The 576,716-nt window shown below is 24.5% G+C and overlaps 47 protein-coding genes and 2 long non-coding RNA genes across 81 annotated transcripts in view; 27 read left to right on the plus strand and 22 right to left on the minus strand.

The window, feature by feature from the left end:
• The first annotated feature begins 3,433 nt into the window (after positions 1-3,433).
• On the plus strand, positions 3,434-5,253 carry LOC122851391 (odorant receptor 13a-like). The gene is made up of 6 exons (XM_044150575.1): positions 3,434-3,531; positions 3,599-3,953; positions 4,023-4,122; positions 4,179-4,289; positions 4,358-4,513; positions 4,626-5,253. The coding sequence occupies exons 1-6, from the start codon at positions 3,459-3,461 to the stop codon at positions 4,689-4,691; spliced, it is 861 nt and encodes a 286-aa protein (XP_044006510.1). The 5' UTR covers positions 3,434-3,458; the 3' UTR covers positions 4,692-5,253.
• A 22,243-nt stretch (positions 5,254-27,496) lies between these two features.
• Positions 27,497-128,784, minus strand: LOC122851387 (neuroligin-1-like). Of its 2 annotated transcripts, none has more exons than XM_044150568.1 (13): positions 128,614-128,784; positions 123,612-124,270; positions 123,366-123,541; positions 72,851-73,204; positions 69,712-70,021; positions 68,962-69,169; positions 67,895-68,158; positions 54,424-54,575; positions 45,883-46,007; positions 30,939-31,284; positions 30,585-30,848; positions 30,307-30,499; positions 27,497-30,170 (listed from the first exon to the last, which is right to left on the minus strand). In XM_044150568.1, the coding sequence occupies exons 2-13, from the start codon at positions 123,857-123,859 to the stop codon at positions 30,021-30,023; spliced, it is 2,790 nt and encodes a 929-aa protein (XP_044006503.1). In that variant the 5' UTR covers positions 123,860-124,270; positions 128,614-128,784; the 3' UTR covers positions 27,497-30,020. The 2 variants fall into 2 exon arrangements, with proteins under 2 accessions (XP_044006503.1, XP_044006504.1); XM_044150569.1 differs by having other exon boundaries at positions 27,497-30,186.
• Positions 128,785-128,927: 143 nt separating this feature from the next.
• On the plus strand, positions 128,928-180,344 carry LOC122851393. The gene is made up of 4 exons (XR_006373686.1): positions 128,928-129,001; positions 129,073-129,294; positions 172,692-172,864; positions 180,213-180,344. It is a non-coding gene; the product is annotated as an uncharacterized LOC122851393 (long non-coding RNA).
• On the minus strand, positions 157,202-192,408 carry LOC122851385. Of its 2 annotated transcripts, XM_044150566.1 has the most exons (13): positions 191,931-192,158; positions 190,486-191,739; positions 188,907-189,149; positions 168,265-168,414; positions 166,409-166,603; positions 165,547-165,632; positions 164,812-165,008; positions 164,621-164,738; positions 164,177-164,413; positions 163,933-164,090; positions 161,801-161,916; positions 160,841-161,585; positions 157,202-160,168 (listed from the first exon to the last, which is right to left on the minus strand). In XM_044150566.1, exons 2-13 carry the CDS (start codon positions 190,724-190,726, stop codon positions 158,098-158,100), a joined length of 4,557 nt encoding a protein of 1,518 aa, XP_044006501.1. In that variant the 5' UTR covers positions 190,727-191,739; positions 191,931-192,158; the 3' UTR covers positions 157,202-158,097. The 2 variants fall into 2 exon arrangements, with proteins under 2 accessions (XP_044006501.1, XP_044006502.1); XM_044150567.1 differs by having other exon boundaries at positions 157,203-160,168; positions 160,841-161,570; positions 190,486-192,408.
• Positions 189,178-190,228, plus strand: LOC122851394. The gene is made up of 3 exons (XR_006373687.1): positions 189,178-189,272; positions 189,765-190,052; positions 190,139-190,228. It is a non-coding gene; the product is annotated as an uncharacterized LOC122851394 (long non-coding RNA).
• A 12,388-nt stretch (positions 192,409-204,796) lies between the features above and the next one.
• LOC122851388 (neuroligin-4, X-linked) lies at positions 204,797-305,475 on the plus strand. The gene is made up of 11 exons (XM_044150570.1): positions 204,797-205,945; positions 287,565-287,723; positions 290,144-290,341; positions 293,788-293,903; positions 295,314-295,546; positions 298,916-299,128; positions 299,654-299,792; positions 301,787-301,938; positions 302,097-302,209; positions 302,795-302,925; positions 303,010-305,475. The coding sequence occupies exons 1-11, from the start codon at positions 205,549-205,551 to the stop codon at positions 303,592-303,594; spliced, it is 2,436 nt and encodes an 811-aa protein (XP_044006505.1). The 5' UTR covers positions 204,797-205,548; the 3' UTR covers positions 303,595-305,475.
• Positions 305,476-306,499: 1,024 nt separating this feature from the next.
• Positions 306,500-310,847, minus strand: LOC122851395 (ras-related protein Rab6). Of its 2 annotated transcripts, none has more exons than XM_044150576.1 (7): positions 310,576-310,847; positions 309,781-309,839; positions 309,596-309,687; positions 309,451-309,518; positions 309,165-309,370; positions 309,016-309,082; positions 306,500-307,381 (listed from the first exon to the last, which is right to left on the minus strand). In XM_044150576.1, exons 1-7 carry the CDS (start codon positions 310,643-310,645, stop codon positions 307,311-307,313), a joined length of 633 nt encoding a protein of 210 aa, XP_044006511.1. In that variant the 5' UTR covers positions 310,646-310,847; the 3' UTR covers positions 306,500-307,310. The 2 variants fall into 2 exon arrangements, with proteins under 2 accessions (XP_044006511.1, XP_044006512.1); XM_044150577.1 differs by lacking the exon at positions 306,500-307,381 and adding an exon at positions 307,962-308,699.
• Positions 310,848-311,059: 212 nt separating this feature from the next.
• Positions 311,060-312,967, minus strand: LOC122851398 (protein FAM8A1). Of its 2 annotated transcripts, none has more exons than XM_044150582.1 (6): positions 312,584-312,966; positions 312,246-312,426; positions 312,106-312,183; positions 311,846-311,966; positions 311,646-311,778; positions 311,060-311,558 (listed from the first exon to the last, which is right to left on the minus strand). In XM_044150582.1, the coding sequence occupies exons 2-6, from the start codon at positions 312,424-312,426 to the stop codon at positions 311,193-311,195; spliced, it is 879 nt and encodes a 292-aa protein (XP_044006517.1). In that variant the 5' UTR covers positions 312,584-312,966; the 3' UTR covers positions 311,060-311,192. The 2 variants fall into 2 exon arrangements, with proteins under 2 accessions (XP_044006517.1, XP_044006518.1); XM_044150583.1 differs by having other exon boundaries at positions 311,061-311,558; positions 312,588-312,967.
• Positions 312,968-318,080: 5,113 nt separating this feature from the next.
• Positions 318,081-325,029, plus strand: LOC122851397 (beta-arrestin-1). Of its 3 annotated transcripts, none has more exons than XM_044150578.1 (8): positions 318,081-318,313; positions 318,960-319,176; positions 319,279-319,654; positions 319,736-320,029; positions 320,831-321,004; positions 323,967-324,053; positions 324,225-324,368; positions 324,447-325,029. In XM_044150578.1, exons 1-8 carry the CDS (start codon positions 318,293-318,295, stop codon positions 324,523-324,525), a joined length of 1,392 nt encoding a protein of 463 aa, XP_044006513.1. In that variant the 5' UTR covers positions 318,081-318,292; the 3' UTR covers positions 324,526-325,029. The 3 variants fall into 3 exon arrangements, with proteins under 3 accessions (XP_044006513.1, XP_044006515.1, XP_044006514.1); XM_044150580.1 differs by having other exon boundaries at positions 320,867-321,004; XM_044150579.1 differs by lacking the exon at positions 320,831-321,004 and adding an exon at positions 322,500-322,643.
• A 2,165-nt stretch (positions 325,030-327,194) lies between these two features.
• Positions 327,195-330,355, plus strand: LOC122851399 (thiamine transporter 1-like). The gene is made up of 8 exons (XM_044150584.1): positions 327,195-327,228; positions 327,300-327,409; positions 327,612-327,771; positions 327,835-328,219; positions 328,349-328,738; positions 329,029-329,221; positions 329,296-329,437; positions 329,510-330,355. Exons 3-8 carry the CDS (start codon positions 327,628-327,630, stop codon positions 329,687-329,689), a joined length of 1,434 nt encoding a protein of 477 aa, XP_044006519.1. The 5' UTR covers positions 327,195-327,228; positions 327,300-327,409; positions 327,612-327,627; the 3' UTR covers positions 329,690-330,355.
• A 133-nt stretch (positions 330,356-330,488) lies between these two features.
• LOC122851410 (serine protease inhibitor 88Ea-like) lies at positions 330,489-336,978 on the plus strand. Of its 2 annotated transcripts, none has more exons than XM_044150612.1 (4): positions 330,489-330,855; positions 333,518-333,880; positions 333,964-334,336; positions 334,412-336,978. In XM_044150612.1, the coding sequence occupies exons 1-4, from the start codon at positions 330,841-330,843 to the stop codon at positions 335,008-335,010; spliced, it is 1,350 nt and encodes a 449-aa protein (XP_044006547.1). In that variant the 5' UTR covers positions 330,489-330,840; the 3' UTR covers positions 335,011-336,978. The 2 variants fall into 2 exon arrangements, with proteins under 2 accessions (XP_044006547.1, XP_044006548.1); XM_044150613.1 differs by lacking the exon at positions 330,489-330,855 and adding an exon at positions 332,051-332,275 and having other exon boundaries at positions 334,412-335,093.
• A 24,239-nt stretch (positions 336,979-361,217) lies between these two features.
• Positions 361,218-388,233, plus strand: LOC122851404 (myb-like protein I). The gene is made up of 2 exons (XM_044150604.1): positions 361,218-363,238; positions 382,312-388,233. Exon 2 carries the CDS (start codon positions 382,599-382,601, stop codon positions 384,903-384,905), a length of 2,307 nt encoding a protein of 768 aa, XP_044006539.1. The 5' UTR covers positions 361,218-363,238; positions 382,312-382,598; the 3' UTR covers positions 384,906-388,233.
• Positions 388,234-389,553: 1,320 nt separating this feature from the next.
• On the minus strand, positions 389,554-393,841 carry LOC122851415 (tumor protein D54). 2 transcript variants are annotated; one of them, XM_044150619.1, is made up of 6 exons: positions 392,983-393,582; positions 392,744-392,868; positions 392,515-392,663; positions 392,126-392,185; positions 391,760-391,922; positions 389,554-391,690 (listed from the first exon to the last, which is right to left on the minus strand). In XM_044150619.1, the coding sequence occupies exons 1-6, from the start codon at positions 393,407-393,409 to the stop codon at positions 391,559-391,561; spliced, it is 1,056 nt and encodes a 351-aa protein (XP_044006554.1). In that variant the 5' UTR covers positions 393,410-393,582; the 3' UTR covers positions 389,554-391,558. The 2 variants fall into 2 exon arrangements, with proteins under 2 accessions (XP_044006554.1, XP_044006555.1); XM_044150620.1 differs by lacking the exon at positions 392,126-392,185 and having other exon boundaries at positions 392,983-393,841.
• Positions 393,842-397,363: 3,522 nt separating this feature from the next.
• LOC122851412 (oxysterol-binding protein-related protein 2) lies at positions 397,364-400,332 on the minus strand. The gene is made up of 9 exons (XM_044150617.1): positions 399,779-400,332; positions 399,486-399,609; positions 399,305-399,414; positions 399,072-399,230; positions 398,780-398,980; positions 398,458-398,650; positions 398,262-398,372; positions 397,981-398,195; positions 397,364-397,908 (listed from the first exon to the last, which is right to left on the minus strand). Exons 1-9 carry the CDS (start codon positions 399,802-399,804, stop codon positions 397,806-397,808), a joined length of 1,242 nt encoding a protein of 413 aa, XP_044006552.1. The 5' UTR covers positions 399,805-400,332; the 3' UTR covers positions 397,364-397,805.
• Positions 400,333-400,502: 170 nt separating this feature from the next.
• Positions 400,503-401,685, plus strand: LOC122851422. The gene is made up of 2 exons (XM_044150632.1): positions 400,503-401,230; positions 401,303-401,685. Exons 1-2 carry the CDS (start codon positions 401,007-401,009, stop codon positions 401,523-401,525), a joined length of 447 nt encoding a protein of 148 aa, XP_044006567.1. The 5' UTR covers positions 400,503-401,006; the 3' UTR covers positions 401,526-401,685.
• LOC122851413 (cilia- and flagella-associated protein 20-like) lies at positions 401,575-403,005 on the plus strand. Its single transcript, XM_044150618.1, has 3 exons — positions 401,575-401,774; positions 401,849-402,036; positions 402,110-403,005. Exons 1-3 carry the CDS (start codon positions 401,687-401,689, stop codon positions 402,953-402,955), a joined length of 1,122 nt encoding a protein of 373 aa, XP_044006553.1. The 5' UTR covers positions 401,575-401,686; the 3' UTR covers positions 402,956-403,005.
• On the minus strand, positions 402,778-404,480 carry LOC122851418 (transcription initiation factor TFIID subunit 9). The gene is made up of 3 exons (XM_044150624.1): positions 403,880-404,480; positions 403,358-403,786; positions 402,778-403,244 (listed from the first exon to the last, which is right to left on the minus strand). Exons 1-3 carry the CDS (start codon positions 404,013-404,015, stop codon positions 403,081-403,083), a joined length of 729 nt encoding a protein of 242 aa, XP_044006559.1. The 5' UTR covers positions 404,016-404,480; the 3' UTR covers positions 402,778-403,080.
• LOC122851408 (DNA repair protein XRCC1) lies at positions 404,456-406,723 on the plus strand. Its single transcript, XM_044150609.1, has 3 exons — positions 404,456-404,629; positions 404,707-406,135; positions 406,211-406,723. Exons 2-3 carry the CDS (start codon positions 404,724-404,726, stop codon positions 406,350-406,352), a joined length of 1,554 nt encoding a protein of 517 aa, XP_044006544.1. The 5' UTR covers positions 404,456-404,629; positions 404,707-404,723; the 3' UTR covers positions 406,353-406,723.
• Positions 406,724-406,969: 246 nt separating this feature from the next.
• LOC122851416 (proteasome inhibitor PI31 subunit) lies at positions 406,970-408,560 on the plus strand. Its single transcript, XM_044150621.1, has 5 exons — positions 406,970-407,256; positions 407,379-407,528; positions 407,596-407,852; positions 407,965-408,132; positions 408,206-408,560. Exons 1-5 carry the CDS (start codon positions 407,107-407,109, stop codon positions 408,327-408,329), a joined length of 849 nt encoding a protein of 282 aa, XP_044006556.1. The 5' UTR covers positions 406,970-407,106; the 3' UTR covers positions 408,330-408,560.
• Positions 408,561-410,713: 2,153 nt separating this feature from the next.
• LOC122851403 (protein tyrosine phosphatase type IVA 1-like) lies at positions 410,714-430,354 on the minus strand. Of its 2 annotated transcripts, XM_044150602.1 has the most exons (9): positions 429,959-430,354; positions 426,815-427,151; positions 426,523-426,723; positions 426,387-426,440; positions 424,726-426,305; positions 424,281-424,659; positions 421,015-424,210; positions 412,504-413,000; positions 411,981-412,424 (listed from the first exon to the last, which is right to left on the minus strand). In XM_044150602.1, exons 2-7 carry the CDS (start codon positions 427,012-427,014, stop codon positions 423,802-423,804), a joined length of 2,823 nt encoding a protein of 940 aa, XP_044006537.1. In that variant the 5' UTR covers positions 427,015-427,151; positions 429,959-430,354; the 3' UTR covers positions 411,981-412,424; positions 412,504-413,000; positions 421,015-423,801. The 2 variants fall into 2 exon arrangements, with proteins under 2 accessions (XP_044006538.1, XP_044006537.1); XM_044150603.1 differs by lacking the exons at positions 424,281-424,659; positions 424,726-426,305; positions 426,387-426,440; ... (1 more) ...; positions 426,815-427,151; positions 429,959-430,354 and adding exons at positions 410,714-411,331; positions 411,403-411,569; positions 411,667-411,798 and having other exon boundaries at positions 411,879-412,424; positions 421,015-423,555.
• Positions 430,355-431,277: 923 nt separating this feature from the next.
• LOC122851421 lies at positions 431,278-433,401 on the plus strand. 3 transcript variants are annotated; one of them, XM_044150630.1, is made up of 6 exons: positions 431,278-431,551; positions 431,641-431,748; positions 431,838-431,964; positions 432,039-432,197; positions 432,292-432,502; positions 432,590-433,401. In XM_044150630.1, the coding sequence occupies exons 1-5, from the start codon at positions 431,522-431,524 to the stop codon at positions 432,294-432,296; spliced, it is 429 nt and encodes a 142-aa protein (XP_044006565.1). In that variant the 5' UTR covers positions 431,278-431,521; the 3' UTR covers positions 432,297-432,502; positions 432,590-433,401. The 3 variants fall into 3 exon arrangements, with proteins under 3 accessions (XP_044006565.1, XP_044006563.1, XP_044006564.1); XM_044150628.1 differs by lacking the exon at positions 432,292-432,502; XM_044150629.1 differs by lacking the exon at positions 432,292-432,502 and having other exon boundaries at positions 432,039-432,188.
• Positions 433,402-433,405: 4 nt separating this feature from the next.
• LOC122851405 (solute carrier organic anion transporter family member 4A1) lies at positions 433,406-438,450 on the minus strand. Its single transcript, XM_044150606.1, has 12 exons — positions 438,178-438,450; positions 437,857-438,079; positions 437,356-437,524; positions 436,633-436,774; positions 436,398-436,554; positions 436,215-436,317; positions 435,332-435,453; positions 435,009-435,263; positions 434,743-434,944; positions 434,520-434,667; positions 434,066-434,445; positions 433,406-433,998 (listed from the first exon to the last, which is right to left on the minus strand). The coding sequence occupies exons 1-12, from the start codon at positions 438,199-438,201 to the stop codon at positions 433,821-433,823; spliced, it is 2,103 nt and encodes a 700-aa protein (XP_044006541.1). The 5' UTR covers positions 438,202-438,450; the 3' UTR covers positions 433,406-433,820.
• A 2,667-nt stretch (positions 438,451-441,117) lies between these two features.
• On the plus strand, positions 441,118-443,338 carry LOC122851409 (beta-1,3-glucan-binding protein 1-like). The gene is made up of 8 exons (XM_044150611.1): positions 441,118-441,343; positions 441,507-441,734; positions 441,815-442,023; positions 442,096-442,232; positions 442,301-442,467; positions 442,539-442,849; positions 442,930-443,031; positions 443,090-443,338. The coding sequence occupies exons 1-8, from the start codon at positions 441,190-441,192 to the stop codon at positions 443,192-443,194; spliced, it is 1,413 nt and encodes a 470-aa protein (XP_044006546.1). The 5' UTR covers positions 441,118-441,189; the 3' UTR covers positions 443,195-443,338.
• A 21-nt stretch (positions 443,339-443,359) lies between these two features.
• On the plus strand, positions 443,360-443,956 carry LOC122851424. The gene is made up of 3 exons (XM_044150634.1): positions 443,360-443,471; positions 443,555-443,665; positions 443,761-443,956. The coding sequence occupies exons 1-3, from the start codon at positions 443,451-443,453 to the stop codon at positions 443,935-443,937; spliced, it is 309 nt and encodes a 102-aa protein (XP_044006569.1). The 5' UTR covers positions 443,360-443,450; the 3' UTR covers positions 443,938-443,956.
• Positions 443,957-444,045: 89 nt separating this feature from the next.
• On the plus strand, positions 444,046-444,929 carry LOC122851425. The gene is made up of 3 exons (XM_044150635.1): positions 444,046-444,309; positions 444,630-444,727; positions 444,810-444,929. The coding sequence occupies exons 1-3, from the start codon at positions 444,292-444,294 to the stop codon at positions 444,925-444,927; spliced, it is 234 nt and encodes a 77-aa protein (XP_044006570.1). The 5' UTR covers positions 444,046-444,291; the 3' UTR covers positions 444,928-444,929.
• Positions 444,768-451,703, minus strand: LOC122851402 (calcium-transporting ATPase type 2C member 1). 11 transcript variants are annotated; one of them, XM_044150594.1, is made up of 7 exons: positions 450,062-450,222; positions 447,616-449,970; positions 447,437-447,532; positions 447,211-447,352; positions 447,043-447,150; positions 445,019-445,057; positions 444,824-444,928 (listed from the first exon to the last, which is right to left on the minus strand). In XM_044150594.1, exons 1-7 carry the CDS (start codon positions 450,098-450,100, stop codon positions 444,921-444,923), a joined length of 2,787 nt encoding a protein of 928 aa, XP_044006529.1. In that variant the 5' UTR covers positions 450,101-450,222; the 3' UTR covers positions 444,824-444,920. The 11 variants fall into 11 exon arrangements, 10 of the variants coding, with proteins under 10 accessions (XP_044006535.1, XP_044006529.1, XP_044006533.1 ...); XR_006373688.1 differs by lacking the exon at positions 445,019-445,057 and adding an exon at positions 446,278-446,551 and having other exon boundaries at positions 444,855-444,928; XM_044150600.1 differs by lacking the exons at positions 445,019-445,057; positions 450,062-450,222 and adding an exon at positions 451,377-451,699 and having other exon boundaries at positions 444,768-444,928.
• A 467-nt stretch (positions 451,704-452,170) lies between these two features.
• LOC122853524 (putative sodium-coupled neutral amino acid transporter 10) lies at positions 452,171-455,191 on the minus strand. Its single transcript, XM_044154025.1, has 5 exons — positions 454,362-455,191; positions 454,012-454,282; positions 453,139-453,942; positions 452,939-453,075; positions 452,171-452,212 (listed from the first exon to the last, which is right to left on the minus strand). The coding sequence occupies exons 1-5, from the start codon at positions 454,842-454,844 to the stop codon at positions 452,171-452,173; spliced, it is 1,737 nt and encodes a 578-aa protein (XP_044009960.1). The 5' UTR covers positions 454,845-455,191.
• Positions 455,192-455,309: 118 nt separating this feature from the next.
• On the plus strand, positions 455,310-459,306 carry LOC122851401. The gene is made up of 4 exons (XM_044150589.1): positions 455,310-455,490; positions 455,648-458,878; positions 458,944-459,058; positions 459,125-459,306. The coding sequence occupies exons 2-4, from the start codon at positions 455,834-455,836 to the stop codon at positions 459,304-459,306; spliced, it is 3,342 nt and encodes a 1,113-aa protein (XP_044006524.1). The 5' UTR covers positions 455,310-455,490; positions 455,648-455,833.
• Positions 459,307-459,738: 432 nt separating this feature from the next.
• LOC122851417 lies at positions 459,739-461,261 on the minus strand. The gene is made up of 5 exons (XM_044150623.1): positions 461,143-461,261; positions 460,683-460,890; positions 460,477-460,606; positions 460,073-460,404; positions 459,739-460,011 (listed from the first exon to the last, which is right to left on the minus strand). Exons 2-5 carry the CDS (start codon positions 460,881-460,883, stop codon positions 459,910-459,912), a joined length of 765 nt encoding a protein of 254 aa, XP_044006558.1. The 5' UTR covers positions 460,884-460,890; positions 461,143-461,261; the 3' UTR covers positions 459,739-459,909.
• Positions 461,262-461,554: 293 nt separating this feature from the next.
• Positions 461,555-465,079, minus strand: LOC122851423. The gene is made up of 3 exons (XM_044150633.1): positions 464,460-465,079; positions 463,810-464,019; positions 461,555-463,745 (listed from the first exon to the last, which is right to left on the minus strand). Exons 1-3 carry the CDS (start codon positions 464,577-464,579, stop codon positions 463,659-463,661), a joined length of 417 nt encoding a protein of 138 aa, XP_044006568.1. The 5' UTR covers positions 464,580-465,079; the 3' UTR covers positions 461,555-463,658.
• A 1,922-nt stretch (positions 465,080-467,001) lies between these two features.
• LOC122851406 (myb-like protein I) lies at positions 467,002-470,233 on the minus strand. Its single transcript, XM_044150607.1, has 7 exons — positions 470,061-470,233; positions 468,857-469,999; positions 468,686-468,754; positions 468,325-468,584; positions 468,109-468,231; positions 467,774-468,044; positions 467,002-467,209 (listed from the first exon to the last, which is right to left on the minus strand). Exons 1-7 carry the CDS (start codon positions 470,133-470,135, stop codon positions 467,129-467,131), a joined length of 2,022 nt encoding a protein of 673 aa, XP_044006542.1. The 5' UTR covers positions 470,136-470,233; the 3' UTR covers positions 467,002-467,128.
• A 616-nt stretch (positions 470,234-470,849) lies between these two features.
• LOC122851419 (junctophilin-2-like) lies at positions 470,850-476,885 on the minus strand. 2 transcript variants are annotated; one of them, XM_044150625.1, is made up of 3 exons: positions 476,271-476,885; positions 472,634-473,182; positions 470,850-471,495 (listed from the first exon to the last, which is right to left on the minus strand). In XM_044150625.1, the coding sequence occupies exons 2-3, from the start codon at positions 472,966-472,968 to the stop codon at positions 471,270-471,272; spliced, it is 561 nt and encodes a 186-aa protein (XP_044006560.1). In that variant the 5' UTR covers positions 472,969-473,182; positions 476,271-476,885; the 3' UTR covers positions 470,850-471,269. The 2 variants fall into 2 exon arrangements, with proteins under 2 accessions (XP_044006560.1, XP_044006561.1); XM_044150626.1 differs by lacking the exon at positions 476,271-476,885 and adding an exon at positions 473,820-474,061.
• On the plus strand, positions 476,013-478,814 carry LOC122853525 (cytochrome b5). Its single transcript, XM_044154026.1, has 2 exons — positions 476,013-476,020; positions 478,367-478,814. Exons 1-2 carry the CDS (start codon positions 476,013-476,015, stop codon positions 478,812-478,814), a joined length of 456 nt encoding a protein of 151 aa, XP_044009961.1.
• A 294-nt stretch (positions 478,815-479,108) lies between these two features.
• Positions 479,109-480,004, plus strand: LOC122851420 (28S ribosomal protein S28, mitochondrial). Its single transcript, XM_044150627.1, has 3 exons — positions 479,109-479,519; positions 479,590-479,711; positions 479,789-480,004. Exons 1-3 carry the CDS (start codon positions 479,250-479,252, stop codon positions 479,943-479,945), a joined length of 549 nt encoding a protein of 182 aa, XP_044006562.1. The 5' UTR covers positions 479,109-479,249; the 3' UTR covers positions 479,946-480,004.
• A 455-nt stretch (positions 480,005-480,459) lies between these two features.
• LOC122851407 (RAC serine/threonine-protein kinase) lies at positions 480,460-483,568 on the plus strand. The gene is made up of 5 exons (XM_044150608.1): positions 480,460-481,024; positions 481,262-481,529; positions 481,612-481,870; positions 481,968-482,165; positions 482,237-483,568. The coding sequence occupies exons 1-5, from the start codon at positions 480,961-480,963 to the stop codon at positions 483,089-483,091; spliced, it is 1,644 nt and encodes a 547-aa protein (XP_044006543.1). The 5' UTR covers positions 480,460-480,960; the 3' UTR covers positions 483,092-483,568.
• A 144-nt stretch (positions 483,569-483,712) lies between these two features.
• On the minus strand, positions 483,713-486,270 carry LOC122851411 (acid phosphatase type 7). 3 transcript variants are annotated; one of them, XM_044150616.1, is made up of 7 exons: positions 485,947-486,270; positions 485,678-485,818; positions 485,427-485,584; positions 485,158-485,352; positions 484,762-485,086; positions 484,494-484,670; positions 483,713-484,308 (listed from the first exon to the last, which is right to left on the minus strand). In XM_044150616.1, exons 3-7 carry the CDS (start codon positions 485,527-485,529, stop codon positions 483,807-483,809), a joined length of 1,302 nt encoding a protein of 433 aa, XP_044006551.1. In that variant the 5' UTR covers positions 485,530-485,584; positions 485,678-485,818; positions 485,947-486,270; the 3' UTR covers positions 483,713-483,806. The 3 variants fall into 3 exon arrangements, with proteins under 3 accessions (XP_044006551.1, XP_044006550.1, XP_044006549.1); XM_044150615.1 differs by lacking the exon at positions 485,678-485,818 and having other exon boundaries at positions 485,947-486,058; XM_044150614.1 differs by lacking the exon at positions 485,947-486,270 and having other exon boundaries at positions 485,678-485,844.
• Positions 486,102-503,880, plus strand: LOC122851400 (probable cyclin-dependent serine/threonine-protein kinase DDB_G0292550). 4 transcript variants are annotated; one of them, XM_044150585.1, is made up of 18 exons: positions 486,102-486,216; positions 486,773-487,789; positions 487,912-488,024; positions 488,099-488,156; positions 490,542-490,599; positions 490,663-490,744; positions 490,987-491,075; positions 491,157-491,292; positions 491,367-491,557; positions 495,510-497,862; positions 498,407-498,601; positions 499,288-499,522; positions 499,620-499,855; positions 499,985-500,524; positions 500,617-500,819; positions 500,906-501,081; positions 501,156-501,320; positions 501,399-503,880. In XM_044150585.1, exons 2-18 carry the CDS (start codon positions 487,726-487,728, stop codon positions 501,887-501,889), a joined length of 5,385 nt encoding a protein of 1,794 aa, XP_044006520.1. In that variant the 5' UTR covers positions 486,102-486,216; positions 486,773-487,725; the 3' UTR covers positions 501,890-503,880. The 4 variants fall into 4 exon arrangements, with proteins under 4 accessions (XP_044006520.1, XP_044006522.1, XP_044006521.1 ...); XM_044150587.1 differs by having other exon boundaries at positions 495,510-497,199; XM_044150586.1 differs by lacking the exons at positions 486,102-486,216; positions 486,773-487,789; positions 487,912-488,024; positions 488,099-488,156 and adding an exon at positions 490,191-490,459.
• An 827-nt stretch (positions 503,881-504,707) lies between these two features.
• Positions 504,708-508,152, plus strand: LOC122851426 (cap-specific mRNA (nucleoside-2'-O-)-methyltransferase 1). Its single transcript, XM_044150636.1, has 3 exons — positions 504,708-504,980; positions 505,073-505,132; positions 505,212-508,152. The coding sequence occupies exons 2-3, from the start codon at positions 505,108-505,110 to the stop codon at positions 507,830-507,832; spliced, it is 2,646 nt and encodes an 881-aa protein (XP_044006571.1). The 5' UTR covers positions 504,708-504,980; positions 505,073-505,107; the 3' UTR covers positions 507,833-508,152.
• A 6-nt stretch (positions 508,153-508,158) lies between these two features.
• On the minus strand, positions 508,159-510,406 carry LOC122851429 (nudC domain-containing protein 1-like). Its single transcript, XM_044150638.1, has 2 exons — positions 509,815-510,406; positions 508,159-509,743 (listed from the first exon to the last, which is right to left on the minus strand). The coding sequence occupies exons 1-2, from the start codon at positions 509,927-509,929 to the stop codon at positions 508,179-508,181; spliced, it is 1,680 nt and encodes a 559-aa protein (XP_044006573.1). The 5' UTR covers positions 509,930-510,406; the 3' UTR covers positions 508,159-508,178.
• Positions 510,106-512,594, minus strand: LOC122851431 (N-alpha-acetyltransferase 60). The gene is made up of 2 exons (XM_044150642.1): positions 511,547-512,594; positions 510,106-511,476 (listed from the first exon to the last, which is right to left on the minus strand). The coding sequence occupies exons 1-2, from the start codon at positions 511,974-511,976 to the stop codon at positions 510,899-510,901; spliced, it is 1,008 nt and encodes a 335-aa protein (XP_044006577.1). The 5' UTR covers positions 511,977-512,594; the 3' UTR covers positions 510,106-510,898.
• LOC122851430 (tether containing UBX domain for GLUT4) lies at positions 512,533-514,834 on the plus strand. Of its 2 annotated transcripts, none has more exons than XM_044150639.1 (7): positions 512,533-512,649; positions 512,749-512,879; positions 513,015-513,070; positions 513,148-513,397; positions 513,465-514,314; positions 514,382-514,547; positions 514,617-514,834. In XM_044150639.1, exons 2-7 carry the CDS (start codon positions 512,793-512,795, stop codon positions 514,807-514,809), a joined length of 1,602 nt encoding a protein of 533 aa, XP_044006574.1. In that variant the 5' UTR covers positions 512,533-512,649; positions 512,749-512,792; the 3' UTR covers positions 514,810-514,834. The 2 variants fall into 2 exon arrangements, with proteins under 2 accessions (XP_044006574.1, XP_044006575.1); XM_044150640.1 differs by having other exon boundaries at positions 512,553-512,653.
• A 203-nt stretch (positions 514,835-515,037) lies between these two features.
• On the minus strand, positions 515,038-517,309 carry LOC122851427 (protein ecdysoneless). Its single transcript, XM_044150637.1, has one exon. It carries the CDS (start codon positions 517,108-517,110, stop codon positions 515,281-515,283), a length of 1,830 nt encoding a protein of 609 aa, XP_044006572.1. The 5' UTR covers positions 517,111-517,309; the 3' UTR covers positions 515,038-515,280.
• A 341-nt stretch (positions 517,310-517,650) lies between these two features.
• LOC122851432 (xylosyltransferase oxt) lies at positions 517,651-521,126 on the plus strand. Its single transcript, XM_044150643.1, has 4 exons — positions 517,651-517,915; positions 517,996-518,611; positions 518,703-518,869; positions 518,945-521,126. The coding sequence occupies exons 1-4, from the start codon at positions 517,757-517,759 to the stop codon at positions 520,793-520,795; spliced, it is 2,793 nt and encodes a 930-aa protein (XP_044006578.1). The 5' UTR covers positions 517,651-517,756; the 3' UTR covers positions 520,796-521,126.
• Positions 521,107-523,059, minus strand: LOC122851433 (tRNA-dihydrouridine(20) synthase [NAD(P)+]-like). Its single transcript, XM_044150644.1, has 4 exons — positions 522,801-523,059; positions 521,980-522,739; positions 521,581-521,919; positions 521,107-521,496 (listed from the first exon to the last, which is right to left on the minus strand). The coding sequence occupies exons 1-4, from the start codon at positions 522,961-522,963 to the stop codon at positions 521,388-521,390; spliced, it is 1,371 nt and encodes a 456-aa protein (XP_044006579.1). The 5' UTR covers positions 522,964-523,059; the 3' UTR covers positions 521,107-521,387.
• A 121-nt stretch (positions 523,060-523,180) lies between these two features.
• Positions 523,181-531,146, plus strand: LOC122851434 (mothers against decapentaplegic homolog 3-like). 2 transcript variants are annotated; one of them, XM_044150646.1, is made up of 5 exons: positions 523,181-523,925; positions 528,421-528,668; positions 528,846-529,048; positions 529,128-529,665; positions 529,772-531,146. In XM_044150646.1, the coding sequence occupies exons 1-5, from the start codon at positions 523,723-523,725 to the stop codon at positions 530,038-530,040; spliced, it is 1,461 nt and encodes a 486-aa protein (XP_044006581.1). In that variant the 5' UTR covers positions 523,181-523,722; the 3' UTR covers positions 530,041-531,146. The 2 variants fall into 2 exon arrangements, with proteins under 2 accessions (XP_044006581.1, XP_044006580.1); XM_044150645.1 differs by having other exon boundaries at positions 523,200-523,925; positions 528,843-529,048.
• A 5,442-nt stretch (positions 531,147-536,588) lies between these two features.
• Positions 536,589-539,718, plus strand: LOC122851435. Of its 2 annotated transcripts, none has more exons than XM_044150648.1 (3): positions 536,589-536,873; positions 538,978-539,174; positions 539,266-539,718. In XM_044150648.1, exons 1-3 carry the CDS (start codon positions 536,693-536,695, stop codon positions 539,701-539,703), a joined length of 816 nt encoding a protein of 271 aa, XP_044006583.1. In that variant the 5' UTR covers positions 536,589-536,692; the 3' UTR covers positions 539,704-539,718. The 2 variants fall into 2 exon arrangements, with proteins under 2 accessions (XP_044006583.1, XP_044006582.1); XM_044150647.1 differs by lacking the exon at positions 539,266-539,718 and adding an exon at positions 537,870-538,902 and having other exon boundaries at positions 538,978-539,091.
• Positions 539,719-540,631: 913 nt separating this feature from the next.
• Positions 540,632-544,643, plus strand: LOC122851439 (flightin). Its single transcript, XM_044150654.1, has 3 exons — positions 540,632-540,814; positions 541,038-541,357; positions 541,423-544,643. The coding sequence occupies exons 2-3, from the start codon at positions 541,083-541,085 to the stop codon at positions 541,664-541,666; spliced, it is 519 nt and encodes a 172-aa protein (XP_044006589.1). The 5' UTR covers positions 540,632-540,814; positions 541,038-541,082; the 3' UTR covers positions 541,667-544,643.
• LOC122851436 (neurocalcin homolog) overlaps positions 544,631-576,716 on the minus strand; it is a 45,150-nt gene continuing 13,064 nt past the window's right edge. The window contains exons 2-5 of the mRNA XM_044150649.1: positions 546,923-547,210; positions 546,710-546,828; positions 546,452-546,640; positions 544,631-546,380 (exon numbers count right to left, since the gene is read on the minus strand). Of these exons, the coding sequence (XP_044006584.1) occupies positions 546,180-546,380; positions 546,452-546,640; positions 546,710-546,828; positions 546,923-546,992 (579 nt within the window). The 5' untranslated portion in view covers positions 546,993-547,210 and the 3' untranslated portion in view covers positions 544,631-546,179. The remainder of the gene's footprint in view (positions 546,381-546,451; positions 546,641-546,709; positions 546,829-546,922; positions 547,211-576,716) is intronic.
• LOC122851438 (neuronal calcium sensor 2) overlaps positions 548,126-576,716 on the minus strand; it is a 41,595-nt gene continuing 13,004 nt past the window's right edge. The window contains exons 1-5 of one of the 3 annotated variants that reach the window (XM_044150650.1): positions 567,576-568,071; positions 562,796-562,914; positions 558,944-559,087; positions 553,964-554,092; positions 548,126-553,164 (exon numbers count right to left, since the gene is read on the minus strand). In XM_044150650.1, the coding sequence (XP_044006585.1) occupies positions 552,988-553,164; positions 553,964-554,092; positions 558,944-559,087; positions 562,796-562,906 (561 nt within the window). In that variant the 5' untranslated portion in view covers positions 562,907-562,914; positions 567,576-568,071 and the 3' untranslated portion in view covers positions 548,126-552,987. Of the gene's footprint in view, positions 553,165-553,963; positions 554,093-558,943; positions 559,088-562,795; positions 562,915-563,165; positions 563,268-567,575; positions 568,072-576,716 lie in introns of those variants that run through there. The other 2 variants (XM_044150652.1, XM_044150651.1) reach the window with 2 other exon arrangements.

Genomic DNA, 576,716 nt, shown 5'->3' on the forward strand with positions numbered 1-576,716 from the left:
TTACACTTATATGCGTAAGAAAATTGTGAAAGTTTATTGGGTTAAAAAGTAATTAATAGAATGTTTATAAAAAAAAAAAAACAAAACATTATATAGCCTGCAACTAGGCAACTATAAAAAATTTAAATTACAACATTAGTTTAAAAAGAGGTAATTCAAAATTAAAATAATTACCTCATCATTATCATCACAATCATCATCATCATTATCCAATGTATATATAAAGCCCTTTGTAAATACAAGAAGTTGAGTGTGACTTTAGTACACACGATATATATAAAAATAAAAAAATATCACCTCTTAATATTCACGGCATGATCTTGCGCGTCGACTTAATTAATTTGACTCAAAGATGCGCAATGCAATAGTAATAAAAAAATAAAAAATATAAATAAAATAAAAGTCAGAATAATACTGACAAATAAATAAATAATAAAAAAACAAGAAATTATATACAGAATGAGACTTGGACACGTGCTAATTGGCAATTTTTATTTTTGTTCTATTTAATTTTATTTTATGAATTGAGATTTACTGTGCACATACATGCGGATGGTCAGTAGCAAGTTGACATATATATAGGCATATACAATATTCACATTATCACGCTAAATTATTTAAGTATTTATATGTGAATATGATGTGCAAAAAAAAAAAAGAAAGGAAAGAGTAAGGAATTAATAAATAAAAAAAAAAAAGTATGCATATAAAATGCAGCCGTTTTATAATTATTTTACACATTTTTATTTTTAAATTTTAATAATTATTTCTTGGTTTTTTTTTTTTTTTGCGTGCCCCTGTTCCCCACTCGAGAGTCCATCAAGACAATGTTTTTTTTTTTTTTTTTATTTCGGTAATTATTCAAGTTTGTCGTGTGGACGTGGATGTGTGCATCGTCTTGAAATTTTTTTAGGTCCTTACTCATATAATAATTAAAACTAAATCAATCACGTGAAATCTATTATTAGTCTAATTGAGTCCATCTCTGTCAGCATTTTATTGATACATTATTTTTTATAAAAATATTTCGAGCAAAATGTAAGAAAGAAAATTTTCATTAAGTTACAAAGCTTTTTTTTTTAAATTGATATTTTTATTATGAGTCATTCAATACAAAAAAGTAAAAAAAACAAATACAATAGCAACAAAAACAAAAAGTGTGATTATAGTGCCCTGGTGAAAATATTTCTCCGTAATAAAAGCGCGTGGAGAAACGTGTAAAAAAAAAATTTACCCAAGTTGATTTGGAGAAACGACGGAAAAATTTCTTTATATATAAATAAGCATATAAATAATAATAATTAAATTAAATTAATGATAATAATAAAATTTTTAAATAAATAAAAAATATATATTGTATGTTACTTTCATCATCCGGTATGAATGTGGGCGCACCTCACGGGTTATTTCCGGGCAGAGTTACGATATACCTGCTTGATCTATACGTACAACAATTAAGCTCATCATAATAAATATCAAAAAAAACCATATATATTTAAAAATAAAGAAAAAAGATATCTACTGGTAAATCATTCTTGTCTTTCTTTATGATGCACAATTTCTCAATGAAAAAATAATATAAAAATAAACCCTTTTCTCAACGTTGTTTTAACGCGCGTGCCTAAAGGCTATCGCGGCGCCTAAATGGTGTGCGTGACTGTAATTTTTTTTTATATAAATGTTATGTCTCACATCTCAAGGGATTTTACCTACGCGTTTTTGCGACAGAATCGTGACGATGCACGTTTTAAATATATCGCGTAAATGTTAATTATCCATTAAAATTTGAATTGATTGTATCAACTTTATTTATTTATTTTTTTTTATTTATTTAAAATAAAATTACATATATTATTTTTTAATGTAAATGAATGAATGAATGAAAAAACAATAATAATAATAATAGTAATCTCAACACTTTTACTTCCTTGTGTTTATTAAATGAATTAATATTTTTATTTATTATTTTTTAAATGAATAATAATTAAATAAAATGACAAAGATTTTTTTTTCTTTCTCTAGAAACAATCATCAACGTATAATATCTGCATAAGAAAAAATGTTGAGTAGTGCTAAATTAAAATGACTCTATTTTTAAATTGACATTAAAAATAAATTCCATGTTTTGAAAATTATTTAACATGTTTAAAGAGTAAAGTGCAAGGTGTTGATGCAGGTCCGGGTGGATCGTTGGACAGAGCTAATGATTATGGCGTGGGTGAAAATAACATATATAGCTGTATATATGAGTTGGAAAACGACGCCGACGTCAGATTGTCTGGGGGACAGACAATTTTACGAGTTTCATCGTCAATGGTTAACTTAGCCTCTAGTCCAACTAACATTTCGATCGTCTAATTACGATCAAGGAAGAGAAGGAGAGTATATTACAGTAGGATTCTTATCCTCATTAATGATTTTAACAGATCCCCTCGAGTATCTTACCAACTCTTTGCTTCTTTTTTTTTTTATCTCTCTCTCTTTCTCTCGTTTGATTGCACAAAATGAATTTATGTTTTATGAGATCAAATATACGTATGTATATATTTTTTTAAAATTTATTTCACAATAATTTTATACAACTGTAAGCATAAAGTAACTTTTTTATATTCGCTAAATTTTTATTTAGTTGTTTTTAATATTTAATTTTTTTTTTCTTATTACATTTATGCTAGCTGTATTTAAAATTTTATACATATATATACTTTTTTTTTATGGTATTGTTATTATTATTGAGATACATAATAATAAATAAACTCATAATTTTTTAATGATTCACAATGGCATGTCACTAATATTATGTCACTTTTTATCTTTTTAAATTAAACAAAAAATTTTAAAACATGCTTGTGAGTTATTTTTCATTGTGATCTAGACAAAAGATTAAAATACCATATAAAGTGTTTTACTGGTAGCACGACAATATCAACTGAATAATAAGAAAGCTTGATAATTTATTAATTAGCTAAATTTTTGGTCGCTTTGACAACAGAATATTTGCGACTAAATTTTCATTCAAACGCTGTCTCTTGTCTGATACTAAGCTCGTACTTAAATTTAACGTGAATACAATTGTTTAAAATTAAACGTATTAATATTATAAAAACATGAAATATATAACAAAACAATCGTGGGGTTTCAATTGGCAGCTTGGAATACTACAGTGGTTATTTAAGTTATCATCATTGTGGCCATATTATGTGAAATTTAGATTAATAAAATTTACAATATTTTTTACATTATTATTATCTTTTATGGGATCATCTACAATGCATCTATTTCATCTGCATTATAATGAAGATCCATCATACACAATTTTTGTAGTAATTTATCTTTTTTATTATGTTTATGCATTGTGTTTTTTATATATCAAAAGATTTTTTTTACATGAAATATTTGATATGATTAATAATAATTGGATTGAATCAAATGATTTGCCAATTTTTTATCGTGGAATTATGTACTCGTATGGTTTCAAAATAAGACGTATAGTATTAACGATGTTTGTTGTGTTGGGAATAATCACAACAGGTAAAAAATTAAGGAACAAAAAATAGATATTTTCTTTAAAAATAATAAATAAATTATATGTTTTTAGCTTGTATATTGCAACCTTTTATAATGGGTGCAATTAAAAAAAATGGAATGCCAAAAGTATTAAAATTCGAAGCTTGGTTTCCATTTGCTTTCAATGAAACACCAATTTTTCAAATGATGTATTTCATTCAAACTCTATCATCATTTCAGTGTTTGATGATGCAAGTTTTACTTGATGGAACAACAGTATTTATTGTTTTTCATTGTTGTGGTCAATTGACAATACTTTGTAAAGTTGTCAGTAATTACAAAGGTGTTTTAAAGCATAATAATACTGAAGAAGTATCAGTAGAATATTTTCAACAAAGTTGTTCATGTACAAGATGTATCACAAATCACTATATTTATCAGGCAATGTAAGTTTTCAATTTATTAATTTCACATAATTCAATATAAAATAATAATAAATTTTTATTTCATCACAGATTTGTTAAAAAAGTTTCAGATTTTTTTAGCTCTTATAATATGTTACGAATAATGATGAGTACTACTAATTTTTGTTTGATGGGTTACATATCTGTTCAGGTATTATTAAAATAATAATTTTTTTTCAATTTTTATATTAATTATTTTCATTTTAGTCACGTGAAAAAAATGAAGCATCAAATTTTATACTTGAAGGATCATTTTTATTGGCAAATATGTCAAGTTTTTTCGGCTGTTGTTGGGTTGGACAACAATTATTAAACAAGGTTAATTTATAAATTAATAAAATAACAATAATAATTGATGTTTATTAATTTAATTCAATTTAATTTAGAATGAAGAACTTGTTAATGCAGTTCATGAAATTTCATGGTACAAATATGATCATAAATGTATCTATCCAATGATGATGTTATTGAAGAGGACAAAGCGACCATTACGATTAACATGTGGAATCTTTTTTACATTGAGTCATGAACTTTATTCTGGGGTAAATAAAAATTGAAGAAAAAGACATTAATTAATAAAAAGAATATCTTTTTAATTACAATCTCTAAATTAAATAACTAATTTGGGCTTTTTTTATTTTTCATTTACAATAGTGGGTATCAACAGCTTGCTCTTACCTCTCAGTCTACAATGCCATGAAGACATCGTCACAACAATAAAATAAAAAATAAAAAAAATTCATTATATATATTTAATAATAATAATAATAATAATAATGATAAAATGATATAAGCGAAAGTAGACAGGTTTGTATATCTGGTATCATTTATGCGAGAATTCCTCCTCTATCAAAGCATTCAATAAATGTTAATAAAATATTGACAAATCCCATAAATAAAATTCTCTTGTAACAAATTTAACTTTAGCATATCAGTCTCAATCTAAATGTTAATATTAATTATATTAATATAAATAATACAATCATGTTAATAATAAAAAACTTTCTCGACAGATATACAAAACTGTGCTAGCGATAGTAACCAGATATGTTATTTCTATATTGAAATAAATGAAAAAAAATAAATATGAAAAAATAAAAAAAAATAAAAAAACACTTGACACAATGTAAATTATATACACAAGCAGCCAAAGAAATTGACATGCAGCATTCATTTGGCTACGTGACACTGATAAATTATCTCGAGACAGAAAAGCTGTTTTGATTTTTATGATACGTATTTAAAGTTGATATGGGTCGATCTTTTTATCGATGTAAATCTGCAAATATGGTGTTTTTTTTTTTTCTTATTAATATATAAATGTATTTGTTATTCTCATTTTTTTTTTTTACCGTTATCAAAAACCAACGAATTCAATTTGACTGTATGTCCTAAATTTAATTTAATAAATCACAGACAAATTATGAAAAAAAAATAAATAAATAAATAAGATAAATAAATGTCGTCAACATTGTGTCAGTTAAAAAACAACATTGGAATTTTTAATTTAATTTTTATTTTGTTTTGAACAGTTAGGTAGCTAAATGTCATGTAACAATTTTTGAATACCAATGATCAATGATTTTTTATTGTACTTAATATTGTTGACAGCAAAAATATTTTTATTTAAATAACATATATTATAAAATAAATAAAATATAATTAATTATATTTATTATATAAGTTTTAAAATTATTAAGCAATTGATAGCCATGATGGAATCACAAAAAAAGAAGCAGGTGATTTCCAAGTAGTTTTTATTTGCTGCCTATAAATTTAGAAAATAAAAATCAATAAAAAAAAGTAAATAGAAATAGATAATAAATCATATAAGCAAGGTGCATTCCGTTTATATTTTTATTTCACATTGTCCTTTTCACACCTTAACAGTGACTGAATCGAAATATATCTTGCTTTTACTAAGGTAACATTTGAATTGGGTAGAGGTATACCTAATTGAGTGTCTTCTCCCTGGGTGTCCCATGTTGTCCAGGCGTTGTCGCCAGCTACCTGAGGTGAAGTTGATTTTAAAATGAACAAAAAAGAAAAAAAAAAATATATAATAAAAGTAAGCGTGGGCGTAGTATCCTGATATGAGTTACGAGTCCATCGTATTACACAAACAGAAAACTAACTTAACCACTTTGGTGGTCCTATGGTACATGTCAACTAAACATAATTTCAAATATAAATATATATTAAAATTCAGGTAATTAATAAACAGACATGTGCTGTATCAGTGGCATTTTATCTACTTCAACCTGTCCAATTTTGTCCAAGATTAATCCTCATAAGATGATTTTACTTTTTAGATATTATACCAAGTATGTTTTTCAACATTTATATACTGTATTATTATGTATATATATTGTCTAACTTGTTTTATTTTATTATTATTTGACATTTTTCTAATTCTTTTTCTTTTATTTTCATTGAGAATATTAGGTGGGTTGCTTATCGCCAATGGATTAACATCAATTTCATGGTATTTTCATGCTGGATTTCACAACTTGTTGAAAACTATGATTCAACTTTGCCGACTTGTTATTCCAGTTTTAACATTCAATTTTTCGTCTAGTTTAAATGTCTTACATTTCGTTCAGGACTATCAAGAATATTTTTTTTTTTTATCATTTTATAAATTGAAAATTATTGTTTATCACAATATAGCTTCAGGTGTAGAGAATGAAAATTTAAATAGCTATGCAGACTTAATAAATGATAATTTATTGTATATATAAAAAAAAATAAAAAAAAATTTTAAACATTTGTAAGTAAATCAATATGGTTTACAGCATGCATTCATTACCAACTTCAACCTTACACTTGCTCGTATATCTTGGCTCTGTTGGAGGACAGATGTATAGCTTAGCTATATATAAAAACATCTGATGAAACTAAAAAATAAATAAATAAATAAAAGTAGAGAGTATCTTGGAATGTTGGTGATTTAAATAAAAATTTTTATCTACAATATTTTTAGTCAACTTTTTCATTAGTATTCAATTTCTTGTTTCCATTTAATAGTTCAAGTACTTGCTCCAAATCAACAACACCCCCAGTGTTCACATTGTTAGCTGTTTTTACGATCCACGAAGTATATGGTTTACGCCTATCTCAAGTTTCAAACCAAGGCATTTACGATCATACCCAGAAGAGATAGCTCTCTAGATGCGACAACGAAACATCATGCGCTTTTAGTATATATATTTTTATGTGATAATCTTTTTTTTTATCTTTATAAGTTTGCATATTTTTTATTTTTTTAATTTTTATTTAAACGTCATGTCTAGCAACCCCCTGAGAGATGTGAATGTAACATTGTATGATGTTCGTCGTTATACTCACCAGACATATAAAATTCTGACTTATATTTATCGTTTCAACTAGGTTTCACTCATTGTATATAAATGGAAAATACATATAATTTTTTTTTTATTATCTACATATAGTATTATTAATATTGTTGTTCAACTGGAGTTCCAAGTTCAACTTGATGCTTCATAATATCCTTGATAATATTGCCATTTTTCATCCAAGAAAATACTTTTGGTATTTAGTAGACGCATTTTATCGAGACAGGTTCATAAATATATGCATGAATATAGATACAAAAATAAATATATTTATTTATAAAAAAAAAAAAAAAAAAAAATTAAAAATATATATACATAATAATATTTAAAGGATAAAAGAATTAATTTATATTTAAGGCCAAAAAGTCAAGTCAATGACTTGCTTATAGTTCTTGTTGTTGTTGTTGTTGTTATTTTTTTATTATTTTTATATTTATTTTTTAAAGAAAATAAAAAATATAAAAGTGAATTTGAAGTGATGTTACGACGAGAGAAGACTGGACTTAATTAAAAAGGTTGATGGACATGGGCATTGTGTATATACCGCACCCTTATACTTGCTATTTTATCCCTTTATATATGTCTTGGTATTATTTAAACTTGCACATCTATGTTTAATGTCAACTCAATACCATTTAAGGGTGACTGTTACAACACACTCTTTTGTATATCACTTTGATATTTCAATAACAATGTGAACATTTTTTTTTTTTTTTATTTTTTTAAATACAAGATAAAAAATAAATTTAAAAAAAAATTACAACAAAGATTTATGTTTTCATATATGAACTTGATAGAATGAAATTAAAAAATTGAAAATTTTTTTTATTACCAGTTTAAAGTAGGTTGTTTAAAAAGAAATTTAAGTATATTTTTTTTTTGAAAAATCTGTGCATTTATATCGCACACACACACTGAGATTACTATGCTAATTCCGTTAATGTCACATGATTTATGACACCATCAAGATACATATTATTTTATATTTTATTCTTGTGTGTAAAAATGATCACTTAAAGCAAGATGTCGTCTTAAATGTACACTCTCTCTACTCGTTTATATATATGCGAAATATTTTAAAAATAAAAATATAATTTTTAATCAACTTTTAAGCTTTTGATGCTTTTTTTTTTTTTTTTTTAAATTTATTTGTTTTATTTATATATTTATATTTATCAGTATTTTTGATAAGTCAAATACAGCCGCGTTCAAGCATAAGCAAATGCATTCATTTATCGATGCAGCAAGTATCAACGTATACACTTAAAATTCATCCAATTATATTTAAAATGTTGTTAATCTCATGTAATTTAGATTTGATAATAATTAACTGTATGATTGTGGCTCGTGGTAAGAGTTATTTAGATAATTACATTTGATATTATTGGCTTAATGTTTATGTCTGAGTTTAAAGGGAGCACCTTTTTTATTTTATTTTTTTTATTTTAATTATACAGAATACGATGCGCGTAGCATGTGAAAATAACTTGAATTTTACAGAGACACGTGTCTGAGATAGCCAATTAGTATTTTGATATGTGTGATATGAACCATATCTAATTACAAAAATTTAAACAATACTTGTTTCGCCTGATGAATCCAATCAAATCATTCCCATATCATAATAAATACATCCAATATCATCAAAATAATTTGATAAATCATCCAAGCGAAAATATAAAATATCATTACATTAAAAATGTCATATAAATAATTATTAAATAATCTATGTAAAATATAATAATTATTCATTGAAATGAATTTGTTTTTATCCAATTTTTAATAAACACTTTAACTATGAAAAAATTGATCTAGATTAAATTAAATACTTCCTTGTTTGAAATTATAAAATTTAAAAATATCTTGATTGTAAATATGTATATAAATATCAAGATTTAAAAATGTATGTGCAGAACACATATATATCAACAAAATTAAATGTTTAATATCATAAATTAAATAGAAAATCAAAAAAAAATAAGTAACTGCATCATGATGGTAATGTTCTGGCAATGTATTAACACAGAAATGGTAAATCATCAAGTGTGTGTTATACTGCTTGATAATAAATGATGTTAAAAATTTTATTTCAATTGCAGTGTGGTAAATGTGTTTAATCAGTACCATACTACTGTTTAATTGCATATAAGTATGTACAAGACATACTTGTAATTATTGAATATGTCATTGCTGTAGAAAAATACTACATTGTAAAAAAAAAAAAAATTAATTTTAAATGTAATATGTTTACTATATACAGTTGTGTATCAATATGTAATTTGTTTTTTTTTTTTTTTTATAAATTATGTGAGAAATAATTTTTGCGGTAATATAAAATCTTCAAACATTCAGGAATTAAAATTAGAACCAGTTTATCAAGCGCGGTATATATACCATGGTTTTTACCGACACCATGTTGCTATTATAAATCCTTAGATTCGTCGTAAATCCGGCTAATTATTATACGATATTCATATAACCTGTTTTATAAACCAGACAAGATGCACTATAACTTGGTGTTGGAAAATAAATTTTATCTCACTGATTTTTCATATTTACATTAATCTTTTTTGGTTATTATCATTGTTGCTTTTATTTGTTTTCTTTTTTTTTTTTTTCTTTATTAATTGTATAAAAAATCATCATTATTTGAATTTTTGACGATTGAATTTTATGATTTTATTGTAAAATCATATGTGGAATTTTTCGTTAATAATTATTTACAATATGGATGAGCATGATGTGAAATTAGTCCGGTTATCCACAACAGGGTGCATAAAATAAATGCGTTAACATTATGTGTACGCAAAAGTCGTTCAATAAAAATTTGTGCACCTCCTGGGTGGTAAACATTCACGCGACTTTTCACTATCGCAATGTTAGTTATATTAATTTATAGTTAGTTTATTTTTTCATTTATAGATAATCATAAATAATTATTATAATTATAGATTCTTAAAAAAATTTAATGATCTATGATTCAGGAAAACATTATCTTAATTTTTTTTTTTTTGATTATAAAAATTATATATATTTTAAATTTATCAAATTATGTTGATGAAGTAGACAAAGCAATTTTTATTTCCGCCAGAATTTTTTAAATTCAGTTTCTATGAATAGAATTGTACATATTTTTTTTTTTCTCTTTTATTTTTTTGCTTTTTTTTTATAAATATGTAAGAAATGAAAAAACCGGATGCGTTTTATATATAATCCAGTTAACATGAGTCTGATGTTGGCATTGCACCAGAGATCTGAAAGTACCTAAAATGGACAGGAAGTCGTTGGCCCAACAATTCAATGCTAAATTGGATTGTAGGGTCACAAGTATTTTTTTTTTCCAACAAACTTATATATAAAAATTTTTTTCTCCTTTTTTTTTCGTCATGGATTCTCGCCCACTGATCGATTTTACCTACCTGTTTATGTGAAGATCAATTTTCATCTCAGTATTACACATTATCCATATAAATATCTATTTAATCCCTTCCTGTTCTCAAAAATTATTGATATAAATTCATATTTATATAAAATTTCCACAAAAATGAATACATAAAATAACAAAATTATTTACATTAAAAAGTAAATAACATTAATCAAATATTCGAAACAAAAAAAAATTATAATATCGATAAAATTTAAAAGAAAAAAAACAATTTCTTTTATTCTTGTTTCTTTAATATTAATAAAAAAAATATTAAAACAACTCAACTTTGCTTTCGTTCGTTGTACATTCAAGATAATAACTTTGGAATAATTATAACTATTTAACATGATAAGAAAATTATCGTAGTTGTTACCATTTTTTTTCCTCAAAATTTGTAAAACATTGTTGAACTGACGTGCATTATTTATTGATGATAGTCAACATTTTTTTCATAAATCATATAGAGTTTAAGATGTTCTCGAGTTGAAAAATAACAAGAAAAATTTAAAGAAATAGTTACTTAATATTTTTGGATTAATTGCAACGTTGTGTCCAATAAAATATTTCATTTATTTATTTTTTTTTTTTCAATCATAATTAATTGATGAAATTAAATGACAAATTTTCAATAAAAAAAAACAACAACAATAAAGTTGAATAAGAAAAAAATGATAATAAATAAATAACAAATTCTAATTGAACAACTGTGCAAACGAAAGCTTCTAGTTTCAGCAAGATACACTGCAGTATCATGATTATGGATGAAGAAGGAAGGCCCTGAAGAGTCAACACAGCATCGAGTCATATATAAATAGGGGCCTTCATTACCAAGTCTTGTTAATTAGTCGATGATAAGAAATCAACTGGTAAGCGTCGGAGTGTGTTGATGCAAATAAAAAAAAACATTTTCAAACATTTAATACAAATAACTGATGAATCATAGCAAGTAAAATGACTGGTGTTAATTAGAAGATATTAATATCTTGATTAAATTTCATTTCATAAATCATCTTATCAATATTTATTTAATCATAAAAAAAATTTATACATATTTATGAATATATTCAATAGACAAATAATAATAAAAAAATAAATAAAAATAGAATAAAGATTACACAAGTAAATAAAATATATTGAACATATTCAGTATGGATTTTCACATGATACAAACGAAGTGAGAAAGGATGTGGCATTATAAAAGACGTCCTGTCATGTTATACCAACCTGTCTGATGGTGCAGCTTTGTTGTATCATAGACTACCATATTATGTATGTTGTAGCACGAAGACGTCTTAGTCCTGAAGACGATCACAATGCCAGGTATCAAAGGTATACATTTTTTTTTTTTTTTTTTTTCATCAATCTATCCTTCTTTTTTTTCATTTCTATCATTTTCTCTCTTCTTCAACTACCTACGTAAATGACCTACCATTCACTATGGGTGTATCGCCCACCAGTTATTTCATTCAGTGTATGCAATTTGAAACCGGGTGGCCAACACCTCTTTCAATTTCATATACAACGTATTTCTACTTCAGGAGCATTCACATTATTCAATTGTTAAACTGGACAGGACAACTGAATTTAATCATAATGCCTCATTTTATATATCAAGTAAAAAATATACATATTTTTTATTTCAAATTATTTCATTATGTAAATATAACTGTGTATATAAATTAATTTTTTTATAAATAATAATAATTAAAATGTATTAATAATTTAACGTATTTATTAAATGATATTTATATTAATAAAAAAAATAAATTTATATCTTTGCTCGTTAGATATTCATCGTAAAATTAGTTGAACAAAAAAAAAGCATTATAAAAAATTAAATTAAATTAAAATCAATGAATATATAAAAGACACTGAATCAACACAGTAGTTGTTTGTATTTAGAGTACGAAAGGCGCCGCCGTGGTCTCTCGATACTTTTAATTCTCGTTAAACGTCTCACGTTTCATCGTTGATTGCTGTCTCATTTCACTTGGCAGTAGTTCAGCGTTTGCAAGATTTACGTATTGTTAATTAACGTTGAACTAAACTCGTTCGCCAATGTTAATTGCCAAGAATTAAACTGGGGTTGGTCAACTCATGGGGGCAGGTTGTGGGTAGGCGTGTCTTCTACGTGCTGTTATTATATGTACTTTTAAACTTGTGTTCATGTTCTTTATTCATCTCAACTTGAAATCATTCTAATGTTTTTTTTTTTTTCTTATTTATTTACTGGCTGGTGTTACCTGGCTTTGCCAACATATTTGTACACTAATTACTAATTAGTAATTTTATTTTAAAATTGTTTAATTGAAAAAAACCATAAACTCATGAAATTTCTATTTTTATTATATTATTTTTTATTTTTTTTCATAACTCAAATGTCATTGATTTCAAAAATAAAATCACTATTATACAAACACCTGTTTTATGATGAAAAGAAAAAATAAAATTCATTAATTTAAAAACGGAAATTAGGTTGACATGTGGAAGGCATATTGTGATGAGAAATCTTATGAACAAAACTTTGCTTCCTTAGTAAAAAAAAAACAAAAATTGCTGCTTCATGATCCATGAATTTCAAGAACTCCTGGGGTTTCTTATCTCTGTCTGGTCTCTTTTTTATTTATTTAAATTTTTTTAATAACAAAAAAAAAATCTCCGGAAACAAATTAATATAAATTTGAGTTTAAATTTTTTAAAAATAAAAAAAAAAAACAATCATTCATTTGGATAACTAATTATAATAATAATTATCTTTATTTTTTTGATGAACAAAAAAATTGACATGTCATCGTTAGCATAGAAACAGTAATGGTTATTAAAAAATATTGAAAAAAAAAAAAATAATAATACCTAGATATTAAATAGCTCTTTAAACATGAAACTAGTAATTTTAGTAGATTTTAGAAAAAAAAAAACACACCCTCAAAATTTTTATAAAGCAGTGACCGATGTTTACAAATAACAGGTGGGGTACAGATAGTGAATTTTAATATTAGGAGCGCCTGATGGTTAGAAAATAGAAATGATCCCAAGGGGGCAGAACTGATGACGTGTACCCAACAGATCCAGACATTCAATTTATTTGAAGCAAGGTGGCGGATATGGGCATCATTTTATTTATTAAAAATTTAGGATCTTGTGGGGGTCCCTCACACCAAACCATGTGCTAGCCGATCACTCTCACTGATTAATCGTATTCATTTTAAAATAAAACACATCATTTATTACTTAACATAAATATATTTTGTCTATATGTTAAAACTATATTATCATGAGACGTCTAATTTTTTTTTATTATCTATTTTCATTATGCAATATATTTATTAATATTTAATTTTTTTAAAAAAAGTAAATAGCTGTTGGTATGGAAATTAAAGCTGTGACGACAAATTGAGTTGACATGTTGCATTGATATAATAAATTTAAAAATTATATTGGTGCAGACCACATGGCGCAATTAAAAAAAAAAACAGAAAAAAAAAATAGGCACCGGTCTCTTTGTGCCACGCGTCTACACTCTTAAACCACAAGCATATGGCAAGATGAGGATGAGTTTGTTAATTCCATTTTCATTTGATTCGAGGACCTTTTTTTTTTTTTTATTTTTTAATTTTCTTTCTCTTTGAAGATGTTCTTCAACCAAGTTTGAACACTTGCCTAATCTAAAGTGGCACCTTTGGAAATCTAATCACAAAATACGACATTTAATTTATTTTTCTAGTGATGATCTAGACAATCTTATCTTTAATTAAAAGACAAAAATAAAAAAATTTGTAGAGACTTTAATATAGATAAATAAATTTAAAATACACAGAAGTTTTACATAGTAGCTGGCGTCACGATCTAAGTGCCCACGCGTAGACACTCGGATTAAAGTGTCTGATCAAGTACTTTCGCCTGAAAAAAAAAAAATATTTCAACTGAAAAAGAATAGTTGAAAAAAAATTATAATTTCATTTACAATTGAACAGATTTATATAATACATAAAAATAAATATAATTACTAGATTTTTTAAATCGATAAGCATCATTCTAGATGAAAGGTGAGAATATTTTCTAACTTCAAGAGATTTTGTTTTTTTTTTTTCTACAAAAATCTCATAATAAAAATAGAACATAATACAAAATTTTTATAGCCAAGTAAAAAGAAAAATAAAACCTTTCCCAGGTATTACTAGTGGAATGTTTTCTGGACAATGAGAAGTTATGTCACTGCTTATATATTTTTTTTTTCTATTTTTTTTTATACCCAATATTGGAGACAATCTCCACATGCAAAGGAGATCCTTCTGGAGCATTTAACCGTAAGGAAACAGCAAGGTAGAATAAAAAGAATAAAAAAAAAAAAAAAAAAAAACACTCAATGAATGAGAACGAAAATAGGTGCGGGAAAAAAGGTTTCCAAAATTCGGGAAAATTCTGTGGGAAAGGTATGAATAAGCGACGGAATCCTGTGGTGCTTGAGTATTATATCGAGCTGGACAATAGACAAAACTCTTGAGAACTCGAGCAAATATAAAGAAAATAAAAAACAGTGATGCACTGAGAATGAAAAAGAGAAGAAATAAAATATAACACCCTTTTTATGACATCAACAGGCCATCATCCAATTTTATTGAGAATTAAAGGAAAAAAAAAAGGTAAAAAAGGTAAAAACATATTTTTTATATACCACGGATTACAAGCAAAGTAAATAACATTATAAACAGTATATTGAAACTGAGTTTGTTTGTTTATGGAGGATAATTTTCAAGTGTTTTTAAAAGATCGATGGATCGTTATCATTACGATAAATCGCTTTGCAATGTTATTTATTTTTGAACCACAATTTATACTAGCACGTTTGTTTCCTGAAACAAATTTAAAAAAAAAAGAAATTACTCTTTCGACAAATGCAGTAATCGATTTTATTCGTGAAACCTTAAATTCCAAGGGTATTTTATTGTATCAAAAAAGGAGATCAAACACAAAACACAAAGTGATGGCGAGTCAGGTGTGTACACGTCTGCTTTAAACTTAAAACTTCTATATATATTTTATATATTTTTTATTTAGTCTTTTTTCAAGTGAACAAAGGACCCGAATCCGCGTAAAAGCGAATCTTGTCGCTTTGCTCGATAGATGACACATCGACCAAGTCGGTAAAACTTCAGAGAAAAGGTGAGCCATGAACGATCCAATGAATCAACGAAAAAAAAAACATAAAATCAAATAAGAGTATAAGCAAGTAAAAATAAAAAAAAACAACATTGAATGTGGTAAAAAATAAAAATATAAAATTTTCAAATAAAACTGGACATCTTGACCTCAAGTTGTTCTTCACCGTAGACAATTTGGCTGATGACTGATCAATGTCAAACATTAACTGGAAACCAAGTTCATAAATCACATAAAAATTCCGTAAATTTTTTAGCATTATATTGGTCTATACACTTGTTCCATCGGAAATATCCCATTTCATTCATTCATGGGACAACAACGACAGTACCACCTTACATTTTTTTCTTTTTTTTTTTTTTCATTATTGAATTGATATAATAGATTTATTTTTTATATTTTTTTATATTGTTCATTTTCTTTTATTCTGTATTTTAGACGACACGAGGTTTTGTATAGCCAGCTTGTGGTCGAATTCACTTTTCGACCGTTCGATCCATTGATCGATTCATGCTTCAGCTCAATATAAGAATGAAGGAATATAGATTTTTTTATTTTTTTTTCTTTTTCTATCGCTAAAATGGTCGTGTCGTCACGGCTAGTATAGAATTATTATATTGAACCTTTTTTTCCAATTTTTATTTCAAAAGAAAATAATGAAAAAAAAAAAAAAAAAAACTTGTTGATTTTATCGTGTTTACATTTAAAATATATATAAAGATATTCATTTTCTTTAAGGTTTATTCCATCGTTTGGATCTTTTATTCCAAGACGTTTTACTGTATAATAAAAGACTAGAAAAAAAATATTTTAAAAAATAATAAAAAAGTTGCTCTGATTTTTGTCGGTATTTTATTTTAATATTTTTTTAAAAAATTATTTTTCATGTGTATAAAAAAAAATTTAATGTGATTAGTTTTTTTTTTTTTATTATATGGATAACTTTTATTTACTATTTTGTGAATATTTATTTTTTCATTTTATCGTTAAAATTTAAATTAAATATAAAAATAATTTTAAAGCTCATATTTTTTTTCTTAATATTCATTTTAAAAATTCAAATTAAAAAAAAATAATTATTATTTAATATTCTTGTAAATATGAGATGTTTTTTCTACTTTTTTTTTTTCTTCAAAATTTTAGTGGTTTTGATGATCATTCTTAAGATATGTCGTAAATGTCCGCTACATTTCGAGTGGCCATAGAAAATTTTGAACAAAACATTTTTTTATTGTCACTCAGTTGTCGTTTGATGGCAGTATTCTCAGTTATTCTTAGATTCTGATTTTGTGTGTTACCTTCGTATATGAATGAGACCATTATTTGCTTCTTGCGCCTCTCTCAAGTACCTGTGAACACTTTTTTTTTTTTTTTTCTTTTCTTTTCATCTTGCTATTATAAAATATATTTTTTTCTTCTTTCTCAGTATTTTTATTCTTGAAAAAGCACCAAAAATCCAGTAAAAAGTCTCATAACCTTTGCAGATGTAAAGAATAATATAAAAATTTTATTTTTTGATGGTGAATAAATAAATAAAAAAAGAATTATAATAAAATTTGATCAAATGCATGTTTTGATGAAGGTCACAAAGTGGGTGGCTAAGACAGGTATTTTTTTAGTGGAGTTGGCTAGACAACAAGATTGTACAAAACAGGATCAAAAGCGATAATGGATGGGAGACCGAATCTAAAGTGGGTGTGGAGGACACCAACAAGATATAATGGATATTCCAGTTTTTTATAAATTTATTTTTATTTTTTCCATATATAACATGTGTATGTTTTTTTTTTTTCCTTTAAACTTTTGATGTGAACAAAGACGACAAGAATTCGCCACGTGCGTTGTATATATACAACAAGTCGTATACATTTATGATGTGTTATACATCTTTATATACACTGTATATAATATTTATGTAGACTTTTCAAATATATATATTCGTTTTTCATATCCCTAATAAATCTTCAGTGATTTTACCCTGTTCGTACAAGAAACCTTCTAAATCTTTATTTTACAATGAAATTTATATACATTTTTTTTTCATAAATATAAACTTGATAAAAATGAAAGAAAAAAAAGCTTATAAAGTGATATTTTTTACGAGGATACATCCCTCTTAAATATTTTTTATATATTTAGCTCTTTTATGATAGATTTTTCGCTTTTCTGTCAACTTTTACTTTGTTGTATATAAATGAAATTATCTATATCGTTACAGTTCATACACTTTAAATAGACTGGGTCAATATAAATTTTTTCTTACGCCTACAATTTAACTGCTACATAGTATATATTTATTTATTTATTTATTTTCTCACGTCTAGTTGTAATTTTTATATTTTTTTGTCGTGTGAAAATTACTACTGGACTATTTAAAAGACATTAAAAATGACTAAATGTATTCATTAAATGATAAATGCCCATCGGGCAACTAATCATCACCAGGCAAGCATGATCAATCGATTCAAAGATCAAAAAATAATATTCATATTGAAGTTGTAATTCTGTTTCGAACAACAATACATGTATACACTATTATATTTAACTAGTACATATTGTCATTGAACTTTGGTAAAGCCAAGTTTAATATTGATCCTCATCGATAATTATATTTCATGAATCACGATTGTATGATAAAAATGGACCTCCACCTGTGTCTTCATTTCTTTTATTGTTTAACTCTTTCTTTTTCATAAAGTTTCTTTTGTTTTGATTCTCACGATATGGCTGTACAACGAAGATCATCAAATTACATATATATCCATTAATGAATCATGTGCAAAGTCATTGAAATTTTAATTTGATATATATTAACTTATAAACCAATCATTCAGTTGATTTCACTCGTCAACAATCAAAAGAAAAAAAAAAAGAAATAATAATATCATTGTCAAAATGAAAATATTAAAAAGAAAGAAGCAAATAAGAAAAGAAAAAAAATTTAAACTACATATAAGAATAATAAAGAGTCTACAATTACGGAACGGTTTTAAAATAAATTCCAGACGATGACCGATGTTGGAGATAAACAGTCAGAAACAGTTTCTTTGCTCTTGGAGGCAATGATAATGACACCTGATACTTGGTGCAACGCGTGACCCGGAAACTGAGACATTTTTAAGTTGTACAAACTACGGGAGGAGCAGTTGCAGATCTAGATTGCTATTGGAGACTCTTTTGCTTCGTTCTTTCGCGTATTTTTTTATTTTGTATCATTTTACTTTTTTTTTCATAGTTTATTTTATTCAAGTCTACCTTAATGCTTTTTCTTCTTCATTCCATCCAACAACACCACTCAAATGGCACTTGTACACCTTTTTATATATGTGTGTGTATGTTAGTTTGAATAAACTGCTGGCAAGATTGGAGACTACGATGTGTACTTTCTTGGTTGTCTTTTGATGCGGGGATTTCTTGAGGCCAACTTGCTTTAGGCATCGTGTTCATCGTGCCAACTGATGCAAACTTCAAGTGCGACTTGAATATATATATATTTTTATTTTTCTCTTATTGTCAACTTGTATATAATACAATCTCATTTAAATATATTCCAATACTTTTTTTAAAAAAGTATTTATTCCAACAAATTTTTCATTAAAAATAAATGAAATTTTTTTAAGACTATTTTATATATTTAAATAAAAAATTAATAAGAAAATAAAAAAACCACACCTCAATCATGATGAGGACATTGTCTTGGTAGACTTATCGTATTTATTATTATATATTATAATCGACATGCGATATATGCCCGTCCACACCCTCATTGCTCATTCTCGCGGATATTCGCTCCATCGATCGAACAATTTTAAGTCTCGAGTGAAGTTAAAAAAATTTTTGAAATGAAAAATAAATCAAAGAAAGATCTTTGAATATATGAACATTTATTTCGTGACCCTTACGCGTGACCATCAGGCCAACAAAATTTTAATTTTTTATTTTTAAACTACCTTCATCGAAGAGTGTAACCTCATTAGTCCAATGATGTCTTTCTTAATTGTTCATCCTTTCCCCTCAATAAAATCTGCAATACATATCGACTTGCTCACTTGTGCACAGCTCCTCTTGGTTTTTTTTATTTTTATTTTTTACTTGGCACCCACTTAATACATATAGATTCAATTCTGATCATCAACAATTCCATGTTGAATTAATTATTTATACCTTTTTTTTTTTCATTCTCATTTGTTAAAAAAGATACAATACAAACATATAAATTACTTGCAATATTTGAATACTATATAATTTTTATTTGATTGTATTAATTTTACTTTCTTCATTAACTAACAAATTGTATTTATATATGTACTTAAGCGTGATTAATTAAATTGTTTCCCACGTTTAGGGTCATGCGACATACATCGATCAATGATTTAATTTCTCACGGATTATTGATGAATTTAAAATGCAAATGTATAATTTAAAAATTTTAATAAATGACAAAATTAATTTAATGATTAATTGTTAATTTAACGATTGATTTTTCTATTTATATACAAATTTATATTAATGTCTTCCGGTTGATGAGATGTATTGTTAATAAATCGATCGATCGATAACTTTTTACGATGATGGGTTGTGTACAAAAGATCATCTCACTATCATCATCAACAACTTGCCAATATATATAAATATAAAATAAAAATTATACATACACATTACTTGTGTACAAGGAGGCATTGTTATATACCATCGATGATTTAAATGCTCAAACATTAACATGAGACTCCCGCTGTCAAACTAAACAACGACATTTCCATTTTTGCTTGTACACAATATTGTTTCCTTATTTATTTTTAACTTATTTTTAAAAAAATAATATATTTATATTTTTTAAATATATTTTAAATCATTTTAGATTAATATAATGATAATTTTATATAAAAACAAATGGCAAAGATAATATAAAAAGTAAAAAAAAAATTATTATAACAAAAAATATACTGATTGTATTACATATTTTATCACACTGAATGGTTTATCCAAACAACTTGTTGAATATCGTCCAACTAATAAATAAATTTTATATCAAAACATCGATCGAAACTAATCCCCAGGGTGCATTTATACAGTATGTATATAATATTTTTAGTTACATATATAGAATTCTATATAAAATGCATTAAAACATTTATATATATACTAACACAAATATTTATAAATCTTTTGTATGAGAGCACGCGTTTGCACAAATAAAATTCAAGCTTCTGCACTACATTATTATTTTGTTATATATATTTATTTTTATTTATTACTATGTTTTATCTCGCTTGGATGCGTAAATATATAAATGATATTGTAATCGATAGCTATAAGGAAAAGATTAATAAAACTCGAGTAATGTATATAGAAATAATTTTAAAAACATAAAGATAAAAAGAAGAAAGACAAAGAAAGAATTGTCGACACAGTCTATATGTTGATGCTGTCATTGAGATAAGGAAAAAAATATTTTTTTAAGTGTCTTTTTTTTCGTATTGAATTGGGTTATATGATAGTAAAATTAATTCTATTTATTTCTAAATTAAAAAGACAATACTTACACATGTAAATGTTTTTTGAATTTAGTTTCAAATATTAACAGACAGAAAAAAAATAGCACAAGTGCACTTGTATATATACGAGTAATGAAAATAAATAAACTTTCATGTTTACAAAATAATTATTAGGAACAAAAAAAAGCCTTTTTATTTTTTTATAATTTGATTTTTTGATAAAGATTAAAGTTCAAAATCAATTAAAATCCTTGTTGGTTTTTTTTTGATATTATGTAATTATTGATCCTTTTTTGTTGTGAAATATTGAATTCAAAATCTTAAATGTAACACTAAAATTCAATGCATGTATGCGTTTTTTATTTAAAAAGGACAACATATGAAATTATTGTTGATAAATCGATTGTAATTATAGATTATGTCTTTTATTATATTCGACCCCTTTGGCACCAAAGTTTCACAACTTATCCAATCTTTAATATGAAATAATAAAATATAAAAAATACATAGAATAATAAGTTTTTTTTTTTTTTATAAAAAATAAATATATTTGATTGTAATTATTGTAACATCTATAACAGAATGAACCAGCAACCGCAGACGTCCGCCCCCGGCACGATCGATTCTTATAGAGCAATCGATCGATGAATTTTCACTGATGGTATACTTTGTGCGAAGAACTTTGATTTGAGATAGCACAATGAATCTAGAAACCACAGTTGATACTATAAAGAAATCGATGAAGATAGGAAATGATCGAAGAGGTAAGAGTAAGACACGCCGATATGTATTTGAAAAAGAATTAAACCAAGCATAACTAAGTTTTATATATATAAAATAAACCGCAGGGCTAAAATTATGATCTATTTTACATTTGATAATCTTGTTTATGTTGATCTTATATTAAAAAACATAAATAATAGCAAAATTGAAAAAAAATATATATATATTTATATTTAAAGCGATATTTATCAAAATAAATTGCATTTAAATATTTTTTTTATTAATGTTAAATTGCAAAGGAGAGTAATATTAAAAATACATATAATAATCAATTTATTACAACAAAATCTATCGAAGAAAAAACAAAATAATTTAATAATTTATTTACTGCAAATTTTCTCTCTTCAATTTTTTCTTTTTTATCCAAATTAACTGTATTCAAAAATATAAATATACATTGAAAATTATCAGAGATTAAATTCATTAATAATGAATAAATAATAAATGAATAAATAAATTTCTATTATCTCGCACAATGAAATGCTTTATAAATTAATAATAATATACTTTCTTTTAGTAGGAGTACACAATGTGGGTGGTCATAAATTTTGACAGGTTGACTAACCACCAACAAGAAAACTTGCCATAACATATTGCACACAAAATAGGTTAACAAGTTGATTTTATTTGAGTCATGGATACATTGTAAAAAAAAAAACAATTCAATTTATTTTAATTTCAAGAATATTCAAAACATTTCTAACAAAAAAAAAAACAAAATAAATGTCTTTTATATAATCTTGTATATATCATTGTAAAACCGAAATTTATTTGAATGTGTATCTCATAATGTTCAAGGCACAGTCACTGTTGAAAAAAAGGAATTGATAAGAAAAAAAAAAATTAAAAAAAATAGCAGTAGCTTGAGATACTACCCCGACGGGAGGGTTAGCTGTAGAGATGCGTGTTTGGATGGAACCAAGATCAGGAGAGTAATGCAGACAGGATGACTTTTTTGCAACCAGCTAAGCAGGTAGTCTACCAGCATATCTGTACAGACTGGTTGTATTTGCAAACAGGGACGTAGCCAGAAGTTGATCCACGGTTATGGCCACACCGCGCTCTTGTTCCTTCGATCCTCCATCCGATAAAAATTATTTTTTATTTTTTTTTTTTTACTTTTATCTTTATATTTAACACTGAAATTCTTTTTCAACATTTCCTCCGTTCTTTTTTTCTTTTTATTTAAGAGAAAAAAAATTAAATATATACATCTACTTTTTACCACTAAATTTTTGTAAATTCAAGGGACAACAAATAAATAAATAAATAAAAAATTTCATGGTCAAGTTATACGATATATTTTTTTATTTTTTTTTGCAAATAAAAAATGTATAGAGATATATACTTGGCATTCTGTATTTTTATAGTTTCAATAGAGATACTATAAAATGTCTTCATGGATCAGAGAGATAATAAAAACCATCTAACTTGAAAATATAATAAAAAAAAAATATATATATTTTAATATATGGACAAGTAATAAAAATATATATATTCAAGTATTGTAATAATAATAAAACTATAGATTGATGATTTTTAAAAACTCATAGAAATGTCAATAGTTAATGGCGCCTGAAATATATTAATATATATTAACATTTATATATCAGTTGTTGTATTTACAAATCAAAGTGAGAGTTTAAGCGTTGGCGTATTACAGCAAGTTACAGGTTGCTGACTAGGAAGGTGCCTTGTAGAATCCTCATATATATTTATTAAAAATAATAAATAAAAAAAAATGGAGGGCGTATATATTTGATATCATGAAAAAACACCTACACAATAATACAGGTGTGTCCTTCAATTTGTCTCGTTTTTATATTTATAAAAAAAAAAATAAAATGATACTTTTCTTTTTTATCACATTTTATTAGTTTTATTTATATGTATTTTATATTTTGTGTCCAAATGGAATATCAATGCAACTTTTTTCGACAGTTTATTGAGAGCGTGAATATTCTGATGGTACAAGGTGAAAATGAAACACGTAAAAATGATAGTTCACGAGTCTATCGCACCTGCATATTTACATTTACACATATACAACTTGAAATAATACAATTTAATACACAATTATATTTTATATTATTACATATATATTTTTATTTTAAACAAATACAAACGCACCTGACTGGATTTGCAAAAAGGTAACAATGTTTATTTTTTTTATTTTTATATATTCAATGGAATTTTATTTAATTTATTTTTATAAACACAATTATTTGACATTAAATAAATAAAAATGTTAATTTATTACTAAAGTATCTTGTTTCATCTACTATTATTACTTTTTTTTTTTTTGAATTTTTCATTTAATTTATACAGAAAAAAAAAAAAAATTACGATTGAAAATAAATAAATATATGTTTTTAAAAAAAATATATGTGTATGTATAGTTTGATGATGGCAACACATGACAATAACAATTCTGTCATACTGATATTGTTGAAAGACGTAACTTGTTTTATTGTAAATGTATATTTTTAAATTTCAAGCTGTAAAGTCGATTGAATGTTGAGTCAAAGCATTTCGATGGTCATGTCGATGGTGGGCGTCATCAAAGTGAGCATAAATACTGTGAGGTCCGACACTTAAATAAAATAAAAAAAATAAATAAATAAACAATTTAAATAAATGGAAAATATAAATACAAAAAATATATATAAATTTTGCAAATGTTTAACATGTAGTTTTCTTCATTTTTTTTTTAATTCTGTATAGTAATTTAACAAATATTGAGATGTTCATTTCTTTTTAATATACCTAGACTTGTACTGTAAAAAAATTTTACACTGTCTGGATCATTTGGTAAAAATGAATCGAGTAATTGAATGAGTGTTAAAAATATAAAAAATTCAAGTACCGAGTGATGTGTAGGATCAAACAAAACAGATATCATATTATAGATCGAACAATTGTTAAGGACAACAAGCTCATTGCTAGTAAAGGGTCACAAAAAAATGGTGACAACAGCAATGATTTAAAATTTATGATCAGTCGCAGGTCATGGAACAGGTCAAATCGTGAAAACGCAATATCTTCTCTGCTTGTTTCAAATATAAATATTAAAATTAAATATAAAAGTCAAATAAAATTTTCATTTATATTTTTTAACTGTAATATGCGATCACTTTTTGTATACTTAAGTGCGTTTATATATATATTTTACAAAATGATATATGATTATACAGTTGAAATAATTTTTATTTACTATGTTATTATTATTGTTTTATTTTTTTTTTGTTTTTTCACTTTGACAGTATATAGTTGTATATAATAGCCTAGTATTAAATCAGATTTATACTCTGTACACATTAATGTTGATCTATATTGTGTATAAAAATAAAAACTTAAGAAGTTTATTATTATCAGTTTAAAAAACTTGTTACCATCGTGGGTAATATTGTATGATTTTTTAAATGTGGGTTGTGTTTTTTCTAAGTCGTATGACAGTTGTGGCGCCATGTTGTCGCGACATTTTCTCGTTGTTATTACACACTACTCAAGTCACAGGACATTCACAAATCTTCTTTGTGCAAATAATCAGATTAAATTCAATCTAATTCCATTATTATTGTATGAAAAAGTTTTTATTTAAAATTTAATTTTAACATGTTAAAAAAAAATCAAAAAAAACCTTTTTTTTTTTCACTAAATTTCTATACATCTAAAGCCTAATTCAATTTATAAATAAATATTAATTATATCAATTTTTAAGATTTTAATTTTAAGTTAAAATTAGAAATATAATGTTAAACAAATTTTTATCAAAGATAATAAAATAAATAAATAAAAAAAAAAAATGATTCACAATTTATTTATAAATCTTGATGGTCTTGGATGAGGATAAAATAAGGTGACGCGATCGTGATCGATGCAGATCATTACACCGATCTATTGACGATCCATGGCCAATGCGATACCACCAAGTCATAGCAGTGTGTTCATCACCGTTACGTTATAGGATCGTATTTCCGGGTCACGCTATGGCAGGTTGAAAGCATCCATGGATAATATATTTATACATATAGATCCACAGTACAGTATCGATTGGCAATCTCGATTCACCTGAATCGATTAACATTGATTTGTGATCGATCGTGATTTTTGCAAAGTGGGATCTATTTTAAAACCTTTTTTATTTTTTTATTAGTCATCAAATTTTATGTTTTGATATACTATATAACTGATGATCTTTTAAAATATATATAAGAATATATCAAATACAACAGGTCAGAGTTTATAAAAAGAATAAAAAAAAAGGATATATAAATATTTATATATAAAAATAAAAATAACAAAAAGAAAAGGTTGTTCATCTTACTGGGCTAAATCCTTTTTTAATATTCAATCTTTGTTGAGAATTAGGATACAAGAGGTGCGTCGCTTTTATAAATGATGGTTTGTATATGTGTTGGAATAATTTTTATCGAATCACGTCATCATTTATCTGTCTGATGATGATTATTCAGAGACTCTCATCACTGAAACCATCGTTTGATATTGACATTTGACGATAATCTGCATAAAACCATGGTGCATCAGTAAATCATGATCAATGTCAGATTAAAAATTAAATTTTTCTTGATGATATTTAAAAAAATAATTGCATATATTGCAAAAATAATAAAGAAATTAATAATTAATTTGTTATTGATAATTATAAATATTTATCTAATATAAATTATTTAAAATTTGATCATTAAGTGCAAATTAATTCTCAAGGAATTGAATTTTTTTTAAAATAAATAAATGAACATTTATTTAAGATTTTTGATGTTATCTTGGTGATCATCTGCAGATATTTTTATTTTTTATTTTAACAAAGTATGATACTCACAGTTTATTTTCTGTCTTATTGACATTCTCGTTGTAGCATCAGTGGATCAAATCCCTGAAGTTGGTACTGTTGTTTTCTGTTTGAACAACTGCTGCAATCCCCAGACTATCCTAGATGTTATTGATCGCAGGTTTTTGAACTATATGATCTGGAATTTTCAATTAGTATATTAGTCTATCATCCATGCATTCAAATTTTATTGTTACGTACAAGTTCTAATTGCTCACCTCAGGGGTTCATCATGATAACTAATTTAGGTCTCATACTGGCAACAATTACCAATTAATTAATCCACTAAAAATACGAAAGATATAGTAATTATTATCAAGAATTTGGATCCAACAAATGAACAAATTAATTAGAAAATAATTTACAAAATTATATACAATTAATAGTTCCATATATATTTCGTTATGTATTTACATTTTGACAACAAAATTGTGAAACGTAACACGCAGCCCTCGTTTTCAATTGGAAAGCGTACAACGATAGATTCGAGATTTATATGGGCTTATCTAAAAATTTTTTATTTTGCTTCTTTATTCTCATTTATTTAATTTTCTTTCATTTGAATAAATACTCGTAGTAAACTCGTCGGTATTCATATTATCTATTTATATATATATATTTTTTTTTATTTTTCATTCATCAATGTCAAAAGGCGGAGTTAAAATTTCTAAAATTTTCTAAGCCTGGTTATCTTCAAGATCCATGCTTTTGTTTTTTAAATTAAATTAGTCAATTTATTAATAAATTGATTTTTTGATTCATTCAACAACTTTGGTATTTAAACTTTAACACTAAACTTCATTCATAATATTCAGATTGTCTATATTTATAATGATATCGTACCAAAAAAAATCATAGAAATTAAAATATATATTACATTGATTCTCATTTTTTCATATCTTTTTACTTTATATATTATTCAATTTTTTATTTCACTTAAATTAATTTCTCTCAACAAAAAAATTTTTAAAAAAAAGCGAATAGAAAAAGTTTTCAATACGTCCAGTTACAAGTTTTTTTTTCTATTATGTACAGAAATACATTTAAATTCATACATATTTTAAATTTTCACAAGTTTTTTAAATATTTTTTCCAACAGCCAATGTTTATTTATTTAATTTCTTTTTTTATTGATTGAGTGGTTTTTCTTTAGTATTAGTAATTATTTTCTAATGAAAATTTGATGTGAAAAATGTGACTCAGAAGTTGTCAACGTGTCTACATCACAAGATTAAATGTCAATGAATTTGAGCTCTCGTCATCTCAGCACACAGTAGCATACACACAAACATACATTTAACGACTCACTCAGTATGTACAAAATTGATTTTCATACACTTTCCGCCTTTTGACCTCAATTTTATCTATATTTTATTTCCTTCATTTGAATATTCTTTTTTTTTTTTTTCTATTCCATTGATGGGGAATAAAATTTATTTGATTTTAAAAAAATTACAAGAGCAACAACATAGTCTTTGGTATATCGTATTTTTTTTTACGAATAATGTTGGCACAGTACAGGCTTTTTTTTGTTTCTTTGCAGACGGTTTAAATTGTGTCAATGTTTGAAATTTAATTTTTATATATGTAAATTTTGTATATTACACAGATGACTATTTAAAAAAGAATAAAAAACAGTAAGATTATTTAAAAATGAAAATAGATAAGATAAAATGAATTAATGTAAATTTGTTTGAGCTTAATTAGTCATTATTTGCTTGAGTATAAAATTAAAATGACACAGTTACCATCTGAAAATTGTAACTGTTTACCAACGAATCTTCACAGCTATGACAAACAAATGTCAATTTAATAGCATGCTTATTTTTTATATTTTTATTTAATTGTTATGAAAACACTTAAAATTTTATGTTTATGATAATTTACTCATTTTGATTTGCATTTATTAACTTGAAATTTAAAATTCAATGTATTTGACTTTTAGATAAAAATAATAATTATTATTGTTTCTTTGTTTTTTTTTTTTAAATTTAATGAGTTTTTTAATTTTCAAAGTAGCAAAGTGATCTGGTGCCTCTTATTGTATTAAGTCTTTATTTTTATTATTTATTATAATTATTATTTACAAGCAACATCTAACATCTTAATTAAATGTTTTTTTTTTTTAATTTAATTAATTTACACACGGATCTTGATCATCATTTTTTATCTTGAGCCATGTCATATAACATCTATAAAAATGTTTTTTTTTTTCTTTTCAATTTATTTAATATTATATTTCTCGTTTTTAAATGTTTTATATAACTTTTTCATTTTTTTTTTTTTCTTCAATTAATTTTCTTATTGAATTATAGTACCTATAATTATAATAATAATAATTTTCTTTACCTTTGTTTTATAGAGTTGATTAATTCTCCTTTGATTCAAATTTTTTTAATTTTCTTAACTTTTGTTTTTTAGATTAAAAATAAAATAGTACGATGATAAAATAAATTTAAAAAAAAAAAAAAAAATCAAATCTCCATTTATCCTGTTCTTTGATTTTTGTATAAATGATTTTTCATCATTCATATATCCAATGATCTACTGAGTAATTTAAAAAGTTTCAGTCTACTCACAGATAGTCTTATCAAGATGAAATATATTTTAATTAGAAAAAAAAAAAAAAAAAAAAACAATGAACAAAATTATTATTATTATTCTTAATTTTTTTCATAATTCAATCTTGATTGATATCTTGATGTGAGAATGAATATTGATAACTCGTATACCATGCTTTAATACTTAATCCCCCCTCCATTGTCGAAAATTTAATCCTTTATTGAGTAAAACAATCCAATATACATAATAAATAATGTAAAAATAATAATAATAAATTTTAAAAAAGAATTTAACAATTATATTTGGATTGATTTACTCATTGATTATTGACGTTTTAAAATTTTAATAATTTTAGAGTAACGTCGATGCTGTTAGGACATCAGGTACGACTGGTCTTGGAGGGGAGTCTATACATCACACACGCATTTCTGTCATACCACTTTGTGTAACACGATTAATGATGCTGCCACCTTGCAAAAGTGACTGATTTTCTGGTGGGCTTTTGGTCCTTGGTGGTGGTGGTGCTCTTGGCACCGTCAGATGAATTGATCCGTTTGGTGGACACTAAAAAATAACGATTCTTTATTTTAATGAATAATGATTATCACGCAATAATTGATGATTATTTTTTATTTAATTATTATTATAAATATTTATATTTATTTTAAATAATATTATTATAAAAATTATATTGTTATACCTGGGATTGCATTCCCATATCTTGAATAACAGATGGTGTTTGATGTCTAGGCAATGTGGCATGTTGAGTATGTTGTTGTTGATGTTGTTGTTGTTGTTGTTTTTGATAATGATGTTGATGTTGATGAGGCAGTGTATGTGTACTCTGAGCCTGTAGTATACTTGATTCATTTGTAACTTTCATATGTACATTTCTGTAATGATAATGATAAATAATAATAATAATTAGTTTTACTTTTTTTAAAAAAAATAATTATATAATATATAAATTAAACTGACCTTCTGAGCATTTCATTTTCAACATCCACAATAACTTGACCACCACCAGTATAATGAGAATGTGGTGGTGGTGGTTGTTTAAGCTCAGTAAAATTTCTTGGACCACATTGTTGATTCATCATTTGTTGTTGTTGTAAACTTTTAACTTCTAATCTTGTTTTATCACGTTGATAATAAACACCAGCAAATATTAAAACATTTAATATTAATAAACTACAACCAATTGCAATTGTAACACTCAATGCAGTTGAATAAGCAGCATATCTATTAAAAAAAAATTAATTAAACATTTATTAATTATCACAAATTAACCAAATAAAATTGTGTCGTTTAAATGATTAATTTTAAATTTACCCAGCTGCATCCAAACTAGCAAGTGTATCAGCACTTCCATTACTATGTTGTGTTTGTAAATTTGTACTTTGAATTAAACTGACACATGTTGTAATGCTATAATCTGTTGTTGTTGTTGATGTTGGTAATTCAGTTGTTATATTTCTTCTTCTATATTCTTCACCAATTCTACTTAATGGATCTGGTCGTACATAGCCATCATACAAACTTGGATCACCATGTCCACGAAAAAGATTGTGTCGTGGTTCAACATCTTCCATTCCAGCTCTGTGAAGTTCAGGAATAAGTCTAAGCCATACAGACAGTTGATGAGCACGGTAATGATTCTTCATTGATGGTTTTTTTGCTAGAAATATATAATAAAAAATACCATGAGACTGGTTTTGAGCTTAAGCACGATTATCATCAATCATGATTACGATCGTATATTAAGTTGGATAATCAGTTTTGAGAGCAAATGCATAAAAGGGGCGGAAGAGAGAGAGAGAAGAAAAGTGAGGGTAAAGTGAGCTTAAACGATACCATAATCTCCACCACATATATTTACACAAGTCTATGTATGAAAGCCCTGGGCAAGCTTTGTACCAATTCGCTGCTGACCAATAAATCATCAATGTCGTACCAATCATGCCCAACATGTGGGTAAAGGATTCAAGTGCTTGGCTATAAGCACTATTTCATTGATGAAACACCATACATGACAACCTTCACAAACTAAAATTTAGTCGTTATTTTAACATGCCAAATACGTATACGTATTCTGACAAATAATTATATAAGTTGAGGATTAGCAACACGTAGGCATACTACATTGACCCGTCAACCTTTATCCATTCTCTTTTGATCCCTTACGTCTTTGCATGGACCCAGTATGGGAAATTGAATTTGTCAACTAAGGTTTGGCTTTATTACTATCAGCAAAAAAAAAAAAAAACTATTAATCCAGTTTCCTGTACATTTTTTTTTTCAACATTATTTATTTTTTTTGTCTTTCATTTTATCCTTCGTCTTTAATTTGAAAAAATAAAATAAAAAAAATCTCATTTCTCAGCTTCTTTTATCCATTAGTTTTACTTTTGTAAAATAAAAAAAATAAAAAGTTAATAAAATTTATTTCAAACGATAAAAGAAAAATTGTAATTTTTTATATTGTAATTTTTATAAAAAATTTTATTTCTTAGTATTTTTTTTTTTTTTTTCTTTAAAAAGGTAAATTTAAATAATTAAATCATTAAAATTTTATATTGGCTGTTAATGAAGTGGATCAATGACGTATTTTGTGTAATGATAGTTTGAAGCTATTGAAATGAAACACGTCTTGTTGAAGCAGGAGATGATACTCAGTGAATTGCTCGAGATGGTATGGTGGTAATGTGTAAACGATTGGAAGGTAATTACTTTCTCTACGTGCTTTGTACATCAACTGATACGATTGATGTTCTGAGTAAGCACAGAATTACTAGCAATGTCTTTTGATCACATCAGAAACTTGATAGTTAATGATTATATAATGTTGGCTATTATTTATGTTTGTATGTCTGTCTAAAACTACCAATTACTCTGATGATTTATTGGCTTCAGTGAAATGTATATAAACTAAATTTAGATAATTTATTTAAAATTAATGATGATCTATCTCAGTGTATGATAAATATTCAATTTTTTAAAAAATTAGCTTATCTAAATTATCGATTGCAAAAAAAGAAATAAAAATTTATTTTAACACGAAGTAATTGTAAAAATAAAAATTAAATAGCCAATCTGAAGAACAATGGAGAAAAAAAATTGTAAAAAAAAAAAATATATATATATTTGTAGAAAGACAAAGGTGAAATGCTGTTATCGTCAAGCTGGGTCGATGATGAACGATATGGTGAGAACACAAGACAACTAAATGTTTTAGTTTGATTAAAAGTTTTCCCACTCTTTTATCTAACACCATCTAGATGTGGTTCATGCTCCGTTGCTCGACAAAATCCATAGACTATTATTTTATTTTTCTATTCATATTATTTTTCTTTTGTTTTCTTTTTTATTTATACTTTTTTATCTATTTTTTACTCGTATATATAAGAGTATGAATTTTCACGAATGTTTCTTTGACCATACTTCACTTAGTATTGTAGACTATTATACTGATGTTGTCCACTTTTTTTTTAAGCTTTTCTTTATTTTTTTTTTCCCGTTGCATAAACGTAAAGCTAGGGGTTTATTCTTTTTTTAGTTTTACATGCATGCTATTCTGTGTTATAAAGAACGAATAAAGACTGACGAATACCTGGCTGATGCAAGAATTATTTACTTGTGGATAAAGCTTGGACTTTGAACATTTTAACCTTTTATGTTTGTAAATAATTCAAGCTTGAATCATTTTTTTTTTTATTCTCTATACTCATAACTTATCTTCTAGGATTATTTATATATTTTTGAATATTTATTTAAATTTTTATTTCATTTAAAAAGGTGTTTTATAAATTTTATAAATCAATTGATTTTTAGAATTATTTTAAATTGAAATTGAAATTGAAATGCATTATTTCTATACTGATGTTGGATCGTTTATTTTTTTATCAAGCTTTTTTTTTGCCAATTTTGGAATAGAGAAGAAGAAGCTACTCTAAGCACACGTGTGTCCGATATTGTGAATTGGCCAATTCGTCGATTTTCCTTTAGCCAGATGGTGGCACTTTTATTTTCAAGAATTTTTTATGTTCACTCATACAATTGTACGACATACGTATATCAAGAAAAACAAAAAAAAAAAAAAAACTATCAACAAATTACCAGGGATTTTTTTTTCTTTAGGACACTATTAATTTTGTCAAAGGAAGTACATGAATAAGACTTTTTTAATGATAAAATATAACTTACATTAAACTAACTAGTGTGTTATATGATAAATAAACATACTGCTAAAAAAGTTTTTCATTTTTTTACATTTATAAATATAAAAATAAAATAATAAAAAAAGTATCATTATTTTTAAATTAAACTTGTCGGAAAATTTTATTAACAGTTTAAACAAAAAAAAATGTGTTTTTCCCTGAAAGTTGTGACTACGAATATCCACAAATAAAAATGGAGAATAAAAAAAGCAAAAAAACTACCATTTTTTACTTCAAACTAAATAAGAAATTTTTTTATTGAATAATAATAATAATAATAATAATATCAGCTGTATAATAATAGTTAAAATTGAAAAACTATTTTGTTTTATTATAAAAAAACATGCATAATTAGATAACTTTTAATAAATCAACAAATTGATGGATGAAAAATAAATTATCATTATAAATAAATCAAATAATTTATTATTATAAATAAATAAAATATTTATGAGCTTTTTTTGTTTTCTCCAAGTATTATTGACTTTTAGAATTGAAAATTTTACATATTACTATATAGTTAGTGAAAGAACTCAGCTGTAGAATTCAGATAGGATAATCCTTGTAGCCAATGCATGTTTGTTTAATGAGGTGCACGAGACGACGACCAGACGAAACGGTAAAAAAAAAAAAAAAGTGTCGGGAGAGAAAAGAGGTTGCAGCATCGTTGTTGCGAGACCGATAAGCGACGCTTAGTCGACGAGGAAATAGGTAGCCAAAGAAGCGAAAGAAGAAATAAAAAATAAATGAAAAGTTGTAGAGATAGAAAATTAAAGTTTCATGTACAATAGAAAAAGACATGATGTACATGGTGAAAAAATAATTTTTGAATAGGCCTCTTTGATCGAACCTAGCATTTTTTATTTTTTTAAAGTTACTATTACGTGGCTCGTGTGGACTGTCACAACTAAATATTTCGAGGATAGTTTCCAGCACGCAATGGAGGCTACCACCGAGTAACGAGATTGTCATCCACTCGACCAAATTGCCTGAGGGTATACATATATATTGCTCTACCCATATAAATACTCAGCATGTATTCGCAAATATAAATACACACATTCAAACTATATACACTGTAAAATAACTAGTACTATACTGTAGCCTCACGTCAAAATTACGTTCGACCTCGTCGACCTTCAGTCCCGTATACTCGTTAACGACTTTTCATATAAAAGCCGCTTGATGTGACATCCAATCCCCCATAACAAAAATTTTAAACAAAATTTTTTTAATTTTGTTTAGGTATTTGAAATTTGTTTTGGTATTTTTTTGCTTTTGATTATTTGTTTTGTAAATTCATACGTATTGTTTTTTTAAGTATTTTTGGTACATAAAATTGTTAGCTTATTTTAATTAAAATAAATAGTTATATTTGTAAAATTAATATTTCATTAGATAAATGTATTTACACAAAGTTAATTTAGCAAAAAAGTTTAACAAATTGAAACGTATATCTGTGAAATATTTCAGTGAGTTTGGCCAAAGGTCAATGGGCCCTTAATGGTTCAAGATTATTTATTTTTCTTTTAAAACTTTTCAAGTTGTACAAATTTAACGAAATTCAGCAAACAATAATTAATTAATTAATGAAAAACTTGAAAATTAAAATTACTATGGGTTAATATCGTTAATATTCATTATTTTCAAAGACAAAATTTTTAACACAATTAAGATGCATTTAGTATAATTGCCAGTGTTCACAAAAGTGTCTTGCAAATTATTGCAAGATTAAATTTTACTAATTTACTTTTTGGCCTTGGTAAATTAAAGAATACATACACAATAATATTAATGTCATCATGCAACGATATAATATCGAATATTAAAGAAAATAATTTACCTAAGTGAAAATACATATGAAGCAATAAATAATTTAACAAATGGACTGAAAATTATTGTAATATTTAGATTTATTTATCCAGGGGTTAAGTAATTAGCCTAATTATTAATTAGCTTTATATGAAGAATTATTTTTAGTATTTATTAATATTATTATTAATATGAGTATTAAAAAATTATTATCAATTGCGTTGGAATTTTATTTTTAAATTAATTAATTAATATTTTTGCAAGTAATAATAATTCATTAATAATCATTTAAGTATTTAATAAATTAAAAACATTTATATTTTTAATTTATACAAGTAATTATTGTTATAATTGTTTATCTACTCATTTTTTCTATTAAAAACTTTAGACAGAAAAAAAAAGAAGGCAATTTTTTTTTGACAACAATTTCTTGAGACTGAATTAATTTGATATTACTGAATCAAGTTATAATATCCTGACAAAATTTGCCTGTGGCAACGGAAGGAGGCTTCATAGACGGTAGACCGTTTAGACTTTCACATAAATATGTTATTACAATTCTCCCTTTATATCCGTTTTTCCAAGCAACGCAAAAAATACGACAATCTCATTTTTTCTTTGACGTGAGAATAAGTATTTGATTTGAACACTCAAGGTGTAATTCTAACATTGAATGAAATTGAAATTGATTTTTTATTGGTCGTTTATATATTTTCTATTTTATTTTTTCTTATTATTATTTTTTATTATATTTGGCATTTATTACCTCAGTGACTTTTTGATATTTATTATTTAGAATGACGAGGTTTAACAAATCAAAAATATTATTATGATTCGTGGTTTACACCATGCTCTATCATCAGGGAAGCATTAAAATTGTGGATGGTAAGTGTTGACTGATAAATTCGCCTAGTGGCTATGACAGCGATTAGATTTGACTCAATTAGTATCTAATTATACGAGATTACAACGTTTTGATGGAAACTGTAAAACTCAGATTCTCTCATGCTATACGAAAATATTTTTATATAATAAATGAGCTTGCAACAGACGTTCTTTGAAATTAAAATTTAATCTATCATTAATTTTACAATTTGTTGTATTTTTTTATATTATTTTTAAGACTTTTTAAAGTTAGTTGTTTTTCAATGAGATTATACTGGCTATATATATTTTTTTTAATTTTATTTTCATAAAAATAAATGAAAAAAAAAGCTTTCAAGTTTGAAATTTAAGTCAGCTCATTAAGAACACAGTAAAAAAGAGAATATTTTAATTTTTTTTTTTATCTCGAGAATGTAATGTAAACTCAAATGATTTTAGAAGGCATGAAAATGACAAAGTAAAAACTGGCAAAAATAAAGTAATAAAAAAAAAATAATAAAAAGGATCAAAATAAAGAGCAAAATAAAATAAATATCATCACAAGCTATATATAAAAAAAATAAATTGACGAGGAAAAGAAAAAAATTTTATCCGATCAAGTACAATTCAACGATAATATACAGAGTATATGGACTATACGTGCCAGTTGGAAAGAATTTTTTCTAGAGATAATCCTTCTCTTTGCTTAAATTCATTTTAGCTAAAATGCGTATAGAATTTCACATGAATACCAAGAGAAGAGTCAAATGGTTAAAACGAAAAAATAAAAAATAAAAAACTCCAAGAAACTATACTGTTGAAAAAAATTAAATCCGATTAATTTGCCAGTTTTTTTTTAGTTTTATTATAAAGCAAAAGATAAAGAAAAAATTATGAAATAAAATTAAAAATTTTAAAGATAAAAAAAAAACTGATAATTAAGTTGACGAGAGTTTTTTATTTATATTTATTTTTTTTGGCTGGTTGAATACAATTTTCTCAATGTCAAAATGAAGGAACGAAAAAAAAAAAAACACAATAAGAAAATAATCAACATCTCTTGGGGTACATTCAGGGTGAGATAATGGTGGCATATCGAGGCCACGACGCATCTAGATATCTCAAATGGTAGACGTTGGAAAGTTTGCTGAACAAATGAGAAGGTGGCATCAAGGGAGATGAGATTGCGCATTTTCAAGACATTGTAAAAGTCGTTTTAAAAAGAACAAAAATTTACTAGTGATATTGTGATATAGCATGATAAAAAAGATAGGTTTGTTAAATGTATTAGGTTTTTTTTTTTTTTTTCAATTTCTTTATTTGGTGGTAGCACACAGTGGTATATGAAACAAGTGTGTCATTGAAATTGTCGTGAATGTCAAGAGACATTCAGTCGGTATACAAGTATACATCCTTTTTTATTTGGCTCTTCTTGAGCCTTGAAAAATAGTCGCGAAAGAATTTCTTATATTAGTTTCGGAAATTGAAATTTGGTATACGTCTCTGACATTCGTAATCTAAAACTGCTATTCATTGTAAAAGAAAAAATCAAATAAAAAAAAAGAGAAAGAGACAAATACTTTGGAGCAAAGATTTTCTTTTTTTTTTTTTCTTTATTTTATATACTCTGGTTCTCACATTTTTCGAATAATCTCATGTAAATGTATTAACAACTTTAACCAAAAAATATAAATAATAATAAAAATAAAAAAAAATTACTTTTATTGTTAAAATTTAGTTGAAAAAGTACTACAGTTTATTTAGATTCAAAAATACTTGTAATAAATTTTTATATTTATTTTTCAATTTTAAGATTAAAAAAATAGCAGAAATAAAATATAAAAAAAATAAAATATATATATTAAAAGTTTCGAAATTTATTCATTAATATTTCAATTGAAATTCAGTCTTGCATAAATTGAAGAATTTTATTTTTATATAAATTTTTTTTTTTAATATAAATAACTTAATCAGAAAAAAAAAAAAAAAATAGTAGATTTACGTTTTTTATTTTTTTATACTAACAATATCAATTTTCTTATATTTCATATTTTTTTAACATATTATTTTCATTGATATACATAATATCTGTACATAACTAGAATTTTGATTACAGATAATACGATCTACAATTCCATTATTTTTTTTACTCTCCATTTGCGATACCAATATCATATTCTTTTCGCGTTGCCTCATTTATTTCTTTTAACCCAACTTATCTTATAAAGGTATATAGTATACTTTTTTTCCCTCTATTCTTATACAAGAAAAAAATAAAGAATTTTTCTTTATACTGTGGCAAAAAGAAAAGAGTATATGTGATATTATCGTAACATCTTTCACGTTCTGGACGATAAAAGAGGGCTAATGGCGTTAAGAAATAAAAAAAAAAAGGAAAAAAAAAAGTTCCAAAACTAAAGCAGACACAAAGTAAATGTATTTCATAAATATCAATTTGTAAAATGATGCATTATACATTTAGAAAGAGGTTGGTTATATGTCGAGAACAGCAGACACATTGTAAAGTTATAGACAAGTACACACAGGGGTACATGTTTGGTATATTTACTAGAGTCATCATCATGACTCTTCAATGCAGCTTTTACCACAAAGTATGTTACAACATCTCTGCTTCAACTGTCAGTTAATTTGCATTTATACAAAATATTTTAATTCAAAACTTTGTTACATTTATAATAAAACATATAAAAATAAAAATAATACAAATTGTTTTTATAATTTTAAAAACAATTTTAAATATATAAACGATAATTCATTTGAATTATCTATTTATATTTTTTAGACTTGAAAACTATTATATTTATTTAAAAATAAATTATCCACTGTATAATAATATATTTATAGTTGTAATAGTCATAGAGTTTTAATTGTAATTTATATTTTAACCTGTAACACATTAACTTAGTAACAAAACACAAATTTTGTATGCAGATAAAGTTTGTAGATAGTTTTAAAATATATTCCTTTGACTTGGAAAATTTAACTTTCTCATAGTTTACTATTTACTCTATTGCCATTATTTTTCTTTTTTTCTTTGTTAAATAATTCTTAAAAGACGCTGTTTTGCTCTTGGCAATACAGTATTTTCTCGTTTGACGTTTAACTTTATTATGCATCAAATATTTACTCGTTATATCGACTATCATCGTCATCTTGATGTTAAAAAATATCCTCTGTATACACAGACTCTAACTACAACAATTTAACTAATCATATTGCATTATAAATTTTCTTCATTAACTTGTCATTTAAGGTGTCAAAATACTTGCGTCAAGTTTATTGAGCAATATTTAAACCAATATCTTGCATAAAATATATATTAATAGTTTTTTTTTTTATTTCGTCACATTTTTTTTTACCTCTATTCCTTTCTACACGTAATTGCATTTTATTATTATTATTTTCTCGTTTTTTTTTTTTTCCTTTTAAATAAAACACTTCGTAATTACTTGACCTTTTTTTTATTATTTTTATTTTATAAATTTTAACCTTAATATATTTTTTTATTTTTAAATTTTTAAGTTAGATGGAAAAAAAATTTTGAAATAAAAAAATTCGTCATTGTTTAGTTAATTAAAGTGAATAATTAACTGAACTGAATTTATTTTGAGGTAATTTTAGTGATGATAATGATTATGATGATGATGATTTATGATAAAAATCAAACGTCAATTGTATTGCATGGATAAATGATGGTACTGTGTGTGTTGTATCGTGTGATTTTCAAATGTACTAGATTTGGTTTAACCAAGAGAAGTGTGTGTATGTGAGTGAGAGAGAGAGTAGACCAGTTTAAACTATCGATGGTTATGGCTGGTGCTGATGAGCATGCTTCCATCACCCTTTGCGAAGCCAATGTACTGCTGTGGTGTATTTTGAATTTATGTAATGTCCGGTAATTTTGTATTTCATTATAGTTATAATTTATATGTACGTAAACGTAGTCTAAAACATAAATTAACTAAAAATATATTAAATCTCTTAAATCGATGCTTCAATCTTCATGGTAATATTTTAATGTCTAACAAAAATTTTGATCCATTAATTTTCTTAAAATTTATTATAAATTACATCATAAATTAAATTTTAATATATAATTTTATAAAAATTATATAAGATTAATAATAAAACTAATATTAACTTTTGTTTAAAAAAAATATTAATTAAAAAAAAACAAAACATTACATGGATTTTTGTATAAGCTATTTTGATTGTGTGTACTTGCAACAAAAGTGCAAACTTAAAAGACAAGATTTGTAGGTAACTATCTTGGGTCTTAGCATTGTCACTTGATAGTAAAGCTCTTGATATATACAGACTAACAAGTAACTTTAAAATAGTTACGATATATATTTTCTAAGTATTGGAGAAAATTCAAAGTGCCAATAGAATGACTAAGACCAACTTGAACTATATAAATGTACTTTAGATAACTTTGACTAGTACGAAAAACGAAACAAGATTAATTTACTATATATTAAGTATTATTACAGTAACTTATTTAATTTATTAAATGTATATTATTGAAAAATTTAATGTTTATAATAAAAACAAAGAAAATATATTTTCAATATTCATTAAGTTAAAAATGCAGCTAGCTGATTGTCATTAAATACATCATATTTATAATTAAATATGATTTTTAATTGGCGTATATTATATAAGTGTAACGTCTTGCATGAATTCATTTAATTACAAACAATTATCATGCTTGACAATAGCAGTGTGTACACGACAGAGAGAGAAAGGACAATAAACAAAAACTCTTAGCCAATGAAAAGACGTTATACATGTTTCCTCTGCAGAGAGAAAGAGAATAATATAATTATAATCATGCAGTATCATTATACTAGTAAATATGTCTGACTATACATTTATTAATCTACTTGTATACATTTTGATGTACAAGATAACATTTCCCACGGGTATTAATTTTCAGTGGGATTGTTCAACAAAGATCTTGAGACATGTAGGTAAAATAGACTGAATCTAAAAGCTTAGAAACAGTGCTTTTGATAATGTTAACCAAGATCATTTGTGAAACAATGTATATACCATATACTCAACATTGTGGACCATGTTTTAAATACACTTTATACTTTGTATATGACAACACAAAGTACACATGTACATTTACATATTGATATGAAAATTTTCATGTGCATTTACTTAGTGATATTACGTGACAATTTATGAACTTATTGATATTTACAAATCGATATACACTTAATAATCTTCTCGCTATTAAATATATATGAAGAAAATTTTTTTATAAATATTTTTATTATAATATCAATTTGATTACATGAAAAATTTACTGTAAGAATAATTTATCAGTGACTATAAATTTTTTTTTTTTTATAAAATTTAATTTATTTTATATATTCCATTTTATATTTTAAATCCATGTAGATTGCTACAACTTTAACTGCATAAAATTACTTTTCTTTTCTTATTTAATTCATCTTGTGAATTTTATTATATAATATTTCATAAATTTTATATAAATGAATAAATGTACCATTGAATTTTTATTGTAATTATTATTATGTAAAATGTCACTTGGCTTTGTCAGAGTATTTTTGTTGTTGAGTATATATATTTTAAGTTTTACATGGAGATCAGTTTAGACTATTTACAGTGCACTTGTAAAATTCGTATTCTCGTAGTTTACATTAACCACAATTCTAATAGTAAACATTCTTGGTTGAAGCTAGTTTCTGTGACTTTCTTCAGTGATGGTCGTCTTTGTGTATTCATATATAACTGATTAAAAGTCTTTGAAATTATATCAACCATTTATTTATGTATATATATAGTTTACTCTTTGATGTTTTTTTTTTTTTTTCTTGTTGTCTTATCTAAGAATTTTACTTGACATGATCGAGTGACGTAGTGGTTTTAAGGAGAGTTAAACTTTGAGCAAACTTTTCTATTGAAAAAAAAAAAGAAAAAAGGCGACTTTCAAGATGATGATAAAAATAATGATGCATCGAGTGTCTTTTCTTTTTATTATGATAGATTCAACGACTCATCTGGCTCAAATGGTCTTTGACATAAAATATCAATGAAATATCATTTTTTTTTTTTCTTTTTAATATATAATTTTTTATCTACAATTTTTCATTTTTATAATTGAATTTTTTTTTTTATTTATCCTTTTCCAAAAACTTTTAAATATTTTATCTTCAAGTTTTTTTTTTTTCAACTTTTATTTGTTCTTTTTTAATTTTATTGATAAACTGGTTTTTATTTTTTTTATTTTTCTTATGCTCTAGTTTTTGATTGATTATATTTTATTTATTTTTTTTTTTCAATGTGTGTGTGTGTGTTAGCACTTTTGTAGTTGAAAATCTTGTATTTTAATGATCCAAGTTTAGTGTAAATGGTGTTTGGCTTGAAAGTAATACTGTTCTAATGTAATCGTCAAGTGAAATTTTCATCGCTCGTTATAACCCCATTAGGAAGCCTTGGTTGTAGTCAAGCTTTAATCGGTGCTTTTGCAACTGGCAATAAAATCCAAGCAACCTTTGAAAATGAAAATCAAGTTCTTTTGCATTTTTTATTTTTATTCTTTTTTTTTTTAAGCCACTGGTACTCAAAATTTGTTGAACTCTCAACATAATCTAACAACCATCTGAATCGATAATAAAATAAAAATGAGTATCTTTAAATTTTTCTCAATAAATTTACCAATTTTTTTTTATCATTTATATTTCAGAAAAAAAAGAAAAACAACCTCTAAAATATAATAATAATAAAAGTATATCTAGACAATTACTTTGTAAGAAAAAATAATGTCTTTATTTTATTTACTCTTGGTCGTTATTTTTACACTTTGTTCACTATGTACATTATTCAGAATTTAACGTGTCTTTTTATTTTACACTTTTATATAAATGTCGACGTAAGAAAAAGTTTTTCTATCTATGAATTTAGGGTTGTACATGAGCCACAATGTACATTAGACGCACTTGTCTTGTGGTAAAAGGTTGTACAATACTATATATTCTATTTGAATTAAAAAAAAAAATAAATAAAATCTTTAAATAAAATCTATGGCTTGTCTGCAACTTACGACGAATAAAGCTTTTCTTTTTTTATTTCTCAAAAAAAAGTTTATCCTCTTTATTTTTATTTTTTCCGAATGAATTTTTTTCTGCTTTTTTTTCAGACTAGATTGGAAAATTTTTAGACGTAGGTTAGTGGAAATTCCAATTTTAAATTGCTTTTTATGAATTTTTTTTATTATTTTTTTTGTTTGTGTTTGTTTGAATCTAATTAAAAAATAAAATTAAAAAAAATAAAATAACACTCAATCCTGCTCTCAGCAAATCTTTACTTGAATTTTTTTTTCAACTGAAAACGAGAAAAAAATATTCTACAAATTATATACCTTCATATATATACTCTATTACATATGTACACAGAATTTGGAGGAGAATCTGCACGCATATATGACTTGGTCCTGGGGGTTGGCTACTAATCTCGGTAAAAGCTAAAGTACCGTGAAAGTAGCTGAACGAGAAAGAAAATAAATAGTAGAAAAAAAAAAAAAAAGTAATTCAAGTCAAAAGTTGGTGGAAAATCTTTCCCTTGCTTAGTGTATAATATCCTTCGGCAATATCTTGGGTAAACATCGAGCTACCAACAGTCATCTTCTCTTAATTTCATAATAAAATTAATCTACATTTTATATTTTATTTCTACCACTTTATTTACGTCTATCCTCAATCTGACTGACAATTTAATCTTGAATTGCATTTGTGTTAAAATTGCAAACGTAACAAATTATTATTATTATTTTTTTTTCAATGAAGAAATAAATGTCTTGAAGCTATTTAATGATCTTGCAATCTTTTTTTCCTTCTATTATTTTTTTGTTTTTATTTTTTCATTGTTTATATATTTTTTTGTCATCTTGTTTTTACGTTGGCCTTTTAAATTGTTTGTTCGATATTCGAGCAATACACATGTTATTTATCACGACCTAAATTGAATATTTGATTACCCATTTATCTATTTTCCTATACCCTCCAACTTGTCATTAAATATTTTTAAAGATATATTTTTTTTAATGCATCAATATTATTCACAAATGCTCAGCAATCTCACTATATTTTTTTCGAGTATTACACATTTTTATTTCTTCACGACACCATCAACACTCATAAAAAAATTTATTTCCCTACATTGCAAGTTATTTTTTTTATTTTCATAATTTTATTTCATCGTATATACGACTACTTTTGCAATTTTCATATTTTCAAATAAAAACTATTTTCTATTTTTCATTGCCATGAATTTTATATTTACAAAAATTAAAAATTTACATGCTATTAAATTTTATTTAACAATCCAAGTTTATTATTAATTACACTGTAATTTAATAAAAAAACATTGTAATTATTGTAAATAAAAATTAAGTTAAATTTAACTTTATAAATTTTTTTACTGAATATTATTTAATTTAAAAAATAATACACTGCATACCAACAAAAAAAAGAATTAAATTAAATTCAAAAAAAAAATACAAAAAAAGATTTATTCTCTTGCAATGAAATTGAGTAATAAATTCCACGACTATTTTGCATATTCCAGTTGGTGAATGAGAATTTTTTTTTTATCCAACTCGTCAACTTGCTAATGTGAAAGCGTACTTGTTTTTTTTGTCCGACAAAAAATAATAATAAAAAATCAAATCAAAAGTATAAAAAATAAAAAATATTAAAAAAAAAAAAATTAAATTGTATAAAAAATTGAGTTGAATAGAAAAGAAAGGAAAAAATTGTATTTAAAACATTAGAGTTAACATGCAACTGGTTGTCGTTATACACTGACGTTGTTAAAATCAAAATATCCAGGTTACGTTGACTTAACAGTGCAACGAGCAATACGATGAAAGTAAATTGTAGATCGTTTATGTATGTACACATATATAACAGATAAATGTAATACAATTGTGTCATAGTTAAAATGCTAAAAGCTTCAAATACAGTTAGCCACAGAGTTGAGTAAAAAGCATGGTTAGTTAGTGCTAGAAAAGGCAACACAGAAAAAGGGGGTAGCTTTTTGAGTTTATTATAGCAATTTGTTATTTTGCTTGGATGGGGCGGTATTGTTCTACCATTGCAGTATAGCAATACGGTACTTAATCGATGCGACAAGCATGACTTTGTTTTTTATCTATATATATTTACACCAGGTGTTTGCTCAGTTAAAAAAGTGAATGACTGTATTGCAAAACATACACTGTCAGATACATAAAGGTACATTATTTTTTAAAAAAAATTTAATTTAACTTTGCGTCATTAAATTTTTTGTTTATATTTTGAAAATAGAAAAAAAAAAAATGTACTCACTTATTTCTAAATATTTTTGATGAACTGGATTATATTGTTCCCATGTTAACATACGAATTTTATTTTTCTCTTTGCTAATTGGCATTGGTGATTCACTTCTGTTATTGTAATATATATTTGGATTTCTGTAACAAATAAAAAAAATTAAATGTTAATTTACTTTTATAGAGTTGATATAATATATTGATTGTTTTTATAGAATAATAGAAACGGTAAATAGAATTAATATATTATCAATATATAAAAGTGTATTTATTCAGTTACATTTGAGTATAAATTTACCAGGCTATTTTCAACATGGAGGAAGTAAAAGGTTTGTCTATCGTGTTTACATTGACCACAGGACATTTTCAACATCCTTTGAGTACATGTCTAACAACGTATCTACTTACTGTCTGTAAATTTTATAACAATAACTTTTTCATGTTTACTCAGACTTTGAAATACTCTAGATACATATACATTATACATAGATATCATGTTTAATTATTTGTCAACAAAACACATACACAAAGAAAGGAACAAAAAAAAAAAAACTAAACTTTAAATTCATATTAATTAAATTATTATTGAAATATTAATTATTTGTTTGTTTGTCTAACCAATTATTTATGTTCCTAATTTAATATTATAAATATTAAATCAATGATCAAAATATAACAAAGTTTGAAATTAATTTTATATTACTAATAATTTGTTTGTCTTGTAAAGTTTATATACCCTGTAGTAATAACAACTGAGTGAGTTAAACATATATATATCTCAACGTGTCTAACGTCAGATTTAGCATGAATTTGATTTCCCTTATCGAGCTTTGAACACGACAAGTAATTATGTGACTGGGTTACAGGACATGCTGGCGTCAATAATCCTTTGAATGTTATACAGATGACACGGGTTAATGCTTGAAACCGTGGAGAGATTGTTACGTATATATCAAGTAAATTAAATAGACTTGAACAACGCCCTCTGCTAGTTACTATCTAGACATGTATATATATCTATATCAAGAGTATACACATTCATGTTGAACTCGATATAACTCGTTGGAATCCCAGGGCCAATTTCATATTATTGCACCACGTATATATTTCGAGTAGTAGTTCGTATCACTTGAGAATAGACCCAATCAGTGGATTCGTATCGTCCCTCAAAATTCATTTCAATTGCATAAATTTTTCAACGATATAACTAGCTCAATTTATTTTTTATTTTTTATCATGGTTTTTTATTTTTTAATAAAGTTTTTTATTTTTTTTTATTTTTTTGCATTGATTATTAGTGTGATAAGCTGTGACTTGCTCTTGACAATCTGGAAAACTTGATGACATGACATTTCAAGTGTTGTTCAATCAGTCATATCATCTATCATTCTTATCTGTAAATTTTCATCCAATTTGTCTTATCGTTGAGCAATTTTGCTTGACGACATAAATTAATCAAAAGATCATGTCAATTAAGCTGAGTTAATTTTAAATATGATTGAAATTTTATTATATTTTTTTCTCCTTTCATTATTATTAGATTATTTTAAATTCAATGATAAATTCCTTTTTGAATATTCATTTGTCAAATTTTAAATTAATATTTTCATTTGAAAACAAATATATATTATTTGATTTTTTTTTTTACAAAATAAATTTTTATTTTGTCACAATAAATTCAAATTTAATATGTTTTTTTGATGAAAAAAAATTCAATGTTTTGATATCAATGCATATAATTGAAAAAATGTGTGTTTATTTGTTTGTAAACAGGACAAAAAGGCACTCTCAATATTTCTCATCAATATTTCAACTAATTGAAGTAGACTGTACGTGAAAACAAAAACAAAAAAAAAAACGTAAAACATAATTAAAAATTCTTCAATATCTGACTTGAATAAAATAATAATTCACCAACTGATTTTAATATAATTTAAATTGAAACAAATAATTGATTGTTAGGTCAAATAATAAAACTGATTTAGTTGTGTTAATATAAAATAATTTTGGTTTATATTAATATCAATAATGTATAAAATTCATTTGTAAAATAATAATTAAACCGTCCACATGCCAATCAACATAATTATAACTGAACAATATGTTTATTTTGAATTGATCAATATTAACAGTAAATATGAGTCAAAACAAGGAAATACAAATTGAAATCACTCGGTGCAAAATAATATATTAGCTAACTATACTATTGAAATAAATTGGCACTAATCAATACAGTTTTAGAGAAGAAAAACTATATAATAAAACGAATAATAAACATCAATATCACCAACCCAAGAGAGGAGTTTTATCTATTTGTTATTTTTATTTATTTTTTTTGTTTTTTACAGATAAAAACACGATGCACTTGTTAAGTGTATACTTTGTACAAATCCGGATTACATGAGCTTAGTATTTGAAGTTTGTTAATGTAAGAGGAAAAGGGATTTGACCATTAGTTGCCAAATAATTTACCAGTTGCTGAATCGTATATACAGAAAGCGAATAAACAAAAAGCTAATGATTTTTGTTTCTTTTTTTTTAATAGTAATAAAATTTTATAATGATTATTGAATTTGATATTAATAATATTAGTTGAATATATTATTTTATTTCAAATTAACAAAAGTATTCATTCAGTTATTTTAAAAAATTGTCAAATTATTTTTAAAGAAGAAAAGCTTTCATCGATTTTTTATCGAAACGAATAATTCTTTCATGCTTGAGTAGTAATCTCTGATATGTGAATCAAGAACTTACTAATTTCTAGCTGTCATATATATTTTTTTTATTACTTTTCCATCAGCAGTTTGGTGAAAAAAAAAAATTCCCAATTTTCTCAATTACCAGGTAATTTATCATGACGATATTCATGAATCTCGCAATCTTATCGACAAGATTTCGATTTATTATCATCAATAGAAATAGAATTTACGTGACTAAAATAATGATGTAATTGTAGCATTCGATGTATATATCCAAAAAAATATTATTAGAAAATCCAGAACCAAGAATCAAATTACCAATCAAAATTGACTTAAATAGAATAGAGAAAATATAAAAAAATCTTGAATATCTCTAGAGACTATTGCATAACAACAATGTGAAATGAACTTTTTTAAATGAAATAATTCAATTAACAATATTCATAGTTTTTATATTTAATATATCTTTTATTCTCATTTTAATTATTAATTGAATATCATAGGTCAAGTTGAATATCCCCAAGCAATTTGAGTTGATACTTTTGCAACAGGTTAATGTGAAAACGAGAGATTGCAGATTCCCTGAGCGTTGTCTTAAATACATAATATCATTGAAGAAGAAAAAAAATTAAATTGACCTCAATCTCTGCTAGAGTGAATTCAGAAAAAAAAAAAAGTCTGTATATTAATTGAATTAAACGAAGTCAGAACTTTAGTAAAATAATGAATAAAAAATAATTGCAAAAAGTAATAAATGAAAAAATTAAACTATCAATATATAATTAAATAAAAAAAAAAAAAAGAGAAATAAATAAATGAAAAATTTAAATACATTTAAATTGTTATAATCAACAGAGTGCAAATGAAATTGTTCTAACAGAAATTGAAATGTTTATCAAATAGTGTAACTGGATGACAAAGTGGTCAACTGAAGATACAGTTGAACAGTGAATGTGTATATCAAACAGTAACCCATAGATAAATAGTATACGACAGTTGTAAACAATAATTTAGCATAATCGTTTTGTTATATATATAATAGAGGTGGGTTTTGATGATTGTGTATATGTATACTGTACTAAATACAACGTCGCGCCCTCCAATAACCACAAAACGGGCAATCGTAAACAGTGAAGCAAGCAATAGAGGTCATACACGCCTGTCGTATTTTAGCATCGTAATCCTTTAGCAAACATGCCCATAATACAGACATATTATACCTTTTATTTGTACAATAGAACTGTTTTTGTTATTTTTATTTTTAAAAATACGTTCGTTGTCTGTTTTTTATTTTTTTGTATTACTTGTATTTACAATTATAAAAATTATTGCACGTATTGTTATCGATTAAAATTTAATCCATGACAATATTATGAGATTATAAATAAATTATTGGAATATTTTTCTTTGTCAATTGGGATTAATATTGTTGACAGATTTGTTTTTTTTTTTTAATTTCTTCCTAGTGGAATTAAGACAAGCATCTATCAAAATATTGATGAAATTGTCATGTGCTTATATTCAAACCATCCCAATATTTCGTAACTCATGTTGACGGATACTAACTCTATTGGATTATTCCCACCATTTCTCTTTTGGTCACCTCAATTGTCCAATTACTGAAACTATATACGTCGATTTCATCATGATGTGACGTGACATTGTCTGACTCTCTTTCTCACTCAAATTTATATTCTATCTCATTGGCAATTTATCTATCTATCTCTTTTATCAACCACAAAGTCTCTTACTTTTAGTGGGTATTGTGGTCAAGTATTAATCTAGCTTGTTTAAATATACCTATCCAATTATGAAATTTAAATTTTCTTTTTTAATTAATTTTTTTTATTTTTCAATAAAATTTTAAATAATCGATATTTTTAAAAAATATGTGAGTACAATACAAATTATTGAAATAATTATCAATATTATCATATTACCAGCAAAAATTTATTAATTAAAATTTTTTTACACTACATGACGATAAAATAATTAACAAATTAATTGAAATATGGAAAATAACAACTAACACCATGATTAATAAAATTGAATATAAATTTAATTAACTTAATTTTAAAAAATTAAAAATTTCCTCGTTTATTTTTTATAATTTTAAAATAAAAAAAAAATCAAGATCGTCAATAAATAATTGTTTAATTATTTTTATATTATCATTAATTTTCATAACATGAAAAATAAGTTCAACAAGTAACAAATTATGAGTATTAAATATATATATGTATATATATATTTTTTTTTGTTTTTTTGAAAAATATAACTGCAGTGGTTATTTCAAAAGTTTTTAAATGAGTTCTAGAGTACAAAACTTTACTGCAGTAAATAAAGCCGCCCATTTCTCGTCCTCATTTCTCGTAATTCTCGTACAATTTTATTTGCTTTAGTGTTTTAGAGGATGAGGCACGTGGATGAAGTTACCACAGTAACACATCACTGATTCCAAGAGAGTTGAAATGTCTGGCTTTCTCATGGGCGCCATTTCGTCTTTTTTACCACTATTTATATTTATTTATTTATTTATTGATCTTTGTTGATTTTTTTTTATTTAGTTATACAGTGAACTTTATCTTACAGGTGTAATAAATTTACTAAACTTTTGATGTTTATGTTTGCAACATTTATCAAGATTATTTAATTTACTTTAAATGTATTTTTATTAATTTTTTACTAAATACTTAAGAAGTCACTCAACGTCAACTACTTAATCTTTTTTTTACTGATAGTAATTTTATTTAGACAGTAAATGGTTATATAGAAACGGTACATGTGCATGCAAGTAATGGAAAATTGTTAGTATGGTGTAGCACGAGGTTCGTTAAATTTAACCATGATTTTCGTCGACCTGTCGTGTAAGCGTGTAAAGCAATTTAATTTATCGTGTGCCGAGCAGGACGATATATGAAGATTAGTTTGTATAAAAGAGATTCTTTGTAAGTGTAATTTTTCACAAAAGCACTGACTTTGAAAAACATAAATTATTTAATAGATAGTGATATTAATTTTTTAAATTTTATATAAGTTAAATTCTCAAGAAAAATTCAAATGAGAATTTTTAATTTTTTTTATTATTACATTGAGAAAATTAAAAGTTATATATTAAAAATATTGATAAGGGATGATTGATAGTGTGATGAAATGAAAGTTAAAAAATTTTCATCTCAATGGATATAAAAATGTACTAGGCCTTTTTTTTTATTTATTATTTTTCAGTGGTTTTTGTTTTTCATTATTTTTTTTTTTTTGTTGGGTAAAGTTTTAAAATTGGTTTAATAAAATCCAGGGATGGAATGAACAAGTGACGGCATATCTCTCAGTGTGTGGTGTATATATATAGATAGAATATTGTACGTTTGGTTGACAAGGACAAAACGAGAGGCGTGACATTTGTGGACCCCTCGGGGTTTTCAAATTTTCACAAACTAAATTGGACAAATGTGGATCTGATTGATTCGATGATGGACGCGTTGTGTATGTGTGTTGACGACTAAACGATGTCATAGTTTTTTTTCTTTTTTTTTTTTTTATTACCATAATAATTGACAAAGCAAATATTGAATTTTTTAAATTTTAGTAAAATAAATTATTCTATAATATATATTTATAAAAATGACTTTATATATTTTTTATATTACATATTTTTTTACGGTATGAATTTAAGGGTATGTTATATTTAAAAAAAGGTTAAAAATCGATACATATCAAATCGTTATACATAGATTCTCTTAAATTCAACTTGACGACATTTTTCCGACAAATCTATCTCGTTAAATGTGCATTTTCTCTCTTGAGAATATCAAGTGTATTTTTTTATATTTTTTATAATGTCTTGTCTTGACTTTTTTTTCTATAAAGTATGTCTTATTTGTACGTGACGACGAGCGATCTTGGTAACTGATCTAGCAAGATGACAGGCACTTCAATTTTCCTTTAATCCCAAACAGCTGTCCGCGATACCTCGAGGGACATTGAAGTCCCAGTACGAAGCGTAACCTTTTGCCATCAATGTTCTACAGCTATGGATGGATTTTCTTTCTTTAAAATTCTTTATTTTTATTTCTCTACTATACTACTCATCTCAAAAGTCTCTATACAACTTTATGTAGTCTCGTGTATCGACGAAGCAAATTTCACATCTACTTTGCCCGAGGTGAATTCACTGGAATATTGTTGCTTCATTTTATACAGTTGCTTTTGCATATTCATACAAGAGAAATGAAAATACAGATAGATGAAAGAAGAAGAAATAGATACAAAAAGAGATAGATAGATAAATAGATAAAGAAAGAAAGAGATAGAGTAAAGAGTCTGCATATGTCACCAATAACTTTGTCACAGTGAATACAGTGCTTCTGTATGTAATGCAACCACTCCTACCGTAACGAGTATAACATCTCAAACTACTTTACTCGTGCATATATATTTCGTGACGCCTTATTGTGTTCAGATATATCATATATATATCAATGTGGTGGTAAAATTCTGAATATATATATATGTATTAATTCTAAATAGATATATATAAATATAATATATACTGAACTGCAGTACGATGTAGTTTCGATACGACACACATTTAAACATTGTAAAAAGTCAATTATTGCCAATTGCTGAACTTAGATAAGGTGTCTAGGAGAAGGGATGAGCAAGGCTTAGTATTTGTATTTGTATTTGTGTATAAATATATAGAAGATACAGTCTGTGGTGTGCAGATAAGAGATTATCCTCTATTTCCACCCCACAACCCTCCACCCCGACAAACATGATTTTATTTCTCTTTGTCATACTCACTAATTCTCAACAATTTCTATATATATCTTCTCTCACTCTCAATCGACTTTTCTCTCATAACCCCTCCCAGTTGTTTGGTACGAAATGATTTAGGTTTTGTTTCACTGAAATTTAACGAGCGGCTTTCCTATATATACATATGCATTATTTGATTTCTGTTCAACTATACCCCAGTGTATAGTTTGTCGTTTGTGTATATATGATTTTTTTTTTATTATTATTATTGCCATTTGATTTTTTTTATTTTTTTACTTTTACAATTGTTCATATATGACTTTTGTTCTCATTTATGACACCGAGTAATATGAAATTGTTTTGCAATTCTTTGTTATTTTATTTTTCATTTGTTTTTCAAAAGAACGATATTTATTTTTTCATATGAAAATAGTTTATGTGAATAATGTTACATTATGTCTCAACAAATGTAAACTATTTAATGTATATATATATATTTTGGGTATGTGTATGTGAACACATATGAAAATAGGGGTGAATGGAATTTAATCAATCAGTGTCATGAAATGAAGGGATGTAGTACCGTTGTTAAGCAGAGAGATGATGGTCTTGAAATTATTATTACTATTATTTTTTTTATTTTTTTTTCTTTTGAATTCAAACGAGTCGCAAGGGGTATTCATGAATATGGAACATCATCTGCAGTCTACCTCTTTTGTTTATCATATACACCGAGTTCACCTACTTTTTTTAAAAAAAATTTTTTTCATACTCTATATATTCATTTTTATTTACAATTTTCACATCTAAAATTTTTTCTTTTTTTTTTTTTTCATATATATTTTTTTTTATATTTTTTAACTTCCCTTCATCAACTTGTTTACTAACCTGCTTGAATATTTTTCTGCCTAAAAAAAAATTCTTTTCTTTATACCGTAAGAAAAAAAAAAAATAAAATGAAAAATCTCTTAATGAGCTTTCTTGAGATCACTTACATCTTGAAATTGAATAAAACTACCTAATTAATATTTCCTTTTCACGTTAAGAGAATAAAAGAAAGAAAAAAAATTAAAATGAATAAAAGCGTTACTTACCCAGTTTTAACGAAATTGGCAAATGCTTGAATCAGAGCTTCTGAAAGGGTCAATTCAGATTTTGTATAATTTTTTCGAAAATGTCCAAGTCCATCAACCAATGGTGCTCCAAATATATATGGTAATTCTTCACCGTGAACTGTGCCCATTTTCTGTAACATAAATTAAAACAAAAATCCTAATATAAAAAGGACAAACATCATCGGTCTTCCGGACATTTGATTGGTCATTGTTTTTTTCTCACTTACTCTCATACAAATTTCTTTCTGTTTGCCTTTTTCTATTATTTTTTTATTTATTTCGTTAGCAACGAAAAAACAACAAAAAAAAGCGAGTAAACAAAATTTTTTTTGATATTTTTTATTTTTTTTTTTTAAAAATTGACATATTAAGCTAGCACAACTTTTTAATAATCATCGGATCTCGATGCAATTGGGCTTAAAATTTTTGTGCGAATTATGTGTTTTATGTGTGAAGAAATAAATTTGAAAGAAAATTTTTTTATTTTTACATTTTTAAAAATTCAAATATTAAGCTAGCACAACTTTTCAATAATCATCGGATCTCGATGCAATTGGGCTTTAAATTTTTTGCGAATTATGTGTTTTATGTGTGAAGAAATAAATTTGAAAGAAAATTTTTAAATATTTTTATATTTTTAAAAATTGACATATTAAGCTAGCACAACTTTTTCAATAATCATCGGATCTTAATGCAATTGGGCTCAAAATTTTGCGAATTATGTGTTTTATGTGTGAAGAAATAAATTAAAACAAAATTTTTTAAATATTTTTATATTTTTAAAATTGAAATATTAATAGCTAACTTTAATAATCATCGGATCTCGATGCAATGAAAAATTTTGTGCGAATTATGGCAATTGGGCTTAAAATTTTTGCGAATTATGTTTTTATGTGTGAAGAAATAAATTTTGAAAGAAAATTTTTAAATATTTTTATATTTTTTCAAAATTCATATATTAAGCTAGCACAACTTTTTCAATAATCATCGGATCTTAATGCAATTGGCTTGAAAATTTTGTAAAGAATTATGTCTTTTATGTGTGAAGAAATAATTCAAAAACAAAATTTTTTAAATATTTTATTTTTTTTTTAAATTGACATATTAAGGTAGCACAACTTTTTCAGTAACCATTCAATCTTGATGTTATTAGACTAAAAATTACGTGTGAATTATGTGTGATTTATGTGTAAATAAATAAATTAAAAAAATTTTTCGTCAATTTATTCATTCTTTTTTTTTTTTATGACAATACTTGTGTTTATAAAATCAATGAACAATGAACCTTTTAGAAGGTATAGATACAGGCGCGCGTAGCGCGCCAATGTGCTCGTAAAATAAAAAATAAAACAAAAAAATAATAAAGTAAACTGTAAAAGTTAATCTACTTAAAATCTATAAATTGGAAAACAAATAAAGCCAAGATAATATATAAACTGATGCAACATTGTTCCCACTGGATTTCAATGAGTCTACACGAAGGACCAGGCTTGCCAGATTGGCTGGAGTTTAAGTCCCAAGATAGCTGTGCACCAAGCTTTTCTCTTGTAAAAAAAAAAATAGAATATAAAAAAAAGCACTGCACTAACACAAATTTTTAAAAATAACTTATACATACACGTATCTACATGATACATATACATGTTGACAAGAAACATTGAAATATGCTTTTTTAAAATTCCCTGATGATAATTTTCTCTCTATAGACTCAGTCCAATTCGTTAGTAATTTTTTTTCAAACATTTATAAGTGCAACGACACAAATAAAAATACAAAATGAAACATGTGTTTTCTTTTTTTTTTTTCAAGTTTGTTTAGAGTGACATTTTTGTTTGTGCAAATTCTGAAATAATTGGATATATCGAAGTTTGATTTGTAACAAAAAGCAATACAATTTCTATCTATTTTCGTCAACCCTCTCTTTCTCTCTGTCGCTTTCTCTCTTGACTGTATACGAAACATAGTGGTACATATACGAAGATACACATTGTTATCAGAAGTTGTGTTATAGTCAATCTTGTGTGCTTGCTTCCAGTCAGAGTTCGAGACAATGATGAAATTTAGTTTACCAAGCAAGCCGAGAAATACTTGAATCTTTGAAGACAGTGATGAATACACCACTTGAATATAGCACCTACAACTTTTTATACGCAAGCATGTAAATGCTTGAGATACTCTGTTATTCGATAAAATTATACATCTGCGTGCTCTTTATAATTTATATATATATATATTGCTGATTTAACTGTTGGAAAATAGAAGAGAACATTTAGTTGTAAATGCTCAAAAATCGTTCATCCGTACATTTCATATCTCATTATAAAAAAAAATTATAAAAAAATTTTAATTTCAATTTTATATATAAATTATAACAAGTTTGTTAAATTTTTTTTTTCTTTTTTTAGACAATTAGAGATGATGTTTTTTTTTTTCAAGTAGAACAAATTTATTTATTTTTAATATATAAAAAATATATATAATTGAATAAAATTAAAATTTGAATAGAATCAAATAGAAAAAAAAAAAATACGGAGATTAAAATTTTTCTATTTTTTTAATAAAGATGACAAGAGTTCATAAACATTTACAAGTATATTTAAGCCTGTATGAGCTTTTGTAAGCCTGTACTAACCCCTGTGGACAAGCTTGAAGCATATAGCGATTTAAAAACATTTAAAGCTTTTGTTTTATATTTTGAAAATGACGTTTAAAATTCAACTACAGAGTTGTATTAATAATTTACAAAATTGATGGAAAAATATAACGAAAAAAAAAAAAAATGATTGATAAATGATAATCAATCATTTAAGAATATATATCAGAAAATCAATGCAATGTCATATTGTGGATATCAATTTTATAAAATTGAAATGGAAAAAATAAAAATAAAAAATAAAAAAACAACGAAAAACATGAAGTGTACTGTCGACACAAGAAAAATCTTCAGTAGATTTAAAAAAAAAAATTCTCAAAAGTATAGTTGCATTATTATTATTTTATCCATGTATGGTTGTAAAGAAAGAATTTTTACTTTTATTTGTATTGAAGATGTTTTTAAGACATGAAAAATCACGTTTTTCTATTGATTTAAAAAAATATATTTTCCGGGTGTTCTTGACTTGTCTGTGATTAAATATTGATTGGAATAAAAAAAAAAAATAAAAACCCTTACAAATTTATTTATTATTAAAACCAGTCTCAAGTATGAAAAAAAAAATATTTATATTATATTTAAAATGGTTTTATTTATTCATTATATTTATTTAATATGAATATTTTATTTTGTAAATTTAATTTAGTTATTTACGATGTTGAATTCAATGGAGATCGTGACCAATGCTTTATTGAATCCATGAAGACATTGCTGGCTGACTACACATTGACCATAACTCCTTTGTCTGTCTGTTTGCATACAGATCAAGCCATTGATGCCGTCTGACTTCATAAAGGAATATTATGATTTAAACCACAATTTCTATCTGATTCCATGTTCCATTATATTATGTAATATTTAATTCATATCAGATTACTTGGAATTATAAATTAATTTCCAGAAATAATTTACATCATATTCATGAATATATCTATAATTCTCAGAACTTTCTAATCAATCATAAAATAATATTTAAATAGATAAATATTATTTTAAAAATGACAATAAAAGTTGACACTTTATTTTTAAGTCATTTGTCAGTTAGTTGATAGTTGTAGAATAATATTTAGGGGACAGGGTTATCATCATAGTTGAGATAAACATAAAGATACTTAGTATATTTATCCAATCGTATGGAAATATATATATTTTTTTATTTCGTTTTATGATCAGTTTGGTTGGGCTCAGCAGCAACGAGAGGCATATATTAATGGTTGTCCGACACTTGATTTATGAATCGAGAAAAAGATATTTATATATGTCAGATGTGGTGTTAACAAATTGCCAGTGTCACATTGTTGGACGACATTTACGACAAATTATTCTGAATAATTGTTGAATACTAAAAAATCATCATTTTTCAAATATTTTATATTATCTTATGATCAACTACTGTATACATTTTGTTCGTTTATTTTAATTTTTGTGTATATGATAAAGTATTCAATAAAATATTTAATATTTTTCATTGAAGAATTTTAATTCATGGTGTCATATTATGATTATCATGTTTTGAATCTAGCATATATTTTTTTTTTTTCAGTTTGAATGTTTTTTTTTCTTTTTGTTTTGTTACGTGAGATTATTTTGTAGCTTTATTAGTGTCGTATTAAAAATACTTTATGAGTACTACAATCAATCGTGTAATTGGTAGAATTACACGGGTATAAAATTGAACTTATACCACACTCTATGTGGAATTATTAATAACTAATCTCCAAGTATTGTAGAGATAAAAATAGATAAATAATTATATTTTAAATTGTAATTAAATGAAAATTAAATTTGCTTCACTCGTGTCGTGTTAGTAATTTTTTAACTATATCATAAATAAGTAAAATTTCCTAAAAAACTATCAACTATATTGACTGTGGTTTAATATTGATTATAATATTTATGACTCTTATATTGTCAAGAATAATATAAAATGATTAATGCCATTTCAAGATTAACGACCGAATTAATGTACTTTAAGAAATTAATAATAAATGCCAACTTTTTCGAGCTTTTGGGAAATATTCAATTCTTCTCTTGATAAATTAAAGTAAATAATTAAAAAAATAATAAATCTTGTACAAAATATGTCATAATAATGTTATATTTTTGTAAAAGTAAATCATGTTTTTTTTTAATTTACTCTTAGATGATATATATATTTATTTTTTTCATCATCTGTATCAAAATTATTAAGCAAATATTATATTTCTATTTCAATAAAATATATATATTTTATTCTCGTATTACTTGAAGCGCGAAATATGTGTTCATACAATATATATTCCCAAAACGTAAAAGTCCCTTGACTGTCTGTATATATACATGAGACGAAGCAACGAGTAAACGACCTACAAAAATCACTTTTATTTTCCATTATTTTTGTGGCAAGATTGCCAGATGCCATCCAAACTTCAATTCTCTGTGTTAGATCGGTAAACATTGTACAGTCGAAGCAAAAAAAAAAAACCTCACTTCACTCTATGAACTCAACTACTCTCCTTTCAATTTTGCCACTGTGCAAACATAAATTTTTCTAAAAAAAAACCTTAAAAAGATCACCTCGTTCAGCTCCAAAATGTATTATATATTCCCAGGCTAGAAATACCAAATAAAATAGAAAAAAATTGTAATAATAAAATGAAAATAATGATAAAGAAAAAATAGAATAAAATAAATATATCTCTGATGATTCCCTGGTTATTGTGAACATCGTTTGCTTTATATACGTATTGAGCCTCGAGAAAAATCTTGGATAATAAAAATAAATATATATATATATATAAAAATTCAAACACATTGACATAAATTTAAATCTAAATGTACATCGTTAAATTCTCTTTTCATTTTATTACGTAAATGTTGTCATTTATTTTCATTTTTACACCAAGGATATATACTGTACATTTTTAAGGATTATTATATTTTATATAATAATTCAGTTCACAATATGACTGTCAATTTTAAGTTTAAAAAAAATATATATATACAAAATGTCTAGAGCTTAATAAAGTCAATCTGTTTATTTTACTGAAAAGATATATATATTTTTTTTTTATTGGATATTATCTCATGTTTTGTTGTCTCGTGTTATTATTGGAAAAAGTTGAGGTTACTTTAGTTTACAATACGTGCTTTTGGACATCAACCTATTCACTCGGTATTCATCTATATATTCTGTATATCTATTATATTATATGTATTTTATAATATGGTTTATTTTGAGTGTTAATCTTGTCATGTATTGCGCTAGAGAGTTTGTTCTACATATGACTTACTATGAGACTCAGCACTGCCATCTATACTGCTATAATAACAATCTTTGATTTATTCTCTTTTGTTGTCTCGTTATTATTTGAACAATAATTGTTACTTTGTTTATATTATTTATTATTATTGATTTTATATTATTATTTTTTTATTATTCATCTTTATCTCTTATATTTACTACATGCATCTTATTGTATTTATCTTGTTTTGCTCGCTACTATTTTGTTCTTCTATTGATATTATATGTATTTTGTAAATGGAAAATTTTGAAAAGGTAATCTTGTCACGGCTGCGCTACAGAGTTTGTCTACATATGACCTTTAGGTGAAAGGTCGAGACCACTTTGCACTATCTTAACAACGAAATCTTTCTCTCGTTTTGCCCAATATACATTTCACTTGTTTTTTACAATCTTTATTGTTTTTTTTTTTCAGTGTTATTATTATTATTATTTTATTTTTGTCATTTTTATTTTTAGTTGAAAAACTCGTTCACTATATTTTCCGTCTTTTTTATATTATTTTACATTTTTTTTCCTCTGTTGTTTATATTTTTTTGAAATTTTCTATGCTTTTTTTATTTCAGCAGTGCTACACACGTCTGTGACAATTGTCTTTCATTTTCAAGATTTTTTTCTGCCTTTTGCCATGTCCCTAATGTACATATTTACTGTAGAACTATTTTCTTCGTACACCAATCACATACAAAAAAATAAAATAAAAATAAAAATGCCAGAAAATTTTTTTACATTAGCCGGTAGAGTGTCACTGAATAATAATTTTAAAAACAATATTTACTATGTTAGAATATAATAGTGGCAGAAATTTTAATATTATTTTTGAGAATAACAATTGAAATTTTGTAGTTAATCTACTTAATGTAAGAAGAAAAACAAAGTACAATAAGAAGTTTGTAAAATAGTTTAATATCAAGAAGTTGAAAATTTTGTAAAATTTATAGATGTATATAATGTTGTGCGAATGTTCTCGGCTAATTAATTCAAGAAAGAACGACACCAAAGCGTATTGAAATACGCCTGTGTACAATTAAAAGCAGACTACGTGAGATGGGTCACTGAGTTTTTCTGAACCTGACATAATTTTGGCTTTAATTAAAAACCTTTTTTTGTTTTATTTAACTTTTTTCAAAATATAAAAAAAAATAAACCAAATAGAAAAAAAACATTTAAAATTTTTTTTTTTTTTCTCATCTACTAACTATATTTGTAACCCATCTAAAAATATTTTACTTCATGATGAAGTTGCAATGAATTAAAACGAATGAATAAATTCATATCGTTATAATAATGAAATTTTTGAATTAAAATTAATAACAATTATTATTGATTGTAATAAAATAATTTTAATAATTTAAATTCAATGAAATTTAAAACCATTCATAACATCAATTATGCAAATTAATAATTTTATACAATTTGATAAAATAAATATATAAACTCAACAAATTTATCATTCATTTTATAAAATTAATTAATCTTCATATTTGCACTGTTTATAATTATTTTTGTATTAAATAATACATTGTATATATTTTTATTTTTTAATAATTATATTTTATAATTCAATTTTTCAATTATTCTATTATCAAAACAAAAAAACAATATAAGCATTTTTTTTTTTAATAAATTTCAATCGATAATAATTTTATAAAGCAGAAAAGATTATGTCATTCAATTTGTGGGTGTAAAACAAAGAAAAAAAGTCAATGATATACAAAATGAGATAATTTTGATAATATTGTTTGTCTAAAAATTCAATAAAGAACCAAAGCAATTATTTCAAGTGATGATTTAATTACGAAGAAACACTCTACTCATCAACAGTATATATAAAAGACTACAAAATTATTTGAAAATATATATAAAATTATATATATGTATTTGCATGAATAAATTCAAATCGATTCAACGACGTGTACCGTGTATGACTAAGAATTTGCCTTTAGCAAAATATATTTAGAGATATATAATTGTGGTGAGTGATCATCCAAGCATTGCTGAGATGGTATGTCTTTAAAAGCATTTGTTAAAGCACTCATATGAGCTTTTCGTGTTGAATAACATCAAAGTGTTGTTTAAGGTAAATAAGCGTGATTAGTTTTGTCAAAGAAATTATATACAAAATAAATAAATACACACACTGTTGAATAATCCACATGTGTCTCTAAATTAATTTAATCATATATAAATACGTAAAACAAGATGAAATTAATTTTATTTTATATAAATAATTATTAATATATATTTATTTTTATTTTCATTTCTATATATGTATTATTTTTATTTAGATATAAATAATGGTCCAGAGAAGCAATGATTGTTTAGGGATTATCAACACAATATAGCCGAGATCCAGATGTACCGATTGTTAGGTTTGTCGCGACGTATTATTATACAAATTCTCGTACATGCATTATCACACTAAAGTATATAAACTGGCATGTATATAGACATGCTCTATATACAATTCATCCAATGGCCATTGTCTTGGCTTTAGGGCAAATGGGGCCTTGGGCACCTTGAGTTTACTACTCTATTCTATCTCTATTCTATCGATATACATATATATTATCGTAGATACGTGATAACGCAGTGTTCAGATTATAATCTTGAAGAGCCTCCAGAGATGCTACACTACAGATGGGGCTATGTATATATAATTATGTTCCACAGACTGAAAATGTTTGTGATTAACTTGAAAATCAATACTTCAAATAAACAATGTATGTTTGATACACGTGAAGTTTTTTTTTTTCATAAATATAAAATCAAAATAAAAAACAATTATCGTTAAAATATAAATTAATTTTATTTTTCATTTATATTTACTTGTTATTTTTAACTTGATATGTATACGTCAGTTTTTTGTTTTTTTTTTTTATATAACAACTTTTATGATAGCTCCAGGGTAAATTTATTTTGAAATGAGTCAGTTTTGAAAATTCACTGGTTTTTAGTTGACTTTGTTATACACAGGTACATTAAAGCTGGATGTTTTTTTCTACTTTTTGCTCTTACTTTATATACACTCCCGATGTTGTGTCCCTTCAATTGAACAACTGGTTGTTCAATTGATTCGCATAAACAGACAACTCATGTAACAAAATATACTATGCAACACTATGACTGTCTATATATAGACTTGAACACGTACATGTGTGTAAATATTTATGTGTGTTGTCAGTTCAATTCAATTCTAACGATTCGTTTCAATGAATTCCAATAAATACCACGATAGTACAATAATTTTCAAACGGCACATAGAAAAGCCAATAAATTCTTTCGTATACCAAAGGGTGCTGTGGGACACGCTCTTCAAACGAGCGAAATCTACAACGGTGGCTTTAATAGCTTGATTCTGTTATATTGCGTTTTATATGGTCACTCATGTTGCACAGAGGTTTCGCTCATATCTTTTTTCCAATTTTTTTTTTTTTTCGGTTTTCAAATCTATTTTACTATTTTAACGAGTCTACAATAGCTATCTCGGTCAACTTGATCGTTCAATTTTTATTTATTATCATTTTTTTTTTCTTTTGAAATATCAATAAATTTTTTTTTTTATACATTTCATGTCAGTGGATGTATATTGAATCAATCCTCTTCTACTGAGTATTCAATATTTAATGAAAAAAAAAAAAACACATTTATATATATTTTGATTAATTGATCAATCAAAAGCACGTCGTCATCATCGTTGTGTTATTAAATATTTTGATAGCCAACAACAGCATTGAAGCCGAAAGTGAATTTTTCTATTTCATGTCGACTTTATAAAAAATTATTGAATAATAAATTTAATGTTTTATTTTAGTTTGGTAATTATATTTAATAATTTCATTAGGGAAAATTTTGCACATGTCGGATATTTTTTGGAGTACGAGTCAAGCAGTGTTGAGTTAATTTTTCATTTTTTTATTTCATGTGTATATGAATAGTAAAAAACTATCAAGTAACAAAAAAGTTTTCTGTTCATTTTTTATAATTATATTCAATTATTTTACTTGTGAAAAAATTAAAAATTTTAAACATGAAGTTACATATTTCAGTAGTACAAGTCAAGCAGTGTCAGACGTAAAATTATATTTTTTAATTTAACATATAGAATGAACATTTGATTTTGATAATTACAATAAATTTAATTTAGATAACAAATTTAACAATGTTGATGAAAAAAATTGTAAATTGAATAATTTAATATAGATATTGAACTTTTGAAAATTGACTTTTAGGAATATTGATACTATCACGATATTCTATTTCGAGAGACATGTAAAGTATATCAATGAAAAATTGACTTTAGTAGGACAACGTTGTAAGATATTGATACACGTCGTCCAACCAATTTTTTTCATATCACAGGTACGTTATATATATGTACTTTTGGTATATGCAGCACATGCAAGGATAGACTGCATTATTCATAGGCAAAGATAGAGAGAGAAAAAAAAGTCACATAGCAAAGCAATGAAACGATAAAAACCTCTATACTAAAATACTCTTTTATACATATACATAGATAGAATACAAAATTTAAATTCAAATTCAATGCTCGCTCGACAGGATTCTTAGCATCAGACATGGCCTCATATCGCGTACTGAATCCATATAGCACTATTTCTACCAACGGATTACCAATTTTACGCTCGATATTTTCTATACAGTACAACATTACTGTACAAACCACAGAGTCACTGTATCCATTTATTCAACAAGAATAATTTTTTTTTTTTTTAATATTTCATATCTAAAATGAAATATTTACAAACTATAATAAATATTTTTAATATAACTTATATTGATATTTTTTTTCTTCAAGTACAATAAAAAATTTTTATATTTCACTCGTTCTTTTTGAATGAAAAAGAAAGCTTTTTTAAAATTGAAAAAGTGATATTTAAATTCAAGTAAATTTTTCATTTTATTTCTCGTCATCGACATTGACATTTCTTTTATTTAAAAATCAAAATTTTATTTTCTTTTTCTATATTAATCATTTATTTATAGAATCTAGATAAAAAAAAAGTACCTCGTAAAAAGTGATTTATTTTAATTTAATAATTTACTTTTTAAATGTGAAATAATTTATCTGTATTTTACAATTTTTCAAAAACGAAAATTCAATGAAAATATCATTTTTTTTTTTGTCTCAATTCAAAAAAAATTGAAGATTAATTGGTTCAGTCATGAGTAAAAAAAAACATATTATTTACCTAGATGAATAGAGAAAAATGTGAGAGTAGTAAGAATAAAGGAAAAAGGAAAAAAAAAAAAAAAATAATAAAATGAAAAAAAAAACCGAGGAAGTTGAGTAAAAGTGGGATGAACGTGTAAAGTGAATCGATAACTCAACACGGTATATATGTGTGATTCACAATAAAACCAAGTTGGCTCAATGTATTGAAAGTTTTCAAATGTGATTATAATATAGATGTATTTTATGAAATAGTTGGCTACGTGTAGAGTATTCATATATACTATTTTAAAATGTTGAAAATATATATCAATGTATATAACACTTGTTCGTAACAATGTATCAACATCATACCCTCTTCTTTTTCATTCACATGTTTTACAAGTGAAGACACACATAATATGTGCCAGTGTTTGTTTAAGTACGTGCCAAGACTCAACTTTAAAAAGCTCCACTTTTACTATTGCACACAAAAAAAAAAAGAAATAAAAGTAAAAAATAATTTATAAATTATATTTTCAACGTATAATACACAATAATGAAACTCAATAAACCGACAAAGGTGTTTTTGCTCGCTTTGTTTGCTTCAAGAGTTCGTATTACCATTGTTATTATTTTTTATTCATATTTGTTTTATTTTTTTTTTCATTATTGTGTTCTTTTTGATATTTTTCTTTCTTCATTTATACACACTTTGTTTATTCATGGTTCGAAAAAATGAGAAATAAAATACGAGTATAAGACGATCATCTGAAGAGATATTTTTTAAAGTGTGTTGATATAAAATTGTATACAGTAATCTCGACTATAAGACATTATAAAAATTCGTAAAAAACGGTTTTATAAAAATATACGAAAAAAAAAAAATTAAATGTATTTTTTGTGTTTGTTTAAGCTTTATGTGTTTTTTTTTACTTGTATTATATTTGTGTTGATTTTCAGCGTAAAAAATAAAACATCCTGCTTGATACTTTTTTTTATTTTTAGTTATAAAAACTTGATTTGAATTTAGTATTGATTATTATAATGGAAAGAGAAATACGTATGTTTTCCGAAAAATCCAATGTACTTGTTTCCATTTTCATGGATTCAACTTTATATCCTATCAAATCTTTCTTTACTCGACTCACCACAAGACTTTATCTATCCAAGAATAACAAGAATTTTAATAGATTGTCAAGTATGTTTGTGCCTGGATAGATCTATAAAACAAATAAAATTGTCTTTTGAACAATTTTTTTTTTAATCACAACTAGATATATATAAAATTCTTTGTCAAATAAAATAAAAGATTTTGATTGAATGCTTTGTGTTTTAAAATTGTGTGAAATTTAAAAATAGTTAAAAAGTAATTGTCGTCATCGCTCAACTGAATATCTCGATAAATAAACTAAAATTTATATCTATTAAATCAAATATATTTTCAAATATAAAATTAAAACAAAATTGAATGAGTAATTTAAAAATATAAAATAAAATAAAACGAAAAAACAAATAATTTAAAACCGGCTATGAAAGTGACACAATGGAATGTGTGATTTTTTTGTTTTTTTTTTTTTGTCTATCAGATAACCAATATTCATTCAATGCATGAGTAATTTTAATAAAACTCAATTGAGTGAAAATATATTTTATTCTAAATTGTCTAAAATTAAAAAATCCATTTTTGATTTTTATATAAAAATAATTTGGATTATATAAAATTGGAAATACATAGTTCAAAAATGTAAATTTATAAAAAAATAAAAATGATAATTTTTTATGGATGTCAATATACGGAATAAATACATAACCATGTCGAGCATAGTTCTAGCATGAATATGCAAGTGTTCTGCGACCTCTTCGGTGCCAATTATCGTTGTGTTTACGTTCAATTATGTACAAATTACGATGAAACGATGGTATAGAATAGGCAATGATGATTCGGGTAGGAAAGGCTTTATGTAGGTGGCTATGTTGCCGTTGTTCTCGTGAGTTGAATGTTCCGGACAGTGGCGATGTGGTATTGAAATCAATATCCGCTACACGCAAACCAAATCTAGTATATATCATTGATTAATCGACCTCAATAATGATTCCCAGTAAAATTGTTTTTATTTAATTATTTTTTTCTTTTGTAATTATTCAAGCGTTAAATGTTTTTTTTTTTTTCATTCATTCATTTTATTTCCCTTGTTTTTCGCAATTATTCATTGTATTTTCGATGATCAGTCAAATGTAAAGACCATGATATTTATTATTAAAAAAATAATGTGGATTTTTATTTATCATTCACTTTTTTTAAAACTATTTTTCAGTTATTTATAGATTAAAAACTTACCTCACGATGATCTCGATGATCACTGTCTTTAATTTGAAAGTCAAAAACATAAAAATATGTATTTGGCATTGGTTCTGTTTCACTGTCAGGTACTGGTTGTACATGAGGATTATTTGATTTTCTTGTATGACGAAGAGTAAAGAGGTCACCAGTTTGTACCAATGGTGCAACAAATTGAGCGTCACTCAGAGCTTGCACACAACCATCTCTTGTATTTGCTGGATGTTGCATTGTACGCTCCCATTCTGTATACTCGTTTACTATCTATAATAACAATAGAAATAAAAAATATATATTTTACTTTATTAAACACATAAAATAACTAACAAAATTTTATTATTTATTTTCCATATGACTAATAGCATCCTGATGCCAATGTATTTTTTTTTTTTTTTCATTTATTATTTACCAGTTTTTTTTTTTTTTGAATTTGATAAAAAAAAAAAAAGTTAAAGGTAATTATTTATTCATTTGTTTCATTTTTTTATTTATTTATATATTTTTTTTTTTTCTGATAAGATTATCATATGTAGTATTTGATAACGTGTGACTGCATGTGATTATCCAACACTTTTAAAATAGATATGAGGTTTTAATAACTCACTTTTTTTGTTGTAAAATTTTATTTATATTTGTATTGTTGTTTTTTAATTTTTTTCATAGTTACAGACTATTTGTTTTAGCAAATGTCCAAATATATACCATTTAACGGATGTTCAAAGATAACAAACATGTGAATATTTATTATATCCAGAGAGACCCTGGTGCATATCAGTCCAGCTAAACGTTTGTGATACGTGATCGAGAGTTTTATGTTTAGATTTTTTTTTTTTTTTTAAACAAATAAATATAATATATTTTGATATGTATAATTTACAGGATTCATTTTTTTTTTTTTCATCTCTCGAATAAATTTTTATCATTTTTATTTATTTATTTATTTTTGTTATTTATTAATTTATGTATTTTAAATTTTTATCAATAACAAAATAAAAATTTATAATACATAAGCTTTTATGAATTGCAAATTTAATTTTAATTTTTATCTTTTAAATATTATTACTCACTGTATAAAATATTTCAGTTAGATGATAGGTGTAAGCATTTCTGACATAGGTTCGTATTATTCTGTCTCTTCTTACACCTTCAAATCCAGATTGTACATCGTTTTCAGCAAAACTCCAAAGCGCTTCACTTGTTGTAACACCGAATAACAAATCATATTTATTGTTGCTGGTAATTGGCATACCTGGGTCATGTCTCTTGGGCAAAGGTCTGTAAAATATTAACAGTATGTTATTATTCAAATGTTAAATACCATTCAATTACAATGTGAATGTGAATGTGAATATAAAATAATATATGAATATATAAAAAGCTGTATATTTATAAAAGTTAAAAAATGAAAAAAAAATAAAATGAATTTAAATTAAATATAAAAAAGAATAAGTATAAAGCTACAGTGTATATTATAAAAGGGATGAATATATTGTAGTTATGGTTGAGAATGCTAATGACGTTGTGAGATAATGAGCGTGAGTTGCTAACGAATGACCCGTACAGCTCGTTAACGAGTAAAGCACCAAGCGCCAGAGGCTTTGTAATACGTATCTCGTCATATTGCATTTATATACGACAATACATTTTTTTTTTTTTTTTCATTATTTACTTGATATTTTTTTTATATTATTTTACTTTCAATATTATACCAGACACATGTATGAATAAATTATTTTAGGTAATTTTTTTTGTTTAATTTGGTTATATAAATAAAATAATAATTTTCATTGAAAAATATATAAAAAAATTAATCTTACGTTGATCCTTGAAATTCTGGACCAAGATATGACAATAAATCTTTTTGAAAATCTGGCATAATGACAATACCATCAACACTTGGACCAAATCCACTGAGAAATGTCGGTGGTTGAACATCAACTGACATGAGATCTTCAAGTTTTGATTCACGTAAACAATCAACCATAATTTCATGTTCTTTAAATAAATCATTTGGCACTGTACAATTTAATGTTTGTGCCAATTTAACAGCATATGTCACTGGATCTTCAACAATTGCCCAAGATGATAATGCACTTCCTGACAATAATATTGCTCTTTTAAAAAGACCTGAAAATATACAAAAACAAAAAAAAATTAATTTTAAAAAATAATACAAGTTAAGTAGTAAAATTTATAAAAAAATAAAATAAAACTTTTAGAGAAGAGTAAAAAAAATTAGAAAAAAAAAAAATTTACAAGTGACATAAAAGTAATTGAAAAGTAAGGTTAAAAACAATTTACGTAATTACAATTATACTCAGCGGTAACGTTAATCTCTTTAAAAACGTTTAAATTAGAAAGACCAAGTTGAATGGTTTTAAAATTGTGGTATGTAAAAGTTGACTATACATACATATAACATGCATGCACACACACACAGACATTTAAATTTCAACGTAAATGTAGCTTCCAGTGTATATGGTATGACAGAAAATTTATTTCACCTATTAAATAGCACTTTTAGTCACCTCGCGTATAACCAACTGGATTCTTCACGGCTTCCACATATTCATCCTTTTTCTACTTGATATTTTATACTTCATATATGTATATACAAATTTGTTACTTATTTTTATTTCTACATATACATATATATCAACTAGAGGTTGTCCAAAAATTGCACCACGTTTTCTCTTTTGCGGTATAGTGTGTGCACCAGTCTCAGCCACAAGCCATGAGATTTTTTTGCTCGTTTATATTCCCACAACGTCATTGGTGAAACAACGTTATCAAAGGATAATTTTATATATCCTATAACGTTATAATATATTCACATCTAGTCTCAACCATTCCATGCATACATATATGTATATTTTTATCGTTTATACTCAAATTTTAATTAAATTCTTGACTAAATTAATTTGTTTTTTTTTTTTTTTCTTCTTTATATTTATAGATGTATTATTTTTATATATATATTTCATTTTTTTTTTTGTTATTTGACGTAAAACGATGGCTTTAGCCTGAGGCATGTATTTATTTATTTATTTTATACTCATTGTTGTTGATGCACGTAAAGCGTCATTACAGTCAAGGAGTACGTGAGAGATACCACAGTAAAAGCTATTTCCCACACCACCATCAACACCATCAACTATTCATGTGTATATGTGCAGTGTATGTGTATTGAAGGAATCTTCATTACATGATACGCTGACACTTTATGCAGTTGTGTTGGTATTTCGAAGAGTCCAGTGTACACAACTGGATCCTTCATGCATACATACACATACAATACGACGGATGTTTTCTCAACGGGAAATCCGGACAAAATTCTCAACAATCTCCGGGACACACCGGTGGACTCTCAGTACCGGAATTCATCCTAATTAGAGAAAGCTTCAACAACCACGAGGTAAACTCTTATCCTCAACATTTCTCAACCTTTTATTATTATTATTATTATTTTTTCTTTATATTAACATTTTATATAAGCTAGTTTGTGGTTTTTTTTTCTTTCAACATTCATTCATGTTGATTATTTCATGAAAATATTTACATCTAAAATTTCATGTATCAATTTCTCATAATTACATTGTATATTTATGATAAATTTTTTTCTTGATGATAACATGTTGCTTTATATATGCATGACTCGTATTACTTTTGTAATTTAATATTTTGAAATTAAATTTGTACATTTATTTTATGTAATGTAGATTATTTTTTTTTATTTTTTTTCAAGTGACGAAAAAGGTTGGAGCTTAATGTTGGCATATATAGAAAGCAGTGATGTGAAGGCGCCAAAACGATAGAAGAAGATCAGAAACGATTTTGGCCAACATCCAGGTACAAGACTAGCTGATAAGGCAGTTGAGCCTTCAAGCGAATCGTATATAGCTTACACAAAGAAGGTACATATGCGTGTGGGTGAATGATAAATCCTTTTATTTTTTATTTCAACAAAACAAAATAAAAATAAAAAAAAAAAAAAAACAAACGTATGATAAAAAAAGAACAAAAAAAAAATATCTTATTTATTGTTGATTATTGAAGAGTAAAAAAGTTTGTTTGCTCAACGAAATAGTCTGTATGTATATATCTGTAGTTGAATTTTTGAAATAAATTGTAAGCTCTAATAAACTGGCTACATAAAAGAGAAAAGTGTTTTCCAATAGCATCGACAATCATAACATTATAAAGTATCAATAACTCACAAATACACATGAGAACCCCACAATTGACGATATCAAAGTATGATTTTATATATTGGTGAACATGATGACAAAAAAAAAAAAAACAAATAATAAAAAAAAAAAAACAACTCAACTTCAATGGAAAGCGTTAAACAGTATATATACAAGGGATTTTGTAGAATTTTGATACGATTCAGTACACACACACACACACACTATAAAATTTATATCAAGAATCAGAGGATAATATTACAAAGGAAAACACAGACAATATCATTAGTATAGTCTCTTATATGCCCAGCTGATTTAAAATATATATATAGATAATTTGTTTTGTAACATTTGTTACATTTAAATATATATTATACTGAGATTTGTGTTGATCTTGGCTTAGTATTTACCCAAAATTTTGGACAAATATGTTTAACACTTAAGTGCATGATTTAATTTAATTTATCGTATATATACTGTGTAATCCTCAAGATGTTTGTCACATTTCATAGACATAAGGTTTCTGCAAATGTTTGTTTCCCACATCAGTGAACCAAACATACGCATTTGAACGTTATAATATGACGAGTCAAGTGTATATCATTTGCTTAAACTTTAACAAATTAAACTATATCTTGCAACTTTGTTGTATAATTATATTGAATTTATGAATATTTTTGATGTCATAATAATTATTTAATTTTAATATAATAGAGTTTAAAATATTATAATTTATGTATTAAATATTTTTTTATTTATATATACATACCAGGTATAACTGTTGGACTAATTGCCAAAAAATTAACACAAGCTGCACCAGTACCATGACCCATGAGTGTTACGTTTGTTGGATCACCACCAAATTGTGCAATATTCTCTTGGACCCAATGTAATGCAGCAAGTTGATCCATAAGACCATAATTTGCCATGTGAGCTTTTGTTTGTGGTGATATATTTGAATTTAAAAAACCAAGTACACCCAAACGATAATTTATTGTTACAACTACTAGTTCAGTGTAACTTGCTAAGACACTTCCGTCATACGGATTTCCGCTGCCCCAGTCATAGCTCTCACCATGGATAAACAGAAGAACCGGATGCTTACCACTACTTTCTGAAGTTACTGCAAAAATAAAATAAAATTATATTAAATTTATTGTCAGTCATAAAGTTTAAATAATAATAACAAACTTTTATATACATTATGTTTAATTGAAAATTGTCAGAACTAGCTTTATTTGTTTTTACATTTTACATTTTTTTTTTTACATTAACCTATATATTTTATTTTGACTAGTTAATGTGCTGAACAAGTGATTAAAAATAAAAAATGATTTAATGAAATCAAACTTATGAGAAAAAAAATATTAATCAAATTTTACGATTATTATTTTTTTTTTTTCTTGTTTTTTGTTTGTCTGATTTATGAATTTCAATTTCCAGAGGTTTTTTTTATTCAAATCCAGGTGCTCAGTTTGATAAACCTCTCTCCTTATATATGTGATTATATTTTATTTTTTTCTTTTCCTATTTTTCGTAGTTTTTGTTTTTTTTTTTGGTTTTAGAGTTTTGGACTCTAGTATGAGCGTCAGCTGGTATTTCCGTAGACCTTTATCGTGAATATGAAAGAACACCAGATGGTATACCAGTTTTACGTAATGCAGCTTGAATGTGGCTATGTTTTTAAAAAGAATTATTTTTTAAAAAAGAAAAAAAAAGCACATGTCCAATGTATATGAAGGAAAATGTGAAAAGTACAGTGGCAAGTGTCGTTCGTATTTTATCAAAAAGTGATGGAAAAAATTACTGTATATTGGTTTTTGTTAGTTCAAAAATTGGAAAAAAAAAATATCCATATAATCGGCAACTTTGACATAATAAAATTTGAGTAAAGTCCTATGATGTATAGAAAAAAAAAATATAAATAAAAAAGATTGTCTATCTTTTATCAAAAATAAAGAGTCTCAATTTTGACTCTATGTCTAGTCTTGTACAAAAAAGTTGCATTTAAATGAATTGACATATCCAAAGTGGCATCGACTTTAGCCAAAAGCTATAAAATTCTCTCTCAATACTTATATAAATATTTTGAAATATAGGTATATATTATATATAAATAAAAAAATACTATATTTATTGATAAAGTTATATTTTTTTTTCTCATATATATCTTTTATCAATTTTATAAGCATAACAATTGTATGAAATTTCACAAAGCTTCTGCAATTTAAAGTTTATAAATTTGGAAAAATAAGTTTTATAAAAGTGATAGGTGATTTTATATATACATATATTTATTATATTTATATTTTATTTATAGTGTTCCTTTATGGTTTTAAATTGAAGATGAATTTGATGAATATGTTTGATGATATTTAAAACTGATCTGAAATATGATCCAGTGAAAGCATGATTGGAGAAGCTTGAAATGTAGAAATGTAAAAAAAGAAATAAATAAATATAAATTTAAAAATGAAAATAACAGACTGATATTTGAGCTTGATTGACGGACACTACTCAATTCTGAATATAACGCTAAAGAATTGGACTTCAACGTTTAAAAAAAAATAAAATGGATAGCATGATAAATATGCGATGGTAAAAGCTGTTGGCTAACAGAGACCATCTATAGCAGCTTATTAAATCTAGATGATGAATGAACGATGGATTATCAAATCGATCAAAGGTTTTAAGCCGAAGTTGGTATCTTTTCAAAATACCATGGGTACATCATCGTATTGATAAGTAAATATTTTAATTATTTTCAATTGTTTATTTGTAGATCTATTCAGGTATTTTATTTCAGAATAACGATGCTTGTAATAAAATAAAAAAAATATACTTGAACATCCATTAAAAAAATTTAATAATGAATCATAAAATCTATATCGTTTGGATTTCCGGTTATTATTTATTTGTAAATGAAAAATATTCAGAAAAATTGTATTTTAAAATTTAATTAATACGATTCAATATTCAATTTCCAATTATTATTTTTAACTAATTTTTTTTTTTTTTTTTGTTTGGGAAAAAAACTTTTTTTGTACGATTCTTGACGTATAACAAACTGACTTTTCGATTTTTATTTTATTTTTTTATATTGAATGAAAGTGTAATGTAAAGACTCATCCACTATTCGGAAAAACATTTTCTTCCAATTACCACTTTGAGGCTATTTTTATTTACCTTTTCATTCAACTTTTTTTTTTTATTTCATCTTTTTTCCTTCAACCTTTATTTTTTTTAGCCTGACCAACATCGTGTCGAGTATTCCTCAACATTTTTTTATTGTATTATTATTTTGCTTTTTCATTTGACTGTATATTTTTCATGTATTTCTTTTGTTTCTTCTATTTTTTATCTTTTCCTTTTTCCGCATGATGCTTTGATATGTCTCGTAGGATCAGTGCCTGGAAAAATTCAGGAAAATCTTTCTTCTTGTAAAAAGAAATAGAAGAAACGCCGGGTTACATTATGACTCACTGTCACTTTGCTTTTTAATTTTTTTTTTTTAATTTTTTTACTTTTCATACTTTGTACTTCACTTTCTGTTCTTTTTTTTTTCACTAATTTCTGTTGGATTGTAAAATGTTAAAATCCAGAGATGAAAGTTTATGAAGAATAAAAAAAAGATAAAAAAAACTGAACACTTTTAAATACAATAGTCATTAGCAGAAAATTTATTTTTACATTTTTAATATTCCATTTTTTAAAATAAAAAATATGAAAAAAAACAATTGATAGAATATAATATATTTTTTTTTCAAAATATATACGGTTCAAAGTAACAATATAAATTGTATCGATTTTTAAAAATCTTTTATTCTATTTTTTATTTTTAAACTTAGAACCTTTACACCAAAGTTTCTCCGTGTAATCGTATAAGTATAAACACGTGTGGTAAAACTTGAATTCTACAACACCAAAGCTTTTTGTATTCTGGTTTTGCATTTGCGCATTAAAAGTTTAACCTTATTTATTTTATTTATTTGTTTTTTTTTTTTCCCACCCATGAAAGTTTTCTGTTGTTCTTAACATGTGTGTTCTAAATAACATGAACCAAGAAATAATTACAAATAGCTATGGGGATTATTGAAAAATAATAAGAAAAAGTTATTTCTTCTATAAAATAATCATCAATGATTTATCAAGATTATGTTCAAGGTAATTATAGATTTCCGACAAAGGATTAAATTTATGAAAAACAATTGTTCGCATGTAATGTTACCCAGTGTGCATATGAAATCAGGTTATGTTTTAATTAAAATTCAAAACAATAGAGAACACAATACCGTGAATATGAATTTATAATATTTATGTAAATCTTGAAAAATCTAATATTACAAAAATAAGAATATTAATAACATTATAAAAAAAAAAAAAGAAAACCAGAATAAAAAAAAAAACAATGAAATAATGTATAAGAAGTTTTCGTGAAACTTCACGAAGTTTATAGGTCAATGAACGCATTACAATGAAAAAATTAAATTAAAAAAAAAAAAGCATTTTATCAACATTGAAGTTAAGTATGTGGAAAAAGTGTGTCGTAAGAGAAAAATGAGTGGTTTACTTTTTTTTTTTCTAACAAACTTCAAGCTTCTCTATATAACAAGCATTAATCAACTGATTTCTATAAATAAAATTATTATACCAATACAAATCGCGTCATTAAATGTATTAATTAATGAAATTTTACTTGATGATATATGTAAATCAAATAATTTAGTCATCAGTTTAAATATTATTCGGTGCAATTTATTGAGATTCATTTTAAAAGTGAGATACGGTTGGTTTTTAATTTATGCATGTATAAATTTTATGAAGAGTAATTATGCACATGCGCAATTCAAATAATTATTGAATGCTTTTGGTAACATTGACGTTTATGCATACACATATACGAATGCCTGAATATCATATCGAGTTCAACTCAGCTATTGATTTGCGTTGGAACACTGTATTCAACGTGCATATGAAGCCATACAAAAAATGAAAAAGGATGAAAAAACGCATTTACAAGGATAAAGAGAACGAAGAAAAGTGGAAAAAAATTTTTAAAGTAAAAAAAAAATAAAAAATAAGAAAAATAAATACTATAGTATAAAGAAAACAAAAAAAAAATATATAAAAATATATATCCTTAGGTGCTTCATTGACTATAAAGTCAGATGGATTTTTTTGTTTTTTTTTTTTTGTTGTTGTATCTGTAACAAAGCACTACCTTTATCTTATAAACTTCGAATGTGGTAAACCTTCCTGATTACACTTTTTCCGTAAAATCTTGTACCAAAAAGAAAAAATAAAAGACAAAGTATGAGTATTTTCAAATAAAAGTACGAAGAGTTGCACTTGAAGGGACTGAAAAAGCATTGCTAGATGTAACCCATGATTTGAAAATGAAAAAACAAAAAAAAAACAATAAAGAGTACACAAAATAACTATGATAAAAATGAAAGACACGTCAGACATGTACCATGTGAAATGAAAAAAGAAAAAAAAAAAAGTTAAAAGAACCAAAGAAAAAGTAATATGAAGAATGTATAGTGAATGTTGATGGGAAAAATATATAAAAGGCAGGTAAAAGGAGGTCGTAGAGAATGAGGTGTTAGTGAAAAGGAAAGATCACCAGATGATTAGCTGGTAATTTTTCGTTGCTTTATTTTTTCAAATATAAAAAATAAGAAACACGCAAGTGATGAATGCAAGTAGTCAGTATACATGAATAGTCAGACTATGATACGGATGTTACTCACTGGCCTTATTTAAACCACACCAACTTTAAAAAACTATCTTTTGAATTTTTTAATATTAAATAATTTTCCTCGTATTCTCTAAAGTACCAAATTTCTTATTTTTTTTCTTTTTTTTTTTTTTTTCTGGTATTATCATAGTAAACGGGGATTTACTCAATGTTATATTCATTTTCACTTGAAATCATACTTTTTCCAGCTGACAGGCACTTTAGCGAAAGGTTATGCTATCTTTAAATTCATATCCAATGGCAATGCATTTTTGATTTAAAAAAACATTATTTACAAGACATCAATATTATTATTATTAACATTATAATTATCTATTTAAAAAATTCACTAAAAAAACATTCACGTAAAAAATAAATTTTAAATTGATTTTTAATAAATAAATTGCTAATAATATTTCACATTTATAACTCGTTGTTTAAACAAACAAACTACAAATCTTATTGGCTTTAAAAAAAAAATTGAATAGATATATAAAAAAATTAATAAAAAATGAAATAAAGTAAAAAAAAAAAAAAAAAGAAATAAATAAGCTATACATAACAATGAGAATGGTGTTTGTAATGTTAAAAAAAGATAATAATAAAAAAAAAAAAAATTGTAAGAAAAAACTTGAACAATCAAAGGCAACGGCCCCATGAGCGTATTTATTTTTGATTGGATGCTCCAGTGAGGAGGAAAACGAAATCGATATGGCCCATAGCCACCTCTGAGCCAATATCTTTTATATCGTTCTCTCAGCTGATGGTACAAACCTCACACAAATATATATAGCTATAACATGTATATATAGCTATAAGGAGATGAAGAAGATCTCTTGGCCTAATGGCATCGCTATTTGCCCATCTGCTCCAACAACGTCTCACAGAGCATTGAGCCTTAACCCTCTACACACAAATATATATATATATATACCAAGATAACCCCATCATCCAATCACCAAACTGACTCAAGAGCTCATCACCAAAATAACATACGTCTGTTTGATCTTAGTTTCTCATTGCAATTTGTGGAATAACGTTATATAAGAAATTAATAATAATAATAATAATAATAATAATAGTTATGTTTTGAAAATTATATAGACTCAGATAAGATAATATGGAATCAAGTCTTGTTTAATGTTTGTAGATTAAATTATGCATACAGTATTATACGTATTTTATCAGAAATATAAATTTATTTTCATTAATTTTTTCTTATGTGAATTAAAGTCAAGATTTGATAGTATAAAAAGAAATATAATATTATCAAGTTTTGTTGAGTCAAGATTGAATGTTAATTTAAATAAAAGTGCATGAACTGTAAAGCTGACGGTTTTTTTTACAAGTGCTACTTAAATTTACTTATAGATTTTTTTTTTTTTTTTTTTTTTGTACTTTGATAGTTGAACTTTTTAAAAGCTATATCATGTTAAAAATTTCATTACAATTATTTCAAATCAATCTTAATGGATTTTAATAAAATTAAAAAAGAATTTTGTATAAAAAAAAATATTTATAAATACATGTACATTAATTAATTAATGTATAAAGAAATTTTTATAACTAATTTTTTTCATTAAAATATGTGACACGAGTGTAATTAAAATTACCAAAAAAAAGGAAAAAATTCAATTGTAATTAATGTAATTGAGTTTGATGGACAAATACAATTATAATTGTAATGAAATAATGTGGAAATTATTTAGTAATAATTAAAATGAGTAGAATATATGATGAAAATAAACTTTTCATTATAAAACCGAGTAGATGAAAATTAAATTAAATTACAAGAGAAAAATAATGAGTCAATAATACCCAAGCTTTATATGAAAATAGAGTTAAAACACAAATTGAGTACTTAAATTCATAAATGGCATGTCGACAGTCATGCTTGTTAAATAAAAAAAGCAGCCACGTTTATTTTTTATTTTTTTTAACGCCTCAATTGAATTTACAATTGGCAAAGAAATCATGTGGGTGTATTAATTTTTTTTTTATCTTATAATTTTCTTCTTTTTTTTTTTTTGTAGAGTAGAATTTTTTTGCTTGTGATTAAATTCTATTGACCCAGCTAATTGGCGTTTTTTTTTTTTTTTATTTCAGATTGTCCTTGCTAGCAAATGTATCCCTAGTTTGTACGCTTCACTTGATAAACGAGTCGTGTGTCGTTTTTGGTTCGAATTTATCCAGAATTTTTTATCACAAATAATGTTTTTATCCAGTCTTTTTTATTTTTACGAGAATTGTATCAAAATATCAATTACAAATTCTTCATTAGACATGAAATTAAGTATATATATTAGTTAATAACTATAATTTGATGAATAAAATTTATAAAGTTTAATAATGATTTGTGATATATTTAGTTTCTTTACTATGCAAGGTGGGTGTTTACATAAACGTGAATCGGAACTTTGGTGATGAATTACCATAATATACATATATATATATAAATACAATAATATGTGAGAGGGTGTGTACACACTGGACTTTCTATATGAAGGCCAGTGGTGATAAGAGCGGACGTGTTGTGAAGTAAAGAGAACACAAACAAAGGATCTTCCGTTTTGTCGACTACTACGGTTTGGTTATGACACACAGGTTATTTACACAGTGAGCATACATACAATAAATAATTTGTAATAGAAAAAATAATAATAACAAACTATTTATTTTATTGAAAAATTATCTGTCATAGTAATTGTCAATCAATGTCATTATTTCATTATAATAATTACAAGTGTCTTACAATGCTTATATAAATTATTTCTTTTTGTTTTTTTTTTCCCCGAGATAAACAAATTTTTTTTTTTATATCATAAAGAATAAAATAAAAAATAATAAAAAACAAAGAATAAAATATTAAATTACAAACAAAAGATAAAATTGAAAAAAATAATAGTAAGGTTTTTATCAAAATAAAGGTAGAAAAATAAAACAATAGAAAGTATAACTCTTTTTACGGACACCATTGATTGTAGTTGGACGATGTTTTGGGAACACAAAAGTTGTCGTGAAACACGCTTTTGTTTTAATCCCGAGTTTTCATTCTCTTTTATCTTTTTTATATATATAATTTTTTTATTTTGTTTTTTGCAGCCATTCGTGAGGGTCGCGTATGTACCTAGAATTGTTCCGTAGGAGTGGCTTGAAGCTCTGGGCCATGTAGAAAATAATGCATCACAAAGTATATGACGTAAAGTATACAGCTATGTATATGTGTATATACGTACACGTTAACTCGGTAAGACTCGTAATTCACTTTCAAACTATGGTCAAAATTTAGGGATAAATCAGTTTGAGTCTGAGGGTGAAACGACACGTTACTCTGGTGTTGAAACACTGTTGATGCACATAAATGTATACATGTATGATAAAATGCACACATAAACATGGAACGTATTTTAGTATTTTATATACATCAGGTACTTTGTGATCATCATTATATTATGACATACAGAGATTATAATTTACTGGGTTGTTGAAATATTTTCTCTCAATCGTTATCACAACTCATTGTTATTTAATGGAAAATTAAAAATTCATTGAAAATATAAATTGTTTTTTTGATTATTCTATTTATACGACTTGAATATATTTTAATTTAGTTGAAATTTAATCAGCTTTTCATTTCAATGATATTATTAAAATTTAAATTTAAAACAAAAAATATATAAAGTCATTTATTGGGCGAAAAAAAATACATTATTGTAAAATAACAAATGCACAAACGTATATTATGATTTATGAGTAACAAAAATTTTTAAAAATTTATATACATTGTGTATGATAATAGATTTTTAAATGGTTAAATTTTTTTTGTGCCAATGGTAATTTTGTAAAAATGTAAAATAATGTTTAAAATATTTTTACATATAAAAGGTTTTATGAATACTTTTTTTATTTTGCTGTATTTTTTTTTTTTTTATATATAGAAAAAGTAAATGTCTGTCTTTATTTGATATTAGGTTTCAGAATATTTTTTCAGTTAATTTATTTTGTAAATTTACAAAATCGAGTGTAAGAAGAGCTCTATCATTCAGGTTGAAATTTTTTTATTAACGCCTGAAAAATAGCTATCGTTGGGTGTTAGACGTTTGAAAAATTTAAAGCACGCGTGAGTGGACAGTCTCCCTCATGTTGTCAACTTTTTTTTTTAATTTTAGGTATTTATGTGCATCAAGCCAAGCTTTTTTTTCGCGACAAAGTGTAAACTTTCAAAGGCCAAAAAGAAAAAAAAAAAAAAAAACAGATCAGTTTTACGCTAAATGAGCTTGACATTTTCACAAATCAATATTTCATACTGTAACTTGTCAGTTCAAGGCTCATTTTTATGCTAAAAAAAATATTTATAAATATAAAAACAAATAATGAAAATAAAAATAGAAGCTTTAATAAATTTAACACAAAGCTATTACAGCTAAATATAAAATCATCATACTTTTTACGATGCTTTTGACGTTGCAAAATAATTATTGATCTAAAACATCATACGACCTTGTTTGTTGGTTTTTTTTTTTTTTTTTTTTTCAATTTTAAAAACCAATTTATTTAGATTTAAAATAATTGAGTAACGTTGTTAAAAGCCAGCGAACCAAGTCTTCATTACAAAGAGAAAAAAGTTTATTTTTTAAATTACTTATTCTCTATATGAAGAAACCACAAAATAATCCTGTGTATAATAAAATTGAAGGAGCCAATTCAAATAAAAGGTTTCAATGATATATTCAAGAATAATAATAAATAAAAGCCATACTAATGCATCACCTCATTTTAACTGAGGATTTCACTAAACGAATTCTTTATATTTAGAACAAATTACATCAAATTACTTTTTTTTTTTTTTTTTCGTTTTTCAATATATATCAATGAGCCTTGATAAAGACAGAGTGTATACAATTCAGAAAATAAAAATAAGATACTATTTTATACTGTAGCTTTGTAGCCTAGTTTTAGACAGAAATCAATTTGTATCTTGTAAATGAGACAAGAGGAATGTTGGTGAATCCAGAGAATAATAGTATGGAAAGATTCAGATATAGGTGGTGGTGGTAACTTCTACGAGCATTTGGTATCCCAACGGAGCTATACCAAAGACTGTACATGGTAGGAAAATTTAATTAAGCTAAACGAAAATTAATTGTTGAAAAAGAAAAAAAAAATGGGGTTAGTTGCGTGACGTTGGTTTTATTCGTGGCAATATGTATAGATTTTTTTATCAAAAAGTTATTTGATGCGTGTATTTGTTTTTTGTTAACATAAATATTTATACAACAAACAAGAGAAATAAATTACAAAATAACCACAATTGTTTTGATTTTTTTTTTTTTTTGTTAATTATTTTAAATTTTATCACTTTGTATTATTTCTCTGTTATATTATATATATATTGTTTTTTATCCTCATAAATATACATAACTTTGAGTTTTGATTAATTTAATTGTTGTGACTTGTTAATGGGTGTTAAATACTTGTCATATACATTTAACTAAATGCTGTTTTTATTTCATTTTTTATTTATATTTAAATTGAAAAAAAAAAAAAAAATGAGTAAATTGTGAGGATAGCTACAATGAGATGGTATGAGGTGCAATGCTCCAGGGAACAGTGACAAAAAGTTTTGTCAGCCGACCGAGGAACAACTTTGAACTCGTTTTTTGTTGAATAAAAAATAAAAAAAAAAAAAAAAAATATGATGGAAATATTGAGGTGGGAGAGGAATGAAAAAAAATGAAAAAAAAAGTGAAATAAAAATTGTTCCTGCAATCAAAACGGAGGGTGAGGGGATATTTGTAGATGAGAAAAAATGGATGATGGTTGCGAGTATATGTAGACGTGATGGTGATGGTGTTAGGTCGGTGAAATAAAATCAAAGCTACTCAAGGGACTTTCCCGCATGCCAATGGAAATAGTTCAGGACTACCTTGCAAAAGTTGTATAAATTGATTACTGAATTATTTATTAGCTCAACCAGCGACCGTACATACTCTACATCTTGTATAGAATTATGTATATTTTACGTATTTTTTTGTCAACCCTATTTCGGTCGTATATATTTTATGAAATTTAACAAATATCGTTTATCTGAATATTTTTTTGTTTAAATATTATAACTGAGAAAAAGAAAAAAAATATAACATGGAAAACATTATTCAAATAAAATTATAAAACAGCGAGTTCAGCTATGCGATTATTATTGCTCTTGTGTATTTTTTATTGTCTGTGGTTATTACTCGTGGCATTATAAGTTGATTGAAAAAAGTTTTGTATGCATCACAGAGATATGTGTTTGTGAAATATAGTAAATATAGCATTTTCAAAATACAATTTTATATTGCTAAAGAGAATTTTGAAATCGATATGTGCATTCATGCGTTAATGGATAGTAATAATGAGCACTAGACAAAATGAAATTGGTCATTGGTAGAATATGAAAATACGCCTGCAGCTATATAGAAATACCGATTATCGTGGATCATTAAAGCACCAAAAGTGTTGAAAAAATAATTTAAAATACCTGTATTTATTTCATAAATTCAAGTAATTAATTCACCAATTAATTTAATAATTAATTCTTTTTAACGCTTACCCGTTTCAACAATGTTAGTTTCAAATTAAAAAACAATTTTTTAATGATGTTACAAAAATGTTTATCAACATTTGTCATTTTTTAAACTTTTTCATTGTTTTAATTTACGTAAATTTCAATACTTTTTATTATATACACCAAAAAGAAAATTACAGTAGTAATAAATCGATGAATAATATTCATAGTTTGTCATTACTAACTCTGAATTTTATTTATCATATCATTTTAAAAATTTTTTTATTCATATATTAAAAATAATGATACATAAAATTATAAAATTTTCATCAACACTTGTTTCAAGTTTTTTCATATCAATTTAATTAAAATTCAAAGTTAAATTATCGTCAACATTTATTTTAAACTGTCATGTTGAATTTTCAAGATATTAAAATGTCTTCCAATTTATCTGTGTTAGAAAATATATATATGAATTGTGCTTTGCTGCTGACATATTTATATTAAAATTCTCATGAGAAAGCGTCAATACAATAAACTCGATGAAGCTTCTTTACATGTTGGACGCTCCCTTGAGACTGTGACAGTAGATATGAGAGATGAAATTTTTTTCTTTATTGTTTTTGTATACATTTTTTGTTTTGTTTGTTTTTTGTTTTTTTTTTATTTTTTTCATTTCGTCTACGATGAAACGTATCTGTATTTTATATTTGTGGTATAAAATTTCCTGCGAGACAAGTGGCAATTTAATAGCATTTCATTTTGGAAAAAAAAAAAAAACTGTCACAGTTCATCACATGCCATCAAGAATATTAAACTAAAGCTCTTTCAAAAATCACTATACAGATAGGCTAATAAAAATGTTTCATATAATTTTTTTCTTATTGAATAATGTTATTTTTTTCATTTTATTCTTTCCATGTGATTAATTATTTTTTTTTAAATTGTTGTGACTTATTTATTTCCAAAGAACGTTAGCAAATTGTATGTCACCAGGATAAATTATTTTTTGAGCTTTTTAAAAATAAAAAATACGTGATGTTGGTGGTCAACCAAGCTTGACGATATTGCATGTTCCAACTTTTTTTTTTTTTCAATTAAACATGACTTTAATTGAAAATAATGATGAGATAAAAAATAATTAAAACAAAACAACAATAGTTTACAATTAAATTGACAGAATAAATCAAAATATATATCCATTTATTGTTGGAATAATTTGATTGTTTAGTTGAACAATAATAAATAAAATTTACAGTCGACTATGTTATTTAAACAAATATATCAAGACAACTTTGTATTCGTTCAAAAATAAATAACCATTGGGCATTGAGAGACTTTGCATCAAGATTGATCGGACATATTCAGTCACCGATGTAAATTGAAATTAAAAAAAAATATGACAAGAATATAAATTTTATAAAATAACCATTAATCATTGTATATGAAAGATAACTTAATCTTTCTTTGTAAAACATATTTTTGGCAAGTTCAATTTTGTAATAAGTAAGTCATATATATGCAGCAATATTGGAACAATTATTCGACCCTTTTGACAGTAAATTTTGACAGGCAAACACCTGATATTAAAAGCGTAATACTGTTGGCAAAATAACAAGGGGTTGTGATAACACCCCTGAGTATTTAACTAAAAACAAAATAATAACTAACAAACTCATTTTTGAGACTATAACATAAAAATTTAATCCTTTTTTTTTTTTGAAAAAATGCGTTAATATAAATTGTGTGAGTCTATTTTTTCACACTATTAAAATCTCATCAAAGCTTTTAACTTGAATTATATGAAATTTTATGTAAATTGTTAATATTAAAAAGGAAATTTGATTTCTGTAATAAACTTGTTTGAAGGAAAAACAAAACAATTCACAAAGCATAATTAATATTATTTTGCTATATTCAACAAAGATTATGTTCATGTATTTATTGTAAATAAATTATTAGAATATTATTAATTCAAAGCTCATAAAATATCACTAAAGCTGGCAGATAATGACATGAAAATTTAAAAGACATATGATAGTATAAACTTGTCTCATTTATACTGTCTTGTATATTTATTAAAATATATTAAAATGATAAATTATTCTTGGAGCTCAGAGTCCCAATACAATTTTCCATCTAACAACTTTTAATTTAACAATACAGAAACTATTTTTTTTACAAATATATAATTTTTTTAAAAAATTACGGGTTTATTTTATACAAAAGTTTGGCTATGGAGATGCATATAAATATATCTTACAAAATGAACGTATTCAAATTTTGTATTTTATCTAGCTTCTGGTAGAATATTAAAACTTTGTTATTCTAAATTTTGCTCATTTATTTATTTATTTTTTTTGTTTTTGCTTTGACTTAACAATACAATGCACAAGTGTCTTAATTTAATGAAAAAAAAAATAAAAAACTTTTATCAAAAATGCTAAAGCTTTAAAATGGTTTAAGCTGGCTTAGGAAAAACAATTAAGTGTCAAGGAGGAAAAAAAAATGGAATGAAAATTCAAACTGTTCAGAATATACATAGGTATATTAGGAATAATAATTTTAAAGGAAAAGAAGAAAGGAAAAAAAGGTATGATGCACGATCCACACGAACATTTGCTGTGGTTTGTTCAATAGACTTGGGTTTTCGCTAACCTTTAACTCTAATAGTTAAGGTAATTTTTTTAAATATCAACCTACCAAACTAAAAAAGGCAAACTAACTTCATTCCCCTTTTACAAACAAAACTTCTGACTTGAGATTTTTTTTTATTTTGCTAAACCCACGAAAACACCACAAAGCTACTTTTTGAATTTTTTTTTTTTTTTCTTTCTTTTTCACGAAAACAAAAAATAAAAATATTTCCTAAAAGGCTCTTTTCACTTAACATATTTACATATATATACATAGAATCACATTGCTCTTCATATGCATAGAAGAAGTTGCTTTTTAATTAAAAACCACGGTGATTGGAGGGCGGTTGATATGAAACTTTTTCGTAAACTTTTCCACATCTCTTCATTTTGTCTAATTTATTTTTTTTTTTCTTCTTTTTTTCTTTTCATTAGCATATTTTTCTTAATTTTTGAAAGTTTTTATCGTTCCTTTTTATCTTTATCGAGAAAAAAAAAATAATTATATATATCTCGAGTTCTTTTCATTAATAAATATCTCAATACGAAAAACAAAGCTTGTAAGAAAAAAAATCAGGTAAGACAAAAATCTACGCACCATAATTCTTGTGATATTAAATTTAATTAACGATAAAAAATAAGCTCATTACATAATTCAGTAGAACAAGTCAAGTATGCTGAATTTTTAACGTTCATTTTTTATAATTATATTTAATAATTTGACTTGAGAAAAATTTAATATGAAATTATATATTTCAGTAGTACAAGTCAAGCAGTGTCAGACGTAAAATTATCATCTTTTTTTTTTCACTTCTATTTGTATAATAAATATTTACTTTTCATAATAAAAAATATTTAATAATTTGGCTTCGTTAAGATGTTTATAAATTAAATATAAATTTATTTATTTGAAAGAATAAAGAAAAAGATTAGAAATTATGTTTTCATGTGGTCAAGTAAAATCGACGTATATTTCACGATAACAGACAATACCAAAGTGCTGAAAGATATATAAGTTATATATACTGGCATGAATTGTAGTTTTGCTTGCTCGACACACTTAGCTGTTGGAAAAAAATAAAATAAAAAAAACTTTCTCTTACGTGTATGGGGTTGTGGTAAAAAAACGAAAGTTAAGATTAAACTTGTCAGGTCGTCACACAGATATACGGTGCGTATATTGGTAGTTGGTGGATTTTAACCTTACAAAATACAAAGTATATTTTTTTTCTCTATTATCTCAATGTTTATATGTATATATATATGGTTTGACCCAAGACGTTGTTGCTTTGCTTAGCAGCTATCTCAGAGTTAAGTCTGAATCAGTGTTTAGTGCTTTTAAATCAAGCTGCTATTCTAAGATTCAACCTGACTCCCGACACACCCGAGCACTTTTCCACTAACATTTTTTCCTTTAACTCACCAGCTATCTCTCTTTTATTTTTCTCTTAACTCTCTCTCTCTCTCTTTCTCTCTTTACATTTCTCAAATATATATAAATGTATATGTGTATGAAGATACGAGCAAGATGTAAAAGCACAACGAGACCACATTCAACCGTCTATATCTTGCACTCGCTGCTTCCATTTTCACTGAAACCTAAGGTACACACTAACATACATACAATCACTGCCATTTTCACCACCGTCATATACACTCCTCTCTCTCTCTCTCTCTCTCTCTCTTCCTCTCTATCTATTTACCAAAACTCCAAAAGCTTTTATACTTATACAACTTAAATATATCTCAATATTTTTTATTTATCATAAATTATTTTGTTTTTTTTTTTTAAACCATTATACAAATAGATAATTTAAAAAATACTTATTCAAAAACTCGATCAAATATGTATATGGCAATTAAAATAAAAAATAATAATGAAAAAGTAGTTTGCATCTCGACAAATATTCAAATAAACCCCATATTTCTTTTGAATCGATATTTACTACAACTCTGTCGATTTTTTTCTTCTGCTTCATTATTTTTTCATATTTTTTTTTTGTTCGTTTTTAGGTTGGCATAATAATAGTGCGGACAAAATGTATCGAAGCGAATGCGTCGATCGTTTCAGAATTTATACGAGGCAGTCACAGCCCTCTCGTGCATATATCCTACTGTTTTGAGCATGAGGTATATAAATTTTGTTACGACCACAACGAGCGTGTGTTGATATATATTATTTTAAAGTAATTTATTTATATTTTTTCAAAACTTCATTTGACATACCTACTCGAATTTAAAAAACAAAATTAGATATTATAAACATTAATAGCAAATTGCCAGTGATAGCCCAAATAATTTTATGAACTTTAAAAAATTAAGTGTATGGTTATGACAGATGTTGTTGGTTAATAACAACAAGTTTTATTTAATAATAATTTTATTATTATTATAAAATAAGAAATAATAATTTGGCTTTACTGTAGTTGGTCATAAACATTATATCATCATTGTATGATGATCATTGTTATCGCCATCATCATCAGATTGTAGATACATGTTTTAGCAAGATATTAGATATATGAATATGACACTGTAACCAATGTAGGCTGTTCTTGGCGAGACCAACGTTAGTGCTATTCAACGTTTGATTAGCATATATAAAGCTATCACGACAAGTTTTCCATTAACCTTACACCGAGAGAGAAATATATACCCTTAAAAAAAAAGGGCGTAGACTTTTGAAAGTTACTCTTACAATTTCATGCTTGTGTATATACAACGACCGACCTTGCTTCACCTTTCTTTTACAATATACGCCCTCTTTATTGACAGTGTCTCTTGAGATGAATATCAAAAGTATTTATGGAATTCATTAATATATATATATATTTTTTTTTTCGTGAAAAAATGTTTATAGTAAGCTGGGAAATTTAATAATATTATATTTTAATATTTTTTTATTTAATATTCAAAAATCTGATGAAAAAAATTAAATGTAATTTCATCAACGAGATGCTCTTCTTTTCATTCGATAAGCTTGACAAGAAGCTGTAAAATAAATTAATTACCAGTACACGAAGATTCAGAAAATTTCAAGTATGCGTTATTATTATTATTTATTTTTTTCGTTTTCAAACAATTTCTTTTTTTTTTTTTGTTTTGGAAAATTCTGTGACTTTTTTTTTCACGTAAGCACTGTGAGCATATATATACACACTTTGTTGTTACTTGAACGATAGTGAGTGTCGTTGCACTTTAATTACTCGGGGTGAGTTTCAAGTGGAGAAGGAGAGAGAGAGAGAAGATCAAAGTGACATTCTCATACAGCACATGATGGAAGCCGCTCGTTGTAGTCGTCCGGCGTTTTGCTTCAAAACTTTTTTATTTCTATTTTTTTTTTTTTTTTTTGAACAACCTTTAGGTCACACAACACGTCAGCTTGATCCTTGGTTACAATGTAAAAGTAGCCTTTGTCGTATTCGCGGTTCAACGGTCACTAGATTAATTTCCGGATAATCGTATAGGACGAAGGAAGACATGAGATTTCTTGATCCTGTTCACTCAACTGTGATACAAAATATCTGATAACGATTCTATTTATTTATTTTTTCTTTTTTATTACTCTTTATTCGTTGATTTTATTAATTTTCTTATTTTTATTTTACTTTTTTCGATATAAAAAATTTCCAATTACATTTGCGAGTAATAACATTAAATTGAAATATAGTTGTAGTGGTTAATCTTATTAGTTTTTACACCTAGCTATATATTTTTCAATTTTTATATTATTTAATTTTAACAAGATTAGATTTTATATTTCAAGAAAAATTAAATAAATAGCATTGTGAGATATATGTCTGAGACAGAATAATTGTTTAAATCGAAATTTCTCTACAATAAACTTTCAACAGTTAAAAGTCAAACGAGTATTTTACAAAACTCATCTGTACGTGCATATACAATCAAAAAGTTTTTAGCTGTTGAGTTTTGATAAACTCAAAATTACTCTATACAAAACTAAAAGTAGAAATGAATGTATGGTCATCTAATTTTGACAGTTATCGTTGAACAGTAATGCATAACGTTTTCCTTTAGTTTCCGAAATATTTATTGCAATGTACATTGACATGTTGAAAGTAAGTTTCATACAAAATTGGTTTATACACATGATGTATACAAAACCGACAGAAATATATCCTAAAGCTCGACACAATCTAAATTTGAAAGTTTATTCAAGCAGCAATCAAAACTACTACTTTGTATATAATTTTGAATATTTTGTTTATTCCTATTGTCCATATTATATCCAATGAAATTCAATATTACGCATTTGAATACATCACAGTATATTATATGAAATTTTATAATAAAGAAAACCTTATAAATTGTTTTAATTAAATACAACATGTAAAATAATAGTTTATTTTTATTTATATTATTATAGATTTTAGATTATTTCAGTAACTGGTGAACCAAGTTTTTAATTACAACTTAATAATGTAACACATTGTGGTGTCACCATCTACACGTATAATGGGTTACGCTTACGTAGTTTAACGTCAAGTTTTTCCAACCCCTATACAACTACCACGATATAGCAATATATATTCACCCTAGTATATTTGCTTTTACATTTACCACTGACTCCTTATTCACCAGCCGTTACGCGAGTATATATATAACGCATGTAAAATATCATCTTGGTTACCCAGGTAAATTTAAAATTTTTATCTCAATATTTTTTTCTCACCAGATTTATATAAATTTCATTTTATATATAATAATTCTATTCTGATATAAATAGATGTGACAATTTTATGAGTGCTCTCAAATGCAACATCATCTTTTACTTTTAAAAATTGAAATGTGAGAATAAGGGTTTTTTTTTTTTTTTTTGCCCTTTGTTTCTTTTATTTTTGTGTATAATAAAAAAAAAATCAAGTCTATCAATTGGTGAGTAAATTTAAAAAAGTTGCTACAAGAAATAATAATATTTTTAAAAAATGTATATTCATGCTCATCCAGTGTGAAAAGCAGTCCAAAAGAAAATAATAGAAAAGAGAGTTGTGAAGCATGAAAATGAAATGAAAAAAAAAATATATATATATATATAATAAATCGAGCTTCACAGAGTATTCTTTCAAATGCAGATTCTGGACTTAACAAAAAGTATTCACCTTCTTTTATATATAATTCAATTTTTTTTGTATTTTTATTTTTATTGTTTTTTTTTTTTTTTAAATGTATTTCAGCCTCTTTCTTTCAAGTTTTTCATTCGTGTTAGTACTTCCATCGTTGAAAATATATAAAGTGTTATAGTTTTATAGCTCTTGGATTTTTTTTTATTTTTTTTATTATACCGTTGACTCGTTTTCTTGGGTATCTGAGTTTTTGCATGGGTGTTGTATCAAGTTAAAAGTATATGAGTTGAAGGTTGACTCCCTGGACTACAAAGTTATCCTATCGTTGGTTGTAGAAACCGCCACCGGGCACCCGGTTGTTCGCGTTTCCTACGGGTACCTTTTATTTCCACTTAAAAGGCATTCATATTTAAAGCATCCGGGACTATTTCACCCTCTTGTTCCGTCAGTATTCTCTATACTTTTATGTATATATAAAAATTTATACTGTGCGAGTTTATCTAAAGTAATGTAAAATAGTAACTAAAGCACGACAAAGAAACATGCTATACTAAGTATATAGTGTGTGTATGTGTGTGTGTTGCTTTTTGAATTATAAAATGACCATGTATAAACTGAGTGTATTGTTGAATATCTATTTTTTTTTTTTTTTTTTTTTTAAATAAATAATAAAGTCGAATTATATCTATGTAAATAGTAATTTTTCATGTGGTTTCATGAAAATTATTTTAGTCTGTATACATAATTTTTAATATGAAGAATAATTTACTGATGATGACGTTTTATTTAATATTTTACAAAGGCAAGAGGTTTGAAAGCTTTATAGTAAAATTGCTTTGTCTTTATAAAAATTATAAATGCTCTTGTTCTTAAATAAATTGAATAGAAGACTTTAAATTAATATGAAAATAATAAGCTTTTTTTCTATTACGAAGAAATTGTTATACGTACTATAAAAACTATAATATGTCGACTCAATGAAATATTTAAATGACTTGAAAAATTCAACAGAGATTACTTTGAGCCATCACGGAGACAGCTGATGAATTGCTGAAGTGACAAGCCTTCAGACTTTCAGCAAATTTTGATAAATAAATTACGGTTTCTTACTGGTTTAAAAGACAGTTTCGAAACGGTCACAATTTCAGCTTTTATTACTAAGATCTACGACAAATTGTGAATCTTTTTTTTCGGATTTAATTTCATCATAGTAAAACATCTCAATGCTTCATATAATAATTGTAATAATGATAATAAAATTTGATGTATATGTAAATAATTAAATTGATGAATTTTGACAATAGATTTTTATTATGAAAATTTGCATTAAAAAATATTTGATGATCAATAAAATGTATTTGTTGTTATTTTGTAAGTATCTTGGCATTATTCCAAAAAATTCAAGCTTCAGAGTTAAGGAGGTCATGCAATCCCATTATCTCGACATAGTTCGGTTTGTATATTGTGGTAAATTACAAATTTTGATTAACAACAAGTCGAAACAAGAGTACCAAATGCAAGTGAGTTGTTGGAATGGGAATGATGCCAGATTTTAACTTTGTCAATTTTACTCTCGACTAGTAACTTGAATATGTACTGAACAAGACGTATTTTCAATAAATAAACTACAAATTATTCTATACCAATCTGTAATGTATATAATTAATTGGGAAATTCATACTTTCAGAATTAAAAAAAATTTAATTTTACTTGTATACGCAATAATTTTTTATAACAAAATAAATAAACGATGGCATTACGTTTCACCCTTTTTTTTTTTTTTTTGTAATAAATATTTAAAATACTTATCTACTCATTGCAGTATTGTATTTTTTTTTTTATTATTCCAAAATAATTGAATAACATTCAAAAACTATCACTCGTATGTAAACTTTTTTAAAAATATTTTACAATCTCGTCATTCAACAAAAAAATAAAATTATAAAAATTGTAAATTATTCAATTTTTTTTTCATTGCTAAATGCCTCTGCTGGTTATTTACTGATAAATTTTCAATTAAACGATTATACTAGCAAAAAAATATTTTTTATCAATTTAAATTATATATTTGTGCAATTTTACTGATATAAAACATTTCACGTGTCCTTTCATGAAAAAAAATTAAATAAATCAATCAATTTATTTATTTTCATGATTTTATCAACAGAAAAAAAAAACGAAAATAATAATGATAGTGAATCGTAAAAATAATGAAAATGGTAAAAGCGATATTGGTGTTTAAATTCAAGGTTGCAAACTGTCAACCGGCGTTAGTCGTTAACCCAACATTCGCATCCTGCTCTATTTTCGATTTTATATGCTGAGGCCATTTACAGTAAGGATCTTCTAAATAATCTAGCCACCGGTAATGTTTTGTCCAAATGCATTGTATTTGTCTACAAAGTTTTTCTTGCAGATAAACTATTGGTTTCTATATCCACCGTGTAAATACATTTTACGGTATGTTTTTTACTTTATTTATTTTATTTATTTATTTATTTATTTATAAAACTTATATACATAATCCTCCTGCAGTTTTAAAATAAGATATTATAATAGAATTGTCATAATATTTTTATCGTTTGATTTATTGTGAATTTAAAAGCTTTTTATATGAATTTTCATGGCTTATCTAAGCACGTCGGACACATATATACATATGATATCATTTTAAAATATACATACATGCCTTATGATTAGCTAGCAAAAGGAAGCTTGCTATCTTCAGTGCATATATCTTTAGAAATACACACTATAGAGTCAGGTGACTGAGGAAACACGTAGATTTCTATGTCAAGCGTAAAGTACCTACAATAGAGTGTATATAAAAAATTGAAAAAAATATTTTAAAAAAAGAATATGAAAAGACTGGCATTACTGAACTATCTTTCTCGAGAAGATAGTCAAACGAGGATATTTGAGACTTGAATCACACTTGACTTGCTGCAGAAATAGAGCCAACGTTTTGGTCGACACACGCCAGGATATCCTATTTTTTTTTCATTTTTTTTTTTTTTTAATCTATTCATTTTACTTATCGAGATACAAGTCTTGGTAATTTTTTTTTTATTTTGAATTTTATCTTTTCATTTTTTTTTTTTTTGGCTTGCAATGAATTTTTTATAAAATGTCTTAAATAAAAAATTATATTTTACTTTTCGCACGATGAAGTCGAAACGATATATAATATATGTGCTCAATCAAAATAAAATTGTAGTTATGAAAAAAAATCATTAAATAGAGACATTTTTTCAATGTAATAATATTAAAATGTAAAAAAATTAAAAATTCAAGTTTTTAAAAGAATTTTAAAAATATAAAGTTGGATAAAAGAGAATTTTAAGTGGTAAAATTTATTAAGTTTACTTTTTTAAAAAGTAGTTTAAAATTTTATAACATTTGTTTTTATTGTTTTTTTTTTTTTCTATTTAAACAAAGTTTGAAAAAAAAAAAAAACTGAATAGTGAATTTTTTCAAGTTTTCGAGACACGGTGACGATGCTATTCATCCAAATTTTCTGATAACTATTGTGATTTAAAAAAATATATATTATTTGTATATATATTTTTTTAGAAAATAGTTAAATGTTTTTGCCCTTTCCAATTGACACTTTATTTACTATAAACTTTTTTTTTTTTCTTTTTATATTTATTTATTTTCCATCTTTCAAGACTGACGTAAAAGTTTCTTGAGAATTTCGAGTTTCTCAAGAACGAAGCATACTCCATTGTCTAGGCTATGGCAAAAAAAAAAAAAAGCGATTCACGAAGAAGATAAATTGTCCAGATACTTTTGTAGACACAAGTGTACTTTGTGAACATTTATATATATACGCGTTTTAGAATGACAGGATATACTCAGTCTTGACTACCTCCTGTAATGTTAGTTTTGTACAAAAGTTTCATGACATACTCTCAAAAAAGCCACAGCGGTATTTTGTCCAAGTTAAATTCCCATTTGACCATTGAAAGATTCTACAATTTTTTATATATCTTTTTTATAGTATAAAAAATAGTGATATATAAAATGTTAGTTGTTTTTGAAAAAAAATAAATGGGCCATAAAAAATACCAGTCATAAACAAAAAAAACAGGCAGATGATAAATATCATTATTGTTTTAATTTAATTTTACTAGTAGTCCTTTAAATATTTTTCATCAAAGTTGAAATGTTTTCCAAGTAAATAAATATTTAACAAACATTAAATACTATTAATTGTTTTATTTTGTTATTACTACTGTTTTTATATTGTTTTTTTTTCTATTTTTTTCTGACATATGACTCTTATTTATGAATAATCAAGAGCACATATCGAGTAACTATTTAAAAAAATTATGTCTGCAAAAAAGAAAATCTATTTGCAAAAAAATATAGAGCAACAGTAAAAATAAAGAAAAAAAACTCAAAAGAAACAAAAAATACAATAGTATGCAGAAGAAGAAAAAAAAAAGGAATAAATAAAAAACAGCAGAAAATATTCTTTTGACTTAGTTTTGTTTTTTTCTTTTCTTTTACTTCATATTTCTTTTATTTTATTCTGAGAATTGACTCTTATTTTTTTTGTTTGCTTTTTTTTTTATCATTTTTTCCTCTTACTAAGATGGAACCTTGCCTGAGGTTTTCTGGGGTCAACTATATATCCCCAAGGCCGCTTTACGATATGACAATGGACTATGAACTAGCTTGATACCCTCCGGAAAATCGACTCACCAAATGAATAGAAAATACAATGGAAAATTGTACAGTAAAAAAAATAATACCAACAAATAAAAATTCTATATTCGAAAATTGCATTCTTTGTATAGATTTTTTTTTATTTTAAATATTATTTCATATGTATGTATCTCCAATTTGTGTATGAGTCCGAATTTTTTACGGATATGAATAATATTACAATGAATTGATGTACAATAAAATGGGATAAAATATAAAAAATTATTATAGAATTTCAATAAATATACCTGTCAAGAATTATTATCATATCATAAAGAAAAAAAATTTGTTTCGATAAATTTTGATAGGTGAAACACGATATATTGTATGTAAAAAATATAAGAAGAAATCAAGTTTTACCAAAAAAAAAAAGTAGGTGAAAAAAAATAATAAGAAAATGTAAAAGTAAAACACAATGGGGTAAAAAAGGGTTCGTGTGGCTCGTTCGTTTCATAGTCGGTATAGGATAAGTGTCCAATTATATGTTGAAGAGTCTTACTACACAACGCCAGTAGCAATGTATATAAATGTGTTGAAAAACATAGATATTTATACGATATACCACATGTACAAGTATATAAGAGAGAGATAGCATAAACTCCTTGACAAGATAATTTTGAGACGCCTGAAGTTACGATGATCTTACACAGGGCAATAGACTTTCTATTACCTAACAATACTTGATAGTTATTTATAATTTGCAAACTTCCAATCTTAACACATATAACACCTTATTTTTGAAAAAGTAATTAATAATTTAATTTTTAAAATTACTATTAATAATTTAATTTAAAAAAATCATTCATTTCTAAAAGTTTTACGAAAATACTCTCTCTGTGCTTTTATTTTTTCATTGCGAATGTTTTGGTTTTAAACTTACTATGAAAAGAAACATTTTCACATAAACTTTTGAATATTAAATTTGACTTGAAACTTAGTCTTCATATATATAGAAGTATTTTGAATCGACGAAGATTGATGGCGAACTTTGAAGTTATAAAAAACTTGTACTATTATTAAATGACAGAGTTATAAGTTAAGGAAGAAAAAAAAAATATTTATAAAAAGGATAAAAGTAAATTGATAAAAAATAAAAAAATAAGTCAAGTAATATTGTATATTGTTAATAATGGGTAATAGTAAATGACCATGTAATTCTTGAATTTCCAAATACTTGGTCGTTTGTGTCATGTAGTTAAGTGCAATATATCTTGAACAATTAGTATACCAGAACGAGGCTTGATATTAACTTGTAAGGTCTATATCGTAACCTGATACAAGACAATTTCAGTGTGATGTAAGGTGTAACTGTAAACGAAATAGTATAACCACCACTTATTCCATAATGTTACTAGGTAATTGGTAACAAGATAGTCAAGCTTGATGTAAAATTGAGTTTATCTTGGAAATAATTTACAAGTAAAAATAATTTTGATTATGTACTTCTAATAAATGTCACTTCAATAATCTCAATATGATAAATTAATTATAAATAATATACAATTTTATATATATTTATCCATATATTAATGAAATGAAAATATAGGTCGAAGCAAAAATATTTATTTGCTTATTCTGCTCAATATATTTTCCAACACATTGAGAATTAATTTAAAATTTACATTCTATTTTTATATGCAAATATAAAGTTTTATATATTTTAATATTTATAAACAATGCTTAAAATATCGTACATTGAAATATCGATGAAAAATAATAATAAAACAAAATATACAGCATACTGAATTTCATTGTTTTTTTTTAGTTAAACTTTACATGTTTAATTAACAACAAAAAAAAAATGGTAACAATGATGATTATTATTATTATTTATACTATTGTTTATTTTTGAACAAGCACCAAAATATATTTTATGAATTGAAATGATAAAAAAAAAAAAAAAAACAAAAATAAACTAACAAAAGGTAAATTTAGATATTGGCAATTTGCCAGATGAGTCTAACTAATTTTCTACCTCAAAATTAAATGGCACAATGTGTGTAGTAAGTTTCTTTTGAGTACCTCTTAAATATAACTTGAGAAAATTTTTAAGGCTTTAAATTTCTATGAATTATTAAATTTTATAAAACAATTATAAATTTAATACATTTTATAAATTATTCTATGAATCTATTATCGTATAATAATAGTAAATAATTATTAAAAATTCTCATTAATATTTTTCTATAATTAAAAATAACAAACATGTATTTTTTTTAGTTTTTTTGTGTTTTGCTTTTTTAATTCATAAAAGATGAAAGCTAGACTTGATCAAAGGCTATTCAATATTTTCTTTTCAGGTATGCATATTTGCCCTTTTACAATGTATAATGCAATGTGTGTGAAAAAAAAATAGAACGCCAACTATACATATGAAGGATAAAGGATACTCCCTGGATAATACTTGGAAATTATATTCTCGTATGAACCAGCTCGTAAATTCTATATCTTATGTAAACTCTAAATGAATAGAAGTTCCGGGTGTCCATGAACGACAAAGATAAAGTCAAAATTTAACTCAAGCATATCACCTATGTTACAAAAAAAAAATAAATAAATTAAAAAGCTCTGTCGATAATATTATACTTTGTGTTGATTATAAAAAAAATTATTAATTATCGTCACAATTTTTCACTCATCTTGATTTATCACGAAATATTTAAATTTTAAAATTTTATAAATTTCATATTTGTTATTCTGATAATTAAATCAATAACTTTTTTTTTTAAATTTATTCATTATAACTACGTGACAAACTGTCATAAATAAACAAATAAATAATAATAAAATTTTTCTCTCTATTTGTTATTCTAGTTTTTCAAATGGCCTGTCTCTTGGGTAGGCAAAGAGCCATGTTATTTATCTAGAGCCATGCCAGACTGAGGTGAATTTGCGTCAGACAAAAATAGGACACATTTGGTAAAGCTGAAAGCTCACACATGTAAACAAACAACACACCAACACATTTAGCTTTTTCTATTTTATCTTTCTCATTTTTTTTTCTGTTATTTTTTTTATTTTATCCAGGACACATTTAAGTGTCCCCATCTAAACTGTGTCCAAGATAAACGGCTACGGAAATTTTTCGAAAGGTTATAAGATAAAATAACATAGATGATATCATGAGATAAAAATGTCTTTCAGCCATGATACAAATGACTCATAAAAATTATAAATAAAAAAAAAAAGAAACAAATTAAATAAATATAAATTGAATTCACGATAGTAACAGTATGACAGTTGCAAGATGAATTTTTTTTTTTTTTGCTTTTATTTTTCTTTTTACGACATTGATGTGTTTCAAGATGTGAAATTACAAACACACGACATTGCTCACTTTTGTGTCCTCTGAAGCATCCCTCATTGCATACTCATATTTCTCGACTGTCTTATCTTTGTTATCACTACGCTGTGAATTCAACAATCCTTATTTATGACATCCGTCTTTATTATGAACATTTTACATTGTATAAAATATCAACGACTGTTATTATGGGATTAAAACAATACTTTATACCACTGTCTCTTATTTTTTATTAATAATTACAGCACAGTAATCATAATTAAATTGTGCATACATTAATAATATTTATCAATGCATAAATTTTCTATTTCTTTTGATAAAACAGTGGAGAAAAAAATAAATATATAATCTTGGAAATGAAATTTTGCAACTTGATTACTCAAAAGACTAAATGCACACACAAAATGAGGCTAATGTTTTTTAGAAAATCACGAAGCATTGTAAAACAAGTGGATATATTTAAAAGCGACATTCAAAGTGCTAAGGGTATAAGCACATGAAATGTACAGTAATAAAATTTAGAGGTGTATATATACTAATACTAAACCATAGATTCACGCCACGTCAGCCTAACCGCAATTATACTGTACGGGGTTTCTAATTAAAATCAGAGGTCTAGCCATCACAGTACATACACGCTGTGAATTATAAAGAAGTCGTACATATATTTGTTAGTATACATATACTAAATACAAAAAAAAAAGTCATAGAAATTTTTATAATGACTAACAATCAAGTATAAGTGTTTGTTATTTTTATATTTTACAGTATACGTATATCAAAGTTTGTGTAGGTGTTTTTCTTGGAAATACAATATATATTTTGCTGTGAGAGTATGGAGAGAAAAGGCTAATGGAACAGAATTGAGGATGCCTAAGACTGATTGATTAATGAACGTTGCTTAAAACAAGCAACATTGTGTTATCGACAACCACACTATACACACTTGTATTGCTTGGGTTTTAATCGATTCTTGGAACTTATAGCAGTTTGATATAATTAAACCTGTTTATCTTGAATTTTTTTTTTGTTTTTATATTTTATTTTTAACTTTATTGATTGGTTTGGACATGAAAAAACAAAAAAGTCAATCAAGTATTTTCTACCACTAGTTAAACAATACATCCGATTAATAGAATGTTTTGAAAGTTATAATTATTATTTATTGTTTTTTTTTTTCTATTGATTTCTATTGAGATGGAAAAAAAAATATAAAATTCATAGTTTTACGATGTAACGTGAAATTAAATCAACGTGTGGGGAAATACATTTTCTATAATCCAAAACTACCCTCTGAATAAATTCACCCTTGGTGATTTTGAGGGAATGAATTTCCGTTAAAGTTGATTTTTTTTTTTACGTGTGTAAAAGCTGCATGTATAGCAAAAATCTCAGACTGGTTGTGTGTTGTTAAGAATATTTTTTCTGGTAACAATGATGACGAAAATAAGGAAATAAATAATGAATTATATATACAAAGTAAAAATAAATAAAGAAAAACAAATTTTTTCTTTTTTTTTCTTGTTAGGGGAAGTGCTTCGTGAAGTCACTCAGCACAAACGATAACGAAGGGTATATTTCACTGATATTATCAGATTATCAAGTACAACATGAAACGTTGAATTAGAGAAAGAAAAAAAGGCATTATGATAAGGATTATTATAGGTAATAAGTACTGCAAATTTTTGTACAGACATGCACATGGCTTGTTAAGCATTGGACGTGATATTACTGCCTACTTGAAATTCAATATTGCCCGATAACTCAGGCCACTTCTAAGCAGTCTCTTATCGTGAAGCCACTGCGATATATACCAGAACATATAAAGGATCCAAAAAAAGAAAAAAAAAATGATATCCCATCGAGCTTTTTTAAATCCCGCTGATACAACTGGGAAGCACGTAGATCTACGTTTCCAAGATATTTTTTTCGGCAGTAAAATTGTGAGGAAAAAATATATATATATATATGTGCCATTATTTCAAAAATATATATACGAGCCATAAAAGTTTTATGCTGTTTGAAGAAAAAAAAAAAAACATAAGGTTTAAGAAAATTTTCAGGTTCAAGACAGAAGACTCTCGTAATGTCACTCGCACGAATGCTCCAAAAAAAAAAAAACATAAAAGATGGCACGTTATGTTTGTGTTTGTACAACACTGCATGAACACTCGTTGGTTCCACACAGCGAGTTGTAAAAAATAAAAACTTTTTGTATAATGGTGAGAAGACGATGGGAGTTCAAGTGGGCTCTTGAGACTAGGACAAGACTCTGTGGGTCTAACTGGAGTGGCTACCACACGATGACCAATCTTGTAAATTGACTCAGCAGTTAGCTTCTTATTTTTTATTATTGCCAATGTCAACAATGGTATTTTTAGTCGAGGACATATATCCATTAAAATAATCTGTAATTTTCTTTTCTTTTTTTTTCTGTTTCAATATTTCATGATTCGATTTGATTCAAACTGACAAATTCATCGTGTACACAATTGGGGTGTGAAAAAATAAAAAAAAAAAATAAGATAAAATTATAAATCAAAAGATTTTTCTTGGGATCGTGTTTCTTTCTTTTTTGTTTTTTTTTTTGGAGGGGTTTTCATAGTAATTCTTTGTAGACCTTTCGAAAACTATACCAGAGAGACAATTGTTGATGGAGATTTACCGCTGGCACGCGAATAGAATGATCAGGCGAGGAAGACTTATGAGTAAAGGGGCTCTAGTGGTATACAATAAGAGGACATGAAGAAAAAAGGTTTTTTGTGTTTAATTTTTTTTCTTTTTTCGTGCCATTGTTGTTGTTTATTTCATTTTTTTTCCCGTTTTATTCGTTCCCACCTGCCCAGTCGTTCAATGTATACTCATTTTCTGCCTCGTATATCACACATCAACGCTTGATTGTTCTTAATTTTCTTTAGCTACGTGGTTCGAAAGTATAACCAACATCGAAACTATATATTTGATGGTACTTGTTTTTTGTAGTGTAAAAAAGTCGAAGCTAGCATCTGTCAAATCGACATGACTCATACATCTCACATCCAATTTTTATGAATATCACTCTACGTCATTTAAAATTATTTTTGATGTACATATTTTTTTTTTTTCTTCTTATAAATAAAATCTTTTCTTCATCAGTATTGCTATAAGTAAATTTAATATTCTTTTTTTTTTTATTTTAGAGTTCACGATTATAATCTCTACCCTCATTCTTCATAACTAAAACCATTAATCCTAGTATAAATTTTCGTATCTTGTTTCTGAAATTGGAGAAGAGCATAATGTGTCAGTGAAGAACATCTCATTCATCAACGATATTGTTTCGAACGTTGAAATGTATAAGTATTTATTATGTGACATAATTTCAATCTTTATCATCATCTTTGTATCTTAATGAGAGTACTTTTGAATAAAGTTTGTGATTATTATTTTTCCATAATTATAAGAATCGAGGTATATTAATGAAGGGTGGCAGTACTTGTAATTTATAATTTAAAAAAAAAAAAAAAAAGCTTAATAATTTTGGAGCTGGCTAAGAGAAGATAATTATTATGAAGAATATATTTAATTATTTGAGAAGATTAGAAACAACCCTGTCTTTTTTGGAATATTATTTAAAACATACGTATCTTTGTAGAAGAAAAAGGTACAGAAGATTGACTTTAATTATACAATCTTGGTCAATTTTGAATAAAACGATGGCAGCCGTTGTACAGAAGACTAGTAGTACGACTCAGTGTAAAGTCAGACGAACATTATTATTCTTAAACTTCAAAGAATTTTGAAAACTTTTCAAAGATATCGTGGAATAAATATACAGCAAAAAAGTTTAAAAAAAATAAAATGAAAATTATATAATCAAAAGAGATAAAGTATAAAATACGTTGACAAAATTCACAACACGTCTCACTGGTTTCCCAGACCAGCAGGTTAACCAAAACTAATTTTTTTTCAGCCAATTTTGATCTTTAGTAAAAGCTCTAACCCACAGAAAAAATAAAAATAAAATAAAGTGAGAAAAGTAATGTTAGAAAGAGTAAAAGCTTTATATGATGAGAAAAATGCAGCTTGTGAATAGAATAAAAAAAAAAAAAAAAGTATGATGAGAATGTGGTAGAAAATGTAGAGATATGCCTGGAAGGAGTAAAAAAGCTTAGTATGAAAAATGTCGGGATGATCTCTCACTTACGGTAGTGCACAGTGAAACGTTTTCATGACGTGACCAACGCGTGCACTACCAACGAACGAAAGTATAAGAAAAATTATGTTTTGAGCCGCCTATACGTGGCAAACACTTTTCATCCGTCGACCTTTTTCAGTAACCCCACATACCCCTTCCAGCTATATAAATTTATATTCACTATATGCTTTGCTCATATTATTACTAGCTTTTATTGTTCGTTTATTATTTCTATCGTTTATTCGTTTTACTAAAGTTTTAAACTTTTAATGTTGTTTTGTATTTTTTCAAACAAATAAAAAGTCAGTTATTGTTATATATGTATGAGTGCATTTACACTTGAAATTAATACGTAGAAAAAATATGGCAATGCCAAGCATGTACATCCTTCACCAATTCTCAGACAACGGAATTAACGGACGTGCACTTGCATTTGATCAGAAGTTGTTGGTTCTCTTCAAGTTTGCCAAATTCAACTCAACTTTCACAAGCTTGTATACATGTAGGCAATATATTTTTATAATCGTTCATTTCGATTCAAAGGCTTACTGCTAATTGACAAGGTTTTCTTAACTTTGTTCAACATATAATTAAACATAAACTTTAAAAGTCCATCCATTAAGAAATAGAGAAACCAGAATTTCATGTAAATAATCGTTTTGAGGGTTAAGAGTAATTGAGAAATTTGTTTCATTTAATTTGTTCTGTTTTTTTAAATTATTTTTTTTTTTTGTTTGTATATCGATGTAAATGAAACTTGAATCATTTAATTTTTTTAATTTAATTTAAAAAAATTTTTTTATGATGTAAAATTTAATTTTAAAATCTGTTTTACGCACAGAAAAATAGCATAAAAGTTCATAACTAAATTTTAACTAGCAAAATAAAAACTTCAGAAACGATTAATATCTAACTTTTTAAAAGTTATCTCAGTTTTTTATACTTAAAGTTTTTCAAAGTTCATTATAGTTTGGTTTCATCAAAAGAAATGTATTATATATTATTAGTCATACTCAAATCAAATATACTTTTATTTTAACAATATTTCATGAAGATCAAATAATTGAAACTAACTTTTAGGAAGTATAAAAAATTAAATAAAGCAAAAAAAAATAAAATGAAATAATTTGTCATGAGAGTTGTTGATTATCGAATAGTTTTATAAGTTATCAATTATGTAGCTGAAGTTATTACTTTTATGGGACAATAGACAGTCAATATTTCAGTCATTCAATCACATTTTAAGCTTTCCAACTACGCAGCCATTACTTGCAATTACATTCTCTGCTCAACTAATAAATTTAATTGTATATTTGATTTAAATTGCCAATCGTGTAAATAAGATATCAAACAATCGTCATTTTTTCTTTAGAAAAACCCAAAGTACGTATATCAATGCGCAATATATATTTTTTACTAGCGATAAACTTGTGTTTATGACTTGAGCCAATTTTTTAAAATTTCATTTCTTAAATTCTTAAATTCTATCTTTACAATAGCTCGAGCTAATACTTAGTGACAAATATAACAACGTGTCTGACATTTTTGGATAACAAAAACATGAAAAAAAAAAGCTCCCTGATTTCAAATCAGAATGATTTATTACAAAACGTCACGAATGATTCTTTTTTTTTTCTCTTAAACCTTTTTTTTTCTTTTTATATATTTTTTTTTGTTCTAGATGGTCCAACAGAGAGTAAAAAACGAAAATCGTTTTTTTCCGTAACATTGAACAAACGGAATTTAAAAAACTTGAAGTAGAATTCTTCGGGAAATAAAAAATCGATTGTTTTACTCATCAATACTTGTATATAAAAAATGTTAAAAAATGTGGCAATTACATCAACTATCGATTACCAGAATATCTAATTTGATTTACGCTTGATAAAAAAAGAAAATATCATTTTTGATAAATCGATACAATCCAAGTTTAGCATAATAAAATGTTTGCAACAAAAAATAAAAAAAAGCTCTCACTCGGAATTGGGAAAATAAATTCAAAACATTCGTACCAGTTGAGATGCGTTTATTTATACGAACGTCGTCATGAAGCTAGATTGATGGAAAAAGAGCTAGACGTGTACCCTGAGGCACTCCTTTGCTCACTCAACGATAAGCGCCTTATCCGGAATTCTGCTAAGATTGTAAATTGCAGTATAGCGATACTTTATGCCATTGCAGTTTTGCTTCGTCAAACAAGAAACGTGTGAGAGAACGTCCGCACAAAAATATACCTGCATGTGTTTGCAAGAGCATCTTTTTACATAACTTTTTAATTTTTTTAGAAACAAGTAATTCAAATTAACTTCATTAAAATATCGAGGACGAAAAAAAATAAATATAGGTTAATAACAAATCACTGAATACAAACACATTAAATTTTGGATAATAAGCTTTCGAAAAATATATTTAAATTTAATTGCAGAATCATGACAACGCAAATCTATATAGAACAGTAACTTTCAAAGGTCCTGGACCTTGACAGTATTATATTCTTATGATTATCCAACAAGCACCCATCCATGTCATGACACATTCGACCATATCAATATTTAACTTGACGAACAATTAAAAGATTTTTCATGGTAAGATGTCTGGTATATATTTTGCTATTATTTAGAGGTTGAAGAGTGCAATTTCTCTGATCGGATTTTCCAGACAGATAATACCAGATGGTAGTTGTGATAAAAGCGCAACCGCAAAAAGGCAAATGAGGATGAGGTTATTGTATAGGTAAGAATAAGTGAGACAGAAAATGAAGTGGAGAAATAGAAGGGTCAGCACGATGGATGGTGAAAGAAAATAGTAAATATATATATATATTTTCGAGACAGAGAAAACTGGTCTCATTTATGCATCCCATCTGCACAAAGGGTGGAGTGTTCATCGGGTGTTACGGTAGTTGCACCGGTGACCTCGACGATCCGGAGAGTGAGGGCTGCTTGGAGATGGACGCTAGGGACACATTGTATACATAGTAGATATATATAGATATATATACAGCAAAGCGGTAGTAGAACGTTACAGCTAGTGCCAAGATGTGATATATAGCATCATCAGGCCTCAGGGATATAACCTTGTTATCTTACACAGGAAGTCACTCCCGGACAGCAAAACTGACTTGAACCGGTAACACGTTATTTATTTTTTATTTTTTTTTGTTTCTAGTCTTTTAAAAGTTTTTGTAAGCAAATGACTCGACGTTAACTCTTTACAATTCTAAGCTTATTTTATTTTAAAGTTCGATCGTTTAAAAATCATTCATACCGGCAAATAATATGTTGATTGTTTTCCAAGACATTGGTCTTTTAATAGAATTAGTAAATATAAAAAAAAAATTGTAAAGTTTTTTCATTTATTGTCTGAATGGAATGTCTGTTCATTGTATTTACAGTTGGCTTAATTGATAATTGTTAAACTTTAAAATAAGATGAATAAAAAAAAAAAAAAATCGATTAATTTGAGAGGATTATTGATGTTCATCAAATAACATAAAAACCGTATTTAGAGTAAAGCAATTTTCATGTTAATCATGGCTTGTTTTGGATAATTAATCGAAAGAAAATTATGTCATCGAAATTTTTTAAATTCAAAACACATACATAAGTGCAGGTTTTTTTTGGTCACTAGTTTTACTTGAAAAGTGATTAATGCATTTTCTTTGGAACTTGCCTTTACACTTTCTATTCATTTTTTTTTTACTACAACATAAAATGTAAATAAAAAAAAGCTCACTGCCAACGAATCAGGACCAGCAAAACAACAGCTAATGTACATGTGTATTGTATATGTGCATCAAAATATATATCTACTGACCTTTTCATACTAGCCTCATTACTCAGTATTGTCTGAATGCATAACTTTCCTACAGTATAATTTTTTTTTTTTTTCATATTTTATTCTGATTTCTTTGAAAATAATATTTCTTTCTTGATTCTGAATGCCAACAATATGCAACTTGGGTAAAAATTTTTTTAACCTAAATCTTTTCATCTTTCTATTTTTAATTATCCATTTTTTTCTACTTCAATAATATTAAATTGTAATTTTTATAGAAGAATGAAAAAAAATGATAATTATAAATTTAAATAATAAATTTTTCACTTCATTTTGAACAGAAAAATTTTAATTATTTTTTTAAATGAACATTGTTATTTTGTATTTACAATTTAAATGTTAAATTGACGTTTTATTATTTTTTTTTATTTATATAATTATTTTGTAAAATGAGAAAATATATGGATTGTATTATAAACAATGTAAAATACGTGTAATATCTTATAATACATTTTAACTTCTTACTGGACGCCTAAACGACCAACGCCTCGATTACTTTAAAGTTTGAAAATTATGCGGCGAAAAGCAATCTCAAGTTTTGATGAGACCAGTACTGGTCTAGCTGGTGAGATGTACCGGTTGTTCTTGGCAAGACATTTATATGTAGTTGCGTTGATGCGACAGTTTTCAATTTAATTATCGGTTACAGTTGCCTCTATTTTCTAGTGCTACACACTACTTAGAAAACTACGATATTTCAACTAAAGTCTAGAATATTTACTTATGCATAAAGTAATAAACCTTTTTATAAAACTATATCATCAATGTCTCAATTTATCTATATATAATAACTCCAGATCTTCAGTTGGAATATCATAATAATTATTCATTAACTTTTTATTAACTTTGATTCGATTAACATATACACGTTTGCAATTAGTTTATAACTTTGTAGCTTTCATTTACAGCTCAATTTGTACATTCAAGTTCGAGGTAATTATACTGCAAATGATTTTTGATTTTGACATTAGAATTACATTTGTGTGACTGTGGTAGAACTGTGTGATATTCAAGAAATCCAATCTTGTTTACAGAGGTAAAATGAATTCTCTAGTGAGATGAACAAGTAAATGAAGAATGTAAAATTGCATAGGGAATTTTGAAACCATGGGAAATGTTTAAAAATTATATCGATCTGAAATGTTGATTGCTTGAATATTCATTTCATGAATCATAAACAATATTTTTACATATATTTCCAACAATAATATACATCATGGAAAATTATATTACTTCCGAGGAATTATTATTATCATCTAGAAAATTGTCAGAACGCAATATGGAATATTGTCTGAAACAATATACCGAACAAAATTCTCAGAAATGATTTTTAATAATTCCAGGTAAAATTACCACAAGATATAAAAACAATTATATTAAAAAAATTCAAAATAAAAACAAAATTTTAATATGAAATTGTGAAGAGAATAATTTTTTTTTTCTTTATGCTTGTGGTTTTTTTAAAAAACAGTTTATGATTATAATGAGAAGACGTGGTGTTTGATAATAGCGAGAGGCTGGGATATGTCAAGTAACTTGACTACTACTTGTTCTAGACGCTTTTCTGTGTTTGACTTAAAATATGGGCGTCGAGCCACACCTACTTACAGTAGTGGAACTATTGTCCAAAGTGACTACAAATTTGTTCAACTTTTAACTCAAGAATTTCTAAGCTATTAAATTAAAGATATTTTGCAAAAAAATATCTCAATTATTTTAATTTGATTTTATTTATTTATTTTAGTTATTTGTCATGTATAGAAAAACAATGATTGTAAGTGGAAAGAAGTAAAATAAAAAAAAATAACTCAATCTGTAGTCAACTCGTATTCTCACTATTGGCCATTGAATTCACGTAGGACACAGTAGTATACCAAAACTTTTTCACCAGTCAGTTAAGTGCTTGAAACAGTTGCCAACACGAAGCCAAATCTACGACTCGTTTCAACAGTACGGATGTTGAGTTGTGAACAGAGATAAAGTGAGAAAAAAAGGCAAGATAAAAAAAAAAATAAATAAAAAATAAAACAAAAATTGAGGAAGACAAAGAAACCGTCGATTTCATGCCGAGGGAGAAATGTATTAGGGTGGCAACAAGATGGTGAAAAGTCAAGTGAGTGTAATAAAACAATCGTTTGCAAGAATTCTATTGTACTGGCATTCAAGAGTAGATACTGTTTTTTGTTTTTTTTTCATTTTTATATTATATTTTTTTCAATGTTAAAATGTTAGTTGTTATGGACGCTTTAATATCTATGACAATGGAGATATCCATTGAAGGATGAGGTAGTTGAAGAATAGGGTGTTGATTGTAATTTATTTTGGGGTCGTGATAAGTAGCCATGTCCGGTGGCACTTTGGCCACTTGAGGGTTGCCCTCGTCGATCATGGTCATTACTACACACTGCTAATTGATAATTTCCTATTCGTATCTTTTATAGTGGAACAAAATATAAAATAATAATAATTTTTTTATTATTTTTATTATTCAATTACTCAACATAATAATAATGATAAAAAAGTTGCTACTTTTTTAATTTGAATTCATCTTATAATTTTTTATTTTTTGTTTTCTTATGTTTGCAGAAAAAATAAGCTAGAAAATTAAATTTATGCCACTTTTTGATAGTTTATTTCAAGCACGCGAGCAATAATGGTCTGCAAATATACGAAGAGTAAAAAAAATAAATAAAAAAATAAATTTTTATGTCAATCAAAATCATCTACAACTTCAAAATTTATAAATTTTAAATTTAGACATTTATATGATTTATATTTTTTTTAGGATCATGGCAATTTTAGCATATTTCAAATTCACAACATTAATTTTTGTGATGTATTTGTAGGATTGTCTTTTTTTTTCTTTTTGCTTTTTTTTGTTTTTTTTTCATACAATTTATCTTACAAATGTAGAGGTTATACGTATGACAAAGTTACATATATAAACTCATAAATTCAAAAAAATGCAACACTGTAAGATGCAACTTGAAATGAGGACAAACGAAAAATAAAAAAATGAATGAATCAACAAAATAAAAACTTGTAAATTATTTCATTAATGAATGAATTGGGAATATATATTTAAAAAATATTTATTGTCATATACGTATTTATTTTTCAATGTTTATTATTGTTTTGAAACGTATGCATGTATTGTTTTTTTTTTATTATTTTTATGCATATATTTTTTTTGCGTTAGATAAACAAGGTGAAGAAGAACCGACCCAACATACGATATCCAATAAACTACTAGAAAATACAAAAGCAACTATCAATGCTTGAGGCAAATATTTTTATGTTTTTAGTTTAAAATAGAATGAAAAATATAGTGGAATATTGAACAACCCGTTTACATTTCCGGGGCATGCATGAACACTCACGTACTCAAGCCAACCCTTTCAGCTAACATTTGAGAGAATATATTGTCGTCTTTCTCAATAATTCTATCTCTTATTCTCTATACATGTATCTATTTTTTTATATAATTCTTATTGTGAATATAAGTGTACATTCATGTGGGAATACAAGTTTACCTTATGATGTATAAAAAACGTGGTCTTTTTTTGAGCTTGTCACCAAAGGATCATCTTATTCTTACCCTACAATTCTCAGTTGAAAGTGCTACTTTACTATGGGTACTCGTCTTATATCTTTTACTTTTTTCTTTATATTTTATTTATTTATATATGACAGTTGCTGACAAAGTGAACCTATCAATTTTTATTGCATACTCTTAAAATCATTGTAATTCAAAAATTGATACATTAATTTTTTGTTTTTTCTAATTGAAAACAATTTCAATTGTAATAAAAAGTTTTTAAAAATAATAATAATTGTGTATTTGAATCGACAGTAAAAATATAAGTCGTTGTGATAAATTTATACTCGTAAATTTTTCATACATTTATAAAAGAAAAAAAAAAATATAAACATAATGGCAAGATGAAAGTATCTGCAACAGTTCTTTAAATATTATTGTCATTTTTATAGACCACATATGAGACCACTATCAAACATTTTTTATTTATTTCGTCATATTCAGTTTTTTTTTTTTTTTTTCTTTCATTTTTATATTTTACTTTTGTTATTAGAGCCTTTTCTGGAATCTGCTCATATAAAAACAGAATATTCTTCAAAAAAAATTTTTATCATCATACTTTACGCATTTTATAATTCTCATTAAATATTGTATAATATACTATTACAAATTTTACTATTATGACAAGAAATTTTTTTGTAGAATTATAACTCTGGTAAGGTTATTAAAAAAATAAAAAAATAAAAAAAATAATAATCATAATAACATGATAATAATTTAATTATAAATAAATTTTAGTTTTGAAATGTACTTTTTTATCAATTTATATAATTTTTTTTAAATATCAAATACTTTAATAAAAATTTTTTAACAAGTTATTCAATTAAAAATTGAGTTTTTTGTTGATAAAAAAAAAAAACGAGTTATTATAAGAATATGAAAAATATTAATATAATGATAAAAATTTATTTAATTTAATGCCTAATGAAAAATATTCTTTTAAAAAACATAAAATTAAAATTACAATAGAATTAAAAGATAATATAATTTAAGTATATATATATATATGTAATTTTTATAGTAATAATAACTTGAATTTAAAAAAACAAAAAACGAATAAGGTGTACGCATTATACTATTATACAATAAAAGAAATAAATAAATGAATAAATATAAAATAAAATAATATAAAATGACTAAAAGCATTTTTTATCAAGCAGCTTATCCTGAAATATGTGTTTCATTCTCTTTCAAAGCCGACAGACGTATATTCAACATGCTCGTATACCATATCTTCAACGTGTGTACAGTGTTATATGTAATTGCGTGGCTTTTTCATATATATATTCATAAAATGCATGTATATAATACTATACAGTAGACATATATGTACGCCTATTCAACTGAAAATCCCAAGGCATTACAGGCGACAGAGCAATTCGCCATCTCTTTGGACTAGTATTCCCCTATCTGGTGTACATATATACTTGTCTATCCCCAAAAAAGAAGAAAAAAAAAAAAAAACTACTTTAACCCTCTTTTCAGCGAGGTAGACTTCCGACCGGTTGCACACAGAAAGAAGGTACCGGAAACTTTCCTATCCTTTTTCTCTTCCTCTACAATTGGACAGGACATTGAGTCACTCGCTGCGATTGCGTACACTTCAACTCCTCTCTTATTTTTTTCTCTTTGTTTTTACATTTTTATTTTTGCCTAATTTTTGTATTTATTTTTCACGCCTTCCCGTCTGTGCACTCTTTTTATTTTATATTTTTGCATGAAAATATCTGGTTCATATATATATATATTTTAATTTTTTTTTTTTCAAAACTATAGTATATTTTTCGGACACCTATTTTTTGTGTATATTTTTTCACACTTTTTTCCTATTTATCATGCACTTGTTTTATAACTTCAACATGAATTTTTATTCACAATGCCTTATGTATATAATTTTTGTATAAAAGTTTATTTATTTATATTATTTTTTTGTTTTAGCTCTTGATCATTGCTTGCTTGCAGACTATTGTTTATTATATAGCCACTCGTTTGAACTGTAGCTACAAACCACGACGACCCCCCGAAAAGATACTTTATTCTATCAACCATTTTTTTATTTCCCACCCTGTTAATGTTTTTTTTTTTAACTTTTACTTTTTCTAATTTTCTATATCTCTTCCTGAAAATATCACGTCAACCGAGATTACAACGACTGGTCGTCATGTAGGAAGTAAAAAGTGAGGTGACAATTTCATTGTTTCAACTGATGTTCGTGCTCATCAAAATGGAAAGTACTTGACTGAAGCATGAGCTAAAGTTTTTTTTTTTCTTTTCTTTTGTTATGTACGCTTTTATTTTATTTTGCTTTATAACATTGTATTGTTTTTTTTTTTTCTTTCTCTTTTTTTATTTACAACCTTTGAGTAAAATTTTTATTAATACTAAAAAAGTATATTTTTTATAGACCATTTATTTGTATCTACGTAGTTAGAGAAGAATAAGTGTAATGATATAGTTTAGAACGATAATGAAAGTGGAAAATGTGATAAATGAAGGTTAGATTTTGATGAAGGAAATGAATGAAAAAGAGATAGTTGTAATTGTAAGAGAAAAGTGATAGAATCAGCTTGACTTTTCGAATTATTCGACCTGTCGCATATGTCGATAAGGCTAACGGTTGTACTGCAATGGTCTCATTGAGTCTGACTCAATACTGAGCATAACCCCTTAATTTGGCGTTGAGAACAACCATTAGTACGAATCATGGTACTTAGCGTCGATAACAGCGTCTCGTGTTATCTTCTATACCAATGCCATCTGAATACTCTCTATGGTAAAAGTAGTGGTATACTAGTGCTTTTGCTTAAACCGTTAATATCCTAATTGAATATAAGCATCATGTCATTCGTGTCGAAGAGTCCAATGAATTGACTAATTCAACATTCCATTTTATTCAATTATTTGATAATTAAAATTAACTACAAGCATCATCCATCGATCAAACAAAATCAATTCATTCAATCAATTTTTTTTTCATTCGTTTTCATTGTAATTATATGTATATATAAATAAAATTAAATGTCGCTTTTTAATTATTAGTATATTTAAATACTTTGAGAGTTGACTCGTTTTTTATTTTTTTTTAATTTCTAAAAATTATTTCTTTCAGTTTTATTTATTTGACAATTTTATAACGACTTGCTATAGTGTTATATTTATAATAAGAGATTGAAAAAAAAATAAATAAATAATAACAGTCCTTGTTTTTCAGAGTATTTAATAAAAATATCGAGATTTATGATATACTAATTAAATTTGCAACGTAAAAATTACTGAGAAATGTAAATTAAATTTTTTTTTTAATTAAAAAAATAATTTCACATAGAAATTTTAAAAGTTGATAAGCGAGATATTTATTTATTTATTTATTTAACTTTTGTAAATGGAAAATGATAAAAATAAAACTCTTCATGGTTCAGCAAATAACGTGCTCATCAACGAAAGCCTCCATGTGTAAATGCTCTTAATTTTGAGTCGTTTTTACTTATTAATTATTTATTTATTTATTATGATTTTTACGTAAATCACAGCAGAACATGAATAACCCTTGATAAATTAATTACAAAAAATAAATTACATGAGTATGCATGCACACTTGCGTTTTTGATATTATTTTTAGTAGCAAGTTACCCGTTCTTCATTTTTTTTTCTAGATATTAGTACTAATACATAAAGTGCAATAATAAAAGCACTAAACATAAATTGTATATAAATAATTTTTTTTTAGTATTTTTGTTTTTTGTTATAAGAGAGTAGAAAGAGGGAGAGAAAGACTATTAATGAATTTTCAGCTTTAAGCTCATAGCAGGGTTTTCCTTAGTACCGTGCTTTCTCGAGACCTTTCGCAACACTTTGCACACTCACAGAGAAGCTGACTCGGCCTGGCATTTACCTACAAACGTGAAAAACTTTTCTCCTGCCGGAAGGCTGCATTTCATTGAAAATTACTTTTACCTTGGCGTTCAAAAACGCTCTATTTACCGCGTTACCGCTAGTTAAATTATATATATATATTTTTTTTTCTCTTATTTTTTTACTAAACTTTCAGGCGAGTTACATTTTTTTATACAATTTTGAAAAAAAAAGGAAAAAAAAAAAACTAATTTTACTCTTTTATATTAAACAAAAAATTAAATTTTATAATTTTAATTTAATTTTGTCATTATTATCAATTTGAGATCTTGAAGAAATATTTAAAAAAAAAGACAAAAAAAAAAATTTATATGCATGTGTATGAATATTATTTGAGACTGAAATGGGATAAGTTACTTTGGAAAACTTTATTTGAGCTTATTGCAAACTGGACCAGACAAAAAGCCAATAGTAAATAGCAGAGGCCTTACGTCTACACACATACGAAGCAAGACCTTATACCCCGAGTGACATTTATTTCCCTTGGCTTCCATAAATTTACTGAATTTCTCGTTGAAACTTCTCAAACTTAGATTAGCGATTCAATTTGGGTCGATGATAAATCATATCTTTCAAATTGTTTTTTAATCGAATACCCCAGAGTCAATATGTATAGCTTTATTGTAAAATTGAAAAAAAATAAAAAAAATAAATAAATAAAAAATAGCTATCATGTATAAATTGATGGATGAGACCAGCGGCACTCAACTGGCCAACAAGTCAATTTTATGCATTTTCAAAAAAGGTTAATATATTGAAAGTATACTATTACTTTACCTTGCAATTGTAAAAGCTTTACTATATTATGATCATTAAAAAATAATGTATAGATATTTTTAGTACTTAAAAAATTTACTACGTTAAAAAACTTTGTTACATACACTCATGGTACAAAGGGCTCATATTATCAATAAAAATTAATGAATAATGGATTTTTTTTTTCTTTTTTTTTTTTTTTTTTGTAAAATAATATGTTCATCTTACACAGTCGCCTGGTTGAGTTTACAAGTTTGCTTATACTTTTAAATTTTTTTTCACTTTTTTACTATAAAATTTTATGTGTATGATGTTTTTTTTTTAAATAAAATAATTCAAACGTAAAAAGTAAAATATATCTAGTTTAATATTTTCATATAGTTTATTCGACAGATGGATAATAAATAATTCTGAAAAATCGATAAAATTCATTATTTGTTTTACGGAAGTATCAATTTTTTTTTTTCATCATTTTCTTTCATTTGAAATTTTAAATTTCTTTTGGAATATTTTATAATAGTCATATATCTGTCAAAAATAGGGTATGATAGTCACACAGTTTTTTTTTTCCCTCAACCTCATACCACCAAACAAAAGTCGAGGTTTTCTCTGGAGAAAACTAATAATCGAATTCCCAACTCTAGTTGGTAGTTTGCAACGGGTCACAGAATACTTCGTTGAAAGCATCCTTTATCCACAAAATTCGCGTCCACATGACGCCATAGTATTGTCAGTATTTCTCCTCTAACTTCTAACCCTTAATATTATGAAAAAAATATATATATATTTTCAAGCACCAATATATTTTCCATAAAAGACTCTACGACAGTCAAATGATGTCAGTAGAAAGTTTGATGGCTTTTTCTACATTCATTCACGAAATATTTTATTACACATATCAAAATTACAATATTAGGCCACAACTTTAGCGCACCATTTACTTTCCAAGAATATATATACTTACGCGAATAATTTACACCAAAGTATATATACTATTCAATTCTACAAATGCTTGAACCGTTAAAATATATATAATAATCTTCAACTGAATTTTAAATTTTCTAAAGTACAAACTGTTATAAATTTATACCTATATATTTTTATGTTGAAAATAAATATTTTTAATGCATAAATCTTATGTAATCCTGCATGCTGAGCAAGAGGCAATTTTGTGGCTTTATATATTGTCGATAGTATAAAATGTGGCAATATCGTATGTTTGTATATAGACATATCTATAATCCAACAAGTATGAAAAATTGCAAATAGAAACTTGAATATAGCAAAAAAAAAAATAAAAAATAAAAATCAGTAAAGTTATATTCTTATTGCTATGAAGCATTTTACAGTATATTTTTTATTTTACTTTATATAAAACTATTTTGAATTATTTTATTTTTCATTTTGTAGCTTCACATCCCGGTTGCTCGCACACAACACACGGTTAAATGATGATTTACAATCTAGTAGCACTGGTGAGCTTTTTCCTCCGTAATTAATAAAATGATTAAATGAAGCTACTGTTACCAACCATTAATTACACTGTGAGCAGAAACAGATGAAGAGAAAGAAGGAAAAATAGAAGAACAAGTGCCAAAGAAGAACAGAATAAAGAATAAAAAGCCGTTGAAAAAAAAAAAAAAAGTATAATAAAAGTGATAAAAAAATATAGGTAACATTGAAAAAGTAGTTGGTCGTAATGGAAGAATAAGACATTAGTAATGTAGGCATGAGACAACGATGAAATTCAGTATAAATTATATATACCTGCTTAAATAATAAAAATAGATAGATAACATGTTATTGTACTTTATACTACATATTATAAATATATACATATGTGTACTCATAGTTTCACTATTTCTATTGAATTGGGTCAAAGTTATAAACTGGACATGTAACATTATACTTTTGATGCAAAAACAAAGTCTCAAAATTCTCATGAGACCACGTGTGTGTAGTCAAAAGTGTGATGTAAAATATTCAAACTACTTTTTTCCATTTTGTATCTTTACATTTCAAGATTTCTATTTCTAACTTGTATATTTTATTATTTTATCTTTGTCATTTTTTCTATTTTCTCTATATGGATTATTGCATCTACATAAGGTTCGTGTTATCTTATTCAGCCTGAACGACTTTTCGACCTATTTTTCGATTTTTTCCACTCACTTTGCCCAGGATTTCAACGACTTATATTATTTAAATATTTCAGCCACCAAGTGAAAGAGCTTTTTTTTAAAAAAACTTTTTATTTATTTTTACTACTTTGTTGACTAAATGAAAAAACAAATGCATTTGTTTAAATATGTATTGAACTTTTTATGTGTCCGATGTTAATACACAAGACTTTATTTTTTTATTATCAATAAAATTTATTATCTAAAAAATAAAAAAGTATATAAAACTATTGATTTTTTTTCTTTTTTAAAGATATGTTGAAAATTTAAAATACTAGGATGATCAAAATACTTGGATTACGTATATTGAACTGGACATTTTACGAAGCTTTCCGGTAAACCGAGATTGAATTTGAACGATATACATCACGAGTACCAGACATCTCTTGAAATGATGACATGATCACAGAGAGACGAGATCAAGTCACAACGTGAAATAGGAGACTGTAGAGAAGATGGAAAGGAAAAAATAAAATAAAAAAATAATGTAGATAGGTGAGAAAATCAATCGTTAAAGCTCGGATGTGGGTTGAACCCAGTTTTTTTCGGACAGTCATGAAAAATCCCAGGGATTCATCTCGTGAATCAAGAACTATAGAGTAGTAAAATAAAAGAAAAGAAAAAAAAAAATAAATAATTCTTTGAAGCGAGCACAAATCCGGATGATATGCTTTTTAGTCTATCAGTTAATTTTTTATCTGATTTTTTATTTACTAATCCTCTAATTAGACTCACATAAAAAAATAGCATGTAAAAAATTGAGAATGTAAAAAAATTTAATGATCTATTTAATATTTAACAAACCATTCATAATTCCTATAAAGATATCATTAACAATTATATTGATTATAAAGAATATTTTCCAATAAAAATAGAATAAACAAAACAAAGAAAATAATAAATAAAAAAAAGTTAATTGAGTATTTGAATCTTTGGAGAATAAAATTGCCGATGAGAAAAGGCATTGAAAATCGATTTACAGGCGTGGTCAAATAATTGATACAAATATCAAATTGGTTGATGTGAAATGGTCAGCCACGAGGACACCCACGGGTATATCGGTTGGCTCGTTAAAAATGCAATTGAAATGACACGACTCGTACTTTGAGAGAACATTGAGCTTCGAGTTAGTTGTTCATCGTTTTACCACTTTTGTGTTTGTCTCTTTCAACGATTCAACCAACTCAAACCTCTATACACACATCACGCTATTACACAAATATATACTATGATATGATTCTATCACGATATTAACCACGAACCACGAACAAACGTCGTTGTATATTTTGGATCACTGAGTATAGCCAAGAAACTTACACAAATATATATATATATACCTATACATACAGAACGAGAATATTTTTGTTTCGATATTTTCTTATCTTTCATTACGATATTCGACAATAAAGATATATATAATCCATGATATAATCACATCGAATACAAATTTCAGAATTATCGTAGATATATTGATATGAATTTACATTTCTTCAGAATATGTATCAACAGAGTATAATGATACACAGAACAAACAGAGGAGATATTGCAAAAGATTATTAAGAAATACAAATGATATATATAAAATAAAACATGCATAGATGCATTTTATATAAAATAAAAACATGACGCTAGACATTTTATACATATATATATATATTTATATTCACGTTAACATTTTGTAGATACATATACATGTGTGTGTGTGTGTGTGTATGAAACGTTCGAGTTTCCGTTTCCGGTTAACATTTTACGTCTGGACATTTCATTGTCGAAAAAAGGGAATCCAATGGTATACATGAAGGGAAAAAAGGTGTGTATATGTATATTATATGTAAACTATATTTATGTGGAGAAAAAAAAGAAAATTAAAAAATGAAAGATAAATATATATAGTTGACCTAAATACATCGTGGAAGCAAGTGGAATTTCAAGAGGAAGAAAATGAAAATAAAATGAATGCAAATGATGAGAAGTAAAAGAGGTTGTGAGATAGACATCATTTTGAGCATCGACGAGATAACAGTGTATATACAAACACAAACAAATATCATTTTATATATTGAGCCTTTCAACTTTTGGGGCATCGTTAAAAGACTCAACGCCAAGATATCTTTCCTGCCTTTCTATATATGATTAAAATGTTTTTTTTTTTTTTTTGTTGTTTATTTTCTTTTTATCCTTTTATCAATTCATGAATTTTATATATATATTTGCTGACCTTTTTTTTTTTCTACTCTTTTTCATTTTTTTTATTTTTTGTCAAGTACAGTTTAAAAGAGTATACCATTTAGAATAAACTATATAGCATTTATAAGTTTAAATATATATACCATCTTTTAGTCGCTTCCATTTACAGAGTTGGGATCAAGGATAATTTGCCTGCACATTGTGCTCAATGAATTTGGGTTTAATCAATGGGAAAGTTAAGTTTCCAATGATGAATAAATTATTATAGCATAAGAGAGATAGTTGAGAAAGAGTTGAGTGAGAACATAAGATGTTGACAATGAGAATAATAAAAGATTAAATTTATTTTATATATTATTCAAAAAGTTTGGTATATCCTGAGTCTAATGTTATATATATCAAGATTATAGATGCAATTTTAACTTTAAATATAAAAATATCTATATTATTTCAGATTATAATTCGTGAAGAAAAAAAAAAAAAACATATTTTAAAATTAAAATAATGTGTTTTATATTTAATTATCAATCTATTGTTTGCTTATAATATTTTTAAAAGTTTTTTCAGTGACCTCTTTTATACGCAATCATTGTTTTCACAACTATATCAAGCAAACTTGTACTTGCATACAACACACTAACTAAATAAGCCTTTATATAACAAGGAAAATTTACATTTTCAGATATTCAATAGAGAAACTCCATTTGTCCTATGTTTCCTTTGCCAGACACTTCACCAGATGAGGGGGTAAGAAGGAGGAAGAAAAGGGTTATATCTGCTACTGCCAAGAACATCACTTTGTATATATAAGCACTTATACTGTCTACTGCATTAGACGTAGTCATATTATAGACAGTATTGTGCATTTCCTTCATCCTATTTTTTTCCTCAACAAATTTTACCTTCGTCACACAGTCTTTCTCTTTCAGTCGGTTCAATTTCCGACTTTGGAAAAGCGGATTGACCCAACACACACACACACACACACGCACGCAATCTTACTGTACATGGACATATATACATTTTTATTTTATGTACACATATATACTCACAAACCACAAAAACATATTGCCGACGAGGAAGAAGAAAAATTTTCTTTTCCGGTTTGAAATACGAAAAAGAAAAGAAACTAGCATGATGTACGATTATTAAAACCATTTTATTTTCAAACTGCCACCCCTTCAATAGCAAACACATATGTACCTCATGAAGTGGAAGTAGAATGAAAATGGAAAATAAAAAAAAGAATAAAACAAATGAAAAATTTTTATCGTAAAAACATTGGCCAAACGAATATATAGATGATATTTGAACGAAAAAAAAAATTCTGATTTCAAGAGGTAATTTTTTTTAATACGAAATTCCAGAAAAAAAAAAAAAAAAAAAATTTTTTTATTACGTATGACATTTTGGTTTAATAATATATTTTCATTGTTCAATATTTTTTTTTTTTTTTGCGAATGTATTATTAAATTTCAGATGTTCATTTGATTAATTGTTTTTTGGCAAAAAAAAAAAAAAATATAAAATGTCAACTGATAATTGATTTTAGAGAAAAAAAAAATTTCAATTGTTTTTGTGGAATAATTTTATATTGAAAAAAAATTATTTTCCTTTTTGGTTTGAATTTTTCTAAATTCTTGTCACGTTATATATATTTATAATTTTGTAGCGTACAAAATTTCTTCTGAAAATTTAAAAATAAATATTGAGAGGCAACATGACAATATTTTTAAGTGTATAAAAATCTATCAACCTCTGCAGTATACATTGAATAACACATACACATGAGTGTCAATTAACGCAAGAAAAAAATAAAAACCAATTACAAGCCAATGACAATCTCGAGTGCTTCTAAATTATATTGAATATATATATATCTATAGAGATCTATAGAGACTTGTGAAGCCACTACAACTAAGAGTAACTTTGACATGAAATTGGAAACTTAATAATAATAATAATTTTCTACTACTAAGAAAGCTCGTCAAGTATATATATATATACATCAAAAACTTCTATATAAATTAGATAATTTTATTTTAAAAAAGTTTAAAATTTAAAGTAAACAAGAAAAATATTTTTAAATAAAGTTTGAAAAATAAATTCTAATAGTTTCATTCAAATATAAGACCAGTATAGAATTTATTTGATCAGTTTTTTTTTTTTTTTTATTTCTTTCTTTTGATATAGGGAAAAAAGCATTGTTCGGTTTTGACTGTATATATTATAAAAAAATTTAATCAACATATTGGATACTTTCATGCGATACACTCTTCGAAAAGATGAATTCTTTTGAAAAAATTCAAGTTCGAATATAGAACGTAACAGTGAGTTGACTAGGATCGAAACACGTACGCAATAGCTTAAGAAATCTTGGCAAAAGGCCTGTGTCGCATCGACGATTGAAAACGTGTTTGGTTTACGTGCACCGTTGGTTTACTCACGACCAAAAGTATCGTTTTTTTTTTTTTTTTTCTATCTTATTTACTATTTTTTTTTTTTGATTTTTATTACTTAAAAAATAAAATGAAAAATCTTGCTCGAAGAAATTGTAAAATGTTTACAATAAAAATAAAAAACTTTGTCAAATAAAAGATTATTTGTACTCACTCATTACTGGAGCATATACATTCAAGTATAGACAGTCTTCACTCTGATTTTGTAAATGTGGCAACAGTCTTTTGAGATATTCAAGACGAGCTTTGGGCATTCGCTCGAGAGCCTCTGCTTCATTGGCAATATTTGGCAACTTTTGTGGACAAACTGGACCAACTGAGTTTGCCAATCTGCAAAGATATTAAAATTTTCAATTAATAATAATTAAAATATTAAAAAAAATAAAAAATCAATACTTACTTGGTACCCTCCCAAGGACTTTGTGTTCTTGTTGGTGAAAATCTATCACCTCCAATCGGTGGAGCAGCATACGGTATTCCAAGATAAACATGAACTGGTTTTAATGATTTTAATTCAAATGTCCTTACGAGACCCTGTATTTTACCATTTCTAAGATCAACTATTCTATCATTACGTTTTGTTTTAACTGTTAATGACATTACAGTTGTTGATGTTGATAAAAAAATCAATAAAACAATGAGTTTCATTTTTATAATTAATCTAATAAATATATGAAACTATGGATTATTTTTTTTTTCCAACTAATCGCACAATGGCGAGTATTGATATATTTTTAATATTTTGCATTTGGTGCGTGGACGTAATAATACGTTTGATTTATACTCCACTTCCCATATTAATTTATTTTTATTTTTATAAGTTATTTTCATCGCTTAATTTATAATTTTATCCACTTGAACATTTTAAAATAATAATTTTTTATTATAAATATAACACTGATTATTAATAGCCAAGCTTTTTCATTGAATTTAATTTGTCGTTTATTATTTTAAAAATAGTTAATGAATGAAGAAAAAAAATTCCACACAACACAAATAATCACATATCGATGTTTTTTTTTTCATTATTATTTTCCGACATTTGAGTAGCAGTTCAATCTGAAACAGAAAATAAATTTATTTATTAAATGTTAAATCATACACAGAAGAAAGAAAACTGATCAAATATAAATTGTAATAAAATAAAAATAATGGAATGAAAAAGTTGTTCATGCATTTGAATGAATATCAAAAATGGCTGAGACAAATATATATCTGATACACAAAAAAGGAATATAGTAGCCAAGTAACATTGATCAACTGTGGAATCTTGTTACATTTTGATACCACTCTTGGATATTGGATAGCATACATGACATTTATTTATTTTTTTCTTGTCTTTCATGTAGTACTCTACTGTGTGGAGACTTTATGCTCTCCAATCATTTTTCCCTCAAACTCAATACTTGCTGTCGGGCTACGTTCCAACATATTAGTTTTTCTTTCTTTGACATTATTTTGACCCACAGCTTCTTGCAAAAGGAAATCTGTTTTCTAACAAATGCAAGATGCAAAAGGACTGCATGCAAATCATAATCTTGTGGTTGTTTGATGATGAATATTATATATATTATATAGTCACAAAGCTATCGCAATTTTCAGTCAATTAAATACGGGTTAGCTTTGAAGGATATAACTTTTTTGTCAACTTATTATCCTTAGTCTTGTATTTTAATAAATGTATATATCAAATAACTTTTATAATTTATTTACTTCAATTACAGAGTTGTTTAAGAAGCAAAAATAATAAATAAAATTTATGAAATATGATTAAAGAACAAGTTTATAAACGTGAATTTTCTTTTTGCTACTTTTATTTACGTAAAAATGCAGGGAATCAAACGGTCTTTGTTAAAAAATTTTAATGATTTTTTTTTTTTTTTTTCAATGTTAATTTGATTTCTAATGAAAATTAAATTTTATAAAAAATATAAATAATTGAATGATTTAATTTAACAAAAAAAAAAAAAAAAACAAAAATGTCAAGAGCTTATTTGAATATTTTTATTATTCGAATCAGCTTTATTTTTTAGATGTATAAAAAAATAGAAAAAAATATATATTTTTTGTATTTTATATTTGATATTTTGTATTTTATTCTTGAAAAAGAAAAACGCGTTGTCAAAAGCGAAAATTGTAGGTTTCTCGTATCGTTTCATGCTGACTGTTTTCCTATCATTCTCTCTGTGTGCATATCAAAAAGTACGAACAGCATTATAGATACAGTTTGGTCAGCAAAATTTTCATTTGATCCAACATGCTACATGTCAATACCAATCGCATTAAATGATCGACATTTTTTATTTATTTATTTTTTTTTTTTCTCATTCGCTATGTTTCATCTGTCAGTATAGATATCATTTTTTATTTCTCGGTACACATACATACAAACATCATAAACGAGTGCGTGTCTGTTACCATGAAATTGAACAGAAGATGTGAATTTCACTTTACTAATAGAAAAAAAAAAATATGCTGACATTTCATCTAGTCGTTAAAGCTTAAAAGTTTAATTTGAAAAAAAAATTAATCGATAAAAAATAAATTTATTATTTGATATGTTTAATGAAAAAAGTATTTTATTAAAAAAGATTTGTTTTTTTTTTTCGCTTAAAATTCAATTTAATAAATTTTAATTCGATAAATTTAATTTATTTTCCGATAGTTTAAGAGGTGTGATACTTTGAAAAAATAAAAAAAAAACTTTTATATATATAATGATTATCAAATTGATAATGTCTCTAATACCGCGAAAATTTATTTCGACAATGTGTCGAGTTGTAATGAACTGAAACGATGAATAATATAGTCAATGAATACAATATCTCTAAACTTGTACAATTGAAAAGTCAATTTACGCTAGACTTGATTTTACGATTTTAAAATCTCACATATGTATATATATTAAAGTCCCTAGTTGAATTGAGGATGGTACTTTTACATGTTGTCTGCCACAGTCTGACATGCAATTTACTGGTTTGATGGATACTGCATCTGTCTAAACCAGATTGAAATTCACTCGACAATTTGACTTTCATCCTTATATATAATATAAACTATTTGCAATGTTGATGAGTCAATGCGATAATCATGATTCATCAATATAATATATAATAATTTCAATCAACTAATTGGGATGTATATATATTTTTTAAATTTATCTGTATATAAATAAATAAATAAATTTTACATATTAATGTCAATATAAATATTATCAAGTGAATATTATTATTTCAGTCACATATAAATAACGATAACATCAAGCTGTGACACCTATCAAGATACCACGATATGCAAAACTGAATCAAGCTTAATATTTCAATGTATATAGATATTGCGGTATAAAATTCAAACCAACTCAATCCTTCTACGCTTGAGCTAATATACCTGAGTTAAACTTTGCTGTTTAACTTGGTCCATATCTTATTTTGCCCAACGGCTATCAACCCTCGCTCAATTCCCTGTCCATACCCTCAAAACTAACGCCATGTCGTTCATGAATAATCGTTCGACTTGTGGATATGTATATGCATCGTTGTGCGTGATAGTGCACTAATCTGATAATCGATAATAGAGATGGCCAATGCGATTATACGCTCAAGAGAATATGAAATTTCATAAATTCTATGTGTATATTTCGTCATGTACTTTTGCTAGACAAGTTTTCCCACCACTAAACAAGCCAAAATTATTGACTTTATTATATTAAAATAAATATATATCATATTCATTATTTTTACTTCAATTAAATATTAATTATTTCATAATGTAATAAATAATATTATTTATAAAAAATTTACGGAATAAATAGCAATGTTTTGGTATTTTTAAATGTCGTGTATATTATTTCTGGATGAAATTGTTTTTCATTTTTTTATTGCATACTTTATGGCTTTATTAACCTGGGGCAAGGTTTTATTAATTCATTGAAACCTTTTTTTTTAATTTTGCTTCAATTAAAAATTTTTTTTTTTTAAATGTAATTGAATTTAAATAAAAATAACGTTTTACAGAAACATTTTACGCTTTTTGTTTTAATTAATTTTTTTTTTTTCGTTTTGCATGAAAATTGATTCACTGTAAAATTTGTTACTTTTCATTAAATTCAATTGGTTGGTTAAAAGCAAACGTGGTTTGCAAGCATTCACACAAAATTCGTAACGTAACATATAATCCATAAGCTGATGATTTATTGTATGGCAAGTCATTGTCTCTGAGAATAGTATAGCAAAACGATGCGTATTTATACAAAGAGGATATTCACATAAATAAATGTTATGTATATATGTACATACATATCTATATTTAAATTTATTTGCTGACATAATGTTGCTTTGTTATTGTGAGTTCATTTGTGTGCTCCCATCAAATCAGTCGGGAAAGCTTTTATATAGATATTTCAATTTTTTACATTTTTATTTATTTTTATTTTGGCTAAGAAACTAAAATAAAAAAAATTCAACTAAAGTGGGTACCAAAAGAAAAAATATAAATAAATAAATAAAATATCATAATTCATTTTTATTTTTTTTTTCTCATTTTGGTGGCGTCCACTCGTCTCATTCGTGACTCTTCAACGGCTAGACTAGGTACGTGACTCGGTAGTGACACCAGTGCTCGTTGGCACTTCACTGAATACTCTTTTTTTTTTTTTTTTTATTTAAAAAAAAAAAAAACGAAAAAGGTAAATGAAACAGTGTGACAGCTGTATGGACAACATTTTACTAATAAATAAATATATATGTATTTATGTTTTTATTAGGACAAATACTCCAATATAATTTCGCATAATATTTATATTTGATGGTCATTGTTTTTTTTTATTTTTTTTTTACTCGCAATTCACACAGTTTTGGCCTAAGGAGTTGTTTACGTAAACATATATTATTATATGTGCATGTGTGCGTGTGTGTGAGAGCACGTCGTTGACCGACTAAATATAAGATGGCGGAACGAGTTGGTGAAGCCTATTTGCGAGCTACTTTTTTTTTCCCTCGCGTTTTTTTTTTTTTTTTTCCTCACAAATAAAAGTTTTATTTATTTCCAGCTACTTTGTTGGTATAATATAATATTTAGGTATAGCATTTAAACACGAAAATATTAATCGACAGTTAAAAAAAAAAATAAAATAAGTAGGGAAATTAAATTAGATTATTTTTTTCGGATAAAAAAAAAAAAAAAAAATTAGACGCTCGAGCAACAGGGCATTAATTTTTATCATAAATATATCGGAGTTAATTATTTTACTATTTATTTGTTGTTGTAAAACACTAATGTCACATAATAATTTATAAAAATATCATTCACGTATATTAAATTTATAAAAATTAAATAAAAAAAAAAAAAAACTGCGCAATTGGTTTAATTGTTTAATGAAAAAAATATATTTAATAAATTCTTACGTTTGAAGAAATAACAAGCAGCTAATATTTATCTTCAATCGAAATTTATTACAGGACACAGATATATTTATTTATTTCTTCAAAGTTTACACACAAAATAAATAAGTTGAGTCACCGATTATACTTGGAAGACAAATGACGCGTTATTTTATTGAGAGTACAATACGCATAATGGCCGCCAAGGGCAAATATCCTTGTTTGCCGATTAAAAAGAAGAAGGGAGAAAAAAAAAGTTGAAGTGGCTAAAACATGCATCAATTATTGTCAGCTGACCATAAAAAACAGAGAGGGGATAAAACAGATCAAGCTGTCCAGTTCAACGCCACTCATTCCTGCGTCTAAAAACTTAACAATTTTTTTTCTCTCAAAATATTAAGTGGTAAAATATGTCAGTGTTTAATTATTATTAACAATTTAATTATTATTAGTTATTTATATTTTTTAATTTATTTTTTTTAGGTATTAAAAGTGAGAACATCATCATGTCCCGTGGATATTTGTCAATGTTTGTCAAATACAGTTTGATCTTGTTAACAAGCCTTGAAAATGACGCCATTTCAAGGCCAAATGCAGTACATTTATTTATATTGAAAATATAAACCATCATCATCATCATACTATCCATCAAATCATCAAGATAAATAAACATTAAATATGATTGCCAGTGCTCCAGTATTTATGGTGAGTTTATCAAAAAAATATATTTTATTTTTTTTATATCAATCAGTAATGCAACATGGCGGTTATATAAAAAAAAAAAAAAAAACAAATCGTTGTGGTTAAAGTGTTTTTCGCTCAAATGATGATTTTATATAGATTCAAAATTTGGTTTTGTGTTGTATAAATATAAATATATCAATAAAACATTTATCCATGTGCATGTTCTGGCACAATGAACGATCAACAAAATTCATTAAATGGCTGTATGAATAAATGCATCGGTGCATGGTGTCAGTATGTCATCACTTTTTTATAATGAATTTTATAAATAAATCGCACTTGGTGAATACATATTTATATATTTTTAAACACTTCATATAACGTTATTCATGAGAAGTTATTTTTTATATGGGAAAGATAAATTTTTATTCAAACAAATTATTTAAAGAGAGCATATTAAATATAGATTCTTCAATAAGATTTTACCAACACTTTTTTTTTTTTTTTGGTATATTGATTATTTATTTTTTTTATTATTTTCGTGGTATATATATATATTTTATTTAATGCTGGTATTTATGTTGCCCAAACTCGTTGTTTTCTATTATCATAAATTTTACTTTACCAAGATGTTTTCGGTGTGCAACAGCACAAGTTGAAAGGGAATATATTTCAATTGAGTATTCCACGAAAATATAATGCATCACTACAACCTTATCGACACCAAGATACATGCTTGTTTGTAAAACTGGCTCATAAATTTTATTTTCAATTTGCAGTGCACTTGTTGTTCGTTTCTTTACCTAATACTTTTAACTTTGTCTTTATTAACAAAAAAAAAATAAAAAAATAAATGATGCTTTCTCTATAATTGTTGATATTTAAAAAAATATTTTACATTTATCGTTAAACGTACATACAAAAATTAATTAACAAATGCAAATATAAACAAAAATTCTTTTCTTCTTTTTTTTTTTGTTGTGCTTTTAATTATGACGCTGTTGTTTCTTTCATTCATCTTTTTTTTTTTTTTTCATTTGGTTACATTTTATTTTCATTCAAAATTTTTATGAAACTTGAATCTTGATAACGTAAAATAAATAAAATGTTTAATGTGCGGTACAGTGTGGTGATGAGAGAGTGATAAGTTCAAACCATGATTTTTTCTATTTCTTTTTTCTCTTTTATTTATCTGCTTTTATAGTCTCTTTTTAACTTGCCAGCTCTCCCAGACTCGGTCTAGCCGCAATGCTAGTGAGTGAATTGGTATAGCAAAAGAGCTTTTGCATAAAGCAACGTCTATTTTGCATATCTACTCTCTAGTGTGCATTGGTCTCACAGTTCAGTGATACCTACATCCCAACCGATTTCGTGATTTTTTTTTTTTTTCACTTTTTTTATTCTCTTACTGGCATAGCACTTTTAACCGCTCTTCGCTCTATTTACTTGACGAATATTGACCTCTCTCTCTTCTCTAAAAATACGCTTTTTTGATTCTCAACCACCAAGTCACTTTCAACTGTATATATTTCTATCCACATATTATAATTATCTCAACCACTAAAATTTGCTGCAAGATTTAACAATTTTTTATTATTAACCTATCAAAAGTTTTATTATTTTTTATTTTTTTATAATTTGTATATCACTTGAAATATTATTCTGGATGAAAAACAAATTAAACTTGAACATTTTACCGACAATAGTAAAATTAATTATCGACAGCACAATATATAAAAATAAAATTCAATGACGCTTTGAAAGTGCATACACTTGTACGTTTCAAATTGAATTTTTCCTTTTTTCATTTCTACAAAATCAGTCGTTTAAAAAAATGGTTGAAATAATTTCCATTGTAGTTGCTATATTTAACATTAATCTTTGGTAAAAATACCAATAAAAATAGTAAAGTTAAATTAGACAAAAAAAAAAATTAAATAAATCAACAAAAACAACAGTCATAAAGTTTTTACAAAAAAATAACATAACTTTGAAATAACTAATTATTAACATTTGTCAATCGTTCTTTAAAATTTCATGATTGTTTTGAAAATATTTGATAATTAAATAACTTTTCATAACAATTGTGATGTGTGTAAAATAACAAGAGCAATATTTTCTACTCACACCGAATAAAATTGAAAATAAACATATAAATTGTTAGGTAATATTATTTATTATTAATCTCTGCAACTCAAAAAGTACAAATACATAAATTATATCATCAGTTAAAAATATTTATAATTATATTTGATATTTGTTAACGTATTTAATATGCGTACAATTAAACAAATAACATATTGAACAATAATAATTTTTCGTATTATTATGAAAATTATTTTATATTCAAAATTATCATCATTCATAAAATATTATAAATCAGACAAAAGTTATTAATTTATTGAAATGATGGATTAAATGAATGATTTACCGGAGTTTTTAATTAATAACTGATTAATTTTTCAAGCTGTCATTAAGTTTTAAATTTATACACGTTTTAAAATTAAAATAATAATGAATTTAAAATATTACAACACAAAAATTAATCAATTATTAATTAAAAAATTTCAATTAATTATTTATTCATTAACAATGACTTGAGAATTTGTTGAATAATGATAATAATAATAATAATTTTTCTATTAAACCAATAATACATATGAGTGAATAAAAATTCGTTTAAAATAAAATTCATAAAAAAAATAAAAACAGAGAGAATTTTGAGGGTTGCATAAACGCGATGAACTGTATAAATGAAATTGATGATTTGCTGAAGAGCGAGGGGTTGATCCTTGTAGTGAGTTTTCGTCGTGTATCAACGATAAACTGTCGGACAAGCGTCATGTCGTGGAAATCGACACGTTGATCCCTTCGACCTCTATGGACTTGCCTACTCGTGGTTCAGCATGAGTTTATGATGGCGTCGAACGCATTTTATTCATTTGTTTAAATGAGTCTAGTATAACGAAATTGGACTGCAATGTTTGTTATTTTGTTTCCACAAACATTTATTTTTATTCATTTTTTTTTTTTTATTTATTATTATTTTTTTTATTTGGAAATTTGTTTTTTTGAAATTGCTTTTCAGGAATGATTAACAACAAAATGGTAAAAATTTTAAGCACTATTGATTCTTTTTAACATATAAAAAATAAAAAAAAAATTATTATTATTATTTCAAGTCGAACTGTGCTCGTATAATAGTTTGGCTAAATTTAGAATAGTAAAAAAATAACGAATAAAAAATTGAAAAAATGAAAAAAAAACATAATGTAAAATCGCAATGAGAAATGAGGGTGAATGATCGATCAGCCTAGTTTTTACCACACATAAAAAAAATATATAAAAATGACTAGTATATCCGAATGGTTGGCTTTTCAGTAGAAGTATAAAAAATTTGTCACGTTCTGTTTTTTTTTTTTCATCGTGCATGATGTGCATTCGTTTTTTTTTTTTTTTTTGTGAAATTTAAAATTTAAAGTTTTACATTGACGATAATATTTTCTATTTTTTTATTATTATGATTTATGTTTCAATGAAGAAAATAAATAAAAAATTAAATTTAAACGCCAATTATTGACATAAATTATACAATTGATTTAATTTATTTTTATATATCAAAAAATAAAATATATAGTCTTTGGTATTACGTGAAGTAAAAAACGAAAATATATTCTCTTCTTCTAATTCACATGATACCATTGTGGCTATAAAACGCAAAATGAAGAAAATAAAAATAATAATAATAGAAAGGATTATATAAAAGTCAAAAAAAAAAAAAAAAAGGATGAACAATAAACTGATTTTTCGAAGCGCGGTAAAGGACACCCGGGACGCAATCCATCGATACTCCCATTTCAACGTAATTAATCCGATAAATCGTAGACGGTTGAAGAAGCAGAATGAAAAGAATTGAGAATTGAATTAGATTTTCAGAAAGTCTCCAATATTCTCTCAGCACATTCACCAGGTTCAAAATGACATTGAAACTAAAAAAAAAAGAACTAACATTAAGGAACAAAAAAAAAAAATTTACAGCTTATACACCACATAAGAAATAATTTCGTTTGACTGAACACAGCTCTATTCTTTAAGAAATAAAAATAAAAAAAAATCATAATAATAAGCACTAATATTATTATTATTTTTTTTAATTACAAAAAATTTATATATATAACTATGAAAGAGGGTATATAATGACAATATCCGGTGTATATTTACAATCCTCCCTGGTCTCTTGGTCATCTGTTTATATTTGCATCAACTGCTGGTCATTTTATGCCTCGTTCAATCTACTGATCATTCAACGCACTATTGCACATCACTTTATATAAACAAGCGTAAAATTTATTTTATATATACAACACGTACATATGGACTTTTTATAAAGTACATACATATTCTTATGTGTACACATAAAATTACCAAAGCTTTTCCGGTGTGCAATATCATGTTGATAGTTTGTATGCGGTCTCTCGTACATTGCACAATTGGTAAAGGAAGCTAGTTCAAAGGCAAATATTCGATGCAGAGACAATATGATAAAAATAAAACTGCAAAAAAAAACATCTCTGTCTAGACAATATAAAAAAAATATAAATGTGTTTCTTCATTAAGATTTTGAGCAACGATTGGTTCACTGGAAAATTTTCAATGACACGAATTTTCCTTATGTTTTTTTTTTTGTAAATATCCATATCTGGTTTATTCACAATAGAGCTAATAAAACTTTATCAGAATCCAGAAAATTACTGAAATTTTATTGAAATTTTTAAGTTAAGAAAAAAAACGAAGGAAAAAAAATAATGTAATTACTATATTGGTGTAATTTTATAAATATCGTGTCATTTAAAATTTATGCTGAGAAATTCTGAGAGAAAAAATGAAAAAGAAGTCTTTTTTTCTTCTCTGAGTTCTTATTATTCTAAATAAACTCTAACGTTCTTAATCTAAATGGAAATCTTATCGTTGTTTCAGAGATTCATGAAATGTCTTTTGAAACAATCATGCTTTTCTGGGTGTTACGATATCTGATTCCATTAGGAATATAATTATTAATCATGTATTGTTATTGATTTTTTTACTTGTTCCAACAAATTGAGGAAATGAAAATTATTTCAGAGTACTTTCTATTATAGAGTTATACAATTTTTATTTATCTAAATATCCAATTTTGTCGTTTGTTTTTTTTTATCTTATTTTTCAAAGCTTTCATAATAATTTACAAACAGAAAACAAGTATAGAATACAACTGGTCATGTCTGGTTTTTTTAAACATTTATTTTTTTTTTTCATCTCTTCATTTTATTTTGCAAACAATTGCACGGATTAGAACGTAATAGAACCCACTGTAGCAATTTAAGTCAACGAATTATTTTTTTTTACAATATATTCTATTTTTTTTTTTTTAACAAAAGTATTTACGGATTTTCGTTTTCTTCTATTCTTCTTCACTCTCTTATCCTGAATTTTCTATCGGATTTATAATGGAGAGTTTGAGAATTTGTGTATGAAAAATAAAAATAAAAAAACTGAAAAATAAAAACTAAAACAGGAAAGAAATAAAATCTAAAAAAGTGGATAGGGGCGGTAGCTTAGGGGTTTATCCCAGGCGTTTGTATCCAAGAGCCATCACAGACACCCGGAAAACTAACGAAAAAATATAAAAAGAAAAAAAAAATATATAAAAATCATTAACCCCGAGGGGTCATTAGTGTATGTTTTTACTGAGTGAGAATATACGTAAAAAAAAAAAAAGAAAGAAAATTGTAAGTCGTGTCGGAAGCCCGGGAGAGATAGGAAAGAGTCATGAGACGTGAAAAGTAGAAATAGAAGTTGAAAAGCCAATGCAAGAGATTGAAAATCATGAGATATATGTATAAACATTTTTTTACATTTGTGACCAGGTGACATGAGCTTTTTTTCATTTTGCTAGAAACAATTTTAAAAAAAAGAAAAATAAATTGTCTATTTTATTCGACCAATTATAATATTTAATATATAAATTATATATTTGAATTAAAAAAAAAAGGAGAGTCATTATAGGAAAAAAAAGTTTCAACGAAGCTATGAAAATATAAATAAATAAAACAATTAAAATTTTTCTGTAATAAAATCTCTTTAAAAAATAAAAAAAATAAATTAATATTTAGCATTTATATTTATGTACACAAGTCCAGAACGAAAAAATAAAAACTAAATAAAAGAAAAAGAATTTATTAGATGATTGAAGCGAAAAATAAAAAAAAACTATAAAGTAGAGGTAAATCATTTTGAAAGAAGTGGATACTGGTAAAGATGACGTATATACGAGTGCCAAGGGATGAAAAGAAGTGGGTGGCTTGTCAGTGGGATAGCAAAGGGGGGTGGTGTATAAGGTATAAGGTATATAGCTCTTCCATGATTCGACTTTGGGGTAGGTAAAACGTGCCTCGAGTACCAACAGGCAGATGAAAAATGTTTTCAAGAGTCTCTTCTTTCATCCCCCTGTCACCCTGTCTTGCAAGTCCACACATTCAGAATCATCTTTTGCTGTGTCCTTTCCGGTCTTTCACTTTACTATCTCGTGCAATCACATATATTTTAATATTTTTTTTACTGTTTAGTTGTCCCTTTTACTTTTCATTTATTATTTTATTTTTATTTATTCATTTGTCTTGAGCTTAATATTTTAAACAATGTTGAAATATTTTTTTTATTCTTTTAAATTTTATTTAAAATGTTACCTTTATTGTTATCATCATTGACACATAATAATAATTGTTATTTTATCGTTATTATTATTTTCTATTGTTTTTTATAATTATTATTAGTATTATAATAATTATTATCATACTTATAATAATTTTATAACTATACTTATCGTCCTGTGTTGTCAAACTTTGTAATTATGAAAGTTTAAGTAAATTTTTAAAGACGAGAAAACTTGAGGCTTTTTTGGATTAAGAAGAAAAGTAAAATTACCATCATCTATAGTATCCATTTTTTTTTCCTTGATATTTTTTAACTATATATCAAAAAAAAAAAAAAAATTGGTTTCTTTTGAAAACTACCCTAAACCACTTTGAATAGAATTTTCATTTATATCTCTGATTCTCATTCAATTTTTCATAATAATCTTTTTTATTTTATTTCAAAAATTATAAAAGTATATTTGTAAATACAAAAATATGGCTTCGTTTGAGCCCATGTCAGATTACCAATCAGCACTCAGCTGTATTATTATAAACGAGATTTTGTTCCCTTTTTATTCATCTGTACCACAGATACTTTCAGTGTCCACAATTCAAGAAGGCTTATGAATATATATATGTATATTCAAACAGTTTAGTTCCCTGACATCTTTGCCATTGCTTATTACCATTTCAACATTCCTGTGAAACGAGCTCAGGGTTTGTCTTTAAAAAGTTTTTATTTTTTTTTCTTTCTCAAAGCTGACATGATATTTCTGAGAAAATTTTGTAACCCATCTGAAACTTTTTAAAAAGTTTGAAAATTTGTCTTTCTTGTGAGAGAATAAAATTATATGTGTATTGCTAAAATTTATTATATATTAAAGACGATGAATCATTCTTCTGGAAATAAAAGTTTTTTATGAAGAAAAAATACAATATTTTTGTAGCTTTCAATAAAGTTTCATTTAAAAAAAAAAATATTAACACCATTATCAATTGAAAGACGTATTGAATTTATTATTCACAATAAGTTTGATTGAACGAGAAAAATTTTTTTTTATTATTCTTGTCTTACTGAATGCGGTTATTTTAATTAAAATAAAGTTGTAAATTTTTTTTATCTCTGATTTCTTTATTTTCGCTTTTTTCTTTATTTCGAGAATCTAGAAATTCAGTGTGACACACGTTGGCCATTTTAAAAATAGTGTAAAAAATTTTGTGTTCACTCTTGAGACACCTTGGGGATGAAAAGTTACATTTTCTCAAGAGTAACAACTAAAGAAGCAGCAACGAACACGTGCGATTCGATGCTTCGTCAGTCAGTCAGTTTTTTTTTTTTGTAACTCGTTAAACTCGATCGAATTTGTGGAGAATTCGATAACGAAAACTTTCCGACCAATTCCAGACATCTATGTTGATGGCGTAGAAAAAACAGAAACGAAAATAAGATAAAAAAAATAAAAACATTGAGAAAAAATTTTTGCTGGAAAAGCTTCTAGCAGGAAATCCAGCAAAGATAAAATGTGTTCACTTTTATTAATTGGAATAAAAGTAACAAATGAAAAATGACAAACATAAGATAAAATTTAAATTAAAATAAAAAATACTCAGTATGAATTTTTTGTTTTTTCTCTTCAATTTAAATATACATTAAAATTTGAGATAATAAAAATAATTAAAAATTAAAAAAAATATTCATAACAGTAAATTTCACAATTAAAAAGAGAATTAAATCGTCTTCAATTAAATTTAATTTGTCTGATTTTTGTAAATCTAATTGTAAGATCTCTTATTCCCCCTGGCAAAATAAACAGCCATGTTTATCCACAGAGTTTTTTTTTTCCTCGCAACGCCCTTTAATAATCTTCAAGCCACCCCAACACAAATGTGTTTTTTTTTCTTTTTTTTTTACTCTATTTATTTGATGATTTTACTGGCAAAAAAAAATTTATTCATGTCGATTTTCAAGCCAATATAAATTACAATATTTAAAACCATTTATCAAATTTGAATTATTAAAATACAAATAAATTATCTCTATCTTATTTCGATAAATAAATATTTTATTTAAATATTCCGTTTAAATAAGTTTTATAATTTTATTTATTTATTTTGATATAATATCTTTGTCAATCAATCATAATATTTATTATCAGTATAATATTTTTTATTGTATTTCAAATATGGTAAAATTAAAATTCAAAGTGTATTACAAATGACATGACGTGATATTTGCCAAGTGGAATTGCAGAAATTGCCTTAAAATATCAAGTTGTATGTGCAGTGAATTGTAGATTTGATAAACCATTTATCCTCTAGTTGATATCAATTATATCAAGGCTTGATGCAGATGACCGAATCGAATTTTTTTTAGACATCTATTTATTAGTGAAATGTGTATGTATATATCAAGTTGGTATTGTCGATTGAACTCAGTTTTAATCAATCAATGTTAAATAGCTGATTTATCTCAAGCACTGTGAATATAATTTATTGTTATCGATATAATTATAATCAATGAGTTTAACAATCATTTAATATTAATTGTGTAATATTAATTAATTTGTTGTTTGATTATTTAAACAGTATTTATTTTATTTTTACGTTAACAAAATCTTTTAAGCTGCTTTGTCTTTCATTTTATTCACAATTTTAAGTAGCTACAGTAGTTGTAATAGCATCAAGCGACCTCAATAACTTGCTGATAAGAAGAATGGGCAAAATTAAAGGCAACTAAAGCCGAGTATCGATTTAAAAGTTGTTCATAAAAGAGGTTCACTCGCAAAACGTGACGTGAATATCATAGTTTCACAGCCCCAAGTATGTCTTCAGGTTTTTTTTTTTTCCTAAAAAGGGTAATACTTTGACCTCGTGTTATACTCATAAAACAATGTCTATTTTTGATGACAAAATGTCATCATTTCATTCTCTTTTACTTTTTTTCGTTGGAACAATCATCTATTAACACTCGTCAGCAATAAACTCGTCAGCTATTTTTACTTTTATTCATAGTTTTTTTTTTTTTTTTCTTTTCAATTTGCAAACATCCAATGAATTTGTAGAATCTATTGATAAATTTTATTATTTTTGTAAACAGACATTTTTCATTTTCACATACTATTTACATCAAAGTTTTTATTATTTTGTGATAATCGTAAAAAATTTTATTATTATCTGTACAATTTTATATATTATAAAATTAATGCACTTTCAGCATCTTTTATATCAGACTCAGATAACAATCCTTCAAATTGATTTTAACTCATTTGTTTTGAACTTTGAAATACATTCGATGTACAATTGTATACATCGAGTAATTTTATAGCTTTCCAATGACAATGCAATTTCATAATATATATTATTTTTTGTTTTTCACAAATATATAAATTAATTTTTCTGCGAAGAAGAAAATATTTATTTGCTAGATTAAGTTTGAAAAGAAAAGAATTTAGTCATTGGGGTATATTATTACTGACTCATGATAGACAATAGTGATTTTAAAAATAGCAAAGACGAACGCACATGATGAATGTTAAATGAATTTTCAATAAGAAAATAGTGAATGTGAAAGAAGATGAAACTAAAGAGCGTACGCCTTCAAACATGATAGGAAAAATGGAAATCAAATTGCGCGTTGAATGTTGAAAGATATAAAATAAAAAAAATAAAATAAAAAACGATTCAGTTAGGTAAAAAATAAAAGGAAGGATGAAATGTGATGAAAGAACGGAGAGTGACAGGCTGGGAAATTGGAAAATTGAACTCGAACTCACAAAGATGGTTTTTCTGTCATGGGCCAACTCCTTTACACCATCTTATACGTTTTCCTTCATTCTATATTCCTCAACGGAATATCGCACAAGCTTTTTCATACACACATATATTCAATCCATCTACCATCCACCCTCATTCAACTCACTGGAATTCAATGCGACGATTGCTTTCCATCGCGAGTTATTTGCACTTGGAAATGCGGTCGATGCTTCTCTGAGCTTTTCTTTTTTTTTTTATATTTAATTACACGCAAACTATCCTAGATAGTTTAAGAAAATATGAATGTACATAAAGTCCAAGAAAAAAAAAATGAAAAAATCTTTTTTTAAATAACTAAATATAGAAATTATCAGTGCCAAGAGATTTTCATTACTAATGGGTGTTATTTGGCTTTCAGTTAGAATATGCAAGTGGCATGACTTTTAAATGTCAATAAATAAGTACCTTGGTAATATTTAAATTTTATATTTTATAAAACTCATTAATAATTTATTTTAATTTTACAAGCTTTCAACTTTGATATTTTTCTCAGTCATTTTAAAACACATAATTATCAAGATTATATATTTAAAGTTTGCACAAAACTAATCCATAATAAAAATAAAAAAATTAAGCAAAAAAAAAATCGCGATGTAAAAAGCTAAAATAAACAAATCAAGATTTAATTATTATAATATATAACTGAGTGAAATACTTAGTGAAATAATGAATAAATAAATATAATAAAATATGTAAATATAAGAAAATAAGTCTGTAGTTAAGAAAAACAAATAAATTTTAATTATTCACAAGTTAATTTAAAACATAGATATACTGCAGTTGGTATTTGTTTAAATTTGTAACGATAATATGAGAAATTCGATATTACAACTAGGTTATTCCATTAGTACGTTCAAAACGAATAAGTTGATATATATTCTTAAATTGCATGTATACTCATGTATATGTGTAGGAATTAATTTGATTGTAAATTTGTAACGTGAATATACTTCTTGAGGCACATTTCAATCCATTTGTTTTGCCAAGTAGCACTGTTCGTTTCATGCTTATTTCTATATAAGTTTTAGCAAATCCATTACGATTCGTGTTTAAATAGATGAAATTTTCAAGCACTTGCATATCAAAATATATTAAGTATACTATATAAGAGTTAAAATAAATTGAATCAATTGAATTATAATAAAAATTTAATTCAATTCAATAGTACAATCTATTTTTAATAATCAACTTTATTATTGATTTATAATTATCCTTCGTATCTTTGATATTTCAATGTGTTTAATACTTGATATGTAATTTTGCAATAATCGAAAATTGATTATAACGAGCAGCCTTTGATTCTCGAGTCGTTAGTTTCAAGTATCTCGGTCGTTTCAATCATCAGCACTATATATCGACTTTGATAAAGCCCCACAAAAGTATACAGATTGTTAGGATATGCAGTCAATTTTCTGGCCTCTTGAAACTACCATTATATCTACTGAGGAAGAGAAAATTCAGAATTTTATATGTCAGGTCAAATAGTCAAGCTTCAAATTTTCAAACGATTATTATTGATTTTGCCCCGAGAAAAATAAATAAATAAAATAATAAATACGGTCAATTCAATACCACTAACAAACACATATGCATTATAGGATAAAAGAATTTTTTTTCAATTATTTTGACGTGAATTAATATTTGTTTGATAAAATATAATTTTACTCTTTTAAATAAATATTGAGTTTTTTTTTATAAAAAGATAATTGTTTTTATTATTTTATTTGTAACATTGAAAAAGAATTTTTTTTGTTTCAAAAAAATGTTACGTTTATAAAATTAAATGCAATTTTTTTTTTTGTCGAATTGAATATGAAAATTTTAACGTTATTAAATTGAGATAAAGAAGTAATTTTATTTTTATTTTGTCTAATTAAAAAAAAATAAAATAAAAAGCTGTAAATTATATTTTTATATAAAAATGTAATAATGCGACTAATAATAAAAGCTTGCTGTAATATATTTTACAGTTAGTGTAGTATATTATTTATTTTCGAGGACAAAAGAATTAAGATAAAGAAAATTGCAATGAACATCTCATTGTTATCATGATTATACTTTTGTACTTATTCTTCCTTTTTTCAATGCGGATTTTTATTTTTTATGTATATACTATTATCCATTATTTTTGAATCTCAGAATCAGTGTACCACTGAGGATAACCAACAATTACTTTCATCACCGGTGTTTCCCTCATCACCCACTTGCGTTGCACAAACTAAATAATTTCCTGTTGCGGTGGAAATAAACGATAATAAATCTACAAACTTGATTTTTCTTTTATTTCCTTTTTCATTTATTTCTATATACATTTTTTTTCATTATCATCTGTTCACGGAAGAAGCTTTTTAAAATACTCATATATTGCAAATTATTTTTTGCAAAACTATAAAAAATAAATATTCACGTGATTTAGTTGGTCTTTTGATTTATGAAACATTTTCAGTAAAAACATATTACGTATTTAGTTGTTGATCCATTCACTTGTAAGAAAAACATCAAAATATATTTGATGCAATATTAAAAACTTGTTTTTCTTCATATATACAGGATATTTGTATATTGATAAATATGTACATTGACGATTTTATTAAATTTAAAAGCTTTGAGAAAATGTTTAAAGTTAAAAAAATATTTATATTAATATTCCAATAAATGTAAAATGCAGTAGAATGTTCCTCGGTTTTTTTTAATTAAAAATCCCCATTTGTGATCAGAAATAATGAAAAAAAAAAGATGATACCAATAACGATTTCGCATGTAAAAACATGGTGTAATAAGGAATATCTTTGTTGGAATAATGGTTTTGCACGCTACATCCTTCTTTATGTGTGATAGGAAGCTTGTGACGAGATACTGATTTTAATTTGTAAAATCTTGACTTTTGAGAAAAACCACTATCTTCACCTTCTGTCTTTTCAACATAGGATACTCGTAATTCAGAAAATTCATTGCAGCTGTTCATTGTTCACCATTTCGATGTAGATAGTCAGTAAATAATCTTCAATTGTTCTCTTACTGTTCAAAGGCACTCAGAGTTATCGAATGAATTTTTAAAATAAAAAAGAAAAAAATATAAACCAAAAAAAAAACAGACAATTCATCTACTGAAAGACATTGTGGACTGCCAATTTATATTAAACTTTTGTCCCCTATGATTGAGAATTTTTTGGATGAGCTGAATATAGTTTATAGATTTTTGGATGCTCCGTGGTCTAGCAGCTGTCGTGGCCAAGAAAAAATTGGTCTAGTATAAATCGCCAATAAAAAAGACAAATCCGAGTTTGCAATTTCTTTCTTTATTTTATTTTTTTTTTTGCATTGTGATTATAATTAAAATTAAGGAAAAAAAATCCATAACTCATGTGATGGAAAATTTTATTAAATTTAATAAATAAAAAAAACGAAAATGAATTTATTAAAAAAATAATGAAGCAAGCAACGTAAAATGACCATCTAAGAAACACACTCGATAATAAAGTTCAAAGTAAGTGTTTATCGTTAATGCTTGAGGGAAGAAATTTCCATTAACGAGCCACAGTCAATGTACTTTATACATAATGTAAAAGAAATGAAAAAAAATAAAAAATAGAACAAGAAAATTTAGCAAATTGTACCAATTTGATTTAAATGAAAGAGCCATTAAAATAAAGATAAAATGATAATAATCATAATACAATAAAAAAGTATGTTCTCAAGAGTTGTTAAAATTTCTCAATGACCGTTCGTTGCGTTGAGAAAGCCCAGTGGAACAAAGAAATTAATCCAAGTGTAAATGTGCTTTTGAAAATAAAAAAATAGTCCATTATCGTTTTTCAGTATTATTATCCCTCAAACAAATTTTTATTCTCAAAGAAAAATAATTTTTTTTTATTTATTTCTCTATTTTTAAAATAGTATATTATTTATTTTCATTTTTTTTGTTGGCAAGGTCAAAAGTTTTTGTGATTAAATTTACTACTGTCTTTTTTATTCATGATATTATGAAATTTTCAAAACATTGATATAAAGAGGAATTGTTTATTTTCTAGACAAATGAAAAATAAAAAAAAAAATAGCCTAGATGATATGTGTACAGTGATTCGACTGGAAAAGCAAAAGCACGATGGGGAGCCACTGATTTTCTCAACGAGATTTATTTCTCTTTACCACACCAACAGTACTGTAACCATGAAAAGGTTAAGCCCCAAGGCATAGATGTTTTCTCAGTAGTAGTCTGTTGTCCTAGTCACTATACATAGATCGGCATTACTATAAATCTTTTGTAGTCTAAAAAAAAATAAAAATAAACCAAATAGATAAATAATAAAATACATCAACTTAATTTTTTTTATTTTATTTTGTAAATGTGTGATTCGGTAACATTAAAGTCACGAGGGTTGAACAAGTCAAGTGACAAAATTTATCATACAATAAATTTGAAAAATAATTTGATTGTTGATATAAAGATTAGAAAATTAATATAATTTAACACGTTTACTGAGTTATACAAGTAGAAAAATAATAAATAAATTTATATATCTCATGAATTTGTATCGTCTTGTATTGACGTTGTTGTCAAAAGTTTATCTTTGTTCAACAAAACCATCAGTGTCTGATAGCAAACTTTCATCGATACTATAGCAAATTTAGAAACATATATATATATATATTCTTAATGGCACGTACATTGCCTCGGTATTCGATGTTACCAGTGCAGGCATACAGCAAATTGCCAATTTACTACGGTAATATTATCTATCTCACTTTTCATGACTACTCGCTGACTGTAATTTCACTCAGACAACATTCACCTGTCATGACAAATATTGTCTGTACAAGTGTATAAAGTGTATCCCTTCAAACATAACATTAAACTTAATACAAAAGAAATTTTATAATTAATACTTTTGATTAGTTAGTAGCTTCAACTGATCGATATATTTAAACTGAAATTATAAATCCAATTAACTATACATGCTCTAATGTATCACTAATATATTTTCCAGCACTGAATAATTTTAATTACTAAAAATGAATAAATAAATTTTAAATATATATATTGAATAAAATAATTCAATTTATTTCATTGCACATTACATAAATTAGTTGAATTTAAATTTTTAATAAAGTTCCAGTGAATGATTAATATATGATTATACATAGAATTTGAATTGATAAAAATTATAATTTTATCAAATTTATGATTAAATATAAATAAAGTAAAATTTTATAATTTATGTAATTCTGTATTTCCTAAAAAAAAAAAAAACAAAATTATATGTTCTATGTATGTCATAGATAAATGTATTTTTGGACTTTGGTGTGCATTAAAAGTTTTTATTATATTAGTTTAGTCTGTTTATAGAAGACGCGAATTGCAAACAAATTCATAATTTTCTATACAGACTATAGACCAACTATATGGTGCATATACTGGGTATATATTTGAAACAGTGAAGATAGAAGCTCTATAGCTAGGGATTTCATAACTTTGGAAAGCTTCGGGTATAGAATTGTAAGGAGTTCGTTCCTCTAAGCTTTTTTTATATATTTATTTATTTTTCTTTATTATATTATACTCCTATAACTATGCCCAGTCACAAAGATACTGTACAACAAAGAGGGTAATAAGTTCGTCTTCCAAAACATCTTGTTCTGTGTGCGCATCGTCAATTTTCTTTCTGGTTAGTATGCGGAAAACTAAAATATACCAAAGATATTCTCTTTTTTTTTTAAGTATTTTTTTATCTACTTATTCTTGGATACTAGAGTACGAAAAAAACCTTACAATAAATGTAGAAAAGAATTTTTTTTTTTTTCATTTTATCATTACAAATAGCAAGTCATCTATATTAGAGTTTTACCAGATTTTTATTTTTTTTTTATAATGATATAGAAAATAAAAAATTCTTGATAGAACTTTAAATTTCTGATGCATGAGATGAACATATTTTTATTATAAAAAATAAAATAAAAAACTTTAGATGATTGAAAAAAATTTAAAAAGCTATTATTTGTAAAGTACAATTATTTATTAAATATTTGAAATAATATACGGCATTAAATTGATGATTAAACACGTGGCATTATTTTGAGTTATTTAGAATATTTAAACCTTTCAATATAATTTTCTTGTTATATATAAATTCATTATTAGCAAAATAATATTACCGTGAAATTCAAATATTATTATTGAATTAACATGCTACAAAAGTCAAATAGATAGCTAGAAAATTGTACAAATTAAATGTCCTTAAAAAAAAAAAAAAAAAGGATAAAGTTTCATTGAACCTCGACAGTTTGAGATATATATTTTCAACAATATCATGGGATAAGAAGTTTTTCGATTTTATACTTCAACGTCGTTGCTGTGGCAACATTTTTTTTTTTCATTCAAGCTACATGCTGGTGGATATACACACTGAGAATCATCAATCTTCTCTTGATACGTCAGCGCCTTGGGCATTATCCGCAACGATTAATACTTGATCGGAACACTCTCGCCTATGGCAAAACCACTCCTCTTACTCACACGATATACGAATTTAACCAATCATTCTTGGATGATATGGTGGATAAAAATAATAGTTATTTAAATAACATTATGATACAAAATAATATGAAATATATATAAATTTATAAAGCATGATATGCATATAAATATTTAAAATTAAAAAACTTATTTCATACAGTTTTTTTTTTTTTTTTTCTTTAGAATAATAATTATTTTAATAATAAAATGCGAAACTATGATGAAAAGTCTAATGGAATTCTTGAAAAACTATAATTTCGTAAAGGTAGAAAAAAATTCTTTTGCGACTTCATACCTTTATCCAGCTCACTGTCTAAATTCCTGGGAAGTAATTCACTTCGCAAAGAGAATGATGAATGAATTTGCATTTTCCTATAATATATATATATCTATAAAGAATAAGGGCCGCTGGGAGGGAGTTAAAAAAAGAAAGACAGAAAAAAATAGAGACCAAGTAAATTGACTGTCAAGTAAAAAGCAAAGAAACGTTTGAAGTGTTTGTCGAATTTTTTTCAATTTTTTCTTTTATCTCTCTTTTTTAGTATTTTTTTTTTTTTTTCTCCCCTGAAATTTTTGTCAAGATTTTACGTAATCATTTTTCATTTAGACTTGGTTGTTGTCTTTTTTTTTAATCTACTTTTTATTCTTTCATTGTCGAGATAAAAAATGGAATGTAATTCAAAAAGTTTTAGTTAGTTGAAAAATATTAATTAATGTCTGAATCAAGGTGTAAGCAACCATAGGTTTCCTAGAGTTTGATTAATTTTATTTATTTTTTTTTCAACACTTGTTTGTTTACACATTTGTATAAATACATGCAATTAAATTCACGGTAAAGAAATTTCTTTTTTTTTTTTTCTTTTCATTCATATAAAACAAATAAATGTAAACTAAATTGATACAAGTTAATTAAATTTGTAATTAAAAAAATAATAATTATGAAAAGTAAAATTAATTGTAAAATTTTCAATTCAAAGTAAATAAATAATTATAACTAATAACAAAGAGATATTATTTACATTTATTTTATGAATTGAAATAATAATTTTAGTAAAAAACCAATAAATGACATGAAACAGAGTTTTAACTTTTAGTCTCAGAAATAGACTTATATATCAACCAACTTTTGATGAAATACATTTTGCTCCTGAGGCAATGATGTCTCAGTAGAAATCTAGAAACCCAAAAGCATTATCTTTGTTCAACGAACAGTAACCCAACAAAGAGCAAAAAAAAAATATAATAAAGAAAAAAAAAAATAATAAAGATAGATGCATAAAAGTGGAACTCACTCACGGTAACTCTTTAAGGTTGTTCTTGTGTCTTTCTTACTTATCTGAACCTTTTATTCCAGTGTAACTGTGAGTGTAGCCATATTTTTGTCAACTTAATTCTTCTCTAGTTTTCCATCAAGATATTACAAAATGCATTTGTTTAAATTTTATTTTCTTAAATCGTTGATGCATGAATTTTTGTTTTTATTTATATGTAAAAGTATGACCTTCTTATTGTAAAATTTAAGCATAAATGAATTTATTTTCTTTTCTCTTTTTCCATCACAATATCATGTGCGAAAATTCGATAATTAAAATTAAAGCATATTAATTATTTCAAGGTAATTTTGAGGTAAAACTTTTTATGGTATTCAGATGAAGTTTGTCGAAGACACACATTAAACTAAATCTTGTGTTTCAAATATTCAAACTATACTATCTTTGGTCTACCTATCTTATTCCAAGGTTTCTTCATCCACTCTGTAATCTTGGTTTAACCCAGCTTTCAACTTGTACATTCAAGAGTTTAAAACTCAAACGATGCGAGTATATATTCAAATTTTTACCCTGCCAAGATATAAAATTCAAAAGATATAATTAAACTTAATTTTTATATCAAGGAAAAAAAAAAAAAAAAGACAGTCACAGTAATAACCAAATATATATTATACATAATTGTATGCATATATAAACTTTATGAATTTACTTATGAAATTTGTTTCTTGAAAGAATTTTATAATATTTACTTAGACCATGAATATTGCTCATGTATATGTACGTAGATTAAATACGATAGAATCTTTTCATTTTTATTATGAAGTTTAAACAAGATCAAGAATTTTCATAATATCAAATTTTGTAACATCATCTCTAAAGTCAATACTCGTGGAATTTATAACAAATTTACAAACTTCGTTAATGAGATATGAGATTAAATATGATGTACAATATACGAATAATTGGATATTACAAATTATCCTCGTTATTTTTGGAAAATAAAAACATTGTAAGTAATTAAAATCTGATAGTTTGAAAATTGAATTTATCAAAGTTCTATAAAATGACAATGAATTTGTTTGATTTATTATTTTTTGTTTTTGTTACACATAATATCATTTTACATATTTGTAAAATTAATTTCATTATTTCATTATTATTATTTTATGACTTGTGATAGCATAATTTATCAAAACATGTATTCACATATATATTTTAAATTGATGTCACACTAATGGAGGTGCTAAAAAAACTTGAGCTTAATACTACAGAAGCCAAAAAAAAAAAAAAAAACTATGTTCACGCGCTTTGAAAAGTTTCAAATCGCAATGCCAAACGAAACTGGAATAATTGGTTGTACTTTGGCATAGTCAGTATTCGTTTTCTTATTTTTTTTTTTTAATCATAATATTTTCTTAAAAGTCATCAACCCTGCAATATAACAACGCGAGAAAAAAATTTCTAGTAAAAAAAAAAAAATAAATAAATAAAAGAGAGTACACATTGATTATTGCGAAAGATTTTGTTATCAATATAAAAATATATTATTAAAAATATGTAAATCTAAATAGAGACTGAGTAATAGTAAAAAAAAAACATATATTTTCACTAAAAGAGATGCTTAGGGAAAAAACTACGCTTGAATTTTATTTTCTTTTAAACATTTTCCATGGTAAAAAATATGTAAATAAGTTACACCTCAAAGGTAAAAAAAAAAATGAAATTATGAATAAGTATATAAAATGGATAAATAAAAATGAAAAGTGGAAATCTTATAGCTTTATTTTTTTTTATTTTAACATTTTTGCTTGATGAAAAACCACTTTTGTATGCATCAGAGTTTGCCTGTCGAGTTAAGTATAATACGATGCGATAAATCTGACTCATGCGTATATGTTTTTTTTTTTTTTACAACTTTATATAAGATATGCATATGAGTTTGGATGTTATCATCTAGATCGTATATATACAATCTGCATTGGACTAAAATGCCAAGCTGAAAAAAAAAAATAAATAAAAACCTACTCCGATGTATACTGAATATAAAATGTTAGTATAGAATTGCATGTCATGAAAATAGAAGCAAATAGTTCATATAAAACATGAAAAAAGGCAAAAAAAAAAAAAAGGGTAAATTGAAATTTTTTAAATTCAGAAAAATGTAAAAGATAAATTTTTATATAAAAACTAAACGATAAAAGAGTAAATTTTTTTCTTTATTTTAAAATTTTTAAACTTACTTTTAGTTTATAAAAATCACCAAATAGATTCCATGTATGATTTTTTTTTAAATAATTTTTTCCTTTTTTTTTATAATAATTTTGAAAAATTAACCACTGAAGCGTTATTAATGGCAATATTCACTTTGAATTGACTCGGTGCACTTTTTAAACTATGAACACGAGTGCTCCAATTGATTGCAATTTCATGCGAGCAACTTTCATCCAACCCCGTATCAAGTTTAATTAATTGGCGTGTTCAACGTGCCTTTTTGAAGAAAAAAAAAATAATTTTTAACTGATAAAATCTCAAGTAGCGATAAAACTTACAATCGCATCATTAAAATAAATAATTAAATCAAAAAGTCAATATGTTGAAAATACGTTGAAAAGGGATAATATTTTCAAAAAAAAAAATATTTAAATTATTTCAATCTATAAAACAACAATCACATTACGTTTTTCGAATGCCATAAATATCATTGGATTACGCAGTTATATTAATTTAATTTTAAACAATTTTTGGTCAAATAGTTTACCAAATTAGTGGATATAATTATGTTCATAAAAATTGGCTAAATATAATTAATTAAATTTTAAAATTTTACCTCAACAATTAAACTGAACAATGTTAAATTGTAATATCATTATCAATTAATTTTATAAAAAGCAACAAGTTATAAAAAATTGATTAAATAAAAAAAAGTTATATTAAATATTTGGATGAAAAAAAAAAAAAATATTTGTAACGTTTTAAACTGCACAACACTTGATTTTCAATGAAAGTACATACTTGATTAACATTGTTAAAAAATTGAAAAAAAAAAAAAAATAATTATAAAATTTCCATTCGGCAATTTGATTATTAAACTTTAATCATTTCGCTGATTAAAAGAAAGAAAAAAAAATTAATAATAAATAAATTAATTGTTTTCAATATATTTAATTGCACATAACAATGTATAACGATATCGCTTAAAAACCGGCACAACAAACGAACATGACAAACACTCACGCGAGATAACCGAGTACAGAGCTCGTTGAGCTCTCGAGGTCGACTACATGGGTAGAAAACTGGAGGCCTAGACTAGCGACGGCGCACTAAACATTGAGATACTCCACTCGCTATCCTGCTACCGGCTGATTTTGTGGATTACACTGTAGTGAATGGAAGCCCCTGTGTTACCAAAAAATATAAAATACAGTGTAATCCTGCTGGAACGTATGGAGCATCTCGAGAACTAAAGATTTTCATGAGATGCGCAGGTCCATCGTTGGGCGCGGGAAAAACAAGGACAACAACTATTGATTCAGTCATGCCAATTTTAGAAAGTTCAATTTACAGTTAAATTTGGTAGACTCTAGGGATTTTATTATTTTTTTTTTCAAAAATACAGAGAATATATACCTTTTTTTTTTTTAATTAATTTATTTTTTGTTTGAGTATTTTATTAATTTCATGACAAATAAGGGTAATTTCACTAAATATATTCAAATTAAATTTGAAATACAATTTAATTATTGTTTGAATGTTTGATTTTAATTTTGCTTTTATTTTCATGGAATTTAATATATAACAATTAAAAATTAATAAACTTATATTAATTTTATAAAACAGAATATTCATTTGAAAATTAAAAAAAAAATTTGTTAATCAAAATTTATGTTCTACGTATTTTTTTCTGAAAAAAAGTACAATGGGTTAATATTTGTTATTTGATTTTTAAAAATATTAAATTAATCGTAAACAAAGAACAGAGTAAATAAGAAAATATACATAAAGCAAAGTAGATGGTTGGTTTTATATTTTTATTTTATTTTTTTTTTCATGTCCAAGCTTTTAGGGGTTATCCAGGGTGAAAAGCAAAATTTACTCATTAAATTAATATATGTACACTTTAGAATTTACACGTATATCTATGGATAAAGTGAAAATTTTCAGTGAAGCTTTTCACAAAGTGCACAAGAGCACGATTCAGCTGAATGTAACTTTCAGTTGAACATCTGGTGCACCACAGATTTATCCTTTCGTCGTGAGTCACAGCAAGATTCAATTACCGTTTCATCGAAAACTATGAGATATCTTGTAGCGTTGTTCTACATACACATTATTCTCTACAATCAATTATATATTATTTACACTCAAAGTTATACCTTCAAAGTTTCATTTTATAAAACAAATTATACTAATTACTAATTACTAATTACTAATAATAATAATATATCTTTTTATTATCATTTAATTTAAAAAATAGATAAATATTAAGTAAAAATTAAACAATTCAAAGAAAATTAAGTAATAGCTATTGAATGTACATTGCTTATAAATATTTAAAAGACTTACTTAGCCGCAAGTGAAAACCACAGTCGAAAATAATTAGAAGACTCATGATTATCTTCTGAGAGAAGTACGTTGAGTTAGCTAAAATGGATCTTGTCAGAGATCAAAACCACTATGACCATGAGCAAGGGATCAATTAGACCAACTCCCTAATCATGATAATATCTATACCAAAGATTTTATACTTCAAAACACAACCATTGTTCTACATAGCTGTATAACGATTATTTAATCTTGATATTTTACTCATAGATTAATATGTCTTACAGTATTTGGCTATACAATTTTTATAAAAAAAAAACATCAAATTAATTTGTATCACACAAAATAAAATATTGAGTTACAAAAAAAAATAACATTGATCCCGATTATATTTTTACAAAGTGAATTAAGTAGATGAGACAAGATTCACTAGTCCCTAGACCACAATAACTCACTAGGGAGAGATAGATCATCACTGCTGTTTTTTTTCTGTTGCTATCGAAAAAGAAAAAATAAAAAAAAAAACTTTGCACGTGCTTTTACCTCTTTTCTCATATTTCTTCACTACTGTAGACAACTCAACCACGTCATTGGATAACCCAAGACATGCTACAATGCATCACTTCAATCATCAACTTAAAAAAAAAATATAAAAGTAATTGTTTTAAAATAATAATAACAAAATAAAGACACGCGATGAAATTCAATTTACGTTATAAAAGTCATGTGTCATAAGCATATAAATATATATAAGTATGACGAAATGTGTAAATAAAAAATAGGGTGTGGAACAATAAATATATATTGTCTATATATGGTTTATATTTTTTGGTTGACTGAAGAAAAAAAACACAGCATGTACACTGGTCACATCTCACCGGAAATCGTGGTATATATATGGTCGAAAAAATAAGCCACACTGAAACGATGAAACGTCTGGGCAGCGATGAAAATATTGCGCAAGATTTCATTATAGATAAGCGTTAAACTACCACCAACGGCGTTTCAACTGTATATACATTTATATACTAGTTTTTCGTTGATGTCTTCTTTTCGTTTTTTTGGAATTGTCATTTACCTTTTTCTTTTTTTTTTGTCACTTTCGGAATATTGTTTTTTTTTTTAATCTTAGTTTTTTATTTTTCAAGATGACAGATCTTATTGAGTTATTGGTATACTATTTGATCTTTTCTGTATTTTTGTACAGTTAAATTATAAGATGAAAATTATGAATAAATTAATAACCAATGTGTTTGCTTGAAAAAAATTGACAGAAAAAAATTTAGATCATATGATTACTGAAAGAGAAAGAAAGGGAGAGTAATACACTCGCATGATAAATTAAAAAATATGACTGGCTAAAAAGTGTACATACAGTGAGTGTATACATATAAATAAAATAGATGGAATATAATATTTTTCAGGTCATATATCGACAAACAAAATTGAATGTAAAATCGAATAGTTGAAAATTGAATTATCAGTTATTGGCATAACGAAAATAGTTCGTCCAGTTTGAAATAATTTCTCTTGCCAATTTTATCAAAATACTTTACATAAACTCGTCTCTATATATATATACAAAAAAATTATTTTTAATACATATTTTTTTAAATGAATTTTTAATGTTAAAAAAAATCAAATTTTTACGAATAAATTCCAATCAACTAAATTATTATTAAAAATTTTTTATTCATCAATATTTATTCAAAAAGAATATGAATGTCGTCTATTTTAAAAATATTATTCAATTCATTGAGTTATTCATATGTTATAACAAAATTAAATTACAAAATTCAACGAAAAAATTAAATACAGACTAGTTAAATGTAAATCCTCACTTTGTAAATTATATATGATGATAAATCTGAATCAAAATTAGTAATATCCTACAAATAATTTTCACCTAATTACAGTGAATTTTCCCATCTGTATGTAATTATTAATTTGCCTTTATGGTATTTATCGACGCATAAATGTATCTGTCATACCCAGTAAATTTGATAAGTTAAATTCAGACTATTCATATTGCAGTATAAATTTATACGATAAAACTTTAAATTGGAAATATAAAAAAATAAAAAGTTTATAATTAAATAAAAAATAGATAAAATTGAAACTAATTTTTTCCTTTTTTTTTTAATTTTAATTGTTGATTTTTTTCAACATTATTTTTATCAAAAATCACCCGATGCAAAAAAAAAAAAAAAAAAACAGATCAATCGAAAAAGTTTATTTGTATAAATTTTGAATTTTAAATTTTTATTTTTCATTGCCACCACAGTCTGTGATATGTATCATAATTTTTTTTTATATTTGACGCATGGTATGTTGCTTTGTACCTTTGGGAATTTATACGCGTCTCCGATGTTCCATCTAATTAAAATGTAAGAGGATTATATATATACATGCATATACTGGGGATGAGTGTCTGTATAGAGAGGTCAACGCCGTTAGTGGTACATGGTAATAGCAAAGTAAAAGTAAACCCCTATGGACATTTTGGCACAATGTATGCGAGCTGTCAAGTACCCGTTACCTTTGTTCATCCTGTACACAATAGACATCTGATGTAGACAGAAAGTAAAGCTTGAAATTTCTATTTTCTCGAACAGTACAGAATGTATAGAATATTATTTCAAATATTCAAACAAATGCACAAACTGTATTTTGGATTGATAAGTTTACGATTGACCAAATAGTTATCGAAAATTTCGAGATTAAAAATCAAAATTTTTTTATAATAAATACATAGTCATTTGAAGGATTAGACTATTTTTCATTTGACTGATTTTATTTTTTTGAATAAATAAATTTTAAAAACTATAAATATAATATTAATATGAAAATTTAAAGTTCAATGTAAAAATTGCAATTTATTTAAATATCAAAATTTTTTTTTAAAACTAATTAGCTTTGTAAAATATTAACATCAATTTTATCATGTAGTAAAAATTTTTTATTTATTTTAAACCTCTAAAAACTGTACTATTATTCATTTATTAAAAAAGTGTGAGGAGAACAGCTCAAGGTTTAGTCAGACGTGAAGAAAAAAAAAAAAAAAAAATGCAAACTGATTAGATAATTCCGTCAAATATAAAAATATTTAATAGAAGTTATTGATAATAATTATCAGTTATTTTAAGTAGTTGAACATTATTTATTTTAGTCGAAAAAAAAAAAGAAGAGTTTTAAGGATTTCAAAAGATTTCTTTTTGTTTCAAACTAAAAGATCCACAAGTCTGCAGTAGTTGAAAGAAAAACTTTATAATCAAATTAAATCGATAAACGTACAATCTTTATTTTGAAGATATTTTCAATTGTCAATGACAATTTAGCTTGTCTTGAACGAACAACAACAATGTCCAACATTGTGAAAACGATCCTACAGGCCTGCTATTAGACGAAAGACATTGGGCATCGAATAACTTCAAATGACCAACTCTAAATTTGAAAAGGCTGTGGGTTGTACCAAATGGGCTTCGATAATGGTCAACCGCACGTCCACTGTAGACTATGGCATTGTGTATATACTAGTGTAGTAATCACCCTAACTATGCAATACTATACCTTCAGTTGTCTTGACCAAGCCCAGGGCAACTAAAGTTATTCTAGAACATGTCTTTTATTTCTGTGTTACTTCATGAATCGTTAACAAACGAATTTCTATACTTATTTGTGTTGGCTATTTTTAACTTGATTTTTATTTTATTTTATTTTTTTTTTTCGTCAGTAAATAACAAGTTTCTATTAACTCACATTTATCAACCTGAAAACAACTTTTTTCTAATGGTGTATTTTTTTTGTTTTTAAAAACTACATAAGCATTTAATTGTGGAATTTTTAACTACCTCTAAATCTTTTTTAAAAGATAATAATTTATTTAAAAGACAAATAAATTTTTTAAATTTATAATTAATAGTTATATAATAAATTATAAAAATATAAATAAAATTTATTCACGTGAAAATTTAATTTATCATTTGACTAAACAAATATTAAATTGTCATTATAATTGCTTTGTTAATTTGTATGTGAATTGTTTATTTGTTAATTCAGTTGTTGTATACATATCGATTGACAGTATACACTTGATCCGAGTTGTTGATTCTAAAACCAATGTGCCAGAAATCGTCGCTTCGGGGCTCATAAAATGAGGTACCCTATATATATATTTGCAACCCCGAAGGTTAAATATACGATAGTCGCAAAGGGATGCCTGAAGCTGAATCGAATGTGATATCTCCCACGTTTTAGCAATGCAAATCTCGAAAACCAAAAACATACGCAAGAGTAAGCGAAAACTTTGCAGGCGCATATACTCGTATTGTAATTTTTTCAAAATTCTTTTGTTTTTACTATTGTGGAGTGAAAGTATAGACAGTTGAGCATTATGATTTGTTAAAAAAAAAACCAAGTCATTAGGAAAATGTTTATTTTTTTTCGAAGCAAGCTGACATTAAACTGTATCTCATTTGGATTTCTGAATAGTACCAAATTGTCGTTGGAGTGACAAGCAATTTCGGAAATATATAAAATTCAATATATGAAAAAAAATTTGCTGTGTCTTCTTGAATGAATAGATATACTATTATTTTGATTTGGTACGTCTTTCGCTCATAGGATTTTTCTTGATTGCCCCTTGGGTCTGATGGAAAGGCTGAGAATTTTTTTTATTTCATTTTTTTTTTTTGTCGTATAACCAAGAAAAAAGCATTACCCAGTTACGAGCTCGTCAAACGAGCCGCCTGCTTGAAAGCTTTTTTTTTTTTTCTTTCTACTTTGCACCATGCCGAACACGATTTCACTCTCTTTTTTTTCTTTTTTTTTATTTCTCTCACCCAGTCATTTTCTACTCACCCTTTTTTTTATCCACACACTTCTTGAGCTCTATTGCGACGAACGCTGCTGTCGTTATTTCACTATAGTGACCCATATTTTTCATGTCGATATTGAAAACAAAAAAAAAAAAAACTTACCCATGACTTTATGTCTATAAAAAAAAATATATGTGTGACAAAAAATGAGAGAAAAAAGGCATTTTGTCAAAAAATAATATCAATAGATTTTTACTTTACCATAGTAACAAAAATAATTTGAGATAAAAAGTAGTATATTTAAGTATATTGCTGAGAAAGTTTGATTATATTTTTTTCATAAACTTTATTGAAACTACTATATTTTCTTTAATGAGAATGCATTACTTCCTAGCATGATCCTTTTTCAAATCATCAACTTGCTAGACATAAACTGAATGTTAAAATATAATTTTTAACTCAATTTTATAGTTTTTTTTTTTTGCAACAAACTAGGCAATAAAAAAAACGAAACTGCCGGGAAACAAACTACCTTGTTTCCATTAATTTTAAAGTTTTTTAGGTATAAGCCTTTTAACCAAGTCCTTAACTGTATTTTTTCATATTTTTCATTTGCCAGTTTTTTTTTTTTTTTTTATTTAAAAAACCAAACAACACTATAAATGAAAAGTTTTCATTTATTTTCTTCGGTAAAACCGAGTAAAAAACTCTTTCTTATTCAACTTTATTATGTAAGCATAATTCTAATTAATTTTCTTTTTAGTTTTTAAAATGAATTTACTCATCTTGGACAGCTGGATGAAAAATAAATAAATAAAAATTAAAAAAAAATATTATAAACAACATCTGTCGACAGTCACGAGCATTGATTATAAAATAAACTTAATTACATTTGTTTTAGTTTGTTTTTTTTTTTTTTCTTTAAATGAAAAAAATTAAGCTTATACATAAATATATATATACATTATTCAGTTTAGACTTTTGTGGAAACATTTTTGCTTGTAAAAAAATTATGAAAAAGTTAACAGTCATAATATTAAAGTTGTTTTAATATCATTCATACGAAAAAAAAAGGAAAAAAAAAATTAATACTTGTACAGTCTAAAAATATCGTGAAAATGTCACTGTTAATTATTTTAATTACATTTTAATTTTCTTTCAAAGAAATAAACAATTATGTTAATGAGATTTGCCTATTTTTTTTCAGCTGGTTTTTTCTTAATTGTATTGGTATTTGAATTTAAATTACACGAACTGTCTTGTGATCTTGACATTTCGTTATTCAATATGGGTATACTTGATTGATTTTCATGCACCAATGGTGACGACAAACAAGCTTTTGTTGTTGGAAAAGCATTTATTCGTTGCACAATTTCAATTTTTTCAGGATAAATAAGTTCTGTATTGTCACTGGACGTAGCACTGTGTTCTCCAATTCGTCTGGAAAATGAGGGTATCCTTGTAACTGTTGGTTTTTTCTTGATGGTTGGTTTTTCCATTTTGACATCATTATCAATTCCTTTTGTATCCATATCAGGATTTTGATATATATAATTTTGTACTTCTGGTGATGGTATTGCTGATACTTTTGGTATATTACGTTCACGATTTCTCATTGTATTTGTTGTTGGTTTTATAATAATTTTCGGTTGCTTTAATGTTCCAGTTGATGGACTTATTATTTTTTGTTCTTTATCATTTTTTTGACAAATTAAATATGGATCACTTGGTTTTGTATTTTGATGAAAAACAATTGGAGGCAATGTATCAGAATTATTATTATTATTATTATTATTACTATTATTATTATCATTAATTATTCTAGGTGTTATTATTATTCTTGGTTCTTTTGTTATATTTTCATGTATTTCATGTTCATCTAAATTTCCATATTGATTAAATGATTTTTCATCGTCTTTTGTTTTTTTCATTGTTTTATACCAATTTGGATTTCCAATACTGACATTTGGTAATGATACATTTGATAAATCTTTTGTTATTATTGTATTTTTATTTTCTTCTGTATTTTTATACCAATTTGGATTTCCAATATTTTTATCTAAATTATCAACAGAACGACTTGTACTTGTACTTTGATTTGTCTCACAAGGAAATAAAAATGGTGAACCATGAACAGGACATTTTGGATTTGGTGTAATTTCATATTCTTCATGATGATTAAATAAAACTTCTTGTGCATCAATTGCTACACGTTCAATTGAATCAATAATACTTTTATCCGATTGATTTTTTCCTATTGAGTCTTGTCGTTTTAAAAGTGGACCAACATGAAGATTCGTTGTAACTGGCTCCTCCTCTTCTGTAAGATCCAGACTTTTTGAAGTTCCAAATAGTCTTGGAGGTGGAGCTGGTGGATACATTGTATTGCATGAAGGATGTGGACCCTGTCTGTGATCCTTTAATGTATTACCAATTTGTTTTGGCATAAATAAACTATTTGGTGCTGGTAATGAATGACGTTTTTCAATATCAGGTAATACTTTTGGATAATTACGTCGTTTTATTGTCTTTAATGCTTCCTCTGGACTTATATTATCTCTTTCATTTAACATTGGTTCTCTACATGTTACATTAATATCATTATCATTTTTATTAATTCCAAATGTTGACATTTTTGGAATTTTTCCATAAATACCATCATCAGTATTTTTTGTATATTCACAACCGTCAAGTGTATCATTTGATATTATTATTTCTTCTGGTGTTTCTGGTGTACAAAAATTTTGTAATTTTGATTTTAATTTTGGATTTATTTTAGCATATAAACTACTTGCACTACCAGAATCAGATTCACCAATTCTTGTTGTTGAATAATTTGTTTTTATATTTTTTAATATTTTTTCCATTGGTAATGGATCACTACGTGAATGATGATGTTCAATAATAACAATTTGTGGTGTTTTTGAATCATCTGTATATTTTGATTCATCACAATGACTATTTCCTTCAATTGATTCTAAATCTTTAATTATTTCAATTGGTATTTGATTTAATATTGATTCAGTTCTTGTTGCTGGTGTTGCATCAATTGCAACTGATACTTTTGGTAATTTTATTTTTTTTATTCCTGGTCTTACAACAAGAGGACTTTCATCATAAATTGGCTCTGGTTTTTTATCACGTAAGTCTTCCATTTCTTGACGTTGTCGTTCATTTTCTTCTACTTCTTGTTGTTTTGTCATTTTTTCTTGATGCTCCTTTTGCAATGTTTCTCTAGTTTTTCGTAAGAATCTTGGTGAACATCTGTAAATAAAATAAAATAAATAAATAATAAAAGTTATCGAAATATAATATTTATTTGTTTGAATATAGTTATATTCCATATGCAAGAGTATATCAGTTTAAATGGCAAAATGAGAACAATAATCCAAGCCACTAACGACAATATTAGTTACAGTCTAGTTGTTAATGTAGTTTGTTAATGAGAACTTTTGTGGTATATTTAGTACAATTGAATTTAATAATTGAACCAGAAATACTATTTTACAATATTATTTGCTATTTTAATTTAATAAAATAATAATAATAATAACTTTCAATAAACTTTGATAAAAGAAAAAAATTTTATTCTTCAATTTCACTAAAAATAATTGTAAAGCCATACAAGAGTTGTACAAGTAAAATATAAGAGTCGGAAAAAAAAAGTTTTTTGTGGCAGTTGTCGCTAGAATAAAAGTATGTTCAAGTACTGCACCAAGGTAGGAAAGTGTAATTGGATTACAGAATACTTTAGCCCGGTCAAGAAGCCAAGATACTTGGTATACTGAGATGTTAGAATTTAAGAGAGATAGACTGTAAAAATTGTAAAAAAAAAAATACTACAATGCTCTAGTTAAAATCATTAATACAAGTACACACTTCAACAACAAATGCACAAGTCACTAAATTTAATTGTAAATTAAAAATAATATTAACCTGTGAACAATTTCTTGATGTATCCATTCTTTAACTTTAACATGAGTATCAATTGTTGATGCTGAATTTTGACGGGATAATTTTGATCTTCTACCAAAATTTGAACTATTATCATAAGCTTTATCATTTTTAATAACATCATTGATATCAGGCTTGCTATCACATATTTTACCAAAATTTGTTAAATTTTCAAGATGATTATCGTTTTTATTACTTCGTGTATTACAACAACCCCTATTTGTTTTATCATCTGCTCGTCGATATTTTGTTGTTGAATTATTTTTATTATCTTTTAAATTTTGACGACGATGCTGAAGATAAATAAATACTGTTATATTTATAACAAGAAGCACAATACCCAATCCAATAACTATCGTCATAACTGATGAACTTTTTATTGTTTCTGTCTCATCAGTTGTTAATTTAATTTCATCCTGCTTTGAATTTACATTAGAATTTGTAAATGGAAATCTATTAAAACGAATATCAGCATCGTTCGACGATCTATAACCAGTATCAAGATTATTTGGCATGCTTGTCGTGTATTTCATTATTTGTCCTTCTTGTGACCTGTACAAACTACCATTTCCGTACTTTCCAATACCATCAGCACGATCGAGAAATGGTGGTCTTGGACCTCGTGGCTTGTGTCTGGTCAAATCTGGTAGGTCAATGTTCCAAAATTGCATCTCAGCTGAACGATACTTGCGGTCATCTCGTGGTGGAATTGCTGCAAACAAACAAACTTTAACAAAGTACATAACACAAAACTTTTCTTATTCAGAATCTTTTCAATCTATCCTTTTTTTTTTTTTTTTTGTTGTATTTCTTTTACTGTTGTAGTTTTTCCATGTTTTGTGGTGTTTAATTGAATTCGTATAAAAGTTAGAGAAAAATACAAAAGGGATAGGAAAAAAATATTCAAACAGAAAAAATAAATAAATGAAATAAATAACTCACTTAGATTGAAATAAGTTTCATTCTTAATATTGTATTCTGGCCAATCAACTTGGTACTGCAACCATTCCTTTGGTCCGTCAGTCATATAGCTCACTCTTCTTGGTGCATTTGGATTACTTAAATATTCAATTAAAATAATAAATATAAATGTAATGTACTTTAACCATTGCAATATTTTTAATATATAAAGTTTCTTTTCCAAGAATTTAATTTTTATATGAAATTTTTATTTATATTTTCATCTCTGCATTTATATCAATCATAGCGATACAATTTGTGTTTAAATATCAAAATGTTGGCAATACTTGTGACCACTAATCCCCAGACCGTATAGCCGCTTAACGAGAACTCTTAACGATTATTGCTTGGGATGCGCATTCAGGCTATGCACAAACGGTCATCTGATATTTATTTTTTTTTGTATCAAATCTCATTTTTTATTTTTATTAGTATTTGATTTATCAGGACAATTTAAATTTTTAACCACAATCTAATAACTTTGAATTAAAAACAAATAAAAAAAATACCAAGAAATTATCAAAGATAAAAAAAAAAAGTAAATAAATTTTTTAATAATAGAAAATGAATTTATAAAATGAGAATAATATATCCTTGAGCTTTTAGGTATGTTGATAAGGATGCAGAAACAAATCGTATGAATTGAAAATTGAGAGAAAATAGTAATTTGTAGGTACAGAGTAATCTACTTCCATCAGACAAATTAAAACGAACGATGCATTGGACTGTTAATTTCACAGTGTAAATCGTCAAATCAATAATCATTAATTTAACTATTTTGAAAATTATTCAAGTGAGAATTCGTGGCTACTACCCACTGCTGTCTGGTAACCAAAAATTCTCTCATTTTCTTTCTCTCTTTTAACCCCTGTATCTCGTCAATTTAAAAAACAAACATTCAAAAATAATACTAATAATAAAAACATAAAAAAAGAAGAAAAAAAAAAATATTTAATTGTCATATGCATGCATAAATAATCGTGATAGGTAGTGTTTTCATTTCATTGATTTCATTTAAAATTTTCTCTATTTTATGTCCAACAAAATTTGCATATATATTTACTATCATGAAAATTTTACTGACGAAAAAAATAGTTCGATAAAGCAAATGACCTCAGGGCAATAAGCTAATAAAAGAATAAAAATAATAGTTATAATTATTATTTATTTATTTTTTGTTTTGTCATTATTTTTCTGACGAATTTTTATTTTTTAATCTTTTTTTTAGAATCGTATGTTTACCTTTTTTTTTCATGTTTTTCAATTAAATTGAATTTAATGCATGTTCTTTTTGAAATTCAACAATAATTACATTTTTTTTATGAAAAAAAAATAATAATATTATCATATTACATAAAAAAACATTAATTATATTCGAAAAAAAAAAAAAAAAAGTTTTAAAAAGTTTTATTCTTTCACTCAACGTCTAACGCATATTAATTTTAAAATCATTGTTATTCTCTCTGGTACTTTACCAACAATTTTTCTGAATGTCCAAATCTGATATCCACGAGAAACGAAATTTCACGGTCGAGCAGATCACTGAGTAGATCAACTGCCAGAGTGGAGACAGAGAATAAAACGAGACTGGCATATATATAAATATTTAAATGAAAAAATTAATTGAAATTTGTATTTTTATATAAAAATTAGTAAAACATATTATAATTTCTTTTTTTCATTATTTTTTAAGTTTTAATTTAAAAACCGAAGAAAAATTAGGAAAATTTTCAACTAAACTATAATTTTTTCTCTGTATGACAATTTTGTATTAATAGAAGGGTAATGGATTCTGTCACTTTTTGGTGTCCAATTTTCATGGCGCCAAAAACGAGGATAGAAATAATAGAGAGAAAGAAGTCGAGGCACAGCATCACGATCGACTCATTGCTAGAGCACTGCAAATTGCTCACACGTTTACCCGGTTACATTTGGAACTTTGCCCGAATCGTTTTAGCTTCTCTCTCCATGCTATTTTATTTTTTTATTTGTTTATTTTTTCTCACTAGACATCACTATTTTATATTTTATTGAAATGAAATAATTTCAAATGTATTTGTCTTTTTCTTTTCATTCCGATTAATTTAATTTTTTCTAATAAATAATTTATTTACCCAGTATGAGCAAAATTGCACCACCAAGTCATCATTGCCTCGGAAAATAATGTTTCACCAATGTTGTATCTACCACGAAGATGATATTTACCACCATCAAGTGGAACACCAAGAATATATGGTAGCTCTTCACCGTGAACTGTTCTCTGTCGTTGTTGCTATAAAAATTAAACAAATTATCATCTAATCTCAAACAAATTCAATTTAAAAAATATATATATTTATTGATAAAATAATAAAATACCCCAGAATAATCTTGCATTGCTCTTGGATGTGAAAAAACATACATGTAACTTTTTGGATTAGCTTTTGCATGTAACTTGGCTGTTCTAACAAGTGGTGCAACAGTTCCACTGTCAGACAATGCATCTAACACGAGATCTCTATTTTTTATTGGATCCTCGTTTCTAAATTCATCCAACGTATCTCGTCCATAATGCTCTAGAATCTTCGATAGAATCATATCGGATTCTTCCATCGCCTGAAACGATGAAAACTTTAGATAAAAAAATAAAAAAAAATAAAAGATTTCATACATGAATTGAAAGAAAAGAAAAGAAATAAAAATTCAATAAAACTAATAATAATAAATCATATGTTTGCTCATAATAATTTTATAGTGAAAAAAAAAAATTGGTAAAATATTTTAATGCAAAACTTGAAATATAAATAAAAACGTCAATCTTACTTTTGCATGATCGCGAAGTACCTCATCTCTTTGGCCATCTAGCATTCCATGAAGCACGGCAACCGGTGGTAAAACGTGAAACTTTTCCGATTCAGTAACTCCATACATCAAGTCAAAACTGTCGATTTTTATCACATATAAATAAATCTATATAAAAATTTATTTATCAAATAAATAAAAAACCATCAAACCTGCCAAATAATTGGGTATTTTCCATAAGTGAAAGTGGCTCTTTTGGTATAACTGCTCTGTCAATAAGTGGTGCATAAGCTGGTACATATTTTGGTTTATCAATTTTAACATTTAACAGTGAATCAACATCTCTATTACGCAAACACAATGCCAGCTCATTGTCACTCGTTGTTGGACAGTTAAGTGCATATGCAACCTGAATAAAAACAGTAAAAATAGAAAAAAAAAGGATAAATAATATGAACAACATTAGCATTAATGAAAATAAATGCCACACAAAATAATCCAAGTATCATTATTTTTTCAATTAAAATAAAATTGTCAACATTTTTTAAAACAGAAATATCATATTACTATTTTTTATTTTTTATTTTTTTTATCCTATCTAATGAATCTCATGCTACTGTGATATTAAACAGGCGTCTACTCTGACTTTTGGTTATATTATTTTTGCAATTTAATCTGTGTAAATTTAATCAATGTTATATGTTATTTTTAATTTTTCTATAGCATATACTACAGCCCTTTTATATTATCAAAATTCATAAACATTAACTTTGACATAAAAAGTGCAAAAGCATTATTATATTTTACAGGAAATTCAAGACGATAAATTTATTCCTTAATTTTATTAAATTTTTCGTTTAATAATTATTTATCTTGATATTTTTTTATATATTAATATTCATCATGACTATCATGAGTTGAGAATAATAATTGTATTTTAATCTTACCTGTTTTGTAATTTGAAGAGCTCCCTTACCAATGGCGTCTGGACTCAACGCTGATCCTGACATGAGAATAGCTCGCTTGAATAAGTCTGAAAGAAAAATAAAAATAATAGTAATACAAGTATATTAATCTTGATACAATGAGACACATATACCTATACAATTTTACGACAGTTAAAAATAATTTTTCATCATTAAATATATATATATTTTTTTTTTCATCTAATAATAAATCATCACAAAGAAAAAATTATTAACACCATCATATCGTTATTGTGACATTTATAGAAATAAAATGAAAAAATAATAAAAAATAATAATTGATATATAAAAATAAATTAAGCTCGAATAAATAACAAATTTAATTTGATGTGAGTGTATGAGAACGAATGCCTCTGAGTATAGTAATTTAATTTTTAAATTTTTTTTTTTTTTGAAATGAAAATTAGATAGAACACTGTTGGAACTGTGCAGTGTTGAATTGGAATGAGAATGACATTGGTCATCAGAGAGTAAATCATAGGAAATGTGTGGGTATGTCACTGAAAATCATGTAATCAATGCAAAGACTTCATACAGTTAACTGTCAGAGAAATTATACGTAGAAGGGAATTGTATATATCTGCATGTGCCACAGTTAATTCGTTTAATTAATTCTAAAATTATCTTTGGTCACTTACGAGGCTACCAAATCCATGCCTATTCAAATTATCGAAACCCAACATTGCTAATTTACCATCAAGCTCTCGTTTTGATGTACAACATTAAACTAAAGTGACAAGCACATACATATTACAAATAATTTAATAACTAACAATAATTTGATAAAATTACATAACAATAATAGTTAAAATATATTTGTTACCTTTGTTATTTGCAACTGGACTAAGTAATAGTAAATTTGCAAGAATAGCACCAGTACCATGTCCAACAAGAGTAACACTGTCAGGATCACCTCCAAATTTTGCAATATTTTCACGTAACCACAGCAGTGCAGCAATCTGATCAAGAAGACCAAAATTACTGGCTGTGTCATCGTTGGTCCCAGGCCGTAAAAATCCTTAAACGAAATTTAATCATCATTTTAATTAACCACTGAAAATTTTATAATTAAATTATTATACTCGTATAATAATTTTAAAGTTTTAGTCTTTTTTTTTGTCAAGAAATATATAATATAATAGAAAATGGGCTCTGTTATGAAATCCAGTAGATAGCCCTATGTGATTATCGGTTGCATAAGCGACTTTTAGCTTTATTAACAAGTTTTGAAGTTCATTAAAATTTAATCCTGAAAATTGTTTTCTAACTCATTCGACTGAATCGAATATACGCAGGCGCATATATTTTTTTGGATGTAAAAGACATCAGTGCACTTTGGGATAGGATGAGATACAATAAAACTTTATACTTGCTTTCGCACATTGCCAGCATTAAAAATAAACAAAAAAAAACAAAATATATATATAAAAAGTGAAAGGAGAATGAGAAAGTAGATGGGGTAAAGAAAAAGGACCAAGAGAAGAGAAAAGGGAGTCATATTTTGTGTGTCCGTCTCGCGCCCGTGGTTGGAAGCACTAAGCGCTTCCCCAGCACTTTAACTTAATTTATGATTATGGCTTCTAGCAAATTTTTTTTTGTATTATTTTTTTTATTTTATTTCTAACCACTTTTTTGCTATCGGATACAACGAGTGAGAGAACTTTCATCTGAGGATACACAAGGCCAAGCCAAAATATTATACGACCATCCCACTCAAATGCGACGCAAACCCATTCTTGGATAAAATGCAACTACTGCAGTTTCATCCGTCACCCTCAGGCAATCGACTATATACATTCACTCAAACATTCATATTTATGAAAAAATACATTTATTTATTTTTTTTTTTTCAATTGTTTATTTATTTTCTTCTATATTCATCGTATCTTTTTTTTCGTATATCGATGTTTGCATATTTACATTTCTAACGGTATCAAATTTTTTATTTTTCATCTTCTTCCTTCTATTTATTCAAATGATTTTACAATTTAGTTGAAAAAACAGTTCGAGTAACATTATTATCAATTTCAAATTTTATTTCGTCAATGCAATTTTTTTATAAATTTAAATAAATAAAAAATTTAATTTAAAACAATATGAAAAATATTTTTTAAATATAAAAAAATACAATTGTTATATTTTTCAACAAGCTAGAATTTTTTATTAATTAACTAGAGATTTATAAATTTTAATTTAAAACTTGAATTATGTTGTGAATAGTCTGGTTGTCATGTAAATGTATTTAAAATTTTTAATCATAGTCGATAAAAAATCCAACTCAGTGAATTTGTATGTTCCGATTCGTAGTGAAAGAGTCAGAAAGTTGAAAAATAAATATAAAAAACATGTTTTACCAAAAAAATTTATATTAAAAAACGAAAAAAAAAGAATTAGAGGAACATAAAATTGTCTGTATGACGATATGAAGTAAATGGTTGTTGCGTCATGATGCTGCATGGTTAGGTTGAACAATATATTGGTGTGGTTAAATAACACAATACACATTTTCATGTGGATAAAATCATGGTGTCTCGCTATAACAAAATATACATACAAACATCTGGCTCCATTTATTAAACATATTTAACATTATTACAATTTATGAGCTGACAGAATTGTCGTTAACTCATTAATTATATTATCGAAGAACTTAATTAATAATTTAATTCATATACTAACCCAATATTCCAAGTCGAAAATTAATTGTAACAAATACAATGTGTCCATATGCTGCTAGTACACTTCCATCATATGGATTTCCACTATTCCATTCATAACTTTCACCATGTATGAAAACCATAACTGGATAACGACGTGGATTTGATGAACCTGGAAAGAAAAATTAAATAAATAATAATAAAATACAACAATTTAAAATTAAATTTATGAGATCAACAACTTTGTTGTCTAATTTCATGGTAAAATATATTTTTGATATGAAAAAATTTAATATCAATAATTATAAAATAAAGTAAAAGAAAGTTGATTTCGAAAAAATTACTTTTAATTTTATTAAAAAATAAATATATAATTAAAAAAAATAAATCTATCGGGAATTGAGTTGTTGACAATTTATTGATACCGAGAAATTTAATATCCCAATGCAACAAAAAATGCTATTATTATCAAGAATTAAAAAAAAAAAAAAAGAATATTTATCATGAAAGTAATGAACTTTTTCAATTAATAAGAGTGATGTGATAATTTTTATAAGTAATTGTTTACGAGTATGCAATTATTAAATTTTTTTGTCTTCAGTAAGACAGTCTTATCGGATTTCATTCTCTTCAGTGACAGAAGAAAGGTAATAGTACACCTTATCTTCAAGGATGATGGAGAAAAATGGTTCGTTATCTATACAAGTTTGAAAAGTCGAGTAATCCATCTACACGAATAATGTTTATCAATTTTTCTTTAAAAAAAAATCTCTTTCGATACAAGAGCATATCCAGGTGATATTAAATTTTTTTTTATTGTCATAATCATTTTAGCAAGAACATTATTATTATTACTTTTTATGAAATAAAAAAAAAAAAGACAGATGTTTTACGTGTGATAGAAATGAATAAAATAAAAGACAAGAAAAAAAACGTATAAAACAGTATAACAAGTTGCAAAGCAAAGAAGTAAGATTGTCGTAAAAAAATGATCAGTTTAACATGAGATAGGGAAAAAGAAATTGGTATATAAAAAAAAAAAGAATAAAAACAAAGTCAGCATGGAATTAGCATAAAAATTGAAAAACCTTATAAAACTTGAAATCCTAAATGGATGAAAAAAAATTTGAAATAAAAAAAAAACTACAACAGGTATCAGACACCGTTTGATATATTGTTAATATCGTCAGCTGGTACTTTCAATGTTACGTTGGCAATGTAAAGGCGTGAACAAGCAGACACGTATTGTGATAAATCACTAAAAGAGAAACGTTGAAAGTGCCTTGTAACGTCCATCAGTTGATCTCTTCTTCGTGTGTTCATGACCAGTAAAAATAGTAACAAAGACATAAAACAAAAAAAACAAAAAGCTCGAAAATAAAACAACAAAAAAAAGTTGAAGAAAAAAAAAAGGAAAACCTTTAAAACTTTTTTTCAAGTCAAAATATTGCTATTGTTAATGATAAAAATTATTATTTGGCTGATTTGAAAATACTTTATTGAGTATATATATGCTTGCCAAATAAACCAATGATAAACATCATGTCATTCGCCTTGAATGTTATTATTATATTCACATCAATAATATATAAATAGAAAATAAAATTGTACAAATTGTTGGCAGAGTTCCATCAAAAAGAACGAAAAATCTTCGAGACGTTTTAGACCTTTTTTTTAAAGTTGATTTAGCCGATTGAGCGAGTCGGAAAAGTCACTCTCGATAAAAAAAATTCCAACAAGAGGAAATAAATAATTCTGTAAATTTTATGTTGAATTTAGCGCCATCCAACTGAGGGTGCTGAAACTTATCGAATAAATTTCAGTAAGGGTTGATAAAATTATATACAGATAGCGTTACGAGGTAGTTTAGGGGTTGAATAAAATCTTGAAGAAAAAATCGATTATATCGTGACTAAAAGTTTATCCAATTAAAGTGGGTGTTGCCAAGATAAATGCACTCATGTTCAATTGATTTAATCATCAAATTTTCAAGTGTTAAAATCAACTTATATATATTACTAAATTTAAATAAAAATTATCAAATAATTTTTTATAACGAAATTTAATTATACCAAATTCAAAAATATAATATATTCTTTAAAAAATAATAAAATTTCAATTTATTTATATTACACAGTAAAGAAAAATTTACAATTTACATTTTATCTTTTGTAATTAAATTATTGATTTTTAATTTTGTTAATTACGATAATAAATAATCAATACTTAAAGTTTTTATTTTTTTTCCTTGAGATAGAATTTTTCTCACTGGGTTTAATTGTATTTTACCTATACTATTGAACCGGTAAAAGACATAACTTATTTGTTGGTTTGCCTTGGATATACATGGCTTGCTATGTAAAGAAAAAAATGTCTGTTCTATAACCTTGTATGTTTACCACAATTCTATATAACTGTAAGGGTCACCGTTTTTCCGCATACAATATAAAGAAAAAAAAAAAAATATAATACAATTAATTTCCCTTTTCGGAAATTGTACAACTGTCGTTTTGACAAAAAAAAAGAAAAAAAAGAAAGGGGAATAAGAATGATGAACTAAACAAGATCAACCACAAACTTTTTCATCTATATATATTTTAGACAATAAGTTTTTATTGGTTACACTTGAAGACTTCAATTTGAAAACTATGTTTGTTTTATTACAACAAACGAATAGAGACGTTATACAAAAAAAAAAAAAAAATTATTATGATTCGAGACTAGTATGAGTAAAAGAGAAAAAAAAATAAAACGACGAAAGAATATTGAAAGAAAAACATGGATTAAAGCTTTGACCTCGTTTTTATATCGGAAAAATGTCGTCAACTCATACACTTTCAAGATGATAACAATAATAATATCAGTATCAATAATAAATAAAAATAATAAAATAAAATAACACAAGAAAAATGTTATATAATCATTTTATTCTTTTTATATTCTTGTCAAAAATAATATTAATAATGTTTTTCATATCCTTTTATTAGACGTTGAAAATTTTGTAATAAATTTGTAAATTTATTTATATAAAAATTTAAAATTAAAAAAATTTTATATATATAAAAATTGAATTTTTGTTTTTTGATTAAAAGATCAAAGTAGCAAAAGACATCTATGGTGATATGATGCATAAAATCAAAGTGCTTTTATCATGCAAAATATTAGTCACTTTTGACTTTTATACCTTAATATTTATACAGTGTATAAAACATACGAGATTATAAAATTTTAAATGATAAACAAAATGACTAAATAAATATTCATTTATCAATTTAACTTTTTTCTTATTTATTTTTTTATATTAAACAAGTCAAATAGCTACTCTATGAATTTATGAATTAAAAATTTCCATTGAATTGCATCATTATCATCGTACACTTGTACTAAAAATAATTTTTATTTTTTATGTTCCTTGAATTCAAGTTTCTGTTTTATTCTTTTCGAGTGTACTTATAATATTTTAATAGGAATTTTTTATTATACTTGACTTTATCTGTTATATCCATTTTATGAAAGATATCAAGTAAGCTTTATAAACAAATGAAACAATAAAAAAAAAAAAAACAAATTATAAATAAAAAAAGATTTATTATTAAATAGAAATGAGACATTTTTACTAGGGTAGTTTAAATGCATTACATGCTTGTGACCCAGAGCAGTGAGCTTCACATCTAACCAGACGTGTTTTCCATTTCGCCTGATTCTGCCACTTTTCCTGGCATTTTGTATACATCACCAGTATAGCTCATATTTATGCAGCTTTTGCAATAACTAGACTGTCCTTATTTTTCTATTTTTATATAATTAAAAAGAAAAAAAGTTTTTTTTTTTATTATTTAATAGTGTGTGTACAGGTTATTAGAAGTTTATAAGTAAGGAAAATTCCAGTGAAAATTTAGCCACGCTTGAAAACATCTGCTTATAAATCTGTATAAACTTTTATAAACTTTTTTGTTTAATTTTAATATTTTAATTTCAATTTATTTGCTAATGGAAACCATAAATTTTTTCTATTTATTTTAATCATTTAATAAAGTTTGGTCAATTTAATATACAAGTGTATGAATATTATTAAATTAAATTTATAAATTAATAAATTAAATTTTCATACAAAATATATTAATATAATTATTATAAAATTATTTTGAAGCGTATTATTTTTCATATATTAAAGCTTTATAAAAAAACATCATATTTTCACTACAATCAATTGCACAATTTAAAGTTTATCAATTTATTATTTATAACTATAATAATAATAGTACTTGGTGATATTAAATCCTGTGTAAAAGTTTTGAGTAATACGAGTTTAATGTATTTATTAAATATGAAAATTTATAATTGATATTTATTTTGTAAATTTATAACTGTAAAGCCACACACGAGTTTTAATATCAAAAGATTTTTTTTGTAACTTAATCGTGTACTCATGCGTATCAATTATTTCAGTGCATTGATTATGGATGGGAGGTCGATCGATTATATTGTTGCAGCAGAGTTAGACAACAGAGACACAAATATATAACAAGAGAGAAGGAGAGAGAGAGAGAAAGGTCAACGTTGCTGTTAAACACAATGAGTGTTACACACGCATTGCATTGCACTACAGTCGTTCATGAGTTGTGAGTATGTTTTGAATTCTACATGCATATATACATATTGTCCACCTTCACCATAAACTACTACACAAAGTTTAAATTGTTTAAATCATTGCACTATTAATCACATTCAATTGAACAATGATTTTCCACAGTAAATGAAATTTACAATTTCTATCTACAAATTTTTTTCGTTATTTCATTTTTTCGTTTTTAAAAATAATATATATTTTTTTATTTAATTTAATAAGTAAAGAAATTAATCATCACGTAAACTCATTGTTAATTAATTTGGTATTGTCAAACATTTGTTCGAAAAACTAATCAATTTTACCAATATAATTATATATTTATAAATCTTAATTGAATTTTAAATATCACCCGAGTTTATTTGCAGTTTTACATGAATCATTCAATTTTTTAATCCACCTACAAAATGACATTTTGTCTTTTTTAATTTTCTTTAATTATTTTCCTTTAAACATGATTTATTTTTATTTTTTTTTTAATTAACTTTTTATTGAAATAATATATGAAAGTTGTAAAATAATTTATTAAAAAAGAAAAATGTTTTTATATTTTATTTTTCTTTCAACATTAAAATAATTTCACATGTATTAATGTTTGTATCTGCAGATACATGTATATCAAAAATAATTTAATTTTTTTATTAATGTCATTATATGGTGAAATTTATAACATGGACATAGACTTAATACAGATATATGTGTATTTTAATTTTTATAAATTTATGACGTACTTGTGGAAATGTCATTATGGGTTTAACGGTGAAAGATGTATATGAGTTGCATGGAGATGGCATCAGGTCAATGTTCAAAGGGGTGTGTTAAAATAAAGAGAGAAAAGAAAAAAATATAAAGAAAATAAAGAGAGTAAGAGAGAAAGAGATATGTAAAAAATGAAAACGTAGGGATAGCGCATATTTTGCGTACTCGATGCAGCTTGGCCGAGTGGAAAACGACTGACGCCATGAAAAATGACGCCATCAGTGTAAAACAGCTTACTCTCGAGTGGTTGAACCACAGTCACCCTTTTACAGAATATTATATTTGCTTTTCACAAGAAGAAAATACCAGTTCACCAAAAGTCACGTCGTAAATGACACATAAAAAATATGAGTAAACTTGAGATAAATTAAATTTTCATAAAATTAATTTTACTTTATATATATTATAATATTTTTTTTATTTATTATAATTTAATGCATAATATTACAGACAAACAATTTGAAAATAATAATAATAATAATTTGCATTATCTGCAAAATTAAGAAAGAATATATATTTTCAACAAATCCAATTGTCATAATAATAAACTCAAGTTTTTTTTTTTTTTTTTTCTTCTTGTATAATATTAGAATATGTTTGAATATAATTTTATAATTACACCGTTTTACTATAAAGTCAAGTCATGCATAAACTTTATGGTTTTTCACGACCAAGTTTTTTGTTTACTTGAAAAATTTTTTAAAAAAACTCTCTAGTCGTTGTAAATGGTGATATTTAAAAAAATTTATAAGTCTCTGTTGGTTTTAATTTTTTTTTTATTCTATTTTTTAATTTGCATTTAAGATAATAAATTTTTTTTTACTGTATAGTAAAGAAGATGTATATAAAATGAATATTTAAATATATATAAAAATATAGATAAAGCAAAAAGCTGATGATTTCCTTGAGAATATAATTCTAGATGCGAGTTAAATTCAGTGCTGATCGATACTGTATATGGCGCATAAAATTCTGTTGAGAGCTGGCACATTTATTACATCCATATATTGTGTATATATGTATATCAGAGTTTACGAAATTCGTTTTCCATCGGACTAAGTGGAAGTTGATTAAACTGGGCAATCGCTATTTAGCAGGATCCTAACGCTTCTGAAGGTCGTCAGTTATATTTATAAGCCAAAATAGATTGTATGAAAGAGCTATAAATAATATATACTCATAAAAATATTCAGTTTTATATTTATCCAGTGGACTCTAGTAGTATTGAGAGCTCGAGATAAATATACTAAATATATTTTTTGAAATTCTAGAATTGAGTAAATAACAATGAAAAAGTAATTAAAAATAAAAAAAAAACTCGGTTTTGTATTTCAAGTTTATTCATCTAATTGGGCCTAGTCTATATTTTCAACAATATGAATACATCGATATCAAATATTTCAAAAATCCAAAAATCTACTAAATGAATGGAAAATATATATTTTTTTTTAATGTGAGTAATATAGTGAGTGTAAATTCAAAGTATTGATTTAGTTTGTTTGATAAAAACAAGTTTTTTCTACTTAAAAAAATATATTATTTGCTATTGAAAAAATTTTAGTTTCATATTTATTTAGCAGAATTTGGTATTTAGTATAAATCGAGATATATATATTAAAAGTATCTTGTAAATACTGGGTACCAAGTCAACAAATATATACATGAAAAAATCCTCAAATTACAAATAAAAAAAAAATTTGTTATATAACTATTGATCCAATGCTGGAATTTAGAAAATATTTATAATAAATATTTTTTTTATTACTGTGTATTTAATTTGTCTGACGAAAACAAGTTTGTTCTACTTGTAAAAAAAAAAAAAAAAATGCAAAACACACGAACTATATTGCTAAATTATTTTTCCATGTATCAAATAAGCATTTTTACGATCAGAAACAGCCGTCTTTTAAAACTGCTTCAGATTTGAAAAACTATATTCTTTCTTTTAGTACATATGTCTGAGTCAAGCTCACTTTTCTTTTAGATTCATTTCTGCATTGGGCACAGCATATCTTGCTGGACTTTACAACAGCAATCTGCTGAGTGGTGGCACATGCAACATTCATTTTCTAGGCTCACGTAGGCCAATACACAACAGCATCATATACACTCTACACACACTAGCTCGTTTCACTTGTATATATCTTTATATAGCTATTCCAACTTCTTCAATATCCACACCACTTTTAGAAAATTATCTGTAGAAGCAAACTTCTGACCCGGTCACCAGAAAATAACCCACTATTGTTTGCTGATATTGAGTAACAAAAAAAAAAAAAAGAAAAAATGATGATAATATTTTCTTAGCAACCAAAGGGGGTTGCCAAATATTGTATACTCTATTTTGTGTCTCGTCTAAAAATAATTTTCTATGATATACTTAAAAAGCTTTTATTAATATACATACTTGATTGATTAATCATAAATTTTTTATTACAAAAAATATTATTCTTATTTGTGGTAAAAAAAATATATATTTATGATTAATAACTTTATTTTCTCAATATTGTGATGTAAAAATTGTTTTTACTTTGATTTAAATAAATAATTTTTGCAATATGAAATAGACAAATATTATTTTAATTACTTACGAAAATAAAATATCTAAATTTATAATAAATATTTGAAAAAAAATCTCATTTAGATAACGAAATGGCATAACTGTCTCGTAACAGTAAAGGGATAAAAAAACAAAATGAATATTTTGTTGTTGGCAATGCTACTTATACAAAATCCACGCAATTCCCATGGTAAGCTAAACAACCAGTGTGTAAAATAGATGTGTTACACAAGTCTCAATATATCCATTGACACACATACAAGATAAAGGCAACTTGTTGGCCAGCTAGTCCAATACACACAACATATCCACATGCAAACACTATGTATTATGCAATTTTCTCATTTTCCTTATTTGTATAAATATATGAATTCTATATTGAACAATTTAACTAATACAAGCCAATGCCAAAGAATATTTGTTTTAAAAAATAAAGTGTTAGAAAAAGTAAAATTGAAGAAAATACATATGAAAATACAAACAAAATTGAATTTTAGAATGCAACATGTATACTTGTCTCATATTGTGGCATTTTATTTGATCATTTCTAACGATTTTTCATAAATTTATAAATACTATCACGAAATACAAACAATTGCAAGTACAAAAATAAAAAATAAAATAATACAAATGCAAATGCAAATTTTTAAGATAAAAATTTTACGTATTTTTTTGTTAAATAAATTAATTTTAATCAATTGAACAGTAAAAATAAAACTTTGGTTTTAATGTCGAGACAAAAGACGTTTATAAAATAAACAAATAATTACATTATGCATGAAAATTAACACCCATAGTTAAAACTTTTACATCTATTAAATATATTTAAAATTTATTGTATAAAGCTTTATTCTACAGGTAGATTTTACAATGGAATTATTGTTCTGCTCTAAAACTTTACGAGAAAAAGAAAATGTATGCATTATTGTGAAAAGTGAATACATAAAATTGTTTAAACTAAAATTAAATTTAAAAAATTAATTAAACAGTGCAAGCCCAGAATAATTAAGTTTGGAATTTTGTAAAATTGGTTTTTTTGATTTTAAATTTTAATATTTGGGAGATAAATTTCGTTGAGAGTGATGGTAAATCTCGGATTCAGCATGTAAAAGGTGTCATACATTTATATATAAATATATAAAATTATTTGAAATAGTGTAGTATATATATATAGAGATATAGAGTGAATGTATATATTGGTATTGGCCTCCGGGGACACTGCTCCGGAAGTTTCGACCCATCGTAAAATATGAAAACGAGATTACTGCAAAACCGTGTGCGCTATTGCAACCCACCCTGGGGCTGCATCCAACAGAAGGCTAAATCTCACCAAGTGCTAATTCATTTTTTTTTTTTTCTTACCGCAGTTACCTCTTTACTTCAACCCTTTTTGAATAATTTTTTGAACAAAATAAATAATGAGCTAAAAAAAAAAACAAACAACAAACGAATTACTTATTATTTAGAATTTTTATATATTTTCTAATTATTTGGCTGTAAGCTTTTTATTTCTATTTCTTCATATTTTTTTTCCTGCGACAATTGCTCGATTAAAAATTAAAGAAAAACAAGGGTTGAAAATAACTATACTTGTCTAGTAAATGTAAAAAAAAAAACTACCTTTACCATGTTCAATTTCAAAGCAATAATAAAAAACATAATATGCACTACATTCAAATACAGGAAAAAAAAAAAAAAATTATTTATTTGCCAAACAACAACACGATCGTGTTCGATAAATATATATATAATTTTTTTTTCTCTCGTTTAATGTACAAACAGAACTGACAAAATAAACTCGAGGCAATATTTAAAAACCACGTTTTTTTTTTTTTTTAAATACTAAAAAAAAATAAATATAAATAAAAAACTTTACTTGAAAAATAAAAAAAAAAGACAAGAAATTATTTGATAAATTATCATTAATCAGTAATGAATTAGTTCCAATACAGTAATACGCTAATTATGATAATTGCTTGAAAGATTGATTAAGATTGCATCCACCCACGGGACGAATACCAGTAAGGTTGAGTTTCCTAGTCAGCAGCAGCCAAGGCTCATCCAATTCAAACTTGCTTCGTCGTTTTAGTGCAGTGGAATTTTCATCCCCTAACCATTGCAACAACTTTTAGTTCTTCTTCCATGCTTTGCTTACATTTTCTTGATAGATCAATTAGCTAATGAGTATTACAAAAAATAATAAAAACAAAAAAATAAAACTGATTTACTTGAGTTTTAATTTTTAAAGTTATATTTTGTAATTTACAGCTTTATCTGAATTTATTTTAACTTCAAATATCATTGATAAAATAGATAAATATATAAAATTAAAAAAAAAATTAAAACAAATAAATATTATTTCAAATTACAAAATGTATTTGTAAATTATAAATGCTAATAAACACTTTTCGTTTTAACAAATTAAATTATTTACACAGGATATACATTGGCATCAAATCAACTGAGCTTTTATTCATATGAGTTAAAACTTTATTCTCATATAAATATTTATCAAGTATTTTAAAGTTATATCAAATATAATTCAATATCATTTTATATTTTTATAATTACAGAACTAATAAATAAAAAAGAAAAAAAAAAAGAAACTTTCAATTTATATATTGATTTTTGTCTCTAATTACTTTAAATTTGCTTGGTGGAATTGAACACGAATTAAATCCTACGGTTAACGATTCAAAGAGGGTTTGTAGTTTATATATGTTAGTCCACATACATTTACACCAAGGGATCCGTGTAATTCGATTAGTCTTTCTACGACCGTGATTCAACGAGAAAATACGTTACCGATGTCGAATTACACACTAGTTCATTTACTTTTTAATACTGAAAGCTTTTTGATTAAATAAAAACAACATTATGTTATACTATCATGTTATTTAATTTTTTTCTTTTTCTTGATTTATTTATTTTAACTAAAAATTAAAATTAACCTTGCAAATAATTTATTTATATAATTTTTCAGTATCAATTTAATATCCAAAAATATTTAACTAGTTTTGAATTTTACATTTCATCATCCAAGTTATTTTCATAAGGAAAAATAAAAAAAAATAAAAAAAAGCTCAAGGCTTTTTTATTTTAAAACAGTTTATATTGCAATAAAATTTTTCAAGAGCGAGTAGTATAAAAAAAAAAATTGGTACATATGACGTTGACTGAGTGAATCAAAAGTTTAAATATTTAAATCGATAACTTTATGAAATGACTGTATGAAATATCTATATTCGAATGGAGTTTTCAACCCAATTGGTACATAAATAATTTCATGTTTCTGTTGTGAGAAAATGTACATGGACAAAGTGTACTCTATGATTTTGTAATTGAGTATAGACAAGTTATATGTATATAGTTGTTGAGCAATTTGGTAGTTTGCACCAGAAGGTCATCACTGTTGGTCGATATAAGTTAACGTTACCACCCACCATAACTCTGTGTTTCAAATTTAATTTACATTAAATTTATGAAATTCTATTCTGGCTTATTGACTATTATTTAGTTGCAGTGATACTCTTTTTTTTTATTGTTGAATTTATGTTTCCAAAGGGACAATAAAAACAGTCAAATTGTGCTGAGTTTTTTATCTATTTAAATTCACTTTATAAACAAATACTTGCCCTGAATAATTATTAAAACTTTTACGAATTCATTTGCTTTTAAATATAAATATTTTCAGTGAGAGCGCACGTGCGACCTACGACCACGGTCCAAGTATTTATTTATTAAATTACCTCAATTAATAAAATATAACTAATTGAAACGTATAAAATACTTAAAATATAATTTTATAATTAAAAATTAATTATACAATTTTCATATGATGAATTTATATTAATTTTTTCATATATAAATATACCAATGATTATTTTTTAGATTGTTTTTTATTTATTTATTTTTTTATGATCAACTATATAAACTTGAGTCATCACTATCATCATTCATCGTTCGCTAAAACTATCAAAATCTCTAAAAATCCCTTTTTTCAGTAGTGCTTTGTGTGTTTTAGACTGTCTTGCCACATTGCCAGCAACGTAAAATTTACCATTAGCCAGAGATTCAACAACCGAACTGGAATTAATCGAGGCGATTTATCGTCGACGTTACTGCTGGAGTGGAAAACTTTTTGGACTCGTTGGATCTCAAGGCAAGTATAAAGTATATGAGAAAAAGAAAAGTGAGTTTGCCAGATATAAAAAAAAAAATCAAGCAAAAATAGAAATAAAAAGTAAAAATTCAAATAAAATATAGAAAAAAAAAACCATCATGAAAAGTTAAATCGATTATGAAAAATTAAAGTGTATTGTTGAATGAGTATAGAAAAAAACAGTACTAACAAAATATTAAATATCGATTTGAATACTATTTTGTTAACATCAAGTAAATAAAAACTTTAAGTTTCTTCCATATATTAAGCTTTGATATACTTTTGATGTTTTTTTAAAAATTCAAGGGTCTTTTTAAATTTTACTCTTGCTTCATTGATCGTTCATTTTTTTCTTTTCTTAAAATCTTTATATATATATATATAAAGTTTTTACTTCTCGTTACCTTTTCTCGTTTCGATTCAGGCATTTTCCTTGACTCTCATACATTTACTTTTTTATTATTACTATTATTATTATTATTATTTATATATATTTTTTTCTTTTATTCTATTCACCAGGTCTCGTCCCAGACTTTAGTTAAAGTTCGATTCAGTATACAAGCCTGAGATCTGGAAAAACCGGAAATGGTTTTTCAAGAAAAAACTTTTAAGCCCAGCACGTTCAGCCACTAAGTTTTTTTTTTTTTATTTTTCATTTGTTTTTATTCTTTTTTTTTTTTACAGTAACATTATTTGGGCTTGCGTGGCGGTTGTATAGGTATGTGTAAATCTACGAGTGAAGAAAAGACTTTTATTTTGCCCATTGGCTATGTGATTTTATATATATATAATTTTTTTTTTACTTCTTTCAGAAACCAGACTTTGGTTTGATTTGAAACTTTAAATTTTACGTATACGTGTGTGAATTTCACTTTGGAATTTTTCTTTTTACGTGCAATAGACTGTCAATGCGTTACATAAAAGATACTTGAATACATTTTTTTTTTTATAAAAAAGTGAAAAAAAAAAAATCTATGTTACATAGCCAAAGCATTGGATTTATCAGCTTACGTGCTGTCTCTATATTTTTATAATATTTCCCTTTTTTTCTTATACAAGTGTCTATATATTATGAGTATCTATTTTTTTATTTTTTTGGTATTGAATAAAAGACAAATGTGATAAGAGAACTTATACATTCTACATTATCTCGTGGAACATTTAAATTTTTTCTAAAATGTATTTGTAAATTTTTTTGTTGATGACTAAATAAAAAAAAGAAAAAAAAAAAAATGATTACACAAGAGAAATAAGAAAAGTAAAAAAAAAAAGAAAAAAAGTTTAAGTAAAGATGGTACATCTAGCAACGAGAAAGGAGGATACATTATCGTTTACAAATTGTGGCCGTTCGATACAAACGTTGTATGGTCTGTTGCACACTGTGGCAAATGCTCCAATTGCATCAATATATATATACTAAAACGGTATTCATGGAACTAGATGGAACTTGAAAAAGCTTCTTTTCCACTTTTCCCAATGACATTTCCATTTTATTATCTTGACACAATATAAATAAACATTCAACTGCACTTTAATTTACAATAATAATAATAACAATAATAATAAAAAGATAAATATTTTTTATTTGTATAAGAAATGATAAATTTAAGAAGCAAATATACAGAGACTATCACATAAATTCACATTTCTTCACTTCAAATAAAAATGCTTTTCATATTTATTTATTTTTTTTTTTTTTTGCTAAATAAAAATTTATATTGATGAAGGTCAATTTTTTATATTAAAAAAAACAATTAAATTAAACCATTAAGGTTCGTAGTATTGCTTCGCATTGAAGTTAACATAAAGTCAATTTTTTTTTCTTCTTTATTAATGGAAAGTTGATGTATAGTTGGTTTCATTTTAAAATCATATCAACCATGAGGTTATTATCACAAGCCGAACGCACTCAACCCCAAATCAACATATGTATCTTGAAAAAAAAAAAAATTCTGTTTCGCTACAGTGATTTAAATTTACATTTGAAAATAAATTTCATATCATCTGTGTATGTCAATCACTTGAAAAAAATAAAAAGATAAACATAATATATAAAAATAAAAATATATCTAATTTATTTACAAAATGACTTATACATCAGTATGATATTTGACGTATGATGGAGTAAAGTGAGTGAAATAAATGGAAATAAACACACGCTAAAAGCCAAATTTGATAAACATGTTGTAACTTGGTGCTTTATTTTTTTTGATCTGATATCGAAGAATTGGCAACCCTCGTAGATCACGTTAGACATATCATGTTGCCCCTAACACGAATAGAGAAAGAGATTGGTATATATGAGAAAACTATAAGAGGACTTGTGAAATAGCTTCGAGACTCACATGATGATGAGTAAGCGAAAATCGTAGCATGCTCAACCAATGTGTTACCGTACCTTTGGTTTGTTAGATATAATAGCTCGCAATTTAGATTAGATAGTAGCGGGTTTCTATGGTCTATGACCAAGACACCATTTCCATATTAAGTAGTAAAATGTCTTTTGAACGTGGAATTGAAATTTACAATTTATCTAGTAAAAATATAGACTGTCAGATTGTCCTTAGCATATAGAATATTGCTGAATATGAATTTTCATAAAGTGTGAATACTAAATGAACAGAAAATACATGAAAAAAATATTATTTTGCAAATTTTAAACATTTTTTTTTGGGTATCAATCAAAATTACTTATTTAAAATTTTTTTTTTTGATCGACATTTTTATTCCCTACGTTGCCAGTTGTCACTGGAGACAAAAATAACTAACCAACCAGAATAAAAATAAAAAAAACATCATTATTATTTGCAAATTTTGCAGATGTTTTTTCAGTCGAAATTTTTTTTTCTTTTTTTTTTTTTTCTACACAAATTCAGTGTTTGATCACGATCATCTGCATATAGGCTGATCGGCTGCTATTTGGCAATCAATAATCGATGAGATATGAAAAAAAAAAAAAAGTCGATAATGGTTTTGGATCGTTGAGCCCAGTGGAATAATATTGCTCTCAACCGTGCATTTATTTTTCCAATCGGGAAATCAGAAATAATATTCTATAACAATAGCTCTTTTGACGAAAAAAAAAAGAACAAAAAATTTATTAAAATAAAAAAATATATACATATTCTTACAAGATCTCTCAATGCCATTCATTTTCTCTTTTTTTTTTTTTAATATATATACATGAGACAATATTTTAATAAGCCATAAATATTTGAATTGGAGTTACTTTGCTACTTATATATATATATACACTAAAATAAAGGATAAAACCAAGGTGAACTTGCTTTACCATTGTCAAGTAAAATGAACTGAATACAACTTTACATTTATACATATATTGAAATATTTATATGTAGTTGTGCCCACATACATACACACACACACTAACAGTAAATATATATGTAGATTCAAATTCTATGGTTTGCTACTTCTTTAAGCTCAAGAGCCGTTTATTTTAAGAAGTTCTTTCAAACTCTGGCGCACTAACGCGAAATGTTAGGATGAAGAAAGAGGTAAAATTTTTGGCATTAAGAAAAAAATAAAATGAAAATGGAAGAAAAAAAAGAACATATAATAATAATAAAGATAGAAAAGAGCAAAAGGGAGTAAGAATGAGTTCAAGATGAATCCCGGTAAGTGAGAAAAAGACAAAGAGATTTGAATAAAAAAATAAAAAATAAAAAATTTACTTGAAAAATATATAGTGCAGGAAAAGCAAGTAGATATGTACATATAGGGTAAGAAAAAGTCGAGCGAAGAAAGAAGAGTGTCGAGGCAAACCACACGCCCCAAACTTCGAACCATTAGACAAATTTTATCTATAGCTTGAGGATAACTTAGAGAGCTTAAGGTTATACATTTTTTTGTGCTTTTTTATTTATTCATTTTTTACTTTTTTGTATTTTGTTTTTTATCAATTGTTTTAGCTTTTTTTTTTTTTATCAATTTTATTTCTCTGCATTTTAAAATGACGTTTTAGCGTAACAGGGTATATTATTTCTGTGTATGATAAAAAAAAAAATAAAAAAATAACATTGAAAAAAAAAGAAAAACAAGTTTATTTTATTGAATGTAAAAAAAATTTATTGAAGATAATGTAGGTGGATTTATAAAAATGTATATTGAAGCTGTAAGGTGAATTTTATTGCAATTGTTATTCTTGTTTAGTTTCATTTATTTATTATTATTATTATTTTTTTTTTTTCATTGATATCTTTTAGCCCTTTCCGCAGAACAAAAAAGTTTATCGTTCTTGAGGCGCTGAAACAGGATATCCTAGAGAAGGACAAAATTGTGTGGCATGTCGGATGGAAGAAGTGGAGAAGAGAGCGTTTGAGGAAAAGTTAGTCGACGGAAATAAGTTTGTAGTTGAACGAAGGGGTCTCGAGAACTACCGAGATGGTAAGCTTAAAAGTGAAAGAAGTAGTGTGACAAAACGAACTCTAAATTAATTAAAAGATTTTATGAAAAAAAAAAAAAAAATACAATTTCAAATAGAAATCAAGGATAAAAAAAAATAATAAAATCAATTAAAATATACACCTGTTTAGAAGAAACAAAATTTTTAAATTATATTATTTTTTTTTATGTGAAAATAAAAATAAATATAATTTTTTTTTTTGTATCAAATCTTAAAAATGTTTAAGAAAATAAATTTATAATTTTTTTTTATCTACTTTTTTATTTTTCAAATTATTATTGTATTATTTTATTATTTTTTCCACAAGCATTTGCATTCAATTTCAAATACGCGAAATAATTGCAAGTTTTTTTTTTTTTTTTTATCTGTGTAAATTTGCAAAAGAATGACAATGGTTATTTGAATTTTGCAACAAAGTAATGAGGATAATAAGTTATTATTAATAACGAATATATACGAGTCAAAAAACATTTGAAAAAAAAGAAATGAATAGACTTTATTTTTTATTTTATTTGACTTCAAATAACAAAGCCAATTTTAACAAGAATTTTCCCACGATTTTCATTTTAGTATATACCAAAAGTTTTTACTATTTTAATAAAAAGATTCTATCTGCTTCTGATAATTTCTTTTGTTATCCATTATAATATCATTTATTGTAAAATTATCGATTATGATTTTTCAAAATACGATTAAATTATTACTTGATTGTTATTTTTATATTGAAAATAATATTTAATACTCTTATTAAAAATAATAAGAATAATATTATTTTATGATTTTTCCTATTATAAAAACGACAGATGTCATTGGTCTTCTGGGCATTTGATTGGTCGTCGTCTTTGTCATCTAAAGATTTGTCAGGCAAATAGAAACAGGCTCCAACTATTCTCAAAAAAATTCTCATCGTGAGCCAAGCATTATTTTTTGCTTAAAAAAATTTCCATCGTGTCAACAATTTTTTTTTTCTGCATTAATAACACTTGCTGATATAACAAATATTCTTTTATGATTTAAATTTTAAAATAAAATAAAATTGATGTCGAGATAATGTAGAACAATTTAGAAAATATATATACAAAATAGAAAAGGTCAAATAAAAGTTAGTGCTGACGAACAATGTTTGTGAAATATAATATGAGTTTGTACAAGAGAAACCAGATAGTACAGTTGTTTGAATGCGATTGAAATATTTTGATGTTACAGTATGATTATACTGTTCATATCAATACAACTTTTTCTCTTTCCATAACATATGCCTCTGTATTTAAATATATACATACATGTGTAGCTACTACGTATATTCATAAATTTAATATTGTTCGCCCTCATCTAAAATCATCCTCTTTGAATTTCAACATGCAGTATCGTTCTCTCTGATTCGCATCCGGCTGATGCGGATTTATTTAAGTAGCCTCCCAGGCAAATATTTGACAAAAGCCATATGTCCATATATGTAAAACAATATCTAAAATCATCTGCTACAAAGCTTTAGCTCATTTAAATTAATCTACTTAATTTAAAATAAAATGTATTTTAATAATTCCATGAATTTATTTTTAAACAGAAAAATTTAATAAATGAACAAATAATAAATAAATTACATAACTGTAATTGAGATTAAAAAAAAATAATTCATTTTAAATGAATTGTATTTTTAGTTTTTATTTTTTCAAGTCGAATTTCATAGTGACTGAACCGATTACGACGAAGTGAATTCATCCAAGGGTATATATTTTTGTATGCACATTCTTTGTATTTGAGACATCCGATATAATATATATCAGAAATTCTTTTTTTTTTTTGCACCAGGTGCTTTTGAGTGCCTTTCTCAATCGAAAAATTTATATCTGTATTATATGATAAAATATATAAAGAAGAAAATAAATAAATAAAAAGGGTTTTTATATTTTATTCGAGCTCTTCAAAACAAATCGACCATGAAATATTGCATTTTTTTTTATTTCATATTCAATTGATTTTTATATTCTCAATCTAAACAAATTAAAGAATATATACATTACAATTTTTATTTATATATTTTATTTTAAAAATAAAAATATATTTTTTTTATGTTTGGAACAAATATTAACTAATCATGAGAGTGCGATTGTGTAGATGAGATAAAATGGAAAATGCACTTTAATACAAGCATGTTTGTTTGTTATTTTTTTATTTATTTTCTTTTGGATATGTGAACCGACAAGTATAGAGGATCGAGTGATACCAATCAAAAAAGAAAAAGACAATGAAAAAGTAAAAAGCAGAAAGAAAAACAATCGAAAAAAATAAAAGGGAAAAACGGAAGAGTTAGAGAGTACGAGAAATGACAGTGCCCCTCGGGTGTATAATATTATGATTCGCAAAAAACAAAAAAGAAAAAAAAAATAAACGAGAAGAAATAAAGTTAAAAAAAAAATAAATAGAAGACAAAAATAACGAGTGGATAGGCAGACGTCCTGGTGGATGTTATGGAATCCCGGGTGTGACTTTGTGAAAGCGTGACGAGACTCAAAAATGACGTATATGCACGCGCTAGTGCAGAACAAAATAATAAAAAAAAAATAAAACTAATACACTGAATGCGTCATATGCATTTTTTTTTTTATTTTTTTCATTTTTTTGATATCGTTGATCACAAAATTGGCTGACATTGGCAATACGCATGAAAGTATCTCACGACCTTGTTCATGTATTCATTGAATTATTAATCGAAAAAAAAATCTGTCAAAATTCTTCGTCCATCTGTAACTGAAAAATAAAATAATAAAAAAAATTTTTTTAACGTCAGTCTAGTGGGAATGATTTTTCATAGTGACTATTGAAGGGACAAAACGGGTATAAATGCTTTTGTAAAAATCACGGACTTATATTTCCAGAAAAATATTTTATAAATTTATTTTCTTGTATGAATAATATATATTAAAGTTTTTTACTAAAATTATTACAGTCATAAGTATTCTTACAACTTTAGGGAATATTGCTTTTATCGGAATTTAACAAAATTAGTTTTACCCGAGTTAACAATCCTGTCATTAGTCATTATATCGTTAATTCAAGCTAACCTCTGGTTGAATGCGGTACCAGTGTCTATATGGTCGCGCCAACCTTTTCAAAGTAATTTTACATTTTTGTGTGAACACAAAATTAATTCAAAAACTTTTGCAAAGATATTTTAATGTTTGATTTTTTTTTTTTTTTTTGCTTCCCTCGACTGTTTTATATGATATATCTATATACATAATTTATTTTCTTTTTTTTTTTCTTTCATTAAACACGTTAAGTGTTGGAAGTTTAAAATGAAAAATCAAATTGAAATATTGAATTCAAATCGCTTAATCAATTTAATTTGTAAATTTTATATTGGCTGAAATAGAATTACTTGAATTCAGTATTTTATTTACAGGGATTTCTGAATAAACAAGTCTGTTTTTTTTTAAAATAAAATTCGAGACTTTTAAACACATGTGTAATACGCACTTGAACAAAGTTCACAAATGTTTTTGATGCTCGTTCAACAGTAAGTCCACGATAATCACAAGTTTCAAAAGATTTAATTCTCACACACATTTTGTCTTCACTCTAAATCTCAACTTAAACTCCATTAGAACAAAAACTTATCAGATTTATTTAAATCTATTATTATCTAACTAGAAATTGTAGACATTAACCCTAACAATTCAATTCTTATCAATATGTGATAACAGAAAAACTTTTTTTAACAAACAAAAAACAAATAAAACTAATGAATAATGAAAAAATAAAAATAATAAAAATGTAAAAAACAAAAAAAAAAAATAATCATATTGTTTTGAACATTGTGTGGTCATTTCAACAATGAACTGATCATAAAATTTGACCATATCGTTGGCTCCCTATTGGACAATGGCATTTACGTGCCTCGCACATTTCAACCTATTCGTTTATCGTCAACAAAAACGATATACCAATAAAATTTAATGAACCACATAAAAAGAAAACTTGCCTTTTCGTTTAGAACATACAAAAAAATAAAAATAAATAAAATAATTTAATCAAAAAAATTTAATTTTCAATTTTTTTTCGGTAAATGAATAATAAAAAATAATAAATAAAATAACTTTATGATAGATAAATAAATTTTTGTACTTTACCATCAGCTTGATGTGGAGCATATATATTCAAATACAAGCAATCTTCACTTTGATTTCTCAGATATGGCAGCAATCGTTCAAGATACTCATGTCTTGCAGGCTTGACTTCGAGTCGTAGATTTGGCAGTACTTGTGGGCAAACTGATGCAAATGTATGTGCATCTCTAACATTACGCCATGAACGTGGTGATCTTGGTGGTGAAAATCTAAATGGACCTATTGGTGGTTCAGCATAAGGAACACCTGCAAATATATATTCACATATATACATAATGCTTCAAGAAGCTTCAAGCTGGCTTTATATTTCTGGGTCAAGTGCAGTAAACGCCTTTATGCCTCAGGGAATTGGACCACCAAATACCAAAAGTACATACATACTAAGTTATATGCCCGCGGGAGTGACGGCTTAAATAAACGAAAATTTTTTCAAGAACGTTTGTTGGTTTTGTAGATTTTATTTTTTGTTTTTATCTTCAATTTTTTTTTTTTTTTTTAACTTGCGAAAATAAATAACTAAAATAAATCAAGTTTGATTTTTAAATATTTTCAAAAGATCAAAGTGTTTCGATGTAATTTATTTATATATAAATATTTGATTTCATCAATCAACTTTTGACTTTGACTTTTTAAAATCTAAATTATATTGGAATAAATATTTTTTTCATTAATTTATTTCAAATGTTAATTAATAATTATAATTTTCTGAGAATCTTAGTCATCAAATATTCTTGGAAAATAAATTATTAATAGATCAAAATGAAAATACATTTATGTTCAAATATATTAAATGAATAATTGATTATTTTAAAATGACATGAAATTTTATTTTAAAAATATTTTCTATCATTTTTTGTTTAGGCTATAGTTTAAATGACAGCATCTCATAAGAGTCAAAGACAGAAAAAAAAAAATGTGCTTTGTGTTGTAAAACATTGGCTGATGTTGTTGAGATATTTAAAATTTCTGGAGGGAGAAATGCATTTGAGCAGATGGCACATACGTTACAATAAGTGCACTAAAAAGTCACGCGTGCGGGAGAAGCAGAAGCCGGGTATAACTTGACTGAACGGAAATAGAATCACACGCCCATCATCATAATAAAAACCAAGAAAAAAAACAAAATAAAAAAATATTTGACTGCCTTATGTGAGTGTCTATATTTATTTTGATTATTGTTTTGTTTTTAATTAACTTTTATAATTTTTATTTATTTATTTATCTTTTATTTCCAGACGTAGACCCTTTTTACCAAAAGAAAATATATGCTGGGAAATACCGTCACATGGATTTTATAAAATACTTGGCCAAACCAAAGAACGATGACTAAAAATAATGTTAAAGTTTAAAAAAAGATGGTATCTAAAATTCAAATGGCACAATGCCAGTCAGAGTGGCTGCATTGAAACGCCATTTTCTATAATCCAAAAAGCTTTTATTTATTTTATATTTTTTTATTTATTTTACATTTTTTGTTATCTTATTTATTTTATATACTTCATCGAATATTATTTTCAACAATTTTTTTTATCTATGTTTGTGCTATCAATTTCAAGTAGCTATATTTATTTTAGTGACTCACCAAGAAATACGTCGACCAGTGGTAGACGAGGATTTGTGTCAGGTTGAATGACTCTACCTCTTAGTCTACCCTGTTTTACACGTATTTCCTTGAACACCATATCTTCTTCCCAGTTTTGTTGTTGTTGTTGTTGTTGTCGCTGATGACCGTACTGATGATAAGGTCCATGAAAATTACGATGTTCCGTTAATATCTGAGTGCAAGAAAGCATCAAGACGCCAAGTAATTCTAGTCGAAACATTTTCTTTTTTTTTCTTTTTTAATTAAATAAAAAAATAAAAAACAAAAAAAAAAAAAGAAATTACACCTTCACTAGTTGATCACAAATTTTATATATTTTTTTTTACATTTTTTCTTTCACTTTTTCCACCATTCTAAATTAACCATTTTTTTTTTTTAATTAAAAAAAAAACACTAGTTATACACTTGAGCAATCACTTGATAAATTAATGATTAAAAGTAAATAAATAAATATAAATTAAATAATGAATTATGATGCATGTTTGAAGATTTAATTTAGCATAAAAGTCAGTGCAAAATTTGTGATATGTTCTCTTTGAACTAAAACTTTAACTCAACACCCAATGGTTTGGTGTTATTCTTAGCATATATTGAAGGGGAGCAAAACGAGGGGTGAATGTACCAACCAAAAAGTAACATAGAAACATTCAAAGTTTTTGGTACTATATTTATACAAAAATAGAAAATCCGCGTGTTGTTAAATTTCACGTGGTTTGTTATCTACTATTTTTATTATTTTCTTTTAAAATTTGTTTATATAATATTTATTTTTCTCTGTCGTTTAAAAATTATATAAGAACGTTTTTCAATTCCACTAATTTAAATTTACACTCATTTGATGTCAGGCAAATATTAAGTGGCTAAAAAAAAATATCTCATAAATATTATGAACCAATAATTTTCAATAAAATATGGTGTTTGTCTTGAAATGATTTTCTTTGTCGGTAACACTCCAATAAGACATCAAACACCGAGATAAGTAATAATGTCAACCATTAATCACCTTTAATTACTTCAATAAAGAAGATTGTTTTTTTCATTTTTTTTTTTTTCGGTTATATATTTAAATGAGAAAAGCATCCAATCGACAGACTATGAATATATATATAACCATCCACTTTAATTTATTTTGAATAAAACACAGAGTCCAATCAAAGCTTTCCCCTTGAGATCGTTTGTTTTCTTCTTAACGGTGTGCGATAGCGTGTTGTGAATTTTTGATTTCAAAGAACACTGCAAAATTGAGGGTGTTGTTAAAAGAAAGGTTAAAGAGACTAAACAAAAAAAAAAAGCACTATTTAACTAAAAAAATATATAAATAAATTATAGTAGTAAAAAAAAATAAATTAAAAAAGCGTAAAGACGAAAATCTTTAATGGTGTTTTTTTTATTCTTTTACACATTGATGTTTCTGTCTTTATTACCACACTAAGTTAGTTGTGTTTTGAGGATAATAGTCTTAACTGACTTTATCGATTAACTCAAGCATTAAAGAGCACCCTTAACGGAGAGACTAAACGAGCAACTAGAAATTCGTGGTTTTCTCATACTTTTTATCACAATTAAATTAAAACAAATTATTATTTTAAAAAAATAAAATCACATTAATTAACTATGAACCAATAAATAACAAAAAATAACAATTCAACTTCACATTTTTCATGGAATATATTTTTTTAACTTTAAATTTTAATTTCAGTAATTAAATTCATTGAGAAAAAAATTAAAATCACAATAATAAAAGACGATTAAAACACTGTTTCGATGCTTGGTGTAATTTAGAACTGAGGGATTGACAAAACTAACGTTGAATATTTGAAATCTAAATTTAATTTTGTACGATAGAAGCGCCTTGAGGTGGTCTTTGTATGAAACAGTAAATTTTATTTAAAGAATATTTATTCGTATACATATATGACGAAAAAAAATAAAGACATTGCTGAAGGTCTTTGGGTGCTGGAATTTTTAAAATTTTTTAAATAAAGATACGAAGAAAAATAGATCGAATAAAATGGAATAAAAAAAAAATGAAACATAGGATAAATCTATTTTACGTAGTTTCCAATGAAATCGGACATTATTTGTGCAATTGAAGGAGAATAAATTGAGGAAGTTTGAAGATTCAGAGAAAATAAAAAAATATTCTTGACAACAAGGTAACAATGAAACTAGCTGTAGAAACTAGTCTAGAATCTGATAAATATTCAAATGAACCATGGTTACCTCGGAGTCTCCAAAGAATGACCTGAGGGTCTTGTCATTTTGCATCGAAAATAAATAAGATAAAATTCTATTTTTATCATTTCTTTTAGTTTATTATCTATATGTAAATTTGACAATTATTTTTTTTCTTTAAAAATAGTTTAACAATTGTTAACTTGCATACATAAAATTATGTAATTTAAAAAATTAAAAATAATAGTTTTTTGTAATAATAAAAATGATGAATATTAAAAAAATAAATAAACTTAAATGTGTGAATGCAGCTTTATTCGATTGTCAAAGCGAAAATGTATATATAAAAAAATTGAAGAATAGTAGCATGACTTTTGGTACGTGATAAAAAAGCTGGTATTTTCAGTGTCTCGAAAGACAGACAAAATGACAAAGAAAAAACATCATAAAGATTTGGATAACGACTATCCATACGTTCATTTTTTTCTTTATTTTTCTCTCATTTTTTTTTTCAAGAAAAAGAGATGAAAGAGACGAAAAATAAAATAAAGGAAAAAAAAAATCAAGTCAAAGATGTTCACTAGTGATCCTCATGGGATTTCGTCAATACTCAGAATATCCTCGACTGTATTATCTCTCTTCTTCAAAGCCAAGAATAGTCGTTACAATACCTTCAATTTTCATGAAATTTATACTCTTGTCAGAAAAATAACTTGTCAGGATTGTCGTATTACTTGAGTTATTTGTTGGATCAATGATCGTCAGAACAATATTATTTTTTTACTTTATATATTTTATTTTAAATTAAATTTTACTCGATCAAAAAATTTGTGCAAAGTCAAAAAAATAAAAAAATAAATTTATAAGTCTTTTGCATTTTATAACTAGGATACTTTAAAATATAAAATATTCAATTGGCTTGATAATTGGCCTTTTTGTTAATATTTAAGGATTCAACTTTTATGATAAATTTATAAATGAAAAAAAATCTCTTTTAAAAGTAATTATTTTTCATTCAAAAATATAATACAAAAGTAAATAATTAAATTATTAATTGCAAACTGTGTTTATATATTTTTTCTTTTTTATTGGCACTTTGATGTTTGATGTACCTATTGAAAAATTTTATACTTTATAAAAGTGTATATTGTGTATTTACACACAGCCACAGTTTTACTGACTTTGTGAAAAAAAAATAATATGAAACTTTAATGACAAGTCTTTGTTGATTTATATAAAAAAATAAAGCAGTGTATAAAAAAGTTTTAAAATGATATGAAACAATATAATGTTGGTTATCTTTAATTCAACTTTATATCATAAAAATTAAAATATTTATAATTTTTTTTTAAATTATTAGAAAAAATGTTGTTAATAATTCTGAGATTTTTCTATTTTTATTTTTATCAATTAAGACATTTGAATTAAAATAAATTAATTAACTCATTTTATTTATTTATATTTATATAATTTTCGAAATTTATTCTTAATTTATTTATATATTTAATTAGTTTTTAACTTTAGATCTTTAATTTTTTAATCTCAGTAAAAAAAAAGATTGAAATTACGAAAATTAAGATAAACAAAATTTGAAAAAAAGTTTTTATATCTTTAAAATTTAATATATGTATATTTTACTTTGCTCAGGGTTAACACAGAATGATCCCAGATGAATTGAGAAAAAGTTATGTATACACTTCTCACCTTATTCATCTTGGCTTTACTCTTGACATATACACAAGCTCATTTCCTTTTTTTTTTTTTTATAAAAAAGAAATTCTCGTTAAATTTGTCGGTTACTTGAAGTACACATTTCAAGTTTTAATCGTGTAGACACTGGATAAATTTAACGTTGTCTTCTCATGCACTTCTGAACTTTTAATAAAAAAATAAAAAATAATTAAAAGAATTTAAAAAAAGCTGATAATGAAAAAGAAGTTGAAAATTATAAAATTTAAAACAAATGAAAAAATAAGACAATTTCTAGAATCAAAAATCCGAGTGTTGGAAATTAATTTTTGCAATTTAAAAATTTAACAAAGTTTCCATGTTAATTTCATCAGAAATTAGTGAATTTAATTTTTGCTCTTGACAAAAATGTTATTATTGCAAAGCTTTTTGGCTCTATCGCTTTCATAAATTATTTTTTTATTATTATTATAAGTTTAACTGGATAATGATTTGTGTATATTTACAAAGTATATAATATAAAATCTACAGCATGAAATTTTATACGACACATGCAAAAGCAAGTCAAAATGATAAAGTTCCTTCTGAGGTTGATAAATAGTTATATAAATATTCAAAAACTTATTGTAATATTGTGTCATAGATACTCTTCACAGTCGTAAATTGTATCGTTATTATTTCTACATGATGTGTCCCCAATGCCTGTCATCATTATCTATAATATATTTTGTAATATTTTACATACCAAAATAATTGTTCTACATCACATAGTTATCCAATGAATTCACAGCATCGATAGTTGCAGTATCAACATCTTGGAAAAATTTGCAAGCACTTGCATCCGGCTCGCTGATCTAGAAGTACAAAAGAAAATATTATTAAAAATAAATTTAATAAGAAATAAATTCAATCTTGATAGCTAATATATAGGTTAGTCTTTGAGTAATAATACACTAAGCTTAATTATACTTTTGATAAAATTACTTTAAAATAAAATTCATAGAACTTAGATAAAAAAAAATTATTAATTTGTTTGTAAGTTGACTTTATTTATTTTATTTGTTTGTTACATTAGTCAACGTTGCAAAGCAGATTAAAATATATCTGACAATCAAGAAAAAATGAATAATAAATAATAAAAATAAAAGTAAATAATAAAAAATTGAAAAAGTAGAAAAATTACTTTGGGCAGCTGTGAAAAATTGTCACTAAAGTGGTGTGGACACAAGTACGATGAAATGAAGGTTTTTTTTTTTTTTTTTTTACAAGAGACAAAGTGAGAGCATGAAAGGTTCAATTAGACTTGTCTGTCTGTTGGTTAGTGTATTCACTGTTTCATTTGTATAGCTGACTTGTCTGTGTGTAACCGAGTATTTCCGGGGTATGTCACTGGTGCTGGTATGCCGAAAGTGAAATGTAAATTAGAAGCCAGAACGTAAATAAAGTTTAAAAAAAAAAAAAAAACAATATGTTAATCTTTTTTTTTAATAGCCACAGCAAACTTAAATGTCATTCAGTGAAAACAATGTCCAAATCAACTTGTTGACACATACATATTGGGTAAATTATTCATTTAATTTGAGAGAATTATTTTTCAATAAATTGTTAATGAATAGAAAAAGAATTGCTCATTTTAAATTTATAATTATTTTGTGAAAAAAGTTTTTCTTTATTTTTCAATTTAAGAATTTAGTAATTAAATGTAAAATTTTTCGTATTGTTTTTTTAGATGCATCACTTGCTGACACAGTTCACTTGAAAAAAAAAACAAAAAGAACCTGCGGCTGCAGAATAAAAATGATGAAAATGCAGCGGTGTATAGTAAAGAAGAATAATTCAAGATATAAAGAAGGTCGTTGGAGTGTGACGTTGAGAATTCGTGTCTGGACTTACTGAACATTCAAATCCAGGGTAAAATAAAAAAAAAAGTGTATAAAATCGATGTTGTGAATTCTCCAGGCATTGGTTTTTACTGATAGCAAATTACGTCTTTATTTATTTTGAATATAGCCTCAAGGTATTACAATAAAATTTATAAAAAAATAAATATTTATTTATGAATATATCCGAAAAAAAAAAAAAAAATAGATCAACTAACTGAGTATTAGAGAAAATATTATTTTTAAATTAAATTTGAAATTTTTAGTTCAGATTACAAATGAAAAAAAAGCTCCATTTAAAAACTTTGATATTTTTTTAAAAATAGTTTTCATAATAAAAAAATAAAAAGAATATTTTTTTTTTTCTTTTTTTTTAATAAATTGATTTTGGCAACAAGTGATGATATACTTGAGTCATTATAAATTCGAGTCATTACGTCATTATTCAGTGTGTTGATGGGAGCATGAAAATTCGATAACTAGCTTGACGTGGTGATACAAAATTTCTTGGTATGTCAATGTTTGTTCTAGTATGCGTATTGAGAAATCGATTTTCATGCTGGAATAACCAACTCTAGAAGCAAATAATACGTCTGGTCTATCAGCTAGTGTTACATATATCTATATGTATATCAATTTATGTACATGTTTGTTACGCAGATCATGTAAGGACCGACACGCTTTAATTAGAATTTCAATGCAATCATCATGACTCATGACCATGAAACTAAATTAATTGTTGTTTCTGGATAAATTAATATATACGAGCCAATTTGTCATATTCATTTTGTCTGATTTTAATCTATAATAATCAATTGTTATCTTTTTAATGTTTTTTAATATAATTCATAAAGTATACAATTTTTATTTTTATGTAGTTTTCTTTTTTTTTTTTTCAATTCTTGCAAATATTAAAAAGTAGAAAAAAAGTTTGACACTGTCCAGTGCTTTGCGGATACTCCCAAAAGATTAACGGAACTGAATCTTATCCGGAGGAAGTTGATGCTCATTCGTCTTGAGCAAAAGAGAACTATTATTTTTTCTCTCTCTTACATTCTCTCTCTACTCAGTGAACCAGCCTTCAGCTCACCGACCCGTAATACTATCATTCGCATTGCAAGTTGTTGCACTTTTCACTGACATAAATATGTACATACACACACACACATACACAACAATATCAATGGCTGAACTTTGTTAATAAATAGGTCAACATAAACTTTTTAAACATCAACATGAAAAAAAAAATAAATAAGCAAATAACATTATAAAAAAAATATATAAATATTACATTAAAATATTGTGAAGATATAAAGAAAAAAAAAAAAATTATATTTAATAAAAAATTATATATTAATAAAAATAATTTTAAATAAACTAATATCTTTTAAATAGAGCTTTGACTAGTTGACTGTCTTTCTTCAAGTCTCTAAGGAAAAAAAAACCACTGCTTCTCGTCTTCTAACGCAATGAAGAAAGACAGAAGAAAATAGAAAAAAAAATATGAGAAGCCACTGCATCTTGAAAAGATGGTTCAACCAAACTCCCCAAGCTGTTCTGAAGAAAAGTTTAATTAGCTTCTAAATCTTCGGTACCTAATTATCATTTTTTTTTAAATTTAAAATTTTTTTTTTTTTATCTCGTCATTGAGATACCGTAAACTTCCAGTGGCTTCTTTGAAAAACTAATGGAGTATTTTAAATTTGACAAAAGTTATTAAGTATTATATATAGATATATAAAAAAGCTATTAAAATTTTTATCTCATTTAATTAAATAAAATAAAAATAATATAATATTAGCAATACGCAATAATATTAATTGTTGTTATCTTGCTTTACACAGATCCAAGATATACACATACATTTATAATCAAGCAAACATTTTCCTTTTGTATTGTTAAGGTTAAAACAGAGCTTTTTGTGTTACCCGAGGCAATTTCGCCAACATTTTCGATAGTGTTGTGTAAGTAGAGTATTATGTACCTATGCCGAAAAGCGTTACAATCATCAGAGTAATCCTCAGTTGGAATTGGTTGGGTGCTATAATGACATTGAAGCTGGAATTTTCAAGCTAGGCACTATTCTCATGAGATTGGGTGACGACAGAATTTCTTCGCACTGATTACACCCTCCGGTATAGTCGGCACGAACGAGATAAGCCACAAGGCACCTTTCTAACCATCAGGAAAATGAGAGTATGAGACTTTGTGGTGGTGATGGTGGTGATGATAGTGGTGGTGGTAGTGGTAGTGGTGAGAAAGAGAAGAAGAAGATGCTTGTTGTTGTCGTCGTCGTATTGTCGTGTATGCTGGCTTTATATATATTTTGCACCGACACAAATTTCCTATCGTATACTTGCGGCTTCATAGGCCAATGTGATATGTATATGTATACAACACAGCGAATATACTTTCAATGTCTCACTTTTATTCACAACCACTCAATTTCACTCTTTTTTATTTATTTATTTTTTTTTTGAACCATGATATCCGATGAAAGTCTTTTACCTTTAATCGAAAAATTCAACTTTAATCTAAACAGTTATATAGAGTATATATTTATTATTTTTTTCACTCGCTTTTCAATACTCTATGGATATATTACTCAGCTCATGGTGTTGCAGAGAAACTTTTAATCTTCATGTTGAATACTTAAAATGATTAATTTATTTTCAAAGATAAAATATGTGGAAATATTCTAGAAAATATCAATTATTTCAACCCTTATTTATTTATTTTTTTTACTATATCAAAAAAAAACACGTGCAAGGCTTCATAAAGTTTTGAATATTGTAATATTGTTTGAAATTAAATATTAATCGTTTTGATAAAAAAAATAAACAATTTATAAAAATGAAATAATCATCAATTTGTCAGGGTTTTTTATTGTCATCTATTTTCAATGGAATATCTTTATCATAAATTATAGCTGAATAAATATTTGTTTATTTATTTTCTTCATGATTCCATCATGACTTAACATATTTTTTTTTAAGATTTATAGCAATCATCTGGAAAATACCTAACGTCCTTGAATTTTGATACAGGGAGAATTGAAAAAACAAGGTATAGAATAAATTTAAAAAATTTCAATGTCAAACAGATGACGCAGTCGTTTTTTTTTCTAAACTAAAAAAAAAACAACTTGACGTGTTAAAATAATAAAATCAATGAAATATTCTAGTGACAATTCCATTCAGACGAAAAAGCAAAGAGTCAAAGGTATCCCTTGACTCGAAAAGATGATCCCTTTAAAAATGTAAAAAAAAAAAAATATATGTATCTATATAATAAAATAATAAGAATATAATAAAAATGAATAAAAAGGAAAAAATAATAAGTCAATAATATATTGAGAGATGGCTCTTTTATCCTTTCCATAAAAAAAAAAAAAAAATGTAAAAATAAAAATCTTTTTTCAACCGAGAAAAGATAGAAAAAAAAAAGATTTTGTTGCAGGGCTGCTTCGAGGATCAATGTTCTAAGGGTACATAACGATGACGAATAACTTTTACAAGTCCCTCTTCACTGGTGATTTTTTTTTTTTACCTATTTTCACCCTCTCTCTCACAATAAGCGCCAATCTTGAAAATATAAAAATGAAAAAAAAAAAAAAAAAATCTATATATAACAAGAGCTCTTATATAAATCACAATTATTATAAAAGAAACATAAAAACAAAAGGGAAAAAAAATATATCAGTGGATAACAAAACAAGAAAAAAAATAAACAAAAAAAAAAAAAAAAGTATTATCTCACCTCATTTGGTGAAAGAGCAAAGGGCTTTATAAAATAACCCTAGGATTTGAATCTGTCCCTGTTTTATATCTCACTCTTCTCAACTCCCTTATGCTTTTCAAGAGTAGATAATATTTTGGTACGTAAAACAAAGGATTCAGACAAGCATTTCTCTCACCCCCGTGTTAGTATATATATGGTCGCGTGCTTTGCACATTATACGTCTACTAATATATATCCATTCATCAACTTGAATAATGAGGAAAAGCCGAATGAGCGTGCAAAATGATAAGAAGCTGCTGCAGTGTAAAATTATATTTGAAAAAAAAATTATATACTATTTTTTTGCTTTAAATTTTTATAATACAAAATATTATATTCGTATTAATATAATAAATATTTTTAAATCCCTCTTGTTTTTTGTTAAATTGTTATTATATTTTTATAGAGACAGAATTATTTTTTTTATCAACACTTTATTTTGTATCAAGTGTTTTTAATAGAACAAACATTAAATCCTTTTATTCAAGTGTATGTGTAAACTCTTATCGTATAGCTCATGGTATTATTTATCTCGTGATTTTCTTTGTCCACTGAGGTGGAAAAAATATTAAAGAAAAAAAAAAGTAAAAAATTTCCTTTACTACGCGGTCACGTTTTCTTGTAACACCTGGTGGATAAAACTTTTATCACAATTGGTTATAAGAAAAGTAAAAATATCTGCGTGCAACAAAATTATTCTCTTTCAATTTTTTTTTATTCACTGTCGCTCTTAATTTTTTTTCTCTTCCAGCAAATGACCATTCATTATAGACATGTGAATAAAAATAAAAAAAAATTTCAAGCTCGTTAATTCGACCTGGGCGTAATGAAAAAATATAAAAGTTTTTATAAATTTTATTGTAGATAATTTTTATTGGACTTTATTGGTCTTTCCTTTCACACGACAATGAAAAAAGAAATGTAAATTAAATAATATGGAAACTGTATATTTTTAACTGGTCATAAAAATAATAAAAATAAAATAAGATAGTAAACACAAAATACAGTATCTTGTTTTTACTGAAATATCGGTTGCGTGGATGCATGCAAACTGCAAATGCGTTATACAGAAAAATAATGATAAAAATAATATTTAAAAAAACATTATGTTTTTATGTAGTAAACTCACGTAGTCAAGTTTATTTTTTTTTTTTATATTTATTTTTCCATAGCACAGCTTTTTCTGAACACTAATTTTATTTTTATTTCAACTATTTCTTGTCAGACATCATGTGTGAAATGAAATAATAATAACAAAAGTAATTATATTAAAACTAAAATAATATTATTTTACATATATTTCTTTTGTAAATGCGTTTATATATAAAAAATTTAACTTTTTTCTTTTATACATGTGTACATTGAATTTTAAATTGAAAAAAATAAATAACGTTTGCGTAGGAATATTTAAAAAAATTAAAAACATTAATAAAATGAAGAATAAATTTTAATTTTCTATTGTTTCTTTGTTTTTCTTTAGGTGGAAAAAATGATTTTAAAAATTTAAATATTGTTATAACGTTGAAACGATTTATTATCACAATGCGGGAAAATAGTAAATGCATATTATGCGATCAACTATATGCCTGCATTCATATTAATAATTTATATACGTCCGTGGATAGGTCCATGTCGATGATATCAAACATTATTTATTTCTCTCTTTTTCTCATCTCTCATGATATACCCACATCTTCTAGATACTATTAAATATATATACAAACAAATTCATATGTATATGCATCAGAAATGTATTTCATATGCATTTGAATTATTTAAAGTCAAAAAAAAAATTATTATTATGATTTTTTTTCAAATGTACAATTTTGTAAAATGAAAAATACTTGGATAGAATGTAAATATGTATACTTGAAAAGAAAAAAAAATAATGTAGAATTTGTTTGATACATTTTTTTCTCGAAAAAATGCCGACTGTGCTGTATTGTTAATTGATTTCAATACACTCTTTTAAATTATTTGTTCGATGTGAATTTTCAAATGCAAAAAAATATAAAATATATCTGTTAATAGCTGATACATAAACTGATATAAAAAAATTGAAAAATTAAAGGGCCATTTGTTGAAAAATAAATAAAAATTTGTATAATAAATAAAGTACAAAAAAAATATATATATATATTTCCAAATATCAGTACTGAATATTTAAAAAAAATAAATAAAATATGTATTTGTTTTGAAAATTAATGTCATTAAATTGTTTACTGTTAATTTTAAATGCAATTACAATTTATTTTTAAACTTCAATAACCAAATTGACAAATTGCACCATTGGATACTCGATTAAAAATACCTCACATTGTTTTTTTTTTTTATACATAAATATACTATGATATATTTTAAAATATTTTTATTCCATGTAATCGTTAATTAAATTTTTTATGATTTTTTTATATTTCGTTTTATGCGTGAAACAGAGAGCCAAAGGCCAAGAGGCTTAAGTACACTCTTGAGTAAAATAGTGCTAGTCAAGTCGTTGGGCGGGTCGCTATACTAGGTATGAACTACTAAGCGCATTAACCAGGCAACGTGCCGAGACAAATTAGTTTCATGATTTTCAAGTTGATTCAAGACAACTACGAATTTATTATTTTTTCATCTCTATATAATATTTATATTATGAATTTTGAAAAAAAAAATATATACCCAATTTTATCAAACAAATTGTTTTTTTTTTTTATTTTAACAATATTTTAATTATATAAAATTTAAGAAATATATTTTTTATATAATTTGAGTTTTTTTTAAAATAGTGTTTTTTAATATTTAAAAATAAAAAAAAATAAATATAAAAAATTAAAATCTCAGACTTGAGCTACATTTTGAAGTTTTTGCAACGAAAGTAGAATATCTCAAAGAATAGTCCGTCTTTCACCCCTGTCATATCGACCGTCCAATGCACTGCACCACCTATCCAACCACCCACCAAACCACCCTATCTCACAAATACATTAACACAAATACATACATGTATAGAGTGATATTTAACACTGCGTGAGAGTCGTGCGCGTTTTTGAGCATGCGCATCTCATTTAACAGACTCTCATTCGTCGCCAGTTTGTCGGGGGTCGAAGTAACGGTAACATCTCGATATCCAGGACAACCGGCTCCAGACGAACATGAGTTCACGTTTGTTCTCATCAACGCGAACGCTATTGTTTTTACTGTAGTTTATATATTATCTAATATTTTTTTTTTTTTGTGTTATAGTTTTATTTTTTCTACTTGTTCAAATATTTTTGTTTTTTTTTTTTTCAAAAATGTTTCGTATTGTTCAAATAGTTTTCATCCGTACGAATATCAAAGTGTTAAATGTTTATTATATTTGCGAGTAAATAAAAAAAAGCATGAAAATGTGTCACAGTGTATTGTGTTGATTTATAAAAAAAAGAAAATAAACAATTTAGTGAATTTAAAAAAATAAGATAATAAAATTAATACAATTACGAGGTTTTTTTTCTTTCTACTTTTTTTCTTTTTGAAAATTAGTTACAGCTGATCGGTCATGTGAAATGTTGATGGATTAAATGATTGATGCTTGAAACTACATTGATCAAATTTTAAAATGAAAAGGTCTATCAAATATTGACGCATTGATCCTAGCAATAAAAAAAATACCATCGTGCAAATAAGTTTTAATTTAAAAGTGACATTTGCGTGGGGTCATACATGAGTTTGATTATTCATTTTTTTTATTTTTCTTTAAATTGTTTTTTTTTTTGACTTGTTCAAGTACATTCCTATGGGACAAAAATAAATTTCAGAACGTGCTTAATTCAGATTAGTGCAACTATAATTTTTTTCGATATTTTTTTTTTCCCTTTTTTCATATACTAGTTACATATTTTAATTATTATTTTCAAGTTTTTATTTTTAATATAAATTAGTGCATATTAAGTAGTGAATTTTGAATGAGTGATAGTTAAAATACTGGGATTGGGATTAAGGATTCTTCAAAAGATTGACGAGCTGCCAAAGTGGTTTTTGTTTTTGTTTTTATTTTTTATATTCCCGAGGGAAAAAAAAATTGTGGATTATGTGAATATTGAAAGCTGGTAATAATGATGCGAGGCTGAGGATAAAATAATAAAAAAGAGAGAGGGAAAAAGAGAGATAAAAAAAATAAAGAGAAAAGGAGGAAGAGAAAAAAAAGTTTTTGGCGGGGACAAAATCCTTCGATTACTGTCCCCGACAGGCAGAGGCCAGAGGAGATGAAGAGACTGAGCAAACACCAAAGAGGAGGGTTTATTCTCGTATTTCTTCATCTCGATGCCTTATACGTATATCGTAACATCAAGCATGCCATTGGGAGGAATATCGTGTTCCTGTAAATTATGAAATTCATCCAGTTAAATTAACCAGAAATGTCCAGAAATAATAAACATATATATTCTATTATTTTTATTAAAATGATCAATAAATGGCCAAAAATAATATGGTATATGGAATTATTAGTATGAAATAGTAATGAGCTAATAAATTGATTTTATATATTGGTATGAGACTTGAAGATAAATATCACGGTAAAGACATCAAACATAGAAAGAAAAAAAAAAAAAGTTAAAAATACATATACAACTGATTCAATCAGTTTTTATTTAACATCCACTCAATCAAAACTTAATTTAAAAAAAAAATAAATAAATAAAAGCAAATAACAGCGAAATACTGGAAAATAAAAATAACAAATAAAATTACTCACCACATGATTACAGATTTAATTTTCAGTAGACTGTAAGTGAATTGTTTGAGCTACAATTGGATGTAGCATATTTGCTGAAAATAAAAAATAAAAAACGATTAGAAACACGATAAACGAACGAAAAAAAATTAAAATTAAAAAGAGCAAGTAATGTAAAGTAAAGTAAAATAAAATGTTGAAATACAAAAAGGATTTACAGATTTAAATCTCATGAAATTTACATCAGCCCCACCCAATTGAAACATCTGTATACGTCAAAGTTTTTTTTTTTTTTCTATTGAGTCATAATCACTGCTCAATCCACAGTGATATAAACAAATTAACCAACTTTTTTTTTTTTTTTTCATACTTAACAATTGAACAGTTAAGAATCTAGTGTTTAAAATGAATTAAAAAAATTATTTATATATGTACAATGTAGCTCCGTCGGCATAACCAAACTTCAGCTATTTGCCTTTCAAAACGCTGACTTGATAATGGCCCGTGTGCGATAAACTTTTGGTTACAATCTGCCAGCATATTTCAACGTGGGAAACACTCCAGATTGCTTTACAGGATCTGCATACAGTATCCCGTATGTTTCCAATCAAAATTTGAAAATTGTTTTATGCAAAAAGAAAATAAATAAATAAAAAAGATCAAATTAAATTTGAATGATAAATTAAAACAGTTAATTGATAATAAATTAAAAGTTAAAAAATTAAGCTAAAAATTATGTGGATAATTATAACAAGTGAAAAATTAATATTATTATATGTCGAGGATATTTGATAAATATTTTTTTTTTTCAAATAAAACATGATGTTATTGTGGATGTTAATAGCCCTAGTGGCATTACCAGTGATGATAATAGCACGTGGTGAATTAAATTCACGTATTGTGAGAACAAAATATGGTGAAATATCGGGTATTATAGTGCCACTTGAACGTAATCTCGAGGGTGCTGAAGTATTTCGTGGTGTACCATATGCATCACCACCAGTTGGTACACTTAGATTTATGCCACCTGTCAACGGTGCATTGTGGCATGGTGTCAAAGTGGCTGATAAATTTGGTCCAGTTTGTCCTCAAAAATTACCTGAACTAACAAATGATATGTCTAGAGGACGAACAGAATATCTCAAAAAATTATTACCCTATTTACGTAATCAAAGTGAGGATTGTCTGTATCTAAATATCTACGCGCCAGTACAAGGTATGTTTATATTTTATTCATAGCACGTATTCAACAATACAACATAATCAAGATGATTCAAACATCTAGCATAATAAATATATATTTATTTCCATGTATATATTTCTTTTTTTTTTCTTTTTCAATCATTGATTTAGTTGCAAAATAAAATTGTTAATGAATAATGCTACACAAGACTGAGAACATATTTTCTTTTTTTTTTTTTTTTTTTATGGATACTTGAACTTGGCAACTTTAAAAAAAAAAAATAGCCAATCTTTTGAAAATTAAGTAGTATAAAAATTGGATAGTCAGACAATGCAAAAGTAAATATAATATATTTATAAAAAATATAATGAATGGACTTGTAAATTTTTAGGGGACGAAAAATAAAGATAAGACAGTAGAAGCTTAAAATTTTCGAAAAAATAAAATTATGTATATTTTTAAAACTTTATTGATACATATCTAACGAATTTTATGTCGAAAAAATTATCTTGTAGTTACAAAACTAATTGGATGAATAAAAAAATATATAGATATATATAAAATTCTAATAACAGAATCAGGGAAAACAAAAATAAAAAAAAAAAAAAAATTAAAAGAGCTTTTTGTAAAATGTGCCAACGCCAGCGAGACGAAAAGTCTGGGATAGAAGTGGTTCAGCGTCCATCGATCGTTATCTTGAAAAAGCACCCTCTAACATCCCAAAGACGAAGAAAGGTTTCCATGAAGAAAAAAACTTATCACTGGTCCAAATCAGTGAATTTCAAACGCTTATATCCTCTCACCAAAAACCATGTTACTTAACTTTTTTTTATATTTTATTTTTCACATTTTTAACATACTTTTTCACTTTCTTTAATGCAAATCATACTTTTGGTAGAAAAAAAAAATAATATATATAATTCTTACTGTGCCAGTATCTCACTAAAAATGCATTTTTTTTTTTTTTTTTCTATATTTACATTGCTTTTTAAAAAGTCGTCCTTCGAAATCTAAAGTGTCAAATAAAACTTCAATCGTGTAAATTTTTTCCAGCAACTTTTTATTTCATTTTATTCTATTTTTTATATTTTTTGTTGAAGTGACTTTCTTCTAGTAGAATGTCCACGTTGCTTCTCTATAAAAAATTTATATAATATTTTCTTTTGACTTCAACTCATTGTATATAAACCTTATTATTCATTTTAATGTTTTCTCTCAGAATTTTTTTTCTTTTTATCATCACACACTCTTTTAATGCCACACATTGCAACTGTCATTATATTATTTTTTGCTTATTGAATAAAAAACGTCAGTATATATTTATTTCATTTTTTAAAATTTATTTTCACTTTTATTTCCACGTCATTTTGTCTATGTGTCTTTTTATTTTATTTTTAAAAAATGTTTTTTTTTTTTTATATTCCTACTGTTTTTTCTTTTAATTCCATTTTCATGATGTCGTCTCATTCTAGTATTATAACTCAACGAGACCCTCTATTGTTGGAATACGAAAACAAAGAATTTATGAAAAACGTCCATTAATTTTACGATTTCAATGGATAGTGTTATTTTATCGTTCACCATTCGTTTTACATAAATATTCTTGATCTACGATATATATCCGATGTGGAATTTTATATTTAACACCTCACCTCTCACCCTTCGGTGGTTATCATGTTCTTGTACATAGTCACACACGTAGCGTTGAAAAGGACAAATAATTTTAAACTTACAAGATATCGCAAGAAAAGCTCAGAGACATCAACGAGCTATGATGTACATGTTGCTATATAATTATTCAGTATAATTTATACCTCAACATGTGTCACCATATTTTAATATATAGTAAAAAAAAATATTATGGTATTTTCATTATCATTGATAGACGAGACAACTAAAGCACAAATTAATTATTTTTTCAACATGATTTAATTTTAATTATTTCACTACGATATTACTAAACTGTTTTGTATTTAAAATTCGTTTTTTTATATTGAGGAAATTCTTAGCATGATGAAACTAGCCACATGAAAAATTAAAATAAACCCTTGTCAATTTTAAGAATAAATAAAAAAAAATGATTATATAAATAACATGGAAAATAAAAACAAAAAAAAAAAAACATTGATTAACTCATATTTTAATTTTTCATCAGTTTAAAAATATTTTTAGTCTTTTAAGGAAAATATTTCTTTTTAATTTTAAACTTTACATCCCTCCTGTGAATTCTGACAGCGATTTTACTTTTTTTTTTTTTTGTTTTTGTTTCCTCTCCATGTGATAAAGCAAACTTCGTTACACGGCCCCTGGCTCTTTGTAAACAAGCAAAAACACTTTACGATAGCTCACGAAGCATGAAGAAATAACTGGGAGACTTTATACATATATATACAAAGTAGTGATGTACAGTAAAAAATAAAAAACGTGGTAGTCTTATAATTCGTGAGATTCTTTAAATCGAAATAAGAAGACATAAAAAAACAAAAAAAAAAAAAAAATTCAGTGGACTCTAAAACAGTCCTAAATAAATAGAAAAAAAAAAAATGATTTAAAATTTCAGCAGAATAAAACAATAATAAAAAAGTAGATAATAAAAAAAAATTCCTGTGTAAATACAAAAATATTTATTTTACAAAATAATAATTTATCGAGTTAAGGTTATTTTAAAATTGAAATATTTCATCGAGTTGATAATAAAAAATTGCATTTACAAACCAAGAGATTTATATCAAAAAAAAAATTATTAAAAAAAAATTACAAACTGCTTTTTATTTCAGTTGTTTTGATCTTTGTCGAAACAAAACCCCAGATTTGTGGTTAGCTCTCGATATGTCATTATTATTTTTTTTTTTTTTATCTACTGCATTATTTTTTTCTCAATCTTTGTTCTTCTTCTTTTTATATATATTTTTTTTCAAATAACTTTTTTTTTCAACCATTGAAACCACGATTGGATATACTCCCAAATGGGAAACAAAACGACTGTATTGGATTGGACACGACTTTCCAATTCCCTCAGAGTCCAACACAACTATTTTTTCTCGAGAAACACATATGGAAATTGTTTGATTGTGTGACAACAATAAAGTAAAAAAAAAAAAAATCAACTATTGACCATTGAATGTAGTGATTGATTGCATTTGAAAGCAATTGAAAAAAAAAATATGAATTTATATTTTAACTTGTATAAATAAATGAATAAAACATGAGTTTATAAATAAAGAGTTATAAAAAAATATACATCAAAATTTATGTATAATAATTTCATTTAAAAATTTTTTCACGCATTTTAATTCAGATGATAACTAAAGAGGTCATTCAAGCTTTTTGTTAAAAATAAGGCTAAAAAATTAAATGACATAAATATAGAGATGCTGTGTGTATACAAAGACTAGAAAAATTTTGTCACAAATTTACGTGATGCAATTAAAATGTCTGTTGTAAAAAATAAATAAATAAAAACATGATCATTATAACACAATGAGTCTGCCAAATCATCACACTACAGCCTTTAATAAATCAAATCTATTTTTAAATTTTTTTTACTATTATTTCTTTCATTATTGCTCTTTTTTTTTTGTACATTTTTTTTTTACAGTCAATTCCACATGATTTCCATCTAGAATTTTCAAACTACTGTATTACAGCTTGTGGAGAATTCCTGAAGTAGGTACTCAAATTATATTTTTTAACTGCACATGCTACAATCACTTCCATTCGCTAAATCCTCTTCTAGAAATAGAGCAAGGCTTTTTTGTTTTTTATAAATTCAATGGTTCATTTAACTTTGATTTGATTCAGGTCATTCTTTGGTATTTTTTTTTTGTTCTTTTTTTGAATAAATAAAATGAAATAACAAGGGTATATGTATAGAAATAAAATAGAAAAGAAAAAATAAAATGGAATAAAGAATTCTTATTAATTTGAAAGTGTTCTCTTTTGGGAATGAAGATGTTAAGCATGTAGGAGAAAACCAAGAGAAAAAAAAAATGTTGCCTCGTTTTTATCCGACAAATCCTTTTATCCAATCTGTGGGATCGTGTAACTGTGGAACACTGTAGGTCGAATGGATTTTTGTCGAGGATATAAGGCAGAATTTGGAATCTTATTTTTTATGGAAAGCCTAAAATCGTTTGGCAACTAATTACTTTTTCTTTTTTGTAATATGGTTTTTTTTTTCTTTTTCTTTTTCTTATTTCTGAACGTAGGAGAAATGTGTCTTAGATTAACGTGATTCGAATTTTCTATATAAAAAATTCAAAAAGTAAAAAAACCAGGCTAAAGTTGATTACTTTTATTAAATTTCCAGAGAGAAATCCTATAATTGAAGTAGAAACAAAATTGCGTTTCCTTAAAATAATTCAAAAAAAATACTACAATAAAAAGAATGATATAGCTTTTTTATTTCTCAAATCTTAGATTGGTAAATTAATAAATCAATTGATGCTTGATAAATAAATTTTTCTTTAAATACCGCATAAAAAATTTCTCGTAGAATCATATGGAGCCTATATATAAAGTCTAATATATTGCAATGTGATTGTAAATGAGGCATTAAAATTCTCACGATTTCGGCATTTGAAAAAAAAAAAAAGAAATTTATATTTCTTCTCAATGCATTATCGATGGCACGTTTTTTCAGCCGAATGAGATCGAAGACGGTGAGTTAAATAAAGGTGGAATAAAAAAAATAAAAGAAATATTAAGAAAAAGAAATAAAAAAAATCTCGTACGAGTGGTTTGTATGAGCTAGACTAAAATATATTTTCTCCATAGAAAAAAAAAAAAAAAGAGAAAAGATTTCAAAAGAGAATTGTTCACAATTCAATGGATATATGCATATTCATAAAATACCTTGAAAAAATGAACAGTAAAAATAATAATTAAAAAAAATTGAGAAACATTTTTGTCTGTCAAATGATAAAGCTCAAATCCCACAAATTAAACAAAATAAATAATGCACAAAACCACAGTGTTTGTTTGGTAACACACGTGATGATGCAAAATATTATATGATGATTTTGTCAAAACATAATAAAATTATGAAAATGTTAATATTTGCCAAGAAGAACATTCAATTAATATGGTACTTTGAGAATACCAATGATATGGATCAGTGAAATTTCTCTTGTTCAACGGTCATTGATTGAAGTGGATTAAGGGATGGAATTTACAGCTGAGGAATTTATTCTAAAATGTACTTGAAATAATACCATCTACACATAATTGCACATACATGAATTTACTATTAAAATATTTTTAAAATAATAAAAAAAAAAACAATTTCAGTTATTAAAAGAATTTTTAAGCAATTTTATTTCAACTAAATTTAATATAAGGTAATTATTTATTTAATAAATGATAATGGACTATAGAAAAAAAATTAATTTGATAAAAAAAAAATTGGTTATATGAAGATGATGATAATGATACGATTATGAGATTATCACCCAATTATTTTCCGTATGAATTAACCAATGAAATTAACGTTTGCGACGTATCTAGTGATGGGGCTTGATCCACCATCAGGATATCAGTATTTACCGCAACTCAAAAGCTTCCAAGGCCTTTATAAATTATCCAAAATTCAATATACAATGTGTACAATGCAAAAGTTATATATGGATATATTTTGAAAGACGATATAGCAATTTAACAACCGCAAGATCAAAGTATTATTTTCATTCAAGCTTATTCTCGTGTCTTGTTTACTTTAATTGAAAGCAACATTACAAGACACAAGCGTTGACAGCATCATGAGCTTTTCTCTTATTGTCCATTACTTTTCTCTTACTAACACTTGAAATATAACTATATATTATATCAACCCTCACTCATCAGGCTATTTCAAGTCACCGGTAATTTGATCTTTGAATGAGAAGAGACTTGGAAGGCACTATAGCACAAAGAATACCAACAGGATGAACGAAGATGGTATACTCTTATCTCATTCAACTGTTGGACGAACGTTTTATTTTTTTTTTCCTTGACATTAAAAACTTTTCTTCTTCTTTACATTACCTTTTGTCCCTTTATTTTATTTTTTAAATGCTTTTCTTTCTATTTTTTTTATTTATTTTTATTTTATATTTTTTTTTTTTTTTCACTTTTTCAACTTTATATGTATAGTCAAATGAAGTCTGTCTTTTCCATTTTAAGTTTTTTTTTTTTTTTGCACACAATTGCGCCAATTTAAGATATGCTTTATAATTTTTTTTATAGCGGTTAAAAAATTTTTATACAATATAATTTTTTTTTAACCAAAAAATAGACGAAAAAATTCTAAAGAATGTTGTAAATTATTTATTGATATAAAAATTTTATCGACAATTTTGATGATTATTTATTTTTATTATACACATAAGCTATAATTTTTTTTATATCAAATTAAAAAAAAAAATGAATAAATGGGTCTGTATATTTTAGGTAAAATTTACTAAATTTAAAAAGTAATAATAATAAATTCTTTTTAATTTTGGTATTTTTTTTTTTTTTTTAAATGCTGCGTGCACATAGTTAGTGGTTATTTTTGACAGCTAGCTAGATATGTAGTCACTCTCGTAGAGACATGATTTTCAACGATATCATAAAAAAAAAATCCTACCACCCATGGAATATATAAATTTGCAAAATAAAAAAAAATATACAACATCCATTTTCGTTGCCAAAAAATCAAAAAAGATTTTTGCAATTTTTTTTTAGACATGTCTATTTTATTATTTATATATTTTGTAATTTGTATCATTTTATTTTTCATCGGAAATATAATAACGAAAGATATACGATTGTGTTAAAATTTTGGAGTAACGATTTTATGTTACAATTTGATAAATTGATATGGTCTTGCAACTCTTTGGCATCAGCATTATATACCTTTAGTGTGACATCAGTTGGGATGACATATAAAATTGTTTTATAGATGTTCTTTGGCTTACACAACTTGTACGGTATTTTGAAGGTGAACAAAAGATGTGAAAACATGAACGATGATTATGTGTGTGTAGATGTTCTACTTTGAAACTTGCCAAGTTGAAAAAGCCTCAGACTAATTCTACTCTTGAGATATGAATTTTTCATTGGCAATAGAAATTTTTCTTCATATATTATTTTAATTATTTTTTTATTTTATTTGTAATTTAAATGTTTATTCAAAGAAAAAAAATAATAATATATATGTACGATTATTATTTTCAACTACTAAAAATATAATGGATATGAGCTCATTGGTGGACAGGACAAAAGGTGACAAAAGACCACCACAAAAACGGGAATACTCGAGAGTCATGTTCAGATCCTCACACGCCACTTTTAGTTTGCAAAAAAAAGATTCGACCAGACCATACGAAAAGCCAAACCATTCTCTAACATTCTCCAATAAAAGGAGAAAAAAAAAAAAAAAATCTTTATACAAGCTGAGCTACCAGCAGTTATTGTTCTAGTTAAATAAAAATAAAAAAAAAGAATCAAATATAAAAAAATTACGACAATGATTTTAGTCAAATTTTTTAGATCAACAATTAATTACAAACCCAAATTTAAATACTTTGAATCCTAATATAAAAAGGACAAACATCATCGGTCTTCCGAAAATTTGATTGGTCATTGTTTTTTTCTCACTTACTCTCATACAAATTTCTTTGTTTGCCTTTTTCTATTATTTTTTTATTTATTTCGTTAGCAACGAAAAAACAACAAAAAAAAGCGAGTGAACAAAATTTTTTTTGATATTTTTTTTTTTTAAATTGACATATTAAGCTAGCACAACTTTTTTAATAATTATTAGATCTTGATGCAATTGGGCTTGAAATTTTGTGCGAATTATGTGTTTTTTATGTGTAGAGAAATAAATTTGAAAGAAAATTTTTTTAAATATTTTTTATATTTTTTTTAAAAATTGACATATTAAGCTAGCACAACTTTCTCAATAACCATCTGATCTCGATGCAATTAGGCTTAAAATTTTGTGCGAATTATGTGTTTTTTATGAGTGAAGAAATAAATTTGAAAGAAAATTTTTTTTTTATTTTTTACATTTTTTTAAAAAATTCAAATATTAAGCTAGCACAACTTTCTCAATAATCATCGGATCTCGATGCAATTGGGCTTAAAATTTTGTGCGAATTATGTGTTTTTTATGTGTGAAGAAATAAATTTGAAAGAAAATTTTTTTTAATATTTTTTATATTTTTTTTAAAAATTGACATATTAAGCTAGCACAACTTTTTTAATAATCATCGGATCTCGATGCAATTGGGCTTAAAATTTTGTGCGAATTATGTGTTTTTTATGTGTGAAGAAATAAATTTGAAAGAAAATTTTTTTTTTATTTTTTACATTTTTTTAAAAAATTGACATATTAAGCTAGCACAACTTTTTCAATAATCATCGGATCTTAATGCAATTGGGCTCAAAATTTTGTGCGAATTATGTGTTTTTTATGTGTGAAGAAATAATTCAAAAACAAAATTTTTTTAAATATTTTTTATATTTTTATAATAAATAAATAAATAAATAAAATTGACATATCAAGGTAGCACAACTTTTTCAGTCAACATTCAATCTTGATGTTATTAGACTAAAAATTACGTGTGAATTATGTGTAATTTATGTGTAAATAAATAAATTAAAAAAATTTTTCGTCAATTTATTCATTCTTTTTTTTTTTTATGCGATAATACTTGTGTTTATAAAATCAATGAACAATGAACCTTTTAGAAGGTATAGATACAAGCGCGCGTAGCGCGCCAATGTGCTCGTATATGAAATTTAAAAAAAATAAATAATGTGATAAAAAGAAAAAAAGCAATTAATTCAAGTATATATAAATTTTAAAAAATATTTCCACATATAGCCTTTGACCTAAAAATGTTTACTAAAATTTTCTCTAAAAAAATTAAAGCTTTTTTTTTTTCTACAAATTAAACAAATGTACAAGTTTAAAGTTTTGAGTTTGAAATTATAAATATGAAAATGATTATTAATTTTTCTACATCATATCGGATTAATCAAAAAGAAAAAGTTTTGAATTTTAGTGAGTCTAACAAGCGTTAAGGAGGATTTACAAAAGCTCACATGTGTATTGGGTAAACATGAAGCTTACAAAGGATCACTGATACTACTGTGTTAAAAGGATTAAACAAAATTATTTATTTTTTATTTTATTTTTTTTAGTTATCATGCATGTGTGGTATTCTTAAAGACAATTCACATCACACTTTGTTAACACGAAGCTATTGTCGACATCTACCTAAATCCGGCTTTACCAAGCATGACGAATCGTGTGAATAGTGACAAAGCCCCGATACCCAATCTACGTGATTAATGATGTTCAAATACGTTGGGGAAGACTGCTTCAATTTTTTTTTTTTTTCTATTTCACTTTTTTATCTCTCAATTTCTCCTTATGATGATGATGATGATGATGCTTTCGTTCGGTCAAATACGACAGGTAAAAATGTGACTTTTGATTTAACTGAATTGCTTGAAATAAAAATTGTACCTCTGGTCAACAATGAATTTTATATATCGGATAAATGCCACTATGATTAATGCTTGAAAATAAAAAATAAAAAAAAAATCAAGACTATAAAAATCTCAATGATTCATATAGTATTATTAACGCAGGGAATTTTTTTTTTTTATTTCCTTTTCAACTGTTATGAAATATTTTGTTAAATATTTTAATATCTTAAAAATTATGAAAATTTTCTGAGGAACAAGAATTTATACGTAATATATTTTATAATAAGAAACAATTTAATATAAATTATGAAAATGTCTTTGACAATTCAAAATTACATTTAACCCCTCGACAGTCATGCTTCTCAATTTTATTTAATTTAATTGTTTTTTATTTTTCATATAAATGCTTTAAGCATTTCATTAATCCACTAGAACTGTGTAATTCCCAGTTGGATATGCAATGAGTGCGACATTTGTTCTACTTTTATTTTTTTTTTTTTTGCTTTTGTCACGTGAGTGTGTACAAGTGTACTGAAAAATATGAACCATTGTTTGCAGCACATACCGCTTTTACAAGATTATTATATCCTTCAAAGTATACTCGAAAAAACTTTTGCTGAAATTTTATGTATCTTAAATGTCATCTTGATAATTTAAAAATCTCATTTAAGATAAAAAAAAAAAAAAAAATACACCATAATTAGTACATGTATGAAAGTGTAATTTTATGATTATGATATTGTTTTGGGTAAATGGTAAAAATAAAAATATAAAAATTCATTTTGAAAACAAAATTTTTCTTATATCACGACCCTTTAATCTACTTTGAATCTTTTTATGTATTATATTTCTCATCCGGATATAAGAGAAGATACCTTATACTTTCATTAAAACATCTTGAAAACATTTTAATACAAATAGTAATGACTGGTAAACTTTACTTTTTACAAAGTTTAAACTTATCAAAAGCAAATGAGAGTGCTCACTTTCAGTGGCTGTCCAAACTAATTTTCTTGCAACGTTATATTTTATAAATTTTCTTTTTTATTCAATTCATTATTATAATAAAAATTTTATTCATGCTTTAAATAACAAGATGCAATATGTGCATTTAATTTACAAACTAAAGGAAAATTATGAATCAAAGTTATATACTTGATTATGACCATAACTACTTGTAGTATACAACACATGAAAGTTATCAGGTATACTTGGTTGATTTAAATATATGTATATATCCATCAGCAATGCTTGGTATATTACGAATAGCAAATATATATAGTTACTCGTAAGTTTCAAACTTTTGGTTAACATGCTTGAATGTCAATAGATTGCAAACATCTAATTTTACATACACATTCACTTAATTAAACAACAGTTTTTTTTTCTTCAAATGAAACTTATGAAACTGTTATTAGAGAGAAAAAACATTACAACTATTATGATATTTTTATTCAATTAGTATTTTTATAATCTTAAATTAATGAGAATAAGAAAACTTTAATTTATTTTTTCATATTTTTATTATAATTATTTTTTAAAGCAAAAAAATTAAGTAGTTGAGTCAAAGTTATGAAAGATAAAAAAAATAATGATATGAAAAAAAAAAAAATAATAATATGACAAAGGAATTACAAGTGAATACAGAAAAAATATATGAAAAGCTTAATATTTTTTTTCTATCAGAATAATTTCTTTATTCTTTGATAAATATATATTTATTTATGTATTTTTCTTTTTACTTTGATAAAAATTGTAGTAGAATTAGAGAAATTCAATTCTCTTCAATGCAACTTTCGTCTTCGTAAGTTGTTAATGGGGTCGTTGGAGCTTTTCATTCCGCCACTTTAATTCTTGACACTCGATATAGTAAGAAGAAGTATACTTGGATAGTTGCCACTCATTTTGCGACGAAAGAAAAAATATAAAAAATAAAAATAATATATATTTTGTCAATGCCGGATACTTGATGCTTTTTACCATTACTGTATATAAATTTTGATCATTCTCAATATTTTTTTTTTTTTAAACAAGCTTTAAAGTCAATAAAACGCTTCCGACTGTGGTTATTTATTTTATTTTAATTTTTTCATCCGTATAATAATTATTCAAATAAATGAAAAAAAAAAGTAACTTTACTGAATGTAAAAATAAATAAATATATAAATTTAAAAATACATAAACGTTCGGAAAAAATTTACAGAGCAACTTTGGCCAACCTATTTGTGGCTGAAACGTGACTTCATGTAAACCCATTGATTTTTAGTGAAAAACCCTTTCGATGCACTTACTTCTCGTCGTCGATAAACTGCATCGATAATTCATGACCATCAACCTCAATTGCATTTCAAAAATTGTGAAAAAATACTCGTTCATATACTATATAATATTTCAAACAAAAAAGTTTTCTTATTTTAACTTTAATGTCAATCAATAGACATTCAATATTGATTAATTTTTAATTTCTTCAAATCTAAATTTAAATATATATAATCAAACTTTCTATAGCCTCACTATCTAGCTATTATTGATATTGAATGAAAAAAAATAAAATAAAAAAAAACATGCACACTGAATGCATAAAGTGGTGGTGCTTATTTAAATTTTCACCACGTATTTTTCGAGACAAATATAATCACAAATGTTAACAATATATGAAAGGCAATATAGATGGTTATGTTGATGTTAAACTGACATATATCTATGATTATAAATGTATTGGTGTGAAAAGCCTTGGCATGTCGTGCTAATGCACTACTTGAAAGCTCTGAAAGCACACTACTACTATATACTACTACTACTACTACTACTACTACTGTATGGGTAAACTTGAGCTTAATTATTTGCTGCCTTTGGGTTTTGCTTTTGAAGAAAATAAGAGAATAGAACTCTTGGTACTGCATGTGATGAAATGAATTTTCATATTATATATATATGTATAACTGTAGACATTAGATAGGAGAAAGTAAATATCAAGCAATTAATTGAATTATTCATGTTGTATTAGGGGCATCATTATCAAGTGCTAAATTTATTATTTATTTTTTTACTTGTTATATTCAATTGCTATAATGTTTTAATTTTTTAATTCAAGGGATTTAATATAAAGCCACTGAATAATTTTTTATTGAAATCATTTCAATATACATAGCTAGGAATTAATAATAACTTTCTTATTTTTTTATAATTTTAATTATTAAATTATTTTATAAGAATATTGTAAATTTTTGTGGTGTATTTAACATTTAAAATTTAATTATATTTTGATATACTGTTTTCATGTCTGACTGAAGCCTGAGATGTTCTACTTACGCAAATTGATGTTGCACGTAATAGTATTAATTTTATGATTTATAATATTATTATTTTAATATTATAATTGAAATAATAATTATATAATATTATATTTTTAAAAATTTCAATATAAAAAGAAATTATGTCAAGTTACTTGAAGTTACTTGGTTACTAAAATGACCAGTATTTTATCACTCAGTTTGGGCTATTCTAATAATTATTTCGAGACAAAATTATCAAACTTTATAGCTGACATCATTGAGATAAAATCGATATGATATTAAACTATAAATTCATCTCACGATGTTAGTTTTTGATGCTGAAAACTTTAACATATTGTGGTCAGAATATTGATAGGAACTTACTACTGGAATCTAAGGGATGATTGTATATACATCTCAAGAGATATTCTGTTTTTTTTTTTTTCTTTGTTTTTTGCTGTCTATATTGAAAAACAAGAACTATTGCTTTACTAGCATGATCTTTTTCTTTACTTTGACCTTTAAAATTTATTAGGTAAATGTGTATAGAACATAAAAAAACTTGGGTTTTTTACTTAACTGGAAATAAATACGACTTTATTCTCACGTAAAAAAGAATAAAATAAAATACAGATATACGAAGTAACTATCATACGTAAAAAAGAAAATATTTATATAAATATAAAAAGATGATTTTCTTATTTCATTTTTTCTATACCTATATAATATTTTTTTTCAAATAATGTTATACTAAATTTTTTTTATATCTTATTTGAAAAGCTCTCTTGAGAGATAAAAAGTTTATGCTCTTCATTTCAAAGTTTATTTTATTTTTTTTAACTATTTTTTAGTTATCATTTGGTTTCTTTTTTATAACCTGTAGTTTAATTTATGACTCGCATCGTGTTGTATATTGAGGGTTAACATAATTCTCACGTTTGTCACAAAAGTGCGATCTATCTTGTCGAAAAAAAAAAAAAAATAAATATATGTACATGCTCACTCGGTAAAATATATTTTTTATTATTTATTTAGACAATGAAAAAAAATATAGAAATAAAAAATAGACTCTAGGTAAACAAATATTCAGTAGGGAAAAAAAATAAATGAGATAATTTCGTGGCTATATACTGCACTCGCAATATACCACATGTTTTTCTGTGTTTTCGTTTTTATGAATTTTTTTTTTTCATTCTTTATTTATTTATTTTTCCAGCCGGCGTGTTTTGTTCCTTTGCTTGTTAACCCCTGGTGACATTTACTCGAGTGTTCAAAAATCGTTTTAGTATATAAAACCAACTCAGTAAAACAGTGTTTTAAACAAATTTTATTTTTATAGTATAATATAAAATAAAATTAAAAAAAGAAAAAGAACATTGTAAAATATATTTGCGTTATTACGAGTTTGTTAAATAATCATTAATTTTTTATTATTTTTCAAGTGTTTTATGATAAAATAAGAGCTTTAACTTTGAGTCATTTGATGTTGTGGTATGTTATGTGTATATAATCGTAGTAAGAGGGTAAACTACCCTGCCATTTCAAGCAAAATTCGTTTTCTAAAGCCTCTGAACGCGATCGTAAATCCAGATTAGAGGCTCGCGTGAAGGATAAGCTTAATATTTTGAGGGTTAAAACGATGTGAAAGTATAGATAACAAAATAATAGAAAATAAAAAATATATATTTACAAAAACAAACAACATTAACACTCAATTATTTGTATATAAAAAAAAATAAAAAATATATTTACTATAGTAGTGTGAATTGTCGTAAACTATCGTGATGAATATATTTATAATGATGAAATTAATTTTTGACTTACCAATTTGAATTAATCAAAGCGCAAATGAGCTAACAATATATGTGTTATGTATGTGTGCTTTATTTGGCTGCATCATTACGGTTTTGATGCCATTAATTTTCTGAGCCACGACGTGGAATACGAATTAGCAATCAGTGCCGTTTTCGCTCATCAATTATTATTATAACTCGTACTGTCCATCATAAAATTTTTCCACTTGGCACGCTATTATCTCGATTATATTTGACATACGAGATATCCAAGAAATCTGAAAATTAAAATTTATTATAACATTTACAATTAAATTTTATATCATTCAAGTTTAATAATAGATATTATTGTAAATTGTATTTATATATTCTCGAGGTTTTTTTTTATTTTTAGAATTTGAGGAAGGAAATTGAATATTTTTTTTTACCGAGAATATAGATTTATTTATTCAGTTTTAATTTTTTTAAATTTAATATTGATAACGAAGATTATTTCATGGAATTTTTTTTCTTATAGAAAAGTAAATGGGATTTGTTTTTATTTTTTCTTTTTTAAGTTTATTTTGTTACTAAGGTTTTTAATTAATTTTGTAAATATATAGATGATAGTGTATTAATAAAGAACAAACGAAAAATGTATAAGTTGAAAAAAAATTTCAACCTAAAAATATACTATATGAAAATGGCAGAAAGGTGAAGAGTTGTGGTCAGAATTTATTTATTTTTTTTTTTCAAAAAGTACATTTTACGCCAGGGTAGCTTGAAAGCCACTGGATGACGACCACTTTCTCTCTCATTGCAAGGCTTCTCATTTTCTGCCTGCAAAGATAATGCGCCTCGTTTCACCTAAGCCACGTTGAAACCACCTCGAAAAATGAAAAAAAAAAAAAAAAATACAGCAGTCTAAGTATATGAAAACAAAAAAGAAAGGGTTGAAGAAAAATAAAAAGAAAAAAAAATAGGAAAGAAAAATAAAATGAAAAAGCCAAAAGAAAAAAAAAAAAAAAGCAGTCGGAAAAGCTGATGAATAGGATTGCATAAACTTTCAGGGATTTTATCGCACCAGGTCAGAAAACTCAACTATCTTCTTTTTTTTTTCTTCTTCGTAATATTTTATTTATGCTGTTTATTATATTTTTTTACACTTTTAAAACATTTTTAAAAAATATCAAATCTACTAAAACACATAAAAAAAAAATATTTCGTAAATAATTTAGAAAATAACCTTTCATAATTTTTCATCAATTACAATTTTGTTGTGATAAAAAAGAATAAACCTTTTATTTCATTTATTATATACAAACTATTTATTTACAAGTGTCAAAAATTAAATATAAAAAAATAAATAAAATTAACTAAGCGTGTTAATGAAATATTTAAAATAATAAAAAAAAAGCTCTCTCTAAAATAGATTTTTTTATTTGCAGTTTTAAGCATATATACAAAACTCAACGTCGTGAACTGAAATTGTAAGCAGACTTGGTTTTTGTGTCCACCTCCTGGTCACCTTCATTACACGAGTATACGTGCACATGGTACAAAATTTCCCAGAAAACGCACCCTGGCATAAAGCCCATTTTTCCAGATGCCAGTAAACAGTTTTCTCCTTTTATACTTCTATCTATATTTCCATTTTTCTATTCTTTAATATATATATATTTTTTTGATCTATTTTCCTCGTGTCTTTTGCCAGGACAAAGAATATCACCGGCACGTATATTAACCTTGAAATCTACCGCAGAATCTTTGATTTAAAAATCACTATTGATTTTTGTTTTTTCTTTATGATTGAATTTTTTTAACAAGATATCAAGATAAAAAAAAATTCACGTTATTTGCTTCAATTGATTTTTATTCAATTTAAAAAAATGTATATAGTTTAAATAGACCGTAGGATACTTTAAATTGATACTTGAAAATTGACGTTTTAAAATTTTCCAAGAGGTGTTAATGAACCATTTTATATTTTTTTTTGGATTTTTTGGTCGATGGGGTTTTTCAGTTATTGCGGCTATTTTATACCGTCCGAAATAAATTTATACCGAGTGTAAAAAAGACAGCACATCATTCATCCAATGAATTTATTCACATTATTTGGCATCGGTTCTCGATATCTATCTCATCAAAAAAACCAAATGAAACTATATTTTTTTTACCATTTTTTTTTTTTTTCTTTATTATTAGTTTTTATATTTATTTTCATTTTTTATTTTGTAGATATATACAGACGACTGTTATATAAAATTTGACTAACGAGTAATGACTTTTCCGGCATCTGGGTATCATCATTACGGTTTATGGTGTATATGTATATACTTTTGGCTATTTAAATTTAAAAGAGAGTAAATATACGCAAAGTAGAACGTCACATAAAGCCAAGGTATATGTGACAGTAAAGTGGTGAGATATATAGAATGAAAAATGAAATACTAGAAAAATATTCACCAGTTGAAAAGTAGAAATACGAGAAAGGAAACATCGTTAGATATTTTATATATGTGGCTGTATTCATACTCGTATATATACACAAAAAATATGTACATAAGAACATTGAATTTAAATTTTAATTCGTTGATATAACGAATTTTCAGATTTTTTAATATACACTCTCTTTTGACGTCAGCAATCATAATACAACTTTATTCATTTTGTAGATTAAATTAATTATTTCTTGGATTTTATTTGTCTATTTATTTATTTGAATGAATTGCATTGATGAATTTCAAGTTTATCAAACTCAATTGTTGATATTATTATTATTGATAAATGTATTGATTGTTAGCAAATGTCTTATTTTTTTTTGTTAATAAAATGCTGATGAAACTAAGTAATAATTGTTAAGTAAATAAAATGTTTTTGAAATTTATTCATCGTATATTTAGGTATCTATTGTTAACTATATTTTTTTTTTCAACTTTGTTTAACTTGTTGTTTACTCAAATTGAATAATCTAATTTAATAAAATTAAATTTCCCTAAAATTTACACCCAAAAATACAATTGTAATTATATTTAATTTGTATTTTTTTTGTTTTTATTTTTATTTCATTCAATTCTTTTTATTCTTTAACTGTATTTTATTTTTCTCACAAATTAATTCACCAAGTATTTACCCTGGTTTTTTTACTAATTGCGGAAACACTGAAAGACGAATACTGTAAAGAAAAAGAATGAGATTACAGCTTAATGATGCAAATGGAAAAAAAAAAAAAACAATTTAAAAAAATCTGAGCTTTGGTATGTGAGTGGAATTTTTACGTGTTACTGTAATGAAAAAGAGCTTATACTTTCGACCAATTAAAGTATTCACATAATACGAGTGAAAAAGCTCAAGTGTAAATTTTATTTTTTATTTTCTTGACTTTTATATATTTTATTTTTATTATTTTCAATTTCTTTTGAGGTATTATTCATCAAAGGGTACATGGGTTGCTCCTATGTATGCGAGGTTATTATTTCATACGCATAAAAATACATACACACATTTGTATATATGAAAAGAAATACTTCATTAAGTCAGTGTTGAATATTTGTCGGTTATATATAATAGGCTATGGCTTATATTCCAACACTGCATTTAGCTGTGGTAAGACTTTACAGGCCAAAAGCATTAGATTGTATTCATTGGTGGTGAGAATTTGTAAACCAATGGCTAGTGTATATATCTAGTCAATGTGTATACGAAGAAAAGCTTGAACAAGTAAAAGCTGCAGGACTTGAAAATTAATGCAAGTCTGCATGAGTTTGTGGTTTTGGACTTTACGATACTTTGGCTCTTAGACAACCACGAGAGAAGAAGCTTACAATGTCCAACTTTTAAATCCATATACATATATATAAATACAATATCAAGATTCCATGTTATACTTGTACAAATATATGACATTGGAATTTAACAGCATCTTTAGTAGCTAAGTAAAGACTATCCTTATATTACAAATACGAATATATATGTCAACGCAAACAATAAACTTTCGTTACTCGACAAAACTGACTGACCCATTCAGCAATGTGTGAAATGGTTTTTGTACTGAAAAAGAAAAAAGACATGGTTGTATTTGGATTTTCTCAATAATGGAAAATTGCCAATTTTATTTTTCATAAATTTTGGCAATGTATCCAATCGTATATAAATACGTAAAATGTTTTGCTATGACAATTTTTATTTTTATAATTTTCATTTAAAAAAAAATTATTATTTGGTTTCTCTCAGTACTTTATTGTACTTTTTTTATATCAATAGTTTTTATAATACGTTTGTTTGTATGTTAATGATTATGTAGACAGTATTTTTTTCATTTGAATATTAAAATAAAAATTATTTTGTCAATAACAATGTTTTTGAGCGTCAAGCAATATATATTTTGTGAGGTTGAAATTAACATCAAACATTTGCCGGTTAGCCTCAGGGTGTTATTTTGAATATAACTACAAAGGTATGTGCTTGATGTTTACTAAAACTGATTTGGTATGTTTTTTAATTTTTTTTTTAGCTGTTGCTTAATTGAATACAAAAGCTGTTTCACGTGCGAATTTAAAGCACACAGTTGTGCAGCTTTTTTATTAATTTTTTTTTTTTTGAAATAAACAACAATATATGATGATGATGATGAATGAAAAATGAAAAAAAAGAACAATCACAGATTTAAAAAAAATTTATTGAGATATAAAATATCAGATCAGATGATTAAATCAGCCAATCGGAGCTAAGTACTTTTGATATGGACATCGTAATTTATTGATCCACGAAATCGTGGCTAAAATAACATGGCCATATACAATGTGTAGTTTTATTCAGACAGTTAGTGTGGTTCACCAACAGTATCAACATCATCAACATCAACAACAACAAAAACAACAATAATGAACAATTTTAAATGAAACCGTCCAAACTCCAAACGAGATATCACAAAGCCAACGATTTTCTCTCTGTTTTGACAAGTCGATAGAATAACTGGTACACCACAATTTATTACTTCGATTTTGGAAAATTGCGGTCGCAGGTGTCGTGCTTCGAACTTGTCGACGAATAAAATTCACGTAGTCGGCAGAAAAAGAGAAAAAGGTTTTTTCTATAAAAGAAAGAAAAAAAAAACGAAATTTATATAAAAAAAAAAATGGAATATCAAAAACTTATTTCGAGTTTGATACTTTAATACTTTGATATTGGTTACTTGATACTTTGGATCATATTAATTCTTGGGTGTTTTGAAAAAAAAAAAAAAAAGAAAACAGAAAATAAAAATTGATTTTATTTTATTTATATTGCAACATATGTTTTTTTATTGATCTTTTCTCTCGTTGTTATGATTCATTTTGTTCAGAAATCGAAATCTCTTCATTTAATACCCAAGAGACTTGAAGAGTTTTTTTTTTTTGCATTATTTTTTATCACTGTATTTTTATACAAAAGCTCTTTCGATTGCCCATGTTATCCTCACGATATTTCTTCAATAAATGATTATTTATTATCATCATTAAATAACGATAACAATAAAATTCATTTAATTTAGATTTTTTTTTTCTTTCGTGGATAAATTTACAAAATAAAAAATAATCTATAAAATTATTAAACACCACAAAAAGTAAAATGAATTTTCGTTTATTCTGAATAATCGTATCCAATAATTTTACTGGAGAATAATTTAAAAACGTTTACTTGTTTCAGTAGTACAAGTCAAGCAATGTCAGACTTTAAATTGTTTTATGTAATTTTTATAATTTTAATAATTCAAAGGTGTTTTGTATTACATAACAGTAGTGAAAAAAAAATATATTCAATTACTTGAAATATAGTTGGTAATATTTAATGAAAATCATTGTTTTTTTTTGAGAAAAAAATAAGTAATTATTTTTAATAAAATGATGGATACAATGTGCATCAATCATTGTATCAATTTTGAACAAATTTGACTGTGATTCAATAAAAAATGAGTCAAACAAATAAAGATTGAGTTACGAAAAAAGTATTATCTTAATATATATACTCACTGTTAAATCCCAGGAGTACATTAAAGGCAGAGCCTTCAAGCCATGGAAGATCATGCGACAGGTGGATAACGGTCGAGACAAAGTGCACCCTGCAAAAAAAGTAAAAACAAAAAAATGTTAGATCTCTCGATGGCAAACTGCACTGTTCAATGTTTTTTTTTTTTTTTTTGTTTTTCTCTATGTGTTTTTATTTTATTTTTAACTTTAAAAATAAAAAAAATCTTTTTCGTTTTTTAGCAGTGTGTGGCAATGCTCGAGTGTCATTTAAACATGCTGGCTTGTTCCGTTTTACTTTTATATTTTTTCTCCAATTAAATTCGTGTTGATTGTTTTGTAAACAAAAATAAGTTTTTTTTAATAAAAAAATTACATATATATTCGGTACGTTAATATTCATAGTAGGCCTCATGGTTTCTTGATTTTCTCGAAACGTGAGTGTATGGAAAAAAAAAAAAAAAATATGTCTATGTGAAAAAATATAACAAAGCCTGTAGCATGATTGCCACGTTCATGAACAAACACATCAACTAACGCAGGTTCACCGATGGAATTGACGACTGGAAAAAACGAAATATAAAAACATTCGAAAAAAAAAAACTAATAAATACATATTTATCTATCGAAATAAAATAAAATTGACTACATTGGTGTACAGTATAATTGAATAATCGGGTTAGTCGTTTGATTTTGTGAACGAGGCGGACATTACTGCAACAGGGGAATCAGGCAATACTATTAACCAAGCCCTTGCCTGTGGACATGCCATGATAGATCCTACCAACCAACAATTTTATTGATTTTATACTCGTGATTTTTCTAGTATTCCAGATTATTCATTTTATTTTTTTTTTTTTTCTGTCATAATTGAAAAAAAAAAAATAATAATAAAATAATAAAAAAATTAATAAGATAATTAATTAAAAAATAATTTCAAAGTGTAATTAAATTAAAAAATTTATATATAAAATATTCTTTCAACAAGAAATAGCTGAGTTGACATCTAAGAGAAATAACAGCATTTATGGGAAGACAAGTGTAGATATAGATATATGTATGGAGACTAAAATAGTCGTTGATGTCAGCCATACACCTGCTTTACTCAGTCTGTCACCATTTATATGTATATATGTATATAATATAAAGGCCTTGGGGTGTACGCACGAAAATGACGTGCAGTGTTTGATAGTGGGTAGAAATATATATAGACTATTCATGTTGGGTCTCAGCACCGTCTGGAGCTGAGTCTAGAGCGACTCTCTACTGGAACAACACTTGGGTGAATATGTCGTCTTTCAGTACACGTAAAATAAAGGGTAAAATTTTATATCATTGTATGTTTTAATATATTTCAAGTACCCTTATTGGTCATATTCTAGTTTGAAAAAATATCAACTTAATGAACTTAGAAAACATAAAAATTTCACTCTAATTTTTTAGAGAAAAAAATAAAAAACTTAATTTTTTAAAAAAATAATTTTAAGAATGACAGAGAATAAAAAAAATTAATTAACATGAGAAAAAATAAATTAATTGAAGTGAAAAAAGTAACTTTTATTCTTTAAATGAATTTTCTTTAATTTAAAAATTTTTTAATCCAAACACAGTATAAAAAATAAAAAAATTCTCAGTGTATAGAATTTTAATTATTTTTAGTGTACTTTTTTTATTTTTAATTTATAAATTTTTAAACTTTTTTATTTTATTTATTTTATTATTCATATTTTATTATTAAATTTTTTTCAGCATTATAAAACTTGATTGTCAACAAATTTTAATAAAAAAAAAAATATAATAATTCTCAGCTTTTATAGTATTTCATGAAATCAATGGAAAAAAAAAAACAAATAAAAAAACATTTAATGTTTACTAAAAAACACTAAATGATAGCTTTTATCAAAAGTTTAACTGTTAAGTTAAATGGTTGAGATTGTCCTGTGGGGTAAAATGAAAAAAAATAAAATAACAAAAAAAAAAAAGATAAAAAACAAATCCATAAAATGTTGTCTTTCTTTCGGCGTATCCTTGTTATCTCCCCCGAGAGTTTTCACATTTTCCTAAAGTAGGAATCTTTAAATGCGGGCTAAATGCCTTTTTGCAATGTCGAGAACTGAGTGTTATACACAAGAATAGAAGGAGCAAGAGGGGAAGCAATAGAGGAACAAAAAAAAATAGAATAAAACAAATAAGAATAAAAAAAAATTAAAAAAAAAAAAAAGTATCTTAGACGACTAAGTGCATCGTTTCTTTGCTTATTCAGCGGTACTGAGTTTTTCTTCTGTCTCAACTGGCTTTTCTTGCAAGTGACTCTCAACTTTATCATTTTTTTTATTTTTAAATTTTTTTTTCCTATAACTTTTTCAACAGTTTCCTTTATTTTTTATTCAATTTAGTTTATTATTTTTTATTATTTTTTTTGTACTCTAACGAACACTCGATACTGATCCGAATTATTTTTTCTTGTATGACTAGAATTTTTTTTTAATGATTACTTTTATTTTTCAATGTTATTTTTTGCTTTCTGACAAACTAACGTTCTATCTTCTTCTTTTTTTTCTACTCGAAATACGTATTAAGCTGAACTCTAAAAATGTCAAACGCTCACGAATCCAATCAAAAATGTTTTATTTTCTTTTTCATTAATTTTTTTTTATTATTTTTCTAAATCTCGGTCTTCCGTTTTTCAATTTGGTGTATTCATCAGAATTTTATATCCCGTCGTAACTTTAAAATGCCACAAAATAGAGAATGTTATTTTTTTTTCCCAGTTGAATTGCATATATGACTTCAATATATTATTCATCAATCATAAAACAATGTATAGAATAAAAATTGAATAATAAATATATTTTTTTTAAATTGTTCATTTGTCAATGCTATATAGTTTGTAATTTTTCACATGACCAAAAATTCTGGAAAATTTTTCCAAATTATTCAAAATTCAATGAATTGACAATTAATTGTCTCTCTGACAAACACCATATGCTAAAAAATGTCACGAATCGTTGGTTATTATTATTTTTCTCATTTTCAGTTTGTTTTTTTCTTTTTTTATTATTGTTTTAATTAATTTATTTATTTTTTCAATTTTGTTTTTATATCAATGAATGAAACATGAGCAATCAAATCATTGAACGACAGCGCGCAATCTGTCGAATCAATATGATGAAAATTTAACATGTTGAAACAAAAAATATGCAGAAAAAAAAAATAATTTTGTAAATACGAATGCTGCATTCTATATGAAATAATAATAATCAGAAAAAAAATATACATGTATATATTTGATGAGGTAAATGTATGCATAGTCTAGAGAACGAGCGGAAACGAATGAAAAATTGTTCAAGTATGCTACCACGTTTATTGAAAGCTGTCGGGAAAGCGTGACAATAAAAGTAAAAAAAAAAAAAAATAAATATTTTATATATATATACAGAAGGAAAACGATAAATAAAAAAAAATTTCTCGAGACTTTCCAACGGTTGTTACATTGAATAATAATGAATCGAGGCAAAATTGTGACCCGAAGAAAATTGTGATTAGCTTGAGCCACGTGACACAGCTTCTTCAAATTCGCGACATCACTTTAAATATATAACTACTAAAATTTGAAACGTAACAAACGTGCAACTGGCGTCTAGTAGACACAAGAAAACTTGTTTCGATAATGTAGCAATTGTTTAAATAAGAGAATAGTAAAGTTTTAAATTTAACACTCAAAGTTTTGATGATGAAGAAAGCTCAAAGCTGTCAAAGACGATAAAACAAAATTGACCCATATCATAATTTATTTAATCGATATTTATCAATGTCAATTTAAAAGAAAAATGTTTTATTATTTTTATATATCATAAAAAAATATTATTTTGAAAGGTTAAAAATTTATTTTTAAATAATCCATTTAAAATTTACGAAAAATATAAAAATAATGATGAAAAAAAAAAAATTATTATATTTTAAAACTCAATCATCATATATCAAATTATTCAAGCAAAAAGATACAAAAAATTTTATTTTTAAAAATATAAAAAGTTAAAAGTCAAAGGGTTTAATATCAAATAAATTTTTTTGATATACTATAACTTTTACAGCAACTTGACAAAAACCGATTCATGTAATTTTTTCAAGTCTTAAATTTTCTGACCATCGAAAATGTTTTTTTTATTTTTTGATTCATTTAGTTTTTTTTTATTCCATCTTTTTTTTTTAACATTTTTCATTTGAAGTAAGCTTCGAGTTTCAACATGAGTGTTTGAATGATTCAAAGCACTTGGACGTTTTTTATTTTATTTTTCGAAATTTTCGTATATATATAAAACCGTTGGTTCTTTGAAATCACCCACAAACCCTGCTCTTATACTCAAGTTCGGTAAATATTTCACCAAAAGATATATATAATGTGGCATAAGAAAAATAGATAAAAAAAAAAAAAAACAAAGAATCGGTAGAAATAAAATAAAAAAGACAAATAGTAAGGAGAGAAATAAAAATAAAATAATAGAAATACAAATACGTTGTAATAATAATAATAATAACAATAATAATAAGAATAAAAGAAAAAAAAAAAATAGAATGGACAAGGGTGGCAAAAGAATTGTGCTTGGAATGTAATAAGGCATGGAAAAAAGTGAGATGTATGTGGGTTCGTGATAAAATAGGATCAAGAACCAAGTGAAACGAAACGAGTTTTCTCGGACGATTGAATGGTATATATACACAAGATCTTTCTCAGCAATGTAAATTCCATTTTTTTATTTTTTTATTTTCCATTATTTTACCTATTTCTTTGCATTTATTATTATATTATATATTTTTTTTATATAAATAAAAAAAATAAAGAGAAATTATTTGTTTTATTTTACTCTTTTTAAAGTTTACAGAGCTTTAAAGAGACGAAGGTTTATTTTTTTCAATATAGCCAAGTAGAATTGAAAAAAAAAGTAATAAATAAAATAGAAAAAAAATTGTGCTATTTTGTATAGTGAAAAGTTATTACCAAGAACTGCTACTTGTCATCTGCACAAATGGCCAAGTTGCATGTTCAAGTGGACAGCGGTACACGTGGCAAGTGAAATGCCAGAATAAAATAAGGAATATTTCTGAAACTGTCACTGGCCAGGTGGCAACACAACACTGCTCTGACAGACGTTCAACTAAATTGACTGTGAAAATGCAAAAATTCTATTCAAAAAAATTTTCCAAGTGAAAATAAAAATAGAGCAACGAAGAAATGGAAAAAAATAAAAATAAGAATAAGAACAAAGCTCAAATAACAGTATACTATATATATATATACATAGTGCAACATGGAATGAAAACAATTTAGGTCAAAAGTTAGATACAATGTTGATATTAAATTCATTATTTTAAATTGAAAAATAGAAAAAAAAAATTGTTCATTTCAGTAACTGATTTGTTTTTTGTTTTTATTTTGAGTCAAATGAATAAATAAATTTTCGATTAAAATGATTTTTTTTATTTTAAATATTTTTTTGAAAACTATGATATTGGTTTTAGAGATATAAAAAAAAAAATGAAAACTAGAAATTGTAAATTGATACAGAATAATGGCATTAGCACGTTTTGCTAGAATGAGTACGATGGTTTTTTTCATTGTTCAATTGAAATGCAATTGAAAAAAAATATCATTGCAGTATTATCAATGCGAATTGCATACCAATTTATATATTCCAGATCACAGGATACGTTCATCTCGTTGAAATGTCTCTTTATGAAATAAAAAAATAAATTCATATGTGTTTTTTTTTTTTCTTTAAATTATTACTTTTATATTATCGTCAGAATAAATTCAAAAAATGAAAAAAAAAAGTATCCAATAAACGATTGTTATCATTAGAAAAATATTAATTTCTAAATTGACAAATTAATTATAAATTATCTCATTATTTTTTAATTAGCAAATTAATCAAATAAATGAAATTATTTTGCATATATAAATTTAGTATTTAAAAAAATTTATAATTTATTTTTTAAATTTGATGACCCGATAAAATTTAATTGTAATAAATACACTTGGCAGTATGTTTCGATTTCTGATGTATAATAAAATTGTTGAAAAGCCAGCAAAGTTTTTATGTTAATCAAGTACAATCTCGCGTGTGTGGTACATCTGTGTTTAATTACCCATCTACCTCGACGTAATAACTCGTAAACCTCTCACCATTTCTTTCTCTTTGCCTTTTATGCACCACAACTAGCTTTTCTGGTATAATATCAGTCGGCATTTTCCTGGCTTCTTGCTAAATACCCTGGCCCTTTCAACTAGCACGCAATACTAACGAACGAAAAAAAAGAAAAAAAAATATCCACCTCACTAATTAAACGATAAGTCTATTTCAGCACTTATAATTAATATATAATTTATAAAATATATTTTTACTTTATTTATCTTGTGTCAGCTTATGTGATTTACCTTTTTTTTTATTTTTCATTTTATTCTGTTGTACGTTTATTGATGATAAAGTGAAATAAAAAAAAAATTAAAAAAATAAACATATATGAATGGATGATAAAAATATAAACTATCGACATCCGTTTTTCAGTTGAATTTTCAGACTTTTTCTTGACGTGATGAACATAAGGATGTTGAAAGAATGAATCTTGAAGGGTAAAAGAAAGCTCGTATATATATGTATGAGCTTTTAACCGTAAAGAAAAAGTAAGATAATAAATGTGTGTCCGTTGGCAAGTGTGGGGTGTCGATGAGATATTGTCGACTACCACTGGTTTTCAGTATACACATACTGAAAATAATACACGTGAAATTTAAGAAGGAAATGGCTTGACTCGAGTGATGAAATAGCCAAATAAATAAAAAAAAAAAATATAGTCTCAGATGCCACAGTGCAATTGAAGAAATGTTCCTTTATAAAAGAAAAAATTTACGACTTACAAGTTGAGAGTTTTTTTTTTCATATGATGATGTTTTTATTTATATATAAAAGAAAAATGATAACAGAATTTTTGTTTTCTTGAAAATAATTTTATATCGTAGCTATTGAAAAAGTTGAAAATTTCTGCTAGATAAGATTGAAATATTGTGACGGATACAATGATGAATTTCGAAAAATAAGTGTTAAACATTAAAATGAATAAAAAAAAATATAGTAGAATAAATAACTAGTCCAAGAAAAGAAAAAAAATAAAATAGAAGATATTTGACCTCGAAGCCATCGATCACGTCAACAAGGCCTTGAGTTTTGCCCCCACGAGAATGCCCCAGCTTTCGAGATCTGAACTTTTTCGATCTTCTGAAGCTGTAGGTTAGTCTTCACAAGCACCTTATTTTATTTTATTTCTTATTTTTTCCCCAATGACACAACTACACATCAAAAAACACCAAGGTTTTCTTATTTATTTATGCTTTCTATTTATTTTTATTTTTTTATTATATATTGCATTGTTGAAGATAATGGAAATACATTTTATTTAAAAAGCTCTGTATGTTTGACTACCAAAAAAAAAAAAAAAAAATAACAGTTGTTACTACTGCTTGGGTAAATGATACATAAGACAGAGACTGTCAAGAATGTTAGAATAATAATAAATAATTCGGCGGGGAAATAATAAATCGGATAACCGCGAGTAGTACCCACCTGTCTCGTTCAAACTGACGATGTGAAGACACAAGAGGGAATTGTCTACCTCTGGTTTTCTTTCATCTCATGAGAATACATTGAGACGATATGTGTGGGAAAAAAAAAAATGAATAATAGGTGAAAATAAATAAAAATACAGAGGGTGTAGAACAGAAAAAAAAAAAAAATAAAAGACCTCGATAGGGATTTTACTTGTCCCAAGCTTGTCTGATGTTTATTCTAATGCAATTTATCTACATATATATATTTTTTTGTGCTTTTAAATTCATAATATTTATCTTTTTTCAAAACACGAAAAAATATTTTTAAAAAAACAAACAAAGCTACGAGAAAGTTTGGTAGTAAATTGAACGCCTCGACAGAAGTGATTCATCACAATCCAAATATTTTCATCAAGTTTTTTTTTTTAAATTTTTTATGATATTTCGAAACAATTTCTTTTTTTTAAATGTATTTTGCAAAGTTTTTACATGAAGGGATGTAGTTTCTATTCTCGTGTAGCATGTTTATTTATATATTTATTTATTGTTTATTTTTATCCTGCTTACCACTCGCTGAGAACGACGCAAGCAGATAACATACTGACAACATCGACATTTACTTTTTGAGACATCCAATGTGTACTCGGAAAAAAAATAAATAATAGAAAAAAAAAAATATATTCTGTACATCAACTATCAAAGCATGTATATCCGGATCTACTGGGTTTTTTTCTTGTATTTTTTTTAAGCGGTTCTTGTTTTTCCTGCTAAATATTTTATTCAATATTTTTGTGTATTATTAATATTTTTTACGATTGTTTTTTCCCCAAGCCCAGCTTATATGAGAAATAAAAAAGAAAAAATATTTGTATATTTACAAGAAATATAATTTCATGAATATATATGTATTTTTGTTTTTTTTTTTTTTTTTGGCTAGTATGGTTCAAGTTGATTCTGATTAGTTTAAAACACAATTGGAGTTTATAAAAAAAATTTAAAATTTTGCATAGTGATAGGAGGAGGCAAGTTCGAAGTAGATCTTGATGAAATTAAATGGTTTAAAGTCAAATTGTGATTGGGGTTTAACTGGGTCGAGTGTGAAGACCTTCAAGATGTTCAAATCCCAGGTATTTAATCAGACTGGGAATTCATGAGTGGGTAGATTAAGTAAGGCACCAAGTAAGCACATAATGTCTTTACTTTTCTTTTTTTTTTTAATTCAAAACATCTTAATCTTCTTCTGAATTTAAAAAATAAATCACGAAAGATTTTTTTTATCTTTTTAAATGAGAAATAAAAGATAACTTTTACATGAATTTTTATTTTTATTATCTGTCGTTAAATCGAATTACTTTTATTGTAATTGTTCATTCTATATTTTTATTGATATATTGTTTAGTTCAGTTGAAAGAGGACAAGATAGAACACGCTGACATGAACACAGACTTTGAAAAATGCTAGTACGAGTATCAGACACAATTTATTTTAAAACTTTGATGTTAGTGAATGGTATTTTCTCTCAACAGTTGGTCCACCTCACTGGAAAAACCAATGTAATTTTTTTTTTTTTTTTTTTGTCTTTCTTTTGGTGCTTCGAGAACAAAAAGATTTCAAGTGTCAAGTTTTTTATGGTTTATTTTATTATTTTTATTTTATCTTGTTTTATTAAAGTTGTTGACTCAAATTGAACTTGGACGCATGGATAAATATTTGTAGAAGTTTTTCTTTTTATATTTTTTTTTAAAGGTGAGAGTATTGGAATTTAATTACGATATCTCATCAAGTCGACTTTTTGACTAAAAAAAAAAGCGTAAAAGTCAGGCTCTATCGATTTTTTAGTGATGTAATAAATAAAACTAATTGATTTTGAATATTAATTAAAATAAATGTCAATTTAATTATTTAAATTAGGTACGTGAAATTAATAAAGAGCTTTTTATTTTATTTTTTCAATTTTATTTCGAATGAATAACTTTTATTTTTTGTCTCGTGAATTATATAATATGCCAGTATTGGTATTATTTTTTACTATCGAGAATTTAATTAATTTCTAAACTTTTTTTATAATAAATTTTATATTGTGAGTAAATATTATGAATCTCATTTAAAACGTATAAATGTGTTTTGTTTGTATTTTTTTTTTTAATTTTATGTATTTTTCAATTTTCATATACTTTTAACCTCGCTAACTGAACATTATAAATTTTATTCATAGACACATTTAAAACGCCATAACGTTTTTTTTTTTATACATAATTTAAAAAAACAAAAAAAAAATGTTTAAAAAAATTAATGTACAGGTGAACAAAAGATACGTGAATTTTATTAACTATGGGTCAAATTGTGGCGATAAAAACATTCTCTCTGAGATCCATTTTTTTTTTTTTATTATTCTTTTTAATTTCACTTTAACTACTATGCATTTCTTTTATCTTTGCCGCTGCAGGCAGCATTATCACGCTTTTCACAATTTTCTCAGCAACAGAAGCAACGATAAATATAATATCTTCTCTTTGGTCAGAACTTGACCAATAAGCCGTGTTTTTTTTTTTTTTTAAATTAAAAAAATTTAAAAAATAAAAGTTATAGAGAAAAAAACTTTTTATTTAACGAGGAATAATTTCAAATAGCGATCGTTAGAGCAGCGTCAAGTGTAGACAAGAGAAAAAGATAAAAAATAATTTAACGAAAGAAAAAAATATAAAAAATAGTCAATTGCCAACTGACCATTCACGTAAAAGAAAAAAAAAAAAAAAAAAAAAACAAGCGTGAGAAAAAACTCGAGATTGCATCCAATTTCCGAGTCAAAATAAAAAAAAAAAAATAGTCAATTGCGAAGTGGGAGTAAAAAAGTGGTCAAAAATTTTTCAACGAGAGGAGTGATAGTAAACGGTTGAACGAAACTGTGGATTGAACTGGATAGAATCTCAAATCTCGTTATACAATATTGTAATATAAGTGTGTGTGTGTATATGTGGATGCATGTGTATGTATTAATGTAGGAATTGACGTTGAAACGTTCTGGCTGACCAACACGTTTACTGTGACTACTAACAATTTTTTATTTTTATGTATGTGTCGCACAAACCTTCGATCAAGCCTTAGGCACACCAACGATCGCTTTTTAATTAATTTTCAAAAGCAATTATACGCTTGTTACGGAGGGATGATTTTGCCAGATACCCGGAAATACTATGATGAATCAACTTCCTATCAATTAATAAATATCAATTTTTTCAATTTATAATTTTTTTTTTTTTTTCAAATTATTAACTTATATATAATTTTCTGAAAAAAGATTACTTTAACATTTTATATATAATTCATATATTTGAATTACATATATTTACTTGAAAATGATACTAGAGTTTATTAATATACTTGAATATTTTTAAAAAAAAAAAAAAGAAAATTAATATAAAAAATTAATTATCAGACTTTTGATTGATATAGTATCCTTGGAGTGAATAGCGTCAGATTGATTTCCTATCGCAATCGATTAAGGTCAAGACACACGAATGAACTTGATCGGAAATTAAAGTTTAACGTGAACTCGTTAGTAGATGATGGTCGATTTATTTTGTGGGAATGAAATAAAAAAAAAAATTATATAAATCGGAGATTGACAGGTCTAAAGATTTTATATATAAAAGGGTAAATTTATATACGTGCATGTATAGATTCAATATAAATAATAATCTTGATAATGAAAAATATGTCAACTGAAGGACAAGAAGACAGACAATCGATTCAACTGAACAGATACTTCACGCTGTTCATCAGTTTCTTATAACAAGCTATGCAGCTAGGGCTCAACCCTCCATTTATGATTATTATTATTATTATTTTTTATTACTATTATTGTTGTTTTATTTTTTGTATACGCATTTTTAGTTGGCTGAGTATTGCAGGTATATACAAGGATAGACATAGCATAAATATACAAAAAGAAAAAAAAAAATACAAATGAGCAGAAAAATAAATTGTAGAATGAATGACAGATTAAAATAAAATTAACACATGTTATTATTAAAACGAATTTTCAAAAGAAAGTAATTATTTTTTTTCTCTATTTAAAATAACATAAAAAAAATTGCAATAATTCAAGCGTATATTTTTTTTACGCTTTTATATCATTTTGTATACTAATATTTTTTTACAATTTATTTTATTTCTTATTATTTTATAAAATGAATTATATAACAAAAAAAAAAAATATATACCCAACTGATGAGAATTTTCAACGACAGAAAAATAATAATAAGAATGAAAAAAACTTGATAAAAATGAAAAGATCATTGGTAATTAATTAATAAAAAATATCAACTTGTCACCAATTATATAAATTTTTTAATTGGCAAGAAATTCATTCGTCATAAAAAACAATTATAAAATTGGCGATAACTTTTTCGTCTACTAATTTTAATTACTTTAATTAAGGTATCTAGAATAACACAAAAAAAAAATTAATTTAATTTTATCATTATCAAGTAAATAACTTAAATAAATATCTCAAAATTTTGGATAACTATAATTACACGATTTAATTATAAATAAACTCAGTAGATAATTTTAAAAAATAATTATTATACTGTATGTAATGATAAAAATAATAAAATCTCTCTGTTGAAAAAAAAGAGAAATAATCGAGATACAAAGCAAATGCGAATAATATATATTCCGAGATACGGTACTGGACATATTTCATATAGAGCACCTGCGTCTTTTTCATTTTCAAAAGCTTCATTTTAACTTCCCTGCAGGGTGCTGAAAAAGTCAAGCTCATGATAGATGGAAAAAAATAAAATAACAAAAAACTATATGAGAGATTGGAAATATTTTTTCGTTATCAAGGAAGAAAAGCAAATAATGTACAGGTGATGATATGGTGTAGGTGTGTCATCAGGCTCATTCGCGAAAGCTCTATATATATATTTAGAAGTTGGCAGAGGTACATGTAGGGAGAAAAGAGGAGTCAATGAGTTATGTGTGGTGAGCATACCATAAATTTAATATGCCGACTGAAAGGCTATCTGAATTGAACCAACGGTTAAATTCTATTCGTTCTCGGCGCGCCTACTTTACTCATGTGTTTGTGAATATATATATAGATATGTGTAAGCACCCCATCATCACTTTCTTCTCGTCTTTTGATTCTAACTCACTATATCCTCCTCATCCCTTTCTTTTTTTTATATTTTTTTCTACTTTGGAATTTTCATGGGCATTGCTTTATTGAGTAAACTTTTGGTGGATGCAATGCATATGCGTTACCAAGGTGATGCATCGACGCCATTTTACTAATGTGAATGTACATGTACGTGGTGACGATGAAGCGTACATTTCATCTCGTCATACAGATATGCCTTTCACCCTCTAGCAGTGCCAAAACGAGTATACTCAGTTACTATATACACAAAGATCTTATATCTTTATCACATATAAAAGATTATTTGGAGCCACGATAATATGAGAAACATACTGCATAAGAGAATAAACTCATTTCTCACAAGTATATTGCCAAGAATCATATTATTATCCTCAAAAAGATGACCTATTTTTATAAATCTCATTTCAACAATATAAATTAAATTTCTTATTATAAAATATTATGCATCAATTTTCATAAAAATGAAAAGCTCTATTTTATAACAGTTTCAATTGTCATTAGTTTTTTTTTTTCTATTTTCTTGATGTCTGACTAAAATCTGAGTTGTACTACTTAAATTAATTGAAAAAAAAATTTTACGAAATAATTTTAATAATGGTAAATGTAATGAATGAAAATTGTCATTTGATATTACTTGAAATTATTTCAATGTAAATTTATTTATACATACAACCCTCTTTTTGTATTTTCTCTGTTTTTTATTTATCAATTGAAGTGGGTAAATTTATTGATGTTTGTTACAGTGTGTGTTATACAATTCTGTATGTAGAACATTTTGAATAAACAGTGTGATCTTGAATTCTAGAGGATTTTGGGGTTGCTTAAGGCAAAAGGTTGTGGGTCAACTATTGGATCCTGAGAAGGTTGAATATTCTGGAGGCAATTGCCATGGTTTGAGCTTTAGCTAATACTTTGTTTATGTATATATACAACATTATATATAGCTGAACATGAAGACGAATGTCTGTCTATTGATTCAGTTGTTTGATCTCACATCAGTTCAATGCAAAGCTCACCATATATGAAAAGCATATCCGAGACGAGGCTTCATTAATGCCAATTGATGCAGGATATATCGTATCCTACTTCAAAATTTAATTACCAATTATTATAAATTTTTTTTTAATTTATTTAATTTGATTAAACACTGTAATACTATACTCATAAATTAAATAGACACTTTTTGAATAATAATTTAAATTATATATCATTGCAATTTGTATAATTAAAAAATCATTAAAAAAAAAATATATTAAATTTGATAATTTTATATTTCAAATTAATTAAATTGTTAATTAAACTTTTCTGAGGCTTATCGATATCACATGGAAATTCAATATGTCATGGTCTGTGGCTAAGCTGAACAATCAATTCTATTGAATATATGTGTATATTATGGAGTTTATATTTAGATTGAGTCTGTCTAATATTTCACAAGTTTCAAAATAACTCATAAAAATAATACACACTCAGCTGATTTTGTATTTTGATTTTCTTTTTTTTTTTTTTTTTTATTATCTCATTCCCCTTGATGTATGAATATTGTTGTATGTCGAATAAAGAATTATAGATTGTCTGGGATAAGGCTAAATCAAAGCAATATTGCTCAAGTCCATTATGCCAAAAACAGACGAAAAAGCTATTAATATTATCGTTCTATTACATTTGATATGAAAACAAAAAACATGTGTGTTTTTGTCACAAAAATTATCATTTTTATTATAGGTATATATTATTTTCTATTTTTATTAATTAATTTTTTTTCTTTTCCCTTCAATTATTTATTCATTATCATTTAGCTCTATTTACTGATTAAATTACATTATCTGATTTCATCAATATTCCATTGAATTTAATAACATGAGTTAATTTTAATTTTACTTTGTGATTAATTTATTTCACGAGCATTAGTAGATTTAATATTTGTCATTTTTATATAATTTTTTTAATTTGTGAAACTAATTATGGTGGACAATCACCACTTCAAATTTTAACTTTGTGATTATTGTATGTTTATAAAGGTTTGTTATATTATATTTGTAAAATTATATACAGTCAGTCAAAATATAATAACTACCTAACAAACCAAATGTGTGCAAACAAAGGAAACAAATAAATAAAGTTGAATATTCATAAAATGAATGACATAATGCTCAAAATTCAATATATTAATTGCAAAACTTTACAAAATAAAAATATAATTAACCTAAAAAAAAAATAAATAAAAAGTTGATGAACAAAATAAAAAAAATAAAAAATGTTTGAGTTGATAAAAAAATTTAAAATCAATATTGTGTTGTATGAAAATTGAATCTACATAAAGTTTAAATAAATACAAATAATATTATTAATTATGTAAATATTTGAATTAGTTTAATAAACATTCTCAGGTGTGTATTAACACATCAAGCTATTGTGCATAACTGAGACAATAATTCATTTTAATAATTGTAAACGGGACAACAAATTTTAAGGCAACAAAGTTGTATGTCGAAAATAGACAAGATTCAACAACTTTCTTGATATAAGTAGAGAGTACACATAGACTGTATTGCATCATCTAAATAAGCAGACAGTGAGAAAATTAAATAAAAATAAAGACAGAATGAGAGCTTAACTATGTTTCTGCATAAGTATCACATATAGACACTTATGTACAAATGTATATGGCTTAAATTAATTGTAATACACAAGCACATTGTGTATAATTTAAACGTGACGAACTTGTCAAGATAAGATGTTATCATAATTAATATTATTGTTACTTCATGAAAGAAAAATAACAAATATTAAATCTATTTTGATTATAAAGTTGTGAGAAAATAAAATGAAAAAGTTGAAAAATAATATCTCGCAATATAAGTTTATAATGAATTGTTTTCACCACATACATATTTTTTATTTTCTATTTTTTTTTTGTTTAAAAGTATGGCTATACTCACTGAGTTTGTGTTTTTATTTTTTATATTTAACTGGGTTTTTGTCTCAGCTATAACACCGCGGATTAAAAGTTTAATTTTAATGTTTCCGAGAAATATTTTACATTCAAAAGACTATAAATTGAACCCTGGCGAATAGCAGCTGTATTTAATTTTGATAAATTTATTATAAACTTTTATTTATTCATTTTTTACATATGAAAAATGTTGCTTCAAAGAGAAATTCATATAAATTCAATAATAAATAAATAAATAAAAATAATATTGAATAATAAATAATAAATACGTGAATAAAAAAAAAATTTTGTATAAAATGTAATAGGGTTTAGGTAAGATAACCTATTTTAAAACCAAAATCCTTTGAAATACTCGTGAGAAGAGAAACAACTTTTATACACGATGTGCTTGTTCATTTGCAATAAAAAAAAAAAAGTTTTGGATGATGTCTAGCTGATCACTAAAACTTTATCCAAGAAACAATTCCAAGTATTTCGAAATCCTTTTTTTTTTTTTTTAGTATAAAAAATAAATAGAAAAAACAATGATTTTTTTTTATATTTGATAATGATGTAAAAAAATCAGCAAGAGCAAACTTTTTTTTATGCAATTTGAATAAAAATATTTAAATTATATTATGAAGGGAATGTATTATAATTTATGCTCAAATCATTTTGAACTCTGTTTTTTGTTTAGTGAATAAATTTCAATACACGATTACAGAATATCAAAATACATTGTACATCAATGATAAACACATTGCACGTAAATATATTGTTAATAAAAACATGATAAATTTAACATTATTAAATAAATTTTATATAATAAACTTATATATATATTTATCCAATAAATACCGAAATTCTTTAGATTCTAATAGTTGTTTAGTCATAAACTCGTAAACGTTATTTTATTCACAGCAGGTATTTTAATATTAAATCAAACTCCTGTGGTGACAAAAACAATTTTCGTCCTTACTATATAAGCTCTTGAATTTTATCAAAAATAAATAATAAATATTACAAGTTTTAAACTAAAAATTTGATCGTTAATTTAGAAAAATAAATTATATTTTTTCATCTCATAAAAAACAAAATAAAAAACATAAATATTTGTAATGTTAAATTTAAAAATATACAAACATTTTATTAAATTAGTTAAAAATGTCTGAGAAAATTTAATTGTCAATTTAGTTTACAAAGCAACAAACTTTGTATTTAAATGAAATTATATTATGGTTACTTTTACAGTTTACAAACTTTAATATTTAAATTCAATTTAATATTATTAAAAAATACTTTGATACGCTAATGATAGAATAAAAATATCTATAAACATGTTTACACAAAAGATTTGAGTTATCCAGATTTACATGCTTTGATTTATTTTCATATATTCACAGTGTATGCAATATACATTCACAAACCAAAGAAACACCATTTCACTTATCCTGAATGATAAGAAAGCTTTGCCTTTCGACCATTTATATAACTCTTTTTTTTCCAATTTATTTTATTTTCTAAACCAGCAACACCTTTGTATCCAATACTATTTCAAGAGATTCATCTTTATTTTTTTTTACTATTCCCATGTATTTTTTTAAAGACAAGTATTATATATACTAAAAAGTGCGCTTTTAATTTAATTATCATGATGAAACATTTTAATTTAATTACACTGACGACAACAGATCCAATATATTTTGAAATAAAATATATACAGTAAATTCGTTTGTAGTTCAAGTGTATTCCATACGATAAATTTCTGAAGAAAATTCAAAAAGAAATACAATTTGTAACAAAGAAAATGTCATAAACTTTACTTACAAATGTCTTTATAACTTTTTTTGTTTTTTTTTTTATATTTTATTATATATTTTTTGAGCTACTTGAAAGTTTTTTTATTTTTATTCATTTATTTATATGTACATTCAGGTTTAATCTGATGGAAAAAAAAAATTGGTATAAAAGCTTTTGACCATGCACAATTTTCAACAAAGCACCTGTGTATTTTATAGCATTACGAAGGATAGATACGTAAACCGAGCCAATGTCAGAAATTGTGAGAATAATAATAAGATTCACCAGCTTGGCCATTTTACTGTCCATTCTCTCCAAATGCTATATACACATAAAAACATGACCAACACACATTTAAACATGACGTTCTGATCCGGATTTATAGCCCTCTAGTAATTGGCAAAACAACGAGAAATTTACCTTTTGCCAAAAGTTTAAAAAAACAACATGAAAAATAAACAAAACAAATATAAAATATTTGTAAATAGAGAACGTGTTGTACACACATGTGGTACAAAAACTTTGACTTATGATGATATGATTTCATCTGGTATTATTTTCAAATGAGTAACAATATGCGTTGAATAACATGGCCAAAGGCATTTGATAAAATAATCCAAGTTGAAGAAAATTCAGTTCCACAGGGTTTCATACTGGATATATAAATTTATACCAAGTTTTAGTTCGTTACCCGATAAGCTCTTTGTCTCTCCAGAGATATTCATATATATAAAACAAGACTCCAGAGAATCAGTGAATACTGAAAGCTGTCTCTTGATTATTGCAAATGTATAAAACAATCCCTCATATTATTTAAACCAGAGTTCAGAAAAAAATGGTATTTTATTTTTAGTTTCAACAAAAGACTAACGATTTTTTATACTAAAAATCGAATTAACAAATTTAAAACAATCGAATCATTGATGTGTTCAGACAGTGTATTGAAAAAAAAAAACAATTATTCAATTATAAAAAGAAGAATTATATTCTTTCAAATTTTAGCCAGTAAAATTTCGTTAATTAGCATCGTTATTTGTCAGATATCTAAACACCCTATAAATATATTTAAAACACGACGTGAAAGATAAAGAATAAAGGGTTGCATGCTATTTAATTGGTTTATAAATTAGATATAGTTGAATTCGCCTGAAGGCATTTAACGATAATAATTTGGCAAACCAAAAAGGTATACCTAAAGAACCAAGATCAGTTGGTTTAATTTTCAAGAAAATTTGATTATCAAGTGGATAATATTGAGTGACAGTTTGCAACCCTACTTGAATAATTTTTCAGTTAAATAAACAGTAAAAAAAACTTGTGTGCTTGCAAGCTCATTATTAAATTTTCTATTTTTGGTATTTATTAATTTAACGTATTTTAATTATTATAATAATTTAAATATGAATATTTTAATTTTGAAACTTTGTATATTTAAAACATAAAATGTAAATTTCCCAGGCTTGATTTTAATAAAAAAAATCCAAAATAGTGTAAGAAAAATTTTAAAGATATAATTTACAAAAAAACTTGATATTAAATTTTAATAAATAAAATTTTAATTTATAATAAATATAATACATGAAATTATGTCAGCTGATTCAATCAATATTTTATTCAATTTATATTTTCATTAAATTATTTAAATATTTATTATCAACAACTAAACTACTGTAAATTTGAGAAATAAATTCGTGGTTTATTTGACGAGGGTAAATTCATGTACTTTGTCGTTTTGACTTTTTGACTTTGAATGAACTTTTCACACTTATATTATAAACGCTGAAAGGTATATTTATATATATTCAAACAATTATATTTTCTCGCATCGTTTACAAAAGTTAAATAAAATATTATAAACAAACTTGAATAAACAATATATTCGCAAAAGATATTTCTTCATTTTCATATGAAAAGTTTTATCCTCTTTTGTTTATTTTGTATTTTATTTTATGAATAAATATAGAATATAAATAAATTTATATATGAAAATATTTTTGGAACAATATTTGATAATGGCTTGAGATAAGTGTCGACCCCAATGTAAAGATCATATATTAAAATTTTATTAAAGATTTTAAATTCATGAAAATGGATATTTTATTGCATTTTTTTTTTGTTTTATTTATTTATTTTTTATATATTTTTTTGATAAAATATAGGTATATTTTTACGTGACTCAAGGTTGCCAAGAATAACGTCATATATTTTGTATAGCCTACATATTCACATTGTCGATGTCACATGTATATAATAATTTTTTTTTCTTTAATCTTCTTCACGATAAACTACCTATATATATATATCGTATAGGCAATCATTTTTCGATAGAATATTGTGCAGGATATCCGGCGTCTCACACGAAAAAAAAAATAAAATAAAATAAAAATGAACAACAAATCTTTTACTACGATTTTCACCCTCTTCCTGGATATCTATCTGATTTGAAAATACGTTACTTCACTGACAAACTACATTTTCGCAATATATATTGAAACGATAAATCCATCTTTCAATGTTACGTAAATTATACATATATATTCACAAAATTGTAGAAGATATCCGAAGCATCTTATTCCAAATGTATTCACTGTAAATTCAATATAAAAAAAATAAATAAAAAAAGAGATATATATTTTTATTGAAAATTAATATATACATAAATCATGAAGTTATTAAAAATATATTTTTATTTATTTGTTACAGGTGAGTTGATGATGCAGCTGATTGAGTGTAAATTTTTAAAAATATCAATAGCACGGTTTGTATAATAAAGCAATATTCAATTATAATTATATAACAATTTATGAATAACAAGTGTTGGAGATGGTTGTATTAACGACGAGATATATATTCAAGTTACGATAGAAAGAAAAGAAAAGAAAGAAAAATATATATATAGAATTAAAAATAAAAAATGAGCTAGTAGTATAATGGTGGAGCCAAAGAACTAGCTAGCCGTTATACGGTACTTAACGACTTAACGGTTGGTAGAACGTAAGTTTGTTCGAGCGAAGTAAACAAAGAGTATAGATTACTCTGACCCTTTTTCTTGTATAGTGTTAGTGTGTGTTATTTTGTATACGATTGATGATACTGATGAATTTTCACATCACGTAAATTTTAAAACATTTTGTATATAACTTATTCCGGGCTAGTCCAAAGTGAAAAACAAAAGAAAAAAATAAATAAAAAATAAATAAAAACCGATACTTTACAGTAGTAACAAGACCAAATGGCAATAGCGCTACAAGAAAAAATAGAAAAAGGAAAAATCCCATATACATAAAGGTTTAATAATAATAAACCTTCTGAATATTTTAAATTAGAACAGTTTGGGTTGTGTGTTGACACCATTGGATGAATAACAGTTCACTGAAATTTTTTTCTATACCAAGTGTAATTTTCCTATGCCTGTCCAATATCACAAAAAATATATACAACTGGTAATTATTTCGGGAGGGGGGTTTTACAAAAAGTTGGCTCATGTACATGGATTGTGTAAATATCCAGGTAAACGTGAACACAAAAAAAAATAATAATAAAAACAACAAAACCAACAACAATAAAAATAAATACATGAAAAAAAAAAAAAAAAAAGAAATCAACCCTTTTTTTGTTTTTTTTTGTTTTTTCATTTTAAAATGTAAAAAATATAAAATAATATATTTAAAAAAAAAAAAAAAATACACAGATACGCTGATGAAAAACTTTCATGAGGTAAAAAAATAAAAAAAAATTAAATAAATAAAAAATGAGTAAAAGTAGTTGTGCAACAGTGGAATAAATTAACGTTGTGCTTCAATAAATTAAAACAGAATTTTGAGACAGAATGCCCGTGCTTGACGCACCGCTGACACTGTCAGATGAATCATCATCCCCCTTCATTATGCATCTGGAAATTTCCCCTATCTTTTACTTTATTTTATCCACTTTATATGTATGTGCATACATGTAATTCTATTATTTCCTTAACAATTTTATCCACACAGCCACACAGAGACAAATATATACGTAGAATACGTTGCTTATTGCATTATTTCACGTCACAATGTCAGCTATCTGAGCATTCCTGTTTAAAATTCATTTTTAATAATAGTACACAATAATTTTCAGTTAGTTTCATGTTACTTTACACAGTACACATACAAAATTGATATTTTATAAAATCCATTGCCATTTCATTGTCATATTAAAGTTCATATACAGAGTCCTACTACTGTTACAGCTTTTGTGTCATAATGACAATTTATAATGATTGAAAAAGAGAGAGACAACGACAAAGATAGAATATGTAATTTTGCAATAGAAAAGTTTTTAGATATGCTGATGAGGCGTGAAACTCAAGTATCCATGTTATGTAAATTTGTATATGGGTAAGCAGTAATACGTCTATACACCATTTGCAGCAATGAAAACAATGGTCAAAAGGAGACAGACACTGAATGATGAATGGTCACCATGTGCAATCAGGCATCATTGACTATCACAAATATACACACAAGAATACATCAATTACATATACAGTATATATAGATAACTTTGTTTTCAAAAATAATAACAAATATCTTTTACTACAATATACAGTACACAAAATTTTGTAGAGCATGATATTTCATACTATTGTTTCAATATTTACTCGTTTGTAATGTTTGGTTACCCGGTTTCCTGATTTTCATTTCAAATCACAAGATAACCATATACAAATGTATACAATTCACCAAATCCCCCTTCTGTCATTTTTTAAAAACTACTCATTTTTTTTTTTTTTTCTACCGATGAATATACAAAATTGATACGAGTTGAAAAAAAAAAGGTAGATAAAGCAGTCAACCTCAGTTTCAATTGACTAGAAAATCGAGATAAACTTTTTTCGATATTTTTGTATGGATTTATATATAACATTGAAAATTAATAAATTGATAAAAAAAAAAAAAGCAAAAAACAAGCTATTTATAGGTTGTATTGATGCTTGACATACAAATGGACGGAAATAAAATTTTGACAGGTATTGTGGAGGATTATTGTTTAATGTATATATATGGTATTTTGATTCATCGATGCTTGTAACGCATTGTAAATTTATATGAAGAATATATGTGTGTGTGGGTGATGTGATGTCTCAAAATGTATTGTACATTTTGCGGAGACATTGTTTCCGTTTGTGCATCAAGGTTTCCGATTTGTTTAATAGATCGTCACCCTAGTTTTAACTTGCTCGTCGTGTTCAGTCATTTAATTGAAACGTTGTGCACATCATTTGAAAATATACATTCAAATATTTCACTATGAACTTGGAGAATATTTAAAGACCATTTTCATTGAGTTAATAAATATTTTTAAAAAAAAAAAATCAATTGATATAATAGCTCAAGGCTTTTTAATTATTGCTTTATATAATTTTTTAATCACATCACTTATAATGTCCTTAAAATTGTTTATACAAGTTAATCATTGCAACTTGTATCATCAAGTTACAATATTATTTTTTTATTCTACTATTATTATTTTTTTTTTAAGTGTAATTTTATAGTGTTATATTAATACGCATGATGAAATGTTGTAGCACATCATTAACCTACAGGCCGAGGTAAAAAATAAGGTAGACGAACAGTATAAAGTTAATCTGGTTCGAAGGTTAGTCAGTGTGCAATAACTTGATAATTAGCATGCTTACGCTGTTGGCAGCTTTGTACATGGTCTACACAGATTAGCTATAGTTCACTGCTTATTAATATAAGTTTTTTTTTTTTTTTATATATTAAAAGTTTTTTTATGTAATGTTTATATCTCTATTTGAATATAACGCTCAAACTAAAATGTCAAAGCTTTGATTACTTGTTTTTTTTATATGTTTAATTTTTTATTATTATTAATTATTATATTTTTTATAAAGTGCATTAAATTTATATTTTATTGATCTATAAGTTGATGCAAAATTTGAGATTATTTTTAACTGCAGTGCTTTTGGAAACAAAAATAATATAATGACATTCAAGTTCATCGAAATGATATAGATTATCAAGATTATACTATTTGTAGAATATAAAATTTGAGTCATTTGTCTTTTTATGAATGGAGTCAAGTCAGACTCTGAAGTAGTTCACTAACGAGCATCAATTAACGGACCAATGATTTTTACCTAGAACTTTTATACAACAGACAAGAGAGAAAATTCACATTGAAGATGAACGAATGAAATTTAATGGGTCTCTTTTCAGTAATTAGAAGAGAAAAATCCCCAATTACATTGTGAGCAGTGAGGGGAAAAAAAAATGGCAAATTGTTGAAATTTATTTTGAAAGTAACCAGATATACTGGACAAAAAATAAATAAATAACTTTTCATGTAAAGTGGTTGCAAATGAGACTTTAAAAAAGTTGAAACATGACAAATATTCATGATTATAAAATTTGAAAAAATAAAAAAAACAAAATATATATAATATGTATAATAAAGTTGAAATATTAAAAAACTATAACTACAAGTTATATTGATGAATGACTATCAAAATAACTTGAGTTAAAAAGAAAAAAAAAATATACAAAACGTATATATTCAAAACGACGTTTATAGATGATCTTGCTTTTTCTAACTTTACAAGCATCAAAAGTTTTTGACGTAAAAACGAGTGCATCAACTATCACGAGTTACGTGGCTTGAAAGAAAAATATATTTTTTATTTTTTTTCACTTATATATTTTCATTGAAAAAATTTTTAAAAGTCAAGTCACGATGTTAAGAGTTCACCATCTATACTTCATTTATTTATAATAATAATTTATATTTTTTTTTTCATTTTAACATAAAAAATATACTCTTACTGCATTCAAATGAAGATAAAAAATAAATTTAATTTTCACAACAAAAAATTTTAACAAGATAAACAAATACATCTTGTTAAAAATATTTAAAAAAAAAAAAAAAGAAATTCGTTTTTTTTTTTCCTAATTATTATTTCATCTTAGTTAAATTTTAATTAAAACACAGTCGTATTATAATTAATTATACAAAATGAAATATGCATTTGTATATGCTATCGGACATTTTGATACCTTGTATTTATTTTAAAAAATAAATATATAGAGCCAGTGTTACTCGACACGATTATACAAACTGCACTGTGGTTCGTGAACCTTGTTTTCTTGAGAACAAACATGGAGAGAGAATACAACGTCTGCTTGTAACATTTGAAATTTAAAAGAAACAAACTAACCAAAAAACAACTCCACGAAAAATATAAAACAAAAACAAATGAATATATATAAAAATAATTAAAAATGAAAAGCTTACAATGATGAATGTTGATGATAATAATAAACAAAAAAGAAAATCATAATAGCAACAATCATGATGACAAAAATTTTGCTTCAGAAATTTTTATATATAAAAAAACTAATATAAAATGTTATGTGACACTTTGGTATGTGAAGTTAAAGATATATATATTTCTAGTTTTATCACAATAACCATGCATATACAGATGCTTTTGTTTCTTGCCCAGTGACAAGGGCAGTGACAAGCCTTGCTTCAGGCAATCTATTTACAAACACACTCAACATATACTAAACACAACAAGAGAAATAAAGATAGAGTAGGTCATAAGACAAAACATCCTACACCCGTGTCACTTTCCTGTCGCTATCTTCAAATACCATGTACATTCACTGCTTTACATGTCTTGGTAAACATGTGAAATACCATGAGCATTATCTATGTTTGTCACTATGTGTATACTATTATTATACTTTTTTTATTTTCTCTATTTTTGTTTTTTAAAAATGATAGACAAGAGAAATAGCAACAGTTGAAGCACAAACAAAATATATATAAAACATAGAAAAACTTTCATCTTTACATGATTAGACTACTTGACAATTCATAAACATTATAATGCTTGTCAGTTTTTTTTTTTTATTATTCTTGAATTTATATTATCAAAAAAAATATAAAACTTGGCAGCAAAATGAATCAACATTACTGCCAAAAAATATCGAAATAATTTAATGATTTTTTTGAATTTATTTCTTGTTCTAGTTAGAAGTTTTAAAACTTGAATAATTAAATTATTTGATTTTTTAATTGAGGATAAATTAAGAGATTGTATTGAAATTATAAATTAATTTTCATTAGTAAAACATAGAACGATAGTAAAATATATTTTGATGAAATTATGTATGATAGAGTTATCATACTAAATGTGTTTTTGCAATATTAATTTGTATAAAGATGTAGGTAGATACGTCATACAAGTTGCAATGTATGTATATAAATTATAAAACGATAGATACCGATATCCTTGGAAGCAGCCCTTGGCAATCCACAAGCATCATTTATGCATCACTACATTATGCACTGCACAACATTTCCCACGGGCAACTCATTCCACTTTACAACAAACCCTCCAGTTGTAGGTTTGTTCTTCTCTTTTTTTATCTTTCTTTTTCTATTTCTTTTTTAGCCCCTCGAGAAAGCAACAGAAAAAAAAAAAAGCAATAAGGTTGACTGCATTTCCGTAAACCTTTTTCATTTCGAAAAACCTTCATATACTTTGCAAGATTATTTGGACTGTTATAGAATCGGCTTATTTTCAAAAAATATCAACTGAATGAATGCTATAATTTTTTAAAAGTTATAATTTTTTCCACAATAACAATTAAATGAGCATAAAATTTTTGAAAAATAAAATTGTGATTGAAGTTATGTACTAGAAAACAAAAAAATTTCTTTGGAACAAGAAAAAACTTGATGAAATATAAAGCTCATTGAACTTTATTGAAGTATAACTTCTATTGTTTTGGTCAATTATTTTTTTAAACGAAAAAATAACGTAAAATTACAGCTATTAGAACAATTGTTGCCTGAATTTAATCTTTATACTAAATACCAAAGGTTGTAAGACTTTACATCGTTGTTTTATTGGCTAAACAATTTTTTTAATTATTTTGTCTTTCTCTCTCTGTCTTGTTTGTTTCTGTGCTATTGTTTAAAATTAAATAGAATCATGAAACACGAAAACCCGCTCATTATCAATCTCGTGATATTAAATTTCTCGGTGTTACAAGACAATGACATAGTTAGATTAGAAATTCCATTTTTAATTTTACAAGTAGAATTAATGAAAAATTATTAAATTACACAGTCAATAACCTCAATGTTTTACAATTATATTTCATGATTATATTAAGGAAAAATTTATTGATGAAAAATCAGATATTACATATTTCAGTAGTACAAGTCAAGAAGTGTCAGACACAAAATTGCATTATTCAACTTTACGTGTTAAATAAATATTTTCATTTTCATAAAATTCAGTCATTTTTGCTTTATTAAAATTTAAAGATGTCTAGTAAAATAAAAAAAAATAATTAAACTCTTTATTTTAATATTGTAAAATGTAAATATGTTGGTTATCATAACTTTTGAGCTTATCGATATAATTCTGAAACTATAAAAAGTCAATCAACTCATCAATCTTATTCAAAGTATCAACAATAAATTTGTCGACAATTTTCTCTAAATCTTAACAGACTTCACAATGTATATGATAAAGTTTGACGATTACTCAACACACACACTGTTGAGCATAAAACTTGTTTAAAGTGCGGAATTTGCTTGAAATTTTAGGAGGGCGGCTTTAAGATGTTATAGAGAAATATAAGGATATAGAGAGTAAAGCTAGAAGTGATTCAAGGAGTTATAGAAGAGTCTCAACGTATTGCAACGATGTTGAAGTCAAGCTATATCTATATATATATATTCTTGAGTCAGGTTTACTACGGCAAGTGATCCTCAAACTATGAATGTTCGGTTTAGAGCAATTTTAAAGGCCCAATATCTCACAAAATACTTGTAATATATTTCTACAAATATATAAGCCAAGATATTATAATATATTTCTCAAGTATCAAGAATATTATGTCAAAAATCATTTGAGATAAAATATATTAACACATAGATATATTTAGTATTTTAATTTTTATATACAATAAAATTAATAAATCGAGATAAATTTATATGGCTTAAGTTGACTAAAACAAAATGTACATTAACCAAATTGAAGCTAAAAAGATCACAAATACATGGATAGTATGACAGTGCTGGATTTTACTCAGGTTTATACTGCACTTTTGGCTGTATATATGCAAAAACGAAATATGTTCAAAGTTGTATATAGAGTACCAATTCATGGGCGTGTGTTAATGTAAACTTTATATATGTGTATCCAACAGAACCATAGTTTATACCAATATAATCCTTCTCTCTCTCTTTCTCCAATTTATTCTAGTTGTATATAACAAACAACCGAGACGGCTGGTAACTATATCTTTACTTTATTTTACTTTTTACTATTTCTATTATTTTCTCTTTTCAATTCTGTATTTTCTCTTTTCAACTATTGCTTTCTAAAAGGGTGGTATAAGCTCCATGAAACGACAAAATAAACGAGAAACGACGCTACCAAATACCGTGAATTACATTCTACACACACTGGTATCAACTAAATATTTTTTCATACGTATATATATAGTTCAGTTGATCTACAATTGCTACTATATGAACATTTTTTTTTTTTTTTCACAAACGATATATATAAACAAATCTCTAGTGAACGAAAAAAAAATAGAAAAAGCAAACGAAAGCAACAGAATTTGTCAACCTACAATTTTCATGTTTCACTTTTCACTGACTTTATTTTTATTATTATTATTAAAAAAAAAAAAAGAAGATGTTTCTTTCATACATAAATTTTTTTTTTTTTTTTGTATTTAGATCATTATTTTTTTATTTATTTTTTCATTGTAAATTTTTTTTATTTACATGTCATAACTTTTCTATTTACTAATATTTTTTTTATTTTTTTTTTTTTAATTACAACAACAATACTGTAAATTAAATAAAAAAAAAACTAAAAACCACAAACTGGGTTATTTTATTAATTATGTTATAAATATAGAATAAATTTTTTTATCAAGAGAAAAATTTTAAAAAAATGAAAAAAACATAAAACCACATGAAGACAAATTTAAAATTATATATATCCTCAATAATAAAAATAAATAAAAAAATTATTATTATTATCAACTGGAAATTTGTTAGTGGCATTTTACAACATAAACTTGGCTCAAAATTTTACTAGAAATATTATTATAGAGATATATATTAAGTACTGTATAAACGAGGAAGTAAAGAAGCGACTCCAACACAACGAGAATCAATAATTCCCTTTTCAAACGTGATGAGAATTAACAAGGTATATATAGTCATATCTCGTCTATATACAGACTATTGATATAAATGTGTATTAGTCTATGAGTTCAACACGAGCCAGGTCACCGACAATATATACATCCAAGTGCCAGAAATTTTCAGATTAAATTTGCTATTCAATTTATGTGCATAACTTTATACCCAATTCAAATAAAACAAGTAACTATATATACAAGCAAATTATAATAATAATTATAATTTTATCATTTTTTAATTTCATTTTCTTTTTTTTTTTTTCATTTTTTTTATTCTTCAAAATTGCATAATTGCCGATAACTTGATAAGTTATTGTTCTACTTGCTGTGTATATATTTTTGAATAAATACATAAAATTATTATTTATGTAGAGTTTACATACACAGGCATATCAAATTCATATAAATATATATTCACAAAGAGATAATAAATATTGATTGTACTTTGTCGAAGATTTTAAAGGGTCAAAAAAGCTAAAAATTTATAAATCGAAACAAAAATAAATATAATATTCATTGATTGCTTACAGGAAAAATTTGGGTTAATTTTATTTTATTTTTTTTAAACTTATAATATATATCTGATTTAAAACAACTGTGATTAGGATTATTATATTAATGATGATATAGAAAATTTATTGATAGAGAAATATATATATATACTGTAACCATATTTAGATGGTATAAATTCGTGTGATATAATCAACGGATTAATTGCAGCTCAAAATTGGGAAAGTACATTGACACTGTAGCAGTAAAATTATGATATGAAATAATTTTGTTTCAGTGATAGTGTAGTGAAATTGCATACCTATCTTTTCGTCATTATTGCAAAATTGATGCTATTCGTAATGATGATATTGATGAATGTGCAAATGTTAAATTTACTCGAGAAAATATGGAAAATTTAAAGCCTCTTTACTCTTTTTATTCTACGTAATAATTAAAGATTTTATTAAAATAATGATAGTAATTGATTTTAATCGGATTATATTAATTAACTATCAATATCATGACTTGATTTTTTTATTTGCTTCATTACACGTGATCAGTTATTTTTTTTTTTTATTTTATATAATTATATTTTTCTCTTTTGTTCTTATTTTTTTTTGTTCTAGTCAAGTGATGATTGTGATAGTGACCCTACTAATGACTTGTTCGTTGTATTTTCTGCTTAACAAACAATATATGTAATAAAAAAAAAAAAAAAAAAGGCAAATTCATTTGAAGGATATACTTGAAATTATTTTGTTTGTTTATTTACGATAAAGTGAAAAATTAAAATGAAAATGGATGATTATTACCATACAGTGAATCGTGTTGCAATTGAAAATCAATTTTTTATTTCCCAACTTTTCAACTCAATCTCCATTTGTAATCTACATATATATTATACGTCAGAATACAGTGAAGCGTATATTTTTTCGATTAACCACAAAGCAAAAAAAAAAAAAAAATATGATGAGTAAAAGAGAGCTTGGTCTCATGATGGAAAACCAGAAATAGAGTGCTTGTGTCAGTGTGTATATGTGTACATGTGTATAGAGAAATAAAATGAAAGTACGAGTACAGTTATGGAGAGAGTGGAATCAGTTGAAAAGGTGACTCAGGCGAAAACCACGGAATGCAACCACTGTGCCACACGCCACAACGTCAGAGGGCGAATGATGCCGTATGCAAGCTTTGTCCACTGACAAAACTTTGTCAAATTATAAAAGCTTCAAGTTGTATTATATATGTTTTAGTTTTATTGATTTTCATCACTTCCACTTTATGTATTTTTAGTACAATGTAATTTATTTGTATTGGAAATGATAAAAGCTATTTTTGTGTTTTTCTATGAAGAAAAAATTTCTTCTACAAAAACGCATCGGTAGATATTTTTTAAATTTTTTAGGTAAATGCAAGCTATAGCGTCTGAGTTAGCATCTCGAAATTAAAAGTACAGGAAACATAGGGGTTTTCTTGAGCCTAGCCCTTAACTCCTACAATCAATTATTATTAAAATAGAGCTATCCTCGTAGTTTTTTTTTTAATAAATTGTTGAGGACCTAAGCTAATTAAGGAAAAGAAATGGGAATTTTTGAAATGGTCAAAGAGGGGTAGGAGGTGAATTTTAATTGTTTTTAATTTTTTGGACTATGGTTGAGTTGAGCTATCCTCGTAATTTTTTTTTTAATAAATTGTTAAGAATCTAAGCTAATTTAGAAAAAAAAACCAGGATTTTTGAAATGGTCAAAAAGGGGTAGGGGGTGGATTTTAATTGTTTTTAATTTTTTCACGCCTACCCCCGCCCCCTTTGACTACTTCAAAAATTCCCATTTTTTTTTCTAAACTAGCTTAGATTTTAGACAATTTAATAAAAAAAAAAAATACAAGGATAGCTCAACTCTATCATAGTCAAAAAAATTAAAAACAGTTAAAATCCACCCCCATTCATTTCAAAAATTCTACTTATATTCTCCAGCAATTTAATAAAAAAAAAAAATTACGAAAAAATAGCTAATATCATAGTCGTCGAAGAATTGTATAAATCCACCCTCTACCCCCCTTCGACCATTTCAAAAATTATAATTTTTTTTCTCCAATTAGCTTAGATCATAGACAAGTTAATTTTAAAAAAATCATGTGGATATCTCAACTCTATCATCGGTAAAAAAATTATTTAGCCAACAACCCCTGAATTTGTTCTTTTTAAATACGATGTAACTTATTCCAGAGAGTTGTTTTTTTATATCTCTGACTTCTTTGGGGTATATTGCTACTTATTTAATAATTTTTAATAGTTTTTATTAAGTTTCACATTGTTTCAAATTATTTATTCAAGTCGGAGCCTTGGTACCCGAATCATCCCTGGATCAGGGGATTTGAGACGCTAACTTAGACGCTAGCTTCAGCGTCATTTATTTTTCGCTAAAAAAAATTAAAACCTATTCCAAGAAAAATTTTCTTTTAAAATGAATAATATAAACAATATAATTGATTAATATTTCAAAATAATATATATGTAATATAAAAATCTATAAAATATAATTTTAAAAAAATGTATATAGAAAAAAAAAATTGTTAAGAAGATCGGATAAGTACACAAAAGCTTCATGATTTTCGGATTTATATCCAGGGCAAAAGAGGCAAGAAGAGACCTAGAAAAAAAACCCTATATCGGTTTAACGTTTATAATAAAAAAAAAGAAAAAAAAAATAGACTCGATAGCTATATAGAGCATGTAAAAATTGGTTATAGTCGAAATTGTCGCTGGGTTAAACTAGATAATAGAGATATTGTATATTCTTATCGATTGATGATTGGGTTTCTTCGATTCTAGCTCTATAAAATATCTTCAAATATAATAAAAATAAAAATAAAAAAAATTTACTACATAAAGCTTTCATGTGTTATATGATTTATCGAGTTATATACTTGATCCTTAAAGTCATTATTCTTCCTTCATATAAAATTGTTGAGGCACATGAAAAGTATAAAATATTTTTCATTAATCATTCTATTTTATACGTATAATAAAATACATAGTTTATACATTTTTTTTTCTTTTTTTAAACCTCTGTAGAAAATTTTATATTATTATTTTAATTTGCCATGATTTAAAATTCACGTAAACTATTCCTTGGAAAGATTAAAAGAAAAAATTTTAATTTTTTTTTTATCAAGTCCAATTAATTATTCTAAAATTGATAAGAATCAACGTCAACTATTTTTAATTTTTTTTTTTTTTTTCAACATAATTCAATCAAACATATTTTACGTGTATATATTTGCGTGCAGTGCGATAACACGTTGGTATATATATACTCTTGTACCTATGCACAAACAAAATATAAATTTTAAAAATAAAAAACGCATGAATAATAAAAAAACGATAAATTTTAGTGTTATTGCCGTGTTTTTAATATTTTTTTTATCCGTTATTTTTTTTCCTGTTTGTCGTTGTTTTTGTATTTGCTTTTTTTTTGGTTTATTAACTTTTTTTTTTTTTGTTTTTATTTGATCGTCATTGCAGACAATGTACCCGACATTGTCATGGACGGATGACTAATAGGATTGTTCAACTAATATACAATGAGAAAATTGACGTTTTGTAGACGAATGACCGGACGAATAGTTGGATATAAATCCTAAAGCACGATTCTGAATTTTTGGATTGTATATGGTTAATCATTTTGTACGCGTGTGTCCGGCCACAACCTGTTAGTTTCAATGCCATGAAAGGTGTAAACAATTTTTCTTCACTAATGACACGAAGAATATAACGAAAAAAAAATAAAATTGATGAAAAATAGTGAAACACATTACTGATACGTCAAAGGGGTGGTTATATTAATGATAAAATGTTTTTTTTTTTTTTACCTTTTTTACGGGGCTGAAAGTTGGTATCCTACTCATATTGATGCTCTGATTATCTGAAAAAATAAAAAAAAATAAAATCTATTAAATGTTTGCTCGTTTTTAATGCTATAATTTATTTATCAAATTTTATTTTTAAAAAAAATGATGTTATCAAGTCTGCTTGGGTTTAAAATATCTATTATTTTTATTATTTTTTTAACTTTTGATGTTTTAATTATTAACTTTTATGTGTACAAAGAAAAAAATTGAAAAGTTTAATGAATAAAAATAAATAAAAGTAGATAATTAGTAGAATAATTTTACAGTTGTTTTTTTAATTTTTTTATGTAGAAATTCCTTGGTAGGATAAAATGATAGTCTAGGAATTTTGAAACAAGATATTTTATTCTCATTACTAGGCCAGTGTTTCGTCTGTAAAAAAAATGTTCAACTTTTTCATTTTGTCTGGTAATATCTCTTCTTCCCTCATATCCCTTGTCACTAAATCCTTTTGAACTTTTTTTCCATTTCTTTTCTCAGTCCATTTCCTCTTCTTTTCTTTTTATTATTATTATTATTTTTTTTTTTTATTCTCATTTTATTTCATGTTCACGAGAATTAACCTAGGAGACATAGTCAAAACCGTTGAATATATAAATATACACTATCTTTCTGTTCATGTCATAATTAAAAATAAAAAAAAAAAATCAATTTTTTTCAAATTATTTTTAATATCTTTTTCAATTTTTTATTTTCATAAATTTTCTTTTCATTTTCAATGAGACATATATATTTTTTTTATTTCTGTATATTTGGATCGATTCTCCGAATACAACTCGAGTAATCCTGAGCCAAAGAGATCTTTTGCTTTCTCACATTTATCCGGTTGCGCGCTGCTGACGGATTAAATCTTGTACAAAAAAGTAAAAAATAAAAAATACATTTTGCCGTTTATGTGGGACTGATGAAAATGTAGTATTTTTTATCATCAAGAAATACTCGATATTGTGTACACAAAGTATATATAAATTTTTACTACAAATATATACACCTATAGAAAATTTTATTTACTTTTTTTTTATTTTTTTCTTTTTTGTTTATTCGTTTTAGCTTTTTACCGCCCGAGGACATCTTCACGGATGTCTGATTTTCTAGAACAAATTTCGACAGACAAAAGACAACTTGCAATTTGTTTTTTTTCAGTTGACTGATCATATTTTATCTATTTATCTGATCTCACTAATTTAGATTAAACAAATTCAATAATATAATTATCAAAAAAATAAATAAAAATTCACAATTTTATTTATTTTTTTTTTTTTTTGTTGTTTTAGATAATTATTATTTATTTAAATTAAAAGAGACAGATATATATAGAGTTGAATAGCAAATTAGGAAGTCTCCAGAGAATGCACCGGTGGCATGTAATAGCCGATGAACAACGAAAAGTTTCTTCCAGCAATCTGTCAGGAACAGCAGGTGTGTGTGTGTCAGCAATTTTCATCAAATATCTTGGTAAAATTTTACTGATATTTCAAGCTCTCTTTACAATACATTTTCAAAACTATTTTCAACTTGAGACCTCATATACATTTTTTCATTATTTTTCAAAAGCCTCAACCAACTAATAAACTATTTAATAAATTAACGAGAAAATAAAAACAAAAAAATGTCGTAACTTATTCAGACAAGTTTAATATATTTATATATATGAATAATAATAAATTTGAAAAAAAAGTTTAATTAGTATAGTTTTATGTACGTGAATCATTAAAAGTCTCACAAGGTAAAACACAATCGTAAAATGTATTTTCATTTTATTCTCGTTTCAAAAGAAAATACTTTAGTCTAGCCTCAAGAGCAGCGAGAATACCATAAAAAATAGAGAAAAAAAAAAAAATTAATTTCATCTGTCTGTTTTTATGTCGTACAGTTCGTTCAAGCTCTGGGATCGAGAGAACGATGAAACAAAAAAAACTTACAAGTTAGAAAATTGACGATGTAATGAAACGAGGCGAAAAAGCATATAGTTGCGTCAGCCCGATCGTGAGAGACAGACGTGATGCTTATTTTTTTCCGTAATGTATTTTTTCTTTTTTTTTTTTTTCATATATATATTTTTTGTTTTTTTGTTTCATTTTTCCTCGTTACTGAAACGAGAAACAAGAAAACGTATAAGGCCGTAGTAAAAGTTCATCACTTTCAAAAGTTTTCACCAAAATGAGACATTCACCCTAACAAATATATACAAATATAAATATACACTCACACATATAAAATGCAACATGTTTTCCAAACTACTCAGAAATATTCAACAAACTTATTTGAAAGGGTTAATTTACACCCGGCTTTGCCTTATCAAGTTATAATCAATTATTGACAATTTTCAAAAGGTAAAGCAACGCTAAATAACAAAATGACTTTACCAATTTATCTCAAATAAATTATTAATTGTTCGATATTAACAATTATATTCTAAAAAATAATAAAATTATACAGTACATCAAAAAAATAAGACAATAAAAAGTTATTCAATCAAATCTTTCATATTGCAGAAACGATTTTTCAATAAAATTCTAATTTATTTAAAAAAAAAAGAATTTTAATAGTAGATCAAACTGATGCATTTAAAAAGGGAAAAGTTATTATTTTGTTGAGGATTCTTGAAATGTCATATAGCTCTTGAATCATCATCCAGTTAAATATGATTATATTAAGCATAAAAAGCACCAATACTAAAATTTAATTGTGTGTATGTGTTTGAATTGTATGGCAGTAAATTGCTAGTGACTATAGTCAGCCATACTGGTTGAAGTGGTTTAAATCATCCAACAAGGGCGTCTCTCTGAAAATCCCCACACGTCCTTGCCCAACACTGTGACATGGCCAATCTGTTACCTTATACTTGCAACCACTAACGCCAATGTCCATAAATTATAACCTTCCTGGACCCTTCGTCCGCAGTATCCTTCTTTCCTTTTTCCCCTTTGCCATATACATGTATACTCACTAACACCGAATTTTCCTTTTACTCTAGTATTATCCAACACATTTTTCTTGACCACTTTATTTAACATTGAAATTTCTTTTAAAAAAAAAAAAAAATCGTGACTATATATTAAATTTATTGAAAACTTTATTTGAAATTTTTTAAATGGTTTTAAATTATTTTTGTATTTTATCAAAAGCTTTATATGAATTTTTAATATTTAAATTAATAAAATAAATATTAAAATTAAATTATTAAATTAGTTGATTGATAAACGTTGTACTTGTTTTGTGTGTGTGGCTACTGATTAATATTGAAAAACAATTAATGTGGCTGGTTTAGTTTGAAAATTCTCTTCCTGTATTCCTTGTTGTCACATAAAATCATTTGAAATTGTAAATACATATAGATATGTAAATATATATGTACTAAAATGCAAAGATCCATCCAATATCACCATATTAATGTCAATGACCGTGTGCTAATTAATGACATACTATAATTATCATTATTATGGACGATTATGTAACACGAGATCGCGAACATTCACACACGCAACGAACATCGAGTCATTCGACGATAAACTGGCCAGTTGGCTTGGTTTTCGTGTTATCCACAAACATGCAGTATCAAGGGACTATTTTCAGACAAGATAAATTATCCCTAGAGATAAATTATCAAATCCAATTGTATTAAAAAATATTAAATTAATACTTTATAACATTATTTTTAAAATAGAAAAAAAAAAATAAATTGTCAAATAATAATTTGGAAAATTGTTTTTTTTTTCTTTTTCATGGTTTTATGAAATTTTTTGAATTATTTTTTTTATTAGCTTGTCTCAAGAACAGGATAAAGATAAACCTTTATATTTTTTTTTTATTTTCGTATTGTACAATATACATCTTCAGGCACTTTAATCTTGACTCTAAAGAGATCCTATATACTTTTCTATCTTTTTCATCTTTTTTATATTTTATTTATTTAGTTTTTTTTTTTTTTTTTTTTTTTTTGTATTTTGTTATCCCTCTTGCCTGCAATCTCATGAGTAAATTCATGTCGATGCAATTCAACGAGAAGGCAAAGCCGAGGAAAAAGGTTATACTTATACCACACACCCTCAACTATTCCATTGAATTTTCAAGTGAATGTATATGTTTATACGATGAGATGGGACAAACTATTTTAAAAATATATATATACAATATACATGACAAAGTGTAATCTAGGTGAACATGTCCTACGATCTTGTTACGACTGAAAATGAATTTATTCTGGTAAATTCTCTTGGAAAATACTTGAAGATTTTTCAATGTGGTGTTATGCTAGACAAAATATTCAATCTCCCCTATAACCTACTATGAATATACTGAAAATTTGTTTTTGATTTTATTGAATATATTTTTTTTTTCATACCAAACACATAGAAGAAAATAAAAAAACTAATAATATACACTTTTGTATATATATTTTGTTTTTTAAAATTTCAAAGAGAGAAAAATGCAATTTAAAAATAATAAATTGTTGCACTATTCAGTGGAAAAAGCTATTTTAAGTCAGCCAAATAAAGAATTAACTACGATTTTGTACAAGTTACATTAAACTAATGTTTGTTGGCTTCTAGATTCACATTGTACTTTGGTAGTAATCCATGCAGGGTGAGCTCAAGCACCCCGTATGTCTTTTACTCCATGTACACCACCATATGTATATTCAAGAGAGAAAAACAAAGATAGACAAAGCGTTGAATAACACTTTACTCTAGAGTGTACATATATATATACATTTAGTACCAGTGGTTGGTACCAAGCAACATTCGGTACACTGGCAGCTTCACCAGCCATTCATTTGTTTGGACAAAGTACTGACATCTCGTTAAATATACGAGGCCACAACAACCCTCGCTACTGCACACCACCACCACGTCCCGACATTCTGTCTCTTGGTACATGTAACATACAGAAATATTACCCCAATATATATATAACATAGCACATTTAGACATCCATACAACACCAGGATGATAATTTTAAAGAGCCAGACGAAGAGCAATAAACCTCGATAAGTTTCAACTTGTCACCAGCTGAATATTCTATCTTTAATATACCAAATACCAATCTCAATATTTCAAAACCAATATAAGATATAAAATATTACAGCTTTAATGATTCATAAAAATAAAAATCTTACAATATATTTCATTACAAGTATATACTTAAGAGGCTTAGAAAAATCAATGAACCATTTTTATTTCAAATTAATTAAAATCAGGGAAACCGATTGGAATTATAAGAGCCAAAAATTAATAGTAATTTTTTTTTTTTTTTTTTTCATTTTAATCTCAGAGATACTATTTTTATGTCCGACTAAAGACTGAGTTGTTCTACTTATATGAATTTTATTTTCTAGTTTTTTTGTATTTACAAAAGTAATTTTATAAAATTTTAATCAAGAATTGTCTTGTTTATTTATTTATTTTATTCTATTTTTTTTTTATAGTAAGAAAAAGGTAAATGGTAATTGCTTTGGACATTCAATATATTACAAGAGGAGCATTGGTGTTGAAAGCTATTTGGATGAGTGAGAAAGTGAGCCAGGGAATAAACAAAGCGAATAGTCAGACAAAAAGACAAACTGCAACAACTGCATAGGCAATAAATGCATCTATCTTCATTGTAGGCCTTGTATCCATACCTTCATGTACATAAACAAACACAAACTATATCGAGATGTTTGTTATATGAATAAACCAGATACGAATAGTCCATTAGCTTGCTTGTAAATGTAAAAGCAACAACAGTTAAACTTTCTCATAAAGAAAAACAAAATAAAAAACTTGTTAAAAAAAATAAGAAACCCATACGGCTTTATTGAGAAAAAAAAATAAAAGAGATGATAATAAATAAAAAAAAAAATGATTTAATAAATATAATGGAAAAAGTTTTAAGAAAAAAAAAATTAAATAAAGTAAATTTATTAGTCATAATTGAAAATAATTAAATTAACAAAAACATGAATAAAAAAACTTGACCGCAATTTAATTTTAATTAATTAAAATTAATAAACAATTTAAAAAGTAATTTAAATAAAAGTATTTGTAATATTGTTTTGTTATTTTTACAATATAATATAATACAAATAGTAAAATTTAATTAAACAATTATTTTCAAACATTTTCGTTTAATGATTATCATGATTGAGTTGAATTTAATACTTTTTTATTTTTACGATCAAAGAATTTTATTTATTCAACTGATGAAAGTGGTTAAATGTTTTTTTTTTTTTTTTTTTTTTCTATTTCTATTTAATCATGATAAATAACTGTAAGAAAATCGAACGAGTAAGAAATTAAAGGGTTTAAAGATAGCATAGATAGAGAGAGAGAGAGAGAGAGAAAGTTTTAAAGCACGCAGTAAAAAACGAGAAAATAAATAATATAATATAGACATTTCAGTATTATTGCAAGTAATAAAGTAATTTCATTAACTAGACATTCCATTTCTTTAGTCGTCATCATTGCAATTTAAATACCACTTAAATACAGTATTGTATGGGGAAAATAAAAAAAATGTAGAGTCAAGTAGATCCTTAAGTTTTAAGTAAAGACACTATGAGGTGTTTATCTCGGTTAACCAGTCTCTCAAGATGCAAAATGCTATACGCATACACTCACACATATTCTTACTTAACCACCATTACCACATACAATACACATATATACATTTATACTTAACAATATTATAAACACTTAAAAAAATGTACATAAAAAAATATACTCAAGATGTATATAATGCGAATGACACAAACAAATAATGACTGGCTCTTAAAATAATTATCATGACATCATAAAAAAAGACTCAATTTTAATTTATTAAAATAAAGAAAAATAAATTTAAAAAAAGCATCTCATCAAGTTAATGCTGTAATATATATAAAAATATATCATATTACACTTGTAAATATATATATAGGATTTATAAGACGATTATAATTTATAGTAAAATACACAACACATCAAAGTCTATCAAAGGATCATCTAACACGAGAACAAACATGCTCGTAATGGTAGTGAATGATGAGGTATGAGAAAGGGGTAAAATTTAACTGGACGATGGATTTCGTCAAGCTTACATAAATCGTGTACCTTCAGTAATACTATATGTACAACACATATACACATCAGACACACATGTGCCCATAGGCTTCAAGTTTCTAGATTGTCCATGATTCACAAGCCAGTCATTGGGTACACGCACGATCGAGGTATTAACGCCTGTTACAGTGAATATGTCCTATAGATACATTGTCGTATCCTATTAACTATAGATATATTGTGTGTGTATATATAGTCATCGTGGCAAGTCTGGTTGGCATAATTAAAGCTGTGATACGCTAGGTGAATGCCAACCAAACATATATATTATTAGAGAGCAGCTTAATACCTTAACTATACATTGTGAACTTGTCGTTTATTTTGTTAACCAGAGAGGAAGAGAGAGGAAAATAGAAAAAGATGAAAAGTATTATTTTTCAATGCACTATATCCTTCTATTCATTAACCATCATTTTGTTAAGAAAATCAAAGTAGAAAATTTTCTATACATGTATATTTAATAATGAAGAATGTTGAAATGAATGTGGATTAATTTGAAAACTCCAAGTGTCATTTGTATGCATACATGTATGTTGAAATGAGGAAATGGAAAGTTGAAGTTGTCCAATGGTGGTTGAAATAGGAAGATTGAAAATGTTAGGTGAAATACACTCTGGCAATCATTGCGCCTAATTGAGGCGTTTCTCTAGTCAAGAGTAAAATTGAAATTGATTTCTCTATATATATGGAAAAGACATTGTTTTAATTTGTTCATTCTTGAGAAATTTAATAGTGGAGAAAACAAGAAATACCAGAGTGGTAACCACAATCACAAATAAACATCATCAATTTATATTACTGTATATGTGATATTGTTATTATGATTGTATTATGTGGAAGGGATATATGGATTATTGATTGAACTGAATAGAAGTGACACGAATTTTTGCGCCAACAAAATTGAGATTGGAAATTTTTCTATATCTTTTTAGCATTGGAAATTCACTGACCTAATTGAAACATATTTTTTTTTTTTTTTTTGTTATTCTTTTGAAATAAAAACTAACCAGTGTTGTATATATAGCTTATATAACCATTTCCAGGATAAAAACATCGTTGAGATAGAAAAATCCTAAACGAATACCCATTGCCATGAAGCAAAAGAGGAAAATTCAATTTTCTCATAAACTTTCCGGACCCTCAACTTGCTTTCCTTCTTCCTGAAGAGGTTTTTCTTTTAGTATTTTTTATTATCGTTATTTTTCTTCTTTACTTTGTTCGTTTTCTCACCTCTCTTTGACGTCTTGCCAACGATTTCGTTAATTATTGGAAAAGTTTGTTGTATTGGAGTCCACATTGACTGACTCAAGAACTCTTCTCAACTGATCTTATAGCTGCTTTTTTTTTAGCTTTATTTTAAATTTATCTTTTGAATCAATCTCTTCAAATATTCTTTAGTTTCAGTTGATGAATCTCTTTTGTTTTTTTTTTTTTTTCTATTTTTATTCTATATTTTGCATATATGTATTCTATTTTTTGCTATTTCAATTTTCCAGTCTACAGATGTTCAATGCATAAATACAGAGTACAAAAAAAAAAAAAATGAATAAATAATAAAAAAAAAGAAGGAAAGAGCAAGAAAAGTACATGTGTGTATATAAATAAATACAAAATGGGAAAAAAAAAGCGTGAATGAGAAATGAGAAAAGATTTTTATTTTCACTGAGGTAGGATGAAAGGCTGTGAACCGCACGAAAAAAATTTTCAACCTCATGTTGCTTAGTATATTTGTACACAGATATACACAATACACATACGAACAAGTCCATTGTACCATGTCGAGTTTTTAGAACGTGGCATGAAGAAGAAAATGAAAAAGAAAAAAAAAAAAAGTAGTAAAAATAAGCGCGAAATGCGAAGCGGAGGTGAAGGTTGTAGAAGCTATATATATGAAGCCGAGGAAACTGCAGAAAAACGGAAGAGAAGCATCCCTTTTACTGAAGCAAGTGCCACTGTATATGTATAAACGTATACAGTCATTCACATGTATTTATAGAGCTGTGAAATGGTCAGACGAAAACGATGTATTCAGTGTGTGGACTCTGAATATATTTGAGAATAGAAAAGCTAACCGGAGATGAAGGTAAAACAAAAGTGGCGCAGTGACCGGAAACGGAAATAGCCACCAAGCTAGTGCAAGATATTATTTGGCGGATTTAAAATGTTAGTATACTGTTGGGGTGATGATAATAGACGGCCAAGACATATACGTCTTAGCCATATATTATGTTGACATTTTTATTTTTCAACTTGTTTTTCGTTCTACTTGATTTAATGGATAAAAATAAATAAAATATATTGATGTTTATATTATTTTATCTTTTTAACACAAATTTAATACAAATATTTGTTGTTATTTTTGTTAAAAAAGCAAATATGAATATTTTTTTAATTAATTATAAAACTTTAAAAAATAAAAATTGAAAAGAAAGACTTAAAAAATTAAAATAAAATGAATATTCAAATTCTGGCAATTGAAATTCAATTAAATTGAGTAATTAAGCAAGTAAGAATTATTAGTTGAATTGTAACAAAGAAAAAAGTTTATTTTAATCTAAAGTAATTAATTGATTTTTAATTTTTTATATTTTTACAAACAATGAGATAAAATTTAGATGAAATATTCAATGTCAAAAGAATCAATAAGTATATAAATATTGTAACTTAAATTTAAAAAAAATAATTGATATTTAAATATTTGAGATAAATAATGTCAATGTTTATTTTATCGAGAGTGTGAATTATTAATATATAAGCTGTAAATTCTACAACTTAAGAAATAAAAAAAAAGTAAGCTCAAAACAAACTGAAATTTTTTTTGTTGATGGCTATTCAACGTGCTCAATCCATAGTGTACACCTCTTAACTTGAACTTTTTCAGTGTAATAATTCGTGAAACCGGGTAAAAGCTAATATTGACAGAAACATGTTGACAAACTCAGTGAGTGCATTGAATTCATCTCGATTTGTATGCTTTCATAGACACTTCCACCTCAAATATTCATTGAAATTTTTTTTGTTTAACATGTGCAATGACTGTATAAGAATAATAAAAATAAAGTAACGTAAATGTTACTTTGAACAAAGAGATTTCATGATGAAAGAACATTATATAGCTGTAGGAATTATACATAAAGAAACAAAACAGAATTGAAAAAAATAAAGAATACATATATACATTTTAAAAAAAATAAAGACGATGAAGATGTAGAAGATTTTATTTCACAAGTTCTTAATAACGTAGTGTAATTTTCACCTGAGCAAAGTAGTTTTGTAATAGAATGACATTTATCATACTACTTGCTAGAGGTTATATACTTGAGACTTATATAAAATTACAAGTCTCAAAGTAAATCTTCACTTTTATTTAAAACTAAAATTATTTCAAGTAGTAACAATTATTAACTAATTAAAAACTCGTAAAAATAAAAAATTCAAATTATTTTTTAAAAGTTCATTATTGTTACTATTAAAATATAAATAAAACTTGAATATTTTTTGAATAATTAGCATTTTATATTTTCATTTATCTTATTTAAATTCGAGAAATAAAAAAATGAATAATCATGATGATGATTAAGTGATTGTATAAGAATAGAATAAAAATATTTTCGTGGTGTGGATATATTTATAAAACTGTCAAAAGATGGAATAAAAAGTGCTACCTTATTCAAGTATATATATACGGATAGGTATTGTGCAAATTCAGAAATCTGTCTAATAGATAATAGATAATAGATGAAATCATTGTATGCTATAGAAAATCAATTCCATGCACTAGCTCACTCGTCGGTCAGGCATGTCACCCATCTCTCGGAAAAGTCGAACGATGAATTTCAATTCCATTCGTCTGGAATGAGGTTCCGTTAACTCTCATCTCTCTTTTTCTATTCCTTGCCAAGAAGAGCCACTTCCGGTCCAATATTTTCAGGAAATACGAACAAAAAAAAAGGGAAGAATAAAAAAAATAAAAAACAAAAAAAACAACTTGCATTTATCATCCAGGTAATTATTTTCTGTCTCTTCTATATACCTTTGATTTTTTTTTTTTTTCTTTCTTTTTTTTGTAAAGCCATTATCACAACTCCATTCAACAAGAAGAGAATGAAATGTAGGTAATTTTTTTTTTTTTTTCCATTTTTTTCTTCATCTATAACATCATTCTCACTATTCTTTACCTCACTAGGGATCATAAAGTTGTTCTACTGAATTAATCATTCTGTCAAATACCCAAAGTTGACGTTAATTAATTAATGGAAAAAAATCTATCGATATAAAACTTTTATTATATGTTTAACAACAACTAGACTGTATCTATAATTTTCATATATAAAATTTATTATCAAATTTATATTTATTTCTCATCTACATTATTTACTTTTTTTTATTTTCATTTCACCAAAGTTATATACATAAAAAAAAAAAAAGTAATAACTTTTTTAACAACGAAAATTTTTCTGTAATCGAATCAATCTTCCAACAACAACAACAACAAAAAATTAAAAAAAAAAAAACTTGACTCTAGTGCCAATATCGTTGGCATATCCTGATGGGAATACGCTTTCTTCAAAATTTGAAGTATACTTGCAAGGAGGTAATAAAACTTGATATTGCCTAAAGCTCACACAAAAATAAAGATAGTAGATATATTTTAGTCGCGTGTGCGTCACTTTATTACTTCACATAATAAAATTTAACGATAAGCACACTTGCATCGTTAAGTATATAATCCTGATACTTAACAAAATTCATGTATAATAATAGTTTTGAGTTAGTCACATGCAATGGTCAGCATAATGTACACACAAAAAGAAAATATTATATACATGCACATGTACATTTTAATCTTTATAATTTTGAATTCAAAGAAAATATCATAAATTTTTAATGACAAATACTGGCTTAACATTTATTACAAAACCAACATTACATATGTGTTTATGAAAACCAAAACAATAAATATAATAAAAGTATTTTGTTAAATAAACAACTACATAAACACGCAATTTATTTTTGTATATAAATAATTAAAATCAACAATTAAAAAATTGTTAAAATTGAATATAAAAAAAAGCAATAATAAAAAGCTTAAAATTGCATGCAGATATATATTTTTTTCAATTTCTTTGTAAATAACGACGTGTGTAAAATTGTTTTGTTATTTTTATTATGGCATATATATATTTCTTTTAATTTTTACATGAATGAAGTAACAATGAGTACAGAAGAGAGTCATAAATATTTTTCATCCAGTTATTTCGAGTGAAAATTTAAAGCACAATGTGTAGCATATACAAAATAACTGAACAATAGAAAGTAACTATTTGTTTGTAATAAAATTGAAAATAATAAAAAAAAAAAAATCAAACGCGTAATCAATACGTGTGTATATATAATCTGAGCTTGATAAAATGAAAAATTTTTTGAAATAAAAAAGTCAAGTTAACACTCAATATTTCACAGGATTTGTGAAAATAAAAAAAAAAAAAAATGTAAATATATAGGTGTTACAGAAAAATTTCAAAAATATTTCAAATGGTCAGTGTATATCTCTGAATTTTCAACATTGAAATAAATAAATTTACGGTGGATTAAAAGGTATACAGTATAAATTTTACATTATATAATTAAATTGACACTATCAATACGAATAAATAAAATAAATAAAATTAATGGTCAAGTTAATTCAAAATAAGACATTTTCATTGTGTTTAATTGTTGTTGTGTTTTTTAGTTTGGCAATTTTATATTGATTTAATTATCTGAATGAGTTATCTCAAGTGTGTCGACAAGTTAACGATAGTTATCAGGTTGTTTGTGGTCATGAAGGTACCATATCGATGTAACACGTGATTTTGACATCAGTCAAGCATGCTAACCCACACACAAACATCTCTCTATTTCAAACTGTATATATATATCTTAAACTTGGCAATTAAATTTCAAATGTCATTGTATCCTTCGATTGCATAAATGCATAGGTATATATTTGGCACACTTAATTTCAAAACACATTAAGCTGTTTTGTTTTTTTTTTGAAGCCATAAATTTATGTATGAATTTAATTATTTTATTGCAAATGACAAAATCATTTATAATACTTTATATTGATAAATTAATTAATTCAATATTTTCAATTATTCAATAATTTGTTACGATAATAATAGAGATTTAATGTTATTTGATTTTGTATACAAACATTTGATGATAAAATTATATCGCTAATTTATGCAAAAAAAATATACCATATATGTATTAAATTTATTATCATTAATTGCAAAATTATTCAATGACAATGTTGAAACTTAAATTTGTAAAATGAAATATTTTATGTTTATCTTTATATATTTTGTTAATGTTTTATTTCTTTGTATATATCTAGTAGTTAGATATAAAATTAATTTCAACTCGTTAAACACCAATATTGAGTCATTGATTATTAAATAATTTAGTAACTTATGATGATAAAATTAAACGCAAAATTATTATGCAGGTCAACATTGAATAATTGAAATTGATTTTTAAAAACAGCATTAAATGTAAATTGGGAAAATAAAAAAAGAATAATCTTTAAATTAAAAGGGTCTAAATATATACCTGACATTTTTGGAATATAATATCAATTACTTTTTTTAGACAAGTATTAAATCAAAATGAAAAAATAAAAATTATTGACTGTTGAGAAAAAGCAATAGGTCAATTTTGCAGGTGTTTTTTTTTTTTTTCTTTTATTACTTGTTTAGTTTTTTTTTTTTTATTTTTCTTTTGAAAAGTTGTGAACAGTTTATGTCGAGTTAAATGTAATTATGAAAAATATTGATCGTCGTTTCATTACAGTGAAAAACTATATTAATTTGAGGTCAACCAGCAACATTTTGGCAAACGCATATTATTGGTGAATAATTTATTTAACGTTTAAAACCATTGTAATACGCTCTGACGATCATGATTGTGGTTTTAGTTTGAATCGAGTGCTCGTATGGTTGTGTTTTGGGTAACAGCTTGTAGCTTTTCTCTTTTATATATATAAAATATTTGTATTGTTCAGTATTGTTCATGTTGTAATAACACTGCCAAACATATATTATCTCGTTACAATCAATCGACTGGTACATATACATATAAATGAACCTATATATATTTATTGTTTCTATAAAAATTAATTCTAATCGTCAGTAATATACATGACTATTCAGTATTGCAAGAGAATATTCGATTTTGATAATTATTAATGAGAAAACAATGAAGAATTATATTTCGCGTAAATCCAAAATGTAAATACTTAATTTCAATTTATAAATAAATAAATGAATAATAAATGTGATTATTCAAATATTAAAAATATATTATTAAATAAATTTATAAATACTTTTCAAAATTAAAAATTAACTCTTTTTATTTTCTTCCAATTTAATAATTTATCATGACCTGCAGACACAACTCAGAAATTTTCACTGCGGGTCATAATTCTAATATTCAAACAATAACAAAATATGAATGAAAAATAAAAAAATAAATAAAATAAATAATGGAATTTAAATATAAATTGAATGGAAAATATCTTATTTATAAAATTTTTTAACATCGATAACAGATCAGTCGTAAAACGAGCAAATAAGTCATGTCAATGGTCATACTGAATAACGGCATCTTTACAATTTTTTTTCTCACAAAAAAAAAAAAAAATATATACCTATCTATATATAAAAATAAAAATCAAGTATATATTGCAATTCTTATATTGTCACAAAGAAAGGCCTCTTGCACACACTCTCTCGAGGAATATCTTGTGTCAGAAGAGAATATAGAATCGTTTTCCCTTTGAGAATCGAGATACCTCTTATTCTTCTCTTCAACTTTTTTTCTTTTTTCATTTTTTTCTGATCATGAACTATTTTTTATTTCATGCACAGTATGTACATTATAGTGTACACTTATGTAGTGATATAAAGAGCCATCATTGCATGGAAAATATCGAAATTCACGTGTATATTTATTGTAAAATAAAAGTGGTGGTGGTATATGTGCTCTTTTTTTTTTTTTAAAAAAGCATATTGAAAAGAAAATATGGTATAGATGGGTGAACCCTTGGGCAACACATAAGCTCATGTTGCGACACATTTTTCAAAGAAATATATAGGTACGTATATTTTCCAACACAATAGATACACTTTGATATCGAGATATATACATTTTATATTTAACTCTTTACATCATAAGATATCTAACTGTATGCAGAATATTTTTTTATATTCATAAAATTTTCTTTCACAACTCACAGATAGCAAGTCTATGAAGTAACAAAAAAAAAAAAATATTCAAATTATTATAAATATAATTTACAGTCCAAGAAAAATATTTAAAAAATGAAATTGAATAAAAAAAAGAAAAAAAAATTCTACTTCAATTACATTTAGTATATAGTTTTGTGGAGTGTCCAGTATATATTATTTTCCAGTAGCATCACACACTGAATTTTCACACGCTGATTACCGTACACATAAGTGCATTCTATGAATAATGCATATTAATTTTTCTATATCGCAACAGAGGTAGTTAGTTGGTTCTGTAGCGTTTGTTAAAGTTAACCCATGAAAGAGAAAGATAGATAAATATAACAAAAAAAATATGTGTATGTTGGAAGAAGCAACGACATTCAGCTACATCACGGAATTTTAAGCACCAATTATACGGCTAAGAGAAATGAAAATTAAGAGTGAGAAAGACTCAAAATTAAAGTGTATATGTAGAGAGAAAATGGAATTTCGTTTTTGCTTTACCAGCCAAGATAAACAAGATAATTAAAAGATAATTAACAGATAAAATACTCGAACGTGACCATACGGTTTAAATATTTTTTTTCATAATTAAATTTGTAATAATCTTGATATTACAAATTTGCTTTTTATATCAAAAAGAATGATGACACGTTTTTCTTCGTGCATGTATATAATTTTATTTAATTTTAAAGAATTGCAATCTTTGACAATATACTGCAAGAGAGAAAAAATAAATAATTGCTTTTGATATGCACAAACATATTCTTCACTGTTTGAATGATTTTTATAATTAGTTTGGATTAATAATTAATGAAATAATAATAAAAATAATCAGCCTGCAGCGATTGCACATTCGCGCAAACCAAAAGCAAAGTAGATATTTTTTCATATATAAAAATAAATATAAAAAACAAACACAAATTAATTAAAATGAAAAAAAAAAAAAAAGATTGGTGATCTAGATTAATTAATATATTCTAGTATAAATATATAAATGAATGTTGATTTTATAAAAAATTAAAATAAAACTGAATAATTGAAATGAATATATATGGTTTTATTTGTAATATAAACCTAAATTTAAACTTGGCCAGTTCGTTTTGTATGTTGAAACACATATCCCAACAGTGTGTGGTGATTAAAGCTGAATTATCTAGAGACTTCATCTAAATAATCTGGAGCAGAATTTTCAGAACAATGAGATGGACGCAGATAGAGTTTGTACGCGTCCGCTTTTGCGTGTGTATATACGATAAAAGTTACAGTAAAATGTAATACAATTTACATTGAAATTGCACAGAAAACTTTGTAACATTATAAAAAAAAAAAAAATATATATTCATACATTGTATACTGAATTTCTATAATAAAAATAATAATAATGAAAAATAAATTGAAAGATATTGACTTAATCGTTTTGCGATTGCTTTGAGGGTGAGAATTGAAGATCATAATTGAATGTTTGAGTCAAAATAGTAAGTTTAAAGTAGATAGCGTTCATAGAGTTTCTTCAAGATCTTCAAGATCGACGACAATGTCAAAAGTTTGTTGAGCCAAAGTTTGATCAGAGTGAATGATATAAAAGAGAAAAAAAAATCAACAAAGAGGTAAAATCTTTTAGAGAAATAATACCAGACTTTTGAAATTTTTTGATGATGTTTAGAGAGTTTATTAAACTTGATATATCAGTGTGGAAAAAAATTACAAATAGAAAAAAAGAATAAAAGAAAACAATACAATAATGATATCAAAAGCAGTTAGACTTGAATGCACACAAGATATCTTTCATTTTGTCTGAAAAAAATGCGAGAAATCAACTCACATTGATATTTTACCTTTTGCACTTTTTTTTTAATTTTATTTATTCTATGTCTGAAAATATATTTTTTTTTATATAAATTGAAAGATTAAGTAAAAACTTGATCAGTTATTTTTCAATATCGTACATTTTTGAAATAAAAAGCTAATAAAAAATTAAAATAACAAAAAAATTAGAACGTCAAAAGCAATGAACGAATAAAAATTTAAATTAGATATACCCAATTAGTTTTTAATATTCTATATATTTTTTATCATTATTATTTTTTAAAATTATTTTTCAACGAATGCTATAGATCTATCCATGCAGATAAAAAAAATAATTTTTCATGAAAAATATTGTACCAAAAATAGACTATGCATTTCAATACAGATATCATTGTTAAAAAAAATTTTTTATTTATAATTTTCATAGTCTTGTATTTTGTTTTTAAATTCGCTTCTATGAATTTACATCACGCATGATTAATCCAAGCTTTCCAAATGAAATGGCATTGTTGCCATCAAGCGTACCTACTGAATCAGGACAAATGGTACAGCTATGCCATTGGAAAACATGAAAATGAATATTCAACCATATCAAACTTGATAACATGATCATAAAATGGATCATAAACATTTCATCTGCTATCCAATTTTTTATTTTCATTCATCCAAAGATTATATATTTTTAATACTACCAATAAACTAATAAATAATTCATAAATAAATCAAAAAGAGTTAAGTAGTTTTGAATAATTTTTGTTTTTGCATTATAAAGTAATTGATCCGGAAGAAAAAAAAAAAGAAAAATTAAAAAAACATGTGAGAGCTTTTTTGGTGTTTTAAATTTATGAATAATTAGAATTTTTTTTATTTAAAATCTAGTTACATCAAGTGAATGGTAATAAACTTGAATGACGATAAGAAAATGTTTCTCGACATATCTATAATCCTTTGTCTTATGAAGTCTTGAATTCAAAATATGCAAACCCTCATAGGATTATTATTCATTCTTGGCTTTGACTGGAAAATGCTTTTTGCCATTAAACTTCCATATGAAAATCCACACGTGTTAAAGCCAAAGAAGCACAAAGCGACCAAGTGAAGTTTGTGAACTGAGCACCAATTTTCACACAGCTATACTCTATATACATATATTTCATCTTAGAATATTATATCAGAGAATATATTAAATTACAGAGAGCATATATGCATTTCACACTTGGAATTTTTTTTTTTTTTTTATCTATAATTCAATGCTGATGGAATCTTCACTGTGACAATATTTTCTACCAACTGGATTATCACAGTAAATGTATCCATATCTACCAATAAATTGCATGCAATGGTTTTTTTTTTATTTAAAAATTATTCATCTCTCTTTTTCAAGTATAAATTAAGAGTAAATTATTTCCAAGTGAAATTAATAAATATTTAATGTTATCTTTTCAAATTAATAGAGTCGAAATATTCCTAAAACTATGATTTTTATTTTCTATTTTCGAACACATACTGTTTACTTAATAGTAAATGTTTGTTTTGAATTTTGAGCTGTTTTGTTTTCAATGAATTTGGTCTGTTCATTCAACAACAAAAACTCATTCAATGTTCATGTTCATTATTGTTATCGTTTTTCACAAGACACACTGTATTTCGAAATAACTGAACACACATTAAAACTAATCACATTCACCAATAAATTCATAAAATAGAATTAAACTTTCTCAGAGAATAATAGCTATTTATTTTTTTAATTTTTATTATTTAAAAAAAATTGAAATATAATTTATTGAAAATTTATTTCAAAGTTTTAAAAACTAAATAATTGTTTGAAAAAGGTGACTTAAATATTCATCAGCTTCTGAGTTAATCCGTTTTGATGTATATTACGATAAAAAGCCCTCTGATAATCTAATTTTTTTACAGTTTTTTGTTTTTTAAAACAAAAAAAAAAAAAAAACTCAAGTTTTAAAAGTCAATGTTTCGAAAAAAAATAGTTTTTTGTAAAAGAAAAAAAAAATTATATATTCAAAAGGGTTTAAGTATAAAGTCAGTGATGATATTTTTTTTCAACCCTTTTTTTCTTTTTTTTGCAACTCATAAGCATTTTAAAGTCATAAAAGTTTTACAATTTATCGGAAATTCGTGGTTGTGCTTTTCAACTTATTGATTTTCTTAATGCAAAAAAATTATTTTTAAAAATTGTAATGAGTCGTATGAACATTAGCAAAGCAATACATTTTAATTAATTTCAATTATTAAATTGTTCAATGAAGGTGGAATGTATATATATTTTTTTTTAAATAATGACAGGGTTTTCAATGCATTTTGAGAGTTGTTTTAAAGTTATATCACTGTGCAAACAGAAGAATAGAAGGCCAAGTCACAACGACATACGTATATATTTAAGTTCGTCATAGACGCATGTAACAACAATATTATTACACGTCAAGCTTTTCTAGAGTTTTGTTCTTCTTGCCAGCCTAAACTCAGTATGAGGTAGAACTTTTGTCCTCTTATACTGACGACAACTTTGACTTTACTGAATGTCGCTCAGTAAATTTCATAATGTAAAATACCTTTTAAATATATACTTAAATAATAACAAAGCACACACACTTAACTCCCACATTCATCAAATTCTATTAAAACAAAATAATGACATAATTATATAACATCAACACTAATAATAACTATTTCAAATTTATTCAACTTTAATTGTTTATTTTATTTTTCACTATTTTAGTAAATATATTTATATCTTGATACATATAAATCACATTGTCAATGATATAGCCATTTGATCATCGGAAAATTACGAGGCAATAGGCATTTGGCTCGGTGGTCGTTCTAATTTGAGACATAAAATCGAATGGCATTTGGACAAAACACAGCAGGTAGTTCAATACAAATAGCCAAAATTCCACTTCCACTCAGAAACTATCAATGAAATGTCAATCAAATCATCATATTGTCTTTTGTAAAATCTAATCATTTTCCGTTGATTCATTATCGTCATTAATAGCATAAACAATTATCTTTATTACTGAACATTAAAATTCATAAAAAAAAAAAAAAGCTTGTAATTATTTTAAAAGCAAATTTAAAAGTAAAAAAAAAAAAAATTAATCCAGAGTGATATTAAGTTTAAGAAGAGACCATTTAGAGGGTATTAATGCTATAAAGATAATTGGAAAATCCCCATTCATTTGGGGTAGCTAAAGTGACATGGATGGAAAATTCACGCCGTTTTTCATGTACTGCCTCGGGGGAATCAGATGGATACACGAAGAAAACCATACAAATAAATGGCGTGTAGATAGGTATAAGAAGAAAGAATTGCCATATTATCAAGAGTAATGACCCCTCTAAATATTGTCAATTTCATCTTGTACTGAAGTCTGATACCATCAGCTATAAAAAGTGTAAAAATACACAAGAATATAAAAAATAAAATGACAAAAGATTGAGCTAGAATATGTCTTGTTTTTTTTTCTATTTTTTACTATTCATTGTCTATTTTACTATTCTTACATACAAGTTAAATCATCAGAAAACAAAACAAATGCTTGAGGAAATAATAAACTCAATCGACGTTGGTTGTACCAGACAGTAGGGACTGAGAATATTTTTCTAGTGTATCCAAACAATTGTTGAAAATTTGGGACAAGCGTGGAGAATGCAGCCAAGTCGTAAACGAAAAGAAAAGAAAAAAAAAAAAAAAAGTAAATAATAAAATTGTATACTTTATTTTGCTACTTGTTTTCTCTTTATCGTTGATTTTATTTTTATATATTATTTGTATTTTATCTAGACGTTTTTTCAATACGTGAAAGATAACAAAATGAAATTATTTTTCTTTAAAAATATTATATAAAAGTCATGAAATATTATATATAATAAGAAAATTTTTATTTATTTTTTTTCGATTTTTTTTAGTAATTATTTATCATTAGAACGATTTTAGTTTTTACAAAGTTGAGGATATGGAGGATGTCAAAGAGACTTTGAACAAAAAAAGCACCACCCTCTGGCAGCAATCAGTCGAAAAGTTACTCGATGTATACCTCATTAAAAAAGTGTTTAATGATCTTATTCAGCTGAGCCAAAACGATGCAACTTTTATCTATTTTTTTCTTTTTCGTTTGATAAAAAAATAAAATGAAAATATATATAGGTAATTTAAAAACAGATGTGGTGGAGAAGATAAGGAAAAATAAAAATTGATAGTTATTGTAAATTTCAAAGAATTTTGTCATTACAATTTTGAGAATTTCAATAAATAAAAACAACAAAGAAACAAGTATTGTTGCAAGTATATTGAACAGGACTAGTATCTTTTCGTTTAAGTTTCGTATAAGAAGCAGTAAGTCTGGAATTTAATAGGCTTCGCTTTGAAACTTCTCAACAAATTGTTCCTCTGTATATAGTTCACAGAGTCTCTGTTGCTTTGCCAATAAGGTAAGGACGCCTTGCGGCTGCTTCCCTATACAGCCACGAAAATTTTATTCAAAATTTCGATGCCTTTGAGACTTGATCACGTCTTTCTCCATGTAATTCCTCTTATTTTTTTCATTTTTTTAGCTTTTTATATAATCGTCAAACTAATTAAATTTTTTTCGATATATAATTATTATTATCTAAAATATAGAAATAGACATCTGGTTGACTACGAGAGAAAAAATCCTTGGAAAAACTTCAAGTCATTTGAATTTCTAAAGCAGTTTACTGACAGTTTTATTATTTTTGGCACACTCGGGATAAAAAATTCATGCTAAGATGAACAAATAAACGAGCAAAAATGAAAAAAAAAATAAAAATGATGCTAAGACAATGACCAAAATAATGAAATGTCGAGATAGAAAAAAAAAAAAAAAAGGTATAAGCAAAGAAAGTGTGTTATGAACAAGATATTCTTTCAACAGACTCAAAAAAGATTGGACGTATAAAATGTCTCAGAGTATCGTATATTATTAAATTTATGCTGCAATTTTGTATTTTATTTTTAAAATAATATTTCAGTATTTCAGTAATCCTAAATTTAATTTAACTCTTGAACGTTTTTTCTTTTAAATCTTAAATAATCTTTGCAAATCTCTGAAGAAAAATTTTTTTAACGAACATAAAAACTGTCAAACGTTAAAATCATGATTAGAGACAATTTTTTTTTCTTTAATATTATTATATTTTTCATGATTATGACATACTTTATATTCTGATTTTCAAAGAAAATTTTCTTTTTTTTTTTCTATTACTGATGGAAAAAAAAATAGGGCCTATGGCAACATTAATGCTGCTTTTTTGCTTTCTCTCTCCTCGGATATGATTCACATTGAATTTTTATTGGTAACAGAAAAAGAGGGTCAAAAAAAAAAGGTAATAAAAGGTAACAAAAGGGAAAAAAAAAACGATAAGCAATCACGTGTCAAATTTACGAATGGATTGTAAAATTGACGTGATGACAGAAGCTACATTTTTGGTATTCGTCAAGCCAAAATCAATTTTGAATTTCAACCTTACATTCTATAATTTTTTTTTATTTTCTCAAGTTGAATATACTGACGACATTGTCGTCACTTTAGGCAATCGCACATGAAAAATACGAGTCTACGGGTAATCCTGGCAGCCTCAGAATTTTATCCCAGGACGAGTCGAGTGAATCTGGCTTTGTCTGAGAGACAATTGCAAGCTCTCGACGTGAAGACACTGAAGAATGAAAGAGTAGAAAAAAAAAGGAAAAAAAAGTAGGAAAAATAAATTTGAACATATAATAACAAACGGAGCAAAAAAAAAAAAAAATAGAGCTATTTAAAAAAAAAAGAAATCATTCAAATAAAAGAACAAAAAAAAATTTATTAGCATATAGTACGGTTGAGCTAATAATACTAAAAAAATAGAAAAAATTATTTAACAAGACAATAGTGCCAATGGCTTGACATTATTCTTGAAAAAAAATAATTTATTTGTCTATTTTATCATGGATCTATTGATACGATTTCACTTGATGATGATGCATCATCAACAGCAATTAAACACACCTAACTATCAACATGTTATACTCATTTCCTCTCTCCCTGTTTCTAATGTATGTGTATTAGGACAAGATCAACAAATCTAAATCCTCTATAGTAAACGCGATAGAACGTACAGTGGACAAGGTAAAGTACTTGAGATGTCGTTAGAGTGCGCACTAAGTGTGGCACTTTGAAACACGCCTTCGTAGCCTTGAGTATATATTCTCTCGCCAGTGAGTTAAAGACATTATCGACCTGATTGTTATCCATCTTAATGAGATATCAGTTACGACTATACCTCATCATATATTGTACAAAACGCGTAAGCCATTAATTTCTATTCAATTTGTATCACACGGGTCTTTACTAACGACTCTTGTCATTTTAAGTAACAATGTTGTTGTTATTTTTTTATATAAAATTTTATATTCAATATGAATAATTAATGAATATACCCTCTTTCTTAAAATATTTATATAAAGAATACAATTAATTTGCATATTCATTTATTTGCTTTAATTTTAAAAATTTTAAATTGATAGAGTTATTGTGAATTCAAGGAAAATTGGAATATCAGTTAGTGTCGGTTTTAAAATGTAGATGGTGGAAGTAAAGATAATTGAAGATGTCTTGTTCGAGTGGAAAAATATTGGCAAAAAAAAAAAGGACATAAAATAGTATATTAAGAATAAAAATTGTCAAGGTGTTTATGTCTGTTCGGGAGAACTATAAAAATATATATCAAATGATTCAACTTGATATGATAATTTATATGAAAAATTAATTTTACAAATTATGGTATGAATGAATAAAGTGTTGATTTATATAGGTGATAAAAGAAATTTAAATTTTTACACAAAAATTTAAATGTCAAGATTATTTGTCATTTTTAATGCTCATCGTAAAGTCTGACCCACTTTGTCGACAATTTGGCGTGATCATCATTATTATTTTTGTGGCTTTGAAGTAAAATTATTGAAACATACTTGTTGTTTTTTTTTTTTTTATTTCAACACTTCCAAAGCACACTCGATTAATTTTTACCGATAAAGAAAAAATGGGAAAGAAAAAAATTAGAAAAAGATAAAAATTAAAAAATAAAAAGTTTTGGTGATTTAGATGACTTGAGGCTTGAATAGGGGCGATGAAGAAGAAGATCCACCCTCTTTGGAAAGTTTTATTTTTTTCTCAAGATAGCTCGAAGATAATTGCCCATAGTTTTTAAAAATTTGAGTTATAAAAAAACTTGGCCACATTAGATAAATCTACTTTATTCAAATTTACATATTATAACTTTAACTTCTAACAAAATCATGTAAAACAATTGTCGATGATGATGAAAAAAAATGAAAAAAAAAACAAAGTTTTTACTCGACAAAACAAGAAAATAATAATATAACAATAATTAATGTTCAAAAAAAAAAAGTTTAAAATACACAAGAAGCTGTAAAAAATTTTTTACCTCAGTTGTAAAAAAAAAAAATTGTTCTGACAAAAGCTTGTACTTGTATTTCTGAAGTTGTTGAAGTTTCAAACAAAAAAAAAATATAAAAAACAAATAAATAAACTTACAAAGTGTAGAAGAAAAATTGTTCTACACGTTACAAAAGCCAACGACGAAGACTTAGCAATTTTATATGGTATTTTTATTACTTTTTTTTCTCGAAATAAAAAGAAGATGATACTCGTTTATAAAAATAATAATAATAATATTTCTTTTTTAAATTAATATCTATAAAAATTGATTACTGAAATATAGCTTGAATAAAATAAATCGTGATTTATATAAATATTTATTTATTTATGTATTTTTTGTGTTATTCATTTATTTTTTGAAGAAAAAAAATTTCAATTTAACGCTATATTTGAATACTGAAATTTATAAGAATTTTTTTGATTTTGAAAATGGAATAAAATACGAAGATGGTAAAAGAGAGAATGAAAGTTTGTTGTTATGCCACGTCAACGACTTTTATTCGCAAGAAAAAACGTGAGATGCGATTTCCCCAGACTCTACACATTTTTTTCCCCTGTGAATATTACGGAAATAGAAATTATAATTTTATTTATTATTTATTTATATTATATTTCATTATTTTTTTCCAGCTAGTTGAAATTTGTCATCGATCGAAAAAATTCTACATTACTGATGTAACATCCATATAAATATCGAGGTAAAAAAAAGGGTGACAAACGCTTGAGAAATGTAAATATTGCGCAGAGAGAATTTTAGTGAGAGTACGAGACCAACAGAAGTAACAACAAACCAAACAAAAAAAAAGGAATAAATAAATAAATGAATGAAATAAAGTATAAACCTAAATAAAAAAAAATAAATAAATAAATACCGGTGTGAGTCTGAATTAATTTCCTGTGTCGTAACAACTGTCAAGAAAAATTTCCGGATTCAATTTAAAAACTTATCACAAGTTTTGTTATTTATTTTCTATTTTTTATTTTTTATAGCTGCTACTTTGCAACAAAATAAAAAATAAATTGCTTTTTCTATAAAAGTTTCTTTACTGTAGTAATAATATTATTTTACAATATCTTGAAACCACAATTTATCCAACTATATTAATGAGATGTCGTAAATTATAATTCAACAGAAATATATATTGATAATAATTTAACATCAAATTTTCAGTATTTTGATAAGGAAAATTGTGGGAATATATGCATATAAATAAATGATAAATGCACAACGGTTATACCTGTCAAAAATTTTAATGATAAAACGGCAATGTATATGTACTTGAATATATATATGCATATTAAACATGTGGTAAACTTGAAAACAAACAAGTGGTGGTGTTTCTCAGGAGAATCACAGTCAAGCTTCATTTTATATCAAGGTGTATATACACACTGTAATATATTATCTACATATATAAACACAACAAGAAAAAAACAACAACAAAATAAACAAGATACACTAAAGTTTTAAGAAAAAATATTACATTTTATGAATATGTAAAATTGAACAATAAACCAGAAAAAAAAAATTGTCTTAAAAATTCACAAATATTGACATTGACGGTGTGAAAAATTATTTTATATACCAAGTAAAATATTATGCAAAATTTTTCAACTATGAATTATTATATACTTTGATTTTAACCGGAGATTGCAATTTTTTTTCATTTTTTTTACTTGAAACCTTGAGAGTTTTATCCAAGCAAAAATTATAATAAAAATTTCAAGAAAAAAAAAAAAAAGAAACAACCTTAACAAGCATTAACAAAAATAAATTTTGAAAAATGAAATATCAAATTGTTATATATAATAAAAATAATAACTTGATATTTTCAATTGAAAATTTATAAAGAAAATTAAATTATCAAACGTGAATAATAACATCTGATTTGATAACTCAAATGTACAAATGCTAACCGACCACATTAAATTTGTACTAATGATAATTAAAAGCTGTATAGCATGTCGTAATGTACAGGTCATTGGTTCAGCAAAAAGAGAGAGAGAAATCAAGAGAGGGAGAGAGAGAGAAAATTGAGGTTGGTTGACTGCATCAATCGTGCATTATTACATGCTAATTCATAAGAGACAAAGTTATACCATATATACAGGTCATATATGAAAATGAGGTACATATAATCATAGCTCAACGAATCAAGCGAGTTACCAACCTCACAGCCATTACAATACAAAATTTCATTGGACTGTACATGAAAATTTAGAATATATATCGTATAACAAATTCAAAATACATATAAATGAAAATTGTGCGTTTGTTTGTTGTTGTCAACGATCTCATCAAGTTATATGTATACCTGTATTTTATGAGAGCGATTGTCAAGTGGGCATAAGTACAAGAGTACGTGTTGTGTGTATATACATACATATGACTACACATGTTACAAAGCTTCAACGTCATACAAAATTTTACACTAATATATTTATGTACAAGTATCATAATAAACAAAACAAATAATAACATATTTATTTTATTATACATGATTTATACAAACATCAATAATGTGCATATATTATTTTGATAAACCCTCAAATTCATTTTAATATTTTCATATAAATTATTCATTATAATATTTAGACACGTTTTATAAACTTGTCAAAATTCAAACAATTAAATTTAGCTTTACAATTGAATTAATTTTTAAATAAATTTTTATAAATAGATGGAGTTGTTTGTTTTTGTTTTTTTAAATTACCTAAATGCGCGTTGGTTGTTAATGAGTTGGTGCTTATCATTATTGTCAATATTGCGAGGCAAATTGTACAAAGCTTTGTGATGAGTTTTTGAATTTAAAAAAATATATTTATACAGTGATGGTTTTAATCGATTGACGAGAATATATATTTGCTATTTTATTTTTTTTTCTTTGTTTTGCATTTAAAATTATTTTGATGGGGGATTGTAAATTTAGTATGTGTATGAACTTTATAATCTGTCGCATGAAAGTTTACAACAAACGAGAATTTGATGGGCGGGTAGGTACATATATCATGTGATGTATGTTGGGTCAAGCCGATTCGTTGGTACATCATTGTCGAAATAAAAGTCTGAGGTAATCCGTTACTACAGTGTCAAAAGTTTATGGGCCATTCTTGAAAAATATATATCATCTTATATACTTTAAGTATTTTTTTTTTTTATTTTATATATATATTTTCATTTGAAAAACGTGTTATTTTTACACTGCAGTTGGTGGTGTAGATGTATGCGAATAATTTTATTGATAAACGAGTTTGAAATGGCAGATTGCTTCAAGCATCGTCAGCTTTTGTCAATCTATCATTCAATAATTTTTATTGATTTAACATTCTAGCTGGAGCAAGAGACGGCGCCAACAAAAGATATCCAGTTATCGTTTTTGTTCATGGTGAAAGCTATGAATGGGGAAGTGGTAATCCGTATGATGGAAGTGTACTTGCAAGTTATGGTGGTGTTGTTGTCGTCACAATCAACTACAGACTTGGAATTTTAGGTAAGTCCAACACAAAGCATTATTTTTCACAAAATACCATAAACCGTATTTCCGAGGAATTTAGGATTTTTATTTATACATTCTTTATTGATAAAAAAATTAAAATCTATTTTCAATTTTTGTCGAAAAAACCTACAAAAGTTAAAAAATGCTACTCTTCTTGTCGTCAGTGGTGTCGTATCATAAAAATGTGAAAAACTTTGATAAATATATTTATGATTTTATTACAACTTCAATTGAATTCAAAAGTATATTTTTTATTTAATTATTAGAATATATATATCAACAAAAATTTAAAAGATACACGTGACTTTAGAACTTATTTCAGTAAAAAATATATATTTCATTTATTTATTTATTTTTTTGTTAAACTATATTTTTTGAATCCTTGACTTGGAGAATTTTTTTTTATTTTTATTTCATATAATTTTTTTTTTTTTGCGAGATTAGCTTTTGCAAGAAATCTAGGGCGAGAGTTCTCAGCGTGTAGGGTGCGAAAAGTACACGAAGCATTTGAGAATGGGAGTGGGAGGTTGGGTTAAAAAAGGGGGTAGGACAAGTAAAGAGATTGGAAGTTCCGTCAAGTTGCCCTGGTAACCAAGCAAGCAAATCTAATAGGAAACTCATTACACTCAGGTCTTCCGTTTCAACGGTCTACGCTCTCGTGACATTACTATCTCTTGAGAGCCATGCACGTGTCACCACCAATTTTTACCACAATCTTTAATCCATCCGATTACAGTATCATCATCAAATTTATATTTCATTCTTTTATTTTAAAACATATATTATTTTATTTTTTTTTTTCATCGTAAATTTAACAATGATTGATATTAATTTTATTCAAGCTGTATAAATTATTTTGTCAAATGAAATTTTATTATTTTCATAACTTTATAATTCATATAAATACTCGGCTATATATGTATTTTAACCGATGAATAATTTGAGCAGTACTTCGCAATGTCGTTGCCGGTGACCCGCTGGTATATATGCTCCCCGCATGACAAATAGTACGGAAGCCTGCGTGTACCCAACTGTGACACCAAATACGGAAGTTAAATTCTGACAAAAAAATTCGCGCATTGTTTTATTCTTTATTATTTTATACACTGTTTATTATTTTATTATTTATTTTTTTGTTTGATAGATACCTAAATGCTCTATGCTTGCTGACAAATACAATAATATCAAAATTGCAGTCGATTTATTTTATTTCAAATATAAAAATTGACAAGTAGAGATATTATATAAAGAATATATAAATATTTCAGCATGCCAGTCATTTTCTAGTACCTCAACATGAAAAAATAGACAATAAAAAAATTTCATCCCTACACGAAATTGCATTTTTAAACTTGCAAAATAATAAATGAAAAAACAAAAATCAAAAAAGTATATAAAAATGGACATCAAATTGAACAAAAGCAATTGTTGATTTTTTGACTGACAGTTGTTTTTCAAGCTTTTGTAAAATAATATATTTGCATCAATTTGATCAGAAAAAATCATATATATTTCATACGATTTTTTTATAATAAAAAAAAAAAGCTGACAAGTGTGATAAGGGTACAAGCGAACAGTAAAAATAATTATTTATTTGTTTGATAAAAATTTAATTGAAAATTAAAAAAAAATTAATACGACAAATGGAATTACACCAAAGTTAATTATTATTGATAAATAAATTTTTTTTTTTTTTAAATTATATAAATATTTCTACAAGAATAAAATTTTAAAAAATCAAACTGAATGGAGCAAACAAATAGACTAAATATTATTTCCTGACAAGAAATGAACAAAAAAAAAAAAAAAAAAAAAAGTTTTTATCGATTGCAATCAATAACTTGTCACACATTACTATTAATTCTCCTTTTTTTTTTTTTTTTATCATTTAGATGCTATTCACATACAAAATACCAACAAGTATGATAATTTTCTCATTTCATTAAAATTTTACTATTCATCAACTCATGATAAATAAATCAATAATAATTTGCATCATTTTATAATGTTCATGGATTATATAAATTCTTGTACAAATTAAATTTTGGGTATAAATAAATGACAGGTCAATTGATTAACGATATTCAAAATAAATTATAATGACGATTGGCTTTCAAGTAGAATTATACAACAGCTTGAAAATGTTGGTCTAGTAGATAATATATATATTCACATTTTACTATCTGTTTAAACTCGATCAATTTATTTACCTCGAGTAGTGACACAACACCGCGAATCACGAGTAGTCGAATGGTTATCGTAGTGTCATTAAGAGCACTAGAATGTCGAAAGGTGTGAAAGAGGATATTCAAAGGACAAAGTGTGACAAAAACAAAAAAAAAACATTGATAATTAAAAAAAATATATCTATATGTGTATTTTGATGATAAACTTTTGTTAATTTTTGATTATAGGTTTTCTAAATGCCAACACGGATTCGCACTTACGTTCACCAGCAAATTATGGTCTCATGGATCAAATTGCAGCATTGCATTGGGTTCAAGAGAATGTTGGATATTTTGGTGGTGATCCGGGAAGTGTAACACTTATTGGACATGGCACTGGTGCTGCATGTGTCAATTTTCTAATGACTAGTCATGCTGTACCAGATGGTAAGCTAATTCAATCAATCAATTGTATAATTATTTTTTTTTTCTTCTATTATTTAGTCTAAAGATTTTTATATAATTTGATCTTAATTGTTTATTTAAAATGAATATGTATTACTAACAATTCAAATTATAAAAATTGCATTGTCGAATAAAATTATTAACGTCAAGTCACGTTCAATTCTCTCGAGAGGATATAAACAAATTTTAAATGCAAGAGATGTTATACAGCATTAGAATTGATCAAGATTGAAGTTTCTAATTTAGATGACACTGTGTGCCAGGATAAAAATAACCAAAAAGGTGGTTGAAAATAAAAAAAAACGGACAAGAATAATCCGTGCAAGACGAAAACTAAAAGACGAAAAAAATATAAAAAATTAAAAAACACAAAAAGGAGAGAATAAAAAAATAAAAAAATAAAAAGAAAAGGGCAAGTACTTGAAGAAAAAGGGGGATGAAAGGGTGAAGAAAAAAAAGAAAAATTGTCGAGTGGTATACCGCAAAAGCTGTCGACAAAACGAAGGAATAGAATGGTAAAACAAAATGAGAGGTTTGAGACCTGGCAGTGGTGAAAGAAAATAAAAGAATAAAATAAAAAAATAGTAAATATAAATTCATCTCGTGAAGGGAGAGAAAGAGTTTGTGTATAAAAAAAAAAAAAAAAAATGTACACGCCCCAGTCGTTCTATCGTTTATCCCGTCGTGCAACTTCCGCAAGTTCGCTAGATATGTCCCGGAAGTTTGGGCAACAAAAAAAATTTAAAAAAAAAAAAAAGACAATTTCTTTTGCATTTAACTATAAATATAAAATACATTTGACCAGGATAATTTATTAACCAACTGAAAAATAATAGATATTAAATAATATTAAACAAAACCCGCATTGATAAATCATAATAATATAAATAATTTATAATGAGCCTTATGAAAATGATAAATATTAAAAATTGTTTGAGATAATAATTTTCATGCAAGTTAGAAAGTCCAGTTGGACGTCAAGATGTGGCTTTGGGTCAAGCGATTTCCTCGTTGTAATTTATAGCAGACACTAACCAACAAGAGACTATTACTCCTCCGCCTAAACTACCTACCAAGCCCTTGAGTTTCTCACTCAATAGGTGTATATATATTGCTGATGAATATCAACCGACTTCTCCTAAACCTCATAGTGCCTAATATGTCGGTGGCCACAGACGCACCCAAGAGAGCAAAACCCAAATCATTTGTCCACCGTCAAATATAATCGCCGGGTGGTTTTACCAAAGGATTCATCAACCAACCTATAATCTCTTGCAACATATCTACACTATCATCTTCTCTATACAACAAGTTACGTACAATCAATCATCATCAATTAACACGATGCTTTAAAATGTCATGTGTTTAATTATTATTATCATCACATTATTTTGATAATTATAATTAATATCAATCTCGACATGAATAAAAAAAATATTGTCTTATTATAACACAATTAATTATAATAATCAAAGATTAATTTCAAAGCAAAATGTCACGTACTTATTACGTAACATATGATACTGATATTATCAATCCAAAGCCCATTGGGATATTACAAAATTAGCTTTGGGCAATATTAGAATGACAACATTTGACAAGCACCACTGATGGTACCAGATTGCATAACAAGAATCTAACACACAAATCAACAATAAGTTATGTCAAATTTCTACTCTTTAATATTACGTGATTTACTGATTATCCTAAAATTCATGACTAATATGAGAATAATAAAACAGAATGATCATTTGCATTGTAGCCAGTTTGATGTCAATTTGGATTGTCCAGTCCATGTGACCAAATGCCCTAAGGATATTATCCAACACTTAACATATATGCCATGTAAATATTTACTTGTCAATATTATTTGACAAATATATTTATTATTATTAATAATAATACGACGAGATTCCGTGTGGTAATTCAAGAGCAAGATGTAAATATTTTTGTTTGTAAAACGAAACTAATTACGTAGTCATCATGCTCCTTTTTTTTTTTTTTGTGAAAACACATATATTGAGTATGCATGTGTGTGTGCAAACCCAAGCTACCCACACCACCACTCAAATTACACCTACGTGAAAATTCAACAATCATTTAATTACATTCATTTAATGAATCAATTATTAATATATTTATTGACATGTTAATATTTAATTTAAATAATTGGAATATTATATTTTTTCTTTTTATTGGAAAAAAAAAAATATATTGTATGTGTGTGTGGGTGCAAAAGTGCGAACCCACGCTACGCATACTAATGCAAATATCACACGGATATAAAAAAAAAAATTGGCAATTAATAAAATACGTATTGAATTATAGCCGGAGTTAGATTAGTTCATTGAAAATATTTTTGGAGTAAAATAAAAATAAAGATAGGAAAAATAAAAATACATACGTTGAAACAGAAATAAACAAGTCAGGATTATATTTTTGTCAGCAAAGAAACAGCACAGAACAGCAGGAAACAGCAGCATCATAGAGAATTTCATACTAAAATAACTGGCTTTAATTATCACTTTATCACTTTTTAATATACGCACTTAATTATCTTAATTTAAAGTATTAGATAATTATATTTTTTATGATTAATTGGTAATTATAAAGTTATGAAAATGACGAAGTGCAAAGCGTACATCCTTCCACCAAAACGTACAAGGAGTATCTGCCCCCGCTGGTGCGGGGTGGACGAACAGCTACGCACCTAAAACGGCGGATTACCGGTATTTTCAATTGGTCAATCATACAACCAATCAGGGATAATAAAAAACGCGCGAAATTTTAAAAGTAAATTTACAATTAATGTAATTAATAAATTGACAAAGAGATGGCGCCACAACAATTAATGACGCAATTATGTCATTAGTATAATGGCCGCTAATAAACAAATAAATAAAGCCAATTAAATATATTATTCTGCCTTTTTTTTTGTTTTGTGTTGGTGAAGAGATTTAATGACATTTTGAAAAACCCCTTGACCTCAAGAGAGTGACGTATTTTGACTACAAGTTGACAATCATGTTGAGACGATTAAAATTATATATAAGAATTTTTTTTTATTGTTTAAAAAATTTACAATGCCAGAGAGTCATAAAAGTGTTTCATGAGGAGCTTGTTATATACAACACAATACAACATGAGAATGAATAAAATAATTATAATAAAACTATGCATATAAAAAATGAAGTTACTCAAAAAGGTAGTAATTGTTTCCAAGTTTTATTTTATTTTTAGTATGTTATTTAATACCATCAGATATTATTTTTAAAAAAATATAAATATTCTAATATTATCAGTGAGAAATTTGTCTTGTTGATAATTAACATAATAAGATTGTTATTATATTATTCAAACACTAATTTGCATATGCATTGATGTATATTTAATGCAAATAATAATAATAAATTTTTTATATATTTCAGGTCTTTTATTTCATCGGGGAATTCTCATGTCAGGTAGTGCACTATCACCCTGGGCTTTAGTTAGAGGAGCTTCAAATTATGCAATGCAAGTTGCAAGACATCTCAACTGTTCACCGGTAAATATTTTCATCTATATTATTAATAAAATTAAATTTAAAAATAACCAATTAAAATTCTAGACATTTTATTCTTGAGATGAAAAAGAAAAAATAATCTTGTGATGAAATAAAAACTCCATAAACTCATCAAGAATTTACTAGTCAACATGAACTTTATTATCCAGACAAAAAAAAATTTGTAAATACTGAAAATAATTTTTTAAATTTACATGATAATTATTATTAAATTTTTCTAAATGACAAAATAACTATCTGCAATCATGTAACAAACAAACAGATAGTTTAAAATATAAATAATAATAATAACAGCAATAAAATATCAGATTGATGATAAAGTTTGTCTACTCCACTCGATTGAAACATATTTGTGGATTCTCGGTATTCAGTGCACTGAGCCAAACCAACATCGAGAATGAACTCGATTGAAAACGGTGGCATTAATCGAGGATGAATTGATCGACATAAATTAATCGGTTGAATACAATGTTTTCATTTCAATGCTCATAAACAAAATCCATATAAATAAATCTAATAATTACGTTATTTTAATCATATAAATTTATAATTCAAGTTAACTTTAAATTTTAACTAAAAAAACAAACAAACAATTAAACAAAATAATCAAATTGATTTAAAATAATTTTACAATAATAATCATATTGATACTAAACTATTTATTTCCAAAAGATCAATGTGTATTTTATATTTTATCATGATTTGTCTGTTGTTTGATGGTGATGACTAGTTGAAAATTCACCATGTGAATAGTTAAATGTACATACACTGAGAAATACCGTGGTTTGATTTCCCTACACGGTTTTATTTTTATTTTATTTTTTTTTTCATTCATAGAATTCTCGTGATGCTGATGTTGAAAAGCTAGAGTATACATACGTGAAGAAAAGAGATGAATAAAATGGGATATGTTTGCATGTACAAGCAACATGTCAGTGTGGAAATGAGAAGCAAAAAGGGATAAGAGAAATTGTATAGATTGCAACTGAATGCATATATTTATATAGTGTATATTTTTTTATCTCATCGACAGCTTATTCTCATCGTATTTATTTTTTTTTTATTTATTTTATTTATTTTTAAATTCCCACACTGAATTGATCGATGTGCATTATATTTTTCAATATCTCTTGATTCATATGTTGTAGATTGATAAATAAATCATGTACACATAAAATATTATAATAATTTGTCTTTAATAATATAGAAATATTTTCAACATAAAATAATATATTGTTATTGAAAATATGAACTTTAAATGTCTATTACTATATCTAACTTTAAAAAGATATTAAAAAAATGAAAAAAAAAAAATAGAGTAAAGCTAAAACCGATGCAAACGACAAAAGTAATATTAAATTTAATATATTTATTTTTATGATTATTCTACAGGTTGCCCATGATCCACAATCATTGTTGCGATGTTTGCGTGATGTACCAGTTGAAAGTCTCATGTCCGTCCCAATAAGAGGACTTTCATTTGCTCCAGCATTTGGTCCAAGTATAGATGGTGTTGTTATTGATCCTGGTGACCCAGATGATCACGACTTTACACTACAAGTTGATACAATCAATACACTAAATAATATACTTCTCAGGAAAGATGTCATTGCTAAATTATCAAGGTATGCCAAATTAAATAAACTAAAAATTGTAATAACTATTTATCATAATTTTATGTTGAATTATCATCACTTTAAATTTAATTTAATTTTTTCCAATTTAAAGATTAATTAAATATCTTTAAGCAAAATTTTAATAACATTATAATTTTAATTATTATCAGTAGAACCTTGTGACAGAAGAAAAAAAAATTAATTTCATCCTATAATTGACCATTAAAAAATTTTTTATAATATAAAGATGAAAAAAAAAAAAGAAAAATCGATTGAGATTGCTGAATATGCAATGAAACATGTCGAATAGAGTTAACTTGACTGGCTTTACAAGCTTGAAAGACACAAAAGTACGAGACCATATATAGACAAGAGAGACTGGCAATTAAAGTTGTGACACAGTCAGAGTTCCTGTACGTGTTTGAAATAATGAACAACCACAAAATCCCATTATGGCTATCAGACTGTGTGTTAACAGTTGACGACAAATGGAATCTATTGTCCTTTAGTTTGATATTTCTCATTGATTCAATCTATTTATCGAGCTAAAATTTATATATACCTTTACATCTATATTACAATTCACAAGATACATTATATTAATTATTAATTATTGTATTAGATAATTATATATACAATATATATAATTTTCAAGCAAATTAACAATGAGTTTATTGATGAATGTTAATTACTACATGAGAATAATTGATTCATTGATGAGAAATAATTGATGATGATAAAAAATAGTAAAAATGAAAAATAGAAAGAATGAAAAATTAAAAAATAATAAAAATGAGAGAAAAATAACAATGAACATTAACTTGGCAATGGAATTTGGCAATTTAGTCCAAGTCTTAATTGTTAAAGTAACGAGTTTTATGAATAGACAATGGTTGGATTGAATTTTTTAACAATACATGTATGAGATGGAATTTAAAATAGATTCTATTTATATATTTATATATGTATATTTGTTGTTACGAGAAGAACAATAATTAAAATTAAAAATGTTATTAAAAAAAACGTGGATGGAATATATTTTAGTGTTAAGGCCACATTGACTGTATAAAATCGAGAGGTATTAAAATTGGTGTGTATTTTTTTAGTCATTTTGTATATGGGTTTATAAAACTATTTAATGTTAAAATGCTGGTAAAAGTATGTAGAAGTAGACTGTGGTTACTATCGTAAAAGTTAATAAGCTTCCATTATGATACGAAGCACAGGGAATCGTTGGGTAAATGTCTCTGGTGTGCCAGAGTAAACTGAACTAAAATTAGCCACATGCCAAGGACAACTGAATATCCACTCTGTGATTTCATTAACATTTTTTATTAATTTTATAATTCAACGCTTGATTTTAATTTTTATTATATCCTTAAAATTTATTTACAAAAATATAAATTACATATGACATTGTACAAACAAAAAGAAAATTTAAACGAAATATCCGCAACTACATAAATTATTTCACATGAGATTTTGTTGCAAAAAAAAAAAAAAAAAAAAAATGAATATGAAAATTTAAAAAATAAAAACAAGCCTCTATCTTTTATAACAAAAAAAAAAAACTATTAAAAATAAATCCTTGAGTAAATCCTAGGCTAACATACGCATGTCTAAAAAAGAGAAAATAAAATTGCGTTTTGGATGATGTATGAGGCTATTTCGCATGATAGCAAAAACCAAACGAGAATATCTTGTTATAATGCTAAACGAAGCAAATTTGCCTCACAAAGGATTTTTTTTATTTTATATATTTTTTTTATTTGTGAATTTTATTTTTATTTGAATATATCCACCTTCTTTTTGAAAGGTACTAGTCCTCAGGGACGCAAAAAAAAAAACCACCGAAGTTTAAACAAAAAAATAAAGACACTCGAATGTTCATATATGTGATGAAAAAATTTTTGAGATTAAAAAATATATAAATTTAGAGAAAAAAAAATGGGTACTCTTGAGTCTAACAGACTGTATGATCAAAATATATATAAAATTTAACGATAAAAGAATTATTGTCATTCTTTATTTCAATGTGTACAAAAAACTGTTGGTGACAAAAAAAAAAATGAAAAAAAAAATTTACAAATCTTCATTTAAATATATGAATATAATTACACAGTAATTCTTGATAATGCATAAATGAGAAAAACTTTTAAATATATATATTTCGTAATAAAAATATAATTACTATTTGCAGTGTTTGCAGAAAAATTGGATAAGAGAGAAAAAAAAAAAAAGAAACTTAATAAAGTATAACAATGAAAAAAAAAAAAGTAAACAATGTTATTCTAACAAAACTCGTAAAATATTTGATTACGACAAAATACAATAACGGAAATTATATTTGTAATAACATATTATATCCTTCGGGCCATTTATGCATGTGTACATATTGTACCTACTGTTGAGCACGAGTAATTTTCTCGGATAACATATTCTCCCTTCATATATACATACATTCCACCACTTTGTCGTTTTCGTCGTTGTTATAATCTTTGCCCGAAATTAATTTGTATTCTACAAGTTTACAAAATATGACATAACAATCTAGAGACTTTAACCTCAAGATAAAAGGTTACAAAGTCAAATTATTATTATCATATTATAATGCAAAATATCCACAACATTATCATTAGTAAAAAATTACAAAATATTTATAAAACAAAAGAAAAACTAGATACAAAGAAATTGTGTGCTATTTAAAATAAAAAAACAAACTTTATGCTAGTATTTAGGAAAATTGAAATAACAATTTACAACTTGAGAAATAAAATAAAATATATATATATAACAACGACAACAACAACAACAACAACAGCACATGTAAACTATTGAAATCCCTTGATTGAAATTCACCGGCTTTTATTATATATAAAACGTTTACTGTACAATCCTATATTGTTGTTATTTTTATATTTATTTTTTTTAGTTTGTGTAAAAGTCAAACAGAGTCTCTAAAATTGAACATCACTTTTCTCGTACTAGTTGATGTATATATAGTGTACATGATGTTGTTGCTATTGGTTGGTTTAGCAAGAGGATAGGAAAATGCAACAAAAAAAAAATAAAAAAAATTGTTTGGCTGTTTTTTAACCCTATCGTGGGATATGAGACACCCGGAAAAAACAACAACGATATTTGAAAATACACACTAGAAACTCATTACTGAATCGTAGTTAAAAAAATAAATAAATAAAAAAAATTATTTTTATTTTAATAAATAAATAGTATATTTATATCGATATAATTTTGATAGAAATATTTTACGAAATAAAATTAATTGGATTTCATTTTTAATAAACATGAATATTTATTATTTTTTTTTCATTTATTTAAAAATAATTAATAGAGAATTTATTGTCTTTTTACTTGCAGATATGATTTGATTGTTGGTGTAGTTAGATCAGAAGCATTTTTTTCACTAACAGCTGATGATGCACAGTATGGAATGGAAGCTGACAGGCGTACTAAAATACTTCGTGAATTTGTTAGAAATACATATACTTACCATCAGCCTGAAATTTTAGCAACAATTATAAATGAATATACTGACTGGGAAAGACCTGTACAGCATCCTGTCAACATCAGGTATAAAAAATTATTTAAATATTTCATAAAAATATACGAAAAAAAAAAATCTATATACAAAATTTACATTTACAATTTTCATATTTTTTTTACAATATATACTACATACATATTTATTTTATTTTTTTTTTTTACTTGAGGCAAGAAATAAAATTTGAAATATAAAAAAAAAAGAAAAAAACCAACTTCAAATTCTATAAACTCAACGTTATAATTTTATTCTAGTACTTTAGTGTTAAACCAGTTACAGAATAAATTTAAAAACTTTTTATATTTACTAGCCACATTTAATTCTTGTATTTAATTTTTTTTTTTTACTTTTTCATTCTCCACTTATATATACACTCTCATTGCTAATTAAAATGAAAAAACTTTTGAATTACAACGTCAAGACTACTAAACTATTATGAGCTCAATTAACCTTTAATGATTATCACCTACAAAATAAATTAATAATAAATTAGCTATATTAAAATGTGTATTGTTAATGTCAATATAATAATAATTTATGAATATTATTTTAAGGGATGAAACATTGGAGGCACTTGGTGATGCAAATACAGTTGCACCAGCAACAAGAACAGCTGATCTTCACAGTCAATCACGTAGAAATTCATATCTTTATGTATTTGATTATCAAACTAAATACGGTGACTATCCACAGGTAATTATTTCTTTCATTAAATATATTAATTATCAATTTCTTAAAAAGGCAAAATATATATAAAAATCCATTAACTCAACAAACTGGATGAGATGAAAATTGAAAAATATGAAAAAAAAAGAAAAGAAAATTAATTGTAAAAAATGTTATCAATATCTTGAGCTTGTTTTTTGGTTTCCGGGGTAAAAGTGTTCTTCGAATTCACGTCCTGCTCATTTCCCGGCTAATTTCCTTGCTTCCTATTTCATGACCCCGTTTATTGGTGGAGAGGGGTAAGATTGCAATACGCCGGATGCCTAACTCCCGATTTCACAACGATCTAATGTACCGAACCGTTACTCATACAGTTATCTGATCGTCGAAAGTTAGCCAGACTCCCCTTATACTGAATTCACCATACCATTTCTGTACAACCCTTCTCGTTATTCTTCCATCTCTTGACTCCCTCTTTCCTTCAGATCCCATACCCTCCCACACACAATATATACATACATACCAATGTACATATATCCTCGAAATGAAGCGATGGAGCGTTGCAATGTATCACATCACTGAACTCCCAGCCACCGCCTACATCTTGACATATACAAATTAATTAAACGTCCAAAACTCTTATCGATAATATACGACATAAACATTAATCATTCAAAATCAAAATTTAATTAACTATCTTAAATTTATATATATGATAAATCAATTTATGTTTATTGTGTTAATTGTCTTGACATTAAAATCATATTTTATATTCAAGTTCAGTCGTAATATAAAAGATAAAAATTATTTTTATTTTAAAATATAAAAAATAATATGAAAATTCTTGTTGAGATGTTCTCGAGTAAAGTGATATATGAAATACATGATGGAAAAGACTGGCATATGAACCAGTTTCCTTCCGAATATAAAGCAACTGTTCTTATGTGAAGCAATTTTTTTTCGTGCCAAGCGGAAATAAGCTTGCATCTGTTTGAATATATTTTTATTTTCTTTTGCAATTGTGGATAAATAGAAAAATATAAAAAATATAAAAACAACATGTTTTGTTGGATCAAAGGATTTTTCAAGAAGTGGTTTTTACATATATTTATATAAACATCCGTAGTATTACCAATGTCGCAAACATACATCATCAAGGAAACAACAAATATTGAAAACTTGAAATTTTCAAATATACATTGTGGAAAAGCCATGGGATTTCAGAAAAATATATTCAATAATAAAAATATAATCATAAAAATTGGTAAAGTTTTCGTTTTACAAAGTAAAGCTTTTGAAGTTTTATTTTTTTTCATGTTTTATATTTATTTGAAAAGGTTGAGATAGAATAAAATTAATAATTTAAATTTTTGAAATTAGTCAGTTATATATGTAAACTCATACATATATAATTTGTGTTTTTAGCAAGTTGTATGTTATATAATGTGCTGCTATTGCTTGCCACATCAGAGACACTTGAAAGCCTTCTGGCATTTCCCCAGGTATTTGAGATATTTATTTAACCATTCAAGGGTTCGCTACAACCTAACTTGGAAACTCGTTGAGTTATAATTTCATGGAGTCCATATGTCACTAATTCAACACACATGTCGACAACAAGATAACATAATTATTTTCCATAATTTTAGATAAATTATATTTTAAATAAAAACTATTTGAAAATATTAATTAAATAAATATTAAATTTTATATTTTCTTTTTTATTATAGAAATTTTTCTTCAAATCAATATCTCGGATATTAATTCGTGCCAGATGATAATAAATAATAAATTTTTTTCATTAAAATAGTATATTTACTCATGATCAAAGTAAAAAAAAATCAACTCATCCAGGTGAAAAAAAAAAACTTGAACAAAATGAACAAATAAAATATCAACACAAATTAAAAAACAATTTATTGATTTAGTTGAATATTTATTCGTTTGGAAATTATATTTAAACTGAGCTAATAGTATAAAGTTTTATTTATATATATATATATATATATTTTTTGTTTCAGAGACAAGGATGTATTCATGGTGAAGAACTACCATATCTTTTTGGTGCTCCACTGATTGGTGGTCTGTCTCATTGGCCAAAAAACTACACTCGCGCTGAAATAACATTGTCAGAGAGTATTATACTGTACTTTACAAACTTTGCTCGTACTGGGTAAGTTCAAAAATAAAAAAATAAAACTTGGAAATGTTAACATTTGCTCAAAACTTTTTAAAGAAACTTATAGTTTAAAATAAAAATAATTTGTACCTTGTATAAAGTTTATTATTTCTTTTAACTTGATTTATTTTTTGTTTTTTTAAATCTTACAGAAATCCAAATGAGGGCTCAACAGAAGTATCAGGATCACGTTCAGAAAGAACTAAATTAAAAAACATTGTCTGGACACCTTATGAAGCTGTTCATAAAAATTATCTTAGTCTTGGTAATAAATAAACTTTATTATATTTAAAATTTAATTATTCATTGACTTGATATATTTTTTTTCATCATTTACTTTTATATTTTAATTAAATAATAATAAATTTAACTTTTTAGTTTTTATCTCATTTATATTTGTATTTTTTTATTTTGTGCATTCAATTTATTTTACTCCATCAGCAAGCGATCAAGCAACTCCCCAGGATATTGTCTGTCTCATTTTCTTGTATCGTCAAATACAATTTTCTCTTTTACCCCTTGTACAACTGTATATATAAGTATACAAAACCAACTGAGGCCTTGAGCCATCATTCGTTTCAAGCTGTTTCCTTCAACTAACTCACAACCAACCAACCAGTCTCATTCGTTTCTACATCTCAACAAGCGTGCCTTCTTCTCACGCTCCAATTGTACAATTGAAATTTAATGCATCTGATATCTTTAATCGATATACACCATTTACCCTGACTCTTGGACATAAACATTCATTTCATATACAATTTTAATCATGAAAAAATATAGAAAACATTTTTTTTCTTTTTTTATAATAAAATATTAAAATTAATACAATTAATTTTTATATTTTCAGATACAAAAAGCAAATTAAAAAATCATTACAGAGCACATAGACTGTCATTTTGGTTAAATCTCGTTCCTGATCTTCATAAGCCTGGTCTAGATGATGTACCAAGATCTCATCATCTACTTGATGCTGAGCAGGTAATTTTATATTTTATTTATCAAATGAATATATGTGCTTTAATATAAAATTAATTAATTTCCTTTTCTTTTTTTTTCATCAAGGTACCACCAAAATTTATTCAAAGAATACCAAGTTCAACAAAAGCAACGACAATTGAATCAATTAGTGATAAAACACACAATACAACAACATCATCACCAAGTGAATTATCATTTGAAGAAACAACAACACAACCAGAAGATGGTTTTGCAGCATATTCAACAGCATTAAGTGTTACAATTGCAATTGGTTGTAGTTTATTAATTTTAAATGTTTTAATATTTGCTGGTGTTTATTATCAACGTGATAAAAGTCAACATCAATGTCCAAAAAAACGTCAAGAAAATGGTTCAATGCCAAATAATATTTGTGGTGATATTGATACTAAAACACCAACAGAACGTCATCATATACAACACATGGCACCACCTGATTTTGCTGATTTACAAAATACAACATGTCTTGTACCAATGCCACCACCACCACCTAAAAATACAAAATTAACAAAAACAACAACTGGAAGTGGACAAAATTTAATAATAAGTCCAAATCAATTACAACCAGGTGAAAGTTTACAAATGTCTAGTGTTGGTACATTAAAAAAAAGTCATAATCATCAACAAATGATGGAAGAATTACGTGTCTGACTCTAGGACAACGGCCTTTAGGGCTGTTCTCGGATTAGTGATTTGTTAATATGTTAAAAATTTAAAATTTAAAATTTAAAAAACAAGTGATTATCCAGCGAGTAGACTGACTTTTTTAATATTTCATTTTATATTTATTATTTATAACTCGTTTGATGAGATAATCTTGAAGTTAACGTGGAATTAAATGAAATTTATACTATTATAAATATTAAATTTACCACTGTTTATAAAACATGTACCTATAGTGATTTGAAAAAAAAATTAATTAATTAATTAATTAACTAATAAAGACACAAAAAAATAATTCAGTGACAGTTTTTCTTTTTTTTTTTTTTTTGTTTGTATAAAATTGAAAGTGAAGAATGTCATTTATCATATTAACAAAGAAAATAAAAAAAAAAAAGTTTAAATAAAATGAAACAAATAATAGTAATAATAATAGTAATAATAGTTTCTATTTGATATGGAAATTTTATCGTCTGATGGGTGTGTTGTGGAAGAGTGTGAGGATGTACATGAAAAATATGGGAGTGACATACTAGTGATTTCAGTGTGTATTGAATGTATAGTTGAATGCTAAACTATGTGAAATTTGAAAAAGTTTTTCAACAAACGACGACAAGTACGATTCTTTGTACAGTTATACGATAAATGTAGACAATTGTTAAAAGTCGAAATTCCGAAAGATTGAATTGGTTCAGTTAAACGGAAGATCATTGTTAAATTTTCGAGTAGTTCTTTGAAAATTTATTGAACTTTTTAAAGAATTATTTCGATGCCTGGTTGAATTTTTTGTCGAACCAGGGCACTGTATAACTCGAGTGAAAATAGTCAAATGCTACTGTCAATAACGCAGAAGATATTATAAAATGAACTATTGTTTGTTGTTTTTGTTTTTTTAAATATTATAATGCACAATTTATTTGAAAACTTTTTATGTATTTTTATTTTATTTTCAAATGTACAGTGTTTATTTATTTTATTGCATTAAATTTTTAAAATCAAATTATTTATTTTAATTTAATTTTAAATAATTAAAAATTTTACGGGGCCAACACTGTTGTTGTTGCTTCAATGATTTAATAAATAAATAAAGACTTGAATACAAATTTTTTTAAATAAAAAATATAAAAAAAAAAAAAAACAACATTCTGTACAGTTAAATGAAAAATAATAATTTATTATAAAGTGCTTCGCTCTCCTCGATTTATATTTGCATTTATTTATCAGCACTAAATGCTCAATTGATAAAAAAATTCGAAATAAATATAAACAAAAGATAGGAGATATTATTACTCGATAAAAAAAAAACAGTTATATATTTCAACATTGAAAAAAAAATAAATACTGCCAAAGTATTCAATAACAACTCGTAGATATAAAAGATGAATTAAAAATGTTCAATAATGAAAAAAAAAAAATTTAATAAACTGACAGAGTTGAATAAAAAATTTATAATGCGAATATAATTTAAATTTTTTTTGTTGATATATAATAAATTTAATAAAATTACTATCATTTTTTTTTTCATAAATTGACAATTTCAATTGACGATATTTCCCAATGTTTAATTTATTATAAATAGATATATTCTATATTGTAAATAAAAAGAATAAATAAATATAATAAATAAATAAATATATTATTAAGTGAATTTGACTGAGAATATCTTTTTGATGGAGAGAAAATCAATGAAATATGAACAAGATGAATAAAAAATAATTTAAAAACAAAAAAACGACAAGAATAATTGAAAATAAAAAATTGTAAAATAGATTTAAGATTGACAAGTGGTGTGTTTAGACAAAAATTTAATGATGTACATGTGAAATTTGAGTTTGTATATAATTGATATTATAATAAAGTAAAAATGAGCCATTATAATGATTGATAGTTAATTTTTTTAATCCACAAAATCATTGTTTTGTCACTCCAATTAATAACACACATTTTCCTTTTTTTTTTATTATCTAAAAATAATAAAAATTCAATAAAAATTCAGTTGCCAATGAAGCCAATTTATTTATTCAATTTTTCTTTGATAATTTTCTTGAATTTATAAATAATAAATTAATGATATACATACAATTTTTTATTTCATTTATCGAAATAATATAATAATTAAAAAAAAATAGTTCTGATAAAAACAACAGTTTGATATTTTTATATGCGTGCGCTACATTTATTGCTCGAAGCTAAGGGATTAATATCTATCATTTATTATTTTTTTTTTAATCTATATATCTACCTGAAAAATAATAGAAAAAAAAGTTGATAAAATATTACGGATGTGCATTTTATTTTTAATCAAGCTAAATTTAGTTTTTTTAAATGAAAAATATTTTCGTTTTTTAATGTCTCGATGGTTTTAAAAATTACAAGTTGAAAGCTTTTGTTTTTTTTTTAATTAAAGCTTTTCGTTTTTTTTAGATTTGAAGTTTACTTGGCTGTGAGAAAATCTAAAATAATAGCTATTGTTGAAAATCAACGACAATGGATTTTTTTTTTTTATAATTATTTATCAAAATTTGGATTACTAATGGATTATGTTTTATTTTTAATTATTTATTCATTTGCACAGTTAAAAAAGTGCAAATATTTGTTGAATTTACGCAAGCATATTGGTGTTTTTAATTTTATTTAGTCTATTTTTCTTTAATTTTTTTCTTCAAGCTTACACCGATCACAGATGATTATTATTTTTCACAGACTGTGATTTTCGTTATATTCAATATAGAAAAATTAAAAATAATTAAATAAAGCTATACACTTTGTGTATTTAAAATTAAAAAAAAACATTTAATCATTATATTATCTTGGATAATAATAATAACGAATTATTTAAATAAATTCTCAATAACTACATACTGGTTTGTTGAAAATATGAAAAAACATTCAGTCTCTTAGATTAATATTGTAACAAAATTTTTAATTGATTTCACTCAAAAAGTGTGTGACTATTTTTGTCATTTTTATTTTATATTTTTATCTCTTGACATTGCGCAAATATTGTGACAATTTATCAGCGTGCATCTTTATGCGTCTCTTAGGCAAACAAAAAAAAAAAAAAAAGTGCCCAACAATTGTGATACATTTGTAACGATAAATTTCATATCTTATTTTTATTTTTACACAAAAAAACAAAACCGTTGTAAATCGTGGAAAAAATATAAACGAAATAAATAAAAAGTAAAAATCGGTAGTAATAAATTTAAACAAAACAATATCGTTAATAATATAAATTAAAAAATAAAATACAAAAAATTATTCTTACTGTTGTTAGTTTTAAAATTTTTAAAATTAATAATAAAACCATTATAAATTACTTAATCGTTTCGAAGACAAATGTATCAGACAACTTTTACAATAAATTTTTTTTAACAAGCAAAATTGCACATTTTTTTTATTATTATTTTTAGTTTGTTTGTTTTTTTTTTTGCTAAAAAACCGCACAAGCACACTTAAACGATATTCAATTTTTCCTACTATTTATTAGTTTTTTTTTAAATTTATATTTTTCATTTCAGATTTAAATTGCACTGTAAGTTTTTAAAGTTAACTTTTTTTTTTTCTTTTGTTTAATTAAATTAAGACAAATTAATTAAATAAAAAACATGATTATATTTAATAATCATGTTAATCATGAATTTTGTAGAGTTAACTGGTTCGTTTTGTCAACAAATAATTATTGACCTGCATTATTATTATTCATCCTAGCAAATGCAACCACCTTCACCTTCAGTAGAGCCATTCTGCATTGGTGATTGATTCTGCAAGTCGACAGCTGTGATTTTCATTATTATTGTTAAGGTCTTTTACATATGTATTTTCATCAGCAATGACAATTTTTTATTTCATTTTAAAATAAAAATATACAAAACAATACTAAAACCTGTGCCTTGGTAGTTTTAATTTTTTAATACAAATAAAAAGATTACAATAATATGAATTAACAAAAGTGACATGACATAAATACTACCTACATTTAAATGTATTTTTCTTTTTTTTTTTTTTATCATCCATATTCCCAACATTGAAATTATTTACAACTTTATTTTTTTCGCTTTATGAAATATTGTGTTTTTAATTCATTCAATTTTTTAGTCAAAATATGACTTGTTTTCTTTTTATTTTTTAATGAGCACAAAATTAATTAAAAAAAAAAAAAGTGACAAGCTAAAATACAATGAATTCACCCTTTTAATTAACTAGTTTTTATGTTTTAAAAAAAAATTTTTTCTGTGTTGTATGAATCAGTGTTTATCCCTCAAAGTCCATTGTTATAATTTATAATAATTAAATATCAATATAAATATATTTTCATTAGCACGAATTGTTTTTATTTAAATACCTTATCAGTTACAGCCCTAAGTCTTTTTTTTATGTTGAATTTTTAATCAATCAAATCAACAAAAGCACTCTTATTGCTATTTATTGTACTTAATTTTAGATAAAAATGAAATAATAATTGTGAGCTTTTTAAAACATATTTTTCATTTAATTATTTATTATATAAACTGCTTTTAAATACCGAAATTTTATCAATAAATATTATTATTATTACGATTATGAGCAAGATTAAATGCAACAGGGGACGATCAAGTGACATTTATAATTGTGATTTGTTTTTTTTTTTTAATGTGAATAATTTAATATGTATTTGAATTATATCACTTGTAATATTATTTAATAAACAATCAATAAATATCGTGGGATATAATTTTATTGTTATTCGTTGTATGTAGATGTTGTGAGATAATAACGATCATTTTAAAAAAAATTGTATCACATTAATGAAAACAATGATTTGTCATATATCAATCATGTATCGTGTTGCAAAATGAAAACAAAAATTAAATAAATAAAAAAATAACAGAACACAAGCTTACACTGAGTAAAAGTATCTCAGTTCAATCTGCACACAAAAAAAAAAAAAATAAAAAGAATTTCATTATCGTAAATAAATTAAATTAAAATTTTCTTATTTTTTTTTTTTATCATATTTTCATCTATCATTTAGAAAATGCTCTTGATTTAGCATGCACAACTGCTCTCCGACGCTTTCAGTTCAATTGGTGTGTCCTTGAGAACTACTTCTTGCACTACAGGTTTTAAAGAAAAAAAAAAAATTAAGGAAAACACAAAATAAATTAAAATTATAAAATTAAAAATACACTCGCGATTAAAAATTAAATTTAATTAATTCAAAATTTAAAAAAAAGTTGATGAATTATGATTGTTTTTTTTTCTCGAAATTTGAATAAAAAATGTGTGCCGAAAATAGAGAAGAAAAAAACAAAAAAAAATGATGAATTGTTATTCGAAATTATCTGGAATTTTTAAATAATTATATTGAAAATTTAAAATTAAAAACATGCAACATTTTTAAAAATAGTATTTTAATTTTAAAAAGGATACTGTCTTCTGGTGGCTTATTTTCTGTTGAGTCCATGCCTGGAAGAGCAGCAGCAACCCTTCTGAAGAGCTAAATAACAAAAATAATCATAAAAAAGTAAAAATATAAAAAGCTTAAAAGTTTTACTGATTAATTTTAAAAAATAAATTACCTGCTTCACATTGTAACCAGCTTTAGCACTTGTTTCAATAAACATAACATTAAGTTCCTTAGCTTTGCGTTCACCATCTTCAGTTGACACTTGTCGCTTATCACTTAAATCTGTTTTGTTGCCAACTAACATGATAATAACATCACTGCCTCTTTCCGTTCGTACATCATCAATCCACTTGGATGTTTGATGAAATGAATTTGCATCTGTTATATTAATTATAAACAATTAATTTACAATTATTAATTTTAATATATACCTATATTTATTAATCAAAATAACATACTGGTTATATCATAAACGACAACAGCAACAGTCGAATCTCTAATGTAGCTGGGAATTAAACTTCTAAATCTAAATAAATAATTAATAAATCAATTATCAACTCAAAATTAATTAAATTTTCTATTTTAATTTAATTAATTAAAAACCTTTCTTGTCCAGCTGTATCCCAAAGCTGTAATCTAACAGTTCTGTCCTCAAGATACATAGTTTTGCTTAGAAAATCGATTCCTATTGTTGCCTGTAATTTGATAAATAAAAAAGAAAATATATTTATAATTAATTAAGTTTAACAAATAAATTAATTTAATGCTAAATTAAATTTATAATTCACCTGATACGTGTTGTCAAAGCTGTCATACATGAAACGAGTAATAAGTGATGTTTTACCAACTGAAAATTTAAATTATTATTATTATTTATTTATTGTAAATAATATTTTTCTATATGAAAAGAATAAATGTAAATTATCAATGTCTAAATTTGAATTTTTATTGAAACTTGTGGGTGATGAATAAATAAAGAAAAAAAGAATGTATATTTTTTTTTCTGTGTCTCTGCCAGGATCATTATCATATATTACATGCCCACTTCATATTGACACAGACTTTCATGTTTTAAAAAAAAATTAAATTCACATGAGAAAGTAATAATTTACTTTCACTCATGAGCCATTATCATCATCAATGTATAATGAAATTAAAAAATCCATACTTCAAATAAAACTACAAAATTATAAAAACAAAAAGAAAAAAAAAATGTTTTTTTGTCAATTATTATTTATTGAAATAATGATTATAAAAAATATCAATGATGGACAATATTTATTATAATAAAAAGATTAAAGATATAAAAAATAAAATAAAATAAAATACTGAGTAGACAAAGTGACTCGGACCATATCGATTTATAACCTCGAACATGACAACTTAAAAAATGTATATAGTTTGTCGAGTCAAGGAGAAAAAAAGCTCATAATAATTATAAATTTTAATAAAATTCCATGAATAATAATAAACATTGATAATCACATTGACAATATTGATCCATCAACTAATAATTTCATTGAAATAAATATAACAATAATAATAATAATAATAATAATAATGATGATAAATATTTAGCTTACCACTTTGTTCACCAAGAAAGACAAGCTTAAATTTTCTCAATGGATTACCAAAATCCCCAGAGGACGACATTATTAAAAACAAAAAATAATATATTTTTTAATTAATAACACAATATATTCACTAATAAACTGTTTATAATAATAATATTAATTTAATAAACAAATAGTATTTATTATTAAGCTGAAAAATAAAATGAGCAACTTGACAGATCGACAGACGGCCACTCCTACCTTCCCTGTCTGTTCGTGGCCGCCACGTTTGACTGGGAAGTGACGTCATTGGTCGAATATTTTTTATCTCTTTCTTACTCGTTTATTATTATATGTATATTTACTTTTTTTTCTTTTTTTAATATGGGCATAAACATTGTGTCAAACCATATGAGTACAGCAGTCGGTAAAGAAATAAAATTAATTAACAATTATAATAAAAATATTAAAATGAATATTAAAAACAATTAAAAATAATAACATTAATTTAAAAATAGATTCAAATAAATCAATTGTATTTTATCATTTTATATATGTACATATCACGACAATTTTTTATACATTTTTATTATTTATTTTAATATATATTATAATTTTTACAAGTTTAATTTATTTGGTATTTTATTTTACTGACGCTGTTGTTGTTGTTGTTGTTGTTGTTGTTGTTGTTGTTGTTGTTGTTGATTTCTGTATGGATCTTCAACAACAATTGAATGACAAGCAAGATCATATCCCGTGCGATTAAAACGAAATGAAAATAATGAAAAACACATTGGAAATAATAGTGTCATAATAAGACTTTTAACAAGTGATCGTCCAAGTGCTAAAGGAAGTCCCAAATCAGTACCAGGTGATACTCTAACAATTGTTGTATTATCTTGTACATCAACTGGTGTTATACTACGACATTGTACAACTCGTAAACCCATAATTATTTTACCAGGTGTTGCACCACCAATACGTCCATGTGTACCATTTTGTATCCAAACAGCCTATCGTCATTTAATAATTATTATTTTTCTTAAATATATAATTAATTAATTATTGTGTATATTAATGGTTGTTTTTTTTATATATACCTCAAATATACAAACACCCAATCTGTGTACTAAATCCCATATGAGTATTTTTGATGCAACTTCCATTGCCATTCGATAATCAACAATACGAAGACTTGTTTCCAATAAATCCAATTTATAAGGCTCCAGGTCCCTAAATATTATTATGTGAATTAGTATCGTCATTATTTTATTGATGTTTTTTATTAGTATATACTCACATTGCTGACATGACATCGAGTATAAATAATGTTAATATTAATTTCAATATAAACAACATAACTGAATCAATGAATTCAGCTACAAATCTCTTCCATATTGGTGGTATGCGATATTCAATTCCTTAAAAATAATATTATCTGTTTATCAATAGACTAATAGTTGTTAAAAATAATTTAAATAATCCCTGCTTTTTTAAATCAATCAATAATATGAATTTATTATTAATTTAATGATATTCTAATATTATATTTTGTGATACCTTCTGGTGTTGGAACTGATTGCCCATTTGACATTGGAGTTATTCCTGCATGTTGAATTTGTGATACAAATGGAGCACCTTAAAGTAGAATAAACAAATAAAATAATTTTGTTTATTAATAAGCAATTAATAACTAGTACCATTTTGTTGCTGATAAATTTGTCCAGACATTAAATAATAAGGAAACATTGCAGCAACACTTTGCCATGCATGTGCTTCTTGTAACCATTTTTCTAATTTTATAAAATATTCTGTTCTCTCTTCCATTGTACAACAAGGCTTTGTGTTTACCTCAAATTCATTTAACTTATTGTCAGCCATCTAAAAAATTTAACAATCATTTAATAACTATATTTTTTATTACTAAACACGTACACAACAAAAAATAATAACATAATAATAATGCAACGCCTACTTGAATAACATAATAATCATAATATAATAATTTACATGTATATTTTGTTATTAAAAAACTTACTGACTTGATTATTTACTACATGGATATAGATAATTATTATTTTAATGATAAATAATTATCATTAATTGTGTGTATCACTTTGATATTATATTAAATTTAACTGTCAAAAGTCAAAACAAATGTCCTTGTCAGACAAAGTCAGAGAGAAAATAAACTAAATATTTATTGTTTATTCCCTAGAAATGACGTGTTATTATGAGATTCGATATTACAGGAATTTACTTTTAATCTATAAAAAATATTTCATATTTTTAATAAAAAATTTTCCACATTTTTCAATTAAATAAAAATGTTAATTAACCCGTTAATAGCCAAAGTACTGTTTAATAAAAATAATTAGATGATGGGTTTTTTTGTCTCTCAACAATTGTTGTTTTTTTTTTTTTGTTATTATTATTTTTTTTTTCTATGTGGAAAGTAGTGTCATCCCTGGAAATATATTATTTTTCGGAACTATTTTAGTTTGTGATGGATAACTATGATGACGCTAGTGAGTATGATTTTTTTTTTTTTAGTGGTAGTTTCTTTTGTCAACCTTAGAGGCGCTTAGGTATTGAATCGAGCACAGAAAAAAAAAAAGAAAAAAAATTAACACAAGATTGTAGCTCACTGTGTGTTTCTGACCACTGTAATAATCTATGGCAAGCATACATTTTAATCCAATAAACATTGTAATAAGCAAATAAATAATATACGAGTTTTAATTTATGTGTTATTGTGTGATGATAATTAACGTGGTTATTTTATTTATTGTGACAAATATTAATTGTTTATTTTAATCAAAAGTTTGGCCACATTCGAGACAACAACACACCTGGGTGAGTTGATTTTTTTTCCTTTTTTTTTTCTCTCTTTTTTACTCCGATCTTGAGTAAATACTCTTGTCACGTCAATTACAATAAAAAATAAAAATAAATGTATTATTGTTTATCATCTGGCAAAGTGTATTAATTTCAATTTATCAAAAAAACTATTAATTTGTTAAATAATTATATTAAACTTTTCAAAAATAGACACTGCATTTTTTTTATTCTTTTTTTTTTCTGTTGAATTACTCTCTTTATAGAATGAAGGGAATGCACAATTGCCATACAAACAATGCCGTTTATACAACTACACAAAATGACGTATAAAAAATACAACAAAATAATACACTTGTTTTTCTTTTTTGTTGTTAAAATTGCATTGAAGTTAAAAAAAAAATAATACATAATTGTCAAACTTACTAAATATGCAAATTCAAATAAATAAAATAATAATTTCATTGTTTACTTTAAAAAATAATAATTTACATAATGATAAATTATTATTTGTTTAATTTAAATAAAAACATTTTGCAATATATGTAAATTTAGTATATATAAAAGTCAAAGTTTTTATGAAAAAAAAAATAAAATAGAGAGAATAAAAAAATAAGAAAATTGTGTGAGATTATCAGAAGAAAATCCTCATGGGATTTAGGGAAAAATAATGGGTATATAATGGTTTAGGAAATGTCGAATTGCGCAAGGTGAATGGCCCATCTTTTCATATATAAATTTTATTTTATTTTTTTTATTTTTAATATACAATAATATACACACCGTTGAGGTATTAGAGATGCCTATGTTTTCGGAACCGGTTGCTCGAGATCCATGGGAAAATGCCTGGGTACCGTGGGATTCTTTTGGTCGTTTCAGGCCCTTCTCACGAGCCTCAAGCTCTTTTCTCTCTCATTCCACTAAAAAAAATCCTGTAAATATATATGTATTCCTTCTTTTTATTTATTTTTTTTCATTTATTTTTTAGACCAGTTAAATATCATGGATATCAAAAAATTTTGCTCATTTTTGTTTATTTTTATTTTTGGTAATTCTATACTTTGTTTAATTTTATGGTAAATACAAATTCAGACATACATATTTACAATGTTTCACCTAGAAATCAATCAAGCTAATTTTTATTTTTTTTTATTTTTGTATATTTAAATAATAGCGTTATCTCGTTGTGATATTTTACCACTTGAATAAGTCGATTAGTTGATAAAATAAAATTATATAAATGTATGTTTAAAATGATAAATGTTGGTTGTATAAAATTATAATTATCTAGTACACCTGTATCAAGATAATGTAGCTAATCAGTTGATTTAATTGCCTCAATTAACTGCCATAAATATTTTCTAAAAAAAATTATAACAAATTAAAGTTAAACTCGAGTTAAAAATATTTTTTTTAAATAAATAGACAAAAAAAAATAATGTTCAAAGTGATACTTTTGATATCACACCTTAAAATTGCCATTTGACATTCACATCAAGTAACTTTGACAATTTTCTCTTTGACAATAAAAAAAGCTAAAATATCTTTCAGCTTTTTTTTTTTTTTTCCCTTGATATATTGTTATGTGTGTACATAGAAGTTGTTCTATTTTTTTTTTTCCTTTTTTGTTATCCTGCTTTTTATTCGCTACACAAAAGATTACACAAAACGAATAATAATTTATATTTTAAATTGACTGTTGGTGTTCAACAATATCATGGAAAAATAATTTTAATTAATTAAAAACAATGCAAATGAGAATTATTGAAACAAGTTGTTAATTTTAACAGTGTAAATATTATACAATGAAAATCGACAGAGTATATAAATTAAAACTTGGCTATAGGAAATGAGAAAACTTTTTAAACTGACAAATTTTCAGGATATATTTACGTATTTGTAATTATCGTTTAGATGTCTTTTTTTTTTTTTTTTTTTCTATTCTTTATAGTCTTCTTTCTCATCGTAAATTGACTTTATTTTTTTTACACGTTATTCATGTTCTCCTAGGATTGTGATTAATACATGCGTCATAGTTTAGCTAAACTATTGCTATCTAAATTTAGAACAAAAATTGGCTAGTATTTTATTTATTTACTGTTTTTATTTAGTCAGAATTTTTGCTTATTTATTTACTGTTTTTTGTAGATAATAAAATTTGATAAATATATTTTTCATATTATTTTAAGTCTAGACTGCAAATTTATATTGAAGTCATATAAAAATATATATCGTGTTGAATGAAAACCACAGGGTTTTAATACAACATTGCAAATTACCCACAAGTGTTTTTTTTTTTTTTTTTAATTTATTTATTTTTTTCTTCTCCCCTTTTTAAAATTACTACTCCCTACATATATTTTATATGCACACTTGGATTTTTTTTTTTTTTATTTCTATGTCACATACGACATACTTTTAAAACTCCTGTAAATGCACATGCATTAAATATATTTTTTTGTTTTCAAATAAAAAAGTCACATGTATTTTTGTATCATAAAAAAAATGAAATATTACGTGGAGAAAATACTTTTCAACTATTTTTTGAGCTTGCATGTACACAGACATCAAAGTGAGTCACTTAAAATTTTTGCTTTTATCGAAAATTTAATTTAAAAATACAAAAAAAAGGAAAATCAATAAAATTTTTTTAGTATTAATTTAACGTTTTCAATTACAAATGATCCTTTATAAATTTTTCAAGTACAGCAAAAGGTTTTTTCATTATTTTTAAAATTTATTTTTCTATAAAAAATATTATTTATTATAATTTATAAATTAATTATTATTTATTTATTTATTTTATTCATCTGCTTTTGTAACTCGTGCGTAATGCTTATTTATTTATTTGTATTTTCAATTTTTTTTTTTATTTGTTACACTACTCCTCACGTATTTCCGGTAGATACAAATGTATCGACTTCCTGTACGCATCGATGATCGGTCTGATGACTCAACTCAAGGTGTGTGTTTTATATGAAAATTATAATATTGCTTCTATGATCGTTGATGGCATTATGGTAATAGTTTTTACACGACTTCACTTATTACGTTTCACAAAAAAATGTTTGTTACATATATTTTTCCATTTTTATTTATAAATTTTTTTTTTTTATCCATTGATTTTCATAAAAATAAATATAAATAAATCTAATTTTAGATATGTAATACAAACATTTTAAGTTTTTATAATCTAAACAAACTATTTTTTATATTTTTTTTTGTTTGATTTATTATATAAAAAATTTTTAAAGTTTTTTTTTTCATACTTTATTCAATCATACATACAAAGTTGATAGAGTATATTTTTCTCCGAAATATTTCTTATCAGAAAATGGCAAAGGATCATAGTTTCTAGAGCAAACAAAGTTTTATTTATGAATGAACGATTTTCAAATATACTAATTCACTTTTCAGTATAATTTTTAACTTTGAAATTAATTTATTTATAGAAAAAAATATATATTAAAATGAAATTTATCATATCAAGTTTGTTTTTTTTTTTTTTATAAAGTAATAAAATAACTATGATTATTAATTATTATAAATAATATTAATTTTCTTGTTTGTCATTAGAAGTTATAAATAATATTTAATAATCAATGTATTATTTTTAAAAATACAATTTTTTTATACTTTTTTTTTGCTTTTTTATTTTCTTTTTTATTGCAAATATATATATTTTTTTATACATATATGAGTGTTTTCATTGGAGGCAAAATGGCTTTTGTAGTAGGGTACTTGTGTTCCACATTGAGTGTGTGTAGATAAGGCAAATCGATAGAATTGAACGCATGTGCTTCGCATATACAGTAGGAGCATACATTGAATATGCAAAAAATATAAAATATATATACCGTTACTACCACCACTTGAATGTTAAAAAAAAAATATAAAAAATTCAAGATTATTTTGACAATTGTTTATTAAATTTATCCATAGAAAAACACATTATCAAAAATAAAATTAAAACACAAAAGCAACAAAAATAATTGACAATATCAAAAATCCACTTGATTATTTTTATTACACTTAACTTGATATAAAAAAAAAAATTATTATTATCAAATAATCATTTAAAATATATTATCGATTAATTATTTTTTCTCTTCAAGTGATAATAATTTCATCTCGTTAAAAAATAACTCACATGAAAAATTAATAATTCCATACATCGAAGAAATCAAAAATAAAAAAAAAATCTATATAAACTCATTTAAAATTGATATTTTATTCTCGTACATAAAACAAAGATTGAACTTTCAAATAAAATAATAATAAAAATGAATTTACTTCAACTGATATATCACAATTACCATATATGTTTTTTATAGAGATGAAAATTCATTTAAGAAATATTGTAGTCCTATTGACCTTTATTTCTCTACATCTTCCATCATCACAAGTATTTTTTTTTATTATTATTATAATGATGAAAATTGTGACGATGTTATTACCACTCGAATTGTACAATAATTCCCTGTGGATATGCCGCGCACGATATTAATATATGTATATAGATGAACAATGTGTGAAGAGAGTTTGATATTATACAAGCCAATAGACAGATACACTCGGCAATATTATAAAACATATATACATCTATATACATATTTAATCTCAATGAGAATTATGGAGACTAGCACCGGGTCTCTGGAATTGACAGACGTACATAAAACTTGATTTTATTTGTCCATCAGTTTATGCTTGACAATCTGTCTGTAACGACTCATTGATTTTTTTATTTTTTTTAATAACAAAGCAAAAAAAAAAAAAAGACAACAAATCATGTTATTATATATTAATCACATTGTTTTAAATTAAATTTTAATTTTCGTTAGATTTGTTTGTCATTAATACTAGTTGAATTAAATTATTGTTATAATTTGTTATAATATATCTATTGTGAATGGATTTCACAATGCAAGAGGTAATAATTTTTCAGTTGTTTATTATATTGCAATTTAATATTGCGCAGTATATTGTATACAATTATTATTGATTGAAAATTGGACCAAACTACGCACTGGTTATGCTGAAGATTATGAATAATGTCAATATGTAAATTAGTTTAATGACAATTTACAACGACCTTGATTACACACCCATCATCAATAAAATTTTAATAGTTATTTTTTTTATTTCTTTTAAAAAAAGAAAAACATGTTTTTAAAAATAGTAACTATTAATGTATAATTTAATCTGATGTTTTTAATATTTAAAATATTAAATCTTTTAATTTTTCATTCAAATAATTTTTAAAATTATCTTTTTCATTAATTTTTATATTTCTTTTTTTTTTTTTATAGTTGTATAATATGTATGCAACACGTTGACGACGTCCGGTTTAATTGCTTGTCACGTTCTACATTTAAAACTTGTATCCCCAATGAGCCATGTTCTCTGATCAACGATTAAAATGACTCCCGCACTAAACGATAAAAACTTGACATAATTTTTCATTGGAATCCTCCCTATTTTTTTACTATCATTGTTATAATGATAATTTTTTTTTTTTATTCTTTAAAAATGAATTTATTTTTTGGGTTAATTTTGATTTAATTTATTTGTTACAGTCTGAGAGTTCAATATCAGATTTTTCATATGATTCAGATGATGCTAATGAGTTAGGTGAAGGTTTTAATAATAAAAGCATCAATATGGATGCCGTTGACAGTGTCAGTAAACGACAAGCAACAAGGGTCTTTAAAAAATCAAGTCCAAATGGTAAAATAACAGTTTATTTAGGAAAAAGAGATTTTGTTGATCACATAACACACGTTGATCCAATTGGTAAGTGTTAAAAAGCTATATGTTAATAAATTAAATAACAATATATTTTTTATTGTAATAATTAATTTAATTTGTAATAATTTGGCTATTATAATTTTACAGATGGTGTTGTTTTAATAGATCCTGATTATGTTAAAGATCGTAAAGTATTTGGTCATGTTCTTGCTGCATTTAGATATGGTAGAGAAGATTTAGATGTACTTGGTTTAACATTTAGAAAAGATTTATATCTAGCTGCTGAACAAATATATCCAGTTTTACCTGGTTCACAACCACCAAGAGAATTAACAAGATTACAAGAAAGACTTGTTAAAAAATTGGGTAGTAATGCATTTCCATTTTATTTTGAACTTCCACCACATTGTCCTGCATCAGTTACATTACAACCAGCACCTGGTGATACTGGTAAACCTTGTGGTGTTGATTATGAGCTTAAAGCATTTGTTGGTGAAACACAAGATGATAAACCACATAAAAGGTAAATTATTTTATATTATAATTTTATTTACCAATGCTGTTAAAATTATTTAATTATTTAATTTATTATTTATTGTCTTAGAAATTCAGTTAGACTGGCAATCAGAAAAATTATGTATGCTCCATCAAGACAAGGTGAACAACCATCTGTCGAAGTTAGTAAAGAATTTATGATGTCACCAAATAAATTACATCTTGAAGCATCATTGGACAAAGAACTTTATCATCATGGTGAAAATATTGCAGTTAATGTTCACATAGCAAATAACAGTAATAGAACAGTTAAAAAAATCAAAGTTTCAGTCAGACAATTTGCTGATATATGTCTATTTTCAACGGCTCAATATAAATGTACAGTTGCTGAAGTTGAAAGCGAGTAAGTACAATATTTTTTTATCACAAAAATTCATCAATAATTTAGATTAATAATAATTATCCCAATAGATTTTTCAATTATTATTTATTTATTTTTTTAATGAAAAACAACAAAATTTAATTTACAAATGAATGTTTTAATTAGTTGATTATTTTAGGGGTTTTTAATTTATTATTTTCAAATAATTTTTTACATTATTTAACGTTAGAAAAGGCAAAAAAAAATATGCTGATTACAAAGCAATATCCCCAAAATATTCATGGTTTTATAGCATCTATAAAAATAGTAATTTCCGGCTGTCTCGTTACAGACAGACGGACACTTTCAACATATAACGATAAAAAAAAAAAATATATATATATATACAACATATTTTCATGACGATTAATATCTTCATTATACTTTCCGTCCAACTTCCGTATGTGACATTATATTAGTATCAACCAAACATTTGACCTTTAAATTTGTTCTCCCCGACTATAATTTTTTTTCTTTTTTTTATATATGACGTCATTTATTAAAAATCATCAGTTTAAATTAACATCCCCCATCATTTTCAACACTCTAATTTAATAATATACAAATCAATTGATTTTTTTCTTTTTCTTTTTTTTTCCCAAGTTTAATTATTAAATTATCTCTACATAATTAAATTGATCTTAAATATCGTGTGATACTTGATGAAAAATTAAATTTAAAAAAAAAAACTAAATATATTTAATTAAATTATGGTTTATAAAAAATAGTAGGGATATTTTTTTTTCTTTTTTTTTTTTGCTTTTTTTTTTCTTTTCTTTGTAGAAAAAAAAATGTAAAAAAAATGATTAAACCCGGCAGTATAGGGGTAGCGCCAGGATTCACATTGAGCAAGGTTTTTTCACTTAAACCATCACTTGCTGACAACAAGGATAAACGTGGTCTTGCATTAGATGGTCAACTTAAACACGAGGACACCAATTTAGCATCTAGTACCATGTGAGATTTCGTAGAGCAAAAAAAAAAAATTAATTAAAACGTGGGGAAAAATGTTTAGCAACGTTTATTACTGAGACTGATTAAATTGGCTATCAATATTTCACTTTATACACAAAGTAAATTAAAAATAAATTAACAAAATTTAAAGAAAGTCAAGTTTTTTTATTTTTTATGATGTAATTTAGTTATTGTTTTAAAAGTTTTTGTTACCTCGTTAGTTGATCGTTTATGGTATCGATAATATTGTTAATAATGATTAAAAGTTTCATATGGCTTTGATATCAAATTTTCAAAGCATTTTGCTTTAAATTGATTAATTAATTTCAAAATAGCCAGTTTACAGTCTCTGCTTAATTTTTTTTTTCATAATAATTATAACAAATAATGAAAAGTAAATTAATGAGAAACGTTGCAGAACAAATTTTTGTTGGTGGATGGAATGCTCGTTTCAGTTTGTTCTTTAAAACTTTTTTAATATTATTTGTGGTTTTTTTTTTTATTTTGCCTTTGTTCTTTTGTTATTACTACTTTTGTGTTGTGGGTTTTTTTTTTTTTTTTAATTGGTGATAGTGGTATCTTTGTGTCTGTTTATCTTTTTTATATTTTCAGTGTCAATGATCCAGTTAAGCAGTTATTTAATTATTATAATTTTAATAATTTTTGATTGAATAATTTTTTTTTTCCAAATTTATATCCAAGCTTGAACCTCGAACAAACAAACTTTATATACTTTTTTTTTTTTTTTTATATAATATTCTTTTGAATTTTCTATTTGCAAAAAAAATGTCTTTGGTAACGTTATGAAATTGCAATTGAAATTAAGTTTTCATTTTTTTTTTCCATATAAAAAAAATACACATTTACACAAACAAATAATTTTATTACTTTTATCATTAATTTTTTATTTTTGTTAATTTTCTGTTTAGCAAAATTATTTGTTTTTCATTTAATTTAATTTTTTTTATGGTTCAAAAGTTTATTTCATCTCGACCGACATTGGTTTTCTCACAATTTATTCCTCTCTATCTCTCTCTCGACAAATGCAGAAATTATGCATTGAAAATATAATATGAAAATGGATGGTAAAAAATAAAATGAAAAAAAAAAAATTAATTAAAATTATATTTAGTAAGGAATTGCGATAGTAAAATTTTTTACAAAGACAACTTACTCGACAATTTTACTAGCTAAAATAAAGTTGAAAAAAAAAAACACATAATTTATGACATAAAACAATAATTTTAGAGCTCAAAATGTAGAGCATTATTGATTTCGTAAAGCAGGTTTATGTCTTTCTTGTTTTTTTTTCCTCAGCTTACTTTGTAACACAGTACCCTAAAAAAAAAAAGACTAAATAACTTAATTCATGAAATTCAAGGAAAGATAAATTATAGCAATTTTTAAAATTGAATTTAATAAAAAAAAAAAACTAAAAAACGGTTATACTTAAAAAAAAAAGCTCTGTGACAATAAATATTGTCCTGTTTTTTGTCAGAGAGCGGTGCTCAGTTGGTCCTGGTTTCACGCTGAGCAAAGTATTTTCACTGACGCCACTTCTTGCCAACAACAAAGATAAATGGGCCCTTGCCCTTGATGGCCAGCTCAAACATGAAGACACCAATTTAGCCTCCAGCACCCTGTAAGCTCATCTCTATTCTTTTTTTTTTATTTGTTTTATTATTCACTCAATCCTTGAACAATAAACTTTTTAATTAAAATTATTTTTCTCTGTTAACGCGACAATATATATTAAATTTCTTTTTTTTTTTTTGTTTTTTACAATCTCAATATTATTATTTTTATCACAAAGCCAAAGTGAAAATTAAAACACTATATCAAATCAATTAATTAGTTTATTTATTTAATTTTTTTATCATTTTTTTTCTGTTTTTTCATTCAATATTAGAATTATTTTTAATCTTTTTTGTTTATTATCAACATCGCGCTCCTAGATTATCAGGATATCCGTTAATTGATGTTGGAATTTTTTTTTTTTTTATATTTCACTCAACACTTTGCGTCAATGATAAAAAAAAAATTCACAGTTGTTTTGTTAAAATCATTAAAAATCCATCAATTCAAATATCCTGAATATTTAAATTTGTTTTTAAACAAATTTTATTTTATATATTTAAAATTAAAATTTTTACTGCGTACTATTTTTTTTTCATTTATGCGGTAATAACTAAATCCGCTTATAGTCTTGAACCAAGCGTATTTGGGATGATAAAAAAATTTTTTATTTCTTTTCAATCTGTCGCTTTGAGTTGTATTCGATATAGAAAATATTTCACCTCACAGTCGATCGAAAAGAATATAAATATTACAATATTACTATACTGCTTTGAATGCTTTCTATTTCAAACTTTTTTTTTTTTTATCAAAAATTATCATAAAAAATGACACGACATTATCAAAAAACGAAAAAACCTTTTTTTTGGTAAAAAAAAAATTTTATATATTTTTTTTTGTATTATTCATATTTTTTTAATGAATCTTTTTTTTTTTTTTTACACACAGAAACAAGTGTTGTTTATATTTTTTCAATACACTGAAAAATAATCTTCTTAAAAACACTTCGTATAAAAAAAAAGGACTATAAATTAATCTTTTTTTTTTATTTCGATTCATTAAAAATGAATTGGAAAGAAAAAAAAATAAATTTTTGCATGTTTTATTGAATAACAAATTGATGTTGCTTGTTGCATGTTTCTATTGCTCTTATTTTCCAATAATATTTCAATTTTTCATTAACATTTATAAACAAATTATCAGTAATAATAAAATTATGTAATTTAAAACTACAAAATATTTAAAACTAATTTACTAGATAATTTGATTATAATATTTATTTGCATGGAATTTAATTTACATTTTCAACATTATGATGTTAAATATAATGCTACAATATTAAATTTATTTTGAATAATAATAATAATTTATTAATATCATTGTAAAACAGAGTTGCTGATCCATCACAACGTGAAAACTTGGGTATTATTGTCCAGTACAAAGTCAAAGTAAAACTTTGCCTTGGGGCACTTGGAGGGTGAGTGTTTTTAAAATTCCAAAATAAAACAATGCTCTTTGTTGAATAACTTTTATTTATATATCAATAAAAACTTTATACAATGTTTGTATTTATATAAACATTGTCTACATACTTTTGAATTAAAAAATAAAAAAATTAAAATAGAATATTTTTTAATATTTTCAACAGAGATTTAGCTGCAGAATTGCCATTTATTTTGATGCATCCAAAACCAGAAGAAGAAACACCAGTACCAACAGCTAGACCAAGTCCAACTCATAAAACTGCAGATGGTGATAATTCACTTGATACAAATCTTATTCAATTAGATGGGTAATTATTATTTAATTATTAACAAGTATTTTTAAATAAATATAAGAAACAAATAAGAATATATTTATATTTTTATAGAGAGGATGATAATGGTGATGATGATATCATATTTGAAGATTTTGCTCGTCTTAGGCTCAAGGGAGAGACAGATGCCTGACCGTGCACCTTTCTCCAAAGAATTTGGTTTAATATGCAAACGTCCAAAATATTAAAATACTGCGTCATTTATTGAATACAAAATAAACAAAAAAATAATAATATGTGCTCTCTGAGTCGTTCCCCTCAATGTCGACAACAACTCAAAAAGAAAAAACCTTAATATTGGTACAGAGATTAATTTGTTTTGTGTGTTTGAATTAACTCATAAGTAAATTGCAAAAAAAAACTGCTACACATTGGTATATTTGAAACAGAATTTTTTACAAATTTTCTGATATATTATCTGTATAATATTTTTATTTTTTCATTCTTTTTCTTGTACATTTGCTTTTTTTTTTTCTTTTAATTACTGGTTGCACTAATATTGATGTGTTTTTTTTTTTTTTTTAATTTTATTTCTTTACGATATTTGCACTAACGTGCTGGCACGAGTGAGGATAATATTATTTTATTGATTAACTGAATTAAATGGAGATGAAAAAAAAAATATATAAAGGCGGATTTTAATTTTTAAACAAATTGATTTTTAACATCACGTGATTAATCATAAAAAAAAAATAATAAGACTAATATTTTATTTGCTAACAATTGATTTTTAAAATGGAGAGGAATTTTTTCTTTTTTTTTTTAAATAAATAATTGAGAATATACCGATTTTTTAGGAATTGATATTGCTTGCAAAAATTTAAATAGTCAACAGCATTTAACAACTTGGTACAAAAAAAGAAATAAAAAATATTCATAAACAGAGAAAATAATTTTTTTAATTTATCTCTTGCGATGTTTATTCGAAAAACACTACATGCTTTTTTTTTTTTCAAATAGTCAACATGTTTATTTATATTTAACGCAACAAGATACTCAAAATTATAGTCAATTGAATCAGTTGTATCGAGTACTCAAAGTACAATAGTAAAAACGAATAATAAAAACATAAGAATATTAAATAATAATAGTTATAATAATATTAATAAACAAATCTGTAAAATAATAATTCAACGCATGAAAAAAAAGAAAAAAGAAAAGATAACAAATATTTTATTCAATAACAACCAAATAATTTTTTAATTTAAATAATTTAAAATACAATAATACAAACAAAAAAAAAAAACACAATTGAGTTGCACAATTTTTACAATTTTCGCAATTATATTTCGTCACAGTTAAAATTAAGAAAAAAATTTTTAACAAAATACTAGGATCGTTGGCATTTAATCGCATTAATTGTATATATATATTCAAGTCATATTTTTTATCGCATAAATATTGTTTTTAAAACAGCAAAATAAATAAAAACAAAAAAAATTGTAAAATGATAAATAATGACTTGCCAAAGTTATGTATTTAAAATTTCGAAAAAAATTATTATTTAATGTAATTATAATTTTTTGAAAAATGAAATAATTTAAAATGCATGAAAATAAAATACTAATCAATGAGGGCATGTCGAATTATAAATTTAAAAGAGAGTATAGATAAATAAAATGATAAAAATTGATATACCCATATTATTTGTAAATTAAAAATCAAAATTGTTCAAGTTCATCATAAACAGTAATAAAATTATAAATAAAATTAACAAAGAAATGAAAAAAAAAACCAATTAAATTAAAAAAAAATTAGAAACAAATGTGTGAATATTTTATATGAATGATGAATGATGGTACAGTGTCTTCATTGCTTAAAAAAAAGAAAAGAAAATTAATTAAATTAATCTTCAACACTTTAACCATAATTTTTTGTTAATTTACATTTCAATGATTTGAATCTCTGATTGTAAATTACATAGCTGTCTCATTGTGTCGTACAATATTGACACAAAAATAAATAATATGCAAATGGATTTTAAAATATTTTTTTCAAATAATCATGTCACTGAATTATTACTGTGTTACCTTGAAATAACGAATATGAAAGATTTAAAAAAAAATAATTGCTACAAGTATATAAATAGATAAGCCAAATTAATGATTTACAAAAAAAGAAAATAAGGCTTTAGAAAGTATTATTTTGAATAATTTGCAGCTATTGCAAATATATTTCAAATACTAACAATCAATGTTTCCCTGAATAATAATTTATGGATTAATAAATATACAGAATTGATAATTAGAAAATATTTTAACAACGATAACAATGATAGTACATAAAAAATAGTTGCACAATGTGAATATTTCGATTAATTTTTAATTGGTTTTGTTTTTAATTTTCGAATTCAAACAATTTATTTTGTCTGAATTAAAAATATAATAAAAGTATATATGTCTGATAGTAACAAGTGAAAAATAATAAGAAATAAAAGGGTCATTAATTGAGTGTAAAATAAATAAATGGTAAACGAAAATATATAAAAAAATAACTAAAAATATAGATAGTAATGAAATATATTGTATATGTATAAATGGTGTATTCTCATATAATGACTGTAATAATTTAATAAATCATGTATATTGAAAAGATTGTCATCATTTTTTATACAATTGTTTATTATTGCTTTTAAATTAATTATAAAAATTATACATAAATTATTTAATTTAATTTATTAATGGATAAATATTTGGCATGAAAATATTATTTATTTTCAATTGACGTATTAATAAACGCACGTGATAATTTCTTGAGCCGGAAATAATATAAAATGATGATGTTGATGATGATGATTGTGTTCATCTTTCTCTTTCTATTCTATATTCTAATCCAGGTGGCGTGGTAGTAGTTGCATTGATAAAAAAAAAAAAGAAAACTAATTTTGTGTAATCATATGTATTGCAGGATGATCAGCTGTTACACCTTCGTTATCAATAAAATTGATAACAAAAGCAGCTTTTGTTTATCACATAAAACTGAATTTAGATAACAAGTGAACAAATAATTTAACAAAGGTAATTTTTATATTTTTTATTACAAAAAAATTTAATTAATCACACTACTTGGTATAATTTATATTCATCAACTACTTATTTTGTCTTTTATTTATATTTTTAATTAAAAACACAAAATAATCATTTTATTTTTAACCAGTGAAAAAAAATAGTTACTCAAAATTATATTTGATGATAAAACTAATAATGAATATTGTTTCAGAGCTTATTGATCAACAATGGAGTGTCATATTTTTGGAAAAATGAATTGGATTAAAATATCACTGATACTTTGTATGTTTGGATTTTTAAAAGAATTTCGTCCAGGTGAACCATTTGTCACTGATTATCTAACTGGATATAAAAACTTCACCATTGTTGAAGTGAGTATTATTAAATAATATATAGCTATAAATTATTATTAATAAATTTATTATTTATTCTAGGTAACTGAAGAAATATATCCAATTGGAACATACAGCTATCTTGCAACACTTGTATTTATGTTTTTAATAACAGATTTACTTTGTTATAAACCAATAATAATATTATGTGGACTATCTGGTATTGTTACATTTACCATGTTGACATTTTGTCAATCATTATTTGCCATGAAACTTGTTGAATTTAATTATGGTTTATATTTATCAACTGAGCTTGCATATTACACATATATTTATGCAAAAGTTGACAAAGAACATTATCAAAAAGTATCGAGCTATACACGTTCAGCATTTTTATTTGGAAAATTTTTTGCTGGTACATGTTCACAAGGATTTGTATCATTTAATCTACTCAACTATCATCAACTTAATTATCTAACAATTGGAGGTTTTTATCAAATATTTATGAAAATTTTAAATTCAAATAAACCACAAGATGTATTTAGAATTTATCCATCTTTTTTGTGTCCAGCTAATTTTGCTATGACTATTTTAACTGTTTTATTTTTCATTACAGGTCAAGTTTTTGCAACAATTGTATCATTCTTTTTACCATCTGTAAAACAATCAGCATATTTTAATCCAAAATCAATAACAGTTGAGGCAAATTTTAACCTTGAAAATTCATCAACTCAAATATCTTTCAATAAAATTGATGCAAATGATTGCAACAAGACGAATGATAAACCTTTCATTAAAAAATTACAAAGAGCATATTTTTTATTATGGAAAGATTTTTTAAAAGCTTACACAAATTTACATGTTTTAAAATGGTCAATTTGGTGGGCAGCTGCATCATGTGGATATTTACAAATTGTGAGCTACAGTCAGCCTGTTTGGCAAACTGCTGTTGAAGATAATCAAAAAATTTATAATGGTGCAGTTGAAGCTATTTACTCAATTATTGGTAAATTATTATTTGAACTTTCCAGTTAACTTTTTTCTTTTTTTATCTCATTTAGCTTACAATAATAACAATCGTAAATTGTTTAGCATTAAAAATATAATTTTTCAAGAGACAAAGAATAATTTAAAATTTATTTTTTTTTTCCAATTAAAAGAAACAAGGAATAATTTAAAATTATTTTATTTGTTTTTCCTATTAGTGTTACGTAATAAAAACTCTGCTATTTTATAAATAGAAAAAATAATTTTGCAATGTTGTAAAAAAGATTTTTTTTTTTGTTATCTTTACAGGAGCAGCAACTGTATTTTTAATTGGACTGTTGAAATTAAATTGGAGTTTTTTGGGTGAAGCATTTATTGCTATATTTACATTTGTTGAAGCATTTATTTTATTTGTTATATCAAATAATTTCAATATTTGGATTTTATATAGTTTGTATATTGTATTTGGTGTTATCTATCATACAATAATTACAGTTGCAAGGTAAAATTAATTTTAAAATTGCATGTTATATTGTCACACATGAAGAATAATATTTATTTAATTTGTTTTTATAGTTTTGAAATTGCTAAAAAAATATCTGACGATAATTATGGACTTGTTTTTGGTGTTAATATTACAATGTCATTGGCGATGCAAAGTTTGTTGACTTATATTGTAACAAGTGGAAGAGTATTTAAATTAGAAATTAGAAAACAAGTAAGGAATATTAATTTTCTATTTATATAGCTTTTGGTTAAATTACAATATTAATTTTATTTTTTATTTCAGTTTGTTGTTTATTCTGGTTACTTTGTTGTACTTGCAGTGCTATTTACAGTAATGGCAATATTTACAATAACCAGAAAAATAAAAAGAGGTGAAGATTTAAATATATGGAAGACTGATAGTACCAAAAAAGTTGATGTTAATGATGAATCAGTAATGCATGTGCCTGTTGATAATTGTTGACACGAACATTGTTAATAATATTCTGGTGAGAATAATAATATTATATTCTCAAGTTTTATTTTTTTCTTTTGATTTTATTAATTAAATTTTATATCTTTTATTTACGTAATTTTATAACGTTGTCCTTTGCTCAAATATATACATGAGATTTTCCTTTCGTATAATTTTATTTTAATTTCAACTAATTCAATGATACATGTAAATATTTGTATAAATATCAATTTAGAAAAAAAATTATGTACCTAAAAATGACGCACTCAAAGTTGTCCTGTTATTATTTAAAAAATTTTTATCCATAAATTGTAAAGTATTAAATTAAAATGAATTAATAATTTATCAGTTAACGATAGTATTTCATCGGCATACATTATGTCATCAATGACGTATTTGTTGATAGATAAAAAGACATAAAAATAATATAACTGTTTTATTTTTATTGTCAAGTTTTTAAGTTGCCCATTTTTATAATCTCAGACGTCTTGGGTTTTACCCATTTATGTACGTAAAAGTTAAGATGAAACAAGAGCAAAGTAAATTTACTTTAAACTCAAAGTATGACCTCATGTAAAATTGGAAAGCCCAAGAAACAGGAAATAATATTTTATTGTCCATAAAATAATTACAAAAAGAATGAAAAAAAAAAAAATAGTATTGTGAAAAACAAAATAAAAAAATGATTACAATATATATTGAAGTTTTGTTTTAGTCTGAAAAATAATAATTGTAGTAGAAAAAAATGTATTGTATATACAATAGAGGATAATAATTTGTATTTCTGGGATTTTCCCTTTTGTTGAATGCCTTGAATATTCTTGAGATTAAAAAATTTAAATAACTCGTTATTTACGTGTGCATGACGTATGCAATGCTTACTTGTGAATACAAATACACGCAATTTATTGAGAAGCAAACAAACACATCGTATTAACTCGGCCTCTGGCTATTTCGCATATAAAGCTGACGATTCACATTTTCTCGTAACAGTCTGAGTTGATCCGAGGTACTGCACGTGTCTCGATGGAATAAAAATTACTAAAATAAATAAAACACTTGATTATTTTCAAAAAATTATAGTGAATAGTTTTTTTTTTTAAATAACAAGTGATATAATTATTTAAATTAAAACTAATTTACCAAAAAACAAAAACACAATGATATCATTCAAGGTAATTTAAATAATAACAAAAAAATTATATTTATTTATAATAATTATTTATCTGAACAAGGCTATCAAATAGATTGTACATATGGCTCATCATTTGATTATTTTTATCAGTGACATTTTTTTTTTTTTTGTTCATTCACAAGTTGAACTCGTGCAAAAGTAGTTTTATTTATTTTCTTAACTTTTCTTTCGACATTGAAAATTCACAATCAATAATTTTTTTCAATTATCCACCAGATGTTTTATTAAATTTAAATTACACGTGATAAATTTAAATTACACAAAGCACCTATGTATCAATCATAACGAATTTCTTATCGAAATTTTTATTAAAACACTTTGATATAAAAAAAATTTAATAATGATGATTTATAAATTTTAAAATAATTTTTTATTATGCAATTTATTTGATAAATGATCTTGACCCCTGTCAACCGGATTCATCAATAAAAAAAAATATCATAAATAAATAATAAGATAATGAGTTATTCGAGTCAACAAAAGTTGACTTTAGTTGGTCAATTTCCATCACGTAACGAAGATTTCATTAAATTTCTAAATAACAAACAAAAAAAAAAACAAAAAGCTTATTATTTTTCATAACTGACCAGTATTCAAGTATAATTATTATTTAAAATATAATATTTTCTAATCATTAATTTTAAATCTGTGAAAGTCTCAACATTGTCATGAAATAATAAAAAAAAAAAATAAAGAAAAATATATTTATTTCTTTGATTTTAATGTGTATCTCACGTTCTCAAAATATGAAGAAATATGTTCGTGTTTAGAATAATATAATATCTGTAGATAACTATTGCGTTGAAATTTTATAATATTATTATTTATTAATATTTATTTCAGTTATTTAATTTTATATTATTTTTTTCATTGCAAGAGCTTTTTTTTTACGAGCTTTTAAAATACTTTGGTGATTTTAAATGATAACATGTGATTAAATGATTACAAATATTTCAAGTATACAAATTTATTTTGAATTTCTAACGGTTTTATAATTTGAAATATAAAAATTTAAAATATAATTTGATGATTTCACTTGTTAAAAATGCCTCGATTGTTGGCTTTTACATTTGAAACTTGAGTGTCATCTTTTAGAGAGACATGTTCAAGTTTCAACAGTATATATATAAAAAAAAAAATAATTTACATTGATTATTTTAGTATACTCACATTGTACACAATCCAATGAGTTGTTCTGTATATATGTATTTTAATTTTGGAGTGGGACTGGTTCTTCAAAGCTGGTTCCAAGATTCCAGTAACTTCCCAACGATCCATTCAGTTTTTTCATAGTCTTCGAACCAAACACGCCAAACTATTTAACAATATTTATAATATTATTAATAACTTGTCATATTTAATTTTATGCTTTGTGATTTTTGTAAAAAATTTTAACAATGGTGAGTTTAATAAATGAACTATTATTGCTTTTTAAAATAACAAAAAAAATACTTTAACAATTTTTAAACTAGATATAATTTTTAATGAGAATAATGAATTTTTGAATATAATATTTAAACGCAAATTAATTAATTTTTTTTTTAATCTACTAGTAACACATATCCGGAACATGTTTTCATTATCATTATGCTTTCATCCATGAAGGCCTCAACATTTCCCTTTGAATATATTTATTACGCTCAAAAATATAAATCATTTATTTTTATTTGTCTTTTTATTTATTATATTATCATCATATATTTTTATTTCAATCGTTTATCATAAAGTGAATATGTATTTTTTTTATTATTTTTCATATTTTTATTATTTATTTCTGATGGAAATTATACTGCTGGCAAATTTCAAACAAGAAAGCTGCTTAATGACGTCATTCTTTGCAACATAACTTTCACTTTTTTCAACGGCTACATCTTGGATTTTATTTTTTTATTTTTTTATATTTTCTTTTTCATATCACTCTTGTTTAATTCTAAATGAATCCGTTATTTTTTTTTTTATTTAATAGTTGTTTAAGTTTTAACAATATAACGAGTTATTTTTTTCTTTTGTCTCATCTAGTTTTAATCGATATGTAATAGCCTATTACTAATAGATATTTTATTTAACGAAAAAAATAAATTAATTAATAATTCAAATTCCTGAGAGTCTGTTATTTATACTTGGTTGATTAATTATATCTTTGTGGGACAACTAGTCAAACAGATTGATCAGGAAGTTGATAGAAAAAATAAAAAAAAAATTAAAATACATATAAAATTTATAATCAATGTGTCACGAAAAGGATGACAAGATTGCGAAATACTCGTTCTCAATTCAACTGAATTCTTATATGAAGCAAAATAAAACTCATCGCTTTCTCCAGGATTTGAGAGTTTTTTTTTATTTATTTTATTTATTACTGTTAATAAATATGTTTGAAAATGAAAAAATATTATTTAAAAAAATTTAAACAATATTATTTAACGAATGATAAATTTTTTGTTAATAAAATTTATTAAATATTTTTGAGGCTTTATGATAAAAGAAAAAAAGAAAATTTACAGTTATCCATTGAGTAATTTTGTAACTTAAAAAGTTGATGATTTTTTAAACTCACTAAATTTTTAAATTGAAAAATAATGACATCCATTATCTACATTGTATTTAAATTAAATAATATAATTTTTAAATTTATTTTTCAGAATATAAAGATGCTGAGTGTGTTATTATTTATCAGCATTTTATCAACAATAAATTGCCAGTGTTTAACAAGCAATGATAGTCCAACAACAGGAGATGAAAATTCAAAAGCTCTACTAACAATGGCTGAATTAAATTTTGCTCTTGATTCATTAGACAAAGTAGCATTAATAGAAGCTAGAGATAATGTTTTTTACAGTCCTCATAGTATTCATGAAGCACTTGTACTTGCATACTTTGGTGCACGTGGTGAGACTGAAAAAAATTTAAAAAAAGCTCTTAAAATACCAGAAGAATTAAGTAAAATTGATATACAAAGATCATATGCACTTGATAAATCAATAAAACAATTTGCCAAATCACTTGTAAGTATATAAAAAATTAAAAACATTATTTATATTATGAAAAAAATATTTATTAATTTGTTTTTTATCTCTTTTTATTATAGCAAAATTCATCAGAAACAAATTATGAATTTACAACAGCAAATCGTTTGTATATAAGTTCTGGAAAAATGATACGTGAATGTATGCTAGATCTATTTGGTTCACAATTGGAAAAAGTGGATTTTAAATCAAATCCATCTGAAATAACAATGATGATTAATGAATGGGTCAGTAATACAACCAAAGGAAATATTAAAGATCTTATTCCATCAGATGGTATTGATGAAGCAACTGATCTTGTTCTTGTAAATGCTGTATACTTTAAAGGACTTTGGCAAAATAAATTTGATTTAGCTGATTCAAAACGTGATATATTTTATGGATCTAAAAATTCAATTGTCACATATATGACACAGAAAAAAACATTTAATTACAGTAAGTTTAAATGTTTTCTATAATAACCAATTTCGAAATTATAATGATGATTAATTATTTATTATTTTTTTATAGTGGTTGCTGAAGATTTGGGAGCTTATGTTATTCAAATGCCATACAAAGGTGAAGATATATCAATGTTTGTATTTCTTCCACCTTTTGCAATGGCAAGATCATTAGGTGATAATTCAACAAGTTCAATTGAACGTGATGGAATTAAAAAATTAATAACACGTATGACAACAAATGAAAAAGGTGTTAAAGAATTACAAGATATATTGACTGATGGTATGCCACAACGTGAAGTTGAAGTTACATTTCCAAAATTTACAATTGAAAAAGAATTACCAATGGGTACACTTCTTGATGCACTTGGTGCTGGTGATTTAATGAAAGCAAATGTAGCTGATTTACGTGGTTTTGTTGATGATAAAGAAGGCTTACATCTTGGTGATGCTGTGCATAAAGCTAAAATTGAAATTAATGAAGAAGGTACAACAGCAGCAGCAGCAACAGCATTATTTAGTTTTCGTTCAAGTAGACCAGCTGAACCAGCAGTATTTAATGCAAATCATCCATTTGTTTATATTATTTATGATAAAAATAGTCAATCAATATTATTTACTGGTATTTATAGAACACCAGTTATACCTGTTGACACAAATACTTCATAAAATATTTAATATTGTTATTTTAAATTTTTTTATACCACCAACGAGTCAGAATAATTTTTTTAAATTTAAATATTATACATACAAATTATACAATTATTTTTAGTGACTATAATTATTATTATTATTTAGATTTTACTATTTTAATTTGTATTTAGGAATTTAAAAAAAAAATAAAAATTACATTTTTAAATTTAATTAAATTATGCTTTTTATGTTTTTTTTTGATTTAGTTGATAATGTTTAATTTTTTTTTATTTACAAACATTATTATAGGTATTAATTTGAAAATTAATTATTGAAAAAAAATAATAATTGAATATTTTTATCTTAAACAATAGTAATATAATATTATATAAAAAAAGATTTTATATGGTAAAAGAGAGAATGATCTAATTAATTACAGGCTTTATTGGTAGTAATGATAAATAATTTTGAAGTTTTTTATTTTTGTTGCAATAATTATTGTATTAAGTACATAATTTTTTATCTCTTGAATTTTAATTGATAAATTGTTTAACAATTTAAAAAAAAATACAAGTATGTATTTAACAACATCAAATTTTTTTGCCATTTCTCCAACGATGGGGCATTTTCGTAAAAAGATGGAAAAATTTGGAGAAAAAGTGGAGAAAGTTGGAAATAGCCGGAGAAAAATTTCCACCAGGGTGGAATAAAAAAATTTGGAAAACGGTAAATTCGCAGTTTCAAAATTCAAATGCAGTGTCCGCAGGTACACATTCGAATGTCTATAAACGTCGAAAAACAATGGCCCAGGTGGTAGCCACGGAGTGCCACGGAACTGAATTTACCAAAAAAATTGTCCAAAAATTTACAATGCCAATATAATACATGTATATGCTGCATTTGATAATTTTTATAATAATAATTTATTGATAAATAAGCATTGAAAGTGCGGTGATTTTTATTTATTCGAATACTGCAGTATGCTGTATCATCAATCATGATTATTGGCATTTTTAGCTGACTTATAGGTATATAATTGACATACATATTTATTTAGGTGTTATATTATATTGTATTAGGATTGCTTCTGTTTGTGTCTCCGACTCTCCGCCATGCAATTTATAAGAACTGAAGGCCTGAAGGTCTCATACAAACTTCGAGCCACTCCAATTGAGGGTCTGGATACAGTAACACATTGAGCGCACTGTATCCAGACCCTCAATTTGAGTGGCTCAAAGTTTGTATCAGAATTAAACTTTTGACAGATTTTCATGATATTATGGATATCTGTAAAACAGTTTTAATATGTCTCTTTACAAATAAGTTTGATCATTATAAATTATAAGATTATTAATTTCTAAATTAATTATTAAAATTCTTAAAGAGCTTTATTAATCGAGCACATTTATCAAGTAACGATCTCAAAAATCTAAATCCTTCACCGATTGTTGGCTTTATATAAGATACAAAAATTTTTGTTTGTTTTTTTTTTTTCATCATAATTTTAATTTGTATTTGCATTTATTAAATGATGAAAATAAAAATGACAACTGAATTTAAATGAATCTTTCAAAGATTATCTTTGAGGAATTTCTAGATTAATATTCACAAGCTTGTTTGTTCAAATACTAGAAATATCAAAATGATAATATTTATAAAACTATATATCTTGATATATCATGTGGGATCATAAAGATCTTGAACTTTGTTAATAAAAATATATATAGAAATAAAAATAAATAAAAAAATGAAATATATATTTGTAACTATGGAATTTATCTGAGAATATTCTAGATTTAATTTGTCTCATAATTATTTAAAAGAAAATGGGAAGACTGGATTTCATGTTGTTTATTTTCACTTTTATAAACATGTTGATCCGATGTTTGTTTCATTTTTTTATATATGATGAAGACTTAAATCAACAAAATTTCTATATTTTTCCAGTTTATAAATTTTGATTTACACATTGTGATTAATTTTATATCAAAAAAATAAAAAAAATATCAGTAGTTTATATATATTTAAATTTGTTAAAAGGTCTACAATGGCCTCTAGATTTATTTGCTGATTTATCTATATCTCTAATGTCAAGTTATGAAATTCCCTCCAGCACAATGACTTTGCACAATAAAAAAATTAAATTATCAAAAGTAAATGCACAAATAAATTTTGTCCTTATCATTTCATTCAGACTGTTTATAATTTTTATGTCTTTGTCAATTTAAAATATACAAAAATTTTACGCGTGAAAGTTTAGGATAATTATTTAAAAAATTTAAATTAAATAAATAACAAAAATATTTAGACACATAATTTATAAATTAATCAAATAATAAATTTTCAATGTTAACATAGATTAATGATTTTAATCAACGGGGTTTTTCAATATACCATATATGTATATTTATGTCAATGATTTAAAATTTATTATTAGACAATTTTTATTACGATAAACAGCTAAACAGCGGTTTTTGTTATTTAAACATTTATTTTATTTTTTTTATCCAAATTATTCTCCGTTGTAGTAATTTTTTTTTCTTTTTTCTCAAAGTGGAAATAGAAATTTTATTTCACACTGAAATCTATCATCTACAGTTATAATATATTTTTATAGTTGTATCTTAGATTTATTTATAGATTTAAAAAAATTTATTATTCATATTAAAAATCATAATAAAAAAATATTTCTACAATACTTTTGACACTTGACTAAAATCTAGAATATTTTAAAAATATTTTTCAAGCATTTGTTTTATTTTATTTTTCTATTATTTTGATATTTAAATCTCTTGAACAGTAATAGCAGCATATGGGATATTAAATATATTTTTTCGAAATTTTATAAATTTATTTTACAGATAGTTGCCATCAAAGACATAGTAAAAAATACACACCAGGTTTGTAACGTGTCATTTGACCTTTTTCCCAAGTACATATATATTGTTTATAAAAACTATATATATTGTTTATGAATACCCTGAAAATACACAACAATAAAATAAATACAAATAAAATTTATTTTTTTAATTTTAAACTTTTATAATGTTACTTTAATCCTATAGAATTGTTATTAATTTATTTATTTATCTATTTGCTTTTTCATATATAACTTGAGATAAAAAAAAAAAATTATTTATTTTAAATCAAAATGAAAAAAAATTGAATAAGTGATTATATATATTTATGCATATGTGCCGGGTCGCACGATCTCATATCTGTCAAGTGATAAAATCAGTCTCTTGCCAGTGGAGGAGTTGTCATTTCTTGAATATACATATACTCATTGCTGAATAAAAGTTGCATTTAATATAAATAACGTTATAACAACATGGATAAATCAATTTAATCGTGCGTACAATGGAGATAGTTATCATAAACGTTAATGTAATAGACTTTTATAAGTATAATCAGCAAAAAAAACTATTGAACCTGCATCAAATCAATATATAAATAAATAATAAATATATTTATATATATGCCCACATCAATTACAGTTTATAATATATATTATTATTGTTTTTTTTATTGTAAAATTAAAGATTATTACATTGTAAAAAACTGTAAATATTATTTTTACAAAAATTAATTGATAAATTATTTAAAATTATATTTTTATATTAGTATTTGTTTAATCAAAATTTTACAATTTAAATTGTTTCATTGTTTAAATTCAATTCACTCTGAGTTTCTTTAATTTAATTGATAAATTTTTTTCAATTTCGACATGTGATTTTCATGACATTATCAATTTAACAGGCAAATTTTTATCAAATCAAAAAATTGTATTTTTTGTTATTTTTTTAGCACTATACTCTCTTATACATTATCAACAAAAATAAAATACAATTTTTATAAATGAATATTGTCATTAAAATAAATAAACAAAAAATAATAACGTTTATAATTTAATTATAATAATAATATTTTAAAAACCATTGTGTTTCTTATTAAATCACGACGACGAATATTTTTTTTTATCATTAAATTTATATTTTTTTGTATTGAATTTATTTTTTTATTAATGTATACATGTACAATTTTGTCTTGACGATTTCAACAATTCTCATTCAATTCCCATTAACATGGTAGAAGTAGTTATGTTATTTATTTTTTATTTTTTTCTACATACACTTTTGTAGACAGCTGCTGATGAATGCCAGTAAATCACGCAAATTGTGTCATTTAATTATTTGCATACACATATAAAAAATTACTAGAATTTATTTCATAGTAATTACTTGAATATAAAAATAACGTATATGTTGAAAATAAAATTTATATATTTAAAAAATCAGCGTAAGTATATATTGAAAAATACGAAAAAAAAAAAAAATCCAGTATCTAGTATTCGCACGTGCTGTAGAATAAAAAAAAATAAATAAAAAATTCAAAAAAATGTAAACCATAAAATATATTAAAAAAAAAGATACCACTCCTCATTTATTGCCGTGGTTTTGTTTATTTAAAAATGTAAAAATAAAAAAACATACACTCTGCCACAATTAGAAATAAAAAACATGATAATAGTGACCCAATTAGAAATAAATATATAAAATAGATCGCAAAAGAGATTCGTGTTTTCCATTAAAAAAAACTAAATAGATTTTTTTTTTTTAGTTGGTATCCAGATCATTTGCATACCTTTGCGTTTAAAATATTTTCTCGGCATTAGTACAAACAGTTTATATCCTATTTTTGCACACTTAAATATATTTTAATCTTTTTCTTGGTGTGTTACTGCGTACGTGAATGCGTTTATTATACAAAAAATAAAATAAAATAAAAAACACAGCACCTCACTACTGGACAACAACAATTGCGAATAAAACTAAATATTCACTTCAATGAAACATTAAACCGCTATAGTCATTTGCGTTATGATAATGGCTTAACAGAATATTTTTTTTTCTTCCAAGTTACAGTTGTGTTTTTTTTTTTTAATTAAATCTAAATGACATTGAATTAATGAGGCGAAAAATATGTGTTGATTCGGATGTTTGCTGACAACGTGTCAAAGATTATAATTATTTAAAAAATGATATTGATGATGAGAAAAAAATGATGATGATGATGATGTGTAACACGGATGCGTGAAAATGAATTCAAAGAGTAATTTGCTGTCGCTGACAATTTTATGGATAAGCTAAACCACTGTGACCTGTTAACCTGGAATCTCTGGGCAAAAAGGAGCGATAAAGTTCTTCAATCTTCTACTCGTTGCAATTCACTCGCACTTAAAATGATTTCCCAAGTGATAAACGAAATATCAGAATTATTATTTTATTTATTTTTTCTTCGTTTTTTTCAAACCGACAAGTATAACGGAGAGGTATGAAGAGAAATAAAAAAAAAATAAGAATATACATACATAAATAAAAATAAATAAAATAATTAAAGAATAAGAGATAATAATTTTATTAACGACAAATTTGCGTTTATGTCTATTTCAAGGTAAAGATGAAGAAAATAATTTTAAATTAAAAAAAAATTCATGAGTCATAGTAAACAAAGTAATTTTTTTTTTATTCATTAAACAATGTATAATTGAATTTTTTGTATTTATTGTTGTCCGAAATTGCTATTGTTATTAAAACTATTAAGATTTAAGTTTTTTTTTTTTTTTTTTTATAAATGAAAAATATTTTAGTCAGCTGAAGGAGATGTATTTCTTGAAAGGGTTTATACTGATCACTGATCAGTGTTGATCAGGTGAAAAGAACAAGAGGAAAGAGAAACTCATACCAATTAAAATAACTCGTCACTGTTCGATTTTAAATTTTTAAATTTATTTCATTCTCCCTTTTAACATTTTTTTTTTTTTTTCATTTAACTTTATCATTGTTTTGTCTGAGTTGTTGTTCTTGTTGCTGTTGTTGTCATCACAAAAAAGTAGCACTCATTTACCGTTGATAAAAAAAAAAAACCTACCAAAAATAATGATAATTATTTAACGCATAAACTAAAGTTTTTTTCATTTTTTTTTTTTTTTTATATATAAGAACTCATCAATATAAAATAAAAATTTATTTCCATCATTAAATTTTCATAAATTATTTAACTCGAGACATAACAATTTTCAAATTTTTCAGTATTGAAATAATAAATTTCCAAAAGAGAATTTTTTAAAAATATATATTCTTTTTTTTTTATTTAACGCCGGGTGTATGTAGTCACGCCTTACATTGCCCCAGGGAACAGCCGGGAGAATATTTAAACTGGTCACTTGGCACAAGCCGCCTTCCTTATTTTATTTATTTATTTATTTATTTTTTTTTATTATTTATGTCTTTTTCCATCCACCATCGTATAGCAATTTTTTTTTTCATCCAATTTTTTTTCATATATTTTTCCACAACTTTGTTTTCGTAAAGTCGTTATCCATTTTTCTGTCGAACCGACGAGAAAGTAGCATTGACAATGCCCATACACGTTACACAATTAAAAAAAAAAAATAAATACACAGTGTAGTATAGCTGAATATTTGTCATGTTTTTATATACCTATATTATATATTTATATGTTAAGGGCGTGGTTTTTTAATGCTCACAGACTGATTTATCGATAAAGAAAAAAAAAAAAAAAAAATTAAAAAAAATTGTACCAAAGAAAATACTTTGGCGGGAGTTTTGCAAATATTACGCTGATGTACTTAATGTTATAAAATAAAAATATAAAAAATATCAGATAATTGCAGTTTATTATTATTTCTTATTTTAATAATGTGGTTAAATCGTTGCCATCATCGTGATATTGATAAAATTCAAATATTCTTGAAGGCACTATAAAAGAAAAAAATGAAAATTTAAATAAAAAAATATTTTTAAAATTAATATCGCCAGTCTTTAAAAGGTCAATAAATATATATATATTTATTTTTATAACAAGCCAGTGGGTTTTATTTTCGAAAATTTCTAAAACTAGACCAAAAGCCTGAAGGAATGTTCCGCAATTCATCGACTTCCCAATGAATAAAAATAAAGAAAAAAAAAAAAAAAATTTGTATTTAGTGTGTGTGTGTCTGTCACTCATCGAATAAACCGTTGGAAATTTTATCTGTCTAGTATTCTCTCTTTCAACATAACCAGCTTTATTATTAAATGACCAACAAAAAACATTAATTTAAAAATTAAAATTAAATTTATTTTTAAATTAAACATTTTGCCTGCCAAAACAACACGTGTTAAACAATCCCATTTGTCATATGTCAATATTAATTATTGTCTCACGTATATGAAAAATACAAATATATTTTAAAAAATTTATTATGTTAAATTATACGATTAAAGAAAAAATAAATATAAATAAATAATCTTGGTAAATGTATATATAAAAATGAATGAAAAATCGTTCAACGAACTCACAACATAATTTTCTATAAAGCAACATTCAACAAGCATGAAAAATAAGTATAATATTTTATAAAATACCTGACGTAGAATTGTTAATAACACAGTCACGACACTCAACAATATCTACCTTTTCAATATGTCCTTCTTCAAGTTACATTAAGTAGCCAAGTCACCAGGACACACGTTCCTATAAGCTTTTGTCTCTCATGGATTTTTTTTTGTTCATTTATTATTATTATTTTTTTGTTACAAAGCATGATTGATAATAGATCGGAATGCATTAATACATTTAAAATCAAATTATTCATCTATCATTATTTAGAAATTTATCAATCTAAATAGAAAAAAAAAAAAATATTACGACATCGTTTTAATAATTTTTTTCTTGATAATAATTTATGCTATAGTTGATTTAATCCATATATTTTTTATTATTAATTTTCTTATTTTTGATATATTTTTACTGTACACATAATTTTCGCAAGAAAAATTGAGAACTTGAATTATCCAGTACAGGTATAATTACCATCAATTTGTCTTGATTATTTCATAATTCGTTTACATATTGGGTCCAACAGGGGCACCAATGCGCGACATACGATCTCAATTCAACATCACAAGTTGTCTATATATTTTTTTTATTATTATTTTTCGATGCTTGAGTGCCTTGAATAAAACTTGAGGTGATTAACCTACCTTCAACTTTGTATAAGTGAATTAAAAATTCATTTTCTAATCAGCATATATCGATAGACGATAAATAATATTAAATGCACTTGTTTTAAAATATCAAATTGAATTTTTTAAATTATCAAGGATAAATAAAAATTATAAAATAATAATTATTATTTTAAATTTATTATTAAACTGTGAGTTTGATTATTATAAAAAAAAAAAAAAATCTGAGAATCAGCCAGTTGGAAATAATCTCTGTGATGATTATCTCTCCATGTACAATATATATTTTTTAATTATTAAATATTTATCTTATCGAAATCACTGAATTATTGTTGAATATAATATTTAAAAACTTTTTTTTTTTTCATTTTCATTAATAGATGATATTTTAAAATATAATTTGGTTTATAGATTAAACGCAATATTAAAATTGTAGCTGAAAATTAATTATACTTTTGAGAAATAATAAAAAAAAAATATTAAGAAATTTAAAAGCTTTTTATTAATTACTAAAGAATTTATTTTTTTTTTCTCAATGGCTGTTTAAATATACATTGTATATCATTGTGAAAGATTTTTTAAAAAATAATATTAACTATTTTTTTAATTACTTATTAACTATATATGTGTAAATTAATTTTTTTTATAATAGAAATATATTTTTTTTAAAAGGTTTTATTATGTCGAAATTATTTTGATGGTTGATTTTGTAATTATGGCAAGGTTCTTATTTTTTGAGCCTTGGTTATATCCAATTTGTAAATATATAAAGCAAAACCCACTGAATATTATCCGCCATATGAATTTCCAACCGAAATGTTTGTTGTTGAATAAATAAATACGGTATAGTAGTCCCCAATAGTACAGCCGATTTCATATTTTCCTAGTTTCCCATTAATTTATTTGATGACAAACGCAAAGCTGGTGGCTCTGGCAAGGAGAAATAAATTGCAACAATAGTAATAATAAAATAAAATTAATAAAAATAAAAATTAAAATTGTTAATAAATTTTTAAAATAATGACTAACACTGTTATTTTATTTCTCAAATAAATATAAAAAAAAATGTTGTTAACGAAATCGTTTCCCGTTGAAAATTGAAAATTTTCAAAATTCCGGCGAACACGGGTTTTTTAATTACGGAACCATATTTATCATTATTATTATTATACATAATATATTTTTTTTTTTTAAATATTTATTTGAATATAAATATTGTACACAATAATAACAATGATAATTATTTGAATTAATCAATATGTAATATTTTTCTAAATTTAATTTTTAAAAATTTAAAAAGTTAACAGTTATCTTATTCTACTTAGATCAAAATTTTATATTTTTATTTTTAAATTTTATTCTTACTATTTAAATGAAAGATCGATAAAAGAAATACCGACTTACCGATCGAAATATATTTTTGATTGGCGCATTACAAACTTTTATTTAGAAGAAATTGTTGTAAATAAATTGGTAATTGTTTCAACCGATACTTTTGAATAAATAACGCAAAATTATATTTGCATTCAAAATTCTTTATAAAATTTCCACAGCCAAGGATATGATAGAACTTCCATACAACTTTTTAAAGGCCCTTTATTCATTATTTGCAATGATATTATTATAAACAAAATCATTTCAAATATAGCCTTGGCTGTATTTATGAGGAAAATTTTAAGAAAATATAACTCTGTGATAATTTTTAAAAAGTTATGAAGTCAAAAACACAAATTCAGATATTCTGTTAATTAACAAATTTCTAGCAATAAATCGTAATTTTGTAGAGTTTTAAAACCATCCTGGCAAAAAATTGCATCATATTGTTCTTAGTTTTCTTAATATATCGAGTTTAAAATTTTTTCATTATCTATTTTTATTAACAATTAATTAACTAATAATCCAAAATTTTCCTTTCATATCCTTGGTTGTAGATCTTTTCAAAACCTTTAATTTAAGCCTATTTCAAACTCTCTATCTTAAATATTTTAGAAGATATGAACATTATTTATTTTTTGCCAGTGATTTCAATACGTAAGGCTTCGCCTCCGTAAAAAAACATATGTATTTCTAATTATAAAGTTATCAATTGTTATCAATAACAGATAAAATTTGCCACTTGAAATTACACAATACGTTATTTATTTACGATTATCATAATATTTACAAAAACACAACTTCTCTTATCAACCTTTTTTTCTATTCCATATCTGTATTTATTTATCATAAATTCAAAAACATTTATAATAAATATATTTTAAAATAAAAAAAATTACTTATAAATTTTTCATTATGAATTATTCAAATATTTTTGGCTTTAAATAAATAATATAGTAATTAAATTAATAATGAAAACATAAAATTTAGTAATCAATAATAAAAAAAAAATTTATTAAACTGCAAATTAATAATAAATGTCATGTATATTATAGTTTCTAAATATAAAATTAAATTCTATAAAAAAAATTTTAATGTTATGTAAAATTTCACTCAAATTAAACTTTTTTAATCTCTATTTTAAATATATTTTTTTATTTTTAATTTCTATTGGCCCACATTTATTTCAAGTGTTAAATTACATAAATACCAGACTTGAAAAAAAATATTTGAATTATAAATTTTATATATACATATTACATTCTTGATCTTTTGCTCTTTCAATTGACATTTTTTATTTTTTTTTTTTCTATTAATTTTCATGGTACATCCCTCTAATCCTTTTGTTCAACAGCAACACCTTGGAAATTCCAATGAACGTTGCAATGTATATTTTTTTATATATATTTATATAAATTGAACGAAGATATTATGTCGATTATCATAGCCGACCTCGATGGAACGCCGACGCGATTGCGGTATATCGATTATCTCGTTTATCCTCCCACAGAAATCATCAGTTTGATGTAGAAATAAATTCACGTATATTATATTCTCGTTATGTGAATGAAAAAAAAATATTTTCTCATATCTCATTAGATACCCTTTTGTTCAATGTGCTATGTTTATTTAATTTTTATTTCGTTATTATATATATTTAAAAAAAAATTAAATAACATACAATTTATCTTTTTTTTTTTTGTTTCGAGCTTCTGAATTTTATTTTTATAATGAACATTTCTCTTGATAAATAATTTAAAATAAAAATTGATTTAAAATAATAAGGAATACACTCAAGTATAATTACTGAATTTGTTTTATTTTAAATGTTTTTTTTTCTACATGATTATTGTTGTTAAATATAATTTTATTATACAATTTTTTAATATTGATAGTTTGCCAGGTTCGATGTCAATGGTGTTTAATTTTTGATGTTGTTATTGTGGCAACACCATTGCACAACCAAATACACATTTTGTATAGTCTTTTGAACCTTCACCATATTGTTCTTTGCAAATTCTAACACAAGCTTTGTATGCGTCACTTGAGTAAATACCAATAGTGTTGATTTTTGGTACTGATATATCAATATCCTCCAGCTGAAAATTCATCAATAAAAAGCATCAAAATTGAATATTGAAAGTTAAAAAAAAAACAGTAAATAATTGATATTGTAATGGTAATTTTAAAAAATAATAATTTATTATTTTTTAAAATTACTATTACAATATCATTTATTTACTATTTTTCTTTTTTGTAACCGAGTCGAAAAAGTAATAGGTATTATTAAATTTTGAAAATGAATAATTTTTCTTTTATCTTACTTGTTGACTCTCGACAGAAGAGAAGGCTACAATAATAGCAAAAACTAATAGTAATTTGAAAATTCCCATGTTTTCTGAATTTATAAAAATTAAAGCGGTTACTCCGTTTGCGTATAAATGTAGTCTCAGTTTATATACAAAAAAAAAATTAAAGATATATGAATATTTCTAATGATAGGTATCAGTAATTATTGTTATCGATATCAGAATATTAATCTTGGTAAACACTTGAAATTACACAACACAATATTTGATAAGAATAAAAAAAAACAATTTCAGCTAAATATATTTAATTTTTCCTGTTTACAACTCAATGTTCATTTATTTATTTCAATTTTAAAAAACGGTGACGACACTGGCACCCTATGCGGGGGAATTTACAAAAAGTACGGAGAAATTTATATAAAGCTTACGGGAAAATCTACGGTGAATATATTTCCCCTAAATTTCTTCGTATACGGTGCCAATAATGATGTCGATTTAAAAAAAATTAGCATGCTTCTATTAATCCCAGCAAAAAATAAATGCCATTTTATTTTTGTTGATTTATTCATGATAAATCAATCGATAAATTGACAACTCACTCAAATATTTTTTTACAATTTTTTTTTGCATACTTAACAGGTAAAATCTATCAATCAACTATCGGCAAAACTTAAAAAAAAAAATAAATAATAACACATATATCCATAAATTGATTTACAGATAAAAATCATGACACGCAAAGTGTTTGCGAAGTTGATTTCAATGGAGCAATCTCCCGAATAGAAATAGAATAAATAAAATAAAAAAATAGATGATCTAGTTATAAAAACAAATACATCACAAATACTTGTATACACAAAATAATAATAATAATAATTATATATATATACAAACAAAGAAAAAGATTGTATATATCTAACGGTTAATATAAAGAGTTACATAAAGTATTCTATATAAGTTACGGATATATTTAAAGTTGAATATGTATATATATATCCAGCGGGTGATGTACTTTGATTGTAATAAATAAAATGTACTTTGGTGTGCACGAAGTGCGCGTACAATCAATTACAGTACCCCAAGGTCCAAACAAGAAAAATAAAACAAAAGTAGGTCTCAGGAACGTTGGGATAAAATATGTTGTATTTTAAAAAAAAAAAAAATAAAAAATAAATGGGAAATAATAAATGATGAAGAGAAAAATAATAATATATATAAATAAAAAAAAATTTAAAAACAATATACCACACCCGTGTGTTTAAAGGTGAACATAAACACGATTAGTATATTATTGCAGAAAAAAAATATAAATGAAAATAAAAAAACATAATTCACACATACAGTGTAATGTGATGATAAATCCTCATCAGTGTATATTTGATTTGAGTTGGCAACGTCAAGAGGTCATGATAAAAATTGTACTTGTGGTGAAAAATATATTTAACCTGGAAGTAATGTAGCTAAGGGGAAAAATAAATAATCAACTGCACAGCTATCACTACAAAATAATTCTATAGATGTATATTTTTCATACAGTGATTTTACTTGACCATGACCAATCAAAATCATTTCAAAATTAATGTTGCCAAGGTATCATGCTGGTCAATATTACATTTATATATTAGATTGCCAACAATTTTTTTTATGTAAAATATAAACGCACGTGAAACAGGTGCGTATATAAAATATTTTTAATAATAATTATTCAACGCTATTCAATAATTTTTAATTAATATTATTGTTTATACATATAAATTGATATGATTACCATGTATAATTGCAGTATGATTTTATACTTGAATTAGTATTATTTATATCAATAATTTTTTCATGTTTTTTTCATTAGCATTAAATCAAAGCTTCCTATGTAAATTATTTTATTTATTATTTTATTAATTAATAAATAAGAGAAATTTTTTTCAACTATGATATATTAGACAATATGTATACTGTGTTTTGAATGTTGGAGAGAAAAATAGTATATTTATTTTTTGATAAAAATGGATGCAATGATTACAGGTTCAAATCCCGTTGGGGTCATTTTTAAGCTTTTAAAAAATTTTTAAAGATATATTAGAAAATAAAGTGAGATGAGCGAAGCAAATTAACATGAAATTTTTTATTTATTTATTTATTTTCAACTATTTTTCTTTCGAAAGAAAATACTCGAAAAAATTGTTAAAATTAATAAAAATTTAAAGCTCTATTTGATCCTTAATTATTTAATTAAAAAGAGCTTTTTAAAATAAAATTTTTAAGTTATCACTTATACGATTAAATTCGATAATATATTTTTTATTTAACCCCATTAATTGCTGTTGCAACAAAATAAAAATTAAGTTATTATAAAAATACATTAGTAAATATAAAAAATAATACTGAGAATGAGACTTGCAACTAAAATAAGATAGATCAAATGATACTATGATAGTAACAATTCAACAGTGACAATGCTAAAGAATTTATTTATTTTTTTAAATATTTAAATTCAACAACAATAGGTTATCGACAATTGATCAAAAGATAATGAATCAAATACATATATAACGGATTATTATTGTCATTGCAACATATTGATTCAGCTAAATGTTTGCAAGATGACATATCAAAAAAAAAAAAAAATTATAAAAAATAATATAGAAGGGATTTAGATCGTTGACTTCTAAAGCGGTATTATTGATAAATAAAATACAAGAAAAAAAAATTATGTATATTTAATGACAGGATTAATGGAATTTCATTGAGGGAGTGCTGATGATTATCATGATAATAATTTGATGATATTGCTAGGAAAATATCAACATGTACACGACAATGTTGTAGTTGTCGTTGTGATTATACGCATCATCAACTAATTAATACGATTAAATTTAAACGACATCCTGCAATGAGTATCCTTTTATCAATTGTCCAACTGTGTATTTAACATCTCGTCATTTTATTTCTCTTCCTCAACCTTTTTTTTCTTTTTATTCTCTTACTCTTGTTAATATTTATTTTTTTTTCCTCATTTGACAGAAGAGGCTGGCGTTAATTAAGAATTAACTGATGTATTTGATTAAATCTCAACCGGAAAAGGTGATTTTTATTTTGAATTTTTTTTTATTAAAAACTTTATTTTGATGAATTTAAATTTTATTCACAAGGGGACAACGTAAATGATCTATTTAATCATGTACTTTTTTTTTTTTTAAATTAATTTTATTTATTTGATAAATAAATAATAGCAATTGATGAGAAACGAGATATATTTTTTTTTCGTTCAATTGTAAGGATAATCATTAAGTAAAATTGACTGACGACAGGGTCTTTTTAAAATTAATTCCATTGTGTAGAAAAATATATGTATTATCAATAGATTTATCTAGTTTTTATTTACAAGATGATTATATTTTTTAAATATATATAAATTAAAATTTTTATATAACCGTTATGTCGTTGACATTTTTTTTTTGATGATGGCATTGGATTATTTTATATTTTTTATTCAAGGAGTATCCTTTTTCTTTTGCGGTAGGTTAAGGGGATATTTTTGTATTTCTATTTTTAATTTTTTTTTTTTATATCATATAATTTTGAAAGCGATAGTTTGACTCGTCTATTTTCACACGTTCTCTTTCTCTTGAGACTGGCAAACAACTGGTTTTTCAGTGTGTAAATAGTACCTCTAATCTTCAAACGACCTTCGCAGTTAGTTCAAAGACCATCGTGCTTTGTGGTAGAAAAAAAAATAAAAAAATAAAACACCAAGGTCAATCTATTGCTTTTTTTAATTTATCTGTTTTTTTTTATTCATCTTGTTTTTTTAAATTTATTTGATTTCTCTATTTTTGATTTTGCAAGTTTTTTGTCTACGAGCACATTGGCGGGCTACGCGCGCCTGTATCTATACCTTCTATAAGGTTCATTGTTCATTGATTTTATAAACACAAGTATTATCATAAAAAAAAAAAAGAATGAATAAATTGACGAAAAATTTTTTTAATTTATTTATTTACACATAAATCACACATAATTCACACGTTATTTTTAGTCTAATAACATCAAGATTGAATGTTTACTGAAAAAGTTGTGCTAGCTTAATATGTCAATTTTAAAAAAAAATATAAAAAATATTTAAAAAAATTTTGTTTTTGAATTATTTCTTCACACATAAAAAACACATAATTCGCAAAAAATTTTAAGCCCAATTGCATCGAGATCCGATGATTATTGAAAAAGTTGTGCTAGCTTAATATGTCAATTTTTAAAAAAAATATAAAAAATATTTAAAAAAATTTTGTTTTTAAATTATTTCTTCACACATAAAAAACACATAATTCGCACAAAATTTTAAGCCCAATTGCATCGAGATCCGATGATTATTGAAAAAGTTGTGCTAGCTTAATATGTCAATTTTTAAAAAAAATATAAAAAATATTTAAAAAAATTTTCTTTCAAATTTATTTCTTCACACATAAAAAACACATAATTCGCACAAAATTTTAAGCCCAATTGCATCGAGATCCGATGATTATTAAAAAAGTTGTGCTAGCTTAATATGTCAATTTTTAAAAAAAATATAAAAAATATTTTAAAAAATTTTGTTTTTGAATTATTTCTTCACACATAAAAAACACATAATTTGCACAAAATTTCAAGCCTAATTGCATCGAGATCTGATGATTATTGAGAAAGTTGTGCTAGCTTAATATTTGAATTTTTTTAAAAAATGTAAAAAATAAAAAAAAAATTTTCTTTCAAATTTATTTTTTCACACATAAAAAACACATAATTCGCACAAAATTTCAAGCCCAATTGCATCAAGATCTAATAATTATTAAAAAAGTTGTGCTAGCTTAATATGTCAATTTTAAAAAAAAACATATAAAAAATATCAAAAAAAATTTTGTTTACTCGCTTTTTTTTGTTGTTTTTTCGTTGCTAACGAAATAAATAAAAAAATAATAGAAAAAGGCAAACAGAAAGAAATTTGTATGAGAGTAAGTGAGAAAAAAACAATGACCAATCAAATGTCCGGAAGACCGATGATGTTTGTCCTTTTTATATTAGGATATGATTGTTAAGATGTTTAGATATGTGACTAGATGCAATTCAAAATATAAGATAAGCTAAAAAAAAAAAGCGTAATCATCTACCAGAAAATTGTTATAGTTAAAAAATGAAAAAATAATAATTTATTAAGTATAAATTTAGAAAAGCCGTTCAATCCCTTTGACGTTATATCGTCCCAATTACGAGTTTATTGGTTTTTTTAAATAAAATTATTGGTATTAAGTTGAAAGAGCAATGAAGACGAGTTTATATATATACTGAATTTATTTTGATATAAATCTACTCTCGTAAAGTATTAAACTCACGCCCGCCGGGTTTCCATAAAACTTTCTACCACTTCAATTTTTTTTTTTTTACCAGTTGATCTGGTAAAAGTTTTTACCTGAAATTGCAATGTGAAAACGTGATGATATTGTGATGATCATCATTATAATCCTCACAATACATATAAAAAATATATTTCAACACCTGATTTTACAATTTTTTTTTTAATTTAATATTTTTACTTGAATTTATTTTCAATAATATACATCATTAGTGTGTACTTGTTTAACTTGATTAATAATTTAAAAATAAATATGATGTTTTTATTTAATAATGTTATTATTATAAATATACATACATTGAATTTATATATATTTTTTCACAAAAAGTAGGATCCATTTATTTTTAATTTGGAGTAAAAAATTTTATTGTCCGCAGACATGGTGCAAGGTTTTTTTTGTTTACAATAAGGGATTAGCCTAATTTTTTTTCCTCGAAAAAAAAGATACGACCTTTAATTTTTGACCTATATATTTCGTACCTTTTCGTAGAAAATTAAAGGGAAAAAAAATATTTAAATACAGGCCTTTTTTTAAAGCCAATTTAACTTCAAACAATGTTTTTTTTATTTTATATTTTTTAATTTTTTTTTTCTTTGGATAAAAAATTTACCGGTTAATTCGATTGAAGTCCTGTTTATTTCATGAAAAAATAAATATAAAATTACATTCCATCAAAGTGAAGTACGTCTCGAGTAATTCAACAGAATAAATGTGTTCTCATGTGTTTGATATTTTAAAAATTTTATTTTTGTGTTTTTCAGAATTTTTTTTTTTTTTTTCGAGAGTCATCAGGTTGAAAAAAAAAAAAAAGACGCAAGTCTTGTAAAAATTTTCGCCGAAGCGTGTCTCCTGTATATATGCATTTGTTCGGCCTGTCAAGCCCGGTTGGCCATGTTTTGCTAAAGATAAAAAAAAAACTAAGTAATCTAAAAATGAAATTTAAAAAATTTTTTTTATAATTTATAATTGTTGGAAAATAAATATTATAATATTTATTATGTTATGTTTAAAAAAAAAAGGGCAATAGCTATTTGACCCAATATGTATTATAAATAAATATATTTTTCATAAAATAAATATATATTAAATTCAGAAAGTCCATTGGAAAAACAGCAGGACCTCAAGTTGAATTTATAGACACGCGCAACGACCTTTGACGCAATGCGGTTAACGGCCTACAGGCAAAAAATGTTCTGGCATTAGAAAGTTTTACTTGATATTTTTTAAAATACACACACACATGTAACATATTTTCCTGCACTTGAAAAACAACGATTAATATTTTTAAAAAATATAAATAAACACTATAATCCTTAAAATTGAATTCAATGTACATTTTACGCAAAAGAAATTTTAAATATAATTTATCAAAAATTATTATGTCGAATAAAATAACTATGAAAATTCAATAATCATTATTTTTTATTTTTTATTTTATCTATGTTGCAATAATAATTTGTCACCATATAATTATTTTTGAATAATATACATTGACCAACAGGTTATTTAAAATTTCTCGTTTTTTCTAAATTTTATATATTTTTTAAAATTGATAATAAAATGTCGTTAAATTATTTCGACAACTTTGCCTATATACAAAATTATTAGATACAAATTAATGTGAAAAAATGAATTAAAGTCTTTGAAATAAGCTTAAGGATATATTTTTATTTAAAATAAATTAACCGTAAATATTTTTTGATAATAAATTTGAAATAATATAAAATTTTTAAAATATCAACACGTGCATGTTCAAGCTCACTTACAATTATGGTGTATATAGAAAACCAGTAAGAATGCGTCTCATCTTGTGTGAGTTAAAAATTTCTCTATCATCAGTCTAGTTGATTTATGAAAGAGACAAAAAAGTACCAGGTGGGTGTTTCTTTCTTTGGGCGCATGAAATGTTTTTCATGTCTTTTATCCTTACAACAACAATTTTGCAAGCACATTTAAACTTATATGTACTTTAAGTTATATCATGACATTTAAACGTTCATGAAAATGAACAATTTTTATCACTAGTTTTTATTTTATTTTTATTTACTTTATAAACTGTTATGGCACCGCTTGAGTTCTGGGTTAACGTCGACACAAAATTGATTAGCTACATTGTATTTATAATACTTGTGTTAAAATCTCACGAGTCGAATCACTTGTGGTACATCTTGAGCACGTGTACACACGTGTTTTAAAGGCACTCCTATTTTATATTTTTTTATGCAAAAATAAAATAAACACTGAAAAAAGAAAATAAAATTGAAAATTTTTTGTTATTTTTATTTTTTTTAAACCTAAGCTTTTCTTTTATTATTAAATATTGTATATAAAATTTATAATCAAAAAATAAAACAACTTTATTAATAATTAATTGTTAAACATTAATTTTAAACAAAAAAAAAATATATAAATATTATTTTTGTACATTTTGAATAATTGTAATTTAATATTGCGATTATATTTTCACTCATTAAAAAACATTTATATGTATATAATTTTTTGAATAATTATATTATTGAAAAATATCTTGTTGAATATTAATTTTTGACAAAGTAGAATATTATTTATTTTTAATATATTTTTACACCTTTTAAAATAAAATAAAAGTGCGCTCAGCCTGAGGTGTCTTGCGCAGCTGCATTTCGAATTAAACTCGTTGAATGATATGCATTGGGGGGCATCATAATAATTTTAATATATCTATATATATATTTTATTTTATTTTTTCATTTTTCATGTACGCATGAAGCAAAGTGTAATTATCCATGACATCGCGCGAACGAATGTATTTACGTTATAACCATGAGAAAAAAAAATGAAAAAAAAAAATTATTCTGTCTCATTTTTATCACGTGTTGTCTTCATTATTATATATTTTTTTTTATTCAAATTAATGTTATGATTATCGTTATAATATTCATATGAGCTTCCGATAAATGACATAGCCCTTGAGTAATTTAAAAATAATAATTTTCTTATTTTTTATTTAAAATCTTATTATTAAACAATTAATTTTCTTATTTTTTATTTAAATAATCAATAAATAAATAATAAATGTATTTTAAAAAATTATATAAATTAATCATTAATAATAAATTACTTTTTTAACAATTTAATAGCAAAATTTGCAAGTATTTAAATATTATTTATAATAAAATAGTATTGTTTAATAAACAGTAATTTATAATTAAATTTTCTCTTATTTTGATATACTATTTCATCCTTAAATCTACCGCCATTTAACCTACATATTTTAATTTAATTTCCTTTTTTTTTTTATAACCAATTTATAATTTTAAAAATTCTTTGGATATTAATGTAGTATATAAAAGTAACGTTATTTATTATTTAACATGATTGATATGTGATCAAAAAAGCGTGAAATATATCGACGACATGATTTTATTTTTTTCATTAAAAACGATTGCTCTATTAGGACGTGAATGCATCGAAAAAAAAAAATAAAAAAAAATAAATGTATAAATTTAAAAAATGAAAAAGAATAAATAAACTCATATGAATAAAAATAATTATAAATGTCTTTAAAAATTGAAAATGATAATAAAAAAGAAAAAAAAATTGGTAAAGAACGCATGAATTGAATATTTTAAATTAAATTAATTATTTTTTTTCGCTGATTTTTAATTAGTTTCCGTGTTGAAACAGAGTGCAGAACGGTAGCTTCTTAAGAAGATGATAATATGTATGAATTTTTGCGAAGATAAAATATACACGCATGTGTTTAATTTACCAACACAAAGATATTTTTATATTTCGAGTATCTCCAACAGGAAAAGCCACAAACTCTTATGGTTATTTTTTATTTATTTTTTTAAATGTTTGTAATGTCTGAAGAATATATTTATATTTATTTATTTTTATTCTCATCATCTGTTGAATATATTTGCTCCAAAAAATTACTGACAGGATAATTGTTCATTGCACACACAAAACATAAAAATAATGTTCATGAACAAACTCATGAAACATCAAGTGTCGTTTTTATTTTTAACGGCATGATCACTCTTTTTTTTATTTAAAATTTTTAATTTTTAATTTTACTAAATATTTAAAGCAAAAAAAAGAATTTCATTATTATTTAATTTAGTTTTTAGTGATGACCTTGACGCGCCCTTGATTAACACAATGACACATATATTTTTTAAAGCAAAAAAAGTAATTTTTTAATTTTTTAAATCAATGGTTTCCGGGTGGCCCATTTATAGAATAAAGAAATTATATTTTTATTCATATACATCATCATTCTTTTGATACATAATGAAAATAAAAAAATATTAAGATTGCAGTAAAAGATATAAATAATCTACATGAAAGATTTAATTTTAAACGAGACAGATATATATTTTTTGTAATTTTTGTGTTTTATAATTTTTAATTTTTTTTTTAACTATGAAAAGAAGAGAATGTTGAACTTGGCCTTTTGTATTTAAAAAAAAATGATAATAGGTAGTTACTCAATTCAAGATTAAGTCAGCCGTAAAGATTTCAATCGAGGTGATATTCAGTTGAGCAAAAAAAAATATATTATTTATAATAATATAAGAAAGATATAAAAAATACTGTCAATTGTATAATATTTTTGATTATTTCACTGTCAAGTTAACAATCTAAATATATTAATAATATTTCAGAAAATTTATTTTACCAATAATAGCTTGTTAAATATAAATTTTTATATTGAAAATTATTTATTTAAATATTATTCAATTTTAAAGTTAAAATAAATGAAATATTTTCTTGGAAATTGAATATACATTATTGTGTTTAAAATATTTTAATTATATTTTTTTTTCATTTTGTTTAAGCTCTATAGACATACAAGATAAAATAATGTAAAATAAGTGAATATATTAAATATAAAAAATCAAGAATATAAATTAAATTTATAGCTTAATATTAGCAGCAACAACAAGCAATGTATTATATTCTTTTGTCTTTGAATTTACCTTTGGTGTTTTTAAGTGCATAGCGGGGCCATTTAAAAGCCAGAACAAACGTGTCCGCTATCAATTAGGTAGTGTACCACACGACATTCATTATGTATCCTTTTTTTTTTAATATATATTTTGCAACTGCAACTGAATTTATGGTATATATCTTGCATGTGGTTAAACTTCTCGAAGATGAAATTATCGCTTGGCCATCTGAAAATGCGAGCGCGCGCGCCTTCATGATATACATACACGCCAATTCAATATATTATTTTTAAAGCTTAGATTATTATTACGTGTCTTCTGTTTCGCATTTACATTATTGCATGTGTGTTTTAATAATAATAATAATAATGATAAATATATATATACCCAGTGAAATAGTGAGTGACTCAACCCGGATTTCATCTACACGATTCATCCACTATTTTTTTATTTTTATTAAATAAAATTCGACGGCTATTTATCATGTAATTATTATCATTTTTTTTTTAAATATATATACATACACTTTCCCTTTTTTAATATTTATTATTAAATTATTATTATTATTATTATCTAGCTGTTATTTAAATATAATAATAATTAAATTTTTTAATAATAAATTTATAAAAAAATATATATGTAACACCCACAGCTTGTAGGTATATTTATTCCATTATCAAAAATAAAAAAATTATAAAAAATATATTGTGTAGGTTGAAAAATCACGATAATATAAAACTTGTTGTGTAGAAAAAAAAAAAAAAATGAATAAAAACTGTCCTACCAGTCCCAAAGTAATATACTAGTCAAAAATAAAATAAATTCTATCATAGTTTTTTTTTTTTTTATATTTTGATCAAGAATTTCAAGAATGAAGATACGAAAACAAAGAAATCTTTGGTTCACCTATATATCCTTGTTTCTATATCTCTTCCATTATTTCTATATGCACTTAATTTATACCCAATGGAATAAAAATCAAGAGAATAATAATAGTAACGCGATGAAGAAAAATAAATATATTTCCAGCAACATGTGAAGTAAACGTGGTGGTGTAACGGTACTGGAACTCTTGGTGAGCAAGACGTGGAGGATGTCCCGGGAGATGATGACGACAGGCCTATGCAATGGAGCAAGAGGAGAAGATTGTTTAAGGTGAGACGAGAAAAACATTAAAAAAAAAAAAAAAAAATTCAAAAAGAAGTAGAAAGAGGAGAACGAGGAGGAGGAGGACAAGTGATGCTTGAAACTTGGAAAAAAGAATAAAACCAAGACTAAGAAAAAATAAAAAAAAATATATACAAGATATAAAGGAGGTATATAAAAAAAAAAAAAAAAAGAAAAAGGCCAGGGCGTATGTAGGTCTTGCAATGTGATTGGTTTAAATAAGCGGGTAGAGCAAGTCAGATATTATAGCTGTAGACTTGTATAGATCGAGCTATAATACTCTTAAGTATAAAACTGTATTATAGATCATGAGGCTTCACCTGTTGGCTTGTGTTGCTATAGCATGAAATATATATATATGTATGTAATGCTGCTGGAGTCACTCTTGACTGCACGTATATATATTCTTCCCCCACATTTTCTTGTATATACCCTCAAATATACATAGCATGTTGTTGTATATATACTTGACTTAAAATCAGGCACCCACATGGAATTTCTCGCTTCAATGGATTTGTTGTTCCTCTTGTCTTCTCAGCCCCCTTGCTGCTGGTGCTCTATGCACTATCATAAAATAGACAAGTTTTTCCATCTCCCTTCCACACCCCACACCTCCCCCTGCCCATCCAATAGGTGTCAATTATATTTTTCAAGAGTATGTCTCTTATAAACACAACCCCAACACAATTACAAATCAGATTCTATTTCTTTTGTACTCAATTTTTTTTTATTATAATTTATTATTATTTTAAGAAATAAAATTTTTGTTGACACTTGCGTGGCTTGGCTTGGATTATCATTAATCGTTGTTTTTTTTTTTTTTATAAAATCTAATGCATTATTTATATGTAGTTAGATTTTTTTAATTTTAATATATATTGAATTTATCTTATTCAAATTTGATAATCATAACTGCATTTATAATGAATTATTGATTATCGGATAGACGATTAAACTTGACAGTGTATCAATTTGTCGATGAGTTGATTGCATTTCCTGGATCTATCAACCCGTTGGCTAAACTAGTTGAGAATATATTATCATTATGTTTTTTAAATTTGTATATATATTTTAATTTATTTGCAAATTTTAATATTAAAAAAAAAAATAAAAATACTATGTATGCAGGTGAAAATAGGTGGAAAAATTTGTGATTAAATAAAAATTCTTGCTTGGTCAGTTTATCTATATACTAGTGACGTCAACAGCGCTTTCGAGTTTTGAATTTATTTTTTTTATATCTCTAATGATAAAAATGCAAATAATAATAAAAAAAAAAATTTTTTATTGGAAAAAAAAATTAAATTATTTATATAAAAAATAAAAAATAAAAACTAAATGAATAAAATAAAATAAAAAAAAAATAAAAATCAAATAAACAAGTGGATAAATCAAGATGAAAAAAATATATAAATGCATTCCAATAAACCACGTGACTAGAAGCGCACTTTTGCCTTTTCCCGCGAATATATATATTTTTTTATTTATATTTATTTAAGAGATGAACGTGTGTGAATGCGTGTTACGCGAAAGAAAAACTTATATATATATATAGGATAAATACCCAAGAGAGGTGAATCTCAGTTGGTGAGTAAGTGGAAAAAGAAAGCGAAGTTTGTCTGATGTATTTATGAGTGTGCAAAAGCTGACACGTCAGATGACCACAAGTTGTTCCGGTAAATCTCATATAAGCTCACTCATACAAATTCAATCAATTGAAATCGAAGACGATATTCAAACACCTCACTTTTTTTTAAATTCTCATTATATCCCATGAAACACTGACGCGGTAAAAAAAAATAAAATATCCAAAGAAATTTGAACCTCACCCAAATAAATAAAAAATAAAAAAAATTAACCAACATAAATTAAAGAAAAATTCTTTACCACAAAGATTATACAGTTGCTCCAAATACTGAAATATTTCATATTTTTAATTTCAAGTAAATGAAGTAAATTATTAATGTTATTTAATAATTATTTTTAATAATAAAAAATATAATTAAATAAAATAACTGTATAAATTTCATTTTGGAAAAATATTAATTATTCATTTATATATTTTATTATTTAATTTTAATTTTATTTAATAAAAAAAAATCAATTAATATATAGGGGTCTCTATAAAATGTACCATTTAAAAATATCCAAGACAATCAAGAGTATATATATAGCGTAAAATACAAGAAAAGTAAAAACAAATTAAAAAAAATTTCCTAAACAAAAAATAAAAAATTTATATATATTCTACTCTCGCACGTATTTACAGTACATTGGCATGTTATATAGCTCCTCATTGAAGTCTCCAACGGTTCACCCACACGACCCGGCATCGAGTTCACCAGGCCCGTGAGTCTCATTCTACGTCCTTGGTATCCCCGTACCCTGCACTCAATCCTCGAATGAAAATAAACCACTATAAAAAACAAAAAAATAATAAATAAATAAATTAAAAAAACATTACATACACACAAATACATATAAAAAAATTTATTTTACATTTCCCCTCTTGCGTCTTTCATCTCATGATCAGCCTCAACTAACACAAGTTTATTTGTCCCCCTTCCTCCCATCGTATCAGCCCCCCATATAAAATGGAGTATATATATACCTATACAGTGTGGAGTCTACATTTACACCTGAAAAATTATTTCTTTGTTGTGTTTGTTTTGTATTCGTGTATATATACATGTTCATATTTATAAATAAAAATGGCTGCTAAAGAAGTAGATGTTAGTGGTAGTGGAGGTGGTCCTGGTCCTGATAATGATGATGATGATGATGATGAAGAAGAAGAAGGGAACAAAAAAAAAAGAGATACAGTTTGAGATGCTGTGACTCGTAGTTGGTATATACCTGAAACAAAGATAGCAAGTTTAATTCACATTAAGAAGGGGACGAATAAAAAGGGAAGAGGGCAGGTAGCTAGTCAGTGATAAAGGGGGGTTATAAACAAGGGGGAAAAAAAAGAGGCGGATGGGATTGCATGGTTATAATTTTATAGAGGGGGAAATATAGAAGTACCGCTATACCTGGCAGTTGGCCTCAGGCAAAATACATACCTACCTACCTAGCTAGCCGGACGGCACTGTGCGCGCGCGGATTCTTCATCACTGTTGAGAACAAACTCTTGTGCGCGCGCTGCACATACAACTCGCCAACAGTCAAGAAAGGGTTTATTATTTTTTATTTTAAAACAATATATATAGTATATAGTAGTTATACTATAAAAAAACATACTTTGTTTTTCATTTATTGTTTAATTTTTATGAAAACAATAAAAACTACGCTCATCAGCTGTTGTGGAGTTTTGTTTTTTGTTTTTTTGGAGCAACTGACAAGTAGATTTTTCATTGAACATTGTTGGATTGAAAGTGTTGTTATTTTGATATAACATATATGTGTGTGTGGATATTTTTTATAATAAAGTGAGACATTTGTCTGTGTTGTTTGCTGGTTCTCAGTTACCTCTTGGCAATAGACAAGCAACAAGTTTACATCTACTCTTCGTACCTATACCGTAATCGACGCGACTCAGTACCCACCACAAGACAAAACCCGGCACCACACATACACATACATTTATAATATATATATATATACGAAGAAATCAACGAGAAGTTGTTGCTGCTGCTCCGAAACGCAATCTTCAGTGGCTTAAGCCGACTCATCGAGGAGAGACTTATCCTCAGCAACGTGACGTTTTTTTTTTTATATTTTTTTTTATTTTTTGATTATTATTATCATTATTATTCTGCTTTTTTGTTTTTCAATTAAGCTTTTATCTCAAATTTTTGTGTGCTAAAAATTCCTTTAAAAATATTTGGTTTTATTTATTTATTTGTGGAGAAAGACTGAGAAATAAAATATACATGATAAAAAAAGATATAAATATTAAATAAAAAAAAAAAGGAGTAATAAGCAAGGATACGGATCGCTGCGCCCCTTTGCCGGAGATATATATACAAGAAACTAAAGTCTTGAAAAAAAAAATAAATATATAAAAAAAGTGTGCACGTTTCGAGGCACTTGGCTAAATGTCAAACGACTTTGTCTGCTTTATGCAGTACGAAAAGGTGAATTAAACAATGTTTAAGTGAAGAAAAAGTTGAGAGAAAAAATAATATAAATTATACTTGTTATTATAATACTCACCCATCTTGATTATCATCATTATTTTATTATTAAATAAATAATTGTTGAAAAAAAAAAAAAACGTTTTTAATTTTCATTGTGATGGATTATTATTGATATTATTTCTGTGATGATAAAAGGTGTAGAATAATATTTTTTTTTTGTTAAAAAAAAATTTATGGTGGACTGATTGTACATCAGTTGAAAATAAAAAAAAAATCTTTTTAACGGTGGCTCGCGTGTGTAAAGAATACGTGGCATTAAAAAAAATATCCTCAACATCCTTCAACGAAAATTTAAAAACAAAAATCATGTATCTTTGTTGGTAGAATCTTCACGTTTCTCTTCTTATTTAACTCATTTTTTTTTCCTCATTCCCATCAGCAGTTTTAAGTCATACTTTTTTACATTTTTTTTATTCCCCTCTTTCCTTTATCCTTTTTTTTTTTTCATTATTATTTTATTTTTTTTAATTCGTTTGTCTCCTCTATCGTCTTTCTTTCGGTTCCGCGTCGTGCCTTCCGGGTTCAACGGTGTGCATCGTCCTGGACGAACCCGTGTGGATGTGATGATCAGTGTCGACGCGAAGACACATGGATAAACCTTAGTTTTATTTTTATTTATTTTTTTCATTCAATGTTTATTATTATTATTTAAAAATAAATTATCACTCAAGTGAATTGCACCTGATGCTAACAAAAAAAAAAACCAAAAACTTAATATCGAGTTTGAATTTTTTTTACATTTTTTTTTTTTAATTTTTCTTGTGAAAAAGTGTTTATTAATGATATTTATTATGTTTATAATATATTTTATAACAACAAGGAGCTTCATCATTCAAGACTGATTCATCAAAATTTGAATCAACGCATAGAGAAATATTTATTTTAAAAAAAATAAATAAATTTTTTTTACATCAATAATAATCAAAGGTTCGTTTAAATATTATATACTATTTTATAAATTACATTGTTATTATATGCTATTTTTTATAAATAATAATGTTAAACTTTCAATGAAATAATTTCACTTTAAATAGTATATTATTTCGCAGAAGGGCGTAAACTTGTTCAGTCGACGAGCTCAAATTTTACCTATATACATTGAACCGTTAGAGAAACGTGACACACGTGGCATTCCTGACATGCTACAAGTTTCCCCTGATTTTTTTTTTCCTATAAAATTATATCAAAACTTGCTTCAATAAAATAAATAAATATAAAGAAATTAAACATTAATAAAATTGCCTAAATCCATTAGATAAAAATTCATCAATTATATGAATAAAAAAATTTTTTTTACTCGTTATTTTTTATTTTTAAAAAGAAGCGGCAATATACCTTTATGACACAACAAAAAAAAAAAAAAACAAGTTGAATAGATGAAAAGCATTTAAAGTGTCTATACTGGAATGTCTATTTGGGTGCATTGATCCTAGATTGCTAGTTTTGATTTTCCCATTCTCGAACGCACTACATGGGGCACTGTACCACTTTCACAATCTTTTTGCTACTGTTATATATACATGATATGTGTGTAACTAGATGAAACCAACGAGAAAACATGTTGATAGATTAAAAAAAAAAAAAAAACAAAATTAAAATCATTTTTTTTAATTGTTAAAAAAAAAAATCCTTATGGATAACTGATAAGTCATTAAATTTGATAAATTTATTTTTTTAAATATAAATATGTGTTATGTTAATAAAAAATAACAAACAGGTGTTGCAAAATAAAAATTTAAATATTCCCACAAAAATATATATTACAAATAATAAAAAGAAAAAAAAAAAATATAATAAGCTTAGCATGTAGAGGATCGTTTATTCGCTCTGATTTGAATAGTTCGCGTGATGCAACATTGAGGACCTACGAGGTAACGAAGGATGAAGAAACAAATCACCAACCGGAATTTCCCTCATTCTCATGTGCACGTGTATATTTCATTATTGAATATAAAAAAAAAAAACCAAACAATTAACATTATTATATTTTTCATTTGTATATTTCATAAATTTTAAATAAACAACAAAAAAATATATTTATTTTTTATATTATATATTTCGAATAAATAAAAAAATTATTCAACACAATTTTTTATTCGTTAGGCGGTTGAGATTTTAAGAATAAGGACCAGGTAAAAATAAAAAAAAAAAAAGGGCCGCCCACCTGTCGTGAGAACAAGAGGTCAGTCATTGACCTCAAAAGTTCGGAAACTTTAAAGGGTCCCAAGTGAAGTAGGAAGACCTGCTTAGAACCGGAATTTTTGGATAATAAAAAAAAATAAATATAAAGGTATATTATAAAAAATAAAAATAGAGACGCATATACAAGGTATCTTTGAGGTCAGTCTACTTGGTTGGTTCCGTCGGTCGTTGATCATTTTTTATATATTTTTTTTCTTAAACTTTTTTTTATCTCGTGTTAAAAAAAGACAGTCATTAACGTTGGATTCATTCGTCGGTCAGTTTTCACTCGGTTCATTGCACAATTCAAACTTGAAATAAGAATAATAATAATAATAAAATATATATTTATAAATAAAAAAAAAATATATATATATATACTTAAAAGAGATCTTAATGTCCTGGGCAAGACACACACGTAAGAGCAATTGATCTCGTTTGAGCGACAACATATAGAATAGCCCCTCGTGACTCCTGAGAAAGTGTGAGATGAAATAAGGAAAAAAAAATACATTTTTTTTTAAATTTCGACATTAAACCAATAATAAATTTAACGCTACGAAATTTTTATATATTTTTTTATTATTTTTTGATAAGTATTTATTTTTTTTTTTTTTCTTCATATATTTTTTCTTTGATCAAATTGAACACTTTAATTAGGAAAGCATGATAATTATACCACTTTGTTTTCATGGTTGTTGAATATTAAAAATTAAAATATACCGATTTTAAATGAATATAAAAATAAACAATTTTTTAATATGACTTTCACCACAAATGAGCCACTTGTTTTCTTTATTATGCAAATATATATAAATATATATATTAACACTGTTATTTGCTTATAATATTAATTTGATTTTTCGGTTTTTTTTTATAATAATTTTAATCTTTGATGATTAAATAAGTGGAATATAAAAGGAACATTAAAATTAAGTATATTCGAAAAATGATTGATAAATTTTTATGTATGTGCAATGTATATTTACTTAACTTGAAATAAATAAATAAATTTGAGAGATGCATCTGGTTGTAAAATTGTGGGTGGTAAATTAAAAATTATAAGAAAAAAAAAAAAGGGTTAGTACTTTCTGAGCATAATATGTGAGATCAAAAAAATATGAAAAAAAGATAACTTATGTTAACGAGGCAATGTGTAAAGATTCATCTCTTATTAACATTAAAATCACATTTGTCTGCGATGTATTCAATAATTTAAATAAATATATATATATTGATGATAAAAAAAATAATTAAAAACATCTTGTTCTTCTATAGAAAAAAAAAAAAAAGATTTATTAAACATTAAAAGAAATGAAAAAAATTTATTTTCTCAAAATAATTACAATAGTAATTTAAAAAAAAAAAATGATAATTGATTTATAATTGATTGAAAAATTAATTTAAAAAAAGAAACAATAATAAATAAATATAAAAAAATAAAAATTTTAATTTGACAACGTGTTTAACAAGCAAATATATATTAAAGAGTAAAAAAAATAAAAATTCCTGATGTCCATAGGCCGTGACCATGATGCAGTATTAATTAGAATTAGTAATTAATTTTCAAACATAGTATAGTCATTTGGCCCACTCAAACGCAGTAATAACAAAAAAGAGGAAAAATAAAATTAAAAATAAAAAAGCCTCATTGCACGTCATGTTATCGCTTTGCAATTTTCTACGTGTTCACGTGTAACGAGGTCAGGCCCGCATCTGCTAACGAAATTTATTGATTTCACGTGATCGATACAACTTAATGATAAAAAAAAAAAAAATTAAAAATATCTAATACACACACAACAAACTCTATGATGTTGAGAAAAATAAAAATAATTTGTTTTTAAATTTGCATATGTATCCGTATGTACGATCAAAAATTCCTGAAACTCAAGTGCATATTCAACTACAAGTCTATGTCCAAGATGATTTTTAAAAACATTAAATATACGATACAAACATATACACTGTGACAGTTTCATGCTGTTGCTACTTTCCACAGTGAAACTTTTTAGATTACAACTAATGTATCCTCTTGGAAACTCAACAAATAATTTCAATAAATAAATAAATATATATTCAAAAGTCTTGTTTGAATTAAATATATTAAAAATCAATTTATTGTTATATACAAAAGTTAAATGAAAAAAGCTATTCTGCATTAGTAAAATTGAAAATAAAAAAATAAATAAATGCGTTTACAAATAATTATTAGTTAAATATATAAAAATATAAAATTGAAATAAATTTACATTATAAGAAAGAAAGTAAATTTTAACAAATAAAATTCAACGTTGGATGAGCACATCCATGGATAAATGTATAAAAATCATAGTATAAATATATGTGTGAGTTGATGATCATGCAATAGTAAATAAAAATATATATATTTTTTTTTAAAAAAAAACCACAGACTACCATGAAACACACTACACGTTGTATATAATAATATTGCTGGTTTGGCATGCATATATTATGATCAGGAAAAATAAGTCCCCCGCAACGATCACCACCATCATCATCATCACCATCATCATGCGTACACATACTTGTAAAATAAAATATCACAAAACACACATACACATACATACCCTTATATATGAAAATAATAAATTATTTATGTGTTGTTGTGTTGGTGTACGAAGGTATGGCTCATTTATAGGTGAACCACTCAAGCTATCAACCTGGCAAATGTCAAAGTATCTTTCAAAGAACTTGGCTTGAACTACCTCTATGAGCTCAATAAAAATTATCTATATATATTTTTAATTATGCTGTACATATAACCACAGTCAAATTGTGTCAAAAATTATATTAATATTTTTAAAATAATTAACTAAAAACAATATAATTATTATTTTTTTTTTTTACTTAAAATTATAATTATGTAGATATGTTGCGTGTATATTTGTTTTTCAATATATTAATTTAATAATATTTTTTTTCATGTGTTATGCAATCGAAACTGTTATAACACACACGATGAGGAAAAATAAACTTATTATTTAAAATATATATATTTTATTTGGTAATAAATTATGATAATTTTGGTGGAAAAAATATATGTAATTTTGTTTTTTTTTTTTGAAGAGTATTTAAAAGAAATTTAGAATATAAAAAATTATCCCACGATATGCGGTGGATTGATGGTTATCTTGTACAAATGTTTTGGTTGTTTCTTTTGTTTTGGCTACGGTATCGACTTCCTGCCATTTTCTACGTTTGTGAATAGAACAAGATGAGTATTATAAACACTATGTCTTCTACACGAGGAAGTAGTCCAAAAATAAAAATAAATATATAATAGTATAAATAAGTATTAATGTCAGCAAAATGACTAAATACTGAATTAAATAAAATAAAAATTAAAGACGGAAATACAAACCGTTATATGTACCAATGTATATAAAACTGGTGATTTTAATCCATCGTTACGTGATCATTTTCAAAGTGCAATGTTAAATTTAAATTATGAAAATAATAATGTATCACGAATATTAAATTTTAATATTTTTCGTCATTAAATTGACTTGCATTATTTTTAACATTTTTTATTTTATAGATAAATCATTTGCATAGTCAATAAGTCAATAACCAATGGCTACTTTTTTTTTTTTATTTCGATTTTTTTTTCCTCGTTCCAGTTGACCTAGCCGGAAATCACCATCTCCATCTCAACCAACGATAAATCACCCACTTTTGCATCGAAAAAAAAAATATATAAATAATAAATGAATAATAAATAATAATAATAATAATATTTTTAAAAAATAAAACCATAAAAAAAGAGGACAGATCATAAAATTGGTACACAGTAACTTACGAAAAATATTTGTTAATTTTTTTATTTTTTATCACCGTAATATCGAAATGAACATACAAGTATAATATAACCCGTTGAGCTATCAAATTCCACGTCATTTAATATTTAAGTAGGTCTATATAAATATATTATCCATTTATAATAATGATGAAAATATATATTTTTTTTAAATTGATGTTTTAAATTGTGAAACAAAAATTTTTTCTTCCGTGTGTATATTGAAGAAAATATAACTCTTTTTTTTTACGTAATATTTTGTGGATAAATATGACGATGTGTTGGGTGCAAACAAAGTGTATGTGATTTGAAAAAAAAAAAAAATAATATATATTATATTTATTTAAAATATGTGATGTATATAAGCAAGGGAATAAACTCGTGAAGCGTTACGAGAAAATAATGGTTGAATCAGATAAAAATAAAAATAAAAAAAATCATATACAACGCGCATAGCTGTTGAGTTTGTATTTTGTAAATATTTTCTTCATAGCTTTCGTTATTGTTGTTGTTGTCGTTGTTGTTGTTGTTATCCACTATGTATGTTGTATGAATTTTTATATTTTTTTCTAGATTCTTTGTATCTCTACTCGATGATTTTCGTGTCTAACTTGAGACGTGTGTGTGTGTAAATAATATTTTTAATTTTAATAATAATAAATTATAATAATGATAGTGTAGAATTGTGATACAATGATCAAGTCAATTTTAAAACACAGTCAATTACTAAATTTCATAAATATCTATTGATGTAAATATATAAAATAATATTTATTTAAATTTATAAAACAATAAAATTATTATAAAATATAATTTTAAATTAAAATTTATCAATATTTTTGTTATTTATTATTATTGCAATATTGATTACGGTATATTTTTTATTATCTATTATCGGTTGTATGTAAAATTGTACATGTCAGTTAATAATTCAATTACAATTTAAATTTTATTTATCTAATATCTTTATTGATTTTATTTTTGTCTGACTAAAATTGACTCTAACTACTAGACAATATAAATTTCATGAATTAATGTCATGAACAATATTGTTACTCAACAAATACACAAGTATAAACAAAATATATTTAAAAAATATTATTCAAATAAATAATGAGTCGTTAAGTGTGGGTGATAAATCAAAAAAATAATAATAAAATCAAATGTATATATAATTCCATGAAGAATGTTGTAAATTTCGTCAATCAATGAGTATATATTTATTTCTTGATTGATATCCACAGACACAAAAGTGTGTGGGTTTTAATGGCAACTTGCACAATAACAACAACAATAAGATAAAATAAATTTAAAAAAAAAAAAACTAAATAATTTTGCAGTAATATATTTTTAAAAAAAAACCAACATGAATATTTTAAAAATAAAATTTGATGTGATAATTAAGAATAAAAATATATACATTAAAATTATTTGATCAGGCATTTTCGTATCCACCTGTAATTATAAAAATTTGAGGTAAAAAAAAATGTATATAAAAAAAAATTGACACTATATTTATTATACATGCAAGTTAATATGCATTTAAAATGAATATTATGTACTCACTTTTGATGTGACGAAAGAGGTTAATCATCTGATGGACACTTTTTAAATTTATTTAAATTTTTTTTTCCTCTGAATATATCATATACTTTATGTCAAAAATAATAATTCTTGATTAATCAATGTGTTTTCATTTTGAATATATAAAAAAAAATTTATATAAATAAATTATGTTTGATATTAAAAAAATTTATATATAAATGCCAAATACATAGATAAAAACAATAATAAATAAAATATATATTTTAATTTTTTTTTTTTACAACTAATCAGTATTACAATCACAGTATCTTGTTACTCGGAGAACGAGCATTATATTCTCCTTGACTTCGACATCAAAAGAGGTCATGAAATACATTTTGTATATTATATATACTGTTAATAACTATTTTAAAGAGAATTAAAATAGACAAACTATTGCAACATCATTTTAATAATATTTTTACTTTAAAACACACGTGTCTTGTAACTCTTTTTCTCATGGTAATAATTTTTTTATCTCGTGATTATTTTTATTATTTATTATATTACAAACAGTATGAGGAAAAAATATATATAAAAAATACTAAATCGTCCTACACCACGTCTATAAAACACTTGGTATGTAAATCTATAATTAATGCAAATAAACAATAATTTTAATAATAGTTTTTAAAAATACCATGTGAATGATTCGTTAACAATTTCATAAAAAATTTAAAATAATAAATAATTGTTATTTATCATCTCACACTTGTGACTCATGATAAATGTCAATGAAAATTTTTTATAATTGCACATTTAATTGTCATATTGAATGTAAAATTTTAGAAAAAAAAAAACGAAAATTTATGGTAAATTATTTATTTTGTATAACGAGTTTTTATAAAAATTCGACATGTGTGATTTTTATTTGTTTATGACAATTATTTATTTGGTATACTTGTAAATATATGGTACCAGTCTACATCAAGGTGGCATCATTTAATTTTGTCGTTTTAAAGCTCGAACAATTTATATAGGTTTATATAACCTTGACCTAAAATAAAAGATTTTATCGTTAAAGTTTAAATATTGTCGTTAAATTTATTTAGTCAAGTAAAAGATACCGAATAAATAAGTACTGGCATAAATATATAGGTAGCTTAACTTGGTGAAAGACGAATGAGAAAATAAATAAATAAATAACTATGTATAAAAAAAATCCCGGAGGTCCATCTGTGCTTTATATATCTATATAAATTTTACAGCAACTGAGAAAAAAAAGCTTTCAAATAAAAGAAAATATACCGATAATTTGAGGACATTTTAAAAGTACATAATATTTTATTGTAAAATTAAAAAATAATAAATAAATAAAGACAAATTTTCTTGTTTTTATGATAAATATAAAATTGTTAATAATAAAAAATATTTTATCTTACGAAATATTATATTATTTAGTCAATAAACAAGTTGTAAGTAAAAAAAAAATTTCCAAGTCAATAAGTCAATAAAAAATCATCTAATTTTGCAATAATAATTAACAAATTTTTTGTTTTTATTATGTGAAAATAATTTTATATTTATTTAAATGTAAAAATTATTAACTGAACATCTTATTTGTTGTAAAAAATGAAACATTATTTCATCGCAGTTAAAAAAAATGACCGACATTTTGTGTTTATCGTTAAAACAGTCATTTATTACAACCGGCTTTATTTTTTAATATATAAATTTTGTTGGTTTTTTTTATTATTATATTGGCTTTTAAAAAAAAATTTTATTATCGTTATATTATTATTTTATTTGCAACATTGAGACACCCTCAGGCGTCACATCAAAACGGCATAAAAAGTAGCAAAGTCAGTATTTCGTCAGACCAAGTTATAGCAAAGTGGATTAATAAAGAAAAAAAAAAAAAAAATAGGGATGAAATGAATTTAATAATTCACAGTGTTTTTATTATTGTTAATAAAAAGTTCAATAAAACAATAAATCAATTTGTTAAATTGTCTTATTTTTTTCTTGAGCTGGGTGGGTATTTTCTCACGAATGACCTAATGCAAAATGTGAAGGTAACGAGGAAGTTTAATAAAATTAAAAAAAAAAAAAAGATAATCAAGAAAAAATGTAATATAAAACCTCAAAAAATATGTGAATATAAAAATTTTTTAAAATTTAAAAAAAAGAAAAATTAAATAAGATAAAAAGTATTTAAAAATTTAAACCGTTTGCTTCTTGAGGCAGTTTATTTTCTCAAGAAAAATTTACTCTGATTGCATATACATACTCTGTTTTTTTTTTTTTTTTTATATTTAATTCAAAAATAATAGCAGCAAAGCCGGATGACAGAGGAAATCAAACTTCCGGGATTAACTGTCAACAAAATATTTTGTTGTTTCTTATAATTTAGTTATATTTTATCATTATAATTTTTTTTTATAAATAATAATAATTAATATAACATCACATGATTTAAACTTTCACATTAAACCCAATATTTAAATATTTTTTATTACAAAATTTTGTCCCTTTTGATTGAACCACTTAATTTTCATGCCCAATCAGTCAGTATGACTCTGCCATTTTATTTATTATTAAATTTTTTATTTTTAAATTTAAATTTTTTTATTACTGCGTTTTTATTACTCCAATAAATGCATTTTAAAAATAATAATAATAACTCATCATTATATGTAGATATTTATATAATGATTCAAAAAAAAAATAATAATAATTTTATGAAAAAATAATGTTCATAATGTTTTATCTTGATTTATGAATATTTATAATTATAATCTACTTGTTTAATTTGTTTTTTTTATATAAAAATTATAAATAATCGTAACATGTGTATAATATATTTATAATATTCATTGTTTTATATTTTTATGTATTTTTTATTTAAGCCAAAATTATAATTATGTTAGGTGTTTAAGGATAATGAGGTGTATAGAAAATAATAAATCAATTATGTGTGTGCTCTTGAGTATCGATAATAAATGATAATAATTGAAATACCAGTTTATTTATGGAGGCTTGGCAATTTTTAATATAACTCTTTATTATTCATGAAATATTTACTTGCGTATATAATTAATATAATAGTAATTAAAAAATATATCATATAAAATTTTTAATACATTATTATTATGCACACTGATTCTCGCAGCTGATACACAAGCATCATTGATTTTTCTCTTGACTTTTAATATATCGACAACGGTATTTATGGACTTTGTCTGCACATATATATATTTACATCTGACAAGTATCTTGCTGTCTCTATGTTTTTATTTATTTATATATTTTTTTTTTTCATTTTTAGATTGCGGTTTAACTATTCTTAGTCACTACAAGTCAATCCTATGGCTCATCAACTTGAAATTATTTTTAATCATGATTTTTTGATATTTACTTCGTTAATGATTTTTTTTTTTATTTTTTTATAATTTTTTTTCTCATCATACTTTTTAATGCTTACTTTGTCAGATAATTTTATGCCTTTTTTTTTACTATATAAATTTTCCTGACATCTTGGGATTTGTATATATATATATTTTTTTTTATTCATAAAATTATAAATGATTTTTTTTTATAATAGAAAATTTAATATTACATCTATCTTTATTATTATTTTTTTTTTTTTGTATTTATTATCTTAGACATTGTAAAGAATAAATTGATTGGCAATCTTAATATCAAATTTTTTTGATTTGTATAGATTGACATGGGAAAATAATAATAATAAATAATAATCAATCTTGTAAAGAAATAATGTGGGTCAATCTCAATTGTCTTTTTTATTTTCTTTAACGTCACGTACATGTGTATACTTTCTTGAACGATTGTTTTTCTTTTTAAAATTTCTTTTTTTTTCTCAATCATATTTTTTTTTTTTTTTTTATTTCTCTGTTGTTTTTGGGTTATTTAATTTTATAAAAATTATTATTACTGGCTTGTGATAACAATCGAATATACTCGGCCTCGATATGTCGTACGTAAAAAATTAACCACGTGAAAAAAAAACGACCCTCAATGTCGTGTAACCTCGGCCTTGGACAGAATCACCTTTGAATGTCCCAAATTCGTTTCACTTGAATAATGTAACTTCCTCGACAGATACATTTTAATTTAAATATATTTCAAGTTAAAATATTTTCTTCTTTGTTTCAATTTTTTTCGAAATATTAATTCACTTGTGTATGTATAATTTCTCCTGTATAAATACCTAATTAATATTGATATTTTGTTTTATAATAATGTCAACAAGGCCGCACCAGGATCTTGATAATATACACTACTGATTTATGAGCTTTATCGATTTACGATTGCCATCTAGATCCCGCAGTTGTCTTTCGAATTATGCTGCTGACATTTTTAATTTAATTTAATTTTTTTCTTATTCTCTCAATATATTCAAATGTTTATCATTTTTTTTTTACCATAAACAATATTATATTTATAAAATTACATAGATAAATTCTTGCATCATCGAGCATCTCGAAACCTACGATTCTATTGTTCTTTAAATATTTTTTTTTTAACAAATAATTATTGTTGTTTTTTATTATTTTTTATCTCTATCATTATCATCACTTCTTTGTGTTAATTATATTTTATATTTCAATATATAATAAATATATTTGGTATTTTTTTTTCAAGCAAAAAAAAAAATATATAAAAAAACAAAAAAAATACCAGTCAATAAAAAAATTTGATAGTTAATAAAAAAAAAAATTAAATAATCAAATAAAAAAAATTTTTTTATTCATACTATATTATAATAAATATGTATGAAATTTTTTTTTTATTTTTATTTTGAATATAAATTTATAAATTAATATAAATATTTATTGGGAAAATATATGTATTTTTGATTATAGGGTTTATAAAATTAGATTGAATACTAACGGATTGAAAAATGAATATATAAAATTTAAAAAAAAAAAATATTATTATATAAAAAGAAACGGTATATAAATAAATTCGATTACTGTGATTTGAAATCATTTAATTTTAACTGTCTGTTGAGTCGATTCAATGGATCCACCTACGTGTTTTCATATATGATTCTCAATGTATATATATATGTACATCTACTAGAAGTTGTTTTTTTATTTTTTATATATTTTTTTTTTTTTATTTCTTGGTATAAGCGCGACTACGACCGGCCTTAATACGACTTTGATGGGCGGATTTCTACTTGCTGCAGCTACTCACCGTCAACAAACTTTTAAATATAATAATATTTCATAAATATTATTATATTTCTCTTTTACGATAATATATAAATCAAAAAAAAAAAAAATAATAATATATATACGATGGGTAATATAATTTTACAGTCAATATTATTTAAAATGAGGCAAAAATTCTGATCGAAAACTACTTGGCTTTTTTTACCCGGAAGTTGGAGTATTTACATTGACTGAGAATAATGCTTCATTAATGTATAACTTTGAATATTTAAAATGCAAAAATAAAAATATAAATAATAAAAATACCATATTGTGCGATCAATGTGCCAACTTTGGTATAGTTTTGTGCACACTTTGCAACCTTCATTGTATTATTCGAACGATAAATTACGATGTAATTGATGCAGATACTGAGATATATCTTTTACGGTATTGCGTTATTGTATAGATGCACACATGTGGCGTCAAAAATAAATATATAAATAAATAAATAAAAAAGGTACGGAAACAAATAAAAAGAGGATAAAGACAATGCGTGCTTGCACGTTTCCAAAGATGGATGAGACTTAACCATTGATTTTTCGTATGCCAACGAGGGAACTCTCGAATATATTTTTTTTTCTTTTTATTTTTCATCTTTTTTGGTATCATGATAAAACAAGACAATGTAACCAGGTAGATTTAAAAAAAAACCAAATAAACATGAGATCGGAACGGATGTATATACAAACCTTAAAATGCGCAACGAGTAGATTTTTTTTTTTCTTCTTTTTCTTTTTGCCGAAACTCTCCAACTGATAAAAAAAAAAAACATTTCTCATTGATACACTCAAGGCTGATTTTGTATATATAAACCAACGTGTCATCTAAAAATTTATTTTGCAAAATAAAAATACGAAGATTGATGGCCTAGTAGCAAAGATCAATTGTACATGTGAAATATCCAACAAAATATATGCGTTGAAAAAAAAAAAAATTGTAATTTTAAAATCAGACAGGAACCAGACGGTTAATCAGCGTTGAATTTTGAATTTATATATTTAAAAAAAAAAAATTGATTGACGGTTTGTATATATGAAAAAAAAAAAAAAAATATTAGTAAATTAAAAAAAAATCAACACATTCATTCTGACTACATAAAAATTAACATAATTATTAAATGTGCTTTTTGAATAAAATAAAAAATAAAATATACAAGTATATATAGTATTCGATTGAATTTAAAAAGTAAAAAAAATTACTTGATTGGGATGTATCTCATCAACTAATGAGCAATTACAAAGTAACCATCTGGCAATTTATGTCGATATCTAGGCCACCTCAGTACTTAATTTCCCATCCAAATAAAATAACAAACTTAAACATGTTGAAAATAATAAAAAATATTAAATTAAAGATAAAAAAATGAGATAAAAAATTTAAATAAAATTAAATAATAATAAAAAAATATATTAACCTGATATTTAAAAATTTAAAATAACGATAAACCATATGAAAAATTGTTGCAAATTTAAAATATTTAAATTTAATTTAACATGAGTGGAAAATACGATGGGGAATTTTCATAAAAACCATAATTTATTTTTACCCATCAACCTACTTGTACACACACACAATTAATTATAAAATCATGCCAATAGACATTGACTAAATTAAAAAATATATCCCTCAATAATTTATAAAACTTATTGCATTACAAAAATTTCTCAACTCGTTTAAATATATCTAAATCTAAACGCTCCATTAAACTGTATATTTCAATGGCCCTTTGCCAGTCTGTATAAGCAATAATAAAAAAAAAAAATATAAATACAAATTAATTGACTTGAAGTCATTGTAAATATTTTATCAAGTAATACACTTGATTATAAATATATTAACAAACACAAGATACATATATCTGTGACATATTTTATAGTTAATATATATTAAAACTTAGTTTAGAGTCAAGTTGGTCTTGTTGCATATATGCACTTGCTGTTGTAAATAATTGCATAATGCAATCTTTGTTTGTAACCAGCTGTAACATAAAAAAATATGAAAAAAAAATTCTCGCAATGCCAACAACATGTCTAGTTTATATCTACAACTCGACATAATCTAATAATAATTTTTTTTTATTCAAAAACTATTTTTTTTTTTTAAATTTTAAATATTACTAAATGAACATAGTTAAATCAGGCATTTTAGAAAATTTTATTTTTTAAATTGAAACTATTTCCGCACGAACGGACTCGAGTGTATATTTATTTTTTTTTCTGATATTTTTCTTTACCTCATGACTGCAGTTATACGGTGATATAAATTTAAATGTGCATTGTATATGAATATAAAAAAAAAAAAAAAATTTATTATATTATTTATACAATTTTATAGATATAATTGCATAATGCTCTGTGTTATCTTGAGATGTTAAATCAGTAGATCCGGAATCGTGGCATCGACACACATTTTACAATACCCATAAGTTGTTTATTTTATTTTTATATATTTTTATTATAACCTAATAATTTTTTATTTTGTTTAAAAAAAAAAAGAAATATATATACAATACTGGCAATTTAGTGGGCGTAAAAAGGGCATTCTTTGATGTCGTCCGGCGAATTGTTCCGTTATTTATATAGCTTACAGAATACAGTGTATATATCTCTTTGAATTTTTGTCCAATTCTCCAGGCATGTCTGGATATTTTTCGTTTCGTGTGTGCACAAGTCTAATTGCCCATTGCAAGTGGGTTAAGGGGACTTTTTTTCGAGTATATATACATCAATTATAATTCTCCAAATTTTTTTTGTTTTCTTAATTATATTTTATCTTTATTTTTATTGTTAATTAATCTATGATTATATTGCAAATTTTTCAATTAAAATTGATCTTATTTTTTGTAATTTTCATGTTGATTTATTAAATTTATACTCAATGCATTATTTAATGATTTTTTTATTGATATAGAAATTTTTTTTTTTTTTCATTAAAGTTAAATATAATAATAATAATTGATGTACAAATTATATTATAATGGATTTAAGTATACTTTAACAAATTATTGCATGTAAGCGAAAAAAAAAAAAACATTATTAAAAAAGACAATTAATTTTTAATAGCCACCAAGTGCATTTTATTAATCAATATATATAAAGCTTGCACATTTCATTTAATATATTACCAATAATAATTAAATACAAATACGAAAGTTTTAATTAAAATAAATACGACAAATGGGCGTCAAGATATCCATTACAAACGCCATTCCGCGGATCAAAAGAATTGCCTCTCATCATGAAGAGACTAAAATAAAATAATTGTATCAACAAAATTGACGTTGCAATCGCTTAAGAATGAAATAAAAATTACAACTGTTTTTTTAAAAAAAACCACGAATTGATGATGGTTAATTGGCGTGGATTTTTCAGTTGTGCCTTATTTTTTTTTTTTTATATAAATGCGTGTAATTATCCGCATCTCATCAGCCGGAAATGTCATTTGGATATTTTTTTTTTCCAATTTTGTCTTGATCTTTTTATGCCAAAATAAATTTATATTAAAAATAAATTAACTCATATATAATTACTATTAAAATTATCCGGATTTCCTCAGATTTCTTTTATTCAATTTCACTTGTAGACATTATAAATTCAGGTCGTTGCCAAAAATCAACATTATTATTTTTTTTTTTTTCTTGCAAATAAAGAGAAGTTGAAATGCAATTTTAAAAAAAGCCATAAAAAAAAGGGTTTAAATAATTCTGAGGTAAGAAATGAGAAGTTAAATTATTCGTGCAAATGAAGCGATAAAGTCGAGAGGTAACCAGTCATTAATGATCGTAAAATTTTGACCAATTCCAGTATCTTATATATACATACAAAAAAAGTTTTATTCAACATGCGAGTTTATATATCTCATGAGTTTCGATTTGCAAAAACAATTAAACACACTTTTTCAATGAGTACATTTATTTTTTTTTTTTCTTCTTAATTTTTTGACCTCATATATGCATTTGTATAAAAAAAAAAATTTCATGCGACCATTATCATCGATGAAACCCACGTGTCCAATTCCTTGGTTTTTTAAATTATTCAAAATTTTTTTTTAATACACATAGCATAACCAATAGCTATAATAATAATTATAATAAACCACTTATTTAATTTTGTGTAGGTATACATGCGTCACGAATATTATTTTAAATTATTTTTTTTTTATTTTTTTTCACTCGAAAGAGCCTGATTATCCACATTGAATCCGGCGTATTTGGGTGTGTTTATTCAACCGCAAATTTTTGAATGCAAAATACCAAGAATATTGAATGGAAAATTACCAACTTTATATATATATATTGAAAATTGAATTATTTTGTTTCTGTGTCAATTCGTGATACATTTATTTATTTAAAAAATTTTTTTTTATTTGAAATTCAGTGTCATTTTAAATATCACTTGCTTCGAAAAAATATAAATTTTATTTTAACTTGTTAATGATACTTGATGATATTTAATAATTATTATTATTTAATTATTAATATTTTTTGTTGTAAAATTTATTTGTTCAATATTTATTTTAATATATATTTTCATGTTTAATATAGAAAGTTTTTATTTTTACAATCAAGTTTAATGTCAAAAAATGATTTATTATAATTTTTTTTTTTATCATAGTAAAAAGTATATTTAATTAGAATTATTTTATTTATTTATTTAATGATTATTTAATGGTAATTTCGGTATTTTTTTTTTTATTTTAAATTTTCACTTTTGTTCATTTTTTTTTTTTTTTATTTTTATGATTGTTTTTTGATTATTGCTGTTGTTGAGATGGGACTGGGATATATTTTATTACTTTTAAAAAAAATAAAAAAATATATACAGTTAAAGTCAAAAATTGGTTGTCCATGAGACGAAAGGTGCACAGCCCTTTCTACCTGCAACCAATTACAGACGTCTGTCTCTGTATCCCAAAATGTTACCCAAACTTCTTCTCAAAGTCACCACAACTACCTTCAGTATATAAAGTACAATCGTGTGACCCCATTCTTATTTATCTTTTTTTTTTTTTTTTTCCATTCTTACTTAATTTGCTCCTTAAATTTTCAACCATCATTGAAAACCAAAAATCAACTTGTTTTTTTTTTTCCTTGAAAATACAATTTGACACATACATGCGTATATTCTGATTTTTTACAAACTCAAATATCCATACATAATTTAAATAAATAAAAATAAATAATCAAAATTACATATAAAATTTTATTAACATATAAATGTAATTTGTATCATTAAAAATTTTGTATCACCAAAAAATACATGAATGTGTTTATTTAAATAATATAAAATAAAATAAAAATAATTTTTTTTTTTTATTATATATTTTAAAAAATCATCATTAAAGTCTACCTGGGGCGCAAGTGCATTATATGTTGACAAGTTAAACCACAAATGTTTATTTCGGTAAGATCGTTTCTCTTCCATCAATGATATATCCTTCACAAAACATGATCAGGATCGCACACGCCGATATCTTATTAATAATGCAACAAACGTACATTATTTTTTTTTCAACTTAAATATATATCAAAGTCTCCATTTAACCACACTCACCATCCTTTTATAATTGAGTAAAAATTAAGTAATACATGCCTCATTAATGTCACTCCATAAAAGTTTAAAAAATTAAAATTAAAAAATTAAATTTCTACTAATGCAAATAATGTATTATCAAATGACAAAAAAATATTTAATATTAAAATGAAAAACTACTGGAAATTTTTTTTTTTTTTATATGCAAATTTTATATTTATTTATATCAGACAATTTAAATAGCTACCGCAAATGTACCGTTAATTGCTCCATCCTTCATCACCTTTACAAAAAAAATAATATCAAAAAAAAAGTATATAAATAAATAAATAAAAAATATTATACAAAGTATTAAGAAAAAAAAAAAAGAGAAGCAATACGAATAAGATATATATGTATAAAAAAAAAAAAGTAGTAAAAAATAACAAACGTCAGACCGCAATAAGAAACCTCGGACATCCGGGTGTGGGGGCCTTCGAGGTTCTTTTGCGCTTACTATACAGAATCTCTCGCATTGTTAAACACAGTGTATAGAGAGGTATATTATCTACGTGGTATTTACAATCATTTTTTTCCTCTTAATAATTTTTAAATATTTATCTTTGTTGCATTAATATCCATACTCTTGAACACACGGTATTAATTTAGTGCGAGTTTATTACAATTTATAAATTTTATTTTTATGTATTTCTTATTTTTCAATTATAAAAATGAAATAATATTATATTCTGCATTTGTTTAAAATCATTTTAGACTTTTTTTTTTTATTATTATTATTTATTTATTGTGAAATAATTATCTTGATTTTTTTGTTCTATACTATTGATATGTACATATTATTTTTTAAAAATACTTGTAACAAGTTTGACTCGATTCAATGGGAATTTATCATTTATAATGTAAACTTTCCCACGGCAATATTTGATCTAGTTATTTAATTTTTGATTTATTATTTGTTATTAAGTATAACATCAAAATATATATAAAAATATTTATTTGATATAATTAATATTTAATTAGTATAATTAAAATTTTCTTTTTTATATTTTCATTATTACGTATCAATAATGAAAAATGATATTTAAGATTAATAATGCATAGTAGAATTTTCTTGAATAATATATATGAGATATAAAAAAAAGAAAAATTAAATAGAAAAAAAAAAAAGGTTCAGCAAGCTCTGTAGGACAGTGGGCCCAATAACGGGTTACCCCTTGGCTACAAGATTATATTTCTCCAACCGGTTTTATGACTTTTATAACTCCTCGCCCTCGCCACTTATTTTATAAAAATTTTTTATAAACATATAATACCAATCAAAATTATTAAGCGTATATAATATTTATACTATTTTAACTGATGAAAATAGAAAATAAAAAAAAAATAAAAAAGTAAATATAATTATTTTTAAATATTTCAAAACACACTTTGTCTCTTGAATTAAAAAAAAAGCAAATAAAAAATAACAGATTACTAATTACAAATAAAACTAATTAAGAAAAAAAAAAAAATGAATTAATTTTTTTTTATCAAGACTATAAGGGAGTGTCTATATGTATATAAATTAATATAATTTTTTTTCTTTTTTTTTTTAATAAACGACTTGTACAAGCTAACTGTAAATTTTAATAGTTAAAAAAAAATAAAAAAAAATTGTATGTATATGAAACATGTAGTAACCGAGTTAATGATTATTTGCAGGTGTAACGAGTAACCAGAGGAAAGACAACAGTAGTAGTAACACGAGTCAAGGATGCCGTGGCCGATCGGGCGAGGAGATTCCGGACACGCTTGAGTCACACACTGGAAGCAACTTTGCAAATAAAAAAAAATTAAAAAAACATATATATATTTATTAACAGTGGTGGTTGTTTGCAATATAAAAGAAAAAAAAATATAAAAATATAAAGAAGGAAGCTGTAATAATAGTATAATAATTAAATAGTAAATTTATATCAATAATACTGGCTGGTTTAGTGTTGTTTGGGATGGCAGACCTGACGCAGGCATTTGCCCCAGGCAATGCAAGTGATGATCTTGGTAAAACTGATTTTTTTGATTTTGTTGTATCACCACCACCTCATTGTCCATCAAGTGGTGGTATATCTGATGATGAAAATTACTTACATCGTACAAATTGTCGTGATATAAATTATTTACAAGATGATCATGATATGCATGATATACATACAACATCAGCATCATCATTTATTAAAGAAACAAATAATAATACATTAACAGCATTACCACCAGTATCAACAATAACTGGCTCATTAAATCATCATCATCATAATAATAATCATCATCATAATAATAATAATCATCATCATGTAAGAAATCATTGTATACAAAGTACTGATGATTTACAAATGGATCAATCTGATTGTGATTATTGGGGTACAGATGATAGTAAAGAACAAACATGTAATATTTTACTTGAAGATTTAAATAAATATTGTTGGTCAACACATACAACAAATACACAAAATCAAAATGATATACATTCAAATAATGAACATCCAGTACATCGTATTACAACAACAACAACAACACAAACAACAAATGATCGTCATCATAATACTGATGGTGCAATATACACATTAACTGTATTAAATAATGAAGGTAATTCAATGGATGGTCTTGATTGTTGTAAAAGTCCAACAGCAGCATCATCTGAACCATGGTCATTAAGACCAAGTATTGATCTTGATGCAATATTAAATCTTGAATCAACAACAAATGATCAAGATACAAATGATAGAATACCTGAAAGATATCATCTTATACCAACACCAACATCACAATACACTGATGACAGTGGTTTTGTTGAGAGTAAAGAATTATGTAGACAAAATAATAATAATAATATAAATATAAATAATAATAATATAAATAATATAAATAATAATAATATCAATACCAATAATAATAATAATAATAATACAATTAATAATAACAACAACAACAACAACACGACAAGTATCAATAATAATAATATAAATAGTAACAATACAACAACAACAACGACGACGACAGCAACAACTAAAAAATTAACAACTGGTGATAATAATAATGATTGGAAATTAACAGATCAAAATCATTTACATGATACTGTTGTTGTTGCAACTGTTAGTAATGATTCAGCTGAAAGTTTATTACGTAGTGCATTACAAGGTAAACTTTATTCTGGTACAACACAAATTGTATCACCATCATCAAGTCAATCATCAACAATATCATTATCAGTATCTAGTAATAATAGTTTACAAATAATTGAACATCAACAACAACAACAACAACAACAACAACAAGCACAAACATCACAAGATCCACAACAAAATGAAACAATGGAAACATGTACAGAAGATGATTTTTTATTATCACAATTTGATAGTGATAATTATCAACCAGATGATTATGAAAAAATAAAAAGAATTGCTGATGATGTTGTTGAAACATATTGTAATAATATGGAACAACCAGTAACAGCAACAACAACAACATTAATGTATACATTAGATCCAACAAATGGTAGTTTAGGAACAATAACATTACCAGCTGAACTTGGTCATGTTGGTACTGTAACTGTTGTTGCAACACAACCAGATTTATTACAACCATCAACATCAGCAGGTTTAAGAAATGATAATGATAATCAAACAACAAATAATCAAATACAAATAACATCAGCAAGAACAATAACAGCAATACCATCAACATCAACAGCAACACCATCAACATCATCATCATCATCTGCTTCATCATCTGGTTCATCATCATCAATAATAACAAAAAAAACAAATCATAATTTAACAACAAAAACAGCAAAAAAATATTGTAGAAGATCAGGTAAAAATAGCAACAATAATAGTAATAACAACAATGATCATAGTCAACCATCAACATCTGGTACAAGTGGTAGTGGTCTTTCTCATTCACAACCTGGTTGTAGTAGTGGTGCTTCTGGTTCTGGTAGTTCACCAAGTTCTGCACAAAGAAAAGAAAGATCATTACATTATTGTAGTATATGTAGTAAAGGTTTTAAAGATAAATACAGTGTTAATGTTCATATTAGAACTCACACTGGTGAAAAACCATTTGCATGTTCATTATGTGGTAAAAGTTTTCGTCAAAAAGCACATCTTGCTAAACATCATCAAACACATAATGCACAAAAACCAAATACTACTAATGGCAATAGTAGTAATGCTAGTAATTCAAGTCCAACTGAATCAACAACAAATTCCAGAGGAAGCACTTCAACTGATATGACTGGCAATCATCAGTCAAATTAGTTTAATATTTTTTTTTTTTTTTAAATATTATTATTATAAATTGAAATTATTGTAGTTATTAGTTTTTAGAGTATATATTTGGTTGCTAATTAATTATTATTGATTTTTCAATACTCGTGTGATAAAATATTAGTTTCAATGTTAAATTTGCGAGCTCTCTATTTTTTAATAAATAATTACAGTTCATTTACTGTACACTGCCGGTATATTTAATTCCTCACGTGTTTTATCATCGTCTTCTTGAATACCTGATTGTTGCAATACAAAAAAAAAACAATAATAATAATTAGATATATATCATTTTTAAAAAATAAAAATTAGTAAATTTTATTTTTTTGCATTATCATTTGATGATAATTAATTTTCATAATAGTTAATTATAACTTTTGCAATTATTATTTTTTTTTAGGAAATAATGTTTAATGAAATTTTTAAAAATTAATTATGTAATTTTCTTGATTGGATGTGTGTGTGTATGAATTTGTCAAGGCCAGTTTATTTAAATTTAAATATTTTTTTTTTAAGTAAATCGAAAAATTTCTTAATCTGTTTACATGACTTAGAAATGTCATGACTAATTTAAAATAATCATGTCAGTATGCCTAATGTTTAAATGACGTAAGTTATTAAAAAAAAAAAAATTTTAATAGTAGAAATTATAAATCCATAAGCATATGAAATTTAAAAAAAGGAATTTTTATTTTAAGCATGTATGAAAATGATAATTATTTAAAATATATTATTGATGAAAATAAATATATATATATTTTTTTTTTGGGTGAAGTTGATTGAAGTATTGGTCAAAAGACGTGAGGAATTTATATTTTATTTGGTTCGGGGACCTTCACACGAAAACTGCCTGTAGCGGTGAGATCGACATTATTGCGCGTGTCTGACTTTTATAAATATTTTTTATTATTTTTTTATAACAAACATGACAAACGCCACCGTGTGCTTGCCCCGCTGGGTTTTACTTTAATACAAATAATAATAAATAATTTACATATTTATTTAAACAAAAAAAACTTTAAAAAAAAACAAAAAAAAAAATGATATAATAATATAAAAACAAGAAAAAAAAAAATAATAATTTCCTAAGTTTTTTTTTATTTTTTTTTGCAATATTTCCACTACAGTAAAACCGTTAATTATGTATTAATTTAATTGTCGAGTATTACCCACGCAGAATTACAAACTGTCATCTATCGACATGTTGTAAAACATTTATTTTTTTTTTTACAAACAAGTCTACCGTATTAGAATTTTTAAATATATCAATAAAATTTTCTCGTTTATAAAATATCACAGAATAAATTAAACTGTATAATAATTTGTGAATTTTTTTTCCATTTGATTTTGTCGAGAGAGAGAGAGAGAGAGAAAGAAAAAGAAAAAAAGATTTTTAATTATTTTTCATTAATAAATAATAAAAATAATTAAATGTATTTTTTATTTGTCATGTAACAATGTAAAACAATTAAGTAGCATGAACTGTGATTTTAGATACATACTCAAGAGTTGTTAGAATGCGTTTATAAATATTTTTTTATTATAAATATATATACAGTATTTCAATTAAATATCATTTCAACATTGAGCAATCTTCAATCATTAAAAAAAACTGTATAAAAAATATATTAACATATTTTAATATCAAAAATTCAATCACGAAAAAATCATTATAAAAAAAAAAGTATAATTTGTTAACAAGCCGGAGGAGACAATTCAAAGGTAAACTATATATTACTGTTATTTAAATTTAGGTAAAGGTAAAAATAAATATAAATAAACAAAACTGTAATCTATATATAAACAAAATAAATAAAAAAAATAAATACTATTATGAGAAAATAATAATATAAAAACGTGGGAATATAAAAGTCGCGTGTTAGTTCATCTCAAAGACATGATCATTCACCCTGTATGTATTTTGTTAATAAAAAAAAAATGAAAAATTTAAAATAAACAATAATTAATTTTACAACTTAATGATTACCTGAGTAAAATTAAAATAAACATATAAATTTTCTTTAACATTTTTCAATATATAAATTAAAAATAAATAAATAACAAAAAAAAAATTTTTTTCTTTATATGGCTCATTCTAATTCTCACAAGATTATTATGATAAAAAATTTGTAGAAAAAGAAAATTTAAATGAATGAATGATAGACTGATATAGCTATTTATTAACATGATAATTTTTTTTTTTTTTTTTTCTTTTTTAAATATACACAGAGGGTTTATATTGAGTTGCTTTCATGTTTATAGTTTTATGGCACGCATGAACGATCTCTTACGGGGTGCCCAGACCTTTTAAAATCGTAGGTCAAAGTTTGCGAAAGTTTTATTTAAATATTTCTGCAAAAACTGTTGGTTCTTGTCGGTGTTACGTGTTGTCGATGGTAATTGCACGTTACTTGTGAACACTCTTGCGTACATGAGAACAACTCGATGCATTACGATCTCAAATAAATATGTTACACACACACACACATTCATCTTGATTGCGTATGTATATTTTTTTAAACTTTTTAAATTAAAATACATAGATAGTGTATAAACCTACATTTTCAACTCTTGTATATTTTTATTTATTTATTTTTTTTATTATATTGAAAAAAGAAAATTTTAAAAAACTAAAAACACTGTATATTTCCGGTATCATAAATTGTCAATTAAATAAAGTCAAAAAAAAATATAATTTTATATAAATATATGTAAAATAAAGAGTATATATTTATCTCATAAAATCAGATGATCAAGAAACACTAATTGTATATGTGTTTCATTTTGATTCGTTTATCAGGTGATAAAAGAAAAAAAAAATGATATGAAAATCAAGAAACTTGTAAAACGAGTGCAATGTTTTTTTTAAAAAAAAAAAATCATGTTGATGCTAAAATAAGTACGGTAAAAAATTAACAGCACAAATTTTATTGATAAAAATAATAAAAAATTTTATTCGGAGTATATTTATTTAGTGTTTTTCGTTTAGTAAATTTCCATATTATTTGAAAGATAATATTAAGCATACTTTCTCCAATTTAAAAGAGAATTTACCGTTTTTTTTTTTTTTTTTATTTTTCATATCAATAATCATTTAAATAATCATACAAACGCCCTTGAATTATATTCAAATAATCATGTCATACCTCCAGGTTAAAACAATTTTTATTTAGTTTTTTTTTTTTCTGGTGCATAATATTCACCTTCGCATATTATAACGCAACCCTGTATCACGTTTTAACTTTGTGCATACCCACGCGTTTATTTAGTCTACTATTTTATATTTTTTTTAATATGTATATTATTTTCTACGAATGTCGTGCCTTACTTTGTATAGCCTATTAACCTTCTAACGATAATATAGGTGTGGCATACAACCCTTTTGTTAGATAAATCATATACACAATATGATCTTAAATAATTTTCATATTACCAGATGAAAAATAATAAATAATAAAATTTACAAGTTAATAAACAACTTGGCTAAATTGTGCCGAGGTCAAGAAACCTTTTTTTTTTTTTTCAACAAATCAATTTATCATTTTGAATTAATTTGAAGATTGCTCGAGGAAAAAAAATTTATCATTCCATTTTTCTTTTTTGTTATTTATTTATTTTTAGTCCAAAAATGAGATCAATAAATAATACTCAAAGCTACATGACATTATTTTTCTTTTTTATTAATATATCTATAAATAATTTTAATTGTTTATTTTGTTTGGTAATTTTAATATATATTTATCACATGTTTATCATTTTTTTTTTTCATTGTTGAATAGCAAAAATAATACTCGAATATATATTTATATTATTTTCTTTCATATTTTATATGTATTGCAAATAAAAATAATGTATAGTGATCATGAGTGCAGGAATAAATTAATTAAATGTCGTTGAATAATTATGTTTTTTTGTTTGTTATTAACGTCGGCCTATTCAGTACAAAAAAATAAATAAACCAGAAAGTTGAATGAAATGAAAAACCAGTTTGTTATTGATAAAAAATAGATAAAAAAAAAAAATAAAAAAATGAAAGCATACGAATTATTATAATTTTTTTTTTTTATTAAATATTGTTAATGTCTTGATAATATTTATAATTATTCAGCAATTATAATGATTATTATTTATCAGAATATTATATAATAAATAGTGGCATTGTTTGTAATTTTTTAATAAAATAAATATAGATAAAAATAATTGTTGATAATGAAAAAAATTAAATATCATTATATAGTGATAAGAGATGATAAATAAAAAATTGAACATTCAATCATTTTGTAAATGATTAAAGAAATATAATTTTAAAAAGGCGCACCTTGAAAAATAAAATAAATAAAAATCGAGTGTTGTAAAATGGGAATTGTGAAATCGATTGATTGTTCGTTGTGTTACATTATTTTTTAAGATAATCATCGTTAATTAACTAACTCATATATAGCCTTCTAAGTATGTTTATATATTTCTCAGATTGTATTTAGATATTAAATGAAAAAATACATTTTTACTAAACAACAAAGAAAAGAAAAAAAAATACTAATTTTTCATTTGTTCAATAATTTATAAATTTTTTATTTCTTTCTCTCTCTCTCTGTAGATAATTTAAATAATTTTCAATTGCACAAAAAAAAAATATATAAATGAATTTATTGCACTGTTGTATTTGTGAGATTGTGGAATAAATTTTTTGTCTATATGAAATTAACGTGGCCTTCAAGATCGCCTGATGAACCACCTCAACTGATGATGGAAAAATTTTAATGAGAAAAATTATTTTTTTTTATTTAAATTGTAATAAATATTATTAAAAAAAAAAAAAATAAAAAAGTAATATTTATTCATTCACATTTCCCACATTTATAATTTTACAGATGTCGAAGATCATATTTAACTTGAGGCCAACATCAGGCAATCCTGTGGAAAATCAGTGCTAATGATTTTTTTGAAAAATTAATTTATCTAATATTTAACATATTTATTTGTAATTTTTATTAATTTACTTGATAATTTATTATGGTAAAAATATATAATCAATTATTTTGAATTTTATATAAATAAATTTACTTGATATTTTTAGCATTTTGTCATTGGTTAATTTTTATATTTGAATTTTAAATGACTCATAAATTCAAATACCGCACGATTTAGAAACTTGGGAAGTGATTTTTTTCTTTTATCCATTTTCTTCTACTATAATGCCTAGACGTAATATTTTCATGTACTATTGGCGTGTGTGTATGTGTTTATATGTACAGTTGTTTTATATTTGCTTGTAAAATTTCTCACGGTTTTAAAAAAAAAAAGTATAAATAGTTTGATATAGTTTTCGCAAAGAATATATATCGCGTGCAGCTTAAAAATGAGAGCTGCATTTACGCATTTGTAAAATTATTAAAAATAAAATATTAACAATGAAAATAAAATATTTAAAAAAACACTATGACATACTTGTATACATGTATTTTAATTTAAATATAATGAATGATTTATAAAAAAAAATTTAAAACAATAAGTAATTATATTTCTAAAAATTAATTTATTTTGTGGATAAAATATTATTTTTAAATTATGTAGAATATATGTAAAAAATTATTGTCAAATGAATTTTATATATAAATTTTATTGTAAAAATTAATTAGTTCATTAAAATTAACAATTAAAAAAATTTATTATTAAAAATCAACTGTGAAACGTCAAACGGGACATGAAAATATTTTTTTATTTTTGTAATTAGTTTGTAATAAATTTTTTAAATAATAAAACAATGTAATTATTTATTTTTTTTAAATAAATAAGCATTTATAAATGTTGATTATTTTTTTTCAAGTCATATGTTTAAATGCAAAATAAAATTTTTATTTTACAGCTTTGTTGTTCTAGTATTTTCGAAAGAACAAAAATGAACCTATAGAAAAATGATTTCGTCAATGAAAATTGATATTTATTTAAATTAATAATTTCAAACAAGAAATATAATTGAAAAACAAGAAAAGAGACTTCTTTTTTTTATGAAATAATTTATTTTATCAGCAAGAATAATAACATAATTAGCACATGATTATTTTACCTTTTCAAAAAATCCAAGCGTCAACTGCTTATAATAATAAATGAAAATAAAAAAAAATATCCTATGTGTATAAGTACACTTTTTAAATAATCGTTGGATTTATTTTTACTTCAACCACAATAGACAAGTACTAAAAAAAATAATTACTTTAATTATATAAATTTAATATCGAAAAATTGAATTTATAAATTATGGACAGTGTTTCGATAGAACGAGTGGTACATTTTTTTCTTTAAATCTTACATTTATTAATATATATTTATTTTTGATACCTTGTTTAATTTTTATTGTGTTAATCATGATTAATTTAAATCATTTTTTCAGTATATATATATATATTGTCGTAACAATTATTTATTTATATTTGAAAAAGAAAAGAAATCCTTATGCAAAAAAAAAAAAAAAAGAAGGAATATTTAAAAATCAATACTTTAAAATGTATATTAAATTGAAATAATAATTGGACCCCATAGTTGTTACATTGTTAAGATGAAAATGTTTACAAGAAAAATAGCCAACAAATAATTGTACAATTGTTGTTAATGTACGGGGTCAAATGTCGACAGTATGATAAGCTCTATGAAAGTAATTTCTCTTCTGGAATTGTTGGACTTGTTGCAACTGATGAAGCACGTCTTGATGCTTCAGCTTCTCTTAATGCTTCATCAAAACTTTGAGTTGAATTTGAACGTGATGGAACAACTTTTGTCTGTAGAAAATATATTTTTAATATTTAATTAATTTATTGTTAATTATTAATTATCATTTAATATCTAACCTTGACATTTTCATATGCTGAACCAACACGTTCTTCCAATGAACGAAAACTATCTGAATTACGCATTTGGCCAATTTTCATAGTTATACCAGAACCAAAACCACCAAGTATACTTGTTGTAAGACCAGCAGCTTGTTTACAAACAGATTCTGTTTTCTGAAATCTAAATTAATCAACTTTATAATATTTTATAAAATTTATAAAACATATTTTAACATTTATTTATCATTTATTATACCAATGAATTAATTGTGTATATAATTTTAATTTAAATGTATTTTTTCATCAAACAATCATGCAATTAAAATAAAAATTTTATGTTGTTATTTTCTTCATTCATTTTGTTTTTTTTTCATCAATACTTACAAACTATTTTCGGAGACAGCCTTGCCAATGTGACCGAGTTTCTCACCGACGTTTTGATAACTAAATGATACCCAAATAAAAAATAATAAAAATAAAAAAATAAATTAAATAAAAAAAATAATTATCCAAACTACAATCAGCCTCAGGTTGTTGGATTTGAAATAAAATAATTTTCATTCATGCTTTTTTTTTTAACTAAAAAATTAACTAATAATTATAAAAAAAAAGAAAAGTTATTTGTTGAATTTAAATTTTGTAAATTTAAAATAAAAAATAATAATAATGTAATTTGTTTAGGTGATTTAACCAAGCTTTCCCCTCCGGAAATTTGTGTAATTATGAAGTTAATGACTAATGAGAAATTTTCATATTTTAAAATTGATACATACACTTGACTATCCTTGACATTACGAAGACTTTGATTAACATCTTCTGTAATATCCTTCCACACAGTAATTCCCAATTTACGTTTAAGTTCATTAGATACTCTGACCTTACTTGCAAGTACATGTCTAAGTGTCTGAATTTCTTCTTCTACCTACAATCATAACAATAGCAAAATTAATAAAATAAACAAACAATTGTAATATTTATTTATACAAATAAATTATCAAATACCTTTGCAAGTTCACGATTCCATTCTTCTTTTTGTGCTTCTTGTTGTTCCAATGTTAAACCAGCCAATTCATTTGCTACATTGTCTGCTGATGGTGACATTGAACCAGAGTTCAAAGCATCTTCACCTAGAAACAAAAACAAAAATCCAATAAAAAAATTAATAAATTATATTACACATCTATTTTCATCTGTAATAAATAATTATTTATAATTAATTTATATTAAAAAACATCTTCAACCTTTTACAAATTCAAGTAATTTTTTATAATTTTGATTTTTATTAATTTTTTCTAAATATGATTTCGATAATTCTTGAAATACAATTTTTATTGTTCTACGTTTTTTTTTATTATTATCATTTACAGGCTCATCATCAAATGTAATATCATTATCATCAACAGTTATTTCTTCTAAATCACCATTTGAATTTTTCCAACAATGTACTATTATTTCTTCATCACTTAATTCATCAATATCATCAAAACTTGGTGTTGCAACATTTTTAGAATAATAAACATCTTCTTCATATTCTAATGATTCAAACTCACGTTCATTATCATCATTTGTTGGATCATGTACTTGATTTTTATCATGATTATTACTTGTTGATGATTTTTCAATTGTGTCTAATTGTTTTTCATGTGATTCAATACTTTCGTCTTTCATTATTGTCAATAATTCAACTTGATAATTAAATTCTAAATAAAATAAAACTCCTTAACAATGGAGGAGCAATTAGATTGTCTGATATTTCACCTCAAATTTGAACGTAAAATTCTATCATTTTATTTTTATTTACTCATTTTTTTTCATCAGTATTGATAATTTTATTTAATCATGAATATTATTGATTGTTTATTGTTAAAAATATATTTTTATTATCACTTGATATATTTAAAAACAATTATTGTATTGATAAACAATATTGTGCTCACAATTTTATGTTTTAATTTGTAGAAATATCACGTGTAAGACACTTGATGATGTGAACACGACAACGACAGCTGTCACCGATCGATTTGCGATCAAATATTTTACTTTACACCAGGTAAAAAATCGATATAGATTAGTTCACGATCGCGATTGTTGATGGCGCACTTTTCAGGCCACGTCTGCTACCTGTTCAAGATGCCTGCTATATCTTGTTACTTTTTTCTTTTCATATTATGAAAGGCAAATAATGACAAAGTAAGAGTATGAAGCTACACTATATTAAACATTATGAAAAATGAGACTTGTGTATTTTTTAATACCAACTAGTGCAACAACAACAACAAGAAAACTAACGGTATATTTTTCTATCCTGTAGGTATTTTTTTTTTTTCATAGAAAAAGAAACAATAAAGTAAAAAAAATTTACCGCAACCGTTAAGTTGTTTGAAATTATTGTTTAATTTTTTTTCTTTAATTTCTAAATATTGTTATTAATTATTAGTGTAATTATTTACTTGCATTTGTTATAAACTAGTGTTACATTGATCGATACATCAGGCAACATGGTAACACTTTGAAACAGGTATTATTTTCAATTTTTATTTTTAACATTGAGAAAAGACTGGTTTTTTTATTGTCTTGATATTTGAGCAACAAACCAAGGTCGTCCTTCCTACCATCAACCATATTATAAAATTATATTTTAATTTATAATTTATAAATTAATGGGTCAAATCTTTTTCTCTTTTGATAATCAATAATTCATTAAAATATTCAAACAAGATTGTTTTTCTTTTTTAAATTGAACAAACAATTCATACTTGAATGGTTATGGTTTTTTAATTAATATAAATAATATTTTAAATGAAAAAAAAATAATAATTTGCAAATGAAAATATAATTATTTACCTAACATGAAAATAAATATTTTAAAAATTTAAATTTTTAATCATGTCAAGTGTTTTTGTATGAAAAAAAAATGAAAAAATAATAATTTATTTTCAGTTCAGTTGAGTTAATTTTTTATTTTCATTTTTCCACATGAATGGATTGTTGTTAAAGATAAATCAGCTAAATGAATAATAGTCAAGCAAGGTCGTAAATAAAAAAAAAAAAAAATACAAAAATACCCTATTTTATGTCTATCATTAATTTGCGATCAATGACAATAATAAATAAAAAAAACTTGATGATATACAATTGTTAAGATAAGCAAATTAATCAACAAATTAATCAACAATCATAAAAATATTTTAACATAAATATTCTACAACTAATATCATAATTTAAAAATCAACTGATGACCTGACTGATGTACCACATGAATTTATTTTTCATCATAAAAATAACAAGTGTCATACGTAAATAAAAAATATACCAAGAAAAAAAAAATACAACTAATCAATTCATAATTTAATTAATGAACTTTTTAATATAACTATATATATTTATGATTAAAAATAAAATAATGAGAAGCTGGAAAATGGAATACAATAATTATCGATAATTAAATTATCAAACGCTGGTCTTGGTGATTAGGTACATCACAAATTCCATTTTAAATAACCCAAATATAATAAATTAACATCAAATTTTATATCTATAAAAAACAAACAATAATAATAATATTTTTAACTAGATAAATAGTGTTGTTAGATATTTATAAAAAGAAGAAGCAAAATGCTTTTTATTTTATCAACCAACAAAATGTTCATGTTGACAATGATAACAACAATAATATTACTAATGACATATTCATTACAATTTTAATTAACCACTGCAAAATGTCGTGTGGTTATTATTATTGTTATTGTTATTTTTTTTTTATTTTTTTTTAATGATATTGGAGTGTATTGGATTGAAAACACTTGGTGGAGTTTGACGGTTAAGGTGGGATGTTGGGTTGAAATTTGACGTCTTGAAATAGGGGTAACATTGACAAGTCGATAATTAAAAAAAATAAAAAATCTAATAATAAATATGGATGAATGTTTTGGTTATGAATGGATGGAGATTGACAAGAGACGATGATAATAAATACAAAAAATATTCTCACCTGTTGGTATGGAATTCATGTTGTATATCCAATTTTTTTTCTGCCTTTAAAGTCCAATAATTATTTGGCAAATGTTTATATCACTTTGACAGGTTTACAATAAATAAATACACTTATTTATTTATTTAAAAAAAAATAATAATATTGGAAATGTGTGACGCTGATGTGACGTGTTATCTCTGAACGAAACTGAGATCGATGCCTCTTTTTTTTTTGATTTTTTTTTTATATAAGAGTGTGTTCGTATTTGTTTCGTCAATATTCGTCAGCTTGAAAGAGAAATAAATAATTGAGAGTAAATGAGCGAGAGAAAGAGAAAAAAAAATAACCAGCCATTTTGAAAATTCAAGAGGGCGCTGCTAATCAAGCGCGAAATATTTAAATTAGAAAAAAAAATTATAAATCATTTAGACTAGTTTTTTTTTTTTTTTCTAAATAATTTTTTATCTATTCACAATTAAATTCTTTTTTTATGTCTATTACAAGTAATTACTAACATATCTAAAATTTACAAAATGTAAATAAAAATAAACAAAAATTTAATTGCATTTTTTTTTATTTTTTTTTGTGAATTTTATTTTTATTTTTATTGTTTCAGTTAAAAACTGGTTAAACAATATATTTTATATTGTTTTTATGTATATTTATTTTTTAATTTTATTATCCATGAATTGACCTAATTATTTATTTAGTTATTTATTCTATATTTTTTTTTATTGATGCAGTTGAACTGCTGCTGCTGCTCTACAAGCATTTTATTATATTATTATTTTAAAACTATTATTTTTTAGGTTTTTATTATATTTTTTTTGCAGGCTATTTTGCGTATGAAGTCACTTTAGTTGAGCATGATTATTTCATGATACTATCATTCTCAAAAAGCGTAAAAAGTTATTCCACAAATGGAATTTATTTGTTTATATTTCTATTTTATAGGTGAAGAATTTGTTTTGTTGGCACATTGAATAACTGAATATTTTTAAATCAAGCATTTTTATTTTTTACAGTGGAAGCAGTCGTTTTTTTTCGTCTAAAATTGATAATATCAACATTCAATTTCTAAAACATTCAAGTATATTTTTTTTATCATTGTTTTTTTTTTACCAATATTTTTTAAATCTTAATTAATAATTTTGCCAAAAGTGCATGTATTTTATTTGACTAATGTTTTTTTAAAATTTTCTTTTATAAAAATAGTGACAGTTTTCATTTTAATTTTTTTAATTTTGAGTCTTATTGATTTGTAAAATGAAGACGAAATAATGAATAATGATAAATCAATTTTTTTTTTAAATCATTCATACAACTGTTTTCAATTTTTTCTTTAACTGCGCTTCTTTGTAACATAAAAATAGATATCTCAAAAATTGACTTTTCATAAATGCAATATATATTTTGTGTTACCAACCCGATTATAATATTTTTGTATTTTTTTTTTTTTTATCTCGTTGTCAATATGCCACATGTATATATAATTTTGTTTTTATTTTTGTCCTTTCAAGACTGATATATTATTGTTCCACTTAATTTATTGTAATATATATATATTTTTTTTCTTTATCTTTTGCTATTATAGACATCAATTTTTTATTTAATTTTTTTTAATAATTAACTAACTATTTCTCAACCTACGTCACTGCTATTTTTTTTTATTTATTTATATTTTCGTTATTTTCATCCCAGAGTATTACATACCCACCAAATAACTTCAATAAAATATTTTTGTTATTAAATAATCTTCACCTTGATGAACCTGGCCAAAAAAAAAAAAAAAAAAGAATTCCTCAATAATCCTAATAAATTCATTTTTCATATGTGATATTATTAATACTTTTCATTGGCTATATTCATTTTTTTTTTCTATGAACACAGTAATTGTGTTACACACTTGAGAAAATTACATACTCACAACACTCAATAAAATTCTCGTTATTTTTAAAATACACTTTTAACAGTCACAATCAACAAGACAAATTTTTTAAATTTATTAAATTTTTTCGAACAATCTTTCTCCAAATTCTAGAGCCATATTTATTATTATTATTTTATCGATATTATTTATTAAATATTTATCTAAAATATTTCTTCAATATTTGAAAAATCACGATCCCAGTAGCTACCAGTGTAAAGCCAGTCTTCTTGACCTGTGTAAGGATTTATACTCGACTGAAACCATCTGCAAAATTCAAATATAATATGGCATTTAATTTTATTTTTGTATATTTAATTAGGAAATTATTGGGCTCACCTTGGTGCTTCACTTATTTTTTTATTTTTTTTAACTTTACGTGAATCTCTTTGTTTATCCTCGAGTCTTGTTTTTTCATTTGCTGAACCTTCATGATCACCAGCTTCTAATTTTCTAATATCTGGTCTTAATCTTGAATCAGTTGGACATAATTTACCATTAAATCCAGATTCCATGTCATTCAATCTCATTGCAAATTGAGTAAAATTATAATACTAAAACAAATTAATAAAAATTTATAAAAAACAACATATCAATCGTAAAATTAAAAAATAATTTACATCTCTACTATTTGGAGGTCTTGGTGTGACTTCCCAGAGTTCAATTGATCCTGGAATTTCATCAACTGGAAGACAATCTTCACCATCAGCTGTTGGATCATCAATTGCATCCTGAAATAAGCAAAACATTACATAAAAAAATTAAACATCAACTAAACAATTTAAAAAAACTAACAAAAACTATTTATAAAAATACCTGATGAGATGGTTTAAATGCTCCAAGTTTAAAGCTATTTAATTTTGCTAAAACTTTTTTATGTCCAGGACTATTTTGTGGACTTTTATTTTCACGTTTAATTTTTTCAATTGTTTCTTCATACAAATTTGCTTCACAAGCTCTCAATCCTTCTGTCCATTTACCATAAATAAATACATGTCGTTTTTTACTCCTATATTTTAGAAAAAACACAAATGATAAACAAACAAAAGAATTAAAAATAATCATTTATTTATTAAATTTATAAATAGCAAAATGTATAATTAAAAAAATAGAATTTATTTTATTGTATTAAACTTACTCTGAATCAGTTATAAAGCCTTCAACACGATGCAAGTCTTTACCACTCCATCCAGCACTTTTAAATGACAATGTAGCTTTTAAATTTGCACCACCGCTTTGTTTTATTTCTAAAGCACCTAATTGTTCCATCCACAATTGTCCTACAAGTACATTATGCAATATGCAGTTGACATTTTGCCAAGTATATGCTTCTTTCCATCTATAATTATCAAACAACATCAACAACAACAATAACAACAACTCATTCACAATTTTTTAAATAATAACAAGTAAAATATTAAATAACTCACTTTGGCAGCTCAACAGTTACAATACCCTTGGGATGTACCTCAATATTTTTACCCCAAAATTTTAATTTTGGATGAATACTACCGTGAAATATAAAATCATCACTGTCAGCATGAAATGCTGATACTGGTGGATGATGTGACACCTGTTCACAAATTATACTATTCGAAAAATAAAATTAACAAGTTGTTTTTTAGACCTTTTGTTTATTTAAAAAAAAAATATTTTTATTTACCGAAAATCATCACATTCAAGCTCGTAAGTTTCACCAAGAAGTGGATTAAATGGTTTACCCAATCTTTCCCAATTTGATGCCAATGCACTCACTGCAAAAGCAGCAACATACTGAAATAATAAAAATTAATTTTTCATTTTTATAATTACCATATTAAAGTTAAATTGGTTGTAAAATTTACCTGTAATCTTTCAACTGGTGTTTCTTGTGCAGCAGCCTGTTTTAATAATTTGGAATATTCCATGTATTCAGCAACTCGCTGAAGAAATGAAAGTGGCTCATTAAAATTAACTGGTAATGATGTTCTTTTAACAACAACAACAATTCAACATGTTAAATATAAAATCAAAATACACACAGTATCAATTATCATAATGGTAAATATGACGCAGCAACCAATGCGTAATAGAAATTATTTTTTCTACAATAATTTCTTCATTTTTAAATTTAAAAAAGCAACAACAAAAAACTTACCTGTGTTGTTTATTTCCACTTGCCATTTTGTATTTAAATAAATATTTAATAAATAATATTTATTGTAATTGTTAATAAAAATTGTCAACATTCAACACACGAGTATAAAAATTGCTTCAATTAAATATTCAGATCAACAATGGATCCAGGCCAATGACGATAAAAAAAAAAAAAAACTTTAAATAAAAAATATATATATATATATTGTTGAATAAAAAATAAAAAAACACAAAGTAATCAATTATTTTATGCTCCAATAAAAATGTAGATTAAAGTTGATAACATTTTTTGATAAAGTTCAATATTTTTTTATTTTTAATCTGATATTATTTTTCGATAGTTGTTGTATAAAATATATTTTATAAAATTGATAATCACAATATAATATGAATTAGAAAAACTGTCACATTCATTATGTAGAAAAAAAAAATCAGCTGTAAAATATATTTTTCGATGTTGGATCCAGTGAAAGAGCTGGACGAGACCCAACGAGACTCGACGAAGCTAGACGAGTTTTGTTTTTATATTCTAGTTATTGTGTTACACTTGTATCTTCATCTTAGCTACCAACGAAGAATGTCAATAAATCCGAGCATGGGTACAAGTTATCTATGAACTTTTTTTTTTATATATAAATTTTGATGCTAGTTGATTGGAAGTTATCCAAAGCATGCGCATTTTCATTTTGATTCAAGTCTCTTTTGTATTATAAATTTTGCTTTCATTATTTTGTAAAATATATAGATATATATTGTCACTTGATAATTTATAAAGCCGCAATATTTTTTGAATTACTTGTTAAGTGGACACTTTAGTTAATAGCTGAGGGTGAATCAATCAAGTCTGAGTGGAATCATGGCTATAGCGAAAAATTAATAATACAAAGAGTTTGGTCGATGACCCAGGCTCAATAATTTTTCTATTTACTATTTTTTTTCTATATTCTAAACACTTGGATTAGTAATTTCCTATGAATTATATTTGTCTACTATTTTTTTCTTAGGCATACGTATTTTTTTTTTTTCGTTTTTGGATGTATATAAATGTTTTTTATTGATTCACCTAGAAAGGTAATCGATAGTTCGTACATGGTACCACATTGTAGCTCACTTCAATTAATTTTCCAGTGACTTGCCTTTTTTTCTTTGACTAACAAACAAACTAACAAAGTATCTCCTTCAATTTGTTGCTAAATTTTTAATATTAATTCTGTAAATTAATCATCGAAATGTCTAAAAGTAAATTAAACAGTAAAACAAATGTATTAATTGAAAAATCATCAAGTCGTCATAGTAATTTAAAAACTGATGAAAATAATATAAAAATATTTAACACTGAAAAACAACCAGTTGTTGTAAAATATAAAAATAAAAAAAAAATTAAATATCCAGAATTATATGCATATGATGTATCAACACATCCAAGCTATACTGGTTTAAAAAATTTACCATAGTAAGTAGAAATTTAAATAACTAATTTACAGGTTTTTTATTTATATTATTTATTTTTTAAAATAAAAAATAGCCATGTTGTATGTCGTCAACGTTTACAACAAGTAAAATTAAAAATTAAAAATCAACTTGATAAGGAAATAAAACACATGGCAATGATGCAGTCATATGCACTTGGTGGTGTTCGACTTGACCGAATGCTGACTGTTGGATTTTCACCAAAATCAACTAAAATTCCAGATTTTGCAACTAAAAAACAACGTCAACGTATCAATGCTCTTTTAAATGAAAAATAAATGACTGTTTTTCTTTTTAAAAAAAAACACTTGAAGCTCATGTAAAATATTGTTTTTCTTTTTTATTCATTTGAATTAATTTATCTGTCAATTGATGTAAATTTTTTAATTAAAAAAACTTGATTGATATATTTAATTAAATAAAATTGAAAACACAAATAATGTTTCGTGATAAATTTCAAAAAGGTACATTATCAATTCTTTACAGTTGTGGTGCAGCACCACTTGAATACTGGGACATTCACGTCGGTAAAAAAATCTAAATAAATATCATTTAAATAATATAAAATTTGTAAATATAATAAATTATTCATATTAGGTAGAAAATGGATGTATAAGACGTGTTACTGATGCTGATGTTAATTCACTTGCACTTGAAATTGCTGGTAGTAATGTATCAACAACATATATTTATTCACCAAAAGATCCAAAGGCTGTACTTGGTATCACACTGCCATTTCTCATCATGATTATTAAGAATTTAAAAAAATATTTTACCTTTGAAATAACAGTAATTAATTGATGTTTTTTTTTTTTATCAATCAATAATATATTTATGGAATTAAATGATAATAATTATTTAGATACTTGATGATCAACGTATGCATAGGAGGTTTCGTGCGAGTAATTTTCAGAGTGTAACTAAAGTTAAGCCATTCAGTACATCAATGCCAATTGGTTTGTCAGGTGGTTGGAATCAAATACAATTTAATTTAGCTGAATTTACAAGACGTGCATATGGTACAAATTATATGGAAACAACAAGAATGCAAATTAATGCTAATTGTAGAATACGTAGAATATATTTTGCTGATAGATTATATGATGAAAAAGAATTACCAGAAGATTATCGTTTATTTGCTTCATTACAAAAATGTGGAAGCAAAAGTAAAACATCATTAAAATCATCAAAAACATCTGTTGGACAAAAATCAAAAGATTCTAAAAATCAATATAGATATGGTGATGAAGAAATTGATGATTCATCAATGATTGAATCAATTATTGATGAGGAAGAATCAAGAAATCTTGTAACACCAGAATCAATTAAAAAAAATAAACTTGATGTACATATTCCTCCAGCTTATGATAACGATGAGGATTATGAAAATTATCAAGAAACTGAAAGAGAAATTGATGATGAAAATACAACTATTAAACTTGAAGAATATAATGAAGTAAATAATTATGATAATGTCACTGAAAACAATGATGTTGATGATGATCAAGAAGAAGAAGAAAAAGAAGAAGAAATTTTGAGTATTAAAAAAGAAGAACTAGTTGAAGTTAAACAAGATGAAGATGAAGAACATGATGATAATGATGAACAAATTAAAAAAGAATCATCATTTATTTCTAATATAAATCATAATAAAAATGATGAACATGATGAAAATCAGTACAATGATGAAAATATATTTGAATATTAATTTTGTAAACTAATTATTAAATTTTATTGAATGAAAAAAAAAAAGAAAAATGATTATTTATTGACGTATATAATATTAATAACTATTAAAAAATAATATTGATAAATTTATATATTTTTTTGACCTTAAGGAAGATCATAATCATCATCATCATCTCTTTTTCTTTTCATGTTTTCATCAATCTCCATTTTAACTGGTTGATTTGTTGTTACTACTGGTGGTTTTGGTTTATTTGTTGTTGTTGTTGTTATTGCTGCTGATGATGAAGTTGTACCAGCAGCTGTTCCACCTGATTTTAAACAAATTATCATTAGTTAACTGTTCATTTTTGTTATATCTAGATGATGATGATGAATTGGAATGATATTTATGATTTTTCGAAATTAATAAAATGTTAATTACCTGTTGAAAATTTAAATAAAGGTTTTGGAACTGATATCGACTGTGTTCTGGCAACAGTAGATAATCCTCCAGGTCTCTTAACAATTGATGATGATTTTCCATCAATTTTATTTCTTCCACCAATTGAGTTAATGCCAATCATTGGTTTATTTATTGTTTTTTTCTCAGCATCTTTTAGACGATGATTTGCTGCATTAAGACAAAAACGATCTGGTGGCAAACGTAAACCATTGTTTGGCTTAACAAATGGTAATGGAATATTATTTTTAGCTCTTGCAACTTCCAACAGTACATCACGTGGTGGAGGATTTGTAAATGAACGTTCCAATTGCATTTTAACAGCAAGTCTTACATCCTCAATGTCAATAAATTTTTTTTTAGCATGATTTGCATAGATTTTACTGTCATCTAATATACATGTGATATAACCTAAAAATAAACAACAACAATAACAACATCAACAACATTAAAAAACCTATATTTATACTTGCAATATTTTTGTTTTTTTTTTTTTTTACTTACGGTATGTAAATTCAAGCAATTGGTTAATTACTTTTGGCTCATAATCTGTTATTCCCATGTCTTTTATTATTGACATGATAACTTGAGCATCTTTTGGTACATGTTTTATGTTGACACTTTTTGTTTTGTCTGCCATTTTTATGTATTTGTTGTTGTTTTTATTGTTCAACACAACTTTTTTATTGTAATAAAATTAAATATCAATAATAGTTTTGCATTTATTTTAACTTTATTTAACTTTTTATGTTTTAAATCTGGAAATGTATTGGAATTTATGTGGTGTATATATTTTTTTTTTGAGACAGATTTGTCATTTGACTTATGTTAATCGCCACATAGCGCCTAGCGGTGATATAAAAAAATCGTTTCTGGTATTATTATAATTATTAATTATTATGTCAACTGTCAAATACAATAAATAATGTCTAATAGTAAATAACCATTTGTTGCTGTTCAATCTTACACAAATTAGTGAATAATATTTTTTTATTAACAATGGCTATAATTAAATTATTTAAATATAATAAAACAAAAACAATATGAATTTCAAATTAACAAAATAGCACCAGCTTCACTTGACAAACTTGCAGTTAACTTCACTATATAAACATCTCCCGCCCAATTCTTCACATTTTATAAAAATTTATGTATCGTTTATTATTTTTTGTATAACCTAACTCACAAAATAAATAAATAAATAAATAAAAATCAACAAGGATATCTTGTTTAATAAAAAAATAAAACGTCCAGGTAATTATTAACATGAAAAACAATTTATAAAAATAGAGTACTAATTTTTTTGTTGTTGTTTTAAAAAAAAAAAACAGGTTAATTAAAAATCAAGATGATTATTAAATTAGACAGTATTATTAATTGTTCATCAGAACATCCTGATTATCCTGCATCAAATTTGTTAAAAAATCCATCACCAGGACCTTGGAAATGTGAAAAACCTGGTGAAATGATGACATATGTTATATTTAAATTACCAGAGGCATCAAATATAACTGGTGTTGACATTGGTAATTATCGTTGTTGTATTGTCATTGTAACTGGTTCAACATCAGATGATCCAGACAATTGGATACCAATTGTAAATCATCAATTTATGACTCATGATGAAGCAGCAAATAACAAATGGAAAGATCAAGTACAATTATTTACAAAAAAAGAAATAAGTTCAACAGCTCTAAATACAAAATTTGATAGAATAAAAGTAACATGCATGCAATCAGCAAATGGTAGAGAATTATTTGGTTTATTATTTTTAATTCTCAAAACAGAAGTTACTCTTGTTGATATTAATGCTGATGTTTTTGGTAAATTTACAATGAAAACAACTGATGACAAAGAAATTAAAACAACATTCAAAGAAAAATATTTGCGTTTATTTCCAAGTCAAAAAACAAATTATAAAGATGAGCTAAAAGAAAAAGTCAAAGAAAATGCATTGGAAAATTTTAATAAACGTCAAGAAGAACCAAAAGAACCTAAAAAAAGACCTCTTCTTGAAAAATTAGAAGCCGGATTGAGTGATGAAGTGTTTGGTACAAAAAAAAATGATAAAGTTGATAATCAAACTCCAGTTAAAAGAACACCATTTGGTGATATTATACCTGATGAAAGCAACAAAAAATTATCAGTTAAAAAAGTTGACAATGAATCAAATAAAAATACATCAAAAGATGATGATGTTGTTAATGTAGCTAAAAAAATAATTCCACAAGATCCAAAAGATTTGAAAAAAATTAAATACAGTGATGTTATTGATGATGACAGTGATGATGATGATGATGCTGAAGAAACAAAAACATGGACTAGAATAAAAAATAATGTATCAGATGATGATGATGATAAAGATGATGATGATGATTCAGCTAAAAAATGTTCAGTATGTTCTGATGAAGCATCAAATAGAGTATGTAAAAAATGTAATAAATATCCAAAAAATAATATGAATGAATCACCACCTTCTAAAAAAGTAAAAATAACTAAAAAATTATCAAAACCATTTGATAAATTAATGGAAGATGTTAGTTTTTCATTGAGTGGTTATAAAAATCCTCAACGTGATGAAATAAGAAGAAAAGCATTAAAAATGGGAGCAAAATATATACCAGATCCTGATAAAAGAAATAATAAATGTTCACATTTAATTTGTGCATTTAAAAATACACCAAAAGCTGATTTATTAAGAGGACATACTAAAATTGTATCACATGTATTTATTGAAGATACATTTGATAATAAAAACAGGTAAATATTATTTATGCAAAAATATAAATTTTAATTGTATCTATAAATTAATGATAAATATTTTATTTTATTTAGATTTTCATGGAGACGATATGCATTGAGTAGTAAGGATAAAAAACAACCAGAAAGTGAAGATGAAATTGAATGTGCTAGTTTAAAAAAAAATGTATATGATCAAGAGACAGATCCAGAATCAAATTCTGATTGTGATTATTGAGTGGTCCTATTAATTTACTTGTTTATTTATTTGTTCATGAGTTTGTTGATTCATTTGATGATCAATAAATTGACTTTTGTATTGTACATTATTATTTATTCATGTCCAGGATGTGTCCAAAATTGTGACAATTAAAATAATAATGTGACAACGAAAATTGATGAAGAAAATCTTGATAAATCTCGTGAAAATGCTGGTATTGTTGGTGGCTCATCTTCAATTCATTTACTATTCGAATCGGTATCAAGTAAATTGTCATCAATAAAAAATTTCACAATACTATTATTTTGAATAATGATTATTCTTTAATATTGTAATTACAAAAATTTAATTTTTATTATCAATTAAATAACAAATACAAATATAATAAATTATTTTTTTTTTATTCTTCCCTTTTAATTCTAATTTTTTTTTGCTGCAACACAAAAAATAAATTACTTGATAATTTTGTAAAATATATTTCAGAAATACCACTTGAAATATTGACTAAAAGGTATTTATTTTAATTAGAAAAAATTATTAATTAACCTGGAGCTAATAATTGACTTTTTTTTTAATAAAATTTTCTATTTATTTTTGTGATTAATTCTAATGTTAACAAAAGAGGCGCTTCATAAACATCACCTGTGTGCGCAGAAAAAAAAAAATAAACAACGCAATTGGAATGAGTAATGACAGTGAATTGCACAATTGCATAATTTTCGAAACCGGTATTATTAAATCTTTGCGAAAATAATAAAAAATAATTAACAATATGGCTAGTGGTTCAACTCAAGATTTTGGCTTTGAGTTGATGATGAAAATTGTTGATCATCAATTAACAAAAAAAGAAGATACAATTATTTTGTTTTCGCACTGGTATCTTATTAAAGTTGGATATCGTTGTATTGGACCTGGTGACAAGGTACTTTTCTATTTATAATTATTCCCACTTAAATCTATAAAAACATAAACAAACATTTACATTATGACAGTTGTTTTATTCATTTAAATTACAAATCTAACCTGAAAATAATTAAATTACAGAAAACTCTTGAAGATGACGAAGTTGGCTCAGAATTATTACCAGATGATTGGAGCAAAGATGATCACTATTCTTTGAGATATGTCAAAGACAACAAGCTCTATATTCTCATTGGTCTAAAATCAGATCATAATTTAATATTGAATTTCATGGTAATTATAAATAACCTTGTTGATAATTAATTTAATAAATAATTTGATTAATAATTAATAATTGCAGAGAGTTGCTGATAATGTAGTGACAAATGTCAAATATCCAGTTGATGAAACAGTCAGCTGTGTAAAAGGTCCACTGTCAACTCTGATGCCAGAGCTCAAAGCTGTTACTGAAACATTACAAAAAGAATTGTTGGATCCATTTGATAATAAAACTCAGGATTCTGCTAGAGAAACATCAACACAAACAGTACCTACACCTGAACAACCAAGATATCAAGCTGATCCTCCTTCTCGTCGTTTAACAGAAAGAAATCCATGGTAATTAAAATATATTTTTCAATAATCTAGATGTCAAAGTTAATTTAATCTAATTACTTTGTTTATTTCACGAGAATTAAATGAATAAAAAATACTGTAAATATTTAAACAGGCATCCACCTGGTGATCTCAGAGGAGTTGGACGTCGTGATCTTGATCCATTTGGTAGACCTCTTGGTGAACCACCTGGTAGTGGAATGATATATGATCCATTTGAACCATCCAGACATGGCTTTGATCCAATAAGACCTGGTGGTATTGGTGGACCACAACTTCCACGGTATGTATTTTTTAATTTATAGATTAATATTTTTAATATTTTTTTTTTAATATTAATTTATATTATTTTTCAGTGGTGCTGTACCACCTGGTGCTAGATTCGATCCATTTGGACCACCAGATGATGATATGAGATCTGTCAGAAATCCTAATCCTGATCACTTTGCTCCTCCAGGCTATGATGATATGTTTATGTAAAATTAAAATATTAAAAAAATATTTATATTAAGTGCTTCATTCAATCTCAATAAATAATTTATAATATTGTTGGAAAATTATTTGGTTCATTTGATAAACCATTTTATATTTATTGAGTAATTATAATTTTCATGTAAACTTTATGGTTTTTTTTTTTTTCAAATTTATTCTCAGCTTATTTGGTTGTTACTGAAAATAAATTATTGAGAAGTAATAAAATGTTTTTTACTGGTGATTTATTGTTATTTTATTTTACTATGTAAGTATTGTGGAAAATAAAATTATTAATATACAAGGAGTGTAAGCAGAAACGTTTTCAATTTTTTTAATAATAATTGCAAGTAAAAAAATTAGTTTTTAATATTTATCTGGATAAAATTATTGCAAACGTGCTGCTGCTCACAGGAGGTAGTAATGTTCAATAAAAATGACACTGTTTAATTTTTTTTTGCTTTTATTATAATTGTTTTGCTGATAATTTACATTGGAACGTGAACAGTTTAAATTTATTTGTCTTTAACTCTGTAGTATTTTTGAAATATTTAATTTATTTTTTTCAATATAATATGTTTCTTGTTTTTTTGTTATTCTGATTTTTTATTAAATTTTTTTTTGTTTTAAATGGCCCGATTATCAGTCATATTACAAATATAAATATAAATACAAATATTTATTTATTTAAATTTCCATGATGAATTTCAGTTTAGAACATCGAGATTTACATTTTTTGTTTTTTTTTTATTTATTATTTTTATGTTAAATCAAAAATGAGATCCATATGAAATATCAATTCATTGCCTCGATTATAGTGATACAAGAAAAATCATAATGTCAAAGAGCTATTGAGGAAATGAATTGAAATTATTTTGCAATAAATAATAAATAAAAATACCAAATAAAAGTTTATTAATTTTTTTTTCATTTTTCATTTTTTATTACTATTACAGTCATTCAAATATTAAGCTAAATGTCAACTTGATTTTCATTAATCTTCCTTCTTTTTTTGTGAACATCCATAGTTCTATCCTCTGATAAAAAATATTGCAAATTATTTTTTTCTAATTTAATATTATTGTTATTTTTGTGGATCTTAAAAAAGAGACTTTGTTTTTCTTTTAAATTAATTATAAATTCCATGTCTATTAATATGTGAATGTACGAATTTTAAAAAACCAGATTAATACCTTAAAAAAATTTTAAACGGACGGCTATGAAAACATTAATTAAATTTGATTAAATGACTGAACATCATTTTGTTATTTAACTTTCAATTTAATTTTTAAATAATTAAAATAATATTGTAGCAAATAAATCAATACATTCACAAAAATTGACAAATGAAATTGTTATATTAATTAAAATAATCAAATATATATTTTTAGAAATTGATTTTAATAATTGTTTAATTGTGATTTATTTATTTTTTTAAATTATTTTTGAACACAGTTTAGCGTGGCGCATAACGTCACTGTCAATTTTAAAAAATTATCCAGTCCAATTTAACACTATTTAAGACATTTATATATTGTTTTTAATTTATACAATAAATAAATAATCATTGTTCTATTGTATCATGAAAGCACAGTCATGGTGTGAATAATTTATTTTTTTTTTAAACAACAAAAATCAGATATTATTTTAAATTATAATAATTTGTTTTTTAATATTTTTTATTTCTTTGTTAATTGCAGATCTTTATATAAATGTCTATTGAGTTATAATTATTACATAACTCTGGATTAATTGTCTTTCCCCTTTGACTAATTAAACAACAAGGTTGTTGTTGAATTATTCATTAACCAATTATTTAATTATAATAATTACATCAATTGTTTTATTTTAGTGTTTCATTGGAAATGCAACTTTTGGCTTATTTAAAATGGACGAAAAAATACTTGTTATGTTATACATATTTTTTTTTTAATTTTATTTTTGATATATACCTGAGAATATTTTATAAATAGTTTGTATATTTTTTTTATTATTATTGTGATGATTGCACGTGGAAAAAAAAAATAAAAATAAACTCATTTTAAATTATTTTTAATACACAAATTGTCGATAAAAAATATTGATTTATTTATTTTTTTTTTATTGTCAAAATGCAATTAATTATTAACTAAAACAGATCTTCAGTTTTAAATTTTTTTAACTTAATATTAATGAGACTCAAATTATTTTAATTATTATTTTTTGTTTTCAAAAAAAAAAAAAATTTACGAGTCAAACTCATTCAGGTATTTTTTTTTTTGCATTATTTATTACATAAAATTAAAAAAAAACAATAATTAAATAATACAGTATTGTCACTAGTTTTTACAATTTACAATAAAAACTTACAGAAACTAAATAAACTATTGCTGCGTAATTTTTTTTTTGTTTTCTTTAAAATTGCTTTTTTTTTTGTCTATTGAATTCCTTAGCAACACTGGCCACACCAGCAGGTATTTTTTTTTTTTAAATTTATCAAAATGAATGTACACATTGTTCCATAACAAGTTCGAGCAAAAAAAAAAAATGATTATGTAACAAAAAAAAAAAAAGGTGTAATTTCAGTCGATAAATTTATAATGCAAATGATTGAAGAAAAGAAACAAAAAAATAATTATCTATTTTTTAAATGAATAGCATAAAAGTAATAATAATTTTATTTAAATTTAATTATTTTGCCATTTAACTAGTTGCATTTCCATTGATAAACTAATTGTGATAATTTTAATCAGAACTATAACGTCACTTGTCATTGCAGACGTGCAAACCTATTGAACTAGGTACATGCCAATTAATTATCCATTATATTTCAATTGCTTTGAAGAAAAAAAAAAAGAAAAATGAACAATTTAAATAAAAAATAATAATAATAATAAATGATGATAAACAATTATTTAATTTACTGGACACAGCATGAATTTTTTTGTCCATTTTTGAGCTTGAGCCTTGACTTGGGACGATATTTTTCCAGGTAAGCCAATTGTTTAGCATTAATAGCTCCTCGCCTTTTTCTAAAACACAATTAAATATAATTACATGATTGATTAAACTACAGATCAAATGATAATTGTGTATAACTTACTCTCTTATAAGTGCAACAGCATCTTCATATTTAAGTCCAAGCTCAATAAGAGCTAAAGCGACAAGTACTGGTGCTCTGCCAAGTCCGGCAACACAGTGTACAGCAACACATGCTTCAGGTGTTTCACGAAATCTATTTTTCAATAATTCAAACCACTCGTCAATAACCTGTTGAATAAATAAACATATATAAATTAATAATTGAACTATTATTTAAGTTTTTATTTCGTTTTATTGCAATTAATAATTTGATTTAAATATTCACCTCATTTGGTGGAAAAGTTCCATCATCAAATGTCAAGTCCAATACATTTATTCCTTCAGATTTAAGTTCTTCAACTTTGTACGTTGGTTCACAAACTCTCACAACCTCCTTCACATTGTGCTTCTTCAGTTCCTATGATAATAAAAAAATAATCATTAATATACAAATTAAAATTGTTTTATTATTATTTTTTTGGAATGTTTGATATTTACTTGGATGAAGGTATGAATAGTCTGATCACTTGGTCTATCAGTTATCAAAAATTTCATACTTTTATATTCAATTTCGGCTGGTGCCGGTCTGATATCTTTAACCCTCATGTTGCTCATTTCCTTTTTAAACAACTTATTTTTAAAAAAAATTGTCTACAAACTTATAGTTTTTTTTTTTTATTTCACTTTAATCAAACACAAGTTTTAACTTTCTCAAATTATATTCTCACTCTTGTGGAAAAATAACTTTCTTCAAAATCAATAAAGAAAAAAAAAAAAAAAAAAAGAAAAATAAATATCAATAAAACTACTCTGTATGTAGTTGATTGACGATGACTGGTTTTTGACAATTTAGCCCATAGATCTCAGTCTTATTTTGTATTTTATTTTTCATTTATATTATTATAAATTTTATATATTTTTTATCCAGAGGATTGAACAATGGGTTCTTCACATGTAAACCTCAGGAAGATTTAAAAAAAAAATTAAATATGAAGCACTGTGTTTTTACATTAGACGGTGATATGCGTTATTCCGAAAATTTTACTGCAATAGAAAAATTAAATTATTAGTTAATAAATATTTATCGAATCAATATTTTTTTTTTGCAAAAAGAAACACATACCTATCGCTGGGCAATCCAGGATTTGTTGCCACTTGCGTTACTACAACTAGCGAGTATACAATATTGTTAATTAAAAAGAAAAATAATAATAAAAAAAAAAGAAAATAAACAAAAAAAAAAAATTCTTTTTCTAATAAATTTTTCTATTTCTTGCGAGATGACTAGTTGATGATGAGTTGTAGCTCATAGGCTTCTGCGTCAGTGTCTTGATAATGGATGTGCATTAATTTTTTTTTCTCTTTAATTAATATTTTTTTTTTCTAATTTATAATTGTGTATTTTATGATTATTTAAACTTCTCTAGTGTTATTAAAATTTTATCGAAGTTTGTTTAATTATTCCCAATATTGATTAAAAAAAATGTTTTTCAATTTTTTTTTATTTTCTATCCGTTATTGGGACGTACGAGGCGTGTCTTTTTATTTGTGTTGAGCCTGGCAGTATTCTGCACTGTCCAGCTGAAACTCCATGAATGTGAGGATGCACTCACCAGGAAACTGAAACAATTAAATAAAAATTAATTTTTTATAATATTTATTCTAATTACACAATAATATTATTATGTTTTTTTGTTTTTTTTTTTTTGTTTACACAATTGTGTCTCATGTATTATTAATTTGTTTTTTTTTCTTTTTTTATTACAGGAAGAATAATTTTATAAATGAGTAAATTAAAAATTCATAAACAAATATATACATTGCTTAAAGTCGTGTTATTTTTTTTCAGAATTAACAAACTGGAAGATAATTTTATCGGGTTTGTTTTATTTATTGAGTTGATGTTAATGACAATTGTAAATTTGCATCACTGCCAAATTAAATAAACAAATTTTGTAAATACAATTGAGTTATTTGGCTTGATATTAACATAAAAATAATAATAAAAAAAATTAAAATGTCTAGGTCAATATTCTGGCCTTGAAATATTTCTAAATAACATCAAGATTATAAATTTAATATTTATCAAAAAATAAATATTCTCCGAAGGGATATAAATAAAATATTAAATTAACAATAAAAAAATAAAATAAAAAAATTTAGTAAACATAAAAATATTCTTATGTTTAATCTAAAAATATAAATAATTTTATATCATCATTTTTTTTTTTCTTAGAAAAATGACAGAAGAAAAAAATTAAAAAAGAAAAATTAGATTACTAAAATAATTATTAAAGAGCCGGTTTTAAAAAAAAATTATATCAATTGTGTGTTATTATTATGATTACCCAAACAGCTGGAAAATTAAGCTAATGAATTTTTGTTTGTAAAATTGTATAATTAAAAAATAATAATAATAAATTAAGCACAAGATTAAAAAAACTACGAGTTATTATTTGACGTATTTGAGAGAATAATTTAACAACTACGACGAGTGATCGTCACAATGACAAATAAGAACTGAAGGACAGTGTTTTAAAAAGAAAAAAAAATATATTTTTTAATTTACGTGTATTGTATTAGTGTGTCTTAATGTTGCTTTGACAATATTGGCAGTGAGACAGGTTCCAAAAGTCTCATTGCGATGATTTGAGATTTACGAGTCAGCTGATTAACTTTGTTTTTTTTTAAAAAAAAAATATACAACAACAACGTCAAATGACAAACACGTGCACAATTAACACAATTTATTTGAAATATTTAATACTATTTTAGCTAAATAAAATTTAAATCATAGATAATAAATAATTTGAATCATCAAACAATTGATCAAAGAAATCAATTAAAATGTAAAAAAAAATGTCAATAAATAATTCATATTTAATGCATTTTTTTTTTATTGATAAAATTATTCGCATAAGAAACAAATCAGTTTTCATGTAAGCAATAAAATTATAAATAACATGTACAAGAGAGGTACACTAGTGACCTTGAAAAAATCCAAGTGCAGTGTCGATGCATTTTAATATATAAATATATTTATTTTCTAATTTAAAAAATAAATATATCAAGATTGAAAAAATAAATTTAGATGTATATAGAATTTTTTAAATTACTCGTTTATTGATGTATGTGTATATTGAAATTTCAAGGACAATTATTATCGATACACGAGTCTATATGGTCATCATGCTCTCATTACTATCGTGTAATTATTTACGCTCGTGTTGTAATTATTAATTAAAACTATATAAATTTATTTATATATTTTTAAATTTGTATTTTATTATCTTTAAATGAAGCAACTGGTTTTGCTTTTTTTTTGCGTAACAGGTAGTTATCATTGGCCACTCGTAAATAATTTATAAACAAATAAGGATTTTATTTATTTAAATTAAAAATTTCAATTATGAATGAAGAATTTATTTTTATTTTTAATTTATCTATGATTTTTATCATGTACATATTTGCTTGTCAACTTTATCCTCTAGCTTCTGTTTTTTTTTTAACTAAACGTCAATGAAATTATTATTTTTATATATTTTTATCAGTAAATTTTAGTTGAAAAAAAATATGTCAATGATGAGTCAAAGAAAATAAATAAATATCCATAAAAATACCTCAAAAATTTACTCAATATTACGCAATAATTGTTGGAAATTTAGATTTTTATTTTTTTATTTAAATATTCACATTTGAAAAGAAACAAAAAAAACACACACGATAATTATGAAGGCACTTGAATTGCCACTATTATCACAATAGTCACATTTTAATACTAAAAAAATCAACACATATTTAGTTATTGCATCACTTTAAAAACACTGGATGTTAAAATAATTAACAATTGATTTATTTAATTAATGTAAAGAAATAATATCAATTTGATAAAATAAAAATTAATTGATAATAATCCGGAAATGTTGATTGAAATCGTTGATATAAATTTGATTGATAAAATAACGACTGGTAGGTTTGGTGGTCGCGATGATTCTGGGACAGCGTTTGCAAGCAACAATTTAGTCAAGACGATAGTATATAAAAATAGCAAGCGGACAAAACGGCCATGGCAGCAGCGAAAACTATCTGATAATATTCACTCCAATATTCAACCATGACGTCATCATCAAAATTAATTATGCAAAAAAAAAAAATAATTAAAATCTACGCCATTCATGGAAAAATATATGTATTTGTCGTTAGTTTTTTTAAATTTTTTTTTCCTTTTGACCAACTAACTCATTGGCGACAAGCTATGACGCATTTGGATGAAAAAATAAAATAAAAAACACTTTATGATAAGTACAAGTTACAACATGCGTGTATTGTCCAATCATCAATAGGCAATCGAAAAAAAAATATTATCTTGTTGGGTCTCTTCGCGCTTTGTTGATTAGAATTTTTTTTTTTTATTTTAAATATATTTTAACAGTTAAATTATTTGATAAACTTTTTTGATAAATTCATTTATCATTTTGAATAAGCGAATTTTTATGAATCATCAAGTTGAGTCATTTGGATAAATATTCAAGATTTTATGATGACTGTTTTTACATAAATTTTTGAGGCGTTTTTTTTTTTAAATTAAATATTAAAATGATTAAAATGATTATATTTAAACTAAAGGTTATCCAGTGTTTTTAGGGCAGATTAATGAATTTTTTAAAACTAAAAATTGTTCTTTTTTAATCGTTAATTTTGTTATGTATTTTTTTAAATAATAAAGTAAGTGTAATAAAAAAAATTGAGTATCAATAAAAGAAAAAATCAATATTGATATTCATTATTTGTTGTTAATTATAATGATTGAAATTACATAAATATTTAATAAACAATATTGACATAAAGAAAAAAATTATTATTTCCTGTAATACTGTCATAAAAAATCATCATTAATTCTATTTATAAAATTTTAATAGTTTTAATAATCTATGACCTTGAACAATGTGACATTTTTTTTTATTATCATTACAATAATATTGATTAGAAAAATATCATTACAAAATGATAAAATAAAAACATGCAAGGTAGCACAAGGCACCAAGTAAGTATATTGTTTTTTTTTTCAATCATTTTTCAAGTACGTATTAAAAATAATATTAAAATAAAGTCAATGCACATTTTAATTTGCATGATTTTATAAAATTTTCAAGGGCTAATATTGTATATTCAAAATGATTACAAATTTTATATACTCGTGTAAATATTGATAGATTTATAAATAAGATAAGACATTGAGAAAAAAAATAAAAAAATATATATTATAATTTAAAAAAAAAACAAAGAAAATTACAAGTGATGTAAATTAGTGGATTAAAATTTTGAATGATGATATAAATTATCAAAAATAAAATGAATGAATCAAAATAACAAATTAAAAAGCGAAAAAATCCTCCTACAACCCACAGTAAGCTTGTAATTACTTACAAACTTACTATGGATTGTAGGAGGATTTTCTAAATTATCAATCATGAAGATAGTAAGATATGATTAAATCTATTGAACAATATTGTAGAACTAAGGAATAAATTACATATATTATCAAGTAATTAGACAATGAAGATTTCAGTAAATCATTATATAACATCATATTAACAATAAACTATGGTATTATTCAAATTGATAATACATTTCTATATGTGTTTAAATAAGCATTTATGATCATTCATTTTAATACATATTGTTTTTATTCATTTTGTATTATATGATAACAATCATTTGACTGACATTTTTTCATTTTATTATTATTATGGTATTCATCTTGCTACATTTCAGTTAACATGTAACATTATTTATGATCTGGTTATATTTATCAAATTTATATTATTATATATGCATATCTAATATGATAATAATAAGTAATAATTAAATATAGTTAAAATAGTATTAAATAAAATATTAGTATAAATAAGAAAATCAAATATGTATTATAGATAATAGTAATAATAAGTAATAATGTTATTAAAATATATATTAAATAATATAAGTTAAAAACTAAGTATGGATTTATTTCAAATTTCATTTACGACACAAGTTGACTTTTTTTGTTTTTTTAAATTTTCTTTATTATCATTTCGAATCGACACAAGTTGGCAAGTTGGTAATTCGAATTTGTATATATAGTAACCAAGGCCCTGCTTGACCACATGTGAGAAATAATTATCTGCCATTTTATGTAGGTCGCCACATAGCGGTAATAAAAAGAAGTTCAGGTAAAATATGATCATTACTTCAGTAAGATCAAAGAAAATAAATATATATTTATCAAAATTTAAATAATAATAAATAAAAAATGCCAAAAATATAAGCTAAAAAACATGAAAAAGAAATATTTTTTTAGCTTCAAGTTTTAAAAAGTATATTCTGGAAAATCAATGGTTTATCCAGGTCACTAGGTCGCATCTTAGTTCATAATATTTTCATAAAAATAATAAAACCATTTCAAGAGTCAAGAAATAAAAAAAAAAATAAATGAAATTCAAATATTTTTTTAAGAAAAATAATAAATAAATTTATATTAACGACTAGACGTAAATATAAAAATGTTTTATTTTGTTTTTTTATTTTTTTCAACTATAAAATCAAGTTTGCTAATATTTTTTTTTTGATATTTGCATTATATTAAAGCGAAATATCCACGGTTAATATCATCCATGTTGTGTATTTGTAAATTTAAGCTCCAAAAAATCGTGTTTTTATTTTTCAAAAGAAATTTAATATATATTTTTTTATGATGATTTTATTGTCGACTGGTTTTTGATGATGGGTTTTATAATAAGGGGATGTTTAATGTTAAAAAAACGAGTTTTGATTGATTCGGGGAAGTTTGCGAATATAAAGTAAAAGGGGGCCTGAAAGCCTTCCAGACGTCGGCGATCGTTAACCAAGGTCAGTGGCATCGGCCAGCGACCTCGTCTGATGCCAAACTTGTGTCCTGATATTTAAATAAAAACCAAAAAAATTAACTTTATATACAAATAATATTTTTGTTTATGAATTTTCTATAAATAAATTTTTAACCATTATTTATATTTATCTTTGATTGTCGTAACAAGTGAATTTATCAAATTATTATTTGGCAATATAAAGTTGGAGCAAAGACTGCGAGGTTTTTTATGTTGAGTAAAAAAATAAATAAAAAAGAAACCGGTTGATGGGAGAAACATGAAATAAGAAGACCAAGTAAAAAAAAAAAAAGAGTTTAAAAAAAAAATGAAATTGCAGGGTGAAAAGAATGAAACCAGGAGAAACAAGAGTTGTATCCTGCTGATGTCTTATTTTTTTATTCACGTTGTTGATCGTCTAGACACTCGTAATAGTTTATCAGAATAAATTGATATAAAGAATAAAATATTATTTGAAAAAAAAAAATGATTCTAAAAATTTCTCACGATAAAAAAAAAATAATAAATACTATTTCTATTAACGTAATTGAAATAATAATGATTTAATAAGCATCATCGTGAATCATGTGTTCAGTGATGAAATAACAATTTAGATAAAAAATCACTCGGAACAAATATTAACAACACTATCAAGATAATAAAATTTTAAAAATATTTTGTCTCTGAGAAAATATTTAAAAAAACCACCCATGTTGCTTGTACAACTAAATAAATTAGTCTTTGTTTTATCGAAAAAAAATAAATAAATAAAAAATAAACCTACATGATAAGGTGAAAATAAAAATAATTATTATGATTTTAAAAAATCTAAAATTAATTGTATAAATTAATAAAATTAATAAAGGATTTTAATATCAATTTAAAAAATTTCTAGTCTGGAAATATGTGAGAAAGATGAAATATAACTAAACGTGCGTCATTGTTAGTTAAATTTGCGTCATAATAATTTTTAACTTTTTTTTTTTGTTCAAAGAAATGCTGAATTGTTTGACAACTACACGATATATATGTAACTAAATTCTGGACACGTGGTAAAAATTAGATATTGATTAAAATCCCACTAGAGTTTATTTAAATCTCATCTGGATTCATATTGAATTTCATACTGTCCTTCATCATGCAATAACACAAAATATGATACATATTAATTTACAATCTGGCGGTATCTTTCGAAATAAAAATATCTTGTTACTCTTATTTTTATTTATTTATTATTTATATTAATTTTAAGTCTGTCATTTTGAGATGTTATCAAAGTTTAATTATATCAATATTTTTTTAATTAAAATAATAAATAAATATTGTTATTTATATTAAATTTTAGTGGCTTTTGTCTCAATAGATTCTTTTGAATTTGTTGTTATGATAAAACATGAAAAGAATAAAAAATATTATATAATTTACATTGAAATTCAATCAAGCGAGATTTATGTAATGACAATTATTTGAAAAGGTTGAAATACAATTGTTTTATTTATAAAATATTACTCACTGATAATAAACAAAAGGCATTTAAATTTTTTATTTAAAAAAAAATCATTGAGTAAATGTAACTTGATGATTTTAATTTTTAAATTAATAATTCAATTAAATTTGTAATATTTTTATAATAAAAAAATTGATAAATAAAATATCATTAAGAAAAATATAATGTCATAATTAAAAAGATAATAATTTTTGAATAATTCATTTAATTATTAACAAAAGAAATAAATTATCAAAAGATTTATCATCAATATCAACCGAATTTTCTAATATATCAAATAATTCAAGTTTAAAAATAAAATATTTGGGTAATTAGAAAGTAATCCACAAAAAAAAAAAGAATAACTAAATTATTATTAAATAAAAAAAAGCCATGACCATGGCAAAGTGTATCTTTTGAAAGTTACACAGAGATTGTGTAGCCATCTTAAATTCAGATACACAAAGTATATCAACTATTGAATATTTTTAAAATCGATATTTGGCATATATATAGTCTTTTTTTTTTACAGCTATACATCTCTTCTATACTCTGATTTATCAACAATATAAAATCAATTATTAACATTAATAAATTAAAGCCTGCTGAAAAGGAAGTTAATCAAACTGAGACTAACTTTTTTACATATTTTTTTTACTCTTTTTTTTTCCACATGGCAACTACTCCGTTTTCATGTACTCATAATTAATATCTAACAAAATTGATGGACACACTGTGAAAGTATCTTTTGGGCCTAGTATGGTCACAAATACCACCGGATGTTTTAAACAAAGTGGAACAGTGAAACGTCATATTAAAATTTAAAAAAATAATAATAATAATTCAACACTTAGCACGCGTTCATGCATACCACATTAAAAAATCCAACTCCACGAGTTTCCCAAAAAAAAAAAAAAAAAAACATGGACGAAGAAAAAAAAGGGAACTTATCCCTTGATTATTATTATTTTTTTTTTCTTTTTATGAAAGCAATTGGCTATAGCCCGGAGCTTTTTGGCGAGGGTTCGTTGTCCGCGCAAGTCATGGATACGCCGAAAAATATACTCCAAAAAAAATTATATATATGTAAGAGAATGAGAAGCAAGAGAATGAAAAAAGGAGGAAAAAAAAGTGGACATACAACGGTTTGGTTGGGGGTTCAATGGCACCAATCATTTATGAGTAAATTTTTGAGGTATTTTTTTTTTTTTTGATTATTAATTTAGTTGGTTGATTAATATGTTGAATAATGAATTAAACTCACCTGAATCGCCATACACATTGAATAAGGAAGAGACGGTGGGGCGTCGTTGTTAATAACGATACTCCAAGAATTGTCGAATGACACTTTTGGTAAACTCACGTACATCCAACACGTCTTAAAACAAGAAGCACTGACCAGAAGAGCCCACAGATCGCAGACAACTGATGAAAATGGCGGATTGATGATTTTTGTTTCTTAAAATGACGATAGGGGGACACTGTCTCTCTCTCTCTCTTTTTATAGCATGAAGTTAGCTACAAATTTTAAAATCAATTATATATTTAATTGTAATTTATTTATAATTAATTAATATTAAAGATTTTCATTAATGATTTGAATTAAATGTTTTATGGAAATCATAACTTTCAAGGAATATATTTTTTAAGAATGTAAATAGCTTTTTAAAGACTGGGCTTTCTGCAGTACCGATTGGTCGACACACACATAAAAAGCAAGATGGAGTATCAGCAATTTTTACTATTTTTTTTCCATTTTTTTTGTTAATAATAATTGAGTAAAATCAAGCTGAGAATATCCAATATTCTAAATATATTTTTAAATAATTATTTAGTCATGGAATAATAGAAATTAAATTAGATAATTTAATTAATCTTTTGGCGCGAAGAGAGAGGAAAAATTCAAATTGTAATTATTACAAGTAGGAAATTGACACAGGGTTTTAATAATTTTAATAATGTAATGAAAAATGTAATAAATACTTTTTTATAATATCATTATTTATAATTATTTTATTAATTTATTCAATTAATATATTTTACAAATACAGTATATATTTTTGAATATTTCTTTCGCAAGTTAAGGCATACAATTGTTGAGTTGTTCAATTGATCACATAATTATTTTGCCCTGGATTAAATTAATAATAAAAAAAATTAAAAACAAATAATAATTCAAAATAATTAGATATATTTTTTTTTCAATAAGCAAATTTATAATGAATAAATCAATTAAAAATAAAATTTATAATTAAAAAAAATCATTTGATTAACATATATTGCTGTCGTTTTCATTTAATTAACAAATTAGATTATTTTTTTATATTTTTGACATCTATAACATACCAGTTATAATTTTTATATTTTAATTTAATATATGTCGTTATGGTCCCTACAAAAAATACATCTATAAAGCAATTTTTCATCATAATTTTACATGCACATATAATTTATTTTAATTAATATGCTTTAATTATATTTTTTTGAAAATTTATTTTATCTAAGTAGAATTCACATACGTATGTAATTTAATATCTGATTACTATTTTTATGTCTACCCAATTATTATTGCTGACATTGTCAATGTATTGCAATAAAAAAATCATAAAAATAACATTAAAATATAATTAATTATTACTATTTAATGGGCATTTATTTTTAAAATTTCATTATTATTAAGTGGTCTTTTATTTGACCATCAGATTGACCTTTATTTATAATTTAAGTAACATTTATTCAGTGTTATATATATTGCACTATTATTTTTTTTAAATCAAATATAAATTTTAAAACAATTATATATCGTGAAACAATTTTTTTTTTTTTCTTTTATTTACAATTGCAATTTTATTTGAGCGCTTTGATATATTATTTATAATTATAACACTGATCCAGCCTTTTTTTATATTCTAGATTATATCTTAGTGTAAACACATTTTTTAATTACTGCTAACGGAAATAATTACAAGAAATTATATAATTTTTATTACGACAAAAGACAATTTCTCAGATTTGCAATTTAGAAGTAATATTTGTTTTTTTTTTTTCTTTTAAATAATTAGCAAGATAAAAATTAAAATATATTACAATAATATGATTATTAATTTGGTAAATTGATTTATAAAATCATACGTTTATATTTTGTAAAAAAAAAAGGACAGTGCAATTTAATTTTTTTTCAATAGAATTTTATTCCTGAGTGAGTTGATAGAATTTTTTTTGTTTTTATATTTTAATTTGAAGGGCTTGTCAGGTACACCTTCTACTGAGCTAATTAATTTTGTCATTGAGATATATTAATTAAAATTTTTTAAAACAATAAAAACATCTCAAATTAGTTATTGACTTTTTTTTTGTTTCTACATATGAATCCTGGAAGCATATTATTATATTTTTTATCTTTTTCAATTTAAATATTGAAATAATTATTTAAAACATTTTTTAAACTTCTAAAGTTCATTAATGCTATTTAATATTGACTAATTAGTGAGAATATTATTCGTCTAATTTTTATTATTCTCTGTAATCGTATTGATATAAAATAAATCTCGTTTTACATTAATCTACAATTTTTTTTTTTTTTTTGTTTTTTTGTTCATTTTCATTTTTCTTTTCTAAAGATTTTACTTTTTTATTTTAATACACAATTATTATATTTAATAAATCGTCTAGTCTTGTTTTTTTTTTTTTTTTTAAGGCAGGAATTGTATATACATTAGCAACGTTTAAAACGCTTATGAAATATCCATGTTATTCGACTGCAATTAATAATATCACACAAAAAAAAAATCAAAAAAAAAAAAAATAAAAGACTCACATTGATCATCATAGTACGTAAAAAAATTTAAGACAAAAATAAAAAAAACAATAAAAATTTACATAATACAATTGATATGTTTTTAAAAATTTAAAATTTTGTTAATAAAATTAAAAAATTAATAATAATTAATGTCAATTATTATTAAGCTTTAAACAGTCGATTTAAAAGAAAATAAAAATAATAATAATTTGAAAAAGAAACGTTGAAAGATATTTGATAAAATAAAAAAAATTAAACATGATTATCATATGATTGTGATTTACCAGTAAGTGGTTGAAAATCAACATCGTCGTCTTGCCTAGTATCAGAATAATGTGGCAGCAATTTCGTTGGACTTGAATCCATTGAGTCTTGTGTTAAATGAGCCGACTCATCATCATTATTATCAATTTTTAATTGTTCAATTGTTGATGATAATGAATTTTTAGTTGAACATTGTATTGGTGTATCATCATCAGAGACAATTTGATTGTGTGATTTTTCTTCAAATAATTTATTTAAACTAATTATTGAACCAACAGCTTCATTTGCTGTCATAACTGGTTTTTCTTCAAGTTGTGTTCGTTTTTTAACAAGCCACCAATCAAATAAAAATAATGCCAATGCCAGTACTTTAATACCAGCACATAGTCCGACATATCTATCGAAATAAAAATCAAATAAATATATTATTAATAAATACAATAAATAAATTTTATTTAAATAAATACCTGTATCTAAATTGTTCAATATCATATATCAAACAACGTCCACCTTTTTCACCACATGTACTTTTCCACAGTAGACAAGTTGAATCAATTAAATTACCAAATAATATTGGTGCCGGTATATATCCAAATAATCTAAATATAACAAATTGCATTCCCAATGCAAATGATCTTTCTTCCTCGCCAACAGATCTCAGTACAATCATAAGTAATGGCATTTGTGTTACTGCCACAACAAATGTCATAAAAAATAATAATATAAGAAATGGAAATATTGTTTTACATGGTGATGTACATGGTCCAGCTGTTGCAACTGGAACAACAGTAACTTCAGCAAATTCAGCAGATGATGATACAACACCTGGCAAATTTCCATTGATGCCTAAAAAAAACAAACAAATATTTTATATATATAAACAAGTTTTTGATTTATATTATTTATACTTACATGCACAATTTGTAAAATTAGATTTTGAACTAAATGCTGTACATCCAGCATGACATGGACTAAAATATGTTAATCCATTATTACCACAAACAGGCTCAACGTCATTCATAAGACATTCACATCCAAAATTACATGATGCTGTTAAATTAACTTGAAATGGTTCTGGTCCTTTGGTACTGCTATTATAATAATATGGTGTTGTTGTACCAGCCATTTTAACATTATCACAACCAAGAAAAAATAGTAATCCATAGCATGTTAAACAAACAACATTTGATACAAGTACAAATTGTACAGCACCTTTTGGTTTTAATTCTAATCTTTTTAATAAACAACCACCAAAAAATATACCAATACAAGCACCAGGTATTGCTATTGAACCAGTAAATATACTTGCTTCACTTTTACCAAGACTAAATTGTGTTTCTAAATATTTTGGTAAAAATACAACAAAACCAGATACAATAATCAGCTCCATACAAGCACCAAGACATGTTATAACATATACTGGATTACAAACAAGTCGCAACATACTTCTTGGTATATCTTTAATATCTTTACCATAACCACTATCATCATTTTTAATTAAATCTTTTTTTTGTTCTTTAATAATTTCTTTTTCTTTATTATTATTATTATTAATTGTTGTTTTATTTGTTTTTTCAAGTATTTTAATTTTTTCTTTTTCACGTTGTAATGTTTTTGGAAAACTAAAAAATGGTATTGCAATTATAATTAATAATAATCCACATATTAAAAAACCACCCCACCACATTCCAATCCAACGATGATCACCAGATTCAATACTAATAATACTTGATGATAATGAATCCATATGAAATGATAATAAATATGCACCTAATAAAAAACCAAGTACTGGACCAAATGCAGCCATACTATACATACAACCAATATATAATGATGCACTTTCTGGACGTACATGATCATCAATATATGTTGTACCAAGTGTAAATAATGGTGAACCACCACAACCAAGTAATAATTGTGCTAAAACAAATAACATAACTGGTCCAGTTGTTGATGGTGTACCTTGTATACAATTATCACCATGTGGTGCTAATGGTGGTGATGATAAACCACTTGATAATCTACCAAGATTCATATTATTTTGATGTAGCGATATACCACGACATATATTATCAGAACTTGAATTATTTGATAATTGTCCAAGATTTTGTTCAGCAATAAAATGTGGTATTACAAATATCATTGATCCAATACCCATTATAACAGCACCAATTGCAATCCATACTGGTATATGACGTCTACTACCCAAATAACTAACAAATATAACTGTTATAACATTACCAATTTCATATGAACTTGCTATTAAACCAGATAATGATGATGGTATTTCAAATCTTTTTTCAATTGTTGTTATAACTGAATTAATATAACCAGAACTTAATGCTTGTTGTACTGTTACAAGAAATGATAATAAAAGTACAAATACTTTTATACTAGCAAATTGTTGAATAAATATTGGACGACAATTTAATATTCCACAATCTTTTGAATCTATATTTATTGGTGGTGTTTGAGGACGTTCTTTTTCCGTTCTTAAAAACAAAAAAAATAATCAAAATTTTAATTATCATATTGTATTTATTTTTGGATAATTAAATTTTAAAATTTCATACCTATCAATCATGGAAGCACTTGGATTTCTACTGTGACATTTTATAATAAAATCTCTGTATTTAAAAATAAGAAAATTTATTAATTAATGATGAAATTTTATGAAATAATATTTTATTAATTATTTGAATATTATACCTGTGATCAACAAGACCAGAACTTGGATTTCTACTGTGGCATCTTATGACAGTATCATGTGTCAATTTACCATCACCAGTTTTAATTAAATCAAGTCGATTTTCTGAACTATTGTCACGACTTTCAGCATAAAGACCAGTCAATGCATACATACTTTCATTTTTACGATGTCCAACATAATAATTACTTGCTGATTCTGATCTGTATATTAAAAAGTTAATAGTAATTATTGATAATAAATTGTCTATAATTAGTTGAATTATTTTTTTTTATTTTTTGTTGTAATATTAACCTTCTGTGTCCAAATCCATGTTCATTTTTTTTATTTCCATCTGTTTTTTTAATGCCAAATGAGCTTGATATACTCTCAGCACGTTTATGACCATTTTCATGACGTTTTTGACCAATAAATGTGCCACCAGATTCAGTATGTTTATGAGCAAACATACTGGAACTTGAGCCATTTCTTTTATGTCCACTTGTCGATGCCATTTTTCCTTTTTTTGTTTTTTTTTTTTTTTCTTCTTTAAATGTTGATGCAATTAACAATGAATATGTGGAGTCTTTTGATGATTTGATGGTGGGTCAGCTATGTAAATTCTGGCATCATTGTATGAACCACACTTGGCCTGAAATACAAACAAACCTTGAATTAAATGTTCGACTTGGAAAAAAAAAATCAATGTATTGTCGTCATTGTCATAGGTTTATCTGATAAATAAATAGTATTAAAATATTATTATATATTTATATAATATATTGATAAACATTTTTTTAGACCTTAACCTAGTTTTATGATGAAAGAAAATATATTTATTTTTTTTTTCTTTTCATATTATATGATTAATTTACTTTCTCTGGGTACTTTAAGTTCACACCACGTATATTATATATAAACATAACGTAATTCAACTGACACAAACAGTGGATGTGTGTAATAAAAATTTAAATCAAAGTTGCGTGGTGACTTGAAAAATTAAAGAGAACAAAAAAAACAAACAAACTTGGCGTTGCTTCAAATTACTTTTTCTTTCTTTTATTTAACTTTTTTTTTAATTAAAAAAATTTTATATGCTAGGTTTTGAGTTTATAAATTTCAAATAATTAATTGCTTGGATTTTTTTTAAATAAAAATAACTTTTTCTTGAATTTTCAAGTTTTTAAATTTCGATTTTTTATTTTGGAGTTTTCTGTTACTATGAACGTCGAAATTTTTGTCTCAGTCAAGTTATTATTACTATTATTATTATTTTTTTTTTTAAACTAAAATTTGTAATGTAATCTTATCAGCCCCTTTATTTTTTTAAAACATGCGAGTTCATAATTCAGTTAAAATGATAAAATTAAATTATGAAATTAAACAAAAATAAAATTTATAAAACAAAAATCAATGGAATTTTTTATGGAAAAAAAATAATTTATTGTGATTTTAATGATAACAATTAAATACAGAAATTGAAAATAAAAAATATAAATTTGGTAGATTTATAATTAAATGAAAAAGTGATTTTCTTTTTTCTTTTTTTACACCTAAGAAGTATTTTTTTTTTTGTCTTGAACCCATGTAAATATTTGAGACATTCTTATCACCCAAGAGATTAAATTCAAATGTAAAAAATAATTATTATATGAAACTAAAATAGTCTGTAAAGTGTAAGAAAAACCCCGATGAAAAATAAAAAAAAGAATAAAATTAATTATAATCGAAACAAGGAGGAGGAATAATTTGAAATAATTTCGAAATTCTATCAACATTTAATTTCCTGTAATTTTATTATTTTTTCTATTGATCTTTAAAATCATTGTATTGCTTTTTCAAGTAAATATATATTGACAGAAAAATATATATAGATATTACAGGAAGAGTATACACAATTGAGGTCGCGTAAACACTTGGTTGCCTCAAAACCACTTGATATTGATTTGGATATGTTAAAAATATGGCGCAGTAAGGACTATTTTATAAATAAATAATTTATAAAATGATAAAAAATGAAAAACAATTGGAATTTTACTATCAACAATCAATCATTATACTTTAAAGATTAAAATAAATTTTTTAAAAATTAAAATAAACCTGTATTTAAATTTCATAGGTCAGTGCTCCTCAAAAACTCTTAAAATTCTTCAATCTTTTTTTAAAATTTTTTTTTTTCCCAAAAACCAGTCTATTGTGTATAAAAAAAAAAAAACATCCAGCAAAATTATTGTAAAATTTTTTGTATATTTTTAAAAATCATTGCTAACGATGCGGGAGAGTATAGAAAAAATATTTTTTTTTTTTCTAAAAAATAAATAGAAAAATATAAAAAAAAAAACAGATGTTGCTTGGCACCTATAGACAGCTGATAGCAGCTGATACGTAAACATGTGAGAGTGAGTGAGTGAGTAATAAAAAAAGTATTCGTATATACAAATCGATACAAAGCGAATACTAAAAAAAAAAAAAAAATATTTCTACTTGTATTCATAAACTAAAATAAATATTAAATAAAAAAAATAAATAAATAACGAGTCCAAAGTGCTCCATTAGTTAAACAAATTTATTTAAATAATAAAAAATATATTTATCAATTAGAGCGATTTATTGATCATTTATTAAAATTAATAAGTCACTTATTTATTTTTAATATATTTAAATTGTTATTTATTAATAATGATTGATAAAATTTATACAAAATTACAAAGACTTTTTTATTTATTTTCTTTTTAGATGATAAATTTAATTTGTTACCATGAAACTGTTTTAAAAACTCAATGTAGATTGTAGATGCAAACCTTCTCAATTCTCATATATAAATTTAATAGAATGTAAGGTTGAACAGTTTGTTTTTTAAAATATATGCAATATGCAGTAAAAGCTACTAAAAAGGATTCCGGAATTGTTTTCAAGGGCATATTGTCGTCGACCCCGATTTATTTTTTTTATTTATTTATATGCTGTATTGCGGAAAAATATAGCGATTAATATTGAACATGATATTGCAATGAATTACTCAATTTTCATACAATATATATTGCAACAAATAAAACTACAAAAATTAAAGAAAAAAAAAATAATAAAATAATGCTGATAGACTGGAAATTTCTAGATGTATATTAAAAAAAATAAAAAATTTAATTTATAATTTTAATAAAAATTATACAATTATTTAATTTATAAAATTTATAATTTTTATTTAATTTTTTGATTATAATTTAAAGGGCTAATTTAAATTGTTTTATATTTTTTTTATTTTTTTTTTTTTGGCCACTGAGGTCAGACGCATTTGATGCTGCTCCAAATTGCAGATGCAATATATAAATTTGATAATTAAAAATAATTAAAAAAAATAAAAATTATTTATATTACCTAAATTTTTTAAATAATAAATAATTATATAAATTAGCTACTAAATAATTACAATAATATTAATAAAAATAAATAAAAACTTACCATAAAAAATAAATTAAATTGGAGTAAAAAAAATGGAATGTTTTTGTTTAAATAAAATTAAAGAACATAACAAAATGTCTAGTTAATAATTGAATTATATTATTGAAACAATAAATGCATAATCACAATTACATATCAACAATAACTGGAAAAAAAAAAAAATTCACTTTCACGATAAATTATTCGCCAAGAAGTTATTGACCCAGGTCCACGACCTGACAACCAGGTGTGGTACTTGAAATTGTCACTTGAAATATGTTTTGTTAATCACATGTATATACCATTGTATATTTTGTCAATGCTTCTAGCAATGAAGCACCAGCTGTGTTTTTACTTTTTTACTTTTAACACTTTTGTCTCGCCGCGATCCTCGCGATATCAAAAGAGAGACAGACATAATATTCGAGAGTATCACACAAAAGCATCATCTAAACGCATGCGTGGCAGACATTTTTAAAAAACACACAAAATGAAAGGGGGGAATTAAAATATGATATAGCGGGAATATTCAATTTTTAATCAACACGTACATAAACATAGAAATTATATTTTAATAATTTATAAGCAATTAATTTAATTATTTATATTTATTAAAATTAATAATCAGCCATGATAAATATTATTTACCAGTCAAAAATTAGAAAACAAATTGAATTTAATTGATTGCAGTCAATGGAGCTGTCTAATGACTTTAAAAGCCATAATTCACTAATTGATTTTATTTAATTTTAAGTTATTAATTAAAGTAAAAGCAAGAGATTTTGACAAGTGAATAAGTTTGCGACAGCTTTTTGTATATTATTTTTATGGGCAAGTTTATGGAAAAATACACAGGCAATCACAAACCCATTCACCTGTCAAAAGCCTCTGGTTTTACTTTAATTAATAAACTAATCAATACTTGAATTAATAATTAATAAACTAATCAATAATTGATCACTTTACTTTCATGATCAATAGTCAAGAACATAATAAAAAGAAACTAAAAGAAAAAAAAATACTTGCTCAAATAAGACAGTTGCTCAAATATAACAGTAATTTAGTACGTGTTAGTTTAGAAAAAATTTACGGATAATCATACATCGGACCCTATAATGAAATGTAATTTTTTTTCATATTTTTTTTTGTGCTTATTTATTTTTTAGTAATAAATTATTACTAAAAATAATTTAAATAATATAATTATTGATAGTAATTATTTTTTTAGTAAAAATAATATGATGTTTCTCCGATTTCCTCCGCATAATTCCGCATTTCTCCGACACACTCCGACATGTAATTTGAATTCCAGGTACTTGTCTATCTTCACGAGACACGAGCTGTTGCCTGTTGTCACGTCCGTCAACATGTTTTTATTTAACAGGTGTATTTCAAGTTTCAACATGTTTAGTTTATCAAAACGTGAGCTTAAAAAAGTATAAAATTAGACACTAATTAGACTGTGATTGGATATCAAAATTGGATTCCTATATTTCTGTTTGTATTAATTTTTTTTTAATTGATAAATTGACGGTAGAGTAATATCTAAAAAAATCAGATACAAATTTTAGAATTTAATTTACAATGAAACCATCAAACAATAAACGTCGAAAGGTTAGTCCAAAATAATTATTATACCATGCTCGTTAATTATACATCAAACTATATTGTTAAACATAAATATTTATGTATTTTTTTTACAGACATTTAATCAGGATTATGATCATCCATTCACTAAAAATGATAAATGTTTAATAAATAATAACACAAGTTATATTTCAACACAATCCTTAACTTATAAACGTAACAAGGTTAGTCCAAAAAAATAATAAACGTGTGTAAATAAATAATACATTGACTTGTTATTAAACATAAATATTTGTTGTTGTTTTTTTTTTAGATAGACCATGATGATTATGATGATTATTCATGTGACATAAGAATAATGAATGACTTTCTTAATGAAGATTGCCTGATGAAACTATTCACGTATTTGTCAACATGTGACAGACCCAAAATTGCATTGGGTATGATTATTAATAAATCAATAATTATTTGATTGAAAAATTTAATTAATAATGGTAATTTATTTGTACTTTAGTGTGTAAAAAATGGAATTATGCTCTTAATCGTACTTGGTCAAATGTGAAAAGAATTAAACTTTCTTATTGGGCATTTGATGATTGTCAAAATTTTTTCCAAAGAAATCCAACAATTGGTGGAGGATTTAAATTTTTATCATCATTGCTTGGTAAATGTGGTTTGTATTTAATAGAATTAGACTTGGCAGCCTTTGATTCGTCTAAATTAATGCATGTTATTAATGAATCTTGTCCAAATCTTGTGAAACTTAGGTTGAGATTTAGATATACTAAAAATGAAGAATTAGTTAATATATTTTCACGTATGTCTAAATTGAAAATATTAAAAATTATATTTCAAAATCGTTTTGCTATACCTGATACTGTACTTAGTTCATTGAGAGACGTTGCTGATACTTTGAATGAACTCAGTCTAGCAAGTTGGAATGAATGCAAATACGATCGTGAAATATCACATTTTTTAGTAAGTTAATAACTTTGTGTAGATGCAACAAATGAAAAATATTATTTTCACTTTTTAAATACTTGAAAATAATTATGTTTTTTACAGGTGATTCCTTACCTAGATGCCTTGGAACTAATTTCCCAATTAAATGCACTTCAACAAGTTGAATTTTTTGGTTTTAAAGTAAATCAATTATTAGACGGTTATCTAAAAAAATCTAGCATCAAATATCATAATCATCATCTTGTAATACAACCAGAAATTAAATGTAATTATGACGATCCAAGATTCAAATATTTTCTTGGAGATAACATTTATTCAAGATCACGATATAATATTAGAGATAATTACGAGACATTGGACATGTTTGATAGTGAAATTACAGATGATTTTTTATATAATATTGCTAATAATATAAATGGATTAAAAAAATTACGTGTATCATGTAAATGGGTAACTGATGTTGGTATAAAAGCAATTACTAAAATAAAGACATTGGAACGTCTTCTTCTGCGTTGCTCTGATAATGATCTCATCACTGACTCTTCAATTCAATTGCTCAAAAATCTGGAATATTTACATTTACCAGGAAGCAAAAATATTACTGATTATTCAGTCACGAAAATTGTTGAAAATTCTACAAAATTAAAATTTCTGTCATTTCTTGGCACTAGTGTAACTTCTGAATTCATCAAAAAAGCATCAAAAATATCAGCAAGTCGTGAAAAGATATTACATGTGTACTTTGATTCTGATGATTTTACGAATATGCTAAAATATGAATCACCATATTTTAGAATTTTTAAACTTGATCCAACTAATTCTGAACAACCTGATGCAATTATGTTATTTGGAGGATTAAAACAAATAAAACTTAATAATCGAATTATTTAGTTTAAATAAAAAATGCAAAATCAATGCTAATATTTGTATATATATTTTTCATAAAAAAATTTCAATTGAAATACAAAAATTATGTACCTAATTAGTAAAATAAAAAATAAAAAAAAGTGAACAATAATTTTATCATTTACCAACGATTTTAAATTATGCAATAAAACAATCAAAAATGTAAAATTTATTTTTACAATTATTAAATTATTAATACCTCATCATGATACTATTTTTTTTTTTAAATTTATTTATTATAAACATTTATTAATATTTAAACTATCATAAATTATTAAAGATCATATTTTTTCCTTTTTCAATATGGTCTTACTTAACAGACTCAGTCTTACACTTGTATGAGTAATAATAGCTATTGAATTAACAAAAATTTTACTATAAATAATCATTAAAAAAATTTGGTATATTAATTTTAATTTTTTGAATTTTATTTTGATTCAATTTGTAAGCTTTCAGAATGTATAATTGTTGCAATGGATTGTTGACCTTGATCAGGACTAATTCGTCTTCCAGAAATAGTACCAGGTGGTACATAACACCACCAAGCAAAAAAAAAGAAAATCAGTGATGTACATTTACCAATAAATGCAAGTGACAGCATATATCTAAGAAAAAAAAACATAAACATCGAGCATTTATAAAAAATAATAATAAATAAATAAAAACACAAACCTGCTCATGTAATAATTATCATACACAAGACAAGCACCTTGTCCTTGTGAATTATCATTCCAAAGAATACATGTGTCATCAATTAATGCACCAAATATTATTGGTGCTGGTATTGTACCAAGTATCCTTACTTTGATCCATTGTATACCAAGTGCAAATGATTTTTCTTCATCTCTAACAACTCTCAATGTTGCTGATAATGCTGGCATTGTACACATAAATGTCATCAACATATTACAAAATGCCAATATTACAAATATTTTTAAATATGAACATGTTGTACTGCAACTTGTGTTGATTGCTTCATACATCACAATATCACCTGACTGATTAATTATATTTTTTGATGTGTCATCAATACACGTACAATTTTTATAAACCTATTATTTATTTTTACATGAATTAATTAGTAATAATTAATTTATTGATTTTATTATAATTTTTATCAACTTACTTTAATGTCATTTATTGTTATTTCTTGTTGACATCCAGCATGACATGGTGAATAATATGTCACACCATTAACTCCACAAATTGGATTGAATTTTTTTGTTGTACATCCACATGCACTGTTACATGTGCTATTTAAATTAATTGGTTCTCTAAATAAAATTACATTATAATTAATATTTAATATGTTTATTTTTGTTTAGCTGGGTAATAAATGAATTAATTACTTGAAATTTTGGCTATATGGAACTGTTAATCCAGCAAAATCATTGTTTGGACAGGTAAGACCAAAACAGGCAGTGAAAATAATACAAATACCAGTTGAAATAATACAAAATTTAAGAATACCAGAGCAGGATAAATTCCAACGTTTTACTAAGTAGCCACCGAGAAATGTTCCACCACCACCAGCTGGTACAGTTACTAATCCTACATATTAACAATATTAATTAATTAATGAAAATTAAAATTATTTATTTTAATTTAAGCTTACCCATTAGTAGTGCTGCTGAACTTGCACTGACACTAAATTGATTTTCAATTAATTTTGGTAAAAATGCAGCAAAACCAGCAACCAATAGACCCTCACTTGAACCAGCAAGATTCAACATGAAAAAAGCTGGATTACTTAGTAATTGTTTTAAAGCACTTGGAAGTCCTTTGATATTTGAAAATCCATCACCAACTTGTTTACTATTTGATTTTTCATGAGCTTCTGAAATTTTTTCTTTTGCCAATTCTTTTGATCCTATAATAAAAATTTATTTAAAATTTTTTAATAATTAATTTTGAATATTGATAGAAAAAAAATATTACCTGGTAATACTGCAGGAAATGCTAAAATTGGAATTGCAATTATAAAACAAATAACAGCACTTGCTACAAATCCAATCCACCATGCTCCGATCCAAACATTACTCTCTGAAGTCATTCCAAGTCTAAAAAAGAGACACAATAAAATCATTATGGCAAATTAATAATTCCTCAATTTAAATTGATAAAATGTTAATTAATTTATCTGCCTATAAATTTTAATTACAAATAAATAAATAAATTACAATTTGTATTTAATTATTTAATATAAATTCCAATATAAATAATCCAATATTTATTTAACGAAAATTGAGAAGCCTCTGAGGATTTTATTGTCACATGGGCCAATTTTTTTTTGTTATTATTTCAACACCAATCCGTAAATTTATCCAATAAATAATGATTAAATATAAACCCCTGTGTGCCATTAGACTGAGTAATGCGATGAATTTAATAATAATAGGTGTTGGTGTACCTGCACTCTCGGTTGACATCCCCCAGGGATAATATCATCATTGTCTATATGTACTTGCTACATTTTATAATACATAAATCACCCTTATGAATGAAAAAAAAAAATAGAGGAATTCAAGTATTTAACACATCAATAATTTCACAATATTTTCGATAATTAAACATTTTTATAATTATTATTTTTATTGATGAAAAATATTGTTGAATGTTTAATAAATATGTGAATTGGAATATTAGTTTTTTTCTTTTTCATTTTAAAAATTATGATTTTTATTAGAGGTAATAAATTTAACGAAAAATTTAATAAAGAAAAAAAGTTTTTATATAAATTTTTGCTGTTTAAGTTTTCAATGATAATTTCTTGTGATTAATGGGGGGTGGTTGTGAATATATATTTTTTGAATCAACTTACGAGGCTGGATCTACGACCATAAAATCAGTGTAAATTTTTAATAATTCACCACCGATTACATAGCCAAGTGCTGGTCCAATGACAGCTGTTGTGTAATAAATTCCTGTAAAATAAATTATACATATTTAAAAATTATTTTTTGGGTAATTTATTATTTGTATTTTTTTTTTTTTTTTTTATTACCTAAATAAACTGATGACATTTTTTTTGAAACATTTTCATCGAGATAAGTAACACCCAGTGTGTAAAAAGGTGCTGCTCCGGCACCTTGTATTAATTGTGCAATGAAAAAAATAGCAAGATAAAATTCACTGTTGTTATCATCGAATGCGCAACTTGACTGAAATGTATTTTTATTATTAATTATTGGTTTGTTGATTTATTTTGATAGAGTTTTATTTATTTTACAGAGTTATACCTGAGTAGAGTTGTCAGGTATTGATAATTGTTGACAGAGATTTTCAGATTTTTTTATAGTTCTGTATGTGCCAGCTATGTATTGCGGGGATGCAAAAAGTATGCTTCCAATTCCGAGGATTAAAACACCTATGCCAATGTATCTATTTGAATAATAAATAAATATTCAAATAAGACATTTTCTTTTATGTATTAATTTAATAATAAACTTTTTCATGTAATTTTTTTTGCATTTGATTCTTCAAAATGTCAAGTTTATAATATAATGAATTTTGATAATTAATCTTAAAAATTAACAACAATAAATAAACAATTAAATTAAAAAATTTCCATCTACCCGGAAAAAAAATTAATTTTTCTATTTTATTTGTTAATTTTTTGTTGTTAAAATTTTTCAAGATTAATTATAAAAATTTATGACTCAATAAACTTGATATTTCAAGTGAACTAATGGAAAACGAATCAATTTGAAAAGTCTATTTGAAAACGTAGGAACGAATTTTGAATTTATGATTTTTTTGTCATTACGGTTCGCTATACACATTACGCGCTGACTCTCAATGAAAACAAAATAAAAAAAATAAAAAATACGACAATTTGATAATCATATTCTACGTTACAAATTAAACAAGACATTAATCAAACCCTGTATTTTTTATTTAAATTTTTTTTAGTTGGCTTAATTCAAGTATAACAAAAAAAACTAATTTAAAAATAAACTCACTTTGGTTTCGATGCACTCGTTCGACCTCCAAGATAACTAACAGGAACCAAAAGTAAAAAACTAGCAATATCATAACCACCAGCAATTAATCCAGTTTGTTTAGAAGTTAAATCAAATCTTTTTTCAATTGTTGTTATAACAACATTGATAAATCCATTAACAATAATTCCTAAAAAAAAAATAAATTTCAACTCGTTATCAAATTTATAAAATTATTTCTTTTATAACTTTTTCAATATGATGAAACAAATTGAGACACTTCAAAGCTTTATTAGTGTGAGGCTTTAGAGGCTCTATATTGTAATCTTGCTATTGTTCATCAATTTGTTCAATTATCATTTATCCCGCCGGTCTGACAATTTTTACAATCATCATGCAAAATATTTCATCTATTAATTTATTACATTTATTTATTATTTAAACTTAATTTAATTTTTCAATTACACTTATAAATCAACAATATATATATTATTTATTAATTTAATATAGTAATTTTTTTACCTTGCAATGAACCAGCCCAACACAAGAAAAATAATGCCCATTTTGCTGTTCTAAATTTTTGTAAATAAGACGGCCGATAGTAAAACAAACCACACAATAATTTTTCATCAATATTTTTATCATTCACATTGTTATCTTCCTTTAATTCTAAATTTTTTATTTCCAATTTATCTCCAGTATCCAATATACTCGGTAAATTATCGTGTAAATCCGAAACTCCGGTCTGTAAAATTTTTCAAATCGAAAAAATAGAAAATTATCAATAAAAATAGAAAACGAAAATTATTTATAAATAACAAATAAATTATTTATAAAACTTACACTAAATGTAAATTTATCCCGCATTTTAGAAATCACTTAAAAATAATAATTAAATTTAAAAAAGAAAAAAGAAATTATTTCACTTTGATAAATTTTTCTAATTTACGTCATATTAATTAACTTGATAGAAGTAATTGTAAATGAATTTAAAAAATGTATAAATAAAAATTTAATTGTATAAAAATATAATGTAAATTTTTTTGATGATGTCCAGAGTGTGTAACTGCTTGTAACTACTGCGAGCGACTGAGAATCAGGGAGAGATGAGAGAAGAGAGTTGGTGTATACTGTCGTGAGTTTTATCCGATTAGATATTGTGTTGATAGTATTACAGGGTGATAGAGAAAAACCAGAAAAACATTTTAAAAAATAAAGAGAAAGGGAAAAATCTAGTGCCTATATATTTAACAACCCCCAGTTTTTATCTAAAAAAATATAATCTTATCTTTTGCTCTCAATATCGCATTTTAAATAACGAAACAACGAGAAAATAAAATAGTTTTTTTTTTTTTTTCCATCCAGACATAAGACGTGAATTAATATTTGGCAAAAACGGTCACTTCCGGATGCCTACAAATTTTGCAATAAGACATCCAATTTAAAAAATAAAAAATAAAATTTACTTTTTTCTTAAACTACTTGTTAAATTATTTTTAAAAAAAAATTAAATATTTTTTAAATTATTTAATAAATTGCTCTAAATAAAATATAAGCTACATGTTTTAAATAACTCGATAAATTATTATAAATAATTTTTTTAAACAACTTGATAAATTATTTTCAAAAAATTATTAATTTTTTTTTTTAAATTAGCTCACAAATTCATCTAAAAAATTTAATAAAAAATTTTTTTTTCAATTTTGAATAAACACATAACATGTGTTTAATATTTTATTTATAAATTTTTTTTTGAAAAATTGTTTATCATGTAAATAAATATTTATGTAAACACAAATAAATATATTCCAAAGGGTTATACAGATGCCACGCGATAAACCGACAATAAATTACATAGAATTAGTATTATTATTATTATAATATGAAAAATCTATATGTATATATAAAACAGCTACAAAAAGAGAGATGTAATATAATAAAAAAAAAAAAAACCATAGAGACAGAAAATTGTTTGAACTCTTGAAATCGAGGGAGCGATATATATTTTTGACGCGTGACATACACGAGTATATATTGGTTCTCCGATAACGAGATTTTATTTTTTTATTTTTCAATAAAAATAATAATGAAAAAAGAGTTTTTTTTTTTTCAATTTACTTACAATCAATATTTGCATTTTATTCATTAAACATTTTTTTTAATTTTAAAATCACTTGTCAGACTGAAAATTTGTCGGTTGAATTTTCAAACATTTTTTTTTTAAATTAAAAATTAAAGGTACGGATAATATTTAAATAAAATAACTTGTTAAATATTTGATAATATTAGTTTATCACTGATTGTAATACGAAATAAAAAAAATAAATTATAATGGGTTTATTGGCGTCATCCTCGAAGCAACATGAGACAAAAAATTAAAAAATAAAAAAAAAAAAAAAAGGTGCGAATGAACTGTAATCGCTAACAAACAGAATAATAGATGTATATATTTGAATTGTTTATATATGAATGTAATGATGCATCAAGTGAATCTTCAATTCCCCTTACATTTAAATATTTCCTCATCGAAATAATAAATAATTTTTTGAACTGTAAAATTTTGTATATAAAATTAATTTGAAATTGTTTTTTTTTTCGTTTTTAATTTTCAATGTTATTAATTATTTTTATAATTGATTTATTAATTATCATGCAGAGAATGATATAATGATGAATGGAAATTTCGAAAATTAAATTTAAAAATTATATAAATATTTGCACAAAGTAATACGTGACTATGCATTATCAAAATGATTTATTTAAATACTGTTTAATCGTAAAGTCTCTCGTTTTCACACGAAGACATTATTTGACCGTGAAGAATTTACGGTTGACTTACATTAAAAAAGGTGAGAATATTTTTTTTTTTTTTTTCTATTATATGTAGTGTACAAAAGAGAGTGAAAAAAAAGAGGCGAGTTTTAAATGATTTACGTTGGGATAAAATTCTTTAAAAGGGATACACCCATAGGTGTAAATAAAAAAGGGTCGAGGGATGAATATAATACATGATAAATTTAAAATTTATAAATAAACTATATTGTAATGAAAAAAAATAAATAAATAAATAAATATAGTTTATAGTTAGACAAGTCAGTTATAAAAATTGAAATTGAAAAAAAAATTTTAAAATTTAAAAAACTCAAAAGTAAATGTAATAATATAAATAAAATAGTATATTTAAAATTTACTCATTAATTACTCTTAATTAACAATAAAAAAAAAATAGGAAAAAAATAGGAAGAAAATTTATCTTTGAATTTATTATCCACATGATGAGAGACAAAAGAAAAGAAAAAAAAAAAAATTCACATTTTTTTGTTTATTTTTCGGCTTGAAATTATTTAATTTTTTAAAAACAATAATAATAATAATAAATAATAGACAAGTGGTTTTTACAAGTGTTTATTTTGTTGGTAAAAAAGAGGAGAAAAAAGGGGAGGGTAAGTGTTTAAGAGATTTAAGGGTTGAATTTTTCATCGTCTTAAGTTGAAAAGTCAGTGACCTCCAGACTTCTAATTATGACACTTGACACAGACTGTTAAAATTTTTCTTTATATAAAATTACACGTGAAAAAGTAAAAAATAAAATTATTTTTATGCATTATATAAATTTTTTTTAACTATAAATAAATAAAAATGAATAAAATAAAGAAAAAGAAAAAATCATGCAGATAATATTTAAAAAAAAAATTGAAAATAAATATCTGGAAGACTTGAAGACCTTCAGTATATTATATTCCTCCCCACTTTGACATTGCAATTTATATTTATAGATATTTATACAGTCAACAACTTTTCCTTGTTATATTTAAGAAAAAAAATTAGCTCAGTTCGATTGAGACATCATCGAAGATGAAGAGAATAATAATATTTTCTACTCGTCATATTTATCTTATTTTATTGTTAATTTTTTTAATTATTATTAATGATATTTATTGTGTTTATACTCCACCTCAAGCTAAAGTAGAACCTCTGCATCCTAAAGGAATCAGAATATCAATTCCAGGTTTGTTGAAAGTTGATTTTTTATTTTTTCAATTTATTTCTTTTTTTTCTTTATAAATGAATAAAATATTAATTAAATGAATGAAATTTACTTATTTATTATTTATAAATTGTGTTTCAATGCTTCATTAAATTTTAAGCATAATATTATTATATTTTTTTAGATGAAGAGGGAATATCACTGGTTGCATTTCATGTTAAATTCAATGAAGAATTCAGTGGTATTGAGGCAGGAACAATAGCTCGAGATATCCTCAGAATAAAAAAAGGAAGATGGACTTATGAAGATTTTACAACAGAGCTTAAAACTGGTGATATTGTTTATTATTGGATTCATGTTGTCTACGATGGTCTTGGATATAATCTTCTATTTCAAGAGCATCATGTCACAGGTCAATTATTATTTATACATACTCAATGATTATTTATTTAATACTGATAACTTTTATTCATTTTTTTTTTTTATCAACAGATTTTTATAATCGTGATGGAAGCAAGATCATCATTGACGATAGTAACATTGTCGACGGAAGTGACTGCAGAGCATCAGCAACAAAAATACTTGATATATCAACTGGCAATTTAAAAAATATTTGTGCTGGTAAATATATATTGAATGATAGCTTTGAACATCTTAATAATTCAATATGGAAAATAAATGAAGAATTTTCAAAAAGACCAGTAAGTTATATGAAAATTATTTATTTTATTTGATAATTTAATTTAAAGAATTTTTTGTAATTATCATTTTAGGATTATCCATTTTCTGTATTTAGAAATAATAAAAAAAATGTTGAAATTAATAGAGGAAATCTTTATTTAAAGCCAACAATTGTTGAACAAGAATTACCAAATGATTTTGTTCGTCATGGAACCCTGACACTACAAAAGTAAAAATGTTGTTTTAATTTTCATTTATAATATTTAATTTGTTTTAATTATATTTTTATTTTTAAAGTTGTACAAGTGAGCTTGGTACACCAGATTGTAGCCGTGAAGCACGTGGACGTTATATATTACCACCAACATTTTCTGGATCTGTTGATACAAGTAAATCAGTTGCATTTTTATATGGAAATATTGAAATACGAGCAAAATTACCAAGGGGTGATTGGATATATCCAAGTAAGATATCTAATTAATCAATAGCCCAATTATTGTTATAAAATTATTCTTTTTGTATTGTTTAAACAAAGTATTGGCATTGGAACAGGCAGAAAAATCATTGGTTATAAGCCCTCAACTTAGAATAGCATCATCAGTTGGAAATGCTGTATTAAATTCTCCAGCTGGAGCTGATATTAGTGGACATGTACTGAGTGCTGGACCAAATAAAATGACTCCAGGTGATACTGGTACCCTTGATAATCCACAACGTTTTGGAATGGAACTATGGTCAAATGAGTATCATACTTATCAATTAGAATGGAGAAAAAATCGTATTATAACTCGTGTTGATGACATTGAATATGGATCATTTGTCACTGGTTCAACATTTGATAAACCAGTAAAATACTTTAATTTATTTATTGTTTATGATAATTTATTGATAATTATATCCTATTTCTTTTTTTTTTTTTTTCAAAGATGTTTTTAAAACTTGCTGTTGGTGTTGGTGGATTAACAGAATTTCCAGACATGTCGTCAACAGATAAATACTCGAAACCATGGCGTAATGTTGGATCACAGGTAAATTTTAATTATTTAATTCATTTAACATTGGGTAATTTGTAATTTTATTATTCAGGCACTTTTTGATTTTTATAATTCAACTAATTTGTGGTCACCAAGTTGGATTGAAGAATCAAAAGATCTCCAAATCGATTATGTCTTAATTAAAGCTCTTGATTAATTAAAATTTCTAATGGAATAAAATTTATATAATAATTGTATTGTCATTAGTGACTAAATGAATTTCAAAAATATCTTAAAATTGTAACTGAAAAAAACTCAATTTAAATATGAAATAAAATTTTAAATTTATCATCTCAACGATGACTTTCACTATCATGTTTTTTATTTTTTACTACAGAAGTAAATGACTTTCAATTTTTATATTCATCAGTCAAGTTTGTAGCCAGTGTAGTGATTTAATTTACCTCATAATTATGGATTTAAAATTATCACTGGTAAGTAAAAAAAAAATAAATATAAATAAATAAATTAAACTGTTTATTGTTTAACTAAAAAAAAATAATATTTTTATACGTAGATTATTATTTTTCTAACGATGACAGTGACACCATCATCATCAGGTCCAGTATTATCATTAATACATAATGTCATTCAAGGCAATCTTGTCGGTGTTCCAGTTATCCACGAGGTTAATTATTACAACAAAAATTAATAATAATCTATTTTAAAATATCTAATCCTTAAAAATTGAGAAGAAATATTTTTTTAATATTTAATTTCCAGCATACAGAGTGGAATTTTAATCCAAATGATGGATTAAAACGTAGAGTTCAGTATGAGGCATTGAATGGTCATCGAGGAGAAGATTTAATATCTCGATTGGGAATGAGTTCTAGCCATGAAGGTCCTTGGGGTGTAAAAGTATCAAAAGTTCAACCAGCTGTTAAATATAGTTCCTAAAAACCAAAACTATATTTAATTTAAAAATAAATTTTGAAATATAAAAATTAAATCTATACTGTTATTATTATTGTATAAATTATTGTAGTAATATTACGTCTTAAAATTCACTAAATATATATTGCCCCACAAGAAAGTGGAACTCAAACACGTATGACTTTCACCTGGTGGTACCAACGTTCAGTGTGTTCATTACGTATCGAAACTTTTCTTTCTCTAAACACAAAATTCACAGATCACAGTCTTATTTTATCAATGACATCTGTCAAATAACAACTATAATAAATTTTGTGGTTTTAATAAATTATTATATTTTTCAATCTACAAATTTATTATAAATAAAATTGATAAATAATGGATAAATTATATTTTGTAAGTAGATACAGAAAAAAGAAGAATAAATAATCATAATTTTAATGTTATTTTTATTATAATTAAATAAATATCAAATTAATTATTGGGTTAAATAAACATTCATAATAATTAATAACTATTTATTATTTTATTTAGTTATTTTTAAACAAATTGGCCAAGGTTTTTTGTGTACCGTTATTAAGAGACTTTGTACTTTCGAGACTTTGTACAAGTCACTCAGCCATTAATTTAAATTAAAATTTAAAAAACATATAGATAGTGTTGTTATTATTATTATAAACAATATTACTAAATAATTTAATAATTTTTTTAAATAGTTTTTCATGGTGATTGTGTTGATGTTTGCATTGTTAATATCAGCAAATGACGCATCAATTGCTGAACCAAAGGCTCCAAATTTTCAATATTTTGAAAGGTAATTTAAGTGTTATTTTAAATAAATAAGTTTTTAAATATTAGTAGTGATTATTATTATTTATTTTAATGATTATTATTAGACCAAAATATCGATATCCTTATTATGATGAACATGGACGTGGACGACTTCTTTATGGATATGGAGGAGCTGATTTATATGAATATCGTACATACAGTGCACTTGAAGGAATTCATTGACCTTTAATAAACAAAATAAAAATTTATCATTATTATTTATCAATAAATACATTGTTAATAAATAACTGCTTTATATTGATTTTTAATTTACCAAATAAAATTATCTTCACGAGATCAATAATTATTAATGCTGTTGACAAAAAAATTGTTGATGGAATCAAATGACATACCAAGCTACAAACTTACATTTTTAAAATTAATTAATAAATAATCTAATTTTATAATAATAAAAAATAAATATTTTTAAAAAATTCTAAAAAGCTTTTATATTTTGTTTTTTTTGTTTATAATTTAAAATTTATTAATCAAATAAATTTATGAAATAAATTCTACATTTTTTTTTATTAAAAACAAATAAAAATTATTATATTTTTAACTTAATTTAATTTTTAATTTTTAAATATGTCATTGGAATTTTATTAGCTTTTTTTTTCCATTAAATTATAGCACCAATTGAAATTTATTTTAAATTTTTGAATCTTGTTACATATTGACATGATTATTAGAATTAATGAGACATTATAAAATTGATATTAACAAGATTTCAAAATTAATTGCTCTATTGCACTGATATTTGAGCACCAAAAAAAAAAAAATATAATACAAATAAAATAATTATTGAAGCATTTAACATTTGGCATTAAAATTGTAACAATAGTATTTTTAAATTTAAATTAAGGAATGATGAAAGTAGCTTGATTAATATTAAAAAAACATCTAAATGACATGGACAGCTCATTTTAAGTGTGTATATTAAATTCACAAATGTGCAAGTCACTTAAAAATTAATTAATTATTTATTTTAATTAAAAAAAAAAAGCATTAAATTATTGTAGAATTTAATATTGAATACAATATTTTGAGAATAGTATAAAAAGGGATTCTCACTACTACTCACAATGTGCTATTTAATTTTACGAATAAAATTTAAATTCACAAGTTAATTTCCAACAAAAAAAACAATCAATCAATCAATCAATTACAAAAAAAAAAAAGAATAAATAAATTATTTTCAATTATTAATTCATGAAAATACTGTGCGTTTTTTTTTAATTATTATTTTAATATTTGTAAAAAAAAAATTAACTTGTGATGTTTGAATTTAAATGTGTGTGATAGTTTTTTTTTTTTTTAAGATTACAAATTTGTATCTAAATAAAAAAATGTGCTACTTGCTAAAATACTTTCATGATAAATGATCAAGCTGCTCGTTTTTTTTAAATGATTATAATTATTTTGTAATATTAACAATTAACATTATATTTTAGCTAATTTAACATGAATTATTCAATGGACATTTGTGATTAATGAAGTGATTAATGTTTCGTTTTTTTTTTTTTTCAAACTTACTTTTATCCTGCGAATGATTATTATTTTATTAGTATTTTATTTTCATTAGTTTATATTGTGTTTAATGTTGATTTTAATGAAGTTGCTGATGAGTCCAGCTCGTGTTAATTGCATTCCAATTATATTCCATGCATTGTTGATTATCCAATATTCCGTAATTTCCATTTATTAATTTACTATTTTCTTATATTTTTAAAATTATATTTTAAATGTTTTTCTTATTTTTTTTCAATGAATTCGGTTGGCGAGCAATTTGATTTCGCCTTCTTGCATTCTGTAAATTTATCGTAGCGCTTAACAAAATTTACAATTTTTTTTTTAAATAAGATACAAATTCGTACACACATCTATACACACAACACTCATTAGCAAACAATCAACAAAGCTATTAATAAACAACGTGCAAATCTCGAGTCTTTTTTTTTTGATATTATTATTAATTCATAAAATTGAATTTAACCATATGATTTATTAATTAATTTATGTTTTTCGTATTATATTGTTTTAAATCTCTCATTTTTTTAAATATTTATTTCCTGGTTATATATAAAAACTGTGTGCAAAAGAGAAAACGAAATTAAAAGAAAAAAAATAAAAATTAAATCATAAAATTTAAACAGAAAAAATCCAAGCTGAGAAACTACTTGTATTATGATTTGTTATTATTTTTTTTCTTTTTTTTATTTTCGTTACTCCGTGCGAGCAATTATTCGGTTTTATCCTCGCCGGATTGTAATTGTCATACAAAGTCCAATTCCGACTTACTGTAGTACCGTCCACTTGCACGTCTGCGTTCCCATTGTCGTTCCAGGAATTTTTTAATTTCACTTATGATAAATACACTTGATGTCAATGCCACCAAAAATACAATATCTATGAAAAAAAAAAAAAGAATTAAATAAAATTTTAAATAATGCTTATTGCTAATAATACCTTTTGCTGTGAGTGCTTCTGTTTGAAAAACTCGTTGAAGTGGAGGAAAATAAATGACCAACATTTGACCAACAACTGAGAGTGTAACAGCAATTAAAAACATTTTATTGCTAAGAAATCCAATGCTGAATATTGATTTTGTCTAAGAAAAATAAATAAATTATTATTTAAAAAATATTTGTTGTTATTAATTGATTAATAATAATAATAATAATTGAAAATTTACTTGTGAACGACAACTGAGTGCATTGAACATATCGAAAAATACAAAACAAGTGAATGTCATTGTTGTATCACGAGCAGTAATTCCATTTGATGTCATCTAAAAAATAAATAAATACAATGATGATGATGATGATCAATTAAATTAATATATACCTATATTTAAAAATAATAATTTTATACCTCACGATTGTATACCCAAAGTGTACCAAGAATAATAATAACAGCTGACAATAAAACATTGATTATTAAATTTTTAGTAATCATTGGTTCTTTTGTATCTCTTGGTTTTTGTTTTAAAACATCTTTATCAACTGGTTCAACACCTAAACTTTGTGCTGGTGGTCCATCCATAATAATATTAATCCATAATATTTGCATGGCATTTAATGGATTTGGTATACCCATTAATGTTGCAAGTGCAATAAGTGCCAATGCTGATATACTTGTACTCAATTGAAATCTAACAAAATTTCTAATATTATAAAATATACCTTTTCCTTCTTCAATAGCAGCAATAATTGTTTTAAAATCATCATCAACAAGTATCATATCAGCAGCTTCTTTACAAACATCTGTACCATTTTTACCCATTGCAATACCAATATCAGCTTTTTTTAATGCAACACCATCATTAACACCATCACCAGTCATACCAACAATATGACCACATTTTTGTAATGCTTTAACAATTGATAATTTATGTTTTGGTGTAACACGATAAAATACACATACATTATCAATAATTTGTTCAAATTCATGTTCATTTGTTGTATCAATTTCATCACCAGACATTATTCTCATGTGTAATGTATCAAGACCAATTGCACTTGCAATTGCACTTGCTGTTTCTTTAGCATCACCAGTAACCATTTTAACTTTAACACCACTATTAACAAGTAAACTAATACAATCACGTACACCATCTCTTGGTGGATCACATATTCCAATAAGACCAACATATACTAAATCTTGTAATGATGTACCACGTGCTAATCCAATAACTCTTAAACCTTGTAAACCAATTTCATGTGCTTCAGCTAAAAATTCTTGATCTTTTTTTTGATTTAATGGATATAATTGTCCATTTGATGAATATTTTGTACATTGTGGTAATATTTTTTCAATAGCACCTTTTGCAAAAAAAATTTCTTGTCTATCATCAGTATATTTTGATGTACATTTAACAGCCATCATTTTTTGTTCAGATGAAAATGGATATTCTTGTAAACGTAAATATTTATCAGATACACCATAAAGACCATATTTCATTGCAGCAACAATAATAGCACCCTCAGTTGGTTGTCCAAGTAATGTATCATTTTGTATTATTGCATTATTACATACTGATCCAACTTCAAGTAATGTTGTCATTGATATACGTGCTAAATCATTATTATCACATTTACGTATACGTACATCACCTTTATCATTATAACCAGTACCAGTTATATCAGCAGTATATCCTTCAGGTGTTACAATTATTGTTGCTGTCATTTCATTTTTAGTTATTGTACCAGTTTTATCTGAACATATTACATTAACACAACCAAGTGTTTCAACTGTTGGTAATTTTTTAACAATAACTTTTCTTTTAGCCATTCTCATAACACCAAGTGCAAGTGTTACTGTTACAACAATTGGTAAACCTTCTGGTATTGCAGCAACAGCTAAACTAACACCAATTGTTAACATTTCAAGTAATGGCTTATTTTGTATCCAACCAAGTAACATTATAAAACCAATAATACAAAATGAATAAAATGATAATTGTGTACCAAGTATATCCATACTTCTTTGTAATGGTGTTTTTGGTGCTTCTTCAGCTTGCATCATTGCAAATACTTCACCAAATTCACTTTTTTCACCTGTATTTATAACAATACCTTTACCATTACCACAACGTACAAGTGTACCCATAAATGCAATATTTTTTTTTGATGATTGTCCATTTGTTTTTAATAATGGTGCTGTTGATTTTTGTGATGGTTCAGTTTCACCAGTTAAACTACTTTCATCAATTGCCAAATCAATTGCTTCATAAATACGTATATCTGCTGGTACACGATCACCAATATTTAATAATACAATATCACCTGGTACTAAATCACGTGCTAAAAATGATTCAACTCTACCCTCACGACGACAATGACATGTTGGTGGTACTAATTTTGTTAATTCTTGTAATGATTTTTCTGAACGATATTCTTGAACAAATGCAACTGTTACAACTATTATTATTGCTACTGTTATACTAACTGCATCATCATATTGTTTCATACAAACACTAACAAATGCTGAACCAAGAAGCAATAAAATAAGAGGATTTTTAAATTGTTCAACATATTTTTTCCATGTTGGTTCTTCATCTTTAACTGTTAATTCATTGTGTCCAACAAGTGATCTTCGTTGTTCAGCTTCTTGCCACCAAAGACCTGTTCTTGTATCAACATGAAGTTTTGCAGCAACCTCCTCAGCACCAAGACTGGAGGCTTCAGCTGTTGATAACCACATATCTGGTACCTCTACTTTTTCTTCCTAAAAAAAAATATAAACAAATCATTTTAATCATACAGCTTGAATCTATTTTTATTTTTACAAATCATCACAATTAAAAAAACAAAAAAACCTGGAGTAAATGAAATACATGTCCTTTATATTTACGCATTGATCTAAATCTTCTTAAATTAAAATCCAGGATTAATTATTTTTTTAATTAACAACAGATTGTTGTTAATACAAATTTAACATATAAATTTTACAACGTCAAGAAGTTGATCAATTTGTGACGCGATAAAAACCACGTATATATTGTATTTTTATAATCATAAAAAAAAAAAAAAAATAAATAACGATAAGAATTGAGTAATAAAACATTGTTCTCTCTAACCTTATGAATTCATATTTTTTTTTTTCCTTTAAATTTGTATTATCAGCTTTTCAAAATATCTCAAAGTCATTCACCAAGTGTTGGTTACTAACACAGTATTAAAAAAAAATAATAACAAATGTCCTTGTTTATTTTTTTTTTCCTGTTTCTATTGTTGATTAAATTATTCAATATCCGGATAATTTAATTAGTTTAACAATATAATAACAATACAAAATTATTGATTATTATTTCAACAATACACCTGGATAATTATGTCAATAATTATTTTAAAAAATATATTTAAACGAAATCATTTAAAATGTAGAATGTATGCACTTGTTGTCATGAGTAATTATACTAATTTTAATTATAATCATAATTTAAATGGACTAATAGGCGGCAACAGCTAAATGTCATGTAGACATTTACATTTTTACTCCAAAAAAAAAATAGACACGTAAATAAAAAAAATAACATCAAAGTATAACGCATGCGCAATTATCAGGATGAGAGTTTGATTTTTAAATGAGAAATTTCGAGAACAACAACAAGGTTAAAATAAAAAAATTTTGGAAAAAAACAATATCATGATTTGGTGGACTTTATTGGACTACATAATGGAATATTTTTGAAATATTTTTTTTTGATATTTAAATAAATATTGTTGATGTTTTTGTACACGTGTTGAAATGCTAAAAAACATTTTAATGTTCATTGAACTATCTGGAGCAAGCTAGGTCAATCGATACTTCCAACCAGACATGAATTTTACCTTTTCGCAAAATCCACGTCAACCTTTTTCCTCATTTTTTATTTATTTATTATTATTATTGCTAAATATTTATTTATTTTTTTATTATTAACTTATTATACTTTTTATTTCAAAATAAAGTTACAATTTAAGCTGACAATTTAAATAAAAATATGTAATTTAATTAGTGTTATCCAATTTGTAGATAAAATAAAAAATTTAATTTAATTATAATAATAATTTATTTACGGTATTTATTTATTGTAATTATTTATATTTTTAATTTGATAAATAAATAAATAAATAAATTAAATAACTTACCTCTTCAAAACCCATCCTCTGATTTATGGCTGTATTTTTTTTTGAAATTTTTTTTGTCTATCTTGCGGTAATTTAAATTGACTAATTAATTATTAATTAAATTAAAAACTGATGAATATTTATTAATCAACATTTTAATAATAAATATGATGAGTTTTGAGAAATTATTCTAAACATCAAGTGAAACACTGTGTGTGTTGCAAAACTGCGCCTGGTCACCTTTTTTTTTTACCCACCTTTACCTTGAATGTACTCGTTCTTATACTACTCAAACCAATGAAAAAAAATTGTAATAAAAAGTAATAAAAAATATCAACGTATCCGGCGCACTCAACATTACCTCCCAACAATCACTCTGGAGATATACCTTCAATTATTGACGTTGAAAAATAAATTGAATTGAAACAAAAAAAACGAAAAAAAAAAGTCTCTTCCAATGGTTGATTTTAAAGAAAATAAATATTTTTAATTTAATGATAAAAAGTTTTATAAATAATTAAATTAAATAATTAAAAATCATTAAAATGTCAGTCAATTTAATTAATTTTATTTATTTAAAAATATACATGTGAAAAAATATTTAATCTTGATATTTTTTTTAGAGAGAGAAAAAGAGAGATGAGGTGAATTTGTTTTTTTTTTATTGATAATTAGCCTTGATTTTTTTGAAATACTTTAAGATCTCTTGTTTTTAATATATCAAAATTATTATTTTCATTAATTTTATTGTCAAGAAAATTTTTATTTATAATTTTAATATTTAAATTTTCAGTTTCTTCATTTGTATCACGTTTTTAACGTTCATGAATTTCAAGTATATCTCGTTGATTTAATGACTTTTTTTCAGAATTTTTTATTATATTATTATCATCTTGTTTATTTTTATTATTATTGTCAGATTTTTGTAATTTATTTTGTTTGGTTTCATTGATAAATTTTGCAACCATTTGAGGAGTATATGGTTTACTTGAATTTATTTCTTTAAAATTAATATTTGTTGTATTTAATTTTTTATAAATAATATCTTGTTTATTTATAATATTTGTATTGTTATTAATTTTTGATTGATTCATTGTTAATGCTTTTAATATATGATCATGTTTTAAATTTTCATGATAAATATTTGTTTTATTTTTTAATAATAAATTATTTTTTTTATCATTTGTTTCTATTTTCTCAATAATTATTTCGTTATTTTCTTTTTGTAATAATTCATTATTTTTTATTTTATCAATTTTTTTTTCATTATTTTCTTGATTTATTTTATCGTTTTCTTTTAAATCTTTTAAAATTTCTTTTTGCTCTTGGAGTATTTCTTTTTGTTCTTCAATTAATTTTTTAGTTTCAATTTTATTTTCTTTTTCATTTATTTTATTGTCTTCTTTTATGTTATTCATATTAGATGATTTTTTTTGTTCTTTAAAATCTTCTAAAATTTCTTTGGGCTCTTGAAGTATTTCTTTTTGTTCTTCAATTAATTTTTTAGTTTCAATTTTTTTTTCTTTTTCATTATTTTCTTTGTTATTTTTTATTTTTTCATTTGTATTATCCATATTTAATGCTTTTTTCTGTTCTTTTAAATCTTCTAAAATTTCTTTTTGCTCTTGAAGTATTTCTTTTTGCTCTTCAATTAATTTTTTAGTTTCAATTTTATTTCTTTCAAGTGTTAATCTTATATTTTCTTTACTTTCTTGTACACCTTCATCATTATCATTTGGTTTATTATTATTTATAATTTTTTCATTATTGTCTTGATGTTGTTTTTCATTCATTGATTCTTCAATAGCTTTAATTTTTTCTTCAGCATTAAAAACTTCAATATTATCTATATTTCCTTTGATAATTTTATTATTTTTTTTGCCAATACTATCACTTTCAGTTGGTACATTTGAATCATGTTGTTTAGTTAATTTTTCTGTAACAACTGGTATTTTTTGTGGTTCATTAATAATATCTACTTGTTGTTTTTTTAACAAATCATCATTAATATTAATTATTGGAAGATCATTGACTTCAGGTACTTGAGGAATAATCACTTGATTATTTTCTTTACTTATTTTATTAAATTGAACATTATTCATTTGTATGAGTAATGGTCTCTCAGTGGGAATGGCAATTTTAGTTGTTGATGAATCATCAATGGAATATAAATTTGCATAAGTACCAAGAATCATAATCCAAATACCAACGAATAATAAAATTTGTGCCAATAATCTTTCATTTGTATTTTTAGTATTAATTGCAAGATAAAATAACATTGGACATACAACACATATTGATACACCAATTGTTGATCCAATAAAACCCAATACAAATTCAATATTTGGCATTAATATACCAGTTATCATTGACACACCAACAATTATTATTGTCATTAAAAAAAATCTTGTTTCTGGTATATGATTACTTGTTAAATCATGACTATATACTTGATGAAATAAAAATGAATTTAAACTAGCACGACATGGAAATATAACAAGTGGAAAACTAAAAATAACTGATAATACAAATCCAATTTTCATAGCATCTGATGTCATACTTGGCTCAAAGCTTGATAAAATATTTCCTAACAAAAAAAACAATCATTATGTATTAATTATAATTTATAGAGAAAAAAAATTACAAAATATTTTACCTGAAAATTGTTGATTTGAATATGCAACATAGCCAAAAAATCCAACAAATAAATAAACAAATGTACAAATATTTAATGCACCACGTACAACATTATTCATTTTTTCAAGTGTTACATTTGGTATTGATTCATATATTTCAAATAATTGAGTTTGACAAAATAATGCCATTGAAAATATTGGTAAACACTGAAGAAGACCAGCTGATCTCCAGTAATTAATATTCGATGGCCAATCTGATTGAAATATATGATCCATTGAATCACTAACAACCTGTAAATAATTATTTAAAATTAACACACAACAATTTATAAATATATGTTAATTTTTCTTAATAAAATAGCCAACTTACTTTTAATACTAAACAAAAATAAAAACCAATTGTTGCTGTACAAACAATAGCAAGACTGTCAATATTTTTTAACATACCAAGTGGTAATATTATAAATAATGCAGTTATTATAATTAAACTTAAACGTATATCTTCAGGTTTTTTATTTAATAATTTAGCAATAATTTGTGGACCAAGATCACCAATAACAACAAAAAATGCAATTAATGTACCAATTAAAAAACCAATGATAAATAATTCAACAAAAAATTTTCCCATATGTCCAAATGCATGAAATGCTAAATATTCAAAATTTCTTCTTCTTGACATAACTGCTGATTTAATTAAATAATGACATGATAATCTTGATAATAAACTACAAAGTGTTAACATAACAATTGCCAATATTATACCACATTGTTTAAAACAATATGGCATTGCCAAAACACTAACACCAATTATGCTATTTGCAAGTGTCATAACATGTGGTGCATGAGATATCATATTGATATTATTTAATAAATTAATTAACTATGTTTTATTAATAACCAACAATCAGTCTTAAATCAGTTTTTTTTTTTGGTATAAAAATTTATCAATATTATTGTTGTTAATTTAATATAAATAATAAACAACAAAACTGTCAAATATATTGAAGATTTAAACTACATTTTAAGATGTAAATAAAATTATTAATGTTGAAATTTTATTTGAATGTCTTTTTAATATTCTTCTTGATAAATTGTGACAAGATACTTTTATTTTGTTGGCAGTTTTAATTTAACATACGTTGAACTACTGATAAGAAACATTGTTATTGTGACACAACTTGGTTGATGATGACAATTGACAACAACATGCTTTTGATATAAACAATAATGGCTTCTCTTTTTTTTGACGCTAAATATCGTTGTGTGAAAATTCACCTTAAAATAATTATGATAACGTCAAAGAGGTTGATTGTAAACACGACCAGCATCTACCTGATGATGATAATATTGATAATCCACGTTTGGGACACCCAAATGTCATAAATACATTTGCCCATGTTGTCATAATAAATAAATAAATATTCTATTAACAAGTGCAATTACATCTCTTAATTTATCACTAAAAATATTGCAGAGATTTTTTTAAAATTATACTCAAAGTAAGTGTTGACAAAGTATAGGTATATTTATATTAAATTTTTTTGTGTATAATTGATCAAATTATAATTACCCTGTGCTCCAAATAAGAAGTTATTTATCCTTTTAAAATATTTAAATACAATGACATTATAATAATTTCAATACGTTTTTTTATAGGTAAAAAAATATTGTGTTTAATTAAAAATTTAATCATTGATTTTATTACAAACAAGAAGATACTTCAAGTGACATTTGTCATCCAACTTTGACTTGTTTTTTTTTTATTTATTTATTTTTTCAATCAAGGTATACCTATAAATATTATAATTTAATTTCAAGGAGTTACTAAAAAAATAAATAATAATGGTTCGTGTAATTCCTGTTTATAATTTTTTATCCCAAAATACTGATCAAATTGATGAGCCAACAGCAACATGTACAGTTAATGTACTTGGTCAAGACATGTTGCTTTTAGCATTGACAAGTCATTGTATAAAAGTACATTCACTTAATGGAAATCAATCAAAGCTATTGACAATATTTCCTACAGTTGACATGGTTAAGCAATTGTTACATTGTGACAAAGGAAATTATGTTGCAACATTAGAACAAAAAATTGATCGTGATGGATTAATTAATAATTTTGTTAGAATTTATGTTAATTGGGAAATATGTGGTAATCAAAATCAAGCAATGAGAGCTAGAATTGCTGGACGTGTTACACCAAGTCTCAATAGAAATCAAAATAGTCTTGAAATGATTGAATTACCATTGAATAATCAACCAACACAAATAGCAGCATGTCAAACAACTGGTAATTTACTTGTTGTCATGTCAAATGAAGCTGTTATACATGAATTAAAAGTTGAAACTCATCAATTATCAAAACATAAATTTATTGATTTTGATATACGACCATGGTCATTAAAATTTACATTTCAACCAAATAATATTGAAATAACAGAAGAATTTATATCAATAAGAAATAGTACAAATTTCATGTTATTTAAATTAACAAATTGTATTTATGATGATGTAAATTCAATTGGTCCAATTGACCGAGTTAATTGTATTAATAATTATCAAAATATAAAATTTACAAATCGAAATAATAATAGTAAAAATAATTCAAGAGAAGATTTAATTAATGATACTAATAAATCATCAAAATCAATTGTTGATTTTACAAAATTAATATCAAATAAAGCTTCATACATTGATTGGGATCAAATGGTATTTGATGAATACGTACAAACACAAAAAAATGATTCAATTCAATCAAATAATTTTTCAATAACTTTACCATCAATCAACTCACATGAATCATCACAAAATCATCACAGTCAAGGTCATACACCTTCAATAATTTATGCACCAGAGTTAGCTGTAACTGTTATAACAAAATCAAATGAAGATAATTGGCCAGAAAATTTTACAATTGAATATTTATTACGTTTAAAAATTGCTACAAATGAATCAAGTCCAGATTTAATGTTTGAACATTTTACATGTGGTATATTAAAACCATGCTATTATCGTACAACAAAAAATACAAATAATAAAACTAAAAAATTATCATTATTAAGATCTAAAAAATATAATGTATTTAATGGTGTTACTTGTCTTATTTGTACAAATCAAGAAGGTTATTTATATCATTTTTCATCAAAATCAACAAAAGAAATATCTGATGATTTTAAATATTGTACAATTTATCCATTTACATGTCCAGTTAGTCATGTTGCATTAGAAAATACAGCTTTACATGCATTAACAGAAGCAGGATTAGAATCTTATACATTAAAAATTCCTGATAATTCATCATCATCATCAAAAAAAAATGATGTTCTATTTAATATTGAAAAGTTTGATGATAAATTAAATGACGAACTAGAGCCAGTATCATTAATTGGTCTACGTCCATTTTTAGGAGTTAGAAAACTTCTTCATGCATCAAAACATTTAGTATTATTAGCATCAAATAATGATCAATGGACTTGTTATTCATTGTCATTACCAAATCCAGAAGATGTTTATAATGATATATTAAATGCAGCAAATAATCATAAAGAATCAAGTCGTAAAACTTATGAATATTTATTGAGAGAAGCATGTACTGTATTAAAAATGGCTAAAGATATTATTTATTATTCATCTGATATTGATTATTCAAGTAATATTAATACAACATCACGTCAACATATTGATATATTATACAAACAATCATGTGCTCTATTAGCTGATTATTATATATCATCAGAATATCAAAAACATTGGAATTTATGTATTTATTATTATAAAATTGCTGATCTTGATGCTAAAACAGTATTAAAAAGACAAAATAATAATAAATCACCTGGTCTTATTAGTTATTTATCTGATGTACTTGTTAATTTAAAATCTGGTCCAGAAGCTGATGCTATTTTTCAACAACATAATATCATTGATATTCTTACTAATTCAGATACAGATGATTTATTAAAATTAATATTAGCAAGTCCAGTATTACGTGAATATGCAACTGAAAAATTAATTAATTTATTAATTAATATTGAAAAAAATGATTCATGTTTATTTTCACTTGTTTTATTATATACACAAGCTGATAAACAATATCAAGCTGAAAAATTAATTGAGACAATATCAAATACATTTATTATTGATTCAACATTAACAAATTGGAGTTGGTTATTTGATGTTACAAATTCAAATAGAGGTAATGTTGTACCAACATTTTCTGAATATGCTGGAATTTTAATGAAAAAAAAAATGAATATATTTGCTGAAATACTTGGTGAACTTGTTGATCGTCATGCAATAACATTGAATCAAATGATACAAATTTTTTTGGCATATTTACCATCAAGAGTTGGTAGAGATGGAAAAATTGCTGGTATGGCACTTCAGCTATTTTTAGAAACATATCTTCAGCATTACTATGATAATTATCCTAATAAAAATCATAAAAAATCATTAGCTCATGATGAAAGCCAAATAAACGATGAAGGCTTAGCAATACGTGAAGGTTTCAAGCTTCTAGTTAGATCATATTTATCAGAGTTAACACAAAGCCATCAACAAATTCATCAAGTTGATAATGATAAAAAAATTCTATTCGGTAATTTAAGATCAAATTTTTTTGATTTACCTCAACTTTATGGAATAAATTGTAACAATGATAATGAAGAAAATAAAAATATTATTATTAGACCTTCAATTGTTAAGCTTCAAGCACTATTGGCAAGTGGACATTTGTCAAATGAATGTATTCAAGAAATTGAACAATTTTTAGATAATCAAAATATCGATGGAAGTTTATCATTTAAAATTTTGTGTTGTAAAAATACAAAAATTGCAATGCAATTGTTAACAGATAATTGTCCAAAACTTTTACTTGAATATGCAAAGGTATTATTATTATTATTAAACTTGAATATTTAATAGCTATTTTAATTAATTATATGTATTTTCAGATAAAATATACCAAAGAATCTGAATGGAAACAATTTGTACAATTTTTGATAAACAAAATGAATAAAAATCCAAATGATTCAGATATTTATTTTATTTATGATGAGCTATTAAAAGGTAAATAACATTTTTTTTTTTTTCATTATTTATTTGTTTATTGATATCTTGGATATTTATTTTCAGATACAGCAATATATATTGCACAAATAATGTCAATAAGAGGTCTTCAACGAATATTGTCAAACGAAAGCATTCCAGCTTTACAAAAATACATCGACATAAGCAGTCAAGTTGTACATGCTGATTATATTAAAACAATGATCATTGGTACTGGTCAACATCTTCTTTCTACTATCAATTTTTAATCTCTAATTTTTTTCATAAAAGCAAATTAAAATACAAGCTAAATGTGATTTTTTCCAAAGTTATAAAGTAGAACAAAAAAAGTTTAAAGTTCGTAGATATTTAGATAGTTAAAATTATTTAAAAAATTATTTCATTGTTAAATTAATTATTACTAGAAAAAAATGTTTTTAAATAAAAAAATTTAATAACACAAGAATTAATATATTAAAATAGACTCTTAAAAAAATTTAGACAAGCACAAATAATTTTTAAAAAAGTTAATTTTATTATGTTGATTTAATATTGTCAATAATAATAAAAATTTTAATACGTAGTAAAATGTTTTTCATGTCTAAACTGATTATAAAAAAAAGCTAAATAAATGATATGTTGTAGAAAATAATATTAAATTATGTTAAAATTATTTATCCTAATAATAAATTTATAAATATTTATTTATTTATATTATATAAAATAGAAAAATTATTGATAATTATTATTTTTTGTATTTTTAAAAAATCACTAAAAATGGACGGATTTAGTTATAACTTGTTGTCAAGTACGATAAATTCTACACGATGATTAACATCATTAATAAATTGAAAATAAAAATATTAATTTTTTTAGTTAACTGGCATTGTTGATACAGTACTGTGTGGTGTTGTTGGACGTGAACCAGCAATGGAGTGTGTCGTTGAAGCATTCAATGACTGCATAGTTCCAATCTAAAAATTCAAAATCAATTAAAATATAATAAACAAATGTTAATGATATAAATAAACTTACCCTTAAATGTGCAAGATCTTCTAGTTTTGTTAAATCTTTTAGCTCAACAAAAAGTGAATAAACAATTAACCATCCATAAACAGAAAATGTTATAAATAAAATCCATAAAAAGCACATTATTGCATTGTACTTGAATATCAAGTCATTGACAATATCAAAATATAATGATGCCAATAATTTAAAACATGTAAATCCAGCAAATACATATAGCCATGGAATCATTCGTTTTTCATGTTCTTTTCTCAATGCATTTATCAGCATAATTGATGTCACAAATACAGCCATTGCTCCAAGTAATGAAAATAATGCAAAAACAACTAGACCATTTCTAACTGTCATTGGAAAAATTAATAATTAATATTATCATTTATTTTGTGTATGTATTATTTATAAATTATATTTACCATGTCGATTTCCTTGATAAACAAATTCATAAGAAAATATATAATATCCATAGTGTGTTGAACCAGGTACTGCCAAGTACAAGCAGTAAATATCAAATATTGATGTTGTTATTGTGAATATAGCCAAAAACTGTAATACTAATATATTTTTATAAATTTGTATAATTTTAATTTGAGTTTAAAAATTAGATACAAGTTTTACTTACTAATGAAAGTACTGCTGCAAGCATTGCACTTTTTTGTATATCCATAACAAGTGCTTGATGTAAAATTGGTTTTTCATACCATGGAATTTTAACACTTTTAGCTGATCTTGATGATCGTAAATTAGCACTACTTCTTGTGGTGACATGTGAATAGACAGATCCTGCACCTCCCATACTTGGTGATTTTTTTCCATAATTCATTTTTGATCTATTGATGAAGAAAATAAATAAATAAAACAACTTTGGATATGAATAATTATTGTATTTTAATTGTTGATTAATTTGATGTATCATAGGCATACGCCCATTGCTCTTTATTGTCAACAAAAACAATAGTTTACATACAAAAATTTATCATCAAATTGAAAATTAAAAAGAAAAATAATATGAAATTATAATTAAGAAATAATTTAATACTTTTAGATGAATAAATTAATTAAATTTTGGTCCTTTTACTTACGGATTATAATTTATTTGATTGTTATTTTAATTATTATTTGATTATAGTTAATAAACACTTGTCAACACACAACTATATGACACACCCATATATGTGTAATGCTTTTTTTATGGAGCATGCGCGCGTGTATCACGCTCCAGTTTGAGCAAGTTTGACGCAAGAGAAAAAAAAACGACTAGTACCATCTGTGATAGAATTAGTAAACATTTAATGGAATTTTTTTTACACCGCGTTATTTAAAAAATACAATTTGGGGTACACCCAAACGGGTTGAAAGATTTTTCTAAAAATTTACGGAGGAATTCTAAACAATTTAGAGTAAAAAAATCGTGAGAGTTATAATTTTCTATAGAGAAATGAATTTATTAAGCCATGGAAAAGTAAATGCACTATACCATTTTTATGATTTCGATTTTCTCTTTTTTTTTTTTTTTTTTTGAAAATGCAAAGATTTTCACTGTGTCAAATATTTGCTTTTGATTTTAATCATCTATAAGCTGTTTTTCTAAATAAACAAATCAAGCACTAAAAATAAAAAAAATAAAAATACTAATAATTAATAACAATAATTTGAAAACAGTACTATCATTATATATATATTTTTTTTATTTCCGTGTAAATACATTTGTTCCGTTTTAAAAATTAACAAATAATAACAATTCATTAATTTATTTTAACTATATTTTAATAAAATAAACTTAATTATTTTTTAAATGTAATTCAATTCATTTATGTAACGACATGTAATAATATTTTTTTTTTTCATTTAAATAATATAAAAAATAATAATCAACATTTCAATTTATTTTTTCAATAATTTTTCTTTAATTTTTTGGGAACACAAACAATTTGGAAATAAATTTTATCACTATTTATTAAAACAAGTTTCTTGCATAATTGTATGGTTTTATTTTTATTTTTATTTTTTTGTCTACAATAATTAAAATTTATTATTTATATCAAATATTGTGCGTAGTTACGTATTTCAATTTTTATTTATTTCGTTATAAAAGAAATATCTTCTTTTTTATTTTTGAAATTAAAAGAAAAAATAAATAAATTCATTCGATGAATTATTGAGATTAATTGTTTTTATCAGACTTTATTATCAATGATTTACGAAAAATGATACCAATAAATTGTTGCATGTATTTTTAAATAAATTATCATTTAAATAATTATTAAATTAACAAAAAATAATATTAAATTTGACTCAATTCGTTCTACAAATTTATTTAGAACAAAAAAAAAAGAAAAAAACTGTTGGAGTGTTGGCTAATTTATTTTTAAAAAATTTAATTTCATGATAATTTAATTGATATATTAAATAACAATAAACTAAAAAAAAAAAAAAGCGATTTATAATATTTTAATATGCTTAGCACATAACTACAATAATTTTGTTTAATTATTAAATTTTTTAGAAAAATTTAGAGTTAGTTATAATTTCGACGAGATTTAAAAAAGGGGCACAATTTATATAATTTTTTTTGGATGGCAGAGAAGGCACCTGGTACCTTACAGATAATTTTTTTTAATAACCACTTAATGTATAATTAAATTTTTACAAATTTTTTTCATGATCAGCAAAGATGGTCCCAGCAAAATAAATATTGCTCCATTATATCCAATTGTTTTTATTTTTTATTTGGCAACAGTATAAATTACTTTCCAATAACAAATTATTTATGTTTTTTTTTTTTATGACCCACATTAACATTAATTAATAATTAGAGTTAAAATAAAAAATAATTTAATACACATTGGCACTGAATTTATTTTTTGACTTCACTCCATGATAATTTATTCAAAAAATATTATTCTCTAAATTTTTATTAATCATTAAACATGTCAATAATGAATAGTACAATTTTTCATTTTTAAAACTACCATAAACAATTAATATTTAATTATTTAAATATTAAAAATTTAAAAATTTATTATTTATATATTTCAATTAATAACTGTACATGATTTAAAAATTCATTAATAAATTTTGTTCATTATATTCAAATTTTTTTTAAATAGATATATTATTTTTTTTTTTTTCATAAATCTACTGTTTATTTTTGATTATTTATTGACAGTAAATTAATTTTTAATTATTTAATTCATTTAAATTGGAGCTATATATAAAAAAAAAAAAAAAAAACTTTGAATAATTTCCTAAACATGGAATCCGCATGATGAAAAATTGCGAAAAAAAAATATATATATATTATTTAAAATTTTTTAATTAATTTTTTTTGCTTTATAAACTAAATACTCTAGCTGCTTCATCATACTTGGAAATATTTATGTGCTTGAAATATTTGTAGATCTGCTTTGTAAAATAATGCAGATAATACAATAATAATTTTTATTTATTTATTAATATTTTCATTATCATTAAGATAACAAATATATAATATATCATCAGGGAAAATTATGTTCTTTTTGTTTAATAATAATTAATATATATATTTTTATTAATTTTATTTAATAATATAGTGAATATTATTATCATTGGCTGTTTGCTACGTTAATAATTTAAAGAACATCAGTGCCAGTGATATGTTGATGAATAAAACCAACATAACAAGTTGTTGTCGAGAAAACCAGTCCTATAAAAAATTAAAAAATAATTACAATTAAATAATAATATAATTAAAATTTAAATAATCTTACTTTAACCTGAGGACTGACTAGATATAAAAATGGATTGGCCCTAAGCCTTTCTCTCTCATCAATTTGTCTTCTTATTTCTTCTCTTCTCATACTACTCAATACACTGACTTCTTCTCTTGACAATGGTGATGTTGCAGTCAATTGTATTGGTCCAGCAACATCAGGTAATGATTTTTTACGTTGCAATGGCATTGATGTTACTGGCATTGCCTAAGCAAAGAACAAACAATTTATCCATTTCGTCATTATCTAAATAATTACAACTTATTATTTTAATTAAAAAAAAATAAAATAAAATAATAATAACAACAAAAATATTTATATATCAAATAGAAAAAAAAATACAATCATTGTGCTGAACATCAGTGTGGAACAACAGGTATCTAATTGGCTGGGAGTTGATGGAAAATTGCCAGGATTTTGTTTATAATTTCATGCAATTATTGTTGTTATTTAAATAAAAAAATATATATATTAAAAAAAAAAAAAAAAAAAAGAAACACACATCACATTGTTGAATATATAGTTTGTTGTTGTTTAAATGAAATAATAACACTTGAAAAAATTGGGAATAGACAAACAATTGAATTTAGAAAATAAAATAAATAATAATAAGCCATTGTTATTAATTTTGGTAAAATAAATTGTACCTCAACGGGAGGTGCAACAATCCATGATTCAGAAGCACGTCTGGCCATGAGAGCCGGACTGCAGAGGAGTGCCTCCTCTTCATCATCCTCCTCTGCAACATCCGGCTCTGACCAGAACATTATATTAGCCTTGACACTTATACCACCTCAATAATTATAAATTAATATTTTATATTATATCAATAATCACTTTAATCCATTTTTTTTTAAATTTGTTTTTTATATTTTTTTTTATTAATCAATTATGATAAATTAATGATAATGATTTTATTGTTTATTTATTTATTTAGAATTAAATTAGATTAAATTGTTTTTTTTCAATTAACGAAGGATTAAAATTTTTCAAGTTATTGAGACTCCTGGTGAGGCTGCCAGGCCACAGACTGAGATCACTTTGGACCCCAATATTAACGAACCGAAATAGAAACACGACCATGACGAATTTATTTTTTTTTTTTATTTTTTTCTAATCCTTCTCCCACTACTATTTACAATCGAAATAGCACAAGCTCTCTGTTGACTTCGAAATTATTTTATTTTCGAATTTTTTTTTTTTCTTTAAATTTTCATGATTATTCGGTAATGATTATAATTACCCGTTAGATATGTTTTTTATGGTTTTTTTTTTTTCAAATGATAGTGATGATAATTACCGGTTTAATATATTTTTAGGATTTTTTTTTTTTTTTTTTTTTTGGATAATAATTACTAAACTTTGTACTGCCATTTAACGATTTTTTTTTTTTTTTTATATCTTTTTTTGTTTTTCTATACATTGTCAGCATTGAAACAATTAATAAACTATTTTTTTATTTTATTTTATTTTGTCTGAGACAACGCATACATTAATTATTTGTTTTTAAATTTTAATTATCTCTTTTATTTAAGCAGCTTTTTTGCCAACCCGTTAATCACAAAATTTAACATTTATATATATTTAAATTTTTACCTTTTTTCGTATACATATGTACGCGATTAATATAATTATATTTATAAATTCAAAGAAAAGTCTTTTTTAAAAAATTAATTTCAATAAAAAAAACGAAAAAAATTAGGCAATATATTGTGCGAGAAAAATATAAAACTATTTTAAGTTTTCATTTTGTAAATAGTATATTTTACGATTTTATTATTTTATTTATATATATATTATTTTTTTTTAATCGTTGTTTTAATTTCGAACTTTGGGAGTTTAAAAGCTCACATGATTTTAGAATTTTTCTTTCATGGAAATTTTCAGTTTTATTGTTGTTTTTTTATTTTTTTTTTAAATATACAATCTTGGCACTTTTCTCAGGTATAACAATCATTATTGTTATTATTTTAAATTTTATTAAATTCGTTAAATTTACATCTGATTGTTCGGACTTGAGTGTCAATAATTATTAGCAGGTAGTTTTGTTGCTGAATATTAAAACAATAAACAAACAAACAAAAAAGAAATAAAAAAAAAATGTTTAACAACATTATTATATATAAAAAAGAAAATGGAATGTTAATTAATAAAATAATTAATTATTAACAATATCAAACATTATCACTCTGTTATTTTGAAGCAACCAACATCACACGGTTTCATTATCATATTTAAAATTGATTATTAACTATGTATACTCAATCGTTGTATTTTATACTATAAAATAATACTTTAATCTTTTAATTTTTCTTATTAAAAGGCGCATCGGTTATTTCATTCAATAATTTTTTAATTTTATTAGTCTTATACACAAAAAAACATTGCGTACTGAGTTAGTGCGTGCATTTTAGAAAAATAATTTCTGAGTCGATTGTTGCGGAAAAGGCTTCGTGGAGGTTGGAATTAAATATAATAATAAAAAATTTTTTAAATATTTAAATTGTTAGTAAAAGTTGATAAATTATTGATTATTTTTTTTCTAATAAAAAAGCTAGGAAGAATAAAGATTAAATAATAAAAATATGAAAAAATTAATAAAAAACGGTCCCCGCCTCCACCAAGCCTTACCTTGTTTTTTTGGTCTCACACCTTTTACAATATTTTTTTTTGCTTTTATTTTTTATTTTTTTTTTAACAATGAAATATGTCATTTATGTATTGTTATTTCAAACATTAATAAATTATTAATTATCAACATTATTATAACATTGTTATTGTATGCTATAACTATATAATATTTCCTGTTTTTTTTTTTTTTTTTTTAAATTCTTTTTATACGACAAGTAACAATACAGAATAGTGAAACAACTTGTTATTTATTCATCAAAATGTCACTCAATATATCAAGTGCAGAAAAATATATATATCAAGCAATAGGACGGTTATTATTTATTTAAATATTAATATTTTTAGATTAAAAAAATAAATTTATATCGAGCCAGTTTTTGTTATTTTAATTTTTGCAAATATATATCTTTGTAGATATTTTATATTTTTATATATTTAATTAATATGTACTATGTAGGCTTATTAATCATCTTTAATTAATTCGTAATAATAAAACTCAAATAATTAATTGTACTATTGTACAAAAAAAAAAAAAACAACAGGTCTTATTTTATTTAATTTCCTGGCTGTTTTTTAATTTTTGTTTAAATTTGAATTAAATTTAAATTTCAATCATCACACGAAGATTAATACAATTATCCAAATTTTTATAAACGCGGTTTAATTAATTTGTCATTTTTTTTTTTTAATTTTGTAAATGCTCACAAAGTTGTGTCTTTCCCTGCTTCGTTGCATCGCAGTCGGCGGGGACCGTCCTGCTTGTGTCCTGAGTTAGCATGCATTTAAAAAGTATAAAAAATAAAAAAAAAATCATAAAAAAAGTATTAAAAAACACAAAAATAACATATAAATTATTTTAGAAAAAAAAAAAAATTCGTTATAATAAAAAAAACAACAAAAAAATGATAAAAAAATACAAAGAAAAATTATTAGAAGAAAAAGTTTTAAATTAATTAATAAATTTATAAATAAATAAAAATTAATAATTCATTCAAACATAAAATAAAAAAGTGTAATATAAATAAAAAATATAAAAAATGTTTAATAAAATTAATAAAATTAATAAATTTTTAAAATATTTAAATTAGTTAATTTAAAAATGCTATAGCGATTGATAAAGTGCATTGTTAAAATGAAGATTAAAAAATTTAGGAATAATGGAAGATATAATATTTGGATATTTTATTAATTTATAATTTTTTCTTGTTGTTGTTTTTGTTGTTTTTTTGTTATTTTTTTTAATTTTATCAATACTAGAGGGAATTGATCGAGTGAAACGTTATGAATGGTTAAATGTTTTTTTATAAAGTGCTTTAAATAATGCACTCACTTTGATACCACCACCACCACCACTACCACCACCAGCACCACCACCACTAGTTCCACCACTTGGACCACGTACTGGAGCAACATATAGACTTTCAGTTCTTTTTGGTTGTATTGCACTTTGATTAATTTCCTGTCCTACACCACGATTTCTCAATGCACCCTCAAATTGACTTGATGTTGGAGGTACATATACTGGTGTTGCTGCACCACTACCAATTGCTGAACCATTAAGAGGTGTTCCTGATCTCATTAGACTTGCACCTCTTCCAGCTCTGTATATCATTATAATATTATCAATAATATAATTAATGTAATTAATACAAAAAATTCAAATACCTGTCAACAGCATCTTGTGAACTTTTATCAATGGACGGCTGTCTTGATCCAATTAAACGTCCTGGTACTCTATATCTATCTACTGAACTATCACGACTTGGTGGCCTTTTATAATGATCCAATCTTTAAATAAATTAATATAATTTTTTTTATAAATTATATTATAATGATTTAATAATAATATAAATGTATTTATTTTATTTTTAAATAATGCACCTGTCATTTAGAGTTTGTCCAATGCCAGGTGGTCTATCTTGTTGACCTAAAATGCGACTATTTCTTCGTATACAAACACTTGGATGTCTTTGGGCTTCAGATTGAGAATAAACATCAGTATATTGTTGCTGTTGTTGTTGTTGTTGCTGCTGTTGTTGTTGCTGTTGATGATGCTGTTGCTGTTGCTGCTGTTGATACATCTGGGCACCATACATATTTTGCCCAGAATCATACTGATTTGGTATAGTTGATGATTGTCCCTGATGTATCAATTAAAAAAGCAATATAAAATTCAATAAATATAATTTATCTTTTTGTGTTAGTTTAATAAATAATTAAAATTATTTTAAAAAAGCCTTACACTATAAGTATTTGTTGAATATTGATTGTTGGAAGACAAAATAGGATCATACATATTTTGAGATTGAGGCTATAAAATTAATTTTCAAAAAAAATATATATATTTATATTTAAAAATTAAATAAAAGCTATATAATAAATTTATAAAGAAAACAAAATATAAATATTTTACCTGTTGTTGAATATTAGTATAAGACTGTTGATACTGATTATATCCTTGTGAAATTCCCTGATTTGAATAACCACTGTAATTAGCACTATCAATATTTTGGCCATGATAAACATTTGTACCCGTTAAACCACCACCACTAACACTTGTATTATTATTATTACTATTATTAATATTATTATTATTATTATTTGAAGAATTAGCACCACCAATAATACCACCAATAAATTGTTCAGTAACACTAGCACCACCACCACCACCACTATAAACACCATACTGATTTGACTGTAAATTATTTTGTAATTGATAATTATTTTGTCCATTACCAGTAACATTTGTTGTTGTACCACTTGTTATTTGATTAATAAATTGATTTTGAGGTGATTTCATACTAGCACGTCTTATTGATTGATTAACACTTTGACTAATTGATTGTGGTGTTGTATTTGTACCAATTAAACCACCTCCAACACCACCAATAATATCAGTATTTGATTTTAATTGATTTGTTAAATTTTGTTCATTATTTATTGTTGTTGATGTTGTTGTTGTTGTTGCTGCTATTGTTGTATTGTTATTATTACTAATATTATTATTGTTATTTGATTTTTGTAGTATACTTTTACCTGGTAGAGCATCTTGTGATGGTGGTACATATTTTGGTATATCACGATTTCTTAATCTTTCTAAGCCAGGTTGACGAAAATCAGGTGCAAATTGACGTGCTGTTGCTTGTGCTAAATCAGAATCTTGTCTAGCATGATCAGCAGCAATATCAGCAAGTTCAGCTTTACCACGTGCTGTTGCTGTACGTGATATTGCAATATCAGCTTTTTGTAATGCCATTTTACTTGATCTATTACCAGCACTAACAGCATTTTCAATTCTATCACGAAATTTAGCTGATCTTATTAAAAATATATGTTTTTTTTTTTGACTTGTTATTAATACATTATTTTTATATTTTCCTTCTTCTTTACTACCATCACGAAATGTTGTAACACCATAACCATATTTACGATTATTAAACCATTCACCTTCATAACGTAAACCATCACTACGTTCTGATATACCAAAACCAGTACGTTTATCATTTTTCCATTCACCAAGATATGTTTCTGTAACTGCTGCATCCATTTGTTCATCCTATTTATATTATTAAGTATTATTAATTTATCAAATTTATTATTTATCAATTTAAACTTGCCTCAATGACAAATGATGCATTACTATCAGTATGAACAGATGCTGATGCTTGACTTTGTGAACTTTCAGTTGACATCCATGATGCTGAACTTGCATTACTTCTTATACTACCACCAGTACCTTTTTTTTCAAGATCACCAGTACTACGTTGTTTACGTATTTTTAAACCCTGTTATAATAAAATTATTTGAATATTTATATTTATATTTATTTGTTTTGGTTCATGTAGTATAAATTAATGATTCACTGTTGCTCTGCCAGGTGCAGCATAGTGAAACAGGCATAATGTTGTTTTGGTGGTTTAATTAAAATATTACTAAAATATTGATATATATCTTATTTAAATATATTTGTGTTGCAACAATTATTCTAACATTTTAAATTATACCAAGAAATATATTTTTCTTTATTCATTTGTTTTCTTTACAATTAAAAAATATATTTTCATGAAAAATGTCTGACCAAATCAGTGAGTTAATTGTCTTTAACTACTTGAAAAAAAAAATAATTTATTTTTATTATACAATTATATTAATTATTATTTATCTAAAAATATATATAAATAAATTTTAATTTAAAAATTTTACATTATTTTACTACTTTATTTTCATTATCTATATTGTAAATAAATTATATATAAATAAATTAAAAAGAAAAAAAAATTATTATTGATAATTATAATGTATTATTAAATAATAAGCTATAAAAATAAATTAAAAATTGATTTTATATATTAACGATAAATAATAAATAATAAAATAATATGCTTGATTGACAAGTGTGTGTCTTACCAAGCGTATTTGTCTGACCCAATACGTAAGTATCTACTTATCAACATAGGCCATCAATATTTTCATTAAAATCAACAACCCAATAACGCACATTAAAATTCATAATAATAAAAAAAAAGTATATATAAATATAAACAAAATAAATTGAAAACAAAAATAAAAAAAAAACAGAACAAATAAAAAATCAATAATTTGTAATTTTAATTTAACGATCATAATTTGATGATTAGATATTGAAGGCAATGTGTTACTAAAATATTTTAAAATTACCGACAAATAATAAATCTATGTACATGTTATTTTTCAAGTATAAATAAAACATGACTAATAAAATATAAACACATGATCAATAAAATATAAATTTCATAAGAAAAAATGTATACTTTTTATTTTTTGTTAATTTCTTTTTCGAATAACATTTAAAATATCTTACCACTATCAGCATAAGTTTCAGATCCATAACCATCTTGTAGACCACTTGCCCATGTTCCTTCATATCTAGCAGTTGATGTTGTTGATTGTCGTACACCATAACGTCCCTTAAACCCCTGAGTCCATTCACCCCGATATAACCATCTGCCTCGTGTTTCCATTCCCAAACCGTGTCTCTTCCCATTTTGCCATTGTCCCTCGTATGCCGAGCCACTTTAAATATAAATATTATTTATTTAAAAAATATTAACAATCATTATCATACATTATTTTTTAAATTTAAAAAATAAAATTACATACAATGAATAAATAAACAAACAACAACAACACAGAGGTGACTAAAAAATATTTGACCTCGACCTAGTTTTTTTTTTTTTTTTTCTTTTCGGTTATGGGTTGTTGTGAATCGAGGTCAACCCTCAATGTCCCAGATTTATCTCAATGTTATTAATTTAAATCAAATAATACACAAAATTAATAAGATATTAATTATCATAAAAAATTAATATTATTTTATAATGAAAGAAGGAAGTACTTTGATTATATATCCACGAGCTTTTTACGAACGTTGACCTTGATGGTAGCTTTAAATAGAATTTAAATAAAAAAAAAACATTTTTCATTCTTTTATTATTTCAATAATATTTCTCCCTAATTTATATGAATAAATAAATTATATACTAAAAACTATAATGAATTTTTGAAAGATAAATAATGACAGATGTCTTGATAAATATTTTAAAAATTACTCTTTTTTTTTTCTTTATAATTTAATTATAATTAAATTTGACATGTAATTTGACAAGTTTATCATTAATTATAAATTAGGTATAATTATGAATATTTAATATTTATCTGTGAGATAAAAAAACAAACATTTATTTATTTATTTCATGTATACAGTCTAATGGAAATATGTGTGTATATTTTTTTTTTTTTTTTTAATAAACAGTAGGTTCAAGTTGAACAATATATAAAAAAGTAATAATAATCAATAAATATACTTTTAAATTATTTACAAAGAAGGAAGTAAGTATTGACTCAATATGAGTATGTAGTTTTTTTTTTTTTTTTTATATTTTCTTTATGTTGAAGTTGATTCTCATGTTTGCATTGAAAATGAAATGACTATAACAAATTTATAATTTGACATACTCATATATACAAATGAAATGAAAATTATTATGATAAACCTTTTATTAAAAAAAATAATAAAATAAACAAATTGATTTTATTGTTGGAAAAATATCAATTGTATTATAATGAAAAAAAGTAATTTAATGTAAAAAAAATATTGAAGAAAAATTAAAATAGTATAGTAATATAAATTAGAGATGAGATGATAAATTACCTTGGCCATGTGTAGACACCTGATACTTCAAAGCCATAATGCCATGAGCCAGAATAAGCACCTTGTCCTTTTGGTCCAGTACAAACACCATGACCATGTGCTTTGCCTTCTTCCCATCCACCACAATATGTACCACCATCATCAAAATCAAATCTACCACCGTTAACTTGTGGTCTATTTGTCATTGCAGTTGTACCACTTGCTGGACTCACTGATGAACCAGGACCAATTATTTGATTCATTTGTTGACCACCACCACCAACAATTGCCATACCATTTGGTGATGTTTGCACATTTTGTTGTTGACCAACAGTTTGCTGTTGCTCTTGCTGCATTTTTTTTTTTTTTTTATTTTAACGTTGAAAAAAAAAATAAAAAAAAAAAAAAAGATACCACTAAAATACCCGCGTCTGTTTCACTATCACTAAAAATTTACTGTCACCCTCTGTCATTTTTTCACAATGATTATTTTACTTTTACCTTTATTTATTAATTTTTTTTTGTTCATCACTTTTTAGGTGTATATAGGTAAACACACCCTTCCAATTTCTGAAATGAAAAAATAATAGTAATTTGTATTTTTAATATTTTCTAGTTTATTTAAATTAATTAATTTATATTTTTTTAATTTATTTTAGAGTATAAATGCAAAAAAAAAAAACTGTCATTCGTGATTGTAATTTTTGCGGTATAAATTTTTGGAGCACACATTCGACTGCTCATTAAAAATAGAAACCAAACTAACCGAACCGGCACACAGATATTGGTCTATATTCAAAGCACTACAATAATACTATTGTTTTATATATTTATTTATTCATCACACTACTCATTCATATAATTATTTTTTCAAGAAATTAAAATAATAAAATAAAAATTAATCATCCATTAAATAATAAAACAAAAAGCAAATACATTTAAATAATTTTTTTTTTTTTTTTCATTTATTAATTGGCAAGACTGTTAATCTGAAACCCGAATAAACCAAAGTGAGACTGAATATTTGAAAAAAGCCACATGATGAAATATATGTAAAAAAAAAAAAAAATTTCTTTAAAAAGTTTTGAGCCCGGTACAGTTGTGTTTATATATTTGTTCTAAAATTTAAATCAACCATGTGTGAGTGTAGAAGCAAAGAAAAAAAGAAAATAAATATGAAAAAAAATAATAATAATGTTTTTTTTACTTTTTTGCAAGAGAGATAAAATAATAATGCAAAAAGCTCACAAGAAAATTAGAAAATAAGCGCAGGCGTCAAGGCAAAAGCATGATCGGCGCCACTGAATCGAAGTTGTAAAAAACCGAAGTTAACCGAGTATCATCATATTGGGATTTTTAAATATATATATGTTAAATGAGGAGGGTTTTCATCCCCGCCGAATCTGACCAGCAACCAAAAAGCTCACACAGATCAGCTCAGCTACATGCGTATTACGCAATGCTTCTATAAGCATCCGTGATCTGCTTGGAATGTGGCCCCCACGTTTCTTTCTTTATTTTAATTTTATTATTATTAATGTTTTTTTATTATTATTATTTATATTATTATTATTATTATTATATTAAATAGATGGCTTTTTTTTTAAAATATTATTTTCAAGTTTAAAAAATTACTAAAAGCCATAATTAATTGATCAAATTATTATTTTTTTTTTCTTTTTTGAAAATAGTATTTTTTTTTTTTTTTTTTACTTTTAACGATAATAGTGTAATGATTGAGTTACCTCGTGAGGAATTTTGAGAGCAAAGCTGTTGATGGATTAACTCACGATATGTTTTTTTTTTTTTTTTTTCAAATCTTATTTTGTTTTTTTTTTTTTTTTTTTTTATAGCATAAATCGTGGCAAGTAGTTATACACACAAGCCTAGAGAGTATACGACTGTCTAGCTGCCTAGGGTTTCTATTTTTATCATGGGGTAAAGGAGAATTGTTCCACGAGGCAAACCTACATATTATGAGATACGAGAACCCAGGTTTTTCAGCTGCTTAGCTAACAACTAATTTTTCATCTTGTTTGTAATACTCATGTTTTAATACTGTCTTTGATTCTATCTTTTATTATTTTTTTTTTTTTTTTATCTTATTTTATCTATTTACACACTTGCTCAACGCATGCATATATACACACGTTTTTTTATTTTTTATACTCGTCAATGCGAAAGACCGGGGCTTTCAAACCAATTTTAAAAATAGTTTTTTTACTTTTTTTTTTTTTATACTTTTTTTTTCTTTCAATTTGTGTGGTTGACTTACAAACTAGTTGTATACGCCAATAATCTTCAATCAAAATTATATTTTTATATGATTTTTTTTTTTTTTTTTAAAAACTCAATTAATATATTTAATAAATTTATAAATATTTTTTTTTTTTAATTGAAACAAGTTGTCATGTAAATAAATCAATGAAATATTAATTCAAAAAAATTTCACATATTTTTTTTTCATTAAAAAAATTGTCATGAATTTAATTTCGAAATTTGAATTTCGAATTTTAGCAAACTTAATTTTTTTTCGTTTTCTATATTCAATATATAAAATTATATCAAAGTGTTTTTGAATAATAATAAATATATATTATTGAAAAATTTTATTAATGCCAAATTTTATTTATTCGCATGGATATTCATTGCGCAGGGTTGAAACGTACCATCATCACTCCCGCAAGCTGTATCGAAAAAAAAACTCTTACAAACACACATATACCCACACACATTGCCCCAGGATAAGCACGTTAAAATAACCGGTGCCAATATGATATATAGATAATATATGTATATCATCATGTATACCTCGAAAACACACGTTTAAATTATATTTAAAAAAATATCAAAAAATGACTCATCGACAAAATTTTTAAACGGAATTCCCATCATCATAATCATCGTCATCATCATCATCATCATCATCGTCATCATCATCATCCTCATCTCGTCATCACAATCATCGTTATTATAATAACTAAAAATGTACTAAATATATTTTTTTTTTACAAATTACATTTAATCATTTGATATTTTTATAAATATAATCATATAGAGGTCATTATTTTATTTTATTTTTTTATGTTTAAAAATAATATATATACATATGAAAATATAAAATTATAATAAATGTACAAGTTGAAAGATTGCACGTGTCCTTGACACAAAATAATAATTTAATCTTTAAATGGTTTAGAATAAATTTTATAAAAATATATAAAAATGATAAATTGAATTTTTAGAATTTATCGAAATCCATTAAAACAAGTAGAATTTTAAGATGAGATGAAGAAGGGAGATGAGGGAGAGTATAAGTCTGGGTCAAGCACAAAGTTTCGATGAAGGGGCAATAGAGTAAAGAGGAGAAAAAAAAATTATTTAAAAAAAATGAGTAAAAATGAGCAAGTGAGTGAGGTAAATTCGGTCACGACAAATCTCAATGTATGTCTTGTCAAAAATTATATATAAAATTTTTAAAAAAAAATTATTCAAACACATTGTTATTATCAAAAAAAAAATATATAATTATAAATAATACACGTCACAAAATTGGTCACTTAAAATAATGATAATTTCAAACTAAAAAAATATATATAAATTTTTTTTTTAATAAAAAAGTAATAAATAAATATATATTGATAATAACTTTTTTCACCTTTTTTATAATCATCATGTAGGTACCATTGAAGTCGTTTGTTTATTTGTGTTTTTTATAATTTAAAATTTTTTTTTTTTTTTTTGGCAATTAATAACATTAAACTTTATCTTCGTAACAAATTATTTCTTTTTTTATCTTTTTCAATCACCTCGATATTTTTACTATATTTAAAAAAATTTTTATTAACTATTATTTGTTTCGTTGTTTTTATTTCACTTGTTTCGTTCATTTCGTTTTTATAATAAAAATATTTATTATTATTATTAATTTAATTAATAACTGAGCTTTTTTTTTAACGAGGATTTATTATTGTTGCTTAATAAATTGTTGATTAACTGTTATCATTAATTTGGCCTTTGTTTTTGTGTTTTTTTTTTTCAATTTTTTTGTTAATTTAAATTCGAAGTCGTTTTATTTATATTTTGTATATTTATTTATTTTTTTTTTCGACGTTTAGAGTAGCGCGACGGAATAGGAGTGTCACACTCACGAACGTCGGTGTGTCAGGGTGGTGGCATCATTGCAAACTACCTATTACTAAAATTCTAAGGCTGAAAAACTCGGAGCTTTTTTGAGCTTAACCGGCGCAACACCTATTGAGCTTAACGCGTCGACGCAAGACATTTGCGAGATCGAAACTAGTCGATGTTACTCGAAGTGTAACTTGAATATTATCAAGACAATTCTACAATCATCATCATCATCATCAGCATCATCAACATCAACATCATCATAATCAAACACTGAAGCATGCGCAATTATTGCGCTTTACGCACTGACAACGTCATTCAATACAAATTTATAATTAATCAACCTCACGTTGTTTTATTTATTATTTTTTTTTTTTTTTTTAATATACTTTACTCTATTTATTTAAAATGATAATTACAACATGGCATGTAGATAATAACTGTAGCTATTTCATAGATATATCAATAAAATAAAAAAAAAAAATTTAATATTTTAATGAAAAAAATAAATTTAATAATTAAAAAAGAAATATAAAAATGATATAAATTTTATTGTTTTTTTCAAATAAAACAGATAAAAAATATTTAAAATTATTGTGTAAACTTGTCAATATATATGTATCTATAAATCATAATATTAAAAAGTGGTGAAATGAGGTCATAAAGATCACATGATTGTAAAATTGGAAAAAAACTAATAAATGAAATAATAACTCAATATTAAAATACATAACTGTTTTAGTCTTTGAAATGAAAAAAACAATCTAATCAAAAAGAGAAAAAAAAATTAAAAATTAATATTACGATATATGATATGTAGTTGCCTAATCCTTTGGAAATAAAATAATGATTTAAAAGTCGACTTAATTTTCATCATAAACAAGAAAAGAAAAAAAGAATATTTTTATTTCGTAATAAGCAATTTTTTGTTAATATCCAATTCGAAAAATATATTATTATCATTAACCAGTCGAGCACTGTCAGGGTTATATTGAATTGAAAAAAAAAAAATAATTTAATTAATTAAATTTCATTGAGATTATGAAAATTGATATCTCATTCGAAACTACACACGAATAGATATCAGCTTAAGTTGAATTATTATATGTGAGTATATTATTTTGATAAATTTTAACAATTAAAATTATCACATTTATTTTTATTTTTCATATTATCTTTATTTTTAAATTATTCATTTTCACATTAAATCGTTATTTTTTTAAACTCATTTTTTGTTTATAATTTTTTTAATTATTCGTTGATAATACAGAAAAATATTTTCACATTTATATGCATTTTATTTAAATGAGAATGAAAGAGAAAATTTAAATAAAAATTACTGTGTGAGAGGGCTTCAATTTACAACCGGTAATGTAATTATATTTTTTTTTTTTTTATTTATTTATTACTGTTTTTTTTTCTCCTACCGTTTCAGTATCGGTTTACCTGGTAGTACATTGACTGCATTATCAAGCATCAACACCACCCTCAGTAACTCGAGTATCACACATCAAGTACAAACCTTTCATCATTACAAAAAAAAAAAACCGGTAATTATTAATATTTTATTAATTAACTGATAATTTTAATTAATTTTTTTGAATTTTTTTCTTTTATAAATAGTGAACAACAAAGAAAACGTATTAAAACAAGAAAATATATTATTAAAAAAAGTATGGATTTATTAAGATTAAATATTAAATCATTAAAAATACATGAAACTATTAATAATGATAAAACAAAATTAATAAAAAGCTCAAATTGTCATGATAATAATATTGATAAAAAATTATTAAAAATAATAACAATGGAAGAAGTTGCTTGGCATGATCAAAGTGATAATTGTTGGATAATTATTTATGATTATGTTTATGATTGTACAAAATTTATTGAACAACATCCTGGTGGTCATGATGTTATTTTAGAGTATGCTGGAAGAGATGCAACACTTGCATTTGTTGGTACTGGACACTCTGATAATGCTAAAAAAATCATGGAAAAATATTTAATTGGTGAATTGCCATTTAATGAAAGATTATTCAGAATACCTGGAGGAATTAAAACTATTTAATATATATTATTATCTATGTAGATCAATTAATTAAATATAATTATTATCAATTCATTTTTTTTTTTTTTAAATTAGAAAATTAATTATAGCAAAAATTGTAATTTTTTTTTTGACATTTTCTATATAATTTTTGTGCAATGAATTAATAATATTAGATTTTTTTATTATATAGCAATAAAAAGAAAAATGTTTTTTTAATTTTATCCAATTACAGGTCAATGTTTTATCGACTATGTTATAATTTAATTTAATTTTGTAATTCAATCGACAACCGTGTGTCGTGTCTTGTGGTTTTTTTTTTTGACACAACATAACCTTATTACCTTAAAAACATTTGTATTGTTATTAATAACTACTATTAAAAATAATAAAATACTTGTTGCAAATAAATAAACAATTATTATTGTTGATTAAATAATTTTGTAATAGATAATTATGTTTATTAGAAGTTTAAAGTGTATTGTTGATCCAGTATGTCTGAGACGTGGCATGTCAGTGACAACATCAAATATTATAAGAAATTTGTGTAGTAAAATTGATGGTGATAATGAAAAAAATATTAATTTAGAAAAACAAGATGATAAAGATGATAAAATTGGAAGTTTTGCTAAGGCTTTTGAAAAATTTAATCAACCTGAACCGATAAAACAAACTGAAGCACCCCAAACATTTGCAAAATTATTGAGAAATTCAAAATTAATAAATGTAATTATTTTATCATTTAGAAATATATTAATTTTAAAATAATAATTATTAATTAATTAATTTGTTTAAGCTTGGTGATCCAGAGGGTAAAGTTATAACTGGAAAAATATTTCACATTGTTGGTGATGATTTGTACATTGATTTCGACTGGAAATTTCACTGTGTCTGTGCAAGACCTCTAAAAAATTCTCAGTAAGTTTTATATTTTTCATCAATAAATAAATTATTTATTTTCTTAATAATTAACAAAAAATATTTTATTTCATTAGGGATTATGTAAGAGGAGCAACTGTTCGTCTTCGAATAAAAGATTTAGAATTATCAACAAAATTTTTAGGTGCATCAAAAGATTTGACAATATTAGAAGCAGATTGCACTCTTCTAGGATTGATTGACACACCAAGACGTCCTCGTCCAAATGCATAATCATTATTATTGTTAAATAATATTAATTGAATAAAAAAAATTTATCATAAAACATCAAAATTAATGGTATTGGTATTTTCAAATCCACTGATACAATTATTGATATAGCAGATGTTCCTTGATTCATTTTCAATCAAGATGTTAATTTATATTTTAAATTAATAATAATATACTTTAAAACATCAAGAAGATAATATAAATGTTTATTAATAATTTGCTCTTTAAAAATATATCATAAAGTTGTTTTTCCATGATGATTTTTGCTCTTTTTTTTTCTAAATGTTCAAATCATCAGAGGCAACATGGAATTATAGCTTGATTAAATATCCATAAATTATCCTAGTGAGAATAATTATTTTTTAATTATAATTATAAAGAGAAATTTATTTAATTTAATTAATTTGAATTAATCCTTTTTGCTTTGTTGGTAGACATGATACACAAAATGGCCGATAAAAAAGCCGGATTTTCATGAGCAGTGTTCAAACTTCAAAGTGCCTCCAACTGCGAAAAATGTAATTTTTTTTTTACAAAATAAAAAAAGAAAAACAATAAATATATTTTTTATTTACCTGACAAACGTACATAATATTGAGCTAATAATTATAAAAAGTTTATTTAATTATTTAAAAAACAGAGTGATAAAAGTGAAGAATATAATTTGAAGTTTTGTTGGGTTTTGGAAAACTGTTTATTGTTGGACCGATATCCTGTTTTCATTTTTTTTTTTTTCATCATTTTGACAATATCGTGAGACAATCAACTCCAATAAAAATTCCAGAATAAATATTGTACATCAAAAAAAAATTTCATATCAATTTGTGTTGTTTTTCTTAACAAAAAGACCAAAACAAAAATTATTATTTAAATAAATAACATTATAGATATACAATTAACATTCTTGGAATAACAACAATTCTATTTTCAAAAAAAGAGTAAAAAAAAAAGAGCAATTTCAACAATAATAATCTATTTATTGTTCTAATTAATTTGGAATTTTTTTAACAACACCACCATGAGTGGTGCATTGGCGTCTGGAAGTGACCAGGTCGTCAAAGAAGGCTGGTTACAAAAACGAGGTAAAAAAATAAAAATTTATAATAATAATATTAATAGTTGAATCATATGTGTATTTTAAGTAAATTATTTTTATCATTGTTATTATAATTATGAAAAGGAATTTGTTTTTTTAAATTTTTATCTTGAAATAATATTTAAGTGCATTGTTATTGTTTTTCTGGTTATTTTTTATTATGTCAATAGATTTTATATTATGATTAAATTTTGTTTGTGTTGTTTTATGTTTTTTTATTCAGGTGAACATATTAAAAATTGGCGTTCAAGATATTTTGTATTGCGAGATGATGGTACATTAGTTGGTTTTAAATCAAAACCAGATCAACAAATAGCAGCAAGTGCACAGCCACTTAATAATTTTACAGTACGTGGTTGTCAAATAATGTCTGTTGACAGACCAAAACCATTTACATTTGTCATAAGAGGTTTACAATGGACAACTGTTATTGAAAGAACATTTCATGTTGAAACTGAACAAGAAAGAGAAGATTGGGTTGCTGCAATACGGTTTGTTTATTTAATTATCATATAAATAAATAAATAATTATTATTGTTTTTATATTTAAATAGCTTTTTTTTCAATTGACAGTTATGTTGCTGATAAATTGGCAAATGAAGAACAACAACAAAATCCACAAATGCAAATGACATCATCATCAGAAGATGTTGATATGGATACAACAACAACAACAAGAACATCAACAACAACAACAACACGATCTGATTCAAGTGGTTCAATTGGTATGGTTACAACTGATGCAACTGGTGATGGTAGTATTGATGAATTATCAGCTAAATTTAGTGTACAAGGTACATCAAGTAGTAAAAGTACTGGTAAAAAAAAAGTTGTAAGTTGATTTAATAAAATTATTATTTGATATATATTTAAATAAATTGATATTATTAGTTATATTAATTAATTTTATATTGAATTATCAATTTTAGACACTTGAAAATTTTGAATTTCTTAAAGTACTTGGTAAAGGTACATTTGGCAAAGTAATATTGTGTCGTGAAAAAGCAACTGGTCATCTTTATGCAATTAAAATATTAAGAAAAGAAGTTATAATTAGAAAAGATGAAGTTGCACATACATTGACAGAAAATCGTGTTTTACGTACAACAAATCATCCATTTTTAATTGTAAGTTAAATTAAAAAAATAATTAATTTATCGTTCAATAAATAATGCTTTGTTTGTTGTGTTTGTTTCAGTCATTAAAATATAGTTTTCAAACAGCAGATCGTTTATGTTTTGTAATGGAATATGTTAATGGTGGTGAATTATTTTTTCATTTACGACGTTCACGTATATTTGGTGAAGAACGTACACGTTTTTATGGTGCTGAAATAATATCAGCACTTGGATATTTACATTCACAAGGAATAATATATCGTGATGTTAAACTTGAAAATTTATTATTAGATAAAGATGGACATATTAAAATTGCTGATTTTGGTTTATGTAAAGAAGATATAACATATGGACGTACAACAAAAACATTTTGTGGTACACCAGAATATCTTGCACCTGAAGTACTTGAAGATAATGATTATGGACGTGCTGTTGATTGGTGGGGTGTTGGTGTTGTTATGTATGAAATGATATGTGGTCGTTTACCATTTTATAATCATGATCATGAAAAATTATTTACCCTAATATTATTGGAAGAAGTTAAATTTCCAAAAACAATAACAAGTGAAGCTAGAGATTTACTTGGTGGTTTACTTATTAAAGATCCAAATAAACGTCTTGGTGGTGGTCCAAATGATGCTAAAGATATTATGAATCATCCATTTTTTTCATCAATTGATTGGACTGATCTTGTACAAAAAAAAATACCACCACCATTTAAACCACAAGTATCATCTGATACTGATACACGTTATTTTGATACTGAATTTACTGGTGAAAGTGTTGAATTAACACCACCAGATCAGGGTATATTACAAGGTAGTCCTGGTGGTTTAAATTCCATTGCTGAAGAACAAGAACATTTTCCACAATTTTCTTATCAAGATAGTCATTCAGCAGCAACATCTTCCATTTCAGTTTCAATAACACACTGACATCATTATCAAAAATAATTGAGTTTTATTTCAGCTGTTTAATCTAGTTATTTTTTTTTTTTTTTCTTTTCCTTTTTTTTTTTCAAAAAACAAAAAAGGAAAAAAAGAAAAAAAAAAACATATTTTAAAAAATTCTTTTTTTTTTTTTTTCATTTTTATTTACCACATATCTGAAATGTCAATAATTAACTAAGTGATAATAATAATTATTTTTTTTTTTATTATTATTTTGATATATACATATTGTTTTTTTTTTTATTTTTTTTTTTTATGGTCAAAATTAATTAATTTATTTTGTTTAATTTTAAATTTAACAAAATATTACGAATAAATCAATTATTTATAATTGCCCAAATATTTTGCAGCATGTGATGAGAAAATAATAAAATTAAAAAAGATAATGATAAACAACAATATATATATAATAAATATATATATTTATTTATGTTTTAACAATTGAAATAATGTGTGGTGTAGCATGACTCGTAACAAGTTGAAATTTTTTTTATCAACACCATCGATCTGCAGTTCTTTATACATATATACTTATATAAATATATACATATAAAAAAAAAAAATTACTATAATAAAACTTGATTAAAAAACAACAAAGCAAAAAAGTGTTTTCAATTATTATTTTAAATGTAATTTATTATCATCAAAACTGGTATATTAATTTAATCTAACTTAATTTGATATGTTTTATAATTATGTATTAAACTAATATTGGATATTCTGGATGTGGTTTATCTTTGATTAACCAAACTGAATCAAGTACAGCACCTTTTTTATCATCAGATACTTGTTCAATGTATAAATGAGTTTTGTTGAATGCCTTTAGTCTTGTATAGCCATAATCACTGCTACGATAAGCTGACCACTTTGGTTGTTTTGGAATAAATTTTTCTCTTCCTTCTTTACATCCAGCTGATCCAGTTACAATATGAACTGGAGCATGTGGATTTTTATATGGCTGATTATAACTACCACTGTATACTTGAAAATTATAAATTGGCCATAAACGTTCATAGCTATGTTCATGTGCCCAAAGCTCTAAATCAACTTGATATTTGTAGAATAATTCTTCAAGACCAAACCAACGAAATATTGGCAAACCAACACGTACTAATGATTCATGATTTGTACAATCATCAGCATTTTCATTGCTGCAGTACATTGGACGATGGCCAAATGTTACAATCCATGGACGTTCATGTCTGAAGAAAATTATTTTTAGTCATGTTATTAATTTAAATTGTCATGATTAATATTTTTATTGATAAGTTGAAAAAAATTCCATGGCAACAACTATCTTTCAACTGATGAAAAAAAATTAATTGATTCGAATTTTTAATAAGTTATCTGTTTTTTTTTTTTTGATTTATCATTTTATCATACGGACCTTGCATCATTGGCTTTTTGTAAATCTTTTTCAAGCCATTCATACTGCTTGACAAGTTGTTTTATTCCATAATTCATGAAATAATATGATTCAGTTTCAATACCAATAAAATGTACTGGTCCCATATCAAAACTATAAAAAAGTCCCTCAGTATTACCTGGCATACTAAATCGTGCTCTGAAATAATTATTAAATATAAATAAATAATAAAATAGATGATTGATTAATATAATAAATTTATAATGATTAATTTATAAATAATAACTACCTGTAATTACTAAAATTATGACTTTCTTCATGATTACCAGGAACAGTCATGTATGGCAAATAAGCAGCAATACCTTTAATTTGTTTCATAAATTCATCACCAACTTTTGCATTATCTGTATTCATGTCATATGCAAAATCACCAATATGAATAGCAGCATCATAAAGACCACGTTGTGCTTCTTCTTGTAGTCTTCCAAGACTTTGAGCATTTTCATTTCCCATGTCACCAAATATAACAACTTGTGGCTTCCATGTTGGTGAATCTGGTGGTATTGTTACGTAAAATATACTCGACCAACCAAATCTACTTCCACAATGATAAACTATTAAAACAAAAGTAAATAATTCAACATTAGTTTCATAAATAAATTCAATAAGTTAAAAATAACAATACCATATTTTTGTCCTGGTGTTAAATTAACAAGATTAACTCTGTGAATATACTGTTGACGTTTTTCATTTCCTTCATCGATAAAAAGTTTTCTTGTTCCTTTTGCTGTCAATATAAGACCACCAATACCATACTCAACAATTGATGAATTTGTATTGTCTCTAGTACTCCATGTCACAACAATATCATGAATAGTTTCTATTTTAAAAAAATACAAATACTCATTAACACATTTAACTTTTTAATTTATACATCTTAAAAATTATAGCTACCTCCAAATGAAAGATGCACTGCTTCTGGTTGATACTCAACAACACCAAGTACACCACCAATTGCAAGTCCAATTAAAGCCAAAATAAACATCATTCTTGTCATTGTTTTATTGTTTTTCAAACAAAGACTTTACTGATTATTTAAATTGACATTGAAACTAGAAAAAAAAACCACAACAACTGGTAAATAGAGTATTGATTTTTTAATCAAAGTATTGGATATTTAATATTATTATTAAACACAATAATACCTTGAAAATTATTAATATATATTATTTAATTATTATTTTTTTTTCTATGTATTTGTAAAGTTTATAATGTTAATAAATTGATTATGTTCTCTGGAGTTTATTACAGAACTATGTTGAATTTATCTGAGCAACTGTGTGCGCCTGCGAATAAAAACTGATTAAAAATCATCATAAAATTTTAATCACAAACAAAAAATTCAAAGTCATCGATCAAGTATTAGTCATATATCTTTAACTTGCGAAATTTATTGTCTTTTTTTAGCACATACCTTTATTTAACATTTATCCTCTTTTTTTTTTATATATTCATTCAAAATGTTTATAACTTATTTATAAGTTTAGCTTCACGTATGTGTGTGTGTGTGTTTATTTATGATTTGCACTTTTGTTTATTTTTTTTTTTATCACAAATACAATGCTATTCTATTGATCAAAGTTTGTGTACATGTTTTTAATCTAGTACTGTCATTTTAACAAAAAAAAAAAAACTAACAATTATATTTAAAATTATAAATACATACTGGCATTATTTTTGAATGGTAAATATCTTTTTTATATCTATTCTGTAAATGTCATTTATTTTGTTTTTGTTTATTATTATTTATTTGTTTTCTTTTTTTTAGCCATTTTGAATGATGGCCGTTTTTACGTGTGGCGGGAATTTTTAAAATTTTCTTTTCTTTTTTTCGTAATAATTTTTTAATTAGCAAGCTTGTATTAATTAAAAATCCATTTCCAAAATTAGATTGTGTTTAAATAGTATCAAGGTTTTATTTATTTTTTTCATTAGTCATTATTGATCTGGTTTATTTATCGAGTGTTTTATTTCCGTATTTTTATTTTTGACCATTTGTTCTGATAACGTCAATTCTATTAATAAATCTCCTTTAAAAATCTGATAAAAAAATAAGCAAACAATAATTAAAATTAGCTTTTTTAATAATTATAAATTAAAAAATATATAATAATTATTTATTCATGACATGATTGTGTAAATTGTAAATTGTAAAATGTAAAACATGTCCACGAGGTCGAGAGCTAATTACTCACTCTATCATTAGTAGCTAAATATTTTTTTGTTTATTTATTATTTAGACATCATCACGCAGAAGCAAAGTACCACAAAGTACCATGGAGCATGTTGAAGCTGCTGTATACATTGAGATTGAGGGCATAGAACGTGGACCAAGTGTCAAGCTGATTTTTCATAACACAAAAGGGACAAAACTAGGCTGAAATAATTAACACATTTTTTTAAAATTTCTTTAAAATCATAAAAATATTATTTAACATAAACAAAACAATCATAAAAGTGTATTAATATAAAACTAAATTTAATATTTTACCAAGTGTTAAAATAATTGACCTAAGAAAAACAAATTCACGAGAAGAAAATTTGATATTAATATTAATTTATAACAGTGATATTTAAAAAATGAATCTTTTTAATTTGTGAATTAGCAATTGCAATATATATTTATGAAGATGATATATAAATTATATATGAGTGTATACATTACAGTATAAATACAAAAGGTGTTGGATGATAAGCGCGCGCGCACATTGACTTGATCACACTTTAGGGGTGGTCGTTACTCATTATTGCTCATATATTGGATGAAACTCTCTCGGGGTCAGTGAGACACTTGTCAAAAGCAAATAATAAATAATGTTGTGGTATGAGTGTGCCAAAAAATATATTTTTTTTAAAATTCATAAGTTATATTAGCTAAATTAATTATAAATTATAAAAATGACTTATTTTCATGCAATTGATATTAATTATTTAATTTATTATTTTTTATTATAAAAAAAGGGATTAAAAATATATGAAAAAAAAAGGTTATAATAAAATTAAAAAAGAAAATAAGAAGATTTTTTTTTTTGAGGGTGATTGGTGCTGGTATTTGTGAAAATGTGGTTACTGCAGTATTGCATCAATGACAGTGCTTTGATGCAATTTTTCAAGATGAAGATGATGATGATGATCTTGTAGAATTATGTATTATTGAAAAAAAATTTATTAAAGATCTTTATAAGCTGAGAAAATGGTTGACCTGGGCGGATACATAATCATTCTTATGAATGAAAATGGCAAGATCAAACTTTATGGTATGTTGTAATTGATAATAACAATTATTTATACTCAAAATTATTATGAATTATTTAAAAATTCAACAGGTTAATAATTATATTTATTTTTAATAATTTTTATTTATTTATTTGATAAATAGGATCATCAGCAGACAGTGCTGATTACCCGGAAGTTGGAGATGAAATACTGGAAGTTAATGGTCAAACATTGGAGAATGCAACTGACCTGGAAGTCAGTCAACACATTCACCAGGTAAATAAATTATGAAATAATATAAAATTATCTTTAATATTTTAATAAATATTATTATTTAATTTTTTTTTCAGTGTATTAAATCAGGAACAATTAGTCTCCAGGTGACACGTCGTACTGGCAACAAATTAAGTAAGTAATTAAATTTAAAATTACAAAAGAAAAAAAACAAAAAATATTAAAAACAAGTAGATATATAAATTACAAAAATAAATTAAATCAAGAGTTATTACATTTTATAATTAAAAATGTTAAACAATATTTAAAAAAAAAAAAATTCGCGCGTGTGTCAATTACGTTTGTACACCAGGTAAATTATTTTTTTATTTTATAAATCAGAGAGTGAGATAACACAACATACAACCATACACTAATATAAAATGAAAATAAAAAAAAATAAAAAAACAAAGATAAAAGAGTCTGATGCTATTGGCAGAGTAAGAAAGAGTTAAAACCGGCAGGGATGCAAGAGTTTTGTATACTCAGTGACTGCTGCTACCTGATGGTATATTTTTACCTGGTCTCAGTTAATATCTGAACACTGTTCATAACAATCTTTTAATATTTCCATTTACCTCATTAAAATCAACGAAATAATATTCACTAAATAATATCAAATAAATTATCATAACATAATTACATTACATTTTAACAGTGCTAGGTAAATTTTTTTTAAACAACATATTCATTGTTTAAATCACAAAAACAATAATAATAACAAGATTAAAATTTACCACGTATGCAATTTTTGTAAGTTTATATTATTCTACAATATAGTGATTAAATTAATCTGGATTAAACGCTCTTCAACACATTTGGAACATGCATTTTCCATATGGAAATTTAATTTTTTTTTTATCAAATTTTATTGTTTAAAATGAGAAAATAACTTCAACAATTATCATTAGTCATTAGCTAAAGTTTAACGTCATTTATAAAAACACTATGTTTATTATAAAAAGTTATTTAATTTTTAAATAATAATAATAATATTGTTTTTAAAAATTATATTTTCTATTTGTGGTTTTTAATTTTTTTTTTTTTTAATGGTGATACTGGTGACTCATCAGTTGTATTTCATTGTTCTATTGTTTATAAATTATATGAATAATATCATAAATATTTATATGAAAATTTAAAAATAATAATTCATTGGAATTTATTTATTATATTTAATTTATTAATTCGTGGCAGTTTTAGTGTTCGAAAGTGAAGGTATACAACTTATAAGAGTTATGTAGTAACGAGGTCATTCAGCGCATCAAATACCTAATGAAAAGCAAAAAAAAAAATAAAATAAAAAACAACAACTAATCCTGTTTTTTACAATGTTTTTTCTTTGAACATGAATTTGAATATTTAATGACAAAAATTTAAGTGTAATTATTATTGGTTTTTATTGGTAAAAGTGAATGATTTTTTAATACTTTTACTTCTTGGAATTGTTGTGTATTTATTAAATATATATATGTAGATGTTAATATTGTATATACACACTGTATATATTCGAGTATAACTTTTGTACAGTTATAAAACTGGTTTGCGCGCCTCTCGTTTGTATGTTATACTGGTGATGGTTGACAGAGCCAAAGAAACAGGCATTATCTTTTGATAAATCCAAGTTATTAAATATATTTATACCCAAAATTAATCAACATAATATAAATAATATAATTTTTTTATTTATAAATAAATATCAGTTGTTAATAATAATTATTTACAACGAGAGAGAATATTTTGATATTTATTTTTATGTTTATGATGATGGTGATGATGATTGAATCAGTGAGTTAAATTACCATTAAGTTTAATTAAAAAATAATTTAATATTATTACAACAAAATTATATAGATCATTTAAAGATTTATATCTTATCAATAATAAATTTAATTTAATTATTAAAATACTATTTTGATAATTGAAATTTTTTTATTTTTCATTTGGATAGAGATTGTTTTTTATTTTGGAGTTGATTCTCCTTGTTTTTTTGCGTGATCTTAATGTGGATACATTGAACCAGCTGAAAATGATTTTTTTATTTATTTTATTTCTACTTGTTTATTTTTTATTTTATCCCAACAAACTGCCGACTTCCAAATATAAAATTACTCGAGTCATTGGCGAGACACGATAGCCAAGTGTTATTTTAAAAAGTACATTTAAAATTTAATTTGTTTAAATTTATTTATCAACAATAATATATTGTAATATGAAATCTAGAAAATTTAATAATTCAAAATTAAATTGTTGTCGTTTTTTTATCGCAAAAATAAGTTGTGGATGTGTTAAGACAAATAAATTTATAGAAAAATTTGAAAATATTGACAATTTTTGTGATGATAATAAATCACATGTTGACAGTGGAAATAGTATTTGGCATTTTAATCTCGATGATATACCATTTATTGATGATGATGATAATAATAATATGACAGGTATCTTTAATTTTCCTTTATGGAAAAAAAAGATACCATCAATTGAAAAATCACATTACTAAAATATTTATTTATTCAACAGAATTGGATGGGCCAAATGCTGATAGAATTCGAGATGCCTGGGTGATTGCCCTTGAAAGGTACATAAAAATTTAATTAAAAATTAATATATTTAACTGATTATTTATTTATTTAATTTTCAGGGGCGCTAGAGAACGTCTCCAAAGACTTCCTGCTCTTAAAAAAATTCAACCAAGAGATATACAAGCAATACTACATCAACAGGTATTTAAATAAATATATATAAACACCATAGTACATATATAAACACAATTCTCTTATCGTTAAAAATTTAATTACATGAAGATACTGATCAGACATAATGAGTATTATGCAACACAATTAGAATTGATGATTATTATTGTCTTGCGCATGAGTCTTAATTTAAAACTGATGTTTCTAATCAACTTAAATATCTACTTGTATATTGTTTTTCTTTATTCTTGGTATTATTTTATTTTTTTAAGATAAATGAAGGATCAGCATCAACAAGCACTGGTGAAACAACAGAAAAAGATATAACAAATAGTCACATAACTGTCACACTTGCTGATGGGTAAATTGACATTGACATTAATTGTTTTTATTTTGTCTTTATTTAGCAATAAATATATAATTTATTTAATTTATTTTTTAGACAATCTGAAAACCGCAATGCAACAAATAAATTAAGCAATGGTACAGTGCCAAAAAATATTACAAATAACGAGACTGATGATAAAAAAGAAATATTAGAAAAACAAAAAAATCATCTTGAAGAACTTAAGCTATTGGTAAATAAAATAATTAATTAAATAGTTTATTTTTTAAATAAATATATAATATAATCTTTTTATTTATTTAATAGCAACCAATACAAAATAATTGTATTACTGAACGTCGTTCAAGTAGTCCATTTCAAAATGGAAGAACTGAAGTTTTAATTGGTGAAACAGAAGGTGGACCACGTTCACCAAGAGGCTCAACATCATCAGCAATTAATGATGCAAATTTATTAAATTTACCTGGTGAAACTGATAATCCAGAACCAATTTGCAGGTGAGTGTTTTTATATATTTATTTTTAAATTTTTTTAAAAACTCACGTGGTTTAATTTACCATTGTATTGAGCACCATCAAATATATATTTTTATTATTTGTACTACCTGCTCGTCAACCTGATATGAGGGAGAATTTAAGTCGAATGTTTGTGTAGACCGTGTCGATGAATAAAAGGGGGACTGAAAAAGGCCCTTTTTTTTTTACTGCGCGTTTAAATATATACACTCAAACCAAATAAAAAGAGAAATAAATATTACTCAAAGTAAATATAAAAGAGAGAGTAAAATTTAGAAAAATATTTAGGGATCGTTGAACACGAAAACAACCACCACCATCACCTGCTAGGGTGCCATATGAAATATAAAAAAAAATACACCTGACAACAGGAAGTAAAGCAAAAGTAACACACATGTCACCTGTATATAATACATACAATTTTATCATAACTATTTTATTTCCTTTAAAATAACATTGATTTTTAAATATTCTAAAAAAAAAATATATACCTATCTATTAATAAATAAAATAAATCAGATAAATTTTTTTATTTGTCATCATAGAAGTCAAACGTGTCTAATAATTTATCTGTGTTTATTTTGGTGTATTAAATATATGTATCCGTGAGCTAAAGATAAGAACATAAGTCATCAGTAAAATATACACACTCACACAGAGAAAAAAAAAACACAACCAATTGATAAGAAATTTTGTATCAGGTGTTTTTTAGAAAAAAAAAAAAAGTAACTTTAGTTTACAAAGCACATTAGTAGCTAGCTTTAGACGATTTTTTTTCTTTAAATTAATAATTATATTTACAGTTTTTTTTTGTATATTTAAAATGTCGTATATTTGTAATTGTGTTAATGGATTTAATAATAATTATTGTAGTCCATGTTTACGTAGTATTGTAACACGATTTGATACAATGAAAAATAACATTGTTGGTTTTTCTCAAAACAGGTAAATTGATATTACATTAATTTTAGTATAGTATATTGAATAATAATCAAAGAAAAATTGTTGATGATTATGAGTATATGTGAGTTGAGTAAGAAATCAATGACAAGAATGATTTTTATTTTTTATTTCAAGTTAATTTTTCAATGCCAAGCCAAGAGTAACCATCATCAACACAACTATATTTATTTTTTCTTTTTACTACAATATTATTCCGTGAGAATCATTCTATTCTGGCATACGCACGGTCAGCTTTTAGCATTTTCAAGTACAGTATTAAGTCAAGTCATACAAGGTAAAATATATTATGTTGTATTGGTGTTTTAGTATATACATAATATTCATGCGAATATATAAAAAATAAAGTTATGTTTGTGAGGGGCGTTCTTAACGTATCACGTATCATGAAACTCGAAAAAAATTCCAGACGCATTCTCAACCGACTGACGCATTTAATTTCATACACGCGGCTCATGTCCTATACAACAATTTGTTGTTTTTCAAAAAAAGAAAAAATAACTTAATTATATTTTTAGAGTCATTGTTTTATTATATTATTATATGATTTTTATTCATTTATAAATGGCAGGAATATTTTTGATTTTAATAGAAGTTTAATTGTATTTTTATCAAGGCTTGAGTTTGACTTGAAATAAATAAGATTTTCATAAATAACAATTAAACTATCAGATGAAAATTAATCATAAAAAAAAAGAGGATAATTAAATTCTGCGAAATTCCATGTCGATCAATGAATCAACTGGGAATCCGGTTTTAGAAACAGTGTTATACGTATATCAATATCAAAAGAGACAAGATATATTTTTATTTTTAAATCACAACTTGTCAAAGTCCTTCATTCAAAAAAAAATAAAAAACATAATAATAATTCTATTTTTTAAATTAAATGGGTGCGGTATATTTTAGAGAGAGAGAGAGGCTATTATTTTGGTGATTTGAATGCTCAATTTTGTTGGCTTAATATTATCATGTACCAAGTTAATCTAAGAGAAAAAAAAAAAAAATGTAAATAATATAAAAGAAATGAGAAGAATGAAAATCAGTTGGAATGTAAGGTCTAAGAGAAGACAAGAGATGGATAATAAATATGTATATAATCTTAAAAGTCGATGGAGAAAAAACCAGATAAAAAAAAGATGAAGAAGAATAAGAAAAAGATTGTGTAGAAAAAAATAAAAAAAAGATAAAGAAAATTGTGAGGAGCCCAGATAGGTGCAATCCATCCACTTGCATGTTTCGCTAATGGCTAATACCTTTTCTGTATTTTCTCTTTTTCAAATATATATTTTCTCAATTTTCCATCTTTTTTTTTTGAGTAAATTACACACCTTCACATTTTTGAATATATAAATGAAAGTCTTTTGTGTGTGAGGATGATATTCGAAAAAAAAAAGGAAAAAACGAACAAGTGTTTGTAGGGATGCAAAGGGAGGAGGGCACATGAGAAATATTAGAGGGGGACAATCAGGGGTGAGGGGTCTAGTGGGGTACCATCCGGGAAGTTGACGAACTGATGGAGCCAGTGGAAAAAAAAAAAAAAAACCACCACCAACAGCACCGACAACTAGCACTGGCTATACCAAGCTAAACGAAGCCAACAAACTCAGTCTTGCTCAGTCTTTAACTTGATCTCATGTTCAGTTTGGTTCTGTTTGGTTCAGTTGTTATATACCCAATCATCATGATACTATAAATATAATAATAACATAATATTATTTTAAAAAATTGTTAATGTTTATGTGAATAATAATGCAACATGTGATAATTATTTACAAGTGAAAATTGCTATTATTATATGCATCAAGTTATTTTATAATTTTGGAGTAACAAGTGGATTTTTTTTTTGGAGTTTATTTTGATTTATTTGAGTTATTTGCAATTTGAATTTTCACAGACTAAATAAACCTACCTGACGCTGTGTCTGAATATTACCGGGCCACGAAAAAAACCGGTCTTAATATTTTTTTTTTTAATATATTTTTTCGGCGTGACAAAAAGAAACGTCTTTTTGAATTTTTTTTTTTTTTTTATATTTTGTGTTTTGGTCATTCATTTTTTTTTTTTTAGATATTTTTGATGCTGTTCTTTTGAACGAATAATTGTTGGAAAGGGTTGTCTTTTTTTTTTTATTGTTGGTTTTTTTTTTTTGGAGTATATAATGATGATGGTGATTGGTGAGTTGGTGATGCTTAAAAAAAATAATAAATATATTATTGAGTGATTTAAATAAACGCCTTTGAAAGGTGTGTCCATGATTTTTATCATAAACGTATTAAAATTATTATTGTCAATTGAAAAGAATAAATTTAAAACTACGCCATGAGGATCCTCAAATCACTGCCTTGGTATGTTTAATAATTAATTTATAAAAACAAAAAAATATAAATAATTTAAACTATATTTTTTGAAGATTACATTTTCTATTTTTTATACAATGTGTGAAATTTTTTTTTTTGCGTGGGAAATATTTTGTGGATGAGTATTTTATTCGGTTGAGAAAATTCCAAGAAGGCAGGTATTTTTTTACCTGAGTTTTTCTTTGTCATAATTGTACTGTTTATTATTCAATTGTATATGTTCTCTTTTCATGGTTCTTGATCATTTGATCTTGCTCGTTTTGCTCCACCTTATCTCAAAATAATATAGACAAAATATAAAAAATAAAATAGAAATTTAATTTTCTTGAATAGTCATATATGCTAAGACAAGCTTTCAAGACTCTAATCATAAACTTGACCGAGAATAAATAGTACAAATGTAGAATTTACGGAAGTACATTCCAAATCAATCAATTGGAATTGAATCCAACACCTTTTTCGTATAGTTAAAAGAAAATTAAATGAAAAAAAAAAAAAACGACAAATATATAAATAAATAAATGAAATAAAAAAATTATTTATACAACTCACGTATTTTTTATTACCACTTGAATAAACATCAATAATAAATTAATAATAATTTTTTGTTTAAGGTCTCGTCGACGCAGTGGCAGTGGCGTAGCTGATATACATTTGCAACAATCACAATTGAATGATAATAATAACGTTGTTACAATTGATAATAACGATATTAAAAATATACGTGATAATCAAACTGGTCCCAATGAAATGTGGAGCCCGGGAATGACCCCGGGTCACCATCGGGAATTACCGGTCGATGTTCCCGACACTCTACTTCAACAGGCATACGCTCACAAGGTAATAAAAGACAATACGTCCAATTTACGTAAACAAAAACCACCGAGAATACCACCACCACCACCACGTATAAATACAAAATTAATAACAACAACAACCACAACATCAACAACATCAACAATCACAACAACAACAACAACAACAACTCCATGTGACAGTGATATTAATAAAAAAAATCATATTAATAATATTAACAACAATACAACAACAAAAATAACATCATCAATGTCAAATATTAATAAAAAACAATTATTTAATGATGACAATGATAAATCATATAATGACAATGATGAAACTGATTATAAAATTGTTGAATTAACACTTATTAATAATGATAAAAATGGTATTATTATTAATAACAATAATAATAACAGTAACAATAATAATAACAACAATAAAAAATTAAAAATTAATAAAAAAATTATAATTGATGGTAAAGAAACAAGTGTTGATATTGATAATAATAATACTGATTATGATTATCCATTTGCTAAAGAAGATTATCCAACAATGTTAAAAACTTGTAGTGATTCATCAACAAGTACACGTAGTACATCATCTGGTCATTCTGGTAGTACAGCTGCACTTGATACAAGTTTAACATTACATTCTGATAAAGAAGATAAAGATAAAGAAGAATTATTATTATTATCATCAACAATATCAACAACAACAACAGCAATACCATTAGCAACAACAGCAATAGCATCAATCATTACAGCTTCATCTTCATTATCATCATCCTCATCTTCCTCATCAACAGCATCATCATCTTCATCAAAATTATATGATACAACAAGAATTGATCTTGGTTCACCTTGTCGTCCAATTGGTATAACATCAACACAAACAGTATATAATTTATCAAATATTGGCAATGAACGTGATGATAAAAATTGTGTATCATATGATAATCCAACATATGAAATTGGTATTAATGATTCAGATGAAAATATATTAATACAAAATGATGATATAAATGATTTATCAAAATTAATAAAAAATAATAATAATATTAAAAATAAATCAATAAATAAAAAAATGATTAAATCACCAAAAAAAATTATAAATGATGATGTATTATTGAGTATTGGTTCAGCATCAACTGAAAATTTATTAACTGATGATAATGATAATTTTACAACAACAACAACAGCAACAACAACGACAATTGATAGTAATAATAAATTTAAAAAAAAAATTAATAAAATTTCTAATAATAAACAAATATCAAGTGGTTATTCAACATTAAAAAGTCAAACTGATTCATCATATTTAGTATTAAATAGTAATAAAAAATATCGTGAAGTTGCTGTTGATGTACCAGCTGATTTTATACCAATGGAAAAATCACATCCAACATATCCACCAAATAAAAAATTACAACAACAACAACAACATAATGAAGATGATAAACATGAAGAAGATTATGATGATGATGATAGAAACAACACTGGGATCAAGGTAAGGTCCAATGATGATGATGATAATATGAAAACTATTATTAAAAAAAACGATAACGATTTATTACAAATGCACAGTTTTCAAAATTCAATATCACCTATTATTCTATCTAACAAAACTCATTTAGTATTTGATAATAATAATAATAATAATAATTCAATTAATCGTAGAAGAAAAATGGTATTTGGTTTACAAAATAATACTAAAAATTATAATATTAACGATAGTATTTATGGTAATGATATTGATAATTGTATTGGTAAATCATTCAAAAGAATTGACAGTTTTAAATATGAAAAAAAACAAAATTATCATAATTTAAATTATGAAATTAATGATAAAACACCATTACACAATAGTCAAGATGATGATGATGATGATGATCATCATTATGATAGCATTGAATTTATTCAATCATCATCTAAAAAAATTATTTATCATCCTAATGAATGTACAGATAATGCTGAGAATAATTTTCTCTCAGTTATTTATAGACACTCAATGAATCAACATGATGAAAATCATAAAAAAAATATAATTAAATATAATAATATTGATCAATTTAGTAGCACAACAATTAAACAACAAGTGAGCTTTAACAAGCATCATAATAATTGCCAGACTGGTGATGTTATCAATGACGAACAAAATGATGAAATTAAGGTAAAACCTGGAACGAAAACAAAATAAATAAACAAAAAAAAAAAGCATCCAAGCATCATCTCAAGCTCGTGGAATTTATTTCTTTTTATTTTTCATTGCATTATTAATTAAAAATCTTTAAACTTTTTTTTATTTCTTCAATATCTGGAAGAGGATTTTTCAACGATTGATGGAATGACTATGCAAGAAAAAACTGGGACTACTACAGCATGATTTTTTTAAAAAAAATTTTTAACTCTTTTCTCCTTAATCTCCAATTTATTTTTAACAATGAAAAAAAAATCCAGTTACTGGTTAAAGTTTAGGTGTAGTTAATAAAAGCAAAAAAAACAACTTGGAAATATACCTAAACTTTATCAACCAGTAATAAAAAATAATAATAAATGGCCTATTGGATCTTTCAGCTTTTATAATATTCGATCTTGTGTTTGCTTTCTCTGATTTTGTTTAAATTTAAATGAAATATTTAAATAATATATATACTGTAATTGATAATTACTATTTATTTTTAATAAATATATTTTGGATGTTGTTGATTTTTTAGGCAGGTGTTCATAATGGTGTTAAACCAGCAATACCACCAAGAGATCAAAAACGTGCACCAGCACGTCCACCAAAAGATAATTTACGTTTATCAAATAGAAATAGCAATATTGACAACAATGAAACAACAACAAACGATGCTATTCAACAACCACAACCAACACCTCAACAGCTTCATTCTATCAAAAAATATCAGGTAAATAAATTTTAATTCGAAATTTATTATTCATTTCTATCACACGCAATATATGCAAGTAGATATATACAAATGAATATTTCAACAATTCAACTAGCGGAAAGTGGTAAATAAAAAAAAATGTAATAATAACAAAAAAATAATGCTTGACGAACCATGTCAATTTCCGTGTTTAACAATACTTGATTATTTTTATTTTATTGCTTGATGCATCATACAATTATTGTCACTCATCACAAGCTTCATATAGGAAATTACAAATTGTCCTAGAATTTTTAAACTATGTTTATTTTTATTATATATTGTAACAAAGCAATCAAATTACATAAAATTAAATATATTATTGTGTCAGATTTGTTAACATTTTTTCTATTTTTTTTTCGTTGTCTATTTGAAGCATTAGTTTGTCAAAAGAAACCCTATTATGTAACACAGCTTGATAGGGTTTCTTTAATTTTTTTCATATATTTATATAATAATGTTTTTTAATTTTATTATCTACTTATAAATTGTTTTTTTTTTTTATGTTGTTTAATTCACTGACAACAAAATAATCAAAATTCAGCTTGAATTTTTTATCAATTAGAATGATTAATAGGTAGGCGTTTATGTGATTGTACTGTTAATGACATTTATAAATATAAATTAACTGAATAATTTATTAATTAACTTGAATATTATTCCAGGCACAATTACGACAACGAAAAGATCATGAAGAAAGACAAGAGTATCTTAATCAGTCCTTGCGAGGTTCAAGAAAACTTCATGCCCTTGAAAGTCATACAACGAGTCTCAGTGGTATGGAAAATTATGCATATACACAAGATGAGGTGACAACATCAACAACACCATCACTTTCAACTGTACAAAAAAGTCAATCATCATCAACAAAAACAACTGATGAAACATCTAAAATTTTAAGTATGAAATTGTTCTTTTTTTTATATAAAAAAAAAAATCAATAGTAAATAAATAAATCAAGTACAATATTAATATGATAATAAATTAATAAAAATAGCTTATGGTGAGGTCATTGTGATACTTGAAAGGCTACAAATGCAATTAACAACATTATCTGGAGCATTGGGAATTGCTGGACCAGGTGTTGAGGCTGAGCTTGAAGCTGTTAGAACATTATTAGTACAAAAAAAATTTGCAACAGCTCTTGCAACTCATCATGCATTAAAATCAAAACTACGAAGTGGTAAATTAGCTAAACATTATGCTGATGATGCAACAAATTTATCTCGTGATGTAAGTTTTCCATATAATTAATTATCAATATTTAATTTTTAATATACAATAATATAGCAAAATAATTGATTCAATAATATTATATACTGTAAATACTAATTTGTAATATTTCCTTGAAAATTTATTAAGTGTGTCGAGGTACTTGAAGAATGGCAATCATCAAATGCAAAATCAAATGATAATATTGCAATTATTGAAGAACTCACTGGTTTATTAACAAGCTATGAAGTTGAAGGTCTTTTACTTGCTCATGATTCAGTAATATCATATATTGATGGTGTTGAACGTAAACAATATCCATCATCAACATCACCAAGTCAATCACCAAGTCCAACATCAAGTTCTCATGATTTTCGTAATACTGAAAATATAAAAATAATTAGAATTGAAAAAACAAATGAACCACTTGGTGCAACTGTTAGAAATGAAGGTGATGCTGTTATTATTGGTAGAATTGTTAGAGGTGGTGCTGCTGATAAATCTGGATTATTTAATGAAGGTGATGAAGTACTTGAAGTTAATGGTGTTGAAATGAGAGGTAAAAGTGTCAATGAAGTTTGTGACATACTTGCTGGTATGCAAGGTAGTTTGACATTTTTAGTACTTCCAGTTTCTAATAATCATAGAAATAATATTACAAATAATACTAGAAGAGATGACAATACTTTGGTAAATATATATAATAATTTTTAGAAGCTTTTTTTTATTTTATTTTATTATTATAATGTGTTTTATTTATTTATTTATTTATTTTTATTTAGATACATCATGTTAGGGCATATTTTGATTATGATCCTGAAGATGATCCATATATTCCATGTCGAGAGCTAGGTGTTGGTTTTCAAAAAGGTGATGTACTTCATGTTATATCACAAGAAGACTCAAATTGGTGGCAGGCATATCGTGAAGGCGAAGAAGATCAAACACTTGCTGGACTTATTCCAAGTCGTGCATTTCAACATCAGTAAATAATTTGAATAATCATTTTTATAAATTTATTTTTCATATACATATATATTAATTATTATTATTATTATTACCTTTTTTTAGACGTGAAAAAATGAAACAAACAATAACTGGTGATAAAAATACATTGAGAGGTGGAAAAAAATCAAATACACTACTTTGTACGAGAAAAAATCAAAAGAAAAAAAAGAAAAGAACTAAATTTGGTGGTAATGTTAATGAAGATGGTTATCCACTTTATTCAACAACATCAATTGATGGTAAATGGATTTTTTATATTTATTTTTTTTTTATTAAAATAATTTTATTTTATCATAAATTTTAATATTTGTAGATTATGACAGTGAAGAAGTATTAACTTATGAAGAAGTTGCATTATATTATCCACGTGCAAGTCATAAAAGGCCAGTTGTACTTATTGGGCCACCAAATATTGGTAGACACGAATTACGACAACGTTTAATGCAAGACAGTGAAAGATTTGCAGCTGCCATACCTCGTAAGTTTAATAAATAAATACTTTTTTTTTACAATTTATAAATTATAAATAATAAAAATAAAATTTATCAACCAACAGATACTAGTCGACCAAGAAAAGGTTCTGAAGTTGATGGTCAAGATTATCATTTTATATCTCGTTCACAATTTGAATCAGACATATTGTGTCGTAAATTTGTTGAACATGGAGAATATGAAAAATCATTTTATGGTACATCTGTTGAGGCAATACGTAGTGTTGTTAATTCTGGTAAAATATGTGTATTAAATCTTCATCCTCAAAGTCTTAAAATATTACGTAATTCAGATTTAAAACCATATGTTGTATTTGTTGCACCACCAAATCCAGAGAAATTACGTCAAAAACGTATTAAAAATAATGAAAGTTTTAAAGAAGAAGAACTTAAAGATATTATTGAAAAAGCACGTGAAATGGAAGATAAATATGGTCATTTATTTGATATGATTATTATTAATAATGATACTGATCGTGCATACAATCAATTACTTACTGAGATAAATTCACTTGAGCGTGAACCACAATGGGTGCCTGCAACCTGGGTGCAGTGACCCATTTCATCATAATTATTTATTATCGTTTAACTTTTCTCAATTATAATACAATTAATATTATTATAATTATCTTTTTATCTATTTTTGTTTATTTATCATTATAAATATTTAAATTTTAATAACAAAACAAGTTGCTTTTGATTTTATAACGTTATATTATGATAAAGCGATTTGAGGTGCCTGAATTTCAAATCAAAGACGAATTTTTATTAATAATTATTGACGAAAACATGAAAAAAAAACATTAAATAATACAAGTCATATGAAAAAAAATTTGTTAATGTATGATTGTGATGATAATTTCATCGTTTAATGAACAAATGAATTATTTAAATATTATTTGTAATTGTGTATAGTGCTCAAACGAAAAAAAACAAAAAAATACGAGTTGTAATAGTATAAATAAAATTGCCAAAATTTTTATTTGCTATATATAAAAAAGAGAGAAAAAAATAACAAATTAATTCATTTAAAATCACAAATGAAAGAGTAGAGTGTAGATATCCAATGAAATTATGACATGTGCCAATAAAATGCACAAATGCATTTTTTTATTAAAAAAAAAAAAAAACTTTTTATTTAAAAAGAAACATATACGTACGTATGTGTGTGAGTATGTGTATAAAAGTATATTTGTATGTATGTTTTATTTGAAATTTTGTTGATTAAAAAAAAAAAAAATATTTTCAAATTTTACGCAGGTACATTGTAAATATCTGTACAATTGTAGAAAAAAAAAAAAACAAGTAAAAAAGTTAATATTAATGCAAAGCTATTAATAATAATTGCATTGTGAAGAAAAAAAAATAAAATAAATCTTTAATTTATCCTTAAATATATACGAAATAAAATGGTATCAATAAATGAAAAAATAAAAAAAGAAATTTATGAAAGAAAAAAATATATATAATATAAATATAACTGGCTATCAAGACTCAATATTAAAATTTCATTTTCATCCTGATAAAAATAAAAAAAAATAAAAATCATCCATTGTTGTACATGCTGTTGTTGTTGCTCTTGTTGTTGATGTTGTTATTATTAATGTTGATGTTGTTGTAACTTTGACCTAGTATGCCGTTGCCAATCAGATTTAAAAAAAAAAAAAACAAAATAATATTAAATATCTAATTATAAATCTTCTCACAAACGAAAAATAAGATAAATGAAACATAAATTTTTCACGACAGTCTTATTACACATATTGTTTATTTTTCTTCAATTAAATAATATTATTTATTTAATAAATTGTTGGTATTTTTTTCAAATTAAATATAAGCTATCAAATACTGTTCATTAAAATAACATCGATGATATCATATGCATGCATAAAAATCGATAATTATAAACAACAACAAAAACAAAATAATAATAATAATAAAAAGACATTCAAGTTATAAGTGTACAAGAAAATTCGAGTGTAAATGGTTAAAGTAATAGATAAATAAATTTAAAAAACTGAAAAATTCTAAATACGAATCGTAAAAAAACATTTTGTGACAAAAAAAAAACAAAATATATATAATTATATAAATTAATATAAATGGAAAAACTAAAATATGAGAAAGAAGAGATTAAAAAAATTGAATTGTATATTAGTTGATTATTAATAATAGATATAATAGGTATCAATTTCAATGGATAATGAGGTGATACAGATGAAAATAATAAAAAGGCAGCTATTTAATAAACTGAATTAGAAATTGATATAAAAAATTGAAATGGCTCTTAAATATTAAAATAGTAAATATATAAAAAAAAATTATTATCAACAAATGAGCAGGAAATTGTTGAGAGGAAATTGTGAATCAAAAGAAAAAAAAAAAGATAATATTGAGAAAAATAGGATGGCTTCCAATCGTGGTCATTGAAAAATTACAACCCAATGTGCCAAAAATCAAACAATCTATTTCCTCAATAAATAAAGAATATAATGATGATTGAAAACAAAAAAAAAAAATAATTCATATTGTCGAAAAAAAATTATACGAACAATAACAGAAAAAAAAACCGTGCCAAAGTGTTTTATCCCAGATACTCCAAATTAATATTGAATTAATATTCCTTTTAATTCCTATTAATAAAAACGACACTTATAAAAATTTTCTAGTTTCATTGTCTATTTACTCTCATTTTAATACTAAAAATGAGCCATTAAGTGCATTTACGCAACTTTTCGAATTGTTAAATTTATTTCTCTGGAAAAAAATTAGCTTCCTAAATTTTTTTTTACTTCAAATTGTTTAAAATTATTTTCTTTATTACTCGGTAAATTTTTAAGACAATCCTTCATTGCATTCATTTGCTAGAAAAAAAATAAGATGGAAATTATTGTAGAAATGGCATCTTGCCTTTATTTTTTTGTAGCTTATTAAATTTATTTCTCTAGAAAAAAAATTAGTTTCCTGGATTTTTTTACTCTAATTTGTTCAGAATTTTTTTCTCTATTAATCGCTAAATTTTTAGGACAATCCTTTTTTTTTTTTAGTTGCTAGAAAAAAAATAAGATGGAAATAGTAAAAATTGCATAGTGCATTTATTATTTTGTGGCTTATTAAATTTATTTCTCTGGAAAAAAAAATTAGCTACTGGAGTTTTTTTACTATAAATTATTTAACTAATATGTTCTTTTTCATTATTACTTATTTTCAATATTATTATTTTTAATTTGAACAGTTTAGTTGCTGTATAAAAAATATACAATTTATTTTTTTATTCAAATTTTTTTTTAACAATGGCACAATCATTTTACCGCTCGCCGATAAAGAAATTTATCGAAAAATGTGTGTGTGTGTTTATTTTCTGTCTCTGTTTTGATGAAAAAAAAAAAAACAATCTTTTGATCTTTTGCAAATTTGCAAAGCCATGGAGGTCCACCCCATGTGACATGTGCTAAGCAAAATTGTTTTTGATAAATAAAATAATAAATATAAACAACATTTTTTACAAGATATAAATATACATTACAAACGATTTGAATATTCAATTGGATTAATAAAAAAGTGACAAGTGCAGCTTGTAAAAAATATAAAAATATCCTACAAGTCAAGGATTTTTTGTTACACGATCCAGACTTTATAAACAACTGGTACAAAAACACTATATTTTATTTAATTTTCTTGCAAAATTGATTCTATTTTTATTCATAAAAAATATAATAAAGCTTGTTTAAAAATATAGGTATATTGGTTTAAACATTAAAAAAAAAAAGCACGATGGACGAATCTTGCAGGTTAAGTGGTAAGTAAAACAATAATAAAGAAAAAAACATGATTAATTATTTATTTTAAACTAATAAAATTTATTTATATTATTAAAGATACAAGTGATAGTGATGAAGAGTCACAATCAAACCACATTGGTTTCAATAAGTCATTTGGAAAAAGATCTCGTGATGAAGAATCCGATGAATTGGAACAGTCAGAGTATGAATCAAAACGTATCAGATTCAATGACACGTCCTCAAGTTTTCGAGAATCAATTGATTCAGAAGAGGATGTATCAGGTGTTGATGATAATGATGATGAAAAACCTTCAAATATATCAATGGAAATGATGAGAAATATTGGCTATCAACAAGATTTATCAGACAATGATGATAATAATAAACCATCATCAAATATATCAATGGAAATGATGAGAAATATTGGCTATCAACAACAAAATTTATCAGACAATGATGATGATATTAATAAATCATCATCAAATATTGCCATGAGCATGATGAGAAAAATGGGTTATCAAAAAGGAAAAGGTTTAGGTAAAGCAGAACAAGGTATTGTTGCACCAATTGAAGCATACAGTCAAAAAGGACGTCGTGGTTTGGGTCATGATAATACAAAATTAAGTCAAGCAAGACTTAAATGGGATCCAACTGCTGAAATTGTTAATGTTAAAGAAGAAATAACATGGTTAACAAATACACAAGAACCACCAACTAAAAATGAAATGAAAAATTGGCTAAGTCTTGGATTAAAAAAAAAAACAATTGACAATGAAACATTATTTTGTGATCCAAATATATATGAACAAGTTAATGGTTCAAAATCAATATTTGATAGTTTAGATAAACATGAAATGAGACGTGCTAGAACACGTTCAAATCCATATGAAACAATACGTGGACATTGTTTTTTAAATAGAGCTGCTGTTAAAATGGCAAATATGGATAAAGTATGTGATTTTATGTTTACAAAACCACAAAATATTTCTCCTGATGAATTGCTATATTTTGCTGATGTTTGTGCTGGACCTGGTGGTTTTAGTGAATATATATTACATCGTAAAAATTGGCATGCAAAAGGTTTTGGTTTTACATTAAAATCCGAAAATGATTTTAAACTAGAAGATTTTTGGGCTGGACCACCAGATACATTTCATCCATTTTATGGTCCAAAAGACGATGGTAATGTTTATGATCCAGAAAATCAAGATGCATTTAGATATTTAATAATGCAACATACAAAAGGTCTTGGTGTACATTTTATGATGTCTGATGGTGGTTTTTCAGTTGAAGGTGATGAAAATATGCAAGAAATATTATCAAAACAATTATATTTATGTCAATGTCTTGTAGCACTTATGATTGTACGTGAAGGTGGTCATTTTGTTACAAAATTATTTGATATATTTACAAATTTTAGTGCTGGTTTAGTATATATTATGTCAAGATGTTTTAAAAGAATATCAATATTCAAGCCAAATACATCAAGACCAGCAAATTCAGAAAGATATTTAATATGTCAAGGTAAATTATCAAATATTGATGATGTCATTAAATATTTATCACATGCAAATCATTTAATATCTAAAAATGATCATAATAATGATGTAACTCAGCTGGTACCAATTGATATTATAAGAAATGATGAAAATTTTATGGATTATCTTTATGAATCAAATACAACACTTGGTAGTCAACAAGTTGTTGGTTTATTAAAAATTGCTGCATTTTGTGAAGATATGAATTTAATTGAAAAAAGACAACCACAAATACGTAAAGAATGTCTTGATTATTGGCAACTTGATGATATACCAAGAAAATCACCAAGAAATTCATCACCAGATGAAAAATTACAAGAATTATTTACTGGTAAATCAATGAATTTTATTAGAAGTCAATTTAAACAATTAAATCAAGATAATTTACATGATACTATTATGAATACACCATATGATTGGTATTGTGTACCTTCAACTGGTGGTAAAACACAAAATATTGATGAAATACCAACATTTTATTTGAGTACATATAGAAGTAGTGTTTATCGTTTTATTAAAAATTCATGGAATCTTGTAGAAAATGTACAATTACCAAGTGGTACACTTGTTTATGCTGAAGCTGTCATGTGTTATAAACGTGAAAATAAATATCAATCAAAATTAAAATCATTACATATTATTGATGCATATTCACTTGGTTCAGAAATTATTAATTTAAAACCAATTGAAGAAAGACATAGACTTATTAGAAAATTTTGTAATGCACTTTGGAAACCAAATCATGGTACATTATATCCTATACGTGCCAAAGAATTACATTCCTTTCATGATGGTGATATTAAAACAAAGCTAGATGTTAAATATTGTAATATGAAAAATGGTAATAAAAGATTACTATGTCATTTTCCAAATGAAACAATTGATTTATATGATGATAAGGAAAAAGAAGAACAATTGTATTATGTACCAAATAGTGTTATATTTATGAAAGGCACAGCAGTACCATGGAAAGCACATTTGAGTAAAACAACTAAACATATTTATTATTTTAATAGAGTAACTAATAAACCTGAATACAAAAAATACTTGCCAGATGATGCATATGCATCATTTTGTGAAACATTTGAAAATCGTATGATATGGTATCATCCTTATGATGAAAAATTAAATATTGATTCTCTTTGTGATTCACTTGATAAATATTTTCAAAAATCTTAACAATATTTTTATTGTTCCTTTTTTTTTTTATTTATTACATTTCATTTGTCATTCATTATTATTTAAATATTATTAAAATTATATTTCATTTTTTCTTTACTTTTATTTTTAATAATTGATCATTTAAAAAAAAAAACAAAAAAGTTTGTTAATATTTTCTTATTAACATTGTATATATTGTAAATCAATCAATATATAAAATATAAAAAATAAAAATATGTGTTGTTGTTGTTGTTGCTTCAAATGTCGTGATTAAAAAAAAACTCATGACATCAAATATTATGTATTAGAAAAAATAAAAACAAAAAAAAAAAAAAACAATTGACTTTGAAATGAAAAATAATATTTATTGAGTTATTTTAAGTTGATACAATTTATTTTTTGTTAATAAAATAAGATAATTTTTAGTTGCTGATGCTCCCATTATTGGTTGACTGTCAGGACCAAGATCAACAATTTTTTGTTTAGCTATTGTAGAATTGTTAATTGGTCTTTCATATATAAATGCATGTCTAGCATGTTCAATAATAGCAACATATTCACATTTTCTTGGTGATATGCAAAATCTTTTATTGCTTTTGCTAGCTTCAACATATCCAAAACCTGGAAATGTATTTGTATGACAAATTTTCCAATTGTCAATATTATTATCATCATCATCATTGACATCTTGTGTATTCCAAACACAACCATCATGATCATGTCTTATACAAATTGTTTGACTTGATGGTAATTTTTGAGTAAATAAAATATGATTATGTGAACCAAGCATTGCTAAATGTGTTGTTGTATGATTTATAATATTAATACGTTGAATATAATTATCTTTTCCTTCTAAATCACATTCTTCAAGTTGATCAACATTAAAACCAACAGTTGGCTGTAAACTTTCAGCTGTAACTGGTTCATCTGAGCATAAATGTGCAAGTCTTGAATGTATTTCATCAGCAAGTGCTGCATTTGGTAAATGTTCACCTCCATTATCACCTTTTATTAATTCATTCCACATTTGTCCACTAACTGATTTCATCAGTTCTAATTTGAGTGCATCTTTTTCATTATTCCAAGTTGCTGTTTCAGCATCTAAACGATACTGTGTCTCTCCCTGAATCAATATTGTTTCTTCAACATCAACAGTTATTGTGTTAGCTGTTATTTTAACATTTTTTTTTGCATTTAAATATTTTTCTGGTATTTTAATCCATACTGTCAATGAATCCTCATCTTGTGACCAACAATATTTTGGAATTTTTACATCATTTTTGTCATTTACTTCATCAACATCTTGTTTAATTTTATTTAACGAATCAAATTTAAATACTGCTTTATCTTGACTCAACATATTTATAAATTCTCCATTTGATTCAACAAAAATGTATTCAACTGGTCCATTGACTGTTAGTTCTTGTCGTTTAAAAATATCAATTTTTTCTGGTAAATTATTATTGTCAATGGTAAATGTTAATAAGCTAATTTTCGAATGTTTTTTATTTTTAATATCTGAATCAGTTATTGAACACATTGCAACAATAATTTGTAATTTTTCATTGATTAATTTTGAATCCATCAATATACCAGATTCAATTTTATCAATACTGAATGATTTATTATCACCAGTATCATCATTACTCATAATTAAAAATTCTATACTATCACCACCTGATGTTAAAACTATTATTTTATCAGATGCAAATGTTATTGTTGGATTGTATAGCTTTTCTTTATTATTATCTGGTAAAGTATGTACATGAAGAAGATCTCCATCTTTGTTGATTTTCCATATTTTTAAATCATCATCACAAAACCAACATGATGAATCAAATGGATTTTCAAATAGGTGATTATGAAAAGCAAATAGTCGAGCTTCAAGCCAAGAATCTTGACCAGTCAATGGCTCTTGACGATAAACATCTACGAACAAAAAAAACAATAATATTTATAAAAAACAAATTTAACTTTTATTAGGTTATAAACCGGCTTACCTTTAGTGAGACTCTTCTCCTTGGTGACAACAACAACATCTGATGAAAATTGATACTTTTCAAAATTTGAATTTAAAAGACTTTTATCTGGTCTTAAATTAATAATTTTTGTCATTTTAATTATCAATCTTTACAACAAATAAATTGTCAAAAAATTACTGGATCTTTGTGATGATAAACACAACAAAATGCAACAAAAAAAATAAAAGTACCACACTCTCTTTTACACACTCACTCACACATCTTGAAGATCAACTGAAATCAACACAAAACAAAATTAAAAAAAGGCAATTTTTAAATTAATTTTTTTATTATTAAAAAACAGTATTAATACACTATAATAATATATACATCTATTAATATTAATAATAAACATGAAATATTTAAATATCCTTTAATAATTTATTATCATGACAATAAACAATGTGTTAAATATATATTTATTAACAAAAAGAAAAATAATTTATAATGAAAAATATCTTGCACACAATAATAACAACAAAATTAACATTATTATAAATTAATGAGGACAAAAAAAAAAAAAGAAACAGCTATATTTTAATATTATTATTTTATAAACAAATTATTTTATAATCTTTGTGTTTATTGTTAATAATATTAAATGAAATTATCAGAATTTATCGACACACGAGTGTTAATCTTGTTTATTTTTTATTTTTTTTTAAAATTATTAATTTTCATTTAATAATATTAATTAATATTTTTTAAAAATAATAATAATCTTTGGTCATTTTTTTTTTTTTTCTTGTTAGTGTGCATATAAAAGAGTATTTTTTTTTTTAGTTAAAAAACATTTAAATATATCTCAACAATAAAATATTTTTAATATATTATTTTTTGTAATATCCTGCAAAAATTTTAATTATGGAAGTTTATTTTTTTTATTCCCTGCTAATGTTATTTTATATTTTAAAAAGTAAAATATATATTTAAAAATTCAAGCTAATAGATAATTAAATAAAATTAATATTGAAAATAATTATCCAGGAATAATGGACAATTGTATTTGGTGATAACGTTGTTGTTGTTGTTGATGATGTTGTTGATGATAATTAAATAAATATCATCTGTGATAAGATAAAAGTGTTGCTGCCCATAATAAACGTTGCCATATCCATTGTGGTACTCTGCAAGGACCAAGACTAGCCATGGTACCAGCTAAATGTCTCATCCAATCCCACAAACTCCATGGTGAATGTCCATCATTGACATATAATACATATGTAAAACCATCTTTACATATACCACGTATTGAATAATAATATGGAAGAAATGTGTGCAATTTAAATTGGCATCTTTGATAAAATAATATTGCTGGTGCATTACTTGATAATACATGTAAAAATACAGCTTTAACTGATGAACGTTCTGGTGATGTAACATGTGTTAATAATTGTTCAAGTAATAATGATGCAATACCATTTCTTCTGTATGAACGTCTAACACCAAGACTCAATATATAACCAACAAGTGAATCTTTACCAAAACTTGAACATAATATATCTTGATCTTCTTTATTTAATGTACCAAATGGTTTTATTTCAGCAACAATTAAACCAATAATAACACTACCAAATACAGCAGCAAGTGCATAAAAACGTGATGAACTTGTTATATCTTCATACCATGAATCAGGATAATCTAAAAAAAAATAATAATAAATTGTTTAATTTAAATTATAATTTAACTGTTGATAATTAATTAATCTTACCAATTGGAAACCAATCCTGACATAGTGCACGTACTTCTTCTAAATCATCAGGACATAAAAATCTTAATTGTACATCACCAAGAAGACACAATGGAACAGTTACTGTTCCAGAATTACATATTCCATTATTGTATGATGAATAATTATTTGGACGGCTAATATTATTATCATCAACATATTTATGATGATAATCATGGCAATTGTATTTGTTATTTGTATTTATAATATTTTGGTTGTATTTTTCAGATGTCATTGTCATTTTTCCATAATAAATATCGTGTTTACGTTTTCTGTCAATACGAGTTGCTGTTGTTGTTGATGTTGCTGCTGTTGTTGTTGTTGATAATGATGACGTTGTTGATGATTCATTATCAATAAGTGACTTTGTGTCTGATGGTCCATTTGACCCAGCTACGATCGTTCCAGCCATTTCATTTTTTTTTTATTTTATCAATAATCTATTTCTTTTAATATTTTATTCTGATAATATTATTTTTCTCAAATAACATTATCATTTATATTATTATTCTTGTTCAACAGATTAAATTACCAATATATCGTTTTTTATAAACACAACACAAACAACACATTTGGCACATTTATTTTTTATTTTTTTTTGTTCAATTTTTTGTAATTTCGTTTTAATTGCTCCAAAAAATATTAAATAATTTTTATCTATTTTTTTTTTTTGTTTGTTGAAAGAAAAATTAATCAATTTATATTATTATTATTATATTTATTAAGTTAAATTGCTTGAAATTGGTTGATGATGATTTTTTTTTATACTGAGGATTTTTGAAGAGCATTTGATTTAAGTGAGACAGACGATGTAAAATCACAACCACAATTACAAGTAAAAACCAATAAGTATGTACATTTATTTTACTCATACATTGACACTGGGGTAAAATAAAAAAAAAAAGAGAGAGAGAGAGGGAAAGAGAGACCTGGGGAATGTAATAAACGGGTGGAAAAAAGGGGCTGAAATCAAAACTTGCTGTACGCAGTTTTTGTTGGTTTTTTTTTTCATTATTATCAATGACACAATAAACAGCTGTTTTCAACTTTCGCATGCGCATTTTTAATATATATTTTATGCATTTGTAAGTATGTGATTTTTATATACATATTTTTCGATCGTTATACCTATACTATTTATTTATTTATTATCTTTATTAATTTAATTTTTGATAAATACTTAGGTTAGAAAAATATTTACTTTGAGAAAGAAAGAGTTACATACGTCATGGCATCCAACAAAAGTGTCACTGTTCTTGCTCCAAATGGTAGAAGACAAACTGTCAAAATTACACCAAATTCAACAATTCTCCAGGTATAATTTCCATAATTAATTATTTAGCATAATTATATTCTTTTTAAATGGCCAATTTTTATTTTATAAACTTCTACGTCGCATTGTTTATTTGTGATGATGATTTTGTTATTTTTTTTTTTTCCAATTGAACAGATCTTGGAAGAAGTTTGTCAAAAACAGGGATACAGCTCAAAAAGATGGGACATAAAGTAAGTTAAATGTTTAATTATAAAAAATAATTAATAATAATAATGTTGTTGTTGTTTTATTTATTTTTTTTTAAAAGACATTTTAATAAAGTATTGGATGCAAATTCAATAATGCGTTTTACTGGTTTACCAAATAATGCAACATTAGAAATGGCACCAAGATCAAATGATCGTGAAATGTCAATTGTTAAAATTGGTGTACAACTTGAAAATGGACAACGTGTTATGGGTGATTTTGCACCTGACACAAGTTTAATGGATATTGTTAAAAATTTATGTCCAAATGAAGAGTCTGATAATACTGTGATAACATACATGCATCAAGAAGTAAATATTAAAACTTGAATATTCATTTTAAAAATGATTGTTTTATTTATTTTAATTTTATATTTAGGTTCATGGAAGAGATAAACTCAGTGAAATGACACTTCAATCACTTGGTTTAAATGATGGAAGAGCAATGCTACGTCTTCTTCATCGTGATTTGGATAAATTAAATACACAAGCACATGTTGCTGGTCAATTAAATTCAAAACCATCAAATAAATCAAATGACAGTAGAACAAGTAAAGCTGCTAAAAAAGCAACAAACATGGCACAAAATGTAACATCACAAATTAAAAAAGCACTTGATCCAATAACAACGTTAAAAAATGAAAAAGGTAATAATAGTAATAATAATAATGGTAAAAATAAAAATTTTCCAAAAAGTGGTGGACATAAATTGGGTGAAGGACCAAGTGGTAGTTCTATTGTTAATAAATCAAAAGTATTACAAGAAAAATCGCAGCCAATAATTAAAGAAAACAAGAATGAAGTTATGGATTGTGTTGAAGCAACTGAAGCTAATATATTATCACAAGAAATTGAAGACACAATGGAATATATTGGTGAAAGAAATGCATTGATATTTAGTCAAGAAGGTGCTAGAGCAGTACCACGTGAAGATTTACCAGATAATTTTTTTGATTTAACTGTTGATGATGCTAAAGTATTAATTCGTGATGCAAAACGTCAACGTGATAATCTTGAAGGTGGTCCATTAATGACAAATGCACTTAGAGAACTTGAAAAAAGTACAACAACATTAAAAAAATTAAATAAATATCGTAAAACAATTATAAGAATACAATTTCCAAATAAAATGGTACTTCAAGCTATTTTTACACCACTTGAAACAGTACAAATTGTCAAAGATTTTGTTAAAAATTATTTAGCTAATCCTGAACAATCATTTGATCTTTGTAAGTATAGAAAAAAGGGAAAAAAAAAAAAATATTCTAAATATATAATTTAATTTATTGCTTGCAGATGTAACACCACCTAAAAAAAATTTAAATCCACAAAGTCGTTTAGTTGATGAAAATTTAGTTCCATCAGCAATTATATATTATTCTGGTATATCAGAATTAAAATCAGAATTAAAAAATAAATGTATTGATCCAAATGTTGCAAGTAAACAAGCAATTAAATCAAGGTATATTATTTTTTATTAATAAAATTTTAAAATGAATAAATACGACAATAACAATATTATAATTTACAGAATGGCAATGACTCGTGCCAATAAAAATACAAGCATTGAATCAGAAGTCAGTGATGAAAATATTACAACTAATTTATCATCTCCAGGTGAAACTAGCACAAGCAGTATGAGCAGTATGACCAATACTTTACAAGAAAATGCAACTAAAATAACAGCATATGCACCAAAATGGTTTAAACGAGCATTTAAATAAAAAATTTCAACTTTATTTTCTATAATTATAAATAATTTTCAAAGGAATGAGGATAAAAATCATTTAAATTTTCTTCAACACGGTGCATTTTATTTTCAATATTTTTTTTTTTCGTTTTTTTTATGAGTACACCTCTTTTCTCTTGAAGCATTTGCATAAATCAATTTAAAGATGATGATGACTCATTGTCATTTACATTAAAAAAAAAAAAACACTTGTTAAATTTATGAAATAAAAATAATCATGAAATATATATCCTTAATATTAATTTGATTGTTATTTAATTTGTGTATTTTAATTATTAAATACATGTGAGCAGCAAAGTGATTGATTAAAATATATTATAAAATGTGTGTGTCAAATAATGTTATTACATTGTTTTTTTTTGTTTGTTTAAGTATAAAAAAATATTATTTAAATTAATTGTTGCGTGATGTAGCAATAATGGCAATATTTATTTTTAAAAATATATTAACTTTGTAAATCAGGTGGAACACTTGTTGGTGATTTAAGTTTTAAATGCATAAATTTTCTAACAGGACCACCAAGTATATTACCAACTGGACCAGCACCACCAGCTTCTTCTTCAATACTTTCCATTAAATTTTTTTCAATTGTATTTGTATTATTACTATCTTTATCAAGTTTCATTTGTAATTCTAAATGTAGTAATTTATCAATTTCATCATATCTTTCATCATCATCACCACCCAATGAACCCTCTGAGCTACCATCAAATTCACCATCATTACCAGGTACAGTAAAATCTAATATACCACGTAATGCACTATCAAATTCATCAGCATCAAAATCAATTCTTTTACCATCATCATCATCTTTTGTATTATCATTATTATATTCAACACCATCAATGTCACTTGTACGATTTAAAAATGCATTTAATTTATCTTTAATACTTGATGATTCTTCTTGCTGTTGCTGTGGTTGTTGTTGTTGATTTTTTTTATCATTAATATTACCCCAATGTTGTCCAAGCATCAATTCCAATTGTGCAGCATCAACGTTAATCCAACTATCATCATCTGGTGGACTCAATGATACTTCATCTGTTGATTGTATTTCAAAATCTTCAGTATTAATATTTTTCCATATATTCAATATTTCATTAGCAGTATCATTATCATCATTATTTTTTTGATATGCAATTTCAAGTGGTTTTTTAATTAAATAATCTCTAGCTGCATCAACAAGTCTTTGTCTTTGTTGGCTACCTTCTAATAAACCTTTAAAATAACCACTAACTTGTAGCCTATTTAAATATAATTTCCATTTATCATCATCAATACCATCATTATTTTTTTCACAACCATTTTTATGATTATTATAACTATTTGCTTTAGCAATAAGCATTTCAAGACCACATGCTATTTTAATTCCTAATACATGAGAATTATATTGTGGATTATTTGTTGTTGGACAATTCCAACCAGTTCTTGGATCACCAGTATATTTACAACTACTTGCCATTGCATAAAGACATTTTGTCATATTAATATTAATCATTTTTCTTTGTTCTGGTGGAAAATATCTCATAGCACGACATACTTTTCTTTCCAATGGATCTGAATGTACAGTTGTTCTTATTATTGATGATATTAAATCTGGTTTTTGTTGTAATATTAAAGCTGCTTTTTCTGGTAAATATGCTCTTGCTTTGTGTTTACGTTTTATCAATTCATCTGGATATAATGATAACTTTTTTTTAGCAATACTTTGTGCTGTATCTGATAAACAATAATTATATGATTTTTCATGAAGACGACGTAATCTTTCTAATGATGATAATTTTTTATCATTAACAATATGAATTGATCCTTTTAATATGTAAACACGTTCATGACATGTTTCTGGATTTGCCCAACTTGGTAAATGATCAGCAGCTTCAATTAATAAAAATTCACCATCAGAATCAATAACTCTTGCAGCAAGACCATCAATTGCTTCGGTTAATTTAAATATTAAAAATACAATAAACCATTCATCACCAATATCCTCATCATAACGAAGATTAATATAAACATGTGGAACAATTGATGTATCATCAGCAACAACACCATCATGTACAACTTTTTCTAATAGCTGTGCATGTTTTGTACGTGGATGAAATATTAAACTATCTCGATGCCATAAATAATTTTTAGTATAAACTTCAATTACCTTGTTGAATTTTATTATTTCATCATTTAATATTTTTTCATCAATTGTATCTGGACTTGTATAACAATATTTTGGATACAAAAAACACTCAAGTGTATCTTCATCATTACTTTTTGTTGCCATTTTTATTTAAGATATCAACAGATTTTTTTTTTCGATTGAGTGTTTTATATTTTTTGAGTTAATAATCAACACAAATCTATATTATAATCAAATGGTACTTGTTCAATGTTCTTCAACAACTATGTACTCAATCAACCAAGTAGTTAGTCAACAAAAAAATACACAGATTTTATTTATATTTATTTTTTTGTGTGTTCTTTTTTTTAAAGGTTAGGTAAATGCTTTTTTTTTTTATTCGTGCACTCTCTCTTTCTCTCTCTCTCCTCGTACAATTGCGCCGATTTGTATATATTTTTTGTTATTAAATAAAAAAAAAAAAAACAACAACAATGGTTGTTTAAATGGGTGTGTGATGTGATGATTGTTTTTTTATTGTTTTATTTAAAAATAAAATAAAATCGATAATTTTAAATTGTTGTTAGTTTTAAATTTTACCGCCAAATTATCAACAGTTGATAATTATTTGATTGTTATCATCTAAAAAAAGAGCGAGAGAAGATGGGGGGTGATTGAGGGCCGAGGGGTAATTAAAAAAATTCCAAGGGTGTGTGTGTGTGTGTGATATGGTATATTTATTTTTAGGGCGCGAGCGCAAATACAATAATAATAAATTAGAAAAAAAAAAACATTGTCAGTCGGAGCTAAGATGGCGATGACACGGGGTCAATTTGAAGGCCGGTCTTCTGGTTGTCTTCGTAAATATCGTATTTTTTTAGTTTTTTTTATAACAATACTTTGTATACAAGTTTATCTTGCATATACATTTATCACTCTTGAAAATGATAATCTTGATTCATCAGGCGAGGTAAAAATAAATAATTACTAATTTTTTTTATTAATCCTTGACATTTAAATTAATTAAAATTCAATGAATTAATATTATAGCTGGGCTTGTCAAAATACGATAAAAATGATGGTCAATTAAAATTATCAAAACAACTTAAATTACCACCAGATAAAGTTGTAAATAATAAATTAAATAATCATGTTAATCAAAATAAAACATCAAGAATTAAACTTGATTATAATTTATTAAATTTTACTCCAATTTGTGATGTTACTGGTAAAGAAGCTGTTAGTGCTATAACAAGAGCAAAAAGTCAAATTTGTAAAGAATTAATTGTCAATGTAACATGTATGGGTTTACAAGGTACACTTTATCCAAAAAGATTATATTCATCTTGTCCACATTCAATGGGATTTAATAAAAATCCTAAAAAAATTGGCTGTTATCAAGATGATAAAACACATAGAATGTTAACTGGTTTTTATACTGTTTTAAAAAGCAATAATTCACCAGAGCAATGTGCTCTATTGTGTCTTCAATATGGTTATCCTTATGCTGGAACTGAATACTCTGTTGAATGTTTTTGTGGAGTTGAAGAACCATCACAAACAAAACGTCTTCTAGACTCAAGTTGTAATATGAAATGTTCTGGTGATCCAAGACAATCATGTGGTGGTTATTTAGCAATAAATATATTTAAAACTGGAATTAAAAGTAATTGTTTTTTTTTGTCAAATTAATATGCTAATAATTGTTCATCTTGTTATCTTATTTTAAATTAATTTTCTTATTATTTTGTCAACAGGTTTTAAAGCTCAAGAAGCACGTAATATTAGTACTAAAATTGCTCATGAAAAACCAGCTAGAATTGCATTTTTATTGACTGTTAATGGCAGAGCTAGCAGACAAGTTAAAAGACTATTATCTGTACTATATGATCCATCACATTTTTATTACATTCATGTTGATGCTGTAAGTATATAATATTTATTATAAAATTAGTGATGTCTATTTTACATGTTTTTTTCGATTTGTTTTATTCAACAGCGACAAGACTACATGTATCGTGAAATGTTGGAAATTGAAAAATCTTGTCGTTATGGTAATATTAAAGTTGCAAAAGGACCTGGTTTACGTCATGCAAGTATATGGGGTGGTGCTAGTTTATTAACAACATTATTATCATCAGCACGTAAAATGTTAGAGTATTCAAAAAATTGGGATTTTTTAGTTAATTTATCAGAATCAGATTTTCCAATTAAAAGCAATAAACAGCTAGTTGAATTTTTAACATTAAATAAAGGTTTTAATTTTGTTAAATCATATGGACGTGAAGTACAACGTTTTATATCAAAACAAGGCTTAGATAAAAGTTTTGTTGAATGTGAAGCACGTATGTGGCGTTTAGGTGATAGAAAATTACCACAAGGTATACAAATTGATGGTGGTAGTGATTGGATTGCACTTAATCGTAATTTTATTGAATATGTATCAAATCCAAAACCTGATGAATTAGTATCTGGTTTATTAAAAGTATTTAAATATACTTTATTACCAGCTGAATCATTTTTTCATACTGTATTAAGAAATTCAATATATTGTGATACATATATTGATAATAATCTTCATGTTACTAATTGGAAACGTAAATTAGGCTGTAAATGTCAGTATAAAGCAATTGTTGATTGGTGTGGTTGTAGTCCAAATGATTTTAAAATATCTGATATTAATAAAATACGTAATACAATTGATAAAAATTTATTTTTTGCTCGTAAATTTGAGCCAATTATTGATCAAAGAATTATTAATTATATTGAAGAATATTTATATCCAATGAAATTTAATAATATCAATAGAGCTAATAGTAAAAATAGTTACTGGCAAAGTTTATATCATCATGGTGATTTATCACCACCAGTTGATGATGTACTATTAACAATAACAAATTCACTTGTCAGAATAATATATTCAAAATATTATCATTTAAATAATAATAATTATAATTTTAAGCTACTTGAAGCAAGTGTTTATTTTAGTGATAATAAATATCAAGGTATATTAATACTTGCTGAAGCTAGTAATAAAATTATTGAATCATCAACAATTTATGATAATAATGTTAATTATTATCCAGAACGTTTAGAAGCACTTGTATTATCACCACGTAATTTTTCAACAAGTAAATTATGGTCAAATAGAATTTTAAATTTACATGTGAGTACTGATTATGATCAAAAAGAACAAACATTTAGAAATTTTTTAAGTTGTGTTGGACCATTATCAAGTCCAATATTATCATATGAATTTGATTTATCATTTGTAACACCTAAAAATTTAACAATATTTTGGATTGATACTAATAATTATTTAAGAGATGTCAATCAAATACAAGTTGATGAAACAACATTAATTGGTTCAATAAAACCACAACTTGATGAACCATTGACAATTGGTAAATGGAATATTTTTATACTTGCTGATAATGTATTAATTGGACAAGTTAATTTTTTTGTAACACCATTGTCATTCTTGAATAATCATGAAATAAATATTAAAAAAATACGAGATATTCATAATGGACCAATTAATCAAAAAAAATTAATAAATAATAATAATCAAAAATGGATAAATTTTTTAAAAACAATTGGTATCAATTTAAATGAAAATTATGATAATAATAGCAATAATATTATTGAAGAACGTACAGGTGATGAATTAAATAATTGGATTGATGAATTTGTTAAAAAGTATTATAAAATTGATAAAATTTGTATTGCAAATGAATTTATAAATAATAATGTTTTTAAAAAATTGAATTTAGATAAATGTACACAAACAAATTGGAGCTCATTGAGTCCAGATCCAAAGGCTGATATTAATAATATTTGTTATACATAAATCATTTCATTATATGCCATATATTATTATTAAATTATTAATAATAATAAACAAATAATAAAATTACAATAATTATTATTAATAAGCAATGCCATTTTTTTAAATATGTATAAATTTTTATTAATAATATTGATGTTGATTGAAATTATATGAGATTTTGAATGAAAAAAAAAACAAAAAATTTATGTATTTAATACAGATTATTATGTCTTTGTATAGTATTGTTCTTCTTACCATATTTTTATAATAATAATAATAATAAATTTTAATTGTAAATAAAAATTAGAAGCGAAAATTAAATAAACATACTATTTTTAATTTTAAAAATATATTATTTTATATTTTTATTAAATGAATTTTTTTTAACAAAAGAAGTAAATATATATTTCAATTTTTTTTTTTTTTATTAATTCAATAATTTATTTTAATATGTTGTTCCTTACAGCAGGGTCTGTGAAGATTGTTAAAATATATTGAACATTTCTACATAGAAAAAAAAGCATAAAAAATAAATTTTAAAAAATATTTCTTTTATTATATACAACATATATACAAGAATAAAAAAAAAAAATTAAAATTGAATAATTATAATTTATCCTAGTATACTGCCAGTTTTAACAAGTGTTTCATCAGTTATAAGACCAAATGAATAGAGACAAACAATTGCAGCTCCTTGTTCTGCCCATTTTTTACTTTTTTCCCTAAAAAAAAATTGTATTTAGTTTGTAATTCAATTTGTATTATAAAACTATTAATTACGTTAATAATTAATGAATATTATTTACCAAAATGTCGAGCTATATTTACGTCCTTCAACTGTAACAATTGATCTAAATAATTTATCTTCACACCAAGTTTTATAAAGTGGTGCTTTTAAATTTTTTTTATCTCTAAGCCAATTTAATAATTTTGTTTTTGGTAAATCACCATCAGTTGTATATGCATTTCTCATAAATGCACATTTTAATTCAACAATATCATCATCATCATCAAATTTTCTTTTGCCATTATTTTCATTATTTTCTTTTCTCGATATTGGTATTACTTGAAAACGACCTTGTAAACCAGCTTTTTGATATTCTAATGTTTTTTCACGACAATAATCAGCAAGATCCCAAACATCACTGTAATAATTAAAGCAATTAATTACACTAATTACATATATTTATCATAAATTTAATTACCATATTTGTTCAAGTGTTTGTGCAGCTAAAAAAACTTTTCCCATTGGTGTTTCTTGTAATTCTCGTATGATATTTTGTACACAATATTTTGTATTTGCTGGTGGATTATTATAATCAACAGAATATTTTAAATATGCCCTAACAATATCATCAATTGGTAATAGTCCTTGTTTTCTAAATATTGAACAATTCCATTGTGCAGCTCTAGCAATCATAACACTTGTACAACCAGTTGATTTTTTAAATTTACCAATGTCATTATATTTTTCAATATCCTTTGATCCACCATTAGCAATAACAGGAATATTTATTCTTTCAGCTATTTTTTTTAAATATTCATTACGATTATTATGCTGTGGTCTTTCATCAGGTGTTCTTCCATGTATTCCAATTGCTGATATACCAGTTGACACAAGTTTATCAACAAGCTCATATGTTTTTTCAATATCATTAAATACTCGAATTTTACATGTTACTGGTATACTCAAATTATCAACAAGTATTTTTAATATTTCTTGTGCACGTTCTGAATTTTTTAACAATGCAGCACCCATACCACCAAGAAGTGAAAATTTTTTTGGACAACCCATATTAATATCAATTGCTGCAACATCATTTTCAATTAATTTACCAACTTCTAGAGCTCTTGATGGATCACTTGTACCAAGTTGAAGTACAACTTTTGATTTTTCACGTGGTGATGTACGAAATATTATTGTACCATCTGTTTTATCAACATAATCAATTGTACCAAGGATATCTAAAACAAAATATATTATTTTTAAATTATTCAAATAATTAATTATTATAACAACAAGTACCATTTTCTTGACGAACAGAACGTAATAATTTAAAATCAATTAATTCTTCAGTGTAAACAATGTCAGCACCATAGTCCAGGGCAAGTAATCGCATTGGCAAGGTTCCAATCCTAACCATTGGTGCTAGAATTATTTTATTTTCATAAAATGAACTATCTTTCATTTTAATAATTAACTGTAATTAACTCGTTTGTTTATAAAATATATTTTTTATTATTATAAATAATAATATGTCAAGTGTCAACATATGTCAATGTGTGTAATAAGTAATAACCTAAAAAAAATATTAAAAATTGTAAATTTCACGTCACAGATGGCAATTGTTGTCTTTTCTTTTAGCAGCGACTATTTGTGCATATGGCAAATATCAGGACTAATATAAAAAAAAAATTAAAAAAATGGCGAGAATGAAATATTTTTTACCGGAGTGAGTTGAGTGAATTGTCTCCGTTTAATGTGTTTTAGTTGTCCGGTTGCTTTGCTCCGTGATGAAAATAAATATTTTAAATAATCTAGTCTCTTAAAATTTAATTTGTATAATAAATAAATGTAAAACGCCAAATAATTATCATCGGATTTATTAGCTCTTGTCATCTATCTCCATGTTTAAATCATTAAAATACAAAAACGTCGCTTGACAATTGTGCATACAAACAAACTATCAAAAGAAAAAAACAAAAAAAAAAAACAATAAATATTTATAATTAAATATCTAATAATATTTATCAATAATTAAAATATAAAAAATATATACCTATCATAATTAAAAAAATTATAATATAAACAATAATGATTAATTTATTTTTATAAAAAAAAATAAAATAAATAAATTTGATAATAAATGTGTATTTTGGTGTTTGTTGTGTATTATTAGTGATAAGGGCGGCCAAATGCAGGTCGTCAAAAAATCATCAAATTACAAATGATGACATCAATGTTACCTAGTTTTAATCCACCAATTGTTAAAAGATTATTAGGATGGAAAAAAGCTGAGGGTGAAGATAAATGGAGTGAAAAAGCTGTTAAAAGTTTGGTTAAAAAATTAAAAAAATCAAGTGGCCTCGAGGAACTTGAGAAGGCCATTACAACACAAAGCTGCAACACCAAGTGCATTACCATACCAAGGTAGATAATTTAGCATTGAAAATTAATTAACTATTTATTTAAATTCATCTTCATCCAATTTATATCTTAAATTACTCCAAAATGAAAATAAAATGAAAAAAAAAAAATAAATAAACATACACATGTAGATAATAATTTTCTTTTTATCTTTGAAAAAAAATTTTTTTTTATTTTTTTTATAACTCATTGTATTTTTAGGTGGGGAAAGGCCAATGTGTGCGTACTTGACACCCACGTAATCGATCAAATAAGCCGAAAAAAAAATATATAAATTTTCATAAATAATTAAAAGTTTTTTTACTCCAATTTTACTTTTTTTAAAAAAATCATTTTTTTTAAAATTCATTTTTGTTGTTTTTGTTGTTGTTGCTATTGTTATTATTATTATATTTAATAATGAAATTGAAATTTCTTTGTCTGGCATTATTTATCCTTATAATATATTTTTTTTTTTTGGCAATGATGTATATAAACTTGCGCAGATGATAGTCGGCGCAAGTTGTACACACTTTGCCAAACTTCGATTAGAGTTGATCATGGTCCGACTGTTGAGATGGTGCCTATCAAGGCTATATTGCGGTATCATTGCTTCTCATATATTAACACACACACATACACAATATATGTAGCTTTTTTTGCACATTTTTTTTTTTTTTCATTGAAAATACACTGTTATATACCTTAATGAAAAATAAATAAAATGAATGATATGTTTTTCTTTTTTAAATAATTCACCATTAAAATTCAAACCGTTATTCTCATCATCATCATCATCATCATGGTTTTTATTTTTTGCTTTGTCAACTGTATTTTCAACTAAACTAGATACAAATAGTTTTACTTGGAAAATTACTTTTTTTTTTATTCAAGTTTAATTAATTTAACATATTTATTTTATTTTTTTTATTCACATTTAATTTGTTTGTTTTGGTTTTTTTCTGATGATGTTACATATCGTTATTTAACTTTGGTTTATCAGGAGATAATAAGTTTTTACAAAATAGGAAATTTATTTTATGATTAGGCCTTCGATTTGTGTATTTTTTTTTTTTCTACTGTTTGTGTTTATTATCTTTTTTTATATTTATTATGTTAATTTTTTTTTTTTTATCTATTTGTAGTTTATGATAATGTAGTATTGTAATTTTTTTATTTGTTTTATATTGTCAGTTGTGTTTTTTTTATTTAAAAAAAGGAATTTTTTTTTTTTAATTTTACACGTGTTTAATATACTGTCTACTAATTTTATCTCGTGTTAAATAATTAAATGAAATTCGAGAAAATGATACTTGCTTGATTTCACGATACAATAATTATATAGTATATTTTTTTACTTTTAAAATTATTATTTAACAGTTAAATATATACCTGTCAATAATATCCTCATGTCGTTTAATTTTCTTTTTCATAATTAACATGTCAGTTTTATAAAATACTTGTCATAAAATTACTTGAAAAATAATAAAAATTTCTTTCTTTAAAATATCAATTTATTTAAACAAGAAAAAAAATTTTTATTTATTTTTAAAAAACCACAATAATATTTTCAATTATTTATTAATAAAAATCGTGATTTTAATTTTTTTTCTTTTTCAAATTCAATTACATATTTCAATACCGTTATTAATATTAGTAGAAAAAAAAATACTTTTAAATTTTATAAAATGAAAGAAAGAATTTTAAATATTAGTGATTTTTTTTTTTTAAAAAAATCAACTGAAAAATTAATTTCTAAGGCAGATTATTATAATTTACAAAAAATTTATAAGTAATTGAAATTAAATTTTTTTTTAAAATTATTTTCAACTTGATATACATATTTAATTTGAGTATAAATTTAAGCTTCAAGATGTAATTTAAAAATACATTTAAATTAAATGTAAATTTTTTATTTTATTTTTTTAATTTTTTTATTTCTCGCCGAGTTTGTACGTTTGTCTTTGGTGTTCAGTCGCATCTTCCACACGAAATTTTAACGCGTCGTTTGGAAATAGCACTAGTTTATATATATATAATAAATATATATAATGTATAAATTTTGTATGTGTATTTGTAACATTATTCTGTCTGATTTTGCCCTCCTCACCTGTCTTTTTTTTTTTTTTTTTTTTTATTTTTAAACAATTTTTTTCTCTCTAACATCATCAACACCCTCTTTTCGCCTGCCCTTTTTTTTTTCTTATATATTCAGCTTCCATCTACTTTTGACAATGTCAACCATGCTTTTTTGCAAATTGAATAAAATTTTAGAAAATAAAAACTTGTCTGAAATTTTTTTTTTACAGACCATTGAATAACTGACCTACCGTTTCAATTTTTAAACCGGTTTTTTCAATTTTTTTGTTACCGTGTGATCTCAACACATTAATATTTCATCCAGGAACAAAGAAAATTTAATAATACATTCAATTTAATATAAAAAAAAATTTATTATACTCGTTTATATAAAAAAAAAATTTTTAAATGAAAAAAAAATGAGTTATTAAATAGAAAAAACGATTTTTTTTTTTTTCCAATTACCTTTGACGTAATTTTAGCTTTAAATTTTGATTTGTTTATTTAACATTGAATATTATTCTGTAATATTGATAAAATTTATTAACTTTTTGTTAATGTTTTTTAATTTATTTTAGTATTTTTAAAATTAAATAAAAATACATGGAAATTTAATTTTTCAAATTCATTAAAATAGTTATTGACATAAAAAAAAACAATTTATCATCATAAAAATAATTCAACTATTTATTTATTTATTTAAAAAAAAAATTGATAAAAAAAACGAAAATTATAAGCTATTTATTAATAATATTTTCAAATAATTTCAGTGTATTTTTGAAGCACCCAGCGAGACAGAATAAAATAAATATTAAAGTACAATTTAACATTGAATAAAAAATTTACAGGCACTCATAAAAATTTCTTACATATAAACCATATGACAATACTTCAAGTTTAAAAAGAAAAAATTTAAAAAAAAAAAAACTACTACTGGTATTGAAATATTAAACACAATGGTCCATCTCACTCGCAGACATTTAAAAATAATTAATTCAATGAATATTTCTCCCCTTAATAAAACAAAAAAAAAAAAATAAAATAGAATAATAAAAATCAATTATATACTTGTAACAAATAATAAACGTTGTCGAAGATCAATTGATTTTAAATTGAAGATATAAATTAAAGATTACATGCGTTGCTAGGGAAAGAAAATAATAATTTATTGTCAATGAAATATAAAAAGTAAAATTTATAATACATAAATTGAATGATGATATATAAAAAAAAGTATATAAAATTTTATAAAATAAATTACATAAGCTATTGCACATAATCATGCGATTGTAATTTTAAAAATAAATTAAATATTTAAAAAACAATAATCATATTATCTGACATTATATTTAAATGTCGAGTCATTTGTCCTGTTTATCCTCAAACTGACCATTCACAACACAATCTTTATAATTTATTTTAATATTTTTTATTTTTTTATTCATTATTTAAATAGTAACATTTATTTCTAAACAGAATAATTAATTTATCAATTAGCTAATTGTTACTCCAAAATTAAATTTATAAAAAGACCAACTTTCAGACGATATCGATCCAAGTAGACCAATCAGTCTCATCAAATTTATAAATAATAAAAATTAGATTCTCTAAAATTAAATAAACTATATAATAATAAGCTTGATTTTGAAATGAAAAAAAAAAAAAAACAATAGTTTATTGCTTAATATTCCAAGAAAACTAAAAAGATGAAAATAAATATAAATTTTTTTTAATTTTTTTTTTTTTGATAAGAGAATATAATTCCTGTTTATATATTTGTTTATTTGTTTATTTAAAAAATGAGTCATGATATTCTTAAAAATATAATGCTCGTAAATTAAACACCGCTGACATGCGTGTTTAATTTTGTTTTTTTTTCTATTAAAACTCTTATAATTAATTTTTTTTCAAATAACAAATATTAATTTTACTTAATCGTATTTTAGGTATACCTACATAAGTCTTTCTTAATTTTTAATTTTATATTTTATATGTACAAGTGGCCTTGTAGCTCCAATGTGGTCCAACCGAAATTGGAGCTTGTTTCTAAGGCTCTTTGTTTCATTGTCGAAATGCCCCTTGAAATAAGAGAATAAATTTATTTTTATTTTTTTTTCATTTCGCTGACACTTTTTAAAACATAAAATAAAACACCAACCCAACTGAACGAAAATAAAATTTAAAAAAATAAAAATGAATGAATGAATTTACGAAATGAAGAAAATAAAATAAAAAATCTTTTGGTATTTCAAAAGAAGAGAACATGAGTCTCGGCAAGATCAAAGATATTCCATTGATTTAAAAAACTTTTTTTCTTCTTTTTTTTTCCTTCTAACAAAAAAAATATTTATTTTTATATTTTTCGTTTTATAAATTGTTAATTAAATTTAAATGATTTAATATTTAATTGTGTTTTTTTTTCTAATTTATAAAAATAAAGGCCTACTCCTGGTGGTGTTGGTGATAACGGTGTACAAGGTGGTCGTGGAAAAGGACTTCCCCATGTTATTTATTGTCGTCTTTGGCGTTGGCCAGATTTACAATCACATCATGAATTACGTGCTATTGAACATTGTGAATATGCATTTACTCAAAAACGTGATGAAGTTTGTGTAAATCCATATCATTATCAGAGAATACAAACGCCTGGTGTATGCCCATCAAATAATAATCACACCGAGCAAAATGGTAATGAATTAAATTTTAAATAAATCAATCATAATTAATAATTAAATAATAAAAAAAACAACAGAAAGATAATTGAAATATAGTCATACATATATTAAATAAATAAATAACAATTAAAATAATAATAAATTTTAACTATTTAAATTCTAAATAATATTTTTATTTTATTGTCAGCAGTTTTGCCAGCAATTCTTGTGCCTCGATATAATAATTTATCTGGTGACGAGTCAGTACTTTACAACACTTCATTGGAAGAACTTAACGTTAGTGTACCAGAAAATGCAAATTTTCCAACATCATTAAATACAAGACACAGTAATCAAGCTGGTATTCAACAAGCATTACAGCAACAACCAAATAATCCCTATCAAGGAATGCAGGTAATTATTTAAAAAACATTTAATGTTATTTGTTATTAATAATAATAATTAAAATTAAATATGATATTTTTTTAAATAGAGTATGCAATCAACAAGTCCAGCAAGTGTTGGAAGTATTGGTAGTGTACAAGGTTCACCACATCCAACAACTGGTTCAATGGATCCACCAGCAGATACACCACCACCAGGTTATATTAGTGAAGATGGTGATAATATGGATCACAATGATAGTATGTCATTATCACGTTTATCACCAAGTCCAGTTGATGCACAACCAGTTATGTATTGTGAACCAGCATTTTGGTGTTCAATAAGTTATTATGAATTAAATACACGTGTTGGTGAAACATTTCATGCATCACAACCAAGTATAACTGTTGATGGTTTTACTGATCCAAGTAATTCAGAACGTTTTTGTCTTGGTTTATTATCAAATGTTAATAGAAATTCAGTTGTTGAACAAACAAGACGACATATTGGAAAAGGTGTTAGACTTTATTATATTGGTGGTGAAGTATTTGCTGAATGTCAATCTGATTCAAGTATATTTGTACAAAGTCCAAATTGTAATCAACGTTATGGTTGGCATCCTGCAACTGTTTGTAAAATACCGCCAGGTAATTTCCATTAAATTTTTATGTTTTTTTTTTTCCTTTTCAATTTAACAAATGAACAAACAAATATAATAATATATTAATTTAAATTATTTTTATATTTTTACAGGTTGTAATTTAAAGATTTTTAATAATCAAGAATTTGCTGCACTTTTATCACAATCAGTATCACAAGGTTTTGAGGCTGTTTATCAATTAACAAGAATGTGTACAATTAGAATGAGTTTTGTAAAAGGTTGGGGTGCTGAATATCGTCGTCAAACTGTAACATCAACACCATGTTGGATTGAACTACATTTAAATGGACCACTACAATGGTTAGATCGTGTTCTTACACAAATGGGATCACCACGTTTACCATGTTCTTCCATGTCATAAGACATTTCCGTATCACTGACAAACAAAAAAACATATATATCAATTAAATTCAACCATAATATCGTGAAAATTTTCAACATGAAAATAAAACTGTTAAGTTTATCTACAATAACAAAAATTCAAATATCATGATTAAGATAAAGCATCAGTTTTATTCTAGCCATCGTGTGTTCCATAACATCAAACCCAATTAACAAACAAAAAAAAAAATAAGTCTTGTTTTATCTTGTCAAGGCATAACGTGAATAAAAAATAAAAGGGTTATATGATGCTCAGGTGAATCACAAATACAAAAAAACAATACAAACACCATAATAGCCGGAAAAAGAAAATAACTATTTATATTAAAATTATAACAGAATATATAACAGAATATATAAACTCGTAGATGTATTGTGTATTTAATTGAGAATTTAATATCTCAATTTTTACATGTTTTTATCAGATAGATAGATAAAAAAAAACAAACCATAACAATAGCAGTACCGTTTGATTTTGACAAAAAAAAAGCCAGTGCATTACAATGCTGGCTTGCAATTTAAATGGCATATATACAAAATATAAATATGACGTGAACAAACTTATTGTTTTTAAAAAAGAAAAAAAAAATATTCATGAATGTAAAATGTGTGTGAGAGATTGAGAGTGAGAGTAAATGTCGGATGTGTATTCATATTTCTACGTACTCGTTAATTATAAAAAAATAACAAATAAAAAAACAAACAGATAAATAAAATACAAAGGTTTAAATAATAATAATAATAATATAAACTGAAAAACTGAAACATAATAAGATAAATATATATTAAAGACTCGTTTTATAAAGTTTTAAAACATGTAAATATCAACAGTTTATATGAATGTACTAAAAAGTAAAGAAAAACAAGTAAAAAAAAATGAAAAAAAATTTGATTAAACTTTAAAATAATGTCGGAATTATAAAATGAATTGACAAAATTATTGAAAAATATTTAGATAAAATCTGGGTGATGATAATGATGACCAAAGTGAGATGGAATGATTTTTTTTTTGATATTTTTTTTTTTGAGTTATTGGAGAGAAGAAAAAATTAAAAGTCTGGTGATGATTTTATTGAGATTGGTAAACTTTTTTCGTACTATAATATCTTGTCTTAAATAAATAATAATTTTCATTAATAAATTTAATGCTTTGATATCTTTTGTGAGAGAATAGAAAAATATCTTATATAATATCAATGTAGAATTACGAAAATTATAAGCTGCGAATGAAAGAAAAAAAAAGTTAAAAAAATATACGAAATTTAAGAAGATGGATTTTATTTTGATAAAGTGTATGAGCATCTAGATAAAAAGGCTATGAAAAATTATAAAAGGCCTTATATAAGAAAGCAAAAAAAAAAAATATTAAAAGAACAAATTATAAGAGAATTTTAATTTCTTCAAGAAAATTATTAACTTTTTTTTAGATAAAAGTATACGCTGTGTGTGAAAATTTCTATTTTATAAATGATATTTAAAAAAAAAAAAAAACAACAAAATTTTATTATTAAATTTTTGAAGTCGCTATTGTCAATTGTTTATTTAAAAAAAAAAAAATTGACATTTGAAATTTTTATTATAAAAATAATGTTAAAAAATTCTTTGAGATTTTTTTTTTAAATATTTGAAAAATTAATAACTTCAATCATTTGGTTGTAAAAATTTAAATATTAATGTTATGTTATTATTATTATTATTATTTTTGAAAATAATAAAAGATAAATAAATTGATTTTATATTTCGAGGATGATATTGAATGAAGAAAATTGCTTGAAGAAAAAAAAAAAATACGAAAATGAAAAAAAAAATTGTGACAAGATAAAAATAATTTCTATACAAAAATTTGATGATAAATATTCATCATTTACGCGAAATAATTTTTTAAATAAATATTATCATTTTTAAATAATTAAAAGAGCATGAAAATAATTTTTTTTTGTTCATTTATTTTAATGAATTTTGTTTGATTACATTATAAATAATTTTCGTACATTTTCTTACGTTATTTATATTTTAATTGTTATGTTTCTAATCAACAATCATTTAAATCATTATTATATCCGTTGACAGTGATAAACCAATTAATTGAAACTAAAATAAAACAAAAAAAAAAAAACATATATATTTCGTCAATTATTTCCATGTTAATTTATCCGCCAATTTCGTTAATTGAATTATTAAAAAAAAAACAATAATCATATGTTTTTACTAGTTGTTATTGACCATAAATAAAATACGTAATAAAAAAAAATAAAAAACTATCAATAAGGGGTAAAAAAAAATAATAATAAATCAACTTGCTAATCAGACAGTGTTTTTTTTTTTATTAAAAAAATCATGAATTTTTATTTAATTTATAATTTAATAAATATATATTATTTAATTTTTTTTTTCTTGTCAAAAAGCTCGATCAATGATGCTTTGAAAAATAATTTAAAAAAAAAAATAAGCACTTGACAACACAAACAATGCCATGCTGTGATAGACACGTACTGCTTCAATGAAGATATTCATTTTTCAATTTATTATTTAATGGCAATATCTATACTAATAAAATATAATTAAAAAAAAAATTTAATTTTCTTGAAGTTTTTAATTTTATTTTTGCTGGACATTTGCCAAAGCTTCATTGAAGCAGGGTAAAATTAATAATTTCATAAGATTTATCACGAGCTTCTTCTTTTTTTAATTTTATTTTTTAAATAATAATTATAATTATCATGTTATTATTATTTTGACTTTAAATATATTAGTTTATTATTTTATTTTATTTTATTTTATAAGTAGATCAAATATTTTTATGTGTATGCGGACACATGGGCAAATAAAAATGAACGAAATAGCATTGAACATGAAAATTCATAATTTGAAATTATGTTTATCTAATACAATTTAAATAATTGATTATAATAATTATTATTATTCATAAAAAAATAAGGATAATTTTTTTAATTTAATGGTATTGTTTAGTTGTTTGATTGTTTGTTTTTTGTTTTTTTTTTTTTTTTATAAATGTGAAAGATGAGAGCTGTGAGAAAGATAGTCTGAAAAAAAAAAATAACGTAAGAAACGAGTTATGAAAAATGTGTGAGATAAAATAATAATATTACAAATACTGCATGAAAAAAAAAAAAATGATCTTTGATAAAAACTAGAAGTTGTAAGCAAATAATTTTAATTATTAGCTTTTTTTTTTTGCATGAAAAATTTAACGTGGGTTTTATTATTAAAGAAAAAAAAATTATAACAATAGGGTAATAAAATTATTTAAATATATTTTATAATTATTATAAGATCTATTTCATTTGTTATTAAATGTATCAATATTGAATTTTTTTTTAGTTTACAATAAAACAAGTACGAAAATGATATTTTTTTCTAGATTAATTTCGAATCAAGCAGATAAAAGAACAAAGCTAGATGATTTTATTTCTTTTTGTTGATTTGTCGATTTTTTGTCATTTTTCAATTCGATATTGCGTTGCTAATCCTCAAACTAATTATCTTTAAATAGTTTCTATTTCACAGATGATTGATTGAATAATTGACGCAGGTTTTTCATGGCCGTATAATTTTTTAATATTGTGACAGACATTTTGGTAAGTTAAACGTTCAAACGTTTCGATTGGAAATTTAAAATATGGATAGAATTCTGGAAGTTTTGCTTTATATATTCACAAATTTTCATAATTTTCACAGAGGCTAGGAGCCATATGCTCAGCCGCAGTATTGAATTCATCGGCGAAAAAAAAAAAAAGCTCATAACTTACGAACTAAGTAACATAGAGACTTCGTACTAGCGCATTGAAAAACTCTATCGCCCGCATAATGGGTTTTTTGTTCTGTGCAATAAATATTTATTGTAAAAAAAATATTGAAAATCAAAAGACGTGTGGGAAATTATAAGTTATAATCAATAATTTCTATTTATAGATATATGTATTATTAATTTTAATATTCTTCTCAGAAATTATATTATAAATGCCAAATAAAAATGAAATAAACTCAAATGATTAATAAACTTTATATTGTAAAACATGAATAAACAAATAAAAAAAAGAAAATTGGCAACGAATCAGCCAATGAAACAATTCAATAAAATTGATACAATTTTAGTTATATTATATATTAGAATTCATTTCATCAATGAATTATTTTATATATATTTGAATAAAAAATAAATCATAATTGCAAGATTATCAAGTTTTTTAAATATTTTTTATTTTCTAGTATAAATAATTATCTATTACCTGAAATATTAGTGATTGTTTTATTCAGTTTCAAAGTCGTGAAATATACAATAATAAATCTTTTTTACTGGTCATTATTGTACTGTTTATATATGCCAAATGACTATTCAAGAAACTTTAAAATTCTAAAAGTAACTGGGCTTCTGTCGTCGAGATCTACTTAATACTTATTATTAAAACAAAATGAGGGTTACATTTTTTAACTTTAAATATTTATCAATCTTGAATATATTTTTCAAAACAATCATTTCAATATTAAATTGTTTTTAAAAAAGCAAACTAACAGAACATTATCCCATTATATTTTTTCAACAAAAACAAATAATAAAACAAAATAAAAATTTTCCATTTTAAATATTACAAACAATTTATAAACTGGAAATTTTATATTCAACTAAAATAAAAGAGTTCAACAAACTCGATAATATTTATTAAATTAATTTTCTAAAAATAATATTTGAATGATAGACCTGGATTTAAAAAAAATTTTTAAAAACTAAAAAAAGCCGCATAAAAATTGACAAGTATTAATTTTTTTAAATTTTATTTTCTCTGAATTTTTGTCATTCAAAATTAAATATATTTATAAATTTTTTTTTTATTTTAATATTATTGTCATTTTAGTGATAATAGTATAATTTTGACGCGGAAAAATAATGGGAGTGAATTAATTGGAAGGGGTAAAACACAGTAAAAGTGGGAAATTAAATACGAGCTTTTAGATTTTAGTGTGAGTCGTGCTGGTACTTCCGTCGACATCACATCATAATATATACTGGAACGAGGCAAGCAATTATTATTTACATTATAAATAAATAAAATTTTAAAAAACACAAAAAAACACCTCTAAAATGAGCTGTCTCAATAGGTGTTTGCAAAAAAAAACAAAAAAATTATAAACTATTGTTTTTAGATTTAAAAAAAAAAATAAACCAACAATACATTGGCTAATTACACAACAATGAACAACGTGTAATAATTAATAATTCAATTTTTAATTTGACTAAAAATTTGTTAACAAAATTGGACTAATTAATTGTTAATTTAATTTGAAAAAAAAAAAGCTTGATTCATGAAAATAATGAAATTTGTAATTGTCAATAATTAATAACAAATAATTAAATTAACAATTAATAATTTCCTACAATTGATTGATTATTTATTTACTTTTTTTTCCTCGATAAATATTTATATATATTTTTTTTTTGAATAATTTATATGTTTGCAAATAATTTACACGATAATAAATTACAAAATGAAATAAATTAAATTATTATTTAATTGATATAATTAAAATTAATTGTAAAAAATAAAATATTGTAATCGATATCGTTAATTTAAAGCTTTAATTTTGGCTTACCAAATCTGGCTACACTCACATTAAACTTGTTTTGTCTTTGGTATTCTAAAAAATACATTTGCCATGTTGCGTAATATTCTATTCTAACAGATGTCTTATTTCCTAACAATAAATATATATATAAAATTTTTTTAAACACAAATTTAAACAATTACAATGACTATTAATAATTAATTCAGATAAATGATATATTGTCTTTTTTTTTACAAAGTGATTTTAAAATAGTCATAAATTTTTTTTTTTTAATTGTGGTATGTGAATTATTTTATAAAATTATTTGCTCGATGAAATATTGTGCCAGGGTAAATGAATAATTGACTCTAAATAAATTTATCATTATTATATTTTATTGTGCCACTTTTATACTTATTACAATTAATTTTTTTTTTTTGGCAAATCATTTTGTCAATGTTTATTTTCATATATTTAATTTAATTTAAAATTTAAATTTTTTTGTTTATTTTTTTGGCTCAAATTATGGGACACAAGTTTTTAATTTTTTTAATATTATTCTATTACAAGGTCACTGGATTTTAACGGTTATTCCAGATGACATTAATTTTGAAATTTTTCGTGAAAATTTAAAAATAAAATTAGTTTAAAAATATATTAAATTGAAATGAAGAATTTTTTTTTTTTTAATTTATTTAAATTTTGAAAAATTATAAATAAAAGAAAATAAAACAGTATTTTTATATGTATAATGTAGAAATTCTGAGCACGAGGTTTCACGGACACCAAATTAGATGTGTTCTATTTTAAATTCAACAAGATCGTTGCGTTCCAGTTTTCTTTAGTCTCATCTCGTTTCGACTTATAAAATGAAGCCATAAAATAATACAAAAAATTAGTTTTTTTAATCCCAATAAATATCTGCATTAATATAAATAATAAAATTATTATTTTTATCAATTTACAGATAACAAAATCAAAGCTAAAAAAAATCTTTTGTAAATAATCAAAAGATTGTTGTGGAAAAAAATTATTTTACACAAGTAAAATAAAAAGATAACTTGATTAAAATGTCTCGACCAATATTGAGCAGACCACGTACACGTGTTTATGGATGTAATTATGACAAAGGAGAGTCATACTACAAGCCAATGGTTGATCATCTTGATAGAAAATACAGTTCACGTCCATTATTTTCGGAGCCAAGAAATTCATTTGCTGATGAAATTGCAGCAAGACGTAGTGACATCGGTAACATCTTCAGTCGTTTTCCAAAATGGTTTTAATATTATTGTCGAAATTTTTAATATTATTTATTTTATGATAATCCTAGCCTGCATCCCCCATCTTTCTTTTACATTTTCTTCATCAAATTTTCCTCATTAAATTATCAAACAAAAATGAAATAAAAAAAAACTTACGTAAATATTTTTTTTTTAATATTTTCAAAAATATATTTACGTGTTTCATTTTTATCACCCACGCACGATATTTGTTTATTTTATTTTTTATTATTTAAATAATTGAAAATTGGCATGATATTTTATTTTTTTTTTCACTGTCAAATGTAATTAATCTATTTTTTTCTGTTTTTTTTTTGTTTTTGTATTTTAAATTATTTTTCTGTCATCTTTTTCATTGTCGTTTTTATTTTATTTGTGAATTTTTTTTTCAAATCACACAGTGTCCAACATCCTGCAGTCTAGTTTTGTTTATTTAATTAATTTTTTTTTTCGTCAAAAATTAGCTAAAATTAAATACATTTTTGATAAATAAATAAATAAAATTATAATATTTATTAAATCAATGTTATTGTCGATAATAATTGTATCAATTTAATTAATTTTTTTCTCTTTTTCCAATGTTTAATAAAAAGTAATTAAATCCTATGGATTTTTTTTAACCACATGAAAATTATAAAATTGAAAAAAAAAAAAACAAAACAAATTTACACAAATTTCCCTTTACAATATTTTATTTTCCAATTATATAGATTTTTTTTTTCGTAATAAATTAAACATTTATTTTTCCATTTTTTAAGAAAAAACAACGACAAAAAAATATAATAAATATATTTAAAAAAAAAAAAAAAATATAAAAGATCGAAAGAATGATTGAGAAATAATTTTCAAATAAATTAGCTAGGATTATTATAAAAAATTTACAAAGCATAGAGAAAATAATTGTAAAAATATTGTATATAGTTAAATAAATGTGTACATGTAGATGTTGATGATCGGTTTACAGGAAGCCGTGACTTATCAGGACCCCGTACGAGTTCCTCTGCACGTGACCTTGACCTCGAATTTGATACACCTAGACCCCGCATCCAATCCCACCTTGGATCATCAAGTGGTTTGCATGATGAAGATGAAGAAATGGTTTATGATATACGTGGTCAACGTACAAATCGTCGTAATTTAGCTGATGATTTTGCAAGTGAAGTATCATCAACAACACGTAAATTTAAAGCACACGCAGCAAGTTTATCATATGATACTAAAAATTCAGATGAATTACGTAAAAGTATTGAACGTAATTATGATGATAAATTTATTGATGCTAAAACATCATTTGAAGAAGCTGATGCTGCATATAAACGTCGTACAAAATTTTTAAGTGATAATGATGATGAAAGAAATGCTGCTATGACAAGATGGACTAAATTGCCAGATATTGAAAAAAATTTAACATCAAGTGCTGCAAATAGAGCTAAACAAACTAAAGTTAGATTAGAAAATTTAGAAAATGAAATGGAAGAAATTGCTGATAGACAAGCTAAACGTGAACGTAGAAGTGCTGCATTACGTGCATTTGTCAATGAACATTCATCAAATGGAAATGATACATTACAAGAAATAATAACAACTAAAAAAGTATCTAAAAGTGAAAAACATGTTACATTTTAGATATTTTAATTATTTATTTTATCATCTTTACCATAATGATAAAATTACATTCATTTTTTTCTTTCTCTATCTTTACTATTACTTTAATCTATCACTCTCAATATTATCTCATCTTTCTTTCGATCTTCTTTCATAACTTGAAAATAATTCAAAAAAAAAATAGATAAATTAATAAAAATATATACATTTGTCAATGAAACGTTCCTTCAATCCCATGTGTATTATTTTTATCCTATCGTATAATCAGAAAATAAATAAAATATACCTTATATGATGTAATTTTTTTTTTGTTAATTGTATAAATTGTTTATTTGTAAATTTTACCATGTGGAATCCTAGCATTTGCATGTTTATATGAAGATAATCTTTGGGTATGTTTATTTCATGTTAATTATTTTTGAAAAAAATTTTAGTTATTTAGTATGATGATGATGATGGTATTTTAGGATCAAGAAATTTAGGTGAAGCAAAAATTGATGCAGAAGATGATTTGGAATATGTTTTTAATGGTCTTGGTCGTGCAATACCTGATGATAATATTGAGGATGATTTTGTATCATCACAACGTAAATTTAAAGAGAGAGCTGCTAATGCATTTGAAGAAGATTTAGCTGAATTACGTCGTAAACGACGAGACATTCAGGTTTTTAAAATAATAAATACAAATATATAAATAAAGATCTTAAGCATTTAATTATTGTTTAATCATATATATTTTTCTTTTTTATCAACAGGATAGAATGTTTGACATGATTGACATTGGAGCTGAAATAAATAGAGCTAAAAGTAGCCTAGAAACATCAAATAAAGCATTTGAAAAACATGCTAAAAAATTTGATAATCAAGAAGAGCCAGAAATTGAACCAAAAAATTTAGTTGAACGTCTTGAAAAAGCAAGAAAATTAAAAAAATTATCATTAATACAAGAAAATCCAGATGTTGAGGGTAAAATAAAAACACCAATGATGAAATGGTGTACATTTGTTGAGCTTGATAATGAAATGCCAAAAATGATTGGTGAAATGACTAAAGCTAGAATAAGAAATGAAGCACCAATAAATATTGATGGTACACCAATGATTATAAATGATAAAATAAAATCATCATCAACTGAAAAACGTCGCACTAAAAAACGTTCAGCATTAAAAAAAAAAAAGTTAGTTTCATTGTAAATAAAACAATAAATAAAAACAAAAATAAATTATATTATAATCATCATTTATAATTGCTATTAAATCTCACCTTTTTTTTAAAAAAAAAAAACAATTTGTCAAACAAAAAAATTATATTAAATCATTGATAATAATAAAACCTGTCTTATAAAATTATTCAATTATTTTATTTATTTATTTATTTATTTAAAAATGATAATCCTCATGTAGAAGTTGATAAAACAAAGTTCCTGAAGACTCTGATTGTTGATTGACTATTAATTTTTTATTTAAGCTAACTTTGACAATGGAAGGGGTAATAAAAAAAATAAGTTAAATGTAATTGCCCCTGAGTTTGTTGCTGGTATATTGAAATCAGATTAATGTGTCAAATTGTGATTAAAATTTCGTAATGAATAGAATGGTGTTACGAAATGTCTATCAATAGTCACTGTCAAATGGCAATAATCTCTCCCTGACCCATCAATTTGATCCACAATATTCTAGATAAATATTACCATCAAATATCATGTCAAACTATATTTAAAATTCATAAATTTATCAAGATTTTTCAGCGGGTATATTTGAAAATTATCAAATATTGTCACATGGATATTCATGATTTATGCTAAATTATTCAGAATAATTAAATTATCATCTTGACTGTTAATCAGCCCAAATACATGACTATTATTTACGTGTTATGTAGAAATAGACAATCCAATGGCAATGCAATTATTTAAAAAAAATTCAAAAAAAAGAAACAACAAAATGCTAGATGAAAAAAAAAAAATCCTGTTAATTTGATGAGAAGGGGAATAAATGAATTGACGAATTGAAATTGTTTGCGACAATTCTAATGTGGCAAGATAATTGTTTTTTTTTTTTTTTTAATTCAATCATTGTGCCAGGGTGACTATTTTTTTTTTTATCTCCCACTTTTTGGGTACCATGTTAAACAAGAGACACTGGGTCAAAGACGTTAAACATAAAACTAAGCAACAAATAAAAGCGATAGTTTAACCGGGGTCATAAGTAGTCGAGGGTGGATTTTTTTTCAAGAGAGATCTGTCCTCGTTAAAATAAATTTCATTATTTTCAATTAAACAACAAAAGATATTATTAATTACAGGTAATAAAAAATTTGTGCGCGAGTGATAATAAAAATTAGCTATTATATTTGTTTTAATTAATTAATTAATTGTTATTTATTTTATTTTTCAATTTGGTTTTAATGAGGATTATGCAAGTGGTGTGATTGAGAAAAATAAATAGAAAGCTTAAGTGAAGTTGCATAAGATAATTTGAGTATAATTTTCAAATAAATTTGTGTATTTTAATTACATGTGTTGCAGGATAATAATAAATTAAAATTTATTAAAAAAAAATAATTGTAAAAAATGGCTGATGATGATGCACCAGCTTGGGATCTTGGTGATGTGGAAGAGACAAAACCAAGTCAACCATCAAGTCGTGCACGTACACCAGTAGCTGGTTCTCAACCATTATCAGGACGTTCATCTGGTACAACAACACCAGGTGGTACAAAAAATCCAAAACAACCACCAAGACCAAAGCTGGATTATTCAATTTTTGCTAAAGCACCAAAACCAGAATATACACTTCATTGGGTTAAGCCATTGTTTTTAAATTATCAATATCTATGGAATTACAGGTAATCGATCTTTGAAAATATTTATATGATGGAAATTTTTTAAATTTGTAAATTTAATTTTACAGACAATTTTATTACAATGATGTCATTGATTATCTCAACAAACGTAATCGTGGAATTAGCCGTGATCGACCAAATGCTGAAGAATGGTCTGAAAGAATGTTTAAACTTTATGATCATAAAAATACAAATAGAAGTGTTAAACAAATTGCTGATGTGAGATTGATGAATGAATACAAACCAGAGCCAAGATATTACAGCTATCATACTCGTGCATACTACAGTTTAAAATATCAAAAAATACTTTAAATAATTTATTATTTATTATTTATTTATTATTTATTGCTATTTATTTTTTTTCTTTCATGTTAACAATATATACGTTGATGTATTTAAACAAAAAAAAAAACTTGTAATTTCATTTGCATTATAATTAAATGTAATGTTGGTAAAAATTAATCAAAAAATAATAATAATTGAGTATTTATATTGATATTGATGCTGAAAATAAAAATGTAAATTTATCATAATAAAAAAAATTAATAATTAATTTAAATTGAATAAAAATAAAGTCATATTTTAAACGAATATCTATGTCAATATTTTAATGTAACACAAATTCGTTTTTTTTTTTTTTTATTAGATTTTTTTGTTATTCATAATAAACAATTGTGAATAATATTATGATTTTTTAGTCATACTTTAAAATATTTTGTATAATTTTATTTATTTTTCAAGTCACAAAGTAAGATATAATTTTGACTTTTATTATCTTGATTATTTGAAAAAATTATCAACAACAAATACACTGTGTCGATTTAAATAAATAATATTTATTTATAGATTTTTTTTATTTTGAAGATTAAATATAATGCTGAAGATGACCACATAATTTGATTAAATTTGCAATGACATTTATTTGTAACTCTTGACCTGATTGAACGAGCCAAAAAGAAAAAATAACAAACAATTCTTTATTTATTTTTTTATATAACACAGAGAAAAATCGACAATGCAGTTTATTTAATTTATTTATTTGCATAGGCACGACTGAACATTTAATTATATTATTCATTATTATTTACCAAAAAAAAAAAAATCTAATTTTAAACAAACAAGAGGCTTTGAATTATTGTTATAACTTTTTTAAAATTCACACTTGCTATAATAATTGAAATTTTTTTTGTTTTTTAAATTTTATTATTTATTTTTTATTTTTAACAATTAACTGATTATTACGCCGTTTAATTTTATACATTTTTGTAGCACATTCAATCACAAAAAATTGACTCGCACACATATAACATATTTATTTAAATTATTAATTTAACTGTGAAAGGATTGAGCTCAACTTTAGAGTGGTTATTTAAAAGCATTCAAAGATCAAAGAAATAAATAAACAATGACAAATTTATGAGTTAATAAATAACACATTGTTAAAGATTCATTTCAATATGATAGTATTATTTTTTAATATAATAATTTGAAAGATAGTATATAGTAACTTGTTATAATTGAGTCGAGAAAAATTGTTAAAATTTCGTTGAATCGCGACGTCTACGAATAAGCGTATTATTTTTATTAAATTAATTAAAATAACACTATTTTATCTTTTTAATTTTTTCATCATCTGCTGCATGAAACAATGAATTTTCATTTAATTGTTTCAAGCATTTTAATTTATTTCTAAAAAATCAAATTACAATTTTTATCGTATCAAAGCTTGAACAGTAAAAGCATCAGTCATTCTGAATGAAAAATAAAATTAAAATAAAACTGCCACACAATTTTTGAACCTTATCACAACCTTTTAATTTTTTTAAATTTATTATTTTTTTATAATCTTCAATTTTATTTATTGTTATTTTAGCATGAGAAAGAAAGAAAAAAAAAAAAAACATTTAGAAGAATTATCATGGACAACAAGAGGCAAAACTCATCAAGAGTATTTTTTTATTTTTATTTTTTATAAACATTATGTTATATAAAAAGTTTCTAAAATTGTTATTTAATTTAATTTAATCATTTTTCTTTTTAATTAAATGAAATTGTAATATATATTTGTTTTTTGTTTTTTTTTTTTTTCTTTTAATCATTCCTGAGGATAAAAAGGTCACTAATATAATAAATCGATTAATATTCATTTCTATTTGCTCTTTTATCATTACATGCAATAATATATATTTTGTTAAATCTTTGAATAATAATTTTAAATATATTTGTAACATGTATTATAATTGGAAAATAATTATTATTAGTTGAACATGTTTTATTGATAGGCATTGTTAAGTTTGGTATTTTCGTGATATTAATATTATTGGAAATGTGGTCACGAGCCTTCGAATGGTAGAGAGCTTTTCACTTCCTGTTGACAATGTTTACCAAACCACTCAATCGATGTGGATATATTTTGTCTCTCAACAATGCACACCATCAGACTGATTCAATTAACCAAATCACTGTACAATATGAATCATCGTCTCTTCTATTTGTCAGACATAAACAACAAGTCTAAAATATTTTAAAAAACAAAAAAAATAATATCGTTTGATTTAATTGTCAATTATATTTCATTTGTATTTTTCTTTTTTTTTTTTCTTTTGTTATTTAATCATTGTTATTGCTTTGAATATTTATTTATTTAAATTTTATATTTTATTAAATTCAAACTGCAATATTTGAATACCACTTGGTGTAATAAAGACAAATTACATTTTTATTATATTTTTTTTTTTTTCATAAAATTGATACTTTTTAGTCAAGAAATTTTATATTTTATTTTTGAAAAATTTATTTAAACAACAAGATGAAAGAATTATTTAAAAGATCAATAGTTTTTCTTAGTAATTTTTGAAATTTTATTTTTAATTTATTGTTAATTATTATGTCAATCAAAAAAAAAAAAAAGTTAATTCAAAAAATTTTCAACAAATCTATTTTTATTTTAATTATATATATATTTTTTTTTTTCAGATCGATAATGAACAATTAAAGATAATTAATTATCACTTCTCTTGACATTATTATTGAATATATTAATTTTTTTTTCAAACATATATTGGCCTCGTCAATGATTTTCTCAATGGTTATTTTAATTACAAAATAGCCTTCAATCCTTTTTGTCCAATTGTTTTGACTCTTTTTCAAGCTGTTATTTATCGTTTTTTTTCTTAATTTTTTTTTGTCACACTCATCATACATTATCAATCATAATCACACACAATTTTATCGTCACTTTCATTCGAAAAAAATAAATTTCTAAAACGACTTTTGGGCAATAGTGATTTAATATTTTTCAACTTTTTTTTTTTTTTTATTACGAGGTTACTTGACCTCATTTTTTTTTTAACTCTACGTCATCCAGCATTGAGACTCATTTGCCAGTATATAAAGAAAAGAAAAAAAAAAAAGGAAAAATTTAAATGTCTTTTCTTTTTTTTTCTTTTCTATTTTTTCTAGTGGAAATAAAATATTAATACAAAAACACAACACACAGTAATTATTAATATGATAATTATGTATATAAGTTTGAGCTTTTGTGCCTTAAATCGTCGATGAGGACTCCAGGAATTTTAAATTAATTAATTAATAATAAGTTTTTAAAAAAAAAAAATTAAACACAACACAAATATTACACACGAGAAAAAAAAAAAAACAAATATTTATACTAATTTATGTAGAATATCTACTGTTTAATATTTCAATGATAATTTAATTTTTGATGACTAAAATATATACTGAATTTGACACAACTTGGATCTCTTGAATAATTTTTTTTTTTCGCCTGTCAATATCACTCGAAAATAAAGTCAATAACTCTTGTAATTAATGTGGGTGTATGAATTAATTATTTGTATTTCCAATAATCAATTCAAGCTCACATCCAGTATTCCCTCATGATTTTCATATTTTTATAATAAAAAAACAAACAAATTGTTTTTAAATTAAATCAAAGTATAGCTTTTAAAAAACTTTTTTAATGAAAAATAATTATTTTTTACTTGTGCAATGACATAAATCTAATAGCTAATATAATATATGAAAAATTCTAAATATGACAGTGAAGAAAAAAAAAAGAAAAAAACACAAAAAATCACAAATAACATGTAAATTATAAATAATTGTACGAAAACACATGAATTATTTAGTTTTTTTTCTGTTTTTTCCATAAATCTTTTACAGATTTACGTTTTGTTTTTCTTTTTTTTACAAATTAAATTATCTTATAATTTAATTTCGTCATTTTACTTAAAATTATAAAATTTAAATTAAAAAAAAAAAACGAAGGAGCGACACGACTAGTCTTGCAGACTAGTTTGCGGTCTGCGCAAGTGCACTGGGCTCAGTGACATTGAATTTATTATTATCAGGGCAAAATTCAATCAACAAAAATCCTCGTCGACGATGTGGCCAATAAAAACACCCAATCATTAATAATCATCATACACATTTTAAACAAAAAAAAAAAAAGTAAAATGACATGAAAATTTGTCGCAAAATAATATCAATTGTCGTTTATCTATTTTTTTTTTTACCTATTTTATTTATTTGTTAACTTGCTCTAGTCACAAAGTCAGTCTATAATAATCTACGTCATTTTAAAAACTTAATAATATATTAATTACTTTTTTTTAAAGTTAATTAATTAATAATGTTTTTTTTATTTTTATTTTTTGTATTTTTAAATTGAGTTTAAACTCGTGTTATTGATGACAAAATGATTATAATGATTGGGCATTTTCATATACAAAATAAGTGATGATATTGTTGAATAATGACCCGATATTATTAGGATTAAATATTTAATATAAATCCAAATAATTCACTGAGCCTGTGCACTTGGATCGCACTGCAATAGTCGCACAATAGACGGATCACTTTTAGCACCCTCAATAAATTCTTCAAGTGATAATTTACCATCTTTATTTTTATCCATTTGACGAAATATTTTATCTGTTCTTTTTTCAGGTGTTGATTCATCTTCTGGCATTTTCATAACAGTACCAACCATCTTATAAATCGCCTGTTGAATAAACAAATTAATATTATTTATACATACAATTATTGTTTTTTTTATATTTTAATAATACACACCGTAACAATTTCTAGCATTTCTTGACGTGATATATAACCATTTCCATCTAGATCATACATGCTAAAGGCCCACTTTAATTTTTGTTCTAATTTACCACGTGATGTCACACTCAGGGCACAGAGAAACTCCCGAAAGTCAATTGTACCATCGCCATTTGCATCAAATGTTCTGAAGACATGTTCAGCAAACTACATGTAAAAAATAAAAAAAATATTTATAATACTTAATAATTAGCTTTATGTATATTTTAATATTACCTTTGATGCATCACCATAAGGAAAAAAATTTCCATATATTTTTTTAAATTCTTCAACACTCAGATGTCCACTTGGACAATCCTTCAAAAATCCTTTGTACCATTCTTGAATTTCAGCATCTGCAGTTTAAAATTTAATATTATTAGTTTTATCATTTCTTTGAATAAATACTTGAGTTAAATTATTATTATTATATAATTCAATAAAACAAACCTGAAAATTCTGTATTTTGTTTTAAATCTTCAAGCACTTCTGGCTTTAGTTTAGAGTTTTGTTTGCCCATTTTGACCTTCCAGAGCACAGTCCAAATATATATATAGAATAACAAAAATTCTCAAACTTTAAATATCTAAAAGATATTTTTAATTTATCTTAAATCGTTGAGTTTTTTTCAATTAACTATATTTATTTATAGTTAAATTTCAAAACAAAACTTTCATTAAGATAAATGTTTCTCTTCAAATTGTTTTTTCAACAGTCACCATCCACTCAGTCACCTTTCTGTAAAAAGAACATGCAAAAAAAACAAATAGCAAATGAAAAACAAATCAATTAACAAAACTTTACATTAAAAAAAAAATGTCAACCTATTATCCCAACAAAAAAATTATTCCATACATATTTTCATTTTTTCATTTTCAAAATTTTCCATTCACAAATTCACACCACAACTCACTCAAATATAATACAAAAAAAAAAAAAAAAATACATCACATTCACCCAAACCTGAAACAGAAATAAAAAAATAACAAATTAGTTTCTTTTTTTTTTTTTTTTTTTTATAAATAAACAAATACATTATTGGAGCATAGTGCGATTTATTATAATAATAATTATGATAACGATAATGTAGGTAATTTTTTAAAATCATTTTCGTCGACCCACATACAAAATACGATTATTAATTAATTAATTAATTATTAAACTCCATTTTTTGATTCACTTTAAATCAGTGGTGATAGTTATTAATAGTAATTCGCATTAATACATGTTTTTTTTTTTTTTAAATAATATCAATTGATTATTTTGTTGTTGATTTTAAAATGTGTTATATTAATTAATTTATATTATTATTTGTATATGAATTAATTAATTAAAAACATCCAGTAAATAAAATTACTAGAATGTATTATACATTTACATTTAATTCCACTATATATTTTTATGTTTCAAAAACACGTCGAACACATGATTAATTTAATATATATATTTTATTTATTTATTTTTTTTTATTTTAGTTTTTATTTTTTTTTATGAAAAAATATTTAGATAGATTTTAAAACATGTTGTTAATAATAAACAATTTTATGCAATGAATTAATATTATTTTTAAATTTATTATTTTTTTTTAAATATTTATATAAACATTATCGAAAATTTTTATATTTGAATATTTATCATTGTCGTTTGTGTGTGTTTTTTTTTTTTTAAATTGTTTTATTTATTTTAAAATTTAAACATAATGTCAGGTAAAATAACGAGCATACAATATGAGCCGGGTATTGATTACTTGTGTCACGAATGGCTGACGCTGACTTTACGACACGTACTAGATTTATATATATTTAGATATATCATACCAATTTAAATTGATCTCAATGATCCGACTGATAACATTCATTAAGGTCGTTGCGGGTGTGTGCTTTATTCGATTGTTAATTTACTAAAAAAAAAAATCGAAAATAACAAACAAACAATAATATACAACAATAATTCAACTGCCAATTTTTTATACATATTATTTTTCAATAATTTATTTAATATAGATCTGTAAATTTTTTTATATATATTTTTTTAAATTGTTTTTATCATTGGTTAATCATGATTAATATGATACCTTTAATTAAACAATTTTATTTTTTTTGATGACAATCATGTTCCCATTATTATTATCTTTATTATTAATTTTTTTTTTCTTTTATATTCATCTATTCATAGTTGATTAATGATTTTAAGCAGGTGCGATAAGAGAAGATTTATTGCTTTCGTTAATTTTTTTTTATATATAATTTTATAAGGTTTTTTTTTTTGTTAATATTTTTATTTTTTTTCAACAACATAAATGCATTTAATACGGTTATATTTCTGGCTTTAATTCTACAACCCTCCACTGCATTAATATTCCACCAGTTTTTTTATTTTTTTATTTTAAACTTTTAATTTAGTGATTATTTTTTTCTGCGCTTTATTTTTTCGGGGTCTCGCTTATTCACTGAAAGACACTGAATAAAATATCAGATATTTTTTTTTCATTTTTATATATCAGTTTTCATTGTTTTCATTATTATTTTTGGTTTATGCATTAGAGGAAATAATTCTGCTTGATAGAGCAAAGTTTTAAAATAAAAAAAAAGTGAAAAAAAATAGTTTTAAAATGAGGAAAAAACTTTTTGAATAAGAAAATTGTGACGACGAATATATTTTATATTGTTATTATATTTTTTTTATATCGCTCAATAGACGATGATCAAAGTTTCGGTGTTTTTTATTATATAGAATTTTTTTTTTTTTGCTTTTTCACAAGTTATAAACTATATATAAATATATAATATATAAAATGTATTTAATCAACGGTGCAACGATCATAATTTTTAATTAATTTAACTCAATTTTATTGTTATATTTATTTTAATCTCAGCCTCAAATACACAAATAATTCCACCCAATTATTTCGATTACTATTGTGTATAATTTAAATGAAAATTAAAGAAACAAAAAATCAATTTTATGAATATTTAATTATTAATTAAATTATGTTAAATAAATGTATTCATAAAATTTATTCTTTATAATTTAAATGAATTATTTAGTTTTTTTTTTTCTATATTGCTGATGATTAAAATAATTTTTTTAATTGGATTTTATATTTTTATTTTTGAGCTTTTATTTTAAAATAAAAAAAATTCTATCATTGATCAGACATTGAGAGAGAAAAAATGATAATTTTTATTCATTTCAAATTGTTAATTGAAGCGTTAATTTATTTGACAAATCGATTTTAAGTTGAAGTAAATTTGCTTTGTTATTGGTAGTTATGAAAGAGATAAAAACAAGAGTCATTAAAAAAAGCTCACAATATTAAATAAATTTCAAAAAAAGTAGAAAAATATAAAACGTAGTTATAATTTTTTAATAAAGACAAATGTTTTTTCTTTTTGTTGTTATTTTTTTAAAAATATTATTTCAATTTTTTTTTATTATCTCACAAAGCTGTAATTTTCTTTTCTATTAATTTTTTTTTTTTCGGTGAAATCTGTTATATATATTCCAACACGTTTATCCGGAAAATTCAGGAAATAAGCGGATTCATTGGCCAACGAATTTTATTGATTTTAAATTTATCACTGTCCTGTACTTAACTAGAATCCAAGCGAATATTTTTTTTTCTATTATTTCTCACAAATCGATACAATTTATCCTCGTTATTATTATTATATTTCAACGGAAGAATCCCACTTGAATTTTATATTTTAACAATTTTCAATACTTCAATCCAGTCGGATATATTTTATTATTTTTATATTTATCAATTTCCTGTATACCTATCTCAATTTTATCTTTATGTAATTATTTTTAAACTTTATATTTTCAATCTCATAGTCAGAATAATGATGAATTTTTTTTATATTTAAATTTTTTTTTACTATTTCGATTGTCAATGCTTGACTTTCTATTGTGTGAAATATAACTCATTGTTTTAATTGTTTAAACTTTCATTTTAATATTTTCATAAATCCTCCTTTATTATTATTTTTAAATAATAGTTTTTTTTTTTTTTTTGTATTATCAAAATTGTGATTTTATCAATTGTTATTATGCTTTTATTTTTCTCATTTTTATAAAATTAATTACGGATGCACGTGGTGTTGAGACATTTAAAAGTTTTCTTTTTTTTTTTTTGTATTTTAAATAATTTATTTATTTAAAATGCTTGTAGACAGCATACGTAAATAATTAATTGTTTTTTTTAATAGTTAAAAATTGACTTGACTCGATATTAAGCGTGGTTATCGTAGATTTATATTTTTTAATTATAAATGATTTATCAAGTTGTGAATATACATCGAGTAAAAATGGTTTTTTTTTTTGTCCGACAAATTTTTTAATAGACGCGAGAATGATATGTACCTAAAATCTACATGTGCCCATCTACTTAAAGACTATTCTCGATCATTGAATTGTGCTCAATATAAAATAAAATAATATCCATGAAATTTAACAACATAATGACAATAAAAAACTCGAAGCGAGTTATTTGCAAATTGATTAATTACATAGTGGTATTATTAATAAAACAAATGATGATAATAAAAATTTAATATTACGAGTTTTGAATGACAATAAAATAATATTGAACATGAGCCAAATTCGTGATGACCGAGTTATTTGAGAAATCCTAGTTAGAACATGCAATTGGTCGAAAGACTATTCGCTAAAAAGGCGTCAAGTCGAAACGTTTATATTTAATTAATTTATTATTATTATTTTATTTGCAGCACAATTAGAATTACTTAATTGCAATACTTTACTTCGTTCATTATTAAACACATAAATGCTATAATTAAATGCAAGTCTAGAAAAAAGATAAACGCACTAATCGCGTTGTTGTGTGAATATATAATTTTTTTTTTCATTGATATACTAATTAATGCAAAAAATAATATTTTTAAAAACAAATAGAATTTTTAATTACTACGAATATTTATTTTGTAATTTAATTAACATTTTTAAAATTTTTTATTTACGTTTTTTTATGGTCAATTAATTTTTTTTAAATTTGATTAAAATTGAAATATTATCCTCGTTATTTTATAGATGGAAAAATTTTTTAAATAAAATATTTCTAAAGGTATTGATTTATTATTTTTTTTTTTTCTTCATTGTATGATGGAACACTCGTTAAAGTATTTTAAAAATTATTTGAAATTCATTTGTAAATATTGTAAAACATACAAGGGATTTTTTTTTCTGTTTTTTTTTTTTTTTTTGTTAAAATTGTTTTTGTTATTATTTGATTAAAAATAAATACCCTGAGAAATAACAAATATTGAAACTGTAAATAAAATATAAATTTAAATACAAAAAAGAACAAAAAATATTGACTTTGTTGATATACGATGTTATTATACAATATTCCAAGTACAAGTAATATTTTATGCGGTTTGTGTTTTTTGTAGCTAAAGCTGCACCTCGAATAATTTTATAAATTATAATGTCGAAAATTCATTCGAAAAAAAAATTGAATATTTATAAAAACAAGTCAAAAAACAAGAAAGATTTATAGATTTCGATAAAATACATTTGTCAGTTGAAATTCCAAAAAATAATATTAAAAAAACGTCTAAAAAATTTAAAATTTTTTTTCATATTTTTTGCTTCTTTTAAAATATCATTAATATTATAATCATGACGTGAATGAATTCATCACCACAAAATTCTTCACTATCAGCACCAAAAAAAAAAAATAAATAAAAATAAAAAAAAAAACCAACCAAACAAATCATCATTAATAAAAATTTTCAATTTAAAAAAAAAAAAACAATTTCATTAAAATTTTTACTATAAATTAATTAAAAAAAAAAAAAATCTTTCCAAACAATAACAATAAAATGCTATAATAATTAATCACGATTATAACTACAATATATATTTCATAATGAAATTTTTTTTAATGATAAACTATCCCCTAAATAATTGATATTAAAAAAAAAATGGGAAATTTGTAATTTGAAGATGAAAAAAAAAAAAAAACTAATAAAACAATATTACTGTTGATAAATTAAATGGTACATTACAAGATAGTTTGTAATAAATATATTTTGTATTGTATGTGGTATGAGGATAAGCGAATTTGAATTGGCTGATCCAATGTGACCACTAGTTTTGAGCTGACACGAGAGATTACTTGATCAACACCTTCGAGTCACTTCGGTTGGCTAACCATCACACGATTAATTCAACTCTCGATATAATCGATCCTCATTTAATCCACTAACAATCTACATGTCATACATACATGCTTGTGGTTAACTACTAAATAATTATTCTACCATTTAAATGATTTTATTGCGTGATCATTATATCAACAATGATTCAATCTTTTTAAATCTTTTTCATTTTTTTTTTTGCTGACTGTTTTTGTTTAATGGAATGATTAATAATAATGTTATTATTTTTGTGACTTGTTTTTCTTTTCGTTTTAATATTGTTTTTGTTATTATTATTATTTATTGTATTAGATATTAATTAAATAATTATTAGTGCTTGATGGCAATTAATTAAGGTGCAAGCATTTTTGATAATTCTTCGTCTTGCAGACATCCTTTTAAAAATTCATCTTGTGTTAATTGTCCATCATTGTTTTCATCCATTTTAGCAAATATATTTTTCGCTCTTTCTTCGGCACTGTCTGCTGGTCTATTGCTCGAACATGCACCCAACATGTCATATATTGCCTGTAATAATTTTTTTTTTTTTAATATTAAAATATAGTTGTCATATTTTCAAAAAGAATAATATTATTTTATTTTTTCTTTTTAAATTGTATAATTTAGAAACTTGAATTATTTAATTAATTGAAATTTAGAGTTGTTTTTTTTTTTTTTTTTTTTTATAATTAAAAAAATATGTAATTTAAAATAGTAAATACTTTTTTAAAAAATTAAAACATTTTTTTTTATTATACGCATCGCGTGCTCATTTCATTTAAATTATTTGTCACAATATTTTTAAATTATTATTTTTTTTTTTTAGATAATTAGCTCATGTTTAAATCATGCGAAAAAAAAAAAATACAAAAAATTGTGTAACTAACATTTGCAACATGTATAAATATTTAAAAAAGCAAAAAAATGTTTTTAAAATATTATTAAAATATTATTGAATAATTTTTAAATAAATTTAATTGTAAAAATTTACACAAAAAATTGAATATCAAAAAAATACATACACACATGCAATGATTAAAATAATTAAAATAATTAAAATGTTAAATGAGTAATGATGCATACGTGCATATTTAAATGCGGTCAAACATACTGAATTCTGTCATTTAACCACGGAATTTTGGTATCAACGGAAATGCGAACATGCATTGAATTGACTATTCATAATTGTTACCAATTCACCCTCTAAAATTTATCGATAAATTCAGTATATAATGTTCGATAATTCAATATTTATCATCATGATATTAAACCACACAAACAAATAATAATAAAAATAATAATTAAATAAAATTACTATTTATATTACCTGTACAATTTTCGTCATTTCCTGGATGTCAATAACACCATTACCATCAACATCATACATACGGAATGCCCATTTAAGTTTTTCCTCAGGTGTACCACTAGACGTTACATCAATTGCCAACAAAAATTCCTGTAATCATTTATAAAAAAATAACAATAAATTAAATTTAGCATAATACATTTTTATATTAAAATTAAGTCAATGATTTTTGCTAATTTTTTTGATTATTTATTTACATTGTTATGGGAAAAAAATTTACAAATGTATTGTATTTCAGTAGTACAAGTCAAGCATTGTCAGACTTGGAACTAAACTTTCTAATAAATACTAATTTTTTATAATTAATCTTAATTTAAATTTTAAAGCTTTTTAGTATAATTAAAATATAAAATATTAGCAACAAATTAAGCATCAAGATTAAACAAAAAACATTATTTTTAAAAAATAATAAAAAATGGAAAAAAAAAAAATTACAATAACAATAAAAAAAAAAATAGTAAAAAATTATTATTGTTAAAATATTACAATTGAATTTTTACACAATGGATCAACTTCAATTGTCACATGTGAATGAAAAGAAAAAAAAAAATTTTTACTAAATAATAATATCAGTGATAAACTGATGTCAGTGATAAAGTAACTTTTTATTTAAACCCACAAAACACACTCATTTTGTCAATATAATATTGCAATTTTTTTATTTATCTTTCAAATTCTTTATCAACTTTTCTTTCTACTTGTGCAACCAACTATTATTTATTTTTCCATTTTCAAAAATCTAGTCTTTTTTTCAAACATTATTTCACATTTTTTATGTTCAATCCCTTGAAGTTATAGGTCTATACCACATTCAGAGAAACAGTGATAAAGACAGACGATGCGTAACAGCTGAAAATCCAAATTGAAATTTGTATATACGAATATTTTGCTATTGCAAAAAAAAGTAAAAAAAAAAATACCAATATCGGTATATTTTTCTCTGTAATTTTTTATCTTTTTCATGAACATAACGATGACTGATGGCATGATGAAGATGTCAGACAAGGAAGTACAATATGAAAAATAGAGAAGGGTTGTAAGTGGTGTATAAGGGTGCGGCCTTGTTGCTTCACCAAGCGTGTTCAACTATCTATACTACATTGTGTGTGTGTATGTGCAATATTGTATACATAATTTATCAATATATATAAAAATTATTTTTTACAATTTTAGTATGATCAATCGTGACGAGAAAAATAAAATAAAATAAGATAAATCATAAAAAAGGGTGAAAAAAACTTTGAGCTTTATCATTGACAGAGACTAAAAAAATTTTAAGACTCATTGAAAGCTCATATACGATAAAACTAGGTCATCTACAAGTTCACCTCTTAGTGAAGGTTTAAAAAATATATATATATAAAATAAAAAAGAGGGAAAAAAAATGGAGAAGAGTTGGAAGTACCCCCACGGCAGAGAGAGGTCATAAGGTGCCTGCTACAAGTGGAGAGACTGGACCATATTTTTTTTTTTTTTTTTTACTTTTTTTATTATTCTCACCATTATCTTTCTTTTTTCCTTTTTTTTTTCATCTCTTGTCTCTTTTACTCCTTCAACGACCTCTTGAGACTCTTTCTGTTTTATACCAACTATAGCATCATTTCGTTTTTTTTTTAATTTTTTTTTTTCTCAACACACATACTGACCCTTTACGTCAACGTGAAGGCAATCTTCTCAGTTGCTTGTTCATATAGCTGTGTGAGTCGACACCCCCAAGGCATCATTCACAAATCCAAACGTCTTGTTTATTATTTTTTTTTTATTATTACTATTTTTTCTTGTTTTTATTTCGATTTTTTCGTTATCCTACTTGTCTCGTTATTTATCATCATTATTTTTGATATTTTTCTTTTCTTCGGTCGTTATTATTTTTCGTTGTTTTATTTTGAAAAATAATTGCATAATATTTCTCTAGACTATTTAAAATAATTTCATTTTTTACAGGAAAAATTTAAGATAATTTTTTCGGATTTTCATTTTCAATTTATCATGTTTTTTTTTTTTTTTTTAAATAAATTTATCTAGATTTTCACAGCAATTAAAACTTTTCGAGAAATAAAAAAAAGTCAAGGATTTTTTTTTACCGAGAATTTTATTTTTCAATAAGTTAATAAAACTTTGACATAAATTGTTGTTAAATAATTGTTGAGCCAATGAAACAATGTTTATCAAGTCTTAGAATCTTTATTTTCATTATGAAAAAATATATATATTTCTAGGTATTTTTTATTATTTATAATTATTTATTTTTATATGTATATATAGTGAGCTTTTATAAAGCTCGACGTGTAGCTGATATCACGCCTTTATGGACCATGTCGTGTATGTCTCATGTCAAACAGGCTGAAAGGAAAATGAGTCAGTGAATAAAAAAAAAAAAAAACACATATAAAATAAGAAGAAAAAATTATTTTACATAAAATATAATATGTAATGTATAATCACACGTAAAATAAAGTAGTTGAATTAATTTTTTAATAAGTAAAAATTATTGCAATAAATAATTTTTAATATATACGTTCACTATTACAAAAAAAAAGTAAAATAAAAATGATAATTTGTAATTTAATGTGGGATTATATGTAAAATTAATTTTGAAATATTTTAAAATAAAGTAAAAGTTGTGTAAATGGAAATACACCACAGGAAATTTCAAATTATAAAATGTGGTATAAAATATTTTAAACCATGTTTACCAAAGTCGTGGTGAATTTATTTGCCAGCAGAATAAGAAAATAACACCATACATGCAAGGATAAAAATAAAATAGAAATAGATAAGTGCTTTAACATCTAAGCTGAGATGAAATTGAGGTAAAACTAAGTGAACAAAGGATAAAGTAATGTTTAAGGATTCTAGTGCCGAAGAAGAACTAGAAGAAGAAGTAGCTTGGTCAAAAAACTTTTAGAGCAGATTTATAAGTCATTGTCATTCTTTTCTATTTTTTTTTTTCTCTTTCTGCATCAGTGAAAAAAAAAAAAAGTATATATAGAAAGAAAGAAAAATCAACCTATTTGATGAAAAAAAAAAAAAAATTCTTTTTTTACAATATTATTTTGGTAGAAAAGACAAAGACAAAGTCACTTTTTTTCTTTTTTAAATATGACCTCGTCTAGATGTACTGTTGAAGATTTTTTTTTTTTTTCGCTGTTTTTTAATTTATTTAGTTTTTTTTTTTTTTTGAACTTTAAACTAAGTCATGTAAAAAAATAAACAGTAAAATTGTTTTACGACAATGGATTTTGTGACTTGAGTTATTTATTTATTTTTTACTTTGTTCTTTTATAGACTTTTTATTTATTTTTTTTTTCATTAAATCTGTCGGTTCTCGTAACATCATACTAAAATATATATTTATTTTCTTTCATTTTGTGGCATTTCTAGTTTTAATTATGTCCAGAAGATGTTGGAATTAAATAGCCTCCGGCTATTGGAGTCATTTTGCTAATTTTTTCTATTTTTTTTTCTATCTTCCTGGATTTTTTTTTTATAATTTTTTTTCCCTCGAAGCATTGAAACGGAAGCTCAAGTGCTGGAAGAATGAACTATAGGTAGATAATCAGTGTGTCATTTCTATTTTCAAGAGGAATTAATCCAGGTCAAGATGAATAACTTAAACATATTTTTATTTGAAACAAATAAAAAACAAACTTATATAAACCTTATTTATTTTTCAATTTGAAAATTAAATTCATAAATTAATACCTCATCAATTTCAACGATGAATTAAAAAACAATAAATAAAACAATTGCTCTAATTTAAATATATAAAATTCATAAAACAATTGGCCAAAATAAAACAATAGAAATTGTATATAAATGGGGTATTATTTTTGAATATAATTGGCCATTAGTAGTCTGTTATAATATAATAAAAAAAATAAATAAAAAAGTCGTGTGAATCAGCCAATTTCTTGAGACAAATGACATATATATTGTTCATTGTTCTAGTGTCCTCCAGATGCTGGTTTGTGGTTGGACTGATTTGTGTGGTTGAAAACACGGGCGTGGCATATCCAAAGCTTGGGTAAAATACATATACACTTACAACTTTATACAGATATTGTATATACAGATATATATTCCATTTATCGAGCGTATGTAGTTTCCTCGTTTTCCGTTTCGTTAGGAAACACAAAAATTTTTTTTTCCTATTTATCCTCTATTTATTAGTATTATTATTTTTCTTTCTTGTTTTTTTTTTTATTATTATTCTACATAACACTGTGGTCTAGTTGATGTGTGTCTTCTTGTATAACACATTTGCACGAGTGATGAACAATGAAAGATGCTTTTATTTATGGGCGTTGTGATACCGAGGCCATATATTTATTTTCTTATTATTTTCATATCTGTATATATAACTTATTAAAAAAAAAATAAAAGAACAAAAAATTTCTCATCCTAACACTGATACAAAGCTGACATTGTTCTCGTGTTCTTTTGCATTATGAATGTCGAAATGTGATGAATTAAAAACATATAGAAAAAGAATCGAAAGAAATAACAAAAATACCCTTAGTCAAAATACATATCGTAAAGAAAATATATACAAAAGAACTTGAATTAAAAGAAAATAATTTTAAATCATATATCAATGAAAGAGATACGAGAAAATATTATTTTTCATGTAAATAAAATTTAACCTTCTATGGTTTTATATTCAGAATTTTATTAATATTTAAAAATTATGATTTTTGTTTGAATGTATATATAAAGTTTTGAAATATAAATTTAAAAAAATAATGGTATTTGTGGAATGAGGATTTTATTTATATGCTTGTTTTTGAACAAACAATAGAATTATTAAAAATAATGATAATAGTTAAAATTTAATGGTACTAGTAAAATTATATTGTGTTGAAATAATTGTATTAAATTATAATAGATATAAAGTTTCAATAATAAGATCAAATTTAAATGTATATTCATGTGGCTTACCTTAAAATCAATGTAGCCATTTTTATCCATGTCGAATGTTCGAAAAACATGATCACAAAATTCTTCTGCATTACCAGATGGGAAAAACATTTTATACATGTCAACGAATTTTGCAGGAGTGAGCCTTCCATTTGGACAGTCTTGCTGTAATGAAAAAAACAGAAAAAAACAATTTAATAAATTACAAAATATGTAAATTAAAAGTTCTAAAAAAATATTATTTAAATATTTCAAAAATTGAATCAAGTTTTTAGTAAATTTAAATTCAATTTATAAACAAAATTTATTCACGATTTTTTAAAAAAATATTTCGTTCTTTAGAAAATTATTTAAATATTTTAAAAATTTAGCTGAATTTTTGTAGAAAGATAAGAACAATGATTTAAAATTTCAAAACGTTTTTTTTTTTTAAATTTATATATGAAGAAAAAAAAAAAAGTAAACATATAATTTTTTTTTTTTTCTTCGCTTCACTTAAACTCAAGCACCAGAGTAATGGACCAAGGCTCGCGGTGCACTTTAGCCTGACCTACATTTTTTTTCAAAGCATTTAAAATAGCTCATCTTGCCTCAGGTATATACACACACGACACGTCTCGACACTACCAAATTCTGAATGACAAAAAAAAAAAAGAAAAAGAGAGATAAATCATTTCTAATATTTTTTTTCGTTTCAACAAAAATTTATTCATTGTGTTTTCTTTGATGTATTCTCAGGATGATATCTAATGGATTTTAAAGCTTCATAAAATTAATAATTAATAGAAAAAAAATACTCAACAAAACTACTGACAAACAAATGTATAATTTAAATAATTAAAACGAGAAAAATAAAAATACTGTAAATTTATTTCCAACAAAAATAAAATATACATTTTTTTTTCTGTAGATATTTAATATACGCCCTTTTAATACTTATAATAAAAAAGAAAATCTTTAAATATATTTTCTTATTTGTATTCTATGAAACTTTATTATTAAAAAATTTTTAAATTGATGTGGGAAATAAAAAAAATTAAGAAAACATAAAATGAATCTTGGCTGACTAAACGTAGACATACACCACTTGAGTTTGATCGCCAAGGTTTACTACACTTTTTTTTTACCCTTTAATAACGTTACTCGCGTGCAGTGCAAAATGTGTTTATATATAAAAACAGCACAATAGACTCTTGGAAAAAAAACCTCGCCTTAGTCTCTCTATATTTTTTTCACCCCTTTGTAAATTATAAATGTATCAAACAAAATCATGCAAAAATATGAGTGTTAAACTTCTTTTTTAAACTTTATAATATTCAACTGTGTTATACTAGGAATTTTAATGCAACTGTACAAGTGTATATGGTGTTGTAGAAGAATATATTTATATAAAATATTTAAAAAATAATACACAAACAATATTCACATCTTTTGGAGCGAATTTAAATCACACGCAGATGTTTTTATCAATTTTTCTTTTTAGATTTATCAAACAAGATGTAAATCGACATCTTTAAAATAATAATAATAATTATTATTATTATTTTTATCTTTTAATATACATTTTTATTTATTTATTGATTTTTTTTTGTCTCGGTTTTTGGAGCAATCAACAGAGCAATTTACATGAGATTTAGTATCACGATAAAAATAAATCGACACTTTAATTTTTGTTTTTAAAATTTCATATTTCAAAACTACTTGTGATTAACACGTGAAGCCAAGTGTAGATATTTTTTTTAATTATACATTAATTGTTAATAAAAAAAATTATAGCAGTGTTTGAAAATAAAATTTAAAAAATCCTCAAGAATTTAATGGTTTATATAGAAAAATTATAATTCAAATCTTAAATGGCTGTTATTTTTTTAGTGTCAATTTTTATATAAATATTTGAATAACTCAAGTCTTTAAATTTAAATAAAAATAAAATATGATATTTTTTAGAATACTTATAGTTTTTTTTTTTTTCTTTTTAACTGTCTTCAATAAATTTTATTACATCATAAAAATACTATCTACAAAATAACTTCAACGAAATTACTTCTTTCAATTGACTTTCTACAATAAATTTTTTTCTTTATATCATAGTTAAAAGATAGTTAATATAGTTAATAGTATTAAATTTATTTATTTTGTCTAGTAAATATAATTTTACCTACAAATAATAATAAAAATATAGAAATAACAATTATTTTTAGAGTAAAGAAATTTTGAAATTCAAAAAATGATTTATATCTTTGTTTTTTTTTTTTTGAATGAAATTTTTATGATTTTTTTGGTAATATAATTTTTATATATGAAGTATAATACACACAGGGTAATATGAATAAACCATATGTCAGTAAAATTCAATAAATAATGAAGAAGAAAAATTTTATACGAGAACATACTGAAAAAACATAAAAGCCAGAATGACGATAAGCCAAACGATCCACGGATAGTTTTGGAAAAAAAAATATATATATAAAGTAGAAAAAAGTTTGCAAGGAAGGGAGATCACATGAGAGAAAATGACATGATAAAAAAACTAAAGACTGAGTAAAAAATAATATATATAAACGTTTTTTTAAAATATAAGAGAAAAAAAAAAAAGAAAAGGGTCCTGAGCTTCGTGTAGATTTAAAAGAAGAGGGAAATAAAAAAATATAACCAATGCATATATTGATCGGGCAAAGAGGTAGAGGGTGAATTTAAGGGTGAGTGAACAAAGAAAAAAAAAAAAAAAGGAGGCGAGGGTAGAAAAAATAAAAACCAAGTTGAAGTTGGTAATATCGATTTAGGATCATTCACCACCGAAGATGCCTTCAATAAAAAAAAAAAAAAACTAAAAGTAATATATAACTTGATAAATAATATAATAACAAAAAAAAAAAAAAAACAATATGTTTTACATGAATGGACATGAAATTTTCTTTTGGCTATTCAATTTTATTTTTTTTCATAGAATAAGACACTGAAGATAATAAAAAAAGAAAAGGACAATCGAAAAATAAAAAAATTCTTGGCATTTGTATATAAATTTTTCAAAAGTGTTATTGTTAGCTCAAAGATATTTGAACAATCTAAAATTCGATTTGATATTTTTCTGGTACTTTGCCATGTAATTTAAAAGAAAAAAAAATTTTTTTTAAAATGTAATATATGACGTTTGTATTCGTCAAGAGTTATCTGAAGGTCAGATTTAAACGTCAATGTGAAAGACAAAAGAGTGTGAATATAAAGAAGTCTTGATGAGATGAAATTTTTTTTTTTTTATATAAATCTAAAGACAAAAGAGATGATGATGATGATGATGGTGATGATGTGTGTGAGTGTGTTCATATTTGTTAATGTTTTACCAATAAACGACGGATGTATCTATTTGATGACAGCATGTTTTGTAAAATAATGTATTTTTGAATATACGACGTTTGAATATATATTTATTTAAAAAAAAAATAAATATAAAATAATTGTTCTCATGTCTTTGAAATATGTATAACAATCAATATTATTTATGGAGGTCAGTTTTCCTACGCGCAAACTCTCACATGTCACGCATCATATTTTTACAATTTAAAATGCAAATAATTTTATTGCACATGTTCAATTAAAACATACACATTGTATTTAACTAATATTTTTTATTAATAAATTTAATAAACTTATATAATATTTAAACAAATGTGTAATTTAAATTTTATAATTTAGTAATTGCATGAATTTTTTAAAATATTTAGAAAATTTATTTGTAATGTTTTAATGAATATTTAATTTAACTTTTTTAATTTGGCAATAAATTAATAATTTATCAATATTTTAATTAGTTTTATTAATTAAGTAAATAAATATTTTTAATTTTTATTTTATGTAGATTTTTTAATGACTTACTTTGAAACCTTTGTACCATTCTTTGATGGTTGCTTCATCGTATCTTGTGTGTGATTTAAGGAAGTCCATGTCTTCCTTGCTGAGTTTATCTTTGCTCCCAAAACAACCCATCACGATTTCTGTAAAGAAAAATAATTAAAATTTAATTTTAAATTCATGTATAAAGGATGTTTTATTTCTGCAAAAATATAAAATATTATAAATAAAATTTTAAAAGGATATTCTTATTTGTTTAAAAAAATAAAATATAATATTTATATATATTTTTTTATTTTGTTTATATATTATAGAATTAACATGGGAATATGAAAAATATCCGGAAATGATACTCATTGGATTGTTTCAATTTTCGACCATCTAATTTACAAACCCTCAAGTACAAAAATATTCCCGAGAGCCCACTCGAAGACGAAACTCGAGCATAACTATTTGATAGAAAAAAAGAAAAATAATCGAAAAGAACGTGAAAGAATGTGAATAAACTTATGCCACTTTTTGTTCAATAATTTTTTTTTTTTTTATATATTTAACTATGCTCTACACACTCTGCACAAGACATTTAGTTGTAAATGCGATCACGAGTAGAACGTAACTTGCGTCAGCAGCTTTTATTTTATTTTATTTTCTCCTCGATAAACTTGCTATTCCCATTTTCACACGACAACTTTTTCGTTTTTCCTTTTTTTTTTTTTTTCCATCATTTATTATCTTACTTTTTTTTTTTCTATTATTTTGCATATAAAACAATTTTTTTATTTCAACTTTTTCAGCATCATTCATAGAATTATATATATTAAAAAAAAAAATTTCAACTTTTATATATACGATCATAATTTACGTGGTCTCTATATATTTTTTCATATTTTATTACATCGTTTTGTCTTTGTGAAATTAATTTTAATGAGAATAACCTCGCAGCAGTAAAATCCAACTTTTAATAATTTTTTTATTTTAATTCAAAGTAGATTAAAAACAAAAAAAAAATTAATTCAAGTAGTAAAAAAAAAATTCAAAGAAAGCAACTTCTTTTATTTAACAAAAATTTCATATTTTTTTCAAATAAAATAATGTCAATTTAACGTGTCAAGGTACTTAACAATTTAGCTTGAAAATAAATTTAAAAAAAAAAAACACAAGCTTGTATTAAACATATTTATTAAACTACTTATCAAAATTTGTAAGTCAATATATAAATATATAACATGTGTCTGTAGTTTTCATTAAATTATAAGGTAAAACATGTTTATAAGTTAGGCAAAGTCATACCCGGTGAAAGTGGCATGTGTCGTGTGTGCAATAAAGTTTCTAAACTCAACAGCCACGTAACCATGACAGACTACTGACCACAAAAAAAAAAAATGGGGGCCAAATTGGAAGGAGTAAAATAGGGTGTAAGAAAAAAAATAAAAAAAAATACATATTCACGTGACTATTGCTCGTCTAATTGAACGTGATAAGCATAAAAATAAATATTATCTTGCAATAAATAAATAAATAAAATGTAAAAAAAAAAAATTCAGCTTGATCGATTTAATCAACATTTGCATTAGTTTTTAAAAAAAATATAAAAACCACATGGATAAATACAGATGAGATAGGCAAATAAAATGATTTATTTTTCCCTTTTTTCCATATAAAACATTTAAATATAAAAAAATTGATGCGGAAATTAAATCAATGGGTATTGCGGCCCGACACAGGAAATGATTGACGCGTTTAAGACAGAGTGTCTGTCTTTTGTATACATGTGTTGAATTAAAATGATAATACCTGGTGAAAATATAAAATCGTAATAAAGCCGACCGTGAGCATTTTTATATACGTGTCTTGAATATCTAACATCAGCACAGTTCGATATAAAAAAATGAAATAAAAATGTTACTCTTTTTTGTTTTTTTTTATGAACGGACAAATTCCGGAAGTTAAATCGGATGTTTACATGCTTAAATAGTTAAAAAAAATTGTAATACTTAATCAATATGAAACCGTAAAAAAATCTATATATATAATTCCATTAGTTGTATTTTTTTTATGTATATAATTGTTAAAATATTTTCAAGTAATTTTACAAGTCAATGAAATGTTTCTTTTTATTAAATATAATAACAGTAAATTCAGGCTTAAAGTCAATATCCGAGACTGATAACCTAAAGCTGACAATATTGATTAGAAAAAATTTTAAAAAATAAAAAAAGAATATATCCTTGACATTGAGTTGATATGAAGTTTTTTAAAGATATTTTTTTTATATTTTAAAGTAACAATAAAATGTGATGTACAAAAAGAGCACAACGAACCAACAATTGATTCAGTAATCAGTATCGATAGACGTATGTCAGGGTCGTGAGAAAAAGAAATAAAATGAAAAATAATAAATATTTATTGAAGGAAAGAGAATTGACGAGTCAGACTCAATTCATCCATCAATGTGATACCTTGATATGCGTAACTGTTGTTTCAATAGAATAATGCACTTGCTTTGTACATTAAAGAAGATTCATGATCATCAAATGACACACAGACCTCTTTCAATCAACCTCGATATCAACTTTTTCCTTTTTTTTTTTTCCTTTAAATTGTTCTTTTATTGTCACTATTTAAATTGATCGATTTTTATAAAAAAACAATAAATTTATAAATTTATTTTTGTCATTTAATTTATATTTTACATTTATAAATTATTATATAAAAAATTTATTTAATAAAAGGATAAGAAAAATAATATTATGCACTTGAAACAACAAATTATTATTATTTTTTTTTTTTCTTTAAATTGAATCGCACTGTTGCATCATGAATTTTTTAATTCGAGGAAATAAAATGAGTATAAAAAAATACATAAGAATATAAAAAAAAAAAAATAATGTTTATTGTATATTTGAAAAAAAATTAGTTAAATGGATAATTTGAAATTTAGATTTTTATAATTTTATGATGCCGGATGAAAATACGATAAATTTTTTTAATTAATAAAATGTAGCTGAGATAATTATTGAATTTGAAAAAAAAAATCTACTTGTTTGCCTTGATTCTGTAAATAAGATTTTGTTAAGGAATTGTTTGAATTATTATTATTATTATTATTGTGGATATTTATTTATTGCCTAGAGGCAATAACTTTACGTGACATTGCTTCGTATTAGTCGTGTTGGATTAAACTCAACACTAATTTTACAAATTCCGGTCAGAATTTCCTCCGACAAATTTGTCAATTCCCCTACAAAATTTTATTTCACCCTAAAAGTCATTAAAAATTTTTATATTTGTTAATATAAATGTTTTTATTATGATTAAAATCTTATCTTGAAATTTTTTTTGATTATAGACTTGACTAGTTGTTCTTTTTTTTGTTTATATTAATTTTTATTTTTTGTTTCAAGTGGCATTCAAATTTGTTATCAAAAAAATAAAAATAAAATACTATCTATGTTATTCATATTTTAATAAAAAAAAAATATATAAAAAGTTTTTTTTTTGTTTTTAAAATGAATAAATAAAAATAGCGAAAAATACAGATTAAAAAATTTTTATTTCTTTATTTATAAAAAATATGTTTGTTAATAATGATAAAAAAAAAAACAAGTTTATTTATAGATTTAATTATTTATTTTTTTTGTATAGAAAATATTTATCCAATTTATTTATTTTATTTCCCAAAAGATTTTGTCATATTTTCCATTCAATTCATTGTCGAAATTTTTATTCTTTTATTTCCCTATAATCCCCAAGGTGAAAGCAACAAAAAAAAATGACTTAAATCCCATTGAGACTACAAAAAAGTAACAAAAAAAAATTCCCAAAATACAAAGTAAGTAAAACACAAAAATAAAAGAAAAAAATAAATCATTAATTCATTTGCTTTGTGCTATTATTTGCTGAATTTTTACATCTTAATTTTCATAAAATATTTTTAGTTTTTGTAATAATGTGAAGTTCAACTGTATAATTTCAAATTTTCAGCCACTTTATCCACGAATAATATACTTTTAACCTTTTGCCCATGTACTCAATATTCAAACGACTTGAATTTTCATATTGCCAGAGGCTTAAATCCCTCGAATATAAAATTCAATCGATAAACGACATGTTAATACTTCTTTTTGGCTTACCTGTATCACCGAAAAATTTAAAATTATTACTCCACGTATTAATTATTTATAATTCTTCAGTGTACACAACCAACACGACAACTAAATTACCACAAAAAAAAAAAAGGAAACAAACAAAAAAAATATGATAATATGATACAAAAAAAAAACAGAAATAAATTTTTTTATTACTAATATTAATTATTAAATTATTTATTATCTTTAAATATTTATTATTCACTGATATTTTATTTATCAATTACTTGCTACGCATTATTTATTATTATTAATTTTTTTTTTCAATGAAAGACATATTTTTTTTTCTCTAAATAAACACTTTTCCACACTGATAGGTTTTATATTTGCAAAAAAATTTTTCCAAGCACAAAAAAAGAAATACAAAGCTACGAAAATATTTATTTATTTTTTTTTCGCCACAGTACCCTAGCTAGAGTTCACACTGTCGCGAGATAAGGACATCAACCTCCCCAAGAGCTTTCACGTTCCACACAGCTTTTTTTTTTTTTTTTTTCCTTTTCAAATTTAAATATTATTTTTGCTTTTCTTTGATATGTATATTTATTTTTTTAAATAATTTTATTACCCTCCACACTCGAAGAAACAACAACCCTTTGATTATTTTTTTTTTTTTTATTTTATTTATAATTTTTAAACAACTTTGTTTTATTTACCTCTATTTTTTTTTTTTTTTTATTGCTCCTTTAACTCCTTTTTCTTCTCAACTTTATTATTTTTGTCACAAATTTTTTTAATATCAAACAACTTGATGCAACACTGTGTCAATATATACCACAACTCACGATCTCATTTATCAAATTTTTTTTATTTTTCACCTTTCAATATAATATTTGTTTTTTAAGTTTTTTTTTTATTCAAATTTATTTCTTTGTTCTGATTAAACTTTGCTCAAATTAATGCTAATAAATATATATTTAAAATATCATATTATTTCTTGAATGAATTTTAAATTAAATTATGATAATTGGCTTTTTTAATTTTGAAAATATTTTATTGTAATGTTATTTGTTTTTTCTGTGAATAATTCAATTAATTTTTTTGATAAAAGTTGGCCGTCTTATTGCAACGGACGTACTACTAGCTGAGTAAAAATATACTGAAGATAGTGAGGGGCCTGTTTTGCCTCCTGTTCTCCTTCCTCACAAAAAAAAAGTGGTGCGCTAGTGATCCTGCGTGATAAACGACAAGCGCCCCACAGAAGTTGCCGCCGGCGCGACGACGACGACGATCACGATACTGCTGCCATCACCAATATGCTTTTAAACATGTATCACCAATACACTCACAATTATGTACAACGTCAACGTTGACGAGGACGACGCCATCGACGTTTCAACCCCAATGATTTCTTTTTTTTTTTCTTTCATTTTTTGCATATATAGCTAAATATTTGTCAAAAAGTTTGAAAAAAAAAATCCACACACAAAATTTTCCTGTTTTTCATATTTAAATATTCATTTTTGTATTATCAAATTTTCAAATATGACATACTCTGCTGTTTTAAATTGCAGATGACACTTGAAATAAATAAAAAAAAAATCCTTTATATATTTTTAAGTTTAAAATAAATAAAGTTTGAAGGAAAAATGAAAATATATATGAAAAAATTCACCTGGGTCTTGTTTATGAATATTTATATATGTATTTTTTTTTGTAATCATTTTAAATGATACAATGTGATAAGAAGTCGATAAAAAAAAATAATAAAAACGACAAACAAAAGGTTGTATAATATTTGATGTTATTAAATTCGTAGGGCGCGGAATGACCTTATAACTCTTTTTTTTTGAACGACAAACACAAAGTAAAATCCAAAAATAGAAATATATATATAAAAATAATAACAAAAATTTGTAGATAATAAAATCGAGTGATTGTGTGTGAAGGATAAATATATTTATAAATAGTAAAAGACGGAAATGTTCATGATATCCTTGAAAGGATTAAAATTGTCTTTTTTCTTTTTTTCGATTTACCTTTAATTTGAAAAATACCTACAGGGCAATATCGAAATAAAAAAATATATAAATAAAATTAAATAGATATAGAGATTATCATTGAGTCGAAAAAACAACTGATCGTTATTTACATTTTTATCTACATGTATATTGTCTAATAAAAGAGGCAATTGAAAGAAAAAATATAGGTCAAATGATGTAGGAAAAATAACGATAATAATAAAAACACTTAAAAAAAATAAAATGATATTTTTATTGTCATTGAAAAATATACATAGCACATAGCCATAAATTAATGTTGCGAAAATGAAAAAATATATAATAAATAAAATTCAAAAGCGAAGAAGATGAGAAAAAATAATAATGATGAAATTATTTTTTGACATGATGATCCGTTGTTTTAAAATATTGTTAGTTATAAATTGTAAATGTATACTCTTTTGTTCATTATTATTTCGTGTATAATATATTAATAAAGTTTGAAAATTTAAAAAATATATTTTATGTTTTTATATTATATGCGTGATAATTTTATGTTTTAAATATTTTATAATAAAAATAAACTGGTGAGCTAGTTCGTCAAAAGTTTCATAGTAAAATTGACTTGTTCAACAATTCTCATCTCTGGTGAGAGGAATAAAAAAAAAAAAAAAAAAGAAATGTATATATGAAAGCGAGCTTTTCATCCAGCTGAACGAATCCATTGTCGACCCTTCGTTGTAATGGATGTCTGCATGATTCAACGTAGAAAGAGTACGACAATAAAATTATGGAAAAAAATCTAATGAAATGAAAAAAAAAAAAAAAAACTTTTTAAACCTGGAAAATGGCTTTTTTTTTAACTGTTTTATTTCAGTTCAATCTCAGATGAGACATATAGCAAGAATGAAAAAAAAATTACCTAAATCGTTTTATTTAGTTTTTTTTTTATTGCAGTCCTTTGGAGAAATGAAATTTGCTGATTATGCGGCTTTATTTTTTATTTTTTAGGCAAGCAGATACACCTAAGGCAAACACAATTTTTTTTTCATTTTTTTTATTATACTTTTATTTAATCAAGTAAAAAAGCTAAAAGCTCAATGAACAGTTTAAATTTTTATTTTAATATTTTAAAAATATTTTAAAAATATTAAAATATCTATTCGAAATTGAAATCAGAATAATGATTTTTTGAATTTTATTTTAACGTTATTGAAATGTTCAACAAGTATGGACCATGGAAATCACTTGTATTTATTTTTCAATTTTCCCAAGTGGTTATAGAAATTATAAAAATCAATCAAGTGGTCTGGCAAGTTTCAAATATTACTAAAAAATATTTCCCGCATGATACGATATTGAAAATTCAACACAAAATACTAGAAATCATATGAAAAAGTTTGGACAAGTTGAAGAACCAACCACATAATTGCTCATTGAGAAAAAAAATTAGCAAATACACAACAAGTTTTCTCGTTAACGAAATTAATGATTTTTGTATTTTATAAAAATTAAAAATACTTTCTATAGAAAAATTTAATCAAAATATGACAAGCAATTTTCGATATATGATTGATGGTTATACAGAACAAATATTTCGCGAAAACAACGTAAATATTATTTACCCTTATTTTAATAAACAAATTTGTCATCAAATTTCTTATCGATATTTATACAGTTTGATTAATTTATTTCGAACCCTTATAAGTAAAAAGAAATATGACTTATTATGGTCAAACATTAATACATTATAAATGTTTTCAACTCAGCCATATTTTAAGAGCTTTTATAAACGTGACTGGCAAACGAATTGCATAATGTGAATCAAGTTTATATCCATCAATTGGAGTAAGCAATAAAGACGGATCGAAAAATAAAGAGAACCAAAAGGAAAAAAATAATACCAGGGCCAAAATGAAATGATCTAAAGAAATGGGAAATTCTCTAGAGAGCGCCAAAGGCATCCGGTAGTTTTAAACACCAAAACTAGTGAGTGTACGTGTGTGTTTCCCTTACAAAAGTTAAACATATCTGTATACAGATCTAACAAACTTCAATGGAAATTTTAGAGTGTAACACACATACCGACACACTTTTATTTTGATGAAAATAAAATAAAAATTTATATACGGTAATTTTGAAAATTCGTTTTAGTTGAAGAAACTAGATAGTTCAATTTGAAGTTTCTACTTTGTTTCTTTGGGGAATATATCTGCAGATGTATTGAGATAAAATTGCTAACACGGGAAATCAAAATTGTTGAACAAAACTTTATATACATTTTTGAATATTATTTATATATAAATTAAATAGTTTTATTATATTTGTAAATTATATTATTAAAATAAATAAAATATATATAGATTGTTTTATATCAATGTTGTATGACAATTGTTTAACTTGAATAATTTAGTTTTCAGTAAAAACCACTCAAGTGCAAATTGCAATACAACTTGGTTTCAAAATTAAATTGCTCGACCATTAACATAACTAAAATGTTTTCAATTTCATTGTGGAGTTAAGGGGCTTGCCGAGATATGGTAGCCTAAGCGTTTCTGCTTTGAACAGTCGGTACTCGTTATCCAAATTTATACGAATGCTGTAATATGCAAATTGAGATGTTCAAGAGGTAGATGGATAGAGGGTGGCAAAAAAAAGGAGGAAAAAAAATATCAAAATACGATGAAAAAGTGGAAAAACATGAAAATAGTAGTGGTGTGTGTGTCTGTGTGTGTAGGAGATCTACAACAACTTCATTTGGTATGGTGAATTTATTATCCGCAATAAATTAAAAATAAAAAGATCCAACTAATCTGGTGACTCTCGTATAATCACCATTTCAAAATTAAGTGAAACCCGAAAAAAAAAATGAATAAACATCGGGTTATTCTCGTTTTTTTTCGACTAGATTTTATTTCAAATTTTAATATACGTTAAAATATTATTAAAAATATATGAGATGAAAAAAAAAAGGTTTTTTCATTAAGGGGAAAATTATTTATTGCAAAAATTTATTTTATTATATAGATATGAATTATATATCGTAATGGATATATAAAATATTAATTTTCAGAATATTTTAATTAATATTTTGTATCAAAAAAAAAAATAACAAAACTATTTATTATAAAAAATAATAATAAAAAAACTTGGAGAAAATATTTTTCAACAAAAATAAAAAATAACGTAAAAATTATACAAACTATATTTGGTTTTTTTTTTTTACTTTAAAATAAATTTTCGTTCAAATTCAAAAATTGCATTTTCAATTCGAAAAATTTTTTATTCTATAAGAATAATTTATTTTTTTTTTTCAATGAATTTAAATATTATTTTTTTTCTTTAAATTTCATTTCAATAATAATTGATATCAGTTTGAAAAATCTTATCGAGTTCTTGACTAAAAAAAAAAATTAATAATAATAGCTATCTTAATAAACATTTCAATTTTTATGATCAATAAAAATATATTGACTTCATAGATGAAAAATAAAATTTTATTGAGGAAAAAAAAATTTTTTTTTTACGATCCAATGATGAGTATAGACTATCAAAATAATACAGATAATCCAATCAAAAAATCCACTCGCAAAAAAAAAATTAGTACCAAACAAAAGCTAAATTAAAATGACTTGATTTATTTTTTTTTTAAATACACATTTATATATTTATTTAAAAAAAAATATTAATAATTATTTTTCTCCATTTTTAATATTTTTAATTTGTCTATTAACAATTTTTAAATAATTATTATCCAACTGTTTTAAATTGCAGATAATATTCAAAGCAAAAATAAATAAACTAATTTGAATAAGAAAAAAAAAAAAAAATTTAACATTTTGGTTATTTTTAGATGTCAATATTAATTGAAAAACAATTAAATGTTTTTATATCTCGAAAAACAATCTATAATAATAGTCGATGGTATTGTTGATTTTCCTCTTTTGTGATTTGTCAAATTCGATACACTCAAGTCTCAACTGACATCATCCACACACACATTTATTTTCACTGTAAATGTAAAAGATCACAATTGATAATAATACTCTCCCTCAACATCAAATTCACATTGTTATTAATACACACACACATGTTAACTGTACATGAAAACAAGTGTGTACAATCTACACTTGATACAATTTTTTTTACCCTTCGTCATACACGGATGCTTTTCATGTTTTTATACTGTCAAAAAAAAATTATAAAGAAAATAAAAATTATCCATACAATATTCATGGTAGATTACCACGAACATTTTCAGTTTTATAAGCTAGTATCATGTATAAACTTTTTTTTTTTCGTAAATTCGCGTGTAATCCGATTGCCAATGCATGATGCGTGCTTATAAACGGAAATCGTATCAAACCAATTCAAAGAAATTGTACAAAAATAAATAAATAAAAATAAATAAATTGGAAAAAAAAGAGCAGCTAAATAAAACAAATTAAATATACTTGGGGATATAATATTATTTTCATTTTATATTTATATTGTTCTTCTTTTATTTGATTATATTTAATTTTTCACGGGTCAAAGAATAATATATTGTTTATCATTGAATTTGTATTTTATTTTGATTTTAAAAATTTATTTATTTTATTGTTGAAGAATAAGAAATTTTCAAGTTGACTATTCAAAGGAAAAATATTTATGTCGTTTGATGTCTTTGTCGGAAGTAACTTAGACCGAGCAATTGATTTAATTTCTATATTAAATTTATAGTGTTAAACGATGAGTAATGCGGTCAACGTATATATGATGCATTATCTTTTACAGTACAAGTAGTTAAATCACCCTCTTAACAATGTTCCAATTACCTATTTTATATTATCACTATTATATTGTATCTAGATTAATTACCAACTGTAAAATATTATAAATAATTTTTTTAAATACAAATACAAACTTAAACAATTTTTTAAAGTTATTTGAAATTTTAAACAAATTGAAAATTGGAAATAATTTATTAAATATCTTTGAGTATGTTTTTATAAATAAAAAAAAAAAAAAATTCAAACGTAGAATGAAAACACATAAAAAGCACATAATTTTGGTCGAAAGTTCATTGGAATATGTTAATTATTAAAAAAGTTGTGTTAATTTAATATTAAGGTAGCACAACATTATAAGAAAAAAAAAAAAAAAATTATTTAAATAAAAAGTAATTCAAATAAAAAATTAATTTAATCGAAGAATAAAAACACATAAAAAGCACATAATTTTAATCGAAAGTTCATAGGAATAAGTTGATTATTAAAGAAGTTGTGCTAACTTAATATTAAGGTAGCACAACATTATTCAAAAAAAAATTATTTAAATAAAAAGTAATTGGAATAAAAAATTAATTTTAACGGACAATAAAAACACATAAAAAGCACATAATTTTGGTTAAAAGTTCATGAGAATAAAGTAATTATTAAAGAAGTTGTGTTGATTTAATATTAAGGTGGCAAAAAAAAATATATAAAAGCACAAAAATCACGAGTTCCACACAAAAATTGCACACAAAAGGCATAAAATTTCAGTTCTAACTATATTCTAGAGGTTAAAATATATCTTTTATAAAAAAAACTTTCATATTATTAGCTGAAGAATAAAATACAAAATTTGTTTGAAAAAAGATTTTAAAAAATTTGACCTACGTCTCTTTGCTTGATGGTGAAACCAAGACAAATATTATTTTTCTTTTTCTTATATTATTTTCTAAAGTTAGTTTAAGAGTTTTCAACTTTACAAAAATTTTTATTGTTTAATCTCTGGCATTAATTAATGAATTAATTTTTTTTCTATTTCAATTTTAAATTAATATTTTAATGAAATTTTTTAATCTTGTATTGTAACTATATTTTTTTTTTAATTCAATTTTTTTTCTAATTATTCTTTGTGGTTTTTTTTTCCAGTTTCATTCAAGTGCATGTATTAAAAAAGAAAAAAAAAAATTTGCAATTAATTGCATGCTTCTAGGTCAATCAATGAACACTTGAAGAAAAATATTTAAAATTTATTTATTAATTTTTTTTTTTTAATTTAATTATATCTAGAAATACTATTCGATAATTAGTATATATATTTAATATAGAAATTGATTCTCTATTAATATGATGAATCTTTATTAAAACTATATTTACATGTATATATTTATTCGTGGCATTTGTGTGTGTATGTCTGCAAGTGATTGTATTGAAAGATTAGCAGCTTTTTTTTTTAGTCACTGATTTTTATTTGTTATAATATTTTATTTTTCTATTGCATGCAAGTAAAATACTTGCATATAATATATCTACATGTATGATGCATTGCAAGTGAGACCCTTTTTTATATATATTTTTTTTATTTTAATGTAACATATGTACTTGTATACGTTTGATGCCACACGATTGGCAAACACGCGATTGCGATTAATCGCAATGAAGATCGATCCAGCACTGTGCTAGAGTCCCGGCCGGGCTAGTTCAAGTTTCATTAAATAGCATAAGGGTAGTAAATTTATACTAAAAAAGAAAAAAAAAATAATAATAATATATAAATATTAAAAAAAATTAAAATATAAAAAGTAAATATAAAAAATCAGCACTCAAACTTTTAAAAGTTTAAGGATAAAAATTTTAATTTTTTTCCATTTAAAAATTATTATTAATAATGTCAACATGATACTTGAAAAAATTAACATTTAAAAATATTAATAGTACCAAAAATAAACTGTGGTTTTTAATTTTTTTCTATACAATTGTATAATAAAAATGAATTTTTTATTTGAAAAAAGAAAATAAATTATTTCAAAGAATTCGCTAATATTATTAATATTTTTATTTTAAACATTTATTATTGTTATTATTATTTATAATTTTGATAAAAGAAAAAAATTTTCTTTGTATTCTTTACTGGGTATTTTTATTTATATTTTAAATTGCGATTTTTTTTTTTTTTTTTATATTGGATTAAGAAAATATACTGTGAATGGAATACAAAAAAAAAAAAAATAAAATACTGCTTATTTATACGGAATACATTAACAAATTGAATTCTAAAAGCACAAAGATTTTGTTTTTTTTTTTATTAAAAATGTTGCTTTTAAGAAAAATTTATATATATTTTATAAAAATTAAAAATAATGAACGAAAAAAGAAAAATAGTTTAAAAAAAGAAAAATAGTTTAAAAACAGAAAAAATAAATAAAAGTGACTTATTCTGTTATAATTTTTTTTTTTTAATGTCTTACTGAATTACTCTGTAAACTAATTCTGACATTGTTCAAGTGCACTTTATCCCTATCTCCCATCTATATACAATTGATTAAAAAAATAAACTTAAAAAAAGGGTTTAACTAAAACTTCAAAAATATATATAAACTACTGTGTTATTTTCTGCTCAAAGTGAGCGACACACAGTCTATAGAAACTTTAACAAAGAAGTAATTTTTTTTTGTTATTTTAGCTGTTACCACTTGAATTCTTCAAGTTAAAAAGAAAAAAGAAAATTGAGTTTATTTTAAAGACAAGTGTTTGACAATTTATCATCGCACACAAAAAAAAAAGTATTTTCTTTGCAAATTGTTTTTTAAAAATATTAAAAGAGTTAATACAAAATGATGACTTGAATATTTATAATGATAAAAAATTCGCATGATAAAAACGCATAAAAATATAAATAAAAATGACGATAATCAGAAAAAAAAAAAAATAAATAATAATGCGTTCGTAAAAACAAATATATTCTCGTCATCTAAAAATTTTATTACATCGCATCACGCGTCATTATTATTTTATTTATTTTCTCTTCTTGTTATCTATCAATTTGTTGATTTTTACAGCTCAAAAAAAAAACATCCACACATATATTATATAACGAAAAATAAAT

The sequence above is a fragment of the Aphidius gifuensis genome, linkage group LG3 (assembly GCF_014905175.1).
Source record: "Aphidius gifuensis isolate YNYX2018 linkage group LG3, ASM1490517v1, whole genome shotgun sequence".
Lineage (NCBI taxonomy): Eukaryota > Metazoa > Arthropoda > Insecta > Hymenoptera > Braconidae > Aphidius > Aphidius gifuensis.

What these genes read in the sequence shown, in the direction of transcription:
- LOC122851391 (XM_044150575.1), top strand. Translation starts at nt 3,459, where the DNA reads ATGTACTCGTATGGTTTCAAAATAAGACGTATAGTATTAACGATGTTT. An exon ending in TGGGTTACATATCTGTTCAG is followed by an intron (nt 4,123 to 4,178) that starts GTATTATTAAAA and finishes TTTTCATTTTAG; the next exon opens with TCACGTGAAAAAAATGAAGC. An exon ending in GTCATGAACTTTATTCTGGG is followed by an intron (nt 4,514 to 4,625) that starts GTAAATAAAAAT and finishes CATTTACAATAG; the next exon opens with TGGGTATCAACAGCTTGCTC.
- LOC122851387 (XM_044150568.1), bottom strand. Translation starts at nt 123,859, where the DNA reads ATGAAACTCATTGTTTTATTGATTTTTTTATCAACATCAACAACTGTA. An exon ending in ATCATCGAGATCATCGTGAG is followed by an intron (nt 54,576 to 67,894) that starts GTAAGTTTTTAA and finishes TTTATGTTACAG; the next exon opens with AAAATGGGCACAGTTCACGG. An exon ending in GCCAATTTCGTTAAAACTGG is followed by an intron (nt 46,008 to 54,423) that starts GTAAGTAACGCT and finishes TATTTGTTACAG; the next exon opens with AAATCCAAATATATATTACA.
- LOC122851385 (XM_044150566.1), bottom strand. Translation starts at nt 190,726, where the DNA reads ATGTTTCGACTAGAATTACTTGGCGTCTTGATGCTTTCTTGCACTCAG. An exon ending in ACTGGTCGACGTATTTCTTG is followed by an intron (nt 189,150 to 190,485) that starts GTGAGTCACTAA and finishes ATATATTTGCAG; the next exon opens with GTGTTCCTTATGCTGAACCA. An exon ending in TTTTCGACTTGGAATATTGG is followed by an intron (nt 166,604 to 168,264) that starts GTTAGTATATGA and finishes ATTTCGTTTAAG; the next exon opens with GATTTTTACGGCCTGGGACC.
- LOC122851388 (XM_044150570.1), top strand. Translation starts at nt 205,549, where the DNA reads ATGATGTTATTGTGGATGTTAATAGCCCTAGTGGCATTACCAGTGATG. An exon ending in CTACAGACTTGGAATTTTAG is followed by an intron (nt 287,724 to 290,143) that starts GTAAGTCCAACA and finishes TTTTGATTATAG; the next exon opens with GTTTTCTAAATGCCAACACG. An exon ending in GACATCTCAACTGTTCACCG is followed by an intron (nt 293,904 to 295,313) that starts GTAAATATTTTC and finishes ATTATTCTACAG; the next exon opens with GTTGCCCATGATCCACAATC.
- LOC122851395 (XM_044150576.1), bottom strand. Translation starts at nt 310,645, where the DNA reads ATGTCGTCCTCTGGGGATTTTGGTAATCCATTGAGAAAATTTAAGCTT. An exon ending in CTTTCTTGGTGAACAAAGTG is followed by an intron (nt 309,840 to 310,575) that starts GTAAGCTAAATA and finishes TTAAATTTTCAG; the next exon opens with TTGGTAAAACATCACTTATT. An exon ending in TGTCGTTTATGATATAACCA is followed by an intron (nt 309,371 to 309,450) that starts GTATGTTATTTT and finishes TTAATATAACAG; the next exon opens with ATGCAAATTCATTTCATCAA.
- LOC122851398 (XM_044150582.1), bottom strand. Translation starts at nt 312,426, where the DNA reads ATGGCTGACAATAAGTTAAATGAATTTGAGGTAAACACAAAGCCTTGT. An exon ending in ATCAGTTCCAACACCAGAAG is followed by an intron (nt 311,967 to 312,105) that starts GTATCACAAAAT and finishes ATTATTTTTAAG; the next exon opens with GAATTGAATATCGCATACCA. An exon ending in CTCGATGTCATGTCAGCAAT is followed by an intron (nt 311,779 to 311,845) that starts GTGAGTATATAC and finishes AATAATATTTAG; the next exon opens with GGACCTGGAGCCTTATAAAT.
- LOC122851397 (XM_044150578.1), top strand. Translation starts at nt 318,293, where the DNA reads ATGGATTTCACAATGCAAGAG. An exon ending in AACACACGTTGATCCAATTG is followed by an intron (nt 319,177 to 319,278) that starts GTAAGTGTTAAA and finishes ATAATTTTACAG; the next exon opens with ATGGTGTTGTTTTAATAGAT. An exon ending in AATTTAGCATCTAGTACCAT is followed by an intron (nt 321,005 to 323,966) that starts GTGAGATTTCGT and finishes ATTGTAAAACAG; the next exon opens with AGTTGCTGATCCATCACAAC.
- LOC122851399 (XM_044150584.1), top strand. Translation starts at nt 327,628, where the DNA reads ATGGAGTGTCATATTTTTGGAAAAATGAATTGGATTAAAATATCACTG. An exon ending in AGCTATTTACTCAATTATTG is followed by an intron (nt 328,739 to 329,028) that starts GTAAATTATTAT and finishes TTATCTTTACAG; the next exon opens with GAGCAGCAACTGTATTTTTA. An exon ending in AATTAGAAATTAGAAAACAA is followed by an intron (nt 329,438 to 329,509) that starts GTAAGGAATATT and finishes TTTTTATTTCAG; the next exon opens with TTTGTTGTTTATTCTGGTTA.
- LOC122851410 (XM_044150612.1), top strand. An exon ending in AACAATTTGCCAAATCACTT is followed by an intron (nt 333,881 to 333,963) that starts GTAAGTATATAA and finishes TTTTTATTATAG; the next exon opens with CAAAATTCATCAGAAACAAA. An exon ending in GAAAAAAACATTTAATTACA is followed by an intron (nt 334,337 to 334,411) that starts GTAAGTTTAAAT and finishes ATTTTTTTATAG; the next exon opens with TGGTTGCTGAAGATTTGGGA.
- LOC122851404 (XM_044150604.1), top strand. Translation starts at nt 382,599, where the DNA reads ATGGCAGACCTGACGCAGGCATTTGCCCCAGGCAATGCAAGTGATGAT.
- LOC122851415 (XM_044150619.1), bottom strand. Translation starts at nt 393,409, where the DNA reads ATGAAAGACGAAAGTATTGAATCACATGAAAAACAATTAGACACAATT. An exon ending in GGAATCGTGAACTTGCAAAG is followed by an intron (nt 392,664 to 392,743) that starts GTATTTGATAAT and finishes TTATGATTGTAG; the next exon opens with GTAGAAGAAGAAATTCAGAC. An exon ending in CAGCATATGAAAATGTCAAG is followed by an intron (nt 391,691 to 391,759) that starts GTTAGATATTAA and finishes TATTTTCTACAG; the next exon opens with ACAAAAGTTGTTCCATCACG.
- LOC122851412 (XM_044150617.1), bottom strand. Translation starts at nt 399,804, where the DNA reads ATGGCAAGTGGAAATAAACAACACAG. An exon ending in CATTTAAACCATCTCATCAG is followed by an intron (nt 398,373 to 398,457) that starts GTATTTTTATAA and finishes TGCTTATTTCAG; the next exon opens with GATGCAATTGATGATCCAAC. An exon ending in AAAATAAGTGAAGCACCAAG is followed by an intron (nt 397,909 to 397,980) that starts GTGAGCCCAATA and finishes TGAATTTTGCAG; the next exon opens with ATGGTTTCAGTCGAGTATAA.
- LOC122851422 (XM_044150632.1), top strand. Translation starts at nt 401,007, where the DNA reads ATGTCTAAAAGTAAATTAAACAGTAAAACAAATGTATTAATTGAAAAA. An exon ending in GGTTTAAAAAATTTACCATA is followed by an intron (nt 401,231 to 401,302) that starts GTAAGTAGAAAT and finishes AATAAAAAATAG; the next exon opens with CCATGTTGTATGTCGTCAAC.
- LOC122851413 (XM_044150618.1), top strand. Translation starts at nt 401,687, where the DNA reads ATGTTTCGTGATAAATTTCAAAAAGGTACATTATCAATTCTTTACAGT. An exon ending in ATACTGGGACATTCACGTCG is followed by an intron (nt 401,775 to 401,848) that starts GTAAAAAAATCT and finishes CATATTAGGTAG; the next exon opens with AAAATGGATGTATAAGACGT. An exon ending in ATTTTACCTTTGAAATAACA is followed by an intron (nt 402,037 to 402,109) that starts GTAATTAATTGA and finishes ATAATTATTTAG; the next exon opens with ATACTTGATGATCAACGTAT.
- LOC122851418 (XM_044150624.1), bottom strand. Translation starts at nt 404,015, where the DNA reads ATGGCAGACAAAACAAAAAGTGTCAACATAAAACATGTACCAAAAGAT. An exon ending in ATTGCTTGAATTTACATACC is followed by an intron (nt 403,787 to 403,879) that starts GTAAGTAAAAAA and finishes GTTTATTTTTAG; the next exon opens with GTTATATCACATGTATATTA. An exon ending in TTTATTTAAATTTTCAACAG is followed by an intron (nt 403,245 to 403,357) that starts GTAATTAACATT and finishes GTTTAAAATCAG; the next exon opens with GTGGAACAGCTGCTGGTACA.
- LOC122851408 (XM_044150609.1), top strand. Translation starts at nt 404,724, where the DNA reads ATGATTATTAAATTAGACAGTATTATTAATTGTTCATCAGAACATCCT. An exon ending in ACATTTGATAATAAAAACAG is followed by an intron (nt 406,136 to 406,210) that starts GTAAATATTATT and finishes TATTTTATTTAG; the next exon opens with ATTTTCATGGAGACGATATG.
- LOC122851416 (XM_044150621.1), top strand. Translation starts at nt 407,107, where the DNA reads ATGGCTAGTGGTTCAACTCAAGATTTTGGCTTTGAGTTGATGATGAAA. An exon ending in TTAACAGAAAGAAATCCATG is followed by an intron (nt 407,853 to 407,964) that starts GTAATTAAAATA and finishes ATATTTAAACAG; the next exon opens with GCATCCACCTGGTGATCTCA. An exon ending in GGTGGACCACAACTTCCACG is followed by an intron (nt 408,133 to 408,205) that starts GTATGTATTTTT and finishes ATTATTTTTCAG; the next exon opens with TGGTGCTGTACCACCTGGTG.
- LOC122851403 (XM_044150602.1), bottom strand. Translation starts at nt 427,014, where the DNA reads ATGGCATCGACAAGTGGACATAAAAGAAATGGCTCAAGTTCCAGTATG. An exon ending in TCTGGTCTTGTTGATCACAG is followed by an intron (nt 426,441 to 426,522) that starts GTATAATATTCA and finishes TTTTAAATACAG; the next exon opens with AGATTTTATTATAAAATGTC. An exon ending in TAATTTTACAAATTGTGCAT is followed by an intron (nt 424,660 to 424,725) that starts GTAAGTATAAAT and finishes TGTTTTTTTTAG; the next exon opens with GCATCAATGGAAATTTGCCA.
- LOC122851421 (XM_044150628.1), top strand. Translation starts at nt 431,522, where the DNA reads ATGAAACCATCAAACAATAAACGTCGAAAG. An exon ending in CAAACAATAAACGTCGAAAG is followed by an intron (nt 431,552 to 431,640) that starts GTTAGTCCAAAA and finishes TTTTTTTTACAG; the next exon opens with ACATTTAATCAGGATTATGA. An exon ending in TAACTTATAAACGTAACAAG is followed by an intron (nt 431,749 to 431,837) that starts GTTAGTCCAAAA and finishes TTTTTTTTTTAG; the next exon opens with ATAGACCATGATGATTATGA.
- LOC122851405 (XM_044150606.1), bottom strand. Translation starts at nt 438,201, where the DNA reads ATGCGGGATAAATTTACATTTAGT. An exon ending in TTGGGCTGGTTCATTGCAAG is followed by an intron (nt 437,525 to 437,856) that starts GTAAAAAAATTA and finishes TTTTTTTTTTAG; the next exon opens with GAATTATTGTTAATGGATTT. An exon ending in ATTTCCTGCAGTATTACCAG is followed by an intron (nt 435,264 to 435,331) that starts GTAATATTTTTT and finishes TTTTTATTATAG; the next exon opens with GATCAAAAGAATTGGCAAAA.
- LOC122851409 (XM_044150611.1), top strand. Translation starts at nt 441,190, where the DNA reads ATGAAGAGAATAATAATATTTTCTACTCGTCATATTTATCTTATTTTA. An exon ending in TCAAGAGCATCATGTCACAG is followed by an intron (nt 441,735 to 441,814) that starts GTCAATTATTAT and finishes TTTTATCAACAG; the next exon opens with ATTTTTATAATCGTGATGGA. An exon ending in GTTCAACATTTGATAAACCA is followed by an intron (nt 442,850 to 442,929) that starts GTAAAATACTTT and finishes TTTTTTTCAAAG; the next exon opens with ATGTTTTTAAAACTTGCTGT.
- LOC122851424 (XM_044150634.1), top strand. Translation starts at nt 443,451, where the DNA reads ATGGATTTAAAATTATCACTG. An exon ending in TGGATTTAAAATTATCACTG is followed by an intron (nt 443,472 to 443,554) that starts GTAAGTAAAAAA and finishes TTTTATACGTAG; the next exon opens with ATTATTATTTTTCTAACGAT. An exon ending in GTGTTCCAGTTATCCACGAG is followed by an intron (nt 443,666 to 443,760) that starts GTTAATTATTAC and finishes TTTAATTTCCAG; the next exon opens with CATACAGAGTGGAATTTTAA.
- LOC122851425 (XM_044150635.1), top strand. An exon ending in AATTTTCAATATTTTGAAAG is followed by an intron (nt 444,728 to 444,809) that starts GTAATTTAAGTG and finishes GATTATTATTAG; the next exon opens with ACCAAAATATCGATATCCTT.
- LOC122851402 (XM_044150591.1), bottom strand. Translation starts at nt 450,100, where the DNA reads ATGCGTAAATATAAAGGACATGTATTTCATTTACTCCAG. An exon ending in TTTGGGTATACAATCGTGAG is followed by an intron (nt 447,533 to 447,615) that starts GTATAAAATTAT and finishes TTTATTTTTTAG; the next exon opens with ATGACATCAAATGGAATTAC. An exon ending in TGCAAGTGGACGGTACTACA is followed by an intron (nt 445,058 to 447,042) that starts GTAAGTCGGAAT and finishes TTTTGTCAACAG; the next exon opens with CATTAATAATTATTGATCTC.
- LOC122853524 (XM_044154025.1), bottom strand. Translation starts at nt 454,844, where the DNA reads ATGATATCTCATGCACCACATGTTATGACACTTGCAAATAGCATAATT. An exon ending in TTCAAATCAACAATTTTCAG is followed by an intron (nt 453,943 to 454,011) that starts GTAAAATATTTT and finishes TTTTTTTGTTAG; the next exon opens with GAAATATTTTATCAAGCTTT. An exon ending in ATTTAAAAGAACAGAAAAAA is followed by an intron (nt 452,213 to 452,938) that starts GCATTAAATATG and finishes TCTGAAAAAAAG; the next exon opens with TCATTAAATCAACGAGATAT.
- LOC122851401 (XM_044150589.1), top strand. Translation starts at nt 455,834, where the DNA reads ATGGTTCGTGTAATTCCTGTTTATAATTTTTTATCCCAAAATACTGAT. An exon ending in TTTTACTTGAATATGCAAAG is followed by an intron (nt 458,879 to 458,943) that starts GTATTATTATTA and finishes ATGTATTTTCAG; the next exon opens with ATAAAATATACCAAAGAATC. An exon ending in TTATGATGAGCTATTAAAAG is followed by an intron (nt 459,059 to 459,124) that starts GTAAATAACATT and finishes ATTTATTTTCAG; the next exon opens with ATACAGCAATATATATTGCA.
- LOC122851417 (XM_044150623.1), bottom strand. Translation starts at nt 460,883, where the DNA reads ATGAATTATGGAAAAAAATCACCAAGTATGGGAGGTGCAGGATCTGTC. An exon ending in TTGCAGCAGTACTTTCATTA is followed by an intron (nt 460,607 to 460,682) that starts GTAAGTAAAACT and finishes TTAGTATTACAG; the next exon opens with TTTTTGGCTATATTCACAAT. An exon ending in TTATCAAGGAAATCGACATG is followed by an intron (nt 460,405 to 460,476) that starts GTAAATATAATT and finishes TTCCAATGACAG; the next exon opens with TTAGAAATGGTCTAGTTGTT.
- LOC122851423 (XM_044150633.1), bottom strand. Translation starts at nt 464,579, where the DNA reads ATGTTCTGGTCAGAGCCGGATGTTGCAGAGGAGGATGATGAAGAGGAG. An exon ending in TTGTTGCACCTCCCGTTGAG is followed by an intron (nt 464,020 to 464,459) that starts GTACAATTTATT and finishes TTCTTTGCTTAG; the next exon opens with GCAATGCCAGTAACATCAAT. An exon ending in TAGTCAGTCCTCAGGTTAAA is followed by an intron (nt 463,746 to 463,809) that starts GTAAGATTATTT and finishes AATTTTTTATAG; the next exon opens with GACTGGTTTTCTCGACAACA.
- LOC122851406 (XM_044150607.1), bottom strand. Translation starts at nt 470,135, where the DNA reads ATGTCAACTGAAAGTTCACAAAGTCAAGCATCAGCATCTGTTCATACT. An exon ending in GGACAAACTCTAAATGACAG is followed by an intron (nt 468,232 to 468,324) that starts GTGCATTATTTA and finishes ATTTATTTAAAG; the next exon opens with ATTGGATCATTATAAAAGGC. An exon ending in TCACAAGATGCTGTTGACAG is followed by an intron (nt 468,045 to 468,108) that starts GTATTTGAATTT and finishes AATGATATACAG; the next exon opens with AGCTGGAAGAGGTGCAAGTC.
- LOC122851419 (XM_044150625.1), bottom strand. Translation starts at nt 472,968, where the DNA reads ATGCAGCAAGAGCAACAGCAAACTGTTGGTCAACAACAAAATGTGCAA. An exon ending in GGTGTCTACACATGGCCAAG is followed by an intron (nt 471,496 to 472,633) that starts GTAATTTATCAT and finishes TTATATTTAAAG; the next exon opens with TGGCTCGGCATACGAGGGAC.
- LOC122851420 (XM_044150627.1), top strand. Translation starts at nt 479,250, where the DNA reads ATGTTTATTAGAAGTTTAAAGTGTATTGTTGATCCAGTATGTCTGAGA. An exon ending in GAAATTCAAAATTAATAAAT is followed by an intron (nt 479,520 to 479,589) that starts GTAATTATTTTA and finishes AATTTGTTTAAG; the next exon opens with CTTGGTGATCCAGAGGGTAA. An exon ending in AGACCTCTAAAAAATTCTCA is followed by an intron (nt 479,712 to 479,788) that starts GTAAGTTTTATA and finishes TTATTTCATTAG; the next exon opens with GGATTATGTAAGAGGAGCAA.
- LOC122851407 (XM_044150608.1), top strand. Translation starts at nt 480,961, where the DNA reads ATGAGTGGTGCATTGGCGTCTGGAAGTGACCAGGTCGTCAAAGAAGGC. An exon ending in AGGCTGGTTACAAAAACGAG is followed by an intron (nt 481,025 to 481,261) that starts GTAAAAAAATAA and finishes TTTTTTATTCAG; the next exon opens with GTGAACATATTAAAAATTGG. An exon ending in CAAATCATCCATTTTTAATT is followed by an intron (nt 482,166 to 482,236) that starts GTAAGTTAAATT and finishes TGTTTGTTTCAG; the next exon opens with TCATTAAAATATAGTTTTCA.
- LOC122851411 (XM_044150616.1), bottom strand. Translation starts at nt 485,529, where the DNA reads ATGACAAGAATGATGTTTATTTTGGCTTTAATTGGACTTGCAATTGGT. An exon ending in CATAATTTTAGTAATTACAG is followed by an intron (nt 484,671 to 484,761) that starts GTAGTTATTATT and finishes TAATTATTTCAG; the next exon opens with AGCACGATTTAGTATGCCAG. An exon ending in CAAAAAGCCAATGATGCAAG is followed by an intron (nt 484,309 to 484,493) that starts GTCCGTATGATA and finishes AATTTTCTTCAG; the next exon opens with ACATGAACGTCCATGGATTG.
- LOC122851400 (XM_044150585.1), top strand. Translation starts at nt 487,726, where the DNA reads ATGGTTGACCTGGGCGGATACATAATCATTCTTATGAATGAAAATGGC. An exon ending in ACTGTCACACTTGCTGATGG is followed by an intron (nt 491,076 to 491,156) that starts GTAAATTGACAT and finishes TTTATTTTTTAG; the next exon opens with ACAATCTGAAAACCGCAATG. An exon ending in TTGAAGAACTTAAGCTATTG is followed by an intron (nt 491,293 to 491,366) that starts GTAAATAAAATA and finishes TTTATTTAATAG; the next exon opens with CAACCAATACAAAATAATTG.
- LOC122851426 (XM_044150636.1), top strand. Translation starts at nt 505,108, where the DNA reads ATGGACGAATCTTGCAGGTTAAGTG. An exon ending in CGAATCTTGCAGGTTAAGTG is followed by an intron (nt 505,133 to 505,211) that starts GTAAGTAAAACA and finishes ATATTATTAAAG; the next exon opens with ATACAAGTGATAGTGATGAA.
- LOC122851429 (XM_044150638.1), bottom strand. Translation starts at nt 509,929, where the DNA reads ATGACAAAAATTATTAATTTAAGACCAGATAAAAGTCTTTTAAATTCA. An exon ending in GGAGAAGAGTCTCACTAAAG is followed by an intron (nt 509,744 to 509,814) that starts GTAAGCCGGTTT and finishes TTTTGTTCGTAG; the next exon opens with ATGTTTATCGTCAAGAGCCA.
- LOC122851431 (XM_044150642.1), bottom strand. Translation starts at nt 511,976, where the DNA reads ATGGCTGGAACGATCGTAGCTGGGTCAAATGGACCATCAGACACAAAG. An exon ending in TCAGGATTGGTTTCCAATTG is followed by an intron (nt 511,477 to 511,546) that starts GTAAGATTAATT and finishes ATTTTTTTTTAG; the next exon opens with ATTATCCTGATTCATGGTAT.
- LOC122851430 (XM_044150639.1), top strand. Translation starts at nt 512,793, where the DNA reads ATGGCATCCAACAAAAGTGTCACTGTTCTTGCTCCAAATGGTAGAAGA. An exon ending in CAAATTCAACAATTCTCCAG is followed by an intron (nt 512,880 to 513,014) that starts GTATAATTTCCA and finishes CCAATTGAACAG; the next exon opens with ATCTTGGAAGAAGTTTGTCA. An exon ending in TGAACAATCATTTGATCTTT is followed by an intron (nt 514,315 to 514,381) that starts GTAAGTATAGAA and finishes TATTGCTTGCAG; the next exon opens with ATGTAACACCACCTAAAAAA.
- LOC122851427 (XM_044150637.1), bottom strand. Translation starts at nt 517,110, where the DNA reads ATGGCAACAAAAAGTAATGATGAAGATACACTTGAGTGTTTTTTGTAT.
- LOC122851432 (XM_044150643.1), top strand. Translation starts at nt 517,757, where the DNA reads ATGGCGATGACACGGGGTCAATTTGAAGGCCGGTCTTCTGGTTGTCTT. An exon ending in ATCTTGATTCATCAGGCGAG is followed by an intron (nt 517,916 to 517,995) that starts GTAAAAATAAAT and finishes TTAATATTATAG; the next exon opens with CTGGGCTTGTCAAAATACGA. An exon ending in ATTACATTCATGTTGATGCT is followed by an intron (nt 518,870 to 518,944) that starts GTAAGTATATAA and finishes TTTATTCAACAG; the next exon opens with CGACAAGACTACATGTATCG.
- LOC122851433 (XM_044150644.1), bottom strand. Translation starts at nt 522,963, where the DNA reads ATGAAAGATAGTTCATTTTATGAAAATAAAATAATTCTAGCACCAATG. An exon ending in CAAACACTTGAACAAATATG is followed by an intron (nt 521,920 to 521,979) that starts GTAATTAAATTT and finishes TAATTATTACAG; the next exon opens with TGATGTTTGGGATCTTGCTG. An exon ending in AAATATAGCTCGACATTTTG is followed by an intron (nt 521,497 to 521,580) that starts GTAAATAATATT and finishes ATTTTTTTTTAG; the next exon opens with GGAAAAAAGTAAAAAATGGG.
- LOC122851434 (XM_044150645.1), top strand. Translation starts at nt 523,723, where the DNA reads ATGATGACATCAATGTTACCTAGTTTTAATCCACCAATTGTTAAAAGA. An exon ending in AAGTGCATTACCATACCAAG is followed by an intron (nt 523,926 to 528,420) that starts GTAGATAATTTA and finishes ATAAAAATAAAG; the next exon opens with GCCTACTCCTGGTGGTGTTG. An exon ending in ATCCCTATCAAGGAATGCAG is followed by an intron (nt 529,049 to 529,127) that starts GTAATTATTTAA and finishes TTTTTTAAATAG; the next exon opens with AGTATGCAATCAACAAGTCC.
- LOC122851435 (XM_044150647.1), top strand. Translation starts at nt 536,693, where the DNA reads ATGTCTCGACCAATATTGAGCAGACCACGTACACGTGTTTATGGATGT. An exon ending in AGCAAGACGTAGTGACATCG is followed by an intron (nt 536,874 to 537,869) that starts GTAACATCTTCA and finishes ATCGGTTTACAG; the next exon opens with GAAGCCGTGACTTATCAGGA.
- LOC122851439 (XM_044150654.1), top strand. Translation starts at nt 541,083, where the DNA reads ATGGCTGATGATGATGCACCAGCTTGGGATCTTGGTGATGTGGAAGAG. An exon ending in CAATATCTATGGAATTACAG is followed by an intron (nt 541,358 to 541,422) that starts GTAATCGATCTT and finishes TTAATTTTACAG; the next exon opens with ACAATTTTATTACAATGATG.